The following is a 422,776-nucleotide window of genomic DNA, read 5'->3' on the forward strand; positions in this document are numbered from 1 at the left end:
ACAGAATAAACTTAATGTGATGTGACACTTCTAATTGAATTGTATTGCTTTTTCACACTCTCCTCTACCATTTAGGTCTAAACACCTTGATATATATGCAGAGAAGAACAGAACGATATTGATCTCTATAGCCAATGAATTCATGTCTTCTCCCATGTGTCACCAAAGCTTTTATATTTCTAAATTTGCTGTATTCCCCCCAGCCTAAGTAAAGTTTTTCTAACCATTCTTGTATTGTGCTTTTTTCCTAAGAACTGTAATACTTACCACATAAAGCACTTCATTTTATTCTCAGGGCGTCCTGAAGATAGAACAAATTATCATGATCCCTCGTTTTCAGACAAAAATAAATAAAAGCATGCATGGGGGTAGGGGGTGGGAATTTACGTATAGAGAACATAAATGAGTTGTCCAAAGTAATATGGTCAGTAACAGAACCCCAGAACTCACAACCTATTCTCTAGGCCAAACTAAAATGTCTGCTGAAAGATCTGATACAGAATAAGTTAAATGACACTACAACAAAGAAATCTGACAAATCTAAGGTACAATCATTAGATACAACAAATGACATGGTTTTACCAAGAAATCAATGAAAGTAGAGAAGGAAGGATGAGCACTGATATAGCGAAAAAAAAAAGAGACATAAAAATCAAATGCAATGTGGGGACCTTGTTTGGTTACTAATTTGAAAAAAACTGTAAAAATACATTTTAGGAATGAACAGGAAAGTCTGAATAATAACTGGCTACCAGATAACATTAAGGAATTCTTATTAATTTTGTTGTATGTGACAATGGTATTGTAGCTCTTTAGGAAAATGTCTTTAATCTTTGGAATACAGTGGTATGGTGCCAAGGTTTTTCTTTAAATTCATTTCTTACCTAGAAAAGCTTCAATGGAAGAGAATTGATCAGGCTGGAGTAGGGAGAGGACACGCCTACGTGCCGAGCAAATGCCACGGTCCTTCGCTGGGAAGTGACCACATCAGATTTTCATTTCATTTTCATTTCACTGAGCTGCCAAGCAGAGGGTGGATTTGAAGAGAAAGGTGCCAAAGAGGTGGGGCCAGATCAGAGCCCGTAACTGGAGTCTAGACAAAAAAATGAGGAGGTCCCAACCTTAGGCAGTGGTGTTAGGGGGGATTATATAGAGGAAGAGACTAAGAGGCAACATATTTAGAAGAGAAAAAAAGAAGGGACTCACCGATTGATTAAATGTCTTTATGTCTTGCGCATTTACAGTCCAGTTTGGGAATTCCAGGTGGGTTTGCCCACATTCCAGGCTGGCCAATGGCAGTTCTTCAACACATGGTTTCCAAAGTTGCCCAAGTTGTGGCCAAGCCAGAGTGCAAGAAAGGGAGAAAGATTGAGTCTAGGACCAGAGATTTCCTCTTACACGGGTGAATCGGAAGCTGCTCCCAACATTTCTGCGCATATTCCTTTGATGAGAGCTGAGTCACGTGGTCACACTTTGCTGCAAGATCGGGAGGGGACCCAGGAAACACAGTCCCTGGAAATGCAGCCAAGATCCCAGCAACCATTCTAATATGGAGGAAGAATGGGAGAATGGAGTTGGGTGGACAGCCAGCAGTTTGTCTTCACCTAATGGATGCCTCTATGGATAATACCTGACTCCATTTTTTTTTTTTTTTTTTTTTGCAAAATAAATTGCCCAGCTTATTGCTAGACCAGATTAATGTTTATTCTAAATTGTGATTAAGATATAAGAATTGATCAAGTACTTACCTTCTATGATGGAAATTACCATTATCCTGTTAGTGTGTAATCTTTTTTCTGAATTTATTGATACTATCTAATATTGAAATAAATAGATATTAAAAAGCAGTGCATATATTTGATATAGCTTTGGGTTTTTTTCTGTTTTAGGATAGTACCTAATTCTTTAAGTGTGTATGTGAGTGTAGGAAGCAAAATAGTAGTACAATGATATGTGAGAGAGAGAAATATAGGAAAGGATCATATTTCATTTATTAGATTCCTGTCAGCTATTTTCAGTTGGAGTATACATAAAACAATGTTTTAAGTTATGAAAAACACTTTGATAAAGACTCAATTACATTGCAGATTTTTCTCTTAAGGCAATTATAACATTTTGCATTTTCTTACAGTAATTCTGTTCTTCCTTTTCCTTATAGTTTTCTTTTATATTTTTCTAATGTATTCCAAAATTATTTTCAAGTATAAGATTGCTTTGTAAAAATACCTACATACTGTGTGAGATGATTATTATCATTTTTTCTCACTACCTTCTCATAAATAAGGAAAGCCAAGAGAGATGTAACAATTGCCAAAGAAACGAAAGGCATCTGGCTATGTTTGTGCTGGGATGGCTCGTGGCTTGCCGTTGTTAAAAGCAGATAAGATAGAGCCAAGAAACTGTGCTGTCGTCGCTTAGTTGGAAAGAAAGTTTGGGGCACATATAGGGTTCGAGATGACCTTCAAGGAGAACACAATGTCAGTATCCTGCCAAGTCAGACACAAGAGAATAAAATGTAGAATGACAGTTAAAGTCTTTCTTTCCCCCCAGTAATTTGAGCCACCGCAGTCACAAACAGAAAGAATAACACCGGAAATACCTGGTCCTTTCACTCCTGGTGATTGCCAGTTCCTACTTGGCTAATTGCTTAAGCTTCTGAAAAACAAGGAATATTTCAGAAACCTAGTTATGAGAAGAGATATTTGCAATTTACAGGTCAATGAAGCAAGTATCGTGCGTGCCCAGAGGTGACCAGGCCTCTGCTATGCAAGCTCTGGCAAGTTCAACAGGCTGTGTCTTATGCTTTGAAGCAGCTAAGAAGGCCCCAGCTGCCGGCAATGCTGGGAGGTGCCAGAGCCGACTCTCAGGGAAAGGTTTGAGAACAGACGTGAAAGATGCTCCCTGAGCCACAATGTTATCATTGCAGTTGTTAACAAGATAAATACTCTACACCTAAACTCTCCCTGAACTTATTTCACAGTTTATTGAATTGAATTCTGACACATCCTGCTAGGTGCCTGGGATACAAAGATGAACAAGGCCCCATTCGGTGAGGGAGATGGTTATAGAGATGGATGATGACAGTACTCTGGGAACAGTCTAGGTCAGATTCCAGGGGAGAAGCCAAGATATCTGCCTGAAGATCAGGAAAGGCTCCCAGCTGGGGATGCTCAGCTGAGACAGACAGGGAGCAAGGGAATTCCCATAGCTTGCATTGAACCCAGAAAACAATTTACATGTGACTTGTGAGACAACCTTCATTTTTTTTGTAGCTCTGTTGGAAAAGTTGAATAATAGTTATAATGACTACCATTTATTGAGCTAGGCATGTGTTAAGCAATATAGGTGTATATACACATATACTGTATTAATCTGCTTGGCCTGCCATAACAAAATACCACAGCCTGGGGAGCTTAAACCACAGACATTGATTTTCTCACGGTTCTAGAGACTGGAAGTCCAAGATCAAGGTGCTGGCAGGGTTGTGTTCTTCTGAGGCCTCGCTCCTCGGTGTGCAGGTGGCTGCCCCCTTGCTGCCTCCTCACATGGTGGTCTCTCCAAGCAAGCGTGCCCCCAGGTCTCTCTGTGTGTCCTACCTCCTCTTCTTATAAGGACACCAGTCATATTGGATTAGGGCCCATCCTAACGGGATGGGCCTCATTTTAATTACCTACCTCCTTAAAGAGCCCTGTCTCCAAATATAGTCGTGTTCCGAGATACCGTGGGTTAGGACTTCAATATGTGAATTTTGGGGGCACACAATTCAGTTTATAACAGATATATATGTATGTATGTATTTAAATATATAACTTAATCTTCCAGACCCCAGAATGATGCTGCTCCCCATTTTACAGATGAGGAACTGAAGCTCAGAGAGGTTTAACAATCCACCCAACATCACACACTAAGTGTCAGGAAGTGGGAACCCAGGACAGTCTGTCTGCAAAGTCCATACTTAATCACTACGTGATCCTTTTCAGAGAGAGAAAAATTAAGCAGCAATTATGAAAATTCTTCTGTGTTACCTGATATCCATTCGCATACTCAGCCGTGGCAATACGTGACCAAACATTAATTGTGCACATACTTCATGTCCCAGGTAACAGTGGAACAGCTTGGAAGTTATGAGTCTCCTAGGAGAGAGCTGCAGAATTAAGTTGGAAATAGTTTTAATATCTGTAAGAATTGTGAGCTTCACCCAGACGGGAAATCTATGGGGGGGACATTGACAGCGTTCTGTCAAGTTCAAAGGTCTTTAGAGCTAGTAGAAAAGATTAGTATGCAAAATCCAGTCAAAGGATGTAGGCTTATCTACACTGTAAGGAGACAGAAGATTTGGTAATAACTTGAATCTAAAGGATATGGAATTATGTAGTCACCTTCTTTATGTTATGGAGTCAATGACATGGCAACTAGGCTAGGGCCAGGATATTCTCACCATGTTGCAGACATAGATTCTGCTGCATTCCCCCCAAAAAATTATCTTGGGAAGGCAATCCCTAACTGTGATTGCTCTTTAAGCATATTTAACCTTGGGGGGATTTAGAATCGAGTATAGAAATGTTTGAGAGAATGAAACTTGTATTACTAATATCTTGATATTAAGGAATCTGTACATATTGATAGAGCAGAACTGATTATACTTAAGAGAATTTGGCCTTTTAGAGTCATTTGTCAACCAGTAATTCCTATTTTATGTATATAATTGAAGAATTCATTTAGAATTACAACTTTAAATTGAAATTTTATGAAATTTGTGTATAATATTGACACAGAATTAAGGCTGGCCATATTTATACGTTTCATTATCAGATTTACAGGAATTAAACACTAAGGAAGATTTAACAGCCAGACATCTAATGTACTTTAAAAAGGAATCAACATATTTATTGGTTATGATTACAGTTTCAAATATGTAAAAGTTCAGATTTCTATATGGGACCAAATATTAGTCAAAGCCCCCCCGTAAAGTGTAGGAATTTGCTAGATTTATAAATAGAATAATATTTTTTAATTGACCTTAAAAGAAAGAACCTGATGTTTTGATATGTAACCTAAATGAGGGATAGTTTTTTAAAATCAAAGTAAACCCTCCAACGGGCTTTTCTGCGGACAAAACTACCTTCAGAGACACCAAAAATCTCTTATTTCACACCAGGCACAGTACTCGGCATAAAGGTACAATGATGAGAAGGGAATCCCCGCTCTTGAAACTCCCGAAGTATAGCAGGGAAAGCAGATGGTTACAACACAGTATTGGCTGTAACGGTGCTGTTGGAACACGAGGAAGGAGTTGTGTGGAGACCTGGAGATGGGCAGGAGTTTGCCCAGCAGATTAAACGGGGAAGGGGTCCATTCCAAGCAGAGGCAAAGAAATGCGACAGCAACGGCTCCAATGTGTTCAGCATTCCTGAGTCAAACACGGAGTGGAAAAGAGGTAGAGAGGAGGTCAGGTAAGTAGGCAGAGGCCAGATTGTGAAGGGACTTGTGTCCCAGGGAAAGGCGCTTCTGTTTTAACCTGCACGCCATGGTGACAGTGAAGAGTTTTCACCAGATTTGATCCGATTTGCCTGTTACAGCACTCACACCGGGAAAACAAAGTGAACCAAGACAAAGACAGGAAAACGACTGAAGTCCGGGTAATAGATTTTGGAGAGTGAGAGGGAAAATGAGGGCAGGAAGAATAAGATCAAGGTAAGTGCAAAATTAGTGCCTAAAGTACATTCTCCTGGCTGTGTATACTTTGCTAGTGGTAGTCTGCAAAATTTATCAAATAGAAGAATGGAAGGAAGCAAAGAAGGAAACAAGGGAGGGAGGGAGGGAGAAAGGAAAGAAGAAAAGAAGGGGGGGAAACTGAGTCATAAATTGAGGTGAGAGACTTGGACTAGAAGCATGTTTCCGGCATCAAGAAGAAATAGATGGCAATTGAAGCCATGAGTATAGATGAGATTTTCCCAAGAGAACTTGTAGAAGACTGGGAGAGAGAATAGGGCTACGGATGAAATCAGGGGAGAGTCCACATTGAAGGCGCAGGGAGCAGAGAAAGAATCAGGTCAAGGTGATTAAGAAAGTTCATTCCGAGAGCAAGGAGATAATCTGGAGAGCGAGATGTCAAGTCTCAAGAGAGGGGAGATTTTAACAAGGTGGAGGAAAGCAAGCTCAGATGCCATAGAGAAGACCTCCAAGACAAAAACTAGCATCATGCAGCTCTGCCTCGCCAAGTGTGTGAAGATCAACCCACACCTACCTTTTAACATTTCTGGTAAATAATAAAGGGGAAGGAGGTTTTCTCTGCTTTCAAATTGCCTTCTTCTCTTCTCCTTATCCGCCAAGATCCATTAAACTCTTTGACCAACAAGCAGTCGTTTGTCAATGACCCTTCTACAGTGTTTGAGCCCCATGACCACCTCTGCCTTAAGAAACTCAGCCCTTCTTTGGCTCCCGTAGTGTAGCCCTTTTGTGTTTTTTCCTCCTCCCTCTCTTACCCCTCCCCTCCCCCATCTTTCTCCTTTCTTCTCTCTCTCACCCCCTCACTGCAGGTATTTCTCAAGGTTCAGTGTTCACTCCTTTGTTGGTCCTGTTCTACACACCTGGAATAATTCTGCCAGACTGATTTAATTTCCTTCTTCAGTTATAATTCTTTTGGCTGATATTTCCTAGAGACCACAAAATGTTGCTATTATAGTCGTTCAGTACATCACTGCAGGGAAAGAACTGCTAGATGTATATGCCCTCCCCTCAGAATCACAAATACAAAGATCTGCCCGTACCTCACCCATTATTCCCCTAGTCTCTTCTTTTGTTCTTATTTTCAAGTAGCTCTAGGCAGCTTGGTGCTTCCAAGCTTTGGGGACCATTGACAGGGATAATAACGACTTACCCAACTGCAGCAACCAATCCAACCACACACCACTGTCTCTGCAAGTGAGCTGAAAATTATGTATAGCCCTCCCTGCCAGAGGTCACCTCGAGAATGTATCCACTTTGGGGACCCACCAAGAAACCACATTGTCAGGACCGCCCATGCAAGTAGGTTACACAGCATTAGCCTCTTATTTCTGTAAGAAGTTGTTCTATAATTTTATCATATCTCATCAATTCTAAGACTTATATACTTTTCACATTATAACTTCTCAGAAATTGAGATGCATCATTCAATTATAGTTAGCAGCACTTTTCTCTGTTATTGGAATATGAAATAATGATGTGTCTTACAATCTATGGTATCACAGATTTGATGGAATTTGGGTATTTGAAGAATAAGATGCAAAAGTAAATTAGTTTTGCTCTGGGAGACAATGATTAAAATGATTAAAAGGTGGGCTTAGAAATCACAGACTGGGTTTAAATTTCAGCTCTGATACTTACTAGCTCTAACAACGTGGAAAAGTGGCTTAATCTCTGAGTCTCATTTTCTAACGTGAAAAACTAGACTAAGGGACTAGTAAAATCTCCCCCATTAGGTTTTGTGAGTTTTAAACAATACTGTGTGACCTACTTAAACAGTGTCTGGTAAACGCCAGAACATCAGCTACATTCCAGTTCTCTTGCTTCTTCTAAGGAAAAGCTGTAAGAAGCACGGGAACAAGAATGGATTCTTATTTTGAACGAACTAGACAAACAACTCTCTGGTCATTATACTCAAAGAGAAAGAAAAAATCAATAACCTGCAATGGAGTTGAATAGAGTTATAAAATAGGCAAAGCGGATTCTCACGCTCATAAATCCTGTGCAAAGTTTCTGCAGACAAGAACTAAGTCAATGCTGCTCGTCTTCCCTACCTCACACCCTAACAGACGTACAGAGCATGTGAGCACATTACACCCAAATTCACCACCTTCCCTCTGGGAGAGCCCAGCCTGGCTTCTGCAGCTACTAAGGTCCTCACCGTAGTCAGTCGATTTGAGATATTTACCGAAATATTTGGTTTTTCTTTTAAGGAAGAAGTTATAAAACTGTATACAATATAGTCTGATTTTAGTAAATATACATATATTCATAGAAAAAGAACTGAAAGGCTATATACCAACTTGCTAACTGGATAGTGGGATTATGAAACTTTTTTTTTTCTTTTTTTCACTCTATTTTTCAATTTGTCAATAATTGAAATGAATTGTTTTTGTAAAAAAAAGTTTAATCTTTTTCTTTTATAAAAGAAATGACTTGTTTTCAACAGGATTTAGGAGAGATTCTCTGCAGTTGATGTCCCAGAGTTATTTTTATGAATTTAAACACACTTAGGAGACATTAAGTCAGTCTTTCTTATGAAGGCTATTAAGGAGTCCCCTACAGGCTGTTGCAGGATGGACGCATAGTGGTGGTATGTTCATACTAACTAATGAAAACCTCACTCCAGCAACTCGGAGTGAAACAGAACTTTCTAAGCAGGCATGAGTGAGCCCAGTGTAGAGTAGTGTAGAAGTGTAGAGCCCAGAGAAGAGACAAAATAATCAGCTTACACAGACACAGCTCGGGATAACTATTTTCTTTTGGAGTATGTAGGAGAAGAATTGTTTTAAAAAAAATTATCCAGCGGTGCTGGCCTAGTGGCATAGCGGTTAAGTGCGCACGCTCTGCTTCGGGGTCCTGGGGTTCCCAGGTTTGGATCCCGGGCATGCACTGACGCACCGCTTGTCAGGCTATGCTGTGGTGGCATCCCATATAAAGTAGAGGAATATGGGCACAGATGTTAGCTCAGGGGCGATCTTCCTCAGCAAAAAAGAGGAGCATTGGCATCAGATGTTAGCTCAGGGCTGGTCTTCCCTACAAAAAAAAAATTATTTAGCAATGCAAAGCAATGTTAATCTATCATCCAACACATCTTATCAAGTAGACAAAGAGCAGTAGTTGAAACCAAAAAATGAGGTTCTTTCCTAATCTTGTCTGTGTATTAGTTCATGTATAAGCTAAGCCACTATAACAAACGGATCCCAAAATGATGACTCAAATAATACAGTTTATTCCCCTCTCCTGTGGTTCCCAGGCGTAAGTGGGTGGGACACGGTGGTAAGGCAGCTCTGCTCCAGGAGGCCATCTATCTCATCGCTCCACCATCCAGGAAAGTGGTATCCTTACCTGTATGGTCAGACTGGCTCACCATCATGTCTGCACCCCTCCCCAGAGGAAGGAAAAGGAGAGTAAGTGGAAGGCAAGAAATTTCTCTTCAAGAAAGTGATGTAGAAGTTGCCCACATCACTTCGACTCACTCATAAGAACTCAGTCATACAGCCCCACCTGCTATAAAAGAGGCTGGGCACTATGGTCTCTACCTGGTCACCATCGTCCCCACCTACGAAAACTCAGTGAGGGGAGTGTGCACAACTAAAAGAAAACGGGGCGCTGGCTGCTAGCAGTTTCTGCCACAGAGAGCAATTTTTAGTGGCATATTTCTGTCTTGAAATTTTACATTCTTTTCTGTCCTCCCGCTTTCCAAATACGATTGATAAATATTTCTGGTGCAGCAGCCAAGCAAGGCTGGCAGCCACCAGAAGCAGGAGGAAGCAAGGAACGGATTCTCCCCCAGAGCCTCTGGAAAGAGTCCAACCCGGCCCTGCCAACACCTTGGTTTCAGCCCAGTGACACTGATTTCGGAATCCCGGCCTCCAGAACTGTGAGAGAATAAATTTCTGTTGTTTTAAGCCACCCCCTTGTGGTAATTTTTACAGCAGCCACAGGAAATGAATACAGTGCCATTGTCTTGGCCTTTGGTCTTGAAAGTTTTTTCATAGCCATAGCCCTTGGCCAAAATGTTCTGATTCTACTATTACCTATAAATTGGAGTGAGAGATTTGAAATTAGCTGAGCACTTACCTAAGACAAAAAAAAATCTCTAAATCTCTCTAGGCTAAACGAGTGGGCTATAACTGAGACACAAGAGTTTCATAAAAACCAGTATAAACAAGAGTGCCCTATTTGGGGAACTTGGGAAAGAGGAAAGAAAATTCCCAAAGTTCATTTTCACTCATTAACTGATTCAGTAAATATTCATTGGACACCTGCCATGGGCCAGGCACTGTGCTCAGAATTGGGGAAACAATGATGTATAAGAGAAAGTTCCCCAAGGGACTTTGTCTAGTTCAGCTTTCAGAAAGAGAGAAAAAAAGAAAGAAGGCCTAAGATGGCATAAATAAATCCAAGAAGCCCACTTTATAAAAAGATGCAGAAAAACATGTGAAATACTTCATAACACCTCTCCAAATGTTTTAATACTCTCTGTGAACAAAACAAATGTTTTATGAAAAAAGGAAGCCTTCCTGAGTGTGGCAATCAAGCCAAGAGAAGGTTGGCATGTCACCTGACACAGAACAAGTCCCCCAGGCAGACACAGAAATGAAACATCCCAAAACACAAGATATTACGAGGAAAAATGAAGGCAGAGCAGATGTGTTTGCTTTCTACTATCTCGTGTTTTGCAAAGGATCTCAAAATCATATAAAAGACAGAAACATGTATAGAGTTTCTTAATTTCTAAAGCAGAACTCTCTTTAATAGCTGAGTCAAATGAATTAAAAACTAAATTACCATATTCATCAATTGACATAAAACAATTTTCCTATTTTTAAAGCCTACCATAATCCAAATTCTACTATAGATTTAAAAAGTCTGAAGCTGACACAATGATCTTCATATACGGAGGGGAGGGGGAGTCCTAATAATCTAGGGGGCAAGCCCGAAATGCCCTGGGGAGCTGACTACATAATCAAATTATCCAGTTCAAAGGGCAGGCTGTATAATTCAAGACCATAAAGGAAAAGGAAAACCCTCCAGTATTGCTCAATATGTTTCCAAGGCTTAATATTTTTGTGTGAAATTGCCTGGATTCTTCATTTTATTTTGCATTTTTAGACACAATCAGTGGGAATTTTTTCATTGGAAAGTGGCGAAGTGACAAGCATTCTTGCTAAAGAAATCTAATATCACACATCCTGACAAATCTCTTTGGACTTTCCTCACTTCATTCAAATATTCAGAAGTGTCTGACAGACTGGTGGGCAGGCCAGCGGGAGCCTTATTTGCCTGAGGGCCTGAATAGCTTCCCGGGAAATCCTACCACCCAAGGGAGGCTCTCAAAGGTCAGGCAGAAGCTTGGCCGAGTAACAATGCCTCCCCGGTCCCAGAGGAAGGGGGACTCTGAGTGCAGCCTGGTCTGTGAATTAGATTTGTCCGCCAGCCCAGCCCCCATGGACTCAGGTCAGAATCCTAGAGAGAGACATAAAAAACTACAACAGCATTTTTGACTAAAATTTGCTGATCAATTGTAACATTACTAAAAGGGGACAGCCAGACATTACGTGTCTCGTAACGAGAGGCGTGAGGAAGCACTCCGCACCAACCATAAAGTAATCTTGCCCCCCGAAATCATAACAATAAGAACTGAAGCAGAATCTAATCAAACCTCTAGACCTCATTACCGACAATTTCCAGGAAACTCGGGAACAGAGGAGCATTTTGAACTACACCATGATGACATAATCAGCCACATCCAGAATGTGGAAAATTCCATGAGACAAATGACTGGCTTCCTTTAACCAGTGCATAGTTTTTAAAAGGAGTAGTGGGAATTATTATAGGTAACAAGAGACTTAAGAGACACAACCAAATACACGTGTGGACCTTCTTTAGATCCTGATTCAAACAAATCTTCCATACAAAGACATTTTTAAGACAACTGCAGAAAATTGAACATGGACGGAGAATTGGATAATATATTAAGAAATTACCATTCTTTTTTTTTAAGATATGGTAATGTTATTGTGCTTATATTGGGGAGAAAGGCCCTTACTTTTTAGAGATAATAATGAAGGACTTAAGGGTAAAATGATGTGATGTTTGGGATTTGCTTTAAAATATTCCAGTGGGGAGTGGGGGAAGGAAGATGATGAAGAGTAAGGTGGATAGATAAAACAGGAATGATAAAATATTGATAATTGTTGCAGCTGGCTAATGTCGGCAGATGATTCATTATACTATTCTCTCTATGAGAGAATATGTTTGCGTATGTTTGAAGTTTCCGTAACAGAATTCTCAAAAAATACATAAAGCACCATTTTACCTTTCTACTCTTACCTCCCACTACCCTGCAACAGAAACTATCCACCCTACGTATCCTTGCCTCCTCCACAGCTCTACACTCACTGCAACGCTCTTGAAATTCTCTCTGAGAGCGCTTTTCCAAACTGTGCTTCACTGCCCAGCTCAAATCCTTGCCTCATCGTCCAAGACTTCCCTGAGTGTCCCCAAACACCGTGAGCCTTCTCTCCCCTCCCGGACTCTCACAGCACTTCAGGTCAGTTGGTATGTCTCAGAGTTTGTTTGTTTTCCCGGTTAAATTTTTAGTGGTTTGCATCCCTGATTGGGTCTGAGGCTGTCATAGGCTGGGGCACATGTCTGTTTGTTTTCCTTTTGGCTCAACAACTTCACCCCAGCACCTGTCCTGAATAATCTCAGCTAATTAGTAAATCGTGGGGATGTCTCTTGAAAAGCCCTGACTACGAATCTGGAAACCTGAGTTAGTCCTTGCAGTAGTCACGGTTGCAAGCGACAGATATTGGAATGTATCGATCCAAATAACTGGAAAGTTGAGATGTAGATTCAGACACCCGATGGTATTTTTAGTTCCCTCTCCCCCTCCCCTTTTCCCTATCTCTAAACTTTACTATTTGTGACAGACTCAGCTCTTATCAGCCTACCTTAGAAATGCTGAAAGAAAGAGAAGGTCATTTTTTTCTCCCAACATGCCTATATACAAGCCTCAATGAAAGATTCTGATTGGTCCCCATTGCAACTCAGTGCCCATCCTTCAGCCAATCACTGTGGCTAGGGGAATGGGGAACTAAAATTGGCCAGATCTGTCTTACACATGATCCTTGTAGCCAGTGGATAGGCAGGCCCATGAGAACTGCATGAAGTGGGGAAGTGACAGTGCCCCAAGGGAAGGGGAGGTACAGTTACCAAAAGAATGGGGGAAGGAATGCTGGGAAAAACTCATCCATTCCCATCCCTCGAAAAAGACCTCCACCACAGCCCTACTTCTCCCCTGACAAATGGTCCTGAGATAACTATTTAATAATGACATAATTGTCACACTTTGTTGCACACTCACTATGTATCAGATAATGTACCAATACTTTGTAATGTAATTACGATTACATTTATAAAGTAATATAATGTATATATGTTATCGCTAGCTCCCTGAACAACCCACTAAGGTAAATGTCATTAGGCCCATTTTCCAGATGAAAAAACTACGACTTAAATAGTTCAATGGACCTGTGTCTTAGTCAGTTTGAGCCGCTACAACAAAGTACCACAGACTGGGTGGCTTATGAATGACAGAAATGTATTTCTCACAGTTCTGGAGGCTGGAAGTCCAGATCAGGGTGACAGCATGAGCTCTGGTGAGAGCCCTCTTCTGGGTTGCAGATCGCTGACTTCTCATAGTATCCTCACATGGTGGAAAGAGAAAGGAAGCAAGCTCTCTCATGACTCTTATAAAGAGTTGAAAAGCACTAATCCCATTCTGAAGGCTCCATCCTCATGACCTCATCTAATCCTAATCACCTCCCAAAGGCCCCACCTCCTAATACCATCATACTGGGGAGTAGGGTTTCAACACAGAATTTGAGGGGATACATTTCATCCATAATAACCTGTTCAAGGCTTCACCACAACCATATCTTTGCGCTGCAATTTCTATCCGGGGTTCCTATTATTTCTCAACCTCGCAGAGATATTTTAAACATGAAAGGAAAAGAAGTAGGCCAAAATTTTTGAGATTTACTCATTCTTCCCAGCATGCCCTGCCCTGCGTCTTCCCACGTGTGGCCTTCCGAGGCTCCAAGGCCACATCCTCCACAGAGCCCTCCTGACTCCTCCATGTCAGCCATGTCTCTTTGCTCTGGATCCCCCACACTACACCCACAGTGCTCTCCTGGCACCTACTCCCTTCTCTTCCGTATCATAGACACGGATGTTAACTCCCTGACTAGACTGTAAGTTATTGAGAAAGGGGACCATTTCTAATTCAGTTTCATATAGAGCATGTGGTTAGCCCATACATGATAGGTTTTAAATAAACATTTTAAAATTAATTAATACATTTGCTTAATTAATTGATGTGTGAGTGAGGAGTTCTTCTGTAAATCAAGGCACAGCTATTTGGGCTTCAAATAAAAGCACAGAATGTTAGAACTATAAGAAGTCACTGAAATCCAGGGCCAGTCTGCAAACTATTTGTCACTGGTCCACAACAAAATAGGTGAAGAAATTGAGAGTAAGCATTTAGAAATTTTTATAGCAACTTGGCAGATTAAGTTTACATCTGTTGAATCCAATAATAAGGAAAAAGACTGGCTTTTGAAATATGTTTTTGGAATATTTATTTTTACTGTATTTTACAAAATATCAGTCCAAAATGAATTGGGAAGTAAAAAAACTAATGTTTCACTAGAGATCATTTGAGCAACAAGGATCTCGTCTAAACTCTCACTCAGAGCAGAAGTCTTTTCTCTATTTCTGACCAACTAGCCTCTTGTTAACACTTTCCAGTGGAACATTCGCACCATCCAATTTCCACTTGCAGATTGTTTCGTAACTTAATTATTTGTTCTGACCTTGGAAGGTTCTCCAGCTCTATCAGAGAAGAAAGTAGACTTCTCCAGCCTAAGGTGGAGTTGGAGGATGACAGGCTTCAGCAAGGAAAAGTGGAAATTTCACTGACTTGGATTCTCAGGCTCATCTGCAAAATAAGAACATTCCATTTCTGACATTTTATGATCCCGGGATTCATTCATGAGCTTTTCTCTCCCTCTGAGATATGAGGCAAGTTCCAACCTCTGAAGAACAGTCCACTGCAGCCTCTTTCCTTGAAGAAAGCTTGCTTTTTGACATTAGTGACTTGATTATACAACTACGGTGCATCTTATGTATCATTTATCTACATGGGATAAATAATATTAGATTATTCAAAATCCAAATAAAATAAAGGTTACTAGAGTTGCTGTAGAAAGCAGATCTCTGCTTTCCTATAAATCGTAAATTTAATAGTAGTAGTAATAATAATAATACAACTAATAATTATTGAGCACCTATTGTATACCAGGCATTGGGTTAGAATACTCAGTGAATTTTAAATATAAATACAAATTAATTCCAGAATAATGGCATTTTATAACTATAAAAACCCATAGATGAAAACACAAAGATTTAAATAGATGAAATGGAACAAGTATACATTTAAAAAAATGAATGCAATGCAAGAAAAGTTATTTGTACTTCAGAAATAAGAATACTCTATTTATTAAGCCCTATAAGGAAAAATATATAGCAACAAATGTATTCAGATGATTTGTAAAATACAGGGGAAATGAAAATTGGATATTTGTAAATTAATCACATAAAATGTCACAGGTAATAACACCAGCATTATTACACTGAGAATAAATTTTAAATGTGGAGATAATGGGTTTTACAAGTCATCTATGAAATCGTTTTTTAATTCTGGATGATATGGGAATTTCAACACGTTTTTTAAATGTCCAGAAACAAATTTGGTCATGTGTTTTCAGTAATTATTACTCAAAATAGTAAGTATGTGTATACTTGTGATATAAAATTAAGGTATCAGAAGTTATCCTGCCTGATCTAAGCAGGCTGTCCCTGGTTAGATAAAGCCATCCTCATGTGATGGCTTGTGACAGGTGACTGCACCCAGCTGAGATCTGTAGAGCTGCCCCAGCCACCCTCAGACACATGGATTATAAACACTTATAGTTTTATGCTGCTGAGGTTTTGTGGTTGTCTCTTGCACAGCATTATTGGAAAAATATTTAAAAGCTGTGATAGGTTTAAAATATGTCCACAAATGCTTTGAGACTCCTCCCTTGAAGAGGTGGAGCCTAACTACCCTCCCCTTGAGGGTGGGCTGGACTTAGTGATTCACATATAATGAACAGAAGAAAGTGGAAGTGATGCTATGTGACTTTGGAAGGCAGATCTTAAAAGACACTGCAGCTCCTTCCTCTCTCTCTCAGATTGCTCACTCTGGGAGAGGTTAGCTGACATGCTGCGAGGACTCTCGAATAGTCTGTGGAGAGGCCTGCATGGTAAGGAACTGAGGCCTCCTGCCAATGATCGTGTGAGGGGGTCATCTTGGAAGCAGACCCTCCCTCTTCAACCAAGCATTCAGATGACTAGCCACTGCCAACATCCCCACCACAGTCACAAAAGACACCCTGAGCCAGACCTGCCCAGCTAAGCCACTCCTGAATTCCTGGCCCATAATTACTGTGAGATTGAAAAAAAGTTTGTTGTCTTAAACCACTACATTTTGGGGTGATTTGACATGCAGAAATAGATAACTAATACACCACTATGGCAGGAAACGTTACAGAGCAAGTTGAAAAGTAGGGAATGCTAACTACAGTTTTTGTCCATAAAAATGTAATTTGTCTACTTCTGCCCCCAGCCGTGATGGAATAACTGGTATTGCACTAGCCCTTCAAAACAGACAACTGGACAAAACGTATGAAATAACTGTTTTCAGATATTGAATAAACAGACAATGCAGGACAATAATCCTAGAGAGAAGAGAAAAAATTGAGCTGAGTACCAGGATCACCCTAGCTTTCTGCCTGGAGGCACTTTCCAGACTGAGGCACAGTCAGGGAAGACCAAGGAGAGCACAGAGATCACGTTGGGTTGAGGAAACAGAGATGGGCATTTAAAGCTACTGAGGTGATGGAAATTTGTGGGGTAGGATACCAGAGAGAAAGAACTGCAGGAATCTACAAATGGGTCCCCTTGAGTATCAAATGAATACTAAGCTGTGCACACAGGAATGAGACTCTGAGATAGTAAACTTGAAGACAGGGCAATGAAGACAATCTAAACTGAAGCACAGATAGGAAAAGGTGAGAAATGAACAGAGCCCTAATGACCCACGGACAATATCAAGTAGTCTAAGAGATAATTGGCATTCTAAAGGAGAGGAGAGATTGGGGCAGAAAAAAATTTTTTGAAAAAATAATGCTCAAGCATTTATCAAACCTGATGAAAAATATAAACCCACTTATCCAAGAAGCTCAAGAAAGCACAAACAAGAAAAACAAAGAAAATCACATCAGAGCCTCTCCTTCTACATGTGGTATCTCCATATATCTGTCTAGCAGAGTAGCCAGATTTCTTACATGGCAACTCAGGATCCCAAAGGCACAAAAGCTGAAGACTCCTGGCCTTCTTAAGGCTTAGGCCCAGAACTGGCAGAGCATTGATTCCACCACATTTTACTGGTTAAAATGAGTCAGAGGGCTATCCCTAATAGGATGGGTTCACACAGGAAATGCAGTTCACTGGGGGTCGTCTTTGGAGACGAGCTACCTCATGAATAAGCCAATAGAGAGAAGATAAAATACTAAAAAATACTGAATTAAGTCAAAGAAAGCAAGAAAGGAGGGAAAATAGTAACAAAGAATAGATGGAACAACTGAAAAAAATAGCAAGGTGGTAGATTTAAACCTAAACATATCAATAATTACATTAAACATAAATGGGCTAAACACTCCAATTGCAAGACAGAGATTGTCAGACTAGATAAAAAAGCAAGGCCTAACTAAATGCAATCTATAAGGAATCCACTTTAATATTAAGATATAGATTAGTTAAAAACAAAACAATAGAAAAAGACATAGCATGCAAGCACCAGTCACAAGAAAGCAGGAATGACCACATTAATGTCAGCCAAAGCAGACTTTAGCTCAACACATCATCAGAGATAAAGAGAGACATCTCATATTGACAAAAGGTCAATTCATCCCAGTGACATAGTGATTCTAAATGTGTATATACTTAAAAACAGGGCTTTAAAATATACAAAGCAAAAACTGACAGAACCAAAGGGATAAATGGATAAATCCACATTTGCTATATGAGATTTCAACACTTTTTATTCAATAACTGATAGAACAAGTGTCTGAAAGTCAGTAAGGATATAGTAAAACCTCACTAACAAAATCAATCAAATTGACTCAGTTGACATTTGTGGAAGCTATATCTAATAACTATAGAATATACCTTTTTTTTCTTTTGCTGAGGAAGATTCACCCCGAGCTAACATCTGTGCCAGTCTTTCTCTATTTTGCACGTGGGTCGCCACCTCAGCCTGGCTGATGAGTGGTGTAGGTCCACACCCAGGATCCGAACCTGCCAACCTGGGCTACCAAAGTGAAGTGCACCAAACCTAACCCCTATGGCACAGGGCCAGCCTCAGACATTTTTTTAAAGTGACATGGAACTTTCATCAGTAGAGATCATGTGCTAGGATATAAAATAAGTCAAAATAAATTTTAAAAGATTGAAATCATACAGAGTATATTTTCTAACTATAACAAATTAGAAATTGATAACAAAAAGAAATATGTGAAATACCCAATTATTTTAATATTAAGAGATATACCATAAAATAAGTATGGCTCAAAGAAGAAACTAAAAGAGAAATTAAAAAATATTTTGAACTGAATGATAGTGAAAGCATAACATATGGAAAGCTGTAGGATGCAAACTAAAGCAATCTTAGGAAATTTACAGCTTTAAATATTTATATTAGAAAGGAAGGAAAGTTTAAAATCAAGGATCTATGCTTCCACCTTAAGAAGCTAGGAAAAGATGAGCACATAAAAGTAAGATAAGGAAGGAAATCAAGATAAGAACAGAAATCAATGAACTAGAAATAGGCAAAGAATAGAGTAAAATCAAAATGGTTTTTGAACAAAATAAATAAAATTTATAAACCTCTAGCTAGAACTGTCACAGAAAAAAGAAGATAAACACAAATTATCAATATCAGAAATGAAAGAATAGATAACACTATGGATTCTAGAAATATCAAAAGGGAATATTATGAAAATATTTATGCCAATGAATGTGACAACTTAAATAAAATGGAAAACTTTCTTGAAAGATATAAATTACCAAAACTAATACCATATAAATAGAGAATCTGAATGATCTTGCATCTATTAAAGAAGTTGAATTTGTAATTAAAAACTTTCTCATGAAGAAAATTCCAAGACTTCACTGGGGAATTCTATCAAACATATAAGGAAGAAATACTACCACTTTTGTACAAATTCTTTCAGAAAGTAGAGAGGAAGGGAACATTTCCCAACTCATTTTATGAGGCCAGCGTTACATTAACATCAAAACCAGGCAAAGATATTGCAAGAAAAAGAAACAACAGATTAATGTCCCCCACGATCATAACAAAAATCCTCAAAGATTAGCACATTGAATATTAAGTATTAAGGGATATGAGAAAAGGGTGATAACATCATAACCAAATAAGGTTTATCTTAGCAATGCAACATTATTTCAATATTTAATATTCAATCAATATAATTCACCACAATAACAGAATAAAAGAGAAAAATCATATAGTTATTTCAATAGATGCAGAAAAAGAATTTGATAAAATTCAACAATCGTATATGATAAAAATAAATGCACAGGAAAACAGGACAAAGAACTTCTACAAAAAGCCGACAGTTAACATCATATTTAATGGTGAAATGCTGCATGTTTTGTCTACTCTCGCCACTTCCATTCAACATTTTATTGAAGTTCTTAATTATTGAAACAAGACAAGAAAAATAAATAAAAGACATACAGATTGGAAAGTGAAAAAAACCATCTTTACACACAAAGGAAATAATTATGAACATAGAAGATGTGAAGAATCCATAAAAATCTAATTCTCTCAGTTCAGTGCTCCTTGGTTTTGAATCAGCAGACTTTGAACTGTTGGGAAGGCACTTGCATGAATAAACTTAACAAATTTGTCAGGCATGATCATCTGGAAATTCTATTCTCAAGTGCAAGCCAACCAACTATATATATTTTTTTATCCCAGATATCTTTACCCAAGCATCTATAGCTTTAACTAACATGCAAGTAAATAAACAGATATATATGCAGAAATCAATTTTGAGAAATTCCATGCAAACTGTAGAGAAATGTCTAAGAAATCTGAGTTTAGAAATCAAAATTCAGAGATTCTAGACTCTTCCTAAGTAGTATGCCCAGAACAAAACTGATGGTATCAGATAAATCATGCCCTAAGCAACAGTCTGGTTTATGACTGTGCATGGAAAAGGAAACAAATTTGGAGAATAGAGTAGATTCCACAATTGGAGAACTAGTTAAACCCTTTCTTAGAACATTAAGTTACATGTTTTATTAAATATTTAAGAAACATATGTAATAAATTAACTAATAATATGTCATAGCTTTACCATGATTAAATAAACAACACTTTGTAGAAAATTTATTTTACAATAAAACACATACATACAGAGTCAAGAACCTAGCCTCTGACCTAATAATTCTATTCCTGGGATTTTAGCCTAAAGAAATATAAAATTCATAAATTGTTTATGCACAAAATGTTCATTGTAACATTTTGTATAACAATAAAAAAATGGATTCTGCCTAGATGTTCAACGAAAGTAAACCAGAGTTCAACCACAGGACAGACTATTACGTAGACATATATGATGTATAGGAAGATGCAATAAATGGGGAAATCATCATTGCCAAATTTACTGAGTACTTTCTGAAAGCCTGGAATGATGTTAAGAGCTTCGCACACAAGTTAGCTCATTCCATCTTCGTAAGAATCCTATTAGAAAAGTCCTTTCATTATCCCTTTTTAGAAATGAGAAAGTAAGGTGGAGAAAGATTACTAACTTGTCCAAGTCTCACAGATACTAAGGAGGAAGCTTGCATTTGAACCCAAGCTGGCATTGGACTCCACAGCCTGCACTTTACCACTGTGTAAATGAAAAATATGCGATGTAAAATTACAGAAAGAGATCATCTCTTCTACATTTTCTAAAGGAGAGAGGGGTACAGAGGGGGAAAATGCATCAGAAGATTAACAATGGTTTTCTCCAGTTAGGGAAATCATAGGTTTGTTTTTTTCCTTTCTACTTTCTGTGTATTATAGTTTTTCAATAATACAAATATAGATATCTATCCCTAGTACTCATTTTAATCCACCTTCTAGTCCTCGCTTAGGCGTGATCTTCTGAGTTAAAAAGGAGATTTCCCTCCCTTGAATCTGCCATCCGAGCCCACACCTGGGAAGATTTGCTGTGTCAACTCATGCTGCCCAGGCAAAATTTACAGTGAGACAGTGTTAAAATGCAGTTCTCAATGCTGAAGTTTCATTCAATTTGCCTGACAAAGCCCTTCCCTCTGTTTCTGCTTTCTATGACCCTCTCCACTGCACCCTCCCCTCCCCCACCACCACTCCCCAACCTGTGAATCCCTTTGAGGAAAACCACTTAATGTAATTCACCTTTCTATGCCTCTCCAGCCTAGACCAGCACTTCACATAGAATATAATTCCCAGATAATTTAATAAATAAAAATTTATTGAATAAAAACTTAAAAGCCAAGGTGCTGTGATCAGAAAAGAGAATTTTCCAGAACAAAAGATATGACTATACACTTCAAAGAAGAAGAGGACTTCTTCCACCAGTTGTACCAGATCCAGCTCCAAGAGGCATGAGGATAATGTCTTAGCCCTGCAGTGTTCATTGTGATGCACCACCCAGATTCCCTCCAGTGGGGTGGGGTGGGGTGGGGTGGGGTGGGATGGGGGACAGGGAGGGCAGAAGAACACAGGTGTCACTCCTCCAGCTTCTGGGAGTTTTGGCTGCTAAAGGTCACAGTTGAATCTCTCCCCTCTCCCAGGGGTCACCCAAGGTCATCCACATCCCAGAGGAAAACGACGACCAATGACCAGTCCATGTCCTGGTACAAAGACTCAGCCCCCGATGCCTCAATGTGGGACAACTCCAAAGGGCCATCCCGCTCCTGAGCTCCCCTTGAGGTTGGCTGAGGCCTTTGCTGTTACTGCATTGCAGCTCAACTTCTCCCTCTGCTCAATCCTGCTGCCTTCACTCCTCAGAGCTGTTGATACCAAGAGTACTCAATAGGGCTCCTACATGCAAATCTCCATCTCTGAGTCTGTTTCCCAGAAACCTGACCCAAGAGATCCTCTGGAAAACAGCAGGTCCCGCTGGGGCCTGGCTGTTAATAAGATAGAGGTATCTGGGGTAAGTTGAGGCCAGGAGTTCAGCCAAGTGGGAGGATTCCCAGTGGCTTTCCAAGTCTTAGGAAGGCAAGGGCCAAGTTCAGGAAGGTAGGGAGTAGGGAGTGTGGGGTACAAACGGGGAGGGGTGGGCAAGCACTGGTAGGTATAGGCAGATGGAGTCTGGTAGGTAAGAAGGGCAGGGAGTGAGTGAGCCACTTTTTAACCCCAGTAAGGGGGTTTACACTGCCTGCTAGAAATCAGCAATAGTGGTCCCAGGGGTGTTGATTATATAGCCACAAGGTCAGAGGCTCCAAGATAAAATTTGCCCCTGATTGAGGCAAGTAGAGAAATGTTAGGATTACCTCTCAGAACACCATAAAGAGTCTAGTTACAGTGAGCATGCAACAGGAGCTAATGTCTCTTTCCCACTAAATCCAGGTGCTAGCCAGACTCTCTGATAATCCCTGAAATGACTATTGACACCCACTGGTAGCGCATTGTCATTTCACACACCACTCAGACAACACGTTTGTGAGGCACAAATGCTACTACCTCCCTGGCTGTGGTGAAACAATGGCCATTTAGCTAATTGTACCTCTAAAGTATTCCAACCACAGTATCTAAGGCACATGAATATTTATATATTCTGTCCCCCACCCAGCTGTCCCCACACACTCACAAGCTGGTCCAGCAACAACCCAGGGCCTGCTTGACTAAAATCTGCTTATCCAGATGGGACTATGGCCCTTCACAGCCCCCAGGTACCACTAAGGCAGCCAGAAGGTTCCAAGGCAGACAAAAAGCAGAACCCTGAGGGAATGTGTAAAAGCAGGAAATGTACCAGGTATACAGATAAGGCTATCAGATACCGTCTATCAACTTAAAGTCAACCAACCCCATAGCATTTGAAAACATTATAAATACCCTTTGACCCCATTTTCAAAAATTTACCACAGAGTTACATCTGCACGTGTGTGAGAATATTAAACAAGGATAGTCACTCTTTGTGTCACCAAGATGTCAGCTAGTCTCCCAAAGTCTTGGGATCCATGTAAGATCATATGAAAGCCCCACAGAGGACCAAAGCACCTCCACATCCATCCCCCATGATATCTTCAAATTCCCAGGACATCTTATTCTTTTGGCCATTTCTAGTTTCAACTTCCTGCCTCAGCATTTTGCTGTTTTATCTCCATTCTGAAAACAAAATAATGAGGGCCACAGCCCCTTGTGCTGAGCTTCTCTTCATAGCAACCACTGGTAGAGTCAGCAAATTTTTACTAAAAGTTTATGGGGCCTGGAGAAGGATCATATCACTCATAGCAAACAATTTAACTCACATTTTGTTCATTGTTGTTCTTAAAAGTTACCCTGTCTAGGGAAAATGCACTGTATTTTCCTTTACTCTCATACTCACAATACTTCTGACACCAGATGTGTGGGATCTTCCCCACACTAACCAATTCTCCGACACCAGCTCCGTGTCCTACAATTCAATTCAGTTCTGACACTACCTGGAGTTAGCATCAGATCCACAAGTTAAGGGCTCAGTGCCACAAGACTCCCCTCACTCCAGATGCCAATCTCAAGTCTGAGGCTGTCACCTGTACTTCTGACTGACCAGCTATAAATCGGGGTTCCCATGACCCCCTTCTCAGATTCAATAATTTACTAGGATGGTTCACAGAACTCAAGGAAATGCTTACATTTACTGGTTTACTATATGATAAAGTACACAGACGAATAGCCAAATGAAGAGATATATAGGGGCAAGGTCCAGAAGAGTCCCAAGCACAGGTGTTTTTATCCCTGTGGAGTTGGGGTGCACCACCGTCCCAGCACATAGATGTGTTCACCAACCCAGAAGCTCTCTGAACTTCATTGTTCAGGGATTTTCACGGAGGCTTCATCAGGTAGGCATGATCAACTATTAATTCAATTTCCAACCCTACTGGCCTCTCCAGAGTGTAGGGGGTAGGGCTGAAAATTCCAAGCTTCTAATCATGGGTTGGTCTTTCTGGTGACCAGCCCCCACCCAGGAACCCACCAAGAGTCACCTCATTAGAACAAAAGACTGTCCTATCATCCAGGAAATTCCAAGGGATTTCGGAGTCCTGTGTCAGACACTCGTATCACCCAGGAAATTACAAGTATTTTAGGAGCTCTGTGTCAGGAACTGGGTCAAAGACCAAATATTAGCAGTAACTGGGGGCAGAGACCAACATATATATATATTTCTTTTCATTTCACATACCCTGTGTCAGTTTTCTCACTGGCTGCCTCATTTCACGCAATGCCCAGTCTTCAATCATGCCCGATTTCAGTGAATATGTGCCAAGCACTGTGCTAATCACTTTACATATTGTCTCCCCTGTCACTCTCAGCAAAATCCTATAAAGAGAAAATTATTTTTATTATAAAGAAACTAAGGCTTAGCAAAATGATATACAGTCATGTTCCCTATGGTGATGTCTGCCTGGTCAACAATGGATCGCATATAAAACAGTGGTCTTGTAAGATTAGTACCATATACCTAGGTGTATAGTAGGCTATACTATCTAGGTTTGTGTAAGTGCACTCTATGACATTCTCGCAATGACAAAATTGCCTAACCACACATTTCTCAGAACGTATCCCCATCATTAAGCAACTCATGACTGTTATTTATCCAAGGTCACACAATGTATTAGTTAAGGGATTAGCTAAGCTGCTACAACAAAAAGAAAGAAATTTATTTCTCTCTCACATGACAATCAGAGGTGAGAGATGGATCTGCTTTCCTCAACACGTAGCTTCCAAACATACTCCAATTATTGCCAGTGCCCAGCCAGCAGAAAGGGCAAGAGAGTTAGAACCAAGTGTCGTTAAGAAGATGGTCCAGAAGTTGTACACATCACCTCTGCCCACATCCCATCAGTCCAAATTTAGTCACCTGTCCAAAGTTAGCTGGGCCATATAGCCTGTAGCTGAGAAACCACGTAGTGGGTGAAAACTCCTAGACATGGTTTTACCAAAAGGAAGAAGAGGAAATGGATACCAGGAGAGTTAACAGACTCAGAAGAACAACTAATAAGTAAAGAGCTATAATTGAACTCCTGGCCTGTTTGGATCCAGAGCCCGCTTTCTTAACCATATCAAAGTACCAAGTACTTGAAAAACTTCCTTTCCTCGGCATCTGTGATTTTCCTCCGACTCTTCCTGCTGAGGCTTCAGGTTCTCTTCAGGCCTGAGGGTGGGGATCCCACTCCCTCAGCCTCCAGTCCATTCACCTTCTCCCCTCCCCCTGTGACTATTACTGGTTCCTCAACTACAAAATTATCCTCTGGTTTTCCTATACCCTGTCCAGACCTCTGTAAACAGTCCTTTAATAAATTCTCTGCAATGTCCCACTTCGAATGGGCCATCTGTTTCCATCCACCTTGAGTGATTCCCCTCATTTGTGGTCCACCCTGCAGGGCAGTGGTCAGAGCAGGCTTTTAGGCTCATCAGAGTGAAATATCTACAAAGCTTAGACATGTCTCCTGCTAACATTGACCTGCCTCCCCCAGTGGAAAATAAGCTCCAAGGGGGTTGGGACCATCTCTCTTACTATTTATTCTTAGAGCCCAGCACAAGGCCTAGTAGGCACACCAAATATTAGGTATGAATAAATACTGAGTCCTACATATCGTAGTTTCTCAACAAACGTGTGACTGATATTAATTGAATGACACCAATCTTTTTTATAAGACTTTAAACAATTCCTTATGAAGCCATAAGAGATGTTTTTTGGCACAGAAAACACTATGCAATACATACCTTATTTAGCTATGATGCTCCTATAATCTCAAATCCTCTTGCACCTTTAGAGGTTTTAATACTTCCTGTCATTGCAACATGTTTACCAGATTTTTCAGGCCCCTGTTGTAATGCTTTGAAGTAGAGTATGATTGAAAAACATGTGGTTTGAACTTGAACAAAGTTCATAGTAAACAGATTGCAGACAATTTCCTTTAAATATTATCTTAGAAGCTAGGAATACATTAAGCACATCAGAATAAGGAATGTACCAAGAAAAAGACAGGAGATCCAAATTTTCAATCCAAAGCAAATACTACTATCTTTCATTAAATCTAAGATACCATTGATCTTTAAATATCCCATTATGTAGCATTAAAAAAAGAGAAAGCAGTGCCATTTAATACTATCTTACCATTTAGATTTATTTTTTACATATGAAAAGAGGTCTTTCAGACTTATTTGGTGATAGATTTTCGTTACGTATCACACCGCTATTTTCCATATATTTGGGCGAATATGATAACTTTTCTTTTCAATGCCAAATCACACTGAGATTATTTTGAAGACATTGTAAACGGCAATTAAACATATATAACTCAATTAAAGTGACAACAGTATGAATAGCTATGATCAGATTCCTGCAACTATATCACAACTGTGACTTGGACAACAGTAATTGTAAGATGCCGTCAATTGTAAGATGCATCTTGCCTTCAGGGATGTTAAAATGAGGGTGTGGAGGATGCAGAAAGTTTTGGAATCAATGACATATGAGACTTAGCCCAGAAGCAATCTTCAGGGGCTAAGTCCCATATTTCTAACTGCATCCCCTGTAACATCCGTGGTTAGGGAAGGGTGGAGGAAGACAAGGAGGATGGGGCAGGGAGGCAATAATTAGATAATGCAAATAATCTTTAGTTTCAAATTCATCTTTAGCAAGTCAGATTACACATTACTCTTTAAAAAAATCGGTCACTAAATATTACACATTAAGTATTTGCTGGTTAATGATTGCTTAAGGTGAGGTTGAGAACTGAAGAATGATCCAATGAATTAATCAACGGAGAGACCAGTCTAGATCACAGGGAATGCTCCAAAATACCCAATAGGAAATGCTTCATATGCTCAAATGCAAGTCTAGGTGTTTCCAAAATTAACCCTCAGAAAAGATGGGAAAATTTATATTTGAGTCCTTACAAAGTCTGTCATATTGTAAAGTACTCTCTCCATTACTTTATTTTGAACTACAAAGTATTGTTTGAGGAAGATACACTAGCCTAACTTTAATTAATACTAGTTTGGATGCTTATAGATATAACCTAATGAAATTGACTTTTCTTTTTTTTTTGCCGAGGAAGATTCGCTCTGAGCTAACATCTGTTGCCAATCTTCCTCTATTTTGTATGTAGGTCGCCACCATAGCATGGCCACTGATGAGTGGTGTAGGTCTGCCCCAGGAACCAACCCCGGGCTGACAAAGCGGAGCCCGTGGAACTTAACCACTAGGCCTCGGGGCCAGCCTCTGAAATTGACTTTTTATAGGGCATATTGTTGTGCATTAATTGTGCCTGGAGGTCAGAAAATGATAAGTGTTGTATGTCATTGTAATCAAGCCTTTCAAAAATCACCTACAGCCACATATAAAGTAGTTAGGCTGTGGTGAGCATAGATGAGTCAGGAGGCCAACAGGAGAAATAAAAAACCCATTGGCTATAACACTGTATGAATGACTGCTTGTGACTTGGGGTAGAATTTCCAGTGACCCCCATCTTTCATGGATTCAAAAAGTGCTCTATCTCAAACAACTTAGACAGAAATACAAAGTGCTCTGAAACTGTGACCGTGGTAATGATGAAAGAAGCAAGATGACAAAGATGTCTGTAATTGTGTAAATTAAAATTTTTCCATTTATATTTTTAAATACATTTTATATGTGACTCTAAATATTACATTTTAAATATGTAATTAAATTAATAATTAAATATTATGAGTAGACATTGAACTATTTCCTCTATATCCCTGGAACTTTGTATATTCAAGTTGACCAAAACAAAGCTTCTCATTGTAAAAAATGAAAATAGCATCGCATTCAATATTGCCTTATATTTGACCTCATATAATTTTTGTCCTGAGTTAACTGGATAATTTCCCAAATTCTGTATTTTACTTGGTCTTGTAAAATGCCCCTTCTCCTTCAAAAATTATAATAAAGACTATAAAGAGAATGAGCTTAAAATGATTAAACACGGGCCGGCCCCGTGGCTTAGCGGTTGAGTGCGCGCGCTCCGCTATTGGCGGCCCGGGTTCGGATCCCGGGCGCACACTGAGGCACCGCTTCTCCGGCCATGTTGAGGCCACGTCCCACATACAGCAACTAGAAGGATGTGCAGCTATGACATACAACTATCTACTGGGGCTTTAGGGGGAAATAAATAAACAAAAATCTTAAAAAAAAAATGATTAAACAGGAAAACTCTTAAGTGACTGCAGTTAAAGTTACATCAATTTATCACACCATCCAATTTATCACAGCATAGACTCTGTCTAAAGGGAAATCTTGTCAAGTCCAACTCAGCCTAGAAGTTTCTCTTTCTACCAAAATAAGCAAGTATATAGCCTTCTCCTCCCGTACGCCCCAGTGTGGAAGAGACACTCATTCAATGACCATTGATTGAATGCCCTCTGTGGGCAAGATGCTAGTCTAGATGCTGCAGGTGTAATGCTGAACAGGAGAGACTGGTCACTGCCCTCCTGGCTTTAGCACAGGAGACAATAAGTTGACAACTAGCCACACAATAAATTATTTAATTACAGTACAGGCTAAGCTAGAAGAGCGTAGTAGGGTGGGTCAGAGCTTATGAGCACAGGAGATGGGAGACTGCATCTGCCTAGAACTGAGAGCTCTCGCATGCTTCTGAAAGTAAAATGTACAGAGAAAAGCCTTTCCTGGCATCAAGTAGATGCCAGGCACTTGGCCACGCCCATTGGAGCTTGCCTAACAGCCTTGACTTGGCTAACAAGGACTGTTATTTCAGCTCTAAACCGAGCATTTTTGCAGTATGAGATGTTCAATTAGTAGTAGAAAAAGAAAAGTCTCCTAACAGGATGAAGCGACCATTCCAGTGCAAACTGGTGCAGGATAAGAGTGACATGGGACATTCTGAAAAGGTCAGCACACAAAACACAGAACCTGGCTGACAAAAGAGGATCAGGCACGCAGTGGAGACCCTTCTCTTAGGCACACACAGCTAAAGGTTTCACCAAGGCCCCAGCAGCGAAGGATTATAAATTAATAGCAGAACCATACGGCAAGGTATTGGTAATTGGTATATATAAAATGGGCTTACACTGAGTGTCAAGTAAATTGAATCTAAGTCTCCTTCCACGTGTGGGTTTGGCCATTCTTAATTAACGGTTTTATTAGCTCTATGAAATTCCAAGCTAATGAACTCTCCAGGTATTGTTACAGCCATATTCAGAGAAACACCCTGACAGTGATGGTCCAGTTTCTGGTGCCTCCAAGGGGTGGACCAGGTAAGCAATGTCCCTTACCCTACAGAATCAGGCTCCCTTAATAAGCCACCTGAGTGTGCAGCATGTTACAATTACTTAGAAATACTTTTCAGCGAGTACTCTAGAAGGAAAAGAAGATGGATGAAATCAAAGGTTGTCAGTGCTGCCAACTGTTCAGGAGGAATCTGTCATTTTCTAGATCAGAAAAAAAAAAAGAATCTCATAGACTTACAATTATTTTGGTCTTTCCTTTGTGCTCCCACTGTGGCTGCTTAACATAATACTTCTCACACACCCCAGTGGCCTTTAGAGTACAGACGAATCTCCCTGACATTACTCAGCTCTCCAGTCCCCTATTCTCATGCAAATTCACCCTGTACGTCCTCTTCTTTCTCATTCCATTCCTATTTTGAAACATAAAAAGAACAACCTCTCGCCCAGCCCTGTGGTTGCACCAGAAGGGGTAGAGGCTAATGACCTTTTGTACCTTTTCCATCACTAATTTCTGATCTGATCCCAACATGTTCCCCCTAATGCTCCTGCCTGAACCCATCTGCAGTTTGAGCTTTTCATGGTCCTGTCCAATGGCCTCAGTAATTCACATTCATAAAAAGTGAGATTAAATGTTTGTAACTGCTGGTCTGGACTCCTGAATTCTATTTCTGGCTCTGCTAATGATTTCTTTTCAAGGGCAGACTTTTATCTCGGTAAAGAGAGTGATGTCTCTCTAGCTGTAGGAACAGTTATTAAGAAACAACCCAGATCTCTCCAACACAAAATAAATTATCTAGTGAGTTTAGTAAATTCAGGGCAAAATACAGTGAGAGAATCATTCATTCATTAAGCAAATATTCTATTATCTATTTTATACCCTATAGGAAATATACACATATAGATAGTCTTTACGTTCAAGAAACTTAGGATCTAGTAGAGGAGACAAAACAAGAATATTATTTAAAATGTGAATGATTCAAGAGCCACAGGAGTTCAGAGAAGGAAAAGAATTAAAACTTTCTTGTAGTTGCTTTTTGAATTCTTTTTGATTGGCTCTATATAGGCCTGTAGCAGAATGTGCCACCCCCCAAATATGCCACTTGGTATATTGATTGTTTTGAGCTGCAGGTACTTGAAAAACAGCACATGCAGGGAGAGGCTTTCTCTGAACTCCTCTCATGTGCCTAAAGACAGATCACCCAAAAGGAACTCAGTTGTCATAGATCCCCTCCCGGAGAGTTTCATCAACCAAGGAAGATGGACCCTTGTCACAGGAGGGGAGCCTAGAAGTCAACACCACACCCAGACGAACTTCATCACAAACTATCATACCTCCCATCTATTCTTCTGAGGGCCCATCCATCTTTCCTAAAAATCTCTTACTCTCCCCTAAGAGGCCTAGAGCCCCTCTCCCCTTTCCCTGTTAAGATCGCATTTAAGTCTGAATTCTAAGCCACCTTGGAGAGTTAGTCTTCTTTCCCTGGGTATCTCCCATGTATACATGAGGTCTACATGTTAATAAACTCCTATTCTTTTTCCCTTGTTAATCTGTCTTTTATTACAGGAGTCTCTGCCAAGTACTCAGAAGAGTAGAGGGGAAATTATTTTTCCTCCCCATAGGCCCAAATATGCCAAATTTGATCCAAACTAACTCAATAGTCATCAAGGTCATGAAATATAAAAAGTTTGCTGTAAAGTTCTATAAGCATCATGATGAACAGCAGCCAAAGCTAACATTTAATAAACACTTGCTATGTGCCAGATACCGTGCTGGGACATCCTGTACCTGACGTACATCATCTGATTTAACTCCACAGCAACCCCAAGAAGGAGGTACAGTTACTATCCACATTTGACAGATGAAATCGTTAAAAACAAGACAACAGGCCCAAAATTGAGTCGCTTAGCTAAGACCCACATCGCCAAACTGAGACTTAACTTAAATACAGTTTTGGCTCTCCTAGAAATGGAATCTTAAACCAGTCACTCAGGAATTGCCTGATGAGCACTAGTTAGGTCATCTGCCTGATAGACCCCTGCCATCCCCTACAGGAAAGTGACTTTGCAATAACCACCTTCTTTTTTGCCAGTATAACTTCCTTGTTCCTGCTACCTTCTGCCTGCAAAAGTCTCATTTTGTACAGCAACTCAGAGCTCCTTTCTATCTGCTAGATTGGATGCTACCCGAATCATGAATTGCTGAATAAAGCCAATAAGATCTTTCAAATCTACTCAGTTGAATTTTGTTTTTTAGCAAAGTAAAAGGAAGTTCAGGCAGCTTAAGTAATTTACTCAAGATGGATGGCAATGCAGGAATTTAAAAATATTCAACTCTGTCTGTCCAAATCCTTACCACTGTGTGTACTGCCTCCTCTCTTCCCAGCAAGAAAATTATATCAAGGAGAAAAAAAACTTTTTCTCTGTCTTCTTATGTTGTGATTGAGAACCTGCAAATTAAACTGACAAAAGATGTATTAGCAAGGAAAAAAATATATTTTTATTTATGTGTGTACATGGGAGTTCACAGAAAAATATGACTCAAAGAGGTGGTAACGACAGGGATGGGGACGGGTACAAGGGCCACTTCTGGGACAACAAATGACTTCTTAGAAGTGGGCAGAAAAGGCATTTAAGAAAACACAAATGACTTTTTTGAAAGATAAACAGAACCTTAGGAGAATAGATGGGAGATATGATAGAATGTCTGTTTGGGCACGGTGCCAACTTCTGGACTTCTCTCTCCAAAAAGAGAAGGTTAGAGTTGCTCTAGGGGATTTATGACCATTGAGTTCTTTTAGGGCGCACTGCTTTTAGGCAGATAAGGGATTTCAGGAACTCAAATGCCTTCACCTCAACATAATTCTTGTGCTTCAGTGGCCCATCTTGGGGTGGTATATCCTGAGCCCTGTCAGTTGCAATCTGTTAGAATACAAACACAAATAACAATAGTACAAAAGAGGACAAGTTAAATGCCATAAAAGCATGACTAAAAGGCCATGAAAGTTTTCAGAGAAGAGAGAGATCACTATACTGATGAGGCCATCAGGGAAGATTGAATCAAGGCACAAGCAAATGAGATGCATCTTAGGACTTCAGCAGGCAGAGATAGCAAGAGCATTCTATTAGGCTGAAACAACATTTTTTCTAATGGGTGTAGTGGTAGAAGTGTATGGAATCTATCCAGAGCACATTACATAATCTAGTCTGGCTGAAAAATATGGAATACTTCAAAACTTTGCATGTCATCCTTACAAAGGTTCTCAGTTCCCTAATTTGAAACTTTGCTATAGGTTAAGACTGAGCGACAGACATGTTATTATTAAATCATGATTTAGTTTTTGCCAGGACTAGGAACTGTTTTGATCTTTTGAAACAAAGGACAGGCTATCCCTTAATAGTGAATAATTCTCTATTAAATGGTAAAAATTCCGTATCATCATAACTGATTGATGCAATTGCACTGGCCTAGTTGTGAGCAAAAGTGCTCAGCTGGAAGGCCCTGACACCCAGGGTGTTGTCATCAATTGTGGGATACATCACAAGGAGTTAGTCTCTAGCACTTTTTCCAAATATTTCCTTTCTTAAAAAATATGCGAGAATAGAGAATTCTGAGAAGATAGTGGAGTAGGAAGCACCAGGAGTCTGGCTCCCCACCTAGACAATAATTGTACTGCCAGAATCTGTCTGATGTAACTCTTTTGGAACTCTGCAGTCTATTGAAGGCTTGCAAATTCCAGGGGAAGATTTGGATGGTAAACTGCAGTGAATTTCAGCTCTTGGCAGAGTGGTGGCTCTCTGTCTCCCACCCCCAGCCACATGGCAGGCTGCTGTGCACCAGTTCCTGGCACAGCCTGCACACAGCCTAGATGAGACAGGGTGGGCAAAAAGAACCCTATCCTCCAAATACCAGGTATCTGTGCTGTGATTGCTGATTGCTGCTTCTGATCACAGAGGTGCAGGCAGGCAGCCATTGTTGTTGCACCTCCCCCCATTGTTACAAGTCCCTCCCCCTCTGGCTGAAGTAACTTCCAGGGAATTTAAAGGGCCAGCACTCTTTCCTCCCACCTCTTCATTTTTCTCTTTTTCCCCTTTTGGGAGTGAGACATTAAAAACTAGGACATTCAAAAACAACTGCATATACAGGGAAAATTAGAAAATGATCATGCATACTCAGGGAAAGGCTCATAAAAGACCTGAGAAGACCTTAACTTTACACCTCAGACTGATCCTCAGCACAGAGAGAGCCTACGACAATAAAAAATAAATAAATAAATAAATAAACCAGCAAACCCTGGGGAAGGGGAAGAATGTGACCTCCAGAGTTACCACATTGTTAGATTCAAATGTCCAGTTTTCAACAAAAAATTACAAGGCACACAAAGTAACAGAAAATTATAACTCATTCAAAGGAAAACAATAAATCAACAGAAACTGTCCCTGAAAGACACTTGGTGGTGGATTTCCTAGACAAAGACTTTAGAACAAGTGTCTTAAAGATGCTGAAAGAACTAAAGGAAGATATGGAGAAAGTCAAGAAAATGAACAAAATGGAAATATCAATAGAGTTAGGAAACCTAAAAAGAAACCAAAAAGAAATTCTGGAGCTGAAAAGTACTGTAACTGAAATGAAAATTTCACTACAGTGATTCAAAGGCAGATTTGAGCAGGAAGAAGAAAGAATCAGTGAATTTGAAGATAGGGTAATGGAAATTATCAAGTCTGAGAAATAGAAAAAAAAAAAACTGAAGAAAAGTGAACAGAGCCTAAGGAACCTGTCAGGCATCCTCAAGAAGAACAACATATGCATTGTGGGAGTCCCCAACAGAGAAGAGAAAGAGAAAAGGGCAGGGAGAATATTTGAAGAAATAATGGCTGAAAATTTCCAAATTTGATGAAAGATATGAATATAAACATCAAAAAAGCTCAACAAACTCCAAGTAAAATGAACTCAAAGAAACTCACACTGATAAATATTATAATCAAACTTTCAAAAGCCAAATACAAAGAGAGAATCTTGAAAACAACAAGACAGAAGTGACTTGTTACATACAAACAATCCTCAATAAGATTATCAACAGATTTCTCATTAGAAACTTTGGAGGCCTGAAGGCAGTAGGCTGATAGATGCAAAATGCTAAAAGAAAAAAATTGTCACTAAGATTCCTATAACGGAGAGAGAAAAGTCAAGATGGCGGCGTAGGCAGACTCTGAACTCAACTCCTCCCGCAGACACAGCCAATTTACAACTACTCGTGGAAAAATTACCCCTGAGACAGAACTGAAAACTGGATAAGAGGAACTCCTGCAACAAAGGACAATCCTAATTGAGGTGGAAGAGGCAGAAACTCCCTTCTGGAGAGGAAAAACGCCGCCTTCACAAGCCGCCAGCTTCACAGCCGCCCGGGAGCAGCCCACAGGTATGCAGCCCTCCCTGGAAGCATGGGGTCCTGAGCCGGGGAGCACCCCCGCTGTGGGCATTTTGTGGACCCAGCACAATCGAGACCAGTGGCATAATATCTGACTTTGCCTGCTACTAAAACATTGGGGAGTACCCCCAGAAAACCTGGTTCACAAAGAAATTAAAACCAGCTCTTAAAGGGCCCACACACAAACTCACCCATTTCAGAAAGCATCCTAAAATCACCAGAAAGAATGGTGCATAGTGCTTTGGTGAAAAGAGACTCACCTGACAGGCCCTGAGTGCATCTCGGTGAGAGGTGAGACCTCTCCAGGGACTGGGACATTGGCAGCAGCCATTGTTGTGGCCTGGTGTGGGCATGCTGACACAGACGCCATTGGAGTTCTCCCTGGGGCCTGCTAGCCCAGGTCTGCCCCATCCACTAGAGCACCGATTTAATCCAGCTCAGCCAGGGCAGGCAGCCTACCCTAGAGACTGGCCCCACCCAACAACAAGCCCTCAGGCAACTTGTGGGCCTGCATAGATTGGTGACTGGATTCTCTGCAGCCTGCCAACTGAGCTGACTTCAGTGGGGCAGGGCGTGCACAAGGAGCGGGTGGAGAGTGTGGGGTGGTGGTGGAGTGTGTGGGGCTCCCGCCGTGGAGAGACTGGGTCCATGTCAGGAGGTCGGGGCGCACACACGGGGCAGGACTGTGTTGACTGTGTGTGTGGACCTGTGGGCGGCAGGGCTTGTCAGCTGCAGAAGACTTGTGCTTCTCAAAGACCCACATAGGGGGTTTGCCCCACCTTCCAAAGCCTGAAACAATTGGGTGCTCCCATGCCTGAGGCCAGCCCCACCCAGCTGCAATCCTCAGAGAGCTGACAAGAGACCTAAAGGCTGGAGGCTTATAGCAATCGTAAGCCCCTGAACGTAACAACCTGCCATGCTGGGAGCCTACTCACTTAAAAGAAATACTGCAACACAAATGTGGTATTAGAACTTGAAGCCAACTGTGCTGGGGCTCCCCACACCTGATAAAGAGACTGAAGGGCCCACAACAACTACAAACAGCTGAGCATTACAACAGCTGACCAGGAGCATAACTCAGCCTAGCTGGGCGCATACAGGGAGAGCAAACAGGCCACAACAGAAGGACACACATAGCCCACATAGGGGTCACCCCTGGAACATTGAGAACTGAGGGAAGCACACTGCAGGACTCCTAAGGCATCACTTGTATAAGGTCACCTATCCAAGAGCAGGAGACGTAGTTGACCTGCCTAATACGTAGACAAAAGCACAGGGAAAGAGGCAAAATTAGGAGGCAAAGGAATACATTCCAAGCAAGGGAATAGGACAAAACTCCAGAAAGGGAACTAAGTGAAACAGAGATGAGCAACCTACCTGACAGAGAGTTCAAACTAAGAGTGTTAAGGATGCTCACTGATCTCCGGAGAAGAATAGATGAACTCAGTGAGAATGTCAACAAAGAAATGGAAGATATAAAAAAGAACCAATCAGAAATGAAGAATATGATACTGGAAATGAAAAATTCACTAGAGGGACTCAAAAGCAGAGTAGAGGATACAGAAGAACGGATCTGTGAGCTGGATGAAAGACTAGAAGAAATTACGCAAGCTGAACAGGTAAAAGAGAAAAGAATTAAAAAGAGTGAGGACAGTCTAAGGGACCTCTGGGACAACATCAAGCGCACTAACATCCGTGTTATAGGTGTCCCAGAAGGAGAAGAGCGAGACAAAGGGGCAGAGAATCTATTGCAAGAAACAATAGATGAAAACTTCCCTAACCTAAGGAAGGAAGCAGACATCCAGGTACAGGAAGCACAGAAAGCCCCAAACAAGATAAACCCAAACAGGCCCACACCAAGACACATCATAATCAAAATGTCCAGAATTAAAGATAAAGAGAGAATCCTAAAAGCTTCCAGAGAAAGACAAGTTACATACAAAGGAAACCCCATAAGGCTATCAGCTGACTTCTCAGCAGAAACCTTACAGGCTAAAAGAGAGTGGCACGATATATTTAAAGTACTAAAAGGAAAAAACTTACAGCCAAGAATACTCTACCCAGCAAGGTTATCATTCAAAATGGAAGGAGAGATCAAAAATTTCCCAGACAAGCAAAAATTAAAGGAGTTTGTCACCAAGAAATCAGTGCTACAAGAAATGTTAAAGGAACTCATTTAAGGGGAAAAGAGAAGACCACAAATAGGAAAAATTATCTATTTTCCTGATAAGAGGGCAATGGATACAAATGCACAAAAAAGGGGTTAGATATGATATCAAAAACATAAAATGAGGGAGGAGGGGAGTTAAAGAGTAGAGCTTTCAGACAGAGGTCAAACTAAAGAGACCATCAATTCTGTATAGAAGGATAAAGGAACAGAGAAGGACTACTAAAACACTGAGGAAAAAAGTTAAAAAATGGCAGTAAGTACATACTTATCAATAGCTAGTTTAAACATCAATGGACTAAATGCCCCAATTAAAAGGCATAAGGTGGCTGATTGCATAAAACACCAAGACCCATATATATGCTGAATACAAGAGACACACTTCAGACCTAAAGACACTCACAAACTGAAAGTGAAGGGATGGAAAAAGATACTCCATGCAAATGGCAACGAAAAGAAAGCTGGGGTAGCAGTACTCATATCAGACAAAATAGACTTTAAAACAAAAACTGTAAAAAGAGACAAAGAAGGGCATTACATAATGATCAAGGGAACAATCCAACAAGAGGATCTAACACTTGTAAATATCTATGCACCCAATGTAGGTGCACCTAAATATATAAAGCAATTATTAACAGACATAAAAAGAGAAATAGACAGTAACACAACAATAGTAGGGGACTTTAACACTCCACTTACACCAACGGATAGATCATCCAAACAGAAGATCAATAAGGAAACATTGGCCTTAAATGACACACTAGAACAGATGGACCTAGTAGATACATACAGAGCATTCCATCCAAAAACCGAAGAATACACGTTCTTTTCAAACACACATGGAACATTCTCCAGGATTGATCACATATTAGGCCACAAAACGAGTCTCCATAAATTTAAGAAGACTGAAATAATACGAAGCATCTTTTCTGACCACAACGGTATGAAACTGCAAATCAACTATAGGAAGAAAATCAGAAAAGCCACAAATACGTGGAGATTAAACAAAATGCTACTGAACAACGACTGGGTCGATGAAGAAATCAAAGAAGAAATCAAAAAATACCTGGAGACAAATGAAAATGAAAATACGACATGCCAGATTTTATGGGATACAGCAAAAGCAATTCTAAGAGGGAAGTTTATAGCAATACAAGCCTATCTCAACAAACAAGAAAAATCTCAAATAAACAATCTAACAATGCACCTAAAGGAACAGGAAAAAGAAGAACAAACAAAGCCCAAAATCAGTAGAAGAAGGGAAATAATAAAAATCAGAGCAGAAATAAATGAAATAGAGACTAAAAAAACAATAGGAAAAATTAATAAAACCAAGAGCTGATTCTTTGAAAAGATCAACAAAATTGACAAACCTTTAGCTAGACTCACCAAGAAAAAAAGAGAGAAGGCACAAATAAGTAAAATCACAAATGAAAGAGGAGAAATTACAACAGACACCTCAGAAATACAAAAGATTATAAGAGAATACTATGAAAAGCTATGTGCCAACAAATTCAACAATCTGGAAGAAATGGATAAATTCTTAAAATCATACAACCTTCCAAAATTGGATCAAGAAGAAGTAGAGAATTTGAATAGACCAATCACCAGTAAGGAGATCGAAACAGTAATCAAAAACCTCCCCAAAAATAAAAGTCCAGGACCAGACGGCTTCCCTGCTAAATTCTACCAAACATTCAAAGAAGACTTAATACCTATCCTTCTCAAACTCTTCCAAAAAATTGAGGAGGAGGGGAAGCTCCCTAACTCATTCTACGAAGCCGACATTACCCTGATACCAAAACCAGACAAGAACAACACACAAAAAAGAAAATTACAGGCCAATAACACTGATGAACATCGATGCAAAAATCCTCAACAAAATACTAGCAAATCGCATACAACAATACATTAAAAAGATTCTACACCATGATCAAGTGGGATTTATTCCAGGTATGCCGGGATGGTTTAACATTCACAAATCAATCAACGTGATACACCACATTAATAAAATGAAGAATAAAAATCACATGATCATCTCAATAGATGCAGAGAAAGCATTTGACAAGATACAGCATCCATTTATGATAAAAACTCTGAATAAATTGGGTATAGAAGGAAAGTACCTCAACATAATTAAGGCCATATATGACAAACTCACAGCTAATATCATCCTCAATGGTGAAAAACTGAAAGCTATCCCTCTAAGAACAGGAACCAGACAAGGATGCCCACTCTCACCACTCCTATTTAACATAGTACTGGAAGTCCTAGCCAGAGCAATCAGGCAAGAGAAAGAAATAAAAGGGATCCAAATTGGAAAGCAAGAAGTGAAACTGTCACTAGTTGCAGATGACATGATTTTATATATAGAAAACCCTAAAGAATCCACCAGAAAACTTTTAGAAGTAATAAACGAATACGGTAAAGTTGCAGGATACAAAATCAACATACAAAGATCAGTTGCATTTCTATACACTAACAACAAAGTAGCAGAAAGAGAAATTAAGAATACAATCCCATTTACAATTACAACGAAAAGAATAAAATACCTGGGAATAAACTTAACCAAAGAGGTGAAAGATCTGTACACGGAAAACTATAAAACATTGCTGAAAGAAATTGAAGAAGACACAAAGAAATGGAAAGATATTCCGGGCTCTTGGATTGGAAGAATTAACATAGTTAAGATGTCCATACTTCCTAAAGCAATCTATAGATTCAACGCAATCCCTATCAAAGTTCCAACAACATTTTTCACAGAAATAGAACAAAGAATCCTAAAATTTATATGGAACAACAAAAGACCCCGAATAGCTAAAGGAATCCTGAGAAAAAAGAACAAAGCTGGAGGTATCACATTCCCTGATTTCAAAATACACTACAAAGCTATAGTAACCAAAACAGCATGGTACTGGCACAAAAACAGACACACAGATCAATGGAATAGAATCGAAAGCCCAGAAATAAACCCACACATCTACGGACAGCTCATCTTTGACAAAGGAGCCAAGAACATACAGTGGAGAAAAGAAAGTCTCTTCAACAAATGATGTTGGGAAAACTGGATAGCCATATGCAAAAAAATGAAAGTAGACCCTTACCTTACACCATACACAAAAATTAACTCAAAATGGATTAAAGACTTGAATGTAAGACCTGAAACTATGAAACTTCTAGAAGAAAACATAGGCAGTACGCTCTTCCACATCGGTCTTAGCAACGTATTTTCAAGTACCATGTCTGACCGGGTAAGAGAAACAATAGAAAAAATAAACAAATGGGACTACATCAAACCAAAAATCTTCTGCACAGCAAAGGAAACCATCAACAAAACGAAAAGACAACCTAACAATTGAGAGAAGATATTTGCAAACCATACATCTGATAAGGGCTTAATCTCCAAAATATATAAAGAACTCATGCATCTCAACAACAAAAAAACTAACAACCCAATTAAAAAATGGGCAAAAGACCTGAACAGACATTTCTCCAAAGAAGATATACAGATGGCCAACAGACACATGAAAAGATGTTCAAAATCACTAACTATCAGGGAAATGCAAATCAAAACTACAATGAGATATCACCTCATGCCCGTCAGAATGGCTATAATTAACAAGACAGGAAACAACATGTGTTGGAGAGGATGTGGAGAGAAGGGAACTCATAAACTGCTGGTGGGAGTGCAAACTGGTGCAGCCACTATGGAAAACAGTATGGAGATTCCTCAAAAAATCAAGAATAGAACTACCATATGATCCAGCTATTCCACTGCTGGGTATTTATCCAAAGAACTTGAAAACACCAATGCGTGAAGATACATGCACCCCTGTGTTCATTGCAGCGTTATTCACAATAGCCAAGACTTGGAAGCAACCTAAGTGCCCATCAAGGGACGAATGGATAAAGAAGATGTGGTATATATACACAATGGAATACTACTCAGCCATAAGAAACGATGCAATCCAGCCATTTGTGACAACATGGATGGACATTGAGGGTATAATGCAAAGTGAAATAAGTCAGAGGGAGAAGGTCAAATACCGTATGATTTCCTTCATTAAGTAGTAGATAATAACAAAAATAAACAAACACATAGAGACAGAGATTGGATTGGTGGTTACCAGAGGGGAAGTGGGGAGGGAGGAGGGTGAAAGGGATAATGCGGCACATGTGTGGGGTGACGGGTTGTAAGTAGTATTTGGGTGGGTGAACATGATGTAATCTATGCAGAAATAGAAGTATAATGATGTACACCTGAAATTTATACAATGTTATAAACCAATGTTACTGCAATAAACAAAAAATTTAAAAAAAAATTCAATTAAAAAGAAAAAAAAGATTCCTATAACCAGCAAAACTGTCCTTCAAAAGTGAGGGAGAAATTAAGACATTCCCAGATAAACAAAAGCTGAGAGAGTTCATTACCACTAGACCTGCCCTTCAAGAAAGGATGAAAGGAGTCCTGCAGGATAAAATGAAAGGACGCTAGACAATAACTTGAAACCATATGAGGAAATAAAGATTTCAATAAAGGTAAGTGCATGGGTAATTATAAAAGCTAATATTATTGTGATAATTTATAACTCTATTTTTTGGTTTGACATGATTTAAGAGACTAATTTTTTTTTTTTTTTTTTGGTGAGGAAGATTAGCCCTGAGCTGACATCTGTTACCAATCCTCCTCTTTTTGCTGAGGAAGATTGGCCCTGGGCTAACATCCATGCCCATCTTCCTCTACTTTATATGTGGGATGGCTGCCACAGCATGGCTTGATAAGCGGTGCATAGGTCCGTGCCTGGAATCCGAACCCATGAACCCCTGGCCACCAAAGCAGAGTGCCACGGGGCCGGTCTGAGACTAACACATCTTTAAAAGAAAAATCATTTGTCCAATAGCTAGTATTATTACAACTTTGGTTTGTAAATCCACCTTCATTTTCTACATAATTTAAGAGATGAATGCATTTAAAAGAATTTTAGTTTATGTTTTTGTGCACACAATGTATAAAGATGTAATTTTGTGACATCAGCAACCAAAAGGGGTGGGGATGGAGCTATAAAAGAACAGAGTTTTTTTATGTTATTGAAGTTAAGCTGGTATAAATTCAAATTAGAGTGTTATAAATTTCAGATGTTAAATACATCCCATGTATTTATCCCATGGAAATACAGCCCATGTTCTTGGATTGGAAGACTTAATATTGTTAAGATGTCAATACTATCCAAAGCAATCTACAGATTCAATGCAATCTCTATCAAAATCCTCATATTGCTTTTTGAAGAAATAGAAAAACTCATCATAAAATTCACGTGAAATCTCAAGGGACCCTGAATAGCCAAAACAATCTTGAAAAAGAAGAACAATGCTGGAAGACTCACACTTTCTAATTTCAAAACTTACTATAAAGCTAGAGTAATCAAAACAGTGTGGTACGGGCATGAAGACAGACATAGACAAATGGAATAGAATAGAGAGCTCAGAAATAAACCCTCACATATTTAGTCAACTGATTTTTGGCAAGGGTGCCAAGACCGTTCAATGGAGAAAGGACAGTCTTTCCAACAAATAGTGCTGGGAAAACTGGATATCCACGTGCAAAAGAATGAAGTTGGGCCCTTAGCTAACACCATAAATAAAAATTAACTCAAAATAGATCAAAGATCTAAATGTAAGACCTAAAACTATAAAATTCTTAGAAGAAAACACAGGGCAAAATCCTCACAACATCAAATTTGGCAATGATTTCTTGGACCTGACACTAAAGGCATAGGTAACAAAAGAAAAAAATAGACAAATTGGACTTCATGAAAATTTTAAAATTTGTGAATCAAAAGACAGTATCAACAGAGTAACAAGGCAATCCAAAGAATGGGAGAAAATATTTGCAAATCATATATCTGACAAAGGATTAATATCCAGAATATACAAAGAACTCCTACAACTCAACAATAAAAAACTATCTGATTCAAAAATGGGCAAAGAACTTGAATAGACATTTCTCCAAAGGAAATATACAAATGGCCAATAAGCACATGAAAAGATGCTCAACATCACCAATCATTGGGGAAATGCAAATCAAAATTGTCATGAGATACCACCTCACACCCATTAGAATGGCCACTATTAAAAAAAAAAAAAAAAACAGAAAATAACAAATGTTGGTGAGGATGTGGAGAAACTGGAACCCTTGTGCACTGTTGGTGGGAATGTAAAATGGTATAGCTCTATGGAAAACAATATGCCAATTCCTTGAAAAATTAAAAACAGAACTACCATATGATCCAGCAACCCCACTTCTGGGTATATACCCAGAAGAACTGACAGCAGGGTCTCAAAGAGACATTTGTTGTCGTATAGCTGAAACTAATATAATGTCATATGTCAACTATACCTCAATAAAAAAAAGAGAGATTTGTACCTCTTTGCTCATTTCAGCAATACTCACAATAGACACAACACAGAAGCAACTCAAGTATCTATTAACAGATGAGTGGATAAGTAAAATGTGGTAACATACAATGGAATATTACTCAGCCTTAAAAAGAAAGGAAATTCTGACACATGCTACAACATGGATGTACCTTGAGGACATTATGCCAAGTGAAATAAGCCAGTCACAATAAGACAAATACTGTATGATTCCACTTATATGAGGTATTTGGAGTAGTTAAGATCATAGAGACAGAAACTAGAATGATTGTTGCCAGAGGCTGGGAAGAAGGGAAAATGGGGAGTTATTGTTTAATGGGTACAGTTTCAGTTTTACCAGATGAAAAGCATTATGGAGATGGATAGTGGTGATGGTTGCACAACATTATGAGTGTATTTAATACCACTAAATTAGACACTTAAAAATGGTCAAGATGGTAAATTTTATGTTACGTGTATTTTAACACAATAAAAAATTCAAAACAAAAGAAATGAACTATTAAAAAATTGAAAAAATAAATGAGAGAAGAGAACACTAGCCCCGCAGACTTTACTCTCATCTCACTTATTTGTACTCCAACAAGCTTTCTTTGTTGTTTCAGAAAGGTAGGGAATTGCAGCTATGGCAAAGAATTCCCCATAATGGGCAGCCTATCTTCTCTCTGTAGCAGGAAGTGCGCCTGATGGTGGACGTCGTTCTCATATGTGTCACTGCCATAAAAGGCTTGAGAACTTCTGTATGCATGTGGCTTTAATCTCTATGCAAAACGAGAGTTTTCCATTTTCAGACACATAGTAGATATAAAGGAAGTTCTTTAAGCTACTGTAAGGAAAAGGCACCATACAATTTAAAAGGTATTAGTACTGACGATCATTTCTAAGATGATCATCTTGACTTTATGCAAACACACTCACAGCTTCCTGATCTTTCAGGAACATTTTGGGGAGTAGAGGGATGTGTTGGATGTGCATTTGTGTGTGTGTGTGTGTGTGTGTGTGTCTAATTTTCATTTCTACTGCATGGGTTCACACAGCCTAAAACACTAGCATCAAAAGACCACAATGAATGTTATAGATGCCAGCACCTCCTGCATGATCCTGGGCTTTTACACCCGACACGTGGGAACAATTCATGAAAATAACCAGGCAGTCTCACACCATATATCTGTTGAGTAGACCCTCCCTGTCTTTAAGCTTGTATTGGAAGTAGCTGGAAGAAAAAATGATCTCTTAACCTATTTTCACCCTACCTTCACTTATAAGAAAAGCTCCTTAGTTGCATAAAATTATTTAACTAATGAATCACTCAGGTGACTAGTCAAGATGTAGGAATGACAGTGGTTCAAAATGCGTCGGTTTTTTGTTTTCGGGGGTTTGGTTTTTTTGACAGCATGAGAATATTCCTGGCTGAGTAAAAGGGTAGCAGTAACTACTGTTGTAAATTACACTGACTTTTCCCAGGTTGTTGAAGGCAGGATGGAAAGTTCAGCCAGTCAAAGCACAGGCTGGCTCTCTATCCCACACCTCATAAAATGAGCCCAAGGTACCTTTGCAAGAAAGCCACTTGGACCATACAATGCCAGAGTCATTGGGGAAGAGAGAAAACGTGAAAAGCAAACTATAGGCTTTAAAAAAATACAAATCCAGCTTATATTTGGATCCAACTACTTTAAAATACAACCTCTCAGCCCACTGGCCACTCCACTTAGAAGGAAATTCTAATTTATTTCTAAGGGGTGGCAAAATTCATTAGGATCACAGTCTCCTCCTCCAGGCTTACGGTTTTAAAAATTGCCTCTGGGCACTTGCCTAAAATAACTTTTCAGAGTCTATACTTCAATAAAGAGTCCTTTGCTGAAACTTGGATCAGATGTTCATTTATTACCCTTACCTCTTAATCAATTAAAAATATATCGTAAAAGCACATTCTTTATAAGAGGAAAAACATAGCAGCTATTCTCTTTGCTGTGCTCACAGCCCAATTTTTTTTAAATGAAGGGAACTATGCATGTGCGCTGAGTGTAGAAACTATGCCTGCATCATGGGGTAGCTAAATGAAATATTATTACATTATCAGAATTCGACAGAAAGGGATGGGTCAGAGGCAATAACTTCTCTTTGCAAGTGTCAACTCCGAATGGGGGTGGGAGTGTTTATGAGACTGGGAAAAGGACTAGAAAGTCATGTTTTTATTCTGTTTTTAAAACTGAGCATTCTCTAGGTAAAAGGAACCTAGCTTTTTCTGTTTTAGAATAGGGATGACTACAAAAGTGTTTGTAGAGATGGCTTATTCCTAAATCCCCCCTTCTTGAAATAATATATATTTTAAAGATCAAAGCCTGGGAGTCCCTCCCCAACTTTCCATTCTTCTTGGCACACGGCTATTGTGGCCCCAGCCAGGTCCCAAATACAGTCATTGAGACATATGATGTCACAGTCTAGGATGCACGTTCCTCTCCCTGCCCCCACCCCTCCCACACACACACATTCATAAAGAATGGAAACAGCTCTGAAAATCATGTACTTAAGCATGTTTTGTAAGGTTATGTGGCTCCATCACCCAGAGACGAAAGAGTAGGAAAATCTAGACTGCAGAGAGAAAAAAGATGTTCTCACAGAGGGGTTTATTCTCCCTAATCAGAATTTTCTGCTCTCTAAAATCAATGAGTTGCCCACTAAACAAAAGAAAACAAAGAAACAAAACCTCTTGACTACTTCATAAAACTCTTTCGAAGGAAGTCTTTTTGAAATGTTAAATTTCTGGTCCATCTGAAACAACATTTTGACATGTTAGACTTATCATGACTTTGTCCTTCAACTGGGGACAATCCATCAGTGAACATACAATTTTGAGTGATACCTACATGCCTCACGCTTCGTCTGGGGTTCAGGGCTGGATATCAGGGAAGTTAGGGTTTCTACCCATAGGAAGTCTGTGGCCAAGATTGGAAGACATAAGTAACACTTGAAATAATTAACAAACTCTGTCAGATAATACATAGTAAGGTGTGGAAGTGTGTACCATCATAGGAGTTATGAATTCCATGGGAGTGTGTTGCAGATTGGCGTCCTCAGAAAGCAGACCCTGAGGTGGAGATTAGGGTGCAGGAAGTTCTTGGGGAGTGCTCTCGGAGCCACACCTGGGAGGTAAGGAAGGACTCAGGTCTGAGCCGACAGAAAAGTTGGGCTGTGACACAGGTCCTCTGAGGAAAGCTCTGAAGCTTCAAAATTGTCCCACGTTGAGCCTTTAGGTGGTGCTACACATTCCCACCAGACACTGAGAGCGAGATTGCTCCTGGAGTAGAGGCAATTCCCACCGTGAGCTGACAGCTGGTGGCTCCTCACCCAGCCTGCAGCTCTCCCAGCAGCTGGGGAATAAGTTCTTCAGCTTTGAAGGAGGATTCTGGGCAGCACAGCGTCCACGGGAGGACGGCTCCAGGTCGCAACAACTGCCCCTGCTCTGGGAAAGGTCCCTGATCACAAGGGAAGGCCCCCAGTAGCCCCACTTCCTCGCCCATCTCCACCTGGCTGAATGATCAAATCACCTGACTCAAGCTTACGCATTCCAATTTTCTGCTGGGACTTGAAACTTGGCACAGATGCAGGAAGGAGCAGTTACTGGAGCTGAGGCAGTGCCCTACAAAGTGGAAACACTTCTGCTGCTGCGCTCCCTGGAGATCTCTTCCTGCCACGTGGAAGCCAGGATTTCAGCTCTCCCTTCAGTTCTATGAGGGACCGCAGGACTTTCCCAGGAAATCCATGTTTGGACCTATATGCTGGAACTGGGTTTTGTTGGTTGAAAAAAAAAAACTTACCCTGATTTACAAATAGGGATTATAAGGAGGACCAAAAGAATCTACTATTGTACGATTTTTGTGTGTATAATGCCCAAACTCTCAACCCCACGAAGGTAGGGAACAAGTCTGCCTTATTTTGTGGGATTCCCACTTATGCGTGGTGATTGGCATAGCACAAACATCTAACAAATATTTGTTCAGTGAATGAATGAATGAATGAATGAAAGAAAATGAAGGACTTCAATGTAGGCTGGGATCATCAAAAGGCTTCATGATGGAGATGAAACTTGATCTCAGCATTACATGGAAGGATTTAGCTAAACAGAGAAAAGGACACTGCCAGGAAGAAAAGAAATGCAAATGTATAGGCAAAGGAGACCAGCTGCTTGGAGGGGAGGTTATGGATTACAGGATTAGGCCAGATTGAGCAGAGTATTTTTTTTGTGTGTGTGTGAGGAAGATCAGCCCTGTGCTAACATCTGCCAATCCTCCTCTTTTTTTTTGCCGAGGAAGACTGACCCTGGGCTAACATCTGTGCCCATCTTCCTCCAGTTTATATGGCATGCCGCCACAGCATGGCTTACCAAGCGGTGCGCCGGGCCGCCACAGTGCAGCACGTGCACTTAACCGCTTGTGCCACTGGGCCGGCCCTGAGTGGGGTATTGAAACCCATGGGGAGCAGAGTAGACTTCATGTGGTGGGCAGTGGGAAGGTGTTGCTAGGTCCTGTGCAAATGATAGCTGGATTCCTCATCAGCTTCCTTCCTCTCTAATGAAAACTCAGACTGAGGGAAAATCTAATGCCAAAACCTACTAGAAATTTCCACTCACCTTTATTGCCAATAGAGCTGGGTTGAGAAAAATCTAACTAGAGCCAGACTGAAAAAAGCAATAAGATGTGTTATACCTCTCTCGGAGTCTACTTCCTGCCTCAGAGACTGAGGGTCTACAGCTACCAAAAAACTGAATAATGAAGTGTGAGGCAGCCTGAGTAAGATCCCTGTATGCACCCTGGCTCTCTACAGAAAACTCAGGACAAGAAAGAAGACTCGATGCAGTGGTACATTGCATCCTGGGAGGCATAACCCCACAAGTAAAATTCTATAAGTTGAGTCAGAAAAGAGAAGAATCTGGGTGGCGGACCATGGGGATTGCAGTCTATCCTAGAGGGTGTGGGCCACCCTGGGGATTGCAGTCCACTCTGGGGATTACAGTTGTTCCCATGTTCCAACAGTTCAAAGAATCTAAAGACAGGTCAAAGGGAGATTAAGAAGGTCTCATACCTCAGGAGCCCCACTAGGTGAATCTCTTTGGGGACATGGGTAGAGAGCTGAGCACGTCCATCTGCCCCCAGCTCTAGGTCTAAGAAGTGGAAGTATATAGTGGGTAGAGCCAAGAGCAATTAATAGCAATTAAAGATCTGATAGCAATCATCAAGTGTGACTAGATCTCCTTCTTGTTTGAAGTTCAGAAAGGAGAGGGAGAAGACCGGCCCCGTGGCTTAGTGGTTAAGTGCACGCACTCCGCTACTAGCGGCCCAGGTTCGTATCCCGGGCGCATACCGACGCACCACTTCTCCGGCCATGCTGAGGCCCCGTCCCACATACAGCAACTAGAAGGATGTGCAACTATGACATACAACTATCTACTGGGGATTTGGGGAAAAAAAAAGGAGAAGGATTGGCAATAGATGTTAGCTCAGAGCCGGTCTTCCTCAGCAAAAAAGAGGAGGATTAGCATGGATGTTAGCTCGGGGCTGATCTTCCTCACAAAAAAAATAAATAAATAAAATAAAATAAAAATAAATTTTAAAAAATTTATTAAAAAAAAAAAAAAGAAAGGACAGGGAGAAAAAACACTTGAGGTCTATGATATCACACTTAGACAAGCAAAAAGGAAAAATGTCCAGAAAACTCACAGAAAAAGCCTACAACTGAAAATGATTCTATGCAGGATCCAGAAAAGAAATTAGGAAATGGTTTGGTATCCTTAATACAACGAAGGCAAGAAGATGTATGTGGTCATCTGTAAAAAGTAACAAATACCAAAAAGAGAAAATAGGTTGAAATGAAGGCAAAAGTATTCATTATACTAGTTAATACTCTGTAGTTGCAAAAAAAAAAAAGAGGGACAGGGTAAAAATGAAAGCAAAAAAAGAGAAGGGATTTATTGCAAGAATATTGGGTGATTTACAGACCTCAGGGGCAGGAATAGAGCAGGGGCCTCAGACAGGACTGAGCTGGAATGCTGTGGGAAGGGAAGCAGTGTTCTCTGAGCTCTCTTTGCCCCATTCCCTCACCAACAATGGATATAATTAATATCCTTCATTTCTGTCACAATGATAGGAGAAACGATACTATCTCATTTTCATAGGCATTTCTTTGCTTATTAGGGAAATTGAGCATGTTTTCATGTTCATCAATATTTCCGTTGAGCCTGTGAACGGGGTTGCTGTGAGGAATGAGATGAGAGAATAGAAAAAAATCTCAAAACAAATGGAGGCTGCCGTGCTACTCTTCTTTTGTAAAAAATGAACAGAGGTTTATATTGAATACATATTTCAAATAAATTCTGAAGTTCATCAGGTTTCTATTAAAGAAGAGCAACGTATATGTGTACAAAGGCTATTCTAGGTGATGAAATCGCAACCAAGAAAATAAGCATTTGATGGTTAGATATAATAAAGATTTGTCATTTAGCCCTAAAATAAACCAAAAAAGGGAAAAGAAAAAATGGTAAACCTAAAAGAAATTTCATAGAATAGGCCATCTTTTCTAGACTGTCTTTGATTTCATGGGACTCTGTTTTCTGCAGGAAAAGAATGTGTATGTTCACTTAGCCGTAATTATAAAGTGTTTTCCTCGAGTTTTAACCCAACAAAATCAAAATAACTAATAAGAATTACTTGAACATGTTTTCAGGATTAGTTGTCTCATTTAAGGGGTTGGTCACTACAAAAAGAAAGAGACAAATGTCTTTTCAGGCTTAGCTTCACAATGGCATGATGAAGAATAAAACTGAGTTATACTGACTGCTGTTCCTCTTACTGTAAAGATGACAAGATTCTATATGTATCTTCAATAAAGATATTCTTTCAATTGGCATTGTTTTTACAGTATTCTTTTAAGTATTTTTTCCCAGTTGAGACTGTGTCTTCACTGTAAAAACCACACACTATGTGTTATTGATTCTGTTAAAAAAACAAAATTCAGCTGAGTAAATTTGGAGATCTTTTTGGCTTTATTGAACAATTCATGAATTGGGCAGCATCCCATCTAGCAAATAGAAAGGAGCTCTGAGGAGCTGTACAAAATGGAAGTCTTTTATAGGCAGAAGGGGGTGGAAAAAGGAAGTTTCTAACAAAGAGTGGGTTGTTTCAGGCAAGGTCACCTTCCTTTGGGGGAAGGGCGGGGGTCTATCAGGCAGATGACCTCACTAGTGCTGGAGGTCATTCCAGATTGACTGGGTAAAGGTCAGAGTCCTGGGAGAGGCTAAAACTACAATTAGATTAGATATTAAGCCTTGGTTTGCTGATGTGGGGCTAAGCACAGGTGACTGCATTTTGGGCCTGTTGTTCCATTTTTAACAACCCTGAGTATAACAAGGAGAGAGAGAGATTCCTTTCCAATAAGGACTTCCCTGTGAACAGAGCAGTTCCACTGGCCCCAGCACTTGATGGGGAAGGAATAATTTCAACTGGACAAAAGGATTTATTTTGGAGTAAATCAAAGGCCATTAGCGTTTCCAAAAACTCTGCCAAATGGTTCATTATAATCAGAAAGAAATGTTCTTTACTGCTTAACAGAGGATTGAGCACCCTGCCTCCTCCTGAGGGGTCTGTACATACGCAAATGAACACCCAAACAAACATCTACAAACCCTAAAGTCTGCTTTTGTATTTTTTTCCAGCTTCATTTTCTAACTCTTCACCCAGAGGTATAACAAAGCAAATGGGACTAGAGATTATTTCTATCTAGTTCCTCACAGACCACTTATTTGACCCACATAAAACATCTCAAAACATAGAATGCAAATCTGACCTACATTGAAAAAGACTTTTTTTTTTTAGAAAAGCTATTTTCTTGACCAGAGGTAACAGAAACAGGCTATCTTATTCTAGCTCCAAGATTTCTTTTTTATAGAAGATCTTTTCGTGCCACCCATAGAACACTAAGGAAGCCAGGTGGAATTCCTACGCTTCTTCCTCTCAATCTGGGAAGTTACGCCTTTTCCACTTTAACGAAGGGTTTCCAATTTAGAAGACCCTAGATATACAAGCTCATGAAGCGAAGTATCCAAAAGCAAGACTCAACATCAAACACGTCTAGACCTGCAATGTGCACTTTCTGATCGCCTCTCACGGTGGGAATACTTCAGTCATCTGTATAGCATTTAAAGGAAAAATGCCTATTAAAAAGGAGAAGGTAAGAATGAGCAAACCATTTTTCACATCCGAAAATCTTCCTGTTGTAAAAACCTGAAACAGTCGGAAATCCACATGGCCAGAAAGATCTGAATTTATACTTACTTCAAAGCAACACAGCTAACCCTGCATTGTAGCCTGCCGGGTCCCCCATGCTCCTTCCGAAGCTCCTCTGTCAGAATGAGAACTTCTCAGGGATCCAGGGACTAGTTCTTCCAACTGCTCCTCTTGGATAAAAGAAAACGTGGTGCTCAGTCTTTTAAGCAAGGTTTTTGCCTCCTCCACTCTGCACCCCTCGCTCATCGGCCATATCTTGGGATGTGATTATTTGTTTATATCTGTTTGCTCCTCAAGGGAAAGGACAGTGTGCTGGACTCCTTTTCCCCTCACTTGTTCCCCAGCGCCCAGTGACAAAGACCCTCTCCTTGACCAAATTCTAGACCGGCTCTTCTAAGCCCTGTCTCAACTAGTCCTCAGCCTTGGGTTTCAGTGTCCATAATTGTCGAGCCTGCATTGCCCAGTTTTAGCAAGAATCTTGCTAAGTCCACTTATAGAGAATCCCCCGCCCTCAATATCTGATCAAATTTCTCATCGCAGACCATCCCCTGGGTGATCTGATCACTGTGGCCTGCCCTAAGCAACAATCCTGTTCGGGTTGTCGAATCAGAATCCTTCCTTATCCCTGATGTTTCCTCTTAGTAATTTCCATCCACTCACCCCCTACCCTGCCCCTTGGCTATAAATCCCCATTTTTCCTTGTTATATTCAGAATTGAGGCCAGTTCTATACTGAGGTATCTTTTTCCCTATTGCAATATTTCTGAATAAAATCTGTCTTTACAGCTTTAACTACAGTCCGGCCCTGATTTTCTTTAATAATAGCACAGTACCTGGAATATAGTCTTCACTCAAAAACCATGCTAGGTGAATGACGGATAAGACAAATAAGTGTATGAATGAATGGATGAATGAATGAATGAAAGCAGGAGTGAACCTTCCACCCACCCCACCATAAGAGGGCAGGAATAAGCAGCACAGATGGAATGACAGCCCTCAAGGGTCTCTCTCCTTGCTATGCATTAGCGCCAATTGGTTACCTCCTGCAGAAATCCAACGGTCTCGCAAGGGAGGAAAAAAGTCTTTTCCTCTAGCCATCTTAGGTTCTCTGGCTAGGGCCCTGTAAATTGGACTGACAAAAGACAGATAAGGCAAAAACACACAAATTGATTTAATGTAAGTTTTATGTGACATGGGAGCCTTCATAAGGAAATGAAGACCCAAAGAAGTGGTTGAGCACAAGCATTTTTATTTTAGGTTTGATGAAGTGTGGAAAGTCATGGAAAAAGGTGATAGGACAAAAGGATATGAGCTAAAGATAGGAAATTGGGGGAGACTTAGCAAGGCCTATTTGTTCGGATTCCTCTCAGCATCACTCCATCTGTGGAGACAAGAACGCTTCTTTCCTCCAGGTATAGGGAAGGCAGCTCTCACGTTAAGAATCTCATGACCTGCTTCGGAGAACAGGGGAGGTCAGAGAGTCCTTCCTGCACCTGCCATCTCCCAAATTCCTTCAACCCAAACCATTCAATATGCCAACATACCATATTTTGGGGTAACCTGCCTTGAACTCTATCAGCCGTAACCTCCAATAGCAAGGAGATGGGAACCACAATATGAAGAAGTATCTGAGCTCAGAGCCTTGAGTGTTGAGGAGAAGAAGAAAGGGAGAGGGGAGAAAATGTAGCAGATTAGACGCCTCCCGGAGGCTAATAAAGACCACCAGGAAGGTCTGAGCCTGGCGCCTGGGGGAGGGCTGGAGTAAGCCGCTGCACCTGTGTGGTCACAAATGCGTGTGTGGGATTTGATGACTCCAGAGGAGGACCAAGCATGCGCCTCGGGCACCAGCAAAGCAACGGCACTAAAAAGAGAGAATCTCAAAATTGGAGATTCGTTGTGCAAATTAAATTATTCTTATTTTATTGTTTTACATTGTTTTTATATATGTGAGATGTCATCATCTCTGCAGGGTCAGGGCCTCTAAAGGTCTTAATCCACTCTACGATTACACATATTCGCAGATACAATTTTTGCGCCTCTGGGAATCTAAATGAAAGAGCATGCAGAGGAGCACATGGGATGTCACTATAAAGAAACAGACTGCTGTGAGCAGCTTATGAAAGCTGTCTCATTATTTCCCAGTGGCGCTTTAGATATTTGTGACAACATGTGTGACTAAAGGTTTGAGCTGGGTCCTTGTGTGCTTAGCTCTGTGTGCATGTGTGTCCATGTGAGCATCTGTAGAAGCATGTGTACGCAAGACGTGGTAAGTAAAGGTTCCCAAATGGTATCCTCATCTCAAAAAGGTTGGCTCAGAAGTGAGACAGATTGAAGCAATCTATAAAAAGAATAAGAAACAGAAAGGAAATTGAGTCAGAAGAGGAAAAGGGCCAACATCTTATTGAAGAGACACAAATGCCATAAATTGAAAATGAATGTTTACCACCAGTTATAACTGTTCGCTATACTGCTGTGACGTTTAAAAAATACCAACTCCATAGCATGGTTTAAAACAGTGTTTACCAACCCTGAAAGGGTTTCGACACCCATCGTTCACATGTGAAAGAAGTTTAGGGCAGGTTTAAGAAAAAACTTACTGAAGAACATAAAGAGTTTCTAGTTTATAGACATAATTTGTGAAATTTTCATTAACCCAAGCTGTAAAAACATAGTGCTTTACATTATAGATAGAAGCAAAATCTCAGGGGGATGATTACCAATTTATCATTTCTTGTTGATAGGAAGAAGTTAGCTCTACTTTCTGAAGAGAAGTACAGAAACCCTTTTGTTTTGATGGACTTGGCAAACATAAAAATGAAAAATTATACTGTGATGTTTTAAATCTCATAGACAGGTTTAGTATAAAATGTTACAGTAAAGTGGAAGAGGTATGTAGATCTTAGCTGATTTCCCCCTGGAACCTGTTTTCTCGAAGGTTTAGGTATTTCACAAATCTGCATTTGTGTAACGGTTTACTCTTTTTCAAAAGGCTTTTACATTTCTGATCTTTGTTGATCCCCATAACAACTTTGCATGGTGTTTGAGTATTAAGTGTGAGGAAAATGAGCTACAGAGATGTTGTGTGGTTTTTTCTAGGTGTCACAGTCAGTGACAGCCCCACTACAAGTAATACCAGTTCTCCTTCTACCAGTCATTAATGCCTCTCTAAAGTAACCCAAAGAGTATCTGCACGTGCACTGCGAGAACTATGGAGACATCCATTGCATTGTGTCAGAGGAAGGTTTTATGTGGGGCATTTCCTGCTGGGGAGGCGGACACCAATATGGTCGTCCTGGTGGTGTGGGCTCATTCTGACCAGCTGGTGCCCCAGCCATGATAAATATTTTATTATCATCTGTGATTACTTATGTAGAGGAAAAGACCCTGGATGGGAGGCAGGAAAGTTGAGTTCTGTCCTTGTTTTTATGGTTAAGAATACTGCAGCCATCATCGCTAACACTTACTGAATGATTGCGACGAATAAGGCATCTTGCTAAGTGTGCCACATGGAGAACCTGTTTTAACTCTCACAGCCACCCTACGCAGTAGATAATCTTAGCTTCTATTTTACTGATAAGAAAACCTAGACCCAGAGAAATGAAATAAGTGGCTCAAGGACATGTAGCTAATAGGGTGAGAAGCCAGGCCTTGAACTTGGCAATCACATACCAGAACTTGTGCTTCTGACCATTGTGATAACTTGCCATTCACAGCTTGACAGATTTAGGCACTCTCTTAGTTTCTCAGGGTTCAGTTTCCTTGATTATTTAGTAAAAAGGGTTTCACTAAGCCACTTCCAATTCCATATACATATATATATAAAACATAGGAATTAGAGAAGAAATATAGCTGAAGTGCAACCTCTCCTTTGTTAATCGTATATAAAAGGTGCTCTGAGCCCAACAGATGAAACTGGGGGGCTTCACTATCCCACCTGTTTCCTCCATTTTAAATTTTGTGTATCCCATTAGTTTATTTCACTTCACACTTTAGATATGTTCCCCGTTTGTTACAGACAGAATTTTAAAACCTTAAATGTTATGTCAAATTTCCTGGCTGATGAATCCTTTAAAAAATTCTATTGTAATTCTTTTTGTGTGCACTGTTCTTAAATTTTATTATTTTTAAACCACTCAATTGAGGTATGATTGACGTTCAAAAAGCTGTACATATTTAATGTGCACAACTTGATGAGTTTGGAGATAAGTATACACTCGTGAAACCATCATCACAATCTGTCGTAAACCTATCCATCTCTTCTAAAAGCTTCCTCTCGCCTTCTTATTTATTATCATTATTATTAGTGATAAGGACACAACATAAAATCTACCCTTGTAGCATATTTTTAAGTGTACAATACAGTATTGTTAACTATTTTGTGAATCATTTTTAAAATGAAGAATTATCCCTTCAAGATTGCTTTTGTAAAACTCAGATTTTCATCATGAAGTGCTCACTTAGAAGTGCTCCTGTAATTCAATAGGTCATTTACACGGCTTTGTGCTTTCGTCCCACAATCTTAAAATAGCTCCAAAGAGGTAGTTCAATCTGATATTATGACCATCCTCTCTGTCTTCTTAAGTAGATTCTTCCTTGCCCTGATTCTATGGAGGGGAGGCTTCTGGTCTCTCTCATGGTTATCATTAACACATCAACAATTATTTTACTTCAGTGACATATTTTGTGGCAATAGCTCATCAATAGATTAAGGAAACATTGCGATCTAACACATTCCAGTAAATAATCAGGACAAGATTAACGGTTATATTTAATGAAAGCCATCTGTCTGTTAAAGCAGCTTGCTGACTTTCTTCATTTCATTTCAGATTCCAACAAACTGTGAATGCCTTGAAGCATACTTGAGCCAGGCTGAGTAAAATGTAATTCTTTGGGATTAATATTCGCCTCTTTGAGAACACTAACCAGTATCCACGCGGTCTAGAGCTGGAAGAGGGAAAGTACAGTCAACTGACAGGCTGTTTCGTTGACTTGATGGCTACCAACAGGTCTGTCCTTTATGTCCCCCTGGCTTCAATGAATTGACAAGTGTTTTCTTGGTGTGCAGGCATCATCAAAGAATGATGGAGCCCAGGCATCTAAATTCACTGGTCTTACCAATCATGTTTTACCCTCATCCGCAGAGCATAACGAGTCAACCACCAAAAAAGTTACCTAATTGTCTAAAATTAAATAGTTCCTGCCTTGGTGACCTTTTAACCTAATAATTGGAATAAAATACAAGTTGGAGGGGGCAGAAAAGCTTGCATTGCATCTCTCAAGGACACTCCTCAAAAGTGAGCATGTGCGCTCAAAAAGTCTAGAAGGACATGTTAAAAAACATTAACAATGGCTATCACTGGAAGTGAGATTAAGGGATTTTTATTTCATTTTTAAAACTATTTATTATTTGTGTTTTCAAAATGTTCTCCATAATCTCTTATTACCATCTCAATAATAAAAGAAAAAAACTTTTTGTTTTATTATTAGCTACAATTATGTCATTCCATGACTAATATTTTGGTGACATATTTACAGGTATGACAGTATATGAGATTAAAATTCATATAATTTTATTTGAATATTTAAACATTTATTCCCAAACAAGGGCATACAAGGTTTATCTGAGGAAGCCATTTTCTGTACGGTTATGCTGGTGAGGAAATCTCATTCAACTAAACTCTCCATCATGGAAGAGATGAAAGCAAGAACACAATGAATTCTAGTTTTAAAATAGACCCTTCTTACACAGAAAACAATTTATCTGGAAGTCATCGCTTATGGAGTAACTCTAGCTAATCATAATATAGCTAAGTATCCTGACCATCCAAAAAGGCCTCTGACCAGTTAAAGTAGATGATAAAATAGCTCGATCAAAAGAGAACCACTCGGGCCTTACCCTCAGTCAATTTTTTCTTGCTTTAAGATAAATGGAATGGAGTCCCAGTATACAGAGAGAAACTGGGTCTATTTGACTAATTCACCAGTGTCTGGGAGGGTGTTTTAGAGTGGCCACTCTGGTCCTTCATGTTCCTAAGGGCCATTTGAGGTCCATCAGCAGCCATCAGAGTAAGACCCCTGAGCCACAGGGGAGTAGGAATCCCATTAGCAAGTGTAGCTCAGGCGGGGAACGTCAGGCATAGGTTCTGATGAGCATGAGGGTTGGATGGCAGCGCATGGCACTCCTGATAAGACGAGTCAGTGCCTGAGGGACAATGGGGTAAAACAGAAGGACAAGTAAAACGAAACCTTTATCACTTATTCTGCATGAAACGAAGATAATTCTAGATAGTGTTTTGGGATGTATCACAAAGACTATGGAGGCTGACAGAAAAGAATCATTTTCCTAGCTTCCTCATTCAGTTATCCTTTGCTCCATAAAAAAATCATCCCAAAACTTAGTGACTTCAAACCACAAACCATTTATTTGTTCACCATTCAGCAATTTAGGCAGTTTTTCTCCTGGTCTTGGATAGGGTGACCCGTGCAGCTGCCATTGATGGCTTAGCTGGGGGTCCAGGCCTGCTGGCACTGGCTGGTCCAGGATGTTCTCACTCACATGTGTGGGGCTTCAGCTGGGCAGCTGTGCCTCTCTGTCTACGTAGTCTCTCATCCTCAAAGAGGCTGACCACTCTTGCTCACAAAGCAGCAGTGTTTCAAGAAAGCAAAAGCAAAGCAGTAGGACCATAAGGCGTTTCCTCAGAGGTCACACAATATCAATTCCACCAAATTTTGTTTTTCAAAACCAGTCACAAAGTAGCCTGGATACAAGAGATGGGATAGTAGACTCTACTCTTGGTGAAGGGAATGTTACCGAACCAGGCTCGTTTTGCCTCTGCACAATATGCCAATCACCCAGAGGATGAGTTTACAGCAGAAAAAGGGTTTATTCACAAGACAGCCAAACGAGGAGACAGGAGAACAAGTCTTAAATCTGTCCCCTCGAAAATGGAGATTAGGGATATTTATGGGATAAAGGGGAAGGATAGTCTGAAGTGTGGGAATAGATGATCAGAAGTGAGGTAACTGATGATCTGCGCAAGTATAGTCAAGCTTCATGGCTCTCCATAGGACGCATGTTCATAAAATGGTGGCGTTAGAATGATCTGAGGGTGGAGTTTTCAGCTCCTTGACATCAAAGGGTCCCCTATCTGTCATCCATGCAGGCCCAATAGATGTGTCAGTCATCTTAACCGGCCTGAACTGGACAAGGAGTTGATTCTCAGTTCCTGAAAAACTTAAGCACTTGTTACCATGGTGACCCAAGCATCAGAGATGTCACCTATAGGGTGGGCTTTAGTAATGCATTATCTAACTACTTTTGCAAACAGACAACTAACTGAGTATAGTTAAAGCAAGTTGGCTCATGAATAGCCGGAGTAGCAAAGTTGCATTGCAAAGGGAGTGTGGACACAACAGGCTAGGCTTGTTGAGGTCACGATTGTAATAACCTACCACACTACCCTGGAGTCCACTACCACCCACTACCTTGGGGTCAGTCTGACAGGCACAATGGGCTGTAAATTCCTAGGGCAGCCGCAGCCCTGTATCAGACATCCCAGTACCTTTGGAATGGGTGGGGCACCATGTCAGCCACACACAAGGCAAGATCCCATGGCCTGATGAATCAAGAAGGAAGTTTGCATGGTAATTGAAAAATTCTTTGCTTTTTCAAGCTCAAAGGGTGGGATTTGAATGAAGTTGGGGTTCCCACAATTACACAGGTGTGGATTGAGGCATCAAAATATTATCTTATCATTAGGTTGTTTCTATTTTCCTTTTTGTTTTTGTTTGTTTTATAACCTTTTTTGATAACTTTTCCCCTTGGTTCACAGTGTTTGAAGCACAAATAATTCTAATAAGCTTGATTTGCTGGCTTTCTAACCCATAACAGATTAAAAGGAGCAAAAAGGAGGGAAGCCCAAGAACTACTGGTTCTCAGTTCTCTGACAGAAGCAAAAAGGACCATGGAAAGCCTGGCAGAAAGGAAGAGTCAGAAAAGCTATAAAAAGCAAATTCAATAATTCAACAAAGCTTAACAGTCTGGGGTCATGTACTGTAGGGACAGAACATCCTGTATCATATCCCACCTGTATTTAGGATAACCAAGACCCCAGAAATTTTAAATTATTTTCGGCATATTCAAGCAAAGAACACAGAAGACCATGTATAATAAAACCTCACAAGAATACAAAATTGCAAATTTGAGTATAACTTAACTGGTAGTTGGACCCAAAGTGTGAGAGGAGGGGGATATAGTGACCTCATGATCACTTGGGACATTTTCATTTAGTGTATGGTCAGTGGCGTATAGTATAATTTTCTTACGTTGACATTCCAAGGGGTTAGCCAATCCAGAAAATTTGCTTTTATGAGTCCCCCGATGATGCAAACACAAGAAGTGTTACTTTACTATTTTCTGCCTAATTGGCATTAATTTCAAAAGAACTGAAACCTACTTTCTTTTTCAATTGTACTATATTTTTCTGCAAAATGCCTTTTTCTTTAACAAATTTTTTTTTATTTGATAAGTATAACAATCTTAAAGGGACAGACTTGTTTATTGTCCTTTTAAATACAAGAATATAAATATTCAAGAAAGGCAAAATAACTTGGCCATTGACACATAGCTGGTTAGAACTCACATACTTTGACAATAGTTGAGTTATCACCCCTGTCAGGGGGCATGTGGAGAGGATCTCTAACATGTTCTACACCCAGTTCTGATTGGGGGGCCCCACACCAATGAGGATTTCTCGCACACCAGCTGGGCGTCCCACAGTTCAACTCAATTCTGACACTATCTACCCGGAGATCAGTCCTATGAGACTGTTCCCCTCAGCCTCACTTCAGATGCCAACCACAAGCCCTGATTGTCACCTGTGCTTCTGGCCTACCAGCTAAAGATGAGAGGTTCCCGTAACCTCCTCCCCCTTGGGATTTGATTAATTTGCTAGAGTGGCTCACAGAACTCATAGAAACACATTTCTTACTAGATTATCAGTTTATTATAAAAGGATATAACCCAGGAACAGCCAGATGGAAGAAATGCATAGGGCAAGGTATGGAGAAAGGGCATACAGCTTCCATGCCCTCTCCCAGCGCCCCACTCTCCCCCAAATCTCCATGTATTCATCAACCCAGAAGCTCTCCGAACCCCTTCCTTTGGTTTTTTATGGAAGATTCATTACATAAGTATGATTGATTAACTCATTGGCCATTGGCGATCAATTCAACCTCCAGCCCCTTTCTTCTCCCCAGAGGTCAGGGAGCCGGACTGAAAGTTCCAACCTTCTAATCACACGGCTGGTTCTCCTGGCGACCAGCCCCCATCACTAGGTGCTTTCCAAAAGTCACCTCATTAACATAACAAAAGATACCTTTGTGGTCTCAGTTGCCTAGGAAATTCCAAAGGTTTTAGGAGCTCTGTGCCAGAAACCAGTTCAAGGACCAAATACATATTTCTTATTATAAATCACAATATCACAACCTCACCAAAGGCCAGTCGAGGAGGGCCCAAGAGGCAGTTTGGGGGCTTTCAAAAGAGGCCCTCTCTGCAATAGGACCCTGTCTACATGAATTGATGGAGATCCACAGTGTCACACCCACTGGGCCTTTTCTACATATATGACTTTGATTTAATTAGCCCATGGAATCTGATTATAACCCTTTCCCTACACAGAATGGTGTCTGGACACCCAACCCACATCATAGATGGGAGATTATCATTCACTCCATTATGCTTCTATATCCAACCTCACGCCATTCCTGTTCTGGAACTCATTTTATTTCCAGTCTTAGTAAGGGCAACTTGTAGAAACCTTATCCTGTTACAAATCCTGAGATAGGACATCTATATTCTTGCACATACAAACACCCATGACCCATTAGAATTATTTTTATTACTACTTCTTATGTGGACAAACTGAAACAAAGATAATTTGCAGTGGTTTGTTCAAGTTGGTGGACTGAGTAGATAGCTAAACTAACGCTAGAATCTGAGCCTCATGAGTTATGTTTCTTCCACTTCTTTAAACTAAAAAAAAAAAAAAAAATACAAGTTATGTATTCATCTGACAAACACATATTAGACTACTTCTGTAGCCAGCCATGGTGCCAGCTCGTTTACAGATGTTTATGGAGTGCCATCTGACCTCAAGAAGCTTATAGATCCTGGTTAACTGCTGCCAGGGAGGGAAGAAAGACCACAGGACTTAAAATTAGATTTTCCCATTTGGGTAGGACCACATTTGAGGGACAAAAAAGCTTCCAGGGCCTAGAGGAATTCACCCCAGCATGCAGAACTTGACCGTCCAAGCACATGTCAATAGAGAAAATGTGGTGAATGTGCTGGCAAGTAGCCCTCATTAGAAAAGTCCAGCATGGGATAAAGGGGAGACCCATGGACAGGCCAAACATGGGGACAGGAATCTAGGACCTGGTACCTTGAGAGGCCCTGGAAGGCAAAGGGTGTAAGTCGGGCAGCAGGAATCCCGGGGTTGACCCAGTTTAGGGTCTGGGTGTGGGATTGTAGGCAGGAGCAAAAGAGTCCTATCCCTGAAGGCCTAGGATCTAACCAAATGATGAAGATGGGAACTTAGTCACAAGACACAAAAAATCCAAGTACTAGAACTAGATGAGAAACAAGACCAGGTCACCAAAACAAAGAAGAGGGGCACAGGGGCTGAGTGTGACTGGTGCTTAGTCCTGGGTTGTTGGGCCAAGCTTTTTAAATTCACTAGCGAAGTCCAGAATTAAAGGGTTCTGCCCACAGTGGAGGTCGGGGAGGGGGTTAGTTGCCTTGTTTGTGGGAAGAGGAAGGATTCAGAGCATGGGAATCCAGAAATACCCAGATAGGAGCAATGGGAACAGAGATTCAGAGTGTCTTTTTTATGTTTATATTTAAATGTATCAAAATTATAATATCCTACACATATGTGTTCAAAGGACACAGTTCCCAGAAATGTGCTTCCTGGATATGTCCACTCATTGTCCACAAAGTAGGAGGTGTCAAGAGCCTGGGCTTACAAGGCAGACAGACCAGGGCTTCTTCACATACCAGCTGTGTGACCTTGGGTAAGTTCCTTAATCCCTGTGAACCTCAGATTCTTTTTCTGTTGAACCGTGATGGTAATAGTACAGTGGGCCTCTACCATTTTGGTCTGAGCAGCATCCATTCCTTTGAGGATTCACATCTTCCTCAAGTCATGTGTCAGCTCATAGGAATCACTCCGTAAATGATCATCTTCATTGATTATTATTACACTAGTAGCTGTATAGGAAGTACCTATGTCTCCACAAAGGAAAGAAAATCTACGATATCACAATAAATATAGACACAGACATATGAAATTCACATAAAATGCTCTCTCTATTCTATATCATGTAGATCCTGACCCGGAGGGCCTGTGAGGGAAACACGCCTTCCATTGCCACACGGTGTGTCCCGAGGCCCTGCAGCAGACCAATTCTAATTTTTCTTTCTGTGCATTGAGGTGTTCTTTTTGCCCTTTGTTTTCATCAGGCATTTCAGGAACCATCTTGGAGCTCTCTCTAACTAGTAGCCCCTGTGGAGAGAGTGATGGTCTCACACTTAATGGCACGTCTGGCTTGGGAGATTATGGGGATAATGTGGGTGGTGGCCACAGTGTAGCCAAGTCTATATAAATTTCAATTACTACCTGCAGCTATACGCTGCACATACCCTGTCCTGAGCAAGACTCTACTGCTTTCCTTCGCCATAAACTGTGTAGGCATAACCTATAATCTTCCTCCAGCTTCCTCATTCCTTGTTTTTATTTTCGTTCTTTTCCAACAGCAATATTCACAATTCAAATGCCGGCTAGTGAAACCTATGACATCAGCCTTGTGCGAGGGCGTCTTTTATCTTATATCAACAAGATTGGTTCTTCCTCTTCCCGCTCATGCAAAAGTCACAGAGTCGAAAACACAGGCATGGCGTGCATACCTGAGTCATTTGGAAGCCATCTACACCTATGATTCAGGTATTTTTAAAAATCACTAATTTTTCTACTCTTTTTTCAAAAGAGCGTTCGCTGCTTTTTGGTGTGAGAAGAGCTTTGTTAACCAAGGGCCCGCTCGAGTGCAGTGGACAGAACACTTCAGAAAGAACAGAAAGCTCCCTTATAGGTTGCTTCTACTAGATTTCACTTTCCGATAATCTCATCCGCTGTTGCCTTACTCTATTGCAGCTAATTTCTGTAATCGTTCTGTTGTCATGGATTAAAAAAAAATAGTGTTAATATGTTTGCAGCAGGAACCCTATGTTTAGGGGAGCCAGCTGGTGTCAAACACTCCAGTTCTAGCCAACCTCTCCCCTCCTCCCAGGAGTCCCCTTTGGGTGGCACAGGGACACTGAGTTTACCTGGCACTCACTACTAGGTGAGAAAGGATATATTTTCCACCTGGGAAAAATAAAATTACAACTGCTAGAGGTGAATTTGAACACAGTCATCCTACAAATTTCCAGACACTACATGCACGGGAGTTGGGTTGCAGGTGCATTTTTACTTTTTAAATGTCCCATAAATTATATTATAAAACATTGAACAAAAAGCTCCTTGGTCAAAATAGCCATGGTTCTGTGCATTCCAAAAATAGTTTCTTTTTCTATTGGCCAGGTTTTTAAAGGTAAAGAGTATGGTCTTTGGGCAGGACGAGAATGCTGGCTTGCCATTTCCCAGACATGGGACCTTGCGCAAGTTAGCTAAGAGTTCTGTACCTCAGTTTCCACATACGTAAAAAGGTCTAGTGGTCAAGATTGGGCAGTCTCACCACTGTGGCCCAGGGTTCATTTCCTAGTCAGGGAACCACACCACCCATCTGTTGGTTGTCATACTGTGGCGGCTACATGTTGCTGTGTTGCTGAAAGCTCTGGTATTTCAAATACCAGCAGGGTCACTCATGGTGGACAGGTTTCAAAGCTTCCAGACTAAGACAGACTAGGAAAAGAACTTGACGATCCACTTCCAGAAAAATTGGCCATGAAAACCCTATGAATAGCAGCAGAGCATTGCCTGATACAGCGCCAGAAGGTGAGAGGATGGCACAAAAAGACTGGACAGGGTTCCGCTCTGCAGTACACAGGGTCTAGGAGTTGGAATCCACTCCACGGCACTAATAAGAAAACACTATCGAGGTCATAAGCTTGTTGGGATCATATAGGTGAGATAAATATAGTGCTATATGTAAAATGATATATAGCAGCAAGATTGCTAAGCCTTATTTATTATGAGTGTTAGCTATTATTGTTATCGTTATCATTCTAGAGTGCCCTTTCCCAAGTGGAGTCATCATCCATGACTTCACTTGCTGTTTTGCCTAAAAATATACATTCCCTCTTTTTTATTCTTTTGAGTTTTCATTTATTACACAGTCAAATCTTTTCAATAGTGGTAGCCATAGTTAACTGGCAGAACTTTAAATATCATTTTAAATCTTTGATTATGAAAGATTGCAAAGAGAGTAATGTAATGAACTCCTCCCCAAATTCAGGTATAGCCATTTTGCCATGCTTGTTTCATCTACTCCTTTTTGCATTCTTTTCCTTTACTTTTGTTGCAGTAATATTTTCAAGCAAATCTCATACATCATGTCTCTGTGCAGCTATAAAAGATGAGGACATTCTGTTTATAACCACAATATCATTAGCTCTATTAACAAAATTAACGTCATCTAACACCCAATCCAAAATCAAATATCCTGATATGGCTCAAAAATGACATTTTTTACTTGGTTTGCTCAAACTAGGATCCAAACAAGGTCCACACACTCTGTGTAATTGTTATGTTTCTTAAGACATAACAGTGTACTTGAGAGACAAAACACTATCTCTTAAGTCTTTTTAATCGATAATGTAGAATAACTACATGACCTTAATTCTCCTTAAAGACCTGTTATAGTTTTAAAAGAGGTGATTTTTTCTTTTTTTATTATTAAGCATTGAGAATGAATTCTTAATTGGATTATGCTCCTCAAGTACAAAAAGAAAGAGAAGAAAAAGGAGAGAGGAGGGGGAGAGAGAGAGGAAAGCCAGAGGAAGGACATTTTCTCACTTCCGTTTCCTCCTCATTGTGTTCTGCTTGTAGCTTTTCATTCTTCAGTGGTTACCTTCCGTTATCTCTTCCTCCAGGACACTTCATTTTCTTTCCATTTTCCATTTTTATGGTAGGACTGATCAAGCAGCATAAACCCAGATTATCAAGGATAAGATTTAAAACTCTACCACCCACTTAACTAAAAAACAAGGAACCGTTTTAATCGACTACCTTTATTTTACTTTCTGAGACGTTAGTCGACAACGTTATCATCCATCCTCTATGTCCTCACTGCCACTCTAAATCCTAGAGACGGGCAGGAAAGATACAGAAAACAAAGTCCCGGCTTCTGGCAAAGATGGCAGATTGAACCTTTGCATTTACTTCTACTGTCTCCTAAAATCACGCTAAAATAACAAGAAAGGGATTTTTAACCCAATAAAAGTAGTGTTTTCTTGGTATAAATTGGCAAAACATGAACTTTAAACCTGCTTTAAAATGAAATTTTAGCCAAACATATACAGAACCCCAAAACACCTCTATGAACCCTGGTTTGAAAACTTTTAGCTGAGCTCTGTATGGGGCTTCCTTCTTGTCTCCAGAAAGACAGTGGACATTGGAGCAAGAACTGGTAGCCTAGGAATCACCGGATCCGGGCTGCAGGCCCAGCCCTGCCCCTAGCTAGCTGCATGATATTAAGCTAGTCTCATCCCCTCTTGAGGCCTCTGACTTCACTGTGTGGGAAAGAAAGGAGGGAGCAGACCTCATATATGATCTCCCACATCCCTTCCAATTTTGAGAGTGTTTCCTTCTGGTCCCAATGTTAAAATCTTAGGCGAAATCAAGTGAAATCCTAAACTCACATCTTGCTGAACCCAACAGAAGCGACTCAGTCCACCCAAAGAGTTTAAATAAATAAACAAACCCATAAAGACAGAGAATAGGAGAGGACACAAAACCCAAAATTGCGAAAGCTGGAGAGCAGAGAGTTAAGCGACAAATGGTTTAGCATCCTGAAAAAGCTGAGTCGTGAACTGATGGTGAAGAAAGCCAAGAAGTTGGATTTACAGCAGAGAAGCCCCCAAAGCTTCAGGAACTGGTGGCGTCAGATACTGCTGGAAGTGGAGCTGAAATGGGGGCAGGGCTGGGGCGGGGAAGGAGAATGAAAGAGGAGAGACTGTTGGGAGTCTGTTTGAGGAGCAATCAGATCCTCATTTCCCTCCCAGCTACAAACAAACTATTGCTTCACCCCCACAAAAGATTTCATGTCTGGAGGGGAAATGGAGACGGGCTTGGGATGCGGGGCGCCAAGGAAGAATCGAAAGCAAGGGAAAGCAGAAGGGTTAATTAGCATATGCAAGGGAAAGCAGAAGGGTTAATTAGCATATACGTACTAGTACTGAGACTGATGCCCTTCTTTTCTCGTCTCAGCTCGCAGAACGTTGACAATCGGGCACCTCCCTTCAGCGGGATTTGACAGTCTTTCTCTAGCATTTGATCAGCCCCAGAGCAAAGACCCACTCAGAGATTCCCCACTAAACAGCCAGCCTACCGTGAAGGGCTGTCAGTAGGTACCACACATAACTTTTTAGCGACTCACGTTTTAATGGGAGCTGACACCCAAGTATCAACAGATATCCAAGGAGAGCCTCTAATATGAAAGACAGACACTGCAAAGTTAGAGGGAACGGTCCACAAGACCAGCCACACTTCTGACACCAACTGCAAATGTGGAGGTCCCCAAGACCACCCTTAGGTTTAACAATTTGCTAGAACTCACAGAACTTACTGAAAGCTGTTACCCTTACAATTCTGGTTTACTACAGCTAAAGGATACAGATTAAAATCAGCCAAAGGAGGAAGTGCCTAGGGCAGAGTCCTAACACGGAGTTTCTGTTGTCCTCTCCCCATGGCCATGGATGCCATTAACTCCTCCCAGTAACGGTGTGTGGCAATTCGCACAGAGTATTGCCAACCAGGGAAGCTCACCGTGGTGTCCAGAGTTTTTATTGGGGTCCCATGTTGTAAGTATAGCTGACTGTCCACATGGCTGATCTCAGTCTTCAGCCCCTCAGAAGGTCAAGATGATTCAGCATGACCCAAACCACCCACCCTAAATCATGTTGTTGGTGTCTCTCAAAGCCCCAGAGGCAAACAAAGACATTTTTGCATGACATTCCAAAGGCTTAGAGATTACCTCCAGGAGCCTAAGGCAAAGGCCAGAACTCTTTTGGGACAAGATTAAATTCTTTACTCTCCAGGCCACTTGGTTTTTGGCCCAGGCTTTCTTACAGCAAATCAGTGAGTACCTAGAATTCCCAGGGTAACATGTCTCTGCGCAAACTCTTTCCATTTTATGATGAAATACTTCTGGGCACTGTCCTCTCCGTTTGAGTATTTCTTCGACATCATCCAAGACATTTTGGGTATTTCAGGTTTCAAGATTATTTTATGTCCTTCAGTCACAGCGGCAATTTCTATTAACGTCTGATAGCAAACTAGTAATCCCTCAAATGGGAATTTTATGGTCCAAAATTCCCGTGGTCGCTGCTGGGTAGCGCTCACTGGCTTTTACCACAAGCCTCAGTCTGCACTCCACACAGGGCTATTGTATAGAGAATTTGTCTGTGCCAGCATTTGAACTTCTCCCAGGGCATTAATTAAAGTAAGAACCTTTTTGTCCACCAGATGTTCTATACTGTTTCAAATTAACAACCTGTGTGGGCTTGGGCAATCTTATTGGTTTCAGTTGAGCATGTCAAATCAATACTGGCTGAAAGGCAGATTTACATGCCTTCTGTTTTACAATACTAGCTAAGAGAATTGTTCCTCAGTCTGACACAAATCTATCCTCATAATACAACCAGATAAAAGAGACACAAACACTGCTCACATGAACTCTGCTCGATTATTCCAACTTTCATTCAAATTTTCACCTTGATCCTATCAACCGGTACATCCCTATATCCTCCCAGTCTAAGTGAGCCCCATTAGGACTTTACCAACAGATTTTGGAATCACAGTGCATTGGACTCCCATGTCAAGGAATCCCAGAAAAGTCTCTTCTCCACCATCTGACTGTTTTACCCACTCATGTGCATATGGCCTTGAGTCTTCAGACAGGCATCGAGGCAAGGGACCCAGGCCCTTCTGTCAATCCTTATCTTGATTAAATTGCCGAACTATCAGCCTGGGTGATTGGAGATCAGATTTCCGTTTGTCATCTTTGTCTTCCGGCTTTTTAAATTTCTCAAAACTAGGATAAATAGAGCAGACTCAGTTAGAAGCCTTCAGGGTTGGGGGACCAGCAAGGGTTCACATCAGTCCTCCCAAGTTCCAAGAGTGCTGCATTGAGACTCTCATTTTGACACTATCAACGTCTACTTTATTCCTCCTATTTCTTAACTACCATTTAAAGAGATATATCCTGCTGGGACAAGTTTTTTAACCTCCCTTTTCTCTTTCCCCATTCTCTTATGAATCACTCTAACCTTCTTCACTACCTGTTGTTTCAACAAACCTTTTCCCTTTGGTAATGGCCCAGAGGCTAGCAGCTTTAGCTTAGAGTCCAAGCTTGTCCCAAGTATAAACCAGATTCAGATTACAAACCAGAATCCAAGCTTGGCCTAGTGTCAGGATCTGCCCCAACATTCTCCCTTACTTTCATTTTAGCTGTTACAGACAACAATAACCAAGGGATTGTATATTTAGCTTGTTTCTTGTTATTCTGCATTTGCGCATGCATCCAGTGAGCCAGCTCCTTGGAGTTGGATCTATCATTTCTAAATTCCAATGTTAACTTTTACCTCCAGTAACTGATGGCAGCAGAGCTGCAGTTGCATACCGTGGGTGACGCTACAGCCATCCAGGAATCAAAGGTTCATCACCCCATACCTTCTCATCCTTCCTCTCCCCAAACCACAGCTTCCAGTGAGTTCTGTGAGTCCTTTCAGTGACTTATCAAGCCTAAGAGTGGTCTGAGGAACCCTGGACTTGCAGTTGGTATCAGAAGTGAGGGTGGTCTTGTGCACTATTCCTTCTAACTTCACAGACACCAAAGTAACAAACAGAGGGCCGGCCCCATGGCTTAGCGGTTAAGTGCGTGTGCTCCGCTGCTGGCGGCCCGGGTTCAGATCCCGGTCGCGTACCAACGCACCGCTTCTCCGGCCATGCTGAGGCCGTGTCCCACATACAGCAACTAGAAGGATGTGCACCTATGACATACAACTATCTACTGGGGCTTTGGGGGAAAAATAAATAAATTAAATTAAAAAAAAAGTAACAAACAGAAAGTAGCAACTTGGAGGAAACAGAAGCTATGTGGGGAGAAGAAAGTTAAAAAAAAAAAAAACTGAGAGATAAGATATTATACCACAAAACAAGAATAAAATATTCTAAAAAAAAATCAGGAAAAAAGGTTTTTAGAAGTTATTCTTATTAGAAAATAAAAACCTGGGGCTGGCCCTGTGGTGTAGCGGTGAAGCTCACACACTCCACTTCAGCGGCCTGGGGTTCATGGGTTCGGATCCTGGGTGCCCACTTAGACACAGCTTATCAAGCCGTGCTGTGGTGGCGTCCCATATACAAAGTAGAGGAAGATCGGCAACAGATGTTAGCTCAGGGCCAATCTTCCTCACCAAAAACACAATAGAATAGTTGAAAATTAACCTTGAGGAAATTTCTCAGAAAGAACAAAAGAGATAGGAGAGAGAGTTGGATTTCCAAACAACTATACAAGTCCTGAAAAATATGTTACAGAAAATATTTTATGATAAACATTTGCCTGAGTATTATAAAGGAGATTTTATTAACATTATTTATCTTTTATTCACTGTTATTTTCATCCTAAAAGGAAGTATTTAAAAAATTAACTTTATTTTGCTCTCTTTTTTTGTGTGAAAATGTTTTTTTTTTTTTAGTATTTTTTTTATTATGAAATTTTTGTTGTACATTATTGTTTATCAGTCACCATATAAGTGCATCCCTCCACCCCTTGTGCCTTGTGCCCAACCTCCACCCCCCTAGGCCCTGGTAACCACCAAAGAGTTCTTTCTGTCCGTCTGTTAGTTTTTCTTCCACATATGAGTGAAATCATGCACTGTTTGTCTTTCTCTTTCCGGCTTATTTCACTTAACATAATACCCTCCAGGTCCGTCCATGTTGTTGCAAATGGGACGATTTTGTCTTTTTTTATGGCTGAGTAGTATTCCACGGTACATATATACCACATCTTCTTTATCCATTCATCAGTCAAGGGACACTTGGGTAGCTTCCATGTCTTTGCTATAGTGAATAATGCTGCGATGAACATAGAGATGCATAAGCCTCTTTGGATTGTTGATTTCAGGTTCTTTGGGTAGATATCCAGTAGTGGGATAGCTGGATCATAAGGTATTTCTATTTTTAATTTTTTGAGGAATCTCCACACTGTTTTCCATAGAGGCTGCACCAGTTTGCATTCCCACCAGCAGTGGATTAGGGTTCCCGTTTCTCCACAACCTCTTCAGCTTTTGTTGTTTTTTGTCTTGGTGATTATAGCCATTCTAACGGGTATAAGGTGATATCCTGGTGTGGTTTTGATTTGCATTTCCCTGATGATTAATGATGTCGAACATCTTTTCATGTGCCTGTTGGCCATCTGTATATCTTCTTTGGAGAAGTGTCTGTTCATTTCCTCTGCCCATTTTTTGATCGAGTTATTTGTTTTTTTTTGTTATTCAGTTGTGTGAGTTCTTTATATATTATGGAGATTGATCCCTTGTCAGATATATGGTTTGCAAATATTTTTTCCCAGCTGGTGGGTTCCCTATTCATTTTGATCCTGGTTTCATTTGCCTTGTAGAAGCTCTTTAATCTGATGAAGTCCCACTTGTTTATTTTTTCTTTTGTTTCCCTTGTCTGAGTAGACATGGAATTCAAAAAATCCCTTTATGGCTGATGGCAAGTAGTATACTACCTATATTTTCCTCCAGGAATTTTATAGTTTCAGGTCTCACCATCAGGTCTTTGATCCATTTTGAGTTAATTTTTGTGAATGGGAAAAGAAGGTGGTCTACTTTCATTCTTTTGCAAGTGGCTGTCCAGTTTTCCCCGCACCGTTTATTGAAGAGACTTTCCTTTCTCCACTGTATGTCCTTAGCTCCTTTGTAAAGATTAGCTGCGTGTAGATGTGAGGTTTTATTTCTGGACTTTCAATTCTCTTCCATTGATCTGTGTGTCTGTTTTTGTACCAGCACCATGCTGTTTTAATTACTATTGCTTTGTAGTATGTTTTGAAGTCAGGTATTCTGATGCCTCCAGCCTTGTTCTTCTTTCTCAGGATTGCTTAGCTATTCGGGGTCTTTTGTTGCCCCATGTGAATGTTAGTATTCTTTGTTCTATTTCCGTGAAGAATGTCCTTGGGATTCTGATTGGGATTGCATTGAATCTGTAGATTGCTTTAGGTAGTATGGACATTTTAACTATGTTTATTCTTCCAATCCAAGTGCATGGAATATTTTTCCATTTCTTTATGTCATCATTGATTTCAGTCAATAATGTCTTATAGTTTTCATTATATAGGTCTTTTACTTCCTTGGTTAAATTTACTCCTAGATGTTTTATTCTTTTTGCTGCAATTGTAAATGGGATTGTCTTCTTGAGTTCTCTTTCTGTTACTTCGTTGTTGGTATATAGAAATGCAACTGATTTCTGTAAGTTGATTTTTTACCCTGCCACTTGGCTGTAGTTGTTGATTATTTCTAATAGTTTTCCAATGGATTCTTTAGGGTTTTCTATATAAGATCATGTCATCTGCAAACAGCAAGAGTTTCACTTCTTCGTTGCCTATTTGGAGTCCTTTTATTCCTTTTTCTTGCCTAATTGCTCTGGCCAGAACCTCCAGTACTGTGTTGAATAAGAGTGGCAAGAGTGGGCACCCTTGTCTTGTCCCTGTTTTCAGAGGGAGGGCTTTCAGTTTTTCCCCATTAAGTTTGATGTTGGCTATGGGTTTGTCGTATATGGCCTTTATTATGTTGAGGTACTTTCCTTCTATACCCATTTTGTTGAGAGTTTTTATCATAAATGGATGTTGGATCACGTCAAAAGCCTTCTCTGCATCTATTGAGATGATCATATGGTTTTTATTCCTCATTTTGTTAATGTGGTGTATCACATTGATTGATTTGCGGATGTTGAACCATTCCTGTGTCTCTGGTATAAATTCCACCTGATCATGGTGTATGATCTTTTTAATGTATTGCTATATTTGGTTTGCCAATATTTTGTTGAGGATTTTTGCATCTACGTTCATCAGGGATATTGGACTGTAGTTTTTCTTCTTAGTATTGTCTTTGCCTGGCTTTGGTATCAGGGTGATGTTGGCCTCGTAGAATGTGTTGGGAAGTGTTCCATCTTCCTCTATTTTTTGGAATAGTTTGAGAAGGATAGGTATTAAGTCTTCTTTGAATGTTTGGTAATATTCTCCAGAGAAGCCATCTGGTCCTGGACTTTTATTTTTTGGGAGATTTTTGATTACTGTTTTAATCTCTTTACTTGTGATTGGTCTCTATTTCTTCTTGATTCAGTTTTGGGAGGTTGTATGAGTCTAGGAATTTATCCATTTCTTCTAGATTATCCAATTTGTTGGCATACAGTTTTTCATAGTATTCTCTTATAATCTTTTGTATTTCTGTGGTATCTGTTGTAATTCTTCCTTTTTCATTTCTAATTTTATTTATTTGAGCCTTCTCTCTTTTTTTCTTGGTGAGTAGGCTAAGGGTTTGTCAATTTTGTTTGTCTTCTCAAAGAACAAGCTCTTTGTTGCATTTATCCTTTCTACTGTTTTTTTAATTTCAATTTCATTTATTTCTGCTCTGATTTTTATTATTTCCCTCCTTCTGCTGACTTTAGGCTTTGTTTCTTCTTCTTTTTTCTAATTCTGTTAGGCATAGTTTGAGGTTGCTTATTTGGGCTTTTTCTTGTTTGTTAAGGTGGGCCTGTATTGCTATGAGTTTCCCTCTCAGGACCGCTTTTGCTGCATCCCATATGAGTTGATGTAGTGTATTTTCATTTTCATTTGTCTCCAGATATGCTCTGATTTCTGCTTTAATTTCATCAATGATCCATTGGTTGTTTAGTAGCATGTTGCTGAGTCTCCACAGCTTTGTCACTTTCCCGGTTTTTTCCTTGTAGTTGATTTCTAACTTCATGGCATTATGGTCTGAAAAGATGCTTGTTATGCTTTCAATCTTCTTAACTTTATATAAGCATGCCTTGTTTCCCAACATATGGTCGATTCTTGAGAATGTTCCATGTGCACTTGAGAAGAATGTGTAATCTGCTGTGTTTGGATGGAGTGCTCTGTATATGTCTATTAAGTCCATCTCCTCTAGATTTTCATTTAGGTCCATTATTTCCTCATTTATTTTCTGTCTGGATGATCTGTCCATTGATGAGAGTGGGGTGTTAAGATCCTCTACTATTATTGTGTTGTTGTTAATATCTCCTTTTAGGTTTGTTAATAGTTGCTTTATGTACTTTGGTGCTCCTATGTTGGGTGCATATATATTTATAATTCATATGTCTTATTTGTGGAGCGTCCCTTTTATCATTATATATTGCCCCTCTTTGTCTCTCTTAACCTGTTTTATCTTGAAGTCAACTTTGTCTGATATAAGTATGGCAACACCTGCTTTCTTTCGTTTGCCATTAGCTTGGAGTATTGTCTTCCATCCTTTCACTCTGAGCCTGTGTTTGTCTTTAGAGCTGAGATGAGTTTCCTGGAGGCAGCATATTGTTGGGTCTTGTTTTTTAATCCATCCCACCACTCTGTGTCTTTTGATGGGAGAGTTCAGTCTATTTACATTTAGGGTAATTATTGATATATAGGGGCTTGTTGTTATTTTATCACTTTTTTCCAGTTCTTTTGCATTTCTTTTGTTTCTCATCCCATGTGTTTCAGACTACCAATTTAGTTTGGTAGTTCTGTATGGGGGTTCTCTTAGTTTTCTCTTTCTTTATCATGTGTGATTCTGTTCTGATTATTTGGTTAGTGGTTACCATTAGGTTTGTATAAAAAATCTCGTGGATGTGATTGTCCATTTGTTGATGGCCTCTTATTCCATTAGACTAAGTCGATTCAATCCCTTTCCTTTTCCCCTTCTAGGTTATTGTTGTCACATCTTATTCCTTCTTGTGTTGTGAGTTCTTGTTTAACATGACAAGGTTATATTTATGCTTGGTGCTTACCTTCCCTTGATCTTTGGTTTCATAATTGAGTGTTTGCTAATCTATTTTGATAGAGGACTGTAATTTTTCTTGTTTTGTCAACCTATTTTTCTCCTTGTTCAAAACTTTGAATCCCTTTTCTCTTTTTTTCCTAAGGAATGAAGGCCTTGTTGAGCACTTGTTGTAGTGGGGGTCTTGTGGCAATGAACTCCCTTAGTTTTTGCTTATCTGGGATAGTTACTTTTTCTCCATCATATCTGAAGGAATTTTTGCTGGATAGAGTATTCTTGGATGAAAGTTTTTGTCCTTCAGAATTTTGAATATATTGTTCCACTCTCTCAAGCCTGTAAAGTTTCTGTCGAGAAATCAGCTGAAAGCCTGATAAGAAATCCTTTGTATGTTATTTTTTTTTTTTGTCTAGCTGCCCTTAATATTTTTTCTTTGTTGTTGACTTTTGCCAGCTTTACTACTATATGCCTTGGAGAAGGTCTTTTCCTGTTGATATATTTAGGAGATCTATTGATTTCGTTCACTGGTATTTCCAGCTCCTTCCCCAGGTTTGGGAAGTTCTCAGATATTATTTCTTTGAACAAGTTCTCTGCTCCTTTTTCCATCTCTTCTCCCTCTGGAATACCTATAATCCTTATGTTGGATTTCCTAATTGAATCGGATATTTCTCAGAGAGTTTCTTCATTTCGTTTTAGTCTGAGCTCTCTTTCTCCTTCCATCTGGAGCATTTCTGCATTGCTGTCCTCAATATTGCTAATTCTTTCCTCCATATTGTCAGCTCTGATGCTTAAGGCTTCCAGATTTGTCTTTATCTCCTCTATTGTGTTTTTCATCGCTAAGATTTCTGATTGTTATTTTTTTATAGTTTCAATCTCTTTCGTGAAGAAACTCCTGATTTCATTGAATTGTCTGTGTTTTCTTGTAGTTCATTAAGCTTTTTTACAATGGCTATTTTGAATTCTCTGTCATTAAGGTTACACATTTCTGTGCTTTCTGGGTTGACTTCTGGGTGCTTGTCATTTTCCTTTTGGTCTGGAGATTTAATATATTTTTGCATGGTGCCTGTCGGTTTTGGCTTACTTTTCCTCATAGTGAAAATATATGGTCACAGTTTCCTCTTGCTGCCGCTGGGTGGGGGTCAAGGGCTGTGTATTCTGGCCCGCCTCAATCTGCAGGCACTCTTGTCGGCCCCTGGCTGATCTGAGGTGTGGCTGAGTGGAGGCTGCTGGGGGGAAAGCATGGAAACAGCTGTAGCTGGAGCACAGCTGGGCCGAAGCAGCTGGGGCTCAGGTGCGGGTGGGTTGAAGCAGCTGCAGCTGAAGTGCCGCTGGGCCAAAGAAGCTGGAACTGGAGTGCACTGGGCCGAAGAAGCTGGAACTGGAGTTCGCTGGGCCAAAGAAGGAGGAGCTGGAGCACTGCTGGGCCAAAGAAGCTGGAACTGGAGTATGGTGGGCCGAAGTTGCTGGCACCAAGTCAGCTAGAGTCTGGGCACAGGCCAAGCAGAAGCAGCTGGAGCCAGAGGGGGCGCTGACAAGCCAAAAGAGCTGGGGCCATGGCATGGTGGAGCTGGGGAAGCTGGGGCCATGGCTTGGTTCAGCTGGAGCAGCTGGGGCTGTGATGTGGTGGGGACTAAGCTGCCGCTGCCTTTGGTGCAGGAGTGCAGACTCACCCCGCTGCTGGTCCAGCCGGGCGCCTGGGGGCCACTGCCTGTGGGGGTGTGCAGTCACACTGCCCCTGCTGGTGGGGCCTGGGTGCCAGGGGCCGCTGCCTCTGGGGACTGGGCTGAGCTGAAGCACTGCTGTACTGAAGTGCCAGTCAGTTGGGCAGGGTGGGGGAGGGGTGCTTACTTCTGCCTCCCCGATCTCAGAGGTCTCTTGCCTCGCTGTCGCTCTCTGCTCTCCGAGGGGCTAGCTTGTTGAAACTACCCTTGCAACAGTTCCGCTCCCTCTGTAGGGGGATCCTCTCGGGCTGTGAGAGGTCTTGGAGAGCACTGGTTTTCACCCAGCGACCCGCCCCTCCCCCTCCTCTCAGATCCCCGTGGTCTCAGTGTCCGGGTCATAGTCCTTGGGGAAGGAAGAGAGCTCCTCTTACCTCCTTCCACTTACTCTGGAGATTCCAGCACCTCAGTCCTAGGGTGTACGGCTGCCTGGGTGCCTCAGACGTTCCCTGTGTTGTGTGAATAGCTTCTGTTGGAATATGAATGTCCTTTTTGTTGTGTCTTAGAGGGGAAGAGTTCAATGGGGGAAGCTCACTCTGCCATGATGTTGACATCACTCTAAAGGAGATTTTTAAGGGAACAAATGAAACCCACAAATAGAAAAATGAACAAATAGGGGGGAAAAATCCAATAATATAAGGGTGGGTTAAATTGTGAAGTGCTCTGTGACCAATAAAAATTATTACGCCAATCAAAAATGAATGACATTGGGCTGGCCCTTTGGCTTAGCGGTTGAGTGCACGTGCTCCGCTGCTGGCGGCCTGGGTTCGGATTCCTGGCACGCACTGATGCACCACTTCTCCGGCCATTCTGGGGCTGCGTCCCACATACAGCAACTAGAAGGATGTGCAGCTATGACATACAACTATCTACTGGGGCTTTGGGGGAGAAAATAAATAAATAAATAAAATTATTAAAAAAAAAGAAATTCAAGTAACAAAAAAAATTCAGGTTACAAGACAGTATGCTTAATATGATCTTATTATTGGAAAAATATTTTATCTATGGCTATGTACATTTTAGCCATTTTTTATAGACAAAGAATACACAACAAAGAACTAACCGTGTTTATCTTCAGGTGGTAGGAATGTAAGTAACTTTTCCTGTTTTTCTGTATTTTCCAAATTTTCTACAATAAATCCGTTACTTTTGTAAATAGGAGGAAAAAATATTCTTTAAAAGATATGGTGCACGAGAGAGCGTGCTCCTTTCCTCTCTTTTTATTGTCATCTCCTAGAGCAAATGATCCACATTCTGGTTATCAACTCCACTGCCTCACACCTCTTCTAACCACCTTTCAAACATCTCCTAACTTCACATCCTAGCAGCCTGCGTCTCATCTCCTTCGACCCTCGCTTTTCCTCCTTTCGTCCTGTATACAAACAAGTAAAAACCCTGTAAAGGGACCCTGACATAATTCTTTTGTCTTTTCCTCCTTTCGTCCTGTATACAAACAAGTAAAAACCCTGTAAAGGGACCCTGACATAATTCTTTTGTATTTCACTCAATGCTTCACAAATAATAGGCATGAAATAAATACTTATGGAAGAAATAAACGAGTGTTAGAGAACAGGGACGTGTAGTAGTGGGAGGAATAGAGAAGTGCAGAAAGGTTTCATGGAGGTGGTGAGACCTGAGCTGGGCCTTGAAGGATGGGTAAAATTTGGGTGGCTGAAAGACAGCAACCAGGCATGCCAGGAAGAATCAAGAGTGTGGACGAGGACCGGCCCTCTGGCTTGGCGGTTGGGTGCGTGCGCTCCGCTACTGGCAGCCCAGGTTTGGATCCCGGGCACGCACCGACCCACCGCTTCTCCGGCCATGCTGAGACCGTGTCCCACGTACAGCAACTAGAAGGATGTGCAACTACACATACAACTATCTACTGGGGCTTTAGGGGAAAAAAGGAGGAGGATTGGCAATAGATGTTAGCTCAGAGCCGGCCTTCCTCAGCAAAAAGAGGGGGATTAGCATGGATATTAGCTCAGGGCTGATCTTCCTCACAAAAAAATTAAAAAATAAAAAAAAATAAGAGTGTGGGTGAAGAGGTGGACCTGGCCATGTAGCCTCAGGAGACATACAATAAACTCACCTGGTTGGAGTGCAGGTTGAGGGTTGGAAAGTGGTAAAGAGTAAATTTGGGGAGGTTGAGGATAGATGCAGAAGCATGTGTGTCCATCTGAGCCTATACTCTGTGGCAGTGGTTCTCAAACTTGGGCGGTTAAAAGTTTGTTTGGTTAAAACAGAGCTTTCTGGGCCCTAGTCCCAGAGTTTCTGTCTCAGTAGATCTGGGGTGAGACCTGAGATGTTACAGTTCTAGTATGTTCCCAGGTAATGCTGGATGCGCATTAGAACCATCTGAAATAGGACCTGAGTGCTGATACATTTGGTTTTTTTAATAACCTAGGTGATTAAAATACACAACCAGGGTTTTTAATTTTTCTAATTACTGATGTAAGCCACCAGGAGCCTATCATAGTTTTTGAAGGAGGGGATTTTAACATATTATTAATTAATTACACAAGTAATAAATGATCAATGTCAAAAAATGAGAAATTACAAAGAAAAAATCTAAATTGTCTAAAATCCCACTACTCAGAACAACTACTCTTGATGTTTTAGAATAAAACTTCCAGATCTTTGCCATGCAAACATATACATAAAGATATGTATTTACAAGATGGGATCATATTTACTAATTGCTTTTTTCACTTAACAATACACTGTGAACAACTTCCACAACAATAAATGAAAATGTAAATCATAATTTAGGATGGCTACATAGTACTGCATCATATGGATCTACTATGGTTTATTTAACCAATCAACAGAATATTTTAAGGTTGTTGAGGGCAGACAATACCATACGGGGTCAGAGACAAAGCACAGGACTCTGGTTCTATTCCTGGATTTGTCGCTTGCTGAGTGAACTTGGACAAATCGAAATCTATGCATAAAAAAAAAAAATCTATGCGTGAAGTTGAAAAGTCTTCAACTAGGGTATTATCAGTAAGAAACCCAATTTGAATGAAGAAACCATAGGATTTGTTGGCTGGTTAAATATGGCAGTTACAGACAAATATTTTAAATATGTAAATTGATAGTAGACAAAGAAACAAATTTTTTCTTTTTTTAGAAAAGCCCAGGGCCAGCCTTGGAGGCCTAGCGGTTAAGTTCAGCACTTTCCACTTCGGCGGCCCAGGTTCAGTTGCTGGGCTTAGACCTACACCACCGGTCAGTCGGTGGCCACGCTGTGGTGGTGGCTCACATACAAAAAAAAGAGGGAGATTGACAGTGGATGTTAGCTCAGGGCAAATCTTCCTCAGCAAAAAACGAAAAAGAAAAAGAAAAGCCCAAGACAGGAATTAACATACTTTCAAAAGCAGAGAGGCCCAAGATAGTGACGTATATTCTTTTATTCTCTAAATCATAACAATATGTTCTTGAGGCTCTGGCTGAAGTCTTGTCTAATCTATGAAGCCTGCTGTGATTTTTACCCTCTGATTTCCTGTTACACTTAAAGTCTAACACATGGCTTAGCCCTTAATCACAGAATCCTTTATCCTTCCCCAATTATTGGTCTTGGCTCCACAACCAGGCTGTAAACTCCTTGAGTACAGAGATGGCCCCCTCCACCACCACTTCCAATACTTACTTTTTCGGGCCACAGTGCCTAATGTATGCAGGAAACATAAATATCTATTAGGAGCGTTTGTTGATCTTCAATTTTGCAATTCAGGAATCTGACCAGCAGACCACTCTAGTTACTGATGCATACTTTGTGTCCCCAAAGGCAAATCTCTAGGAATCCTTAAATTTACAAATATGTCAAAGATAGCCACTTCAATTTAGACAGTCTCTAAATAATTTAGCCTTTGAGATTTTCCCCCTTCCATTGGCTCTAGGAATCTAAGCTCCCCAAAGCCTCTTTTTTCCTATTTTTCACCAAATGACAGCTGCAGTGACTTCCAGAGTTCAAGTCAGTACACAAATCATGCTACCATGGAAATCTGCTGTTCAATGTATTTGATGAGCTCATTACACAACAAAACTTAAGGTCAGAGATTAAATTCTATTTCCCAGCAAACAAAAATTGGTTTGACAATATGCAACCAACAGTCTGTTCAATACAATACTTACATATGGCAAATTTTGCGTCTGTGGGAGTCAAAACATTTTTCATTTTATTAACATTTTAGTTATAAAAGCAATAAAATTCATAATTCTATTTTTCCCTAAAAATTATACAGAGAGGCAGTGAATGTTTTTTATTTCTTAGTTTATATCAACTAACTTAGAATTCCTAGATATGAAATCTATCAACTTGGCTCAGACTGCCTAATAGTCTCAATATTGGCAATTGTTCCAATACAATTCTTTGCAGAGAGAAAAAAGTAACCAATTTCAGTCTTTTATTTTCTTCCTTCCTTTCTCCCTTCCTTCTTGTTCTTTCAATAAACATTTAGTGCCTTCTATGTGTCCCTACTATACCAGGCTCTGCACAAACAGTAGTGAACATAACACAGACTAGTCATGGAAACAAACAGAAACCAGAGATTATAAACTGGCAGCTTTCAGACCTATTAAGACCCACAGTTGAATTTTGTTTGGCCCACACAATGTCTTTTTTAAACTGAATTATTTCCCTACTTTTTAAAAGCAGGACATTTCCCATAAAAAGTCAGAGTTCTGGGTTAGATGAAAAATTGGAAAATCCAGTAGCAATGAGTCCCTTGCTCCCTCAAAAGAACAACTGGCAGATCCAAGTGGGAATTGCCCTGGTTAGAGACATGGAGGCCTTCCCAGTTCTCACGCAATCTCCCTCACTCAGCACTGAGTTTGCAACTGCTACGTTAAATGGTTGCAGAAATAATAAATGTGTGGTTACCAATAGCAGCAAATGCTATAAAGGGAAAATACAGAGCTTTGTGAGAAAATGTAAGAAGGAAACCTAATTTAGATTGAGGGTCAATGATGGTCTCTTCAAGGACATGACTTTTTTTTTTTTTTGGTGAGGAAGATTGGCCCTGAGCTAACATCTATTGCCAATTTTCCTCTTTTTGCTTGAGGAAGATCGGTGCTGAGCTAACATCTATGCCAATCTTCCTCTGTTTTGTATGTAGGAGACTGCCACAGCATGGCTTGATGAGCAGTGTAGGTCTGCACCCAAGATCCAAACCCACAAACCCCTGGCCACCAAAGCAGAGTGCACGAACTTAACCACTATGCCCCCAAGCCAGCCCCAGGACATGACATTCTTAACTTTGCTCAATATTGACATTCACCTCTTATGAAGTGTTTATCCAAATTTATTGGTGCCAGATGCCTTATTTAATACTCATAGAAACAATTCCACATAATCCTCATTTTGCTGATGAAATACCTGAGAAGAAGTACCTGAGATTTAAGAAGGTCAAACAATTAGTCCAAATATACAGAACCAGAAATGGAAAACCTGATGTCAGAACCAAATCCGGATTGTTCCTAATTATATGCTTACTCCAGTAAAAACAACCTAGCCTACAAGACAGTTTCATAGAAAACAAAACAACCCCTGTGAAGATGACTTTATAGTAAAAAATAAGAAACCACACCAGGAAATAAACCACTATGAGGAAACATCAGCAGATAGGACAAAGGTGATCATTTATGCCCAAGAACTGGTCTTAGTAAAATGATTCAAAAGAGAGTTTGAAATAAGTACAGATGGTCCCCGATTTATGATGGTTCAACTTATGATTTTTCAACTTTACCATGGTGCAAAAGCAATACACATTCAGTGGAAAACGTGCTTCAAATTTTGAATCTTGATCTTTTGCCAGGCGATTGATATGTGGTACGATACTCTCTCATGATGCCGGGCAGTGAGAGTGAGCCACAGCTCCCAGTCAGCCACGTGAGCACGGGGGTGAATAATCGATACACTGATAACCATTCTGTACGCACACAGCCATTCTGTTTTTCACTTTCAGTACAGTATTCAATAAATTACATGAGGGCCGGCCCGTGGCTTAGAGGTTAAGTGCGTGCCCTCCGATGCTGGCGGCCCGGGTTCGGATCCCGGGCACGCACCGAGGCACCGCTTCTCCGGCCATGCTGAGGCCAAGTCCCACATACAGCAACTAGAAGGATGTGCAACCATGACATACAGATATCTACTGGGGCTTTGGGGGAAAAATAAATAAATAAGTTTAAAAATAAATAAATAAAAATAAATTACATGAGATATTCAACACTTTACTATAAAAAAGGCTTTGTGTGAGATGATTTTGCCCAACTGTAGATTAATGTAAGTGTTCTATGCATGTCTAAGGTAGGCTAAGCTATGATGTTTGGTAAGTTAGGTGTATTAAATGCATTTCTGACTTGCGATATTTTCAACTTACAATGGGTTTATCAGGATGTAACCCCATCGGAAGTGGAGGAAGATCTGTATGTTTAAAATGTTTGAAGAGATAGTGTAGGGGAAGAAAAATCTCTTCCTCTCCCCATAATAGGTTCTCTGGCTGGGGCCCTGTAAAAAGACAGATTAACAAGAGAAAAGCATCCATATTTATTTAATATAAGTTTTACATGACATGGGAGCCTTCATAAGGAAATGAAGATCCAAAGAAGCAGTTAAGCACAAGCATTTTTATACCAGGTTTGATGAAGAGTGGAAAGTCTTGGGAAAACGTGATAAGACAAAAGGATATGAACTAAAGGTAGTAAAGTGGGAGAAACTTAGCAAGGCCTGTTTATTCACTTTCTTCTCATAGTCCCTCTGTCTTCAAAGATAAGGATGCTCCTTTCCTTGGGGTACAGGGAGGGCACCCTCACCCGTGGGTCTCATGACCTGACTCAGGGGGGTCAGGGGAGGTCAGAGAATTCTTCTTGTATCTGCCATTTCTCAAATTCCTCAGCTTAAAATATTCAATATGCCAAGGTGCCATATTTTGAGGCAGCATATCTTGAACCCCATCACTGGGAGTCCACACAGAAGGAGGAGATGGGACTATTGGACCTTTTTGGTCCCCTCTTCTAGCACTAAAATTATTGGACTCTATATACACAGGCACAAATCTTAATCTATAGTCTCAGGCAATTAAGAAATATAACTTTCTTTATTTCCTATACCTTAATTTTCATTTTGAGTTATCACTCCATTAGTCTGACAGGCAACATTAATTTTTCAGGATTTCCCATTTCCTTCCCTATTAGGTCAAGATGCCAGAGACCTTTTTACCAAAGCATTAGAGAAGCGAGTCGTTCCTCAGATCACCAAATATAGTTTTTACAACATTGAATTAGCTCAATAAATGCTTGTTGATCTAGTGGTTTTGGAAAAATACATAATTATCTATAGAAAAGGTTTTTATCTATAACCCACTACATTCTTTTTTTTTTTTCAATTTATTTATTTTTTTTTGGTGAGGAAGATCAACCTTGAGCTAACATCCATGCTAATCCTCCTCTTTTTGCTGAGGAAGACCGGCTCTGAGCTAACATCTATTGCCAATCCTCCTCCTTTTTTTTTTTTCCCCAAAGCCGCAGTAGATAGTTGTATGTCATAGCTGCACATCCTTCTAGTGGCTGTATGTGGGACACAGCCTCAGCATGGCCAGAGAAGCAGTGCCTCGGTGCGCACCCAGGATCCAAACCCTGGCCACCAGTAGCGGAGCGCGCGCACTTAACCGCTAAGCCATAGGGCCAGGCCCCCCACTACATTCTTAAAATGATTTGAATAACAAAGATATCTATAATAAAGTTTTAAAACATTAAGAAAGGAAATCGGAATCAAGGAAAAAGAAAATATGTTCCTAAGAATTGAAAACAATATCTTATTCAAGCACCCGAGTAGCCAAGGCAAGGAGGATAATTGAAGGTTTATAGTTCATGTAATCGGAAAAGAAAAAATACACTATTTTGTAATGGAAAGAATGTCTCATTTTACTTATCAATTAAGTTGAATCTTTTGGGGACAATAATATTTAAATGATGAGAGAATAGCAGCTTGATGGTGAGCAGAGTGAGATCAAAGAGATACTGAAGTTAAAACCGTGTGATAGGGGCCAGCCCAGTGGTGTAGTGGCTAAGTTCGTGCACTCCGCTTCGGCGGCCCGGGGTTTGCAGGCCCGGATCCTGGGCGCAGACCTACACACCACTTATCAAGCCATGCTGTGGCAGGCGTCCCACATATAAAAAGTGGAGGAAGATGGCACAGATGTTAGCTCAGGGCCAATCTTCCTCAGCAAAAAGAGGAGGATTGGTGACAGATGTTAGCTCAAGGCTAATCTTCTTCACCAAAACAAAAACAAAAACAAAAACAGTGTGATAAAGTTCTTCAAGATTCATGAAAATAAAAAGAACATCGAATGTATTGTTTGTTTTTTTTAAGAAATTTTCAGGGCCGGCCCTGTGGCTTAGTGTTTAAGTGCGCACACTCCGCTGCTGGCGGCCCGGGTTCAGACCCCGGGCGTGCACTGACACACTGCTTCTCCGGCCATGCTGAGGCTGTGTCCCACATGCAGCAACTAGAAGGATGTGCAGCTATGACATACAACTGTCTACTGGGGCTTTGGGGGAAAAAAATAAAATAAATAAAATTAAAAAAAAAAGTTTACAAAAAAAAAGAAATTTTCAGAAGCAAAGGAAAAATTTGTATGTGGTAGTTTAGTCATTTTATTCCCACTTACAGCTATTACAGAAATTGGAGACTCCAAGACCAGATATATACTTAAGGATGATTAACACTGCCATTTAGTAAATCATTACTGCTGTTAATCCGAGTCCATTGAAATTGTTCCTTAAAAGTCTGAGCTAACCTAAGTCAAGTCAGAAATAGTATGGAAGCATTAACAAAATTAAAAGGCAATTTTATCAATAGGTAAAACCAAATCAAACAAGCAATTTTCAAGGCTCAGAAATGAGTTACTGACCTAGCATAAACCTCATTCAAGAAGCAAATGACGTAGGGAACTAATGGTTGAACCAGAACCAGCACCATCAAGCCCTACCGTGCTAACTCCTAAGGAAGCTGTAGTGCCTTTTGGAAAAAAAGAGAGAAATCAAGAATTGTGTTAAAAACTGCTCTCCCATGGGGTCGGCCCGGTGGTGCAGCAGTTAAGTTCACACACTCCGCTTCGGTGGCCTGGGGTTCGCCAGTTCAGATCCTGGGCATGGACCTACTCACTGTTCATCAAGCCATGCTGAGGCAGCGTCCCACATAGAAGAACTAGAAAGACCTACAACTAGGATATACAGCTATATACCGGGGGCTTTGGGGAGAAAAAAAAAAAGAGGAAGATTGGCAACAGATGTTAGCTCAGGGCCAATCTTCCTCAAAAAAGACCTGCTGTCCCGTGATTACCTTGTAAGAAAAAGAGACTGCCTATTTACTGAATGAAATATATCCAAGAACACCTGTCACTTCAATGACAAGAAAAATAATGATAATAATAATTAAATCATATGCATGTGAATTTCAGAGATGGCCCATGTAAAAAGCAACATGGTTAATCAGCCTTAATCTTGTCCTAACATTACCCCCTCCAGTAGGTTCAACACCAAGCTCTTTGGGAGCCACATCGACTGCTCAGGTCCACAGGATGGCTCCAGTGCCTTCTTACTATGATGAATAAATGGCACTCTTCTGACCTGAAAGAGTTAATATGCTCCCCTCCCCCCAAATTTATTACTAGGGAGCTCTCTGAGATATTATCTGGCTCTGGAAAGAAAAAAGCCCATTTGTTGGCAAAATTTTTCACTCATAAAGCCCAGCAAAGACCCCCTCTTCTTTCTGCATCCCACCCCCACTCCTGCCCACCCTAAAAACCATATTTTGTAAACCAAATTTTCAAACTGTAAGACTGGTTTTTCTCATGAGGCAAAGGAAAAAACCTCTGTGATTAATGCTGTAGCTAAAAGCATAAAATGTATAATGGGAAGATTATTTATGGTTCTTCTCTTTAGGAGCTAATAGAGTCAGACGTTAGCCTAAAAGGTTGGAAATCCTACAGTGGGATTTTTTTTTTCAACAGATAAAAGTGGCTTCTGGAAAGCAGCATAAATACTGTCTGCAGCAAGCCATAAGCACTAATAATTTTGCTATAAGTGCTCAGTCAAAGGGAGATGAACATGTTAAATGTTATTAAAAAATGGACAGCATATTATCTTGAAAGCCACAGTGAAATACTAACCTAAGTGACAAGCATTGCTTTCAGTGCCATGTTTTAAGATGGACGGTGGTCGGAAGGATTACCAGGCCACTCTTCCATACGGTCAAATCACATTCAGTAGCTCAAAATGTAACGTGGATTGAATTTTCAATTTCTAGTTATATTTTCCCCAAGGCTGTGAAACTTCTTTTTTCCTAAACTGTTCATTCTTCTTCAGTTAATTCTGTTTGAAAGACCTGCTTTGCTAATTATCCAAGATAGGTAAGTGAGCATGAAACTTGATTTCACTACCTTTGACATTGTTAAAATTCAATTTGGCAAAGAAGGGTTTTATTTTTTTTTAATAGGGTATTTCCAGTGAAAAGCTTTTTGCATTTTTGTTCCCTTTTTAAAAATCAGGAACACCAAAAGTTTCCTCCTCTTTAGTGGTGTTCTTAAAAAAAAAAAAAAAAACAGATTTAATGAATTACTGGGAACAAATAAAGAAATAGCAACTTGGAAATAAAAAGGCCTGAGGTGAAATGCTAAGACAAACACATTGCCTCTTTACAATAAAAGAAATTTCCACAAAACAGATGTATTGGTTGTCAGTAAGCCAACAATTGCTTACTGGTCTAATTTTAGGGGAGATAAAAACATTCACATGCACAGAAATAGCCCTGTTACTGAGTGATTCCATGGATGATTTTGGGCAAAGTGACCAATGAGTCACAGACAGCTTAAGAGGAGTTCTATGTCCATGTGGGAGGAAATAGTCTACGAGCGAGCTCGTGTTAGAGGAATACTTCAGATCAGACTTCCTGAATATGTTCAGAGTGTTGTGCACACACATTTCTTGACATGAAAGCAGTTCACGAATCTGCAGTGTTCACTTTTTTTGTGTGTGTGAGGAAGATCAGCCCTGAGCTAACATCCGATGCCAATCCGCTTTTTTTTTTTTGCTGAGGAAGACTGGCCCTGGGCTAACATCCGTGCCCATCTTCTTCTACTTTATATGGGACGCCGCCGCAGCATGGCTTGACAAGCAGTGGTGCGTTGGGGAGGATCCAAACCTGTGAACCCTCCGGCCACCAAAGCAGAGCGCCAGCCCTTAACAGCTGTGCCACCAGGCCAGCCCCTGCAGTGTTCACTTTCTTAACAGAAAAAAAAAACTGAAGCAAACAGGGCGTAGATAGATGCATAGATTATAGATCTAGATTGGTCCAGTTCCAACAGAAAATAGATATCACCCTCAACCTGGATAATTAAATACTGTTAAATGAAGGGACTATTTATAAAGATGCTGTATTAGTTTGCTAGGGCTGCCATTTCAAAGTACCACAGACTGGATGGCTTAAACAACAGAATTTTATTGTGATACAGTTCTGAAGGCTGGAAGCCTAAAATCAAGGTGTTAGCAGAGCTGATTTCTTCTGAGGACTGTGAGGGAAGGATCTGTTCCAGGCCTCTTTTCCTTGACTTGTTGACGGCCATCTTCTCCCTGTGCCTTCACATCCTCTTCCCTCTGTGTGTCTGTCTCTTTGTCCAAATTTCTCCTTTTGAGAAAGACATCAGTCATACTAGGGCCCACCCTAATGACCTCACTTTACCTTGATTCCCTGCAGAAAGATCCTATCTCTAACTAAGGTCACATTCTGAGGTAGTGGGGGTTAGGACTTCAACATATGAATTTTGCGGGGACATAATTAAACCCATAATAGCTGTAGACAGCATTAAGGAAACCAACAAGGGATAGTCCAGTATCCTGGGGCTAATTACAACAGAGGGATGTTTCAGTGAAGAGGTTATCAGAACCCAGAAAGAGAGTAGCTATGGAGACAGCTGTCATATAGGAACCAGGGCTTCCAGTAGAAGGATTCAGCCAACAAGCAACAGCTCAGCAGGGATGGAGCTGGAGAGTGAAAGGAATAAATGCCCTGACTTCACTCACCTCCCACCCTTCAATCTCCTCCTGCTGGTTCCTCCCATGGGCCAAAGGAACCGGAAGCCAGAGAGCAGGGCAGTGGATCTGTCCATACTAGCCAGCCTCCGGGGGCCCTCTGTAGGGTGCAGAAGGGTAAAGAATGAATCTGGAGTGATAAGCAGAAGATATCCAGTATATTGTCTATGAAAATTTATAAAACAAGCTAGTATATATGCAAGTGTTCCATATAAATTTCTCCATATATTTGAAATAATTCACAGAAAAATTTTTAAAAGAAGTATATTGTTATGTGGGGAAAAAATACATCTAGTATAGTCACTACACACGTTCTGAAGGATATATTCCAAAATATAAGTGTTTATCTTCTAGCTGGGGGTTAGGGAGAGTTTTTATTTTTATTTTCGTTTATTACTTTGGTATTAGGAATTTTTTACAGAGATAGAGACCACCAGGAAAATAACACTGCCAGCAACTGTAAGGGATATAGCAAGAATGAGCAGCATCTCTTTGAGTAGGTGGAGGAAGACTTCCAGAAAAAGGCTTAGGATACAAAGATTTTGCTTGTGATGAAAGACATTCCAGAGATCAGAGTACAACAGCTGGAAGATGAACAAGGAAGAGGAAATGTAGAACAATATGGAACTTAAACCAGAGGAGAAGATGACACAAAAGCCTTGCATTTTGGGTGGTAGCCAAACATTCAGAGGGTGGTGTACAAGGCATTGAGGAAATAACTACCTTCAGGGTTCTAAATGAAACTCTGAAGGAAGTTGTTTTTAAACCCCAGGTGTCAGAAGCCTGACCACACAGGCAATCAACAGTCTTTGCTTAGGGCTCTATCTAGAATGTGTGTGAAAATCTTTTATGGAGCCTCCAAAAAAAAAAAAACACCTTTCCCATGGAGGGCCAGAACACTCAGGCCTCCTTTGATGGGAAGCGAACGTAGCTGAGGTTAGTTCTTCAGAATTACTATCGTAAGATTTTCTATATGACAACTGCAATGTCGTAGCAGGATCTCTGTTTTTATATTGTTGAACAGATGTAAAGTTTTAACTTCAATATAAAGGTTACAGCATGAATTCCATATGCCTTCGTAAGTCTTATGTCATGGTAAATAAAGAAAAAAACCAGCATCTACACTTATGCTATAAAAGTCTCATATCAATTTTCATCAGCAGACTAAGAGTTACATACCAAGCATGTGCAAACATGTAATATTAGAGCTTTCCAACTCAAAAAAATACTAAGCTTTTTCTCAAACTAACAATGATTGTATTCCTCAGAGAGCCATGAATATGTAAAGTTTGAAGTTTTTATGTCCAACTGTTCTTAAAGTTATTTAGGGGCAGAAAAAGGTCACCAGGAATTTTTAAAATCATTTAATACAAAAACAGCTGAACCGGTTTTCTCCAACATCCTCCAGCTATGAAAAGGGAAGAAACCTGCCTTGCTTAAACCTAACAGCATGACACACTTCAGAAAGATGGCAAGAATATTTCTATATTGGAATGCTTCTCGGATTGATCATTGACTGTTATTTATTAAAGCTGTTTCACTCTTAAAAATGTGACGTCTCATGATAAATAAAGCTGATTAAGAAAATAATTTTTTCTGAAATTTGGATTATACCAGGTAAGAGAGAAAACAGAAACTCCATGTCATGTCTTAATTATTACATTTACTTTTCCTACCAGTCTATATGTATATACAGAAACTAGGAGTAAAATTTAAAGAAAGAAGCTGAAAGACTATTTGGAAACCCAATTAAAGTTCAAACTATTCTCACGCATTTTAAAGTTAATCTTTCATTCCTCCCCAAAATGTTTATCTTGGCTTTGAGTAGTGACCGCCTTCTAACATACTCAAGTCTGTATAAAGATTTGGCTGTGCATTTTCATTGCATTCTCAAACTAAATGGTCTGTAACATCGTAGACTTGTTCATTTTGGGGGTGAACCTCTTGGACAATATGCAGATTTCCACTGGCTGTAGGGAAAATTTATATATTGATATAGATAGATATTCAATACATTATTGAATGTTTTGAGGGGAAATTGGAAGGATGTCCTTGAATTATCTGCCAATAAAATTTAAGGGGGAACATTTAAAAATGGTTAAAATGGTAAATTTTATGTTATGCAAATTTTAGCACAAGAAAAAAAGGTTTAAATCATGCTGTACAACTTAAATATGTATAATTTTTATTTGTCAATCATACTTCAATAAAGCCAGAAAAAAATTTCAAAAGAGAAAATACCAGAAAAATATGAGACAAACGTTCAACATCCTTTAAGGGAGTTCTGGTAGTAGCTTGAATAAATAATGCAATTACACCAAGAACTTTGATTATGGTATGGCACATCTACGTATCTCATGACCAGGAAACCTGAAATAGCTAGCCAGTATAAGAAAAGAAATCAGGCCACCCGTCAGATTTCATATTAATGAAGTGTGATTATAGTCGCTTGAAGAGTAAAAGTAATACTTCTTAATTTTTAATTTCAAGAGTTTCCACATACCTATCATGCTAGGATTATAAAATTTTAAGACAGGAAGAGATCATTTTTACAAATAAAGAATATTGATTGCAGGTGAGGATAAAGGATTTGCCCCAAATCACATTTGCTCCTCTAGAGTGTGGGTCTCAATCATCGATTCAACTAATTAATAGTTAGCACCTAATATGTGCCAGGCATGTGAGTTGTTGGGATTCTAAAGATGACTAGGACACTTGGACCCTGCCCCCCTGGGAGTGCCTGTCAAGCAGGGTGGCAGACCTAGTTGGATGACCATAATATAGTGTGAGGAGCACGATAATAGGAGTGTGGACTCCCTTCCCTGGCAGCACAGAAAGTGATTATCTCTTCTGAAGGGTTCTTTACGAGAAAGGGTAGAAAAGAGTTCATAAAAGAAGTTGCCCTTCAACCAGATCTCCATTCAAAAAGCAAACCAGGAAGGAAAAGGGGGCGTCAAACAGTAAGGAGTTCAATGTAGCTGTTGCACTCAAGGACGAGGGCAGCTGGGAGTAGGTGGGAGGAGAGAATGGAAAAAACACGCAGCTCACAGGGAAGGCAGGATTCCGGATGTCTAATCACCTTGTGCTAAATCACTTAGGTTTTATCCTGGAAGCCACAAAGACAAGACATGCAAGCTGGAGCGAGGATCTGTCTTCTAGAAAGATAACTCGCACTCACAGTGGGACGGAGGATGGATTACAAAGGAAGAAACCAGAGCCTGGGAGGCCCGTTACAAAGCTATGGTAGTGCTCAAGTCACTACTTTTATTTTCCTTCTCCAGCTAAGGCCTTTGGGGTTATGATTTTTCACCCTCCAGTACAAAGCCAAGATATCAAAATGTGACTACTGTTGCTGTTCAGTCTTGACTAGTCATTGGCTTCTCTTGAAGCTTATACCACCATGGAGGATAGAACATTCCTTTCACTTGCCCTCAAATACATCAAAATTTACTCCTGTCTCCATCCTGGACTTCCCTAGAGTGTATTCAATAGTATACAAATGAGAACAAAGAGTATATGGGTTTGCATCTGAAGATATAGATCTGGAAGGCATCTGCGAAGCAGGAAGCCATGGAAAAACTCAAATCACCCGGGGAAACATACAAAGCAAGAAGGAAAGAGGCTAAAGGGTGGACAAAGGATATTCAACCAGCGAAAGAAACTAATGAAAAGCATGCCAAGATATCCAATATCCACCTGATGTGACCCACAGATGTAAAAGGTCCCAAAGCTATACCAAACAGACAGGTTATTTGTATGTAACCCAAAATTCAGCTGCCTGGCTGACCCCAAGTCCTCTAGTCATCAGGGTCAATCTGCACTTCAAGATTAAAATTAGCCTGTGGAAGTGCAAATTGGTACAACCTGTATAGAGGGTAATTTGACAATAGCTATTAAGATTTAAGCACACCTATATGTGACTGAGCAATTCCACTCTTAGGGACTTATCCTGTAAACATATTAGCGCATTTGCAAAATTGCATTAAGTATAAGGATATTTATTACAGCTTTATTTATAAGCAAAATGTGAGAAAAATCTAAGTTTCCTTTAAAAAGGATTAAAGAAGTGATGGTACTTCTGGCCATGAAACACTATGCAGCCAAAAATTTTTTTAAAAAGAGTTCTATACATGGTAATACAAAAAGATATACTCAAGATGCATCATTAAGTGAAAAAAAAAGATGTGAGGAAGATTATATCAAATATGCTACCATCTGTGTGAGGGAAAAATAATGTATAAACTTACACGTTTATAAAATTTCTTGAAATATCTCTTAAAGGATACTCAAGAAATTGATAACAATGGGGGCCTGAGTTGCTAGAAAACTGAAAGCAGGATGCTTATTTTCACTGTATACTCTTTTTTACTTTTTGAATTTTATACCACGTGTATGTAATACTTGTTCCAAAAATAAAGTTAGTTTAAAAAATAATTCTTGGGCTAGCCCCAGTGGCCTAGTGGTTATATTCAGTGCACTCCACTTCAGTGGCCTAGGTTTGGTTCCCCGGGCATGGACCCACACCATTCATCTGTCAGTGGCCATGCTGTGGCGGTGGCTCACATACAAAAAAAGAGGAAGATTGGCAACAGATGTTAGCTCAGGAATCTTCCTCAGCAAAAAAATAAATAAATAAAAAATAATTCTTAAATTCGTAAGAATTTTTTTAAAGCAAGAAAACATTTACAAATGAGATGAAGAAAAATATTTTTATTAAAATGGCTCACTGTCCCATCCCATATGCAGGGAGAAATCTAATGCCCTTCCCGATATCTCCAAGGGTTCTTGGGGGGCAGAGGAGACTACCTAGTTACCTCGTATTCTGGTATCTTGATTTCACTGGATTCTTAGGCTCTACTCTGAATCTTGCCTCCTGCATACTGTGCCACTGGCTCTAATTCAGCCTGTTTTTTCCTTCAAAGCTCTCCTGTCCTGGTCATAGAGCTCTTTGCAAAACTTGCTTTCGTAGTAACACAGATGCAGAGGTCTTTTCTCCTTCCAGTTGGTGCACAATCAAAAACGTTGATGTATGAGTCCCAGCTACCTCCACAATAGAGAACAGTCATCCCAGTGGAACCAGCAGTCAGCCACAGCCACCGAGGCATCTAAAGCTTTGAAACTATGTGTGATTTCTATCAGTATCCTCTCATTGTCCTTCACTACCCTTTCTCAGAGTTCTGCCACTACTGGAGCATCTCTGTGGTGTGGCCATGTTACAAACCAAAGTCTTCCACTCTTGTCCTAATCCAGTACCCACAGTTTCTGGCAAGATATGGCCTCCTCCAGGGGCTCCACTGCTTGTCTACTTGCCTGCCCTACAGCATAGGCCCCATCTGTAGGGGATCCTCTCCCCGCAAACACAGCAGGAGAGGAACATTGGATCAATCAAAGCACATCTGCCAAGGACCACCTTTCCCCTTTCAGGAACTCTGTGGCCATAGATTTACAGGCTAATTTTCAGGATCCACTCTCACTTGCTATTTCTGGAATTTCTTGGTCTTGATCACTCTAGGAAGTTCCCACAATGCTGCATACACAATGCCCCCTTCTGCCTAAAACCTCCTTTCTTGAACTCTAGCTTCCAGGACTCTCTCAAGTAGTTTCAATAAGTTCTCTGACTTTGAAGTCTTGTTCAAGAACTAAAATATTCCACGCAGGTTAATTTATTAGCAACAGTTGGTTAAGGGTGGTAATTCCAGCAGAGATGTACTCCTGGCTCTGTTCTAGAGGGACGACTGAATCCAGTATGCAGCTGGGTACTGCATCAGAGTTCAAAACTGCTCTAGACAGGATCCCAAAACGTAACCCAGAAGTCAGTCACCCGGATGTCCACCAGTCCTCCAGCCTGCAGGGTTCACTCCACACCATGAGAGTTAAATTCAAATGACTCAGATACCATCCCATGTATGATAGGACACCCAGGATCCCGCCTACAATATCTCTGGAGATTCTTGAGAAAAATATATTTCTCTTCATCTCTTGTTCCAATGTCCTACTTCTGCGGAATTCTCAGTCTCTCTCGTGTATCACCCTCTGCAGCTTTCTCCACCCCAAAATTGTGTTTTCAAAGCACCCCACCCTTTGACCATTCCCTCTTATTCTTATCCTTCAAACTTACTAACTCTAGATCCCCTACTCCAGCTATTTTTGATCTCCTGGGGATCTTTAATCCACTGGCCTGACCGTTTTTTCACTTCCATCACCGCCCTTGTGTTTTCGCTTTCCTCCTCATTCATCTTTAGAGTCCATGATCCAGCACCACTCCCCTGAAATACCCTTAACCCTCTTGCCCGTCTCTTTCTTCTTTGCATTTGCCTGGAAAACCTCAACCCTGGCTAGACTCCTACATAGATATCTCTTGAGTGCCTATGAGCAGCTTCCATGATTGCAGAAAGTCACACAACCGTGCTGATTGTTGTCACATTAAATTTATGACCACAAATCCCAAATTGGGAATTAACACTGCCAGACAAGCCTGCTAGACATCCTAGCAAATCTCTTTACCCATTCTTGAAAAGGACCACTTTAGACCTTCTCCTCTGTGCTCAGATCTCCTTTGGTCCCTTTCCTCTCAGCTGATAACTTTATTTCATGCTTCATTGAGAACATTGATGTAATCATATAAAATGTTCACAAACTATTTCATTGATATTATAGGATCAAGAAAATAAATAGGCACATGAAAAGATGTTCAACATCACTAATCACCGGGGAAATGCGAATCAAAACTATACTGAAATATCACCTTACACCCGTTAGAATGGCTATAATCACCAAGACAAAAAATAAGAAATGTTGGAGAGGATGTGGAGGAAAGGGAACCCTCATACACTGCTGGTGGGAATGCAAACTGGTGCAGCTACTATAGAAAACAGTATGGAGAATTCTCAAAAAATTAAAAATAGAAATACCATACAACCCAGCTATCCCACTACTGGATAGATGTCCAAAGAACTTGAAATCAACAATTCAAAGAGACTTACGCATCCCCATGTTCACTGCAGTATTATTCATGATAGCCAAGACGTGGAAGCCACCCAAGTGCCCATCAACTGATGATTGGATAAAGAAGATGTGGTGTATATATATATATATGGAATATTACTCAGCCATAAAAAAAGACAAAATCGTCCCATTCGAAACAACATAGATGGACCTTGAGGGTATTACGTTAAGCAAAATAAGCCAGACAGAGAAAAACAAACACCATATGATTTCACTCATATATGGAAGGTAAACTAACACATGGACAAAGAAAACTGATTAGTGCTTAACAGAAGGGAATGGGGTTGGGGGGTGGGCATAAAGGGTAAATGGACGCATTTATGTGGTGACTGACAAATAATAATGCACAACTGAAATTTCACAATGTTATAAACTATTTTGACCTCAATAAAAGAAAAAAGTTAACAAAAAAAGAAATAATTACATTACTGTTGTTCAGTACCAGGATTTTCAGCATAAGAGAAAAGAGATAGAAACATAAAATAAAAGAAGTAAATAAATATCATGAACTTGTTAAGTTTGAATTGGAAATATTAATATGAACTTGATTTTTAAATCTATCTATCTATTGAAAGGTAGCAGAATATACCACCCCAAAATATGTCACTTTGGCATAAGTATTATTTTGAGCTGAAAGCAATTGAGAAGCAGATACAAGTAAAGCTCTCTACCCTCTTCCTAAAGCAGGACATAAATTTACAAAGGTGTCCGTCCTCTGCTCTCTACCAAGAAGGACGAAGGTTAATCCTGCAGGCAACTTTAGATACTTATCAATGGAGAAGGTATGGACTTAAATCTGCATAATAGGGGCTAGCCTGGTGGCTTAGTGGTTAAATTCGTGTGTTCCACTACGGTGGCCTGGGGTTCGCAGGTTCAGATCCTGGGTGCAGGCCTACTCACGGCTCATCAAGCCATGCTGAGGGGGCGTCCCATATAGAAGAGCTATAACTCTACAACTATGATACACAACAATGTACTGGGGCTCTGGGGAGGAAAAAAAAAAGAAAAAAGAGGAAGATTGGCAACAGATGTTAGCACAGGGCCACTCTTCCTCAAAAAAAAAAATCTGCGTAACAAATCACACTCTTGTTTACTATGCTTTTCCTGGTAACCTCACCATAATGATCTCATCTACACCTTTCTCTCTTTTGTCTTTAGCTGAAGATGGTATTTAAGCTAGAATTCTAAATCACCTTTGAGAGTTACTCATTTTTCTCTGAGGATCTCCCATGTATTCAGGAGGTATACATGTTAATAAACATCTGTTTGTTTTTCTCTTGTTAATCTGTCTTTTATTACAGGGGCCTCAGCCAAGAATTCACAGGACAGAGGGAAAATTGTTTTTCCTCCCCTACACTATCTATCTATCTATCTATCTACTAGCTTTAACCACTCAAAGGACCTAGAAGCAATCTTAGTGACAATGAGCATGCCTAGTATCCAGATTTTGTGTTCTAGATACCATCCCTCACTAAATGGAAGCAAGGCTCCTTGGAGAAATCGCCAATTTCAAGTCTGAGGCAGGGAGTACATGGTAAGGCTGGGATAAGTGCTACCATATGCTGTGTGCCTGATGAGGTAGAATTCGAGATTTTTCCTCGGTAAAGAAGCCAACAGCACATGTGCAGTTTATTGTATGTCAATAACACCTCAATAAAGTTGTTTTCTTAAACAGAAGGAAGGAGGAAGAGAACTATCTAACTCAACAGTTCTTCAAGTGTGGTCTGAAAATCTTGGGGGACCCCAAGATCCTTTCATGGGATCTGCAAGGTCAAAACTACTTTTATAACATTACTAAGATGTCATTTGCCTTTTTCCACTACTTACATTTGCACTGATGGTACTAAAGCAAAGGCGGGTAAAAACGCTGGCCCCTTAGCAGAAACCAAGGCACCAAACTGTGCTGGTAAAGTCATTGTATTCTTTATCATCATGCACTCACAGTAAAAACAAAATATAAAAAAAAAAAGGTAGATAAATGATGGATAAAAATAAAGCCATTTTTACTTAAAATCATTAATTGTATTATATCTCAACCCTAATTATACATCTTTTTAATACTCTATGTGACAAAATGGAAATAAAACATTTCTGCTGCATAACCAGAGTAGGATGGTTGCCCCAAGGGAAAGTACTTGTGTGACTGTGAGTTCTGAGTTGAACTAGCAGCTTTGTCATGGAATACTATTTTTACTTGAAAGAACTGACACACATACTACGATTATTTTGACTTGGGTATTTGGCACATTTTCTTTCTTTTTTTTAAAGATTTTATTTATTTTTATTTTTTCCCCCCAAAGCCCCAGTAGATAGTTGTATGTCATAGCTGCACATCCTTCTAGTTGCTGTATGTGGGACGCGGCCTCAGCATGGCCGGAGAAGCAGTGTGTTGGTGCGCGCCCGGGATCTGAACCCCGGGCCACCGGCAGCAGAGCGCACGCACTTAACCACTAAGCCATGGGGCCAGCCCTTGGCACATTTTCTCAAAGATAAATGAAGTGAGCCTGTCACTTTAAGGAAAACAACTGATGGTGTTGTTGCCAGTGATAAAATTTGAGCTTTTAAGCAAAAATTAGAATTTTGGAAAACTTGTGTCTGTCCCCTGTGAGCTTAACTCCTCAATACTGAAGGGCTTTCTGATGAGATCAATGATGATAACAACAAATGAGATTCTTTCCATATTGTTTAATGAGGTGTGTCAACATTTGGAAGATCTACACAATTTGATGGACCAGTATTTTCTATGTGACCAAAGCACAATATGACAAACTTATATATGGGTGAAAGATCCATTCAAAGTGCAAAATAGACAAATGGATTTGACATGATTTCAGATTCTACATTGCAACTAAGTTTTAAGAAAATACCACTTGTTGATGGGCTGGCCCTGTGGCTTAGCGGTTAAGTGCGCACGCTACACTGCTGGCGACCCGGGTTCAGATCCCGGGCGCGTACCGACGCACCACTTCTCCGGCCATGCTGAGGCCACGTCTGACATACAGCAACTAGAAGGATGTGCAGCTATGACATACAACTATCTACTGGGGCTTTGGGGGAAAATAAATAAATAAATAAAATTTAAAAAAAACAAAGAAAATACCATTTGTTGAGTTTTGCTGTGGTATCTAAGAATAATATCTAGGATTATCTAAAAAGGCTACTAAAATACTCCTCCATTTCCAACTACTTCAACCAAAACAACATATTGCAACAGATTGAAGGCAGAAGCAGATATGAGAATCCAGTGTCTCCTATCAGGCCAGATAGTAAAGAGATTTACGGAAGTGTAAAAGATCACTCTTCTCACTAAACACTTTTTATTTTGGAAAATACAGCTATTTTCCTAAAATATATTTCATTTGCATTAACAAGTATAGAGTTTATATTGTTATTTTAAAAATGAATTCATTAATATATATTTTTAAAGTTTCTCTATTTTAATTTCTCATATAGTAAACATAGATAAATAGAACTCCCACAAGGGCCGGCCCCGTGGCTTAGCGGTTAAGTGCGTGCACTCCGCTGCTGGCGGCCCGGGGTTCGGATCCCGGGCGTGCACTGATGCACCGCTTCTCCGGCCATGCTGAGGCCGCGTCCCACATGCAACAACTAGAAGGACGTGCAGCTATGACATACAACTATCCACTGGGGCATTGGGGAAATAAATAAATAAATAAATAAATAAATAAAAGAACTCCCATAATAAAAGTTCAATAATTTTTAAGAGTAAAAAGGGGTCCAGAGACCAAAAAGTTTGAGAACTGCTGGTTTAACTGAACAGAGAAAGTTACTTTAGAATGGATCTGTTTTTTGTTCAGGAAAAATCCATGAGTGGCCTTTATTAGTTATGCAAGTAGATGATGAACAGGCACCTGCTGCTCTGGGACTAAGGGTAAGAGGACATTTTGTAGCCTGAAGAAGGCTGTCCCTCAAGGTCTGGTATACAGAGGTGGTCACTGTGTGTAAATGTGCATGAGGACCAAGAAGCATCCTGGGAGGAAAGGGATCAAACCCTGACCCCTTCCCTGGGAGATTCAATGTCCTTGCAACCCCTCTGAAGGCTTGAGAACTGGTGGGATCAAAGGACGTCAAAGGCTTCAAAGGGGAACTCGCCACGATGGAGAATTCTGCACAGGTGATCCAGATCCCACCTCAGGGCCTAGAGGCAACAGAGGAGGAATAGCTCCCACAGAAGGTGAAACAGGATGGCACATCTCTCTGGACGAGCTACCTCATCCCAGCGGTTCAGCCTCGGGAATAATGACTGAACATGAATGTGAATTAGAAGGGCTGTTCCTTGGGAGCCCACATGTGGGCTCTGCAGAGACCTGTACTAGCAGAGGCATCATTCCAGCAACGGGAACCAGGCATGGGCTGAACCACTCTTGTGCAGTGAGATCACAGAGCAATGATGTAAGAAGCAGCAGCCCTATACCGGAGCCCACTGATGGACCCATTCAGTCCCCTAGCTCTTTCTCTGCCTGATGTTTGAGAGCAGAACTTAGCCTTTTGGAGTGAATAAGCCACTATAATTGTTGGATGATTGGTGGGGGGTGAGGAGAGCTTCCTTCCCTTATATTCGATAGCTTTTCTGGGGTTTTAATAGCCAGGAAAGCCAGGTATTATGACACTCATCTCAGTTGTGCTGAGTTCAAAGACTGCTTATTGTGGCAAAGCTCTCCTGCTCAGATCCCTCACTCCTCCAGGAAAAGTTTCCTACCTTAAGATTGCTGCCAGCCATGAATCCCTGCGGCTAGAATGTGGTTTTTTCCTCAGCAAAAAGGTGTTTCTGACTCTTCCACCTCTGTCAGTGTTGTCCCTTGTTATGGGGGTTCTTTTTATCCAGTTTCGAGTTCTCTCTAGGGGGTAATCGTTCCACAGGTAGTTGTAAATTTGTTGTGTCCGTGGGAAGAGGTGAGTTCAGAGTCCTCCTACGCCACCATCTTCCCAGCAATCCTCCAAGACAGCTTCAAAAGAGAGATTCTGGATTTCATGCAAATGCGTGGCCTCAATGGTTCAATAGAAAGGACAAACAAGGTGTCTGTAACAGCGTAGCAAGCTGGCAACCCAGGTATAGTAGTGCTGGATGCTGTGGTAGGCGGCTTGAAGGAGATACAATCCCTGGCCTCAAAGAGCTTACAGCTGCCAGAAAGAAACAAGAAAACAGGCATTTTATATCAGGAATAAGTACAGAGCGCTATGGAACAGATATAGGAGTACTCAGCCGAGTCTCAAAGGGGATGTTGGAACAGATTCCCACACTGCATTAATCAGGACATTTATTGCTACCTAGTAAAACAAGCCCTAAATGTCATTGATTTAACACAATAAATACTTATTTTTTGTTGAGCTGAGGCAGATTTCTTGGTACTCTCCTCCAAAGATGTCTCAGGGACCCAGGCAGCTTCCACGTTGTAACCACACAGCTTCAAGGCTACCCTAGCATCATCCAGCTGGCATACAGGGCAGGGGTGGGGTGGGGTGAGGATGATGGTACATAAGGGAAAGGCACATCAGATACTTAACAACTTGGGCCTGGAAGTAACACACATGACTTTCATTTACATTCCATCAGCCAGGACTAGCCACGAGGCCCCACCTAGATGCAAGAGTGATGGGTCTTGTAGGTTTCCTGGGCCCCAGGAAGAAAATGAAATGATGTGGTGAACACAGAGCATTGTCTCTGCCACACAGAAGAAGTGATTTCCAAGTTCAAGGATGAGGCAGGTGAGTGCAGAGGTAGAGCAATTCGGATAGAGGGCACTGAACATCAAAAAACCCAGAGGCGAAGGATCTTGGTGTGAAGTGGCTGGAATGAAAAATGTCAGGGCAGGTTGTGATAAGCCATGAGGCTGGAAAGGTAAGCAGAGCCTGTGCACCATGTAAATTAAAGTGGACTTTTATCCTGAGAGCAGTGGAAAGCCATTGAAGGGTTTTAGATGAGAGAGTGACATGATCATAGTTGTGCTTCTGGAAGACCGTTCTGGCTGCAGCATAGAGAACTGATTGGGAGGAGGGAAGACCAAAAGCAGGGAAGTCAGGTAGGAAGTTGTTGCAGTAATCTGGAAGAGAAACTCTGATCCAGGGTTGTTGCAATGGGCATGAGGAAGAGCAGCTGGATTTTAGAAAGAATTGGGGTAGTAAGTCAAGCATATCTGACGATTGTTTGAACAAGGAGTGGGAAGATGAGGGATAAGAAAGAGAACAAGGGTGGTGCCATTCTCTGAGACGGACAATTTTTTTAAAAAGAAAAAAAAAAAGCTATTTTAAGGGGAAATATGATATGCTTGTGTAACAGCTAAGGGAAGCCAAAAGGTATTTGAAAAGCTGGGGCTAAAGACAGATCTTAACTGGAGATGAAAGATGTGATAGTCATCAATATAGAGATGGTGCTTGAAACTATAATCATGGATTATCCAGAGAGAGTGTGAAGAGCCGGAACAGAAGAAGTGATTGTTGTTAAGTGTTTAACAATCAGCTCTCCAGCGAAAGAAGCCCTGATTTGTGGCATTTGCTGATGTCTGGGGTGTAAATACTCCCACTGTGGTCAATTTCAACCACCAGCTTGTCATCATAGAACATGGAGTTGTGAAGAGATGCACCCAACTGGTTCTTGAGAGCTGCTGCAAGCCGGCTCCAGCACACCACTGAATAGAAGAGAGCCTGGCATACAACCCTAGCTCAAATATTTAAGGGATGGTCAGAACAAAAGAAATCTGGAAAGAAGAAACCATCCTAGGAACCACAGAAAGAAAGAATGTGAAGGAGGAAATGATTGAGAACCCACACTCCTCCACACCGAAAAAATCAAATACAATGAAAGCCAAAAAGTGTCCATTGGATTTAGCACCAAAGAAGTCATTAATATCCTTGATAAGATCATTTTTGATGGAGACAGATGGCAATGGGCCTAGAGGATAATGTGAAATCAAGTGTTGGAAACCACAACTGTAGATAATTCTTGGACACCAGGAACCGTCAGGCTGGATTCTATTTTACAACAGAAAATAGAATAGGACCAACCATTCAAACTCATAAAGGCACAATCCTTCACTTCCTTCCATTCCACTCCCCCACACACATAAATGCCTAGATTTCTGTACTTCTATGCTTCTCAGAATGGACCTCAAATAAAGTGGTACTGTTTCCCCAGAAGGCATGGAAAAATGTATGGGGCGTGTGCTGGATTGTGCTATTGTCAACTTGGTTAACTACAATTCCCAGAATCCCCTTCCCTGTGTGTTCCAAGTTAGAAGGGGCCAGAAGAGGAACTTGAGTGAAATCTGGAAGGCAGAAGTGAAGCAGCAGCCATTATCTTCAGGAGGTCTACAGTCAGACAAGGGGAAGGAGAGATTCAGAGCTGCTTGTCAGGCCCCAGCTTGTCATCGTTCCCCTTCACTCTGCATCCAGATCATCTTCCCAAGTGTTGGCCCTGAGTCCAATAGCAGCCCCAGGGAAACCACCAGATGTCTGGATGCAGACCCACAGAGGCAACAGCTTCCCAAAAACCTGTCCATGAGCTCTCCCTTTGGGTACCACTTCAGGGCCTGAATGGTGCTTGGCCTCTCAGATTTCTCTGCAGCTCCAACTTGTCTGCCCACTCCAGGTGCTTCAGGCAGACTCTTCATTATCTCAGAAGATAATGACTCTTCTTTTGATCCTTCAAGCCTACTTCCAGATTTCCACTTCCTTGGTTTCTCTTACATTTGTGTAATGTCTCTAATTCCTAAAATTAATCCCTCTCTCCATAATGCTCTTTGTGGCTCTGCTTCCCTAATTGAACTCTCACTGATACAATTATTGGTACTGGGAGTAAAGTGCAGCCAGAACAAAAACTATAATATGTGGCTTTGGTTTGGGGATGGGGCAATGAGTAGAGGCTGGAAAAGAAGCAAGAAAACCATTAGCAAAGGCTGGAGAAATAGTAAAAGGATCATCAGTAGAAGGTGGAAATGTGGTGAAAAACTGCCATTGCAGGCTGGAAAGGGTGATCTGTGTTATATAGCAGTAAAACTACTGGCAACACTGTCACCAGTGGTAACTTAGAAAATAGAAAATGTTGGGCCAGTCCTGGTGGCCTAGTGGTTAAATTGGGCGCGCTCCACTTCGGTGGCCCGGGTTCAGTTCTTGGGCGCGGACCTACACCACTTGTCTGTTACCAGCCATGTGATGGTGGCAGCTCACATACAAAGAAAAGGGAAAGATTGGCAGGGGATGTTAGCTCAGGGAAAATCTTCCTTAGCAAAAAAAAAAAAGAAAATGTACCTAATAGACTTTAAGATCCAGCTACGGTGATTTCCAAGCAGAATGTTGAAAATACCAGTTGGTTAATCCTAGCTGCGTGTGATAAAGTCCTGCAGAGAGAGGGGGGCAAAAGAAGGAACTACAGTTTGCAAGCAGAATTTAGAAGAAATGGAAAATCCAGGACTTGCTTATGTTGGAAAAACAAAACTTCTTCAAATCTCCAGCTGATCCAGGCAGCAAAAGATTCTCAGAGTAAGAAATAGCCTCAGGGTGAATATCAAATCAAGAGTTGAGATACAAGACCCTTTGTAAAACTTCAGAAACACTGAAGGTGGTGCCTAGTAGATACTCTCCGTTACACAAAAGGGCTTCTAGGAATCTTAAGGACCTTATCCCAGAGAGGCCTATCCCCAAATAGCTATGAATAAGCCCACAGGGTGGGCCTGTCTCAAAAAGAATTGTGAATGTGACTTCTATCTAATGGAGCAGACTATAAATCTGATACATAGAAAGCCCATAATGTTTCTTAAGGGACTTGTATCAGCTCAGCTAGAATAAGAGACTGATATTGTCCAAACTGCAAGTATCCCTCTAAGCCCCCAAGTTTCTATGGGTAGGAAGCAGGCTGAGGAAACCACTTAGCCACAAACACAGGTTATTTTTTATGGAAAATATGATATATCAGAAAGTAGAGCCAAAATCCCCCAGGGTAGAACTAAGAGCCTCAAAGAACAATGGACTAGAAAGCCACTCCACAGAGAAGAACCGGGCCCTAATTAAGGAACATTCCCTGTCCCCCAGAGTAGGGGCATCTGGCAACGTGCCTAGTTGGATTTCAGAATCGCTATGAACCAGTCATTACTATGTTCCTCCTGTTTTTCCTCTTTTTGAATAGAAGTGTTGGGCCGGCCCCGTGGCTTAGCGGTTAGGTGCGCGCGCTCTGCTGTTGGAGGCCCGGGTTCGGATCCAGGGCACGCACTGATGCACTGCTTCTCCGGCCATGCTGAGGCCGTGTCTCACATACAGCAACTGGAGGGATGTGCAGCTATGACATGCAACTATCTACTGGGGCTTTGGGGGGAAAAAAATAAATAAAATCTTTGAATAGAAGTGTCCATTACGTAGGTGGGGAGCAGATAACACACCTTTAAACTTACAGATCTTTGGGTTTTTTGTGTGTGTGAGGAAGATAAGCCCTGAGCTAATATCCATGCCAATCCTCCTCTTTTTGCTGAGGAAGACTGGCCCTGAGCTAACATCTATTGCCAACGCTCCTCCTTTGTTTTCCCTTTTTCTCCGCAAAGCCCCAGTAGATAGCTATACATCATAGTTGCACATCCTTCTTAGTTGCTGTATGTGGGACGCCGCCTCAGCATGGCCCGACAAGCAGTGCGTTGGTGCATGCCTGGGATCCAAACCCGGGCCACCAGTAGCAGAGCGCACACACTTAACTGCTAAGCCATGGGGTTGGCCCCAGATCTTGGGTTAATAACAGCCATACCCAGCAGTTCATCAAAAAATTAAAAATAGAATTACCATATGATCCAGCAATTCTACCTCTGGGTATATACCCAAAAAAATTAAAAGTAGGGACACAAACAGATATTCGTACTCTTATGTTTGTAGCAGCATTATTCACAATAGCCAAAAAGGGGAAGCAACCCAAATGTCCATCAGCATAAGAATAGATAAATAAAATGTGGTACATACATACAATGAAATATTATTCAGCCTTAAAAAGGAAGAAAATTCTGACACGTGCTTCAACATGAATGAAACGTGAAGACATATGCTAAGTGAAATAAGCCAGTCACAAAAGGATAAATGCTGTATGATTCCACTTTTATAAGGTACTGAGAGTAGTCAAATACATAGAGACAGAAAGTAGAATGGTGGTTGCCAGGGGCTGTGGGGTGGGGTCAATAGGGAGTTATTGTTTAATGTGTACAGGGTTTTAGTTTTGCGTGATGAAAAAAGTTCTGGAGATGGATAGTAGTGACAGTTGTAAACAATGTGAATGTACTTAACACCACGGAACCATACATTTAAAAATGGTTAAAATGGTAAATTTTATGTAAGTTACATTTTACCACAATTTAAAAAAAAAGAATAGCCACACCCAAGGAGCCTTAGCCACATTCAGATCTGGTGCAGATCAAAAGATAGTGAACTTCAAGTCCGACGCAATAATTGGCATGAGAATTGTGGGAGTCTTGGGATGTGGACAGCATATTTTACATGCAGGAGGAGTGTGAATAATTTGTAGCCAGAGCAGGACTTCCATAAACTGCAAAAAATTGGCCACAAATTCTTCTCAGTGCTGCACACGTGTTCCTTTGCTATGTGACTTTCCAGTGCCTCCCATCAAGAGCTGGAGCCCATTTTTCTACCCTTTGAATCTAAACTTGGCCATGTGACTTTCTTTGGCCAACAGGACATTAGCCCAGGTAAAGTAAGCAGAGGCTTGAAAAACACATGTATTGGGGCTGACGTTCCTTGCTGCTGGGAACCCTCTAACTACCATGTAAAGAAGCCCAGGTTAGCCTCCTAGAAGATGAAAGACCCCATGGAGAGAAACCCAGCCATCCCAGTTGTCTCAGTGGAGGGTCCAGACATGTGAGGGAGACCATTCTAGACCATTCAATCTGGCTCAGACTAGAAGACCCATAGCCCAACCCAGTGACTCATGAGAAACAATAAATGTTTTTTGTTTTAAGCTACTAAGTTTTGGCTGATTTCTTACTCAGCAAGGAGCTAACTGATGCAGGATGGTTTTAGAGTTGTCAAATGACTGGGCAAATTCTATTGGCGTTTAGTTGGTGGGGACCAGGTTTGTTAAATGTCCAGCAATGCACACACGCAGTCCTGCATAATGAAGAATCATCCCACACAATTGCCAATAGTGTCCCCACTGAAGAACCCTGGAACCATGCCTGAGCACCTCTTGGAAGAGGGAAGAGTTAAAGGAAATTAATATTTATCGAGAGCCTTATCTGTATCAGACATTTTACACGCATTACTTCATTGATTCTCCACAACAACCTTCTACAATTAGCTCCAATTAACAGATAAGAAAACTGAGACTCAGAGAGGTAACTTGGTTGTCTCATGTTATGTAGCTAATAAGTAGTAGCACCAGGACTTGAACCCATGTCTGTCAAACATCACATCAGAGAGGACTTCCCTGCCCCCCTACTCTAAGAAACCCTCCACACCCACCACCATCACTCTTTATTACATTACTCTTTTCTTTCTTTCATAGCACTTATCTCTACCTGAAATCAGCATGTTTGTTTACTTGTTGTCATAAGCCGCCTTCCAGAACAACTCCCATAGAAGCAGGACTTTGCGGGATTTATTCACCACTACATCTCCAATGTCTAGAACAGATGAAAAACAATCAGCGAATTATTGGTGAATGAATGAAGTGAATGAATGGCTTTCCATTAAACCCAGATGCCTATGCCTCATGGAGGCTGGTTTCTCTCAGCTTTTGTTCCTATTAGTCTCGACTCCCTTCTCTTCTCCACTGGCTCTGATTAATATGGCGCAGTCTGAGACCTCTGACACGACTAAAGGAACTTCAGAAATCCTCTGACACAATCCCCTCATTTTCCAAGTAAAAAAAAGAGGTTCATTGACGTTTCCTCAGGGATATGCATTCTCAAGCCACATGTTGGTGTCAACACTTCTGTTGCTTTCCTGAACCTGTTTATTCATCTTTAAAATGTGGATAATAACCACCTTGCCTGCTTCACCGGGTTGCCCTGTGGATGATATAAAATAACGTGACTTCCTTAAACCTCGCCAACCGCAGGGATGAAAATCAAACGTCACTATGACAATCACAGAATGTAACCTTGGGCCCACGGTAGCTTCACAAATGCTAACTCAGGCTCTTAAAGAACTGAGAGCTCTTTGATTTGATCACAAATTAGACACCTGCTATATCAACAAATTCTCTCTCAACTTTATACGATTGTAATAATTGCAGACAAGAAGACAAGTATGGTTTGTGATAATTGCAGACAAGAAGACAAGTATGGTTATCTATTGCTATGTAACAAACCACCATAAAGCTTGAAACAACAATTTTTATTATTCATGATTCTGTTGGCTGTGCGGTTCTTCTGCTGATTTGGCTCATGTGTGGGGCGGCATTCAGCTAGGTGTGTAATGAGTGTACTGGGGGCTGGGCTCAGGGCACAGCTGGGGTAGCTGAGCCCCTCTCTCTCCACGTGGTCTTTCACCTGGGCTTCTGTGTGGCATGGCGTTCCAAGAAGACAAAGGTGGAAGCTGCAAAGCTTCTTGAGGCCTCAATTCCTGGGAACTTGCACAACATCACTTCCACCATATCTGTTTTGTCAAAGTAAGCCACAAAGTCCAGCCCACATTACAGAGGGTGAAGAGATTCCACTTCCGGATGGCAGCAGCAAAGTCCCATGGCAAAGGGCTGTGCATTCTGGAATGGGATGAACTGGTAGCCATTAAAACAACTGTTGTAATTCCACATTCTATTATTTTCATAGCTCAGACAAACATAAGTATCGTTAATAATATAATTCTGATTTCTAAAACATGAAGGAAAGCGATACTCAAAACAAAGCTATCCTCAAATAGCTTTGCTGTAAGATTTTTTATAAAATCAATTCTCAAATAACTTTATTATAAGATTGTTAGAAAAATCTACAAATGTTTATCCTTGCCCCTACACATACACACACCAGGAGTGGTTCTCCCTCACCACTGGCCATTCAATTTCTGGTTCTTTTTGATGTAAAAACCCTCCCTCTGCTTTCTAGTTAGGTACGGCAATGCCTTCATCAGTACTGGAGTTGGCAGTCACCGAAGTCTCCTATTTTGGCCAATTCACCTAGAATATTAAGTCCCCTGAGATAAGCTGTCAAAGGCCACACTCCTGAAACTGCCTACTGCATTTTTTTCCACACTTGTTGGGAAGAGCAAGCCTCCCAGGGGGCAAAGCAATCTCCTCTGAATCTAGGAGGGGAACAAACCCGGGCAGAGCTGGTCTCTGACATGCAGCTTCTGGTGAAATCTACAAAACTCCTTTTAAATAGCCATGTAGGCATTAACTTTTATTGGGGCCTTTTTTGTTGCTCAATGATTTTTGGAGCCAACGGATATTTTGTAAGAACTAAAAAAACACCTAAATTTATTCCGGGGGAATATTCCTCAATTTTTTTTTCTTAATCAGCAAAAGAAATGCAAACTACTTCCTTCCTCTACTTTTAACCATTTGTTAAAGAACTTGGACAGGCTCAGCTCAAGTCTCAAACAACTATTGTTGAAGATAACATTTGTTTTTGCATGTCTTGAAAATGTTGGTATCTGTCATTGTAGTCAAAAGAAGCCAAAAATCTGGTGAAAACAAGATGGGTCCAGAATAAGAAAACAATTAACTACAGTAAGTAAGCTTTCTGAGTTATCCATAAATACTTCTAAATTTGAATGACTATTTTCATCAAAACATTACCTCTGAGATTTTATGATTACTGTATTTGGTACTATTAACTCAGCCAATAACATTTGTCCACAAGAAAATAAAACGAAATATGTGGAAGGAGAAGTTGATGGCAAAATAATAAGTTGACAAATTTTCCACTCAAAAGGAAAAATAACAGAAAACAAATTTCTATGAAAAATTAAGCAGAATTTAAATTTATTTTAATTTTTCTTTCTTTTTTTTTTTTTTTGTGAGGAAGATCAGCCCTGAGCTAATATCCATACTAATCCTCCTCTTTTTGCTGAGGAAGACTGGCTCTGAGCTAACATCTATCGCCAATCCTCCTCCTTTTTTCCCCCAAAGCCCCAGTATATAGTTGTATGTCATAGTTGCACATCCTTCTGGTTGCTGTATGTGGGATGCGGCCTCAGCATGGCTGGAGAAGTGGTGCGTCGGTGCACCCCCAGGATCCGAACCTGGGCCGCCAGTAGCAGAGCGTGCGCACTTAACCGCTACACCACAGGGCCGGCCCCTATTTTAATTTTTCTATTGAGTCTAATATACTATTTCTCATTAGTACTTTTTAAATTCTTATAATGTACAATGAATTATTTAATGAAAGCTATCAAATATTTTCATATAGGGAAGATGCCAGGGTTCCAATCAATTTTATTTAATTTATCAACAGTCATGTTTACGTACATAAATCCACACGTATATTATGAATAGAATTTATTTGAAATTCTCCTATATTTAAAAATTGTGAACTTTTAGATAACATGCACAGGGCCGGCCCTGTGGCTTGGCGGTTGAGTGCACGCACTCTGCTGCTGGCGGCCCTGGTTCGGATCCCTGGCGTGCACTGACGCACCGCTTCTCCGGCCATGCTGGGGCGGCATCCCACATGCAGCAACTGGAAGGATGTGCAGCTATGACATACAACTGTCTGCTGGGGCTTTGGGGGAAAAAAAAAAATAGATAACATGCACATTTTTCCCATTCATCTTAATATATTGGGTATAATTGTTCATCTAAGGTACACTTGATTTTCTTTTTTGGGGCTGCTGTTGTTCAGATTTTTTATTTATATAGTCAAACACTAACTTTGAAGCTTCTGGATATATCTGTCTGATATATCACTTCTTCTAAGGGTTTCCCCCAGAGCTCTATAAATCTGCAATGAGAAGGAAGCATGGGCAAGTGAGTCAGAAAAATGTCCAGGAATGAATCCTTCCTAAAGATCACACACAACTGGATATTTCGCATTTTAACTTATTCTTGTTATCTCCAAAGGGTCAGGCATTAAGCTTTCACTCGTCCTGATGACCTTAATTAGACTTGTTCTAGATTTCTGAAGACTGTAAAATGAGGAAACTTTCATTTAAAAAAAATTAAAATCCCCTGGATGGTTTCCCAAAGCACATCTCACGTTACTTAAGACTTGATTATTTCAGCTAGTTGGATACATCATATCCACAGCTCTAGCCAGGTCTGTAAGAGTTCTGTGACTGATGCCTAATGCAACCAATTTTCACTCTGGCAGAACAAATTCAAGTTCTAACACTAACTTGAATTCCAGTTTCCTTTGGACGCCAGGAACCAGATCCTTTAAGAAGAAAATGTATCTCAAAGCATCTGCCTGTTAAGCGATATTCCATTTATATCATCTAAATAGCTGGCAGGAACAACCGACTAAAGTCAAACCTGAAATAGAAAACAAATAGTTTTTTAATTACTGAATTTGCTTTATTCTCTTTTTAGCCTTCTTTCCCTTTTCTCTTTCTTGGCCTCAATTTTCTGCAAAACTTCCTCTATCTCAACTGAAGACCACAGACCTTTTGTAAACAGGAACAAATGTCTCAGTGCATTCACCCACCTACACTAACAATCATATTACAGTCACAGTCCATTAACTGTCGCTCACATTTTTATTACCCTACCTCTGATGAACATTGATGCACTTGGGCGTCTTCCTCCGCACTGGAAGGAAAAATAATAATTTAGATAGAATTCTAAAAGTTAGCATGTTTTGTCAATAGCTTCATTGTTCCGTGTCCATTCATCATATCTCGCCTGCTATTGAAATCTTTCCTTACTTTCCAACATTATTAAAGTGAGTCATTATCAAAGCCATCTCAAAAAGAGATACCCCTGCAACTTCTAAGATACTGTCAACTAAGAATCACATTTTTCACTCCTTCAAATTGTATTGTATTTTCAAGCTTCTGAAACAAATATAATATTTTTGCATATTTCCTAAGACAGAATTTCATGTAGACAACGATGGGATAGGAAAGATGATATTGATCTAATGATGTTGGCATTGCCCCTAGATAACTGTGCCCCTCTGAGAAAACCAGCTGCGGTTTTCTTATTATCAGAACACATTAAAGCGCATGTTCTGGAGTCCTATATGTCTAACATTTGAGAGAGAAAAATCACTGGAAAAACAACTTAATAGTTATATTTTCATTTAGTTTCATTAAAATATAGTGCACACACATTTTTTATAATAACATATTATTCTACAAGGCCACTTAGGGGGTTATTGTATTGTTTCAGTTTTCACAAAAATCAGATTTAATTAAAGCTTCATGAAAAGACCAAAAACACAAATTATTCCACAGTTCCTAATTTCCCAACCCCTCCTTCAGTAGGAGTTACTTAAGTAATTTGAACCGGATAGGTCACGTTGTTGGAGTAACAGCTCAGTGAATTAGCCTCTCTATACGGAACACATGCACTGTTTTAGTCATTTTCGATTAATATGAAATTCTTTTGCCAAAATGTGACTGCAAATGGGAAGCCATCCTTCTGAACAGTTGAAACAACTATGGTTCTTTTTTTATTATTTGTTAATATTTTGATATAAAAATACTGTTTAAACCGTTTATTAATGCTATTTTCCATTTAATCACAAAGAAATAAATTCAAAGCAAAGATGATTGCTATATTGGTTTACCAAACATCCCTGATGAAGCACGCACACAGGGAGGGACAAAAGGAGATCCTCAACAGTGTTCTGAACTTCCATGGAGACTTAAAACGTGGGCGTGGATTTACAGACCATACATTAGAGGCTGATGAGGGAAAAGTCTGCACGTGATGTATATTCTCTGTGTGTGTTCATGTGTGGGAAAGAAAGCAAGCCAGAAAGAGAGGAAAAGAGCCACAATCGGATAGTGAGAGTTCTCTTCTTAGGAGATTTATTAATGAGGAGTAGAGAGAAAGATAACTCAGGACTCTTCTCTCTGGTGACATACAATATTAAAAAAAAAAAATCAGCCACTATATATAATTTACTATAGAATCTCTTGTCTTGGAAATAAACTAGAGGGAATACAAGCTCTGTTGCATGTGCATGTATACACACAGTTTCTCTTCTGAAATTTTTATCTCAAATCTGCTTTAAATCAAAATGAGCTGAGCTTCAAACAGGGGCTGAGTGAGAAAGCACCTTCTAAAAACTTTGCTCCACCCAGCAAATGCTTTAAAGGTGAACTAATGCTCAGTATCTCTCCCTTACATAACCCTGCTCCAAGGAGGACCGCCTCTCTGCACTTTGAGTTTGAAAGTGCTAGGGTTCTAAAGAACAAAGAAGGAAAGCCTTCTCCATTCTTCTTTCCCTCCCTCCCTCTCCACAATCTGACCACTCCATTTTTCCTAGTTTTTCTTGTTAAATAAGGTCTCTCTCCTTTCGTCTCCCTTCCCTCTTCCTACCTCCATGACCACAGTTTGATTAAAACTTATTTTCCACGTAGGACCCTTAACACATCAACGTGGGAAGGGGACACCCACAATCCTGGGACTCGGCCCACCTGACCCGGGCGGCCTCCTGTCCTCCCTGCGCCCTCTGCTCTTCTCGCTTCTCTGGGGTTCCCCCGAGGGATGCGCACCCTCGGCAGGGCGCGCGGTAAGCTGCGAGTTTGCTCTGGCGCCGTGAAGTGTGTCTACCAACTTCTGCTTTTCCCCAGGGAAAACTGCGAGACTTGAAGCGCGCCTTCCAAGGCTTCTTCTGGTCAGCTCGGGGGTTCCTGAGCCCCGGGACTGGCGGCCCAAACCCCTCCTCTTCCCGCCCTGGGAGGAACCTGAATCTGGGGCCCATTCAGTGCGCTCGGAGCCCCCGACACCCAAGGGCCCACACCTGCCCTGCAGCCCGAGGGAGAAAGCTTGCATGGAGCTTTCCGGATGGGGCGTGCATGGAGCGGACGGCCTGACCTGTGGAGAGGAGAGACGCGGGGGGAGACCCAGGCCGGGAGAAGCTGGGGAAGCGCGTGGTGAGAGGGGCACAGTGCGGACTGCCCCACGCGCTGGGGGCGCCACCGCGCCTCCTGTGCGCCGCAGTCCAGGCCCGGAGCGAGCAAACGTGAGCGCGGAGCGGGCTTTTTGTTGAGAAGGAAAAACATCGGGAAAGTCAGTCAGCTCGCGCATTTGTTTTGGCTTTTCGTCTGTTTGCCTCCCAATTAAAAAGTGGCCGCCTAGGCGACAGCTTTGCGGTTTTCACAGTGTAAAACGGATTAGAGGAAAAGCTCCAGCCCCTCTCGACTTTCGCTTGCGGTTTGCAACCCCCGGGGCGGATGCGACCTTGCGGCACCTGCACAAGCGAGCTTCTCTCGCGGCGGCGGGACCCGCGGCCCCGGCATCCCTGGGGCGGGGCCCGACAGGGCGGAGCCAAGGCCGCGCGCCCCGGGGAACGGAGGTTCCCACGGTGCGGGTAAACTTCACGCCGGGGAGCGCCTCCCCTCCCCCGCGCCCTCCCCGTGCTCTCAGCTCTCCTCCGCGGCTCCAGGTCCTCAGTGTGCAGGGATCCCCTCTCCAGGACGCGGAGGAGGGAAGAGTAAAGCAAAGGAATTTACTGCAGATAGCACCGGAACGAGAGCTGGCTTGTTCATGTCCTGCTCTGTGCTCGTAGGTTTTCCCCAAGAATCCAGAGTTCACTGAGGGCACTTATATCCAAGAAACGATGAGTTCACACACACATTTAGTTAAAAAGAAAAAAAGGAAGAAAACAACCCTGCTCTTCGATCCTCTCCACGTTCCCAGCTTTCACCACATATACAAGGCGTCCGGGCGAGAGGAGGCTGAAGCCGGGGGCGCCGGAGATGCGCACGGAGGGGTTACCTGCGGGTAACCCCGCCGCCCCTCCCCGGCCTCTTGCACCCGTGCCTGCCCACAAGTGTGCGTGGTGTGGGCACAAATGCGATTCCCGGACCGGCCAGTCTCATCCTGAACACTTCGATCCGAAAGACCCATGGACAGGTCAACCCTCGGCGACCCTTTCCTGCTGGCCTTCTGCTTTTAATAAACGAAAATGAAAGTTTGCTTTCAGGTTAAAGAAACGCCGTTTTGGTCTTTTCACCCTGACGCGTGACTTATGCATCCTTTTAAACCAGCGGGGAATTGTTCATTGTAACTGTCGAAATCGATACTGGGGCATCCGCGGAGAGGTCCTGCGGGGAGTAGGGCCAAGGGATTAAGGAAACAGCAGCAGGGACCAGCAGACTCCGACCGTTCTGGACAGTCACGCCCGCTTCTCGAGGGAGACTTGCAGCCGGTGGCACACGGCCGCGGGAGAGCCGAACGCGCGAGTGGGGAACGAGGCCGGTTCCACCTTAAGAGTCCGCGCCGCGGGCGGCTGCAGAGGCGCCCGGCACCTGCAGGAGGCGCTGCTGCCCCGCGGTTCCGCCCGCGCCGCCGGCCTCGCAGCTCCCGGGCCTCTGTCCTTGGAGGGGGTGGGGACGCTGGGGGAGGAAGGGAGTGAGTGCAACCGTTAGGTAAGGAACCCGAGCCCTCCCGGATTTTGAAGCGGCCTCAGCGAGGCGTTTGCTGGAGGGAGCTTTCCGTCATACGGGGCGAGAGGAAATGCGGGGAGGCGCCCTCCCCTGCCCCCACCGCCTGCCTTCCTGCCTCCCTCCACCTCCGCTCCCCGACCCCGACCGTGCTTCCCAGACCCTTTGTTCTCGAGGTTGGGAGCTGCTGGGTGGGGGTTCCCCGGGGAAGAGGTCCCCCTGCGCCACTCGGAAGGGAAGGGACTCGCCTCCGCCCCCACCTCCCCAGCTGGCTTCTCCTCGCCCCACGGCCCCTTCCGTCGCGTCCTAATGCTCCCTTCTCGACCCCGACTCCCCCAGCTCGCGAGCTCCGGCTCCCAGGCCTTCACCCTCCGTGCACCCGCCTCCTTTCCCACTTCGCCACCTCTGAGGTCTCGGGGAAGAGGGTGGGAGAGGCAGGCGTGAGAGTGTGGAGAATCCACAGCGCCTTCGCCATGCGGAGAGTCCCCAGGGACCCTTTTAGGCCCTGACCCCAGGGACCCGCCAGAGAGGAAGGGGTTTCCCGGCGCCGCCGCAGGGCAGAGGGCCCGCGCCCCCACCGCGTCCCTGCGGAGCCCCAGGCACACGGCCCCACCCGCCCGGGCAGCCAGGCCTCACCGTCGGGACCCGAGCCCCCCCAGTTGGAGAGAAGGGGACACCGTAGCTCGCGCCCCGGGGAGGCGAATTGCACACGAACGCCCCCTTCCTCCCCCAACCCAGCCTCTCGGGCGCCACCTGCATCGCCTCTCCGCCGCGCGCGCCCCCGGGGGCTGCGGCGATTGTATCTTCCTGAGTACAGTGACAATTGTGCTCTGCTGAATTTCTTACTGGGCGAAGGCGTTGCAGAGGGAAGCCAGGGGACGGGGATGCGGGGGGAGGGGAGAAGCTGGGGCGGGAAAGTGAGCGGAGAGGTGGGAGGACGGGGCTGGGCGGCCGAGCCGTGTGGGGCCTCCCGGAGCCCCGAGTCCGAGGTCACCAGCAGGACTGCCCCGCAGGCCCACGCCCCGGCACGGGCGCCGAAGCCCAGCGGCCGGGCCCTACACGTCCTCAGCTCTGTGGATGCGCCATCGCAGAGTGCCCTCCACGCACCCCGCACGCTTGCGACCGTGGAGGGGGTTCCGCACGAGCCGGGTCACAAAGCGGGTGTCCTCCTCCCCGCGGAGAAGTGGACGCGGCTCGGGGCAGTCTTCTCGAGGCTTCCTAGAGTACCCTCCGGCCTCTCGGCTTGACCCTGGACCTCACTGGCTAGTGGAGAGCTGCGCCGGCAGTTCTCTCGGCAGCGGGTTCCCCGGGACACACCCCGTCCCCACCCCCGAGAGCTGGCGGCCAGCTCGGGATGCCAGGCGGCCGGGCGGGCGCCCTGCCAAATTCCGCGTTCCTCTCCAGGAGACGGGGAGTTGCGTCCCAGGCTCGGGAAAGCCCGCAGTTTGGGCTTGGGACTCGCTTGCAAAGCCCCCCCAAGGCGCCAGGGACGCCTCTGCAGGTTGAATTCCTGCTCCGTATCACTTCAGTTTTAATTAATCTTTTAAAACACCGCTGTCACGTCGCTTGCAGAAAATTAATCAAACCTGAATCCTTGTTGCATAGCAAGAATTTCGATCCGAGTCTTTTAAAAAGGACTTGACTTTGCAAAGTCACGTCTTTTACGGTTCCTTCATTCCCCCTTTAGCAAGGGAAATATTGCAAAAGTCAAGACATGTTTGTTTGGTTCTTTCTATTTTCAAAATGAAACTTTGCTTATTTCTGATCTTTATTTTCTGTCTTTGAACAAAAAATAACGAGATAAATTGCCTACTTCTATTAATTCAAAATATAATTACTTTGAATGATCTTTGAGTCCAGATAAACTAAGATAATCTTAATTTTAATGTGACACGACCCCTATTTTTCCTTGTGAATAATGAGAATAAAGCAGTCATTAATTAATACCAAGATATCTCCATACAAGATGGTATCTGGTCTCGCTGAGACGCTGAAACATCAGTTGTATTAGTAATTGATACTGTATAATTGAACATGAAGATAGTCGTCTATTTTTAACCTCAAAGCTCAGAGTTTATTTGGTGATTACTGAGCTCCTAATAATTAATTTTTGTTCCTTCTTGCTGCATAAATAATTCTTATGATTCCCAGTTCCCATGCAACACAGAAGCTTCTCATTAAAATCCACCCATCAAAATATAAGATTATGAAGCTGTATTGTGCAGCCAATCTTTCTATTCCATTATTTATAACATATTTTCTCTATTTTTATATCTTCCTGTTACATTCCCCTTGCTGTAACTTACCTACTAAAAGATAGGAGAATATAACTATAATGTCTTTTACCACAGCTTTGTCTTTCTGTGTTCTGTTTGTTCAGTTTAACATACAATACTTAAGACTTCCAGTCTTTCAAGTTTCTGAGATTTGAGGGTAAGTTCCACTGAAGAATCAAAATTTTTTGTGTAGCGAAGTTGCCATAGATTATACTCCCACCTAACACACAGCCCAAATTATCTCACACTTTTCTGTGGTTAAAAATAGACTTTGCTCAAACACATTCCATTTTTCCAACATGAATTGAAGATCAGCTCTTGACAATTTCCTGGGTTAAATTTACATGTTAACACAACTTTTGACATTAAAAAAAATCCCCCCCCCCAGAAATAGAGAAGTCTTCCAAATAGTAATGGAAATTTAGACCCCACCTTTAAGATATCTAATTATTTCTTAGCATCAATTTGCTAATGATCCTCAATTTTGATCCAGTGGAGGGGGATTATATTTTTCTCATGCATGCAAAAAAGCTCCCTATATATCTCTCCAGTATGTCTCCCCAGATAAGTATAAAATATTTTATACTATGTAAATATTCTTAGTACCTACCCTACCAAACCCTTACGCTTAATTGTCAGTGCTATTCCTAAAGTGATGAAAAGAATATCGGTTTTCCACTTTTATTTCCCCCTTAGAACAATTAAAACTTTAGGTCAATGTATGGTGGAGTGATTCTCTCCTCTTGGATTTTATATTTTCCCACTATAATTTAGACTGAAATGGGATTAAAACAGGATCTAGAGTTCTAATCTTGGTTGATGTTTTGGTGTATTCACCGTAATGAGTCCTATTCCCTGGGGTCATGAAGCTCCCAAATGTCAATCAAGCAAAAAGATTCAGAAATGCCATTGTTCCACTCCCACGTCACTCGCCTTCCTCTCATTTTATTTAACAATACCGGAGTTCTCTGATCACTCATTCGGAATATGAGGCATTATCTGGGGAAAATTCACAAAGTGTCTTGATCTTTCTTTGAGAGATACTGTTAAGGGGTTTCTGCAAACCAGAAAGTGCTTGTTTATATTTCTGTCTTTGGACCGCACTACGGATGGAAAGAACCAATGAATACAGCTTGAAAGAAAACCATACCGTAAATCCGTCAAAAATTAATTCGTCCAGTTGAATGTTACATTTCTATTTTCGCGTTGGAAGCACCCTGACTTGTCACCGGAGAAGTATGACCGGGTCTGGGTCCAGTTGACATGCCCCCACTTTCAACCCCGTCTATTTTACCCCATTTAATAATACTAATGTGTTTAGTCTACACTAGTTAACCAAGAATTTATTTGGGGGCGAGGAAGAGCCAACCTTTGCCCCGGGAGCTCTACCCACCCTACTCAGACACGTCCAGGAGCCTCCGCAACTCGCATTTCCCATCGGCAGCCCGGGGTCGTCTATGCCTCAGTTCCAGCTCCGGGACAATTCCCAAAGCCAAAGGCGCTGAGTGTGTTACTCGCTCCGAGGAGCCCAAATTAATAATCAACTTAACTTATAGAGGCTTTGAGCCTTCATCCTGAGTTCCCTGAAGACTCCCAGCGCGGAGCCCGGCTCCGGCGAGGACTTCCCTGCAGGGAGGCAGGCGTGCAGGGACGATTTCTTGGGAAAAGCTGTCGCTTGCGTCTTTCACCTAGAGGGCTGGGGGGAAGGAGGCACGAACCAACCCTCCCGCTGTGGGTTCTCACATCGGGATTCATCCAAAATCACGACAGCCGCTCTGGCTGTGTGTCCTGGACGCGCATTCATACACAAATGCTCGCGTTTGCAGCTCCCATCCCCAAACGCACAACCCTCGCGCCCCGCGCGTCTCCGCGCACACTTAGAGCGGAGGTGACAAGGGAAGGCGGCAGAGGTGGGGACAGGGGGTGGAGCCGCTCTCTGGTGGGACACGATCAATCACTTTAAAGTAAAGGGTTCAAAAGTTCCAACCTCCCCTTTGGAGGCGAGAGGACGAGCTAACCGGGGCCTGTTTCTCTCTGCAGCCCGCGGGTTCCCAGCAGCCGCGCAACAAGGGGAGATCTCGGCCGCCCACCGCCCGAGCCACTTCCCGGGAACACCCTTGCCCGCCCGCGCAGCCGGGCCAGGCTTAGAGAGCTGGCAGGGGGCAGTCTGGCTCCTCCAGAGGACCAGCTCTCCGTCCGCACAAACCCGCTCCCTGCCTGCACGACCTGGGGCGCGCTTTTCCCTTTCTCAGCAAGCGGGAAAGGCCTGCCCGCCGAGGCTGGCGGAGCGCGGGCGGCCAGGCTCGCGGGGCCCCGGCCGAAACCCGAGCTCCCTTCGACCTGCTCTGCAACAGGGGGCGGGGGAGAGCGCCAGCAAGCTGCCCCGGGGGCGGGTCGTGCGAATTCCTCGGAAAAACCCCTCTCGAAAACACCAAAACCTTCCCAAAGAAGTGGCTCTGCCCCTCCCCCCGTCCTGCGGCCTTCCATCCTGTCTGTCTCCTCTTCACCACCGGGCCTAGCCCTCACCTGCGACCTCGCCAAGGGCCTAGCCACCTCTCTGCTTCCCCACCCCCGCTTCTAAGCTCCATCTCCTCCGTGACCTTTCCGAGGCCTCGCCTAGGGTAGACAGGGTGCTGCAGAGGAAATGAAATTGTTCTGGAGATTACAGTGGGGCTTTTGGCCAGAAGTCCCCCCACCCCCCAACTCTTTTTCTCGTGCTTCCATGTTAAGTGCAAACTTGTATTTCCCTTCACGAGAATAGACAAATTTTCTCGCTTATTTGCAGTTTTGCAAAGTTCTACACACAGATCAGTGAACCTTAAGCGCCTTTTTTTCAGACCCACATTGTGGAGGTTTGTCAGGGTCTCTGGGCAGTGAGCGTAATGACAGGTGAATCCGGCAGCCCCAAGGGAAGCCAGACCTAACCCCGAAGACTTACAATAGGGCAGGAGCCCAAAGGCTCCGCAGGCAGCTCCAAGCAACAGGTACCCTACAGCAGGGCAGGCCTTCAGGATCCCAGAATTTAGGCCCTGGACACAGAACCTCCTCCTCAGTGACCTGGAACAGAGAGACCCACCGGCATCTTTTCCCCCCAGAAGATTCCTTCTCTCCAAATTACCCCTCAGTCATACAAGAGCAGGAATCTATGCACTCTGAACCAACTGCCCAGACACAGCCAGGCCTCCTTCCAGCTTCAGCAGGCCCTCACCGTGGAAGTCCATCAGTGCTTCCAACCTACTTGTTCTTCCTAACATGGCGAAGGAGGAGAAGGAAGAGAGGAAGAAGAAGCAAGTCAAGGAGATGCAGAAGAAAAGAAGACCGAAGGAGGATCATAGCAAAACAGAGCAATTCCTTTCTTATCCAAATTGCCCCTAACTCAGTCTTGCCCACACTCAAAAAAAAGAGAGAACTAGTTTCAATAACTCCAGCTTCTCAAATAACTTTTTGAGTGATATTTGGCTCCTGAACCTGAATGGACCCAAGCTACCCCTCTCCCCAAGCGGAAGAGAGGGAGGAGCCGTGTGGCTTTAGGGAGATAAACAGCTTTATAGGGCAGCATGGCCTCCGTGTAGCCGGTCATCGTTCCACAGAAAGCCTGGGAGTTTCAAGGTGCAGAACCTCAGTGCTCTGTTGCCCAGCCAACCTCAACCTTCACCCAGGTCTGGTCAGCCCAAACTAGATTCAAAGGAAAGGGGAGCCTTGGGATTCCTTCTCCTGCCTTGATTATTCCCTGATAAAGAGATCTTCATACAGAAAGATGGCTAGTCCCTAGGACCATGCTCCAAGTGCGAGCTAGTCATCATAAATGATAACGAGGATGAAAGAAGACTAGAGGACTGGAAGACTGATGGCAGAGAAGAGAGCGGGATATATATATACACGTGTGTGTGTTTGCTTTCGCTGCATCTGGGATTCCAGCCTACTCAGACCTTCCAGTCCATCCTCACTCAGCCACCAGAGTAAAATAGAAGTCAGCCTCTGGGTTATCAGAGGGAGAAGTTGGGGGGAGGGGGTGCCCTTTCCAACCTCAGGCTACTGTATAAGGAAGGATATAATGGGTAGGGAAAGATCTGGCAGAGGGAAAGGGAGGCCTGAGCAGCAGCCACAGCCCCCAGTCACTCTGAGGAACTCATCCTCATTAAAGAAATCCTTTGTATGATGCTGCATTTCTTTCCCAGATTTGTTGCGACCACACTGAAGGAGGAGGCAGCAGGCAGCTGCGGTGGCTGCTGCTGCTGCATGCAGGCATCCAACAGTATGTCCCCAGCAGCAGACTTGGTGTCCCCAGTGTGAAGAGCCCAGGCCTTGCCCATTAGGCTGTGACTGAAAACAATCCCCCCGCTCCAAGCAGCCTCCGCAGTGACTACTCTAAATCCCTAAACAGATTCCTGGACTGAGAGAAACATAGTTCATAGCAAGAATGTCTAAGAGCTGGATTTGGTAGAAAAAAGAACAGAAAATCCCACCCAATTCTGAAATCACTAGTAAAATCATGTGTGGGAGTGGGTGTACATATGACAGTTTCATACATTCATACAGAATGACACTTCCAAAATATTTCTCCCCTGCGTAGCACCAAAGGCTGTCTTGACATCCCGCTGTCGTGAATCAACCTCCTGTAAACCATATTGTGACTTTTCCCCTGGATTTTAATGAAAGAAAAACTGCACAAGAGCGACTGCTTTGTCCCAGAGCTGAAACAAAGACTAATACACAAGAAGGGAGCAGGCTTTCCAAAATGTACTCTTCTCTGATTTGGGAGGAAAGCTCCTAGAGTGACCAGCCCATAATTGTGGTTGATATTTAATCCTCCTTCGCACAAAGGCCCATCTCTTCACCATGCAGAAGCACCATTGAGATATGACTAACCTTTCGAGTTATATCCCAAACTGGGAGTCCGGGACTTTAGACATGGATTGTCGAGGCTTCTTCTAACCTGAACAAAAACGATCTGAAGAAAATCACATTTTTTCCCTCGCAACAAAGCATTCCTAATCACTTCAGCTTGTTGGTGAATTTCTATTCCCGTGTCCACTTGGGGTATTGAAATCGATCGCTGCAATATTTAATATATTACACTCCTGGGGTCATCGCTCTCCAAAGACCGAATTCTCTCTCCCTCGTGCCCTCAACTCAGCCTGGTTTCTACTCTCCCGCTCCCATCTGTCCAGGCCCTCTGTTTTTCTGTCCACACAACGCCTTTAATTCTCAGCCCAGCCCGGCAACTTCACGTTTATTTTGTTTTCTGGTATGGAAAATACTGAAAGCTCTAGGCAGCACTGCACTTAAAAGGGAAAATAAGGACCTCAGTAGATTGGAGAAAATTAACCTGCCACAAACAACCTCATTAAAGAACTGCCTACCAAGAGTTAAGAATTAATAGCAAAATGGATGGGAAAAAAACCCCTTGAGTGAAGAGACCTTAAAACCGCTTTTCCTGAAAGGTGCATAATTTACAAGCCCAACCTAACATTCAGTTTTATTTCCCTCTCCTAGTGACCTGTCCCATAACCTTGTAATCCACTGTGGGGGCGTTTTTTTCTTTGGTCCCTTTCTTCTTTTTACACACCCATAGGTTTGCAAGTCCAAACACTTTCTGATATTTTTGGTTCAAAAATGCACTTAAATTGTTTGGGGCCTTTTAATTTAGAAAGACACTTTAAGAGACTCCTGGAATACCCTTTGGGAATTGTTAGATGATTTGAAGAGTGCCCTTAAAAGAATTGTGTTTGGATAGGAGGGGGTGTGGGGGACTCATGCAGAAAGAAGCATGAAAAACCAGAGTGAGGACATTTTGTAGATTTAGTGTTCTGTTGGTGCTGTGGTTTATTCTGCACGCAAACTTCAAATTTAAGTAAAGCCCATGTATATGGGCTGTAAGTTGCTTTTCTAATGTTTTATTGGGCATTGTATTCTATATTGGCATTTTATATGCATAATCTCATTTCAATGCAGAGCCGCATACTAAATCCTGGGGCAAGCAGATGAGAACGCAGTATGGATATCACACTCAATTTCAGTGGCTTCAATGAGACTTTGCACATCACGATTTCCATTGTAATGGCTTATCTTTGGCTAGAATTTTACACATTGACATGCTCTTCCTTTGGCCAGGATCCTGAATGAGGAAACGGTGTCAATGGAACAGCCATAATGATTCCATTCACATTATAGCAAGTAACTGAGATCAATGGTCCTAACAAATATTATAAAAGATTTCCTGCTTTTCTTTCTCTTAATAAGCATTTTTGCACTTTTTTTCTTGAAGGAGATCACATTTTAAATCACCCTTGGAGTATACACTAAAGTATTGGTTCAAAATAGGAAGAGATAGGAAATACACAATCAGGAGTCTTCCAATTCATCTACAAATCCTTCCATTGTGTCAGAATATTATATGTAGCCACAAGTTGTGTAGGATCAGATCCTATTCAGATAAACCAGCTAGAGACTGATACAAAGGACAAGATTTTAGAAGCCCTGACAACCTCCCTGAGTCTACAAAATAAGTTATATTTTCCTCCCATTTAATAGTAATGTTAAATTACCAACCACAGACTGAAATATGTAAGATAATATGAAATGTTAATATTTTAGGGAAAGTAGATGTTTCTGGGGTCATTTTTCTAAAGAAGATGGCAGGAATGTATAACTGATTTCCTAATTTACTTTTAAATTTACCATACATAAAGATGTAAAAAGATTTTTTAAAAACCACAAGGATAAAGTATTTTTATTTTCTTAAAATTATATGAGGAGCAAAGCAATTGAACAATTCAAATGTTAACCAAGCTCTTCTACTTAAAAATTTTCCTTATTTAGGAGGGAAAAAAAGCACCACTTCTCTTTTTACATTCAGATAAGAAACACTCTGGTAAGTAGTGATGTACACCCTTTTAATTCTCAATCATATATGTTGAAGGTTGTTTAAAAAAGTCTTTATTATTAACAGAGAAAATCAAAACTGGCTTTCTGAAGACCAATTTGCCACAGGATGTATCTAACGCTTGGAACAAAGATTAAAAGCATCTCTTCGCATTTGCATCTAGCAATGGATTCCATGTTAGAACCATAGCCATGTGTTTACGGAGTTGAGCTCTCCTGGTCTTGAGATACACGCTGTTTTATATAGCCTAACTGGAATAGCTCAGCACATGCAACACAAGGGGCTGGGCAGCCTGGCCCCTCACCCCAGCAAGGAAGCTCAGGGTCACCACAGGCTCCCACACCACCTCTGTCAGCACTGCTTTACCCTCTTTCCAACTCTGGAGAAAGGCTTGCTAACTCTTGAAGTTAGCCCCATGAAGCCTTCACCTGAGTGCCAGGGTTAGGTAGGAGGAGAGGAAGAAGAGGAGAAGGTGAGAGAAGAGAAAAAAGAGAAGATAAAGAGAAAAAAGAGAAGATAAAGGAAAAAGGGGAAAAGGGTAAATAAACCTGGTCATGGCGATTCCTCCTATATTATGCAGGATTTACTTTGAATGGATATGATAACTAGGCATCTGAAAGCTCAACCATTCACTGCTCTGCATATTTGGATCCAATGTAGAGGAAGAAAAGTAACCTTCCACATTTGCACCTCTGATAATCAGGGTATTCATTTGAAAGGGAGGAAGAAAGAGAGAGCAAGAGAGACAGGAGGGAGAAGGAATGTACAATGTGTCTTTATTCCTGGGAGATCCAAGAATCTAGCTCCTTGCCAGTCATTTCAGAGACTGAAACCCTTGCCTACTGACCAAGTTGTGGCCTTAAGATCTCTTACATATCTGTGTCATATGTAACTTTCACAGGAAAGAGGGAGGGCTGCTGCCTAAGCTTAGGGCACTCTCTTCCATACTGTTTTTCCTCTCTACTGCTCATCACTTATCATAAGTATTGTGTTGTTTCTGGAGCTAACTTAAACTGATCTTAAAGAGGGAAAGCACTAACAATGGAAATTATATTCCAACCTTTCTGTGCCCTACATGTGCTTGTCCAACGGCCCAGTCTCCAGGAGAATTGAGTTTGTTTGTTTTGATGGCTTGGGGAAGAGAGCAGGCAGCCACTCAGACGGTTTCCCTTCTGTTTCCCTCCCTTCCTTCTGAGCATCCTGGCTGGGGAAGGCCTTTGCAGACCTGTGAGCAGTTGCTCTCTGCTAGACTGGCAAGATTTTAGGCTCTAAGTCTATTGACTGCTAAGCCTCTTCCATCCAAAAGGGTCAAACACAAACATATTGATGGCACTGATCAGATGAATAACTGGCTCTTACTGGAGAGCCCCTAGGCTGCCTGCCACTCTCGCTCCACCTCTTTCTGTCTTGTTCCAGTCATCTCAACTGAAGGAAGAACCAGGCAGCCGGAGCTAAGGAATCAGGGACACCCTAGCGTCCTAGGTACTTGGCCTGTTTCCCCTGTAGATCTTCTTTTTAGGCTACACGGACACACACACACACACATCTGCGGGCAGCAGGCTCTCCTCATTCTCTTTCGAAATTCCTCTCCCTCCACCTCTCTGGCCTTAACTTCCCTTGTAAGGGGACAGCCACTGCCCTTCCCCCAGTTAGGCACCAGTCCGCCCCGCAGCCATGGCCGCAGCCGCAGAAGAATAGAGAGCTCACTGTGCTGTAACCCGCACAGCTAGGCTCTGGGCGAAGAAGTCGGGGGAGTCGAGTAATGGCCCAGGAGAGGGCTGCTCCCTGACCAGTAAAACACTTATTCAACTGGGCAAACGTTTTCTGAGCACCCACTATGGCAATTTTAGGTGATGCTGTTAGGTCCTCGGAAGAGAAAAAAAGAGGAATGGCAGTCAGCAATGCAAATGTGACAGGGGACCCGCATGGAAGCCATTGACAGGGGTTTAACTCCACACACTTTGGGGTCGTGTTTTTCCAAACGAACTGGAGTGATCTTTAGGGAAAGCCAAATACATATGACGAAAATATCCTGGTTTGAGAAGCAGGAACGGTGGAACCGCAGTTACTGCACGTGAGGGCGTTCATCAGTCAGGAAAGGGGCCTGGGAGCCCAAGGCTTGAATTTGGTGAATTCGTGCAATTTGGAGCATTTCGACTTACTAATGATCCCTAAATTCAATTTTGAAAACAGCCTCCATCACAGAAGTGTGGGTTGTGTTATCCCAGTATTTGCACGCATCGATTGGGCTAAAATAAAATGCATCATACTCTCCGCAAAGGAGGAAGAGGCAGGGACAGTCACAAGAGGAATAGCAGAAAGTGCATAGTTAATATGGGCTGTACGCGAATCCGCGAAACAAGTGCTTTAAACCCAGGGGGATTGCACGTAATAGCTAATTTGGCGAGAGAGCTCGAGTGCGCAAGCAGAGGGCCATCTTAGAAGGGAAGGAAGATAGCTGAACATAGGTTTTTCTGACTGGCATTAACATTTCCTTGTGATTTGCATTTGCTAAGGTCCAAACCCTTACGTACCGTCCACCTAACCCAGGTTCCCGCCCCCCCCCCCCCGAAGGCTCACGGAGAACTTCTCTTCCCTCCAGCTGCCCTGCAGAGCGGCGGAGACGCTGCTTGCTGCTTTTCCCCGGACCCACCGGGTCTTAGGTCCTGGAGAGGCCGCGGGGCCGAGCCCAGGGAGGCGCTCTCCGCCCGCTCTCTCCGGCCCGCAGGACCCGGCAGGGTCCTCGCCTCAAAGTTAATCCAAGGAACCCAGCGCCCGCCTGGTTTTGCCCAGATCCTTCCCGGGTCCCAGCTGGCTGGAAAGAGACCTGGAGGAGATGGGAAAAGGAGATAGGAATAGCTTATCTTAGACTAAAGAAGAAATCCTTTTCCTGTTAAAACACACACACAAACCCCCAAACCGTTCCTCTTATTTCTCCTGTCTCCTAGTCCATTTCAGGTTTCTAATAATGAGAGGGAGAGAGATCGCGCGTACGAGAGAAAGGGAGAAAGAGAGGGAGCGAGAGAGACGGAGAGAGGAAGCTTTAAACAAAAGGCGAGGAGGCACAGGCAGGGGTCTGGAGCTCTCCATCGGGGACTGCTCGGCCTGCAGCCCCTCCAGTCCCCCGGCCCGGCATTTTCCGGCGTTCCGCAGGCTTGGCCGACCCGGCCCGAGCCCGCGCTCCACGCGGCCGGAGACCTGGAGACAAAGCCCAAGAACCCATCCCACCCCAGCGCGGTCGAGCCGGCGGCCGGGCCGGCCTGCCCGCCCCTGGTCCAGGCTGTGACCGGAGAGGGGCGCCGGGCCGCTCCGCTTCCCCGCGGCCCTCGCCGCCAGGGTCGCCCCGGCCCGCCCGTTGCTCCTCGGCGCACTCAGCAAGCTGCTCTCGGGGGCCCGCGAGTTCCAAACCCGCCCTCTCCTTAATTAAAGCCGGGAAACCCTCGCCACTTGCTTCCCAGGCGGAGGCAGCGTCTCCAGAGGTCGCCGCAGCGCTCTCGGCCGGCGTCCGCTTCCGCGCCGGGCCTCCGAGGCCGAGCGGCCATTTACTGCCCTCTGATTGCGCCGAGGACCAGGTTAGCTCATAAAGCCTTTCACACTCAACAATGGGGATTTTCTCAACAATTAACAAGAAACAACATAATAAAGCCATTTACAAAGACCTTGCTATTTACTATAAATTAGGCACTCTTTAAGAGACCAGTGCGTAATTTCACACACTTTACAACTGGGGCTGCGTTTTAAACACCCGGGAAAACAAGCTTGGTGCACTTTCCTGTGACCCATCTGCAGTGCACCTCTGTTTCCCCTTTTCCTCCAGGAGCAGCTTTGTTTGCACTGCTGCACTCCAACCTCCCCAACCCAGGGTGGTCTTCCAGGTCACTGTCTCACGGTTCCCCTTTCCAGGTCATCATTCCACTTTCAGATGCACTGAGAGGTTCCGAGGGACAGGGACCACGGCGCCAAAGAAAGCAAGACTTGCCCCATCCCATTTCTCCACTTTGGAAGTTCCGCGGGCCCTGGCCTGGGCTCCGCGCCCTCCCCAGACTCCTGGCCTCTGGTCTTGGGCCACTTCCCAGGAGGCGCTCGCAGCCATGCTGGCGGGCCCAGGGTGAAGCCCCATCTCGTTGCCACTTGCGTTCCACACATGCATTTTGGAGGCCTGGGCCAGCCCTCCGCCCAATGCAAAACGCCGGGCCCCACTGGCCTGGGAAGAGAGATGAGGCCTGGGCGAGAAGGTGAGAAATGGCTAGGCGGCGTGTGCGGGGGTGGGAGATGACTTCCGAACACACAAAAGGAGCGCAAAGTGGGGGAGGTGGTCCAGTCCCCGAGGGCCGGCCCGGGGGAGGGGGCCGAGGCTGGCCGCGCACCTTGTCGCCCCCTTCTCCGGGTGGGCCTGGCCGCAGGCCGATGGGACGCGGGAGGTGCTGCGGACCGCGGGCACAGGGGTGCGGGCTCCTGCGCCCGGGGAGCGAGCGGGTCCCAAATTCAGAGGCGAGCAAGATCTGGGCGGGAAAAAAAAGTCACAAAGAAATTTGTTTGCCACTATGCAAAATGGCGGCATTTAAACATCTTTCTGGGGGTGGTGGCCCAGGCCAGAGAGCTGAGAGCTGCTCGGCGTCCCGGGGGAAAACGAGGGGGAAAGGGACTCCGAAACCACCTCGGCCCCCGGGCCGGCCCTTCGCCCGCTCGGCCGTCCCCTGCCTTCCCTCCCAGCCCGCCAGTCCCAAACCCCGCGCCAGCAGCCCCTGGACACTGACCCCTGTTTACAAACACAGCCTGGGGGCGGGGTGGGGCCGGCCGGAATGCAGGCTGGCGGGGTGGGGGCCGGCAGCTCGCTCCGGAGGACGCCACCAGCAGAGAGGGACGAGGAGTTGGTGCGAGAGAGCGGGCCCGGCAGCTGGAAAGGACTGAACGCCTTGTTTTTGAAACTGTCAATTCCCTCAACCCCTATTGTGAGGGCTTCATGCAAAACATCTCAGGCCTTTTAAAGTAGGAGCTTGTGAGGCCGCCACAGTTTGAAAAGGAGGGAGAAAGGAGCGGGGGCCTAGGGCATGGGCAAAGAATGATAGCTGGGCCCCCCTCCTCTTTTTTTTCCCCCCAGCACAAGAGAGCCTGCCAAACAGGTAAAATGCAGCCCTCCCCAACCTCCTAGATCTGCCCTCCGTCCTCACCCCCCCCCCCCAGGCTAGTTTGCAAAATGCCCTTTGGCCTAGGGAACAAACCACAACCAAAGCTACCATTGAAAATAGTTCTTCCTTCAAGGGAAAGGGAACATCCTGGGGAAGACCGGGGTGACCAGTGGACTCCCTAAGGTGGACGCCCCGTTCCTCCTTGCCAATTTCCTGAGGTTAGTTGATGAGGAGCCTTTAATTTTTTCCCCCTGGTTTGGCTCTAGGGACTCCGTTTTTCACATCCTTTTCAGCAGGAAGTTATTTTCAAGGTGAAGCAAAACTCACCACATTTTCTGTCTTTTTGTAGATGCGAATGCTTTATTTTTTAATTAATTAATTTTTTTTTTTTTTACCATGGAGAGTTTTTGTTTTTGTATTTTTTTGAAAGGAAAAAAATCTTTTGAGGAATTAGTCTACATCTCTTCCTGCATGCAAACAAAACTATCATTCTCATATCAGCAGAAACTTTCAATTCTTGTGACTGGAACTTTGAGGAATTTCTAGACCATTGAAAGTCACCCAGACACGGATAAGATAAAAATCCACACACCAGCCCATCAAGTTTGTGTTATTGCTGTTTAGTGGTGGCTCCTTGTTGTTGATTTTAAAATAAACAACCATTATTGAGATTACTCCACTGTAATCAAGTAAGTCAGTAGAAAAGAACACCCACTTTAAAAAGTAAATAGTTGAAAAAGAGCAAGCTGCATTTTCTAAAAAGGCAGATAACCTGACTGCGGAAGACAGAGTACACACATCTCTTAAAAAAATAATTAAATCTTCATTTCACAGACTTAGCAGGAAACCACTTTTACAGGAGACCAAAAATAAGCTTGTTTTCCCAAAAAGTCAAAGAAAGAGCCCTTTCTTGCATTTTCCTTATGTCTGTGAGTGTTGAGCTTTAGACACAGAATCAGTGACCCTGGAACCATATAGTTCCTTTTTTTAAAAAAAAAAATCTATCACCTGAAAACATTTAAATATAAAAATGCAATCTATCCATGGAGGTAACTTCTGTCTTTCTCTCAATAAGGCTTAACTTTTTGAACAAATGGGACATTTATAGCATCTTAGAAAATCTAGATATTGTCATTAATCATAAAACAACCAAAATGAAATAAATAAACTGTACTGAGAATAATTCCCACAGCAGAATGGGAAAACAGCTAAGGGGCTACCAGAAATTGAAAGAATACCTTGTCTTTGTAAGTTACTGAATACTATCTGGTACACTTTCCTAACAGAAGCCCCAACTCAGGTTTGCTGTGGTTGGCTGGCTTGTAGTAGTGCTGTGGGGTGAAATTCGTGTTGACTATTTAATTTCTTTCCTTTTGATGGTATCACTCTGTAATGCCTCGGCCTCCATGCTGCTCATTCTCCAGCTCCTATAAACTGAAACTATTGATTCTCTGAGGGCTGGAGACCAAGAGTCAAAGCTGGAGGCCGATATTTTATGTCAGAAATTCCATAGGGTATATTTGTTTTAAATTGTGCTTATTCCATCTCTCGGTTCTCCCACACCCAAGATCTGCAGGCTTCAAATATATTCTCCATTTATAATTTAGGAACAATGATTCCATAGCCAACAAGAAAAGTACTGGTCTAAATGTAGTAGTCATCATTCTTTGAACTTTCTTGACTTAGCAGTAATTAAAGAGTCGAAATTACAGACTTCCAGTGTGTACATGTCACACTTTTTACAGATTGATTTTGCAGGACAACTCACTGCACCCAAATTCTGGATTGCTTTTTAAAGAGCAAAGGACTCAGACTGAGAAGCCAATTGTTCAGCTTTCTGGGGTTTTAACTGTAACTTGTACTGGTCTTTGGAATTATATACAAACATGAATTCAAGGATAACATCCCCCAATTTTTGCTTTGACCATATCTATCATCCCAATAAAAAAGGATCCAGTGAAACTACATCTGGCAACATTCAAGAAGGAAAGGAAGGGAGGCAGTTCAAAGCATCTGTTTACTCCATCTAAATGTATTTGGATGGAGGTATTCTCAGCCTCTGTCCTTTACAATAAGGGTAAAACCACAGAGCATATACAGCAATTAGGGCTGAGACCATCCAGATCTATCTGAAACATTTATAGACAAAAGAAAAATTTCAAAGGGAGTAGGAATTAAAAGGTTAAGGAAAAAAAAAAAAGACTGAATTTCCATGAGAAATAGGGACTTAAATTCACACAGTAAACATTTCCTTGATGTTTTGTTTTGTTTTATGATTTATGATCTATAGATGCAACTTCTTAGGTTTAAGATGGCAGAGATCTGAGATATATAATTTGTCAGACTAAGGGAGGTGGGCCAAAAAATTATTAGATTTAACTTGCATTAAAATAGCAATTGATCTCTGCTTTGCTTTCTTAAACCTGAAACTTTTTACACTTGATTTGTGACAAGTTTGTAAAGTTTTGTTGTTATTTAGGAAGAAATCCACCAGTGTTTTGCACAAAACCTGACTGGCCTCATCACATGGTATTACAACAAAACACTACACCCAATAGATGCATTTCTTTCAGGCAAAAACATTACAAGTGAAAATGTCAACAAAACCATTCATTCCTGTTAACCGTTCTTCAATCTGGAATAAGTAGAAATGTATGGAACCAGGAATTTTAAACAGTGTTTTTAATTGAAAATAAAGCTAAAGCATGCTTTTCAACAGTGCAAATTTCCATAATTTTGATTTACTGCTTCCATCATCACAACATAGCACACCAGCAAGGCCCTTACCAAGGGCTAGACCCTAGCCATTTGCATGTTGAACTACTTTGATTTTAAGTGCAAATATAGATAGTCACCTCTGATTGTCACTTGCAGTAGAAACTCTCCTGCTCTATACACAGGATGGTCTGAAAACAGAAGTTTAGAGAGATGCAGAAAAAGTAAAAGGTAATAAAATCCAAGTGCCTGAGTTCTGGTATCAAAAGCCCTGAAATAACTGTTATTTTTCATTTAGGGTAGTCTTACAACTCTGACCTATTTTACTCTTCTTGGTTGTATTTACTGCTTTGTCACTCTGCAGAGTCAGACCATAAAATATCCTGCTATTAACAGAAATATTTTAATTGTTTTGCAAGTTTGAGGAGTCATGTTCAGACCACAGGTAAGCAGGACAATAGTAAGAGTCACCTTATTTAAAACCTTTGGGTGAGAAGACAAAAAGGAGTTTTCCAATTGCAAGGAGTGGCTGTAAAAGTAAAATCACACCCTTTACAAAAAAAAAAAAAATCACAATCTCATATTTATTTTACCCAGTATATATGAGGCAGTTTTTACCAGCATTCAATCAGGACTCCTCAATCTTTCCACTCAAAAAGAAAAAAAAAAAAAAAAAATTAAGTGCAACTACTCTTGGAGAGGGAATGAGGGGAGAAAAAGAAAAAGATACCCCACAAACAAGAGCTCTAGAAAAGAACATTTTGGGCTCACAGAAACTTCTCGCTACCTCGCTGTGTAACCACATAACCTAACAAACTTTCACTGAATTAACAGTTACACCTTCAGGTCTGAAATCTAGTGCATAAACTTAATGGCTCATTGTAATATTTATTATTCAACCTTTTGACATTTATTTGTAGCAGTTGAATTGAGGTACCGGTGCATTATTAGCATTGAAACAGTAAAGTGTTCCAGCTCTACCGTAATAACTGAGTTTTACTTGAGTCTTTAGCCTGAAGTAGTCTGTGGAATGTAAACCAACCCTTCTCCCACCCCGCCCCCACCCTACTCCAAAAAAAAAAAAAAAAAACCCGCAATGGAAAAAAAAAAGTAATCCGATTTCTGTCTTCAAAATGCGATAAACCAGGACTCCAAAAGGGGTGTAACACATTAATGGACTTGTACAAACCATCCTGTGCAGTTTACAACAAAAGGAAGGTAATATGGTTCAAGAAAATATCTTCCAAAACACTTTTATGAATTAAATTTCCTGAATTTGTGACTAGGTGGTAGAGGTATTGCAGAACCGCCCAGCTGCCATTTCCATATCGGATGGGCCTTGTGAGGAGGTTGGACATCCTTAGTGGTGGTTAAGGAATATGCCGGCCACAAATCCCCATCCTTCCCAATAATGAGGGATGGTGGACAAGGAAAATTTGCCATGAAATTAAATGGCCTTTTCACTGCTGATGCTACATTGCTGGCTATCTTTTTGCGTCTGTTTATAACTGTAAAATCATCCAGTGTTCCTTCATGTGTCTCGGTTTTACCTGTAGGACGAGGACTTCTAGCTGATTTCAGATTTGGTTTGACTGGAGGTGTCTGAAGGACAGGTCGCTTTCCCAGTACTAGTGTCCGGTAATTTTTTCTCACCCTGGCACCAAATTTATATTCCCCATCCTCAGGTTTTGGAGAACCTAAAGTGCATGTAAGGCCCCGACTCTGAGCCAGTGGATTTAAGGAAGGAGTTTCTCTTTCAGGGCATGCAAAATCTTCCTTGGCTGTGGTTAGCAAGGCGTCTTCCTCTTTACTTTCAGTCACACTGTAAAACTCCCCCTTTGTATCATTGCACTCGCACTTTAGCTTATTTGCAATAAGGTCAGGTTCATATTCTTCATTAGCACTACTGTCTTCTACTTTGATTTTAATATTGTGCAGAAATGGCAATGTCTTGTCGCCTATGTCAGTGCAGGGATTCTCGGCTTTAGTTGCTGCTGTTGCTGCATCCACCTCAGGATCAGTTTGCGACGAGGGCAAATCCGTAGCAAATTCAGTACAATGAGGGATTTTGGAATCTTTCTCTGAATTTGCTGCTGCTCCTGAAGAATCATTATTTAAGAACCTAGCAGCTATTGTGTTGTTATCTGCACAGTGTGGAGTAGGAGTTGCTTGTAGGCATTTCCTAGCCTCTCGGAGTATTCTTTGTTGTGGAAATGCATTGTTTGTCTTTGGGCTAGGTGAAGAGGCCCCCTCCGCCAGGCAGTTAATTGTCAGGTCAGTTCTCTTTACAGTACTGGAAATTTCCGAGTGTGGGAATGTAATCTCAGATACCCTATCGTTCCTTATCTCTGCGAAACAACTCCCCAGGCTGGCCGGGCAGTACACCGGAGACGCTTTGGGGGCCCAGCTCTGCAGATTCCACTCCTCCGGCGACTCCGCTTTGACACTACTCTTGAGGTCGGGAAGTCTGCCGGCATCCTCGAAAGCAGCGGGTTTGGTTGCAGCGGCGGCGGAGGCCAGATGGTACAAGAAGTTGGCCTGCGCCTGCACGCTGGGAGGCTTGCAGAAGCTGGTGCGCCTGAAACGGATGCTCTGCACTGACACTTGGCTGGAGCCGGAGCTGGAGTCCGACTCCGTGGACGAGTCCTCCTCCTCCGAGCTGACTTCACTGGAATCTGAGGCCCCACTGCCCCCCTCCTCCTCCTCCTCCTCCTCCTCCTCCTCTTCCTCCTCCTCCTCCTCTCCCTCCTCCTCCTCTTCCTCCGAGGACACAGAGTTGCTGGAGCTGGACAAACTGGAGCCAAAATCAGAGTCGTTGGCTGCATGGTCCGAGTAGGAGCTGGACTCGGAGTCGCTGCTGCAACTCTCGGGAAAGCTGCCCAGATGGGGCTGCGGCCGGTGGTGATGAGGGGGGTGGTGATTCGGCTGCGGCTGCTGGGCCCGGTGGTGGTGGTGGTGGTGGTGGTGATGGTGGTGGTGGTGGTGGTGGTGGTGGGGAGGCGCGCAGAAGCTGTTAACCAGATGAAACCTCTCCAGGCAAGTGGCCCCAGCGGCCGCCGCCGCCGCTGCCGCTGCCGCCGCCGCCGCCGCCGCCTTGGCTTTGTAGGACCTGGGCAGGAGCAGCAGGCGGCGAGCGCCGGCGTGGGGCGCGAGCAGGCAGTCCTTGGCGCCCCCGCGCTTGCGCCTGCACCGGTAGGTCAGGCTCACCGGGCCCCCCGCGCCCGCCGCCACCTTGGGCTGGGGCCCGGCCGCCGATGCCTGGTAGTAGGCGGCGGCGGCGGCGGCGGCGGCAGCGGCGGCAGCGGCGGCGGCGGCGGCGGCCGGGTGCTTGCTGCACAGCAGGCTCCGAAAATAAGCAGGGTCCGAGTGGAAAGCGACGTAGTTTCCCTGGAGCGGGACAGTTTCATAGTTTAGAGGGGGTTTGCAAGGCGAGCGCACGATTTCCGGGTACTGCGAGCCCGGGTACTTGCTAAAAATCTGAGGTAGATGGGCGGCGGGGCGCGCGGCGGCGGCGCCCGGGCGCGGGGACTGCGCGCTGATTGGCAGGGGCCGCGCGGCTCCGCTCAGGCCCCGCCAAAGTTGGTGCTTGTCCTTCCAAAAACCCGGGCGGGGGCCGGCGGCGGCGGCGGCGCGCTCTGGCGGCGGCGCCTTTGTGGCCAGGTCCCGGCCGACCCTCCTGCGCTTGGTCTTGAGGACCCGCTCGGTTTTGCAGGAGGTGTAGAGCGCTTCCACGTCTTCCCGGGAGATGAGCGTGCATTTGGCGGCGTGGAAGGCGATGCTGTTGATTGCCTTAAGTTTCCGCAACTCCTCCAGATCGCAGTGGTGCTTTTTCACTTTCAGATGATCCATGCGCTTGTGCACGGTCGTCCTCGGGATGTTTTTCAGCAGATCCGTGAAGACTTGGGAGAGGGCAAACATTTGCTTTCCTTTAATGATGAGGTAGCCGAGCCTCACGCCATCCACCTCTTCAAAACCTGACTTCAGGTCTCCCATCTCGGGCACTAAATGATCCCCACCATTTGCAGTAAATATATACGTGACGCATACATACACATGTATGTATGTTAATCCTCCACCAGATGCTGCGTGTGTCTCAAGGCATCCTGCTAATAAAATAACAAAGACTGTTATTCCCGGCGAAGGGAGTGCCAAACTCTAGGCGAAATTATTGGAAAAACAAAAACATGAAATTACACTGACTTGATTCTTGCTTTTTTTTTGGTTTTCGTTTTTTTAAAAAAGAGGGAAAAAACCATCCGGTTTCTGATCTGCCAGTGTGTTAGTCTAAGTCCCCGATGCAGATCAGTACCTGGGCCCCTCTATTCCTTCCTTCTCCATTGGAGCACTATGATAATGGAATGTGAAGGGAGAAAGAGAGAAGAAATGCAGCTGCTATTCCCGCCGCTGCTTTAGCTACAAATAAAATGACAGAGTGAAGTGAGCTCGTCCGGAGACACCTTCATCAATTAATTCCCCTAAAGCCAGCGCTGATTGGACACTCCTGACAGGTGATGCAATAAAAATTGATATTCCACCCCTTCCCCCCAAAATCTCCCACTAATTAGCATACCCTTATACTGCCACCTCCCCTCCCAAAGTAAATAATACAGTCGGTATATAAATCTTTCCATTAAACTATCGGAGCTCAGGAACAGCCTGACTCACAGACTTCATCTGAACCAGTGTGTGTACGCTTAAAAAAAAAAAAAAAAAAAAACCTGTATATTCGCCTTTAAAGGAATATTGCCTATTTTTTGCTTTACCGCTACAGCTATTATCATTTCAAAGAAAAGCATTTTTAAAACATTATCAAGCCTAAATAGATATACCCCACCCCCTTTTCCTTTGGAGAATGGAGCTTAAGCGAAAATGTGCAGAATAGCCTGGTATTTCCCTTATGGGAGTGGGGAAGGAGACAGGCTGGGAGCTCCAAAGTTAAACCCGCGCGGTCAACCACCCCAGTACAGACTTACGTTTTGAATTTCTCTCGATTTTCCTTTTTTTTTTTTTTTTTCCTGAAATGCCTTTTTATAACCAGAAACAAAGTTATTTGACCAAGAAAGCAGTTCAAGGCTCCAGCTCCGAAACACTGTAACAATTCAACTGGATTTTGGTTCTCTGCTGGGGGGTGGGGTGGGGAGGAGGTAGTTTCACGTCAGACCCATAACAAAGCATAGATAAGCCAGAAATGTGTACACTTTTCACAATTAACCAGGCTGGATTGGAGGCGGGATCGTCCTAGAGTTCCCAGCACAGCCTTTGCCAGGGTCCTGTTCACGACAGGTCAGAATTCCAGGGAGCGGATTGCTTCTGCAGCAAAGAAAAGAAAATGTAAAACGTCCAAGGTGCTTCTAGAGGTTTTACGTAATAACGATGAAAAGAAAGTGCTGATGTACGATGCAGACTATTTCACTGGTCTGTGATGCTTTTGGTTGGTAGTTTAAATGAATCTTTCACAACTTCCATTTTTTTCCATGAAAGCCAAGCATCTGCTTTAAAAAAAAATCACTTTGGATGAATATCAATATTGTTAACCTCTTCTTAGTCAAATTAAGGCATATTTTGGTGTCGTTTTCAAGGATATCCAAAATATCGCCAAATGAGAGCAAGGGTCTTCCCAGTTGCATTACCACGATCCCAAGGCGGTTTGTTGGCTGCTTTGCAAAATTCGGCAAAATCTTCTTAACTGTTCGGTGTTTGCAACTACAGCATAAATGCAACCCAGGCATTTATATGTTTCCTTGTTCCTCCAAAAATAGACACATCCGTGTGGTTAAAAGAATAAACGGATATTTCTGAGTCTGCAAGAAAAAAATTGTACAATAATTTCTTCCTTCATATTCAAAAGTTCCAGCTTCCCCCTCTCTGGTCTGGCAAGCACAAGCAGGTATGGCTCAAAAAGAAAAAAACAGAGAGCGAGAGATAAAAACAGAAGAATCAGACATACAAAAAGGTAGATTGCGTGAAATCTCAGCCATAGTTCCCCACCCCCACCCTCATCTCCCTTGTAATTTCCCAGGAATTTTCAAGAGAATTGGGAATTTCAAGAAGTGCATCCGGAAATTAAGGAAGTCTATTTAAGAGAGTCTGTAACTCAGAGGTTGGGATTTGAAAAGTCAGCCCTGGACTACTGTTGCACTCAGCACAGATGTAATCGCCGCTCTTCAACTTAATCAATGTGTGTACAAACCGCGATGTCTAGTTCTTGCCTTTGAAATCTAAGGCTAGCATTTCCATCCAAGAAATCAGAGCTACAGCAAATTACATTTTTGTCCCTTGAATGAGAGAAGGATCATTGAATGGATCTCGTGATATTTCAGGCTTTAAACGTAACCGAGAGGCAGCAATGAACAATGCCTCGTCACAGCTAATACCATCCACCGAGTTGGCTTCCTTTTGCATCTGGATCTATCACACCGCGTTTTTCTCTTTCACTTTCACAGGAGGCAAAATGCAAAAGGTTTAAGCAGAAAGCAAAGTTCCCAGGAAAAGCAGATGCTGCTGTTTGCTTTTTAAAGTAGGATGACCAGAGTCTTTCTATTGCCAGCGACAATAATGTCGTTTTAAAATTCCTCCTGATGCACTTATATACTGCCAGCCCTCTTCCTCCCACCCCACCCCCGTCCAATTCCCCTCCCCCAGCTTTAAGATTTCGACCAAAGAGTCAAACAGCCAAGAAATAGTAAACTCAGAAAAAGCCTTTGAGAAGACATTACAAAAGGTTGGCTAGAGCGTCCTTTTTTTTTTTTTTTTAACCAGGTAGTTCTAGTTGTTCTTGATTCCTATTTAGATTTACACACACACACACACACACACACACACAAACTCACACTCCTATTCCTCCTGCACATGGCAACATGATTTAGTAACCATTTCAAAATTACCTTCCTTTCCTCTCCCTTCTTTCTTTTCACCTTTAAAATACTGGCAGTATAGGTGGTTTTTTAAACTAGCAGAATATTCAGTATTTTTTTAAAAACTAAAGGTACAATCTATTGGATCAAATGAGAAAAATAAAGGCCGGGGCATTTGGGAAATGTGTCTATATATACAATTTATGCGAATATCTTTGTATGTGCACTCAAACACCTTTCCACTTATACATTTTTAATACTCCTATTACACATCTTTCTTCTTGTCTAATACATTCTTTGTTCCTTTAACTTCCCCATCGTTGTGTGTGTGTGTGTGTAAGGCGTGAGCGCGCGCATTCGCATGCATGCGCGCGCGCGCACACACACACACACACACACACACAGAATGTGACAGACAGCTTTCTTGTGGCCATCAGCACACGTTGCATATCCGGGGTCTTCTCCAGGCACATTGGGGGTCGATCCCGATAAAAAGATCTAGCAGAGGCCCCTGAGCGCTCACACATGAAAGGCAGGGGACTTTAAGATGGATTTGCATGCACACAGGGGATTTCGATCAATAGCTACCAACATTTATGGCTTAGATTATTAATGTGAAAGCTGGCCAAAAGAATGGGGATGAAAAATTAAAGGTGTCTGTTATCAATTATGCTTAAAGTTATGCAATAATTTACTTACTTTGCCTGGATGTGCAGATCCAGATGTATAAAGTACAATTCTTCAAAAGCCAGGGGGTTTCTTTGATAAATTTGTTGACCATGTCAGTTGCCTCTACAATCAAAGATGAACCCAATTCAGATGATGGACTGTATTCAGATTCTTTTTTAAGAAAAGATATATCAACTTCTATGTTTCTCAAATGCATATACATATGTGGGTGCATATGCCCAAATTAACATTTATGTGTTATGTCCATCTCTGAGGGACCAGGGAATTACTTATTGAGAATTTAGGCGTACATATGATGCGCATTAAGTTTGTTAATTAAATGTGATTATTTACTAAGTGAGAAATGCATAATCTACACACTATCAAAAAAGTATTTTAGCTTTGAAAACAAAGCTGCTTGCTAAAGGAAAATCCTCTGTGGCAAACATACAGATAGAAATATATTCTTAATGTCCACTTCTGCATTTATTGTAAAAAATCAGCACTTTCGCTTTTTCAAGTGATGGGCTATGAAGATATGAACAGATTTGTCTTTACTTATCCTGTATGAATGTGCTAAATTTACCTTCAGATGTTCTATTTTGATTTATTTTCACCGTATTTTATGTTTAAATACCATTGCAATTCAGTCTGACCTCTTTCCTCTGGAGCGAAGTAATGCACACGGCATTTACAGTCTTTTAAATGGTTAGCTGGGAAATGCAATAGCAATTTGCAGGAGTAGTTTACTAATGGGGAAAGTTCTTTTGAAAACCTGGAGGAAAACCTAACAGTACTTTTGCATTTCTACACTACAACCGTCATATAATTAAAGTATTGAAGAGCATTAAAATAATCCTTTTCCTTCCAAGCTTTCCTCCATACATACATAATTGAAATGAGGAGCAGCCCCCATCACCATCACCACCACCTAACTCTTCACCATCTACATTTGTTTTAGTGATTGCTGGGCACATTTTGTTCAAAGTGAATTCAGACAGAAAAGACTAAGGAACATCACAAAGGCCTCAATAATGTAAGTATACTGGTTAGAAGAATAAAAGAAGCCCCTTGTCCTGTTAGCCAAAAATAACTATAATACTTACAACATAACAAAGTCTAAAATAATAATTCCAAGTCTCATATGGTGGAATTAATTGAGGATATAGGACAATAAAATCTTGTGTGATAGTCAACAGTTCCTTACCTAAATTTATCTAAACTCACATGTTCTCTGCTTTTAGGGAGGGGAAAATGAGAATGGAGGAGGAGGAAATGGCTAAATTAAGGAACAACTTAAATGATAACTTAGTATATTTTCCTTAATTTTTTTTTTTTTTGTCTCATCCAAACAAACCAGGGCAAGTCTCCAAAAGGGCCCATCCTTCTGTTTTAGGCATTTAAAAATCCTGTTTTTAACAGAAGTTTGGGACACAGAGTATATGCCATGTTGTCTACTGACCCATAATCAAAATGCGGTGACCTTCTACCCTTTTTTTGCCCCCTGACCCATCTTGAATTCAATGCAGCCTTTATAAATTTGCAAATCCTTGGAGGTAAAGGAGTTTTGGTGAGGCTTTGTTCTGAAAAAGCCCTAAGAGTGTGCTTTCTAAATTAGACAAAGGTAAAGCTACAAACGCTAGTGGACAAGATTTTACACAGGTGAGCAATAGGCAACTCTTCAGATGACATGTATTGCAAGCTAAAAAGCAGTTAGAAACGTGGGAGACAAGAAGGTTAGAGATTGCATCAAATTAGGGTGTGATACAAATCACTTTCATGATGTAAGAAATGGTTAGGCCACAATCTTCCTGCTCTCCTCATCTCTAGGGCTGTGGGGGACCCTAGTGACCAAGGAAGGAATGGGGGAGGGGGAGGGTAGTAGAGGGAGAGAGAGGGGAGGGAGGGAGGAAGGCAAAGAAAGAAATGAGTGAGACCTGATCTGAATCTACAGGCACATTCCCTTATCTTTCCTGCTATCAGCTAGTTTAAAGGACACCATAATTATGATGGTGATAAAACAATGCCTGCTTATGTGTGCTGAATAAATAAAGAATGTTTACAGCCCAAGAATCTTTTAATTCCAATTAAACCCTATCAAAGAAAAGCCACTTTTCCTACTGAAACCGCCTTTCCCCCCAATTATCTTGTTTTGTTGCAATATTTTCCTATGAGACACCAGGGCCTCTCACAATTGATCCTGAATGTCGAAAAAAAAAAATCTGAGAAAGTCGAGTTTAATGTTGATATATTAAATAGTACACAAATATCAAGACCTATTATTTATTTGGGTTGCCCAAATTTTCGTTTATTTTCCACCAGGGTCAAATGTGTAGGAAGAAGTGATGACATTAAGTGTTGAGGCCTACCTATGGGCTGCAGAAGCCAGACTCAAATTCTGAGCACCCACGAGGGGAGAAGGGAAAGATAAGATGTGGGGCCTGATGGTCTCTGGAAAGGGAATCCTCTGGTTCTGTTCCCCTGGCTTCAGCCCAAATCCTTCTAGGAGCAGTGGAGCCAATCACTGTCTTCCACTGCTGCAGCTACTGGGCGCACACAAAAAAAGCGGGAGATCAAAAAATCCCAAGTTCGCATTTATGGATACACAAGGATCATTTCATATTCATGACTTCAACAAATCACATCATAATCAGATTTAAACAAGGTTTGGGCAGTAATGCCCATCAGGCTGGGCACTAAACACTGACGAGTATCGCACACTAACCAGAAACGTCGCTTTTTTATTTTGGAATCATAGAGTGAAAATTAAGTCTTTCAACTTTGAAAAGGTTACTTTTCCCTTTTGAGGCCAATTTTTACACTAATAAATTTCAAATGAACGCCTCTCTTTAAGTCATTCCACGACATAATTCAAACTCCTATTTCCTTCCTTTCTCAGTTCGAGTAGTGTTTTGTTTGTGTTTTTAAAAAACACATGGCATAACAAACATGGAAAACGTACTCGTTCCCTTAAATTCCCATACAAACCTCCTTTTTTACTCCATCAAAGTAGCGCATTGCAAAGTATAAACTTAAAAAAAATTACTTTCCCCGAGGAAATATCTAATATTTCTTGGCAAATTCTATTTGGTGATCTGGTATAAAAATACAGTTGTAAAAAATTTCAGGGTATTCGTAAGTTTTTTGGATAGTTGCAGGCCCCTTTCCTTTTGAAAGTTTAGAGCTCCAACACCCTCAATTCTACTGGCAGAATTAGGATGGACTTAGAGGGTCCTAAACGTGACCGATTCACTAAGGCGGGGGGCTACAGCTTGCAGCAACGTGCTCGGCAACTTAATCCTACGCTGAAAGAGGGCAGAGAGCGAAAAAGAATGGAATACAAACTCTCCCGACATTCGTAGTTACTTTCAAGGTGGATTGTGTATTTTAAGGCTGATGGGAACGTCTGGTTTTTGGAGCAAAAAGAAGAGAAGGTAAGTGTTTGTCCTTGTATCCACCAGTTCGTAGAGAAACAATGAAAGAACAAAGGGAACCACTTCTCCCTCTGAACATTTTCTGTATCTCCCTCCGTTTCAAGCCCAAAAGCTTGCGAGGGGATTTGCTTTACTCTACCTTAAGGAGTTGTTGCTAGGCTTGTTGAACTAAGAAGGAGAAAAAAGTTGAGCGGCAGTGTAAATATAGACTAAATAATAATAATAATAATAAAGGCTTTCCGTGGCGAATCTCCACGCGCCAGTCGCAGCAACTTATAGCAGAAGTTGCTAAATGCATGAAGGCAAAGCCCAAGAAATAATCTTTACATTGCAGATTTCGAACTGGGTCGTTTAAATAGCCTTTCTTGCTGTTTGAAAGGATTTCTGCGCACAAAATGTGTAGGTACTATCTATGGGAAGAGAGCAGTGTACTGTTTAGGTCGAAAAATGTTCTTTATTGCTATGTGGAAAAGAATTCTTAAAAAGGGGATTCAAGTATTGACGCTACTGTTTGCTAATAGAAGAAATGGCAGCGGTGGCTGGGAAAGGAGATTGGTATTTAAATATATTTGCTTTTGGGTACGGTGGTAATCGGCAAGTCTGCCTTTGTGGGTCTGTGTGGCTGAATGAGTAAGTGACCGAGTGCCGTCGGCATTATATAAATGGATCGGTGTGTGGGGGGAGCCCCCAAAGCCGTCGAGCACGTGAAACACACATTTTTTTCACTGCCCCCCAAGCGGCGACCAAGCCCCCCTTCATCCCACCCCCAAATCCGTATATTACCTGCCCAGTTACAGTGACACATGTTTATGTTTATAGTCCTGGTTTGTAGTAGTGTCAAGAGCCGCAGCGAGTGGAGGGGGAGGAGAGAGGAGAGGGAGGAGTAAATGCAACCACCCCCACTTGTTGTTAAAGCAAATTTACTGCGTTATTGCAAGCCCAGTACGGGGGGCTGGGAAGTGAGTTGAGAGGAAGGGTAGAGTTGGGTTGTGTGTTGGTGGTGGAAGGGGGGTGGGGTTAGGAGATCCGGGATGGAGCTCCACTCTCCGGCGACCCGGCCGAAGCAGCTCGGTCAACAGGAGGGAATGCTGGCGCGGTCGAAAACAAAAAGGTTCCTCCTGCTCGCTGCATTCACGTGGGGGGCTCTGCACGCGGGGCTCCAGGGCCCTGACCTCTGACCCCGGCTCCTCTCCGCGCTCTCCCGGTGCCGCGCGGCCACTTTTTACCCAGGATCCCTCGCGCGGGCCGCGCTCGTGCCGAGCTCGAGTCCTTCTTAATCCTCCATTCCCCGATTTCCCTCCCCTCCCCCCCGCCGCCAGCCCCGGGGGAGGATTCTCCGGCAGGGAACCCCCGCCCCACCCCCACCCCGAGAGCCCCGGCCGCGGCGAGGCGGCCGCAGGGAGGCCGGGTGGGGCGGGGAGTGCAGAGCGGGCCTCCCCTGCCGGGCCAGGCCTGCGGGGGAGGGGAGGGGAGGGGAGCGAGGGGCTAAGGCGGGAGGGGCCCCACGGGGAGGGGGCCCAGCGGCCCGGCCCTGCTGCCCCGCCGAGGCCTGGACCTGTTGACTGCTATTGGTCCGCCTGGTCCCGCGCCCTCTCCCTGCCCGGCGCAGCCCGGTCCTTCCGCGGAAACGTGCGGAGGAAATAAGGATGGCTGTTCTCTCCGCCTCCCTCCAACTTTATTTTTTTCTTGGGGGATGAGAAAGCAAAGTCATCTCGCGCTGCCCCATCCTTTCTCATGGAGTCCCGTCATGCGCGGCCCACCGCCCTCCGGGGGCCCGCTATTTAAAACCTCCCCTTCCCCAGACCAGCTCCCCTGCTCGGAGCCCGCGGGCCCTCGCCGCGCCTCCCCCCGCTGCGTCCCCAGCGAATTGTGTTGCTTTTCTTCCTTAGAAGCTCCCTCGTCCACCTTCCACTTTTTTTCCGTCCCAGGAGGCGTAAGATAAAACCTCTGATTTGCTGCGTGCTGCCGGACACATCCTCTGCCCTCTCGTCCAAATGCATTGGATGGAGAGTTTAAAATAACAGTATTTAAAGGAGGAAATAAAAAGAGGGGAGAGTTCTTTTGCCAGTTTCGACGACATAAATGCGTTAAAATTAAAAAAAAAGAGATGTATTTAGAGTTAAGGGTTTTATGCGATTTGCTGTATTTTCTTCTAGATTTTGAGTTTCCCGAGGAATATTTTCCGGAGGGAAATAGCAAGTTAAAATTAAGGTGGAGGTGAAACATCTGAACCACTTCTGAAAATCAAGGAGAAATGTAAAAAATATCTTAGCGAATAGCGGGAAGGCGGCCGCAGCGAGAACTCGAGTCGCCGAAGGAAGCGCCGCGGTGTCGGAGTCGAGGAAGGCGGGCCGGCCCGGGGAGGGGAAGGAGGCGCGCGGGGCGGCGGGCGAGCGCGGGGCGGCGGGCCGGGGGCCGCGGCGCTCGGGAGGAAGGCTGCGGCGGGCAGTGCGAGCGCGGAAAGGCCGGCGGGGAGGGCCGCGGTGGGCGAGGGCCGGGCGCACGGCCGGCTCCGCCGGGGAAGCGGGAGCCGGGCTCCTGTCGCCCGGCTGCCCCCATTGTTCGGCCCTCACGCCGCTGTTCGCTGAGCGCGTCCTTCCCGAGGGAGGGGTCCTGCGGCCCCAGTGGACCCCCACGCCCGCCTCCCCGAACTCCAAGGCTTGGGCCGGGTCGGGTCGGCGCGGCAAGTTTTATGATCAGCCTTGGCCAGCGAGGGCTTCCCAACTCAAGACCACGTAGAAAGGAGGCTTTACAACGTGCCACTAAATTGGAGGAAGCTGGGCAAGCCTGCAACTCACACATTAAAAGAGGAGGGAAAGCAGCATAGATACGTTCATAAAGTGATAGCTAGGTAGAGACAAATGTGGGCATTTTTTTCCTGGATCCAGAAAGCTAGAGCAGATTATATCATGTGTTAAATATCTTTGAATGTATGGATTCGAAAATGAATGTCGGAGTTCAAAGGAGTTCGGAAAAGCACGTTTCGCTGTCTCTATTTGTTATTATTCAGCTCTTTGTTGTATACAAGAAGTCTAATTTTAAAAGGAAGGGCTGAGCTACCGCTAACAAAAACAGGCTTGGTTTCTTAACGTGAAATGCATTTTCAAAATAACAGGGAAATTCAAAAGGGAAAAACGTGTCATTTGCTTTTAAACCACGTTTTGGAAACAAGTAATTGCAACCCACCTACGAAACTGCATGTTTTTCTTTGTGAGGCATGTGGAAAGAGAGATTTCTGGCAAACGTCACAGTTTTAAAAAATGAAGATTTCCAACAAGTGCTCGCGGGTCTTGAAGACAAGACCAAAGTCATCGTGCGTGAAAACTCATGAAGAAGAAATAATTTCAGTCCTTTGGCCCAAATCTTACTAAAGCAAGAGAGTAATTTCGACTTAGATTTATAATAGACTTTGCGGAAATTCCTTCTAAAATACCCATTACTAGTCTGTGCATTATGCAGCACTGTTTCCCAAGGTGGATTTTTAAAAACCAATTAGAATTGATCTCTAACGGAATATTATATTTACACGTCATCATGAAAACATCATTTGACAAGAGTTTTGAATTACAAGAAAGAAGTTAACAGATGATGTTCATAAATAGCATGTGTTTGAAAAGAACCCTTAAGAGTCAGTTAAAGGTAGTGGTGGTTGTGATTTTGCATTTGAAATGCTATAGAAGTGGTTTGCATTTTAACACTTTCATTTTGCGGATCTTCTTCCTAAACTTGCATTTCCTCATGGAAATCGTTCAGTTCTTTCCAGGCGTATGGAGAAATTCTTATATAAGAAATCATTTGAGATGGAACTATGGAAAGGTTTGAACAGAAAAAAATTGGTGTTAAACATTAGGTATTCTCAATCTGTTCATTCCTTCCACATTCATCCTCCCATAGACCCCCCTCCCCAACTACTTGGATTCAATTTACAATTTTTATTTATAAGTCTTTGAATATTTAGAATAGCTTTATAAGTTTATCTGCTATGTAGTTGATTGTAGAAGGTGAATCTTTTAACATCTTTTAGTGTTTCAGGCATTTTTGGGTTTCATTTAAAGTAAAAAAAATATGTTACAAGTCATGATATATTTGTGAGAAAAACAACAAATGGGCGGAAAAAAGGGCATGGATGGGGGTGGGGATGGAAGGGACATAGCATTCTTGGTCAGTCTTTGTAATACCTTTCTTTAATTTTATGTCATTATATTTTCCACTTGTGCTTGCACCAAAGATCATTGCTTTTTTAATTGGGGTAAAGTACCACCATATAAAAATTACCTACATTCTGGCCATTAAGCGCCACAGTAAAGTAAGACTGACAAAAAGTACTCGGAGGCTTGTGTGTTTAATTCGCCAGGAATGTTAAGCTTCATAAGATTCACCCTATGGGGCCATGTTGGTCCTTGGCACTGTTACTGTATAATTTCAAGAGGTAAATATATATGTTATAGATTTAAAATATCTAGGATATAGTAGACAGTTTATTAATTGAAAGAATAAAAAAATGAATTTGTCAACCTCCTCCTTTCTGGGACACAATGCAGTTAATTAACATATTCTTGGGCTTGTTTCTGGATTTGGTAAGCAGTGGCCCCTTTCAGAGAGGAAAACATTTAAATCTTAAAAAGTGACCTTCTTTGGTCCAAATAGTATTAAGCAATTCAGTTTAATTTCTTCTTTTTTTTCCATTCCAAGATATGTTTAATTTCTTTCAAGGTTCTCTTCCATTCAAAAACTGATTTTCCTCTTTTCCATGTCCAGAATCTTTTCACTTAGTTAACCTTATTGTATCCTATAAACAGACACCTAAATATGTCACTTTAATCACACTTTAATTATAAGAGAAATGCAAATCTTCAATGTCAGTAAAAAATGGGAACATGGCCCTTCCGCTCCTACTCTTAGATTATATTGATGATACTCTGAAAAGTCAGCGTGCTGTCTTCGAGTATTGTTGCATCATCAAAAAAAATAGTCCAACTCTGAAATGTTATTGAGATTTCTGTAATGCCTAGAAGATCTAAAGGCATCTTTTAGATATTATTTTCCTACTTGTAATTAATTACATGGCATTTTACCCAAAAATACAATACAGCCAATATATATCAATTTTATAGCAAAGGAGTAGCTCTGAAGCCAAACACAAGATTAACCAAACCAAACCCTTTAAAGTAAATATCAGGCTTTGATTCTTAAAAAGATTTTAAAATTTAGATTACATACAATTTAAATTTCAGGGTTACCTAACTTTCCAACAATTAAGTGTATCTAACAATAATATTAATTATGATTGATTCTAAGTTAAAGTCTGTTTTGTAAGAAAATGATGACTTTTACATGAAGAGGTGGTTAACATTTGAGGGTTATTAAAATACAGATGATTCTAAACTACCTGGTAAATAAAAACTCTTTACCCATATTAATTTCAACTATTGAAAATCTTTAAGGAAACCAATTTATCTGAAAATTTCTGTTAATCATTACTTGGAAATTTTAGTTCAGTGGTACACACTCTGAAGAATAAAGCTCAGACCGCAATCAGCTTTTAAACACCAATATTGTACATTAAATGAATATTTATTGTGGGCCTACTACGTGCAAGACACTTGCTGGGTGATATGGTGGGTAAAAAAAAATCACCTAGTAAGATTAACATGCTTCATTAAGTGGAATTTCCCAAAAGCCATTAACAGAATATCAATTGAAGACATAATTGAAATGAATATCTTTTAATGAAATTTCTAATAGTACTCCATGATATAGGTGCCATGTGTGGGTCTGTATCTATAAAGACACAGTACTCACTTATTCTGAGATAAATAACAAAACTAATTTCAGAAGTATCTTAATATTTAATCATACTAGCATAAATGTATGGCTCATAATAAACTTTTCACATAAAAGGTAAGAAACCGTGGGTACCAAATGAGCAAAACAAAATTTTATTCAGAGATTCCTTTATGTAAAAAGAGGATATGTCTGAAAGTTTGTACAGATGATAGGAAATTGCTTTTTGCATTTTCCAACTAATTTAGAAATTTATAGTTTCTGATGAGGTACTAGTAAATGAATGAATTTGTTTAAAAACCTTAGTATCAGAGCCAATACAGAATTTTAAATACTTTGTGAAAGTCAAGAACCTGAGTTAAAGAAAGTGTATCTAGTCTTAACATTACAGAAATATACCTCAATTTCTAGTCCTCGCTATGGAAATATACCTCAACAATAGATACAATAGACTAAATATGATATGCACAAACAGAAGTCAAATAAAACTTTAATTTAAAAAGAAGATAAATATAAGCAATACTAACCTATAAACCAAATTTGGTTGTAAATATTTCTTTCATAGTATCCACTTATGTAAATGATTCTGAAAGAGAAAATCCAAAAATTTGGCGCCTATGTTGAGGAATAAAGAAAATTATAAGAAGATATATTCTCAATAGAGACAAAAAAAATACAGTTTCCCATTATAGTAGGGTTAGAGGTTACATCATAAAATACTTTACTTGAGTTTTTTGTGGTTTGCCCCAGATGATTAGTTCAGAGAAATAGATGAGCCAGTACTGAGTTAGCTGCTGTTGGGTGAAGAGGAATACTGGAGACAACAGGCTTTTGCTTTATTCTTCAGTACTAGATATACTTTTTTAAAGGATATTTTGAGAATGTGGAATCAGATTTAAAGGGTAACATTATTTTAAGTTTGAAATTGTCCTTTCCTATAAAGTTATTCTATAAATCCCATGGACCTTTTTATTTTTACATTACCATGTATTTTTAAAAACTTACTTGAACAATTCTGGCAATTTAATTATAAGTTTTATCCATTCTGAGGTATGAGAATTAGCATATTCATCCAGTTGTCATGTATATGTATGTATATATATGTACATATATATGTATATGTGTATATATATCACACAAAGGACAAATATAACTTGCTCATTGCTATATTTCCTGTATTCAAAACAATCCCTGGCTCACAGTAAATGTTCAATAAATATTTACTGAATGAATAAATACTTAACTGTATATCTGACCTGTTTTATAATATCTGTTATTCTTCTTTTCACTTAATATTTTATAGAAATGTGTTAAATATTATACTTTTGATATATAACATAAAAAGTTCTATATCTGGTACAAGTTAAAAAGAAAATGACCTATTTATACCCGTTATGTTTTTTCTTATCATTTTTCAAACTCAAAATTTAATATGTTAAATATCAGTTTTAATTAATTTGATTTATATTTTGTCAACATTTATAGGTACAATAAAATTTCTGTTTCAGATCTTATTATTTATATATAGGGCTGTTCTTATGAAATAGTGTATTTTCTAAATTTCAAAAGTCCCTTACAAATGATGAATTTTTGTTTTGCTTTGTTTTGGAAATAGCAAGTGTTTACCTGTATTTCTTTCATTAAGTGTTACAGAATAAGGTAAAGTACCCATCCTTCTTTACATATAAATTAATTCCATCACAAGAACTAAGCTCTAATGCGTTAAAATAAAATGTATTTTTAAATAATTTAGTGCATTAAGATTTGACTGCAGTGTTTGGGAAGGGAACTTTCACATTGATTTTAACTCAAAATTACTCATTAGGAGTCTGAACCTGAGCAGTAATTGGATGTTGAACTGGTGTCCCTTGTAAAAGGGTAAAGATAAAACACAGAGTTAAGATACACAAAATAATATAGTTTTGTTTGAAGGCAGTTTTAGTTTTATAAATATCAATGACATTTTAAGAACATAATTATTATGTGTTCAGAAATTTATTAATTGTTGCCATATCCCAAAAAAGAATTTGCATTTTGTAAGTATATAATCTTATGGTCACGTTTTCTGAATGCACTCATATAGCTAACAGAGAATTTTCATTTTTATGTGTTTCTTTAGTGGACATTTTTTCCCTATCTTACACTTTTAGTGGATTTCTATTACTGTAGATGTCTCACTTAGCTTTTAGAATGTTTGACTATATTTGCTAATATATGCTTGCGTTGTATTAATCTACTATAATTCTTAAATAGATTTCTAGCAATTAATTTGAAATAGAAAAAACAGCCATGCTACCATTTTTTTTTCTTTATGAGGAGATTTGGAATGCCTTTAAAGCTTAAACCATTATCTTTTGATGACTGACTAGGAGAACTTGGGTTCCTTCATCTTTTAGCATTGTATAAAGGCATTATCCAGATCTTCACATTACATTGCTAATTCCTAATAAACAACCATTTTCTACCTGCAAGGTATTAACCAAAGCCGTGAATTCGCCTGGTAACTATGCTTGTCATTTAAAGTCTATCTACATTCCTATTTTACGTTAAACTTTTATAGTTGGACACTTTTTGCCTAAAATCAGTATTGGGCTTACAAGGATACATAGGGGATAGGGCAACAGGGAACATTTCGCAGCTTAAAACTGCTCAGTATCCCGCTAATTATTCAGATAGGCCTAATCCATTTTCTATTTGTATGAGGAGTGAGCTCCCATCTTTCTGCCACTTAAATACCTTAAAAAAAATGACCTTAAAGTTTCAAGAGTAAATTTGGAGTACAGAGACAGATCAGAGAAATCCTAAATCAAAACTGGACGCCACTGTCTTATGGTGTTCTCATTTGGTGACCACCGTCTAGGAGAACTTGGGTCCCGTCATCCTTTAGTAACATTTAACTGCATTTTCCAGATGATCACATTATATTGCTAATTCCTGATTAAGAACCATATGTACTCCTACACAGCAAGCTGAGGGTAGCCTTGGTGTTCCCTCTCTGAGGATAACCCTAACTCAGTCTTTTGACCTTCAGTCTGTGATGCGCTTTCATTTGTCACTGGGGCCAAGGTGGTGTGTAAATGGGAGGCAGATTTGGTGGCACTTCCACTGGGTGAACTTTGGGTCGAGTCCAGGATGTAAATTTCATGGGTGGCGAGGCTGCGGCAGTACAGTGAAGTTAGCGCGGCCAACTGCAGGAAGCCATGCTTCATTGCACCCTGCATGGAAGCTGGCATACTTGCCCAACTCCTGTTACCCACGGGCCAGTTCCTGAGGAAAAGGCCGGCAGGTAGGTGCTCAGTGAGGGAGATGTCCCCGGGGAGTCCCCTCCAGCGAGTCTGACAAAAATCCCCTTTCTCCCGGCCCTCGCCATCCTCCTCCCCTCCCAACGAGGCCTCCTGACGACGTGCACACGCAGCCCGCGCGACCAGCGCTGCAGAAGGCGGCCCCAACGTCCCCGCCCCCCGCGTGCGCGCCCCCGCGCCCTCCCGTTGGCTCGTTCCGGCCTCAGCGCGCCGCCGGCTCCACTCGCCCCAACCTCCCATCACGCCGCGGCGGCGGCGAGCGGCGCGGGGGAGGGGAAGGCGCCGGGAGGTAGGCCGGGGCTGCTGGCCGGACGCGGCGGCGCGCACGCAGGCCTCGCCTCCCGGGCCTGCTCCCTGACGCCGGCCGCAGGGCGGGCGCGCACGCCGAGTGACGCTCGGAGGAGGAAGCACAGCCCCCTTCCCCTCCCTCGCTGCCCCTGGCCCAGCGGGAGCCCCCCCAGTGCGCCTGTGCGGAGGCCTACTTGATTATGTGTGCCCTCTCCGGGCTCCAGCGTTAGCGGCCGGGTGGAGGTGGGGAGGGAAGACGACGAGGAGGAGGAGGCGGAGGAGGCGGTGGAGGGGAGGTGGGGGGAGTCAGCAAGGACATGGCTCCTGACTCCTGTGCGGAACGTGAGTGACTGAGCGGCAAAGCCCGAGTGAGCGAGCGGCCGAGCGGCGGGCGGGGGCCGGGGGCGCCGGGAAGGGATCGGGGGCGCGGGCGGCTGTGCGGGGGGAAGCACTAATCGGCTTGCATGTGTTTTTTAATGGTCCCCCCAACTCCCTCTTAGATGGTCTCTAGCGACCGGCCCGTGTCACTGGAGGACGAGGTCTCCCATAGTATGAAGGAGATGATTGGAGGCTGTTGCGTTTGCTCAGACGAGAGAGGCTGGGCCGAAAACCCGCTGGTTTATTGCGACGGGCACGGCTGCAGCGTCGCGGTGCATCAAGGTAAACACCCAACCGCCCGCCGGGCCGGACCCGGCCTGCGCCCAACCGTCACCGCTTCCCCCACCTTGGCAGCAACTGCCAGTTCCCCTCCCGCCCCTCCCCCGCCCCGCCCCGCCCCGCCCCGTTCCGCGGCCCGGGATTGACTCGGAGGGTCGGCGGCGGGGCGGAGGGGGTGTGGGCTGTGCATGTGGGAGAAAGTGCGTGTGGCCTGGACTGTCATGTGATGCTGCGCTCACTCGCTCAAGTGTCATTTGGCCGCCGCCTGCGCCCGGAGCTGCGGGGCCGGAGACTTTCTGGGGCGGTGGTTGGAGGCAGGGGGACGCGGGGGGCTGGGCGTCCGCCCCTGGGTCGTGTCCCCGTGGCTGTGGGTTTGGGGACGTGGAGAGCCCTCCCCCTTCCCTGGCCGCTCCCGTCTGCCGCAGTGTGTCTGGAGACTTCCTGTGGCATGGAGGCAGGCTCGGGAGCGCCGCTCGCCGCGCTGCGCCGGGCGGCCGAGGCAGGGGGGCTGCCTTGCCGACTTCGATTAGGGAAGGGAGGCGCCCGCTGCCGCGCCCCCAGCGTTCTGCCCGAGACCCTGCTGCTGCGGACCGGGCGCTCCCCGCGGAGAAGGCGGTGGCGGGCCGCCGCGGCAGTCGCGCTGCTCCAGGAGTGGCTGAGGCTGTGCAGGGGCTGCAGCAGGCCACTTCCTCAGCTTAAGGGACGAAGAGAAGAGGAGGCGGTGGTGCCGCCAGGGACTTCGGGAGCATCTTAGTTTATTTCTGGGTGTTTCCATCCGCTGAGTTTTTTGGATATACAGGAAAGCCGGGGACACTAGTGAGAGAGTTTTCTGGCCATTGAAGGTGCTGATTTTTTCCGTTTCATGTGGTAAGGAATTGAGGCTGGAACAACCTAGATAACTTTTTGGTGGCTTTAGACTCTCCCTGTTATTCACCAACCCTCCCCCCTTCCCGTTTCTGAATCTGGCGTTGAGGGATAGAGATGTTGTTTAGTAGTGTATTGGAAAGGACACTACCAAATAGGAAAGTCTGAACATTAAGGGTGTCAAGTCATTCTTTATAGAATGGAATCTCAGAACTGGGAAGGAAGACTTGGGAAGTAGTGAATGAACCTGAGAATGCAGTTATTCTCACTTGCTTTTAAAGAAGAGCAGAGTTGCACGCTGTCCTTTTTTTAAGGAGTGAAAACAGTGTGTGTTGAAACTAGATATTGATTTCAAGGTCTTAGAACTGGTATATAGTATTTCCATTGCAGTGTTCATTGGCATTTTGGAGGTGTTTTTATGAGTTGGATGATACATTATCAAGTTTTGATAAGTAATCTTATTTCCCAATATAGAAAATGTTCATTTAAGTCTTAAATTTTCCTCTCTAAAAGTACTTCTGATTTTAAATATAAGTTTTTGGACACTGATGCTGTGTTTCTTGGCTGATAGAACATTTTTACTGTGACATATTTACAAATTTTAAAAGGGATTAGAAGTTTAGCTTTTGGAGTTTTACAAATTTGTGCTGATTTTGTATTCTTTAAGTGCTTTCCAATGTTTAAGATATTTTCAGGTTTACTCTAAGCAAGCTCATGTGAGAATGTCAATTGGGTATTAGTGTTTTTAGGTTTTTGAGAAAATTTCAATTTGAGTTAAATATTAACATAAAACAGTTCTTTAAACAACTAGACTGTGATGTAGATGTGTGATATATACTAGATCACTTGTTGGAATGTTCACATATATTTTGAAATAAATACGTGCTTTACTCTTTTTATAACGGCTTTATTGAAATGTAATTCACATACCATACAATTCACCTGTTTAAAGGGTACAATTTAGTGGTTTTTATTATATTCACAGAGTTTTGCATCCATCACCACAACCAATTTTAGAACATTTTCATCACCCTAACAAGACACCCTCGACCCATTAGCAGTTACTCCTGTTTTCTCCCCAGCTCTCCCAGCTCTAGGCAACTGATGATGTACTTTCTGTCTCTATAGATTTGCCTATTCTGGACATTTTATTTAAATGGAAGCATTTCACGTTTAATCTTACATTTCATTTTCTTTTCTGCAATATGTGTTGCTCATTTTGAAACGTGATTTGGAAGTATTTTCATTAGACTTATCTAAAATGCTATTTAACCTATAGGATATAGAAATGAATTAATGAATTTCTGAGTTATTCTGTGTAAAAAATCTCTCTAATTATATGTTAAATTTTAGGTAACATTCTTCCTATCATAAAAGAATAAATTACAAGTTATACTCGTTTACATGAAATAACAAAAGATTGACATTTTTTTTTTAGATTTTATTTATTTATTTATTTTCCCCCCAAAGCCCCAGTAGAGAGTTGTATGTGGTAGTTGCACATCCTTCTAGTTGCTGTACGTGGGACGCGGCCACAGCATGGCCGGAGAAGCGGTGTGTCGGCGCGTGCCCGGGATCTGAACCTGGGCTGCCAGCAGCGGAGCGTGCGCACTTAACCCCTAAGCCATGGGCCAGCCCAAGATTGACATTTTAACATTTTTATTAAAATGTCATACAATTTTTTTTTTTTTTTTAATTTTTGTGAGGAGATCAACCCTGTGCTAACATCTGCCAATCCTCCTCTTTTTTTGCTGAGGAAGACTGGCCCTGGGCTAACATCCGTGCCCATCTTCCTCCACTTTATATGGGACGCCGCCACAGCATGGCTTGCCAAGCGGTGCGTCGGTGCACGCCCAGGATCTGAACCGGCGAACCCCGGGCCACCGCAGTGGAGCGCGCACACTTAATGACTTGAGCCACTTAATGACTTGAGCCACCGGGCCGGCCCCAAAATGTCATACAATTTTAAAAGGGTAATATGTGTGATAGCTATAAGTATAAAATGTTTTAATTCTCCACAAAGCATGCGGTTTACATGAATAGTTGGAGAGGTGATTAATTTAATAGGTCTTTGAAAGGCTATTTGATTTTCCATAATTCTTTAAATCTTAACATATTTTAAAACATTTTATTTCCCAACAGCTTGCTATGGCATTGTTCAAGTACCCACTGGACCATGGTTTTGCAGGAAATGTGAATCACAGGAGAGAGCAGCCAGAGTGGTAAGGAATGTTTATCAAAAACATTAAAATACTTCAGTGAGTGGCTTAGGATGCTACACACTCATGTTTCAGTTTGAGGGGTTTTCAGTCTTTTGTTCAGATATTGAATTTGGGCCGAAGATTAACTTGCAGTTTTAACCCGATTTTATAAAATCTGAAAAACAAATGGAACCACATAAGTGTATGTTGATGGGTATTTTGAACAGATAAAATATAAAGTTGTATTTGGGCTTTATTAGCCCTACCTACTGGTTTGAAGGTTAAATTGGCTAATCATAGTTAGAATATAATAGCATTAGCACATAAGGAAGTTATACTGATAATTCTGCTAGGTTTTGGTTAGTGAATAATCGAATGACTCATATTTGTTTTACTACATCTGTACCTGTATAGTTTAACTTTGAATGCTCAGTATTTTCATTCAGTCCCTGTGGCCTAGCAACATAAAAATCTTACTTTTTTGCTTGGCTGGGTACCTTCTTTTTTGAACACTTTTGTAAACCTCCTGTAAGAATGACGGAAGTATGTTTATTCTTTGTGGCCAAAAGCATTTTTCCAGTTGAACTTCTGGAAATATCAGGGAGCAATAGATCTAATCTTCATTAATCATATAAAAGTATTACCATTTGCAGTGTGATAGTTCCTTTCTTGTGGTGTTGACTGGAGAATTTAACAGAAGGTAGAAAACATTTTAACTTCTCTACCATCTGTATAGTAAAAACAGAAGCTTTTATTTTTGCCTGGGCAGTTTTTGATCAGTAGAAATAATGGCTGAGTAGCTTATCTAGGATTTTGAAACTCAGAGCAGTATTCTGTTGATATGTTTTGTTTGTGTGTGAGAATGCACTATAGCAAAATTATAGCTATTGTTCTAGCATTAGAATAATGGGAATTAGCAAATGGAGGATGAAATCAATTGTACAAATTTTAGGACTTGATAAAGTATGTGTAGGTCTGCTCTTTGCTTTTTTTTTGCTCTCTGTAGCATGGTTTGGGTTGATGGGTCACCAAGCAAGGAAGGTTGTGCTTTAATTTATTAGTAAACACAGATAGTAAGGTGCAGCTGTTCCAAGGGGGTGTTACAGTAGATTCAAGGCCAGAGAAAGATTAGAAAATAGGAAGGTGCGTATCAAGAGAGGGAGGATAAAGAGGTCGTGAATGGAGAGTGGTAGAATGCCAACGTTATTTGCCTCACTTGCCACTTGCCTGTTTTTATTCCTTTATCCTCTCTGAAGGTATAGTCAAGATATCAAGGTGAATAAGGTAGTTATCTTAAAAGGTATACTGGATGACACATTTTATTTCAGCTTTATTTAGTAGGGTGTGGGGGCCATTAAAGGTTTTAAAGAAGAAGCTCAACGTTTTCTAACTTCCTGTAGTGTACAGTTATAAAAGGTAGGGTCCTTTGTAAGAAACAAAAACGCATTCCAAGCTTAAATAAGCAAAGAAAGCATTTTTTTTTAATTTTATTTATTATTTATTTTTTTCCCCCAAAGCCCCAGTAGATAGTTGTATGTCATAGCTGCACATCCTTTAGTTGCTGTATGTGGGACTCAGCGTCAGCATGGCCGGAGAAGCAGTGCGTCGGTGCGCGCCCATTGCCAGCAGCGGAGCTCGTGCACTTAACGGCTAAGCCACGGGGCCGGCCCAGAAAGCATTTTTTTTTTGCGAGGAAGATCAGCTTTGAGCTAACATCCATGCTGATCCTCCTCCTTTTGCTGAGGAAGACTGTCCTTGGGCTAACATCTGTGCCGGTTTTCCTCCACTTTATGTGGGATGCCGCCACAGCATGGCCTGACAAGGGGTGCATCAGTGTGTGCCCGGGATCCGAACCTGGGCTGCCAGCAGCGGAGCTCGCGCACTTAACCGCTATGCCACGGGGCAGGCCCCAGAAAGAGCATTTTATTGTAAGGATATAGGAGCCAAGATCCCTAATGTGGAAATGTATCCATGGCTTAGAAAGGGAATTGAATTAGTCTTAATGTTATTTCTGCTTTTCTCTGTGTGTCTGCTTCATTCTTTTCCTTTCTGCACATTTTCTCTGCTACTTACTCCAACAATCAATAGTTAACTTTTTTGACTATTTACTATCTGTTAGATAATGTGCTAAATGTTCTATACCAGTTATCTCCCTTAACCATCTTATCAAATCTGTAACATAGATACTCTGTTATTTTCATTTTATGGGTATGGACATCATAGTTTTAAGAGAAATATGTATGTAGTTGGAGTCTGGGCTGTGATTAAGCTCTCAACCACCATGTTACTTACATATTGCCTCCTGTGGTGAAAGATGGCCATACTTCGGCTCCTAATATTTTTAGTCTCCTATCTCAAGAGACTAAATCTCAGTCAGAATGTCATGTTCCTTTGGGAAAAAAAACTCTGGTTTGGCTTTGATGAGGTGCCTAGTTTTGGACCAGTTAGCCTTGGTTGGACAATAGGGTTGAGTTGCTCAGACACAGTTAGGGAGATCCCTGTGGGTTTGGGATAGTTCACTTCTCAGAGAAGGGGGAATTATGAACTGGTGGTATCTTGACAGACATTGAAGAGTAAAAATCCAGAGCAGTAAAACAGTCTTTTTTGATAAGTAGTTTGGTAGTATATAGAATGAATTTGAAAGGGGAGGTTAGAAACTGAAAGTTTAGGGCCCGCTTGATGGCGTAGCGGTTGTTTGTGCGTGGGGCTTCAGCGGCCTGGGGTTCACGGGTTCAGATCTTGGGCGCAGACCCGCTCACCAATCATCAAGCCATGCTGAGGCGGCGTCCCATATAGAAGAACTACAACTCTATAACTGTGATACACAACTATGTACTGGGGCTTTGGGGAGGAAAAAAAAAGAAAAAGAGGAAGATTGGCAACAGATGTTAGCTCAGGCCTCATCTTCCTCAAAAAAAAAAAAACAGAAACTGAAAGTTTTAGGATGGTATTACTATAAAAATATGAGAGTAGAAAGGGAGGGAGTAGAAAGGAAGGGTGGGAGCATTTTGAAGGATGAAATGACAAAAGGGTGTTGGGTAAAGGAAAGAGGATGATCTAAGATGATTGTAAGATGTCAAGGTTGATGACTATGGAATGTTGATACTGTTAATAATAGAGTAATAGTAATAGAGGAGGAGAGCAAACTTGAAGAGTCAGGAAAGTTCTGTTTTGAGCATGTTGGTTTTGACGCTGCTAGGATTTTTCGTTGGAAATTTAGGATTAAAGTAATGGAGTCAAGTTTGAGTTGGAGCTAAATAGAAGGAAGACTGGGAATCAAAGGAATGGTCAGGGGCTGGCCCTGTGGCGTAGTAGTTAAGCATGCGTGCTCTGCTGGTGGCAGCCTGGGCCCGGACCCCGGGCGCGCACCAACACACCGCCTGTCAGGCCATGCTACGCGCAGTGTCCCGCATAAAGTAGAGGAAGATGGTCAGGGATGTTAGCTCAGGGCCAGTCTTCCTCAGCAAAAAGAGGAGGATTGGCATGGATGTTAGCTCAGGGCTGATCTTCCTCACCAAAAAAAAAGGGAACTGTCAAGAAAGGAGAACCTGCAGAGTACAGTAGCAACACAGACAATTGATTTTTCTGGAAAGCATAGTTAATAGTGACATTGCTGCCAAGGATGCTGAAGGACTAAGAAAGGTTCTTGAGACAGCAGTTGTAGTTCCCTGGTTTGGGCAGAACCCTGGTTACAGGGCATTGAAGAGAGTACAGGTTGTAAGATTAGATCAAATGTTGAAAAAATAAGGAAAAAGGAAAATAAAAATAGATGGAGATTGAAGGAAAGTTTGGTTGGTTTTTAAGGGAAGCTCTTTGTAGATAAACATTCATTGTTCAGAAAAAGCACTTGATTGCTTTATTCACCTCAAGTGAATTTGTATTTTTGCTGAAAATTTTTTGTTAGAGTAATACTATTTACTAACTACTATCATAGTGGTTAGAGGTTAAAACACTTAGTGATGACTGATTTTTGTATTTAAAATGTATTTGTTCTTAATTATGACAGCCTGAAGAGATTTATTAGAAATTTTACCTATTTATATAATTTCAATGAGATGCAGAGAGGGTATTTTAGATTTTAAATATTCTACTTTGAAAACATATTGAGAGCGGATTGTGCAAAAAATAAAATGGCCAGAAGCCCATTAAGAATTTGCATTATTTAGGTATGGCTATTCTAGCTCTAAAGGAAAGACTATTCCTTTCCTACAGGAGGTGAGCTGTAACGTTCTCCTGTTGCTCTGCCTCTTTTTTTTTTTTTTTTTTTTTGGGCTGAGGAAGATTGGCCCTGAGCTAACATCTGTTGCTAATCCTCCTCTTTTTGCTGAGGTAGATTGGCCCTGAGCTAACATCTGTGCCCGTTTTCCTTCATTTTGTATATGGGACGCCGCCACAGCATGGCTTGGTCAGCAGTGCATGGGTCTGCACCTGGGATCCGAACCTGTGAGCCCCAGGCTGCTGAAACAAGCGAACGCACTTAACCATTACGCCATGAGGCTGGCCCCACTCGGCCTCTTTTTATTGCAGTTCTTACTGGCTTCCTACATTGTTAGGGAGGAACTGCTGGCTGGAGTGGAAACCAGGGTTTTGGGGATTCATCTAGGGTTGCACTGTTTTTTAATTTTTGCATAATGGAGATATATAATGCAAATAAATTGCTATAAATTTGTAAAACCATATGAATTATATACCTAACTATATTAATTATATCTTTATATTCTAATTAAAATTATATTAGTGTACATTTAATTATCACAAATAGTTCTGAACAATATAGAACATAAAATGAATATCTGTGTATTCTCCACCCAGAACGAACAAATGTCAGTTCATATTTGCTTGAAATCTTCTGCTTAAAAAGAATAATAAATTAAAAAATTAAGTTGAAGTACTTTTTGTACTCTCCCCAGTCTGAGTCAACCATTTATCTTTTTAGTGTTGTGCCCATCTATATATTTTTTTCTTTCCAGTTTTATTTAGATATAGTTGATATATAACATTGTATTAGTTTAAGATATACAACATAATGATTTGGTATATGTATGTGATTACCACATTGAGTTTAGTTAACACCATCACCTCACATAGTTGCAAAATTTTTTTCTTTTGATGAAAACTTTTAAGATTTACTCTCTTAACTTTCAATACACAATACAGTATTGTTAACTATAGTTACCATGCTGTACATTAGATCCCCAGAGCTTGCTTATCTTATGACTGGAATTTTTTACCTTATGACCGTCTTCACCTGTTTCCCACACCCACGGCCCACTGCTTCTGGCAACCACCAATCTGTTCTCTGTTTAGATTCCACATATAAGTGGGCTCATGTAGTATTTGTCTTTCTCTGTCTGACTTGTTTCACTTAGCATAATGCTCTCAAGGTCCATCTGTGTTGTTGCAAATGTCAGGATTTCCTTTTTTATGGCTGAATAATATCCTATTATGTGTGTGTGTGTGTACACCACCATCTATGTTTTAATAATTATACTACATATATATCCATAAACAACATCTAGTATTGTATTATTTTTACAAGAATGGTATACTGTATATGTGTTCTGCAACTTATGATATAGCTACATCAATACATAAAATCTAGTTCATTCTTTTTATCTTTTTAGTATTCTGTCACAGAATGTACCACAATTTATTTAATTTCCTTGTTGATTGTCATTTAGGTTTTCAGTTTTTCACAATCACAAATAGTGCCGCAATGAACATCCTTGTAAATATAATGAAGGTAGATTTTAAAAAAAATATAGTCTGAGTATGTATCAATAGGCAAGTTTAATTTATTTACATTTATAGTAATGGCTGTTACTTGTGGGCTTATTTCTAAAATTTTATTTTGTGGGTTATCTATTTGCCAGGCTTTTTTTCTCTCTCTTTTCCTTCAGTTGGAGTGATTGAGTGTTCTTTATTCCTTTTTTTTAATTTAATTTTTTTTTTTTTTTGGTGAGGAAGATTGGCCTTGAGCTAACATCTGTTGCCAGTCTTCCTCTTTTTGCTGAGGAAGACTAGCCCTGAGCTAACATCTGTGGCCATCTTGCTCAATTCTGTATGTGGGACACCGCCAAAGCATGGCTTGATGAGCAGTGCATAGGTCCGAGCCTGGGATCTGAACCTGTGAACCCTGGGCTGCCGAAGGGGAGTGCATGAACTTAACTACTATGCCACTGGGCTGGCCCCTCTTTCTTCTTCTTTTTTTTTTTTTTTTATTAAAAGATTTTATTTATTTATTTATTTTCCCCCCAAAGCCGCAGTAGATAGTTGTATGTCACAGCTGCACATCCCTCTAGTTGCTGTATGTGGGATGCGGCCTCAGCATGGCCGGAGAAGTGGTGCGTCGGTGCGCGCCCGGGATCCGAACCTGGGCCGCCAGCAGCGGAGCATGCGCGCTTAACCGCTAAGCCACGGGGCCAGCCCTCTTTATTATTATTTTTTTTTAAATTTTGTGCTGATTTGAAGGCTATATGTTTTATTTCTTTTTTTTAGTGATTGCCCTTAGAATTTTAATGTGCATGCTTTGTATTTTTCTGTAAGTCTAAAATTAATCTCTGTGCTTCTTTTGAACAAAGTCAGGAACCTTAGAATGCCTCGTTTTCCCTCTTTACTCTTTCCCTTGCAAAGTCTTTGTTATTGTTGTCTGTATTTTAATTCTACCTTATTATTATTTTTAACATGGGCTTTTCCTTTTTGCTGAGGAAGATTCGACCTGATAATGCTACGTTATTATTATTATTATTTTTTGTGAGGAAGACTGGCTGTGAGCTAACATCCATTGCCAATCCTCCTCTTTTGCTGAGGAAGATTGGCCCTGAGCTAACATCTGTGCCCATCTTCCTCTATTTTGTGGGAGGCCGCCACAGCATGGCTTGGTGAACGGTGTGTATGTCTGTGCCCAGGATCCGAACCTGCAAACCCCGGGGCCGCCAAAGTAGGGCACAAAAACTTAATGGCTACACAACTGGGCCAGCCCTGGGGTTCTCATTCTTTTCTTCATACTTGTAATTTCTCTTTAATATTGTCTATCTTACCTCTGCATTATAGATAATCTTTTTAGCTCTGTCAAATTCATGGTTATTGTTAATCCAGTCAGTGAATTTCTTTTCTGAGTAAATCATATCTAGACTTTCTATTGTTGTTATTTTTCAATTTGCTTCTTTTTTCCTAGTATCTTGCTATTATTGCCTTAAGGATTATATTCCTTCCTTTATTTATTTGAACATTCAAACCATACTTTTTTTAAACTTCTCAGAGATTTTGGAATTCTTTCAATTGTTTTGTTAACTCTGGTAGTAGACATCTTCATATACTTTGTAATTTTGACTGTGAGCTAATCTTCAGTTGTTGTCCTCCGTGGGATCTTATTCCTCTGATATGGGTTTTTGAAGATGTTGCTGTGGGGAGTTTTTGCATTTGCTTTGTATCTGTTAAGAATTGCATTTGGCTACTAGTAACAAAGACCACATTATAGTGGCTTCTACAAATTAGGAATTTACAAATTTACAAATTCTTTTATTTAAAAGGAGTTCAGAAAGACATTTTAAAGCTTTTATGACAGTTCTCTGAAGTCATTAGGGATCAGACTTTTTCTGTCTTCCTAGTGTACTAAACTTAGCACCTGGTTTTCATTTTCAGGGTTGTCCAACAGTCACAGCGTGGCAGTTGGGAACTGCAGTTGTTGTGACTGCAGACACAAGGGGGACAGTAAGGTTAAATGTGGTTCTCCTCCCAGCTGAGTTATCCTCTTAAACAAGTTTTCCTGAACGCCCCACTCAACAATTTATGCTTAATTTTACTGGCTTTTAATTGTTAGAGAGACTGCAAAATATAAGCCTGTTGATGAAGTGAATAAAATCAGAGTTCCGTTAGTAGGGAAGAAGGGGAAAATGGATTTGGGGTTGGTAAGCAGCAGACTCGGTCAGTTTGCCTGATGGGGTTTGTTGCTCCAGACCAGTTTTTAAGTTTGTTTCTTGACTTAGTTTCTGGCACCCTTTATTTATTTATTTTTGTTATGAGGAAGATCAGCCTTGAGCTAACATCCGATGCCAATCCTCGTCTTTTTTTTCTGAGGAAGACTGGCCCTGGGCTAACATCCACACCCATCTTCCTCCACTTTATATGGGATGCCACCACAGCATGGCCTGACAAGCAGTGTGTTGGTGGGCACCTGGGATTCGAACCGGCGAACCCCGGGCCGCTGCAGCGGAGTGCACGCACTTAACCGCTTGCGCCACTGGGCTGGCCCTGCTCTTTTTTTTTTAATATTGTACATAACTTGTTTCTTTTTATTTCTGTACAGACTTTTTAACCTGTGTACTTGAAATAGAATGCTTTCAAAGTTAAACCTTGTCTAACATTTTTTTCTCTTACTATTTATTCATATCTCATATTTGCTTGTAAATTCAGCATAGCATCCTAAGTTCCTATAGCTTTGAAAGAGATGATTTCAAAAAGTTAACAGATTTAGTGCTTACCACTGTAGATGAAATAGCAAATAGCCAATTTCTGTTGTCTCTCTTCTTGAATTCCTCTTTTACTGTGAGAAAAACCTAGCATAACGGATGACATGAAGTATGTGCTTAATACTTGTTTATGTCCTTTTTTAACCTGCCTACATAACTAGTAAGAGCAATGAAAACATAGGAGTATGTTGATCCATTACCCAGCATATGGTACCTATTTATTCCATTTTTTTGTTTAGATTTAATTTTTATGTTTATGAAAGTGATAAATGCACATAGTCAGAGTCAGGTAGTACCAAAAGCTTCTCTCTCACACACAAAACAGTACCTTGCTGCTGAACTCTTGAACCCTCATCTGATTCCTTAGAGGCAACCCCTTTTGGCTGTTCCTTCTGGAATTTACTTCTATGTTTCTAAAAGGAGTGTATAATCAGCTATTCTTGACATATAAGTTTTAGATGTTGCCTTTCAGTATACCGCACATTTTGGTTAAATCAGTAGTGTTAAACAGTAGTATTTATGTTATTATGACTATGTAAATATTTTGTTCCTTTTTGAGCCAAAAGTATATTGTGATTGTTGTGTTATTTTTAATAATTGTCTTGTATTTTCCTTTTCCTTGTGTTTGTTACTTAAGGCTAAATCTTTATATATCCTCTAGTTGCTTCTTCGTATAATCTTCTGTTTGGTTAATGGATCAGGTAGTCTGTCAATTCAATTTTTCATAAATTCAGTTTTCCTTTTCTTCTCTTTACCTTCTCCTTTCTTTTTCCTCTCCCTCTCCTTCTCTCTTCCTGTTCTCTTCCTCTCTTCCTGTTTCCTCCTCCCTTCCTCCCTCCTCTTTCTCTTTCCCTCCCACTCCTCTCCTGCTTCCTCTCCTCTCCTCCCTTTTTTTAAAAAATTATTTTATTGAGGTCATAATAGTTTATAACATTGTGAAATTTCAGGTGTACGTTATTATTTATCAGTTACCATGTATATGTGGCCCTTGATCCCTTTTGGCCAACCCCCAACCCCCTTCCCCTCTGGTAGCCACTAATCTGTTCTCTTTGTCCACGTGTTTGTTTATCTTCCACATATGAGTGAGATCATGCGTTGTTTGTCTTTCTCTGTCAGGCTTATTTCGCTTAACATAATATCCTCAGGGTCCATCCATGTTGTTGCAAATAGGACGATTTTGTCTTTGTTATGGCTGAGTAGTATTCCATTGTATTTATATATACCACATGTTTATCCATTTATCAGTCGATGGACACTTGGGTTGCTTCCTCATCTTAGTGAAGAGAGGGGTGCATGAGTCTCTTTGAATTATTGATTAAAAGTTCTTTGGATAAATACCCAGTTGAGGGATAGCTGGGTCGTATGTATTTCTATTTTTTAATTTTTTGAGAAATCTCCATACTGTAATTTCCATAGTGGCTGCACCAGTTTGCATTCCCAGCAGCAGTGTGTGAGGGGTCCATTTTCTCCTTCTCCCTTTCTTCTCCTCTCCTTCTCGCTCTTCTCCCTCCTCCTCTACCTCTTCTTCCGCCTTTTCCTCTTCCCACTTTCCTTTTTAAACTGTAGACTTTCCTCTGGGTACCAACTCCCTGCTCCCATCTGGCCTGGTTTCTCTCTCTCTCTCTTTTTTTTTTTTTTGTGAGGAAGATCAGCCCTGAGCTAACATCCATGCCAATCCTCCTCTTTTTGCTGAGGAAAACCGGCTCTGAGCTAACATCTATTGTCAGTCCTCCTCCTTTTTTTCCCCAAAGCCCCAGTAGGTAGTTGCATGTCATAGTTGCACATCCTTCTAGTTGCTGTATGTGGGACGTGGCCTCAGCATGGCTGGAGAAGCGGTGCCTTGGTGTGCACCCGGGATCCGAACTTGGGCCACCAGCAGCAGAGCGCGCACACCCAACCGCTAAGCTACGGGGCTGGCCCCTGGGCTGGTTTCTCTTTAAGCCTGAAACTTCACTATCATCTTGGGAGTTTCTTCTTGCTTATTTTGGATTCCCTGTTTTCTAACCCCTCACTCCCCCATTTCTTCATCTTTAATGGTTTATTTCCTTGTTTTGGTGGGTACATCTTTTAGCCGCTTCATAGGAAAAGGTGCGTGAGAAATAAGTTTTTTAAGGTTTTGCATGTTTGATAAAATTGGTGGCTTTATTATCTTACTTGATTGGTGGTTTGGCTGAGTATAGAATTCTTGGTTGAAAATCATTTTCCTTCAAAATTTTGAAGATATTTCTTCTTTGCCTTTTAGCTTTCAGTGTTTCTGTTAGGAAGTCCAGTGAAGTTCTGATTTCCCATCATTTGAATGTGATTGTTCTCTCTGGATTTAGTATTTTTTTCTTTATCCAGGTTATTTCTGATGTTTTTCTTGGTAGTGTGTTTTCCATCATTCATTGTACTGGGCACACAGTGACCCTTCTGATTTGGTAAATCATATTAGGGAATATGAGTTCAGTTAAGGGAAATTTTTTTTGAATGATTTCTTTGATAATTTCCTCAGTTGTGTGTTTCTTTATTTGTATGTTGGACCTTTTAAACTAATCGTCTGATTTTTTATATTTTGTGTTTCAGTTCTCTCTTTTTGGCCTACTTTCTGAGGCAGTTTCTTACTTTATTTTCCAACTCTTCACTTAAATTTCTAAATTCCATTATACTTTTAATTTTCAAGGGCTCCTTTACGCACTCTGAATGTTCCTTGTTTCCTATCTTCTGTTTTTGTTTCTTGGATGCAGTATCTTAACTCTGTGAAGATATTAATCAGAGGGTTGTTGTTTTGTTTCAGTTTTCTGAAGTTTTCTTCTGCTCCTGGGACTCTCTTTTTCAGAGTTCCTTTGTACTGTTTGTTTTGGCCTGTCTTGTTAGAGACTGCTTGAAAGTCTGGTGACTCTTAGCCATCTATTTGAATTTAAGATAAGCTCTAATGAGTTTATTGGAAGCTCTGTGTGTATGGGCAGGGATTGTTGGTTGGTTGGCTTCTTCATAAGTGATATAGCTGGGTTCTTCAATTAGAAGACCACTAACTGGTTAGTTTACTCAGAGAAAAATCCTCCAGTCATCTGTTGGGTTATTGACAAACCTGGTTACCAGTATTCTTTGAGCCATGTGGTTGCTGGAATTTCACTATTTAGACTTAGATTTTCAGCTAATTCTTCTTTTTCGATATGGTACCCCTTTCCTCAGCTGTGCCTGGTGTCCCCAAGTTCAGATTTCCTCTTGTTTACCCTTTCTGCAGTTTTCTAGAGTGGGGGAGAAACAATTACTTGGTAATGTGTAGTGGAGAAGGAGATTGGGGATGGGGGGCGTGGGGCTGATTGTTTTCTGGATTATATTCTGTTTCTCCTGTTTTTAGGCTCACCTGAACCCATCTCTTCCAAACACATACACCACCACTGGGCATGTGCGACTCTCTACCCTCTGATGCCTGGTACCTAAAGTTCCTCCAGTTTCTGGTGCTTTGTGGTCTAAGATACATTGTTTTTGGGCTTGTCTTACTGCAGCAACCTTTTCTGATCTGTTAAGTCATTTACTACTTGTCTCCTTTCTAGCTTCCAAAATTTTATAGCTGTTGTCTTCCCTTATGTTCTTTTTGTTTTTGTGGCTTTATGCCCTTTTGTCTCATATAGTGGAGGTTTAGGAAGGAGAGGAGGTAGTTTTTAAGTGGAATTAACTACCTGTGCTCATGATGTGGTCTTGTCCCATTTTTTCCAGGGTCTGGTTTTAGTCTGTCCTTTTTACTTGATTTTCCCCCTACTCAGCTCACAAACATTTTTTTTTTTTTTTTTTGAGGAAGATCAGCCCTGAGCTAACATCTGTGAATCCTCCTCCTTTTTCCTGAGAAAGACTGGCCCTGGGCTAACATCTGTGCCTGTCTTCCTCCACTTTATATGGGACGCCACCACAGCATGGCTTGACAAGCGGTGCATCCGTGTGTGCCCGGGATCCGAACCGGCGAACCCCGGGCCGCCGCAGCGCAGTGCGTGCAGTTAACTGCTTGCGCCACCCGGCCAGCCCCTCACAAACATTTTTGAATCTTCCCATAGATTCTGCTTTCCCTTTACGTTTTTCACCTTTTTCTTTCCTGTTTCACTAGCAAACTTCCTGGAAGAATAAAGCCATAGTTGATATCTCTGCTTCTTCAACTGCGTACTGTAGTTATGTTTAATGATTGAAATATAACTTAGTTGTCATTTTAAGCAAAAGCATATGAAATCTGCATTTGCTATAATACTCTCATCATGGACACTATCCATGTTGTCTTTCAGTGACCCTTCTATAAAGATCCATGTACAAAAAATGCTTTTAATAATTTAGCATCAGGAAAATTGTCTCTCTTGAGGATCTGGTGTATTTCCTCCTTTTTGATAGCTCTATGATACACATTCTTTTTTTTTTTTTTTTTTGTGAGAAAGATCAGCCCTGAGCTAACATCCATGCTAATCCTCCTCTTTTTGCTGAGGAAGACCGGCACTGAGCTAACATCTATTGCCAATCCTCCTCCTTTTTTTTTCCCCAAAGCCCCAGTAGATAGTTCTGTGTTATAGCTGCACATCCTTCTAGTTGCTGTATGTGGGACGTGGCCTCAGCATGGCTGGAGAAGCGGTGCGTCAGTGCACGCCTGGGATCCGAACCCGGGCTGCCAGTAGCGGAAAGCGCGCACTTAACCGCTAAGCCCTGGGGCCGGCCCTATGATACACATTCTGTTTTTCTTTTTTTTCTGGCTGCCAGGCAGCCCAGAACCAAATCTGGTCTTTAGTTACATCAGTTATATTAATCTGATTATTATTTTATTTATTTCCTTCTCTTCCTCCTGTGGAGTTTAGGACTTCACCTCTTATCTCTGTTTCTCTGCGTGTTGATTTCATTCTCTCATACTACAGACTCTCTACTTCCTGAGGCTGGAACCATGACTGCTGGCAGCTCTTGGCTCTCATCTTCCCAGCCCCTTCTACCAGAAGAAGGGACTCTCTTGAAGAATCCTGGGAAGGACTCTGATTGACCTGTCTTGGATCATGTACCCACCGTCCCTGTGGCTGGAGTGGGGAGGGTACTATGAATGGCAGCCCTCACTAGAACTGCATAGTTGGAGTCAGGGGTAAGAGCAGTTTCCCTAAATCAGGGGGTTGTCCCTCATACTGGCTTTCAATGTTCACTTTTCTGTTTTTTATTGTTATAATATAGGTCAGGTATTTGTAGGCTGTCTCAAATCATTTCCTGAAAAATTTTAGTTATAAATAAGTACATAAAATATCACAAACTCCTATTCATTCATCCTTCAGGCAATTACATTTGGCTCTTAAGTCCACCACTGTATTGATTTTGCTGTTAACCTCAAATGGCCAAATCCGAAATGTTTTCAGTTTTCATTCTACTTGATTCACTTTCAGCATTTAAAACTGTGATCACTCCATCTTTCTTGCAACTCTCTTTTCTCATGACTTCTGGGAAACTGCTTTCTTAAACTCTGATCTCTTTAAACCTTGCCTTTTTGATTCCTGTTTGGCATTACTTTCTTACTTCTGTAAAATTTAAGTTACATGATTGCTTTTCTGGCCTGTTTATTTGATTACCTCACCGTAGGTAAACTTATGCATGCTTATGGATACCTCTAGGCATCAGTATCACCTGAACAATTTTTTCTAGGCTTCAGCTCCATATTTGCAGTTACCTTCTGGATATTTCTATTTAGGTATCCTAGGCATCTTAAATTTAATTTCTCTAGTTTATAGTCGCATAATCTAAACTGTAATTTTTTTGTCTAGATTATTGCAGCAGCTTAAATTATTTAACTTTTGATAAAGTGACATATTGACATGGTTCAAAAAATATACAGTGGCAATTCTTCCTCCTAAGCCTGTCTCTTATTTGCCCAGTTTTGCCTCCCAGCTTCCCACTGTTACTAGTTTTTTATTCATTTTCCTGGTTTCTTTTTTTTTGTGAGGAAGATCAGCCCTGAACTAACATCTGCCAATCCTCCTCTTTTGTTTTTTTTTGCTGAGGAAGAGCGGCCCTGGGCTAACATCCATGTCCATCTTCCTCCACTTTATATGGGACACCGCCACAGCATGGCTTGACAAGCGGTGTGTTGGTGCCTGCCTGGAATCCGAACTGGTGAACCCCGGGCCGCTGCAGCGGAGTGCGAGCACTTAACTGCTTGCGCCACCAGGCCGGCCCCTCCTAGTTTCTTTATGTATGTACATGCTTATACATATATAGACTCTTGTTTTTCTTCCTTTTCTATAAAAAGGTAGCATATTACACATTCTTAGAGTGAACTTCTCCCTTATGTTCTTTTTACTTCTCTCCTTTTCAATACAGTCCCTCTCTGTTTCAAGATTATCTCCTACGAAGCAAATAACGATTGTCGTGTCCCAATTTCTTATAGTGTTTCTCAGCTCTTCGTCCAAGGAAAAATTATTTTCTGGTCCATGGTATTTCCATTAAAAGTATTATATTTCATACACGTTTAATTTCTGCACAGCTTATGGCTGGGTAAACACACCTCCTCACAATAAAAAATCTAGTTCTGTAGTTATACAGTAGGGTCAGAAATTTATAATGGTGTTGCTCTAGTGCCAAGTAGAAATTACAGCTACCACAACACGATGTAAACTCTTCTTTTTCCATCTACCTTGTCCCTACCCGTCCTATTCTCACTTTCCCCACTCGATTCTTTACATAGCTCTGAGCAGACAAATAATCTCAAAAGGTTAGTTTCTATATGCTATTCTCAAATGCCACCAGTGCTTTTCTGTTGTCTAAGTCCCAAAGCCTAAAGTATTTATTGTCCTCTAAAAAAAATTTGCTCTTGTTTTAGTACAGTGCAGGCATGCTCATTTTTGGATAATTGAGGAAAGAAAGATAAGTAGAAAGAAAAAAATCCATCATCCATAATCACCCAGACATATCCAGGTAGTATAGTAGTAGTGTTAAAGATCGTGTGCTAGGGCCGGCCCCGTGGCTTAGCGGTTAACTGCGTGCGCTCCGATGCTGGCGGCCCGGCTTCGGATCCCGGGCGTGCACCGATGCACTGCTTCTCTGGCCATGCTGAGGCCGCGTCCCACATACAGCAACTAGAAGGATGTGCAGCTATGACATACAATTACCTACTGGGGCTTTCGGGGGGAAAATAAATAAAATCTTTAAAAAAAAAAAAAAAGATCGTGTGCTTTTGAGTCAGATGGACTAGATATATGACTGGGCAAGCTTATCTTCTAAGCCTCAGTTTCCTCATCTGCAAAATAGCGTGGAGCTCTGTTTATATGTCAAGTACCATCAGGTGATTTACATAGAGGAATATATTATTTCACCTTCTCAACAGGACAATGAAATATAGGTACTATTTTTATCTATTTTTTTTAAATGATGAGGCAACTTGAGGTATAGGGAGGTTTAGTAATTTGTTCAGGGTCACATAAAAGTGGTTAAGCCAAGTTTTGAACCCTGGCACTCCATAGATGATGCTCTTAAGGGCCGTGCTGTACTTCAGATTATAGTTCAAACAAGTAAACAGAAGTGTTAATAAATATGTTATTTTAGAACAGGAGAAAAATGAAATAGCATCAGCGTGGTGAGATTAGGAAGTATATCATCTGTTATAAGGACACTATTCCGTCATGGTTGGATCTTTTCTGAAGTCTGTTCCTGCCATTGTGTGTGTGTGTTTTAACCCCTAGTTGCTACTTTATTCCCTTTGTCTTTAAAGTTAGGATAGAGAAATTTTTTTTTTTATCATTTTATTTTTATTTATTTTTTCCCCCAAAGCCCCAGTAGATCGTTGTATGTCATAGCTGCACATCCTTCTAGTTGCTGTATGTGGGACGCGGCCTCAGCATGGCCGGAGAAGCAGTGCCTTGGTGCGCGCCCGGGATCCGAACCCGGGCCGCCAGCAGCGGACCGCACGCGCTTAACCGCTAAGCCATGGGGCCAGCCCTAGGATAGAGAAATTTAGGTGAGCTGCATCTCTGTTCATGAAGATTTCATTTTACTTAGACTTTCCAGAAGTTCTTTTAATCTTCACTTCTTTGGTGACACATGATTAATATTTATGGATGTTTGACTGCTTTTGGTAACTGATTTTTTTGGGAAGTGCTGAGTTTTCTAAACACACAGCATCTTTTGGTCTTTTTTGATATATGGATAATGTATGTCAAAGTACTATATTTCTTTTGTCATTTGAACAACTAGCCATATATTATAAGCTATAAAAGTTTTAATATTTTACTCTTATTCAAACAGAGACTCCTAATTTCTTTGGACCAGCCCTGTGCATTTTAATTTAGTTTACTCATTTGTGTGTAGGATTTTCTTAATTTATTTTTAATTGTAAGGTATATGAATCAGAGAAAATATACTGTACCCAGTATATTGACAGGTAAAACAATAAAGTAAATATCCGCATACTTACCAACCAAGCTTAATAAGTAGAGTATTGCCTATACCTTTGACCCCTGTGTGCTTCTCACTGATCCCATTACCCTCTTCCCTGAAGGCAACACTTCCCTGAATTTTGTATTTATTGTTCTTGATTCTCTTCAGGTTTATTTATTTATTTATTTTTTTCCCCCAAAGCCCTAGTAGATAGTTGTTATGTCATAGCTGCATGTCCTTCTAGTTGCTGTATGTGGGACTTGGCCTCAGCATGGCCGGAGAAGCAGTGCGTCGGTGCGCGCCCGGGATCCGAACCCAGGCCGCCAGCAGCGGAGTGCACTCACTTAACCGCTAAGCCACGGGGCGGCCCTCTTCAGGTTTATTTTTAAACAGTGTAATTCTTTAGTTGTGGCTGTTTTGAACTTTATGTAAATGAAATAATGCTGTACTGATTTTTTTGATTCACAGTATGTTTTTGAGATTCATCTATTTCATGTGTGTAGCTATAGTTGATTTCATTTTCATTGATAGTATTTCAGCATGTGAATTACACCACTATCCATTCTGCTATTGATGGACATGTAGATTTTTGTCAGTTTTGCACTTATGAACAATTACTGTTGTGAATATTCTTGTACATGTGCAGGAATTTCTCCAGCTCACTACTCTTCAAACTGCTGGGTGTGCTCCAAAAAGGGTCATAAAGTCAGTTTAGCAGGGAGCAACCGGCACTATAAAGTGAAATAGAACAGTAAAAAATTCACAGTACATTTTCAGTATCCTGTATATGTATACAGAGTTGCAATATAAAACATATTTCTTAGAGTGGTTTATGGTCAAAAAAGTTTGAGAAGTGCTACTCTAGGGTATGTAGTTAGAAGTGGAGTTGCTTGGTTGTTGGGAAGGCCAGTCCATTTTCAAAAGTGGTTATCTCATTCTACTTTACCACCAGTGAATGGTTTCTTTGCTCTACATCCTTACCCAATGCTTAGTATGTCAATCTTTTTAACTTTAGTCATTTTAGTAGTTATGTGGTGGTATCTCATTGTGGTTTTTAGTTTGCAATTCCCTGGTTTCTAATGATGGTGAGCCCCTTTTCGTCTATTTATAGGCCATTTGGGTTTTCTCATTTGTGATTTACAGATGGCTTCTCCATGTTAGTCATTCATTTTTTCATTCTTTTAATGAAAAGTTCTTAATTTAATGTAGTCAGAAGTTTTAGTGTTTTTTTTTTGTGGTTAGTGCTTTTTGTGACCTGTTAAAGAAATCTTTTCATAACTTGAGGTCATGAAATTATTCTCCTATATAATCTTCTAAAAGAATGTTTTTTCCTGCTTTTTTACATTATAACCAGCCCATCTGGATTTGATTTTGTGGATAGAGTAAAATAGGGGGAAAAACATTTATTTTATATATTTTATACATATTATACATATTATATATATTACATATTATAGTAAATAAGAACAGCCAGTTGTTTTAACACCATTCTTTCCTTTGCTGCTATACAGTGGCACTATGTCATAAATCAGTTCATGTATGTATGAATTTGTTTCTGGACTTGCTGTTCTTTTGATTTCTCTTATCTTTGTGCCAGTACCATAGTTTTAAAATTACTCTAGCTTTGTTAAGTCTGGACATGAGATATCAGATAAAATTAATCCTTCCTTCTTGTCTTTCTCTCTTTTTTTTTTTGGTATCTTGCCTGTTGCTGTTTGCATTTGATAACCATTTAGAATCATATTGTTCCACGAAAAATCCTTTTAGTGTTCTGATTGACTTTACGTTGATTCTGTAAATCAATTTGAAACATTTTTACAGTTTTGAATCGTTCAATCTATGAACATGGTAATCTCCAATTATTAGGTTTTCTTTTTTAATTCTGGTAAAATGTACACAACATAAAATTTTCCATTTTAACCATATTTGAGTATGCAATGCAGTGGCATTAAGTACATTCACAGTGTTGTATAACCATCACCAGTATCTGTTTCTAGAACTTTTTCATCATCCCAAACAGAAACTATACCCATTAAATAAGAACTCCTCAGTCCACCCTCTCCCTGACCCTTGGCAACTTCTCTTCTACTTTCTATCTTTATGAGTTTGTTTATTGTTTATCCCACAACTCATATAAGTGGGACCATACAATGTTTGTCCTTTGTATCTAGCTTATTTCTTTTAGTTTAATGTCATTTCAAGTATCTTATATAAATGAAATGATAGAACATGTAACTTTTTGGGATTTTTTTTTTTCATTTAACGTAATTCTCTGGAGATTGATCCAGGTTGTTGAATGTATTAGTAGTTCCGTACTTTTTATTGCTTAGTTTTCTATGTTGTGTGTATATCACAGTTTGTTTAACCATTCATATACTGAAAGATGTATCAGGTATTTCCAATTTGGGGTTATTATGAATAAAGCTGTTATAAAGATTCATGGGCAGATTTTTGTGTGAACGTAGGTCTTCATTTCTCTCCAGTGAATGTCCACTTGTACACTCACTGGGTTGTATGGTGGCTGCATGTTTAGTTTTTTTTAAGAAATTGCCAAAGTGTTTTCCAGGGTGACTGTACCATTTTACATTTCTACCAGAATCTGTGAGCTGTCCAGTTTAGCATCCTTGCCAGTGTGTGGCATCGCCACTATTCTTTTTATTTAGTAATTTTGATAGATGTGTAGTGATATTTCATTGTGGGTTTAATTTGCATTTACCTAATGGCTGATGATGTCGATGATCTTTTTGTGTGCTTATTTGCTATCTGTATACCGTCTTTCGGTCAAATATCTGTTCATGACTTTTGCCTATTTTTTAATTTGTTTATTTATTTATTTTGAAAACATTTATATTTAGAATTAGCCAGCTGGACTCAGTTTAGATCATGCCAATTTCGTTGGCAACATTCAAAGCATCATAGTCAGGAGCCAGTGGAACATAAGCAACCTTCTCTCTGTCAGGCCTGGGGTGGAGAAAGAAAGCAAGCCTTAGTCCCTGCTGCCCTCACTGCCCCGGTACCTTGTCTTCCTTCCCCAGTCTTCTGCATACCAGTGCTTCCTTTGTTTTTGTCATTCTTTTCCAGATAGTGATTTTTTTCCCTTATTTGCTTATTTTTTTTTTATTGTAGAGTTTGACAGTTCTTTATATATTCTAGATATGAGTACTTTGTCAAGTATGTGACTTATTCTTATTTTCTCCCAGGCTGAAGCTTGTGTTTTCATCCTCCTCGTGGGCTTTTTTTGCAGAGCAAAAGTTTTTAATTTTGATGGTCTAGTTTATAAATTTTTCCTTTTATGGATCATGCTTTTGTTGTCAAATCTGATAACTCTTTACCTAGCTTTAAATCCCAAAGATTTTTCTCCTATGTTTTCTTTTAAAAGTTTGGTAGTTTTATGGTTTACGTTTAAATTTATGATCCATTTTGAGTTAATTTTTGTATAAAGTGTATGAAATGCAGGTGAAGGTTCTTTTTTTTTGCCTATGGGTGTTCTAATGCTCCAATGCCATTTGTTGAAAAGTCTGTCTTTCCTCCATTGAATTGCTTTTGCACTTGTGTTCAAAATCAGCTGAGCATCTTTGAGTATATTTCTGGGCTTTTTGTTCTGTTCCATTGATCTGTGTGTCTATCTCTCTGGCAGTTCCACACTGTCTTAATTACTGTAGCTATATAATAACTCTTGGAATCAGATAGATGATTCATTCCACTTTATTCTTTTTTTTCAAAATCATTTTGGCTATCTAGTTCCTTTGTGGTGTTGGTTTTTAAAAATATATATATATGTTAGAATGACCTGTCTGTATCTATCCAGAAATCTTGCTGGGATTTTGATAGAAATATCATTAAACTTGAATATTAATTTGTGGAGAAGTGACACCTTTACTATATTGAGTTGAGTCTTCTAAAAGACATGCTATGTCTTTCCATTTATTTAGATCTTCTTTGATTTCTTTTGTCAGTTTTACATAGTTTTCAGCCTACAAGTCTTATCCATGTTTTTTGGATTTGTACCTAAGTATTTAATTTTTTGGAAGCAATTATAAGTAGTATTGTATATTTAGTTTTGATGTTGCGTATTTATTGGTAGTATATGGAAATAGCGATTGATTTCTATATTTATCTTATGTCCTGCAACCTTGCTGAATTCACTTAATAGTTCTAGGAGTTTTGTTATAGATTTCTTAAGTAGATAATTTTGTCATCTGAAAATAGGTTATTTTTATTTTTTCCTTCTCAATTTCTTTGCCTTTTATGCTAACCTAATTGTTCTGGCTAGACATTTCAGCACCATCTTGATTAAGATTGGTGATAGTGGACATACTTGCCTTGTTTCTGGGCCTAGGGGAAAAGCATTCACTCTGTGAGGAAAACCACTAAGTAGGATGTCAGCTGTAGGTTTTTTGTAGATGTTCTGTATGAAGTTGAGAAAGCGTACCTGTATTCTATTCCTGTTTTTCTTAGTGTTTTTTAATCACGAATTGGTGCTGAATTTTGTCAAGTACTTTTTCTGCGTTAATTGATATTTATAGTTTTTTTTCTTTAGCCTGTTAATGTGGTAGATTACATTCATTGATTTTGAATATTTAACCAGCTTTGGAGTAAGCCCCACTTGATCATGGCATATAATTATTTTTATATATTATGGGATTCTATTGATATTTTGTTAAGGATTTTTGTCTTTAGTCATGAGGGATATTGGTCTGTAGTTTTCTCTTTTCATACTCTGGTTTTGATATTGAAGTAATACTAGCTTTATAAAATTAGCTGGGAAGTACTCCGTCAATTTCTGTTTTCTGGAATAGATTGCATAGAATTGGTGTTAATTCTTCTTTAAATATTTGGTACCGTTCTCCATTGAAACTGGGCTTTCATATTTCTTTTTTGGTAATTTTTAAAGTACGAATTAAAATTTTAAAATCAGTTTCCTAATTGGTGAGTTGGAGTGGTTTGTGTTTTTTGAGGAAGAGATCTGTTTTGTCTAAGCTTTCAGATTTATGTGTGTGAAGTTGTTGGTAGCATTCCCTATTCTTTTGATGTCTGTGTGCTCTGTATCCCGTTTCATTCCTGATACTGGTAATTTGTCTTCTCTCTTTTTCTTTGTCAGTGTTGCTAGAGGTTTATCATCAATACTGATCTTTTCAAAGAATCAGCTCCTTGTTTCATCGATTTTTCTTTATTTTTTTCTATTTTAAATTTTATTGATTTCTGGTCTTACATTTATTTTTTCCTTCCTTTTGTTTGCTTTTGATTTATTTTGTTCTTTTTTTAGTTTCCTGTGGTGGAAGTGTAGATTATTGATTTGAGACTTTTCCACTTTTCTATGCATTGTTGCAAATTTCCTTCTTATCAGTGGTTTAGCTATGTCTCACAAATTTTGGTTTGTTGTATTTTACATTTTCGTTCAGTTCAATATAATTTTTCATTTTCCTCGAGGCTTCTTCTTTCATTATTGTGCTACTTCCTTCTGGCCTCTGTGGTTTCTGATGAGAAATCTGCTCTCATTCAAGTTATTTTTTGCATGTAAATAAAGTGTTGTTTTCTTCTGGCTGTTTTCAAGATATTTTCCTTGTTTTTAGATTTTAGAATTTTAATTAGGATGTGTTTAGATGTAGATGTCTTTGGAATTATGCTGTTTGAGATTTGGTTGGCTTCTTGAATCTGTAGTTTTGAGGATTTTTCAGCCATTATTTGAGTACTTTTTCAATCCTACATTATTTCTCCTCTCCTTCCTGGGACTCTGATGACATGCGTGTTAGATTTTTTGTTATAGTCCCAAAGATCCTTGAGGCTCTGTTCTTTTTTTTTTTTTTTTCCGGTTATTTTCTCTCTATTATTTAAGTAATTTTTATTGTTATATCTTCTCATTCACTGATTCTTTTCCTCTCTTTCCTTCATTCTGCTGTTGAGTTTATCCATTGAGCTCTTTTTTTTGCTTATTGTACTTTTTAGTTATAAAATCCTATTTGGTGCTTCTTTATATCTTTAGTTTTTTGCTGAGGCTTTCTATTTTTCATTTCTGTGTTCATAATTGTTGAATCATTTTTATCATGGCTGCTTTAAAACCTTCCTCAGATAATTCTAACATCTCTGTCAGATGTTAAAATAACAAATATTGGCATCTATTGATTGTCTTTTTTCATTCAGTTTGGGATCTTCCTGGTGGTTCTTGGTATGACAAATGATTTCTGATTGAAACCTGACATTTTTGTATTATGTTATGGGACTTTGCATCTTATATAAACCTATTTTAGCTGGCTTTCTCTGTTTGTTTGCTGGTTTTGCTGAGGAAGATTAGCCCTGAGCTAACATCTGTCTTCCTCTACTTTATATGTGGGACACCTCCACAGCGTGGCTGGTGGAATAGGTCTGCACCCAGGATCCAAACCCGAGAACCTGGGCCGCCGAAGCAGAGTGCGTGGAACTTGAACCACTCGGCCACGGGGCCAGGCCCTAGCTGGCTCTCTCTGACACTTGTCTGACGGGGGAGGACTGTGGGCACCATCTCCTTAGGCTGGGTAGGTCATGAAGTTCAAGTTCCCTATTTGGCGTCTGTTGACATTTGAGGGAAGCTGCTTGTTACTGCTGAGCAGAGTTGGGAGTTATGGCTCCCTACCTGATCTCCACATTGGATGTGGCCTCATTTACCACTGTGTGTTGGTGAAAGTTCTGCCTCTCCGCTAGACCTTCTCTGACACCACCCCAGTGGGAACAAGAGTGGGTTCCCTTGTTACTGCCAGATAGAGGTGAAAGTTCAGGCTTCTCATGTTGTCTTTTTTTTTTTAATAGAGGTGACATTGCTTTATAACATGATATAAATTTCAGGTGTATCATGTTGTCTTCACTGACATCATGGGTGGGGGAGATGCTCATGACCAGCCAGTGAGGATGAAAGTTCTGATTCCCTACTTGACCTGCTCTTACACTACCCCAGTGAGAGTCTTGGGATGACTCATAGTCTCAGGAGGTTGGATATCTAGGTTCCCCACATGACCATTGCGGGAGTGGGAAGGGCCAGTTTTTTCTGTGATGTTTTGCTGGAGTGGAGCAGCTACTGTCTAAAAATTTTCTCTCTAGCTAATATGCCCTCTTCGTGGTCCTTTGTCGAGAGAGAGAAACCTTTTGTTGGGGCTTTTTTTTTTTGGTTTGTGCTGTTGGTGCTTTTAGGTTCTGACTTCTTTCATTCCAAGAGTGGGATATATTAGGCAAAAGGAAAACCTAGGGAACTCACTGCTATGTTGTTCCTTGGGTCCTGTGCTCCCTAGCTAATTTACCTTCTCACCACCTTTCAGGATATATTTGTTTTATTTATAAAGTTTACAGTTTTTGTTTGTACTTAGTAGAAGGAATAGGGAAAAGTACATCTATTGTTTCCTCCCAGAAATCGAGGAAGTCTAGTCTTTGATTTCATTGAATTTGCTCCTTTTTTTTCCCTAATATTTCTTTGATTTCTGCTCTGATCTTTATTTATTTATTTATTTTTTCTTCTAGTTTCTTAAGGTACAAGGTGAAGTCATTGATTTCAGTTTAGGTAGACATTTAACACTATAAATTTCCCCTCAATTATTGCTTTAACTGCCTTCCACAGATTTTGGTAAGTTTTGTTTTCATTTTTATTCTTATTTTTTTTTTGCTGGGAAAGATTCGCCCTGAACTAACACCTGTTGCTAATCTTCCTCTCCTCCTCCCCACCCCCGCCCCAAAGTGCCAGCACATAGCTATATATTCTAGTTATAAGTTGTTCTAGTTCTTCTGTGTGAGCCACTGGCACAGCATGGCTACTGGCAGACGAGTGATGTGGTTATGTGCCTGGGAACCGAACCCAGGCCGCTGAAGCGGAGCGTGCCGAACTTTAACCACTAGGCCATCACGACTGGCTCTCGTTTTCATTCATTTGAAAATACTATTTTCTCTTTTGATTTCTTCTTTGACCTAGCGGTTATTTAGAAATATATTTAGATTCCAAATATTTGGGGTATTTTTCGTTGATTTTTCTGTCATTGATTTCTAAATTAATTGCATTGTGGTCAGAAAAAATTCTTTGTATGACTTGAAACCTTTTAAATTTATCAAGAATTATTTCAGGGCCTGAATATGATCTGTCTTGGTGAATGTTCCACATGTCCTTGCACAGAATTTGTATTCTGCTAGTTTGTGTAGAGTATTCTATAAATGTTACTTAACGTCAATTTGGTTGATGGTATTATTCTGGTTGATAGTGTTGTTCAAGGCTTATGTATCCTTACTGATTTTCTGTCTACTGATTCTACCAGTTATTGAGAGAGGTTTGTTGAAATCTCCAAATATGATTGTGGGTTTTTCCATTTCTTGTTGTCGTTCTATTTTTACTTTATCTATTTTGAAGCTGTTATTAGGGGAACAAATGTTTAGGATTTTTGTATTTTCTTAATGAGTTAAACCCTTTTATCTTTGTGATATGATCCTCTTTTTTCTTGATAATGTTGATTTTTAAATTTACTTTATATGATATTAATATAACCATTTCAACTTTCTTTTGACTTTGTGGTTTGAAATATGACCTTTTTCTCTGGTTGCGTTGAAGATTTTTTCTTTGTTCTTCATTTTATCTCTGGTTTTAGGCAATTTGATTATGATGTGTTTTGGTTTGCATTTCTTTATGTTTCTATTGTTTGGTGTTTTTTTAAAGTGCTTTCTTCTATATATTTGTAATTTGCATCAAATATGGCAAATTGTTGACATTATTTCTTCAGATATTTTTCCTGTATTATCTTCTGCTTTCTGGCCCCAATTACAACTATATTTGGCCTCTTGAGGTTATCTCAAAGCTAACGTATGCTCTGTTCATTCATTTTTTTTAATGTTATTGAGGTCATAATGGTTTATAACATTATGAAATTTCACTTGTACATTATTATTTGCCAGTCACCATATATGTGTGCCCCTTTACCCCTTATGCCCACCCCCCACCCCCCAACCCCCCCACCCCTCTTCCCCTCTGGTAACCACTAATCTGTTTTCTTTGTCCATGTACTTGTTTATCTTCTACATATGAGTGAAATTGTACAGTGTTTGTCTTTCTCTGGCTTATCTCACTTAACATAATACCCTCAGGGTCCATTCATGTTGTTGCAAATGGGACGTTTTTGTCTTTTTATGGCTGAGTACTATTCCGTTGTATATATATATACTACATCTTCTTTATCTATTCATCAGTCGATGGGCACTTGAGTTGCTTCCACATCTTGCCTATTGTGAATAAAGCTGCAATGAACATAGGGGTGCGTAAGTCTCTTTAAATTGTTGATTTAAAGTTCTTTGGGTAAATACCCAGTAGTCGGATAGCTGGGTCATATGGTATTTCTATTATTAATTTTTTGAGAAATCTCCATACCGTTTTCCATAGTGGCTGCGCCAGTTTGCATTTCCACCGGCAGTGTATGAGGGTTCCCTTTTCTCCACATCCTAACACTTGTTACTTTTTGTTTTGGTAGTTATAGCCATTCTAACAGGTGTAAGGTGATATCTCATTGTAGTTTTGATTTGCGTTTCCCTGATGGTTAGTGATGTTGAAGATCTTTTCATGTGCCTGTTGGCCATCTGTATATCTTCTTTGGAAAAATGTCTCTTCATACCCTCTCCCCGTTTTTTGATCAAGCTGTTTTTTTTTTGTTGCTCTTGAGCTGTATGAGTTCTTTACGTATTTTGGCGATTAACACCTTGTCAGATATATGATTTGCAAATGTTTTCTCCTCGTTGGTGGGTTGTCTTTTCGTTTTGTTTGTGGTTTTCTTTGCCTTGCAGAAACTCTTTAGTCTGATGAAGTTCCATTTATTTATTTTTTCTTTTGTTTCCCTTGCCCAAGTATATGTGGTATTCAAAAAGAACCTTCTAGGACCAATGTCAAAGAGTGTACTGTCTATATTTTCTTCTAGGAGTTTTATGGTTTCAGGTCTTACATTCAAGTCTTTAATCCATTTTGAGTTAATTTTTGTGTATGGCGAAAGATAATGGTCTACTTTCATTCTTTTGCATGTGGCTGTCCAGATTTCCCAACACCATTTATTGAAGAGACTTTCCTTTCTCCATTGTATGTTCTTAGCTACTTTGTTGAAGATTGGTGGTCTGTAGATGTGTGGTTTTATTTCTGGGCTTTCCGTTCTGTCCCATTGATCTGTGTGTCTGTTTTTATACCAGTACCATGCTGTTTTGATTGCTATAGCTTTGTAGTATATTTTTTGTGTGTGTGAGGAAGACTAGCCCTGAGCTAACATCGTTGCCAATCCTCCTGTTTTTGCTGAGGAAGACTGGCCCTGGGCTAACATCCGTACGCATCTTCCTCTACTTTATATGGGACGCCACCACAGCATGGCTTAACAAGTGGTGCGTCGATCTGCACCTGGGATCTGAACCCGCGAACCCCGGGCCACCGGAGCAGAGCGTGCAAACTTAACGGCTACGCCACCTGGCCGACCCCGCTTTGTGGTATATTTTAAAGTCAGGGATTGTGATGCCTCCAACTTTGTTCTTTTTTCTCAGGATTGCTTTAGCTATTCAGGGTCTTTTGTTGCTCCATATGAATTTTAGGATTCTTTGTTCTATTTCTGTGAAGAATGTCATTGGGATTCTGATTGGGATTGCACTGAATCTGTAGATTGCTTTAGGTAGTATGGACATTTTAACTATATTTATTCTTCCAATCCATGTGTATGGAATATCTTTCCATTTCTTTATGTCATCAGCCATATCTTTCAATAATGTCTTATAGTTTTCGTTGTATAGGTCTTTGACCTCCTTGGTTAAATTTATTCCTAGATATTTTATTCTTTTTGTTGGGATTGTAAGTGCGATTGTATTCTTGATTTCTCTTTCTGCTAGTTCGTTATTAGAGTATAGAAACGCAACTGATTTTTGTAGGTTCATTTTGTACCCTGCTAGTTTCCTGTAGTTGTTGATTATTTCTAATAGTTTTCTGAAGGATTCTTTAGGGTTTTCCATATATAAGATGGTTGTCTGCAAACAACGAGAGTTTCACTTCTTTCTTGCTAATTTGGATACCTTTTATTTCTTTTTCTTGCCTGTTTTCTCTGGCCCAAACCTCCAGTACTTGGTTGAATAACAGTGGCAAGAGTGGGCACCCTTGTCTTGTTCTGTTCTCAGAGGGATGGCTGTCAGTTTTTCCCTGTTGAGTATGATGTTGACTGTGTTAGTCAAATATGGCCTTTATTATATTGAAATACTTTCCTTCTATACCCATTATATTGACAGTTTTTGTCATAAATGTATATTGGGTCTTGTCAAATGCTTTGTCAGCATCTATTGAGATGATCATGTCTTTTTTATTCCTCATTTTGTTAATGTGGTGTATCATAATGATTGATTGGTGGGTGTTGAACCATCCCTGCATCCCTGGTATAAATCCCACTTGATCATGATATATGATCCTTTTAATATATTGCTTTATTTGGTTTGCCAGTACGTTGTTGAGGATTTTTGCATCTATGTTTATCAGCAATATTGGCCTGTCATTTTCCTTTTTAGTGTTGTCCTTGTCTGGCTTTGGGATCAGGGTGATGTTGACCTCATAAAATGTGTTAGGAAGTGTTCCATCTTCTTCAGTATTTTGGAATGGTTTGAGAAGGATAGGTATTAAATCTTCTTTGAATGTTTGGTAGAATTCTCCAGAGAAGCCGTCTGGTCCTGGGCTCGTATTTTTTGGGAGGTTTTTGATTACTGTTTCAGTCTCTTTATTTGTGATTGCTCTGTTTAGATTCTCTATTTCTTCTTGGTTCAGTTTTGAGAGGTTATGTGAGTCTCAGAATTTATCCATTTCTTCTAGATTGTCCAATATGTTGGCATATAGTTTTTCATAGTATTCTCTTATAATCCTTTGTATTTCTGTGATATCCGTTGTAATTTCTCCTCTTTCATTTCTAATCGTATTTATTTGAGCCTTCTCTTTTTTTTTCTTGCTGAGTCTGGCCTAAGGGTTTGTCAATTTTATTTATCTTCTGAAAGAACCAGCTCTTTGTTTCATTGATCCTTTCTACTGTTCTTTTGGTTCAATTTCATTTATTTCTGCTCTAATTTTTATTATTTCCCTCCTTCTGCTGACTTTGGGCTTTGTTTGTTCTTCTTTTTCTAGGTCTGTTCGGTGTAGTTTAAGATTGCTTATTTGGGATTTTTCTTGTTTATTAAGGTTGGCTTGTATTGCTATGAATTTCCCTGTTATCCTATATAAGTTGGTATGATGTATTTTCATTTTCATTTGTCTGCAGATAGATTTTGATTTCTCCTTTAATTTTCTTCAATGATCCATTGGTTGTTCAGTAGCGTGTTGTTTAGTCTCCATGTGTTTGTGACTTTCCCAGCTTTTTTCTTGATAGTTTATTTCTCGTTTCATAGCATTATGGTGGGAAAAGATGCTTGGCATGATTTCAGTCTTCTTAAATTTATTGAGGCTTGCTTTGTTTCCCAACGTATGGTCTGTCTTTCAAAATGTTCCATGTGCACTTGAGAGGAATATGTATTCTGCTGATTTTGGATGGATTGTTCTATATATATCTATTAAGTCCATCTGATCTAGTTTTTCGTTTTGTTCCACTATTTCCTTTTTGACTTTCTGTCTGGTTGATCTATCCATTGATGAAAGTGGGGTGTTAAGGTCCCGTACTATTATTGTGTTGCTGTTAATATCTCCTTTTAGATCAATTAATAATTCCTTTATGTACTTTGGTGCTCCTGTGGTAGGTGTATATATATTTATGTGTTATGTCCTCTTGGTGGAGTGTCTCCTTTATCATTATATACTGCCCCTCTTTGTCTCTCATTGTCTTTTTTATCTTGAAGTCTGCTTTGTCTCATATAAGTATTGTAACACCTGCTCTCTTTTGTTTGCCCATTAGCTTGGAGTATTGTCTTCCATCCCTTCATTCTAAGCCTTTGTCTTTAGAGGTGAGATGTGTTTCCAGGAGGCAGTATATGGCAGTATCGTTTTTTAATCCAGCCACTATGTGTCTTTTGATTGGGGAATTCAGTCCATTTACATTTATTGTGGTTATTGATAGATGAGGGCTTAATGCTGCCATTTTATCACTTGTTTTCCAGTTGTTCTGTATTTCCCTTGTTTCTCATCTGGTGTATTTTGGATTACCAGTTCAGTTTGGTGGCTCTCTATGATGGTTTTCTCTTTATTTATCATTTGTATCTCAGTTCTGATGTTTAGTGGCTAACGTGAGGTTTGTATAAAAGATCTCGTAGATGAGATAGTCCATTTTCTGATAGCCTCTTAATCCCTTAGTCTAAGCAGGTTCCATCCCTGCCCTCTTCGCCTTCTAAGTTATGTCACAACTTAATTCCATGTTGTGTTGTGAATGTGTGCTTAAAATGAAGTAATTATATTTATTTTTGATGTTTTACTTCCCTTTATCTTTAAAGTTACAATTTTTTGCTAATCTGTTCTGATAGAGAGTTGTAATTTTCTGATTTTGTCTACCTATTTATTTCCTTGCTCAAGGCTTTGTAAACCCTTTCTTTTTTTTTTCAGGTCTGAGGGCCTTCTTGATCATATCTTGTAAGGGGGGGTCTTGTGGCAATGAACTCCTTCAGCTTTTTTTTAATCCGCGGAAGTTTTTATTTCTCCATCATATCTGAAGGATATTTTTGCTGGATAGAGTATTCTTGGCAGAAGATTTTTGTCTTTCAGAATTTTTGAATGTCATTCCACTCTCTCCTAGCCTGTACGGTTTCTGCTGAAAAATCCGCTGAAAGCCTGATAGAGGTTCCTTTCTGGGTTATTTCCTTGTGTGTTGCTGCCCTTAATATTTTTTCTTTGTTAGTGACTTTTGCCAGTTTTACTAATATATTCCTTGGAGAAGATCTTTTTACATTGATGTAATTAGGAGTTCTATTAGCTTCTTTTACTTGGAATTCCAGCTCCTTCCCCAGGTTTGGGATGTTCTTAGCTATTGTTTCTTTGAACAAACTCTCTGCTCCTTTCTCCCTTGCTTCTCTCTCTGGAGTACCTATAATCCTTATGTTGCATTTCTTAATTGAGTTGGATATTTCTTGTAGAATTTCTTCATTTCTTTTTAGTCTTAGTTCTCTCTCCTCCTTCATGTGAAGCATTTCTATGTTCCTATCCTCTAGATTGCTAATTCTGTCCTCCATAATATCAGCTCTGTTTTTTAATGACTCCAGATTCTTCTTTATCTCATTCATTGTGTTTTTCATCTCCAGCATTTCTGACTGATTTTTTTTAATAGTTTCAATCTCTTGTGAAGAATTTCTTCTGTTCATTAATTTTGTTCCTGATTTCATTGAACTGTCTTTTTGAGTTCTCTTGTAACTCGTTGAGTTTTTTTGTGATAGGTATTTTGAATGCTCTGTCATTTAGATTGTAGATTTCTGTGCCTCTAGGATTGATTTGTGGGTATTTGTCTTTTTCCTTCTGGTCTGGAGTATTAATATATTTTTCATACTATTTGATGTGGTGGATTTGTTCTTTCACGTAGTGATAGTATCTGGTCACAGATTCCATCTGCTGCCACTGGGCGGGGGCAGGAGCTGTATATTCTGAACTTGCCACAATCCCTGTCAGCTGTGCATGTCGGATCCTGGGCCACTCCTTGGAACCGCAGCAGCCCTGTGGGCTCTTCCACCGAGTGGGAAAGTGATCACGTTGGGGGGTCAGGTTTGCTACTGCCTGCTCCCACAGTCCTGCCGAGACATGTTCCCCACTTCGGGGCCGCCACAGTACCATGGGTGTTCACAGTAGCCAGGAGCTTGTTTGCCTGGGTGCACAGATCCGCTGCCATCTCCTCCTAGGTCACACCAGATGTTGTGCTTGTTGGGCAGGGCCTCCCCACTGGGTCCGAGCCTGAGCTGCTCCAGGGACCATGGTGCTACTGTGGGCTCTCCCAGTGATTGAAAGAGCGATCACGTGGGGGCTCAGAGCTGCTGCCACTTGCTCCCACAGTCGCTCTGAGGCACACTCCCCGCTTCTGGTCTGCAGCAGTACTGTGGGTGTTCACGACAGCCAGGAGCTCATTCACCCGGGTGTGCACATCTGCTGCTGTCTCCTCCTAGGTCGCACCAGATGTTGTGCTTGTTGGGCAGGGCCTCCCCACTAGGTCTGAGCCTGAGCCACTCCCTGGGACCATGGTGCTACTGTGGGCTCTCCCACCAGTCGGGAAAGTGATCACGTGGGCGCTCAAGGCTGCCATCACCTCTTCCCTCAGTGGTGCTGAGGTGCTCTCCCACCCTTGGGGCTGCAGCGGTCCTACGGGTGCTTCAGCTGGGAGAGCAGTCGCATGCGTGTACAGGGCTGCCAGGAGCCCGGAGAGTGCTCACCTCTCTCCACCACCTCCCCTGGGGGTGTCCATCCACCTTCAGATGTATAGCTGTGCAGGTCTCTCAGGTGTCCTGATGTGCTGTGTGGGTATCCTCCACTGATCAGTGAATGTCCGTTTAGTTGTAGTTCAAAGAGGGAGAGACAAAGGGAACAGCTCACTCGGCCATGTTGCTGATGTTACTCTCTGTTCGTTCATTTTTTAAAGAATTTTTTTCTCTATGTTTCATTTTGGTTAGTAACTATTACTTGGTTTCATGTGCTATAAATCTCACAGGAAGTTTTCCATCTTAGACATTGTAATTTTCATCTCTAGAAGTTCAAATTTTTTTATTCTTTCATGTTTATACTTAACATGTTTAATGTTTCCTCTAGCTTCTTGAATAAAAGGAATGTATTCATAATTGCTTTAAAGGACTTGAGTACTAATTCTATTATCTGTGTAATTTCAAGATTGCTTTGACTTACTGGTTTTTATTTCATTGTGGGGTGTCATTTCCTGCCTCTGTATATGTCTTGTAAGTTTTTATTGACTTTTAGTCATTGTGAAGTTTATCTTGTTAGGTTCTCCATTTTAGTATACCTAAAAATATTTTTAGACTTTGTTCTGTGACATGGTTAAGTTACCGGAAAACAGTTTATTACTTTTGACTCTTGCTTTTATGTTTTGTTTGGACAGACCAGAGCTGTGTTTAGTCTAGGCTTAATTTCTCGCTCTTTCTGAGGCATTACCCTTCTTAGTACTCTGATGTGATATGAATTATAGGTTTTCCATTCTGGCTTTTGGGAACTGGTATTTTTTGCATCCTTTTCTGAGTTCTGGGTGCTGTTACTTCTAAATCTTTTGGTAGTTCTCTCCTTGGACTTGAACAGTTCTCTCACGTGCAAGTGGTGGTTAGTTACTCAGTATATTCTAGGGTAAGCCTCTGTGGATCTCTTCATTTTTCTCTCTCTCTCCATCTCTCTGCCAACTGCCAGTCTCCCTTGTGAGTGCTAGCCACCTTGGCTTCCTTTGGACTCCCAGCTTCATTTCCTCAATTTAGGGAGACCACAGGCTCTCCTTGGGTTTGTTCTGCCTGTTCCATGGCCTGGAAACTCTCAAGGCAGTACGCTGGGCAAATGTATGGCTTATGGTGTTTGTTTCTTGTCTCTCAGCGATCACTCTCTTTCTTTACCTGTTGTCCAAAATCTTCAGTGCTGTTGTTTCATACATTTTGTTAGGTTTTTGTTATTTCATGTAGAACACTAAATCTGGTTTCTTTTACTCCGTCTTGACTGGAAGTGGTATCATTGTGGTTTTATTTTTCATTTTCGTAATGACTAATGATATTGAACACATTTTAATTTGCTTATTGACTGTTCATGTGTTTTTTTCTTGTGAAGAGTTTGTTCAAACTTTTAGCCCTTTTCCTTCTTTCTTTCCTTATTTTTTCTTTCTTTGTTCTTTGTTTGTCTATTTTTTTTGAGTTACAGAAGGTCCTTATATGTCCTGGGTACCAGTTCTTTGTTAGATGAAGGTTTTGTAAGTAGTTGATCCAAGTCTGTGGTTTCCTATTTATTTTCTAAACTGTGCCTTTTGATGAGCAGAAATATTTAAGTCTGATGAAGTCTAATTTATCAGTTTTTTCTCTTATAGTTATTGTTTACTGTGAGCTAGGATACTTTTGCCTAACTCCAAATTCATGAAGGTCATTTTTTTTGTTTCCTTTAAAACTTTTTGTGTTTGCTAATTTATATTTAGATCCATGATGCATTTCAAACTAAGTTTTGTAGGTTTTGTTTCTTGCATATAGATGTCCAATTGTTTCTGCACCATTGGTTGAAAAGAGTCTCCTTTCCTTACTGGTTGTCTTTGGAGAAACATCACATGGCTGCATGAGTGGGCTCTATTTCAGGAATCTTTATTCTGTTCCATTGATTTGTTTGTGTATCTTTATATCATTACCACACTATTTTGATTATTTGTAACTTGATAGTAAGTCTTGAAGTCAGATTCGCTAGTCCTACAGCCTTTTTCATCTTTTTCAGGATTGCTTTTGTATATTCTAAGTCCTTAGCACTTCCATATAAATTTTAATATTAGCCCTTCCATTTCTCCAAAAAGGCTGATGGGAATTGATGATCGCAGTTGCTTTGAATCTATAGATCAATTAGAGGAGAACAGACTTTTTTGTTTTTTTTTTTTTTGGTGAGGAAGATTAGCCCTGAGCTAACATCTGATGCTAATCCTCCTCTTTTTGCTGAGGAAGATTGGCCCTGGGCTAACATCCATGCCCATCTTCCTCCACTTTCTGTGGGATGCCGCCACAGCATGGCTTGCCAAGCAGTGTGTTGGTGCGCACCCGGGATCCGAACCGGGAACCCCGGGCCGCCGCAGCGGAGCGTGCGCACTTAACCGCTTGCACCACCGGGCCGGCCCTTCATTGTCTTGTTTTATGGCCCAGTATATGGTCATTCATGGTGAATGTACCATGTTCACCTGAAAAGAATGTGTATAGTGGTTTATAGTATTGGTCAGGTTATCCATTTCTTTATTAATTTTTTTTTTTGGCCTAGTTTTGTCATTTACTGAGACAGAGATGTTAAAATATCTTACTATGTTTGTGGAATTGTGTATTTATCCCTTTATTTGTGAAAAGTTTTGCTTCCTGTATTTTGAAGCATTATTATTTTTATTATTTTTTCTGAGGAAGGTTTGCCCTGAGCTAACATCTGTTGCCAGTCTTCCTCTTTTTGTTTGAGGAAGATTCGCCCTTAGCTAACATCTGTGCTAATCTTCCTCTGCTTTGTATGTGGGTCGCCACCACAGCATGGCTGCTGACAAGTGGTGTAGGTCTGCACCTGGGAACTGAACCTGGGCCGCCTAAGTGGAGTGTGTGGAACTTAACCACTAGGCCTCAGGACTAGCTTTTGAAGCATTATTATTAGGTACACATTTATGATTATTAATGTCTTCCTCATTATTTGATGCTTATCATTATGAAATGTCATCCTTTATCTTTATTAATTTTCTTGGTCTTGAAATCTCTTTTATCTGTGATATTAAATATAGTCACTCACCATTTTATACTTTGCATTTGTGTGGTATATAGTCTTTTATCCATTTACTTTTAACCTATTTGTGTCTTTATTTAAAGCATGTCTTTTACAGATGATATATAATTCCTTGTTACTTTTATATCTGTGCCAGCACACTGTCTTTTAATTAGTCTCTTAAGTTTAGTCTCTTAACATTTAATGTAATTATATGATTGGATTTAGGTCTAACATTTTATTAAGTTTTTTCTGTTTGTCTCATCTTTTTTTTAAATATATTTGAAAGTTACTATTTAAAAAATAGCTCTAATGATATATAATTCACATACAGTTCAGCCATGTAAAGTGTACAATTCAGTGGCTTTTCGTATATTCACAAAATTGTGCAACCATCACTATAATCAATTCTAGAACATTTTCATCACCTCAGAAAGAGGCTCTTTGGCCATTAGCAGCCACTACCCAGTACTCAACCTCTCCAGCCCCTGGCAACCAGTCATGTACTTTCTGTCTCTATTTTGGACATTTCATATAAATGGAATCATACAATATGTAGTGTTTTGTGAGTAGCTTTTTTCTCTTAGCATAACTTTTTGTTTTTGTTTTTGCTGAGGAAGATTTGCCCTGAGCTAACATCTGTGCCAGTCTTCCTCTATTTTCTGTATGGGTCGTTGCCACAGCATGGCTGATAAGTGGTGTATGTCTGTGCCTGAGATCCAAACCTGGGGAACCTGGGCCGCTGAAGCAGAGCACCTCAAACTTTAACCGCTAAGCCACAGGGCTGGCCCCTAGCATAATGTTTATAAGGTTCACTTATGTTGTAGCATGTATTAGAACTTGATTCCTTTTTATTGTTGAATAACTTTCCATTGAATACCACATTTTGTTTACTCATTCATTAGTTGATGGACATTCAGGTGGTACTACATTTAGGCTTTTACAAATAATGCTGTTATGAGTATTTGTGTACAAATTTTTGTGTAGATGTATGTGTTCATTTCTTTTGGGTTTGGAATTTTTGAGCCATGTGGTAGCTATATTTAACCTTTTGAGGAACTGCCAAAATAGCTACACCATTTTACATTCCCATCAGCAATAAATGAGTGTTGTAATTTCTTCATATCTTTGCCAACAGGGTATGTCTGTTATTGTTTATCTTTTTGATTTTAGCCATCCTAGTGGTATCTCACTGTGGTGTTAATTTGTACAGGCATACCTTGGAGATATTGCTGGTTGTATTCCAGACTACTGCAATAAAGCGAATATCGCGATAAAGTGAGTCACATGAATTTTTTGGTTTCCTGGTGAACATAAAAGTTACGTTTACACTATACTGTAGTCTATTAAGTGTGCAGTTGCATTATATCTAAAAAAACAATATGCATACCTTAATTAAAAAATACTTTATTGCTAAAAAATGCTGAACTATCAAGCCTTCAGTGAGTTGTAGTCTTTTTGCTGGTGGAGGGTCTTGCCTCATTTTGATAGCTGCTGATTGATCAGGGTGATGTATGCTGAAGGCTGCCTTGGTGGTGGCAATTTCTTAAAATAAGACAGCAGTGAAGTTTGCTGCATTAATTAGCTCTTCCTTTCGTGAACCATTGCTTTGTAGCATGCAATGCTGTTTGATAGCATTTTACCCACAGAAGAACGTCTTTCAGAATTGGAGTCAGTCCTCTCAAACCCTGCTGCTACTTTATCAACTAAGTTGATGTAATATTCTAAATCCTTTGTTGTCATTTCAACAGTCTTCACAGCATCTTCAGCAGGAGTAGGTTTCATCTCAGGAAACCACTTTCTTTGCTTATCTCTAAGAAGCTAACTCCTCATCTGTTAAAGTTTTATTGTGAGATTGCAGCAATTCAGTCACATCTTCAGGCTCCACTTCTGATTGTAGGTCTCTTCCTGTTTCTACCACATCTGCAATTACTTCCTCCACTGAAGTCTTGAACCCCTCAGAGTCATCCAGGAGGGTTGGAATCAACTTCTTCCAAACTCGTGTTAATGTTGATATTTTGACTTCTCATGAATCACAAATGTTCTTAGTGGCATCTAGAGTGGTGAATTTTTTCCAGATGATTTTCAATTTACTTTGGCCTGATTCATCATTGGAATCCGTAGCTATGGCAGCTATAGACTTACAAAATCTATTTCTTAAATAATAAGACTTGAAAGTCGCAATTACTCCTTGATCCATGGGCTGCAAAATGGATGTTCTGTTAGCAGGCATGAGAACAACATTGACCTTCTACGTCTCCACTGAGGCTGTTGGGTGACCAGGGGCATTGTCAATGAGCAGTAATATTTGGAAAGGAATCTTTTTTTCTGAGCAGTAGGTCTCAACAGTGGGCTTAAAATATTCAGTAAACCATGTTGTAAATGAGTATGCTGTCATCCAGGCTTCATTTTTCCATTTATAGAGCACAGGTAAAGTAGACTTAGCATAATTCTTAATGGCCCTAGGATTTTCAGAGTGACAAATGAGAGTTGGCTTCAACTTAAAGTCACCAGCTGCATTAGCCCCTAACAAGAGAGTTAGCCCATCCTTTGAAGCTTTGAAGCCAGGCATTGACTTCTCCCCTCTAGCTATGACAGTCCTTAATGGCATCTTCTTCCAATATAAGGCTGTTTGGTGTACACTGAAAATCTGTTACTTACTGTAGCCACCTTCATTAATTATTGTAGCTAGATCTTCTGGATAACTTGGTGCAGCTTCTACATCAGCACTTGCTGCTTAACCTTGTACTTTTATGTTATGGAGACTGCTTCTTTCCTTAAACCTAATGAACCAACCTCTGCTACCTTCTAGCTTTTCTTCTGCAGCTTCCTCACCTCTCTTAGCCTTCATAGAATTGAAGAGAGTTAGGGCCTTCCTCTGGATTATGCTTTGGCTTAATGGAATGTTGTGGCTGGTTTGGTCTTCTATCCAGACCACTCAGACTTTCTTCATATCAACAATAAGGCTGTTTCTCTTTCTTATCATTCATGTGTTCACTGGAGTAGCACTTATAATTTCCTTCAGGAACTTTTCCTTGGTATTCACAACTTGGCTAACTGTTTGGCACAGCACGCCTAGCTTTTGGCCTGTCTCAGCTTTTGACATGCCTTTCTCACTAAGCTTAATCGATTTCTAGCTTTTGATTTAAAGTGAGACACCAGTGACTATTCCTTTCACTTGAATACTTAGAGGCCATTGTAGGGTTATTAATTGGCCTAATTTCAATGTTCTTGTGTCTCAGGGAGTAGGAAGGCCTAAGGACAGGGAGAGAGAGAGGAACTGATGGTGGAGCAGTCAGAACACATACAACATTGATTGATTAAGTTCGCTAACTTATGTGGGTGTGGTTCGTGGAGCCCCCAAACAATTACAACAGTAACATCAAAGATCACTGATCGCAGATCACCATTACAAATATAATAATAATGAAAAAGTTTGAAATTGTGAGAATTACCAAAATGTGACGCAGAGACGTGAAGTGAGCAAATACTATTGGAAAAATGGCGCCAATAGACTTGCTCATTGCAGGGTTGCCACAGACTGTAAATTTGTAAAAAATGCAGTATCTGCAAATTGCAATAAAGCACGGCGCGGTAAAATGAGGTGTGCTTGTATTTCTCTAATGACTAATGATGCGAGACATCTTTTCATGGGCTTGTTTTGGTCATTTATATGTTTACTTTAGACAAATGTCTTTCAGATCCTTGGCCCAATTTTTACTTGGGTTATGTGTCTTTTTATTATTGAGTTGCAGATCTCTTTATATATTCTGGATATAAGTCCCTTATCAGATAGGTGACTTGTAAATATTTCCTCCATTCTGTGGTTTGTCTTTTACTTGATGGTATTATTTGCAGCACAGAAGCTCTTATTTTTGGTAAATTCCAATTTATTTATTATTTCTTTCTTGCCTCTGCTTTGGTGTTATATCTAAGAACCACTGTTCAGACCATGACTCTGGTCATGAAGATTTACTGCTGTTTAGTTCTAAGAGTTTTGTAGTGTTAGTTCTTACATTTAAGTACATGATCCATTTTGAGTTACTTTTACATATGATGTGAAAAACAACTTAATTTTTTTGCACGTACATAGGAATTTTTAATGTATCAGTTTTGTAAAGCTATTTCTCTTTCCCTTAGTTTCTTAGCATTCCTCTAGCAATTTCAATATATTTCCTTACCTTTTTGCAGTCTATTTATATAGTGTACCACTTGTTAATATACTACCACTTACTGTAAAGTGTAGAAGTCTTGCAACTGTAGAGATTCTTTTGCATCACCTGTCTGCTGTTAGTTATGCTGTTGTTATATGTATTAGATCTCTATATATTATAAAGTCCAGAAGACGGTATTACAATTTTTGTTTTCAGTAATCATGTATTTTTAAGAACTTAAGAAATAAAAGTCTTTTATATTTACTTGTTGTGGTGCTCTTCTTTGCTTCCTGAAGATTTGCATTTTCATCTAGTACCGTTCCCTTTCATTCTGAAGAGTTTCTTTTCTCTTTATTGTAGTCCATGTCTGCTAGTGATGTTTGCTCTCTGTTATCTGAAAATATCTATTTCATCTTCATTGTTTTGTTTTGTTTTGTTGTGACACTTAGCCACATGAATTTTTGTTTTTATTATTTTTTTTATTTATTTTTTATAAGCCAAATTTCAGGTAGTTAGGGTTTTTTTTTTTTAAATTGATGTCATAATAGTTTATAACATTGTGAAATTTTACTTGTACATTATTGTTTGTCAGTCGCAATATAAAGGTGTCCCTTCACCCCTTGTGCCCCCCCCCCCCGAACCTTCTTCCCCCTGGTAACCACAAACTGTTCTTTCTGTCGTGTTAGTTTATCTTCCACATATGAGTGAAATCATGCCGTGTTTGTCTTTCTCTGTCCAGCTTATTTTACTTAACATAATACCCTCCAGGTCTGTCCATGTTGTGGCAAATGAGATGATTTTGTCTTTTTTTATGGCTGAGTAGTGTTCCATTGTATATATATACTAACATCTTCTTTATCCATTCATCAGTTGAGGGATACTTGGGTTGCTTCTACTTGTTGGCTGTAGTGAATAATGCTGCAGTGAACGTAGGGGTGCATAAGCTTCTTTTGATTACTGATTTCAGCATCTTTGGATAGATACCCAGTAGTGGGATAGCTGGATCATAAGGTATTTCTATTTTTAATTTTTTGAGGAATCTCCATACTGTTTTCCACAGATGCTGCACCAGTTTGCATTCCCACCAGCAGTGAATCAGGGTTTCTGTTTCTCTACAACCTCTCCAACATTTGTTTTTTGTCTTGGTGATTATAGCCATTCTAATGGGCGTAAGGTGATATCTTAGTGTTGTTTTGATTTGCATTTCCCTGATGATTAGTGATGTTGACCATCTTTTCATATGCCTATTGGCCATCTATATCTCTTCCTTGGAAAAATGTCTGTTCATATCCTCTGCCCATTTTTTGATCAGGTTGTTTGTTTTTTTGTTGTTCACTTGTGTGAGTTCTTTATATATTATGGAGATTAACCTCTTGTTGTATATATGATTTGCAGACATTTTCTTCTAGCTGGTGGGTTGTCTATTCATTTTGATCCTGGTTTCATTTGCCTTGCAGAAGCTCTTTAGTCTGATGAAGTCCCACTTGTTTATTTTTTCTTTTGTTTCCCTTGTCCAAGTAGACATGGAATTTGAAAAGATCCCTCTATGACCGATGTCCAAGAGTGTACTGCCTAAGTTTTTTTCCAGGAGTTTTATAGTTTCAGGTCTCACCTTCAAGTCTTTGATCCGTTTTGAGTTAATTTTTGTGTGTGGTGAAAGAAAATAGTCTACTTTCATTCTTTGGCATGTGGCTGTCCAGTTTTCCCAGCACCATTTATTGAAGAGACTTTCCTTTCTCCATTGCGTGTTCTTAGCTCCTTTCTCGGAGATTAGCTGTCTGAAGATGTGTGGTTTTATTTCTGGATTTTCAGTTCTGTCCCATTGATCTGTTTGTCTGTTTTTGTACCAGTACCATGCTCTTTTAATTATTATAGCTTTCTAGTATATTTTGAAGTCAGGGATTGTGATGCCTCCAGCTTTATTCTTTTTTCTCAGGATTGCTTTAGCTATTTGGAGTCTTGTGTTGCCCCATATGAATTTTAGGATTCTTTGTTCTGTTTCCGTGAAGAATGTCATTGGGATTCTGATTGGGATTGCATTGAATCTGTAGATTGCTTTAGGTAGTATGGACATTTTAACTATATTTATTCTTCCAATCCTTGTGTGTGAGATATCTTTCCATTTCTTTATGTCATCATCCATTTCTTTGAGTAATGTCTTATAGTTTTCATTGTATAGGTCTTTCACCTCCTTGGTTAAATTTATTCCTAGATATTTTATTCGTCTTGTTGTGACTGTAAATGGGATTGTCTTCTTGTGTTTCCTTTCTGTTAGTTCGTTATTAGAGTATAGAAATGCAACAGATTTTTGTAAGTTGATTTTGTACCCTGCCACTTTGTTGTAGCTGTTGATTATTTATTCTAGTTTTGCAATGGATTCTTTAGGGTTTTCTATGTATAAAATCATGTCATCTGCAAACAGCAAGAGTGTCAATTCTTTGTTGCCTATTTGGATTCCTTTTATTCCTTTTTCTTGCCTAATTGCTCTGGCCAAAACATCCAGTACTATGTTGAATAAGAGTGGCAAGAGTTGGCACCCTTGTCTTGTTCCTGTTCTCAGAGGAATGGCTTTCAGACTTTCCCTGTTGAGTATGATGTTGGCTGTGGGTTTGTCATATATGGCCTTTATTATGTTGAGGTATTTTCCTTCTATACCCATTTTATTGAGAGTTTTTTTGTCGTAAATGGATGTTGGATCTTGTCAAATGCTTTCTCTGCATCTATTGAGATGATCATGTGGTTGTTATTCCTCATTCTGTTAATGTGGTGTATCAATGTTGTTTGATTTGTGGATGTTGAACCATCCCTGTGTCCCTGGTATAAATCCCACTTGATCATGGTGTATGATCCTTGCAATGTATTGCTGTATTCGGTTTGCCAATATTTTGTTTGCCAATATTTTGTTGAGGATTTTTGCGTCTCTGTTCATCAGCGATATTTGCCTTTCATTTTCCTTCTTTGTATTGTGCTTGTCTGACTTTGGAATCAGGGTAATGTTGGCCTTGTAGAATGTGTTAGGCAGTCTTCCATCTTCCTCTATTTTGTGGAATGGTTTGGGAAGGATATGTGTTAAATCTTCTTTGAATGTTTGATAAAATTCTCCAGAGAAGCAATCTGGTCCTGGTCTTTTATTTTTTGGGAGGTTTTTGATTACTGTTTCAATCTCTTTACTTGTGATTGGTCTATTCAGAGTCTCTGTTTCTTCTTGATTCAGTTTTGGGAGGTCCTATGAGTCCAAGAATTTATCCATTTCTCCTAGATTGTCCCATTTTTTGGCATATAGTTTTTCATTGTATTCTCTTATAATCCTTTGTATTTCTGTGGTGTCCGTTGTAATGTCTCCTCTTTCATGTCTAATTTTATTTAATTGATCCCTCTCTCTTTTTTTCTTCGTGAGTCTGGCTAAGGGTTTGTCAATTTTGTTTATCTTCTCAAAGAACCACCTCTTTGTTTCGTTGGTCCTTTCTACTGTTTTTTGGTTTTAATTTCATTTATTTCTGCTCTAATTTTTATTATTTCCCTCCTTCTGCTGACTTTGGGCTTTGTTCTTCTTTTTGTAGGTCTGTTAGGTGTAGTTAAAGGTTGCTTATTTGGGATTTTTCTTGTTTGTTAAGGCGGGCCTGTATTGCTATGAGTTTCCCTCTCAGGACCACTTTTGCTGCATCCCATATGAGTTGGTTTGGTGTATTTTCATTTTCATTTGTCTCCAGATGTCTTTTGATTTCTCCTTTAATTTCTTCATTGATCTATCGATTGTTCAGTAGCATATTGTTTGGTCTCCACATCTTTGTCACTTTCCCAATTTTTTGTCTTGTAGTTGATTTCTAGTTTCATAGCATTATGGTTAGAGAAAATACTTTTTATGATTTCAATCTTGTTAAATTTATAGAGGCTTGCCTTGTTTCCCAACATATGTTCTATCCTTGAGAATGTTCCATGCGCACCTGAGAAGAATGTGCCATCTGCTGTGTGTGGGTGGAGTCTTCTATATGTATCTGGTAAGTGCATCTCATCTGGTTTTTCAGTTAAGTCCACTATTTCCTTATTGACTTTCTGTCTGGATGATCTATGCGTTGATGTAAGTGGGGTGTTAAGATCCTCTACTATTATTGTCTTGTTATTAATATCTCCTTTTGGGTTTGTTAGTAGTTACTTTGTGTACTTTGGTGCTCCTGTGTTGGGTGCATATATATTTATAAGTGATATGTCTTCTTGTTGGAGTGGCCCTTTTATCATTATATATTGCCCCTCTTCATCTCTCATTACCTGTTTCATCCTGAGGTCTACTTTGTCTGATATAAGTATGACAACACTTGCTTTCTGTTGTTTGCCATTAGCTTTGAGTATTGTCTTCCATCCTTTCACTCTGAGCCTGTGTTTGTCTTGAGAGCTGAGATGTGTTTCCTGGAGGCGGCATATAGTTGGATCTTGTTTTTTAATCCATCCTGTGATTCTGTGTCTTTTTATTGGTGAGGAAGATTGGCCCTGAGCTAACATCCCTTGCCAGTCTTCCTCTTTTTGCCAAAGAATATTAGCCCTGAGCTAACATCAGTGCCCATCTTCCTCTGTTTTGTATGTGGGACGCTGTCTCAGCGTGGCTGAGCAGTGCGTAGGTCCGCACCCAGGATTCAAACCTGCAAACCCCAGGCTGCTGAAGTGGAGCGTGCAAACTTAACCATTACATCACTGGGCCGGCCTCGCACTCTGTGGTTTTTGATTGGAGAATTCAATACATTTACATTTAGCGTGATTATTGATATATGAGGCCTTAATGTTGCTATTTTATCGCTCATTTTCCTGTTCTTTTGCATTTCGTTTGTTTCTTGTCTCGTGTATTTTGGATTACCAGTTCAGTTTGGTAGTTCTCTATGGTGGTTTTCTTAGTCTTCTCTTCATTTATCTTATGTCTCTGTCCTGATTATTTGTTTAGTGGTTACCATGAGGTTTGTATAAAAAAAATCACGTAGATGAGATTGTCCGTTTTCTCATGGCCTCTTACTTCCTTAGACTAAGTTGATTCCATCCCTTTTCTATTCCCCTTCTAAGTTATTATCGTCACAACTTATTCCATCCTATCTTGTGAGTTTATGTTTAAAGTGATGAGGTTATATTTATTTTTGGTGTTTTCCTTCCCTTCATCTTTGGTGTTTATAGTTATGTGTTTGCTAATCTATTCTGATAGAAAGCTGCAATCTTTCTGATTTTGTCTGCCTATTTTTCTCATTGCTCAGAGCTTTGTGTCCCCATTCTCTTTTTTTTTTTTTTTTTAAGGCGTGAGGGCCTTCTTGAGCGTTTCTTGTAGTGGGAGTCTTGTGGCAATGAACTCCCTTAACTTTTGTTTATCTGGAATAGTTATTAGTTCTCCATCATATCTGAAGGATATTTTCGCTGGACAGAGTATTCTTGCCTGAAAGTTTTTGTCTTTCAGAATTTTGAATATATCATGCAACTCTTTCCTAGCCTGTAAATTTTCTGCCGAGAAATCAGCTGAGAGCCTGATAGGAATTCCTTTGTACATTATTTCTTATTTTTTTTTTTAATTTTATTTATTTCTTTCTTTCCCCCAAAGCCTCAGTAGATAGTTGTGTGTCATAGCTGCACATCCTTCTAGTTGCTGTATGTGGGACACGGCCTCAGCATGGCCAGAGAAGTGGTGCGTCGGTGGGTGCCCGGGATCCGAACCCAGGCCGCCAGCAGCGGAGCGCCCGCACTCAACCGCTAAGCCATGGGGTGGGCCCCTGTACGTTATTTTTGTCTTGCTGCCTTTAATATTTCTCCTTTATCATTGACTTTTGCCAGCTTTACTACTATATGTCTTGGAGAGTCTTTTTTTATTTTTTTACTTTATTTATTTATTTATTTATTTATTTATTTATTTATTTTTCCCCCCAAAGCCCCAGTAAATAGTTGTATGTCATAGCTGCACATCCCTCCAGTTGCTGCACGTGGGACGTGGCCTCAGCATGGCCGGAGAAGCGGCGCGTCGGCGCGCACCCGGGATTGAACCCGGGCCGCCAGCAGCGGAGCGCGCGCACCCAACCGCTAAGCCACGGGGCCGGCCCAGAGAGAGAGTCTTTTCATGTTGATATATTTAGGAGATCTATTGATTTCATTCACTTGTATTTCCAGCTCCTTCCCCAGGTTTGCGAAGTTCTCAGGTTATTTTTATTTTTCATTGAAGTGTAGTTGACATAGAGTATTGTGTCAAGTATACACCATACTGATTTGCCATTTATATACATTACAAAATGATCACCACAATAAGTCTAGTAACCATCTCTCATTATACAAAATTATTACAATATTATTGACTATATTCTGTATGCTGTATATTATATCCCCGTAACTTATTTATTTTATAACTGGAAGTTTGTAACTCTTAAATCACTTCCCCTATTTTCCCCAGCCACCCACCCCCCTTCCCTCTGGCAACTACCAGATTGTTCTCTTCAACTTCATTTTTGAAAGATATGATAGTTCAGCATAGAATTCTGGGTTGACCATTTTTGTGTGTGTGTGTGTGTGTGTGTGTGTGTGTGTGTGTGTGTGTGAGAGAGAGAGAGAGAGAGAGAGAGAGAGAGAGAGAGAGAGAGAGAGAGAGAGAGATGATGATTCACCCTGAGCTAACATCTGTTGCCAATCTTCCTCCTTTGGCTTGGGGTAGATTTGCCCTGAGCTAACATCTGTGCCAGTCTTCCTCTATTTTGTATGTGGGTCTCCACCACAGCATGGCTGCCAGTGAGTGGTGTATGTCCATGCCCAGGAACCGAACCCAGGCCGCAGAAGTGGAGTGTGCGAAACTTAACCACTAGGCCATGGGGCTGGCCCTGACAGTGTTTTTTCTTCAAGTATTTTAAAGATTGTTTTCCTCTCTTCTGGCTTCCACAGTTTATGATGAGAAATCAGCCATTTATCCACTCACTCTTCTACTATATTTGATGTGTCATTTTCTCTTGGTACTTCAAAATTTTTCCCTTTGTTTGCTTTTTAGCAAGCAGTTTGGCTCCTTGTGGTTTGCTGAGCTTTCTGAATCCATAGATTTGTCTTCCTTTAAGTTGAGGAAATTTTCATCCATTATTTCTTTAAAATTTTCTTTCCTGCCATATTCTCATATTCATATTCCTTTTCCTCCCCACCCCTTTCCTCCTCCTTTTCCAGTCCTTTAATTATACGTGTTGGATTTATTTTATTTTATTTTATTTTGTGAGGAAGACTGCCCCTGAGCTAATATTGGTTGCCAATCCTCCTCTTTTTGCTGAGGAATATTTGCCCTGAACTAATGTCTGTGCCCATCTTCCTCCATTTTTGTATGTGGGTTGCTGCCGCAGCATGGCTTGATGAGCAGTACGTTGGTCCGTGCCCAGGATTTGAACCTGCAAACCCTGGGCTGCTGCAGCAGAGTGCATGAACTTAACCACTATGCCACCGGACCAGCCACCATGTCAGATTTCTTGATAGTGTTCAATAGGTCCCTAAAGCCCTGTTCATTTTTTCACTATTTTCTCTTTTTCAGGTTAGATCCTTTCTATTTGATGTTAGCTTGAAGCTCACTAACTCTTTCCTTTGTCATCATTTCATTGTTAAGCCTGTCCAGTGAATTTTTTACTTCATATATTTTATTTTTAAGTTTTAGAATTTTTATTTAGGTTTTTCTTTATAACTTCTTTTCCTCTGTTGAGCTTTTTTATTTTATTTACTATAGGTACATTTTCATTTAGCTCATATAACTTAGTTATAATAGCTATTTTAAAGCCTAATTTCAGTGTCTAGGTCATCTTAGGGTTGACCTTCATTGATTGTCTGTTATCTGGAGCATTATTGACCTTTTTGTGGCTCTTATAGATCAAGTATGTTGGCTTGCTTCCTAGACATTGTGAATGTTATATGTGAGAAGTCTGGATTCTGTTATATTCTTTTGAAAACACTGATAATTGCTTTTATCAGGCAGTTGATTTGATTGGCCTGAAGCTGCCTGTTATGTATTTTGAGCACTTGCTTAAATCTCATTTCTTTTCTTTTCTTTTCCTTAACTGGGCTCTAGCCCACCCTGTGCATAGATGGTCCAAGGTCAGTGAGAGATTTGGGCAGAGTCTATACATAAAAATTTGAGGACTCTCCCCTTGTTCTCTCCTCTTTTCCCAGTTTCTCTGAACTTTATCTTCAGGTTCTTCCGATATTAGGACTATAGGAGCTGCTATGGGCCGACTGTGGCTTGTCTTCAGGTTAAAAGTCCTGAAAAATGGGAAACTCTTCTTGTGCTGGTCCGTTCCAAATTTTGACTTCTGGTGGGAAACTAGAATCTAGCTGCTTATCTGCTTTAGGGTTTGTCTCTTATAAGCCTACTTAGCTGTTTTTGAGGTAAAAATTCATTTTCATCATGGATTTAAAAATATTTGGAGGGCTGGCCCGGTGGCGCAAGCGGTTAAGTGCGTGCGCTCTGCTGTGGCGGCCCCGGGTTTGCCGGTTCAGATCCTGTGTGCGCACCGACGCACCACGTGGCAAGCCATTCTGTGGCAGCGTCCCATATAAAGTAGAGGAAGATGGGCACAGATGTTAGCTCAGGGCCAGTCTTCCTCAGCGAAAAAAAAAAAAAAAAGGATTGGCAAATGTTAGCACAGGGCTGATCTTGCTCACCAAAAAAAAAAAAAAAATTTGGTATGTTTCAGTCTGTTGCAGTTATTATCATTATTGGCCTTCAGTGATTCATCTTTGGCCAACAGGACCCTCTTTATTTCTTTTGACATGACCAAAGTGGTCTTTTATGGCTTCCTTGTTATCTGATAGAACAAGGTTTTCTGGGCTTACTTGACCTAGACCTGGAATCATCTACTTATCCCAAGAGTCTTGGTTCCTTTGGGAAATGCTATTTGGAGACCACAGCCTGAGCACTAGGGGTGCTCATTTCTACTGTGTTAGTCATGAGTCTTTCTAAAACATAATAAAAGATAGGTTAACTTAGATTTGTTGTTATCTTTTTCTTATAAAAGGAAGAAATGATGATGGTAAATGTTTTATCCTACAGATACTTTTTTATGCCACAATTACATCTTTTATATAATATGAGGAAGATGAAACTTAAAAGTTGAATTTATCCTTCTTATTGGCCTATAATATTATTTTCAATTATTATCTTGTTGCTTTTTGTAATATAATGGTGATTATATTCTTGGTAAACCAGTAAATCTGAATAGATTGTTACATAGCCACAGCCTCCTCTAAAGGTCAGTATTTTGGGTGAACTTGATTTAGTGAAGTATAGTGAGTTTTATCCCTTGGCAAAAGAATCTTATAATAAAGTAGAAAAAGTATTTGGAAATTAATGCTTACATTATAAAGATGGAAAATAGTTGCGTGCTTTCTTACTATACTGTCTGATGTGGAAAAGACAGAAGAACCTTGTCTAACTTCTGCATGTTTGGGCCATTCCAATTAAAGGGTTTTTTTTCCTGGTAAACTGTGGTGAGAGCTTGAATTGTGGTTTTTTTTTTTGTTCTCTTTATAGTGTGTACCCTTTCACAAGATTTACTTATGCCTTTTAACACTAGCTGTGATCCATAAGAATGGATCTGTGAAATTCTGCTAGTAACGTGTTGCTGCAGCCTGCGCTATGAAACTTTTTAGTTTGGATTGATTTACTGTAGGATCTGGAGTCTCTGTTGTGCAGGGTCCCTCCTACCAGATCCTTCCTTCCTGAACTTAGGGTATAGCCTTCTAACTATAATTTAACTTTCTTTTCTTTTCCTGTAATCACTTTTTCTATTAAGTCTCCTATTATTTTTATTTTTAGTGGGAATACATAGTCATAGTATTTTACTTAGCATAGAGTAATGTATCTTTATAAAAATTTAAATTATAAAAGAAATGAAATATTTTGGAATAAAGAAATAAATTCACTCATAATCTTACCATCCTCACCACAGTCTTTTAAATATATTTTGTGTGTTTTCTTGTGTAGTTTTCTTCTATGCATTTGTTAACTCAGTTAAAATCTTTGTGAATATAGCATTAGTTCCCTCATTGTTATACAGTTAGACGACTTCTAAAATGTTTATAAACTGCCACAGAAAATATTTTTGTATACATTTTTTCTTGTCTTGAAATTAAGTGTATAAAATGGTATAAAAATGACATAAGTATTTAATAAATGCTATTTCTATTATATTATTTCCTTTGGCTCTCTAGAAGTGAAGTAATTGACTTAGTATTTTTCTTGAATCATTGCTAAATTACTCTCCAAAAGAATTGTATTGTAGTGCCATCAGCAATATATGAAAATAAATGTTCACTGCACTCTGAACATTAGGAATTATCTTTTAAGAAAAGCTTTACTAATTTAGTGGGCAAAAATGCCTATTATTTCTTTGTGGTTTTTATATTAATATTTCTTTGGATACAAGTGAGGCTAAATGTTTTCTCGTACATTTGTTACGTCTATCTACTTTTCTTTAATTAAAAAGTATTTTAAAAATCTTTTTTGAATTGCCTATTTTAATGTTTTTCTTTATAGAAGTTAATTCCGTAGATTTGAGTATTTTTGTGTTGAAACTGTTTTCAGACATTTCAAATTTATATTAGTGATCAGTAAAGTTTAAGGGTCTAATCTGAATTTTCTCTTCTCCAGTTGTTAAACAATTATTCTTAACACTTAATTATCCCGAAGAATAATCTATCTCTGGTTATATTATATTTAGTCATACTTCCACAAGCACCTGTTTCTTTCCCACAGGGTAAATCACCCAACTAATAGTGTTTCCATCTGTGAGAGAGGTTGCTGTATAGCTTAGAACCAAATTATTGCCTGCCATTAGCACGTGTGCTTGTGTTTTTGCTCCTTCCATCTATCCATCATATATTTTTTGAGTTACTGTCTGGAGATGGTGATAGATGCTAGGGCTATAGCCATGAAGTGGAGCTTATAATCTAGCAGAGGAGATAAACATAATTGCATAAATAACTAATTGTGATTCCAATATATGACAAGAAGGCAAGTACAGTCAATTTATAATATGACACCTAACCTAACGTGGGGATTCAGAGAAATCGTCTCTTAAGGAAGTGACTTGAAGCAAGGACCTGAGGGATGAATAGAAGTTTATCCAGCTGTGCAAGAGGGTCAGGGTGAAGGACAGTATTCTAGGTAGAGTAAAAACAACACATTTAAAGGCTTTGAAGCAGCAACAAGCTTTGGCATATTTACAGAATTGAAAGAAGAGAAGCCACTATTACCCAGACAGTAAGATATGGAAAAGAGAGAAGGTCGTGGAGGTAAGGAGGGAGTAGATCACATAGGGAAACCATTGAAGGGGTGTGAGAGGGCCAGAGATACATTTGGACTTGTATTTTTGAAGTTCACTCTGTAAATTGGTGGGGGTCAGGCAAGAGTGAATATGGGGAGACTATTTAGTAGGGGGGTCACTGAAGTGGTCCTCATGAAAGTTGATGTTGGCTTGCAGTTGGCTAATAGTAGTGTGGATAGGGAGAGGTCAAATCTCATGAGTATTTAGGAGAAATGGGCAAAATGTGGTGATTGATTAAATGTCAGGTTAGGGAATAGGGTAAAGCTGTCAAAAGATTATGTTTAGGTGTCTTGGGGGGCAATATGTGGTTGAGAGTATCATTGCAAAGATAGGGGAAACCGCAGGAAGAGCTAGTGTCATAGATTTTGGACAGAGCTTAAAGTGCCTGTGTATTGTGGGAAGCTTTATATATGGATCCAAGGACAGATCTGAATAGCAGGTAAAATTTGGGAGTCACTGGCATATCCTAGGAATTTAGTTGGTAATAGATATATAGGAAATGAATGAGATTGCTCAGTGTTTAACATGAAATGAGAAGGCGTCTTAAGCCAGAGCCCTGAGGAACTACCCCATTTAAAAGTTGGATAAGGTGATCAGAAAGGTGCTGCCAGCGAGATAAGAGGAAAATCAAGAGAGTAAAATACTGGAAGACAACAAATATAGGATCTCATGGCTTACATTTTGTGTGTTTATTCACTATTTTGTCTTAATTTCCTGCTCTTATTTTCCTTTGTAATTTGTTTATATTACTATGTTATATGCTGCAAAACTTCTTTGGGGAACAAGGTAGGGTACAAATGATAAATACTCAAATGTGACGTCCAGGAACATATTCTTCATAGTAAGACAGTGCCATTGAAACTTACTGTTTATTATTTTTATAATTATATCCTCTTGTCAATAGTGAAAAGAAGTGTTATGTTTATTTTTGGTTTTAAAATGCAGGGATAGTAGGGAGAGGAATCCATAATAACTTTTGAGTACCATTGTGTGTGAATGGTAAGAGGAACAAGAATAATTAGAGCAGTTCCTTCCTTCCAAAGGCAGGTCAGCACATGTGAGATCACGCTTTCCACTTAAATCAAATTTCTGAATTCGTGAGTTTGGCTCTTTACTTTAGGAGAAACCAGACTTAACTGACTACAATAATCCTAGCTGAGCTTAGACAGAAAGGAACGAGATAGAGGCAAATGTTAAAAACCGGGTATCAGTCCTCTGTTGAGAGAATCTTTTTGTTTTTATTAATGTAATGTTAAAAAAAATTGTGGCAGGAATTTAAAAGTTAAGTAAAATTTACTTTTTTAAAGTTGTTATCTGATGTTCTGAGGAAGATTACATGTCAAGGAGAATTACTTCGTGAGGAATGTTCTGAAATACTCTTGGTGGCGACTAGTACAAATGCTGCTCCCACATTTTTGATAGTTTTGAAGTTACAGGGAAGATGTTATACTTCGGTAATCTGAAAAATCTGTTTCCCTTTTTTTTTTTATAGAGATGTGAACTATGTCCTCATAAGGATGGAGCTTTAAAAAGAACAGATAATGGGGGTAAGTGCAGAGATTTTTTAAAAGATTTTTATTGAAAACTGGAGTAGTATTTTAAATATCTGTTAGTTCATACTATGTCAAATTAGTGTTTTTATTTTTACAAATTTTTTTAACAAATATTTTTAACAGTAGTGGATGTAATTTATTAATCATTTTTTATTGAAATACAATTTATCAACTTTGTGGACAAACTTAAGCATTGTTTTTTTTTTAATGCAGAATGATCCACGTACTTCTTTTTTTTTTTTTTTTTTAATTTTATTCATTTATTTTTTTCCCCCAAAGCCCCAGCAGATAGTTGTACATCACAGTTGCATATCCTAGTTGGTGTATGTGGGACGCGGCCCCAGCATGGCCAGAGAAATGGTGCGTCAGTGCGCACCCGGGATCCGAACCCGGGCCGCCAGCAGCGTAGCGCGCGCATCTAACTGCTAAGCCACGGGGCCGGCCCAACGTACTTCTAATTAAAATCTTGATTTCCTTTTATGGATACAATTTCATATATTAGAAATTATTTTTAGGAAAATAAGCCACTTTTCTATTCTTTTTGGTTAGAGCTAAAATCTGTGTTTTAGATTTTTTTTTCCTCTCTTTAGTGTATTGTTAGATGATATTTCTAATGAATGTTAATTTTAACACCCTGAGGATCTGTGTTGCTTGAGTATAAAGAAATGCTGACTTTTGTGGCTAAATTTTGGTGTGCTTTCCTGAGAAGCCTTGTGTATATATTTCTCATTTTCATCTCCACTTCTGGTTACCTTCCTCAGAGAAATCCATGTTTCTTTATAGCTCAGTACCATTTTTCAATATGTAGACACGAATTTATTAAACTGTGGCATACTGTGAAAATTAAGTAACTGATGAAGAAACTTAAAAAAGTAGAGATAGGGGCCGTTCCCGTGGCTTAGCAGTTAAGTGCGTGTGCTCCGCTACTGGCGGCCCGGGTTCGGACCCCGGGCACGCACCAACACACCGCTTGTCCAGCCATGCTGAGGCGGCGTCCCACATACAGCAACTAGAAGGATGTGCAACTATGACATACAACTATCTACTGGGGCTTTGGGGAGAAAAAGGAAACCAAAAAAAGGGGAGGATTGGCAATAGGTGTTGGCTCAGGGCCGGTCTTTCTCAGCAAAAAAAAAAAAGAGGAAGGATTGGCATGGATGTTAGCTCAGGGCTGATCTTCCTCACACACACAAAAAAATAGTAGAGATATAATTACTATTAGTATACTCTTCAATTTTGGGAGCCAACTCGAAAGTATTTCTGGCATAGAATAGAGTAGTGGCACGAGTAAATAAAAGGGAAAAATACAATATTTTTGCTATATTTTAAATTTAGGGCTGGCCCCGTGGCTTAGCGGTTAGGTGCGCGTGCTCCGCTGCTGGTGGCCCAGGTTTGGATCCCGGGCGTGCACTGACTCACTGCTTCTCCGGCCATGCTGAGGCCGCATCCCACATACAGCAACTAGAAGGATGTGCAGCTATGACATACAACTATCTACTGGGGCTTTGGGGGGAAAAAAAAAATAAATAAAATTATATTTTAAATTTAATGTTTAAACTATAGTATGCAGTCACATTGTCCAAAATTTTAAAAAATATTAAAATCCTCCCTCCTACTTCTGTTTACCATCTTCTCAGTTTCTCAACAACTTTCCTGCTATCAGCATAATTGCTGTTATTACTTTTTTGCGTATCCTAGGTTTTTTTTGCATATAGAAATAAATACGAATAGACGAATATTTTCTCCTCCAATTGTTAATACAAATGGATGAATATTATACATGCTCTCTTGCATCTTAATTTTTTTCACTTAACAATTTGTCTATTACCAGTATAGAACTTTTTTTTTTAACCATATGTTGTGTAATCAGTCACCTGTTGATGGACTTTTCTTGTCTTTTGCATTTATGACTAATGCTTATATATATGTTATTTGGCTTGTATTCACGCTCATCTGTAGGATTATTAATTCCCTGAAGTGGAAATGTTGGGTCAAAGGGATTTTGCAATTAATTTTGATAGATATTCCCAAATTATTCTCACTGGTGATTGTACAAATTTATGTTCCCAGCAGCAATGAATGAAAAAGCTATTCTCCATATCTCTGATAATCCAGTAGGTGAAAATTAGTATCTCAGAGCAGTTATTTTGCATTTTTCTTATTCTGAGTGAAGCTGAGCATCTTTACATATTCTTAAGAGCAATTTGTATTTTCTCTTTTGTGGTCTGTTCATGTGCTTTTTCTGTTTGGTCGTTGATCTTTTTCTTTTTGATTTGTTGGTGCTTTCATAGGAGCCCCTCATATATTAGGCTATTTTTAGAAAATGCTTTTATTATGGAAAAATTTCAAGCATACGTAAAAGTAGAGAGAATCTCTAGGTACCTAGCTTTAACACTGATCAAGTCATAGCCAGTCTTCTTTCATCAATACCCATTCCTATCCCATTCTTCTGATTATTTTGAATTCTGTGAGCATCTCTCACATATCTGGATATTTAAAAAATGCACAATATAGTATCACACCTAAAAAAATTGACAAGGATTTTTAAAAACCATCAAATATCCAGTCATTTTTCAAATTTTCCTAATTGTCTCCTAAATGTTTTCTTTTGTAGTTGATTGAATCAGTATCCAAATAAAGTCCATAAGCTGGATCCAAATAAGGTGCATACATTTCCAATTGCTTGGTATGTCTCTTAGGTCTCTTTGTAATCTCTTTCCCCCCTTTTTTTCCTTGTCAATTTACTTATGGAAAAATTTGTGTCATTGGTCCTGTAGAGTTTCCTTCCCACAGTAGATTTTGTTGATAGCATCTTATTAGGTGGTATATATGTGTGTGTGTGTGTGTGTTTTAACATGTTACTTTGTTCCATGTATTTTCCATACATTAGTAGTTAGATGTATTCAGAAGGTTGATCATGTTCAGTTTATTGTGGGATCAGGCAAGAATACTTCGTGGTGTTGTATACTTCCTTTAGGAGGCATATGATATTTGGTTATTTATGCGTGTGATGTTAGTAGCTGTCAACCAGTATCTAGATCCATTATTTTATTAAACAGAGGTTGAATAAATTGTCATAATCTATCATTACTTTATATTAGCAGGATTACTTCTATAATTTTTTAGAAGGAATTTTTTTCTCATCAACTGTTTTGTTACCCTGAAGTGCAGTGTGTGAAGGAAGGACAGGATAAATTTATTCTTTTTTCTTAAAATTGAGGTAAAATTCATATAGCATAAAATTAGCCATCTTAAGGTATATAATTCAGTGGCGTTTAATACTTTCATGATGTTGTGTAACTACAACCTCTGTCAATTTCCAGAACATTTTATCACCCTAAAAGAAAACACCCTTTCTTAAGCAGAAACTCCACATTCCACTCTTCCTGCGCCAGTCCCTGGCAACTATCAGTCTGCTTTTTGTCTCTATAGATTTACCTATTCTGGATATTATACATAACTATAATCATACAGAGTGTGGCTTCTTTCACGTAGCGTAATGTTTTTCAGGTTCATCAGTGTTGCAGTCTGTATTAGTACTTCATTCCTCTTTATGGCTGAAAAATATTCTATTGTGTTTATGTATGTGTGTGTGTGTGGGTGTGTGTATATATATGCACCGCGTTTGGTTTATCCTTTCATTTGTTGAAGGACATTTTGGTTGTTTCTACCTTTTGGCTATTGTGCATAGTGCTGCTATCAACACTGGTGTACAAGAATCTGTTTTAGTCCCTCTTTTCAATTTTTTGGGGTATATACTAGGAGTGGCATTGATGGGTCATATTGTGATTCTGTGTTTAACTTTTTGAGGAACCATCAAATTGTTTTCTACAGTTGCTGAACCATTTTTACGTTCCCTTTTTACGTTCCCACAAGCAGTGTATGAGGGATCCAGTTCCTTCTCATTCTCAACAACACTTAATATTTTTTTGAATTTTTTGATTATAGCTATCCTAGGAGGTATGAAGTGGTACCTCATTGTGGTTTTGATTTACATTTCCCTAATGATGAATGATCTTGAGTATTTTTTCATGTGCTTGTTGGGCATTTGTACTTCTTTGGAGAAATGTCTATTCATATTCTTTGTTCGTTTTGTAATTGGGTTGTTTGTCTTTTTGTTGTTGAGCTGTAAGGGTTCTTTCTGTCTTCTCAATACTAGACACCTATCAGATATATGACTTGCAAATCTTTTCTCCCACTCTATAGGTTGTCTTTTCATTTTCTTAATAATGTCCTTTGATTCACAGTAGTTTTTAATTTGATGAGGTCCAATTTATCTAATTTTTCTTTTGTTGGTGGTGTGTTTGGTGTCATATCTAAGAATCCATTATTATCTAATGTCATAAAGCTTTGTACCCATTTTTTCTTCTAAGAGTTTTATGTTTTTAGCTCTTTTTAGATTGTTGATCCATTTTGAGTTAATTTTTGCATATGATGTGAGTTAGGGGTCCAACTTCATTTTTTTGCATGTGGATATCCAGATGTCCCAGCACCATTTGTTGAAGAGACTATTCTTTCCCCATTGAATGATCTTGGTACCCTTGTTGAAAATCAGTTGGGCATAGATGCATGGGTTTATTCCTGGATTCTATTCTATGCCATTGGTCTTTATGTCTATTCTTATGCCAGTGTACACTGTTTTGATGATTATAGTTTTGGAAATAAATTTGAAACCGAGAAGTGTGTGTGTTCCAATTTTATTCTTCTTTTTCAATATTGCTTTGGCTATTTAGCTTCTATTGCAATTTCATGTGAATTAGAGGACTGCAAAAAAGGCCAGTGAAATTTTGATAAGGGGTTGCATTGAATCTGTAGATTGCTTTGGGTAGTATTGCTGTCTTAACAACATTAAGTTTTCCATTGTATGAACACAGGATGTCTTTCCATTTATTTATGTCTCTAATTTCTTTCAGGCACTGTTTTGTAGTTTTAAGTGTAGAAGTCTTTCATCTCCTTGGTTAAATTTCACCTGGATATTTTATTCTCTTGGATGCAAATGGATTGTTTTTTTAATTTTCTGTTTGGATTGTTCATTGTTAATGTATAGAAATCCAACTGATTCTGTGTGTTGATCTTTTTTTTAGGAAGATTGGCTCTAAACTAACGTCTGTTGCCAATCCTCTTCCTTTTTTCCTTTTTTTCCCCTCCCCAAAGCCCCAGTAGATAGTTGTAAATCATTCTAGTTGCTCTATGTGGGACTCCACCTCATCATGGCTTGATGAGTGATGAACAAGTCTGTGCCCAGAATCCGAACTGGCAAACCCCGGGCCGCCAAAACAGAGCGCGCCAACTTAACCGCTATGCCACCGGGCCGGCCCCTGTGTGTTGATCTTGTACCTTGCGACTTGGCAGAATTTGTTTATTCTAATAATTTTTTGTGTGTACTTTAGGGTTTTCTATGTGTAAGATTATGTCATTTGTGAACAATAATAGTTTTACTTCTTCCTTTCCAATTTGGATGCCTTCTATTTATTTTTCTTGCCTAATTGCTTTAGCTAGAATTTCTAGTACAAGTTTGAATAGAAGTGGCAATAGTGGACATCCTTGTCTTCTGTCTGATCGTAGGGGGAAAACTTTTAGTCTTTCATCGAGTTAGATGTTGCTAGTTTGTTTTTATCATATGCCCTTTATCAGTGCCCTTTATAATGTTAAGGAAGTTCCCTTTTCTTCCTGTTTTGTTGAGTGTTTTTATTATGAAAAGGTGTTGAATTTTGTCAAATGCTTTTTCTCTATCTATTGGATGATCATGTGGTTTTTGTCCTTTGTTCTATTAATGTGATGTATTACATTGATTGATTTTCTTATGTCGAACTCCCTTTGCATTCCTGACATAAATCCCTTTTGATCATGGTATATAATCCTTTTAATAGGCTGCTGTATTTGGTTTGGTAGTTGTAGTGGGTTGAATGTTGTCCTGCAAAAGATTCATCTCTCCAGAACCTCAGAATATGACCATATTTGGAATCAGGGTCTTTGCAGATGTAATTAAGGTAAAGATCTCAAATGAGATCATTTTGGCCTAGTGTAGACACTAAATCCAATGACAGATGAGCTTGTAGAAGACAATAGGAGAAGACACAGAGACAGGGGAGATGGCCATGTGAAGATCCATGTGAAGACTAAGGTAGAGATTGGAGTTATCTAGCTATAAACCAAGAAATGCCAAGGATTGCCAGAACCACCAGAAGTTAGGAGAGAAGCATGTTGATTTCGGACTTCTGGCCTTTAGAACTGTGAGAGAATAAATTTCTGTTTTGTTAAGCTACCAAATTTGTTGTAATTTTTTAATGACTGCTCTAGGACACTAATAACACTAGTGTTTTGTTGAGAATTTTTACATTTATATTTGTAAGGGATATTGGTCTGTAATTTTGTTTTCTTATGTTTTGTCTGGCTTTGGGGGCATTTGATAATATGTTGGCCTCATAGAATGAGTTAGGAAGTGTTGCTAACTCATTTTTTGAGAGAGTTTGAGAAGGATTTGTATTAATGCTTCTTTAAATGTTTGGTAGAATTCACTTGTGAAGGCGTCTGGTCCAGGCTTTTCTTTGTTGGGAGGTTTTTCTTTACTGATTGTATTCAATCTCTTGTTATAGTTCTGTTCAGATTTTCTCTTTTTGAGTCAGTTTTGTTAGTTTTGTGTGTTTCTAGGAATTCGTCCATTTCATATAGGTTATCTAATTTGTTGGTGTACAGTTGTTCATAGTATTCTCTTACAATTCTTTTTATTTTTGTAAGGTCAGTGGTAATGTCCCCACTTTCGTTTCTGATTTTAGTAATTTGAGTCTTGTCTTGATTTTCTTAGTCAGTCTAAAAGTTCGTCAGTTTTGTTGATCTTTTCAAAGAACTTTTGGTTTTGTTGATTGTCCCTATTGTGTTTTTATTCTCTATTTTATCTCCACTCTTATGTTTAATCTTTCCTTCCTTCTGCTGGCTTTGGGTTTAGTTTGCTTTTTTTTTTAGCTCCTTAAGGTAGGTATATAGTTATTTTATTGATTTGAGATGTTCTTCATTTTTTTTAAAACAGCTTTATCGGGATATAGTTTATATACCATATATTTCACTCATTTAAAGTGTACAATTTATGTTTTCTCCATATTACAGATATGTGCAACCGCCACAGTCAGTTTTGAACATTTTTGTCATTTCAAAAAGAAACCCTGTATTTTTAAACTATCATCCCCTTATCTGCCTACTCTACCCCACCCCACCCCAGCATCTTTCTTCTTTTTCAACATAGATGTTTACAGGAATGAATTTACCTCTGGATGCTGCTCTCTATGTATCACATGAAATTTGGTATGTTGTGGTTTTGTTTTTTTTTCTATTTGTCTTAAAGTTTTTTCCAGTTTCCATTGTGATTTCTTCTTTGACTCATTGGTTATTTAAGACTGTAATGTTTAATTTTCATGTATTTGTGAATTTTCCAATTTTCCTTCTGTTGTTGATTTCTGTTTTCATTCCATTGTGGTGCTGGATAAGATCTGAGTTCAGGTCTTTTAAAATTTATTGACACTTGTTTTGTGGCCTAACCTATGCTCTGTCTTGGAGAATGTTCATGTGTATTTGAGAAGAATGTGTATTTTGCTGTTTTTAGTGCAGTATATGTCTGTTACGCCTAGACAGTTTGTAGTGTTATTCAATTTCTCTATTTCCTTACTGATTTTCTAAATTCTAGCCGTTATTGAAACTTGGGTATTGAAGTTTCTAACTTTCTTACTGAAGAATTATCTATTCTCCCTTCAATTCTGTTAGTTTTTGCTTCATGTATTTTGGAGCTCTGATGTTTGGTGTATATATGTTTATAATTGTTATATCTTCTTGATGTTTTGACCCATTTTTCAATATATAATGTTCTTCTTTGTCCCTTGTAACAGGTTTTGATTCTTTTTTCATTTTCTATATATTTCTTTTAGTAGTTATCCTGGGGATTACACTTAACCTCTTAAAGTTATAACACCCTGAGAAAGATCCAAATTAGGGGAAACAAAGGCAAATGCCTTGAGTCAGTGCTTCAGGTTCTCTCTCTCCCCTTCTCCCCCAGTTAGGTCAAAACTTAAGAACACAATTTTTTGAGAACAAGTTCTGCTCTACCTTTTCTGGAACCAGGGACCAGAGTTCAACTAGGAACTAGTTCCTAGTTTGACTAGGAACATGGGATGCTGTCTTCAAGACCATTGTCAAGGCAAGGAGGGGTGGAGCAAGGGCAAATAAAAATGACACAAAACTCTTACTGTTTATAAGTTTCCTCTTTCTTTATTGAGTGTTTTATTTGGTTGGTGTAAACTTTTGACTATTTTCCAGAATTCTGACAAAGTTGATTCTGACGTTTTCACTCCATTTTCCAATGTTTCTGTGACAGCACAGGTCCACCATCGCTCCAAATGCTTCATTCTTAACCTTTATTTGCCAGTTTTCAAAATGCAGGTATATTATTTGGTTGCCAGTAACAGAAACAGATTCTGGATAACTTAAGCAAAAAGAAATATATGGAACGATGTGACATAACTCACAAACTTAAAGGAAAATTTGAGCAGCTAGCATTTTGGAGTGACTAGAACCAGAAACTGATAGAGTCTCTTCAAAGGTGGTGTTCTAGTGAGAAGAGGGAATGGATACTGAACATGCTTAAATCCTAGATATCTACAGTAGTATTATGTGACTTAATGGTTGTGGGCTGAGATGAGGGAGGGGAGTTGCTCAGAAATCTGTGTGGACAACTCAATGTATATGGTCTTAAGCTGAGTTAGAGAATGTTGGATGGAGAGTTGTTTTGGGAATAAAGAATGTTGAGATGCACTTTTCATGTGTTGAATTTAAGATGATGGTGAGATAGCTGAATAATGTATATGTCAGTAGGAAATTGCATATAATACCAGCTTTTAGCTCTTACCTTTCCTACCTCCTTGCCATGTAGTTACCTTCCTGGGAGGCTGCCACATTCTTGCTATCAATCCAGAGTTATTTTCTGCATACATAAACACTTTTTTTTTTTTTTTAAACAAACATGGGATATAGTGTTTTATGAATTGCTTCTTCGTTTAATAATATATTTTGGAGATCATTGCACATAAGTAATGAAGAGCTCTCTCCTTCTCTGATACCTCTGCATGACATTGAATTGTATAAATGAACCATAATTTATTTAACCATTCTCTTATTGATGGACATTTAGTTATTATCAGTCTTATTTATTTTTTTAAACAAAGAGTACTGCAGTGAATAACTACGTACAATGTAATCATAGGTACGTGGGTGATTATCTAGAGGCAAAAATTCCTAAAAGTGGAATTGCTGGGTCAGAGGCTATGGGCATCTGTAATTTCAGTGGATTCTGACAAATTTCCTTCTATTGAGATTGTACTAATTCACATTTTATTTACAATGCATGAGAAGAGCCTGTTTTTTTTTTGAGGAGGATTGGCTGTGTGCTAACATCTGTTGCCAATCTTCCTCTTCTTTTTTCTCCCCAAAGCCCCAGTGTATAGTTGTGTATCATAGTTGTAGAGTTGTAGCTCCTCTATATGGGACACCGCCTCAGCATGGCTTGATGAGCAGTGAGTAGGTCCATGCCCAGGATCCGAACCGGCGAACCCTGGGCTGCCGAAGCGCAGCGTGCGAACTTAACCACTATGCCACCAGGCCGGCCCCCTTGAAGAGTCTGTTTTTTAATCATACTTTCCTCAACACAGTTGCATGACCACCTGAGTGGGTTTTAGTTTTGGATTATCAGTCAAACTCACAAGTCACGATTGACTTATCCAACACCAAATATAGTTATAAAGGAAAAGCATACGCAGTTGAAATATTACAGAAACCTCCAAACTCTGATGCAGGTTTCAGTGTCTCCAGTGTTTTGGTTGTAAGGTTGACAAGAAGCTCATGTGAGTGCAGGTCACATTAGCACAGGGGAGCTGTCAGGTTTGGGGACCCGCAGCTTAAAAATGCCTATTCGCCATATAGCCGTTGTATTTGTAAGTGGCCAGCTCTTCTATTTTAATGTAAATGTAGACTATAAATTATAAGTCATACAATGTACACTCCTGACAACCAAGTACAGCAGGCTAAAGAGCCTTCTTGGATAAGTTATTATGAGTATAAGACCCTGCAGGACCCTCATCTATCTTCATGGTTGATGTTGCAAATCTGATGTTTAACTACTGTTAAACTATCAGATATTTTCCTCAACAGCCTGAATGAGGGATTCAGAGTCTCAGCCCTTAACCCTTTGCATCCATCAGTATTAAGGATCTTTTTATATTTGCTAAGCTGGTAGGTAAAAGTTATGTCAATATAGCTTTAATTTGCATTTCTCTTATTAGAGAAGGTGAGTAACTTTTCATATGTTGAAAAGCTATGTGTATTTCCTTTATGTGAAGTATTCATATTCATTCATATTCTTACCTTATTTTCTGCTTGGTACATTCCTCATGGCACGTTCTTGGATTGATGTGTAAGAGCTCTTGTTGTATTAGGGAAATTAGTCCTTTGTCAGTGGTATGAATTGCAGATTTATTTCCTGCCAGATGGTTGGTTGTGTTTTGATTTTTGCTTTGGGCTATACAGAAATTAATTTTTATGCAATCATATTTGTTAATTTTTTAAGTAATTTCCTCAATTTGCAGCATACTTAGAAGGGCTATTTGTACACCAGGATTATTTGAAAATTTTCCTAAGGTTTCCTCTAGTAGATGGCTTTTAAAAAATTTAGATTATTGATCCATCCAGAATTTATTTTAGCGTAAGGTATGAGGTATGGAGCTATTTATTTTTTTTCTAGATGACTGTCCATTTGTTCCAAATATCTATTTGGAATAATCCATTTTCCTGAGTTGATTCAAATGATGGTACACTAAATTCACATGTGAGTTGGCTTTATTTCTAGACTTTATATTCTATTTAGTGATGTGTCTTTTCATGGGCCAGTACTACACGTTTCATTATTTTAGTTTTATGATATCATATCCTTCGTTATTATCTTTCTCCTCTCCTTTTCCCCTCTCCCCTTGTCCTCTTTTTTTTTTTTTTTTAATTTCTTTTGAGTACTAGTGGTATGTATTCTTGGTTCTTCTTGATTATGTAATTTTTCTTTAAGAATCTTTTATTTTTTATTTATTTTTTGAGGAAGATTGGCCCTGCACTAACATCTGTTGCCAATCTTCCTTTTTTTTTTTCTTATTTCTCCTCAAAACCCCAGTACATAGTTGTGTATCATAGTTGTAAAGTTATAGTTCTTCTGTATGGGACACCGCCTCAGCATGGCTTGATGAGCGGTGAGTAGGTCCACGCCCAGGATCTGAACTGGCAAACCCCGGGCCACCGAAGTGGAGCGTGTGAACTTAACTGCTACACCAGCGGGCCGGCCCCTTAAGAAACTTTTAAATCAGTTTGTTTAACTTTTTGTTTTGGAATAATTGTAGATGTACAGAAAAGTTGCAAAGATGGTACAGAGAGTTCCTGTGTACCCTTTTACCCAGTTTATCCCATTATTAACTTTTTACATTAGTAGTGTAGTATATCTGACAAAATTAAGAGACTGCTGCTGGTACATTACTATTAACTGAATGCTACACTTTTTAAAAATTTTTTTGGATTTCACCAGTTTTTTTATTAATGTCCTTTTGCATTTACTTGCCATGTCTCCCGGTCTACTCTGGTCTGTAAGTTTCTCAGTCTTTTCTTGTTTTTCATGACCTTGACAGTCTTGAGGAATACTGGCCAGGTACCTGTTGAATGTCTCTCAATCTGGGTTTGTCTGATAGTTTTCTCATTATTAGATTGGGTTTATGGGTTTTTGGAAAGAATACCATAGAGATAAAGTCCTCTTCTCATCACATCATGTCAGAGGGTACAAAAAATCCACATGACACCACTGATGATATTATCAGGCTATTTGGTTTTTAAACATCTCTTTGGTATTTTTATGATTGTCTTAAATTTATAGATTAGCTTGGGGAAAATTGACATTCTTTCAACAATACATTTGTTGTGTGCCTCCTATGTGCAGGCAGTGTTCTAGATACAGCAGTGAACAAAACAGACCAAAAATCCATGCCCTTACAGGGCTTACATTATGGTGAGGAAAGATGGACGATAAATGAGAGAAGTAAGTAAAATATATAGTATGTCACGTATTACGGAGAAAAAAGAAAGAAGAGGATACATACCGAACTCTGGAGTGTGTTATGTGAGATTTTAAGTAGAGTGATTGGGGAAGACTCTACTGAAGAGATAATATTTGAAGAGAGACCTGAGATTGACAAATTGGAAGATGGATGGGCACAGCTCCTATAGGATTCGAGAAATCATTATAATAACAGTGTTTACAAAGAATGAGTTGCTAAACCATTGGGATGTTTTGAGCAGAGGGGTGACTTCATGAAACTAAGGTTTTAATATGATCTCTGTTGGCTGCTGTGTTGAAAGTTAGTTTTATAGTAATCTTCTATGTCTGGGAGCATAAGAGCTCCTTTGTTATTTTTCAGACAGGATGTGAGTATTCTTGGAACATTGTTCTTAGATATAAATTTTAGAATCATAATTTTCTGCTTCAGTTTTCTCATCTATAAAATGGGTTTAATAATAGTATATACTGTATTGGGCTATTATGAGAGTTAAATGAGTTAATATTTATGAAGTTGTAGAACAAGGCCTATACATAGTAAGCTCTATATTAAAGTTTTAGTTAAAAATAAGATGAAAAGAAACATGAAATAGAACTGATTGTATTCTATACAAACGCTGTTGAAATTGGAATTACATTAAATTTTTAGACTAATTTTTGGATAATTGACTTTTTTTACATTATTAAGCCATCTCATCCATGGCTATGAGATATTTCTCCATTTATTTGTGTTTTCTTTGGTGGTCTTGAGGAAAAGTTTTATAATTACCTATGTAGAGGTCTTTCATATTTTTTAATACTTATTCCTAGACACTTTATAATTTTTTTTGTATTTTTAATAGATTATTCTTGGTGTTTAGAAGTTCTGTTAATTTTTGTCTTTTGATCTTCAATCAAGTCACCTTGACAAATGCTTCTATTATTTCTAATATTTTGTCCATAAATTCTTTTGGATTTTCTATGTAGACAATGATAATATCTATAAATGACAGTTTTATTTCATTCCTTATATATTCATCTCTTTCACACTTGAGTTTACTCCAGTCAGGGTTTTCCCCACCATGCCACCAAAACTAGTTCTTGTTAAATTACTCAGTGACCTCTACATGGCTGAACCAGCTCTCAATTCTAATGTTACTTGATCTTTTAGCAGTAGTTGACACAGTTGATCATTCTTTCTTTCTTGAACACCTATTTCATTTTGCTGCTGGGACACCACTCTTTTTTTCCTATAGCCTTATTGACTGTCCCTTCTCTATTATACTGGATTCTCCTCTTGCAGACGACCTCTAAATATTGGAGTGCTCCAGAGTGTAGGCCTTGTACACTTATTTCCAGAATGAACTTAGTGAGTATCATGGCTTTAAGTAACATGTGTGGTATACCTTGATAGCTCCCAAATGTATATCTCCAACCTTTCTTTGTCTTCACAACTCTGGACACATTTATATCTAGTTGCTTATGCATCATCTTTTTGTGTGCTAGGTACCTTAAACTTAACATGGACATCTGAACTCCACACCTTCTCATTCTACTATTCTTGCCCTGCCTATTTGAATTAATGGCAGCTCCATCTTTCCAGTAATCTGCAGAACTATGTAAACCTTCCCCTGCCAACCCTTCCATAATTAGTCCTGTAATGTTTCTTCCCTTTTTTGTACCTTTTACCCTTTTCTTGGATATGACATGAAGATATCAAACAACCTAACTTAACACCTTAAGAAAATAGAAAAAGAAAAACAAATTAAACACAAAGTAAGCAGAAGGAAGGAAATAATAAAGATTAGAGCAGAGATAAATGAAATAGAGAATAGGAAAACAATAGACAAAGATTAATGAAATTGAGTTGGTTTTTTGAAAAAATTAACAAAATTGACAGCTTGATTAGCTAAGGAAAAAAAAGGACTCAAATGATTAAAATTGGAAAAGGAAAAGAGAGACATTACAACTGATGCCACAGAAATAAAAAGGATTATTAGAGAATACCGTGAACAATTTATTTAATGACACTTGAATAACTTGGAAGAAATGGATAAATTCGTAGAAACGCTCAGCCTACCAAGAGTGTGTCATGAAGAAATAGAAAATCTGAACGACCAATAACTAGTAAGGAGGTTGAATCAGTATTCAAAAAGCTCGCAACCAAGAAAAGTCCAGGATCAAATGTCTTCATCGGAGAATTGATCCTCTGGAAACTTTTCCAAAAATTGATGAGGAGGGAACACTTGCAAGCTCATTTTGTAAGGCCAGCATTACTCTCATACCAAAAGCCAGACAAATACATTACAGGAAGAAAAGAAAACTACAGACGAATATCCCTGATAAATATTGATGTAAAAATCCTCAACAAAATACTGGTGAACTGAATTCAACAGCACATTAAAACAATCATATACAATGACCAAGTGGGATTTATTCCTGGGATGTAAGAATGGATCAACATACGAAAGTCAACCAATGTGACACCATGTTAACAGAATGAAGGATAAAACCCATGTGATCATGTTCATTGATGCAGAAAAAACATTTGACAAAATTCAACACTGTTTCATGATAAATACACTTAAAAAACTAGAAATAAAAGGAAACTACCTCAACAAAGCCATATATGAAAAGCCTACAGCTAATACCATAACTCAATAGTGAAAGACCAACTTTTCCTCTAAGATAGGGAACAAGGCAAGGATGTTTGCTCTCCTCACTTCGATTCACCATAGTATTGGAGTATTGGAGTATAGCCAGAGTAATTAGGCAAGAAAAAGAAGTAGATGGCATCCCATTTGGAAAAAAAGTGAAATTATCTGTTTGCAGATGACATGATCGTACATGTAGACAACCCTCAAGATTCCACAAAAATTCTGTTAGCAGTAGAACACAAATTCAGCAAAGTTGCAGGATACAAAATCAATGTGTAAAAATTAGTTGTGTTTTTATACAGTAACAATGAATAATTCAAAAAGGAAATTAAGAAGGTAATTCATTTTACAAAGGCATAAAAAATAATAAAATACTTAGGAAAAAACCTAATCAAGGAGGGAAAGACGTGTACACTGAAAATGACAAAATCTTGCTGAAGGAAATTAAAGAAGACACAAATAAATGGAAAGATATCCTGTGTCCATAGTACTCAAAAGTGTTCTGCAGATTGAACGCAATCCCTATCAAAATCTGGATAGCATTTTTTGCACAAATGGAAAAATTTATTCTAAAATTCATATGGAATCTCAAGGGACCCCGAATAGCTAAACCAGTTTTGAAAATGAATGACAAAGTTGGAGGACTCTCACTTCCAGATTTTAAATCATATTGCAAAGCCACAGTAATCAAAACAAGTGTGGTACTGGCATAAAGACAGATAGACCAGTGGAATAGAATAGAAAGCCCAATGGTCAAATGATCTTTGACAAGAATGCCAAGACCACTCAATGAGGAAAGAACAGTCTCTTCAACAAATGGTGTTGGCAAAATTAGATATCCACATGCTAAAAATGAAGTTGAACCCTTATCTTATACCATATACAAAAATGAACTCAAAATAGAATAAAGAATTAGGCATGTAAGACCCAAAACTATAAAATTTCTAGAAGAAAACATAGGGGAAAAGCTTCATAACTTTGACTTGGCAATGATTTCTCAGGTATGAGACTAAACACACAGGCAAACAGACAAACAAACAAGGCAAAAATAGACAAGTGAGACCACACCAAACTTACAAACTTGTACATCAGAGGACCCAATCAACAGATTGAAAAGATAATGAAGTGGGAGAAAATATTTGCAAATAATTTATCTGATAAGGGGTTAATATTCAGAATATATAAACTCAACAATAAAAATATCAAATAACCCGATTTAAAAATGGGCAAAGAACATGAATAGACATTTCTCCAAAGATGATATACAGATGGCCAAGAAGCATAAAGATAGATGTTCAATATCACTAATCATCATTGAAGTGCAAATCAAGTCCACAATGAGATCACTGCACACCCGTTATAGAATGGCTACTGTAAAATGAAAACACCCAGAAAATAATCTGTTGGTGAGGCTGTGGAGAAATTGGAACCCTTGTGCACTGTTGGTAGGATTGTAAAATGGTGTAACCGTTATGGAAAACAGTATGGAGCTTCCTGAAAAAATTAAGAAAGAACTACTAGATTCTACTTCTGGGTGTATATCAAAAAGAATTGAAAGCAGGATCTCCAAGAAGTATTTGCACTCCCATGCTCATAGCAGCACTATTCACAATAGCCAAGAAGTGTAAGCAACCCAAATGTCTATCGGTGGATGAATGGGTAAGCAAAATGTGAAATATATGTACAATGGAATATTAATTCAGCCTTAAAAAGGAAGGAAATTCTGCAATATGCCACAACATGGTTGACCCTTGAGGACATTATGTTAAGTGAAATAAGTCAGTCACAAGAGGACAAATACTGTATGATTCCGCTCATATGAGATACTTAGGATAGTCAAATTCACAGAGACAGAAAGTATAAGGGTGGTTACCAGGGCTTGAGAGGAGAGGCAAAAAGGGAGTGATTGTTCACTGGCTATAGAGTTTCAGATTTGCAAGAGAAAAGGTTGTGGAGAGCTGTTTCACAACAATGTGGATATACTTAACTCTACTGCACTGTACACTGAAAGATGGTTAAGGTAGTGAATTTTATGTTATATGCTTTTAAAAAAATCACAGTAAAAATAAATCTGTATGCCCTTATTTTTTTTGCCTTACTACATTGGCCAGGACTTAACAGCACAACATTAAATAAAAGTGATAGCGGGCATTCTTAATTCTCTACTTCAAAGGTATTAAGTTGAGCATTTCACCATTAATGATATTGATAGCTATAGTTTTTGTTTGTTTCGGTTTTTTGTTTGCTTTTGGTTACTTATATTTTTTGGGTAACTATAATTTAACAGATTAAGGAAATTATCTTCTAGTCCTACCTTGATAAGAGTTTGTTGCTTTTAAAGTCAGGAGTGGAGATACTTTTCTGTCTCTGTTGAGATGATCATATAATTGTTCTCCCTTATTCTGTTAGGAATTAAATTGATTCATTTTTAAATGTTAAATCTACCTTGTTTTCCCAAGTAAACTTATTGTGAGATTCAGTTGGCTGTTTTCTATAGGATTTTGGCATCTATGTTTGTGAGGGAGATTAGGGTGTAATTTTCCTTTTTTAATATGGCCTTGTCAGATTTTGATTTCAATGTTATGCAGATGTCGTTACAAGCTAGGAAGTATTCTCTCTGTTTCTGTTTTCTGGAAGCATTTGTGTAAGGTTGACATTATTTTGACCTTAAGTGTTTTGGTAGGATTCTCTGGTAAACCTGTTTTTGTCTGGAGTTTTCAAAAAATCATAATTATGCATTTATTTTCTTAAGTGATTAAAAGACTATTTAAAATTTCTGGTTTTTTTGTGGTTAGTTTTTGGTAAGTTGTAATTTTGGGAAATTCATCCATTTCATCTGAATTTTGAAATTTATTGGCAAAAAGTTCTTCATTATTTTCTTTATCTATTAAGTACCAGACTTTAAAATGACCTTGGTTATTTGTGCTCTTTTTTCCTGTTAGTCCAGCAGTGGATTTACCCATTTGGCGTTATTGCTGCTTATATTTGCAAATATTTTTGTTTTCTTCTACTTTTGGGAGGCGGGTTATTTAGGTATTTTCTAAAATTTTAAGGTGGAAATTCATTTAGCTCATTAATTTGCAGTCTTCCTAATATATGCTTTTAAAACTGTATATTTCTAGGGAGAAATTTAGCTTATCCTGTAACTTAGTTTAGTTTTGTGAGGAAGATTGTCCCTGAGCTAACATCTGTGCCAATCTTCCTCTATTTTGTACATGGGATACTGCCACAGCATGGCCTGATGAGCAGTGTGTAGGTCCAGGCCCGCAATCTGAACCCGCGAACCCTGGTCTGCTGAAGCGGAGTGTGTAAAGTTAACCACTATGCCATCAGGCCAGCCCCCAGATATTTTCATTATAATGAAGTGAAAACTCTCATATAATTTCGTTTCTAATTACTACTATGATCCATTGATAATTAAGAAGTTTGTTTCTTTTTTTTTTGTTTAATTTTTATTTATTTATTTTTTTCCCCCAAAGCCCCAGTAGATAGTTGTATGTCATAGTTGCACAGCCTTCTAGTTGCTGTATGTGGGACGCGGCCTCAGCATGGCCAGAGAAGCGGTGCGTCGGGTTGCACCCGGGATCCGAACCCGGGCCGCCAGCAGCGGAGCGCATGCACTTAACTGCTAAGCCACGGGGCCGGCCCAGAAGTTTGTTTCTTGATTTCCAAATACATGAGGATTTTTATCTTTTTATTATTGACTTCTAGTTTAATTCCATCGTTGTCGGAAAACACACTCTTTGATTTCAGTCTTAAGAGATGTGTTATGAACTTGATTTACGTCTAGGATATGGTCAGTTTTTAAAGAAGTTCTATATGTGCTTTAAAAAAATTTTGTAGTCTTGGAGTGTAGTATTTTATATATATTCATATGGTCGGATTTGATATTTGGCTTTGTTAACATCTTATATATCCTTGCTGATTTGTTGAATACTTGTGCTATCGTTTACTGAGGAGGATATGTTAATATTTCTCATTGTGACTGTTCATCCCTCCCTCCCCCATCCCTGACAACCACTGATCTTTTGACAGTTTTTATAGTTTTTCACTTTCTAGACGTTATATAGTTGTAATCATACAGTATATAGCCTTTTCTTTACTTAGTAATATACTTTTTTTGTGTGTGTGTGTGAGAGGAAGATTAGCCCTGAGCTAACATCTTGTTGCTCATCCTCCTTTTTTTTGTTTTTTTTTTTTGTTTTTTTTTTTTTTGCTGAGGAATATTAGCCCTGGGCTAACATCCATGCCCATCCTCCTCTACTTTATATGGGACGCTGCCACAGCATGGCTTGACAAGTGGTGCGTTGGTGTGTGCCTGGGATCCAAACCTGTGAACCCTGGGCCGCTGCAGCAGAGCACATGCACTTAACCGCTATGCCACTGGGCCGGCCCCGGTAATATACTTTTAAGTTTCCTCCATGTCTTTTTATGGCTTGACAGCTCATTTATTGTTAGTGCTGATTTTTTGTTTGTCTGGATGTATCACAGTTTATTTATCCATTCACCTATGGAAGGACATCTTGGTTGCTTCCAAGTTTTGGCAATCATGAGTAAAGCTGCAGTAAACGTTCATGTGCAGGTTTTTGTGTGGGCATAAGTTTTCAGCTCCTTTGGGTGAATACTAAGGAGCACGAGCTAGATTGCATGGTAAGGGTATGTTTAGTTTTTGTAATAAACCACAAAAGTGTCTTCCAAAGTGGCTGTTCCATTTTGCATGCCCACCAGCAATGAAGGAGAGAGTTCCTGTTACTCCTCATCCTTGCCAGCATTTGATGTTATCAGTGTTCTGGATTTTGGACATTTTAATAGGCGTGTAAGGTTCCTCTTGGATTACTTTTTATAATTCTATTCTACCCTCTGTTAGCTTGATAAAATTTAATATTAATATATATTTTACCCTCTTTCTAAATCCTCTGAGACTCTTAGGAAACTTTAAATTTATTTATCTGACTCCTGACATACAGCTTATTGTTCTTGTATACTTTAATTCTCCATTTCTTTAAAAGTTGTAGTGTTTTCATCAGATTTTGTTGTGCAAGGGCTATGATGGTCCTTTAAAATGAAAAAGTTTGTGAAAAAGGTGTTATTTTTTATTTGAATGTTTGACAGAATTTACCAGTGAAACCTGGTGTTAGAGTGAAACCTTTCTGGGAAGATTTTTGATAAATTAATTTTTGAAAAATGGGTATAGAGATATTTCTATTCTTTCTATTTCTTTTTGTCTCAATTTTCGTGAGTTCTGTTTTTCAAGAAATTTGACTACTTTGTCTGAGTTGTCGAATTTGTTGGAATACTGTTTGTTGTGGTATTTTCTTATTATCCTGTTTGTTGGATCAGTAGTGTCGGTAGTGATAACCCCATTTTTATACTTGATATTGGTGCTTTGTGTTCTCAGGTTTTTTGTTTGTTTGGTTTTGGTTTTTCCTTGACCAGTATACCTAGTGCTTGTCAGTTTTTTTCACCTTTTAAAGGAAACAGCATTTGGCTTTGTTAGTTTTTTAAGACAGCTGCCTGTTTTCTATTTTATTGATTTCTGCTTTTATCTTTATTATTTCCTTCCTTAAACTTGCTTTGTGTATATTTAGCTCTTACTTTTTAACTTCTCAGGGTGGCACCTTAGGTCTTTGATTTTAAATCTTCTTTTCTAGTGAAAGCATATAAAGCTGTAAGTTTCCCTCCTGGCGCTGCTTTTGCTCCATTCCACAAAATTTGATATGTTGTATACTTTTTGCCAATCAGATCAAAAAGCTTTCCAATTTTGTGATTTCCTCTTTGACCCATACGTTTTTTGAAAGTATATTATTTATTTTCCATATATTAGGGGTTTTCCTAGATACATTTTTATTGTTGGTTGCTAATTTAATTTTGTTGTGGTCAGTGATTACACTCTAGATGATTTTAGTCCTTTAAAAATCACTGAGGCATATTTGAGGGTCCAGCATATGGTCTGTGTTGGTGAGTGTACTGTATACACTTGAAAAGGAATATGTATTCTGCAGTTGAATATAGTGTTCTGTAATAGTTAGATCAAAGGATTGATATCATTGAGCTCTTTTATCTCTTTACTGATTTTTTTTGGTCTTGTTCATCTATCAGTTGCTGAGAATGGTGTGTTAAAAATCTGTTATGATTGGAACATTGTTTCTTCCTTCAGTTCTGTCAAGTTTTGCTTCATGTATTTTAAGGTTTTATTATTAGGTGCAGACATTTTTCTAATTGTTATATCTTTCTATGTAATTATCCCTTTGTTGTTATGAAATGTCCCTTTTTATCTATGGAGTATTTGTCTTGTAGTGTATATCTCATATCAAAATAGTCACACTCCAGCCTTTGTATTCTTACTGTTAGCATGGTTTATCACTTTCCATCCATTTGCTTTATTTGCTTTAAACTTTGATCAGAGTTTTTATGTTTGTTAAAAATGTCTCTTATAGGCAGCATATAGTATAGTCGTTTATATTTAATCTCCTCTCAATCTCTGCCTTTAAATGTTGTGTATAAATGATTAACATTAATATAAATTAAAATTTGGATTGAGATCTATTTTAAGATTTGTTCTTTTAAAAAAATTTAAAACAGCTTTGTTTGGATATGATTGATATTCAATATACTGCATATATTTAAAGGGACAGTTTGATAAGTTCTGGCTAATATATGTACCCATGAAAACAGCAACACAATCAAGTCGATGAACATATCCATTACTCCAAAAACTTTTCTCATACTCATTTGCACTCTGTCTGTACCAATCCTGCCTCTCCCCAGCTTTGTCCCAGGTAACCATTGATCTGCTTTCTATAGTTTAATTTGCATTTTCAAGAGTTTTATATAATGGAATTTATATGTGTATTTATGTGTGTGTCTCTAGACACACAAATATGTATATACCATATACCCACACTATTTTTATCTGGCTTATTTCCATCAGTATAAATACTGAGATTCATTCTTGGTGTTACATATATCAATATTTCATTCCTTTTTGTTCACTGTTACTCCTTTGTATGGATATAGTAGTTTATTCATTTATCTGTTGATAGTTAGAGTGTTTCTAGTTTTTAGCTATTATAAATTAAGCTACTGTTAACAATTGAGTACATGTCTTTTTATGACCATAGGCTTTCGTTTGTCTTGGGTAAATATTTAGGCATGAAATGGCTAGTTTATAATGATAAGTGCATGTTAAATTCTTTAAGGAGCTGACAAACTATTTTCTAAAGTGGTTGTAACATTTTACATTCCCACCAGCAGCACATGAGAGTTCCGGTTACACTACATCTTCTTCAACACTTGGTATGGTCAGTTTTTTTAGTTTTTGCCATTCTAATAGGTGTGTAGTGGTATCCTTGTGGTTTTAATTTGCAGTTCCACAGGGAGTAATAAATTTGAGCTCTTTTTCATGTGGTTATTTGCCATTCTTTTTTTTTTTTTTTGGGGGTGGGGGGAAGATTAGCCCTGAGCTAACATCTGATGCCAATCCTCTTTTTGCTGAGAAAGATTGGCCCTGGGCTAACATCTGTGCCCATCTTCCTTTACTTTATATGGGATGTCACCACAGCATGGCTTGACAAGCGGTGCATCAGTCCGTGCCCGGGATCCAAACCTGTGAACGCTGGGCCGCTGGAGCGGAGTGTGCAAACTTAACTGCTGTTCCACCAGGCTGGCCCCTCATTTTGTTTTTGATTTGCATTTCTCTAATGACTAATGATGTTGAGCATCTTTTCAAGCACTTACTGACCACTTATTTTTCTTCGTTCTGACAATTTGTGCACTTTAACTGGGGTGTTTAGTTCGTTTACGTTTAGTGTGATTAATGATATGGTTAGATTTAAATCTGCCATCTTGGTACTAGTATTTCCTTTAGTCCATCTGTTGTTTGGTCTTCGTTTTTTGGACTTCTTAAGAGGTTTGAGATTTTTATGATTCCATTTTATCTTTGTTGTGTTATTAGCTATATATTTTGTTGTGTTAATCATTGTCTTAGGGTTTAAAGTATACATTTTTTCCTCAGTACAGTCTAATCAAGTGATATTATTCATGTATAGGATAAGATCCTCAAAATAATATAGTTCCATTTCTCTTTTTTTACACTTTATGCAATTGTTGTCATGGATTTATCTTTGTTATAAACTCTACAGTGAATTATCATTATTTTTGTTTAAATAGTTGTTTACTGTTTAATGTGGATCTTTTTTATATCTTCCATGTCTCTACTTAACTTTTTGAACATATGGAATGAAGTTATAACTGTTTTATCATCTTTTTCTCTTTATTTTACCATTTATATCAGTTCTTGGTTGGTTTTGATTGATTATTCTCAATACAAGTTGTGTTTTCCTGCTTCTTTGCATGGATGGTAATCTTTGATTGGATTCCAGACATTGTGGATTATACATTTTTGGATGCTGGCTGTTATGGATGGGTGGATGGATGGATGGATGGAGAGAGAGAGAGATATATATAAAATTTTAAAAATTGAAGTCACATTCACATAACAAAATCATTTTAAAATGAACAATTCAATGGCTTTTAGAACATTCACAGTGTTTTACAACCATCATCTCTACGTAATTCCAAAACATTTTCATCATCTCAAAAGGAACCTTTTAAATATTTCTTTCCTAGTACCCTCATTTTTCCTATGACTTATTGGTTGTTTAAGGCTGTGTTGTTTAATTTTTAAATATTTGCAATTTTCCCATTTTCCTCCTTTTAGTGATTTGTAGCTTCATTCCACTATAGTTGGGAAAGATACCTTGAATGATTTAATTCTTTTTAAATTTATTGAGATTTATGTTCTAGCATAGATTCTGTCTTGGGGAATGTTCCATGTGCACTTGAGAAGAATGTGTATTCTGCTGTCTTTGGGTTGATTGGTCTATTAGGTTTAGTTGATTTATAGTGTTGTTCAAGTCCTATATTTCCTTATTTATCTTCTGTCTAGACGTTATATCCATTATTGAAAGTGGGGTGTTCAAGTCTCCAAATATTATTTTAGAATTGTCTATTTTTCCTTTCAATTCTGTAAATTTTTGCTTTATATATTTTGGGGCTCTGTTGTTTGGTGTGTGTGTGTGTTTATAACTTTTACACTGTGATGAATTGACTTTTAAATCATATAATGTCCTCCTTAGTCTCTTTTTATAGTTTTTGACTTAAGGTCTTTTTGTGTGATATTAGTGTCGCCATCCAGATCTCTTTTGATTACTATTTGCATGGAATATCTTTTTCCATCCTTTCGCTTTCAACCTATTTGTGTCTGTGTGTCCATAGTGAGTTTTTTGTAGACAGTATATAGTTGGGTCATATTTTTAATCTATTCAGCTCATCTCTGTCTTTTGATTGGAGAGTTTAACCCATTTCCACTTAAAGTAGTTACTGATAAGCATTTATGCCATTTTACTGTTTTTCCTGTATGATTTATGCCCTTTTTGTTCTGCAATTTCTCCAGTACTGCCTTCTTTTTTTCTAAATTGATTTTTTGGGTATTGTTCTCTTTTGATTCCCTCCTTTTCCCTTTGTGTATATCTTTTAGGTATTTCCTTGCTAGTTTCCCTGGGATTAGAATTAACATCCTAAATTTGTAATAACTTTGTTCTAATTGATACCAGCTTAGCTTCAACAACATAAGAAACTCTGCTCCCGTACAGCTACATCCTTCCCCTTTTATGTTGTTTTTACCAAAATTTTTGTCTTTATACATTGTGTCTTTACATATCCCTATACATCGTTTGCCCATTAACATAGATCTGTAATTATTTTTTTCATGCATTTATCTTTTAAATCATGTAGGAAAGATAAAGGAGAGGTACAAGTAAAAACTGTCATAATGCTGGCTTTAATTTTTACCTATAGTTACCTCTACTCGAGTTCTTTATTTTTTGTATGGCTTTTAGTTATTGTCTAGTGTTCTTTCATTTTAGCCTGAAGGACTCCCTTTACCATTTCTTATAGGGCAGGTCTATTAGCAACGGACTCCTTCACGTTGTGTTTCATTGGGAACGTCTTACCTTCTCTGTATTTGAAGGGTAGCCTTGCTTGATGTAGAATTCTTGAGTGATGGACTATTTTCTTTCAGAAATTTAAAAATGTCATTACTCTCCCTAATGGTCTCCATTGACTTTGATGAGAAATCTGTTAATCTTATTGAGGATTCCTTGTATGTGACAAGTTGCTTCTCTCTTAATGCTTTAAATATTCTTTTTTTCCTTGGCTTTTAGCGGTGATTATTATGTATCTCAGTGTGGATCTCTTTGTGTTTTTCCTTCCTGCGGTTTCTTGAGCGTCTTGAATATGTAGATTTGTGTCTTGAACAAATTGGGATGTGTTTGGCCATTATTTACTCAAATATTTTCTCTGCTTCTCTTTCTCTGCTCCTTCTGGGATTCCCATTGGGTGTATGTTGGCAGGCATGACTGTGTCCTACAGGTTTCATAGGCAAATTTATTTTTTTTCCTGTTCTTTTTTTCTTATGCTCCTGAAACGAGATAATTTCAGTTGGCCTATCTTCAAGTTTGCTGACTTTTTTCGTTACCTACTCAGACCTACTGTTGAAATTCTCTAGTGTATTTTTCACTTCAGTTATTATAATTTTCAGCTCCAGAATTTCTGTTTGGTTCCTTTTTATAATTTCTCTATATTGATGTTCTCTATTTGTTGTGACATCATTGTCCTAGTTTCCCTTAGTTCCTTGTCTGTGCTCTCCTTTCGCTCTTTAAGCGTATGTAAGACAGCTAATTTAAAGTCTTTGCCTGGTAAGTCCAATGTCTGTGCTTCTGCAGTGACAGATTCTATTAATTTCTCCTGTGAATGAGCTATACTTTCTTTTTCTTTTCATGCTTTGTTACTTACTCTTTCTTGAAAACTGGACATATGGAATATTATGATGTGTTAATTCTGGAAAGTAGATTCTTTCCTCATGGTTTAATTTTGTTGTTGGCTGTATGCTGCAGCTATTTGTTTTTAAAATGGCCTTCTAAACTTTTTGTTAAGTGTGTATTCTTTGTCACTTGTGACTTCTAAAGTCTCTGTTTCTTTAGCTTGTAATCAACTAGTGTTTTGACAGAGATTTGCTTGAATATCAGTTGCCAAAATAGTGAGCGAGCGAGAGAGAATCAAAAAGCAAAAACAGTGAAAAGAAACACCTCTTCTGGGTTTGCAGATTGGCTCTGCTGGGTCCATTCCTTCAGTGGTTAGCCAGTCTGTTTAAAACTGTGCCTTACTTAGCTTTCACTTCCTGCTTGCACTGTACCTGGAGATAAGCCAGAGATAAAAATTTAGGGTCTCCTCAGGTCTTTTTTTGAAGATACATCCTGCCCTGGGTGTGTGTTGCTCTCTGAATTCTCTAGAATGCACAGCTGTTTTTGAATGCTCCAGTTGCCCAGAGAAACCGTCTCCAGCTTTTCCTACCAGACTTTTGGGACTCAGTTGTATGCTTGAACCATAATGCTCTGCTCCAGGCACCTGTGAGTTTTTTGTCTGCCTTACAATGATTTGAGGAATAATCACCACTTTTCTGTCCAGTGAATTCTGAGCTTGTCAAAAGAAGAACAAGCATGTTGTGTCAGTTCTTCAGGAGCCTGCAGAGACTTGAGAACAGATGAACACAATTCTTTGCAAATAAGGTCTGTTGTGCTCCTTCTGAAACCAGGAACTAGGGTTCCACACTGGGAACTCTGGGTGCTATCTTCAAGACCTCTGCTGAACCCAGGGTGAGCATGGGTCAAGGGAAAGTAAAAATGCCCAAAACTTTCCTACCATTTTTTTTTTTAAGTTTTTGTTTATTGCAGTAACACTGGTTTATAACATTGTAAAAATTTCAGGTGTACATCATTGTACTTCTATTTCTGCATAGATTACATCATGTTCACCACCAAAATACTAATTACAACCCATCACCACACACATGTACCGAATTATCCCTTTCACCCTCCTCCCTCCCCCCTTCCCCTCTGGTAACCACCAATCCAATCTCTGTCCCTATGTGTTTGTTTATTGTTGTTATTATCTACTACTTAATGAAGGAAATCATACGGTATTTGACCTTCTCCCTCTGACTTATTTCACTTTGCATTATACCCTCAATGTCCATCCATGTTGTCACAAATGGCTGGATTTCATCGTTTCTTATGGCTGAGTAGTATTCCATTGTGTATATATACCACATCTTCTTTATCCATTCGTCCCTTGATGGGCACTTAGGTTGCTTCCAAGTCTTGGCTACTGTGAATAACGCTGCAATGAACACAGGGGTGCATGTACCTTTACAAATTGGTGTTTTCAAGTTGTTTGGATAAATACCCAACAGTGGAATAGCTGGATCATATGGTAGTTCTATCCTTAATTTTTTTAGGAATCTCCATACTGTTTTCCATAGTGGCTGCACCAGTTTGCACTCCCACCAGCAGTGTATGAGAGTTCCCTTCTCTCCACATCCTCTCCAACACGTGTTGTTTCCTGTCTTGTTAATTATAGCCATTCTGACGGGCGTGAGGTGATATCTCATTGTAGTTTTGATTTGCATTTCCCTGATAGTGATTTTGAACATCTTTTCATGTGTCTGTTGGCCATCTGTATATCTTCTTTGGAGAAATGTCTGTTCAGGTCTTTTGTCCATTTTTTAATTGGGTTGTTAGTTTTTTTGTTGTTGAGATGCATGAGTTCTTTATATATTTTGGAGATTAAGCCCTTATCAGATGTATGGTTTGCAAATATCTTCTCCCAATTGTTAGGTTGTCTTTTCGTTTTGTTGATGGTTTCCTTTGCTGTGCAGAAGCTTTTTAGTTTGATGTAGTCCCGTTTGTTTATTTTTTCTATTGTTTCTCTTGCCCGGTCAGACATGGTGTTTGAAAAGATGTTGCTAAGACCGATGTCGAAGAGCGTACTGCCTATGTTTTCTTCTAGAAGTTTCACAGTTTCAGGTCTTACATTCAAGTCTTTAATCCATTTGGAGTTAATTTTTGTGTATGGTGTAAGGTAAGGGTCTACTTTCATTTTTTTGCATATGGCTATCCAGTTTTCCCAACACCATTTGTTGAAGAGACTTTCTTTTCCCCATTGTATGTTCTTGGCTCCTTTGTCAAAGATGAGCTGTCCATAGATGTGTGGGTTTATTTCTGGGCTTTCGATTCTATTCCATTGATCTGTGTGTCTGTTTTTGTGCCAGTACCATGCTGTTTTGGTTACTATAGCTTTGTAGTATATTTTGAAATCAGGGAGTGTGATACCTCCAGTTTTGTTCTTTTTTCTCAGGATTCCTTTAGCTATTCGGGATCTTTTGTTGTTCCATATAAATTTTAGGATTCTTTGTTCTATTTCTGTGAAAAATGCTGTTGGAACTTTTAATAGGGATTGCATTGAATCTATAGATGGCTGTAGGAAGTATGGACATCTTAACTATGTTAATTCTTCCAATCCAAGAGCACGGAATATCTTTCCATTTCTTTGTGTCGTCTTCAATTTCTTTAAGAAATGTTTTGTAGTTTTCGGTGTACAGATCTTTCACCTCTTTGGTTAAGTTTATTCCCAGGTATTTTATACTTTTTGTTGCAATTGTAAATGGGATGGTATTCTTAATTTCTCTTTCTGCTACTTCGTGGTTAGTGTACAGAAATGCAACTGATTTTTGTATGTTGATTTTGTATCCTGCAACTTTACCATATTCGTTTATTTTTACCATATTCGTTTATTCATTTAAGTTGCCTTTTTCTTGCTTTAGCCTTTTGCTTGGTTACTGCAAACCTTTCGTTTTCTTTTCTAGAGTCCTGACACAATTGGTTCTGACAGTTCCTGCTTGATATTTTGATGACTCTGTGGGGAAATGTACCCTTGGAGCTGCCTACTCCACCATTTTTACTGACATAAATCTGGACATTTTTGCATTTCTATAAATCTTGTTGCGTTTTGTTCTGAAATACTATGTTCCTTTGAAACAGTTTGATCCTTTCAAGTCCTGCTGTTATGGTTTATTAGGTGGGTCCAGAGCAGTGCTTAGCCTGGGGGTAATTGTTCCCCACTACTGAGGCAAGACCTTTCTGAGTATTCTACCCAATGCCCTGTGAGTTATGAGTTTTTCCAGTCTGGCTAGGGGGAACAGGCACTGTTCCTGGCCCTTGTGCCTACCAGATACTGTTTCTTCTTATCCTTTTGGATGATTCTTTTTCCACTGTCAGGTAATCTCTTCACTCACGTGTTCTCTGCTTAATAGTCAAGTGGTGCTGTTTGGATAATCTCTCTCTTTGAGTGTTCTTTCTATGAAGAGGTTTCATTTCTGGTACTTCGTCCTGCCACTGTGAGCTGTCTTGGTCTCACCAGATCTCCTAAACTTTGGGAGTGTCCTGGTCTTGGCCTCCATTCCTCTCTTTGTGCCTTGACCTAGAATAACTCTCTAGACATTAAGCTGGGGCAAACTGAGAGCTCACCTAATTTGTTTCTTGTCTCTTTGGGATTGCCGTCCTTTGTTACCTGATGATAATCCAGTGTCTTGAAAACCATTGTCTCAATTATTTTGCCCATTTTTTGTAGTGGGGAGTGTGCATTTTTTCATGCAGGAGGCTAAATTTGGTCCCTGTTACTCCATCTTGACCAGAAGCAGAAGTCTCCTACTACTCCTTCTTAACCTTGATTTTTTTCTCTTATTGTTCCTCTGTTCCCTTTTTTCTTCTTTCTTTGTGATTATATGAATATTTTTTAGCATTGCATTTTAATCAATTTAATAGTGTAGTTAATTAGCATTGCATTTAAATTTAGTTGCATTCACTTACCTTTTTGGTCATATCTCTTCTATATATACAAATATTAACATGTATGTATGTAGTGGTTGCTCTAGGGATTACACTTTTCACACTAATAAGTTCAGTCTACGGTATCACTTCCCACAAAATGTAGAAACCCTGAAACTGTATAGATCTCTTTTACCCGTTCCTTCCCCAATCTTTGTTATAGTTTTAATATGTGCTATGTTTACACACCTTGAAAACTTTACCAGATGACGTTTTAATTTTTGATGTAAGCCATCATATGTATTTTAAGTGAAAGATGGTATTATTGTTGTTTTATCCATCAGTGTCCATTAAAAGTACCTACATATTTATCACGTTTCATTTTTTTTTCATCTTGGAACTTCCTTCTTGGCTTATTTTTTCTGTTGCCTGAGAGAAATTGTTTGGTGTTCTCTTTAATGGAAATTTGTTTAAAGGTATTTTTGAACTTTATTTATCCAGTCATTCTTTTGATGATAACTTGTGTTTTGGTTGTTTTAAGATCATCTCCTTCTTTTGGTTTTCTGTAGTTTTACTAAGGAGTGTGCCTGGGTGTGAATTTGTTTTTATTTATCCTGGGATTTATTGTGCTTATTCAGTCTATGACTTGCCGTCTTTCTTCTGTTTTGGAAAGTTTTTAGGTGTTATCATTTCAGATATTGCTTTTGTCCCATTGCCTCTTTCGTATTTCTCTGGCACATTTCTCTGGGACTCTTAATTATGTGTTAAGCCTGCTTATTATATTGTTCTTGTCTCCTTTCCTCTTTTTGTATTTTTCATACTTCTGTGTTTTATGCTAACATTCTGGATATTTTCTTCTGACCTATTTTGTTGTTGCCCTCTAATTCTGTTCTCATCTGTGTCTATAATTTTATTTATTTATTTATCTTTTCCCCCCAAGCCCCAATAGATAGTTGTATGTCATAGCTGCACATCACTCTAGTTGCTGCACGTGGGACGTGGCCTCAGCATGGCCAGAGAAGCAGCGCGTCAGTGCGTGCCTGGGATCTGAACCCGGGCCGCCAGCAGCGGAGAGCGCGCACTTAACCGCTAAGCCACGGGGCCGGCCCTCATCTGTGTCTAAACCATTGTTAATCCCATCCATTGATTTTTTAATTTTTGTTTTTACTTCTGGAATTTTTATTTGATTTATTATTATAGTTTTCAGTTCTTTGAAGAAATTTTCAGTTTTATGTTCTGTGTATTTGAACATAATAAGCATACTTATTATTATTTTTTTTTAAAGAATTTTATTTATTTATTTATTTTTTTTGTGAGGAAGATCAGCCCTGAGCTAACATCTGCCAATCCTCCTCTTTTTGCTGAGGAAGACTGGCCCTGGGCTAACATCCGTGCCCATCTTCCTCCACTGTATATGGGACGCCGCCACAGCATGGCTTGCGAAGCAGTGCATTGGTGCACGCCCGGGATCCGAACCATCGAACCCCGGGCCACCGCAGCAGAGTGCGCGCACTTAACTGCTTGCGCCACTCGGCGGGCCCCAAGGGCATACTTATTTTAATGTTTATGTCTGGAACTTCAAAATACAAATGTGTTTTGATTTTCTTGTTTCTGCTGGTTTTCATTCATGTCGTCTTGTCTCTCATGTGTTTGGTACTTTTCGTTGTGCTGAAAATGATAATGAACTAATAGCAGAAATTATTTGTAGCCAAGATAACAATTGTTTTCCTCCAGAGAAGATATATATTTGCTTCTGTCTGGTGCCTGGGGGCGCTTGTAATGTAGGATTGCGGAGCTCCTGCAAATTTCAGAGGTTGAAATGCTCAAAGCCCAGCTGCAGTCTCTTTGGGCAACTATGTACTTTAGTTGATTGTTACTCTTGGCTTGCTGCCCTGTAGTGTCGCCGCTGAAAGGAGTTTACTAGTTTCTCTTCTCCCTTGGTTGTCTGTAGACATACATCCCTATACTTTGAGCCTGCTGAGTTTGTCAAAAGCACCTCTCACCCTCTCGGCTGCTTTCTCAGAAATAGGCCAATGTCCCCGGGGTGGCACAAGTGGCCACAAGCTGTGCTCCTCTCGCTGGACTTCCATCCTTTTCCAATTTTGGCCCAGTAATTCCTCACTATCATATCAGGTCTTTGATATCTTCAGTCACATTTTGAAAATTAAAAGAAACGTTAACATTTAATATCAATTGTTAAAATATTTTAAGTGAAATAGTAAAATAATGAATATTAGTACTAGTATTTAAAATATTGACATTGATGTAAAAGTTAAATGATTAAAGATACTTTTAAGGTTAAAGTATTAAATACTTGTAAGATTAAAGTATTAAAATTTTTATTTTAGGTATTCAACTATAAAACTTCGTATTTTTATAGTGGTTCTCAGAAGTAGTGTTGGTTGAATTACTTAGTCTGCTCTTATAAGTGTTAATGCCAGCATCTGAATTTAAAAATGTTTCCCTTTATTTGTGTTACTGTACATAATAACTGGAGAAATGATTAAAAGTGCTTGATAGTGGTTTGACTATTCAGTCAATAATGAGAATTTGTTAATGTTTTTGTTGTGCATTTGCTTAAATGGGCATTTAAGGAATCTCTTTAGAAAGTTAATCATTTTATTTATCTTTGAAACAGCTTTATTGAAAACTGGAAAATGACATTATTTTTATTTATTTATTTTTAGGTTGGGCTCATGTGGTTTGCGCCCTGTATATTCCAGAGGTACAGTTTGCCAATGTTTCTACAATGGAACCAATCGTTTTACAGTCTGTTCCACATGATCGTTACAATAAGGTACAGTGGATATTGTTTTGTTGATATTTGAATGTAATTTTTTTGTTTTAAGACTGTAAAGAATTTTTTTTGTATTTTGTTTTACTATAGGCCTCCATTAAAAAATTTATATTATAGACCTCCATCAAATTCCAGAGAGATTTGGAGAAAGTATAATTACTAATGTAAACTACAATTATTAAAATATGTTCTTAAGGTCACAGGAGTACAAAATAAACAAACAAAACTATATTACCTTTTATACTAAACCTAGGTATTTAGTAGTGTTACATTTACATGACATTTTAATCCTTGTAGATTTGTCCTTTAAGACATACTGACCTTTAAAAAAAAAAAAAAGAATTACTGACCTTTTATGTTCTTTCTCAGACATCAAGGTTCTATTAAATTTGAATTAATCAGGGGCCGGCCCTGTGGTGTAGCAGTTAGGTGTGTGTGCTCCACTGCTGGCGGCCCGGATCCCAGGCGAGCACTGATGCACCGCTTGTCACGCCATCCTGTGGCGGTGTCCCATATAAAGTGGAGGAAGGTGGGCACAGATGTTAGCCCAGGGCCAGTCTTCCTCAGCAAAAAGAGGAGGATTGGCATGGATGTTAGCTCAGGGCTGATCTTCCTCAAAAGAAAAAAAAAAATTGAATTAATCATTATTTGGTATAACATTCATTACCATATCATACGTCCTTTCTTAAAAAATAATTCTGTTACAGTACATTATTTGCCCCTCTTCCCTCCACGAATTATTTTCTACCCCTGACATAAGACTTTTGTTGTTACTGTTTTTTTTTTTTTTTGGCTGAGGAAGATTTGCCCTGAGCTAACATCTGTAGCCAGTCTTCCTCTATTTTGTATGTGGGTCGCCACGACAGCATGGCTGATAAGTGCTGTAGGTCAATGCCCGCAATCTGAAGCCTTGAACCCAGGCCATTGAAATGGAGCATGCCAAACCCAACCTCTATGCCACCAAGCTGGCCCCTGTTGTTACCTTTTTTAAAAATTGTAGTTAATGTTTGCTTTTCTCCCTCTATATCTCTTTCTTGATTTAGTATACACATATTATTGTTTCATTCTCTTTTGCACAATAGATGATTTTTCTATTACCCAGTGTGCCTTTAAATACAATGTTATCATTCAGTTGAAGGTACCTGTTGATTTATTCCATCTGTGGGATAAAGTGTCACTGTAGCCAGTACTAAAATTTCAGATATTTTTGTTAAGCATTTGTAATGTAGACTATTAATATTTATTAAAAAAAATTTGAAAATACAGAAAAATAAATAGAAAAATGCAAGACAAAAATTTTTCTAAATATTCCCATTCAGATCCTTTTAGATTTTTTTGTGTGTATTTTTACATATGCTATATACTTGTAAAAAATTTGGATCATGTTGCTTATATTGTTTTGTCTGTTTTTGAAACTTGTCAATCCTGAACATCTCCTTGTGTCAGTAAATTATATTTTTACCATTATTTTTAGTGGATACTTAGTATGTAATACAGAGCATTATTAGTTTTGATAAACTGCAATTTAATTAAGGAACTCTTTATTGTTGAAGGGCCTCATTTGGTGTTTGGCATGTACGTACCAACAGAATCTCTTTGTAAAGGGTATGACATTTTGGAAGCTTCAATAAATATATTGTGTGAAATTGTCCTCTAAAATGCAGTTTCTAATTTATACTACATTAGTAATATGTGAGATTACTCATAACCTTATATCCTATTAAGTGCACTGTGTATTACCATTAAAACAATCTTTGCTATTCTTTTAGTGAAAAATATTACAGTATTTGAATGATTTTCTTTGAGTACTGGTAAGGTAAAATATTTTAAAGTATTTTTGAAGGTTATTCATGTTTGTTAATTGATCCTGAATAGCTCTTGGTTCATTTTAATATTGTAATAGTTTTATTTTTTCTTACAAAGTGTTTTTTATATTAGAGATATTAGTATTTTGTCTGTTATATACTTGCTGTATATGCTTTAGCACATAATGTAACATTTGCTTTTTAACTTTCATTATGTCTTCAAGTTTCTTATTGTTGATATTCTTGCAGGTTAATTTTTTCTAGTTTAGAAGTTTAAAATTTTTAAATAATTTACACAACTACTCTTTGTTTCTGCCTTTGATACCATGCAAAGAAAATCTTTCTCTACACTAATGTATATATTTTTAGTACTTTCAAAGGTCATTTTTAAAAAATATTTGCTTTTCCTTTCTATTTTGAAATAATTTCAAACCTACACAGAGGTTGCATCAATAGTAGAAAGAGCTCTTCCTCCCCTAAACCATTTGAGAGTATTTTATCAATACGGACACCCCTGAATGCTTTAGTGTGTATTTCCTGTAAAGAAGGACTTTCTTCTACATAACCAGAATACAGCCATCCAAATGAGGAAATTAGCAGTATGCATTATTACTGTCTAATCCACACACCTCATCATTATTTCTCTAATTTTCATTCATGTTTCCCCAGTTTTCCAAATAATGCCTTTTATAGTGAAAAGATCACAGATTGCATTTCGTCTTTGTCTCCTTTAATCTCAAAGAGTAACTCAGTCTTCCCCTGACTTTCATAACTTTGATACGTCTGAAGATTACAGGCCAGTTACTTTGTAGAATGCCCCTCTATTTGGATTTTTCTGATGTTTCCTCATGATTAAATTCAGACTATGTGTTTTTGGCAGGAATATCACAGCAGTGATGCTGTGCTCTGCTCATTGCATCCTGTCACAGGTGGTACCTGATTTCAGTTTTTCTCATTACTGGTGATGTAACCTTGATCACTTAGTTAAGGTGGTGCCGGCAAGGTTTCTCCACTGGGAGGCTAATGTTTTTTCCCTTTGTAATAAGCATTTTGTGGGGAAGTACTTTATATGTAAATATCTTGTTCCTTGTGCCTTTTACCAGCTAATTTTAGCACCCTTTGTTGTTTCTTGGCTTAATTAATTTATTACTATGATTGATGGCAAGTGGTGGTTTTCTAATTCCATCTTCTTCTTTTACATTCATCAGTTGGCATTCCACTTTGAGGAAAAGCTTTCTTCACTCCCCAATTATTTATATTAGTATGGACTAATATGGACTTACATGTTACTGTTTTATTTTAATGGGCCGTTCCCCATTACTGTCATTTAGTTTGATGCTCATATTTGATCTCAGGTTTGACTGGTGGGACCCCTTCAAGCTGGCTTCTGTGTCTCTTGACATGTTTCTGTCATTCTATAAGCACTTCTTTACTTCTGCCACAACAGTATGTTTGAGGCTCATCTTGTATCATTCCTGCCCTAGCCTTGGAATCACCATTTATCCAAGGAGCCTTGATTCTTTTTAGGTGAGAATAGTATTTAGAAACCACGGTAAACACTAGGTGTGCTCATTGCTATTGAGATATTGCTATTCCCAGGCCGTCTCGGTGGGGATAGGAAATATATGTGTGTATATATATACAGAGATACATTCACATCTATATTTTTTCTGTACTTATCTTTATATATTAAAGACCGAGGTCATAATGATACTTCTGATTTAATACATGGATATATATATATATATGCATACACACATATCTATATGTATATCTGTATCTATCTATATATGGAGAGAGAACCATAAACTCTTAGTCATTTCTCCAAATCGAATCCAGTAACACAGGGTTCATTCTAATTTTTTTCTTTCTATATTTATGGCCTTTGTGCTGGACAGTAAGAAACCTGACTCTTGTTATCCACAATATATTTACTTATTTGATCAGTCCCTCGTGTATAAACAGATCTGTTACTGCCATCCCCTAATGCAGAGGCCATCCTAACCTCATTCAGGCTCACACCTCACTCTGGGGTGTTGCTGCTTCCCTGCATGGCTGCCTTTTGCACCATTTTGGGATTTGACACTCAGCTTCAGTCCACCACTACCCTTTTCCCCCTCCATGCTTGGTCTTTTCATGTTGCTCAGGTCTGACGCCTCACTCTGACACCATCTCCACCCTTACCCCCAACACTGTCATTGGTGCCAATCCTCCTGGGGCTCTGACACTTGTGTTAGACTGCCCTTTCCTCCCCAACATGGATGCTCCCATACTTGGCCCCACCTTATGGCTTTAAGACTAAAGTATTCAAGGAGTAAGGGAGGGAGGGTAGAAGGAATAATGAATTGTTTAGATATAAATCTTTTATCCATGCCAAGTTAATTTTAGAGTATGGTGAGATAATGTGTCTAACTTTTCCCCTCCCACATGGTTAGTCAACTTTTTCAACACTATTATTGAATAATCTATAGCTTTGCACAGTGATTTGAAATACTGTTTGAATCAGGATTACGTTCTTGGGTATTCTTGACATATTTTTCTGCTCTATTGATGCATCTGTTTATTCTTATCCTAGTACCACACTATTTTAAATTATTATGGCTTTATATACATCTTAGTACGTGGAAGAACAAATATTGTCAAGTATTTATTTCTCCAGATGAACATTAGGGCTAACAAATACAATTTTGATTATACTGGCATTACAACGAAATATTATTTTAGGGGGAAGAATTGGTCTTTTTATAATATTGAATCTTCCCTTCCAGAAACACGGTATATCTCTCCATTCATCCCTTCCAGAAACATGGTGTATCTCTCCATTCATCAAGTTTTTTTTCTTTCCTTTTTGTAGTTTTCCTTATGTGTGGTTGCTATGTAGGTTTTTGGATTTTTTGTGTGTGTGTGAGGAAGATTGTCCCTGAGCTAATGTCTGTGCCAGTCTTCCTCTGTTTTATATGTGGGACACTGCCACAGCATGGCCTGATGAACAGTGTGTAGGTTCGTGCCCGAGATCTGAACCCATGAACCCTGGGCCACCGAAGTGGAGCACGCAAACTTAACCACTACGCCACTGGGCCAGCCCCAAGTTTTTGGATTTTTATAATTGTTGATTTGTTTTGTATAGTTAACCTTAAAAACTTAATAATATTCAGTTCATGAATATTCAGTATGGCTAATAGTGGGCATGTAATTTTGAAATGATAGGAATAACTGGAAAATGGATTGTTGAGTTTTGGAAGACATCAATCCTTAATGGATGGTAGTAAAGGATAATTTGGAGAATATTTATTAATGTATTGGGCACTTACTATGGACCTACTTTGTATCACACATTATGCTAGACACTAGGAATTCAAAGATGCATAAAATTTAGGGTTTTTCTCCATGTGACACTCTCAATTAGAAAGACAATCAAGTAAATATATAATCTATGAAAATAAAAATAATATATGTTATAAATAGTAAAAAATCTGAGTGGAATGTTATGGAACCAAATGAAAGGAGGGATTATATTTGCCTAAGGAATTGAATAAGGCATACAAAGATATTATAAGGGCTTTGCAGAATAACTTAGAATTTGACCTGTGGAAAAAAGGATCAAGTAATAATTCCAGACAGAGAAAGTAACATAAACTAGGGTAGTAGGTGCAAAGGGGAGGGAGGTGGTAGGCTGTTCAGAGAATAATACATAATCTTGTATGGCTAGAACATTGTGGGATTTAGGAAAAAAATAAAAGGCAATTTTGTGAGTGATAGGAAAGGAAATTTTCTAGAATATTTGTATAGCATAACTAAATTGCAGAGAATTCACTATGTTGACCTGTTATGTTGTTAAATTTTCTGTATGTCTTTAATATATTATGGCTAGTTTTTGTATCATTTATCATCAGATTCTTGTTTTTATTTTTCGACCTCATATTTTCTTGTATCAATTATTCATTTCACTGGCATATACATTTTGTTAATGAACATAATGAGTGGCGTATGTTACCTTTAAATTACTTTTTAATAATTTTTAAGAAATGTGAAGATTGGGGCAACATAGAGAATTGTGAACTTTTTTGGTGTGGAAGCTTGTATTCTTCAGCATTTATTTTAGAAAGCAACAATTTCCGTAGAAAATAGTTGGCAGATGATGTATATATCCTGTATGTATCCTTTTGAATAGTCTTTATTTATTGAATGTTCATGAAGGAATGAGTGTTTATAAGTATAGGAAGGATCATAATAGACCAAACAAAGAAACAAATAGAAAACACCATGAAATATGGTGTCGTTGAATTGTAAAAGCTTAAAGATAGAGGAAAACTTAGAAACTGTTAGCCCAGCTTGCCTTCTATTTTTTTCAAAAGGAATAGTAGTGGATAGCTACTAAGAGAAGTTTTTATCAATGTATTTAGCATCTGGGTGAAAAATTTGCAAGTACTAAATATTCTCTCTGATTTTTAGGACTCACGTTAATGCCATTTAAAAAACTAGGTTTCACATAGTAGAGCTCAACATTCCACATATCCATCCATTCATCTAGCCAGCATTTATGGCATGCCTTATTGTATGTGCCAGGCACTGTTGGAAGCATAAGGAATACATAGAGCTCCTATGTAGGTAGGATAGACATGCATAAATCAATGATTGTTAAACAGTGGAGTATGTGCAAGGATTCTAGAATACAGAGTGTGTTCACTTAACCTAGTCTGACAGAGCTGAAGAAAGAGAGGGAAAGTGTCTTAGAAAAGGTTACAACTTCTCTGAATTTTACAGAGTAAGAGGCCTCCAGGTACTGGCTGTGATGGGAGGAGAAAGGAGGAAGCACGTGAGTGGCTATTAGTTTTACAGACTGAAGGAGCGAAAGCTTTGAAGTGGGAAATAGCAGGGAGAGTGAGAGGGGGAGGGAAGAGGGAGTGGTGATGAGGGAGAAGGGCAGTATTGCCAGGACTTTGAATGTGATACGGGGAATTCTGAGAGAGGTTGTGAAGGACCAGATTTTCAAGGGCCTCATATGTCACGTTAAGGAGCTTGAACTTTATTGAAGGGTTTTAATACTTGGGAGGGACAGGCTCAGGTCTACCTTTCTAATGGATAGTGAAAGGAGGATGGGAGACAGAGGATAGAACAGACCAGTAGTTACATAGAAACTGTTTAGGCTTTTGCAGTGTCCCAGAGAAGTAATAATGAGGATCTGAAGTAGGAGAGTAGTAGGAATGAAGAAGAAGGGACAGAGACGTTTAGATAATATGTAAGAGGTTTGATTGACTGGGCTTGGTGATCAGTTTAGTGTGACACACAAGATGAGGGAGGAAGAAAAGTCAGAATGGCTTTTCAGTTTCAAGAAGATAAGTGCTAGGCCAATCATTACCACCTGAGCTAGAGTATATATACAGGAGTCAAGTTAATTGACTCATTTCTTAGAACAAAGACACTAAGTTTTAAAGTCTTGGCATATGTTGATGAGACTTATTACCTTGTTTGTAAAACAAGTCTTGGGTCTGCAAGTTGTTTGCTAGCATATATTAACAATATGATAATAAGGCTCCAAGATATAATTCACATTTCTGCTGAAGCACTGAATGTTTGCTTTTGTGTATATCTAATGTATGTTTGTTTTTGCTTGGCACTTTATCCTAGTTACTCAAATAAACACTTAAATTCTTTTTTTCTTTTCTGGACAGGTGAATCATTTGGAAAAGCAAAACAGTCTTGCAACTGTTATCTATAGAAAAATCTTTTTGCCCGTTTTTGGTACCTCAGCTGATTCTCAATTTGAATTCCCTATTTGGCTTCTCTCTGTTGTCTTTGCCTCTCTCCCTCCCCCCAATACATTCATGTACACACACATTCTGCTGTAATTGGTATTGTTTCTCTTTTTCTCAGGGAAGAGTAAATTAATTTTTGTCCTTCGTGTGTTTTGTGCTTCTGTGTTCAACTTCACTTCTAATTGCCTTTTTTTTTTCCAAATCCAAGGCTTAGAGGCTATTTTATTAAATGGGGGTTACTGGGTACTGTGGAAGAATGGCAGTATAATTTCCTTCAGTGTTATTTCTTTGCTCCTCTTACTTCCAAAAGTAGCATTCCCATCTACACTTCTGGAAATGGCAATACGCAGTGGTTAACTTAAAATTGTTCATGGGATTAAACTCTAATCTTACCAATGTACAAATTGCTTCTATCAGTTTTTTTCATGTTTATTGGGTGTCTTGGGTACCCCTAGATGATAGAAGTTTATATAATAATCTGCTAAGTATAATTAAGAGATAAGATTTATAAAAACTCATATTTAAAGGGAGATTACATTGCTAGGCAATATGATATTAAGGCAAGTTAAATTTGACAAATTTGGTTTTGCATAGAAACAGTGTTATAAAAGGGGATTAGATTTAAGACCAAAGACTTTATTCTAGTCAGAAATTAAATTTACTAAAACTAGCTAAAGTACAAATGGGGTTGGCTGCAAGGGTCAGAGACTGAATACTGTCCATTCCATCTTTGATGAGGGTCCTGCAGTCTCTTTTCTCTTCTTTCTGTAGTCTGTTTCTGCTTCCACTTAATCTCTAATTCTGCTTCCCATTTATGTGAGTTCCCAACAGGTAACTGGCTCTGTTCCAGTTCTAAATTTCCAACAGATCGACTCTGGTATGGGCACCTGGGCTTAGAAGCCATTTTCACCTAGAAAAACGTGGGTAGCTAGATATAGTTCCATCATTACAAATTGAACATAGAGGACAGTTTCTACAAAAGAGGTGTGAGTTGTCTAGGCTGTGTTCTTGACCTTCCTTTCCCATAAATGTTCTATTTAAACAACTGTAAAAAAGCCTATAAACTGCTCCTGATGTACATACGCCAAGTCGCGTATGCTGGTTCTTTAATTTTAATCAAATAGTTTAGTGTTCTGCAAAAACTTCTTGAGAATTTCCTTTTTTTGCAATAAATTAAAAGTGTATTTAATAATTCAGAAGGGAGTTTTGGGGCAACTTTTAAAAGAAGTGATTTAAGGTCACTTGGTGACTTCCTAAGAAACAGACCCAGGGATAACTGTGTGTTGAAACTTCTTTTTTTCTCATTATATAACACTAGCATGTTGAATGAGGGCATAAATTATTGGTCTGCTGTATTTCAGCTTGAAATCAATGTGCATAAAATTGAGTAAACTTGGATTTGTGTGAAGTGTTTGATTTTTAAAACAGTAAGTGTTAGCAAATCAGCCTTGGTAGTCCAGTGGTTAAGAATCGATGTTAAGAATCGGCTCTTTCCCACCGTGGCCTGGGTTCGTTTCCCGGTCAGGGAACCTTCTGTCGTTGTCGTACTGTGGCAGCTGCGTGTTGCTGGGATGCTGAAAGCTCTGCCACCAGTATTTCAAAAACCAGCGGGGTCATCCATGGTGGACAGGTTTCAGCAGAGCTTCTAGACTAAGACAGACTAGGAAGAGGACTTGGCCACCTACTTCTGAAAAAATTGGCCATGAACATCCCTATGAATAGTAGTGGAGCATTGTCTGATACAGCACGGTAAGGTGAGAGGATGGCTCAGAAAGACCAGGCAGGGCTGTACACAGGGTCGCTAGGAGTCAGAAATGACTTGACAGCACTAACGACAAAGTCTTAGCAAAGTGTATCAGGTTGCCAGAGAGACATACTTTGAAGACATGTCACTTTTTTTTTAACTAGTGTTCTTTACCTTTTTTGGGTCTTCAGGATTCTGATAAAACTTAAGAAAAATCATTCCCCAGAATAATATCCACCTCAAATATGATATGAAATATTTTACATATACTTTCTGGAGGATCATAGGAATACCTCTTGATAGATTCTCAAACTGTGCTTCCCAGTCATGACAATTACCAAATTTTAAATCACATCAAATAATAAATAATTTAATATTTGATTTATTTAAAAATAATACATTTTGAATTAAATGTATAAACGTATTTTAAATATTTTGGCATATTTTTTTCTGTTTTTTGAACTGTAAATAAGAAAAGGGTTATAATTATACCAAATATACAGATTTTATTCCTGGCTCTTAATTTTGAATGACTCTAACTGTATTATTTGTGCTATTATTTACGTAACCGTTCCCATATTACCGAACGTTGACGTTTCATCCAGCTTTTTTTCTGTGCTTTGGATTATTCCCTTTGGCTAGAAGTCTAGAATTAGAATTATTGTATCATAGACTATACCTGTTTCTAAAGTTCTGATAATATTGCCTCATTGAGGGCTGGCCCTGTGGCTTCACGGTTGAGTGCGCGCACTCCGCTGCTGGCGGCCCGGGTTCGGGCGCGCACTGACACACTGCTTCTCCTGCCATGCTGAGGCTGCGTCCCACATACAACAACTAGAAGGACGTGCAACTATGACATACAACTATCTACTGGGGCTTTGGGGGAAAAAATATATATATATATTGCCTCATTGTTTTCCAAATTTCTATAGATAATAATTTATGAATGCCATTTGTACCATACTATTGCCTGCCTATACTGAGTTTTTATCATTTTTAATATTTGTTAATTTCATAATCAAAAAATGATATCCAATTACTTTAATTTTCATTTGATTAGTCAGGTCATCAGAGTGGTATATGTTCTTGTGAATTTTCTGTTTTTTGCCTATTTATCTCTTAAACTGTTAGATTTCTTAAAATTGTAAACTCTTTAAATAATGATACTAAATTTTTGCCTGTATATACAAGTACTTTTTTGCTTTGCCTTTTAGCTTTGGTTACTTAAAGAAAATACGCATAGACACACAGTTATGCTTTATAGGTTTTTGTGGGGGGGGGTGTTAGATACACAGGGTGATTAAAAAATTGAATCTTTTAAGAGTAATTAGGTTATATAGGGATATACAGTATGTACCAAATTATAGTAGTATTCCTTTTTTCCTGCACTTGTAATGCAGAGATAATTCTCTGTGTGAACAAATCTCTACACATAAGCACAGAGCGGCTATGTAGGACTAAGGAACTTATACATCAGATTCGCATTATCGTTCAGCAGAGTTCTGGGAAATTGACAGAGAAGTAGCTGCAACCCTTAGCTCATCCTCCACAGGTGGCTAAAATCTGATATTTTATGCATGCTCTAAGTGAGACATATAAGGCGAAATGATACAACTTCTGCAGTTTTCAAAGTCACATGAAAGATGAAAATGACTTTGTTCATTGTCAAAGGCTGTCTTTTAAGGGAGAGAGTCCACTTGCCATAAAGGTTACATTTGTAGCATTAAAAACCAAAATGCTGAAATTAAGCATGTAAGGATTGTCAGAAGTTAATGTCTTTTGTGCCATAATACACACATGATCAGTTCTTTTTTGATGAAGAAAGTAGTGGTTGAATCACATATCTGGATATGTTGACAGAGGTGTTTTTCTCACGGCTATGGGAAGACTGACAGTCTATAACAGCAAGCTAGGTCTCTGTTTTCGTCCGTCCTGCAGCACGGAGATTTCTTCATGGTCATTTTCCGTACTGCTGGATTAGGCAATCTGTTCTCTCAAAAAGTTTTTTCTTAGGGAAATTTATATTGATTGCAAGTCAAAATTTATTAACTTGTTAGAAAGGGAAATAAATGGCAAGGTGACAATAGAATATGCAGGTTCAGAGAGGGAGATGGAAATGGAGGGATTATGTAGGTTGGGAGACAGCTTACATTAGTTAGTATTTTAAGAGTAAGAAATTTTGAAATTTTATTTCACAGAGTCATATAAATATCAAGTCTATATTTGTAATTATAAGGAGTAATAGGATGATCAGAGGTGCCAGATAGAAGAAAAAATAAGGTATCTAAGAAGATGATGAGGATACATTTTGGGTCTGAAATTGGAATAATGAGCTTTCATCCCCCAGCAGTAGTGTTCAGCAACCACAGGTAATAGAAAACCAAGAAAGTGGTATCAAATAGAAGCAGAGCACCTAACAAGTTGTAATTTTGATCAGGTTACTACTTCTGGTAGGGATTTTTCTGAAGCTATATAAAGTTATAGAATACACAGTTTGCCATTTTTCTGTCAAATTTTTTTCCTTTGAAAGTCCAAAGCATTGACCTGCTCTGAAACTGTGACCACCCAAATTCCCAAATAACACACCATGTGACCTCTTTTTTAGGGGATAAGTCAAGTGCCCTTTGTATCTACCACCTCTTCCCCACAATGGTGAGGAAACAAAGAAACGCATCTTAGCCGCAAAAAAGTATGGGTTGATGTAGGCTTCTGGATTGGTGTGCTATGACACTAAGGGCATATAGTTCTTTATAAGAGTATAAAATAACTTTGATGTTTTCTTTACAAATTGGTTTTAATTTTTCAAAAGTGTTGAGTGCTTTTTTGTGTCACCTCATTTCCATTGGGTTTTCTTCACATAAACATTTGATTGGGGGTTTAGCTTTATGTAACTCTTGATTGATTTGGGTTTATTTCTAATTTTATTGTTCAAATGTTTTCTAATTTGTTTACTTCTGCTTTTATGAAGTTTTAATTTTTATCCCACTTACTGTGACATTGTTTCTTTTCTTTTATTTTTTTATTGATGTCTTAATAGTTTATAACATTGTGAAATTTTGGTTGTACATTTTTGTTTGCAATCACCATATACATGTCGCCCTTCACCCCTTGTGCCCACCCCACATGCCCTTTGCCCGTGGTAAAGACAGTACAGTTCTCTCTGACCGAGTGTTGGTTTATATTCCACACGTGAGTGAAATCATGTGGTCTTTGTCTTTCTCTTTCTGGCTTATTTCCTTAACATAATACCCTCCAGGTCCATCCATGTTGTTGCAAATGGGACAATTTTGTCTTTTTTTATGGCTGAGTAGTATTCTATTGTATATATATACCACATTTTCTTGATCCAGTCATCAGTCAAGGGATACTTGGGTTGCTTCTACTTCTTGGCTATAGTGAATAATGCTGCAATGAACATAGAGGTGCATACGCTTCTTTGGATTGTTGATTTCAGGTTCATTGGATAGACTCCCAGAAGTGGGATAGCTGGAGCATAGGGTTTTTCTATTTTTAATTTTTTGAGGACTCTCCATACTGTTTTCCATAGAGGCTGCACCAGTTTGCATTCCCACCAGCTGTGTATGAGGGTTTCCATTTCTGCACATCCTCTCCAACATTTGTTGTTTTTTGTCTTGGTGATTATAGCCATTCTAACGGTGAGGTGATATCTTAGTGTTGTTTTGATTTGCATTTCGCTGATGATTAATGATGTTGAACATCTTTTCATGTGCCCATTGGCCATCTGTATGTCTTCTTTGGAGTAGTGTCTGTTCATTTCCTCTGCCCATTTTTTGATTGGGTTGTTTGTTTTTTTTGTTGTTCAGTCATGTGAGTTCTTTATATATTATGGAGATTAACCCCTTGTCAGAGATATGTTTTGCGAATGTTTTTTCCCAGCTGGTGGGTTGTCTATTCATTTTGATCCTGGTTTCGTTTGTCTTATAGAAGCTCTTTAATCTCATGAAGTCCCACTTGTTTATTTTTTCTTTAGTTTCCCTAGTCTGACTAGGTATGACATCTGAAAAGATTCCTTTATGACCAATGTCAAATAGTGTGTTGCCTATATTTTCTTCTATGAATTCTATAGTTTCAGATCTCATCTTCAGGTCTTTGATCCATTTTGAGTTAATTTTTGTGAATGGTGCTAGCAGATGGTCCACTTTCATTCTTTGGCATGTGGCTGTCCATTTTTCCCAACACCATTTATTGAAGAGACTTTCCTTTCTCCATTGTATGTTCTTAGCTCCTTTCTCAAAAATTAGCTGTCTGTATATGTGCGGTTTTATTTCTGGGCTTTCAATTCTGTTCCATTGATCTGTGTGTCTGTTTTTGTACCAGTACCACGCTGTTGTGATTACGATTGCTTTGTAGTATGTTTTGAAGTCAGGGATTGTGATGCCTCCAGCTTTGTTCTTTTTTCTTAAGATTGCTTTAGCTATTCGGGGTCTTTTGTTGCCCCATATGAATTTTAGTATTGTTTTTCCTATTCCCGTGAAGAATGTCAGTGGGATTCTGATTGGGATTGCATTGAATCTGTAGATTGCTTTAGGTAATATAGACATTTTAACTGTGTTTATTCTTCTAATCCATGTGTGTGGGATATCTTTCGGTTTCTTTATGTCATTATCGATTTTTTTCCATAATGTCTTGTAGTTTTCATCGTATAGGTCTTTCACTTGCTTGGTAAGATTTGTTCCTAGATATTTTATTCTTTTTGATGCAATTGTAAATGGTATTATCATTTTGAGCTCTCTTTCTGTTAGTTCGTTATTAGCATAAAATGCAACTGATTTTTGTAGGTTAATTTTGTACCCTGCAACTTTGCTATAGGTGTTGATTATATCTAATAGTTTTCCAATGGATTGTTTAAGGTTTTCTATATATAAAATCATGTAGTCTGCAAATAGTGAGATTTTCACTTCTTCATTGCCTATTTGGATTCCTTTTATTACTTTTTCTTGCCTAATTGCTCTGGCCAGAACCTCCAGAACTATGTTGAATAAGAGTGGCGAGAGTGGGCAGCCTTGTCGCGTTCCTGTTCTCAGAGGAATGGCTTTCAGACTTTCCCCATTGAGTTTGATGTTGGCTGTGGGTTTGTCATAAATAGCCTTTATTATGTTGAGGTATTTTCCTTCTATACCCATTTTGTTGAGAGTTTTTATCATAAATGGATGTTGGATCTTGTCAAATGCCTTCTCTGCATCTATTGAGATGACCATGCGGTTTTTATTCCTCGTTTTGTTAATATGGTGTATCACGTTGATTGATTTGCGGATGTGGAACCATCCCTGTGTCCCTGGTATAAATCCCACTTGATTGTGGTGTATGATCTTTTTAATGTATTGCTGTATTCGGTTTGCCCATATTTTGTTGAGGGTTTTTGCATCTATGTTCATCAGCAATATTGGCCTGTAATTTTCCTTTTTTGTATTGTCTTTGTCTGGCTTTGGTATCAGGGTGATGTTGGCCTCGTAGAATGTGTTAGGAAGTGTTCCATCTTCCTCTATTTTTTGGAATAGTTTGAGAAGGATGGGTGTTAGATCTTCTTTGAATGTTTGGTAAAATTCACCAGAGAAGCTATCTGGTCCTGGACTTTTATTTTTTGGGAAGTTTTTGATTATTATTTCAGTCTCTTTACTTGTGATTGGTCTATTCAGATTCTCTATTTCTTCTTGGTTCAGTTTTGGGAGGTTGTATGAGTCTAAGAATTTATCCATTTCTTCTTGGTTGTCCCATTTGTTGACATATAGTTTCTCATAATATTCTCTTATAATCCTTTTTATTTCTGTGGTATCCATTGTAATTTCTCCTCTTTGATGTGTAATTTTATTTATTTGAGTCTTTTCTCTTTTTTGCTTAGTAAGTCTGGCTAAGGGTTTGTCAATTGTTTATCTTCTCAAGGAAGCAACTCTTGGTTTCATTAATCCTTTCTATTGTTTTTTTGGTCTCAATTTCATTTATTTCTGCTCTGATTTTTATTATTTCTCTTCTCCTGACTTTGGGCTTTTTTTGTTCTTCTTTTTCTAGTTCTGTTAGGTGTAATTTAAGGTTGCTTATTTGGGCTTTTTCTTGTTTGTTGAGGTAGGCCTGTATTGCTATGAATTTCCCTCTGAGGACCACTTTTGTTGCATCCCCTATGAGTTGGTATGGCATATTTTCATTTTCGTTTGTTTCCAGATGTTTTTTGATTTCTCCTTTAAATTCATCAGTGATCCATTGGTTGTTCAGTAGCATGTTGTTTAATCTCTACATCTTTGTCACTTTCCCAGTTTTGTTCTTGTGGTTGATTTCCAGTTTCATAGCATTATTGTCTTAAAAAATGCTTGTTATGATTTCAGTCTCCTTCAATTTATTGAGTCTTGCTTTGTTTCCAAACCTATGGTCTATCCTTGAGAATGTTCCATGCGTGCTTGAGAAGAATGTGTTCTCAGCTGTTTTTGAGTGGAGTGCTCTGTATATGTCTAATAGCTCCATCTCGTCCAGTTTTTCATTTAAGTCCACTGTTTCTTTATTGATTTTTTTTGTCTGAATGATCTATGCATTGATGTAACTGTGGTATTAAGATCCCCTACCATTATTGTGTTATTGTAAATATCTCCTTTTAGGTTTGATAATAGTTGCTTTATGTACTTTGGTGCTCCTATGTTAGGTGCATATATATTTATAATTCGTATGTCTTATTTGTGGAGTGTCCCTTTTATCATTATATATTGCCCCTCTTTGTCTCTCTTAACCTGTTTTATCTTGAAGTCTACTTTGTCTGATATGAGTATGGCAACACCTGCTTTCTTTTGTTTGCTGTTAGCTTGGAGTATTGTCTTCCATCCTTTCACTCTGACCCTGTGTTTGTCTTGAGAGCTGAGATGTGTTTCCTGGAGGCAGTATATTGTTGGGTTTTGCTTTTTAATCCATCCCACCACTCTGTGTCTTTTGATTGGAGAGTTCAATCCATTTACATTTAGAATAATTATTGATATATGAGGGCTTAATGTTGCTGTTTTATCGCTTATTTTCCAGTTCTTTTGCATTTCCTTTGTTTCTTGTCCCATGTGTTGTGGCCTGACAGTTCAGTTTGATTGTTCTGTCTTATGACTCTTTTAGTTTTCTCTTTATGTATCCTATGTGATTTTGTTTTGATTATTTCTTTAGTGGTTACCTTGAGGTTTGTATAAAAAATCTTGTGTATGAGATAGTCCATTATCTGATAGGCTCTTATTCCCTTTTACTAAGTTAATTCGATCTCTTTCCTCTTCCCCTTCTAAGTTATTCTTGTCACAACTTATTCTATCTTGTGTTGTGGGTGTGTGTTTAAAGTGATGAGGTTATATTTATTTTTGGTGATTTCCTTCCTTTGATCTTTGATTTTGGTATTTAAGTGGTTGCTGTCCTATTCCAGTGAAGATGTAGTATTTTTCTGATTTTGTCTACCTATTTTTCTCCTTCCTCCAAGCTTTGTATTCCCTTTCTCTTCTTTTTTTCAGGCCTAAGGGCCTTCCCGAGCATTTCTTGTAGTGGGGGGTCTCGTGGCCATGAACTCGCTTAGCTTTTGTTCATCTGGGAAAGTTATTATTTCTCCATCATATTTGAAGGATATTTTCACTGGATAGAGTATTCTTGGCTGCAAGTTTTTGTCTTTCAGTATTTTGAATATATCATTCCAGTCTCTCCTAGCCTGTAAAGTTTCTGTTGAGAAATCGGCTGAGACTCTGATGAGAGTTCCTTTGTACGTTATTCTTTGTTTTTGTCTAGCTGCCCTGAATATTGTTTCTTTGTTATTGACCTTTGCCAGTTTTACTACCATGTGCCTTGGAGTGGACCTTTGCCTGTTGACATATTTAGGCGACCTATTGGCTTCACTTACTGGTGTTTCCTGCTCCTTCCCCAGATTTGGGAAGTTCTCAGCTATTATTTCCTTGAATAGGCTCTCTGGTCCTCTTTCTCTCTCTTCTCCCTCTGGAATACCTATAATTCTTATGTTACATTTCCTAATTGAGTCAGATATTTGTCAGAGACTGTCATTTCTTTTTAGTCTTAGTTCTCTCTCCTCTTCCATCTGCAGCGTATCTGTATTCCTTTCCTCTATAATGCTAATTCTTTCCTCCATATTGTCAGCTCTGTTCTTTAAAGATTCCATATTCTCCTTTATCTCCTCCATTGTCTTCTTCATTTCCGTTGATAATGATTGGTTTTTCTTTGTGATTTCAATCTCTTTTGTGAAGAAACTCCTTATCTCGTTGAATTGTTTATCTGTGTTTTCCTGTATTTCGTTGAGCTTTTTTATGATAGCTATTTTGAATTCTCTGTCGTTTAGTTTATGGATTTCTGTGCCTTCAGGGTTGATTTCTGGGTGCTTGTCATTTTCCTTCTGGTCTGGTGATTTAATGTACTTCTGCACATGGTTGCTGTGTTGGCTTTGCTTTTCCTCATCCTGGAATTATCTGGTTGCAGTTTCCACCTGCAGTCACCCCGTGGGGGTCAAGGGTTGTGTAATGTGAGCCCCCTGCGCTCTGCTGCGGCTGTTCTGCTCCCACAGGCCGACCGTGCTCCGCTCTGTCTTGGCTGTTCCGGTGCCGCGGGCCGCCTGGGCTCCGTCCTGGCTACTCCGCCGCCACAGCCGCCTGCGCTCCGCTGCAGCTGTTCCACTGCCACAGGCCGACCGCACTCTGCTCCGCCTCACCTATTCCACTGCCACGGGCTTCCCAGGCTCTGCCCCAGCTGCTCCGCTGCCGCAGCTGCCCGCGCTCCGCCTCGGCTGTTCCACTGCCACAGGCCAACCACGCTTCGTCCCGGCTACTCCGCTGCCGCCTCAGGCCGCCCACAGTCCGCCCTGGCTGCTCCGCTGCCGCATGCTGCCGACACTCCACTGGGGCTGCTCGGATTCATTGGCTGAGCTACAGTGTCAGGCATGTGGGAGGCAAGGGGCTCTCTCCCTTGCCCGCTTGGTCTCTGGGTTGGGGGGGGGCTTCTCGGTCGCCCCTCATTATCTGCTCTCCTGGGGTGCTCAGATGTTGATGGCATCTCTGCAGCAGTTCTGCGTCCTGTGTGGAGTTTCTCACTGGCTGAGAGAGCCTGAACAGCTACATTTTCCCTGCAGAGGGCCGCCCCTCCGCTCTCTCTGGGAGCCACGCCACCTGAGTTGCTGATCTGATGGGGAGGGAGGGGATTTCTCCTTACCTCTCCCCACTTTTCTCCAGAGGCCCCAGCATGTCCACTCTCAGATGTGAGGCAGTGTGGGTCTTTCCGATGTCTCACTGTGCAGTGTGAGGGTCTCTTGTTGGTCTATGCTTGACCCTTTTGTTGTATCTTAGTCGGGGAAGAGTTTACTGGAACGCTCACTCTGCCATGATGCTGATGTCACTCTTCTTTTTATTTTTAAGTATTTATTTTTGAAATTGGCATATGTATAAAATAATAATATAATGAAACCATCCCCCTCCCATTCATCACCCAACTCCAAAACATTACCAACTCATAGCCAGTTTTTCATACAGCCTCTTTATTAGTTTCTAGCGCCATCGTAACAAAATACCACAAACTAGCTGGCTTAAAATAACAAATTTATTGTCTCATAGTTAATGGAAGCTAGAAGTCTGAAATCAAGGTGTTGGCTTGGTTGGTTCCTTCTGAGAACTCTGAGAGAGAAGCTGTTTTGTGCCTCTCTCCTAGCTTCCGGTAATGGCTAGCAATCCTTGGCCCCTTGGCTTTTGATTTGTCACCCTAGTCTCTGCCTCCATCCACATGGTATTCTTCCTTTGTCTCTGTGTTCTCATGTGACCATCTTATAAGGACACCAGTCATATTGGATTAGGGGGCCGCCTTACCCCCAGTATGACCTCATCTTAACTAATTACATCTGCAGTGACCCTGTTTCCAAATAAGGTCACATTCTGAGGTGCTGGGAGTTATTAGGACTTCACATACCTTTTTGAGGAGGACACAATCCAACCCATAGTAGTCTGCCCTCTGCACCCCTAGCCCCCAAATTCATGCTCTTACCACATGTAAAATACTTTTATTCCATCCCAACATCTCCCAAAGTCTTAATCCATTCTAGCATCAACTCTTAAGTTCAAAATCTTATCTAAATTTGGTATAGTCATAAGCCACATAACTTTCAGTCAATGATGTACTACATATACAACAGTAGTCCCGTAAGATTAGTACCATATAGCTTAGGTGTGTAGTAGGCTATACCATCCAGGTTTGTGTAAGTACATTGAGTGCTGTTCTCACAACAATGAAGTTACCCAATAATGCATTCCTTAGAATGTAACCCCATCCTGGACTCAAGAATGTAATCTCAAAAGTTCCAAATCTCATCTTCTGAATCGTCTAAATCAGTTATGGGTGAGACTCTGGGTGTGGTCCATCCTGAGGCAAAATTCCTTTCCATCTGTGAAATATAGATAGAAAAGTTATCTATTTCTAAGATACAATGGTGGGACGGGTATAGTGTGGACATCCCCATTACAAAGGGGAGAAATTGGAAGGAAGAAAGGGGCTACTGGTCTGAAGCAGGTTTGTAACTCAAAAGGATGAATTCCATTAGGTTCTAAGACCTGAGAATAATTCTCTGTGGCTTGATGATCTGTTCTCTGAACCCACTGGGGTGGCCCTGCCTCTTGGTCCTCCTCTAATGATACCTTATGTTAGGTTGAGGGCTGGAGTATTGGGTTTTCTGGCTTCACAATGTTTGTGTTCCATCCTCAGCTTTCAGCTGTATCTGTTTACCTGTGTCACAGAGGGTGGTTTCTCTCTGTGCTCTTCCCTTTACCACACTTTTGCCCCCTCCCTTAGTGTTAGATTGCTACTGTTTCTTATTTGATATTTTGGGCTTGGAGTTTCTCTGGTGTTTTGGTCCAGCCTCAGTCTTTGGTAGACTGTTCATCTGAGCCTCAGAGTTTCACCGTTCCTCCCCCTGCTCCCTATGGCCAACTTTGCTTTTGTGTCTGTTGAAAGGCTTGTGAGGGATTGAGTTTCCTGCCTTTCCTCCAGCCCGAGAAGACCCCTAATAGTATTGTTAACAGATCCTGGGATTGGGAATTTTTCCTGCCCCTTGCCTAGGGGTAAAAGAATTTTTTCCATTATTCCGCCTAACCACGGTGGGTCTTTACCCGTGTCCTGGGCATGACAGGGTTTGCTGCCAATCCGCCAGATGCTTAAGGCTTTTGAAAGGACTATCTGGGTAAGAGGTGGGATTTCATATCTTTCCGTCTGTGGTGCCTGATCCTCTCCTTCCTGCCTGCACCAGCCAAACGAGATTCTTTCTGGTTGTTTTGTCTCCTTGCTTCTAGTCTTCCCCGTGAGCTTCTTGCAAAAGTTCATGGAATAGTGCTTATGAGTGGGTGTGAACTCATTTGTCTGTAGTTGTAGTGGTTCTGTAACATCACACTAGCCCACAATCAGCCTTTAGCAATTTGTTAAAATTTTAGCTGATTTCTTCTTATTTGCAAGTCTTCTTTCCTTGCTCTATCTTTTGGTGGATAGTCTGAGCATCTTGTGGTTCTTAGGGGGTTGTGGGGGAGAATGTGTCTCCCTTTGGATTTCAAGCTGCTTAGTTGCTTTGCAACTGCAAATCTTTCCTAGTTTCAAGAATAGTTGTCATTTTGTAGTTTAAATGGCTTTTTCTTGTTAAGTTTGAAGTGATGCATTTTCAGCTTTCTACTTCTTAGGTAGGGTTAGAATTTGACCCTAAGTCCTTTTGATATGAACACTTTCTTTTATTAAAAAAATTAGGTCAGGGCTGGCTCGGTGGCTTAGCGGTTAAGTGCACGCACTCCACTACTGGCGGCCCAGGTTCGGATCCCGGGCACGCACCGAGGCACCGCTTCTCCAGCCATGCTGAGGTCACGTCCCACATACAGCAACTAGAAGGTTGTGCAACTATGACGTACAACTATCTACTGGGGCTTTGGGGGAAAACTAAAAAAAAAAAAAAAAAAAAATTAGGTCAAAGTATGACTCTTTCTCTCTTTTTTTTTCCCCCCTTAAAAAGTGAAAACTTTTGGGCCGGCTTGGTAGCATAGCGGTTAAGTTCACGCACTCCGCTTTGTCGGCCTGGTGTTCGCAGGTTCGGATCCCAGGCATGGACCTACGCCCTGCTTATCAAGCCGTGCTGTGGCAGGCGGCCTACGTATAAAGTAGAGGAAGATGGGCACGGATGTAGCCCAGGCCCTATCTTCCTCAGCAAAAAGAGGAGGACTGGCAACGGATGTTAGCTCAGGGCTAATCTTCCTCACCAAAAAAAAAGTGAAAACTTTCAGACTATGAATTTGCCTCTGAGTATAGCTTTATTCGTATACTTGACATTTTATTTAGATGTGATTCTGTTTTGGAGCTTTTTCTCAATAATCCTCAGTGTACAATTTTTGTGCTTGATCCAATAGCTATGTGTTGAGAATTTAAAAATTATCGAATCACTTTTCTCCTACCTTGATTCGTGTGTCTTGGGGCTCTGTTGTTAGATGCATATGTATGCTTATAATTGTTATATCTTCCTGATGGATTGACCTTTTTATTATTATGAAATATTCTTCTTTAACTTTAATAATGGTTTTGTGTCAGAGTTTATTTTTGTCTCATATAATTATAGCCGCTTCCACTGTCTTGTGCTTGCCCTTTGCATGGTTTATCTTTTTCATCCTTCTACTTATTTGTACCTTCAAATCTAAAGTATGCTTCCTGTAGACAGCATATGGAACTTGTTTTCTTAATCCAGTCCATCAATCTCTGCCTTTTGATTGGAGTACTTTCACATTGAATGCTGTTAATATAGTTGGATTTATGTCTGCCATTTTACTTTTTGTTTTCTTTGTCTTGTGACTACTTTGTTCCTCTCTTATTCTTTTATATTACCTTCTTTTGTCTTAAGTGGATATATTTTTAGTGTACCACTTTCATTCCTTTCATGAGGTTTTTAAATTATATTTTCTTAGTGGTTGCTCTAGAGCTTATGGTATTCATCTTAACTTACCAGCATTTACTTAACTCTGGTAGGATATAGAAAGTTCATGCCTGTATAACGCCATCCCGTTCCCCCTTTTTGTACTACTATTATTATTATAGGTATTATGTCTGTATATACTACAAACCCAACAATGTATTGTTAAGATTATTGGTTTATATAATCTTATGTCTTTTAAAGAAGCTAAGAGGAGACCACAAATATATTTATACACAGTGTGTGTGTGTGTGTGTGTGTGTGTGTGTGTGTATTCCTATTTACCATTTTTGTTTCTCTTCATTTCTTCCTATGGATTCAAGTTACCATCTGGTGTTATTTCTTTACTGCAATATAACCTTATTCCTCCTCTCTTTCATTGTGCTGTCGTTGTTAAATATATTACATTTCTGTATATTATAGTCCCAACAATACAATTCACGAACAATTGTTTTTTGTGATTGCTTTTTAAATTAAGAGAATGAGAAAGAAATATCTAATCAATACTGTCTTTTATCATTTCCTACATAATTACCTGTGTCAGAGCTCTTTGTGTGTGTGTTTTAATTGATGTATTTTATTTATTTTTTAAAAATTTTAGCTTTATTGAGGTGTAATTGTTTTTTTTGTGTGTGTGTGTGAGGAAGATCGGCCCTGAGCTAACATCTGCCAATCCTCCTCTTTTTGCTGAGGAAGACTGGCCCTGGGCTAACATCCATGCCCATCTTCCTCCACTTTATATGCCACAGCATGGCATGACAAGCGGTGCGTCGGTGCGTGCCGGGATCCGAACCAGGGAACCCCGGGCCGCCGCAGCTGAGTGCGCGCACGTAATCGCTTGCACCACCGTGCCGGCTATTGAGGTGTAATTGACTGGAGCTGTTTGTTTTTGTGTGGATTGCAATTACTGTCTAGTGTCACTTGATTTTAGCCTAAAGAATTTCCATTAATATTTCTTTTTAGGTTTGGAGCAACAAGGTATTTTAGTTTTTGTTTGTCTGAGAATGTCTTTATTTCACCTTTATTTCTGCAGTATAGCTTTGCCGGATATAGCATTCTGGGTTGACAGTTTTGTTTTTTCAGCATTTTGAATATGTTACTCCATTGCCTTCTGTCCTCCAATGTTTCTGATGAGAAACAATGGAGGTGTTAATTTTAGTGTGGCTTCCTTATATGTGATAAGCCATTTTTCTCATGTTGCTGTCAAGATTTTCTCTTTATTTTCGACTTGCATAATTTTGAGTGCAGATCTCTGTGATTATCCTGTTTGGAGTTTGTTGAGCTTTTGGAGTTTGTTGAGCTTTTGGATGTGTAGATTATTGTTTTTTTTAATCAAATTTGGGAAGTTTTCTGCCATTATTTCTTCAGATACAGCATCTGTCCCTTTCTTTCCTCTCCTGCTTTTCTCATTATATATGTGTTGGCGGACTTAATGGTGTTCTGCATTTCTCTAAAATTGTTCTTTAGGTAGTATAATCTAAAAATCTGTTCTTTAGGTTGTATAATCTCTATTGATCTATTTTTAAGTTTGTTGATTTTTTTCCTCCTGCCAACGCAGATCTCCTGTTGAGCCCCTTTCATGAACTTTAAACTCCAGAATTTCCATTTGGAGGAAGTCTCTGTCTCCTGAGTCCAACATCTGGGCCCCAGTCAAAGGCAGTTTCGTTTTTTTGTTAAATTATTATTTTATTGAGGTCATAATAGTTTATAACATTGTGAAATTTCAGGTACATTATTATTTTATTGGTTACCATATATATGTGCCCCTTTACCCCTTTTGCCCACCCTCCAACCCCCTTCCCCCTGGTAACCACTAATCTGTTCTCTTTGTCCATGTGTTTCTTTATCTTCCACATACGAGTGAAATCATATGGTGTTTGTCTTACTCTGTCTGGCTTATTTCATTTAACATAATATCTTCCAGGTCCATCCATGTTGTTGCAAATAGGACGATTTTGTCTTTTTTATGGCTGAGTAGTTTTTTTATGGCTGAGTAGTATTCCATTATATATATATATATATATATATACACACACACACACACACACATATATATATACACACACATATATATATACACACACACACACACATACACACACACACCACATCTTCATCCATTCGTCAGTCGATGAGCACTTGGGTTGCTTCCATATCTTGGCTATTGTGAATAATACTGCAGTGAACATAGGGATGCAGAAGTCTTTTTAAATTGTTAATTTCAAGTTCTTTGGGTAAATACCCAGTGGTTGGATAGCTGGGTCGTATGGTATTTCTATTTTTAATTTTTTGAAACATCTCCATACAGTTTTCCATAGAGGCTGCACCAGTTTGCATCCCCACCAGCAGTGTATGAGGGTTCTCCTTTCTCCATATTGTCTCCAACATTTGTTGTTTTTTGTCTTGCTAAGTATAGCCATTCTAACAGGAGTGAGGTAATATCTCTTTGTAGTTTTGATTTGCATTTCCCTAATGATTAGTGATGTTGATCATCTTTTCATGTGCCTGTTGGCCATCTGTATATCTTCTTTGAAAAAACGTCTGTTCCTATCCTCTGCCGATTTTTTGATCGGATTGTTTTCTGTTGTTGAGTTGTATGAGTTCTTGATATATTTTGGAGATTAATTCCTTGGCAGATATATGATTTGCAAATATTTTCTCCCAGTTGGTGGGTTGCCTTTTCGTTTTGTTCCTGGTTTTCTTTGCCTTGCAGAAGCTCTGTAGTCTGATGAAGTCCCAATTGTTTATTTTTTCTTTTGTTTCCCTTGTATGAGTCGACATGGTATTCCGAAAGATGCTGCTAATACAAATGTCAAAAATTTTACTGCCTGTATTTTCTTCTAGGAGTTATGGTTTCACACCTTACCTTCAAACATTTAATCCATTTTCAGTTAATTTTTGTGTATGGCATAAGGCAGTGTTCTGCTTTCATTCTTTTGCATGTGGCTGTCCAGTTTTCACAATATCATTTAGTGAAAAGTCTTTCCTTTCTCCACTCTATTTTCTTGGCTCCTTTGTCGAAGATTAGCTGTTCATAGATCTGTAGTTTTATTTCTGGGCTTTCAGTTCTGTTCCATTGATCTGTGTGTCTGTTTTTGTACCAGTACGATGCTGTTGTGATTACGATTGCTTTGTAGTATGTTTTGAAGTCAGGGATTGTGATGCCTCCAGCTTTGTTCTTTTTTCTCAGACTTGCTTTAACTATTCGGGGTCTTTTGTTGCCCCATATGAATTTTAGGATTCTTGGCTCTATTTTTTGAAGAATGTCCTTGGGATCCTGATTGGGATAGCGTTGAATCTGTCGATTGATTTAGGTATTATGGACATTCTAACTATGTTTATTCTTCCAATCCATGTGTGTGGGATATCTTTCCATTTCTTTATGTCATTATCGATTTCTTTCAGTAATGTTTTATAGTTTTCATTGTATAGATCTTTCACCTCCTTGGTTAAATTTATTCCTAGATATTTTATTCTTTTTTTTTTTTTTTTTTTACAACAGTTGTTTTAATAATTTTATTTATTTATTTATTTTTCCCCAAAGCCCCAGTAGATAGCTGTATGTCATAGTTGCACATCTTTCCAGTTGCTGTATGTGGGACGCAGCCTCAGCATGGCCAGAGAAGCGGTGCGTCGGTGCGCGCCCAGGATCCAAACCGGGGCTGCCAGCAGCGGAGCGCGTGCACTTAACCGCTAAGCCACGGGGCCGGCCCTAGATATTTTATTCTTTCTGTTGCGATTGTAAATGGGATTGTATTCTATTTTTTTTTTAATTTTATTTATTTATTTTTTCCCACAAAGCCCCAGTAGATAGTTGTATGTCACAGCTGCACATCCTTCTAGTTGCTGTATGTGGGACGCGGCCTCAGCATGGCCGGAGAAGCGGTGCGTCGGTGTGCCCCCGGGATCCGAACCCGGGCCGCCAGTAGCGGAGCGCGCGCACTTAACCTCTAAGCCACGGGCTGGCCCCAGGGATTGTATTCTTGAATTCTCTTTCTATTAGTTTGTTATTAGAGTATAGAAATGCAACAGATTTTTTTTTTTTTTAAAGATTTTATTTATTTATTTTTTCCCCCCAAAGCCCCAGTAGATAGTTGTATGTCATAATTGCACATCCGTCTAGCTGCTGTATGTGGGATGCGGCCTCAGCATGGCCGGAGAAGCGGTGCGTGGGTGTGCGCCCGGGATCCAAACCCGGGCCGCCAGCAGCGGAGCACGTGCACTTAACCGCTAAGCCGCGGGGCCGGCCCCAGGGATTGTATTCTTGAGTTCTCGTTCTGTTAGTTTGTTATTAGGGTATAGAAATGCAACAGATTTTTGTAAGTTGATTTTGTACCCTGCAACTTTGCTGTATTGTTGATTGTTTCTAATAGTTTTCTGGTGGATTCTTTAGGGTGTTCTATGTATAAAATCACATTGTCTGCAAACAGTGAGAGTTTCACTTCTTCTTTACCAATTTGGATAGCTTTTATTTCTTTTTCTTGCCTAATTCCTCTGGCCAAAATTTCCAGTACTATGTTGAACAAGAGTGGTGAAAGTGGGCACCTTTGTCTTCTGTTAAGTATGATGTTGGCTCTGGGTTTGTCATATATGGCTTTTATTATGTGGAGGTACTTTCCTTCTATACCCATTTTGTTGAAAGTTTTTATCATAAATGGATGTTGGATCTTGTCAAATGCTTTCTCTACATCTGTTGAGACAATCATGTTATTTTTATTCCTCATTTTGTTAATGTGGTGTATCACATTGATTGATTGGCAGATGTTGAACCATCCTTGTGTCCCTGGTATAAACCCCACTTGATCAAGGTGTATGATCTTTTTAATGTATTGCTGTATTCGGTTTGGCAATATTTTGTTAAGGGTTTTTGCATCTGTGTTCATCACCGATATTAGCATGTCATTTCCCTTCTTTGTGTTGTCCTTGTCTAGCTTTGGTATCAGGGGGATGTTGGCCTCATAGAATGAGTTCAGAAGCATTCTGTCTTCTTCAATTTGGGGGGCTAGTTTAGGAAGGATAGGTATTAAATCTTCTTTGAATGAATGTTCAGTAGAGTTCTCCAGGGAAGCTGTCTGGTCCTGGACTCTAATTTTTTGGGAGGTTTTTGGTTACTGTTTCAATCTCTTTACTTGTGATTGGTCTATTTAGATTCTCTATATCTTCTTGATTCAGTTTTGGGAGGTTGTATGAGTCTACGAATTTATCCTTTTCTTCTAGGTTGTCCAATTTGTTGGCATACAACTTTTTGTAGTATTCTCTTATAATCCTTTGTATTTCTGTGATATCCGTTGTGATTTCTCCTCTTTCATTTCTCATTTTATTTATTTGCACCTTCTGTCTTTTTTTCTTAATGACTCTGGCTAAGAGTTCGTCAATTTTATCTTCTCAAAGAACCAGCTCTTTGTTTCATTGATCCTTTCTACTGTTTTTTGTTGTTGTTGTTGTTTCAATTTCATTTACTTCTGCTCTAATTTTTATTATTTCCCTCCTTCTGCTGACTTTGGGCTTTCTTTCTTCTTCTTTTTCTAGTTCTGTTAGTTGTAGTTTACGATTACTTATTTGAGATTTTTGTTGTTTGTTAAGGTGGACCTGTATTGCTATGAATTCCCCTCTTAGGACCGCTTTTGCTGCATCCCACATTAGTTGGTATGATGTATTTTCATTTTTATTTGTCTCCAGATATTTTTCGATTTCTCCTTTATTTTATTCATTGATCCATTGGTTCTTGAGTAGCATGTTGTTTATTCTCCACATATTTTTCACTTTCCCGGCTTTTCTCTTGTAGTTGATTTCATAGCATTATGAAGTAGTCATAGCATTATGCTAGGAAAAGATGCTTGATATGATTTCAGTCTTCTTAAATTTATTGAGGTTTGTGTTGTTTGCCAACATATGATCTGTCTTTGAGAATGTTCCTTGTGCACTTGAGAAGAATTTGTATTCTGCTGATTTTGGATGGAGTGTTCTATATATATCTGTTAAGTCCATCTGGTCTAGTTTTTTGTTTAGGTCCACTATTTCCTTGTTGACTTTCTGTCTAGATGATCTATCCATTGATGTAAGTGGGGTGTTGAGGTCCCCTACTGTTATTGTGTTGCTGTCAATTTCTCCCTTTAGGTCTTTTAATAGTTACTTTATGTACTTTGGTCCTCCTCTGTTAGGTGCCTATATATTCATAAGTATTAATGTCCTCTTAGTAAAATGTCCCTTATGTCATTATATACTGCCCCTCTTTGTGTCTCATTGTCTTTTTTATCTTGAAATCTACTTTGTCTGATATAAGTATGGCAACACCTGCTTTCTTTTGCTTACCATTTGCTTGGAGTATCGTCTTCCATCCCTTCACAGTAAGCCTCTGTTTGTCTTTAGAGCTGAGTTGTGTTTCCTGGAGGCAGCATATTGTTGGGTCTTGTTTTTTAATCCATCCAGCCACTCCATGTCTTTTGATTGGAGAATTCAATCCATTTACATTTCGAATGTATAATGGCGTATGAGGGCTTAATACTCGAAGACAGTTTCTAATGCCTGCTTTTTTTCTTGTGTGTGGGTCACACTTTCCTGTTTCTTTGCACGTCTTGTAATTTTTTGTGGAAACTGGACTTTTTAGGTAATGTCTTACAGCCACTCTGGAGAATGATTCTTCCCTCCCCTTTTGGGTTCTATCGTTGTTTGTTTGGTCATTTATTTAATGACTTGGCTGGACTAATTTGTTTTCCCAACAACATATAGCCTCAGATGGCCCTCTCAAATGTCTTTCCTGTTTTTTTTTTAAAAAAAAAAGGCTGACTTGGGCGGGCCCCGTGGCTTAGCGGTTAAGTGCGCACGCTCCGCTGCTGGTGGCCCGGGTTCGGATCCCGGGCGCACACCGACGCACCGCTTCTCCAGCCACGCTGAGGCCGCGTCTCACATACAGCAACTAGAAGGATGCGCAGCGATGACATACAACTATCTACTGGGGCTTTGGGGGGGAAAAGTAAATAAATAAATAAAATCTTTAAAAAAAAAAAAAGGCTGACTTCTTAGGGTTGTCCTTGGGTTGAAATAAACCAGTTTTTAGTCAAGGATTGCGCTTAAGCCCCCCTAGCTAGTTAGATTTTCACTCTTTACTGTTTGATATTTGTGTGATTTAGAGATTATTTTCTAGGGAGATTCAAGGTTTTATCTCCAGTCGTTCCTTGAGCAGGTACACAGTCTTTCAGACCATCGGGTATGAGTGTGCTTGTATTTTCAAGTCTAGATTCTTAGGAGTTGTCCCTGGATCAGAGTAACTTAGTTGTTAGCCAGTTTTTGATCATAGGTTATACTAAAGCCCCTTGAGCGTTATTCGTTGATGGATTTCTGTGTGGCTTTGGGGAATGCTTTTAAGTCTGCCCCAAATCCGACTTCAGTTTCCTCAGATTGGGTACAACCTATTTCATGTATAAAGCCTTCTGGACCCCCATGGTTGAGTGTGATCTTAGGAGGGCCCTTATTTGCTGTCTTTCTCTGGTTCTTTATGCTAATTTTCTGGATGGTCTAATGTTTTGCTTGTTTCTACTATCTTGGAGCTACCAGTCCTGTCTTAATTGGTTGCCACCAAAGTGTTTTTGACAGTGCACTTAGGAATGAACTTCACCAAGCCCTTTTCGAAATAAAGTTAGTCTTCTCAGGCAGAGCTGCTGAGCTCTTTGTTCTTAAGGCCCCCCTGGGCAAAATCTCTGCGCTGCTGCTCTAGAGCTGGGGATGGGGACAGTACCCTGTTTTTCCGGAAGAGACACCTGTACTCTGACAGAGTGCTGGGAGGAGGGAAAGGTATATAGCCCCTTGTTTTTTCAGTGTCTCCCTCCTAGTATGGAACTTCCATTCTACTAACAAACTGAGGAAGGGATGGTGGGGCCCCTTGACTTGTTGTTAGGATGGGAGTCTATGAGTGGGAACTACCATGGCTGAGTAGGACGAGAGTCACTGGAGACCTGACCCTTCTACGGGAAAACTATAGCCTTAGACTAGGAGCTGAGGGGAGAGAGAGTCCTCATGTTTTTGACCACACCCCCCCAAAGGGAAACTTCCATCACTGTATGTGGGAGAGGTGTTGATGGGAGCAGCTCATGGCTCACATGCCGCCCACTCTCACTGTTCTTATTGAGATTTAGTAGATTTTCTTGAGTAAGTTTTTCTCTATTTGATACACGTCTTTATGACAATTTTAAGAGACTTTAAATGGGTGTTTTTCACTTGTGAAATGGTTAATTCACTAGGGAGAAGATCATGGAGTTCTTCACTCTGCTGTTCCAGAAGTTTAGTAGTTCTACCTCCTGTTCTTTTTTTTTTTAATATCCGTCATAATTTTTAGTTTTATTGAATGGTCAAATGATAGTGTCTTTTCATTGTCAGCTCTTTGTGAATTACTGAGCGATTCTTAAGGCCTATTTGCATATTTTCCCTGAATTTTGCCATATAAAATGTTACTGTTTCAGTCTGCTTTGGCCTTTCTTTTTTAATCTTCTTGACCATTTGTAGGTTAAAAAATGTATGTTAAATTCTTCCATTGTGATTGTTTAATACTTTCTTCTTGTAATTTGAACAGAGTTGTTCTTATTCGGTGTGTCTAGGTTGGTTTTGTTATAACTTGAGATTTTACTTTTTAGAGTTATAAAATGATTTTTGTAATTCAATTCCATCTGAATCCTTGTTTTTCAGCAGAAGAGTTGGAATTCATTTACCTGACTAGATGTTAGGCTTTTTTTGGAACTTTGTTCTTGTAAATATTGTTGAATTATGTTATCTGGCACCACAGTGCATAGTGGGAGGAACCTCTTTAGGTTTAAAAAGACATGTGGTCCTATTGAAGTTGGCTAGGTTATGCCTTATTACTGTTCAGAAATTGGTTTCTTTTTAGAAGTGTATCACCTGATTATATATAGTTAGACATTAATTTTTATATACTCAACTTCCAGTCAGCTGATAATTTTATTCATTATACACTGATACTTGTAGATTGCCATTTATATATTTCAGTCTTTCATGAAAGGGTGGTACATCTGTCAGCTATTTTCACTTGGGAAAAGGAACAGATAGATGTCAGTCAAAGTTGCTGGGAGTGTTCATTGGCCGATACCTCTTGGGGGCGTCTCTGACCGCTGTAGCTAAAGTGTCTTCCTCCCAGGCCCAGTATGTCAGGTTGGCAGGGCTGAATGACAGCCCGTGTGGAATTCTTGTGGACAGTTGAAATGGCCTAAACCTTGCTCACTCATGTCAGGCTGTCCTTCATTTCTTGGTCTCTGTATCAAACTCCCTTAGATATACTTACTGTGTAAAAAGACAAACCTCTTTTTACCCCCTTGATACAGGAATCAGTTGAATATTAATGAGGAGGTTTGAAGAGGCGTGGTAGGCTATGTCCTGGCCCCTGGCCTCAGTGCCTGCGAAGATTCTTCCTATCTTGCAGGGTTTTTGAGTCTAAGGAAAACAGTGCCTTGGTGAAATCCTGCTAGGACTATTTATATGTCCTTGTTTATGTTTTCATGTTTGTAAAAATTAGATTACTGTCAGAAAAAAATGAATTCATGTTTTTTTGTTTTTTTGTTTTTTTGTTTTTTTTTTTTTTTTTTTTGGTGAGGAAGACCAGCCCTGAGCTAACATCCATGCTGATCCTCTTCTTTTTGCTGAGGAAGACTGGCCCTGAGCTAATATCCGGCCCATCTTCCTCCATTTTACGTGGGACACCGCCACAGCATGGCCTGACAAGCAGTGTGTAGGTGCGCACCTGGGATCCGAACCGGGGCCGCCAGCAGCGGAGCACGTGCACTTAACCTCTATGCCATGGGGCCGGCCCCTGAATTCATGTTTTAAAGTAAAGTTGGTTGAATATTAAAGCTGATCTTGACTTCCAAAGATAACTGTAAAATTCAGATTCATTTAAAGGACTTCTAAGGTATCTGTTTCATTTTTGTTTTTGTTTCTCTACCCTAAGACTTGCTACATTTGTGATGAACAAGGAAGAGAAAGTAAAGCAGCCACTGGTGCTTGCATGACCTGTAATAAACACGGATGTCGACAGGCTTTCCATGTGACATGGTAAGTATGTTTCCATCATTGTACAGAACTGAAATTGGGAGTTAAAGACTTAGGCACCCAAATATTATGTACAGCAAATTTTATTGGGATAGTTTCTATGTTTAGATTTACTTATTTGTAATGAAGATAAATCTAATAATTGCGTGTATTTACCAGAGTGAATTTTCAATAGGTGAACCCTGGTTCTAATGTCTTATTCAGTTTTACTTTGTTTAAAATATTGGTATTGATTACCTACCCTTTGATGTGTTATTAGGATTAAAAGAGTTGATGTAGGTAAACTTAGTGCAGTGCCTGAAATATGAGTAAGGGTTTAGTGAATGACACTGTTTCTTTGCTGTCTGTGTTTTGAGGGGGGAAAAAAAGCAGTCACCGTCATTCTTAGTATTATAGTGGCTACTTCTTAAAGTTACTTAGATATTTTTTCAGCATAAAATTTCAAGAGCAGAAATTATCCTAAAACAAAATAATAGACAACAGTTCAAAATAGAAGTTTGGAAATAATCCCTGTACTTACTAATTTTAAGAATCAGCTAGGGGCCGGCCCCATGGCTTAGCGGTTACGTGAGTGCGCTCCGCTACTGGCGGCCTGGGTTCAGATCCTGGGCGCGCACTGACGCACCGCTTGTCTGGCCATGCTGAGGTGGCATCCCACATACAGCAACTAGAAGGATGTGCAACTATGACATACAACTATCTACTGGGGCTTTGGGGAGAAAGGAGAAAAAAAAAAGGAGGAGGATTGGCGATAGATGTTAGCTCAGGGCCAGTCTTCCTCAGCAAAAAGAAGAGGATTGGCATGGATGTTAGCTCAGGGCTGATCTTCCTCAAAAAAAAAAAAAAAAGAATCAGCTATATCTAGCAGCCTATATAGGCACATGCTTTATTTACTGAGCTTTTAGTGTGTGGATTTATGAAGTCCATTTTAGATTACTTTTGGAGAATGGAAAAGATTTTTGGTTTTTATAAATTCTCTTAATACTGAACTTAATTTTCCAGAGATGAAATCCTTTTTGGGTATGAGATATATACTAATACTGTAATTTTGGAATGTTAAAAATGGGAGGTCAAATTGACAAGTTGATGATTATAAACTTCAGCATTTTGTGTTTTTAAAAAGTACGAATATCATAACTTTAGGTTTCAATTCCATTTCTTCCGTTGTTTTTGACTGAAAAACACAGCTTATGTTTTTCTTGCTTACTGTACTGTGCTGTGACTTGAAGCATTTTCCTTCTAACAGTATGTGATTTGCATCCATGGACAAATATCATCACATGTCATTTCAGCTCTTTAGAGGCCTGGGCTTTCCATTTGTACCTGTGATACAGATTGAAAGAGTAAAATGAAGTGTTAATTATGGGAGGGAGGGTTTATCTTAAAGAAATTTAATGTCTGTTTGGTGACATAAAACATGCATAATTCTTCATCCTTGTTAGAGATGGATGAAAAGTTTATTTTAAACCATAAATATAACTTAAAAAAAAATCAGTCGCAAGAAATGTACTTGATCACAGCTAGAATAAAACCCTTCTATTTTCCCTTTTTATCTTAGGGAGAGGTAAGATTTTCTTAGAAACCTTACATGCTTGAAAGTGAATTTTAATTTGTTTATACATGTATTGTGGTTTGAAATTTTATTAATATACTTGGCTTTTATTTTCAGTGCTCAGTTTGCTGGACTACTTTGTGAAGAAGAAGGTAATGGTGCAGATAACGTCCAGTACTGTGGATACTGTAAATACCATTTTAGTAAGCTGGTAAGAATTTGTCTTGAATTTACTATTAAAATGATAATTAGTTTTGACAATAGAGTTGAGACTGTTTTATAAAAAGGCATACTAGCCCTTTCTTTCCCCGTGATTTTGGCTTGAGATTAAGTTTGCTTAGCATGTTCTTTATTGGGAATTAAAAGATCCAGTAACTTTAAAAGATTTTGCTTTACCTGAGTTCATTTATAAAGACGAATATTCTAAAATATTCTGATTTAGAATATATATTAATGGGAAAAGTTGGTATACATTTAGTATAAAAACAAATGTGTAAAGGACTCTATAATTTAACGCTATTTTTAGTTAATTTTATTTTTGACATTTGATTATACATTTTGTGATTATCACTTGCTTCTCACCTTTTTGCTTTATTGCTGTTACTCATTTTTTATTTATTTATTTTCATTTTTATTTACTAGGAGATAGTAAAACTGAAACAAGGCTGTTTTGTGACTTTTTGGTTAAAGATCTTGAGACAAATATATGTACAACTTTGGGAAATATTTTAGATTTTGGAAATGTTTAATATTTTACTGTTTCGCAGTAGGATGGATTATTGAGTTAGTGATATTTGATTAACTTATATATTTTGTGTCCATGTTCCTATGAAGGATCAATATTTCTTTAATATCCCAAGTGTTTATTTCTCAGTCTTTAATGATAACAATCAGATATGTATACTGCAAGTTTAAGGCTACTTTGTTTTTCTTTAGTGTCTTTTTTTTTAATTGTTACCTTTCCCTGGTGAATTTCTCTCTTTTTTTTTTGAAAAATAGGTAATATCATTAGGGCCCCTTTTCTCATGAAATGAGCAGCTTATTTTGGTTCATAGATATAAAATACTTAAGAGTGTGTATATATTGTTTGATATTGAAGACTGTGATTTATTTTAATGACTGACAAAGAATATTGAAGTGGTTTAAGAGAAATTTTGAGATAGTAAAATTGAAAATTTTGCTTCCTGGACGTTAAAAGTGTATTGGAATCATTTTCTAAATGAGAGATGATACAGATAAAATATAGAAATAATGAAAATGGATTTTGAAGTTTGTGTAAATAAAGTTTTCTCATGGCTAGTTACTGACATGCTATTATCCCATTTGCTAGTTGTGAAAAAAAGTCTGTTTAATAATTTAATGATTGGATAAGCTCTACATTTGCATGGAATTTGAACATCTTTTATAGTCATTTTTATCTAGTGTAAACTAATTAGTTGTGGTACCACTAAGTTTTAAACACCTCAGATAACTCTCACCATCATACTTTATTATGAAATTCTGTAAATATTTTAAACAGAAATGTGTAATACAGTCAGCCCTCCGTATCCATGGGTGGGTTCTGTTTATGCAGGTTTTGCATCCGTGGATTCAACCAACTGCCGGTCGAAAGGCCTAGGTGGTTGCATCTATGCTGAACATGTACAGACTTTTTTCCTTGTCTTTATTCCTTAAACAGTACAGTACAATGGCTATTTGCATAGTATTTACATTGTATTAGGTATTATAAGTAATCTAGAGATGATTTAAAGTATACGGGAGGATGTGCATAGGTTATATGCAAATACTACACGATATTAACTAAGGGACTTGGGCATCCGCGACTTTTGGTATCTGAGGGGGTCCTGGAACCAATTCCTGTGGATACCGAGGGATGACTGTACTTTTAGTAATGCTTTGAAAAAATGCATGGGTCTAATACTGATATTTCCTTTCATTTTTTTCTTAATGAACTGCAGAGGCAAGTTTTTAGAAAACTGTGTGCCTTAATTCTGAAAGTATGAGATTAAAAGGCTTCTTGCTTTCCCTAGTGGCATAACATAACTCTTCAGATCTTTTCTTTTCTTCTAGTCTTGGCATCTTTCTTCAGTTTGGCATTCCCTATTTTGGTTGAAACTTCTTTTCTTTTTTAAAGCGGACATTGAAAATTATAGTTGATTTCTTTCATGAGGTGGTTTGTGATAAAGTGACAAATAAGCTAATGCTTATTTGAAAATATATTTTCACACATTTTAATAATGTACAAAAATATGGCATTAATGTTAAATTTAGGTTTAGGTTTTCCTTTATAATGCAATAGATAATATATGGATGGTGTCTAAGCTGGATTATATAGTTTGAAATAGTAAGACTTTTTTTTAACTTTAATAGACATTTTTAATACACTTGAATTAGTTTAAGCCTAACAAAAAGATTATTTTAAAAAATTTTATATACATATACATATATGTATATATATTTTCTCTTTTAGAAAAAGAGCAAACGGGGATCTAATAGGTCATATGATCAAAGTTTAAGTGATTCTTCCTCTCACTCTCAGGATAAACATCATGAGAAAGAGAAAAAAGTAAGTGGATTTGTTGTTGCTAAATATGTAGCACACTACTTAATAGAATTTCTTCCTTTTTTAGATAAAATTAAGTCTTAATAGCTGAATGGAGACACTGAAAAACTGCAAGTTTTTAACAAAGAGTATTAAGTCAAAGAGTAGGTTTAAAATAATGCCATATTTGTGAATATGGTTGTACATATTTCAGTGGAAAATTTGAAATACAACTTGATTGAAAGAATGAGAGAGATTTCCTGCATGTGTTACTGTGGTCATCTTGTGAAATCCTTAGGTGACTTCAGCAATAGTAGTTTGTTGCTATATATTATTAACTGGTTATTTCACATGTAAGTAAAAATTTTGTCAGCTTTTTCCCTTTGTAATAGAACAGTTTTGAAGTTCTACATATTCTTGACTGTTCTTTTTTCCCAGTGGTGCTAATGGTTTATTATTATTTTTAATAGGCAGCTGTCTTACCATTTGAGAATATTTTGTCTTTTAATTAAAACACTAAAAGCTTGCCTAATACTAATCTGTCTTTTTCTGACTTACCTGTTTTCTGCTTACATTTTTACTTATTTTAAAGGATATAAGTAATTTATAGTAAACTAATAATAAGTACTGTAGAATCATTCATTGGACATATTGCCAACATAGGAAAAGGATACTACTATGAATTGTTTTTAACAAAGTAAGGATACAGAGTACATCTTCAATTAGAAGAGAATATTACTTTTAAACAGTTGGTATAAACTAGTTTGGAAAATATTTCCACAGATGTGTTAAACTAAATCACCTTACGTTTTCATGTTTGTAAATACTTAGGATTTGGGAATACGATTGAAATGCTAATGTTATTTAAAAACAAATTTGGTTTGAATTTGTATTTGTGCTTTTTTCAAGGTAAATATTTTAAAAACTTAAATTGTTAGTTTTGAGATTAATTTTCCAATTATGAGTGAAATAATAATTATAATTTTATATTCACCTTTAGAGCACTTGCTAGGTTTATATGTTTTGTAGATCTTAGGCAGCAAGTATACATATTCATCGTAATTTCTTTAATAAGGTGGTTTTGTGATAGTGACAATAGTAGTGTTCTGTATTGCTGTCTATTGTTGGATTGCCGATGGAAAAATGACAGATTTGATTTAATTAGCGGTTTTAGTAAGAAGCGCTGTGAAATTTTATTTAAGCTTTTTAACCTGTGAACAATGGATTCTTGGTTAGGGCTCAGTATAAATTATGAAGAGGGAAGTCTTACCATTGATGTTCTTCTGTTCTGCCATTTCAAGAGCATTATCTTGCTTACAGAAGTGTTCACTGTATGATCTTTATCTTAATTTATAACCTGCTGTGTTATTTTTAAAGGACAATTATTAAATGTAGTACAGTGTTTAATAAATACATTGGTGATGACTATATTTATTAATCATTATTTTTTGCTCTAGCAATGAATTAGATTTTTCATTTTATGAGTTTTCTGCGGTTGTTGACTACTAGATTAAAAAACATTGTATTTAGTCAAACTTGCTTAGCTTTAAATTTTAGCAGTTGGTGTTTTCATTAGTATGTAAATACTATTTCGATTTTACTTTTAGCGTATATGAGTTTAGGACAACTTGATTTTTGTTGTCAAACTTAAAATCAGTTTGTGCATTTTATTTTGTAATAACTGAGATTTTCTGATAATCTATAAAGGCTGTAAGATAAACATTCTGTAAATTTTTTATTATTGTTAGACTTGTTTGATTGCCTTGGGAATATTTGGGAAGGGACTTTTTTATTATGGTATGATGTTACATGGTAATATAGCTGAAATGATTGGGTGTTATACACTTTCTTTTTTTCCATTCCTCCTTTTAAGATTTTAACATCCAGTATGGTTGTCTCAAAAATATGCTTATCATATTGTAAAATGTTTCATTGAAAGGTAGCACTCATAATTCATTCAAATTTTAGTATTTTAAAGTACTATATGTTCTGAGCTAAATTTTGGTGATATTATTCTTAAGATATGTTAGCATCACTCTCTCTCTGAATTCTTTTATCTGCCTTCATTCTAGTACATATTTTAAAATACTATGTTTTGTTTTGGGGGGTGGCAAATTAATGCTCAGAGACTGAGACTGTCTTTACCAATAGTTTACAAACACAGGTTCACTGCGGGAATTTCACAAGCCAATAATAGCATACAGGATAATGTCTCTAAGTAAGCCAGTAAAGTAATAACATACTCCAAACGAAAGATTAATCACACTGTTGTTCTAGGCAAGGGAAGATGAAAGAAATAAAGCCCAAATTTAGTTGAGGTGTATCTTTTCTATGAGGTTAGTTCTCAGGAGAAACGCCATAATCAATGGAGAGCTGATGTCCAGCTGCCGGTGCCAGAGTGCGAGTCCCTGTGGCTAGAGCAGGTTGCTAGGGAATGATCACGCAGGTGTTGACAGGCAAAGTGCTCTTCGGTGGGCTGCTGCACTGCTTTTGCCGCTGCCAGTAAAAGAGTTGCCTTTACCAGGGAAGGACTAATGCCCCAGAAGTGTTTGTAGAGCTGTTTAAATCAGCAGAGTCTCCTTGGCCAGACCGAAAACTCTCAAATAAATCCTCACAAACTCTTGATATTTAAAGGCTAAATGTCCCTGCAAAGGGTTCCTGGACCCAATTCCAATGTGTCTGTGTGTGGAGGTTTCCCCACACCAACAAGCAGTTCTTGGGCACCAGCAGGGTGTCTGAGAATTCAACTCAATTCTGACACTATCTACCCAGAGATAGAATCAGGTCCCGCAGGTGAAGGGCTCAGTCCCACAAGACGGCCCTCCAGTTCAGAGGCCAGTCACAAGCCCAAGTTGTTACCTCTGCTTTTGACCTGTCTGCTACAAACTGGAGGTTCCAATAACCTCCTCCTTGGGTTTGATTAATTTGCGAGAATGGCTTATAGAACTCAAGAAAACCTGTTTACCCCCTAGATTACCGATATATTACAAAGGATATTAAAGGATATAAATCCACAGCCAGGTGAAGAGACACGTAGAGCAACTGGTATCTGAAGTGGAGAGTGGTTTTGTGGGACTGAGCCCTTTACCTGTGGAATCTGATTCTTAACAAAGGAGCTTCTGTCCTCGTGGAACTGTAGTGGCACATGGAAGCATTCTGGTTCCCCCTCGTAGAAGCTCTCCTAAAAAGGGAGGGCAACAAGCTGTCCTTTTGGGTTTTTATGGAGGCTTCATTGCATAGCCATGATTGACTAAGTTATTGGCCATGGACAATTGAGTCAACCTCAACCCGGCCCCCTGCCCCCCAGCATGGGGTGGGACTGAAAGTTTCAATTTCCTGGTCACATGGCTGATTCTCCTAGCAACCAGCCCCCACCTGTCCAGAAGTCACCTTCATTAATATAAACAAGATACCCAGTTCACCTTTATGGCCCTGAAGTGTTTTCAGGAACTGAGGACAGGAGACCAAATATTACAACAAAAGATGCTCCCATTGCTCTTCTTGCTCAGGAAATTCCAAGGATTTTGGGAGCTATGAACCAGGAACTGTGGATGAAGACCAAATATATCTGGGAAATATATTTTGGTCATCTGAATGACCAAATGTATGTTTCTTATAAATCACAATATCACAGTCCCCTAGCTATAGTTGCTTCTCCACATGTTCTTATCATAAGCCCCCAGCAGTGCCTGTCATCAGCTGAGCTATTGAGTGCTTATCAACTACTACAGAAGTCAAATGATGACATCTGGACATAGCTAACTTCACTCGTAGATTAAAACAACTTCATTTAAGCCATAAACAAATGGAAAAAACCGACTTCACCTAAGTCATAAACAAGTGGATTTGAAATCATATTAAACTAATACACAACATACCATTTATTAAATTGTAAGTGATGATAATATTTAGTACTAAATATTGTGCTATCCAAATCGCTTATTTAAAAATGAAATCAACAATTTGTAAGTTGACTTTTTATATAATTACAAGAAAATAAAAAATGTATATATAGCCTTTGCTTTTCAGAGGATTTCTGTGTGGCCCAAGATGTGTTAATATTGGTTAGATATTAACTGTGAAATGCCTGCAAAGAGAGAGGAAAAGTTAATGATGAAATACAACTCTGAATAAGGACAGTTTCTATAAAAATTGAAAAACTGGCATATGTTTTTAAAGGAACCAAAGTACATGTTTGAAATGTATTAAAGCTATGTATAGGAGGGGTTTAATTCAATCACAAGATAGTTTGGATTGTGAATTATTGTTTAGAAAGAATATCTTCTAAGACTATTAATATTAATGTTCATTATAAAATAGAATTTTGTTTTAAGCCTAGTGTTCTTATGTTTACAGAAGCACTGCCATAGAGCGAGATGTGGGTAAGGGTTAGGAAATGGAGGGGCATATCAGACATGGCAACATGTGGTTGTATTGGGAGGCTCCCAGCTTCAGGAAGAATTTTTTTCTAAAGGCTAAGTTGTAGGTCATTATTTAGAAATCAGTAATTAATTTATCGCATTGAGATAATCTTGTATCGGTTCATTTGATCCTCAGACTCATCCTCTTCCCACTCATTAATGCCAACTAATCCGTAATGTATCAAAAGTATAGTACCATACTTAAAATAGTTTACAGCCAAGTCACCATTTATCTCCCACCCCATTCCCCAACCCCCTTACTTGCCCTTGGTTCCATTCTGTTATTGATAGCTGGCAACAGATAAAGGAGCTATTGCCAATATAAACACTGTTAGGGTATGGTGGGGTCTGTGGAAGATAGGCTTTTTGGTTAGAGTTTTATGAACCTCAGGGATTGACTGGACTTCCTTTTGTTTAGGACTACTCATCTCTTTGAAGAGAACTGGGTTACTTCTGTGGCCCTCAGAGGAATAAAGCTCTCAATTACAGAGTTGTCATTACTTCTCTGTATCTTTTTTCAAGTTTTCAGCATTGAGAGTTACCTGTCATCCACTTCCCTTTTTTGTACTTCTGGAAATCTTCCATTCAAGTTAAAGTTTTAAGCTTCTACATGTGCAAAGAGTTGAGAGGGCAGGGCTTTTCAGGAACAACAATTTAAATTGTCTGGGTTGTGTGATTGGTGGGGCTGAAGAATCACATGAGATCAGTCTGTCTAGTTAAGGGGCCAGTTCATAAGTTTTGTAAGTAATGCTAGTTTTATCCTCATCCTGGGGTGTTGGGCAGCCAGCCAGAAGGATTAAAATTTTTTTTTAACTTTTGATTTTGCAATAATTTGAGAAACTTTGAGAAAAATTGCAAAAATACTGCACATTATTTCTCTATGCCATTCACCCAGATTCTCAAAATGTTAACATTTTATCACGTTAGCTTTATCATATCCTCCCCTTTTCCACTCCTTTGCTTGCTCTCTTTCTCTCTCACTCTCTATGTATAATCTTTTTCTGAACATTTAGAGACTGAATTACAAATGTAATGCCCCTTTAACCTAAGTACTTTAGTGTATAGTTTTAGTAAAGAGGGGAATTTTCTACGTGATTACAATACAATTATCAAAATTGATAAATTAGCATTGTTACAGAACTATTAGCTAATCTACAGATCCTTTTATTCAAATTTTGCCCACTAATGTCCTCCTTACTAAGGGGGAGGAACTTTTTTTCTGGTCCAGAATCCAATCCAGGATCACATTGCACTTTGTTGTCATGTCTCTTCAGTTTTTCCCAGTGTGGAATATTTCCTCATTCTTTCTTTGTCCTTCATGACCTTAACCTCTCTGAAGCTTTGTTGTTTCAGGTTCTCTCAGACACTGCCTTAGATCTTAACAATGAATTTCACAGCACACGTTTGTTTTTACTCGTTATACAATGGTTTTCTCACAGTGGTCTAGGTTTTATCTTTGTCTGGAAGCCATTCCTTAATTTTAGCATTGTTTGCTGTCTGGAGAGACTGGGAATTTTCAAAACTAGCAAGTCTTGGTTCCTTTTTGTCAGTCCTTCCTAATTTAGTTTATCTCTGTACCCTGCTTTTTAATCTAAATAGCAAAAGATCAGGCTGCACCTTTAACATATTTACCAGAAAATCTCCTTAGTTAAATCATACAGTTCATTAAATACATTTTCTGTTTTCTCTGTTTCCATAGGCAACAATGTTGCTAAACTTCTAGTTACTATATAACAAGAACCCCTTTTCCTTTAATTTTTTTTTTTTTGTGAGGAAGATCAGCTCTGAGCTAACATCCATGCCAATCCTCCTCTTTTTGCTGAGGAAGACTGGCCCTGGGCTAACATCTGTGCCCATCTTCCTCCACTTTATATGGGACGCCGCCACAGCATGGCCTGACAAGCGGTGCATCGGTGTGCGCCTGGGATCCGAACCCGGGCCGCCAGCAGCAGAGCGTGAGCACTTAACCACTACGCCACGGGGTGGCCCCCTTTAATTTTTAATTACGTATTTCTCACTTTGTTTTAATCCCTAGATAGCAGCCTCCTGGAAGGCTGTGACGTTTCTAGTAACAGTCTCTTTTGTGCTCGTTAGGCTCTCATAATTTCCCGACAGCCCTTCCAGTTTCTGCCTACTGCCTAATTCCAAGCAACCCCCACACTTTTAGGTTTTTTTTGTTATAGTAGTAGTATCCCACTTCTTGTAACAAAATCTCTATCAGTTACCTTTTGTAGCATAACAAATCTCTAAAATTTAGTGGCTTAAAACTATAATAAACATTTATTGTCTCATAGTTTCCATGGGTAAGGAATTTGGACTGACCTGGGTATTTCTAGCTCAGGGTCTCTAGCTAGGGACATGAAGCAATTTGTCCAAAGTTATATATTTGGGGGCATAACAGTGAGAGAGCCCAGTTTATATTTTTAAACTTTTGTGCTCTTTCCATATAACTTTTCTTTTGTATATTTCAGAAATGTAGCTATAAGTAGTGAGAGTGTTAATAGTTAATAGGTATAACTTTTCTGAAAAGCTGTTTAACTACTATATTTCATCTAATCTGATTTGCCACTGATTATAAGATACACCTTTATTTTACGTACCACTAAGAAAGAAGAAAAGATGCCAGTAAATATGACACAGGATCATTGTAATATACACAACAATTTTAGAGATTTAAGTAAGTTTCTTAGATTCTGTTAAGTATGGCATGACAAGGAACTTTAAGTTTATATCATTTTACCTAATAAGTATTAGATACAAACTTTAAGATTTATAGATGGTTATTTATCACTATTTAGCCATTTATAGTAGTTAACATTTAGAAATGATATCAATGGCCAATACTAGACGAAAAGTTGTGGCACATCTGTAGAATGGGATATTATGTTGTGCCTCAGTTTCCTCGTTGCATTAAGGTGATTTTAGTACTTAACCTCATAGGGTTGTTGTAAAGTTAAATTTAATACATGTAAAATGCCTTGGCACATATTAAAGTACTTCCTGAAAATCTGGTTGTCTAGGCAGAAAACTTAATAGCATCTTAGTGTTAGTATTATTAATATTATTACATTTAAAATTATGATTTAGAAGACAATGTGCTAAGGGATTTTTAATATAAGTGAAAGATATGATATAAATAATTTACATGCCAGTTTATTTTTACCTTTTTGTTTTAAAAGATTTTAATCTTACAGGAAATTTGCATGAGTAGTACAAAGAACAACTGGATATATTTAACCTAGATTCAACAATTTTTGACATTTTACCACGTTTGATTTATCTTCATTTTTATACATATACATAAAATATATAGACATTTAAAAAAGATCTGTTTATGGCCATTTGAGAATTAGTTGCTCACATTGTGACACTTATCTCTAAATAGCTGGGCATGTATCTTCGGAGAAGGACATTCTTCACATTGCTACAGTGTATCTACTTAGGAAATTTGACATTAATATACTACTACTAGTCTCTAATATACCATATTAGCCCATATCCAAATATCTCCTGTTGCCCCAATAGTGTTATTTATAGCTGCTTTAAAAAGAAATCGATCCAGGATTCAATCAGGTATTAACCATTGCATTTAGTTGTTATGTCTTTTAGTCTCCTTTAATTCAGACAATCCCCAGGTTTTTCTACCTTTCATGACATTAACACTTTTGAAGAGTCTAGACCGGTTGTTTTACAGAATGTCCCTCAACTGGGCTTTGTCTTATTTATTTTCTCCTGATTAGATTCACGTTAAGCCTATTTGATAGAAATACCATTTAAGTCGTGCATTGTTCACAGTGCATCATATCCTTTTTTTTTTATTTTTTAATTTTTTTGCTGTCATCATGTATCCTTTTAGTGGGGTGGTACTTAGAAACCATTTCTGTTTGGAGTGGGTCCCTGTCTAGAAAGGACCTCTGACTGGAAGGTTAATTTGAGACATCACATCAGGCCTTCTTATTGTGGGCCTCTTGCATTTATCCGGTATTGGCAAGTGTAGAACTCTTCCTTGTTTCAGCTGCTGTTCTCAAATTGGCTCTTTGTGCTTTCCTGAGGATGCTGTTGATGATTTTCGGGTTTTCTTGGTGCTTCCTTTCCCCTCACAAATGCTATTACCATGTAGGTCTTGGAGTTGTTTGTTCCAACCTGCTTGTGTTTTGTGGTTCATGGCAATACTTTGACACTTGGTTTTGTTGTAAATGTTATTCCATGAGTTTTTGGTTCTCCTAAGTTGTCTGTCTGTTTTTATGTGGGGATTCAGAGAGATTGAGAAACTGTGCTGCTGCCACCATCTTCCCTTTCTTACTATTTTAATTAATTAATTAATTTTTTTTGTGAGGAAGACCAGCCCTGAGCAGACATCCGATGCCAGTCCTCCTCTTTTTGCTGAGGAAGATTGGCCCTGGGCTAACATCTGTGCCCATCTTCCTCTACTTTATATGGGACGCCGCCACAGCTTGGCTTGAGAAGCTTGACAAGCGGTGCTTTGGTGCGCGCCCGGGATCCAAACCTGCGAACCCCTGGCCGCCGAAGCAGAGCGCGCACACTTAACCGCTGCGCCACTGCACTGGCCCCTAATTTCTTTCTTATTACTTTAAAAGCGTTTTTCTCTATTATTATATCTTTTTTTATTGTCTGTTTATATAGACTATTGATTTTTATATGTTAATTTTGTATTCTACTACCTTATTTTATTGTTGGAGATAGTTTTATCACTGATTCATGTTCTTGATTCACTTAAAATTTTAAAGGAGGAGTTTAGCTTCAAATAATTTTTGACAGAAGTAGTTCAAAGTAATTTTATAAGACTTTAGTGTTTTGCTGAATCCTTTGTGTCATAATAACTATTTTAAAAGCAAGTGGAGGGGCCAGCCCCCCGACATAGTGGTTAAGTGCGCATGCTCCACTGCTGGCGGCCCGGGTTCGGATCCCAGGCGCGCACCAATGCACTGTTGTCAGTCCATGCTGTGGCGGCGTCCCACATAAAGTGGAGGAAGATGGGCATGGATGTTAGCTCAGGGCAAGTCTTCCTCAGCAAAAAAGAGGAGGATTGGCATGGATGTTAGCTCAGGGCTAATCTTACTCACAAAAAAAAAAAAAGCAAGTGGGTTTTTTTTGGTTTGCTTTTCAATTTAAAAATAGGCAATAGCAAACAAACCATTTTCAAACTTTTAGTTGTAGCATTTCAATTAAATGGAGGAATAGATGAAGAAAAAGTATGTAGTGTATAGACAGAATATATTAATATAAGCAATTTGGGGTAGCTCTTCAACCACTTGCACTTCTTCTCTGTATCTTGTTTCACTTCTCTTATGATAATAACATGGACCCTAAGGTTCTCTCTCTGTAGTAGTTCTCCCCTCTTATTTTTTTATTATGGTAAAATACACGTAACATAAAATTTACCATCTTAACCTTTTTTTTTTTGGCTGAGAAAGATTGGCCCTGAGCTAACATCTGTGCCCATTTTCCTCTATTTTGTATGTGGGACACCGCCACAGCATGGCTTGATGAGTGGTGTGTAGGTCCGCGCCCAGGATCCGAACCTGAACCCCAGGTTGCCGCAGCAGAGTGCACGAACTTTAACCACTATGCCACCGGGCCAGCCCCATCATCTTAACCATTTCTACTTGTACAGTTCCGTGGCATTAAATGCTTTCATATTGTTGTTGGACCATCACCACCATCCATCTGCAGAACTCTTTCCATCTTGCAAAATTGAAACTCTGTTAGCCGTTGAACAACAACTCCTCATTGCTCACTCTCCTCCAGCCCCTGGCAATCACCATTCTACTTTCTGTTTCTAGGAATTTGACTACTTTAGATTTCTCGTATAAGTGGAATCATACAGTATTTGTCTTCTTATGACTGGCATTATTTCACTTAGCATACTGTCCTCAAGGTTCATCCATATTGTGGCATATGTCAGAGTTTCTTTCCTTTTTAAGGTTGAATAATATTCTATTGTGTAGGGCCGGCCCCGTGGCTTAGCAGTTAAGTGCGTGCGCTCTGCTGCTGGCGGCCTGGGTTCGGATCCCGGGCATGCACCGACGCACTGCTTCTCCGGCCATGCTGAGGCCACATCCCACATACAGCAACTAGAAGGATGTGTAACTATGACATACAACTTCTATTGGGGCTTTGGGGGGAAAGTAAATAAATAAATAAAATTATAAAAAAAATATTCTATTGTATATATAAACCACATTTTGCTTATTCATTTGTCTGTTGATGGACCACTTGGGTTGCTTCCCTGTTTTAGCTGTTGTGAATAATACTGCCATGAACACGGGTATACAGATATTTTTTCATGATCTTGCTTTCACTTCTCTTGGGTATATACCCAGAACTGTAATTGCTGGATCACATGGTGTTTTTGTGTTTAATTTTTTGTGAGGAAGATCAGCCCTGAGCTAACATCCCATGCTAATCCTCCTCTTTTTGCTGAGGAATACCGGCTCTGAGGTAACATCTATTGCTAATCCTCCTCCTTGTTTTTCCCCAAAGCCCCAGTAGATAGTTGTATGTCATAGTTGCACATCCTTCTAGTTGTTGTATGTGGGACGCGGCCTCAGCATGGCTGGAGAAGCGACGCGTCGGTGTGCGCCCGGGATCCGAACCCAGGCTGCCAGAAGCGGAGCGCACACTTAACTGCTAAGATACGGGGCCGGCCCTGTGTTTAATTTTTTGAGGAACCGTCATACCATTTTCCGCAGGAGCTGTACCATTTTACATTCCCACGAACAAGGGTTTCAGTTGCTCCACATCCTTGCCAACACTTATTTTTTTTTTCTCAGTATTAGTTTTGTACCTTCGTTATAATAAGTTATTTGGTCTTTGGCCGTTTTATTTATCTACTTGGGACTGATTGTTGTCAAATAAACTTTGTGTGCTGATTGTTGTCTGATAGTTAACATTAGAGGAAAAATGAAAGGAGTGTATTCAAATGTAAATTTTTGTAGATGTAATATGAAGTTCTAGACCACACTGTCCAATACAACTTTCTGCAGTGATGGAAATGTTCTATAACTGTTGCTTAATACAATAGCCGCTAGACACATCTATTGCTGTTGTATTGAGCACTTGAAATGTGTCAAACTGAGGTACTGAATATTTAGTTTTATTTAATTTTAATTAAGTAAATGTAAATAGCCACATAAATAGCAAGTAGATGCCAGATTGGACAGCACAACTCTAGAAAAATAGAGAGTCTGGTTGTGTATGTTTAAGGTTTTCTGGATAAATATTAGGCTTACATCTGTTTAAATTATAAAACTTTTATTCAGTTTCTTATTTTGTTTATCTATTTCATTCATCATGAAGAGCATTACTCTCAAATATGGGAATCAATGGGCACTAATAAGTTTTAGGTCAGCCATTAATAGATAAGGAATTACTTTGTACTAAGTCTTTCAGACAACAGGCAGATTGGAAAGTTTTTGTGATGAAAAATTATGGATATAGTAGTTTACACTTTATTGATGAATTGTTAGCAGAATCTACTTAGAAAGAGGGTAGTTATCTAATATGATTCTGTGTAGTAAAATCACTCAGTTGACATTTTTACTGACTAAATTCTTGTATAGGCCTATTTTTTTTAACCTTAATTGTCGTATATAACCACAGCTGATTTAGAAAAAAGTGTAAGGTCATAGTAGTTTCTGAAATTGAGTACTGCTAGCTTAGGTTAGGCTGAATGGATAAAATAAATACGTAGGTAAGCCAGAGTGACATAGGGACAGAGAGAGGAAAAGAAAGTGCTTGCGGAAATTTGGCAGAAGCTTCTTGTGAGGCAGATAGGAAATGCTAAATGAAAGAAGTGGTATTTGAGAAAAGTCTTGAATGTTGTCAGTGATTTTTCTTAAGGAGATACGAGGGGTAGTGTTCTCAATAACATGAACAATATTTTCAGAGTCCAAAAGTTAGAAAGGTCAGAGTATTTTGAACATGGAGAAGGTTCAGTTTGTTGAAAAGATGGGATAGGGAATAAGAATGATAAGCATAAAAATATAGGTTTGAGGCCATTTATGACAGTTCCAGTGAGGAGTTTGCATTTAATACTCTAGTAAAACAGTGGAATTTCTCTATAAGTCTTACTCACCTTTATAAGTCTTATTTATCTTCGTATTGTCAGTGCTTATGTGCCAAATAATAAGTAAATTTTTTACTTAATAAGTGATTGAAGACCAGTTTGTAGAATGATGATGACCACAGTGATAATAACTAACATGTATGTAGTGTTTACTATATGTCAGACACTGTTCTAAGTGTATGTATTAACTCATATAATCCCCAACAACAAACTTATGAAGTAGGTACTACTACTATTAAGCTATGGTGTAGAAGTTTAACAGCTTGCACAAACTAACATAGTAAGATAAAGATAGGCTGAGGGGGAACCCAGTGTGTCTGGCTCCTGAGTCTGTGCTCTTAACCACTGTACTGTGCTCCTTAAGCCGGTTAGCCTGAGTCAGATTTAAAGTCACGAAGTCTGAACTGAGCTTAATAGCTGTACGAATGGAAGGATGTGGGAAATGATATTCAAGGTGCTGAAGGAATAAAATCTATATTGTCTAGGATCTGATTGGTAGTGATAGGCCAAAGGAAAAGGGGCATTGTGGGTGACAGATGGTTTCAGGCTGTCTTAACTAAGGCATGTGGTACCATAAGTACAAGTAGGGACTTGAGGAAAAGCTAGTTTGTGAACATTATAAAAAGGAGGAACTGATGAGTCTGATTTTAGTCACATTAAGATTAGGGTACGGTAGAATGGGAAGCATTTTAAAGGCAGTTAGAAACGTGAATCTGGCGTTTGAGATGAGTCGGGCTAGATGTATATTTGATCAAAAAAGTGAAATGATTAATATTTTAAAGGCTCATAAAATTAGGAGATTGATTTGATAGTAAAGAAGATAGAAGAAGAGTTGTGAGACTTAAGTGATGAGGCTTTGCTTGGACTGAAGTATTGGCACATTAGACATAATGAAAGGGAAAAGCAGTTTGTTTGAATCATATTCTACCTGTTGCCTCCAAACAAGCTTTGGTGTTTTGGTTTTTTTTGGTCAAATAATGATTCTTTTCAGTCTTCATTTTTCTCTTTTCTTATTTCCATCTCAATTCAAATCCAGCACTTACTTAGTTCTAGCTTTCTAATGAAGCTAGACTTTGTCTTTTATCACTTACACTTTATCTCTTGCTTTGGATATCTTTTACATGATTTTCTTATTTTTTCATTTCACTTCTGTACTGCAGGTTATCATTAGTATATGTCTTACTGCCAGGCTGTGTGTCTCAAAGCTGATCCCTATCTTTTATACCTTACTGTTCTTCCCATGATGCCTAGTATGATTTCTTGAACACAGTGAAACCGTGTGAAATGCTTACTGTTTTACAAACCCAGAATTTTAAGTGTGGGGTAATGGAATAAAGATGGTGTTGTTGACAACTTTTGAGTAATTAAGAACTGATTTGGGAGAAATTCTAATTTTATTTGCATTGAATATAATGTAGTAGTTACATATACATTGATAGGCAAATAGGAATATGAAACTGGAGCATGAGATGTTAATGGAGTAAGAAGTCTTTGCTGAAGTCATGGAAAGGGATAATCTCTGATGAGGCATTGAGAAGAGATGGCAGGGTCTTTTATCCCTAGAAGAAGGAAAAGCTTTAGTATTAAATGTTGAAAATGGATATACCTGTTAATCAGGCAGAGAGAAGTTAAAGTGACTATTAAATCAGTGATTATTAATTCCTTTGTGTGTTTACATAGTTTGTTTCCTTAACTTTTCCAACCTCTAGAGTATGCCCATATTCCTTGCTTCGTGGCCCACTTCCTCCATCTTTAAAGCCAGCAATGTTGCAACTCTGATCATTGTTCCGTAGTCATATCTCCCTCTTCCACTTTTAAGGACCCCTGTGATTACATGTGGCCCACTGGATAATCTAAAATAATCTCCCTATCTCAAGGTCCTTTATTTACTTATATTTTCAGAGTGCCTTTTGCCAAGTAAGGTAACATATTTACAGATTCTGGGGATTAAGATTTAGGTATCTTTGAGTATTATTATTTCACCTACCACAGAAGTATTGTCAGGATCTGTGAGAATGGCCTGAGTTCTGCCTCCTAGTGCAGTGATGACATGTATTTTTGGAGCAGTTTAGCAGGTACTGAGGTTAAATAGCTGCAGCAACCCAGCTTAGTTGAACCATCAGTGGGTTTCAGCTTAGTTGAACCATCAGTGAATCAAGCCCGGCATTTAGGGGAAGCTCTGTGAATTGAGGTCCACGTTAAGCCAACAGCTTTGCCTCAGGTGGTGAAGTGGAAGTAGCTGCCACTATTTAATGTAAAGCTACTGGGGCCAGGCCAGTTGTGTTCTTGAATATACCATTTCTATTTGACAAGTGAGGAATTTTGGGCCCTTCCCACATCGTTAGTTGTTAAGTCTGACTTAATGTTAGGTACCTTAGGCTGGAGAATCACAAAGCCTCCGTTGGTCAGGTGTTTAGTTTTGACGAGAGTCCACTGGCAAGTTAATAGCTGCTTTTCAGAAAGGGGTGCACCTAATAATAGCTGTGTCAGGAAGGTGGCAAGTCCAAAACCCCAACGGGTGCCTCAGGGTGGAGGCTCTTTGCCAGAGGCTCAAAGTGGCAAAATTATCAGCCACAGAAACTTGTAGCTCAAATGCGTAATGATGATGTGGGGCCCTAAAGAGAGTGTGCTATAGCTTGCTGCACAGATTTCAACAGAACCTCTTGTTTGGGCTCCTCTCGAAGAATGCGTATTTGCAGGGTAGCTGATGGAAAGGACCAAATAGAATGTCAAAGTGAGTCACATAGAGCCTCTAATACCTAAAAAGTTCAACAAGATGCTCAGCCTCCTTTTTGATGGTGCATGTCTGAAGAGACCTGCCAGAGGGATCGGACATTGTAAATTCCGATACTTCTAAGAATTCACATAGTTGCAAGAAACTATACTTGTTGAGCAGGTCCCTGAATTTTATTGGGGTTTTTTAACCAGCCCTGTTGAGAGAAGTGTGGTAACATCACAGTCAGAGCTGTTGAGACTGATGTTACTACTGAGTTACCAACCAATACTGAAAGCTTTGGAAAAATCAGAGGATGGAGACACTTGCACGAAATCCTGACACGCCTGTTGGTGGCAGATGGCGAGGAAATTTTGATTCTCCTGGGGAAGCACTACAGACTTATATTGGAGGCCTTGCAACATGCATATGAACTGATCTTGATTCTTGGGTATGAGTGGTCTGGCAAAGAAGGCATTGGCAGTGTCCAAGACAACCTACGAAGTACCATCAGTCTGTGTAATGGGTTTAGTCTGTAACAGCTGTGGCTATAATGCAATAACTAAACTCAGTTGACAATAATTCACTCTGATCCTCCAGTTCCTGTTAACCTTTTTTCACTGGCCTCGCAGGGCTTTTGTGTTGAGATACTGCATCTCTTACTACCCCTGCTACTTTAAGTTCTTAATCAAGGTTGTGGCTTCCCTTTGTCCTCCTCTGTTCTGTTTCTGTTGGAAACGGAAGTGGTTTGGGGAGCAATTTATATGTCCCATTAGCACTTCCTGCCTGATTGGGAGAATATCCTTTGACGCTTATGGGATGGGTAATGATAGGCATATAACACAGAGGTTTGCAAACTTTTTCTGCAAAGAACCAAATAGTAAATATTTTAGGCTTTGCAGACCCCATATAGTCTCTGGCACATATTCTTCCTTTTTTTTTATAACTCTTTGAAAATATAAAAATCATTGCTAGCTTGGGTGCCATAGTTTGCTGGCTGCTATATAACATATCAGTTCATGCTATACCTTCAGATGTATAAGCAGTAACAAAAGTACAGTTAGTTGCTGAAAGGCCTGGCCTGCCAAGTCATGTTAGCTTTCTTACCCCACTGTGAATCTTTCCACTGAATCCTGGTGCCTTTTTCTTCCATGGGTCCGGGTAAGATAGTGATCTGGGTATCTCTATGTGATAGAGCCATAAAAATTTGTCTCTCCTCTCTCCAGATTCACCACCATACTGGGATGGATGCATATGTCCATTGATTGATTCCTCCTTGGGGACAGGGAAACCTCATCCCCATTTCTAATATTTCTCTTCTTAAAGCATCTGTGGTCGCCTTAAAGGGTGAGGAGGTTGAGGAAGATTGAGAGATTGTGGGGTAGAAAGTGGCTCTATACCATTAAGTATTTACTTTCAGTTGCGAAGGGCATGATGGCTGCTTGTGGGTCAACCAAGTAACTTATCCGTGTTTTCAGCACTCATAATGCTTTATATTGTGATATCCTCACGGGTATACCATGTATTTCAGCCCTGGGAACCCGTTGACTCAGCAGCCAGTTTGTACTCTCTGGTTGACTGGATCTTGGCTCACACAGCAGAGACCTGTTTTGGAGAGCTTGCCTTAATCTGGGACCTCTGCTACCCCATTACTAAGATAAATTCTCAGATTTTCACCTAGTTTCGTAAGGGCTGGGAGAGTTTTTCAGGGTGGCAGTGCTGACTGTAAGAATTTATCTAGATTTCTCATTTTCCAGTGGGTCACCTTTATTACACTGTAAATGCTTTATGAGTATTGTAAATCCAATCTGGGGCATTAAGAACCTGAATACTATTTAAGGTCTCAACTATAATTTCTCATGGGAGTTGGTCTATCTCTGGGAAATCTCTCTGAGAGAACCAAAGCTGGCTTATAACAACCAGGACACACTGCAGAAAGCTTTGAGATCTTTTACTGTCATCTCTAAATGAATTTGAAGTTGGCAGGATAACTGCAGGAGGTGTTGAGCTGTAAGACAGCCCTTCTTCCTTAACATGCATTAAGAGCCCCACCCCCTCATCTTCCAAGCCAACCAGCCAGAGTTCTTATGATTTGCTTGGTTTCTGCCCATAGTGGTTGCTTGTCCGTTTCCCTCCTTTCATGTTAGTATAGATGAGTGTCTCTAACTTTTATCTGAAAAGGGTTGGAACCTTTTGTTCACTGAAGATGAATCTTAATACCAGTTATTATTACAATGGGGTGGAACTGAAGCTGACTGCCATATTGGTGAGGAAGTCCTCCTACCTGGAGGAGGTTTAGCAATCACCAGAAAATCATTTGGGCAGCTCTCTTAGACTAGAGCTCTAAGAGCGAGTCTCTAAGACTCTCTCTTAGACTGTATTTCCTGGTACTCAGCCTGCAACCACCTCTTCAATTCCTCCTCATTATCAGGCAATAAAATGAAGGATCATTTACTGCCTGATAGAGCATACAATTTGCTCAATGTGTTTGTTACGCGTTCCCATAGACTTCCCTCAAATCCCATCAATTGGTCTGTGAGGCCCTTATCCTTCCTCTTACAGAAAGCCATGTCTCTCACAGCATCACATTCTCATCACCAAACTGTCAAGAACTGTGAAAGAGGTCTCTGGTTTTACCCTACTTACAAGGTAACTAATTAGGAGACGGGAGAATTCTGGGTCAGAGATGAAGGAGAGTTTATTCCGAATAGCAATAGCAGTAGAGACCCAGTTTCCATAGGGCAACACAAAGGGGCCAGATGACATCTGCTCATGTGGTCTGTTGCATTGCTGTAGAGGAACCCTGAGCTTAGGGCACTTGAATCTTTTGTAATGGACGGTAGGCATGGCTGCCCTTTACTCTTAAGGTAGACCCTCTGTCTTCTAAGTCTGTTTATTATACAGCTAACCTTAAAGAGGTAGTCTAGAACAATGGGCAAGTCATTGCCTTACTTGCAAGACATGCAGAAACAGTAGAGTCACGTAGAATTGTCTTCCAACACATAACAGTTCTCAAATTATGAGTGGCTTAATACAATGTTTATTTTTCATTCACAGCAAGGTCCAAAACAGGTGTTCTTGATTGGCAGACAGTTTTCTTCCAAGCCATGAATCAGGAACTTAGTTAGGTTCCTTCCATCTTTGACTCAGCCTTCTTTTCAATGTTGCTTCTATGGCTGCCATGCTCATTTGCATTAATCTCTGGAAGAGGAAGGAGCATAGACACTAAATAGTTAGGGCTATTAAGGACTAGGCCTAGGGGTGACACACATAATTTTTCATTCAGATTGCATTTGGCTTGAATCCAGTTAAATGGCCACACCTAACTGCATAGGAAACTGGGAAATGTCTAGTTATATTCTGAGTAAGAAAAAGAAGTGGGTTTGGTGAATAGCTAGCTGTCTCTACCTCATTTTAGCCTGTTCCTTTTGTTAAGCTGTATGTAATTATAAAAAATTCAAATAAGCCAGAGAATTTTTTTATTTTTATTTTTTGGTGAGGAAGATTAGCCCTGAGCTAACATCCATTGCCAATCCTCCTCCTTTTGCTGAGGAAGATCGGCTCTGAGCTAACATGTGTGCCCATCTTCCTCTACTTTATATGTGGGACACCTGCCACAGTGTGGCTTGATAAGTGGTGCATAGGTCCGTGCTCTGGGATTCGAATCTGTGACCCCTGGGCCATCGAAGCAGAGCGCATGAACTTAACCGCTGTGCCACTGGGCCTGCCCCAAGGCAGAGCGTTTTTAAAAATGCAAGTTACTTAAAAACATCTGTACTCCAGAACCCACCATCCAGGAATATCCATTATTACTACTAAATAAACATTCCAAATGTTTTTTTATACATATATATGGATTAAAAGGATGGTTATATTGCTAAAAATTATTTTGTCAAAATGATGTAATACTAAATTTTTAAAAATATGAAAGTCAGATTTACTTGGCTATATAGAAGAAAAAGAAAGTGAAATAAAATAGATAACATGATTGAACTTCAAATAAAGTTTCCTTGCCACAAAAAATATTATTTCCTTAAATATACCTTTAAGTTTAATAATAGAGATTAGAAAAACAGACAAAAATCATTGAGAGGTAAGACTGTCTTTCCAGTTTGGATGCTTTTAGCTATAACAGAATATTGCTAAAGCAGTAGGAAATTTATTGTTTTGCATAAGAAGTTCAGAGGCTAGGCTTTTCTAAGATTGGTTAATTTAACAATAGCCATTCAACAGTGGCCAGGCATGGTTTTCGTGGCTTTTCTAGGCCTGGTTGGCAGGTCACTGCAGTTGTTCAAGGGTCACAGCCTAACACTCGAGCATCTAAAGGCAGGAAGGGAGTACCTTTTTAAGAGAGAGAACATTCCCAGCCAGCTCACAGAAAATTTCCCCTTCTGTTTCATTATCCAGACTTAAAGCAGTCAGTGGCTAACGAGAACAGATTTTTCTTAATTGATGTAGACACACCCATGTTCACCTCTGGGCTGGAGTAGGGGGCTACTTTATGAGGATATGAGCAGGATTAGCCGAGGAAAACCAGAGCCTTTGTCTGCAAGGAAGGGATTTATGTGTAATTACTGTTTGGTGGCAAACTATTAGGTTTTGTTTTAATTACATGCTTCAAAATCTATATTGAGCTCCTGCTATGAAAGGCTAATAGTATCCCCATGCTCCTCTCATTTCCTGCTATCCAATTTGTTTGTTTGTTTTTAAAGGACTTTATGTTACATTTTTCAGGTCTGTGATATTTTCTTCTGTAAAAATAATCCTCAGAGTTGTTTAGGTATTCTATGTTTAATTTAAATTTGTTACATAGTTATTACCAGTTCTTTGACCACAGCTTCTCCAGTAAGTTTTTTATATTATCTCTTCAATTGGCTGAATTTTATTGTCAAGTAACTTTTTTCAAGAGTAAGTTCTTAGGACCTGTATTCTCTGAGTTTTTTCATAATGGAAAGTGTTTCCTTCTTGCTTTAGTTTTGAACTATATCTTGGTTGTATATAATATCATTGAGTCACACTTTGTTTCACCTAAGAATTTAAACAGTGGGCCTGGAATATTGCTGTGGAGCGGACTAAAGATTCCTCCCACCCCCAAGCCCACTCCCTTGCATTCTACTAAGTTTAACTACAATAAGTCTTGCTGTTAAACATTCTGTAACAGAATTTTTCAGAATGTGTTTTTTTAATTTTTATTTTGTGGGCTTTTAAGTTTGAATACATCTGTTCTCCATTTGTTGGATTCTCTGCTTTAAGGGACACAAGTTATCTTTATGTTTGATCATCTTTGTTTTCTATAGCTGTGAGTTTCTCTCTGACTGCTTTAATATCTGCTGTTTTTTTTCATTTGCGTTACTGTGATTATTTCATGCCTTTCTTTTAGCAGTATTTTTATTTTCAACAGTGTATATTCTTTTTTAAGAGTTTTTTTTGTTTTTGTTTTTGAGGAAGATTGGCCCTGAATGAACATCTGTTGCCAATCGTCCTCCTTTTTTAACTTTTTTTTTTTCCTCCCCAAACCCCAGTGGATGGTTGTATGTCATAGTTTTATATCCTGCTAGTTGCTCTATGTGGGACGCCGCCTCAGCATGGCTTGATGAGCGGTGCGTAGGTCCACACCCAGGATCCAAACCGGTGAACCCTGGGCCGCCAAAGCAGAGCACGTGAACCCAACCACCACACCACGGGGCTGGCCCCTCAACGCTGTATATTCTTTTTCCTTACACTTTTTATTTTATTTACTACTTCTGTTTTCTTTTTAAGTTACTTTGGTTCTGTAATCCTCAATTTTTTTTACCTTTTTCTGTTTTATCATCTCATTCTTGAGCTTTGTTTGAAATTGTTAGAATTAAGTTTTATTTGCATTGGGCAGTTTTGAGAAATATCTTTATACTCAGTTGTATTTACTCCTAGGTTAAGGTTTTTAGTTATCTTATACATGTCATGTTCTTTATATTGTTTGTTTTTTGGCTATAGTCTCTTTGCTGTGCGGCTTTCTTCATCTTGCTCATGTTTGAGAGGCTCTTTTTACACATTTGCTCCATTGTAATTTAGGTAATTTCTTGAGTCTCTTCTCAACATTTTTGAGACTGGGATTGGAGGGCTAAGAATTTTGCCTCTTTCTGAAGCCAGAGGGAATGGCAAGGTTGCAGTATGAAAGCTGAGCTAGGGCAGTGTACAATTTTTGATAGAACTCCAAGCTCAGCTCTCTCTTCTAATACTTGATTAAATGTCTTGTACTAGGTTTTAATCTCTCAACTGTTTGAGGATATTGTTTCTCTCCAGATTTGAGGGTTTTTGTGATAGTCACAGAATTTTAAGGAATTGGAAGCAGGTTTAATAGCTGAATCCTATAGCTCAGTCCAGGGCAAATTCTTCTATAAATAGAAAATCTTCTATTTCACTACTTGGTTACCAGAATTTGTTTAATGCATTATTATCTGCCCCTGCCATCCCCCCACTTTTGATTGCTGTTGGATTTGTTGTTTGGTATGTTGTTTTCACTGATTTTTGTTTGTTTATTTTTTACTTGTTAACATTGGAAAAATTTGATGTGATTTCAAATCACCTTTTTAAGCACTGGGAGTTACTTGAACATAGGCTCTCTTTTCTTACTAAAAATTGACTCAATCCCAACACAGAGAATTGAGTTATCTTAAAATAATTCATATTTGTTTTCTTTCTTATGATATGGCTAAATATTAATTTCTAATTTTGGGCTGTCCTGATGAACCCTTCTTGGCATTTAATGATAATGAAATTCTTTCCTATATGCTAGCAAGCGTTTGTTAATAATTTTGTCTAGTATTTTTCTGGGAGGTAACCTCAAGCTCAATATTGCATTCTTTCTAGAATTCCTTTCTAATTTACCCCAAACATTTCTGTCAGTGGTTTAGTGATTACACGTGTACTATCCAAAACTCTGAGATATCTAATTCCCTCTGGGTCTGAAGACATGAACTTATTTTAAGTCTTGTACTTTAATTTTCCTTTACCAGTTTCTTTACCCATTCCAGTTTGAACACTGGAAAGATTGGATGTATCTTGGTTGTTCGTCTTGCTCTATATTTAGGTTAAAAACTCCTGTATAATTGTCCTAGCTTCTTTACATGGAAAATAGTTCATTCTGGAACTGAAGCTACTTTAGAATTTAAACTTTTCTCTCCCTTCCTTCTTTTATCTCTTCCTTCCTTCCCCCACCCTTTCTAATTTCAGTTTTAGAATTTCTCATCAAGGGTCCCTTACCTAATTTTTTTCTTTAAATTTAAAAAAATCTGCCTTTTTTAAGGTTTTAGTTAAGTTTCTTCGGGGTGGGGTGTAGATTAAAAAAAGTCCCCTTTTGCTTGTTTCAGCCATTCCTTTCTGATCTATAAAAATAGATCCTCACTGGGCTGTTTTATATGTGTTTGTGAACTACAAAGTGCTACAATTCTGATTATTTTTGTTGTTAGTTATACACACTGATTCAGTTGGGAATGACACTGGTTGTCTTGACCTGTGGCTTTACATAAAAATATCCAGTATAGTTTATTTCCTTCTGGTTGTTTTCTCTCCTTGCATAAATTTTTAAAACAAAACTCATATCATATTAACCTTTTTTCTAAATCTCTAAATATTCCTTCAGAACATGCTTATTTTAATGGCCATTATATGGTTGTATAATAATTTTTTCAACTACCTCTCTGTTGTTGGACATTCAAACTGTTTTCAGGTTTTAATAGTAGTATAATAAACTGTATTTAAACCTTTGTTCGCCTCCTGGATGTGAAATTACTAGGTCAGAGAACAGTTTTATGGTTTCTAATTCTTGCTTTTAAAATTGTCCTTTACATATTTACATTCTCTCGTACTACATGCAAGTGCTTATTTCACTATAACCTGGGCAACGTTGGGTCTTATCGTTAAAAACAAAACCCAACAACTTTGATCACTAGGTAGGAGAACAGCATTATCTTTAGTTCTTTAATAGTTGGGTTGCACATTTGTTGTTGTTTAGTGACTCTTTGTTTCTTTGTGGATTGCCCTTTGTACATTGTTCTGTGGCATATATATATTTTTCTTACTGATTTATAAAAATATTTAAACAGCACTAAAAAATAGAACGTTTACTCATTTCTCAATTTTTTTGCTTTTTAATGGCTTTTAAATTGATGTAGAGGTATTTCATATTTGAGTAGCTAAACCTGCCTTTTCCCTTTCTGAGTTTTTACTTTGTTTTTACTCTTAGAAAAGTTTTTCCTTCCTTAAAGTTAGATAAAGAGTTTTAAAATCTTCCAGGCACTCAGCTTATTTTAATTTTTATTAAATTCTTTAAAATAATCCGTCTAGATTTTATTTTATTTTGTATAAGATACATTTCCCCAAATTATTTACCAATTTTTCTGGTACCATTATTAAATGATTTCAGTCTTTCTCTGCTGATTTGGAATCCTTTCCTTATCATATGCTAAATATTTTTATGTGTAATTGAGTCTTTTCCTAGAATTTTGTTTTGTTCTATTGATCTGGTAAAATCAGCTGATCTCTTTAGTGAAAGTCTTTAGATTTCATATTTTACAGGCTAATAATATGAATATAATCTGTTCACATCTGTTCTGCTGAACATTTGCAGTGCTCGTCTCAGGATACATTTCTTTCTTTCTTTCTTTTTTTTTTGTGAGGAAGATCGGCCCTGAGCTAACATCTGCCAATCCTCCTCTTTTTTTTTTTGCTGAGGAAGACTGGCCCTGGGCTAACATCCATGCCCGTCTTCCTCCACTTTATATGGGGCACCGCCACAGCATGGCTTGCCAAGCGGTGGGTCGGTGTGCACCCGGGATCCGAACCGGTGAACCCTGGGCTCCCGCAGTGGAGCGTGCACACTTAACTGCTTGCGCCACCTGGCTGGCCCCAGGATACATTTCTTGATGTATCGCATAGGACCAGAATTCTGTATTATTCCATAATGACTTATATATATTCACATTTTCACACATGCACATGTGCATACTTTGCCTTTTACTCTCATGTGCTTTCCAAGTTTTTACAGTTTGTTTGTTTACCTTGTTGTTATTCGGGGTCATTCACTATTGAATTATCTTAGCTCTTGTACCCTTGAAGAATAAAGCTCAGTATGGGAAGTAGAACATAAAGAAGAATAAAAAGCTCCTTTATTATCTTCATGGGAGAAAAGTACTGATAAGGAACTTATAGACCAGGATCATTTGAACCTCATATTTATAAATTAGATTGTATGATTGTATTTGCCATTTTGGTGTATACAAAAATATATATATAATGTGGGTTACTTTTAATTTGTACTTTCTTTAACTCCCATGACCCAATTGTGAATTCTAGTCTTGGTTTCAGTTATCTACTATTGCTCGATAAACCACCCCACAACTTTTAGTGCCTTATAACAGACAGGGCTCAGCAGGAACAATTCATCTTTCTTCCTCGTGGTATCAGCTGGTTTATTCATGAGGCTGTATTCAGCTGGTGGCTGTCTGGGTGGTCCAAGATAGTCTTATTCATGTATCTGGGGCTAGATGCTGCTAGCTGTAGGCTAGGGTACCTCAGTTCTTCTCCATAGGGCCTCATTTTCTACTTGGCTTCTCTATCAGGGGAGTGTAAACTGACTCTTTACATGGTGACTGGGTTCCAAGGGGGCCAAGGTGGAAGCCATGCAAAACTTCTTAAAGCTCTAGGCTCCTGAACTTCCACAATGTCACCTCTGCCACATCCTCTTGGTGAAAGCAAGTCATAAGGCTAACCCAGGTTTGTGGGAGTGGAGAAGAGGACGTTTTGTGATGGAAGGAGCAGTGACAACCTATTGTAAAGAAATGGAGGCATGATTCCTTGGTGATCACTATTATTATCTGCCACAGTTAAAATAACTTTATAGTAAGAAAGATTCCTAAAAAGTCTGAATAAAAATTATTGTTGTGTTATTTTACGTTTTCTTTTGCTAAAATATTAACGTTGCAGTCAGGAAGTGTCTTATGTACTTAGATCAGAAATTAAAAGCAAAAAGTGGCAGTACTTGGGTATTATAGTGAAACATCTATCCTTAATTTTTATGCCTTTTGCTTTGCTGATCTGTAATCTCTTTTAGGGCAGGGCCAGTGATATTAATTGTTCATGCCTTGAGCAGAGTAAGTGCTCTGAATGGTTAAATTTAGCTACTGTGAGAAATAAATAGGTTGAATTAACTCTTTAAATGGTAGTAAACTTCACACCTAATACTGATCTTGCCTACTGATTCAAACAATTGAGAAAAATTTGGTTAACATTTTTTGACATTAAATGAAGTTGGGCTCCTAATATGTAATTAATTTCTTATTTATTAATTGAATTCCTTCGTATATCCATTTCATCAGTTTTAGTACTTCAAAGCAAAGCAGAACACCATGACTTTGAATTATTTTTGTTAGAGATAACTAATTCAGTAGTTCTCTGAATAAACCTAGGAAAGAATTTCTTGCCTGAGTTTCTGTGCCCTGGTTTTTAGTTTGTGGGCCATAGAATTTAATGCATGGTGATGGAGAATCTGATAGTGTTCTGATGTGATAGTGCATGTCAAAGTGCTGTGTAAATTTTAAAGTCCTGTTTATAAAATGTACAAAAAAGTATTTGGTGTTTTTAGCAAGAAAAAAATATGTAGTTTGCCAGATATAAATGTAGCAAATAATTATAGACTTCAGTTATTTATGTTATTTTAGGTTGGTCAAGGATAAGGGAGGTAAAGTCACTTTATTATTATTATTATTTTTGTGAGAGAGATCAGCCCTGAGCTAACATCCGTGCTAATCCTCCTCTTTTTGCTGAGGAAGACCGGCTCTGAGCTAACATCCATTGCCAGTTCTCCTCCTTTTTTTCTTCCCCAAAGCCCCAGTAGATAGTTGTATGTCATAGTTGCACATCCTTCTAGTTGCTGTATATGGGCCTCAGCATGGCCGGAGAAGTGGTACCTCGGTGCCTGCCCAGGATCCAAACCTGGGCCACCAGTAGCGGAGCGCACGCACTTACCCGCTAAGCCACCAGGCCGGCCCTAAAGTCACTTTAAAATAACTTCATTAGTATTACTATATGTTTTAAAATAGAGTAATATAAGTAGTAATACTATAATATATTCCTAGTATTGTTTATATATAACATAATATGATTATGATTAGAAGTGATTTTTAAGCTTTTTTTGGCAAGTGTTCATTATCGTTTTGAATTACTAAGCAATTATAAAAGAATCTCATCTTTATTGTATTTATATGGGTTATGATTTAAATTGGATTTTACTTCTATTCATTTTTAGAAATATAAAGAAAAAGACAAACATAAACAAAAACACAAGAAGCAACCAGAACCATCACCTGCATTGGTTCCTTCCTTGACTGTTACTACAGAAAAAGTAAGTTTTAAGCGCCATATTTTGTTTTATATAATAACTAGTTATGTGCTGACTTTTACCTTTAAGAAATATTTTCATTCCCAGTGTGCTGGTTCCCTCTAACTTTTCCCACCTCTCTAACCCTACAACAAGCACTTTAGGATTCCCATTTCTTAGTTCTTTATCCTACCTTCTGTTTATTCTACACTTGTTTCTGAAGAATGTTGAGTAAGGATAAAAAGTGGGGAGGCATCATTGAGATTAAGAATTTGGGCTGTAGAGTGGGATTTGTCCACCCTATGATTTTTTTTTTTTAAATGATGATTTATATATATATTTTTTGTGTGTGAGGAAGATCAGCCCTGAGCTAACATCCATGCCAATCCTCCCCTTTTTTGAGGAAGACCAGCCCTGAGCTAACATCTATTGCCAATCCTCCTCCTTTTTTCCCCTTTTTCTCCCCAAAGCCCCAGTACATAGTTGTATGTCATAGTTGCACATCCTTCTAGTTGCTGTATGTGGGATGCTGCCTCAGCATGACCCGACAAGCAGTGCCTCAGTGCGTGCCCGGGATCCGAACCTGGGCTGCCAGAAGTGGAGCACGTGCACTTAACCGCTAAGCTGTGGGGCCGGCCCCCCACCCTATGACTTTGAATTCTGGCTTCACACTTACTGACTGAGCTTTTAGACAGGTTAATTAACCTCTTTGTAACTCAATTTTATCATCTGTAAAGTAGGGGGAAATAATTATTGGAATTGAATGAGATAATTACATGTAAAGCAATGAGAACAATGTCTGATTCTTAGTAAGCATTACTTAGTAAATGTTAAATATTAAGATTATTATCATATGGTTAATATGAAAACAGATGGAGACAGGGAAAGGTGGTTGGGACAGAGTAAGCAAGATGGGGAGTACAGTAGGAAGGAGGCCAGGGCAAGGAGCCAATCATGTAGGGCTGTATAAGCCAGTGAAAGGACTTTGGTTTTTAGTTTGAGTGAAAAGTGAGCCACTGGAATGTTCTGAACTGAAATGTAACATGGTGTGACTTAGGTGTTATAAGGACCTCTGGCTGCTTCATTGTGGGTAGACTGTAGAGAGTCAGGGATGAAAGCAGGCAGGTCATTAGGAGGTTATTGCAATAATGTAGAGAGAGATGGTGGTAACAGTGGAGGTGGTGAGAAGTGATCACATTCTGAATACGTTTGAAAGTAGAACCCACGTAACTTTCTTATAGATAAGATGAGAGGTGTAAGAGAAAAGAGAGGATCCAAAGATGGTTCCAAGGGTGTAGGCCCAGATAACTAGAAGGAATGGAATTGCTGTCAACAAAGGTGGGAAAGACTGTGGGTGTGCTAGGTTGAGGAGAAGATGAGGAATTCAGTTTTGGATATGGTATTAGTGTTCTTTTGCTGCCAGAACAAATTACCACAAATTTAGCAGTTTAAAACAATATAAACCTATTATCTCACCATTCTCTAGGCCAAAAGCCTGGGTGGGCTCAGTTGGTTCCTTTGCCCTGGATCTCTCAAAGCTGAAATCAAGGTGTTGGATGGCTTGGGTTCTCATCTGGGAGAATCTGCTTCTAAGCTTATTCAGGTGATTCGATTTGGGGTTGTAGGACTGAGGTGCCCATTTCCTTGCTGGCTGTCAGCTCAGTCCGCTGTTGGCTTCTAGAGGCTTTCTTCAGTCCTTGCACATGTCCCTCCATCTCGGCGCCAGCAATGGCATTTTGAATCCTTCCTACACTTAGAATCTCTCTGACTTCTCTGCTGCATCTCTTCTGCTTCTGGCCAGAGAAAGTTCTCTTCTTTTGAGGATTCATGTGGTTAGAGTGGGCCTACCTGGAAGATCTAGGAGAATTTCCCGGTTTTAGAGTCTGTAACCTTAATTATATTATCAAAGTCCCTTTTGCCATGTAACATAGCATATCACAGTTTTCAGGGATTAGGATGTGGATGTCTTTGGGGGCTGTTCTGCCTGTGTTAGGGTTGATATATTTATTACACATCCAAGTAGAAAGGTTACTTAGCCAGGTGGATACATAATCTGGCATTTCAGGAAAGAGGTCAAGACTTTAGATATAAATTTGGGAGTTGTATGCATAAAGAGCTATTTCAAGGCATGAGATTGGGTGAAATCACCAGTAGAGGAATGAGTGCAGGTAGAGAGAAGAGGCCTTAGGAGGCCCTAGGGCCTCCAGTGTTGAAAGATCTGGGAGAAGAGGTGCAACCAGCAAAGAAGACTCTGAGAAGAGGCTAGAGTTTGGAAGAAAACCAAGAGGATGTGATATGCTGGAAGCCAAGTTAAAGAAAAGAGGAGGAAGTAAGTTAACTGTGTCATATAATAATATGAGGACCAGCCATATTTGTATTTAGTCATATGGTGATCATTAGTGACCTTGATGAGCAATTTTAACGTACTGGTGGACGCAAATGGTTGATAAGAATGGGTTTGAGAGAAAATAAGAGAAAAGTCAGGCAGTGAGTATAAGTAATTGCTTTAAGGAGCTTTGCTATAAAAAGGAGCAGAGAAATGGGTGATAATTGGTCAGGGAAGTGGAGATAAGAAAGGGTATTTTTTAAATGAGAGAGGTAATAGCATGTTTGTATGCTAGTAGGAATGATCCAATAGAGAGGGTGAAGTAATGGTAGACAAGACAGAGGAGGGCTGGCCCAGTGGCATAGTGGTTAAGTCCGTGCGCTCCCCTTACGTGTCCCGGGGTTCGCTGGTTCACATCCCAGATCCCAGGTGTGGACCTACACACTGCTCATCAAGCCATGCTGTGGCAGCATCCCACATAGAAAAAATTGAGGAAGATTGGCAACAGATATTAGCTCAGGGCCAGTCTTCCTCACCAAAAAAGAAAAAGAAAAGGCAGAGGAAAATCGTTGGGTTGATGTCCTTAAGAATATGAGAAGGGATGTGTCTACTGCCAAGTACAAAAGTTGGCTTTAGTAACAAAAGGGAAGGCAAAAGATGAGGGAATATGCGCTGGGCATAGATAGATGTGGTGGTGGGAAATTTGTGGGAAATCTCTTCTGATAACTTCCTTTTTTCTCAGTGAAGTGAGAACAGAGTTATCAGATGAGAGAGGCGTGTTAAGAGATTTGAGCAAAGAAAAAAAGGAATGAAAGAGTTAACTATAATAATGGGAAAGAAAATTTACTAGGGAAACGCTGTATGATTGCTGGGTAGCCACATGGTGTTCCCCTTGAAGTTCTTGGTCAAGAATTTAAAGTGTGACCAGTTCGCCCAGCTTTTTATTTTTCTCCAGTCTTGTCCATCTATATGGGTGTGGTCGCAGAGCGGGATTTAATCAGGTTATTATTTTGCCATATGAGTACAGTAGAGGAGTTGAGAGCAAGGGGCATTATAAAGATGAATCATATTTAAACTCCATAGATAGGGAAGTGAAGACAATAGAGGATGAAGGACACTAATAATTAATGGTAATGAATTGTAGTTGCTGGCAGAATTAAAGGATTGTTGGAGTAGATTGTTGGAGTAGTACGAGAGTGAATTGGAAATATGAGGGGTAGTCAGAAAGTAGGATGCATGAAGTAGAGATTATTGAAGTGTTACAAATACTTAGTAATATTAGAGTCTAGGATGTGAGCAGGAGTGGAGGGGCCGAAGATAAGATCGTTGGAGGAGAGGCTACATAGGAACTGAGATTGGAGGTTATAAAAAATCATCTAGTTGTAGATTGAAATCTCTGAGAAGTAAGATGGGAGTAGTGTTGGAGAGTGACATTAATGTAGGTGCTGAGGCAGTGATTGGCAAAGTTTTTCTGTCAGGGGCGAGAAAGTAAATATTTTGGGGTTTGTGGGCCATACTGCCTCTGTCTAGTACTCAACTCTGTGCCGTTGTAGCACAGAAATATCCATAGACAGTTTGTAAACAAATGGATGCTGCAGTATTCCCATAAAACTTTATTATGGAGACTGAAATTTGAATTTTACATAATTTTCACGTGTGATGAAAAATTCTTCTTTTGAATTTTTTTAAGCCATTTAAAAATATTAAAATCATTCTTAGCTCTAGAGCTGTTCAAAAACAGGCAGATGGCTGGAGGGCTTGTACTTTGCCAGATCCTGCCCTAAGGGATTGATAATCACTGTAACAATGAGACCTAGTGAGTGAAAGTTCTGGTGACAGGAGATTTTATACCTGGAGGGCTTTAGAGAGAGGGTAGTTTAGAATTAGCATTGAGGAGCAAGAAAACCTACTCCATCTCTCTACCCACTGAAACCAGAGCTGTGGGCATAAAGAAGCCATCATTTACTTGAGATAGCTACAGAGTAAACAGGATGTTCAGGAGTGATCTAGGATTTTCTTAGAGCAAGAGTCTGAGCGGAATGTTCAGAGAAAAATTTGAGTTCTGTAGCAGCTTTTCCTGATGATAGTGTTCCAGAGAGTGCAGTGGAAGGGTTTCTGCTGTTGAGGAGGAGTAGGAGGTGTGGACAAAATAGGAGATGTTCATAGCTGAGTGAGAAAGAGGCAGGTGAGGACTGACCTGGAGTCTGGGGTTTCTTTTGGTGACTGATTTGAACAGGGGTAAAGTCATAATCCAATTAATCCTGCTAGATTTAAGGCAAATAATCTGGTGAGGCTTTGAGTGTTTGAAAGTGATAGGCAGTATGGGCTCCTTCTTGATCCCCTGTGTGTGGATGGTAGAAGACTTGAGTCACAGATTCCTTTCAGGAGGACAGTGTCATTTTACTGTAGGTTCACCACCCTCTTTTTTTACCTTCTGTTGATGGAAGCATTGGGATAGGTCAGGGAATGCAAGGCTGAGTTTTACTCTGAACTTCTGGGCTCCTTTTAGACCCCATGGTTAATGTTAGTAGAGCACATTTAAATAGAAAGTTGCAGGGAACTTTAATTCACTGCTGTAACTGTTAAATAGCTGTATTACATATCCAGTTTTAATTGCACATTTTTGAACCTTGCTTCACTATTTCTTATACCTTAATACAAAACTCATTTCATTTATTTTTTTATTAACTTAAAGTTCACTCTGCTGGTCTTAAATTTTTGATTGCACTATTTCTGTGACTAACTTTTAACCCTTTTTGACTATAAACATTTTTAAAACTAGAAACTAGCAACAAGTAAATACCTTGATACCATGTCACGTTAATGTGGTATCACTGTAATTTTTAAATACCACAACTATAATTTATGAGTACATATAATACTTCACATAAATCCTTGATAACCATGGAAGTGGACCACTGGTGATACATAGATATATAAAAGTTGCTGGGAACAAAGTAGGATTTTATATTAATCATCAAGATTGTTACCAGAATGACCATAGATATGTGTCTTTCCTGGAAAACATAGCTTGTTTCTATCTATCATTGGGAGATGTAGGTTTTTAGGTAAAAGAGGATTAGATGGAACAGATGGGATTAGATACCTGCAGAGACTTGATGCAGGGAATCCTTTGATATGATAGAAGAAGCTGAGACAGCAGAAAAGGAGACTCACCCTGTTGTTTGTAGGGCTGTGTGGTTGCTTCCCCTGATTTCCTCAGTTTAGTCTTCCTGAGGGCTTCAAATCTGTTTCCTTCTTTCCATAGTACTCGTAGAAGGGGATATTGCCAAGGAAAGATAAGGGGAAAAGTCTTAGCTCTTCACCTTATGCAGATTTGTTTGACATCAGTGTTATTTTTATGAAAAAATTGCTGGATGTGTGTAAGCCACAGTTAAATTCTATTTTCAAATTTGTGACAAAATTGAGCCTGATACCTTATTAGAGGTCATATTTTGTTTAACACATTACTTTTTATCATTATTAGAAGACTTAGTAGTTGTTTCTGACCTTCATTGTAAATAACTCACAATCTTTAGTCTTTTAAATTTTGGAGTGATATAACTTATAAAGTACAGTCTTTCTTTTTTAAAGGATTTTCTGTGTACCAAAGATAATTGATTAGATTTTTTTCTGTCTTTTGTCCTTGTAGTATTTTTAGGAGAGGGTAAATGAGGATCTAATTCTAAATGTATCCTTTAAATTAGCTGTTAAATTTTATACTCTTTTTTTTAACACTTTTTGATTGTAGAACAAAATTTTTTTTCTGTAAAATAGGTTAACTGAATGTTTTAATGTTTAATTTTTAAATTTCTAGTATGTTTCCTTAAAGATAAACTGTTAGAACTTTAAAATTATAATGAAATCTAGGTGTAGGTTTATCGTCTGTTTTTACTAGATGACAGTCTCTTCCCTTTGTTCTTCCTCTGTATTGTTCAGCAACAGAACATGTTTGAATGCTAACTCTTAAAAAATTTTTTTTGTAGTAAACTTAGTTTTTAAGGAAATACACACATAATAATCTTATGACAATAAAGATATTCAAAAGATTATTGTGTTCAATACGTTGGACCTTCTGTTAAGCTTTCTTGAGGTACAATTGACGTAGAATAAATTGCACATATTTAAAGTGGAAAATTTGTGAAACGATCACCACAATCACTAGCAAAAGTTTCCTTGTGACTCAGTGTAATCCCCTTCTCCTTCTCTTCCCACCCTTACCCTTGCCCAGGCAACTACTGTTCTGCTCTCTGTCACTGTAAATTAGTTTGAATTTTCTAGAATGTTAAAGGTGGAAACATACAGTATGTACACTTTATCTGACTTCTTTCACATAGCATAATTATTTTGAGATTCATCCATGTTGTATGTATTAATAATTCATTCCTTTTTATTGCTGATCTCTATTCTGTTGTATGGACATACCATAATTTGTTTATCCATTCAATAATTGACAAACATTTAGGTTGTTTCCAGTTTTGGGTTATTACAAATAAAGCTGCTAGCATTATTGTACAAATCTTTGTATGGACATATGCTTTATTTTCTCTTGCATAAATACCAATTAGTGGAGTAGCTGGGTCACATGGTAGGTGTATCCTTAATTTTTTAAGACACTGTCAAACTATTTTCCAAAGTGATTGTTCCATTTAACAATACTACTAGCAGCCTGTGAGAGTTCCTGTTCCTCTACGTTCTCTGCAACACTTGGTATGATCAGTCATTTTAATTTTAGTCATTCTAGTGTGTCTGTAGTGTTTTCTCATTGTGGTTTTAATTTGCATTTCTTTAATCACTAAATTGTGTTGAACATTATGTTTTCTTCCAGAAGTTTTATATTTTTATGTTTTACATTTAGGTCTATGATCCATTTTGAGGTAATTTTTGCATGTGATGTAAGTTATACATCAAAGTCCACTTTCTTGATTATAGATAACAAGTTTTTCCAGAGCTATTTGTGGAACAGACTGTCCTTTCTCTACCGAATTGCCTTTACTCCTGTTTGTTGAAAAACAGTTGACCTGTTTTTCACATATATATATGTATAGATGGGTTTATTTATGGACTCTATTCTTTTTCATTGATCTCTTTGTCTGCCTTTACTTTAGTACCATACTGTCTTGATTACTCTAGCTTTATAAGAACCTTTTAGGTCAGGTAGGGTCCATCCTTCAACTTTGTTCTTCAAAGTCATTTTGGCTATTATAGATTCTTACATTTTTATATGATTTTAGAATTAGATTGTCAAGTTGTAGAAGTAGACTGCTAGAATTTTTTTTTGTGTGTGAGGAAGATTAGCCCTGAGCCAACATCTGTTGCCAATCCTCCTCTTTTTGCTGAGGAAGATTGGCCCTGGGCTAACATCCATGCCCATCTTCTTCCACTCCATATGGGGTGCCACCACAGCGTGGCTTGACAAGCAGTGTTTCAGTCCTTGCCTGGGATCCGAACCTGCAAACCCCGGGCCACCAAAGTGGAGCATGTGAACCTAACCACTATGCCACCGGGCTGGCCCCTAGACTGCTAGTATTTTTTATTGGAACTGCATTTAATCTACGGATCATTTTGGGGAAGAATTGATATCTTAAGAATATTGAGTTTTCTGATCCATGAACACAGTATATCTCATCATTTAAGTCTTTAATTTATCTCAGCATTGAGTGTGCAGGTTTTATACTTTTTTTTTCAGCTTTATCCCTAAATATTTGATTTTTTTGATGCTCTTACAGTCTTTTGTATATTTTATTTGTTTTTTTTTTGGTGAGGAAGATTAGCCCTGAGCTAACAACATTGCACTGGCGGTTCTAGCAGGTATCATAAGAAATAAAAGGCATTCAGATTGGAAAGGATAAAATAAGACTGTCTTATTCATAGTTGGCATGACTGTGTATGAAGAAAATCCCATAGAATCAATAAGCTACTAGAAACAATAAGAAATTTTCAGCAAAGTTGCAGGATACCAGATTGACGTATAAAAATGTATTTCTAGGGGCTGGCCCCGTGGCCGAGTGGTTAAAGTTCCGCACACTCAGCTTTGGCAACCCGGGTTTGTGGGTTTGGATCCTGGGTGCAGGCCTACAATCACTCATCAGCCATGCTGTGGCGGCATCCCACGTACAAAGTAGTGGAAGATTTGCAAAGATGTTTTGCGTTTTAGTGATTTCTGCTCTGATTTTATATTTTCCTTTCTACTGCTTACTTTGGGTTTCTTTTACTCTTCTTTTTCTGATTTCTTAAGGTATAAGATGATGAAATTTGAGACCTTTCTTTTTTCTAATATAGGCACTTTTTTAAAAAGTTAATAAACTTTATTTTTTAGACCGGTTTTAGATTCACAACAAAATTCAGTGGAAAGTACAGGGATTTCCTGTATACTCCCTGTCCTCAACACACATATACCTTCCTGCACTATTAGCATCCCACACCAGGGTGGTGGTACATTTGTTAAAAATCTATGAATCTGCCTTGACACATGGTTATTGCCTAAAGTCCATAGTTGACGTTGGATTTTACTCTTGATTTTGTACATTCTATTCTGAGTTTTAACACATGTGTATTGACATGTATCCACCATTGTAGTATCCTACAGAGTAGTTTTAGTACCCTAAAAATTCTCAGTGTTCTGCCTATTCATTCCTCCTTCCTCCTAAACCCTGACAACCACTAATCTTTTTATTGTCTCTTATAGTTTTGCCTTTTCCAGAATGTCATATATAGTTGGAATCATACAGTATGTAGCCTGTTCAGACTGGCTTCTTTCATGTGGTAATATGCATTTAATATTCCTCCATGTCTTTTCAAGGCTTGATGGCTGATTTCTTTCTAGGACTGAATAATATTCCATTGTCTGAATGTACCACAGTTTATTTATTCGTTCACCTACAGACGGACATCTTGGTTGCTTCCAAGTTAGGACAATTATGAATAAAGTTGCTATAAACATCCATGTACAGGTTTTGTGTGGACATAATTTTTCTGTTCCTCTGGGTAAATACCAAGGAGTGTGATTGCTGGATCATAGGGTAAGAGTATCTTTAGTTTTATAAGCTGCTGCGAAACTGTTTCCGAAGTGGCTGAATCATTTTGCATTCCCGCCAGCAATGAATGAGAGTTCCTTCTTCTATACATCCTTACCAGCATTTGGTGTTATCAGTGTTCTGGATATTGGCCATCCTAATAGGTATGTAGGAGTATCTCATTGTTGTTTAAATTTGCGTTTCCCTGCTGACAAACGTTGTGGAGTATCTTTTCTTATACTTATTTGCTGTCTGTATATCTTTTTGGTGAGGTGTCTGTTAAGGTTTTTGGCCCCTGTTAAAATCAGATTATTTTCTTATTGTTGACTTTTAAGAGTTCTTTATATATTTTGGATAACAGGTTTTTTTTTAAATCAGATATGTCTTTTGCAAATATTTCATCCAGTCTGTGGTTTATCTTCTAGTTTTCTTGACAGTGTCTTTCACAAAGCAGTTTTTAATTTTAATGATGTCCACCTTACCAATTCTTTCTTTCATGGATTGTGTCTTTGGTGTTGTATCTAAAAAGTCATTGCCACACCCAAGGTTATCATGTTTTCTCCTACATTATCTTCTAGGAGTTTTGTAGTTTTGTGTTTTACGTTTAGGTCCATGATCCATTTTGAGTTAACTTTTGTGAAGCGTGTAAGTTCTGTGTCTAGATTCTTTTTTTTTGCATGTGGATGTTCAGTTCTAGCACCATATGTTGAAAAGCATATCTTTGCTCCCTTGTATTGCTTTTGCACCTTTGTTAAAGATCAGTTGATTGTATTTATGTGGGTCTATTTGTGGGCTCTCTCTCTGTTCCCATTGATCTATTTGTCTATTCATTTGCCAGTACTACGCAGTCTTAATTACTGTAGCTTTATGCTAAGTCTGAAATTGAGTAATATCAGTACTCCAACTTTATTCTTGTCTTTCAGTATTGTGTTGGCTTTTCTGTGTCTTTTGCCTTTTCTTATATACTTTAGAATCAGTTTGTCAGTATGCATAAAATAATTTGCTAGAATTTTGATTGAGATTGTATTGCATTGGTAGATCAAGTTGGGAAGAACTGACATCTTGATGATATTAAATCTTCCTATCTATGAAGTTGGAATATCTCTCCATTTATTTAGTTTTCTTTGATTTTGTTCATCGTTTTGTTGTTTACCTCATATAGACATTAAACATTCTGTTAAATTTAAACCTGTGTTTAATTTTTGATGATGCTATTGTAAATGGTATTATTATTGTATTTTTAATTTCAAACTTCCACTTGTTCCTTGCTGGTATATAGGAAAGCAGTTTTCTTTTGTATACAAACCTTGTATTCTTCAGCCTTGCTATAATTGCTTATTAGTTCCAGGAGTTTTTTTGGTCAATAATTTTGGATTTTCTACATAGACGATCATGTCATCTAGGAAAAAAGACTTTAATTTCTTCCTTGTGAATCAGTGTATATTTTATTCCTTTTCTTGTCTTATTACATAAGCTAGGACTTCCAGCGTGGTGCTGAAAAGAAGTTATGAGAGAAAGGAGATGTTCTTGCCTTGTTCCTGATATTTGTGGGAAACTTTCTAGTTTCTCTATAAGTTTTTTTTACGTATTCCTTATCAAGTTGAGGAAGTTCTTCTATTCCTAGTTTACTAAGAGTTTTTATTGTGAATGAGTGTTTGACTTTCTCAGACGCTTTTTCTGCATCTATTGATATGTTGTGTGATTTTTCTTCTTTACCTTGTTGATGTGATGGATTACATTAATTGATTTTTGAACGTTGACCCAGCCTTGCATTCCTGAGATAAATCCCACTTGATTGTGGCATATAATTCTTTTTATACATGGTTGGATTCAATTTGCTAATATTTTGTAGAGGATTTTTGCATCTATTTCATGAGAGATATTGTTCTGTAGTTTTCTTTCTTTTTTTGTTGTTTCTTTTTTTCTTTTTTGTTTCTATTTTTCTTCTTTATAGTTTTCTTTCTTGTGATGTCTTTGTTTGTTTTGGTATTAGAGTAATGCTGTCCTCATAGAATGAGTTAGGAATTATTCCCTCTGCTTATATCCCCTGAAAGAGATTGTATGAAAGCAGTATAATTTCTTCCTTAAATCTTTGGTAGAATTTACCAGTGAACCTATCTGGGCCTGGTGCTTTCTGTTTTGGGGGGCTATTAATTATTGATTCAGTTTTTTTAATAGATATAGGCCTATTCAGGTTGTCTGTTCATGTGTGAGTTTTGGCAGCTTGTGTCTTTCAAGGAATTGGTCCATTTCATCTAGGTTATTAAATTTGTGGGAGCCAGCCCTCATTGCCTATGGTTAAAGTTCAGGGTGCTCCACTTCAGCAGCCCAGGTTTGGTTCCTGGGTGCAGAACCACACCACTTGTCTATCAGTAGCCATGCTGTGGTGGCGGCTCCCAGAGAAGAACTAGAAGGACTTACAACTAGTATATAGAATTCTGGGCAGGCCTGGTGACGTGGCGGTTAAGTTCGCACATTCTGCTTTGGCGGACTGGTGTTTGCCAGTTTGGATCCTGGGCACGGACCTACTCGCCACTCATCAAGCCATGTTGAGGTGGCGTCCCACATAGAAGAACTAGAAGGACCTACAACTAGGATATACAACTATGTACTGGGGGCTTTGGGGAGAAAAAAGAAAAAAAGAGGAAATTGGCAACAGATGTTAGCACAGGGCCCATCTTCCTCAAAAAAAAAAAAAAAAAGAATTCTGTACTGGGGCTTTGGGGAGGAAGCAAAAAAAAAAGAGGGGGGGGGGATTGGCAACAGATGTTAGCTCAGGGCAAATCTTTCCCAGCCAAAAAAAAAAAAAAATTTGTGGGCACAGAGTTGTTCATAATATTTCTTGATTATCATTTTAATGTCCATGAGATCTGTAGTTATGTCTCCTCTTTCATTTCCAATATTAGTAATTTGTGTTATCTCTTTTTTTCTTGGTTGTCCTGGTTAGAGGTTTATTAATTTTGTTTATCTTTTCAAAGAGCCAGCTTTTCATTCTGTTTATTTTTCTCTGTTGATTCCTGTTTTCATTTCATTGGTTTTTGCTTTAATTTTTATTTGTTTGCTTCTGCTTATTTGGATTTATGTTGCTTTTTGTTTCTGGTTTCCTAAAGAGGAAGCTTAGATTATCGATTTAGGGTCTTTCTTCTTTTCTAGTATATGCATTCAAGCCTATAAAATTCCCTCTAAGCACTGCTTTTGCTACATCCCACAAATTTTGATAAATTGTATTTTCATTGTCATTTAGTTAATAATATTTTAAAATTTCTCTGGAGATTTCTTCTTTGACCTATGTGTTATATAGAAGTGTGCTTTTTAATCTCAAGTCATTCTGGGGTTTTCTAGCTATCTTTCTGGTAATTGATTTCTGTTTTGATTCCATTGTGATCTGAGAGCAGACATTATTATGATTTCTATTCTTTAAAATTTGTGTGCATTTTATGGCTCAAAATGTGGTCTATCTTGGTGAATGTTCCGTGTGAGCCTGAGAAGTATCTATAGTCTGTAGATGTCAATTATATCCAGTTGATTAATGGTGCTGTTCAGTTTGGGTATGTCCTTACTGATTTTCTGCCTGCTGGATCTGTTCATTGCTGATAGAGAGGTGTTCAAGTCTCTAACTATGAGAGTGGATTCATGTAGTTCTCCTTGTAGTTCTGTCAGTTTTTGCCTCACATATATTGATGCTCTGTTTTAGGCACATACACGTTAAGAGTTGTTGTGTCTTCTTATGGTATTAACACCTTTACTGTTATATAATGCCACTGGTTATCCCTGAAAACTTTCCTTGCTCTGCAGTCTGCTCTGTCTGAAATTAATATAGCTATTCTCAGTTTGTTTTGATTAGTGCTAGCATGGTATATCTTTCTCTGTCCATTGATTTTTAATCAATACGTATTTTTATGTTTAAAGTGGGTTTCTTGTAGACAACCTATCATTGAGCCTTATTTTTTGGTTCACTCTGACAATTTCTGTCTTTTAATTGGTACATTTAGACCATTTATGTTTAAGGTGATTATTGATACAGTTTGGTTAATATCTACCAAATCTGTTACTGTTTTCTATTGGTTTCCCTTGGTCTTTGTGTTTTTGTCTTCCACATGTTTTCTACCTTTTGTAGTTTTAATTGAGCATTTTATGATTCTATTTTCTCTCACTTTTTAACGTATTAGTTATACATTTTTTTCGTGGTTGTCCTAGTGTTTGCAATGTATAGTTACAACTAATTCAAATTCACTTGCAACTAACACTATACCACTTCATAGTAGTACAAGTACTTTAACAAAATATTTCTAATTTCCTCCCTTCCATTCTTCTGTCAGTGCTCTCATTCATTTTACTTATACATAAGCATGCATAAACATATATGCGCATAAGACTAATCAAATACGTTGTTGCTGTTATTATTTTAAACAAACTTAGATCATTTAAGAATAAGAAAAATAAAAGCTTTTATTTTACCTTCCTTGCTTCATCCTCTGATGCTCTTCTTTTCTTTATGTAAATTCATGTTTCTGATCTGTATCATTTTTCTTCTCTCTGAAGAACTTCTTTTCACATTTCTTGCAAGGCAGGTCTACTGGCAACAAATTCCCTCAATCTTTGTCAGAGAAAGTCTTTGTCTTTCACTTTGAAGGATAATTTTACAGCGTACAGAATTCTAGGTGGTGGTTGTTTTTTTTCCCTCTCTCTCAACAGTAAATATTTCACGTCACTCTCTTCATGCTTGCATGTTTCTGAGGAGAAGTCAGATGTAATTCTTATCTTTGCTCTTTTATAGGTAAGACTTTTTTCTCCTCCAGCTTTTTTCAGGATTTTTTTTTTTTTATCTTCAGTTTTCTGCAGTTTGAATATGATATGCCTAAGTGTAGTTTTTTTGGCATTTCTCTTGCATGGAATTCTCTGAGCTTCCTACATCTGTGGCTTGGTTTCTGATATTAATTGGGGAAATTTTTAGCTATTATTGCTCTGGATATTCTGTCTGTTCCTTTCTTTCTGGTATTCCCATTACACCTATGTTAGACCTTTTGTAGTTGTCCCATGGTTCTTGGATATGTGTTCTGTGTTTTTCAGTCTTTTTTCTCTTTTCTTTTCATTTTTGGAAGTTTCTATTTTCGTATCCTCAAACTCAAAATTCTCAATTTTTTCTTCAGCCTTGCCCAATCTACTAATGAGCAAATCAAAGGAATTCTCCATTTCTGTTATGTGGTTTTTGATCTCAAGCATTCCTTTTTGATTCTTTCTTAGAATTTCCTTCTCTCTGCTTACATCACCCATCTGTTCTTACATGCTGTCTACTTTTTACATCAAAGCCCTTAGCATATTAATCACAGTTTTAAAAGTTTCTGGTTTGATAATTCCAACAGTCCTGCCATATCTGTCTCTGCTTCTGATGCTAGTTCATTCTCTTCAGACTATTTGCCTCTTAGTATGCCTTGTAATTTTTTGTTGAAAGGTGGATATGATGTACTGGATAAAAGGAACTGTGGCAGATAGGCCTTTAGTAATGTGGCAGTAAGGCATGGGGGAAGGGGAACCATTCTGTAGTTGTATGATTAGTTCTCAGTCTTTTGGTTAGCCTGTGCCCCTGTACTGTGCACTTCACACATGATTCTCACCACCCTCCTCCTATACCCCCTTCTGTGGGACAGGATGGTGCTGGGTTTGGAGTTGGATTATTTCCCATCCCCCAGGTGCTTTAAGCTCGATATAATAAGCCCAGCAGGTTATGCTCTGATAAAATAGTTTCTCCTGAGGGCAGGCCTTATTGAGATGAACAGAATAATACGTTGGCATATTTCAGAATTGTTCCTTTTCCCCTCTCCTGCTGGAAGCATGAGTATATTTCTTCTTCTGATATTTATTGTGAAGACGTGGTAGAGCTCCTGGAGGTAAAACTCAAAGAAGTTTGAGGGCTCCCCTATGACTGGGTCCTCCTAGAGTGTTTCTCTCTCAGGCTTGTCCACACTGAGCCTTCAGCAATTTGTGAGTTACGCTTGAGGTTTCCTCCTCTGATACTGGTTCCCATGGAGATTTCTGCTTGAGGATGTTGTGATTCTCTGTATCTGTCTGTCTCTCTAGTTTTGGGGCCTGTGGTTTGTGCTGTGATCTCACTTCTTTGATGGATCTAAGAAGAATTATTGATTTTTCAGTTTGTTCAGGCTTTTACTTGTTAGGGTGGAATGAAGACTTGTAAGTTTTTTCCATGCTGTTCCAGAATCCAGAAGTGCTAATATAGGCATTTAATGTCACAAACTTTGTTCTAAGCACCACTTATGAATTTTGATATGTTGTATTTTCCTTTTTATTTAGTTGAACAAATACCTTGTGGTTTCCTTTTGATTTCTTGTTTGACCCATGGGTTACTTAGAAGTGTAATACTTTTGAAACATTTGGGAATTTTTCACATATCTTCTTGTTACTAATTTCTGATTTAATATCTTTGTGTTATATAATTCCCTTTAAATTTTTTGAGATTTTTTAAAATGATACAGGACGAGGATTATCTTGTTTACAAATGTTCTGTATGTTTTTCAAAAGAACATGTAGTCATTCTGCTCTTGTTTTTCTATAAATGTTAATTAGGTCAAGGTGATTTGTATTGTTTTCTGTATCCTTACTGATTTTTTTTTTTTGTTTTGTTTAGTCTACTTGTTCAGTCAGTTATTGAGAAGAGGATATGGACCTCTCTGACTGTGATTATGGATTTTGCTGTGTTTCCATTTTCTCTATTTTGTCAGTCTTTGCTCCATTTATTTTGAAGGTCTCTTATTAGGTGCAGAAACATTTAGGGTTTTTATATCCTCTTGATGAATAGACTTCTTTATCCTGGTAATATTCCTTGTTCTGAAATTTACTTTGTGTGGTATTAATATTGTGTGATAATAATATTTCTTTTGATTAGTGTTAGATTGATAGTTCTTTCCCATACTTTACTTTTAGTGTCTTTGTGTCTTTATATTTAAAATGGGTTTCTTGTAGGCAGCATATAGTCTTGAGTTTCTTTTCTCAGTGTTATAATCTCTGCCTTTCACTGGGGCTATTTAGGTAGTTTACATAATAATGTGATTATTGATATGGTTGTATTTAAATCTATCATTTGCTAATCCTTTGTTATTTGCCCATCATTTCTCTTTTTTTCCCCTTTCTTTTTTTTTTTTTTAAAGCTTTCATTTTTTTAAACTTTATTTATTTTTCCCGCCAAAGCCCCAGTAGATAGTTGTATGTCATAGTTGCACATCCTTCTAGTTGCTGTATGTGGGACTTGGCCTCAGCATGGCCGGAGAAGTGGTCCGTCGGCACGCGCCCGGGATCTGAACCTGGACGACCAGCAGCGGAGTGCGCGCACTTAACCACTAAGCCACGGGGCCAGCCCTCCCCTCTCTTTCTTATTGAGTATTTTTTATGATTCTGTTTTGGCTGGTTAGTAATAATTCTTTGTTGTATTATTTTATTGGTTTTGTTAGGGTTTATAGTATCCATCTTTAAGTTGCCCGAGTCTGCCTTCAACTGACGTTATAGCATTTCACATATTGTGTAAGAACTTTGAAGCTATATACTTCCATTCCAACCCTTTTGGCTTTTGTGCTATTTTTGGCGTATTTTAAAATTTTTACATATCCACATTTCCTTTGTTGTTTTCCTTCTGTATAAAAGACAACCTTTAGCATTTATTGTAATGTTGATCTGCTGGTGATTAGTTCTTTCAGCTTTTTTATCTGAAAAGCAATTATTTTGCTTTTGTTTTTGAAAGGTATTTTAGCTCACTTTAGCATTCTAGGTTAATATTTCTTTTAGTTCTTTAAAGATTTTACCCTTCCATTTTCTAGCTTCCATTATTTCCATGAGAAATCTGTTTTCATCCTTATCTTTTTTTCTTAGCACATAGGCATCCTTTTTTTTGTTTTTTTAACCCCCTGGCTGCTTTTACCATTGTCTCTTTATTGTTGGCTTTTAGTGATAAGCAGTTTGATTATGATATGCATTCATGGAGTTTTCTTCATGTTTCCTGTGCTTGGGGTTAGTTGATCTGTAGGTTTATACTTTTCATCAAATTTTCTAATTTTTATGCTATTTCTTTTAATTCTTTTCTTTTTTTTGCCCTCCCACTCTTTGAGTACTCCAGTAACATGTAAATTAGGCTGCTTAATGTTGTCCCTACAGCTCACTGATTCCCCCCCGCCCCCCACCGTTTCTAAGTCTTCAGTCTGTTTGTGCTTCGTGTTTGATGGTTTCTGTGCTGTGTTCTTAGAGTTGGGCTAGTGAAAAATTTGTGGCTTTTATGAGACACTTGAATAGTACATAATTAAAAAAATTTTTAGCCGGCATTAGTATGTTTCATCATGTTGGTGGAAGGCATAGGTATTTGTTGTTTCTCCTCCTTCTGTCTCCTTCTCCTGAATGGAGATCACAGAGCTTTGTAGAATAATCTAAGGCAACCATACCTTAAAAAAAACACTGGTGTTTCTTTGGTTACCTATTATGGAGTCACTGTTTAATTCTGAGGCTAATTTAAAAGTTTTGTTTGAAATAGCAAATACTTTTTGTTCTTAATTAATGCTATTTAGTAGGTATATTGGCATTGCATCTTATCTGAGAACTAATAATTGTAGTTAGCCATGAAACAAAACTTGTACATATTCTAAATGTCTATTTTAAAAGATACATTAAATTGCCTGTAAATCACAATATAGACCAAAGTATTTATGCACTTCTCTAGAGACTCTCAATATGGCCAAATATCCAGTTTTATCTCTAGTGTAAAAAAAAATAAAGACTATATTTTATTCAGTAGAGTACGAATTGAAGTAGTTAGTTTGCATTTTATGGGTCGATTTACATGAAAAATACCTATTTTTAAACAGTAGAATCGCTCTCAGAGCAGTGAGATGCTGATATTGTGAGAGTTATTTAGGATGTGAAACTGACCGCAGAAACAACAGATTTGTGATGTTAGGCTTACTCATTGTGTCTCTTTCAGCCCTCCCCCACTACCCTCTCCTTTTTACTTCTTTCTCCACCTTCTTAATTGTGAGTTGATTGTATGTTTGTAATGGAATTCCACAGTGCTATATGATTTAAACGGCATATTATGGAACATATACTCTTAACTTACAAACATGGAGTTAAGGTAGAGGTCTCTCTTTGAGTAAAACGTATATAGCCTTTTTATCCTTTTCATTACTTAAAATTTTTTTTAAACTGTTAGAGCTAAAGTTTTATTCGTTTTCTTATTAAGAAATCTATGATATCTTTTGAAACTTAGATGGTATCGAAGTTTTTTCAAAGATAAAATGTTATGGTTTTATTTAATATGACTTTTGTCACTGAAATTTGCTTAATTTTCATTCATTGCTTCTTTGTAATACTTTTTCTTACAAATGTCATGTATTCATTGGATTTATGGCCATATTTATACTTCAGGGGTAAAGCAAGGATATTCTATTAAATGAATGGGAAAATTGACCAACCTTACTTTAGATTGGTATGTGGAAGCAAATAGTATATTTCTGTTTTTGGTACTCCACCCAGTTTTCTCTGCTTTCCTTATTTGATATATGGACAAAGTACGTGAAGAGCACCACTGTGTTTTCTTTAGACGACTTTTAAACTTCACTAGGGTCAGATGTGAGTGGGATGGAGAACCTCAGGATCAACTCAAGTTGTTGGAAAAAATTACTTGAAAAGTAAAGTGGGGTGGTTTCCAAAGTGACCTGCCCAGTGTAGAAAAGGTTCATGTTTCGAAAATAATCCATGAAGTTTAATCAGCTTAAATATGATTGGTTTATTAAATGGAAATTTGTTTTCTCCTCAAACTTACTTTGAAACCTTTGTTCTTATTTGTCAATTATAGTTTATTAGAACAGTGATTAGTTTGTGTTTATGAGATAATGTCTCTTGTATTTGATGATGTAAATCTGTTATTGGCGGTGAGATAATGTGGGGTGGGAGCAGCACTAGAGGGGCAAGTAGCAGAAAAGTAGTAATAAAGAATATTTTGTTCTCAAAACATTTTGAAGTCTTATTCGTTTCTTGAACATTGATTTTGCTACAGATGCCAACCATCTTGAGACCTGATTTTATCGTCACTTTCTTGTTTTTCAAATTTATCTGGTGGTTTGTATTGAGTAGTGGTTATATGTGGGAAATTTCCATTTTGTGTATCTTTAGATTTTTAAATTTGTATTACATCAAATTTCAGATAGATGTATTAGAAAAATATTTACTCATTTATTTACTCAACAGAAATTTAGGGCTGATTATATTCCAGGCACTTAGTGATCTTAACAGTGGCCACAAAAATCCCTGACCCTGTGGCCTTACCAACCTTTCGTTTTGGAGCACGTTGATTAGTGTACGTCTGCTGTAGCACATTTTCACTGTCTCATAATGTGCCCTTATTTGCACACACCTTGTTTTAAAATGATTATTAAAAACTGGAAGAGAATTGTTTAAACAAATCTTTATCTTGCTTTTTTCCCTAACATATCTAGATCGAGGGAATGATTGAGAGTCAATTTCAGAGTATAATAACTTTCGAGTTTTAAAAATCTTGGCTGCAAAATATAACTTTTCTCAGCTTAATACTTGAAAGAAATGATTTCAATTTCAAAGGCTTTAATCTTTCTGTTTTGAAAAGCAACCTTCACTTGAATTTAAAAAATTCTTGCTCTGACCTGTGCTAGATCCTTATAATCTCATGGATATAGGCCTCTAATGAATTTGTAGCACCTTACTTCTCTCTAATTGTTGTCTTCCTGTGCTGAACACTATGGCTGATTTTAAATTTCACGTCTAGGATGTAGTGTGTTCTTTTTGAAAATGATGTTGCTTGAGAAACAAGTACCTTCAGTGTTACTGTGTGTCACTGAATAAATATGACTAATATGTGCTTTTACTCATTGCTGCAATTTGATGCTCCAACAGCCATACTATAAATTGTCTACAGCTTTTAAAAAACTATTTGTAACAGATGCTAAAGTAATAGTTTTTACATGATTTTCTTAGGTGGACTGACTTATTTTTATATCTGTAATTTTAGTATGTTTACCTTACAAGTCCAATAATTATTTATTATTATTATTAATGTGCCATCTTTTTTTTTTCCTGTAGCCAAAATGTAATTAGTTCTTTTTCCTTTTACTTCCTTTCTCAAATCAAAATGTTAGACTTATACAAGCACTAGCAGCAACTCTATATCTGGATCATTGAAGCGCTTGGAAGATACTGCAGCACGATTTACAAATGCAAATTTCCAGGAAGTCTCTGCGCATACAACTAGTGGAAAAGATGTTTCAGAGGCTAGAGGGTCAGAGGGCAAAGGGAAGAAATCGTCAGCTCACAGCTCAGGTCAAAGGGGAAGAAAGCCTGGTGGAAGAAATCCAGGACCGACTGTGTCAGCAGCTAGTCCTTTCCAGCAAGGTATTAATTATGATGTTTTAGTTAAAATACTTGTTCTTATGATGATCAATAGTAGTTAAGTTTTGTAAAAGAATTTATTTTTTACTTATAACTAACGGGTCATTGGAGATTATTTTATGATTAGTTGCTGTAGTAAGCTTACTTCAAAGACTAGTATTCCGTGTTAAAACGTTTCTGGGACCTTTGCTTTCTTTTTATGTTATGACATGCTTCTGAAGTCACACTGTAATTTTAATGTTTAAATAGATGTGGAATAAAGTTTAAGTTTGGGGAGAAAATAAAAGCTGGAGTTTTCCTTTCTGCTTTCTAGAACAGTCATTGTTTTCCATAAATTGTTTTTATTTACCTTTCCTAATTAAACACTAAAACAGTTAAGGTATATATTTTTAGTAAGTAAACAAGTACTGGGTAATTTTCAGGGGATCTAAATAGTTCTCAGTAAATAACAGTTGTTGATTATTAATGCATTTAATATAAAGCTTGAAGTTTAAAGTAGAATTTTGCTCAACCTACATGTCTTTTGTTATGGCTACTATAGTTACAGGATACGCAGTTAATTTCAAATTTCAGTTAAACAACAAATTATCTTTCAGTGTCCCAAGTAAACTTATGGGTCATATTTATACCGAAAAAATAATTTGTCGTTTAACGGAAATTCAAAATTAACTGGGAATGCTGTATTATGTATGGCTACCCTATTTTATGACTGGCTAAACTTTTTTTTCTTTTTGTGAAGGATATCAGCCCTGAGCTGACATCCATGCCAATCCTCCTCTCTTTTTACTGAGGAAGACTGGCCCTGGCCTAACATCTCTGCCCATCTTCCTCCACTTTATATGGGACACTGCCACCGCATGGCTTGACAAGCGGTGCGTCAATGCGCGCCCGGGATCCGAACCTGTGCCGCCAGCAGTGGAGTACGCGCACTTAACCCCTATGCCATGGGGCCGGCCCCTTGGCTAAACTTTTGAATACATTAGCCCTAAGTTCTAGGTTTATACTTTCTGTAGTTTTTAACGTGAATGTAAATATTTTGACATATAATCATTAAAACTGTTGGCGATATATTAGTAAGTATACAATAAGTGCCTTATTCCCTCTATTTGCCCCCACCAGTAAATGAGGAAAAAATTGTCCTTTTCTTTACCCTGTTCAAGCTTTTGCTGATAATAAAAGTTGTATCCAAAATCTACTAGGATATAATTTGAATATGTAGAGAGATTGCTTAGTCTGCTGATTTCTCATTAAAAAATATATTCATATGTTTTAAACTGATAGTTATTTCGGGCTTCAAGATTTTCAAGTCCTAGATTTTTTTTTTTTTTACCTTATATATAAAACATTAGACAAGTAGAAGAGAAATAAAATGCCAAATTTGCTGTTTTATTTTACTTTATAGTTGTTACTTTTATGCCAGTTTGGGAAATAAATAGTAAAACCTTAATTAATTTTTAATGTAACTTCATTCACATTTTGAATGTGTCATTAACAGAATTCAGTCATCTCTTTTTAAGACATTTTCCACTGTTAAAATTGCATTTTTGAGTTTTTAATCTATCTTGGGAGTACTAATCCATTTAGAAAGGAAAGCTCTCGTTTTCTTAAACTTCACAACATTGAAGAGTCTTTTCCAGCGGAAGACATAGTAGAGAGTGTGTTATGTTTTCATATCTGAGGTAATGTTCTGTAAAAGTTTTAAAATTTAAAGGTATGATATTTGAAGATAATTGGTTTTATTTTTTTCACTGCAGGTAGTATGTGAATTTTAGAAAATGTACATTTAAAGTATTGCGTATGCTAAATGTTTAAAGTATTTGCTACACTGTAGTGAGTTTTTAACACCAGCTGTAAAAACAAAAATGTGTAGAAAAAAGACAGATGGTGACAGATTAGAATGGATAATAAAGAACTTCTTTATAGCTGCTAATTAAGTGGTAAATTGCAGTTATCCTTAAATGATTGATGTAATGTAAATGGCTTCTTAATATGTATGTTTTTCTATATAGACATAGCCTGAAAATGCTCACATAGGTACAAATAATTTTGTAAATGAATAAAATAGATATTCTCTTGAAAGAGTTAAGTTTTAGAACTATTAATGTTCTTTTTTAATAAGCCATTTCAGAAGAGCTTAAAATTTAAATATCAAAACCTTGAGACTAGTTTAAAAGAAATTCTTTCTTGTGCATGAGGAAAAAATATCTTTGTAAATATTTAGGTGGATTTATGTGTTATTACTTACCAATGTGCTCTGTAATAAAATTTAACACTTAGCTTGAAATTTCCTTTCCACTCCAATAAAACACTTTATTTTGAGCTTTTGTTTCTAAATAATTAGTTAAAATATGATATGGTTTAGTTTTATGAAACATAATAGATGTGTGGTCACAACTGAGTCTCAACACTTGTTACTTCATTTGGCAAGCATCAAGAGAGGGTCTGGTGAAATGGGATGGTGGACCAAACTGTTGTCTTATCCCAACCATATTATTTTTCTACCAGGTAAATAAGAACCTTAAGGTTCTTATATCTCATAATGACATGGTGGGCTACTAATGTTCTTTAACTAAAGAGTGGCGAGAGAATAAGCAGTTGTGAAAGAGATTAATGAGAGGTGCCTCTCCTATGATGTTACTTTCATAAAAGCAATAGCAGAATGTTAGTGGCTGGTTTCTTTTCTTTATGCAGCTCCCTGGGTAGTAGACTGGGAGAATGTAAGGTATATAGATTAGTTTCCTTGTGATCATTATTATTTCATCAAATCCATGTTTTGGTGGGAGTAGAGTTAACTGAATAGTAATGTTCACTAACATTATCTTGAAGTTAAAACTCAGAACTTATAACCTGAACAACATCTTTTGGTTTTTATTGTATTTTGGGAACATTTATAATCATATCTTCAATAATTGAAAAAGAGGAAGTTTTCCCAGCCATTCAGAGTCCAGTTGTAGTCTTGTCAAAGTCTCTTTGAGACTTTGCTGTTCTTCAGTCCTTCCTCAGGCATATGCATGGTATTTGGGGGAGAATTGAGGAATGCTGCCATGGTAAAAGGTAGGTTAAATAAAGCACAGCTTATATCTTGGTAATTGTACAAGTAATAGTTTGCAATTCAAGAGTTAATATTCAATCTAATAACTATAAAAGGACGAGAATTTTTTAAAGAATTTTATAGATAAACTTGATAATAACCTTTTTTAGATCTAGCTTTGTTACATATTGATGTCCTAAGTTTTATAGTTAGTTTTTTTCCACCCTCTCTTTTTGATGATTGTATCGTTTCTACTGCTCATGGGAACTTTTGCATCCAATTTTTTCTTTTCCTACCCCATTTTTTTTTTTTTTTTTTTTTTTTTTTTTTTTTTTTTTACTACAGGCAGTTTTTCAGGAACTCCAGGCAGTGTAAAATCATCTTCGGGAAGTTCAGGACAGTCTCCCCAGGATTTCTTGAGCTTTACAGACTCAGATCTGCGTAATGACAGTTATACTCATTCCCAACAGTCATCATCAACCAAAGATGTACATAAAGGAGAGTCTGGAAGCCAGGAAGGGGGGGTAAATAGTTTTAGTTCCATAATTGGTCTCCCTTCGACCTCAGCTGTTATTTCACAGCCTAAAAGCTTTGAAAATTCACCTGGAGATTTGGGTAATTCCAGCCTTCCTACAGCAGGATATAAGCGGGCTCAAACTTCTGGCATAGAAGAAGAAACTGTAAAGGAAAAGAAAAGAAAAGGAAATAAACAGAGTAAGCATGGGCCTGGTAGACCCAAAGGAAACAAAAATCAAGAGAATGTTTCTCATCTGTCAGTTTCTTCTGCTTCACCAACATCATCTGTAGCATCAGCTGCAGGAAGTGTAACAAGCTCTAGTCTTCAGAAATCTCCTACATTGCTCAGGAATGGAAGTTTACAAAGTCTTAGTGTTGGCTCATCTCCAGTTGGTTCAGGTAGGGATTTGCCCATTGTTTTTCTCCCTTGCTTCCACCACCGCCACTCTTCCTTTACCCCAAAAAGTAAATTCATTTTAAACTATTGTTATGATAATACTTTGAGTTACTAAGTGACATTTAATTGTCTTAATGAAAAAAATGTATTGTGATCTTAGAAAGACAATTTAGTGTTTGGAAAAGATGTTTGGTACTAATCTGATGTTACTTGACTAAATATAAGCTACATAGGTTGTTGGTCATTCATTTCTTATGAAACACTTAGAATTTTTATTTTTACTTCACTTGCACAGTATGTTTAAAACCAACTCAGAATTCACATTTAAGATCTGAGAGTTTTTATACTGTGTTTTTGATTGGTATTTGTTTTTAAGCTTCCTTTCTCTGAACTTCAGTAGAGTCTTCATTTTCTGAACTATTCCTTGCACAAATTCTACTTGAATTACTCCTATTTGGGATATTTTTCAATCAGTGGTAAATGATTTAAGTTTATGGACTTTAACAATCACATTTTATTTCAGGAGATGTCTGAAATGATTTATATTCTTTTTGTTTTCAAGTATGTTCAACATTTTTTTTACCATTGTCTTTATTATAGTATGAATGAATTTATATATGTTGTTATTCATACTGTTGGGATGCTTCTTTAACCTGTACTTTGTATTATGAATGTTATTTTCACTTTTTAAAAATTTTAAAATGCATGTTTTTAGACAAACTTAATAGTTTGCATATTAGCCAAATGTCAACATTTATCTTTTAAATAGCATCTTGAATTTGAGGTAAATGATTTTAAATAAGTGTTGATTGTAAACCTCACCCCCTTTTGATTTTAGATTTCTCATGGAAAAATGATAAGATTTTGGCTAAAATAAACTATTATGGATTTTATCAGTTCTGTTAGTTGGTGGGGGAGATAGGAAATGGTATGGAAAAATAATAAATAAAATTTAAATGAAGAATGTTCATGTATATTTTATAAATATAGAATTTTGGATTGTTTTTATAGTTGTGCAGATATTAATTTCAGTAAGTAAACGTAACAAAGACCATTCTAAGGGAGAAAAGAACATGTGTAAAGGTCAGATGTGAAAAATAGTAACTATAACTACCATTTGTTTTGTGCCAGGGTCTGTTAAGTGCTTTATATTTGTTATCTTGTTTAATCCTCACAACAGTTTTATGAAGTAAGGGCTATTAATGCCCGCATTTTACAGCTGGTAAAACTGAGGTGTAGACAGGTAAAATAAGTTGCCCAATATCACACAGCCAGGGATTTCTTCCTCTTTCTATTTCTCATAGTTAGCTTCAGTGCCTATGGTGGACCTGTTTGGCAAGTTTTTTTTTGAGAAATGAGTGGAAATTATGGAAGGATTGTTTCATTAGAAGCATTAAGGATGGTTTTAGAGCAGGCCTTCTCAGTCTCAGCACTGTTGACATTTTGGTTGGGATAATTCTTTGTTGTGCAGTGTCCTGTGCATCGTAGAATGTTTATCAGGATCCCCAGCCTCTACCCACTAGATGCCAAAAGCACCCAAGGACACCCTCCACCCCCCCGCCGCATGGTAATAATCAGAAAATGTCCCCGACGGTGCCAAAATGTCCTTTGATTGAGAACTACTGTTTTAGAGGGGAAAAAAATATAAATTGCAGTGAGGAATAAGTTCATTGAAAAGATTTTAAATATATTGCACACTTGAATATACATTTTATTTATATGTTTCCTTTGAGACCAGAAGGGTTTAGCTATTAGCCATAGCCCCTAGTCACAAAAAGTAAATTTATACAAATTTACTCAGAAAAAAATTGAGTTCATATTCATTTTTAGCAAGAGGCACAGTAATCAGATGAGTGACTTGCTTAGAAAATTAATCCTAAATTTGCTTTTGTGAAAAGAGATCCTCACTGATTTCCTATACATGGAAGCATAGTCTAAAATTGCTGAATTTCGGAAATTGCATTTGGATGCCATTTGAAACACACATCCTCAAATTAATGGAATTAAAATATTGATTTACATCCCTGAAAAGACTTCCCTACCTGTTACAGATTTAGAAAGAATTTAGGTGTGGGAAATAGTGTTCTTTTTTGTGTGTGTGTGAAGAGATCAGCCCTGTGCTAACATCTGCCAATCCTCCTCTTTTTTTGCTGAGGAAGACTGGCCCTGGGCTAACATCTGTGCCCATCTTGCTCCACTTTATATGGGACACTGCCGCAGCATGGCTTGACAAGTGGTGTGTCGGTGTGCACACCGGGATCCGAACCGGCGAACCCCGGGCCACCACAGCGGGGTGCGCGCACTTAACCGCTTGCGCCACTGGGCTGGCCCCGGGGAATAGTGTTCTTCACAGAATGATCATTTTCAGAGGGCGATGTTTGTGGTACATCTGTGGCGGAAAAATATGAATTTATATCCCTTTTACCTCAGCATTAGGTAAACAAATTTAGGGAGAAATTCCCATAAATACTATTATTTCACGAAAATAAATAACTTCAATTTAGACTTGCCAGGATTTTTTTTCTTAAACTTATGTGTAGAAATTTGAAGATTGTATATGTCTTGTTAAAGTTAAAGCTTTAATTATGGAATAAGATTAGTTACTTAAAACTATTTGAGATAATATATTCTTTAATTTTATACGTTTTAATAAAAGTTTTATGACTAGATGAAAGCACTCTCTTACTGATAAACTTAGTACTAAAAAGTCTATTTTGGGGCCAGCCCTGGTGGCCTAGTGATTAAGTTCAGTGTGCTCCCCTTCAGTGGCCTGGGTTCGGTGCCTGGGAGCGGACCTACAGCAGTCCTCTGTCAGTGGCCATGCTGTGGTGGCGGCTCACATACAGAAAGAGGAAGATTGGCAACAGATGTTAGCTCAGGGCGAATCTTCCAAAAAAAGAAAAAAAGTCTGTTCTTACTTAGAAGAAGCTGGCTAAGTGCCATGAATATTTAGGATTTATACCTTCTTACCATAAGAATTGTTAACTGCTGTTGAAACTTAGTGTGTGCTACACACTGTCTCAAGAACTTGACAAGCATCAAGTATTATTATTCATTATATAAAAAAAGAAACAGAATTCTCACAGCTCTAAGTGGTAGAGCTATGTATCTTCCTTAATTCCAGAGACACTTACTTATAAAATTCAAGGGATATTTGCTGATGAAGGTCTAAAACCACATTAGTATAATGTCAGTCATACTTTAAGCAACAATATGGATGAGAAAATTTGAGCCAGTAATTTAACTTGCAACAATAGTATCTCCTTCTAGTATGAAAATGTTAATTTTTCCTTTGGACTAATTTTAGATTGAGAAATCATTTAGTAATTGTAAAAGCAGGAAACTTTATATAAATAAGTAGGAAGGAGAAAATGTATACTGTTTACTACGTTATCAAGAACTGTTTTCTATTATGCCCTCTTAAAAAGATTCATTTGGTTTAATGACAGGTTGATAATTTAGTAACGATGAAGGTTACCTCCATAAGCCCCTGTTGGCTGTGGTGTTAGACTATACGGTGCACTGTAATCCTAGCTCCATGAGGGAGGACTGTGTCATGTTCACCGCTGTCTCCTCACTGCCAGCACAGTGCTTTGAACATAACAAATACTAGACATCTTGTTAAACAGTGAGTGAATACTATTAATAATCACTGAGAATGTATCCTGTGGTTAGTAGTATTCTTTGTGATTTTGTACTTGCCTTCCAAGTGTTTATAGCCAGGTCGCAAGTGAAATTCTTTACTTGTAAAGCTTTTCATGTCGTATTAGAGGCAAGTTTAGTATGTATAATTAAGTTGGAAAAGACCATGGAAAAGATGGAATTTGAATTGTACTTTGGAGTAGGCAGAAAAAGGTCAGCAATATTATCAGAAAAGAAAGTGAAGGTATGTTTGAGGGATAAGCCTAGTAGAAACAAGAAGCTTGTGTTTGTGGGATAGTTGGAGGTAGTGTTGATTAAATAGGGCAGGATGGGTTTATGGAGAATTGAATGCCAGGCTGAAGAAATCAGACTTACAGGCTAGTGGTCTTTCTCCTAGAATTAGCATCCTGAACTTAATTCTGACAACTTACTATTAAAAAAAGTATATCATTAGCAGAATAAAAAATATTGCTTCTGTCAGCTTATAGTAATGGTAATATCTTATATTTGAGAGCACCTAACAGTTTCTAAAGAACTCTAATTACTATCTCATTTGATCCTTGGAACAACCTTGTGAAATAGGCAGGACAGCTGTTATTATTGTTGTTGTTGTTATTATTTCTCCTGTTTTACCACAACTAGAACATAAATCAGAAGTAGAATCAGGTATTTGTGGTGTGATTCTCTTAAAATTGTTAGTCAGAAGCATCAATTTAACAGTAATCAAAATTCTCTTGGGCCTGGTCTGGTGGCGTAGCGGTTTAAGTTCGTGCACTCCACTTCAGCGGCCCGGGGTTCACAGGTTCGGATCCCAGGCCCGGACCTACACACCACTTGTCAAGCCATGCTGAGGTGGCGTCCCCTATAAAGTAGAGGAAGATAGGCACAGATGTTAGCTCAGGGCCAATCTTCCTCACACACACACACAAAATTTCTCTCATGACATGTTCAAATTATAGTCGAGTGTACGTAACAAGATATTTATTCTGGGAGCCCCAGATCCAGTCAGAATAGAAACCCAGAAAACACCTGTAAACTCCTTGTCTGATCAAGCGTTTGGATTGTAGGATTTTATAGATTATGTTAAGCTTTTGAGTGAATTCTTTCTACGTATATTCTTTTGAGATCTTAATAAGTAGGCAGCCAGTCTATGGAAACATTGGAAATTAGTAGTATAACATTGAAAGAGGTGACATGCTGTATTTGTCCTTTTCCTTTTTCCTATCTATCTCAACCACATTATGAGAGTTTATGATTCACTAAAGTAAAAGATAACATTTTTCATAAAAATTAACATCTTGTTATTTTCTCTGAGAAAAATCTCGTATTTATTAAATGATAAGAAGTTTATGGTTTAGCATTAATTTCTTTTCTTTGGACATACTGTGTCCTTTCAAAGTATACGGTTCCTTGTTTTTTAAAATCTTAGTCTCCAGTTCCTTAATATAATGCTGCCATACCTTTCTAAGTTAAGATACTTGAAATCTATTTCAGTGATGGAATTCTTCAGTGGTGATAAATACTACAAAAGGAGATTCTGGAAGGGCACTCCTTTGGTTGCGATCCTACGTATTTCGTCTTAAAGTCTTTAAGATTTTTTGGAGATGAGTTATTAATATGAATAGATCACTTCAAGAGAAGTTTGTTCTAGTTTCTACTGAAATATGAAGGTTATGAAAGTTTAACTTGAGCCCATATAACTATGAAAGGGTTCTTGTTAAAGATATCCCTACTTATGTCGTATCTACTTAGGTTGGTAAAATGAAACTGAGAAGTCTTTCCCTGGTAAATATTTTAGTTAGGAATAGACTCATTCTGTAAACAAATAAGGGAATCATAAATATACAAATATTAATCCAGTTAACTCACAAGAGTAGAGTTACTAATACCCTGTTGTAGACCAACGAGTAGGTACATTTACTGAGCATAATTCAAACTTACCTTAATGATTCAGATTCATGGTTTTATATACATTGATCAGATTGTGTCATAAATGAAAATTGTATAGGATATTGGATGCTGCTAAGACCAGGGCATACCTTAGAATTTGCTTTCTTGGAAAATCTCCTGATTTTGTTTTGTTCTTTGATGATTTGAAAATTTGCTGGCCCTATACCATGGCTGTCTTTCTATAAAAGTAATAGAACCAAGACCAGGATAGCCATATTCCAATTTTTTTCGCCATTGAGAAAATCCTTCTGCTATTATGAGTGCCTTTTGATTATTTATCAGTACCATTCCAAACAGCTCCCATTTCTCTGTAATGTACTATTTCAATCTCTTTTGTAGCACTCACTCCCTTTTTAAATCTCACTTGTATTGGCTTTGTTAATGAAGCATTAAAGTGGCAAATTCTTCCACCATGTCTCATTTTCTGTGTCATCTGGAAAGGACTTATACCAAACTGGTCTAAATGTTTGATTTTTTAACAGTATCTAATGTGAAGCTCTTTAACATTACAGTGATTGAAAGTGAGTGCTGGCTTGCTCTATGTTGCTTTGTCTTTCTTCTTATTTCAAGTTATTCAGAGTGGGCCCGTGATTAGACTCAACTTCTGAGGTACATATGTGGGTAGATGTGTGACTCATGGTTGCCTGGAAGGCTCTGTTGTGCATATGGTTCCTTTAGATCATGTTTTTGGTTAAGTAATATCCAGAGAATTACTAGATATCCCTCCTTAAAAAAAATTTGGTAGACACTGTTACCCATAAGGGAATACCAGTTGTTTCCAGGATTGATTAGCAGGTCAGGTCCTTTGAGTCACAGCCTTAGTCCTGGTTTCATCAATTATTTTTTCCGTTAGAATGTCATATAGAAATTTATTTCCCATTTTCTGCACAGCTTTTGCTTTTAGCAGTGTTTTATTGCCTCATGTCACCCTCTGCTTGTTCTCATTTGAGTGGAGTAAGAGTAAGAGTAATGGCTTATTCATTCATTATCATCATCAAAAATAAACGGTGCAAGAAAGTAAGCTGAATTTAGTTTAATAAGTTTTGTACTGTTACTTAAGTCATAATGGATTTCTGCTCAGATATAAACTAAATAATTTTCATACTTAAATTGCGATTTCTAACTGACCACGGCATTCAAATGTTTTTGATAAACTGTTCTCAACTAATGAATTATATAAAACACATTTGTTTATCACTATAGTTGCCTAACTAGACTCCCTCTTGTTAGTGAATCCATTTATTCTTCCACACTTGTTATGCAGATTCATTTTTAAGCTCTTATGTCTTTTCCTTATTCTTTGCACACACATACATTCCCACACAATCCTGTTAAGATTTGTGAGAATTCCATCACGTTTGGTCCTCCTACTCCTCAAGTCCCGATTACTGGCTTATAATTTCTGTTCCTGCAGTGGTATTTGCCCTCCTCAGCTAGAGTTTTGGGTGAATGTTTTCCTGTTTTTCTGGCCTGTTTCTTTTTCTACCCTGAGTCACTGGCAACTTCTTTGCTGATTTCCTTTCTCCTCCCTCCCAACAGAAATTTCCATGCAGTATCGGCATGATGGAGCTTGTCCAACAACTAGTAAGTTGTCGAACTGGGTTGGTAACCCAGGCTTTTTGACTCCTACTTTAGTGCTTTTTCTAGTATATTATGCCGCCTCTGAACCTCTAAATTTTAATTTTCCAAAATGCAGTTGGTTCTTACTTGAATAGATTTCTTTCTCCTACAAAGATATCTTGGTGCTTTGTCCTGTGTTTAGGATCCATTATTACAATCAAATTGTGACCAAATTTTAATTATTGTTGGCCTTTTAATATGGTGCTTCCATTGCAGAATTGTGACTTCTGTTTTCCAATGAAGTAATAGTTTCAGTATTTTGGTTTCCACTAATCTTAATGTTAATATAATTTTTCAATATTTGTATATTGGCATTAGGTAGCTTTCTTGATGAGACCTCTACATATGTTGAGACTATTATACTGAAGTCTAGGAAATGAGAATGTTTGATTGGGTTAGATGATAAAAGGAGGTTTTCTTTACAGTAAATACTGTAGAGTGTGACCAAAGGTGGATTTACCTATATAGAATTGCATCCTATATATACTCACTTTTAGCAAGAAAGACATTACATAGTTAGACTACTAAACGTCTTCTTAAAAGTGATTATACATATATTTTCATTACTAAGGAAATATGTCGTCATTATGACAACATACCTAACATATTACTTACATTTAGTAGGTAATATATTGGCAAATGAAATACAATATTTGGAAATTTATACCATGTAAAAACTGAGCTAAGCTTGCAGTTTTAATGATTCAAGCAATGATACGTGATGGACTTACTAAGATTTTATTATACTGTTTCACTCTATCGCTGTGTATTTCTTTTGTGTGTTTGAGAATGATCTTAACCTGAAGTCCCTTTTTTCCTTACTTAAAAGCTTTCTCAGAGTTGCTGAATGCAATACACAATGGTAAGTTTTATTAGAATCTTCTCTGGTGGTTCATTTATCACAAAGGTTGCCTTTTATAGAGAATCCCGATTGAAAGCTTGCATGTTCTATTGATGAGATGAAATCCAGCTCTGCAGTGAGTCAGTTGTTCAGCACCTTGGTGAAAACTTTTGTAGATTGCCTACAGGAGAATAGGTCAATATAGTTCATCAGTTTGGCTTTTATTGTGTCCTTGTAATGCAAAATGACAATGGTGTTGTTCTAACTTTATGAAAGTGTTTTCTCTTTTTTGCAAATAGATTTTTCTAGTTCTTTTGAGCTCTCTCTTGCCAGTGCAGTTGGTAATTGGTACCTACATCAGGAATTTGATGCCTCTTCCACAACTTGGAATGTGAATTTTATTTTTAGGACTTTTTTATGAATGTGTAGAATACTTTTATTATTTTGTTCCTATATTCCAGATAGTGAATAAGTGGAAGATAGACCTTTAAATTATGTCTAATTTGGGACCAGGTTTTTACAGGGGACTTGTATCTTCTATATCTGGGTTCTGAAATCAGAATATAAGGCAAATGCTATCATTTTTCCCTTTGCGACATAATTATAATGAAGGTCATTTTTGCAAAAATGTTTGAGTTTCTTCAGTTTCCAAGAACCTTCCTTAATCCTTTGATGTTCAAAAAAGTCTTTTGAATCTAGTGTCATCTTTGTTGATTTTCTTTTTTAGTTATTAACTGATATAACTTTTAGTTGTTCAAGACTGTTAATATGATTCCAAGCAGTTTTCAAACACATTTTCATTAACTTTATGAAATCTTGCATATTTTGGAATGTAGTTTAATTTGCAATTGATTTGCATTGTGTTTGGATTATATTGTCAGATGTTTACGAATCTACAGCCAGCAAGAGACTTATGGCATGATGAGTGGGCAAAGAGATTCATTTTAATTTGAGAGTAGGAGTGGTTGGGATGGGAAACCTATTTTATCAGTGATCGTTTTATTAATGAGTACATTTATTTGTAACTCTTGCTTCTCTGTGTAACCTAGAACTGCAGAGTCTTAGATAATGAATACTCTAGATAACAAGGAACTGTTGAACATTAGGTATCCAGAGGGAAAGGGATTGGAAGCGTTCTTGAGAAAAAACTGAACGTTACCATTCTTTGATAGGGAACTATTAAAACTAAGGAGGTTTGACATCTTTTTCAGTTTGTGTAGGTAAACTTGGACTTGCTCTTTAACTTTGGAATATTAGAATTTGGAGGCATACTGAAAGTTTTTATACTTGGGGTCAGAGAGAAAGTAGATATCGCGGAGAGCAGTTGTGAATGAACTGCCACATAAATCCTCTGGCATTATTAACTGACAAAGTACCGGGTTGTATTCATTTAATGGGACAATTGTCATGTTTCTTTGTATGGGTCAATGAAACTAATGCCATGGGATTAATATAATGAACACAGATTTTCTTTAAAATGTTCAGTTTTACAAGATTGTGTTTGAGAGAGAACTCTAGTCACATAATATAGAAAAACAAAATAAGAAATGGACTTCTGTATTTTTTCCTTTCTTTTTTTACTTCTTTATTTTATAACTGGAAGTTGGTACCTTTTAACCCCTTTTATTCATTTTGTGCCCCACCACCACCTCACGCAACCATCGATTTTTTCTCTATATTCATAATAAGCTTGGTGTGTTTGCCTTTTTTTTTTTTTAAGATTATGCATACTAGTGAGATCATACAGTATTTGTCTTTTTCTGTCTTACTTATTTCACTTAGCATAATGCCCTCCAGGTCCATCCATGTTGTCGCAAATGGCAAGAATTCATTCTTTTTTATGGCTGAACAATATTCTATTTTGCGTGCATGCGTTTGTGTATGTATGCATTTTCTTTTCGTTCATCCATCGATGAAGAGAACATTTAGGTTGTTTCTGTATCTTGGCTATTGTAAATAATGCTGCAGTGACCATGGGGACGCATATATCTTTTCAACTTAGTTATTTCTTTTTCCTCAGAAAAGTACCCAGAAGTGGAATTGCTGGATCATACAGTAGTTCTGCTTTTAATTTGTTGAGGAACCCCCATGCTGTTTTCAGAGTGGCTACACCTTTCCCACGAACAATGAACAAGGTTCCCTTTTCTCCACATCCTCACCAACACTTGTTAATTCTTGTTTTTTTGGTAATAGCCATTCTAACAGATGTGAGATGGTATCTCATTGTGATTTTGATTTGCGTTTCCCTGATTAGTGACCTTGAGTACATTTTCATGTATCTGCTGACCATCTGTGTGTCTTTGCAAAATGTTTATTCCCATCCTCTGCCTATTTTTTATTAGATTTTTTTGTTTTTTTGCTCTTGAGTTATATGAGTTCTTTCTATATTTTGGATATTAACCCCTTATCAGATATGCGATTTCCAAATATTTTCTCCCATTCACTAGATTGGTTGCCTTTTCATTTTGTTGATGGTTTCCTTTCCTGTGCACTAGCTTTTTAGTTTGATATAGTCCCATTTGTTTATTTTTGCTTTTGGTGTCAAATGCAAAAAAATCATTGCCTATACCAATGTCAGGGAGCTTAATGCCTATATTTTCTTCTATGAGTTTTATGGTTTCAGGTTTTATGTTCAAGTTGTTAATCCATTTTGAGTTGATTTTTGTGTGTGGTGTAAGATCGTTGGTCCGGGTATATTCTTCTGCATGTGGCTATCCAGTTTTCCCAATACCATTTATTGAAGAGACTTAACTTTCTCCATTGTATGTTCTTGGCTCCTTTGTCGAAGATTAGCTGTCTGTAGATGTGTGGTTTTATTTCTGGGCTTTCAATTCTGTTCCATTGATCTGTGTGTCTGTTTTTGTGCCAGTACCATACTGTTTTGATTGCTACAGCTTTGTATTATATTTTGAAGTCAGACATTGTGATGCCTCCAGCTTTGTTGTTTTTTCTCAGAATTGCTTTGGCTATTCGGGGTCTTTTGTCATTTCATATACATTTTAGGATTCTTTGTTCTATTTCTGTGAAGAATGTCATTGGGATTCTGATTGGGATTGCATTGAATCTGTAGATTGCTTTAGGTAGTATGGACATTTTACCTATATTTATTCTTCCAATCCATGAGCATGGAATATATTTCCATTTCTTTATGTCTTCTTCGATTTCTTTCAATAATGTCTTAATAGTTTTTATTGTAAAGATCTTTCACCTCCTTGGTTAAGTGAATTCTTAGATATTTTATTATTTTTGTTGCGATTGTAAATGGTTTTGTATTCTTGACTTCTCTTTCTGCTAGTTTGTTATTAGTGTATAGAAATGCAACAGATTTTTGTAAGTTGATTTTGTACCCTGCAACTTTGTTGTAGTTGTTAATTCTTTCTAAGTTTTCTGGTGGATTCTTTAGGGTTTTCTATATATGGAATCATGTCATCCGCAAACAGCGAGAGTTTCACTTCTTCCTTTTCAATTTGGTTACCTTTTATTTCTTTTTCTTGCCTAATTGCTCTGGCCAAAACATCCAGTACTGTGGTGAATAGGAGTGGCAAGAGTGGACACCCCTCTCTTTTTCCTATTCTCAGCAAGATAGCTTTCGGGTTTTCCCCAGTGAGTATGATATTGGCTGTGGATTTGTCATAAGTGGCCTTTATTATGTTAAGGTACTTTGCTTCTATACCCAGTTTGAGAGTTTTTATCATAAATGGATGTTGTATCTTGTCAAATGCTTTCTCTGCATCTATTGAGATGATCATGTGATTTTTATTCCTCATTTTGTTAATGTAGTATATCACATTAATTGATTTGCAAATGTTGAACTATCCCTGCATCCCTGGTATCAATCCTACTTGATCGTGGTATTTGATCCTTGTAACGTATTGCTGTATTTGGTTTGCCAGTATTTTGTTGAGGAGTTTTATGTCTGTGTTCATCAGCGATATTGGCCTGTCATTTTCCTTCTCTGTTTTGTCCTTGTCTGGTTTTAGTTTTAGGGTAATGTTGGCCTGATAGAATGAGTTAGGAAGTGTTCCATCTTCTTCAATTTTTTGGAATAGTCTGAGAAGGATGGGTATTAAATCTTCTTTGAATGTTTGGTAGACTTCTCCAGAGAAGCATTCTGGTCCTGGACTTCTGTTTGTTTGGGAAATTTTTGATTACTTTTTCAATCTCTTTATTTGTGATTACTATGTTCAGATTCTGTATTTCTTCTTGATTCAGTTTTGAGAGGTTGTATGAGTCCAAGAATTTGTCTGTTTCTTCTAGGTTGTCCATTTTGTTGGCATATAGTTTTTCATAGTATTCTCTTATAATCATTTGTATTTCTGTGGTATTCATTGTAATTTCCCCTCTTTCATTTCTAATTTTATTTATTTGAGCCTTCTCTCTTTTTTTCTTAGTGAGTCTGGCTAAGGGTTTGTCACTTTTGTTTGTCTTCTCAAAGAACCAATTCTTAGTTTCATTGGTCCTTTCTTTTGTTTTTTTAGTTTCTATTTCAGTTATTTCTGCTCTAATTTTTATTATTTCTCTCCTTCTGCTGACTTTTGGGTTTGTTTGTTCTTCTTTTCCAGTTTTGTTAGGTGTAGTTTAAGAATACTTGAGATTTTTCTTGTTTGTTGAGGCAGGCCTTTATTGCTATAAATTTCCCTCTTAGCGCTACTTCTGCTTCATCCCATTAGAGTTGATATATTGTATTTTCATTTTCATTTGTCTACAGGTATTTTTTTATTTCTCTTTTGATTTCATCATTGATCCAGTGGTTGTTCAGTAGCATGTTGTTTAGTCTCCACATATTTGTGACTTTCCCAGCCTTTTTCTTGCAGTTGATTTCTAGTTTCATAGCATTGTGGTCAGAAAAGGTGCTTGATATGATTTCAGTCTTCTTAAATTTATTGAGGCTTGCTTTGTTTACCAACATATGGTCTGTCTTTGAGAATGTTCCGTGTGCACTTGAGAAGAATGTGTATTCTGCTCTTTTTGGATGGAATGTTCTATGTGTATGTATCAAGCCCATCTGGTCTAGTGTTTCATTTAAGACCACTGTTTCCTTGTTGACTTTCTATCTGGATGATCTATCTATTGATGTAAGTGGGGTGTTGAGGTCCCCTACTATTATTGTGTTGCTGTTAATTTCTCCCTTAGGTCTTTTCATGGTGGCTTTATATGTTTAGGCGCTTCTGTGTTAGGTGCATATATATTCATAAGAGTTATGTCCTGTTGGTGGAATGTGCCTTTTATCATTATATAGTGCCCCTCTTTGTCTCTTATTGTTTTTTTTATCTTGAAGTCTGCTTTGTCTGATATAAGTACGGCAACACCTGCTGTCATTTGCTTGCCATTTGCTTGGAGTATGGTCTGCCGTCCCTTCACTCTGAGCATATGTTTGTCTTTAGAGCTGAGATGTGTTTTCTGGAGGCAGCATATTGTTGGGTCTTGTTTTTTAGTCCATCCAGCCACTCTGTTTCTTTTGACTTGAGAATTTAATCCATTTAAATTTAGAGTGATTATTGATTTATGAGGGCTTAATACTGCCATTTTATCTCTTTGTTTTCTGGTTCTATATTTCCATAGTTTCTTTTCCCTTGTATTTCTGACTGCCATTTCAGTTTGGTGGTTTTCTGTGATGGTTTTCTCAGTCTTCTCTTTATTTATGATTTGTGGCTCTGCTCTGATTTTTTGTTTAGTGGTTACCGTGAGGTTTGTATAAAAGATCTCATAGATGAGATAGTCCATTTTCTGATAGCCTCTTATCTCCATTAGCCTAAGCAGGTTCCATCCCTTTTCTCTTCTTCTGAGTTACTGTTGTCACAGATTGTTCTTTTCTGTGTCATGGGTTTGTGACTAACTTGAAGCATTTATAGTTATTTTTGATACTTTCCTTCCCTTTGTCTTTTATGTTATAATTAAGTGTTTACTAACCTATTCTGATTTAGAGCTGCAATTTTCTGTTTCTATCTGTCTGTTTATCTCCAGCTCAAGGTTCTGTAAACCCTTGCTTTTTAGTTTCAGATGGAAGGGCTCCTTTCAACATTTCTTGTAAGGCAGGTAGTGGTGATGAACTCCCTCAGCTTTTGTTTATCTGGGAAAGCTTTTATTTCTCCATCGTATTTGAAGGATAGTTTCACTGGCTAGAGTATTCTTGGCTGAAAGTTTTTATCTTTCAGTATTTTGAATGTATCATTCCATTCTTCTCGTAGCCTGTAAGGTTTCTGCTGAGAAATCTGCTGAAAGCCTGATAGGGGGTTGTTTGTAGGTTATTTTCTTCTGCTTTGCTGCCCTTAACATTTTTTCTTTGTCCTTGACTTTTGCCAGTTTTACTGTTATATGCCTTGGAGAAGGTCTTTTTGCTTTGATGTAATTAGGAGTTCTATTGTTTTCATGTACTTGTAAGTCCAATTTCTTCCCCAGGTTTGGAAAGTTCTCAGCTATTGTTTTTTTGAACAAACTCTCTGCTCCTTTCTCTCTCATTTCTCCCTGTGGAATACCTTTAATCCTTATGTTGCTTTTCCTAATTGAGTCGGATATTTTTGGAAGGATTTCTTCATTTTTTTTTTTTTTTTTAAAGATTTTATTTATTTATTTTTTTCCCCCCAAAGCCCCAGTAGGTTGTTGTATGTCATAGCTGTACATCCTTCTAGTTGCTGTATGTGGGACGCGGCCTCAGCATGGCCGGAGCAGCAGTGCGTTGGTGCGCACCCGGGATCCGAACCCGGGCCGCCAGCAGCGGAGCGCACGCACTTAACCGCCAAGCCACGGGGCCGGCCCGGATTTCTTCATTTTTTAAGTCTCAGTTCTCTCTCCTCCTCCATCTGAAGCATTTCTATATTTCTATCCTCTGAATCACTAATTCTGTCCTCCATAACGTCTACTCTATTTTTTATGGGTTCTAGATTAAATTTTATCTCATTCATTGTGTTCTTCATATCCAGAATTTCTGTTTGTTTTTTTTTTTAAGAGCTTCAATCTCTTTGGTGAAGTATTCCTTCTGCTCATTAATTTTATTCCTGAGGTCATTGAACTGTTTTTTTTGAGTTTTCTTGTGATTCATTGAGTTTTTTAAGATGACTGTTTTGAATTCTTGTCATTTAGATTGTAAATTTCTGTGACTTTAGGATTGGTTTCTGGAAATTTGTCATTTTTCTTCTGCTCTGAATGGTTAATGTAGTTCTTCTCGGTGTTTGATGAATTGATCCTTTGCCAGTGCATTTGTGGTAGTATCAGCTCGCAGATTCCGCTTACCATTGTTAGGGCAAGAGGAGCTGTGTTTTCTGATCCCATCTGCTGGGAGTTGTGCCAGTAGGGCTGATCTGTGTTTGCACGCTCACCGCAGACACTTATCAGGTCACACACACACACGCAGATGGGGGCTCTGCTCCACTGGTGGATTGCTCTTGTGTGGGACCACTGTGCTCAGCAGAGGATCATCCAAGCTGATGCACTCGGTGGGAGTGGAGGGGTGCTTTGTTGTGCGCAATGGGCCGGCTCTGCACTCATGGTGGCTCGGCTGAGCTGCTGCACTTGGTGGCAGCTCCTGCATCCTTCGTGGCAGCTGACCTGTGCCACTTGGTGGGAAGCTTTCCCGTGGGCTGGGCCACCGCGACGTGGTGGGTGCTCACATGGGCTGGGCTACCACTCACACTTAGGCCGAGCTGCCCCCATCTCTTCCTACAGTCGCGCCAGTTGCTGTGTGAGATCCCGTAACCTAGATTGCTGTTATCGAGGAGGAGGAGGGGTCCACTCACCTAGTTCCACTGCTTTCTGGGGATCTAGTCCCTCCATCTTCAGATATATGGCTGCGGGGATCTCTCAGACGTCCCGTTGTGCTTTGTAGGGAATCCTCTGTTGGTTAATGAATGTCGTTTATCGTCTAGTTGTAACCTAGATTGGAGAGACAAAGGAAACAACTCACTCTGCCACGATGCTGAAATCATTCCTCCATGCGTTTTGATTAGTATAGCTTTAGTTTGAAATCATGGCACGTGATGCCTCCAGCTTTGTTCTTCTTTCTCAAGGTTGCTTTGGCTGTTTGGGGTCTTTTGTGGTTCCATATAAATTTTAGTATCGTTTTTTCTATTTTTGTGAAAAATGCCATTGGAATTTTGATAGGGATGACATTGAATCTGTAGATTTCTTTGGGAAGAATGGACTTTTTAACAATATTAATTCTTCCAGTCCACGAGCGTGGAATATCTTTCCATTTAGTCATGTTTTTGTAAATTTATTTCATTAATGCCTTACAGTTTTGAGTGTACAGGTCTTTCACTTCCTTGGTTAAATTTATTCCTGGGTATTTTATTCTTTTTGATGCAGTTGTAAATGGGATTGTCTTCTTAATTTCTCTTCCTGAAAGTTTATTATTAGTTTATAGAAGTGTAACAGATTTTTTCATATTGATTTTGTATCCTGCAACTTTTAATTTGTTTATTAGTTCTGACAGTTTTTTGCTGGAGTCAATAGGGTTTTCTGTATATAATATCATGTCATCTGCAAATAGTGACAGTTTTACTTCTTCCTTTCCAGTTTGGATGCCTCTTATTTGTTTCTCCTGCCTAATTGCTCTGGATTTATTTTTTTAATTGCAAAGACGAGTATAGGATTCGCACCTAGTGAAGTGATAGTTGGCCTATGAAGGATTGAGGGAAAGTTGCTTGGACGTAGTTGGAAAAATCCGTATGTTTCTATTTTCTCTTTTTTTCAAGTGTTAGCTTTTCTTAAAAATTGTGAAATACACATAATAAGAAAATTTACCATTTTAACCATTTTTAAGTGTACAGTTCAGTAGTGTTAAATATATTCACGTTGTTATACAACCAACCTGTAGAACCTTTTCATCTTACAAAGCTGAATCTCTATGGTCAACAATAACTCTCCATTTTCTCTCCGCCCCCACCTCCTGCCGCCTCTGGTAACCAACACTCTACTTTCTGTTTGCATAAATTTGACTACTCTAGATACCTCATATGAGTAGAATCTTATAGTATTTGTATTTTTGTGACTGGCTTATTTCACTTAGCATAATGTCCTCAAGGTTGATCATGTTATAGCATGTGTCAGAATTTCTTTCCTTTTTAAGGCTAAAACTCCATTTTATGTATATATCGTCATTTTGTTTATCCATGTTTCTCTTCAGAGACACTTGGGTTGCTTCCACCTTTTGGCTATTGTGAATAAGCTGCTTTGAACATGGATGTGCAAATATCTGTTCAAATCTCCATTTTACCCAGAAGTGCAATTGCTGGATCATATGGTATTTCTATTTTTAATTTTTGAGGTAGTACCATACTATTTTCCGTAGTGGCTGCACCATTTGACATTCCCACCTACAGTGCACAAGGGTTCCAATTTCTCTACATCCTTGTCAACACTTATTTGTTGTTGTTATTGTTGTTTTGATAGTAACCATCCTAATGAGTGTGAGGTGTCAAATGTTGGCTTTTAAATTTTTTCTTTTTCATTATATTGAGCATCAAGCAGTAAAAAGCTTGAGACTTGTCCCTGGGAGGGGAAGGAAAAAGAAGAATTTACATTTCATGTTATTCTCTTATATTTGTTTTCTATGGTTGTGGTAACAAATTATCACAAACTTAAAACAATACAAATTTTTTTTTATTGTGAAATTTTTGTTGTGCATCATTGTTTGTCAGTTACCATATAAATGCATCCCTCCACCCTTTGTGCCCACCCCCCACCCCCTTGCCCCTGGTAACCACCAGACGGTTCTATCTGTCTGTGTGTTGGTTTATCTTCCACATATGAGTGAACTCATGCAGTGTTTATCTTTATTTTTCTGGCTTATTTCGCTTAACATAATAACCTCCAGGTCCATCCACATTCTTGCAAATGGGATGATTTTGTCTTTTTTTATGGCTGAGTAGTATTCCACATATATATACCACATCTTCTTTATCCAATCATCAGTCGAGGGACATTTGGGTTACTTCCATGTCTTGGCTGTGGTGAATAATGCTGCAGTGAACATAGGGGTGCATGAGCCTCTTTGGATTGTTGATTTCAGGTTCGTTGGGTAGATAACCAGTAGTGGGATAGCTGGATCATATGGTATTTCTATTTTTAATTTTTTGAGGAATCTCTGCGCTATTTTCCATAGAGGCTGTGCCAGTTTGCATTCCCACCAGCAGTGAATTAGGGTTCCCATTTCTCCATAGCCTCTCCTGCATGTTCTTTTTTGTCTTGGTGATTATAGCCATTCTGATGGGTGTAACATGATATCTTAATGTGGTTTTGATTTACATTTCCCTGATTAGTGATGTTGAGCATGTTTTCATGTGCCTATTGGCCATCTGTATATCTTCTTTAGAGAATTGTCTGTTCATTTCTTCTGCCCATTTTTTGATCGGATTGTTTGTTTTCTTGTTGTTCAGTTGCACAAGTTCTTTATGTGTTATGGAGATTAATCCCTCATCGGATATATGGTTTGCAAATATTTTTTCCCAGCTAGTGGGTTGCCTATTCATTTTGATCCTGGTTTCATTTGCCTTGTAGAAGCTCTTTAATCTGATGAAGTCCCACTTGTTTGTCTTTTCTTTTGTTTCCCTTGTCTGAGTAGACATGGAATTCGAAAAGATCCCTTTATGGCTGATGACAAATAGCTTACTACCTATATTTTCCTCCAGGAGTTTTATAGTTTCAGGTCTCACCATCAGGTCTTTGATCCATTTTGATTTAATTTTTGTGTATGACGAAAGAAGGTGGTCTACTTTCATTCTTTTGCATGTGGCTGTTCAGTTTTCCCAGCACCATTTATTGAAGAGCCTTTCCTTTCTGCGTTGTATGTTCTTAGCTCCATTGTCAAAGATTAGCTGCCCATAGATGTGAGGTTTTATTTTTGGGCTTTCAGTTCTGTTCCATTGATCTGTTTGTCTGTTTTTGTACCAGTACCATGCTGTTTTGATTATTATAGCTTTGTAGTATGTGTTGAAGTCAGGGATTGTGAGGCTTCCAGCTTTGTTCTTTTTTCTCAGGATCGCGTTAGCTATTCGGGGTCTTTTGTTGCCCCATATAAATTTTAGGATTCTTTGTTATGTTTCTGTGAAGAATGTCCTTGGGATTCTGATTGGGATTGCATTGAATCTGTAGATTACTTGAGGTAGTACGGACATTTTAACTATGTTTATTCTTCTAATCCAAGTGCACGGAGTATTTTTAGATTTCTTTATGTCATCATTGATTTCACTCAATAATGTCTTATAGTTTTCATTGTGTAGGTTTTTCACTTCATTGGTTAAATTTATTCCTAGATATTGTATTCTTTTTGTTGCAATTGTAAATGGGATTGTCTTCTTAAATTCTCTTTTCCATTAGTTTGTTGGTGGTATATAGAAATGCAACTGATTTTTGTAAGTTGATTTTGTACCCTGCAACTTTGCTGTAGTTGTTGATTATTTCTAATAGTTTTCCAGTGGATTCTTCAGGGTTTCCTATATGTAGAATCATGTCAACTGCAAACAGCAAGAGTTTCACTTCTTCATTGCTTATTCGTATTCCTTTTATTCCTTTTTCTTGTCTAACTGCTCTGGCCAGAACCTCCAGTACTCTGTTGAATAAGAGTGGTGAGAGTAGGCCCCCTTGTCTTGTTCCTGTTTTCAAAGGGATTGCTTTCAGATTTTCCCCTTTTAGTATGATGTTGGCTGTGGGTTTGTCATATATGGCCTTTATTATGTTAAGGTACTTTCCTTCTATACCCATTTTGTTGAGAGTTTTTATCATAAATGGATGTTGTATCTTGTCAAATGCCTTCTCTGCGTCTATTGAGATGATCATAAGGTTTTTATTCCTCGTTTTGTTAAATGTGGTCTATCACATTGATTGATTTGTGGATGTTGAACCATCCCATGTCCCTGGTGTAAATCCCACTTAATTATGGTGTATGATCTTTTTAATGTATTGCTGTATTTAGATTGCCACTATTTTGTTGAGGATTTTTGCATCTATGTTCATCAGAGACATTGGTCTGTAGTTTTCCTTCTTAGTATTGTCTTTGCCTGGCTTTGGTATCAGGGTGATGTTGGCCTCGTAGAATGTGTTGGGAAGTGTACCATCTTCCTCTATTTTTTGGAATAGTTTGAGAAGGATTGCTATTAAATCTTCTTTGAGTGTTTGGTAAAATTCTCCAGAGAAGACAGCTGGTCCTGGACTTTTATTTTTTGGGTGGTTTTTGATTACTGTTTCAATCTCTTTACTTGTGATTGGTCTATTCGGGTTCTCTGTTTCTTCTTGATTCAGTTTTGGGTGGTTGTATGAGTCTAAGAATTGATCCATTTCTTCTAGATTGTCCAATATGTTGGCATATAGTTTTTCATAGTATTCTCATAATCTTTTGTATTTCTGTGGCATCTTTTGTAATTTCTCCTTGTTCACTTCTAATTTTATTTAATTGAGCCTTCTGTGTTTTTTTTTTTGGTGAGTCTGGCTAAGGATGTGTCAGTTTTCTTTTTTTTAAGATTTTATTTATTTATTTTTTCCCTCCAAAGCCCCAGTAGATTGTTGTGTGTCATAGCTGCACATCCTTCTAGTTGCTGTATGTGGGACGCGGCCTCAGCATGGCCGGAGAAGCGGTGCATCGGTGCGCGCCCGGGATCCGAACCGGGGCCACCAGCAGCGGAGTGCGCGCACTTAACCGCTAAGCCACGGGGCCGGCCCTGTGTCAGTTTTCTTTATCTTCTCAAAGAACCAGCTCTTTGATTGATCCTTTCTACGTTTTTTAATTTCAATTTCATTTATTTCTGCTCTAATTTGTATTATTTCCCTCCTTCTGCTGACTTTAGGCTTTGTTTGTTCTTTTTCTATTTCTTTTAGGCATAGTTTGAGGTTGCTTATTTGGGCTTTTTCTTGTTTGTTAAGGTGGGCCTGTATTACTATGAGTTTCCCTCTCAGGACCTCTTTTGCTGTATCCCATATGAGTTGGTGCGGTGTATTTCATTTTCATTTGTCTCCAGATACGCTCTGATTTCTGCTTTAATTTCATCAATGATCCATTGGTTGTTAGTAGCATGTTGCTGAGTCTCCACAGCTTTGTCACTTTCCCAGTTTTTTCCTTGTAGTTGATTTCTAACTTCATGGCATTGTGGTCTGAAAAGATGCTTGTTATGCTTTCAATCTTCTTAACTTTATATAAGCATGCCTTGTTTCCCAACATATGGTCTATTCTTGAGAATGTTCCACGCGCACTTGAGAAGAATGTGTAATCTGCTGTGTTTGGATGGAGTGCTCTGCATATGTCTATTAATTCCATCTCCTCTAGTTTTTCATTTAGGTCCATTATTTCCTTATTTATTTTCTGTCTGGATGATCTGTCCATTGATGAGAGTGGGGTGTTAAGATCTTCTACTATTATTGTGTTGTTGTTAATATCTCCTTTTAGGTTTCTTAATAGTTGCTTTATGTACCTTGGTGCTCCTGTGTTGGGTGCATATATATTTAAAAATGATATGTCTTCTTGGTGGAGTGTCCCTTTTATCACTACATATTGCCCCTCTTTGTCTCTCATTACCTGTTTTATCTTGAAGTCAACTTTGTATGATATAAGTATGGCAACACCTGCTTTCTTTTGTTTGCCATTAGCTTGAAGTATTGTCTTCTGTCCTTTCAGTCTGAGTCTGTGTCTGTCTTTAGAGCTGAGATGTGTTTCCTGGAGGCAGCACATTGTTGGGTCTTGTTTTTTAATCCATCCCACTGCTCCGTGTCTTTTTTTTTTTTTTTTGTGAGGAAGATCGGCCCTGAGCAAACATCTGCCAATCCTCCTCTTTTTGCTGAAGAAGACTGGCCCTGGGCTAACATCTACGCCCATGTTCCTCCACTTTATATCGGATGCTGCCACAGCATGGCTTGCCAAGCGGTGTGTCAGTGCACGCCCGGGATCCGAACCGGTGAACCCGAGGCCGCCGCAGCAGAGTGCGCACACTTAACCGCTCGCGCCACCAAGCTGGCTCCTACTCCATGTCTTTTGATTGGGGAGTTCAGTCCATTTACATTTAGGGTAATTATTGGTATATGAAGACTTATTGTTGCTATTTTGTTGCAACTTTATTGCTCTTTTTCTGGTTCTTTTGCATTTCTTTTGTTTCTCATCCCGTGTGTTTCGGACTACCAGTTTGGTTTGGTAGTTCTGTATGAGCGTTCTCCTAGTTTTATCTGTCTTTACTGTGTGTGATTCTGTTCTGGTTATTTGGTTAGTGGTTGCCATGAGGTTTGTATAAAAAATCTCATAGATGTGATAGTCCGTTTTTTGATAGCCTCTTTTTCCCTTAGACTAAGTTGATTCAATCCCTTTTCTCTTCCCCTTCTAAGTTATTGTTGTCACATCTTATTCCTTCTTGTGTTATGAGTTTGTGTTTAACATGATGAGGTAATGTTTATTTTTGGTGCTTACTTTCATTTGACTTTTGGTTTTATAATTAAGTGTTTGCTAATCTATTCTGATAGAGAGCTGCCATTTTTCTGGTTTTGTCAACCTATTTTCCTCCTTGTTCAAAATTTTGAATCCCCTTTCTCTTTTTATTCTCAGGCGTGAGGACCTTCTTGAGCACTTCTTGTAGTGGGGGTCTTGTGGCAATGAACTCCCTTAGCTTTTGTTTATCTAGGGTAGTTATTAATCTGAAGGATATTTTCGCTGGAGAGAGTATTCTTGGCTGAAAGTTTTTGTCCTTCAGAATTTTGAATAAATCGTTCCACTCTCTCCTAGCCTGTAAAGCTTCTGTCGAGAAATCGGCTGAAAGCCTGATAAGAAATCCTTTGTATGTTATTTTTTTTTTTGTCAGCTTCCCTTAATATTTTTTCTTTGTCATTGATTTTTCCCAGCTTTACTACTATATGCCTTGGAGAGGGTCTTTTCCTGTTGATCTATTTAGGAGATCTGTTGATTTCATTCACTGGTATTTCCAGCTCATTGCCCAGGTTTGGGAAGTTCTCAGCTATTATTTCTTTGAACAAGTTCTCTGCACCTTTTCCCATCTCTTCTCCCTCTGGAATACCTATAATTCTTATGTTGGATTTCCTAATTGAGTCATATATTTCTCAGAGAGTTTCTTCATTTCGTTTTAGTTTTAGCTCTCTTTCTTCTTCTGTCTAGAGCATTTCTGCATTGCTGTCCTCAATATTGCTAATCTTTCCTCCATATTGTCAGCCCTGATGCTTAAGGCTTCTCTTCTATTGTGTTTTTCATCTCTAAGATTTCTGATTGGTTTTTCTTTATAGTTTCAATCTCTTTTGTGAAGAAGCTCCTGATTCCACTGAATTGTCTATCTGTGTTTTCTTGTATTTCATTAAGCTTTTTTATGATGGCTATTTTGAATTCTCTGTCATTAAGGTCATGCATTTCTGTGCTTTCCAGGTTGACTTCTTGGCACTTGTCATTTTCTTTGTTGTCTGGAGATTTAATATATTTTTGCATAGTGCCTGTTGATGTTGGCTTCTTTTTCCTCACAGTGAAAATATATGGTTGCAATTTCCTCTTGCCGCCAGTGGGTGGGGGTCAAGGGCTGTGTGTTTTGGCCTGCCTTGATCCACAGGAGCTCTGGTCGGCCCCCAGCTGAGCGGAGGCTGCTGGGGGTGAAACGTGGGAACAGCTGGAGCTGGACTGTGGGAATAGCTGGGACTGGAGCGCAGCTAGGCCAAAGCAGCTGGGGCTCGGGTACAGGTGGGTTGAAGCAGCTGCAGCTGAAGGGCCGCTGGGCTGAAGATGCTGGAACTGGAATATGCCTGGGCCGAAGTTGCTGGCGCCAACTCAGCTGGATCTTGAGCATGGCCAAGCTGAAGCAACTGCAGGCGGGGTTGGGGGGCCAGTTGAGGCAAAGGATCTGGGGCCATTGCACGGTGGAGCCAGAGCAGCTGTGATGTGGTGGAGCCTGAGCCGCCGCTGCCTCTGGTGCAGGGGCACAGGCACGCCATGCTGCTGGTGGGGCCTGGGCCCCTGGGGGCTGCTGCCTCTGGCTGCAGAGCATGCTCGAGCTGCCACTGGGGCCTGGTTGCCTAGGGGCTGCTGCCTCTTGGGGTGGGGTCGAGCTGAAGCACCACTGTGGTGAAGCGCTTGGTGGGTGGGCAGGCAGGCTGGGTGGGGGAGGGGCACTTACTTTCACCTCCCCTATCTCAGAAGGCTCTCACCTTGCTGTCGCTCTTTGCTCTCCTGGCAGGCTGGCTTGTGGAAAGTACCCTCACAACAGTTCCACTCCCTCTGTAGGGGGATTCCCCATGGGCTGTGAGGGGTCTTGGAGAGCGCAGGTTTTCCCTCAGAGAGCCACCCCTCCCCTCCTCTTTGAGGGCCACGTGGTCTCAGTCTCAGGGTCACAATCCTTGGGGAAGGAAGGTAGCTCCTCTTACCTCCTTCCACTTACTCTGGGGATTCCAGCACCTCAGTCTTCGGGTGTACTGCTGGCTGGGTACCTCAGGCGTCCCCTGTGTTGGGTGAATAGCTTCTGTTGGAATATGAATGTCCTTTTTGTTGTGTCTTAGAGGGGGAGAGTTCCCTGGGGGAAGCTCACTGCCATGATGGTGACGTCACTCTCAAAACAATATAAATTTATTATCTTCACAGTTCTATGGGTTAGAAGTCTGACATGGACCTCACTGGATTAAAATCAAGGTGTTGGCAGGCTTTGTTCCTTTTTTAAGGCTCTAGGGGAGAATCTGTTTCTTTACTGTTTCCAGCTTGTAGAGGCTGCTTATTTTCCTTGCCTTCTGGCCCCCATCCTCCATCTTCAAAGCCAGCAATGTTGGCTGGAGTCCTTCTCATGCTTTCGTCTGTCTGGTTTTCAATATCAATGTTTATGAGGACTCTGATGATTAGATTGGGCCCACCCAGACAATCCAGGATACTCTCTCCATCTCAAGGTCCTTAAGTTAAACATGTTTGTTAGTCCCTTTTGCCATTTAAGATAACATAGTCACAGTTTGTGGACATTAAGGCATGGACATCTTTTGGGTTTGGGGGGCAGTGACATTATTCTGGCTACCACATGTGCTCGCAGTTACTCGAACTGCTTTGCTTCTAAAAGGTATTACTTAAATCATTTCCAGGGTTAGGTTTTATTAGCATACACATTTATTGAATAATTTGGGCTTTAGCACCTTTTCTGTTAACTTTTCTCCCTTAAATTACTAGTGACTAGTTCTGGTTGCCAATTCTAGGAGACAATCAGGTTTTTATCTTGTTTGATTTTGTTGCAGAGAAATTGTTGGCCACTCCATTTGGAAGCTTTTTGTATTCCACTACAATATTCTCCTCTTTCTTGTTTTTAAGTTATAAAATATTTCAGATTTATAGAAAAGTACAGAGACTAATACAGACATCATGAATTCATTATAGATTTAACACCTATTAATAATTTGCCATATTTTCATAGATCCTTTTCCAAATTTTATTGTGAAATATTTGATATATTAAAAGCAATATGTATAAGTTATATAGCACTCACTAATAAAACAAACACTCAGGAACCTACCACCAATATACAAAATAGAGCATTACCAGCACTGTTGAAGCTAGTGCATGTTCTTTACTATTGCATTCCCCAAAGGTTAACTACTATTCTGAATTTTATGTTTATCATTCCTTTGCTTTAATTGTTTTGCATGCAGGTATGTATAAAACTACACTCCCTTATCTCCTTTTCGTACTTCTCTCTTTTCCAGAGTAAATGGTTCTTGTTCTGGTTCTCCAGTATCTCATTATCTCTTTTCCCTCCAGATTTTTTAATGAGATAAAATGCACATATTTACCATTTTAACCTTTGAAAAGTGTACAATTCAGAGGTAACCTAATATATTCACAATGTTCTGCAGCTGTCACCATTATCTAGTTCCAGGACATTTTCATCAACCCAGAAAGAAATCACATACATCCCAATCCTGGCAATCACTATTCTACTTTCTGTCTCTATGGATTTGCCTATTTTTGACATTTCATATAGAGGGAGTCATACAATATGTGGCCTTTTGTTTCTTTTACTTAGCATGATGTTTTCCATGTTTAAGCCTAAAGTTTATCCATGTTGTAGCATGTACCAGTCCTTCACTCCTTTTTAATGGCTTAATAATATTCATTGAATGGATATACCACATTTTGTTTAGCCATTCATCAGTTGATATACATTTGGGTTGTTTCCACTTTTTGGCTAGTATGAATGATGCTGCTGTGAACATTCATGTACAAGTTTTTGTGTGAACGTAGGTTATTTGTCTTGAGTGTATACTTAGGAGTAGAATTGCTGGGTCATATGGTAACTCTATGTTCAGCTTTTTGAAGATCTGCCAAACTGTTTTCCATAACAGCTGTACTATTTTACATTCCCATTAGCAATATATGTGGGTTCCACCTTCTCCACATCCTCAGCAAGACTTATTTTCTCTTTTTTTAATCATAGCCATTCAGGTAGATGTGAAGTGGTAACTCGTTGTGGTTTTGATTTGCATATTTCTAATGACTAATGATATTAGCATCTTTTCATGTTCTTATTTGCCATTTGCATATCTTCTTTGAAGAAATATCTATGTCTTCTTGAGTTAATGTTTGTACTTTCTAAGAATTTGTCCATTTTATCTGCATTTCTTAATTTATTGGTATACAGTTGTTCATTGTATTCGTTTTATAACCTATTTTATTTTGGTAAAGTGGGTAGTAATATCCCCTTTCATTCCTGATGTTAATAATTTGAGTCTTCTCTCCTTTTTTCTTTATCGGTCTAACTGTAGATTTGTCAATTTTGTTCGTCATTTTTTTCTTCTGAGGAAGATTGGCCCTGCACTAACATCTGTTGCCAATGTTCCTCTTTTTCTTTTTTCTTTCCAAAGCCCCAGTACATAGTCGTGTATCATAGTTCTAGGGTTGTGGCTCTTCTATTTGGGATGCTGCCTCAGCATGTCCCGATGAGCAATGAGTAGGTCCGCACCCAGGATCTGAACTGGGGAACCCTGGGCCACCAAAGTGGAACATGCGAACCTAACCGCTACACCACTGGGCTGGCCCCGCAATTTTGTTCATCTTTTAAACCAGCTATTCATTTTCTTTATAGTTTTCCTATTCTTTATTGTATTTCTGCTCTGTTTATTATTTCCTTCCTTCTGCTTGCTTTGAGTTTAGTTTGCTTTTTTTTTCCCCTAGTTTCTTAAGGTGGAAGGTTAGATTATTGATTTTAGATCTTTTTTTTTTTGAAAGTAGGCTTTTACAGCTATAAATTTCTTTCTGAGAGTATGTCAGCATCTTTTCTAATTTCTTTGAGTACTCCTTAATTGTTTTATTCCCAGTATCCTCTTCTCTACTTTTTTACTTCTCATTCTATGCATATTCTGTTGGACAATATCTTATACATGCCTACAGCTTCAGCTATCATCTGTACTCATTAGATTCCCAAAACGGTCCCTCCAATGTAGAATTTTCCTTTGAGTTCCAGACTTACTTCCAACAACCTAATAAACCTCAGTTCTTCTTATGTATTCCCACTCTAAACCTGCTTCATCTCTTGTGTTCCTTATCACTGTATGGTTCTTAGCCACCTAAACCAGTTAGGTTAGGGATAGAATTGTTCTCTTTCTTTCTTTCTTTCTTTCTTTTTTTTTAATATTTCTGGGTTCTTGTACAGGTATTCTAATACTTTTTTCAGTCTATCTCTACTGCTCCTCCAGACAATTGTTTTTGTTTCTGTGATCTATATCTTAGTCATACTTGTCTCACATTTGGGCAACTTTTAAAAAAAAACTCTTCCAATTGACAGTTGAGAGTTAAAGACTGGATTATTTTCATTATTTACTCTATAGCATCTGATGCCTCTCAAAATGTTTTATTATGTAGAACTTTATAAAATTAAAATTTATTATTTCACTGAGACTTATACTGAAGAACTAATGAAAGTATAAGGACCAAGGAAATATTGTATATTAATAGTCATAGATGTTGAGTTAAGCATACGTCTCAATTTGGTGTTTTTCAGAGAGGCTCTTAGGACTTAATGGTAGTTGTTCTTTTGGATGTGTGTAAAATATTCCATAAACTTTGAAATTGGTGTTTTCCAATAAGGAAATAAGAATATCATCAATATAAAGAAAAATACTTCTAGGAAAACACTTGACCAATCTGAAAAAAAGAAAAATTAGGCCCAGTGGGATGAATTTTATGTGACCCGGGAAATTTAGGAAACTTTAAGAGTTGAAGAAATAACATTAAAATTATTGTCCAAACAAAGGAAAAGGGAAAAAGAACAAGTAGAAGAAAGATAAAATGTGAAAATCTTTTAGTAAATTTTGGAAACTTTTAAGGCAATTTGGAAAGGCAAAATAATCATTTAAATATTTTAAGCAACAGTATAAGGGGTGTAAACTTTAAATAGTTGCCCATGAAATATGAAGTGCATTGCATTTCATAACATTTGGTTTTATAGTGTTGCCTTGGAACTAGCCATCTTGAGTAAGAGAATTTAGATTTCATGATAAACTGTAAGTGTAACTTCTCTGTTTCATTTAGTAGGTATGTTTAAAATGCTTATAATAATGATGAAACAAGTAATATGCATATAGGGATTACAGTTTAGTTTCATAGTCTATTTGAAAACTAACATATCATCAGCCCGGTTTTCGTAGTCCTATTTCAGGTATGATTTTGTTCTAGTGCTCCTCAGGTTGTTTACTAATTTATTTACAAGTTTTTCTTCCTCACTAGACTATAAACTCATTTAGGGTGGTGTTTGGGTTTTATTCCTCTTTATGTCATCAGTATTTAACTGATCATATAATAGACTCTCCATAAATGTTGAATGAATAAATTGTTGTCAGTTGCTATGCAGTCCTTGAATAGGTTTCGTGTATTCTTGGTAATATGTTCATTTTCTTCGGGAATTAAACTTGGCGTTAAGCAGTCTTGTTTCTGTCAGAGTAGTAACTTGATTCTTTGCTGCAGTAACGAAGTTGCTGCATTTGTTTGTCATGGCAATTCTCACTTTTAATATAGTTTTGAAATAGTAGATTAAAATAGTTAAAGAGCTTAGGTCTATTTTCACAGCAGTATATTGCTAATTGATTTCTGTGCCCCACTTACTATGCTTTTAAATTCCCTTTAATTATGGTACTTATAGTTTGTCATGACCACGCTCATTAAACAAATCTCATTTGATGGAGGAGGCAAAGTAATGTCAACCAATTATTCATAGATATCTGCTATGGGATTGAGAATAAATATGAATGCCAGTTAATTTTAGGGGTGAAAATGCTCCCTCAAGAATGGGATCCTACTCCAGTTTGTCAGAGTACTTTCTTAGGAAACTAGATCTTTGTTCTTCATGTGTCCCCATTTCATTTTAGGGAAGCGTTCAGAAGGTAACAATCTAAGAAGAGAAATAAGTAATTCTTGGGTATAACAGTTTCACAGTCTATCTATTAAACATTTGAGATTCACTACATGTAAAGAGAGATTACTGATGGGGGATTAGTTGACACTGTGAACAGCAATCTAGATTATTCTAGATCTAATTTCTTCTTTTTTCATGGGGGGGTGGCGGGACAAAGGTTAGCCCTGAGCCAATATCCATTGCCAATCCTCCTCTTTTTGCTGAAGAAGATCGGCCCTGGGCTGACATCCTTGCCCATCTTCCTCTACTTTGTATGCGGGATGCCTGCCACAGCATGGCTTGATAAGCTGTGCATCGGTCCGCACCCGGGATCCGAACGTGCGAACCCGTGGCTGCCAAGCAGAGCGCAAGAACTTAACTGCTACACCACTGGGCCAGCCCCTATCTAATTTCTTTTTAATCACAAGAGATTTCTTTTTGCTTCTTTCCTGATTAGTTGATGTGTTCTTTATTTTTATACAATAAATTGTTACATCCCAAGATACAGTAAATGCTACTCTTTGTTCCAGTGTTTTGTTCCTCTGTAAGAAGAAATTTGGCTAATACTATACAGCCTTGCCAAGTAGTACAAGACACATAACTATAGAAAGGCAGTCAGAGTTTTTCCATTTCAAAGCATCTAAGCTACTTTGTCTCTTGGATCACTGTAAGTTCCTGGAAGATAGGCTTCAAAGACTCTTAAGTGAAAGCACAGAAGATTAGCATTTAGATGGTGAATCATCCACTGGAGAGAAGTAATTTTGAGGATGCATGTTAAGGACTACAAAGCAAAATGAGTTTATAAGTATCTCATTGAAACTGCAAGAGAGACAGAACCTGAAAAGTTCCAGTTGAGTGAAAGTATTAGTGTAAATGGAAATGAATTTATAAAAATTACTTTTAAATTAATTAAATGGTTATGTCATTGATAATTCCTTTATTTAGAGTGCTGCCTTTTTTATTTTAGTGAAAACAAATAAATTTATACTGACTTTTAAAATTTATGTAGTTTGTTTTCAACTTTAACCCTAATGATCCCCTCCCATCCCCAATGTCTGAAGTTCCTCAACTCGTGTGTCTTTTCTTTAGACAGAGATGACAGTTCTACACTAACAAAGCAGGAACTTAAATTCATGGGTATGTATGTACTGAACTCAAGCATGGTTCCATAGATAATAGTGTTAAATTAATCCTAATGTCCTTGGAAACTTTCCCATATAAAGCAGTGTTAGAGATCTGTAGTCACAAAAATGATAACTGAAAGGAATTGTCCCTAATTTTGGGTGGTTGGTGAGATGAACTATGTTATCATCATCTTGTTGTTGTACTTGTTTGGATTTGTCATATTGCTTAAGATATGGTAGCATTATGTGTCAGAGTCTAGATGCCTAGGTCTTTGATTTTTAGACCACTTTATACATTTGTGACCCTTCTCTCTTGCTGAGGGAAAGAAGAATCTGAGATCATATTCTATGATTTATAATAATTCTCTAATTCTGTAATGTACCCCTCAAGCCTACAAGATTGAGACCCTCTGGGTCAGTTGAGAGTGAGCATGTGTATCCGGCATCGACTACTCTTAACCAACTAATGTATGCATCTACTCCACCCCTTTTCCTCCTCTAAAAACTTCAGTTTCACGTATTAATAAAACTAATGTTGCAGGCTGTGAGTATTTGCAATATGGAACTTTCCTTCTCAAGAGTGTCTTAGCTTTTTTTCATTTGCAAGTATATATTAACATCTTTCTATATCTAAGATCCTGGTTAGTTGCTTTGGGGAAATATGTGTATATACTACAAATGGATCTTGCCTCTAGGGAACATAAAATGTAAAAGGAAGAGAAATATGTGTATAAATAACAATTTCTAGATACATAGTTATAACTTCTTTAGTGATCTATAGTACAATAAGAGTTCAAGGTCAGGGAAAATTACTTTCAACTGAGGAATGAGATGTCTAGAGAATGTAACATTTTACCCAATGCTTAGAGAGTGTGTAGAATTTAGCTATTTGGAGGTAAGGGTCAGGACTAGACTCCCAATCCCAGGAATGCAAATAGCATAAGCAGTGGCACATAAATGAGAATGCACAGGCTGTGTCCAGTGATGGTGATATTGATATTTGATGTGAAATATATGAAAAATAACAGCCTTAGCTATGAGGCCAAGGAGTGAAAGTAGTTGGCGTTTGAGTTGGGAAAAAAGATAAAACCTGTTCTTTAAGAAGGTTCATCTGGCTGTAGCGTATAAGAAGATTGAAAGGAGCTAATGCTGGGACAGAGAAACCCATTCGATTTTTGTGATAATCTAGCCAAATGTATTGAGGGCCTGCATGAGGATAATGGAAGTCAGACTGATGGGACATAAATTACCCAAGAAGAACTGGTAGTAATTGTCAATGAATTGAATGGCAGTAGTTGAGGGAGGTTGGATATTCATTTACCAATGAGATATTTAGGTAGAGATGTTAGCATGCAAATGAGTAGATGAGATTAGAGTTTGGGAATGGAGGAGAATTGAAAATAGTCTATACTGTATAGGGATAAATAACTGAAACTCTGAGATTGATCATGGCTGAGAAATATTGATAGAGAAGACAAAGGAAGAGGTTGGATCAGGTTTATTTTAAGATAGGAAAGTCTTAATAGGTGGAAAGGAAGATTCTAGAAAGGTAAAGGATTAAGATGCAAGAGAGGAATATTTGATGGACCAAAGGATCTGGACAGATGGGCAGAGATCAAGTGAAGAAGTAGAAAAATTCAACTTGAAAGAAGACAGAGGGATGCTGTGGAAATATTCAGTGTAAAACAAAATAAAACAAACTTAGTTTTTTAAAAAAATCTTCATAATTTTGGATTAATGAATGTTTAAATTAGTAGAAATTCTAAAAATAGAATTCCCCCCAAAAGAAATGATTATTACTTTGAATTATGAGTAATAACTTGAATGTGTTTACGAAAGTGTTTTCTTTTTAGGTACTTCAGAATAAGGTTTATTGATTACATACGAGTAATAATGACATCTATATATGTAAAGATTATGCTTCTGAGCTACAGTTATTTTCTTTTGTAATTCTCAATGTCTCCTGAGAAATTATCTCCTCTCCTCTTGTATTCTTTGTCAAGAGTGTGTTTGTCTGTCTCTCATCCTATTCTCTACTGACTCCTAGGTAGAAATGAATCAGTCACCAAGTGGTAGCTTCTAAATATTTTTTTCTAATTAATTAATTTGAAGCTTCCTAGACATACATTTTATGTCTAATTTTTTCATTATTTTCAAAATCCGTCTTTCTTCTTCATGGCTATATCTCTTTCACAGATTATTATATTAGCCTCCTTTTGGTTTTGTCACTGTATCTCGAGTTGATCAGGTGGGCTGACTCAAGACAGTGTCTCAAAAATAAAGGTAGAGAAGAATGTTATTTAATCATTTATAATAAAAACGTAACTATCAAGAATGCTAAATGTTCTTGACTTAATTCTTCCTTAAAGTAATCTTGGGAAAACAAATTATAATTGGGAAGCTGCTTGCTTAGTGAATCTGACATCAGAATAAGGACAGTTAGTTAGAGCGTGTTTAAAGATTATCACCATCTTGGTAACATTCTTTTTCCCTCAGTGTAAAGCAGTTGACTGCTTTGCAGCTTCCTTTCCCATTAATTTCTAGTCATGTGTTTGCAGAAACTATGTCCCGATCACCTTGATTAAACCTGGACTTACAGACCGTGTCTTATGGTGAATTATTTCTTTAGATAGCTGATATTATTTGTTTTACACTCAGAGGGTCATTTTATTTCAGAATTTCTGGATGTATGTGTGTGCCCATTCCTGACAGAATAATGTATTTATATAATAACTACTAGGTATTTGGAATTATACTTCTCAGACTTTTCTCCACCATGCTTGTAATATTAGGAACAACTAATATTTTTGTTCAAAAAGTATATTAGGAAGCTTATATTCAAAGTTGTTTCTGGGTGTGTCAAGATTTAGGAGACCAAAAGTCTTTAATCCACGTTGGCAATAATAGAAAATCTGATTTTCTACCAAGATCAGTACTCAAGGAAGTAGAGAGAAAAAACAAATCAGTGCAATAAACGTATAAAAGAATGAGGGAAGATGATGATAATTTGAAACAAAGAAAATACTAAAAAGAAACAAGTGGAAATTTTAGATATAGAAAACTATAATAGTCGAAGTTAAGAACACAGTAAATGGGATAAAGAACACAATGAATACAGCCACGGAACAAAATAATTGATGAGTAGGTCAGATTAGGAAATCTCTAGAAAGAAGGAGAGGACCAAGACTATATGTATGTGTGTGTATACACACACACACACACACACACACAGATATATATCTGTAAAATATATATATGTATATATAATACATATTATATACGTTTATATATAATATGTATTTTACATATATATATATATATGTAAAATAAAAACTACATAATATGGAGGATAGAAGTAGAATCCAAATAGGAGCCCCAGAAAGGGAGAGAGAGAAAAATGAAGGGGAGGAAATAATCTGAAGAAATAATGGAGGTAAACTTCCTTAAAAAAGATGAGAGATCTTAGATTGAAACCGTCCATAGCGTGCCAAAGAAAAAAGAGTGAAGGAAAACTCATCATCTGGACACATAATAGGGAAACTTCAAAATATCAAGACAAGGAAGGAATTCTAAAACATGGACTATTAATATGAAGTACTTTTTGAGGAGAGATCTAAAAGGACTAAATAGAAGTGACTTCTATCATAAGGAAATCGTACAGCATATGAAAAAGCTAGACTTACAGAGATATTTATCATAGCAAAAAATTGGAAGTACTGGGAATGTAAAAATTACATTCATATTTCTTACAGCATCTCCTGAATTTGATTATCAAGTGATATTTAAGAAGCTATTGACCTTAAACAAATAGCCAGTTATTTCTTCAGCAAAAATGGGTTTATTAGGAATCAACAAAGAGTTGCAATTCGGGGTCTGCAACCATGGCAAGCCTTGTGCAAGTCCCCCAGCAGCAAGGGAGGAGAAACTCTTTTATAGACAAGAGAGAAAGTTGGGAGGGCTGTTGTAAGTAAAGAGTCCATTGGAGGAATTGAGAGTTTGATGTATAGTGGCTTTATATTGTCTGAGTTGTGACGGTCTGTCCTTGGCTGAGCTTCTTGCCAGTCAAAGAGATGAAGTCTTTCCTTCTTCCTGTTGGACTCGGCTGTTGACATAGGGCATGAGAACTCCCGCTTTTAGCCCCCCGACTCCAATTTAATGAGGTTTCTATTTATTAATTTGACGTTTACCCCTTTTGATCAAGATCTTTCTCTGAAAGCATTACTGATCAAGAGTCAGGTTTTTCTGGGTTTCAGCAACTTTTTGTCCCCTGATCCCAGGAAGAACTTTTCTTCAGTGTCATGTTGGAGGGAAAATGTACAGATTGGAAACCTATTGAGGCCACATTTGGGTAACAAGGTGGGATACTAGGGAGAACTCGCAGGCATTTTTCTTTGCTGGAGTCCGTATGTTATCAAGATCACAGGCATTGGAGAACATCTGAAGCATTATGTCATCATCAAAGGTTTGGCAGACAAACTTCCAACAGGCCTGGTCTGGACATCTTGGGAAAGCTGTCTCATATCAGATGCCATCTGCTTCAATTCTGGGAAATCTTTACTTTCAAGTCACCAGATGGTGTGCAGGTCCAGTCAGGGTTTGGTGCTTTCTTTAGGTGTGTCACATGAATGCAAGGGTCTGTTCTCTGGAGTTTTGTGGCACAAGGGTTAGTTAACAGACCCTGGTAGGGACCTTTCCAGTGAGGTTGAAGAGAGTCCTTCTGGAGGTGTCTTTTCCAATAGATGAAATCTCCAGGCTGCAAAGTGTGATGTTTAAGGTCTTTGTCTCCCTGAAGCACACTGTGAAAAGATTGCTCTACCAAAACGTGTTTATTTTTAGTAGAAGCAATTAGGCCTTGGCAATATTGGAGTGTATCTCCTTTTGTCAGCTGTGGGTCAAAAGAGGTAGGAGCCAAATGCATTGGGGGTCCTGTGACTGTCTCAAAGGGTGAGTGTTTATGAGTTCCAAAAAGGGTGGATCTGAGATTTAGAAGGACCAAGGGCAATGCTTTTGGCCAAGTTTTTTTGGAGAGTCTCTACAAATTTTGCCAATTGGGTCTTAATAATGCCGTTTGTGTGTTCAACTAAACTAGAGGATTGAGGGTGGTAAGCACAGTGAAAATGTTGTAAAACTGGCCAAACAGTGCAGACTTGTCGAAGTACCTGACCAGTAAAATGAGTTCTTGATTATTATGAAGCTCAAGCGGAGTTCCCCAGGTAGGGACAATCCTTTCCAAAAGGACTTTAGCCACAGAAGATGTAGCAGCCTGTCAGCAAGGAAAGGCTTCAATCTAGTGAGAAAGCATGCAGACCACGACTAAAACATATTTATATCCATGAGACAGGGGAAGTTGTATGAAATCCATTTGCCAAATCTTGAATGGTCCTTGAGGCAGTTTAAAATGTCCGGGAGCAGTACGAATAGGCTTTCCTGGATTATATTTGAACAAGTGGGACAAGTGAAGTAGGCCTTGTTTTTGTGGCCTAGTTAATATTTTCCCACCAATATTCACCATAAATGCTGTCATTTTGTCAGTGGACCAATGGTTTAATGCATGTACAGTGTTAGGAATGGGAATTTTAAAGTCTCCCGTAAGACTGGGTTGTTATTTGGTCTGCACCAGAGCTTTCTGTTTTTATCAAACCAGCAGTTACTGAATTTGCAATCTTTTTTTTTTTTAAAGATTTTATTTATTTATTTATTTATTCCCCCCCCCCCCCCCCCCCAAAGCCCCAGTAGATAGTTGTGTGTCATAGCTGCACATCCTTCTAGTTGCTGTATGTGGGACACAGCCTCAGCATGGCCGGAGAAGCGGTGCGTCGGTGCGCGCCTGGGATCCGAACCTGGGCCGCCAGCAGCGGAGCGCACGCACTTAACCGCTAAGCCACAGGGCCGGCCCAGTGAATTTGCAATCTTGTTTTTCCTTTCCTGAGGCCAATTGTTGGGCTTCTCTAATCAGTTTTTCTAAGTTATAATTTAGGGAACTATCCCTTTGGACCAGGCCAGAGGCTTGGCTGTTGTTGGTTCTTTTAAGGGCTGCATTTCTTGTGGAAATATCAGCAAGGTGATTTCCTTTAGTTTCCAGAGAGTCAAGTCCAGAATGTCCCAGGATCTCATAATAGCTAGAGCAGCAGGTAAAAGTATAGTATCCAATAATTCCCGAACATAGGGGCCATTTTAAATTTTGTTTCTGCTGGAAGTAAGGAAGCCACATTGCTTCCACAACATTCCAAAATCATGAGCTACTCAGAAAGCGTTATCTACTATCAGTATAAATATTGGCAGTTTTGCCTTTAGCTCAAGTACAAGCCCGTGTAAGGGCATATAATTTAGCCTGTTGGGCCAAAGTATCCATAGGTAAAGGTGCTGCGTCAACAATATCACAAGGAGTTGCAATAGCATACCCAGCACAGTATTTGTCATTATCACCTTTTAAATATGAACCATCAGTAAACCATGAGAAGTTGACGATACCTGAAGGAGTTTCCTGCAGATCATCACGAGGAGTCAGGAGGTGATCTGTCAGTGTTAAGCAGTCATGAGGGACTTCATCGGTAGGGAGGGAAGAAGAGTAGCAGGGTTAAGGTTAGGACAGTGTAAAAGAGTCATGTGAGGAGCAGTTAACAAAAGGATTTCATAGGAGGTGAGGTGGCTGGCTGAAGTACGTTGAGTGTGATGAAAATTCAGGAGGGCTTCTTCTGCATGAGGTACAAAAGTGGTTAAAGGGGCTCCCACAATGATTTTCTTGATGGCTTTAACCAAAAGGGCAGTGGCAGGTCCCTGTGTTTTTGGGTGAGTACCCCAAGGGCATTCCCTTCCTTTTCATATACAAAGAGGAGAAAGAGAATCTGATCACTGGGATGTCCAAGGGCAGGTGTGTTCATCAAACTCTCCTTTAAGGCCTTAAAGGCTACGTCGTTCAATTCTTCCTATAAAATTGGGTTGAGTTGTTGTTCTTTAGTAAAACCTACGGAGGTTTGGCCATGAGAAAGAAATTTGGGATCTAATTTCGGCAATAACCGACTAGCCTGAGAAAACCTGGCAGTTCGTACTTAGGTTTGGGTTTTGGAAAACTTAGGACACCATGAAGCCTATCTGGATCTAGATGTAGTCCTTGTTGTGATATCAAATGCCCTAAATATCGAACTTGGGTTTGAGCAAACTGCAATTTCTCTTTGGTGGCTTTATGTCCGTTTGATGAAGCTTTAGCAAGTGGATGCTGTCTTCCTGTGAGGAGACTTGGGAGGGAGAGCAAAGAACCAAATCGTCCACATATTGCAACAAAGTAGAGTCTCTAGGAAGCTTTATATCATCTAGATCAGCCTTCAGGATTTGTGAAAAGTAAGAAGGGGTCTCAGTAAAACCCTGAGGCATTACTGTCCAGGTGAATTATTTTCCTTCCCAAGTGAAGGCAAAAGGTATTCATCAACTGGAATGCCAAAGAATGCACTACATAAATCAAGTACCGTAAAGAATTTGCTTCCAGTGGGATTGGATGTTAGTAGTATATAAGAGTTAGGAACAGCAGGGTGTTGCGAGATAACAATGTTGTTTATTGCTCAGACTCCTGGACAAACTTCTACCCTTGACGCTTGGAGTTTCTCACAGGTAAAATGGGAGTATTACAGGGACTAGTACAAGGGGTAAAGAGGGCTTGAGCCTTGTAATCGTTTGTTATGGGCTTTATACCTTGAACGGCTTCTTTACTTACAGGATATTGATTCATTCTGGGAAGAGGTTTTGAGGGACTTATTTAAATCTTGATAGGAGGTGTGCTGTGAGTTTTACCAATATAACTTGGGGATTTTGCCTATAAGGAGGGCGGTGGCTTCAATAGGGACAAATGATTAGTGTTTCTAGAATCAGCTCTACTACCATTAGAGATGGAGCAAATAAAAGATGTCAAGGGTCCTCTAATTCACCTAATTGGCTGTTTTCATGACCACTGTCAAAGTCTAGAATTATTTCCCCCTTTCAGGGGAAAGAAATTCCAGCATGATACTTCTCTAAGAAGTCTTGGCCTAATAAATGAATAAGGGCGGAGGAACTAAGGAAAAAAGGTTGTGTCTCTCAAAGGGCCTAAACCAAAGGGAATAAGTTCAGAGACAGGAACCTTTTAAGGTTTATCAGAAATCTCCACTATTGGAACTGTTTTAGTACTCCAAGGCAGGGGAAGTTTTGTAGTAGTGGAGTTGAGCACCGAGAGTATGACTTCAGTATCAATTAGGACAGAAAGAGATTCATCTCCAATCTGGAGAAGTGTTTCTCCAAGCCAATTAAGAGAGAGGATTGGGAAGAGTCCCTGTAGTTCCTCAGAGCCCCATCACTGAGAATTTGGAGGACATTGGAAAGGTTGGTTAGAGAGCTGAAGGCATTTAAAGCACTTAAATTAATGTAACAATCTCCTCCAATGTCCTGGCTCTTGCAATAATAAGAGAAACTAGGAGGCTTTTGGTTTTGGTCAGGGGGTCTTCATTTGCTGGAGTTGAAGACTAAGAATTTTAGCAGCCTTTCTTTTAGGTGACTCGTCTAGAGTGCAAGAGAGTTGATTTGCCAGATTAACTAAATCTGAAGTGGACGTAGTTTCCTATTCCATCCTAATCCTTTTTACTAGAAGGGAAAGGTCCCAGTTCAGTCCATTAATAAACAGAGTTAAAAGCTACCTGGGTGCAGTTGACATCTGAAGGAAGACCAAAATTTTCTTAGAAAACAATTTGAAGTCAATTGTAATAGTCATAAACAAGTTCATCAGGTTTATGTGCACAAGCGTTCCAATCAACAGGTTTTGGGAAAGCCCTAGGAATTGCCTGATGAAGTCGTCTAGTGCTTGCCCAAACCTGATCATACAACAGGTCAATGGATTGGTCTCTTGGTTGTAATTCTAGAGACCTTTAGGAATTTTCCCAGTTAGCAATTTTCATGCCATGCTGGGCCTGGCCTTCACTGACAAGCATATGAACCAGCTGATATAAATCAGAGAAACCATGTTGATAAGTTTGAATGACTATATTAAATTCCTCAGCAAATCTGTGAGGATCTTCAGTTTGGGAAAATTTTTGACTATGGCTCTCAGTTCAGCTTTAGTCCAGAGAGCATAAGAAATTAAGGGTTTAGCCTCTGGATCCTCAGAAGGCTTAATTTTGAAGGGACAGGTTCTGATAGGTTCAGAGCTAGAGGGAGTGGGGAGAGAATCAGGGAAAAGGGGAAGTTCAGGGAGAGTGTTAGTATGGGGGAACTGAGAGTATAGAGGAGGTGTAAAGAGTATAGAAGAGAAGGAGGGAGATAGCTTTGGAGGCGGAGCCTGAGAGAAGCAGAGGAAGAGGAACAAGATGGTGCCGGAGGAGAGGAACATGAGGCTTCAGAAGCCATTTTATCTTTCTTTAATAGTTTGTTTGCTTCAGTTAATCTTAAAATTTTATTTTGCAAAGAGGCAGTTTTAGACTTCTGATAACATTTGGAAGCCTCAAAATACCAATCAAAATACATGTTCCATTCAGTTTTGGAAATTACAAAGCTATGGTTGTCCAATTTGGTTTTAAGAAAAGTAAGTTTGGGGAGTTCTCAAGTTTCCCATAATGCCATTGACACTCTAAATTATTTTTGGTTAAATCAGTCCATTTAGTCAGAAATGCACATGAGGAATGACCTTGCTTTTTAAACATAAAATTGGCCGGGGCCCCTATGGGAGGAGTACCCTCAAAAGTTTTAGATACCTGAGCCGCCATTTCTTAAGAGGTTTTTTTTATTTATTTTTTTTCCCCCAAAGCCCCAGTAGATAGTTGTATGTCATAGCTGCACATCCTTCTAGTTGCTGCATGTGGGACGCGGCCTCAGCATGGCGGGAGAAGCGGTGCGTCAGTGCGCACCCAGGATCCGAACCCAGGCCGCCAGCAGCGGAGCGCGCACACCTAACCGCCAAGCCACAGGGCGGCCCTTTAAGAGGTTTTTTCCTAGAGCAAAAGAATGATTCTCAAGCAGCTTGAACAGCTTGTAACTCAGATAGCTTGAACAGCTCAGATAGCTTGCAGGCTTGATACGAGCTGGTCCCAAAAGAACAGTCCAATTTTATGAAGATGGACCAAAGGTCAAATAAACACAGTTTCAAGGAACAATGCAGTTTCAAAGAATAATCTGATTCCCAAGGGAATTGAACTGAAGGTTGATAAACACAGTTCTAAGGGGCAGTCTGCCCCCAAGAGACTCAGGCTGAAGGCTGGACTGGTTACAATGAACAGTCTGAAAGTCTGACTGAAAGCTAACCAGTTTCAGTAGAAACAGTCCAGTTCCAAAAGGAATCAGAGGAACAGCCTGATTCAGCGAGTCAGGCCGAAGTGCCATCTGAGTACTCACAGACACACAAGACCCTAGCCAGAAAAGGACGAAGCTTTAAAATAGATCTCAAATAAAGCCTGGAGAACCTCAAATGCAAAGAGGGCGGAAGCTGGGATCCAGGAAAAAGACTTACCCTCAAACTCCAGGGACGGCAAGAAAAGCAGTGAGCTCAGTGGTCTCTGTTGTGGGTATTGTATGTGTTTGCTCACCAGCCTCAGTCATCCAGGGTCATCTCTGGATTCCCATATGGGCCACCAAAATGTTGGCCTTAAACAAATAGGCAGTTATTTCTCCAGTGAAAATGAGTTTATTTGGGATCAGCAAAGAAGTGCCATTCGGGGTCTGCAACCATGGCAAGCCACATGCAAATCCCCCAGCAGCAAGGGAATAGAAACTCTTTTATAGAGGAGAAGAGGACGTTGGGAAGGCTGTGGTAAGCAGAGTCCATTGGAGGAATCAAGAGTTCAGTGTGTGGTGGCTTTTCATTGGCTGAGTTGTGACAATCTCTCATTGGCTGAGCTTGCGGGTTAAGAAGTCTGCTTCCTTTTGGGCTCTGTCCTCAACATAGGACATGAGAGCGCCACCTTTTGGCCTCCTGATTCTAATTTAATGAGGTTTCTGTTTATTAATTTAACAAAGCTTACCTAGCAACTTGGAAATATATCCATGATATATTTTCCCAGACGCCAAACTCAGAACAAATTGCATATATATATTATGCATAAGGTACTATATACATGGCAAAGGACTGTCAATTTCTTATTATTTGGTTCTTGTTTTCATGGTGCTCAGATTCTAGTTGGAAGACTCAGAAATATAAATGAATAATTACAGAATAAAATGTTAGACAAAATTATCATAGTGGTTATGTTAAAATCATATGTTTGAGAGTAGTTTTTTCTTGTCTTCATATTCTAAAATTGAATCTGGTCCTTTTATGTTATTTAAATTATAGAAAACGTTTAATGAAGAATGGCAAATTGTTTTAATAGCTGCCACAACTAATAAGATTATGTTCTTCATTTTAATTGGCAATTTTTTTTTCCTACTAAGCATTCCTTTTAACTTCCTTAAGGTAAAGAAACAGAAATAAAAATCACCGTGTAATGCATTTCATGATGTTTCTCATCTAGGCTTATGATGGATATTAATTTAGGTATATCTCATCTTAGTTGAAGTACTCTCCTTCATTAACTTGACCACCTGTATTTTTATACTTCATCTGAGCTAAGTGTTTCTAGAGAAAAAAAATCACACCATGTACAAATTCGTATCATTGTAGATTCATGATACTAGCCTCGACTGACATTTAAATTGCTTGGCAATGTTACTGCATGTCTCTTGGAAACTCTCTTACTCTTTGCCATGATTGTTTATTTTTTTAGCTCTTCTTTCCCTTTCCCCATCCCCAATATGTTAGATGTCTTTGTCTCTTACTCCCAGAAAACATTTCATGTTCTCATCCCCTAATTCTGCAATCTACTTGTTTTGTATCCATCCTCATTTTCTTCCTTCCAGTTCTGCTTGCAATCAAAGGCTAGTCCTTACTTAGTCTCTGGATCTCATCTTTCTCTGCCCTCTCAGAGACCTTGTCATTGTAGTTTCTTCCTCGTCTCTCTCACCATCACTTATCTTTGGCTTCTACATCTAAACATGCTCTAGTATCTCTCCTTTTGAAAAAAACCTAAAAAGACCCAAACTCTCTTTTAATCTTGCATTCCTGTTTGTGTGCCTACCCCTCAAACTGTTCTATTCTTACTCACTCATTTAATGTCTTTTCTTTGTTTTGGGCAGTATGTCTAGATGTAACTTTATTCTTTTTGGGACTTTTTGTGCTTCTTTATTGAGAGAATTCATGACTTGCATCAATTCTGGACATAGTTGTAGCCATTATGTTTTAAAATATCACTTTTTCCTATTCTTTCTATTCTTCAGGATCTTTTGTTAGACATATTTGCACTTTCATTCTGTCCTTCACCTCTCTTTTATAATTTCCATTTATTAATCTATATAGAGAACTTTATTTTCCTAAACCATTTGAGGGTAAGTTGCAGACATCATGCCCCATCGACCCCGAATACTTAAGTTTTTCTTTCCAACAAGAAATACAAAATCATGGTACAACTATCAAGAACAGGAAATTAACATTGCCGTGTTACTAGCATCTAGTCTTCAGATGCCATTCAAGTTTTGTGCTTGCCTTAAAATTTTTGAAGATTATAGGCTAGTTATTTTGGATTTGGTTTATTTTTTTCATTATTGGATTCAGGTTATGTTTTTTGTAGTGGGATATCATAGAAGTGATCTTTCCATTGCATCTTATCAGGTGGCACATAATCAGGCTTTTCCAATGCAAAGGTTTTCTTTTCCCCTTTATAATTAGTAAGTGTTTTGTGGAATAAACTGTGAGACTATGTAAATATCCCATTCTTCATCAAACTTTCAGTTTATATCAGTGTGGCCTTGTGGATTTCATGTGGGTTATAATCCATTTATTGTGATGCTCAAATTGTTCACAATTTAGTCAATGGTATCCCCTTTAAGCTGGCTCCTTGTCCTTTTGATATGTCACCGTTATTCTTTGAACGCTTCCTTACTTTCTGGTACTGTAAGTTTATTAGTTTTCTGTTGCTGCCATAACAAATTATCACAAGTTTAGCAGCTTAAAACCACAGAAGTTTATGAGCGCACAGTCAGAAGTCTGGATTGAGTTAGCCGATTTCTCTGCTTAGAGTCTCACAGGGCTGACATTAAGGTGTTGGCCAGCTGGGCTTTTGTTATCAGGAGACTCTGGGAGCAGTCCACTTCCAGGCTCATTCAGGTTGTTGGCAGAATCCAGTTCTTCTCTTATAGTTGTAGGACTGAGGTCACCATTTCCTTTCTGGCTGTCAGCTGAGGGCCTCCCTGAGCTCCTAAGAGGCTTATCTCCCGTCCTTGTGCTTGTGTCCCTACATCTTAGATCCAGCAAAGGTGAGTTAAATCCTTTTCACACTTAGAATCTCTCTGACTTTCCCATCTGTTTCATCTCTCTTGCTTTCTCTTCTGCTACATCTCCCACTGACTCTTCTGCCCTTCCTCTTCTGCTTTTAAGGGCTCGTATGATTACACTGGGCCCACCTTCATAATCCAGGATAATCCACGTTTTTTAAGGTTGGCTGATCAATACCTTAATTCAATCTGCCAAGTCTCTTCACAACAGTACCTACATTAGTGTTTGATTGAGTAACCAGGGGATAGGAAACTTGGGGAGACATCTTTAGAATTTTGCCTACATAGAGAGTGTTGTTACTTTCTCACATTTTTTTTTTTTTTTGTGAGGAAGATCAGCCCTGAGCTAACATCCATGCCAATCCTCCTCTTTTTGCTGAGGAAGACCAGCTCTGAGCTAACATCTATTGCCAGTCCTCCTCCTTTTTTCTCCCCAAAGCCCCAGTAGATAGTTGTATGTCATAGTCACACATTCTTCTAGTTGCTGTATGTGGGATGCGGCCTCAGCATGGCTGGAGAAGCGGTGCGTCGATGCGCGCCCGGGATCCGAACCCCGGGCTGCCAGTAGCGGAGCATGTGCACCCAACCTCTAAGCCGCAGAGCCGGCCCCCAGAGAGGTTTTATGTTTGCTTCTGATGTGTACTCAAGTGACAGTACCACCTGACCCCTTCTTATGTAATTTAATGTTTGAGATTTACCAGACCAGGCACATAGTAGAAATTTAAATCCAAAACCTATTTGAAGGCAAGGCTGTGGTTATAAATCCTCGGGGCAGACTTTTCATCCCCTATCCAGAGGTCACATCAAATTGAACAAGCTTCTTTATTTTCTACCTATGCTATGATTTTTGTGTTTTGTGGTTTTCGTTTTTTTTTTGGGGGGGGGTGGGGAGATGATCTATCTTTCCCCTAAAAGTGTAGCCCTTGGAAAGTCCAAGTTATACAGTCGTGTGTCACTTAACGACGAGGATATGTTCTGAGAAATACATTGTTAGGCGATTTCATCATTGTGGGAACATCACAGAGTGTACTTACAGAAACCTAGATGGCATAGCCTGCTATACACCTAGGCTATATTGTACTAATCTTATGGGACCACCGTCATATACGCGGTCCACCGTTGACCGAAATGTTGTTATGCATTGCATAACTGTATAAACAAGGTCTCGTCAGTTTCAACTTTCCCTCCATTGGAGGCCCAAAGTCTCATCCTTTTTCCTTGTGAGCATTAAAGCCAAAGGTTCTAGGTTACTAAAACGTGTTGGCTCCTCTAGGGCGACCTGTTAATGCTTTTTCCTCTTCAGTTTTGACTCCTAAGGATTTCCCTTACCTTCTTGTGGGCTCAGCTATTCATTTTTAGGTCATTTTAATTAGGAAGGTTTTTAGGTTGTCTAGTCTGCCTCATTGCCAGAAACAGAAATTCTTCCGTTGATTGATTTTTTTCAAACCTCTTCTGCAACTACTACTCCACTGAAGTCATCAGGAATAGCTTTCACATTGCCAAGTCCAGTGTATATTTTTCAGTCTTTCTCTTACATGACCTCTTAGCATGTTTGTTTTTGTTGAGGACTATTGGAACTCCTTTTCTTTCCTTTTTTCTTTTCTTTTTTCTTTTCTCTTTCTCTACCCTCCCCTTCTCCTTCGCTTCTCTTCTCTAACATTATGCTTAACTTGGGTGTCTTACTGTTTTGACCATTTCTCTCTAGTTTTCTAGTGGCTTCTCCTTTATCCTAATTTAGTGTTGAAATTTCTTGGGGCTCAATTCTGAGCCTTTGCTTTTCTCAATCCATAATTCTCACCAAATTTAAGTTACTTAAAATCTTTTGTCCAAAGCATTGTAATAGCTACTTAAGTTATCTCCCTGATGCCACTCTTCTATTGTCTTTCAGGGCATTATTCACTTTTTTTTTTTTTTTTTTGTGAGGAAGATCAGCCCTGAGCTAACATCCATGCTAATCCTCCTCTTTTTGCTGAGGAAGACCAGCTCTTAGCTAACATCCAATCCTCCTCCTTTTTTCCTTCCCCAAAGCCCCAGTAGATAGTTGTATGTCATAGTTGCACATCCTTCTAGTTGCTGTATGTGGGACACTGCTTCAGCATGGCCAGAGAAGCAGTGCGTCGGTGCGTGCCCGGGACCCTAACCTGGGCCGCCAGTAGTGGAGTGCGCGCACTTAACCACTAAGCCACGGGGCCGGCCCGTTCACATTTTTTTATCCAAAGTGATCTTTCAAAAATATAATTTCGATCATGCCACTCTCTTGGTTAAAACGCCTTAATGGCTTTTCATTAGGATGAAGTTGAAAAGTCCTTTATGGCCTGCAAGGTTCTACATGATCTGGTCCTTAGCCTGGCTTCTAGCTTCATCTTGGAGCATCTTATTTCTTTACTTATACCACACTGGCTGTATCATTTAGGGTCCGTTGTGGGTAAGCCACAGAAGTGGATTCTGTCAAATTTAAGCACGAAAAATTTATTGGAGATATATGTTCATTTTAGCAAATTAAAGGAGAAACCCTATCCCAGACTTTGGGGAGAAGAGAAATAAGGGTAGTTTCAAGGGCTAGGTAAATAAGAATTAATAGACTCCTAATGTTACTACCATTAGACTAACTTAGGTCTGACCATTTTCTGCCATTGTAAGTATGCATTCAAGATTTAAATTCCCAGGAGAGACAAGTTTGTCTCAGCTTCAGTCACATGTTCAGCCCTAGGCCAAGAGTGTATGAAATTTAGGAGGGTACTTCCCTGATCGAAAATAGGGTGCTATTTGGAAAAGAAATTGGGAAGAATTTTAGGCAGGTAAAAACAACAGAAGTGGTCTCTGAGGACTTCCTTTTAGTTTATATATCACTTCTTCACAGAGGCCTACCCTGTGCTGCTAATCTTAATTTAAGTTACCCCTTATATTGTGTCACAGCACGTTCTACTTTTTCATCATAGCACTAATATTGTGTGATTATTTAATGTCTGGCTCCTTCACTTTAAACTCCATGAATGCAAGGATGGTATCTATTTTCTTTTTTTGTAGTACCTTCAGCGTCTTGTATTGTGTCTGGCATATTAGGCACATAAATATTTGTAGAATATTGTAAAATGGAGTCAGCTATGCGATATTCAATTGATTCCATCAAAATGATATTAAAAACATTTAAAGAGATTTTATAATGAAATAGGCAAATATGTATGTTAAGTGTAAAAGGATTAAAAGTACTATATCCAGTATATAGGTAGCTATATAAAGCAAAATAAAACCATAAACTATGCATCAAAAAGTTTAAAAACATGAAAATATCTACGTTTGCAGATGATTTTTTTCTATTTTTCCATTTATTTAAAATTTTTAATAATGAGTATGTGTTGTTTTTATAGGTAAAGTCAAAAGAGGCAATACATAATAAACAAAATTGTTTATCTCTGTGTAAAAATAGAGCAACCTAAGAAATAGTTAATGCTTGCCTGGAGAGATTTAAGAACACCTATATTCCATCAAGACGGCCAAGAGTCTCAGGAAAGAAAGACTCTTACTTTTTTCTAACTTTTATGTTACTCTCTCTGAGTAATGAATGTGTTAATCATATAGAGACTTATTTCACTATTTAGAAAGGGAAAGCCAAGATAAAGAATATCCTTAAAGTGTTCATTCATTAGTTGTCAAAGGGAAGGAACATTAAGGCCACGTCAACAATGGAAGCTTTCTATTATTGTGTATATTATCCTATTTACTTCTTTTAACATTAATAGATATTGTTCCTTTTTATATTTAATAATATGACTACTATTTATCAAATACTATGTGATAGTATACTAATAATATTAGTATATTCTTTGCATGTATTAGCTAATCCTTGCACCAACCCTGTGAAATCATTAGTGCCATCCTCACTTTATAGATGAGGTATGTTGGGTTCAGAGAGGTTAAGTTATTTGCATGAGGGAGCAAGATTTGGACTTGTAATTATTTTTACACCATATTATCCTCCAGAAAGAATATTCAATCTCTTGGGATGTGGGTTAGGGGTAACTTATCAGGCTTAGTCATTTACTTGGTTAAATGTTCTTCAAGACTGTCCCATTCATTTACTTGGATTCTTTGCTGAACAAGCAACTTGATGTGGTGCTGGTTTGGCCTCCCAGGCAGTTTAAAACTTGGAAGCAGGACTCGGGTTGGTGAACACTAATATTTCTGTCACTGGACAAGTATACTTCTGTCTTATATATCGATTTTATGTAATTGCAATGGGTGCACCAATAAAAGCTTAGGTCTACACAATGTTTTCTGGGCTCCACCCACACCATACTGTTCTTCCTAGGATCACCATCTGTCTCCATGTTTCCAAATCCAGGGCATTTTCAGTCCATGTCTTAACTAGACTGTCAGCATCATTTGGTAGTATTGATGTGCCTCCTCTTTCTTTAGACTCTCTTTTCTTGGCTTCAGTGACACCACACTCATTACTTTGTTCTTCACTGATCTCAGTTTTCTTTACAAATTCCTTCTCCACTAACCATCTTTGAAATGTTAGAGGTCTTCAGGACTTAAGTTCTAGGCTGATTTTTTTCTCTTTTTACAAACAAAAATCCACTCTTCCTGTTGCAGTTTTCACCACCTCCGTAAATGGTACTTCTAATCACTAGCCAGAAACCTGAGATTCATTCATAATACTTGTCTTTACTCTGTCTACCAAATATAGCTTATCATCAAGTTTAGATGATTATAATTTCTAGATGCACTTCAGCTGTATCTTTCTGCATGTTCCCTACACTACCACCGCCACCTTAGTCCAGAGGGACATAACCTTCATCTGGGTTGTGGAATAGCCTACTAAATGGTCTTTCTGTTTTGTTCTTCCATCTTTCAGTTCATTTGCTGCATAGCACTTAGAGGAATGATCTTTTACAAAGCTAAGGCATGCTATTTGCCTTTGGTGTCTTCCCCTTGATCTTCACATAAATTGTAAACACCTCTACATGGCTTACAAGGTCCTGTGAGATCTGTTCCTTCCCCTCTCTCCAACCTTGTCTTCTGCCACTCTCTCCACTGTGCTTTAACTGTGTTACCTATTTTTTCTTTCTCCTTGTATTTTTTTTTAATTTTTTGTTTATTGCAGTAACATTGGTTTATAACATTGTAAAAATTTCAGGTGTACATCATTGTACTTCTATTTCTGCATAGATTACATCATGTTCACCACCAAAATACTAATTACAACCCATCACCACACACATGTACCGAATTATCCCTTTCACCCTCCTCCCTCCCCCCTTCCCCTCTGGTAACCACCAATCCAATTTCTCTCCCTATGTGTTTGTTTATTGTTGTTATTATCTACTACTTAATGAAGGAAATCATACGGTATTTGACCTTCTCCCTCTGACTTATTTCACTTTGCATTATACCCTCAGTGTCCATCCATGTTGTCACAAATGGCTGGATTTCATTGTTTCTTATGGCTGAGTAGTGTTCCATTGTGTATATATACCACATCTTCTTTATCCATTCGTCCCTTGATGGGCACTTAGGTTGCTTCCAAGTCTTGGCTACTGTGAATAACGCTGCAATGAACACAGGGGTGCATGTACCTTTACAAATTGGTGTTTTCAAGTTGTTTGGATAAATACCCAACAGTGGAATAGCTGGATCATATGGTAGTTCTATCCTTAATTTTTTGAGGAATCTCCATACTGTTTTCCATAGTGGCTGCACCAGTTTGCACTCCCACCAGCAGTGTATTCGAGTTCCCTTCTCTCCACATCCTCTCCAACACATGTTGTTTCCTGTCTTGTTAATTATAGCCATTCTGACGGGCATGAGGTGATATCTCATTGTAGTTTTGATTTGCATTTCCCTGATAGTTAGTGATTTTGAACATCTTTTCATGTGTCTGTTGGCCATCTGTATATCTTCTTTGGAGAAATGTCTGTTCAGGTCTTTTGTCCATTTTTTAATTGGGTTGTTAGTTTTTTTGTTGTTGAGATGCATGAGTTCTTTATATATTTGGGAGATTAAGCCCTTATCAGAAGTATGGTTTGCAAATATCTTCTCCCAATTGTTAGGTTGTCTTTTCGTTTTGTTGATGGTTTCCTTTGCTGTGCAGAAGCTTTTTAGTTTGATGTAGTCCCGTTTGTTTATTTTTTCTATTGTTTCTCTTGCCCGGTCAGACGTGGTGTTTGAAAAGATGTTGCTAAGACCGATGTCGAAGAGCGTACTGCCTATGTTTTCTTCTAGAAGTTTCACAGTTTCAGGTCTTACATTCAAGTCTTTAATCCATTTGGAGTTAATTTTTGTGTATGGTGTAAGGTAAGGGTCTACTTTCATTTTTTTGCATATGGCTATCCAGTTTTCCCAACACCATTTGTTGAAGAGACTTTCTTTTCCCCATTGTATGTTCTTGGCTCCTTTGTCAAAACTCCTTGTATTTTGAACAGCGTTTCTGCTTCACTCTTTGTCTAGTTAACACCTGCCTACCTAAACCTTAGTTCTTGGCTTAAGTATCATTTCTTCAGACAAGTCTTTTCTGCTTCTTAATTTTTCACTTTCATGGTACCCTTTGTCTTCCATCACAGCTCTTGTCACATGTATAGTCATGTGTTTAATGTTTGCCTCCCTAATTCAATAGTAAATTCCTGGAGAGCAGAGAACTTTTCTGTCTTGTTCTCTACTTTATTTCCTGCTGCTAGCACAGTGCCTGTCTTCTAGTGGATACACAATAAATATTTATTTGATAGATGGATAGATGGATGGATGGATGAATGAATGAAATTGAATGAATCATGTCACTGCCACCCTCTGTATCATTCTTTATCTTTATTTCTATTCTCTATCCTGAATAGGTGAATTTCAGAATAGTTTCCTAGAGCTTGTGCGTTGCAGGATTCAATTCTATTTAATTCACTGAGTGTCACCTTGATTTGGACTAAAATACCATATAACTTGTAAAAGATGGAAATAGAGTGAAGTTAAATAGAAAGCAGGTACAGAACAATCTAAGGAGGATTATTTGCCTTGTGAAAAAACTCTAGAGGTCTTAGTAAACTGTTCCTGCTGTATCAATCATACCTGAGGTATGACGGATTTGAGGGAGTCAGTGATCCTCATTTTCAAAAAAAGATTTAGAATTTTATGCTTTCCTGCCTTGATAGGAAAGGAAAATTTTGATTTGTTCTATTATATAGTAGTAACCTGACACAGTTTCAAAGTGTGATCACTATATTGCACATTTAGCTGTGCAGTTTCCTGTTTAAGTACATGCTAATACAATATAAAAACAAGTTGAAGTTTAGAGATTGAAAGTCTTCAATCACCACAATTTTACTTCTCAGTATTATACTTTCATGATATATTATTGCATGTGGTAACGGTATTTGTAGTTTTCAAAGTGTAGTGGGTGCATAAGAGGACCTGGTAATTATAATACTGTACTTTCTTGACTTAACGATAACTTTTTAATTAGACTCTGGTAGTTTTAATTAGAGCATTAACTCTAAAATAGCTATAGCTACCATTTATGGAAATTTACTGTGTATTAGGCATTCTAGAGCCTTTACATGGATATTCTCAAATAAAAGCCTTTAAAGTAGCTAATTATCTTGGTTTTATAGAAAAGAACAATATAGAGGCTCAGGAAGATTAAGTAATTTGATTAAGATCACATAGTTGGGAGAGCCAGGATTTTTGTCTCAGTCAAAAACTTGTCTGTTTTGATTTCAGCATGCTGCCTCCAGCTAACTTTTGTCTTTTAGTTTTAGGAGTTGGAGATTGCATGTTTAGTATGCTTTTCACTGTTAAAAAAAAACCAGATAGTCAGCGTTCTACCTTTTAAGGTACTTTGAGAAAGCTGAGTTTAAGTACTTCTCTCTGGAACTCCTCCACCCTGGTCTCTTGCTCGGAACTTAAATCTTCCTTCATGTTATATGTCCTTCTTATGGTACCTAGCATTTCTTTCCTGTATCATAGTAGCTTATGAATATTTATTAGCTCTGCCATGAGACTATAAGTTCTTTGAAGGCAGAATTCCTTTCTCGTCTTTGCTATCTTCAATACCTTTTTTTATAATAAGAACCTCAGTAAATATTTGTTGAATAAACTATGGGTAAACAACTTTTTAAAAATAATTTTTTTCTCAGCTATGCGACTGTCCTTTGGAAGATAATTATAGGTTTATAAATATTCACTTCATTTACACGCTATCTCTTTTTTGTCCTTCACAGCCAAACGTCTTGAAAGAATTACCTTGCCAAGATTTATTGTCACGTTTAGTGACTCTTTTTTCTGGCCTAACCTTAAATGACCAATAAAATCATTTGACCTTTTCCGTTGAAATTCACTAAGTGGTTGCTAAGACTTTCTCTTTTAGTTTTCTTATTTTGTTCTTTGTGGTCTATCTTTCTTTGTCTACCCTTTAAATGGTAATGTTCCCTAGGGTTGTATCTTTGGTCTTCTTCTCTTGGTCATGCTGAGAACTTTCCGTGGGTGATCTCATTTTTCCATTGCTTGGCTTCGATCAGCTTCCGTATCAGGAGATGTAAATCAGATACTTACAGGGACCAGGTAGGTAACATAAATGAGTGAAGAAGAGGTGACGATCAAGGAATGACGGGACTCTGGTAGTTTAAAGAGTCTATGCTTCTATTAAAGAATCCAAAGCTCCGGCAGATTGTTGATATTTCAGAATATATAGTATCCGGTGTTGACAGAGCTTCAGTTTTTCAGGAGAAATGAGAAATCTAGACTTTTTAATATGGAATTTCCATGTTTCTAAATATGAACTAGTTAAAAATTTCAAATATGGTGTAGGAGAACAGAAAGCCTTTTTGAGTTTTCATGTTTACTTATTCTAACTTTACTGTTCTTCTCACTCTTAGATTTGTATCTCCAGACCTGATTTTTCTGCTGAGCTTCAGGCTCATCCTATTCTGTTCTAGACTATATAGGAGTTTTGTGTTTGACAGGCATCTCAAAGACCATAATGATCAACCTGAACCTCAAACTTGTATTAGGAAGTGGTTTCAGTTATGGCATCAGACAGCTGTGAGTTTGAATTCTGGTTCCACCACCTGCTAGGTCGCTAAGCAAGTTACTTTATTTCCTTAAACTTCTGTCTACTCATATGTAAAATGAAAGTAATATTTACCTCATTGGGCTATTGTTATGCTAGCACGGTGACCTACACAAGGTAACCAAAAACTGGGTGCTCTCAGTTGGTATTCCTGTTTCTTGAATGGTGTCACCACTCTCACACCCACTTACTGATGCTTAAGAGTTATTCTTGACTCTACCCTCTTTTTTATTCTTCAGGTCTAATTAGTTATCAGTCCTATAAACTTTGCCTTTATAATGTCTCTTTACTACTGTTACCTTAGTTTAATCCTTGTTTTTGCTCATCAGTATTATTATTAGCAATTTAACAGCTTTCCCAGTCTCTATTCAAATCTCCTCCCCCGTCTGTTCTCAGCCTTGTGCCAGTGATATATGTTTTGCTTCAGCACCAAGCTTTTGTGTACAATCCTTTAGTGGCTTCCTATTTTCTCTATAAATTTTTAATTTTTTTTTTTTTTTTTTTTTTTTTTTTTGTGAGGAGATCAGCCCTGTGCTAACATCCGCCAATCCTCCTCTTTTTTTGCTGAGGAAGACGGCCCTGGGCTAACATCTGTGCCCATCTTCCTCCACTTTATATGGGACGCCGCCACAGCACGGCTTGCCAAGCAGTGCGTCGGTGCGCGCCTGGGATCCGAACCAGCGAACCCCGGGCCGCCGCAGCGGAGCGCGCGCACTTAACCGCTTGCGCCACCGGGCCGGCCCCCTAAATTTTTAATTTTTAACATTTTAAGTTTTAATGTTCTTCTTGATCTGATTCCTGCTTATTTTTTAGCCTTATTTCTTGTTTGAGCTATACAGATGTTACTTACAAGTTCTTACAATTTACTCTGCTCTCTGTTGTATGTTTCTTCCTCAAACCACCCTTCACCCCTGTTCTGCAGCTCCTTTAGAAATAAGCTTTAAAAGCACCCATCTCTTCCAGTAAGTTTTTGAACTCCTACCCTCTCTCACCCCAGGTCTGGGTTAGACACCCCTTTTTATGCACTCATAGCCTCCTGAGGATGTCTCTATCTTAGTACTCTTCATAGTCTTTTGTAATTGTCTCTTTTTTCCACTAAGCTTCTTGAAGGCGCAGACCACATATCTTGAATGGCTTTCTATCTCCAGGGCTTAGAATAATGTCTGGCAAACAGTGAGCTCTCAGATGTTTGCCGAATGGATGCATTTATTGAATGAATAAATTATCTTTTTTCTGGAGAAATTGTAAATAGAAAAAGGATCTTAGACGCCTCAATTATAGTTGTAAGGCCTTTAAAAATGTCCCTTCTTTTATTTCCCTTGTTTGAAGATTATAGGTGCTTTTATTTATTACGAATCAATAATGTTTATGTTCTTTAGAACAAAGTAAATTGTACTGTTGATATAAGTAAGTAATTATTGTTGCCTTCAAGGGCTATAGTTTCTCAAAAAAAATTTTTTTGGCTGCATCCACTTAGGTTCATTTTTTCTTGCTTTCCTCTTGTTACAGTGTCAGATTCTTAGGATCTTATTCCCTTTCACCCTCCGAAGAGCCTTGGTTATAGCAAGATTTCTCAGCTTCCACACTATTGGCACTGTGGGCCAGATAATTCTTGGTTGCAAGGAGCTGTCTTCTGCATTGTAACATGTTTAGCAGATCCTTGCCTCCACCTTCTAGATGCCAGTAGCACCCCCTGGTTTTGACAACCAAAACTTTTCTCCAGACATTGTCAGATGTCTTCTGTGGAGCAAAGTCACCCCTGGTTGAGAATCCCACTGGTTTGTTGATATTCCCATCTCTTACCTTATCTTCAAAGAACCTCTCCTTCTCTATGGGCTCTTTTGTTATCAGCATATGAGCATGATCCCCACCTTAAAAAAAAACCAAAACACCTGTTTTCAGTAATTCCTTGTTTCCTCTTAACTTTTGCTTATTGTCTCTTTCCTTCCTCTTTCCCATCCACTTTCCTAGAGTGAATTGTTTCCACTCTCTCATTTCCCACTTTCTTTCTGGCTTTTACCTCCATGGAGCTACTGAAAATGCTTTCAAGTCTCCCATCTTTTTCTGTGTTCGTTGAAGTGAGTGTTACCGCCACCTTGTAGTCCATGTCATCTTCATCTCTTAATCCTACCCCTACTCATACACCCCACGCAGTCAATCATAACGTTCTGTTTATTCCACCTCCTGAATATCTCTAGAACCTACCTGTGTTCTTCATTCTCATAGCTGTGTCCCACCAATGTCATCAGTCTTTTTATTAGTCTCTGAATCTCAAGTCTAGTTTTGTTCCATTTTATTGTCTACATTGTAGCCTGGGTGACCTTTCTAAAACAAAGTCTCTTCCCATTTCGGACCTTCTCAGTTATGAGTTCTGGGGCCCTAGTATCTGCATTTTGAAAGGCTTATTTACTAGGTAATTTTTATGCAACTCTTAATTGCTTCATTCTCCTATTTAAGGAACATTTCATTACTCTCAGGAGCATTTCATTACTCTCAGGAGCTCCTAAAACCCTTATTATTATTTTTACAAAGCACTTCCTGACGTGTTCCCTGCCTATTAACAAAGCCATTTTTGATATATAAAAAATGACTTAGGTTCTTTTAGACAAATGTCTTGTGAAAAGTCAGTATTTATTAATTTAGTTATTGGCAATTTTTTTTTTCCATCACCAATAAAATTTATCATTGGGGGAGGGATCAGGAGCAAACATGGGTATTCTAACTTATTGATTAATATTGTGTGTCTGTAACATTTGACTGCTAAGTTATAAAATATTTAAATAACTTTTTTTTTTCTTGCAGGTATTTATAACAGCAATGATGTAGCAGTATCATTTCCAAATGTAGTGTCTGGCTCAGGATCTAGTACTCCTGTCTCCAGTTCTCATTTACCTCAGCAGTCTTCTGGGCATTTGCAACAAGTGGGAGCTCTCTCCCCGTCAGCCTCATCATCTGCACCCCCCACTGTTGCTACAACTCAGGTAAATTATCACAGTGCTCTGAGTACATGGAGGTGGGTTTGTCATTTTTGAAAATGAGTTTTATTGGAGGAGAAAGAAATGAATGAAATAGGGCTTCCTCTAGGAATTTATAAAATATCTCAATTTGTATTTACATATTAGGGGAAATACTAAACGCTTTTACATGATATTCGTGAGAGAGGACAAAGGAATATCTTGGCACCAACTAGTTCTTTTCAATTTCTGAGTTTCTAATTTTGTCCTAATGATGTAAAATAGTAATTTGGGGGGGAGCTTTTATTCTTCTTTTAAAAAGTAGGACTTAAGTATGAACCAACTTTGGACTTTTGTGGTTTTAAAAATTCCTTTTATATTTTTAAAAATCACACAAATAATATATGAATATCTGCTATCTAAATTTTTAAAAACCAGTGTAGGAGAATATAGGATAAAGAGTGAATGATCCCTTTAAGTACTATATGTTTTTCCTCCTAGTAGGAGAGAAAGAATGTTCATAAATATTGTAAATAATGGTGACTCTGTGGTGGTTTTGTGTTATTTATTCCTTTTCTTCACTTTAGATCTGTAACTTGATAGGTGACCTAGTCTACAGGAATGCTTTAAAAGCAAGAGTCAAATCAGAAAAATCATAATCTTGGATTATATAAATAGAACAGTAAATGGGCAAAGCTGTACACACACACACACACACACACACACACACACACACACCCATTCCATTCGCTTCCATTCGCCCATCTCCACATTTCCCCAAAGGTAATAATTGAAAATTCCTAAAGTATATATATTTTTACTTGAAATTCTTTATAATTTTACTTTCATTTTATCCAAAGCTTTATAGTAAGTCTCCTAATGTTTTGAGAAAATTATAATAGTGACAAATGTCTAATTGCAAACAACTAGTTAAGTAGTTGTTTGTAAATTGCTATAAACTTATACTTTATGTATGTGTTCATAATTTCCATTCTGCAGGCTTTTACGATGTGTATACTCTTTTTCAGTATTTTCTGTAAGCTGTAGATCAAAGTCCAGTGTTGTTCAAGTATGTAATGGTGCAGTGCAGACAATCGCCATGATAATTAGGTCAAGTATTAGAATAAACAACAGACAGTTTAGCACAGAAAATCAATGGCATGATTGGTGTTATCATCTTTGAAAATGAAAGTTAACTATTTGGTGAACCTCTCAACCTGGATAAGGGGAGTTTGACTAGTTTAGGAGAGTTTTTCTTTAGCACATTTTACTGGCCTTGGTGAGGTAGCCATAATAACAGGTTTTGGAGTTAGAGAAGGTGAAAGGATAAATGAGAGAATGGCTCTTATAAATAGTTTTATCCCTTTCAATTAAGTGTAACCATATGCTGTTGATAGCTTTATATCCTTGAACAAAGTCTCACATGAACATTTTCAATGTGCATTTTTCTTTTCTTTCTTTATAAAAGTCTGTTTTAATTACTCTCTGGTTAATTCCAGGCTGAATTAAGCAAAAATCTCATTTCTTCTCATTCATTATGTTTGTGGTTTGGGGGTTGGCATTAGGGAGGTGGAGGGGGAAGTGGTGGTGAAGAGAAATTTATAGCTAGAGGGAAAATTCCACTTAACATATGACTCAACTGAAGAACAAAGAAATCATAGTTGCAAGTAATCCAGGATTCAGTCCAATTAAAATGTTTACTGTTTATCCTCTTTCCGTGTTTCAGTAAGATGGGTCTCTAAAAATATGATCATCCAGTTAGACTCAAACGCTGCATGCTGAGACAACTGCATCTATGTTTCTGTCTAGCAGTAAATGCTTTCTGCCTTCAAGCTGAAGCTTATTTAGCCAGGTTTATCTAGTGCTGCTGTAGCAACCATCAGTCTCCAGGCAACTGAGGCACGTTGACCTCTCGGTTGAACTGAGTGCAGAACTACTTCAATTTAGCTGCCTAAGACAATAGTATTGGTATTGAATGTGCAAAATGTGAATTTTCTAGGCAACGTGCAAGGAAAAGGAAACAAAAATATTTAGAATAAATTGAATGTTTAGATAGGACTCTTAAAATTGTGATGTGCTTGGTAATTGAATCTTCTTTTCAAAATGACAAAAGTTTATTTCTGTTTGACTTTCACATAGGCCCTGTTTGTTTTCAAATCACGCAATTCATTGTGCTTAGATAATCACATCCTAGGCTTTTATTTAGGATTTCTTTATAAGTAGTGGATTTAAAATGAAGAGAGCAATGGTATAAGTGGGTAAATGAAAATTATCAATATTTAAAATGTAATTATAGAAGTCTTGTTACAATTATTAAGCAAACCATCACACCAGCAAGTATTTTTAAAAATATAAATCAGAGAATAGAAATGTTAAATTTGAATGATGTTTTGCTTCCCTTTCTTCCCCCCCAAATCTTAATGAAAGTAGTAATTTTTAGTGACTGGCTTGGTGCCAGCAGGATAAAAATCCAGAGGTCATTCTTGATCTTTCTGGCCTTGGTTTTAAGTAAGATAGACAAGCCTCTTGTTTGGCCTATTTGCTGTCTTAAGAATTGTTCCCTGGAAAGTGGTCAGGGAGGTAAGATCAGGAAGAGCTAATAGAAATTAAAAACTGAGAATAGATTTGTGCCTTTAATGGGAGAAAAAGGAGAAACTTGTAAAATTTCAGGGAGGAGGTCTGATGCTTAGCAGCCCTAATTTGAAAAAGTCTTTTAAAAAAATGTTTGATAACCCCATTTTATATTCTTCAGTGTTAAATCCTTTTGTTTTATTTGATATACTTGTTTTTAAAGTAATTATTCATTCACAGATATCAGCAATATAGTTACAGTTATAGTTCCTTAATATTATTGGACAATAGAACCCACGTGATTTTTTAATGATGTGCTCTGCCCTCCTGTATCATGAATAGCGGTATAAATTAGTTTCTGTAGGTATGCCATTAATTTTTCAATTCGCCTTTCAAATTCCACTGTTTCCCAGTTCTACATTCATTGTGTTCTGTCTTTAGGAAAGTTCTAGTGCTTTTGTCTGAAGGATGGTTACTTTAATAGAAGAATTTAAGACTGAATGTAATGAAAAATAATTGTATTGTAATATATCTTGCATTCTGGGTTTTGCCTTTGGATACAGTCTTCGTGTAGATAATCATGGTTCCTTGTTTACGCTGTTACTTCTATAAAAAATGATACAGGTTTAAAAATAATTTAAATGAAGGAACTTCCAAGGTTTATTTATGTGTTATTTAGTAAATGCAGATAATTAAGTATTTAAAGGTACAGTTTAGTAACTAAGTTTTGCAGATTTCCGTGAGAGTTGTACTTCAATCAGCTTTCAGTATTTTGTTTTCCAGTATCATAACTTTGGTGTGTGTGTGTGTTGGTGACTTGTCTTAGGTGTGGTCCTTGATTTCCTTTCAGATGATGTCTGATATAACACTTTTATTCTGTTTGAGAAAATGGTTCAATTTCCCAGAGAAATTCATCTGATGTCAGACGATCTCTGACTTGATTGGTCAGAATCAAAGTTTCATCTATTTAAAATAATTTCATAATGACTTGTAATTTTTTTTTTTTAAACCAGAGAAAAACAAATTTAATTTTGTACGTGTATATGGGAACCCCACAAAGATATGAGACTCAAAGAGGTGACCAAAGCAGGAAACTTTTATACCTTTTAGATAAGGAAACAATAAATTTGTGAAAAATTGGCAAGACAAACATGTTTGGGCTTGGGTTAGTAAAATGGGGAAGAAGTAACAAGTTTTGTTTATACAGCCTTCTTGGCCCTAAATTCTCTATCTCTGTTGATAAGGATGTCTTCTACCCTTCTGATACAGGGAGGGTACCTTTCCCATGGGATATTTATCTCCTGCTTTCAGGGGGACAAAAGAGGGTCCAAGTGTCCTTCTCACCAGCTGTTTCCCAAATATCTTTAATTTAAAATAATCAATATGCCAAAGTGGCATATTTTGAGGTGATATATTCTGAACCTCCTACAGATGGAAGGGCAAATTCACAATCAAAAGAAAAGAGAGCAAAAGAGCTGTATGGTATAGAGGGCTCTTTTGTCCAAGGCCAGGAGAAACCTGGAGCAGGATCACTGCTGTCTGGCTAAAAGATGGGTGACCACCATCCTGGCCTCTCCTGGTCGAGCTACATAACCACTCAATGACTTGTAATTTTAAGGAAGTTAACATTCTGAGCAAAATAAGCTTTTATAAGTGCATTGTAACGTCACTTACTATTGGATGATGAAAAGGTTAAGTAACTGCACAAAGTCACGTGTCATGTAAGCGGTAGAACTAAGTTTGAAACAAGGCAGTGTGGCTCCTAGCCTGCTCTCTAGTTTACTAATCAGGATCATAAAAGTGAGTTTCCCAATTATGTGCCTCTGTGTCCAGGGGTATCTCTTTAAAAAACATTGTTAAGAATTTCACTTTGTCCATTTGTGTGACACAATGCAAAATAGCAGAAATTTGAGTCAGAAATCCTGGGTTCCAGAAGCTTTGCTACTCACTAGTGTGGGCCTCGGTTTTTTTTAATATGTAAAATAGAATACTTGAAATACCTGTCCTACCTGCTATACAGGTATGTTATGAAGTTCAAATGAGAATAAGTACTTTGGAATTGGTGATTATTACGCTGATGTTACAGTTATTATAGGACATTATTAATTTCAACTGTTACAGAAACAGCCTGATTTCCAGTGAGAAAAATTATACAGAAGCACTTTCTTTACTAAAAACAATATTAAAATTTTCTGTTAAAACTCACAATTCCATGTTAACATAGATATATGTAATTTTAGCCATTTTAGGTTCAGGTGTTGACTAAGGTCTTTTCCATTTCTTAAGTTATTTCAATAGCCCCTGTAATCATAAGGACTTAATTTTTTCCCCAAAAGATAGGTGATCACATTCATTAGATATTAACCAATTAGGAAACCTGCTTAGAATTGGTTAGGTATTCTATACAGTCCTGTTGTCCAATCATGAGTGCTCAGTGATGGTTTAACTACAATTTAATCCCTCCCACTACTTTATAGAAACTCAATTGTGGGGCATTTCAGCATTAGCCTAAACAATGGTTTTGAATACGTTAAGCTCCTAACAATTAGGGAGCAGTTTGGGGCATTGAATAATGTGGAATGATGCAATTGAACCTGACAGCTTTAACAGTCAGCCTACTCATGGGACCTGAAATTTGTTCACACTTGGTTTCATCTCTCATCACACGCTGAGTATTAAAGCCTTACTGGTGGTAGCTGACACAGAAATGGGGTCTGTTATCAGAATATGTTTCATAGTGCAAAGTTTGAATTGAGTTAGAGAATATATGAAACTTTCCATTGTTCTCCAATTTTTCCTGGAAACTTTTCTAGTCAAACAAATTATGTTTGCAAATTGAAAAAATTATATAAATTGTCATTAACATATTTGAATCCTTACATTATATTTCCAGTATTGCTGTGTTACTATAGAATATATAGATTAAAATATTATTGCATAATGAGACATTTATATGGTTTAATTTTTTTAGGGAAATATGTTTTAATCTTTGAAATATAACCATGTTAATATCAGAATATAATTGGTAAAAAGATGGAAACCATAATAGCTTATGAAAATAATTTTTAAAATAAGCTAAAATGTGAGTGCTTGCCATGTGCCAAGCATTCTTCTGAGCCCTTTACATATATTAACTCAGTTTTTCTCACACTATTTTTATGAGGTAGGTACTATTATCATCTCCATTTTTACAGATAGAAATTGAAGACAGGTTTAGTACCTTACCCAAGGTGAGACAGCTTGGTTTATGGCAGATATAGTGATAATAAAAAGTTTTTTCTTCTAAGAGTATATATGAAATAGGAATTTTTTATAAATGGTATTCAGTTTAGTGAGTCTGACAAGATTTTGGAAGAATGTATTTTTAAATCGCGTCAGGGTTGGAAAGCTTGAAGAAGCAGCTACTGTGTTTTAGAGCTTGTTTGAATCATTTGACTTTAATGTTTATTGACAGGTTAATTGTGCATTTAAAAAATGCTTCTATAACCTCTTCCTGTATGATTGAAGTATGAAGTTGCATACCCACTTCTAGATGATGTATTGCTATGATACTTTCCAGAGGTGAAATTTTTATACTATTCTTTCAAACCTAGTTTTTTTCTTTATTATTCTGCCTTGACCAACATTAGAGAGAAAAAAATCTACCAAAACAATACCCACTTTTAAGTCCCATATTCAGATAATTGAGTAGTCTTAGCCTGACTTTTTTCCCCCCACAGCTAACTATTTTAGGATGAGCCAAGTGCCTAGGAATTTGGTAGAGTTACTTTACTGCACAACCAGAGCTCTTTTAAAACTTCTCTGTGGTCATAAGCAGACATTTGAAATGTAAGAGGTGAACTATTAACAACAGGAGAAATTTCAAGCTGAAATATAATTTTAATCTTATTAATATTTTAATATGGTGTGTCAGTCTACTTAGGAAACACTGAATTTCTTTGATTTGTTTTGAGTTTGAATACTGCCTTGGTAGAAACTTGCATATCTTTCTAGATGTTTAACAAAATAAGTTAAAATTCTTAATTTGCTAAGGATATTCTTTGACTTGGGGTCCTAAACATATTTTGTTTCAAAGCGAGTTAGATTGATCTCAATAATTATTCAATTTATTCTTTTTTTTTTATAATTTTATTTATTTATTTGTTTTTTCCCCCAAAGCCCCAGTAGATAGTTGTATGTCATAGCTGCACATCATTCTAGTTGCTGTACGTGGGACGCGGCCTCAGCATGGCCGGAGAAGCGGTGCGTCAGTGCGCACCCAGGATCCGAACCCGGGCCGCCAGCAGCGGAGCGCGAGCACTTAACTGCTAAGCCACGGGGCCGGCCCCAATTTATTCTTACTCTGCTGGTCTTTGGATCCATCTTGTAAAATAATTATATTCTCTTAATGAGGCTTTTATTAGAGTGTTAGAATAAGCGTAATATAACATCTTGAGTGGAAATGGTTCCTTTCAATTATTAGTATTGGGGAGAGAACAAGGAAACCTCTCTAAGATATCATATATTGGAAGTTAAAGCAGAAGTTTATTGTGGCCATATGAACTTATAATTTTATAAAATATTTTCATCTTGATCTAATCTAACATCTATTTTCACATTTTGAGTAGATGACTTGATTTCAGTGGGACACTAAAAAGCCAAGTAACCCGTTTGTTTTGTAATCATATTCTTTTTGGCTTTAACGTCGTATTTTGAAATAATTTTAGATGTATAGAAAAGTTGCAAAAACAGTACACAGTTCACGTATATCGTGGATACCCTTCACTCAGTCTCCCCAGTGTTAACAACTCATATTCTTGTAGTGCCAATAGACTCAAGGAGGATGTCTGTCTACAATAGCTATTCTCTTTACCTGGGCCAGATAAAATTGAAATGTCATAAGGTAGGTACTTCTCTCCTGAAAGAATTGCCCGTCTTTATACCAGGTATTCTGAAACATGGTACGTTAGTAATTTGCTTTCAATGTACTTTTTAAAATCCATGCCCAAACGATGCTGCGGAGAACTGTGTGTATATTGTTTCCTTTATTCCTTGTTCCAGATTTCTTTTATATAAAAGCTTTCAGTGCCCCTTATGTTTCGTAACCACTGTTTCTTTAGGTTCACGTGAACTTCCTTCCATCCCTCTAAATCTTAGTGCTTTCGCTTATTAATGACAACAAAGGTTTTTGAGTCTACAAAATGCCAGATATTATGTGTGTACTCTTCTCAGTAAGTTGTCTTTCTTATCCCCGCTCTCTCATTTATCCTTCTTCCTTGCTACTGAGTTGTGGGATCTTTTCACTAAAATGTTGGGGGCGTTCTTGGCCCTAAGGTGCCCACAGAGTTATCGGGGGTTCCCAGCATTAACCATTCTAAACATCATTTCAGAAGTATTGGCTAGGCAGTGTCAGACATTTGTGGAGTGCTTGGTAACTCATGTTACCCACTTAAGATTATGTTAGTGACTTGAGTTTTAATGTAGAATGGTTTAGATGTTTCAGTATACCACAAAACCCTACCTGGTAAAATGAATAACTTGTTTTTAATCTCTTTTGAAAATTTCTTGTTTAGATAAATGCAATAATTTTTAAAAGACAAGCAACTCTCAGATAATTTACCCCTTCAGAAAATTTGGGAAATCAGTCATTCAGGATAATGAAGAATGCATTCTCATCTTATTTTATTATTTATTTTACTTTTGCCTGCCATCTTTGTAAAATATATACTTTCCTGCCTGCTGAAGATAATTTATTCTCTTCCTGGTGATAGTCATGTGAATCAGTTATTATTCTGTACTGCTTTGCATTTTGATCTTTTAGTATAGTGGGCCTAATGTGTGATAGGGAAACTAAGACAATTTGGAGACTGCATCAAGAAATTTGAAGCTAATAAGGATAAATATAAAGCCCTTGGCAGAAGGATCCCTTCCTGAAAAAAGTGCATTTCTGATTAGAGTAGGATCTTTTGATTCTTATCAAGAGACTAAGGCAGCTCATAAAGCTGATTACTGGAACTTAAGAAGTAGTCCAACTGGTATAATATTAGTTATGATTCAGCCAATAGATGACTCCATGAAAAAGGAGTGTCAAAAAGCGAAGATGCAGATGCCAAGGCGTCTAGATGTCCGTGTTCTTGGAGCACCACCCCACCCCACCAGCACTCTGGAGTATGCTCTCACTCGTGCTCGTATTTTTCTCTCCTCTCTTGCTGTCAGCTGTTACTTCTTGCTGCCAACAAAATGTCTCAAGATATTACTTTTTCTTCCTCTTTCTAATTAATTTTCCACTTCTAATCTGTTATATGCTTAGTTGATCTTTCTAGAATTATATCTAGAGTAAGAGTAAATTGGCTCTGCGAAGGGCATTTTTAAGTATTAAGTATAAGGTGCCTGCGATTTTAATACATGGGATTATCACATCTGGTCTTTCTGTTTTCTGTTTGGATTTTTCTTGTTATAAGTTATTTTATGAGTAGCCAAGATTACCAAGTAGTTGACTTCTGGAGAGGTAAAAATATCTTATTGTATTTCTGTTGATGAATTGTGTATTTTATGTATGCTGTACTACTAAATACATGGTAAATGTTTAGTATGATCTTTAGGTTAAAATTATGGCTTACCTTTTACTGAGGGCTAATTGATTGTTAAACAGGACTTTATAGTACAAGCTTATTGACTTTGTATACATATCGTTAATGAGAGGAAAAAGTGAAACTCACAAATTGACCGATTGAACTTAGACATTAAAGTATGAACTATGAAATATACCCTTTGAAACAATGGAAAGCAAGGGCAGGATTCTACATCACAGAGACTATTTCTGTGAATTGTGAAGTCCAATTTTCATGCTTAATAAGTTGGCTAGAGGCCAAACATAATGTCAGTGTCTGAGTCTTTCCAGAAGCACAGTTTATTCTCTGTAATATTTTGCTTGTTATAACTACTATGTCGTCTTAGTCTCTTGTGTGCAGTTATACATGTCAAAATGTCCCACATCTTTTGTTCTGCTGTTATTCAGCTTCTTTATATTAGAAGTGATTCAATTCTTTGAAATTATTTTCCAGAATTTTGTTCTGAAATAACTATACATGATTTCATTTTATAAAAGCTTAAGTTTGATTTCATTTATGAAGAAGAGTAAGAAGTCCACTTTAAAATTTGTGGTTCTGTTAAATTGCTATTTCAGGCTAGTAATAGCCTTCTGTGAGTAACGGTATTTTGTGTACAAAAGATTTGCTTCTAAAATGCCACATTTTAAGGTTATGATATTCTTGGAAAGTGGGAGAAAGTATTCCCATCAAAGAAGGCGTTTTTATTACATTGGATTACGCAAGACTTTGGCTAGCCTCCTTAGCTTCATCTGTTTAAGGGTTCATTTTCGCTTGTTTGGCACAAGTCCCAGTAGAGGCCTTCAGAATTGTGGTTAGCAACATGAATGAATTACAAACTTTGGACCAGCTCTTCAGTTAGTAGAGCTGGCTTCCTGCCAAAAAGACAGTGCCTTATATGGGGTCAAGGCAAAGCTGTGATTCGTTGAGCCCTGCATTGTATAGAAAACATACTTGTGATGCCTGTTTGCTTTCTTTTAAAATAAAAACAAAACAAAACAGAAAAAGCAGCAGGCTTCCAAGTCTCTCAAAATAGGAAGTAACAAAATAGTGTGCAGGTTTTACTAATGACAGCTAAGCAATGGAAATATGGCTCTGTATAGTTAAAATACTAAAAGTAGAAGTTGGACCTTTTGACCTCCTTAGCAAGCCTGTGATGTAAGACTAAAGCATTTGTTAGACATCTGTTGTCTACCTGCCTTATTTTGTAAATGGTTTAATATGATTAAATAGTCATATGTTCACAAGGTTACCATGCCACTGGGTTTTGGTATCGACTAGATACTTTGAAATTAAAGCAGGAGTATGAACTTTGAATGTGCCAATCCTTTAAAAAATTTTTTGGAGTTATGTAACTTTTCAAACGTTGAAATGTTGCCATCGTAAAACAAGAAAGAATGAAATTTGCTCTTCAGAAAGTCAGAAATTTTTGCTTATATTGTTAGGTTGGAGAAAATAATTACTAGATTCTATTAGGAGAAAAGGTATTAAGATACTTTCAAATATAATTCATGTATCTTTGTAATTCTTTTCATTTAGGCAAATACCCTGTCTGGATCTTCTCTTAGTCAGGTACCATCTCATATGTATGGCAATAGATTAAATCCAAATTCATCAATGGCAGCTCTTATAGCTCAGTCTGAAAACAATCAAACAGGTAAGTTTTCAAGAATTTTTAAACTCTAAAATTCTATTTCCCTCCCGTAATGTAATCCCCCCCACCCACCCATTGGCTCATTTTATTTGAAAAGTCTAAAGGTGTGGTTAGTATAGGATTGTACCTTTATTTTTTAACCCAAAGAATCACAGTTGGAAGTAAATAGTGTGCTGTGCTGCAGAATAGTGCTGTGCTTTTTTTACTGTCTGAAATGTAAATGTTTAAGCAGAGCCATCAGCAGGCAGGAATGCAACAATGTCTCCTGTGACTTTTGTGATTGATGTGTTCAGTTCTCAGTTCTCTGCAATGAAAGTAACATAACACTGGGCTTTTCTGTGAATAGCCTAAACCTTTATTTGCATAATTCATGAAATTGCATTACACAAACTTGGTTAAAAAAAATCCTGTTAGAGAATTTCTACAGTGTTTAGTAATCCTGTGAATTTTTACCAGTTGACATTTTGTAGCATTTGCCTCTTGTACTGTTTTAATGAGCCACTGGATTTGCTTTGTTTCATTCCATCCTTAAGGATTTGTTGACATGTCCAAGTAGTCATGCCTGTTTGGGGGAAGGGAATGGGTTTAGCAGTTCACCAAGAATGGATCAGTCATGTCTTTACCCTTTAAGGGTCAGAGGTTACCTGACTCAGAATAAGGAGAGGACAACCTTGAAAGAGGCCAGATAGGGTGATTTAACTTAGGGGAAATACAAGATACTTTTCAAGCAGAGATATTCAGTGTTACCTATGGGGTGTTTTGAAGAAATTAATTTTTTTTCCTTTTAAATACAGAATTATGTATTCCTACTTGTTTTTGTTAATTTGGATATTTAGTGTTATATGTAACTTTATTCTTGGTGTGAGAATCCATGTCATCTATATAATTTTAGTCTTGGTGTGTGGCTGTATGTAATACATTATGTATTTTATGACTTGTCTTGGGATGCAAAGTGTTAAAAAATACAAAGCATGAGGATTTGCTGTGATAAGCATACAGATTAGCTGTCCACAGCTGTGATTCATTACTTTAACCGTAGAAATTAAAAGTGGCTGAGGGGAGGGTACTGCAAATGCAAACCACGCTTCTGTGCTGTAAAATTGAAAGGAATGAAAGAACGGAACGTAATCCATGGCCTTCTACACCCACAAAAACGTGTAGGGACAACGCCTTACATGCCACACTTCAGCAATTCTAAACTAGCAAGGTACTAGATCTTCTGCTTTCATAGTAACTGCAAAGATAGTGGCAAAGGTTTTATGTATGTTTTAGGAAAAATCAGGGCAAGAGCTTAAAACCTCTTATCTAGTGAGAGTCACTTTATCAGCTATGAAATATTTACACTGCAGATCAAGATCTTGGAGACAATAGCCGAAGCCTTGTTGGCAGAGGAAGCTCACCCCGAGGAAGTCTCTCACCACGGTAAGCGCTATTTACACTGCAAAGTATAGGGAAAGGAAACATTCTGAGATTTGGAAACTTCTTTATCTCGTATCAGCAGAGTGTACATTTGTGAGGCTATAAAAGCATTCTGTAGATAAGAAGCATGTCTGGACAGTCAAGAAAAATGATTCTAAATTAATTTGAATATTTAAACACATGGTTAGATTTCTAAGCTTTTTAAAAGACATACCTTTTCTTAGATTTCCAATCAATCTGAACTCTTGTTTTTTTTTTTTTTTGTCACTTGTATACTTAGCTGCTGGTACTGTTAATGCATTAATTTGGGTAATTCTTTTTGGTCATAAAATAGGCTTAAAATCTATTAAAGCTACAGACTCAAGGTTTTCAACTTTGGGTTCCAGTTTTAGCCTTGTGGGCAATGCACTTAACCCTTTAGTCTCTACTTCCTGATTTAATAAATGGAGTTCTTGTGACTCATCTCTGAAATCCGTCTAGTTCTTAAAATTGTTTGAATCAGGGCTGGCCCTGTGGCTTAGCGGTTAAGTGCGCACACTCTGCTACTGGCGGCCTGGGTTCAGATCCCGGGCGCGCACCGACGCACCGCTTCTCTGGCCATGCTGAGGCCACATCTCACATACAGCAACTAGAAGGATGTGCAACTGTGACATACAACTATCTACTGGGGCTTTGGGGAAAAAAAAAGGAGGAGGATTGGCAATAGATGTTAGCTCAGAGCCAGTCTTCCTCAGCAAAAAGAGGAGGATTAGCATGGATGTTAGCTCAGGGCTGATCTTCCTCACAAAAAAAAAAAAAAAGTTAAAAAAAATTGTTTGAATCAGAGTATAGCAAATGTGTTATTTTGTTCTGTGAAATTACCTTAGGTATTATATGAAAGAATTCAGATACCATTTATTAATATATGATGTATGTGAGGTTCTTCTTGTTAGCAGGACACTCTTAACCAGAGTTATGCTGAAAGGGTTGGATTTCTCTGAGCACAATCTCAGTGCCCCAAGTCTTCTATTCTCAGTAGGGAGAACAGTAGGAGGAAGTTTAATAGAAACTTCCAGTTAATAGACAACAATGGAACTTTAGGCTATGGCTGTCTTGTTATTAATTTTATTCTACTTGCAACTTCTACACCTTCTTTTCGTTTGTTTTCTCTGTTCTCTCATTTTGTAAACTCTGCCTCAAGCTCCGTATTAGACTGGGTAAGAATGGAGAACAGAAGGGGGAAAAAGCCCATTCTAGAGTCTTTTTTCAACTACAGAAAATTTAAATTTTCAACTATTGGAATTAAAAAATTCTATTAAAAATTAAATTTTTTATGTGATGACTACTATGAATGTCAGTGTTGCTGTGTTGCTGATATATTTGGGGAATGTCTATTAAGGAATATCTTTATCATTAGAGAGATTAGTCCAGTAACCTCTAATTTTGCTATTTTCTATTGGTACATCTAGTAGTACCTTTTTCCTATATAATTCCTAGATGAACTAAAAGTAGTATTGTTTTCCCTAATTGAACTCTACAGAAAATTAAATCTTCCTTCTTTTGAAACTTGGAATCTGAAGTACACAAGGATAGCATCATCTGACTTACTAATCTGTAGTTTTATGTTGTGATTACTTCTGTACTGTTTTAGTCTTCTTTGCAAAGAAGAAAGTTAATGGATTTTTGCTCATGTGTTTAGTGAGGAAGCATTTCTGTATTCCCCCTTTAAACTTAAAATATTGTACCAGCTACCCAGAAATTATTCAAGATTCGTTAGTGCTCTTTTGCTTAGTGTAGTTCTTTGTTTTTCATTAGCTAAATGGATTTAACACAATAAATGGTACTAAATTATTTTTAGCATGTATTTCCAAGTTTATATTGCCCTTTAAAACTCAGCCTGAAATGTCATAACCTAAATTATCCTGGTGTAATGTACTCTTTGGAGAGGGATGACCAACTGTATGTAGCACGTGGTGTTTACCTGTGGAATAAAAAGCCTCCTTTGTTTAACTTCTTATTTAAAGACATTTTTATAGAGAAGCGTATTAAGGCAGTGGTAAAACACTAGAGGTTTGTTAGAAGACCTGAGTTGTAGCCCCACTCTGTTGTTTACCAGCACTGTGTCTTTGGACAAGTCACTAAAGCCCCATCTTGTTTCCCCATATAGAAATGGAGCCAATAAGCCAGGTTTTGACTTCTCACTAGGTGGTTGTGAAGATCATATGAAATAATTATGTGGAAACACTTTGGAAACTCGAAGGCCCTTTACTAACGTATTATGTTAGTATGGAGGCTGGAGACCAGAAATGGCCACATTTACTAATTTAAAACAAAAAGTAGTTAAGAGAACATAACAAGTTCCTCTTAATATAAGTATTATTTGTTTTGGAAGAGTTGATTAAGTCATTTTCATTTGAAGTACAGATCTAAGACAGTTTAGAAAGATTCGTGTAAAGGGCTCAAATAGAAAATTGCTTTGGTCTTGATAATGTTTCTTAATACTGAAAATAAGTATTTTTGAATTTATAACAAAATGATCCTTCAAAATTATTAAAAATTACTTTTCACTGATATTTGAGATTTTATTGGTTGTAACTTAAAATGCCTTCTACATTATTATAATTGTACAGTGTTATTCTGATATATTTTGCATATTAAAGCAGAATGGTGGAACTCTTTTCTAGCTAATTATTTTAAAGTCTTTCTAAACTTGTCTTTCTCCTTTTTGTCTTATAAAGCTATATCAAGTTCTTTCACAGCCTATTTCAGAGATTATTGGTGATTTGTTTATATTTTCCAGTGGTTTTTAATTATCGAGTATGGCCAGCTATTCCCTTGATTTTATAATTTGAGGAGGAAGAATGATAATTACTAAATTTTAGGGTAAGATTATGGTTTTGTAATTCTTCTAACACAGGCAGACTGGTGTTACAAAACTTGTATAGGAAAAGAGTCGGCATAAGGTGAGAACCGTGAATGCGCTCTCCTTCAAAGGGTTCTCCTTCTGCTTAACCTGAGAATAAATGTTTTCAACAGATCCCCTGTAAGCAGTTTACAGATTCGCTATGATCAACCAAGCAACAGCAGTTTGGAAAATCTGCCTCCAGTGGCAGCCAGCATAGAACAGCTTTTGGAGAGGCAGTGGAGTGAAGGACAGCAATTTTTATTAGAACAGGGTACTCCTAGTGACAGTAAGTATTCTTTTCTTGTCCTTAAAGAAAGATGAATGGATGAATGGATGAATGAACAGACAGGTGGATAGATGCAGAAGTCACTTTATCAAGAATAGCAATGTAATTATGATATATGTTTTATATAATGAGAAAGTATAAATACTACTATGTAGTATTTTCATAGAACAGATTCTACAGTTGTACTGCTTGGCCTTGAATCCTGTCTTTACTTCTTATTAACAGTATGATCTTGGGCAAGTTCCTTAATATTAGAGTGCTTTAGTCTCCAGTTGTAGAATGGGAATAATAATGTACCTATATCTTAGTGTTGTTTTAAGGATTAAATGACATTAAAAATGTAAAGAACACTGCTTGGCTTATAGAAAGCACTTACCTGTTCACTGGTTATTGTTACTGTTTATAATCACTATAATATTGATACTTTGTTTCTCCATTGTACTTTGTTCTCATCAGTTTTTAAGTTTTACTAAAATACACAAGTCATATCTTCTCTTTGCTTAACTGTTGGAAGAAAACTTGCTCACCTCTGGAGAATTTATTTTTTAAAATGCATGTGGTCAAATATGGCCAAATATCTTCTTGATTTTACAATATGAATGAAAAAGAATCATAATTACTAAATTATATATATAATTTTTATTATATATGTCATTTACTTATTAAATTATATAGCATATGTACATATGTAGTATGTTTACAATTTTAAGTATTAGGGAGTGCCATGGGTGAAAAATGCCAAAGAAGCAAAGATACTGCAGGTTGTGGTTAGCTGGAGGAGTGGCCGAGTGTTAAGGATATATATTTTGGGGAAAAAATCAGGTCTTTAGTACCATTTTGGGATATAAGCTTTTGCTGCTTTATTTTATTAAAACAAAACAAAACATTTTGCTTATTGTTAGTGGACAAGCTCCATAAATTGGTATTTTTCTGAATGGTGCTCTGACAAAAAATGCTAATTGTGAGGAAATTCATGCCAGGATAATCCTTTAAACATGATAGCTGGAGGACAGGTTTAGCTTAGTCTTATTGCATCTCATTTGGGTACACTGAGGGTTTCTTTAGGATCCTGAAGAGGAGGGATAAAAGTTAAATCCTTGGGAAATGACCATATGTGTCTGTACCAGTAGAGTTGTGTCTTTTGCAGGCCCTGAGGGTGTGTTAAACAAATACAACTTTTTAATACCTAGAACTTTTAAAGTGTCCATCACCGTGGCATAACAGCAGCACTCTCTTGTCAGTTGAAAGATCCGAGTTGTGGGAGGAATCGAAGCAGTCTCTGAGATGATGAGGCAGGACAGGACTGCGCCTGTCTACAGATGATGCGCCTCTCTCTGAGAGTTGGGAGAGGGGCCTGTGGTGCACACACACTGCTCCCTGCTGGGGGATGTGTGGATCAGCATGCCGAGCAGCGGGGCTTGGAGGTTTCTGCCCTGTGTCTGCTGGCATACTTAGCTTAACTGAGCAGCAGACAAACACGTGTGCTTTTTATGGTGGTGAGGGATATCGGTGTGATTCTTTCCCATTTTAAATATAATTTTAATGAAAAATTATGGCAGGCACTTTGTATTTTTCATTTTAATTTTATTTTGATGTAAAGAAAATGTTCTTGTCATTTTTCTTTGAGAATGGAAATTATTTGAACCAGGTCAGTGTTTTTCTTTGTTGTTGTTATGTGGCAACAAAGTTTCCAGAAGGTACATCTAGAACCAGTATCCCTTTATGCTTATATATGTACAAATATATTATGGTATATTTATATCTACAATGTGTATAAATAATAAAACCTAGTCATTTAGAAATGCTGTGCAGAATTTCTACTCTTCTATTTTAACTTATTTCTAAAGTTATTGACACTTACCTCCACAAAATAACTTAGTTCTGTCTGTGAACTTGTCTTTGTTAAAAACATTCCAACTGTTTGCTAGTTTTAGGAATGCTGAAGTCATTACACCAACTTCAAGTTGAAAATCGAAGATTAGAGGAACAGATTAAAAACTTGACTGCCAAAAAGGAACGCCTTCAGTTATTGAATGCACAGCTCTCAGTGCCTTTTCCAACAATAACAACAAATCCCAGCCCGTCTCATCAGATGCATGCATTTTCAGCACAGAATGGTAAGTATAAAAATAATTTATTATGTATCTAAGAAAAGTAGGGTAGACCTTCAATGTTTCTTCATAATAAATGGATAATAACTGGTCGCCAGTTATATTAAGATGTAGAAAAGGAATGATAGGTATTTTCAAAGAGCATAAAGAATCCTGTTAAGTGATCAGCTTGAATTTTCTCTAACTTCTTTAGTCTATAATTTAATGATAAAATTTATTTAAATGTGTAAAGATCTCTTTATTGATTTAAAGCCATGGTATTCAATAGAGATATAGATTTTTCCATTTAAACTGGTCTTAGGAATAGCAGCTATTAATATTTAAGTGTTTTAAATGTGGGCTTCAGGATAAGCTTTTAGATAAGCCTTTAATCTTACACATAATGTAATTTAACAAGATAAACAGGTTTTGTTTTTTGTCTTTTATTATTCTAGCTCCTACTACTGATTCTTTGAACAGCAGTAAGAGCCCTCATCTAGGAAACAGCTTTTTACCTGATAATTCTCTTCCTGTATTAAATCAGGTAATTTTGGTGTGGTTAGTTTCATTTGTGTGTTTTACTTATGAACAATAGTATATAACATTAAATGGTTTAAAATTATTTTGAACAGTTTTGCTGTGGTTCTTTACAACTGAGGTTTCCATTCTTTCTTATATTAGGATTTAACCTCCAGTGGACAAAGCACCAGCAGCTCCTCGGCTCTGTCTACTCCACCTCCTGCTGGGCAGAGTCCTGCTCAGCAGGGCTCAGGCGTTAGTGGAGTGCAGCAGGTCAATGGTGTGACAGTGGGGGCACTGGCTAGTGGAATGCAGACTGTAACATCCACCATTCCTGCCGTGCCTGGAGTTGGTGGAATAATTGGAGCTTTGCCAGGTAACCAACTGGCAATTAATGGCATTGTAGGAGCTTTAAATGGGGTTATTCAGACCCCTGTCACAATATCCCAGAACCCTACCCCCCTCACCCATACAACTGTACCACCTAATGCAACACATCCAATGCCAGCTACACTGACTAACAGGTAAGAAACTTAAATGTATTGGGGGTTTTTTAGTGTAACATAGTATCAGCATTGTCCATGCTTTAGACTGGGATTTTTAATATGTTCCTTGCAGATGCACTCTTAGAAATTAAATCCACCAAACTTTTAAACTAAGTGTATTATGCCAAGAGCCATTTATTTTTGAGACTTAAGTAATTCAGATTAAAAGAAAATTAAATCACTTTTAGTAACAAAACATTAAATATATTCTGTACTGAAAATTTGAGTCTTGATCTGTGATGTCTGTTTTAAAGGCTAATTTATCCTGTTGTATATTGCCTTCATGTATCATAAATTCTGAAGAAAAGTAATACTGTAATGAGGATCACATATGAATATTGGTTTCTTAAAATTCAGCTATGTAATTTTGTTAGCTTTATAATCAAAGATTTTGGTATAGGATGAAGGTCAAATATTTATCTTGAATTTCTAGAGAGTGAGACTCACTGTTTCATTGTACTGGAATTTCATTTGAATGTTTGTTCAAAATAAGGAGACTAAAGCCATGTTGTTGCTGAACATACTTTCGAGGAATAAATCGTTTTAAATGGATTTGCAGTGGATATTGCAGACTATTTCTTGTGGGTCTCTTTTCATTGGTGCTTAATTTTACTGATCATTGGGACATTAAAAAGGTTAGGGCAAGTCAATTAGTAGTGTATTTGGACTCTTTCTTTGTTTTAAATATGTGTTGCTTAATGTGGGTTAAATTACCCTTGAATAATTAAAAATGAATTATTACATGTGTGTGTTATAAACACATGTGAATTCCTATTCCATAGAATAACTTTAGTGCCTGCTTGGTTTACAATAAAAAGGAGAACAAAACATTTCTTGACAATGTGAATTCTTGTTTACCTGTATACAGAGAGAGAAAATAAGAAATCTGTACATCATTATTTTCAAAAGTGTTATTAAAAACTTACTAACTTATTAAATATCAAATTGAAAAGTTGTCTTTCATTTTACATTAAAAAAAAGTTAAAGGTATATAGTAGAAAGTAATTTTAATCGTTTTTCAGTGCCTCAGGACTAGGATTACTTTCTGACCAGCAAAGACAAATATTTCTTCATCAACAGCAATTTCAGCAGTTGTTAAATTCTCAACAGCTCACGCCAGTAAGTTCTTCCTTTTGATAATGTTTGATTTTTATTAGGAGCAAATGATCTAAGCTATAATAGATATTCGGCGTGGGTATAGATTACTCACTTTATGAAATAACATTATGGGGTGCATAATTCAAAAAAATTTGTCTTGCCATTTGGTATAGCCTGCAATACCTGTAGTGACGTTATATATTGCTTCATTTACAGATATTTAGAACATGTACTAGTAGTGGTACTCGTGGAGACCCTGGTGATACAGCGGTGAATAAGGCTTTGTATTTTCTTTGAGCTTCATTCTGATAAGGGAGAGAGACAATAAATAAATACATACTTTTTGGTAGTGATAAATACTGAGAAGAAAAATAAAGGAGGATAAGGGGATAGAGAAGAGTAGAGTGAGGGCTGTTTTAGACAGGATGGTCCAGCCTCTTTGAGTAGGTGACTTTTGGGCACAGACCTGAATAAAAGTGGAAGGAACATGATTTTATGACATGGAGAGATAGAAGAGAAAGTGCAATTAGGGAGAGGGAACGGTAGTTGTAAAAGATCTCAGTTAGGCGCGTGTTTATGTTTTGAAGAATAGAAAGAAGGCCAGTGTGGCTATAGAATGAGAGATGGGCTGGTGCAGAGGAGAGAAGGTCAGATGAGTGGACCCATGTGGTCTAGAAGATCATGGACTGCCTTATTTGGTTATCTGTGGCAAGAAATTTAGATTTATCTTAAGTGTGATGGAAAGCCAGTGGTGATTTTTTTTTTTCCCAAAACCTTTCTATTATGGAAATTTTCAAGTGTACCAAAAGTAGAGAGTATAGTAACTAATCACCTAGCTTTAATAATTATCCCAATTTAAAAAATCTTGTTTCGTATAGCCTCACTTTTTCTTGCTGGGCTATTTTAAAGAATTAATTGGAGCATTTTGAATAGAAAAGTGACACGGTAATTCATATTTTTTGAAGATTGGTTTGGCTGCTGTACGGAGAATAGTCTGTGTGTGTTGCGAGGGGAGATGGTGACAAAAGTGAAACAGGCGATTAGAGTAGTCCAGGTAGGAGATGTTGGTGTCTTAAAACAGCATGATAAATGTGGTGGAAAACTGTCCAGAATTGTATTTTTTTTTTTTTTGTGAGGGAGATCAGCCCTGAGCTAACATCCATGCTAATCCTCTTCTTTTTGCTGAGGAAGACCGGCTCTAAGCTAACATCTATTGCCAATCCCCCTCCTTTTTTCTCCCCAAAGCCCCAGTGGATAGTTGTATGTCATAGTTGCCCATCCTTCTAGTTGCTGTATGTGGGACGCAGCCTCAGCATGGCCGGAGAAGTGGTGCATCAGTGCGCGCCCGGGATCCAAACCCGGGCCGCCAATAGCGGAGCGCGCGCACTTAACCGCTAAGCCACGGGGCCGGCCCAGGAATTGTGTATTTTGAAGATAAAATCGCAAGACTTGTTTGTCAGACATTTAAGAAAAAGAAGAGTTCTAAACAATTGGACTTTTACTGAGCTTTGAAAGACTAGGAGGAACAGCAGATTTGGGAAAGAAAAGGAGTTCTGTTACGGACATACTCAGTTTGAGATGTGTGTTTAGATGTTCGAGTGAGATGTGGACTAGATAGTTATATGAGGCTGCAGTCGAAGGAAAGGATGCAGTTAGAAATATAAATTTGGATGGGGGCCGGCTCAGTGGCATAGTGGTTAAGTTAGCACGCTCTGCTTCTGGCGGCCTGGGATTCGCAGGTTCAGATCCCAGGCACGGACCTACACATTGCTTATCAAGCCACACTGTGGTGGCATCCCACATAAGGTAGAGGAAGGTGGGCACGGATGTCAGCCCAGGGCCAGTCTTCCTCAGCAAAAAAGAGGAGGATTGGCAACAGGTGTTAGCTCAGGGCTAATCTTCCTCACACACAAAAAAGAGAAAGAAATGTAAATTTGGGGTCATTGCTGCATATATGATGTTTAGGCTCACAAGATTCAATGAGATCAGTAGGGAATGAGGACTGATGTCTGAGGACTGAGCCCTGGACATCCCAAAAGAGGAGAATAATGGGAAAAAAAGTGACTAATGAGTTAAGAAGAGAACTGAGAGAGTGGTGTCTCTAGGATCCACGTGAAGAAAATGTTTCAAGAAAAGGACTCAGCTGTGTAAAATGCTTCTGGTAGGACAAGTAAGAATAGACCATTGAATTTAGCTATCTAGAGTTGTTTCACAAATGCGGTTTTGGTGAGAAGTAAAAACCTCATCGAGTGGTTCAAAAGAAAATGGGAGGAGAGGAAGTAAAGATGGCGTATAGGCAACTCAAGAGGTTTTACTATAAAGAGCAGAGAAATGAGCAGCTGACAGAACAATGACATAGTCTAACGGGGGGGGGTGGAGTTTCTATTTATTTTGAGTATGACAGCATATGTGTATGTTGATGGGAAAATTTCTGGTGCAGGAGAGAGAGAGGATGATACCAGAGCAGCCAAGTTCTTAAGACGAGAGAGGAGTTGAGAGCAGCATTCCACTGTAATAAGAGGGCAGGCAGAGCAGCTGTCAGTGGATTTTATGATAGGACGTTGAGGAAACCCACTTCTAATGTTTTTAATTTTTTAAATTAGAATTATAAGTTAAATCATCAGCTGAGGGAGATAGGGGTATTGGTGGTTAGAGGAGAGAGAAGAAGATGTGGAATAGATATCTTGGAAAAGGGGAGAACAAACTGACTCTTATAGATGTGGCAGTGTGTGGCTCATGTGCAGGAGCGGCACTGGCTGGCCCTCTGTCATAAATTTTAAGTGAGACCGAGTTGATAAGGGTGTGTGACTTTTCTCTAGCCTCATTTCCCTAGCACACTTCATTGAGTTTGACTGCTTGGAGAATGCACTATTTAATTAACTCAGAGTTTCGGCTTTTGTTTATAATTTCTTTCTAAAATATATCTACCTCTTTCTTGCTTTAGTCAAAAATATATTGAAAATATTTCTTTTGGTTCTGGATCATCATTTTCACTGTCTCTCTTCTTACAGTGTTATATAAATTCTTAAATGCTCACACTAAAATGTGATCTTTTCTTATCTCTTGCCTCATCTTAATATGAAGTACTAAAATTCAGTTTATTTGGGGTTCTTCCTGTTAATCAAGATTTTACTCTAATAATAGCACATATAGATATCTCATTTCTTAATCAACATGGTTGATTAAGGAATTTTTAGCACAAATTGTTGCTCAGAGACCATAAGGACTGAAGCAGTTTAAACTCTACTTTTTTCTTTGTCAGCCAAATTTGTGGGGTGAAGTTTGTTCATTTATGAGCGTAGAACCTTATGTAGGCAAGAATTTTAGTATAAGGCATACTTACTTCTCCCACCTTAAGAAAAACTCTTACTTGACCCGACTCCCCCAACCAGCTGCTGCCCTGTTTTTCTGCTTGCGCCTCCTCCCACATGGCCTTCATATTGCTAAGTCCAGGAGTCAGTTCTCGTTCTTCATGTTACTTGACCTAGCAACAGCATTTGACAGAGTTGGTCACTCCCTCCTGCTTGAAACACTTTTCCCTCAGCTTTCAGGATACCATTATCTTGGTTTTCCTCCTACCTAACTGGCCATTCTTTTTTAGCCTCCTTTCCTGGGTCCCCCTCTTTTCCTCAGCCTCTTAACTTTAGAGTGTCCTGGAATTCAGTGATCTCCTCCAGTCACATAGATTTAAAAACAATCTATGTGTGGATACTTACGTCTCCTGCCCTGGCCTCTCTCTGGAATTGCAAACTCCTGTATCTCACTGCTTACTTGATATCTCCTCTTGGATATCTTAATACGCATGTCAAGCATAACGTGTCCGAAGCTGAACTGCTGATCTTCTACCACAAACCTGCGCCACACATAGTGTTCCTTACCTCAGTTGATGGCAACTTCATCCTTCTAGTTGCTCAAACCAAAAACCTTGCAGTCATCCTTCACTCCTCTCTTTCTCTGACGCCTCACATTGAATCCATCGAGAAATCCTGAGTCAGATTGTGTCATTCCTCTGCTCAAAACCTTCCACTGGCTTCCCTTCTTACTTTGAGTAAAAGCCAAAGTGTTCACGGACTGCCACGATGAGGCCCACATTCTTCTCTTGCCTCCTACTTGCTAATTCCACTCCACCCTCCTGGTCTCCTTGCTCTTCCTTGATCACACTGGATGTGCTCCCACATAGCCCGTTAGCACTGACTGTTCCATCTGCCTAGCAGTATCCTCCACCCCGCATATCCACATAGCCAATTCCCTAGTCTCCTCCGAGTCTTTGTCCAAGTGGGACCCACCCTCATCAATCTATTTCAGATGACCCCCTGATGACACGCTCCTGTTTCCCTTGACCCTTAGCAATAATCACAGCCTAACATTTTTGTTGATCTCTCCCTCTTCCCCCCAGGGTAAGCTACATAAGGGCAGGGATTTTTTTTTTCCCCACTGATATGTCTCAAGCACAAAACATATGTTTCAAAAGAGTACCTGGCACATAGTAAGCACTCAGGAAATGAAATATATGCTTGCTGTAAAGAGTAGTCTCATAACTACATCAAGAAAGCACTCTTTCTGTTGGCATGAATGAGAACTTTAAAAGTTAAGTTCCCAGAATTATGGGAAGGGTTTGATCCACATAGTGCATTCTAAAGTCAAGTACAGATACCCTGTGATTTCTCGAAGTTGCTGTTCTCCTTGATTATCATGGATAACCTAATTTGAATAAAGGTCTCTTATATTTGTTTGCTCTGTTTTGAAAATAAGCTGTTCACTGATGATATTGACATTTTATAGTAGATGATTATTATCTAGTGTGGTATATTTTTCCAGATGAGATACTTGTTTTCTTTCTTAGTAGTATGATTGTGACTAACATTTAAATATCTGATATTAAAGTAAAGAAGAAAATAGAAAAGGCAGGCTTGACTGACTGCTGAATTGTGTGACTGGGAACTCATCTTCTCCCACATGTTTTTACCGAAGGAACAACATCAGGCCCTTCTGTATCAGTTAATGCAACAACATCACCACCAGCAACACCACCAGCCTGAACTACAGCAGCTACAGATCCCTGGACCAACACAAATACCCATAAACAACCTGCTTGCAGGTACTCAGGCGCCACCACTTCACCCAGCCACCACCAACCCATTTCTCACCATCCATGGCGATAATGCGAGTCAGAAAGTAACAGTAAGTGTCTTTGCTTTATTATAGCTAGTGAAATAATAAAGAGAATTTTATTGATTAATCAGAGATGATTATCTCTCCAGCGTCTCTCTCTTATTTTTTGTTTTAAATACTTTATTCCCCTGATAATTTCTTCTTAAAACCAGTTGTTTCACCAGCTGGATATTGTAAACACAACGGACCTGAGCCAATTTATATATCCCCTAAGTATATCAGTTTGAATTTGCACATACGGTTTGAAGGCCGTTTTATAATTCAACAATTTTCAAAATGAAAATATATTTTAGTTATAGCAAGTGGTATGGGACAGTCCAATCAAAAGATAAAAGATAATAGTTGGTGCTTTTTGAGAATCTTTGTTTAATTAATTTGTTTAATTATAGAACTAGTTTAGATAATTTAGGAATATTTTTATTATTTTGCTCTGAAGTGCTTTCTAAAACTGAATTATATTTATAATAAAATTAATATATAAGTTTTAGGGCAATCCAATTCTATCATATTACTTTTAAAGAGAAAATACATCATAATCACATTTGTAATGGAATTTAAATTCTTTATTAGTTTTATGTGAGTAATAACATCTTACCCTTTCAATGTACAAGTTAAGATAAATTAAAAATGGATACAGGAACAGTATACTATACTTATAGTAGCACTCATTTTAAGGCTGTTTCTTTCTATTAATTCTCCCCTTCAATTAGGTCTACTTTACTGGAGTATAAATGTTTCCCCTAAATTCCAGTTCAGGGCAGAACCCTGTTAGAGGAAGGATATTGGGATGTAGAATGGAGACTGGACATCAGGAAAAGGAAGAAGGGAAAGAATGAGGTGGGAGACTTGGCAAATAACAGTGTTAAAAGTCACAATGTTTGCTATTTCCCATTACTTTGAAAGCTTTCTGTTTACTGTGCTGTTAGTCTTCAGAAACTTCAGTTTGTATTTAGTAACAAGAATTGGTTCACAATACAGGATTATTGGTTTGCATTAACTTCTCAGTGCTTTTTGTTTGCCCCATTGTTTCTGACTTCCTGATTGTGAATGCTGTCATCATCTCAAACCTGGTTATAGCTCCAGTGTTTTGCTGACTTGTGAAATTTGAGTGATTCTGTATTAATTTAGAAATTTTTTGTACTGTTTGTTCCTCTTTCTCAAGTTTCTTCTTGTGTTAAAAAGTGAATTAATTACAAGCTAACTTTTTTTGAGTTATACAATATAAAATGTATTTTTTAATGGAAACTACAATAGTAAATTATATAAAATAAACAGAGTATTAATTACCTGATGGAGAAAAGCAAAGCTGGGAAATAATATTTATGAGCACCCCTCTGTGTGTCAGGCATCTTTGTTGGATACAATAGTATGTGTGATTTCAATCTTTAAAATAATAATAGGTTGTAACCCCATTTTTTTTATAGATTAGTAAAAGGAGACTCAAAGAGGTTAAAACTCAAAGGATAAATAGCAGCTGTGGGATCAGAACCCATGACTTTTAGTCCATTAAAAATCCATTTTTCGCAATACCATGTTACTTCTTTTGTGGAAAAGTTGATTTGGAGGGATGATTTCTATATTCATTCCTTATGAGTTCTATCCCTCAGATGAGCACTTCTGTCTCTATATGCTGCTGAATTTAATATAAAGTAACTGATAATGTTTACCAGTAAATTCATGTCTTCATATTATGCTAAAAAGTAGCCATGCCAACTTCTAGAAAAAAAGGAATAACCATATATACTGTCTTTTATCTCAGTTATAATTTCAATTAAGAGGATATTACCTCAAATGGGGGCCAAAAGTTGATTTAGCTAATGCGTCTGATTTTGTTTAACTGCAGAGACTTAGTGATAAAACTGGGCCTGTCACTCAAGAGAAAAGTTGACGCTTGAGAAACATCTAGAAATTGCCTATCCTGCTGTTCTAGCACTTCATCTGGCTGCTGTTGCAGTCCTCTTACTACACCTATGAAGAAACGCAACAAGAAACCAACCGCACAACAAAGGAGTAATTGCCACAAGGACATTCTTGTAAGGCTTTGATTGATTCTTGTTGCTTTGTTGCACTGAAATGGAATTCCTTTATCCCCCACCCCCCACCCCTCACCCAGATTTTTTGAACTTTGAAAGAAAATTTAAACTAACTTTTGTCAATGAAATAATTTACATGCAATGAGTTTATGAACCTAAGAGAAATTTAATATAGTTGGTGCACAACTAATTTTGTTATAAATTGGAGAGATAAATAGCAAAATAAAAACTTGTTCCATTTATAAACTATTTGATTTCATTGGACAAGTCAGAATATGAAATACGATCTTTTGTTTGGGTTCTAGTCTGCTTGCTCTATGAGTCAAATCTAAAACCAAATTTCACGGAACTGTCCAGTTTCTTCTACTAGAGTTTTATTAGTTAAATATTGCAAATAAATAGGTCATCAAGTGGGACTTGGCCATCTTTATTATAAAAATTTCCTTTCTTAATGAGATTTGGCCAATTTTGGTAATCAAGTTAGGATGGTAATGTCCACTTCTGCTAAAGGTAATTTTCTTTTGCTAAATGCTTTTTCTTTAGTGTTAGAACCTACTCATATTTTAAAGAACGCTTGAGTTAAGTGAGTTCTAAGGCTGCTGGGGGAACCAGGTCAATTCAAAGTGAAAGACTTCTTTCAGAAAGAGGGGCCACTCTGGAAACTGCTGGTAGGGTTTGGCCTGAATCAAGTGCCTCTTATACTTCCTTTGTGTTGAAATGGCTCTGGACAGCTGAGCTTGCACTGTAGTCAGTCCTTGTAGGTAGTAGGAATAGTCAGTGTTGCGCCAGCAGCCTTCCCCATGGTTCTGCCTTTTATATTAAAAACTTTCTATGCCACTGTAGATAGCTCAGGCACAACTATTACCTGGGTATTTATCCACTAATGAGTCACAAGGAAAATGAGTGGATTTGGTAAGAGTTTTTTTTTTGTTTGTTTTAATTTAAACAACTTCTCATTGTTGACAATTATTTCAAACAAACAAAACAAGACAAGAAAACCACCACTGCAGTTCCTGAAACAGGTGAAATCTGTATTACAGCCCTTCCACTTTGGGTAGCCACACTCCTGGTGTGATGGTATGGCAGAGTATAAATTAAACAATTGGGCATGTAATCACTGAACTGTTCTTAAATGTGTGAATTATTAGTGGAAAAGACCCAGCTGTAATTAGACCTCCACTGTGTACTTAGCTGGAAGAACATGTTAATTCTGCAATATGTCTCTTGGTTAAACATTGCACAGTTCTTACCTCATTTCTGTAAATAAGGTTTTGTGAATCTGTTTTGTATTGTGAAAAATTCATAAGATAACATTGATATTTTGATCTGTAATATTTCTAATTGGTAGATTTAACTGAAAAGTAAAATTAATTTATTTTTATATGTTCAGGGGAATTTTAAAGAAAGTCAAATCTTTTGTAGATAATTAAAAAAATCGGTGTGGTTTATTTTACTTATTTAACCCACTGGTTGTTATTCTGTAACAATTTGTATAAATGGTAAATTTTGAATGTGTTGTTATTTTACCTAGATGTAAAATTCCACATGTATTAAAGAAAATGTACAAAGTTTTTGTTAATAAAATTTAATAATGTTTATAACTCTGTGCCATTCATTTTTTCCAGTTTTATGAAGATGTAATTGACTTAAAGCACTGTATAAGTTGAAGGTGTACTGCATAATAATTTGACTTACGTATATTGTAGAATGATTACCACAATGAGTTTAGTTAACATCCATCATCTCATACAGATACCAAAAAAAAAAAGAGAGAATGAAAAGTTTTTTCCTTATGATGAGAACTCTTAGGATTTACTCTCTTAACAGCTTTCAACTAGACCATACAGCAGTGTTAACTACAGTCATCATGTTGTACATTACATCCCTAGTACTTATTTATCTTATAACTGGAAGTTTGTACTTTTTGACCGCCTCATCCAATTCCCCCTTCCCCTGCCTTCCACCTCTGGTAACTACAAATCTGTTCTCTTTCTGAGTTAGGTTTCTTTCTTTCTTTTCTGTTCCTTTTTTTAAAAAAATAGATTCCACATATGAGAGCATACAGTATTTGTCTTTGTCTGACTTATTTCACTTACCATGATGCCTTCAAGGTCCATCCATGTTGCTGCAAATAGTAGAGTTTCCTTCTTTTTTATGGTTGAATAATATTCTGTTATATGTATCACAACTTCTTTATCCATTCACCCATCAATGGGCACTTAGGTTGTTTCCACGTCTTGGCTATTGTGAATAATGCTGCTATGAACATGGGGGTGCAGATACCTCTTTGACATAGTGTTTTTGTTTCCTTCAGATATATTCCCACAAGTGGAATTGCTGGATTATATGGGAGTTCTATTTTTAATTTTTTGAGGAACCGTCATACTCTTTTCCATAGTGACTGTACCAATTGACATTCCCACCAACAGGGTTCCCTTTTCTCCACAACCTTGCCAACACTTGTTATCTCTTGTCTTTTGGATAATAGGCAGTCTAACAGGTGTGAGGTGGTATCTCATGGTTTTGATTTGCGTTTCCCTGGTTAGTGATGTTAAGCACCTTTTCATATACCTGTTGCCCATTTGTATGTCTTCTTTGGAAAATTGGAAAAATGTGTGTTCAGGTCTTTTGCTCACTTTTTTTTTTTTTTTTTTAAATTTTATTTATTTATTTTTTTCCCCCAAAGCCCCAGTAGGTAGTTGTATGTCATAGTCGCACATTCTTCTAGTTGCTGCATGTGGGACGCGGCCCCAGCATGGCCAGAGAAGCAGTGCATTGGTGCGCGCCCGGGATCCGAACCCGGGCAGCCAGCATCGGAGCGCACGCACTTAACCACTAAGCCACAGGGCCGGCCCTTGCTCACTTTTTAATTGGATTATTTGGGTTTTTTTTTTTTTTTTTGCTCTTGAGTTGTGTGAGCTCTTTATATATTTTGGACATTAACCCCTTATCAGATATATCATTTGCAAATATTTTTTCCCATTCCATAGGTTGTATGTTCATTTTGTTTATCATTTCTTTTGCTGTGTAGAAGCTTTTTAGTTTGATGTAGTCTTATTTGTTTATTTTGTTCCTTGTGCTTTAGGTGTCATATCTAAAATATCATTGCCAAGACCCATGTCAAGGAGCTTTTTTCTTGTGTTTTCTTCTAGGAGTTTAATGATTTCCAGTCTTACATTTAAATCTTTCATCCATTTCGAATTAATTTTTATGAATGTAAGACAGGGCTCTAGTTTCATTCTTTTACATGTAAATGTCTGCTTGTCCCAGCACCATTTGCTGAAGAGACTGTCTTTTGCCCTCTGAGTATTCTTGGCTCCCTTGTCAAATATTAGTTGACTGTATATGCATGGATTTATTTCTGGGCTCTTGATTCTGTTCCATTAGTCTATATGCCTGTTTTTATGACAGTACCATACTGTTTTGATTACTGTAGCTTTATAATATAGCTTGAAATCAGGCAGTGTGATGCCTCTCATTTTGTTCTTCTTTTTCGAGATTGCTTTGGCTATTTAAGATCCTTTGTGGTTAAATATAAGTTTTAGTATTGTTTTTTCTACTTCTGTAAAAAATGCCATTGGAATCTTGATATGGATTGCAGTGACTCTTTATATGGCTTTGGGTAGTATGGACATTTTAACTATTAATTTTTCCAGTCCATGAACATGAGATACCTTTCCATTTTATTTGTATCTTTAGTTTCTTTTATCAGTGTCTTGCAGTTTTCAGTGTAGAGATCTTTCACCTCCTTGGTTAAATTTATGCCTAAGTATTTTATTGTTTTTGATGCTATCGTAAATGAGATGATTTTATTTCTTTTTCAGATGATTATGTATAGAAATGCTACTGATTTTTATGTGTTAATTTTTGTATCCTGCAGCTTGACTGAATTCATCAATTAGATCTAACAGTTTTTGCTGGAGTCTTTAGGATTTTTTATATATAAAATCATGTCATCCACAAATAGGCAGATTTTGATGCCTTTTATTTCTTTTTATTGCCCAAATGCTCTGGCTAGGACTTTCAGTACTATGTTGAATAGGGGTGGTGAGAACGGGCACCCTGTATTTTTCCTGATCTTAGAGGAAAAGCTTTCAACCTTTCTCCATTGAGTATGATATTAGCTGTGGACTTGTCATATATGGCCTTTGTTATGTTGAGGTGCATTCCTTCTATACATAATTTGTTAAGAGTTTTTATCATAAGATAGATTTATCATATCAATGTTTATATCATTAGACCTAATGTTGAATTTTGTCAAATGCTTTTCCTATTGAAAATGTCTATTGAAATGATAATATGATTTTTTTCTTTCATTCTGTTAATGTGATGTCACATTGATTAATTTGTGTATGTTGAACCAGCCTTGCATCCCAGATAAATCTCATCTGATCATGGTGAATGATCCTTTTAATATGCTCCTGAATTCCATTTGCTGATATTTTATTGAGGATTTTTGCATTTATATTCATCAAGGATATTGGCCTGTAGTTGTCTTTTCTTGTAGTGTCCTTTTCTGGCTTTGGTATCAGGGTAATGCTGGCCTCATAAAATGAGTTTGGGCGTGGTCCCTCCTCTTCGATTTTTTGGAAGAGTTTGAGAAGGATTGCCATTAATCGTTCTTTAAATATTTGGTAAAATTCACCAGGGAAGCCATCTGGTCTTGGACTTTTCTTTGTTGGGAAATTTTTGATTAGTGAGTCAATCTCTTTAGTAGTAATTGATCTGTTCAGATTTTCTGTTTCTTCCTGATTCAGTCTTGGTAGGTTGTGTGTTTCTAAGAATTTTTCCATTTCTTCTAGTTGTTCATAGTAGCCTCTTATGATCTTTTTTATTTCTATGGTGTCAGTTGTAATGTCTCCTTTCTCATTTAGAATTTTGTTGAATTGAGTCCTCTTTCTTTTTTCCTTGGTTATTCTAGGTAAAGGTTTGTCAATTTTATCTTTTCAATAAACCGACTTTTAGTTTTATTAATCTTTTCTGTTGTTTTCATGTTCTCTGTTTCATTTATTTCTGCTCTAATCTTTATTATTTTCTTCCTTTTACTAACTTTGGGCTCACTTTGTTCTTTTTCTAGTCCTTGAGGTGTAGAGTTAAGTTGTTTATTTGAGATCTTTCTTGTTTCTTAATGTAAGTGTTTATTGCTGTGAACTTCCCTCTTAGAACTGCTTTTGCTGCATCCCATAAGTTTTGGTGTATTCTGTTTCCATTTCTTTTGTTTCAAGATACTTTATTTCCCCTTTAATTTCTTCTTTGATCCATTGGTTATTCAGGAGAGCCTTGAGTAATGTCCATGTACTTGTGAGTTTTCCAGTTTTCCTTCTGTTAATAATTTCTAGTTTCATACCATTGTGGTCTGAGAAGACACATGGTATGATTTCAATCTGCTTGAATTTGCTGAGACTTATTTTGTGGCCTACTGTATTGTCTATCCTAGAATATGTTCTATGTGCACTTGAGAAGAATGTGTATTCTGCTGTTGTCAAATAGAAATTTCTGTATATGTCTCTTAGGTCCATTTGGTCTATAGTGTTGTTCCAATCTTCTGTTTCCTTATTGATTCTCTGAACTCTGATTTCATCATGTTGTTTTGTGTAATTACTACACATTTTTCCCTTTTGGTTACCAGGAAGCTTATATAAAACGTCTTAAAGTTAATAACAACTTAACTTCAATAGCATGCCTAAACTTTACACTTTTACTTCTCCCCATCACATTTCAGGTTATTGATGTTACAGTTTACGTATTTTTTATATTGTGTATCCAATAACATATTAGTGTAGTTATGGTTATTTTTACTATGTTTGTTTTTTAACCATTAAACTAGAGTTGTAAGTGAACTATGTACTACCATTACCATTACAAAAACTATCTTTGACTATATATTTACCATTACCAGTGAGGTTTTTTTTTATTTATTTATTTTTTGTGTGTATGAGGAAGATCAGCCCTGAGCTAACATCTGCCAATCCTCCTCTTTTTGCTGAGGAACACTGGCCCTGGGCTAACAACCGTGCCCATCTTCCTCCACTTACACGGGACGCCACCACAGCATGGCTTGACAAGCAGCGCATCAGTGCGCACCCGGGATCCGAACCTGCAAACTCCGGGCCGCCGCAGCGGAGCGCGTGCACTTAACCATTTGCGCCACCGGGCTGGCCCCACCTGTGAGTTTTACACTACCTTCTTGTGTTTTTATGATGTTGATTACGTCCACTTTAAAATGTCCTTTTACTTCCACTCAGAGAACTGCCTTGAGCATTTCTTGTCAGGCAGGTCTAGTGGTGAATTCCCTCAGCTTTTGTTTGTTTGGGAAAATCTTTATTTCTTCATTTCTGAAAGACGGCTTTGCCGGGTATAGAATTCTTGGTTGACACTTTTTTTCTTTCAATATTTTTAATGTATCATCCCATTCTCTCCTGGCCTGAAAAATTTCTTTTGAGAATGCTGCCGATTGTCTTATGAGGGTTTTCTTGTAACTTCTCTCTTTTCTCTTGTTGCTTTCAAAATTCTTTGTCTTTGGCTTTTGACAATTTAATTATAATGTGTCTCAGTGTAGCTGTATTTGGGGTCCTTTAGGACCATTTCTCTCCCCTGGTTTGGGAAGTTTTCAGCCATTATTGCTTTAAATAGACTTTCTGCCCCTTTTTCTTTCCTTTCTTCTGGAATTCCCATAATGCAGATATTGTTTCTTTTAATTGTGTCCCGTAAGTCCCATAGGCTTTCATCACTCTTTCATTCTTTTTTCTTTTTGCTCCTCTGACTGGGTAATTTCAAATGTCCCTATCTTCTAGGTCATTGATTCTTTTGCATGGTCAAGTCTGCTTTTGAAGCTCTCTGTTGAGTTCTTCAGTCATTGTATTTTTCAGCGCTAGGATTTCTCTTTTTCTTTTTAATGGTTTTTATTTCTTTTGTTGAACTTCTTGTTTTCCTTTGACAGTTCATAGATCTTCATTTCTTTAGGGTCAGTTTAGGGTCAGTTATTAGAGCTTTATTAGTTTACTTTGGTGGTGTCATGTTTACTGAGTTTTTGTGATTCTTGATTCCTTACATTGGTATCTGTGCATTTGTGTAATTGGTTTCCTCCTCCAGACTTTACAGATTTGCTTTGGCAGAGACAGTTCTTCACCAGTCAGCTCAGTTTGGGTTCCTAGATGTATCTCCTGGTAATGTCTTTGGGCAGGTGGGGCCTGCTATCAGGGTCTATTTTTGAGTGAGGCCACTGTCTGAGCCCTGAGGTCTGGGGGCGGGGGGTAGCTGCTGTCAGAGAACAGCTGGATAGGACTACTGGCTTGGTTCTCTGCCCAAGCAGGCCTGTAGGATGGGCTCCTCTGTTGCCTGGGTTCTCCGGTCAGGCTTAGTAGACAGTTGGGGCTACGTACTATACTCAGTAGTAGGCAGGGCTCTGAATTGGTTTCCCTGCCCTGGCAGGTCAGCAGAACAGGCCCCAGGGCCTGCATGGCTTGTTGTCTGGGGACCCTAGTCAGACAAGACTATGCACTGAATTCCCTGGCCAGACAGGGCCACCAGTTTTGCTCTGCAGACGGGGAAACCATGGGCTTATCTTTTCTGTTCAAGTGCCACTCTAAGCAGGGCTGTTGGGTGAGCTACACAGCTTCCTGTGTGCTCTTCTAGGTTCCCTGGTCAGGTGGGCTGAAGGCTGTGTTTAGCAATGGGAGGGGTACAAATTAGTTTCCCTGCCTGAGTGGAGCCAGAGAACCATCTCCAAGAGCAATAAGCCTCTTGGTTTGTGGTCTTGACTCAAACCAACCTGTACCCCAAGTTCGCTGGCTGAACAGGGCCACTGGATTTACTCTGCAGGTGATCAGCTCTGCCTGCCAGACTCTCTGCTTGAGTGTTGCTGGGCTACACAACTTCCAGGTGTTCTGACCTGGTTTTTGGTCAGGTGGCTGGGAGCTACGCTTGGCGGTGGATGGGGCTATGAATGAACTCCTCTTGCTGGGCTCCAGGCAGCCTCCCAGGTGTTCTGGGGCAGGCTTTCTGGTTGGGAGAGTCTGGGAGCTGCACTCAGCGGTGTGCAGAGCTATAAATTAGCTCCACTGCCTGAGCAGGGGCAGACCAGTCCCCAGGGCTGGTGGACCTGCATCCTGCTGAGTTCCCTGGTCAGGCTGGCCACCGTCTGGGCTGTGCAGATGAGCAAAGCTGCTGGTTGGGACCACTACTTGGGCACTGCAGGTGGAAACTCAGTCTGCCAGGATCTGAGCGCTGGTGGTTGCAAGCCCCCTGCATTCACAATCAGATTCCCAGTGGTGGAGCCCTGCAGATTCCCCTGTGTTCCCCATGGGGCAGAACTGGAGTTCTGTAGGAGTTCCCACAAAGTGACCCACAGTGCAGGGGGCGGAGCTGAATGTCCACCCTGGGCTCTCTTTTCCCACTGGATGAACCGTAGGTTCAGGAGAGATCTCTCCGTGTGGTGCTAGGCTGCTCTGGGGGAGGGGCAATGTGGGCAGTGTGTAGCCGCTCCTGTTAACCTTCTAACGTGGTCAGTCTTGGTCTCTGTGGTGTAGGGGGTGCTTCGACCTCACCCCGTGTTCTAGGATTTTCTCAGTGGTGTCTTGTCCATGAATAGTTACTTGTTCTTGTGAGGGGGAGAGAAGTCAGGAATGATCTATGTTACCAACCTGGTGCCGTCACTCTCTGTGCCATTCTTGTTTGGAGAGGATGAAGGCCCTGAAGACCACTGATGGACGCCTCACGCATTAGTTTATTCCAGGAGTCTCTGGGTGTGCTTTGTGCTTTGGAGCTTCAGTGTAATTGCATCTTGGAGTCATGCAAACTTTGCTCATGCGTACACTCAGTACAATGTGTGAAGCTCTGCAGAGCAAACTGACCTGTGTTTGAATCTTAGATAATCATTAAATGAGACAGCACACTCTGAAAATTGCTGTCATGCAAACAAGAGGAAAATAATCACAGTGGAGATAAAAGGAAAATAAATTCCAGATGTGATAATTAATTATAGCACATTAATAAAATAATATTCAAACTTGGTAAACATTAAATTCCTCTTGTTTCTATAGTTAGCTTGAACCAGAGGCATTTAAATGAAAGGGAAATCTACATCTGTTTAGTGGTTCTTGGGTCTGTGGTGCTTTGCAAATGCTTAGACTTCATCCCAGACTTAATTGAATCAGAATATACTGATCTGTGTGATTTGCTCCTAGTAATTAAGAATTGAAGAAACAAGAAAAACTGGGTCTGGGCTTTTAACTTTATAAAGGAATGAATTTTAGATTCCTGGAGAGACTTCCTTTTTTTGTACACAAATGGAAAATAACTATCTGATTCTGGAAAGTCTTGTCTCTCCTAAGGCTAAGGAATATCATGCCTCTAAAATGACAGGTGAGGGCCCAGCCCAGTGGTGTGGTGGTGAAGTTTGCGTGCTCTGCTTTGGTGGCCCGGGGTTCGCAGGTCCAGATCCCAGGTGCAGACCTATACACTGCTCATCAAGCTATGCTGTGGCGGCGACCCATATACGAAATACAGGAAGATGGGCACAGATGTTAGCTCAGGGCCAATCTTCCTCAGCAAAACAAAAAAATAAATAAAATGACAGGTGACAATCATTAACTTCTTCCTCAGTTTTCACACTCTCCAAGTAATCTACTTTAAAGAAAATAGTACTTTTATCTTTGATTACCATTTATCTTGGCTGTTTATTTGTATTAGTATCTTGGTGGAACAACACCTGCCTTTCTAGCTTTCTAACTTGAGGTGCCCTGTCACTTCATCAGCTCCACCGTGAAACACACCTAGTTTTCTGGTTGCTGCTTTGTGGTTTCCTGTTGTTGCTGATTCTTGCTCTGAGAAGTTTCTCAGGAGCTGCTGCTCACTGCCCAGCACGGACGCTTGAAAACAGGTGTTCTGTATGGAGAGGGGTTTCCCTCGGCTGGTTCCTAGCTGGACTGCTGTGCATTAGTCCTGTGGGTGTGTGATTGGGGTCATGGGTCAAGAGCAAGCACTGGGGATGAATGCCAAGAAAAACAGTTCACCAAGTTGTTTTCCTAAGCTCTTTGTCAACCCAGCAGAAGACGGGATGATCACTGTAAGGGGACTCGCCCCAAAACAGACCCGAGAGGCCCCTCTAGGCAAAGGGGCCTTATAGTGAAACATAGTTTTGCTTTTAAAAGTAGGGAATGGACTTTTGTTTTGAATTTTAGAACTTTCAATGAGACAAACGCTTTTTTTTTTTCTGAGGAAGATTCGCCCTGAGCTAACTTCTGTGCCAGTCTTCCTCTGCTTTACATGTGGGTCGCCGCCACAGTGTGACTGCTGACTAGTGGTGTAGGTCTGCACCCGGGAACTGAACCCGGGCCACTAAAGCGGAGCGCACCAAACTTACCCACGAGGCCACAAGGCCAGCCTGAGACAAATACTATTAATCTTAGTTTTCCTTACTGAAAATGAAACATACATAGATGACACCATATTTTTGTATAAATTAAACTAGGCCTTTTGAAATGAAATTGTTGTGAACTTTTATAAACATTTGGAAGCTGTTATATTTTTAAAATAATTTTACTTTGTTAAAAATTCATGCTGGGGCCTACCCAGTGGCATAGTGGTTAAGTTCACGTGCTCCGCTTTGGCGGCCCAGGGTTTGTGGGTTTGGATCCCAGGCGCGGACCTATACACCACTCATCGAGCCATGCTGTGGCGGCGTCCCACATACAAAATAGAGGAAGACTGGCACAGATGTTAGCTCAGCAACAGTGTTCCTCAAGCAAAAAGAGGAGGATTGGCAACAGATGTTAGCTCAGAGCTAATCTTCTTCACACACACACAAAAAATTCATGCAAACTATAATTCCACTTACAGTCCCATTCCTCACCTTGTTATTGGCGTCAAAAGAAACATCTCTTTCATACTGATAACTGAATGTTTACAATTGTGTCAGTATAGTAGAGATTTCTGTGAAATGGGAGTTTCCTTTGATGATGACTTGGGCTACAGTTCAGGTTTGGCGGGTCTGTCCAAAGAAGCAGACTCCCTTTGTAAGCCACCCTGCTACGTGCGTTCTCACCATCGTCACCAACTCTCTGTCTGTCTCTCAAGTCTCTCTGGCTGCTTTGGGCTTGGTGTCCCCAGGGTGCTTGTAACTGTGGGTGCTAGCATTAATGTATTTTTTAAATTACAAAAGTTATCATGACCACTTTTCAAAAAATTTGAACACTAGAAAAAAGAAAGCAAACCTCCCATTATTCCATCATCCTACTAGCAATTTTTATATTAAAATGTATGCATATGTATAATTTTCCTATATTTTCTTATGTATACTTTTCCTACATGGTTGAATCACAGCATACACATAATTTTGTGGCCTGCTTTTGTCACTTAAATAAAAAGAGACAAATACTTGCAAGATTTTAGAAATTGCATTTTGTACTGTTTGCTGTAACTCGGTAATTTTCTGGGCCAGATGTGCAGTTTGCCCGGGTCCTGACCTGTCGGATCCTATTCAACACATGTCAGAGCATCATCTTCACAGCAGAATGGACTCTTTATCTAGAAAGAGGACTTGCTGATTACCAGTTTCTTGGGCCCAGAGCTTGAAACCCTCCTCATTGTTAGCAAATCTTCCACAGGAAAGCCAGGCCTCCTCGTGACACC

The 422,776-nt window shown here is 38.9% G+C and overlaps 2 protein-coding genes, 2 long non-coding RNA genes and 1 other non-coding gene across 22 annotated transcripts; 1 reads left to right on the forward strand and 4 right to left on the reverse strand.

Annotated features, from left to right (window-relative positions):
* Positions 1-1,207: 1,207 nt before the first annotated feature.
* Positions 1,208-4,304, reverse strand: LOC131398955 (uncharacterized). Its single transcript, XR_009217034.1, has 3 exons — positions 4,026-4,304; positions 2,600-2,655; positions 1,208-1,544 (listed from the first exon to the last, which is right to left on the reverse strand). It is a non-coding gene; the product is annotated as an uncharacterized LOC131398955 (long non-coding RNA).
* Positions 4,305-8,168: 3,864 nt separating this feature from the next.
* On the reverse strand, positions 8,169-67,749 carry LOC131398796 (uncharacterized). 3 transcript variants are annotated; one of them, XR_009216982.1, is made up of 4 exons: positions 67,727-67,749; positions 51,733-51,854; positions 14,613-14,737; positions 8,169-8,763 (listed from the first exon to the last, which is right to left on the reverse strand). It is a non-coding gene; the product is annotated as an uncharacterized LOC131398796 (long non-coding RNA). The 3 variants fall into 3 exon arrangements; XR_009216983.1 differs by lacking the exons at positions 51,733-51,854; positions 67,727-67,749 and adding an exon at positions 35,067-35,447; XR_009216984.1 differs by lacking the exons at positions 51,733-51,854; positions 67,727-67,749 and adding an exon at positions 31,734-31,931.
* A 65,617-nt stretch (positions 67,750-133,366) lies between these two features.
* SKIDA1 (SKI/DACH domain containing 1) lies at positions 133,367-137,726 on the reverse strand. Of its 3 annotated transcripts, none has more exons than XM_058532537.1 (2): positions 137,245-137,726; positions 133,367-136,374 (listed from the first exon to the last, which is right to left on the reverse strand). In XM_058532537.1, the coding sequence occupies exon 2, from the start codon at positions 136,262-136,264 to the stop codon at positions 133,526-133,528; it is 2,739 nt and encodes a 912-aa protein (XP_058388520.1). In that variant the 5' UTR covers positions 136,265-136,374; positions 137,245-137,726; the 3' UTR covers positions 133,367-133,525. The 3 variants fall into 3 exon arrangements, with proteins under 3 accessions (XP_058388520.1, XP_058388519.1, XP_058388521.1); XM_058532536.1 differs by having other exon boundaries at positions 133,367-136,377; XM_058532538.1 differs by lacking the exon at positions 137,245-137,726 and adding an exon at positions 136,472-136,742.
* Positions 137,727-143,072: 5,346 nt separating this feature from the next.
* On the forward strand, positions 143,073-412,739 carry MLLT10 (MLLT10 histone lysine methyltransferase DOT1L cofactor). 14 transcript variants are annotated; one of them, XR_009216985.1, is made up of 25 exons: positions 152,698-152,845; positions 153,103-153,262; positions 156,266-156,345; positions 208,452-208,506; positions 240,683-240,792; positions 272,990-273,093; positions 274,760-274,853; positions 277,113-277,208; positions 303,692-303,787; positions 324,271-324,523; positions 327,897-328,466; positions 335,596-335,640; positions 336,506-336,538; positions 358,927-358,974; positions 384,136-384,314; positions 394,985-395,102; positions 396,449-396,521; positions 399,534-399,688; positions 401,617-401,805; positions 402,234-402,322; positions 402,460-402,821; positions 403,865-403,961; positions 408,912-409,121; positions 409,823-409,949; positions 410,956-412,739. XR_009216985.1 is itself a non-coding variant. In XM_058532542.1 (24 exons), exons 2-24 carry the CDS (start codon positions 153,103-153,105, stop codon positions 410,998-411,000), a joined length of 3,261 nt encoding a protein of 1,086 aa, XP_058388525.1. In that variant the 5' UTR covers positions 143,073-143,228; the 3' UTR covers positions 411,001-412,739. The 14 variants fall into 14 exon arrangements, 13 of the variants coding, with proteins under 13 accessions (XP_058388525.1, XP_058388529.1, XP_058388522.1 ...); XM_058532542.1 differs by lacking the exons at positions 152,698-152,845; positions 409,823-409,949 and adding an exon at positions 143,073-143,228; XM_058532539.1 differs by lacking the exon at positions 409,823-409,949.
* Positions 176,193-176,261, reverse strand: LOC131398972 (small nucleolar RNA SNORD42). The gene has a single exon (XR_009217045.1). It is a non-coding gene; the product is annotated as a small nucleolar RNA SNORD42 (small nucleolar RNA).
* Positions 412,740-422,776: the final 10,037 nt, after the last annotated feature.

This window comes from Diceros bicornis, chromosome 36, assembly GCF_020826845.1.
Source record: "Diceros bicornis minor isolate mBicDic1 chromosome 36, mDicBic1.mat.cur, whole genome shotgun sequence".
In the NCBI taxonomy this organism is placed as follows: Eukaryota; Metazoa; Chordata; class Mammalia; order Perissodactyla; family Rhinocerotidae; genus Diceros; species Diceros bicornis.

Excerpts from the sequence above, each read along its gene's own strand:
- SKIDA1 (XM_058532537.1), bottom strand. The coding sequence starts at position 136,264 with ATGGGAGACCTGAAGTCAGGTTTTGAAGAGGTGGATGGCGTGAGGCTC.
- MLLT10 (XM_058532542.1), top strand. The coding sequence starts at position 153,103 with ATGGTCTCTAGCGACCGGCCCGTGTCACTGGAGGACGAGGTCTCCCAT. Across the intron at positions 401,806-402,233 it reads TGCATTTTCAGCACAGAATG|CTCCTACTACTGATTCTTTG; the intron begins GTAAGTATAAAA and ends TTATTATTCTAG. Across the intron at positions 403,962-408,911 it reads ATTCTCAACAGCTCACGCCA|GAACAACATCAGGCCCTTCT; the intron begins GTAAGTTCTTCC and ends TTTTTACCGAAG.